The sequence below is a fragment of the Bufo gargarizans genome, chromosome 5 (genome assembly GCF_014858855.1).
Source record: "Bufo gargarizans isolate SCDJY-AF-19 chromosome 5, ASM1485885v1, whole genome shotgun sequence".
In the NCBI taxonomy this organism is placed as follows: domain Eukaryota; kingdom Metazoa; phylum Chordata; class Amphibia; order Anura; family Bufonidae; genus Bufo; species Bufo gargarizans.
This window is the reverse complement of record NC_058084.1, coordinates 330,835,827-331,412,542: the sequence shown is the minus strand read 5'-3', so window position 1 is coordinate 331,412,542 and position 576,716 is coordinate 330,835,827. Positions and strand designations below refer to the sequence as shown.

Genomic DNA, 576,716 nt, shown 5'->3' with positions numbered 1-576,716 from the left:
CTGACGTGTGAATGAGGCTTTAATGTTTCAATTTCATCTCCATTTGTGTCAATTCCTGTGAAACACCTAAAGGGTTAGCCAATTCCTACATGCCGTTTTGAATAGTTTGAGGCAGGCTCCAAATGGCCCATCGGGGAGGCGGGGGATTCCTCTGTGGGCCTCCAGTCTCCTGCGCCCGAAGATAAGACGGAGGAGTAAATATTTCTCTTGTTTCTCAGGAGAGATAATTATTGTAGCCACCAGGTGGCAGTATCGCACAGTGATGCAGCCTCTTACTGGGATACATTGTACAGGAGGCCCTGCAGTATCTTCTAAACTTCCAGGGCTGCTGGCAGTGAAGGAGGAGAGAACATGTCTGGCCATCCTCCTGCCCTCCCTGCTGTCAGAAAACTGTGGTTGCTGGAGAGAGGGACTCCTCTGCGGTGCTAGGATGATTTCTCAGGTGTGTGACAGTAGTGAGCTGTAGTAGACTGTAAGGGGGAAATAGGGGATTTGTTTATAGTAGACTCAGCTACAGTCATGTGAAAAAATTAGGACACCCTTTGAAAGCATGTGGTTTTTTGTAACATTTTTAATAAAAGGTTATTTCATCTCCGTTTCAACAATACAGAGAGATTAAAGTAATCCGACTAAACAAAGAAAACTGAAGAAAAGTCTTTTCAAGATCTTCTGTAAATGTCATTCTACAAAAATGCCTATTCTAACTGAGGAAAAAGATAGGACACCCTTGCCCCTAATAGCGAGTGTTACCTCCTTTGGCTGAAATAACTGCAGTGAGACGGTTCTTGTAGCCATCTACCAGTCTTCGACATCGGTCTGAGGAAATTTTACCCCACTCCTCAATGCAGAACTTTTTCAGCTGTGAGATGTTTGAGGGGTTTCTTGCACGTCCAGCCCTTTTCAAGTCACCCCACAGCATCTCAATGGGATTCAAATCTGGACTTTGACTTGGCCATTCCAGGACTCTCCATTTCTTCTTTTTCAGCCAATCTTTGGTTGATTTACTAGTATGTTTTGGGTCATTGTCATGTTGCATGGTCCAGTTCCGCTTCAGCTTTAATTTTCTAACTGATGGTCTCACATGTTCTTCAAGCACCTTCTGATACACAGTAGAATTCATCGTGGATTCTATGATGGTGAGCTGACCAGGTCCTGCTGCAGCAAAGCAGCCCCAAACCATGACACTTCCACCTCCATGCTTCACAGTTGGTATGAGGTTCTTTTCTTGGAATGCTGTGTTTGGTTTACGCCAAACATGTCCTCTGCTGTTGTGTCCAAATAATTCAATTTTGGACTCATCTGTCCAAAGAACATTATTCCAGAAGTCCTGGTCTTTGTCAACTTTATCTCTGGCAAATGTCAGTCTGGCCTCGATGTTTCTCTTTGAAAGCAAAGGTTTCCTCCTTGCACACCTCCCATGCAAGTTAAACTTGTACAGTCTCTTTCTGATTGTAGAGGCATGTACTTCTACATCAACAGTAGCCAGAGCCTGCTGTAGTTCTCGAGATGACACTTTAGGGTTTTTGGAGACCTCTTTTAGCATCTTGCGGTCTGCTCTTGGGGTGAACTTGCTGGGGCGACCAGTCCTGGGCATGTTGGCAGTTGTTTTGAAAGCCCTCCACTTGTAGACTATCTTCCGGACAGTGGAATGGCTGATTTCAAAATCTTTTGAGATCTTTTTAAATCCCTTCCCAGACTCATAGGCTGCTACAATCTTTTTTCTGAAGTCCTCTGACAGCTCTTTTGCTCTCACCATGGTGCTCACTCTCACTTCAACAGTCAGGAGCACACCAAACTAAATGTCTGAGGTTTAAATAGGGCAAGCCTCATTCAACATGCAGAGTAACGATCTACTAATTATGTGCACCTGGTGTGATATACCTGTGTGAGATCTGAGCCAATTTAAGAGGGAATACATGTGAGGGTGTCCTATCTTTTTCCTCAGTTAGAATAGGCATTTTTGTAGAATGACATTTACAGAAGATCTTGAAAAGACTTTTCTTCAGTTTTCTTTGTTTAGTTGGATTACTTTAATCTCTCTGTATTGTTGAAACGGAGATGAAATAACCTTTTATTAAAAATGTTACAAAAAACCACATGCTTTCAAAGGGTGTCCTAATTTTTTCACATGACTGTATGTGTATGTGTGCTGCTCTCTGCAGAGTTCAGAGTGGCATTGGGGGGACTCTGCCCTAGGTCCCCCCAATGCCTCTGCTTTAGGTGCACCCCCATTAGTGCCACAGCTCCAGATGCCCCCCTAATGCCCCCACTCTAAAAGCACCCCTAATATTGCCTCTTCTCCAGTTTCCCCCCTATTACCCTGCCTCAGGTGACCCTAATGCCTCTGCTTTAGGTGCGCCTCCACAAGTGGTCCAGATGCCCCCACTCTAAATGCACCGCAAATATTGCTTCTTCTCAAGTTACCCCAGCTCCAGGATCCACACTACTACCCTTCCTCAGGTGACCCCAATGCAGGGATGGCCAACCTGCGGCTCTCCAGCTGTTGCAAAACTACAACTCCCAGCATGCAAAGACTGCCTACAGCTTTCAGCCTACAGCAGGGCATGGTGGGAATTGTAGTTTTACAACAGCTGGAGAGCCGCAGGTTGGCCATCCCTGCCCTAATGCCTCTGTTTCAGTTATGACCCTCCGTTTGTGCCCTTTGCTCACTTTGCTCCTATAGCACCTTTGCTTGGGCTTTGTTAAAGGTTATAACCTGCAAAGGGGGTTGGACTTATGACTGAAAAATTCTGCACAGCGCGTCACATTCTCCAGTATTGACACAAACGGTTTACATGGTGGTAGTGGTGATATTCCGTGTTTACAAGCATCACTGCTGCCATGTAAAGAGATACTGGTGGTGGAGTGGTGGAAGATTTAAAGGGGTTGTCCAGGTTTTCAAGTTATCCTCTCCACACCATAGGGCATAACTATATGATTAGTGGAGTCTGATTCTGCGACCCCTCCACTGTTCCTTCTTTTTAATGGTGTGGCAGGCCACACATATGCCCTGCTGCTCCATTCATTCCCTTTGGGACCACTGGAAATAGCGATCGCTGTACACTGCCATCTCCAGTGACCCCATAGAGAATGGATGGAGAGGCAGGGCATATGCTCGACCTGCCACTCAATCAAGTAGGGAGATCAGTGGGGGCTCCAGCGTTCAGACCCCCAAGGATCACTTAGTTATCCCCGATCCTGTGGATAAAGGATAACTAGAAAAGTGGACACATAATTTGAATTTTTTTTTTACACCCAAAAAAAACCTTTAAAGATAGAGAATGTGAAAAGGTCCAACAGCTATGACACGACAGGTGATAAGTGTCTGATAGATGGGGGTCTGACTGCTGGGACCCTCATGATCAAGGGAACGTGGTCTTAAGACCCTTGTGTACATAGATTGGCGGTAATGTAATGTAACGTCTCAGGACCCCTTTTTTCATGATCAGTGGGTGTTCCAGCAGTCAGACCCCAGCAGTATGGTATTTATCACTTATCCTGTAGTCAGGCAATAGGTCATTATGGTTGGACAACTGTAGATTATGTGCAATCCGAGGAGGTTATGACTTGGTAAATTTTTATGCCAGACATTTAAAGGGTTAAAGGGTTTGTCTCACTTCAGTAAATGGCATTTATCATGCAGTTAATACAAGGCGCTTACTAATGTATTGTGATACTCCACATTGCCTCCTTTCCATCACATTATACACAGCACATATCCGTGGTTATTACCACCGCGTAATCCAGCAGTGGTGGCCGTGCTTACACACTATAGGGAAAGGCTGGAAGTGCGCATAGCCCAACACCTTTACCTATAGTGGGCAAGCAAGGCCACCGCTGTGGTAATAACCATGGATATGTGCTGTGTATAATGTGATAGAAAGGAGGCAATATGGCCAATCACAATACATTAGGAAGTGCCTTGTATTAACTTTCTCTACATGATAAATGCCAATTGCTGAAGTGAGACAACCCCTTTATGTGTGCTACACTTAATAGGATTAGGCATACATGTCTTGGTTTGTGCATTGCATGTTTCCTATGTGTGATTGGTGTGTGCTATATGTGATCTATGTATCAGTGGTGTATGTGCAGCATGTGACCCATGTATAAGTGTCTTGTGTCCCACATCTGTCCAATGAGTGATTGGTGTGCGCTGCATGTGTCTGGTTTCTGACTAACTTAGGCTACTTTCACACTTGCGGCAGAGGATTCCGGCAGGCAGTTCTGTCACCGGAACTGCCTGCCGGATCCGGCAATCCGGACGCAAACGGATGCACTTGTGAGACGGGTCCGGATGCGGATCCGTCTGACAAATGCATTGCAATGCCGGATCTGTCTTTCCGGTTGTGATCCAGAAAAACGGATCCAGTATTTATTTTTTTTCACATTTTTAAAGGTCTGTGCATGCGCGGACCGCAAGAACGGATCCGCCAATGCAGCAATTTTAATGCCGGATCTGGCACTAATACATTTCAATGGAAATTAATACCGGCATTCAGGCAAGTGTTCTGGATTTTTGGCTGGAGAGATAAATGCAGCATGCTGAGGTATTTTTTCCGGCCAAAAAACGTAAGAGGGACTAAACTGACGCATCCTGATACATACTGAACGGATTGCTCTCCATTCAGAATGCATTAGGCTAAAACTGATCAGTTCTTTTCCGGTATTGAGCCCCTAGGACGGAACTCAATGCTGGAAAAGAATAACGCTAGTGTGAAAGTACCCTTAAAGGGGTATTCCCATCTTAGACAATTGGGGCATATCGCTAGGATATGCCCCCATTGTCTCATAGGTGCGGGTCCCATCGCTGGGACCCGCACCTATATCGAGAATGAAGCGGGAAGCGCTGTGGCTGGAGGACCCGTCCATCACCAAGCGCTAATCCCTGCCTCTCCCATAGAAGTGAATGAGAGCGTGCCGCGGATCCGCAAAACATGGATACTGGGCGAGTGCATTCTACATTATACGGAACAGAAATCCCGCCTCTAATAGAACGGTCCTGTCCTTGTCTGTAAAGCCGACAATAATAGGACATGTTCTATCATTTTGCAGAACGGCCATGCGGACATACAGACATGGACGGAATGCACACTTTTTTTTTTGCGGCCCCATTGAAGTGGACAGGGAAAAAAATAAGTTTGTGTGCAGGAGCCCTAAGGTGGGCCCCCAGAATCAGTTACACTGGTGGGCACTAAGTACCCCAGTCCGACACTGGTTTGAGGAGTGCAGATTTTAAAACAGGGTGATTTATTGGGGTGTTTCTATTATATAAGCCTCTCAAAGCCATCCCCTAACTGAATTGGCTGGTTCATTATAGTTTATGGGGCCAGAGGCCATTCCTGCAGTGACAGTGTGAAACTTGCCTAATATGGGTCTTGTAGATTTTTTGGCAATTTCAAAAATTGATGCTAAATTTATAAGCCGCCTGACATTCCAACCCCCCCCCCCCCCCCCCAAAAAAAAAAAAAGAAAATAATGTTTTAAAAAATGAGGCCAAGGTAAAGTGGGTGAGATATTATGAGGTATGAAAGCTAACAGTAAAGAGCGACCTGTCATGAAAAAAACATCTCAGAATAGATATAAGCATTCCACAGAAATGGGGCTCCCAGTCTGGACCACCACGGCTGGAAAGGGTAAAATGGGTGAGATGCCAGGCTGGCACAGACACCACAGCATGGGCATGAAGGAGGCCCGGGGACGGTGACAGGTCGCCTCAGCGAGAGCCAATGGCGGGCGAGGCCGGGGAGAGGGCGTGGCAGGACTCCGCACACCAGGTGACAGCAGCTCTCTCCTCCCACTCCCTCTATCACAGCAGGAGACTAGCGGTACCGGATCGTCTGGACCACCAGCTGAGGGACTGGCACTGCCCTCTCCCCTGGGATCGATGAGAAGAGGCGAGAAAGGCAAGGTGCCTGCAGGCTCCTGGCATGAACTGGACATGGAGGGAAGAGCTTGGCCTCTCCAGCCTGAGAGGTGAGGGGGTCAGACAGAAGGCATCGCTGATCCCCCAGGGCTGGGCGCTCGTAGTCCTGCACCTCGCCATTGTGTTCTGGTGGAGGAGATCGGCTCTGCCCTATCAGCCATGCTGCCCGGGGTCGGGGTGTTTGGCACCAGCCTCACCTCCAGGGTCATCATCCCTTTGCTGAAAGACGAGGGTTTCTCCGTGAAGGCTTTATGGGGCAGGACGCAGGAGGAGGCTGAGGAGCTGGCCAAGGAGATGAGTGTCCCCTTCTATACCAACCGCATCGACGACGTCCTACTGCACCAGGAGGTGGACCTGGTCTTCATCAACCTGCCCCCTCCTCTCACCAAGCAGATCGCCGTCAAAACCCTGGGTGAGTAGCACACCATACCCATCAACAGGTCACCCAGAGAGCAGGGGAGCCTGGGGCTATACCCAGGAGTGGTACCAGCAGCTCAGGAACCTGATGGGTACATGGTGCTGGGCACCCAGCCAGCTCATTAGTGTTAGCTCTTATCCCTGCCTGTAGCTGTTATTGGTGCCAATGTACTGAAATTGCTTATTGTTGAGCTCACCTTATGAAAGTGTGGCCCAGTGATGTGCGGAAAAAGAGTTCATGTAAGACCATTAGAGTAGTTTTTTTTTAGTAAATGCAATTTAAAGATTCACAGTCATTTCTAGTTACTGGCACATGTTTAAATGGCAGGTTGGTATGTGACAGCCACTAGAATAGTCTGTGGTTGCCTCGAAGCTGTATACGAGGAGCTTCTATCCTCTGATGTATGAGGAGCTTGTATCCTCTGATGTATGAGGAGCTTGTATGATGTATTAGGAGGGTGTATCCTGAGATGTCTGAGAAGCGTGTATCCTCTGATGTATGTGGAGCTTGTATGATGTATGAGAAGCTTGTATCCTCTGATGAATGAGGAGCTTGTATGATGAGTTTGTATCCTCAAATGTCTGAGGAGCGTGTAATCCTCTGATGTATGAGGAGCTTGTATGATGCATGAGGAGCTTGTATCCTCTGATGTATGTGGAGCTTGTATGATGTATGAGAAGCTTGTATCCTCTGATGAATGAGGAGCTTGTATGATGAGTTTGTATCCTCAAATGTCTGAGAAGCGTGTATCCTCTGATGTATGTGGAGCTTGTATGATGCATGAGGAGCTTGTATCCTCTGATGTATGTGGAGCTTGTATGATGCATGAGGAGCTTGTATCCTCTGATGTATGTGGAGCTTGTATGATGTATGAGAAGCTTGTATCCTCTGATGTATGAGAAGCTTGTATCCTCTGATGAATGAGGAGCTTGTATGATGAGTTTGTATCCTCAAATGTCTGAGGAGCGTGTAATCCTCTGATGTATGAGAAGCTTGTATGATGCACGAGGAGCTTGTATCTTTTGATGTATGAGGAGCTTGTATCTTCTGATGTAAGAGGAATTTCTGTCCTCTGATTGGACACATGACAGTTTTGTATGAAGGAACCCTATAATAATTCTTGTATGTTCTCATTACAAGTGTGTCTAGATGACAAGGGTGGCTTTTTTGGTAGTGTTGTGGTGGTAGTGTTGTGGTCGACAGTGTGAGCTCATGAATAAGGGTATGTATTCATGGCGATTTTGGGCGCGACACGTATGGCGTGCCCAAGTATCACATTGTAGTGGTGCTGCCTTAAGAATGAATGGGGTTGCACATTCGCTGCGACCACAACACGTGAATCACAAAAAATCCATGACATCCTTGTAGAGTGAGGGCTGTGGTTTTCACAGGTTCATGATGGTTATCTGGAAGTTTGGACCTCAGGAGTTTAAATGTAAATAATAGGCATCTTTGAAGGTGCACAGTCAAGCAAGAGGCTGACATGTTATAAAAATTGTTATAATGCTGGTTGTGCAGTTTAGGGCTCATGCATACATACTTGTCCATTTACACGGCTTTAAACAACGGATCCAAGACCAAAGGATCTTATGGCTTCTGTTTTATGGACCTAATGACTAGAATGGTTGAGACTGATCTGCAAAAATTGACAGAGATAGGACCTGTCCTGAGTTTTGCACATTGGGCACGCAGATCTTCCACAAAATAGATTGCATATGGATGGCTTCTGTATGGGGCTCTAGAATGGGTGAGAATGATTTTCAAAAACTGGCAAGGATAGGCCCTGCTCTGAGTTTTGTCCAATATCTGTAGGCCCAAATTTGAAGGCAGGAGATCTTCAGTCACAGATACAATTCAAGTACGCTTCTCCTTTGATCTTGTGTATCTAAACCGGCTCAGACAAAAAGTGTCCAACCAGTCCGAGTTCACTTTTACCTTCCAGAAGCCAACGTTGGAGCTCAGAATGGTTCATCACCTTTTCTCTGAGAAAGTTTTACCACCAGCTGAGCAGAATATTTAGTAGCTTAGGTGGACATCTCTTGCGACACCATTGATATGAACCTTTGATAAAGCCAACATCTTAGTGAAAAGCTGACTGAAAATGATTATCCACAGATGACATCTTGGTTTCAACTAGACAGTGGTCATTAATGAGGAACACAGTCAAAAAGGGCTGAGGACGGGGATCAGGGGCAGAGTGGGAACTTAAAGTGGCCCTGGAAAAAGAACCCTAAAAGTAGCCACATGTTGTTAGGCGGGTCCAAACTGACAGAAGACGGGGCAACAGAAGGAGGCATGGCCAGCAGTACCATAGTGCAGCACAAAATACTGCCAAAGCAGAAACGAATATCACAGTGCAGGACAAATACTGCCTCAGCACAACCAGATACCATAGCACAAAATACTGCCACCATCGTCGTAGCGTTCAACTATATCACTGTCCTGAGGACAGGTGCATATGTACCTGATGATACCAACTTTATTTACAGTTGAGAGCACCAGATCATTATGTCCCCAGCCAGCGGCCGTGAGGAGGCTTGGACGGCACCATGGGCATCGCCCCACTGGGAAATTTCCCTGTAGGGTCTATGGCCAGTCTGCCCCTGGCTGGGATACATGTAATTCTGGACAGTTAGTTCAGTACTTTGACCAAATATGACTTACTGTACTGTCTGAGCAAATTGTACAAGAATCAGTGGGATCTAGTCAGTAGAAATATCTCTAAGAACATCACTGGCAGTAGTGTGATGACATTTACTTATAGGGGCTGCATGCAAGAGTGACAGAAGCCTCAGCAAGTACCTGCTTGGGTTATAGGTGTGCCAGTTGAGTTGTGATATTGATGATTGGTTTCCCCGTTATCGGCAGAAATCTTAGGTCTGATGGTTTAAAAATATATTGGGCTAATATTCCACGGTCCTTCAGCAGGCTTAACCCTATGGAACCAGGCATAGTGCCTGGTAGGCAGTGGCGGATCCAGAGCCTGGTCTCGGGAGGGGCACTTTCAGATTATTTTCTGTCCGCCGCCACAAAACAATGGTGCTTATAGAACAGACTACACAGTGTATGCTTTATGTGTATAAACAATCATATTTCACATGAACACTCACAGTTACTTGGCTTGGCCCTTGGGGATCTCGGACACTTCCACACTTTGGCCGGGGGCTCGGCGGAGCTGATGTGTTTTATCCTAATGAGAAAGATTTCATAATAAGGATTTGGAGAAAGGGCAGAGGGATAGCAGAGCAGGGAGAGGATGGTGCTGCTACTAGGGGGCTCATACCATAGGGGAGTAATAAAGCCCACCATAATGCCCCCCCCCCAGTAGAAATAATTCTCCTTATAATGTGACAGTGCAAAAAATACCCCCTTGTAATGCCCCCAGGTGAGCTAATGTCCCCATAGTGCCCCCATAATGTGCCAGTATAAAATACCCCTATATAGTGCCCCCAGTAAATGACCCCATAGTGCTCCACACCCTCCTTCCTCCTAGTGCCCCCATAATGTACCAGTAAAAAATGCTCCAGTAGATGCCCTCAGTGTCCCCCATAATTTGCAAGTATAAAATACCCCTTCTTAGTGCCCCCCGTAGATGACCCCATAGTACTCCTCTCCCCCCTTCCCCATAGTACCCACCATAATGTGTCCCAGTATAAAATTGTACTGTACAGAGAGCCCATATAAAATACCCCTTCTTTGTGGCCTCAGTAGATGCCCCTATAGTGCCCCCAATCATGTGCCAGTAATAATAGCCCCCCTGTGCCAGTAATAGCAGCCCCCAGTAATAACAGCCCCCCTGTGCCAGTAATAACAGCCCCCAGTAATAAGAGCCCCTCTGTGCCAGTAATAACAGCCCCCAGTAATAAGAGCCCCTCTGTGCCAGTAATAACAGCCTCCAGTAATAAGAGCCCCTCTGTGCCAGTAATAACAGCCCCCAGTAATAAGAGCCCCTCTGTGCCAGTAATAACAGCCCCCAGTAATAAGAGCCCCTCTGTGCCAGTAATAACAGCCCCCAGTAATAAGAGCCCCTCTGTGCCAGTAATAACAGCCCCCTTTTGCCAGTAATAACAGCCCCCCTTTGCCACTAATAACAGCCCCCATTAATAAGAGCCCCCCTTTGCCAGTAATAAGAGCCCCCAGTAATAAGAGCCCCCCTTTGCCAGTAATAACAGCCCCCCTTTTGCCAGTAATAACAGCCCCCCTTTGCCATTAATAACAGCCCCCCTTTGCCAGTAATAACAGCCCCCAGTAATAAGAGCCCCCCTTTGCCAGTAATAACAGCCCCCTTTGCCAGTAATAACAGCCCCCCTTTGCCAGTAATAACAGCCCCCCTTTGCCAGTAATAACAGCCCCCAGTAATAAGAGCCCCCCTTTGCCAGTAATAAGAGCCCCAGTAATAAGAGCCCCCCTTTGCCAGTAATAACAGCCCCCCTTTGCCAGTAATAACAGCCCCCAGTAATAACAGCCCCCCTTTGCCAGTAATAACAGCCCCCAGTAATAAGAGCCCCCCTTTGCCAGTAATAAGAGCTCCCAGTAATAGGAGCCCCCCCTTTGCCAGTAATAACAGCCCCCAGGTGCCAGTAAAAGTATTGTATATAATGAAAAAAAAAAACACACATACTTACCTCCATGTCAGCGATGCGATGCAGGCCTCTTCTGGCCTGTGTCCCACGCTGTATGGCTCAGGCGGCGCGATGACGTCATCGCGCCGCCTGCGCCGGCCTCTGATAGGCTGCAGGCACTAGGCCGGCAGCCTATCAGAGGAAGGGAAAGGGACACGCCTCTCCCTTCCCTGCCGCAGCACAGGCAGGCATCTGTATCGCTGTCCTGAGGACAGATGACTGGAGATGAGCGCTCATCTCCCTGGACTGGAAGCGCTCATCTCCCTGTGCCCCGCCGCCCGCCGCCAGCTCGGGGGGGGGGGGGGGTGCAATTGCCCCGTTGCCTTCCCCCCTGGTTCCACCACTGCTGGTAGGGTTGATCCTGGTGAGTAAAATGACACCTCATTTAGGTTTCTCTGCTGCGCTGTTCCTGAGGATTTTTTTCTTAAAATATATAAATTAGGTCTTTGGTGCTCTGAGGGTTGGGCCCAGGCTCCTTGGAGAACTAGAGCTCCTCCGCTTTGCACTTAGTAACATAGTACATAAGGCTGAAAAAAGACATTTGTCCATCCAGTTCAGCCTGTTATCCTGCAAGTTGATCCAGAGGAAGGAAAAAAAAAACTGTGAGGTAGAAGCCAATTTTCCCCACTTTAGTGGAATAAAAAATTCCTTCCCGACTCCAATCAGACAATCAGAATAACTCCCTGGATGAACGACCCCTCTCTAGTAGCTATAGCCTGTAATATTATTACACTCCAGAAATACATCCAGGCCCCTCTTGAATTCCTTTATTGTACTCACCATCACCACCTCCTCAGGCAGAGAGTTCCATAGTCTCACTGCTCTTACCGTAAAGAATCCTCTTCTATGTTTGTGTACAAACCTTCTTTCCTCCAGATGCAGAGGATGTCCCCTCGTCACAGTCACAGTCCTGGGGATAAATAGATGATGGGAGAGATCTCTGTACTGACCCCTGATATATTTATACATAGTTATTAGATCTCCCCTCAGTCGTCTTTTTTCTAAAGTGAATAACCCTAATTTTGATACTCTAACGGAACGGATACTGAAAGAAAATACGTTTGTGTGCATGAGCCCCGAGGAAGAGGACTATCCAGTATGGCTGAATCTTTAGTCCCTGCTCCTGTTTTACCACAGCCTGTGTCTTCAGGTCCATAGACAGACTATAGACTGTAAGTGCTGATGGATTTGCAGGATAGAGGTACTTGAATTTCCTGAATCTTTCTGAGTTTGTGATAGGAACGTACGGTATATATATAAATGTAATGACGTTTATATTATTCCCTATTATGTAAACCTTTACAGTTTTTTTTTAGTTTGTAGACATTTTGGAATGTTCCTCAGCCTGCAGAATATTTCCATAGAAGCGGAGAATACAGGAGCTAGCCTTGGCTCATGGCCGCTCAAGGCGGGTAGCCGGCCTGTGTCACTAGAAATTCTGGCTTTTCTGCATTGCATCAAGGTGGCTGTGACCTAGCTCGCTCTTCTGTAGCTGAAGGTCTGTTCTCTTCAGCATATGACCTTCGTGTGGACATTTGAGTCTTTTTTACTCTTGTAGATACATTTAGGTTTGGTATTTGGTGATTCCATAGCACTTATGGACTGGGCATAGACACTAGATCGGGGGTCAGCAATCGCTGGCACGCCAGCTGTTGTAAAACTACAATTCCCAGCGTGCACTGTTGGTGGTGGGAGTTTTAGTTCAACCACAGATGGAGTGCTGAAGGATGCTGGCCCCCGCATTAGATAAGTGTTGGTGGTGAACCCCACCATTTTTGTCAATCTTATGCGTATGGGCTTAAAGGGGTTATCAGGCAGGATTTTTTTTTTTTCATGTATGGAATGGATTCTAAATAAAAGAAGCATTACTCACCTGACTGATCCTCCACCTCTGCCATTCCGATGATTACTATGTCCCCAGTGCCCTCCACCTTCCAGTGCTGGCTAGTTGACACACAGGAAAATGCCTGAAAACAAGGCAGGTCACGGATGCAAGCATCCCCTGCTATTCCTTATGTGTTCAGCTGTGACCAGAGTGGAGAATAATGGGGACCCAGTAAGCATCAGGACAGCATTGAATGGGGAACGGTGAGAGAACTGATGCTTTTTTTTAACCCCTTCTGCCTCATATGTATACAGTGTGAATCCACGGGACGCCACCTTTAAAAAGTTGAATGGTAAAAGTTAGGTGGAGAGATTTATTAAGGCTGGTATAAAGTGAAACTGGCTTAGTTGCCCATAGCAACCAATCAGATCCCATTTTTCATTTTCCAAAGGAGCTGTGAAAAATAAAAGGTGGAATATGATTGGCTGCTAGGGGCAACTAAGCCAGTGTTCCTTTACACCAGTTTTGATAAATCTCCCCCAGTGATTATTCTAAGCAGGGAACCAGTTCTGTCAGTTTCCGTTCCGCTAATCCGGCAGTTGTGTTTACCGGGCAGAAGCAGAGAGACAGAGATGCTGGCGGGCGCTGGTCTTCACATTGTGGTAGAAATTCTATAGAATGGAAATGGTGTAGTCGTCATGAAGAGTCATCTGGTCGTCTGTCGCACATTATAAAGTGTAGCAGAATAGTAGAGACGTGCTGCACCGATACTACTCCTTCTGTTGATGGAGCTTCTCTCTACTAGACCAGTACAGAGCCCAGTCAGCAGTGACTAGGTAACAGCGCCGTCCACTATTAATTACTGGACTCGAACAGCTACACACCACATGCTGATCAATGGGTCTATTGTCCTAAAAGTGTCTCAGAGAAAATACAACCAATACACCAGAATTGTCAGCAGATTTGTCCCTATGAAACTGGCTGACCTGTTACATGTGCACTTGGCAGCTGAAGACCTTTGTGATGGTCCCATGTTCCTATGTGCCAGCATTGGTGAGAAAAGTGAATTTTTTATATATGCAAATGAGCCTCTAGGAGCAACAGGGGCGTTGCCATTACACCTAGAGGCTCTGCTTTCTCTGCAACTGCTGCATCCTCTGCACTTTGATATGGTGTTAGCCTGCAGCGGTTGCAGAGAGAGCTGAGCCCCTAGGTGTAATGGCAACGCCCCTGTTGCTCCTAGAGGCTCATTTGCATATATTAAAACATAGTTTTTCCCACCAATGCTGGCACATAGGAACATGGGACCAACACTGAGGCCTTCAGCTGCCAAGTGCACATGCAACAGGTCGGCCAGTTTCATAGGTACAAATCTGCTGACAGATGCCCTTTAAAGGGGTTGTCCGGGTTCAGAGCTGGACCCGGACATACCATTATTTTCTGATGTGCTCCCTTGCCCTGCGCTACATCGCACAGGGCACGGGCTCTTTTATTTATCATAACACACTGCGAGCGTTGTTTTTCAATGCATCATCTCTGCATTAAGTGAAAATCACTGCATGTTCTAATATTCTGTGTTTCTCACGCAGCCCTGGCCCTATAGAAGTGATTGGGGCTTCCGTGAAAAACGTATTGCATCCGGATACAAAGCGTTTTTCATTGATGGTTGTTTGCAATTTTTCAAAACACGGGTGGCATCCGTGTGCGTACCGCAATTTGCGGAACGGCACGGACAGCCTTTAATATAACTGCCTATTCTTGTCCGCAAAGCGCGGGCGGGCGTGTTTGGTCTGCATCAGTGTTTTTCCATTGACAGACAATGATGTGTGAATAAACACACTGAAGTCAATGTATCCTTGTACAGTCCAGGAGAACAGACAGTACACATCCGCAATTCACTGACATGTAAATAAGGCCTGATAATAGGTTATCAGTTTTGCAGTCCCAGGTAAGGCTAATTGCACACTTGCATTTTTTGCCTGATCCGGCAGGGCTCAGCACAAACGCTTCCGTTACTGATAATACGTCTGCATCCGTTATGATGCAGACGGTTGTATTATATGTAACATAGCCAAGACGGATCTGTCAAGAACTCTATTGAAAGACAATGGGGGACGGATCCGTTTTCTATTGTGTCAGATTGTGTCAGAGTTAAGCTGATCTTGCTCCGCATCTCAGGACGGAAAGAAAACCGCAGCATGCTGCGGTTTGCTCTTCATTATGGGAACGCAACCAAACGGAACAGAATGCATTTTGGAGCATTCTGTTATGTTCAGTTACGTTTTGTCCCCATTGACAATGAATGGGGACAAAAAAGAAGCTTTTTTTCCCCAGTATTGAGACCCTATGACGGATCTCAATACTGGAAAATAGAATCGCTTGTGTGAAAGTAGCCTAACCCCTTGGAGAAAGTGGAGGGCTGGTATAAAAAAAAGTCTCTCTGGAGAACATGTCCTGTCCTATATTACATAGATAACACATTGATATCCATTAGAGCTTGCACCAGACAGATAGAATATATAACTGAGACTACCTATCATGCTTTCATTAAAGAAGCACTCCCATCATTTGTTTTCTCTACAACTACGTCAAAACAGTTCTTTCTGTTGCCCCATCCCCACTGCAAGTCTCCTTTCTACTGGTCCGCCATCTTTATCTGCCATTTCTCTCTACTACAGTTGCAAGAAAAAGTATGTGAACCCTTTGGAATTATATGGATTTCTGCACAAATTGGTCATAAAATGTGATCTGATCTTCATCTAAGTCACAACAATAGACAATCACAGTCTGCTTACCCTAATAACACACAAAGAATTAAATGTTACCATGTTTTTATTAAACACACCATGTAAACATTCACAGTGCAGGTGGAAAAAGTATGTGAACCCCTAGACTAATGACATCTCCAAGAGCTAATTGGAGTGAGGTGTCAGCCAACTGGAGTCCAATCAATGAGATGAGATTGGACTGTTGGTTACAGGTGCCCTGCCCTATAAAAAACATGCACCAGTTCTGGGTTTGCTTTTCACAAGAAGCATTGCCTGATGTGAATGATGCCTCGCACAAAAGAGCTCTCAGAAGATGTCACCACCAGACATCTGAGAAGCTCTGACAGACGTTCTTCAGAACTTCCTCCTTGAGGTTCCTTTTGTTTTGCTTTCGTTTTCTCATCTCGTTAGCCTCTCTCAGCTGTCATGTAGTTGCACTGATTGCATCCCTTTAAATCCCTTCCCATACTGCATCACTTTGCGGTTTACACAACTTCCTGGAGTGTGTGCATGCTGGATGCTACTACTGAGTCTTCTACAGATAAGTTTTGTTCATTCATTTGTGTTTTCCTGTTTGCTGGATCCCAGGTGACCCTGACTCCCTCCGTATCAAGTGTAGGGAGCCGGTGGTCGTGTCCCCTCACTATTATAGGGTGTCTGGCTCCCTCTAGCCAATGGCGCCATTCCTCAAAAGCTAACTTGATGGCCAACAACTCCCTATCTCCCACATCGTAATTTCTCTCTGCGGAGGAGAGTTTCTTCGAGAAAAAGGCACACGGTCGCCATTTGGCAGGAGAGGGACCCTGAGACAAGACCGCACCCACACCCACCTCAGAAGCGTCCACCTAAACTATGAAGGACAGAGAAATATCAGGTTGTACCAAGATGGGAGCGGAAGCAAAACTCTCCTTGATATTAGAAAAGGCCTTACGCGCCTCTACCGACCAGGAGGAAAAATCTACCCCCTTTCTACAGGGAGTGCAGAATTATTAGGCAAGTTGTATTTTTGAGGATTCATTTTATTATTGAACAACAACCATGTTCTCAATGAACTCAAAAAACTCATTAATATCAAAGCTGAATATTTTTGGAAGTAGTTTTTAGTTTGTTTTTAGTTTTAGCTATTTTAGGGGGATATCTGTGTGTGCAGGTGACTATTACTGTACATAATTATTAGGCAACTTAACAAAAAACAAATATATACCCATTTCAATTATTTATTTTTACCAGTGAAACCAATATAACATCTCAACATTCACAAATATACATTTCTGACATTCAAAAACAAAACAAAAACAAATCAGTGACCAATATAGCCACCTTTCTTTGCAAGGACACTCAAAAGCCTGCCATCCATGGATTCTGTCAGTGTTTTGATCTGTTCACCATCAACATTGCGTGCAGCAGCAACCACAGCCTCCCAGACACTGTTCAGAGAGGTGTACTGTTTTCCCTCCTTGTAAATCTCACATTTGATGATGGACCACAGGTTCTCAATGGGGTTCAGATCAGGTGAACAAGGAGGCCATGTCATTAGATTTTCTTCTTTTATACCCTTTCTTGCCAGCCACGTTGTGGAGTACTTGGACGCGTGTGATGGAGCATTGTCCTGCATGAAAATCATGTTTTTCTTACCTTGCAGACTTCTTCCTGTACCACTGCTTGAAGAAGGTGTCTTCCAGAAACTGGCAGTAGGACTGGGAGTTGAGCTTGACTCCATCCTCAACCCAAAAAGGCCCCACAAGCTCATCTTTGATGATACCAGCCCAAACCAGTACTCCACCTCCACCTTGCTGGCGTCTGAGTCGGACTGGAGCTCTCTGCCCTTTACCAATCCAGCCATCTGGCCCATCAAGACTCACTCTCATTTCATCAGTCCATAAAACCTTAGAAAAATCAGTCTTGAGATATTTCTTGGCCCAGTATTGACTTTTTAGCTTGTGTGTCTTGTTCAGTGGTGGTCGTCTTTCAGCCTTTCTTACCTTGGCCATGTCTCTGAGTATTGCACACCTTGTGCTTTTGGGCACTCCAGTGATGTTGCAGCTCTGAAATATGGCCAAACTGGTGGCAAGTGGCATCTTGGCAGCTGCACGCTTGACTTTTCTCAGTTCATGGGCAGTTATTTTGCGCCTTGGTTTTTCCACACGCTTCTTGCGACCCTGTTGACTATTTTGAATGAAACGCTTGATTGTTCGATGATCACGCTTCAGAAGCTTTGCAATTTTAAGAGTGCTGCATCCCTCTGCAAGATATCTCACTATTTTTGACTTTTCTGAGCCTGTCAAGTCCTTCTTTTGACCCATTTTGCCAAAGGAAAGGAAGTTGCCTAATAATTATGCACACCTGATATAGGGTGTTGATGTCATTAGACCACACCCCTTCTCATTACAGAGATGCACATCACCTAATATGCTTAATTGGTAGTAGGCTTTCGAGCCTATACAGCTTGGAGTAAGGCAACATGCATAAAGAGGATGATGTGGTCAAAATACTCATTTGCCTAATAATTCTGCACGTAGTGTAGTCATATCAGTGAGTGGTTTAACAACAGAGGAATAATTCAAAATAAACTTCCTGTAATAATTGGCAAAACCCAAAAAAGACATCAGCGCCTTCTGATTCTCAGGAAGCTCCCACTCAAGCACAGTGCGGGCCTTCTCGGGGTCCATGCGAAAACCAGAAGCGGAGAGAAGAAACCCCAGAAATTGAATTTCTGGAACCGCAAACACACACTCCAGGAAGTTGTGTAAACCGCAAAGTGATGCAGTATGGGAAGGGATTTAAAGGGATGCAATCAGTGCAACTACATGACAGCTGAGAGAGGCTAACGAGATGAGAAAACGAAAGCAAAACAAAAGGAACCTCAAGGAGGAGGTTCTGAAGAACGTCTGTCAGAGCTTCTCAGATGTCTGGTGGTGACAGAAGACCTACGATTAAGAATTGTTGACTTGCATAAAGCTGGAAAGGGTTATAAAAGTATCTCCAAAAGCCTTGCTGTTCATCAGTCCACGGTAAGACAAATTGTCTATAAATGGAGAAAGTTCAGCACTGCTGCTACTCTCCCTAGGAGTGGCCGTCCTGTAAAGATGACTGCAAGAGCACAGCGCAAACTGCTCAATGAGGTGAGGAAGAATCCTAAAGTGTCAGCTAAAGACTTACAAAAGTCTCTGGCATATGCTAACATCCCTGTTAGCGAATCTATGATACATAAAACACTAAACAAGAATGGATTTCATGGGAGGATACCACAGAGGAAGCCACTGCTGTCCCAAAAAAACATTGCTGCACGTTTACAGTTTGCACAAGAGCACCTGGATGTTCCACAGCAGTACTGGCAAAATATTCTGTGGACAGATGAAACCAAGGTTGAGTTGTTTGGAAGAAACACACAACACTATGTGTGGAGAAAAAGAGGCACAGCACACCAACATCAAAACCTCATTCCAACTGTGAAGTATGGTGGTGGGGGCATCATGGTTTGGGGCTGCTTTGCTGCGTCAGGGCCTGGACGGATTGCTAGCATCAAAGGAATTATTAGCATCAAATTCCCAAGTTTATCAAGACATTTTGCAGGAGAGCTTAAGGCCATCTGTCCACCAGCTGAAGCTCAACAGAAGATGGGTGTTGCAACAGGATAACGACCCAAAGCATAGAAGTAAATCAACAACAGAATGGCTTAAACAGAAGAAAATGCGCTATCTGGAGTGATCCAGTCAGAGTCCTGACCTCAACCCGATTGAGATGCTGTGGCATGACCTCTAGAAAACGATTCACACCAGACATCCCAAGAATATTGCTGAACTGAAACAGTTCTGTAAAGAGGAATGGTCAAGAATTACTCCTGACCGTTGTGCACGTCTGATCTGCAAACTACGGGAAACATTTGGTTGAAGTTATTGCTGCCAAAGGAGGTTAAACCAGTTATTAAATCCAAGGGTTCACATACTTTTTCCACCTGCACTGTGAACGTTTACATGGTGTGTCCAAAAAAAACATGGTAACATTTAATTCTTTGTGTGTTATTAGTTTAAGCAGATTGTGATTGTCTATTGTTGTGACTTAGATGAAGATCAGATCACATTTTATGACCAATTTGTGCAGAAATCCATATCATTCCAAAGGGTTCACATACTTTTTATTGCAACTGTATGTATATTCATTAAAAATGGCTGCTTCTCTTTCAGAATTCCTTCCCATATTGCTGCAGTCTTGCCTACAAGAGGGCGGGCGTTATCTCCAGAATGTTGTTTCCACCCACTGATCCCCCTCCTAGCAGTCTATATTCTCATCAAAACACTTATTTGATTAATTTATTATGTTAATTTCCTAATATAAAGGGCTTATAGAATAGCTGACCTAGATCTATGTATTTGCTGGTGGTTCCTTTAAAGGGTTTTTCCGCGATTTTTATATTGATCCTCAGGATAGGTCATCATTATCAGGTCTGCGGGGGTCCGACACCCGGCACCCCCGCTGATCAGCTGTTTAAAGAGAAGGCTGTGTCCATGCGAGCTCTACCTGCCCCTGCCACTGGCGCGCTCCCTGCTCCGACTCTGTCTCTACAACCGGCTTATTATTCCTGTCAGAGTTCGGAGCGGCCTCAACTCTCCATTGAAGCGTAGCTTAATGTGAGGGAAATCAAATCTCAGGGAGCAGAGATTGCTTTCATACAAGAAGCTCATATCTCACATAATAACCCCCCTAAGATCCAAAATTCTAACTTCCCTACTATAATTCACTCCACCTACCCCTGTAAGAAGAGAGGAATATTGATTGCATTTAATAAATCTCTAGCGGTGTCTATACATGACAAATGGGTAGATTAAAGCAGCAAATTCATTATTGTAGTTTGCACTATAAAAAACACTCTCTACACCTTGGCAAACGTGTATTTTCCCCAATCCAGAAAGATCTCTTTCTTCCTGAAAATAATGAAGAAAATAAATAAAATGAAAAGAGGCTCTCTAATCCTAACAGGAGACTTTAGCGCCACTTTAGACACTACAGCTGCTTCTAGATCAACAGAGATGTAAATTTACACAACTTATACGATATCTGCGCCTTCAACATGCATCTGAGAGAGACTACACATACTTCTCTCCTCATCATAAAACCTACTCTAGAATAGATTATGTCCTCGTAGGAAAAGACATTATAGAGAAAGCCAAAGAATCCACCATTGGAAATATCCTCTGGTCTGATAATGGTCCCATAACACTGACAATTGACAAAAGATACCCGTCTCGTTCAGACTGTATTTGGAGAGCAAATGCACATCTCATATCTAACAGTAAACTACTAAAATTGAGACAGACCTGAAAGAATATTTTAAACTAAATGACACCCCAGATATTGGCCCATTTACACTATGGAACGCTCATAAAGCGTATATTAGAGGTACTTTTATACGATTAGGCTCCTCAATTAGAAAAGTTAGATCACTACTATACTAAAAATTAAAGGTTTGGAAGTCAAACATAAACAATCTATATCCTTTGAAATCTCCGAACAACTCAATAAAGAAAGACTACACCTAAATAATCTGCTCCTGCAAAAACATGAAAAAAATATACGACTGTCCAAAATAAGCTACTATCCACTTGACAATAAAGCATCTCGCCTTCTAGCTAATAGATTAAAATCTCCATAGCTTATATAGGAGACCCCATATCCAAACAAAAAAAGTTGCCCCTAGAGATATCGCAAATACATTCAAAGAATACTATAAGCGTCTCTGTAACCTAGAGGCAGACCCTGCAACTAACTATGTCTGTGAAGGTTCTCATTTATCCAGGTCATGGTATATCTGTAAAGAATAAATCAAGGCAACTGGACTTACTGTAGATTTCTTGAAAACGTTTCACTCGTTCTTCCAATGAGCTTTCTCAATTCTGAGACTCTCAGAATTGAGAAAGCTCGTTGGAAGAATGAGTGAAACGTTTTTAAGAAATCTACAGTAAGTCCAGTTGCCTTGATTTATTCTTTACAGATGCAACTAACTATGTCTCCCAGGATAACATTAATGCCTTCTTGAAGAAAGTAGAACTGCCCACTCTTTCCCCAGAACAGTTAGACAAATTAAATCTTCCTATATCAGATACAGAAATAACTAAAGCAATTATGACTGCCCCATTAAACAAATCACCCGGACCTGATGGTTTGATAAACGAATATTATAGGAAATTTGCATATATCCTACACCCACATCTCAAAAAAATCTTCCATAAGGCAATAGAGATGGGGAACTTCCCCAATGAAATGCTACAAGCAACCATTGTTACGATACCCAGATAAATCACCTAGTGAAACCAAAAACTACAGACCAATTTATCTCCTTAATGGAGATATAAAACTATACGCAAAAATACTCGCTACAAGACTAAACTCCATATTGCCCTCTCCGATCCACCCTGACCAAGTCGGTTTCATCAAAGGAAGACAGGGACCAGATAATACCCGTCAAATGATCTCTTTTATACAACACAGTGAGCTAAACCATAACCCGACATTGCTAGTCACAATCAACGAGAAAAAAGCCTTCGACAGGGTTAACTGAAAATATGCCTTCTCAACCCTGGAGAAGTTTGGATTTAGAGGTAGCATACTTCCCGCTATAAAAGCCATATACTCCCGCCCATCTGCAAAGGTCTTCGTTAAAGGGGTATTCCCACTTCGCCTTTTTATACTTACCTGCTGCCAGCGCGCCGCTCACTTCCTGGATTCTGGCTGGGGACGGGCTTCATCTTGATTGAATTCTTCTCCCGGCCGGGCTGCACGCTGGACTTAATGCGCACGCCGCCGCGCATGCGCCATGGTGACTTATTCCTGGCTAGTATAGTACAGAGCCGGCGTGCGCGTTCCCAGCTCTATACTATTCTGGCCGGGAAGAAGTCACCATTGCGCATGCGCGGCAGCGTGTGCGTTCAGGACAGCGTGCAGCCCGGCCAGGAGAAAAGAAGGAGTCTTCTGCGCAAGCGTGGCCACCGGGATTCTGGAGAAGAGCGGTGGCTGTAACCAGGGGAGACTGAATCACAACAATGAGGTAAGTGGAGATTAACTTTATCCTAAACGGTGGGAATTTGTTAATCAAGTATATTTACAAAAATTATCACTGTCAAATCATTAACCGATTGAACAGTGATCATTATGATGGGAATACCCCTTTAACAGTACCCTGTCTGATGACTTCCAGCTATCCAATGGAACTCAACAGGGGTGCCCCTTCTCCCCAGTCCTGTTTATCCTAGCCATAGAACCTTTTGCTGCAATGATTCACCAATCCCCTGACAGACAACGTGTTAAAATAAGCCAGATAGAATCAAAACTTGCTCTATTTGCAGATGACATTATACTGACATCCACTAACCCCCTGAGATCAATGGAATCCTTTCCCACTTGGCACAAGAGTTCAGCTCTGTTTCACACTGCAAAATAAATCATGACAAATCCTAGGCCCTCTCTATCTCAATACAACTACTGCAAACGCTGAAAGAGAAATATTCTCTGGATTGGCAACCAGAAGTAGTTACCTATCTGGGCATTAAACTGTCCTTTATACGACCATAACTTCCCTGACCTTCTTATGGGTACGACCAAATCAATGTCTGAACTCTCCAAGACAGCTACCTCATGGATTGGCAAAATTGCTGCATATAAAATGCTCATACTCCCCAGATTTTTATATTTGTTTAGATCTTTACCCATTTTTTACAGCGGCAACTAGGAAATTGAAAAATTTCATATGGGAAGGAGAGGTTCCCAGAGTAGCTGCTAATATATTGACTCTACACCCAAAGGCTGAAGGCCTTGGTCTCCCTAACCCTAATGACCACTATAAAGCGTCAGTTCTTGACCAACTCACGGCTTGGTGGAGAAATGATACTAACAGAATTTGGGTGTGTATGGAAAAACACCTTACACAGACCAAAACTCTTAAAGCGAACCTTTCACCAGGATTTCACTTAATAAACTATTACCAGTACCTTATAGATTATCCTCATTGTGTTTCAATGCATTCTTGTGCCGCTTTCCTGGGATGGATATTCATGAAAAAAACGACTTATAAAGTCCTCGTCTCCAGCTCCTGAAGTCACGCTAGCAGTCAAGGGGGTAGCCCTTCCCTCACTCCGGGCTGTTACGCCCCTGCCCTAACCCCGCCTCTAAGTAGTGTAACTGACACCCGGCTCAGTCGCCGGGACCGCGCTTGTACAGGCGGCGCATGCGCCGTCGGAGTCGAGCGCGATCCTGTAACTGAATCGCGCATGCGCCGTCCCCGATGCCTGCCTGTCTTCTCTTCCTCACTCGCGATTCAGTTACAGGATCGCTCTCGAGTCCGACGGCGCATGTGCCGCCTGTACAAGCGCGGTCCCGGCGACTGAGCCGGGTGTCAGTTACACTACTTAGAGGCGGGGTTAGGGCAGGGGAGTTACAGCCCAGAGTGAGGGAAGGGCTACCCCCTTGACTTTGTAGCGTGACTTCAGGAGCTGGATACGAGGACTTTATAAGTCGTCTTTTTCATAAATATACATCCCAGGAAAGCGGCACAAGAATGCATTGAAACACAATGAGGATAATCTATAAGGTACTGGTAATAGTTTATTAAAGGGGTTGTCCAGGTTCAGAGCTGAACCTGGACAGCCCTCCATTTTCACCCCGGCAGCCCCCCTGACATGAGCATCGGAGCAGTTTATGCTCCGATGCTCTCCTTTGCCCTGCGCTAAATTGCACAGGGCAAAGGCATTTTTCTGAGTTCCGGTGACGTACCGGGCTCTCTATGGGGCTGACAGGAACCCCGGTGACGTCACCGGCACTGATGGGCGGGATTTGGCTCTGCCCTAGCCAGTAAAACGGCTAGGGCAGAGCTAAAGCCCGCCCCTCAGAGCCGGTGACGTCACCGAACACACTGCTGGGCGGAAGTTACCGCCCGGCAGTGTGTTATTGAAAACACAAGAGCCCGTGCCCTGCGCGATCTAGCGCAGGGCACTGGAGCGCATCGGAGCATGAGATGCTCCGATGCTAGGCTCAGGGGGGCTGCCGGGGTGAAAATAAGGGTATGTCCGGGTTCCGTTCTGAACCTGGACAACCCCTTTAAGTGAAATCCTGGTGAAAGGTTTGCTTTAAAGGCTGATTGCTAAACCCTCTGTGGGGGAGTCCTACAAAACTTTTAGATATGCTTACTATCTAAACCTCCCCAAAAAATTGGAATGCCTTTGTCAAATCTAAGGCGATAAAGCTGTTTTGGTCAGGGAAAGACATTCCTGTAGAGTCCTTAGAAGACTTTTTACCAGGCCTAGATTTATCCTCATGGAAGGTATAACCAACTTTAAACATTTATGTGATTCTCATAACTCGATCCATTTCCCATATCTCCACAAGAAATGGAACATACCTCACAAAGACTTTTATAAATCCCTCATCATCAGAGAACATGTGCAACACTATGTCTTTTCTAGGGCTCCTGAAGAGGCTGGAGATACTGAAGAAACCCCAAACCATTTCTCTGTTTTACACCATGCTTCAGAACAAATTGAAATTGAAACCAACCAAACATACGGAGAACTGGGAAAGGGAATTGAGTATAACACATCGAGAAGCAATATTTAAAACCCAATATAACTGGTATTTTACTCCCGCTAAACTCAATCGCATCTATCCAACATGCTCAGATATGTCTTGGAGAAACTGCGGACAACGAGGTACACTAAAACACATACTATGGGAATGCCAAAAAGTAGCACCCTTGTGGAAAGCAGCCCAGAAGATAATAAATATTTCAACTTCCGGTGCGTTGGTTTTGTCTCCGGCTCTAGCCCTACTACTAATAGATCTGCATCTATTCCCGATACACTACAGAGTTATAGTAGCTCATATACTGATGGCCTTGCAATTGATCATTACACTCCACTGGAAGGAACCAGAGCTTCCACACATTAATGAAGCAGTACTCCTAATTAATAAGACCTGTGGCTTTGAAAAAATAATAGCCTATCAAAACTTTACCTTTCCTAAGTTTACCCCATTGTGGAAAGCATGGACTGATAGCCCATATTACTCTGAATAAAAAGAGAACCTTAAAAATGTATGACCGGACTAACAAATATACGTTTGCTGTTATTACTTTCTCCTTCCTCTTTTTGAAGCGGAACTCTGCTTATCCTTGTTCTCCCTCCCTTTTTCTTGCCATTATGTTGCGCGATTGTAGTATTTAACGGATTATACTGTTTTATATGGAACATGAGAATCTGTGAACTAGAGAACGGCACTTTTTGGGATTCAGTCCTTTCATATCTGTAATAAAGTATAGATTCACCTCTTTACTTATCTTCATTCCCAAACTAAACAACCTTGAGTACATGGATTGTACAATGCGTATTCTTATGGCCTAATATATATAGATAACTTCAGTTAAGGTGCAAGATGAACTGTTGATCTATATATGCACCTACGTAATTCTTATGTAATACCTATATTATGTAATACCTATGTACTACCATTGCTATTATGTACCTGATATTACTGGTGTAAAACTCAAAATAAAATAAAAATTATTGTCTCTCTCAAATCAGCTCCAAAACAGCCTCCCATTTATTTCAGTGGGAAACGGCACTCACTTCATGTGGAAAATAGAAGCCGCATGTTCTATCTTGGGTTAGAATTCGCGCTGAATCTCCCATTGAAATGAATGAGAATCATAAAAACAGCGCTGTACGTGTCCTTGTGTTTTTGCACGTTTTTTTTAATGCAGATTCTCGCCAAAAACCACAAGCTAAAAATACATTTTTGTACTGAAGTAGAGACCCATTGGTTAAAAAAATAAACTCACAAAAAACTCCATAAAAAAAAACAAAAAAAAACGCGTATTCTATGCTGAATTTTGTAGGCAAATTTTCAAAATCCATAATGTAAACATACCCTGTTACAGCTTCTAACATATGGTATGGCTGGTGGTAGTTGAAAGATGGACCTGAGCATGTGGGTCTATCCCAGTGAGGTGGACAGAAAAATAAGGAAAAGAACAAACAGCAGGTGGCGCTATACAGATATATTTTATTGAATAATCCCAGTGGCTACACTAAGGGTACTTTCACACTAGCGTTATTCTTTTCCGGTATTGAGTTCCGTCCTAGGGGCTCAATACCGGAAAAAGACTGATCAATTTTATCCCCATGCATTCTGAATGAAGAGCAATCCGTTCAGGATGCATCAGGATGTCATCAGTTCAGTCACTCTTACGGTATTTGGCCAGAGAAAATACCGCAGCATGCTGCTGTATTTTCTCTGTCCAAAATTCCAGAACACTTGCCGGAATGCCGGCCTTATATTTCATTGAAATGCATTAATGCTGGATCCGGCACCAAGTGTTCTGGCAAAAAAAACAGATCCGGTTTTCCGGTCTGCGCAGGCGCAGACCTTTAAAAATGCAAAAATAAATAAATACTGAATCCGTTTTTCCGGATGACACCGGAGAGACAGATCCGGTGTTTCAATACATTTTTTAGACAGATCCGGATCCATCTACAAATGCTATCCGTTTGCACACGGATCTTCACTACGCAAGTGTGAAAGTCCCCTAAGTACAAAAAATATTCAAGTCCAGGTGAAGTAGAATATTTTTCATGGTACATGAAAGTAATGAACTAATGACAGTGTGTTTTCATTTTTTCCATGGATCCAGTGTCTGATGCTTCCTTTCGACAAGAGAACGGAAATATCCATGTTGGGCGTAGTTCAATTTGTTGTATTGATTCTGGCAAATGAAATAAGGATGAAGTGATGAGCCCCCGAGCTCTTCCCCTGTTAGTAGAACTGATAGATGATTTCCAGACAATTCTGTCCAGAGGCTTCTAGCTATTTCTTCACACCTTGCACTCCGAATGCTTGCTCTGGCTCGGCTCTATTGCTTCAAGTGGGTTCTCGCTGAATACGTTTAATGGCTGATCCATTAGTGGTACCCAAAATGATTCACCCTCCCATTGACTTCTATGGACAGCAACCATGCATGTTTGGCCCGCTCTCCAATAATGGAAACGTTGAACCTCTGATTGATGAGATCTTTGGTGATCCTAATTGTCATATGCCCACTATGCCATAGATATGCCATAAAAACATATTCAGGGATTTGAAGGCAGGCTGCAGACTTTCAAATCCATGTCTGCAATGCCACCGATTTCCACAGAAAATTTGCAGCATAATCCATGCATTTTGTCTGAACTCACCTTGAGGATATCCATATGGTGTGTGGGTGCATCATTTTTTTTTTTCCTATGAATCGATGAGTATCAGACAGAAAACAGGCAAGAATGGCGCGTGCTACAAGTTTTTTGCCATAGATCTTCAGTGTGAGAATTTCACCATTTACGTTAACCAGTCTGTGTGCTGTACGGGTGTAGTCTGAATGGCACATGGATGGAAAATAGGCCTAAAATTCTATTGTCTAAATATTAATCACATATTCTAAAATAAGCAGTATATAATTGTCAATCCCAAGTTCCTCAGTGTTTGCCTTGGGCTCCTTGAAGGCATTTAGGCTGTTGGAAGCCATTTAATGTGAAGATATTTGGAGGAAAGCTTAGTAGTATAGAATAGCTGGAAATTCATTACTGTAGTACAGTATGTTTTTAATAGTTCACACTTTTTTCATGCAGTATGTAGTAGATGGCCTTAACCAAAAAGCTCTGAAGATATATTGTACTTGATGTATGGCTGCAGCTATCGACTATTTTTGTAATTGAGTATTCTATCGATTAATCCAATGCTTAAACAAAAAACTGATTAAAAGAAAAATTTTCTTTATAAAAACTCATCAGTCCTTCCGTGCCATCAGCTGCCCCCCCCCCCCGTGTCCTTAGCCACTCCCCAGTGCCCTCAGCCGCCCCCTCCCCCCCCGGTGCCATCGGCTGCTCCCTATTGACACCAGCTGCTTCCTTGTGCCACCAGCTGCCACCCTAGTGCCATCAGCTGCCCTCCAGTGCCATCAGCTGCTCCCCAGTGCCACCAGCTGCCCCACCAGTGCCACCAGCTGCCCCCAGCTGCCCCACCAGTGCCACCAGCTTTCCCCCATTGCCACCAGCTTGCCCGCCAGTGCAACCATCTCCCCTTCCTAGCCATGTCCCCAGTGCCAGTACTTACCTTTCCTGTAGGGGCGCCGCTCCACAGCTCCTTCACCTTCTTCTCCCGCGCGCTGCACTGTCGTCCTGACATCACACAGCGTCGGGTCATAGTGCACGCTTACTTGCACTATGACCTGACAATGTTTCAGGATACATAGCAGCGCGGTGCGGGCCGCCGGGTGACCACAGAGCGGTGAGTAATAGCAAGCGCGTCAGTCCCGCTCTATAGTCACATGACACAAACAAATCCTCGATGCAAAAAATTAGCATTGAGGATTTTTGGGTGTCGAATTACTCGATTCAATCGAGTAATTGTTTCAGGACTAACTTTATGTATTGATGTCTATAGGGCAGATATATGTCAGATGTATCTTCTTTTTGCCTACATCTGCGTTATGCTGGGTTTACATGCTCCAACCAGCATCCAATTATCGGAAAGGAAGCGTTCCTTCCAGACAATCACCTGCTCGTTCAGTGGAAGTGAAGGTTTGCATTTACATAGAGTGATCACCTCCTCACTATTGCGATCCCGCCACAAATCATCTGCTTCGGACAGCCACTGGTGTATCCAACTGAACAGCTCAGCTCCTACTTGGGTTTATTTTGCCATTTTTCTAAGGCTAAGTAAATTATTTGCTCAACCATTCCCATAAAAGAAGGAAATTAACCGTGGACAAATTTTAGAAAGAGTGTTTTTAGAAAGTACATTTTTCCTCTAGCTGTTCTTGCATTTTGATATTGGAAACCCAAAAAGTTGGGATGTTCCTACAAAAATATATATATAAATATATATATAAATATTTCCCCGTAAGGCAAAACTGTGCACATTTCAGAGTGACCTTTTATTGTGGGCAGTCTAAGGCACACCTGTGCAATATTCATGCTGTCTAATCAGCACCGTGATATGCCACACCTGTGAGGTGGGATGGAATATCTAGGCAAAGGAGAAGTGCTCACTAACATAGATTTAGACAGATTTGTGAATAATATTTGAGAGTAATGGGTCTTTTGTGTATGTAGAAAATGTTTCAGATCTTTGAGTTCAGCTCATGCAAAATGGGAGCAAAACCGAAAGTGTTGCGTTTATATTTTTGTTCAGTGTATATATATTTCTAGTTGTAATAAAAGGCTAGCATTTTTTCACCAACCTGTATATATTCTGCAGACTTGAATTTTAACTGCATCTGTTAGCTGAAAAGCCATGTGTGTTCCCATCAATATAAATGGCATTTGTGTAATTTTGTAGAAGAGGCAATTTTTCAGTAATTGCCCATTTACTGCTCCGTGTGGCTTTCAATATCAGTCAGTGAATCTGGATTTGTTTAGATATATAGTTGATAAAGTTGTTGTAGCAGCAGTCATTCTTTGCAAAAACAGCATTATAGCATATGTCTACAGGATCCCTAGAGGCTTTTATTTATTGGCAGGAACATTTACATGGCCAGGGCCTGGACTATAAAGATCATCTGTCATCGCATAGACTCTTTAAAAACAGCTTACAGATTTACAGTCAAGTCATGTTATTATGGCCACCAGCTAATATCTAGAGTAACCACTATGCGCAGCATGGACAGTAGCTAGACAGGCTGGTAGTGACTGATCAATGTCCTGGTAGGTTGGCACAGGTATCTGGATCCATGCTGACTGCACTGCATCCCACCACTGCTGGAGAGAGCATGGGGAAAGATCCATAGAATGAGCACAACGATCGAGGTGGTCCCACAGATGCTCAATTGGGTTCAAGTCTGGGGAATTAGGGGGCCAGGGTAGTACTTGGAAGTCTTGGTCATGCTCTTACAACCAGTGTCAGACATTTCTAGCCGTGTGATATGTCGCATTGTCTTGTTGGAAGATTCAGAGACACAGAGGTATTCGGTGTGCATGCTCCCCCTGTGATGAAGGTGGGGAAACCACAGATGCTAAACATCCATGGATTATATTAGGGCTGAAACAATTACTTAAATTAATCGAGTAACTCGACACCCAAAAATCACTGATGCAAATTTTTTGCATCAAGAATTAATTTGTGCCATGTAACCATGGAGTGCCAGTGAAGCACTTGCTATTACTCAGGCTCCGTGGTCTCCCACCGGCTGGCACCACGCTGCACTGTATCCTGACGTACACACATTGTCAGGATGTAGTGCTCGTAAGAGCACACTCTGACCTTAGGTCCCAGTGCAGCTTGTGAAGAAGTGGATGGAAGATCTCTGGAGTGTTGGCAGCGCCCCTACAGGAAAGGTAAGTATTTTAGTTCACTGCTGGAGGAACTAATGGCATTGGAGGGGGAACTGATGGCATGTGGGAGCTTATGGCACTGGAGGGAGCTGGTGGCACTGGAAGGGGAACTGATGGCACAAGGGAGGGGGGACTGATGGCACTGGGGGGGGCTGATGGCACTGGGGAAGTTCATGGCACTGGGGGGAGCTGGTGGCACTTGGGGAGCTGATGGCACTTATGGGGAGACTGATGGCAGGGGGGGCTGATGAGTTTTTATAGAAAAAGCTATTTTAATAATTTTTTTCTTGTTAGAGTACTCGATTAATCGTTAGAATACTTGATTACTAAAATAATTGATAGCTGCAGCCCTAGATTATTTCAAGCAGTATAGAACCTAACCAAAGTCACTGTAATACAACTATATACAGTTGAATCCAGAAGTTTACATACACTATATAAAAATACAAATATGCATTTATTTCTCAATATCTGACATGAAATCTGAATAAACCTTTGCTGTTTTTGGTCAATTAGGATTTCCATAATTATTATTATTTGCCAAATGCCAGAATAATGAGAGAGAGAGAATGTTTTAAGGCATTTTTGATACTTTCTGCAAAGTCAAAAGTTTACATTTCATTAATATTTGGTACCATTGCCCTCAAACTGTATGACTTGGGTCAAACGTTTTGGATATCCTTCCACAAGCTTATCACAATAGTTGGTCAGAATTTGGGCCCATTTCTCCTGACAAAACTGGTGTAACTGAGCCATGTTTGTTGGTTGCCTTGCTCGCACCTGCCTTTTCAGCTTTGCCCATAAATTTTCAAAAGGATTGAGTTCAGGGCTTTGTGATGACCACTCCAAAACATTGACTTTATTATCCTTAAGCCACTTTGTAATCAGTTTGGCAGTATGCTTTGGGTAATTGTCCATTTGGAAGACCCATTTCAGCCCAAGCTTTAATTTCCTGGCTGATGTCTTGGGATGTTGCTTCAGTATTTCCACATAATCTTCTTTCCTCATTATGCCATCTATTTTGTGAAGAGCACCAGTTCCTCCTGCAGCAAAACAACCCCACAACATGATGCTGCCACCCCCGTATTTCACAGTTGGGATGGTGTTCTTAGGCTTCCAAGCTTCTCCCTTTTTCCTCTAAACGTAACGATGGTCATTATGGCCAAAAAGTTCAATTTTAGTTTTGTCAGACCACAGGACATGTCTCCAAAAATGTAGGTATTTGTTCCTGTGTGCATTTGGCTTTTTTATGTTACTTTTGGAGTAATGGCTTCTTCCTGGCAGAGCGGCCTTTCAGCCCATGTTCATACAGTACTCGTTTCACTGTGGATATTTCCACAATCTTACCAGCTTCCGCCATAATCTTCACAAGGTCTTTTGCTTTTGTTCTTGGGTTGATATGCACATGTCGAAACCAAAGCACGTTGATGTCTGGGACACAGAACCCGTCTCCTTCCTGAGCAGTATGATGGCTGGACAGTCCCATCATGTTTGTACTTGCATATAATTGTTTGTACAGATGCACGAGGCACCTTCAGGTATCTTGAAATTGCACCCTATGTTGAGCCAGACTTGTGCAGGTCCACAATTCTCTTCCTGATATCTTGGCTGATTTCTTTAGACTTTCCCATGATGCTACACAAAGAAGCAGTGTGTTTCAGGTGTGCCTTTAAATACATCCACGGGTGTGTCTCTAATTAACTCAGATGTTGCCAACAAACCTAACAGAAGCTTCCAAACACATGACCTCATCATATGGGCAGAATTGTTTAAAGGCATAGTAATCTTAGTGTATGTATACTTTTGACATTGCAGAAAGTAATAAAAATGACTTAAAATATTCTCTCTCTCTCATTATTTTGGCATTTAGCAAATAATAATAAGTATGGTTAGCCTAATTGACCAAAAACAGCAAAGGTTTATTCTGATTTCATGTCAGATATTGAGAAAAACATGCATATGTGTCTTTTTATATAGTGTCTGTAAACTTCTGGTTTCAACTGTACATAGACAATACTCAGTGCCAGTGCTAACCAGTTACTTGATCCCCATATGGCCAGCTTTGTGAAAAGTAGTGTTTGACTAATAGTAGAAAATCCATACTGTCCTCCAAACCATGAATTATTACTAGATTCACCATTAATAATTGCTACATCCTACTACTCAGTGCTATTTTCCTAATGTAGATGAAATCAAGGACACAGGGAAAGCTGAACTTCAAAGTAGGTAATAGCTAAAGAAAAAGCTGCTATGCCATTAATACACTTAAACAGGTAAGCTCAAGGGATTTCTGGCTATCTATACGTTTGCTGTAACCACTTGTGAAGCAAACGGTCTAAAAGGCAATTGAAGTTAAAGGGGTTATCTGGGAAATTTATACTAATGGCCTATCACCAGGATAGGTGATAAATATCAGATCGGCAGGGGTATAATTACGAGCGTTTTGCTCTTTCATTGGGTAATCAGCGGTGCATTTACACCGCCAGATCATCGCTAACCAGCGTTACTAGTAATGCTGGTTAGTGATGATCTGTTCAATTGTCGGCCCATAGAATGGGCCCGTTAGACTTCTTTCTAGGCCAGTGATGTCATCATACATTGGTCACTTGACCTAGGTGCAGTTCAGTCCCGTTTAAGGTATTTCATTGTATATGAAACACATCTAGTAACAGATTATGAAGGGCCAAAGTGGGTAGTTAGTTTGGGCAAAGGTTGATAGCAGTGGTAGACCTGCTGCCATTCCTGCAGCAGTGCCAAATAAGGGCATTTTTTCATCAGCGGAGAAGGCCACTTCAGAATAGTCCAATACTTTGCTCTTAGCCATTCTCAGATATTTTTAGCTGCGTGTTTTGGGTCATTATTATGTTGGAGGACCCACGACATGCAACTGAGACCAAGCTTTCGGACACTGGGCAGCACATTTTGCTCCAGAATGCCTTGATAGTCTTGAGATTTCATTGTACCCTCCTCACATTCAAGACACCCTGTGCCAGATGCAGCAAAGCAGCCCCAAAACATACCTGAGCCCAGGTACAACGTTCTTTTTTTTGTTTGCTTTATTTTTGCGTCTCGTAGAGCTGATTTATGTGACTTGCCAGTTTTCGTCTCATCTGTCAAAAGGACCTTATCCCAGAAGTTTTTTGTTTGTCAATATGCATTTTGCAAATTGAAGTCTCACTTTTTTATTATTTGCTTTCAACAGTTGTTTCCTGCTTGGTCGTCTTCTATTATCTCCACTTTGGCTGAGACAGCGATGTATGGTGTCCACCTCTAATCTCTTTGAAAGTTGTTCTGGGCTCTTTGGTTACCATTCATATTATCATTCTCTTCAATTTATCAATTTTCCTCTTGCGGCCACATCCAGGGAGGTTGGCTAAAGTCCCGTAGACTTTAAAGTTCTGAATAATATGTAGAACTCTAGAAACAAGAACATCAAGCTGTTTGGAGGTGGTCTTATGGCTTTTACCTTTAACATGTGTGTCTATAATTGTCTTCCTAATACCGGTACGTCACGGTGGCTGAGGTAATGTATAGAGTGGGCTGCTGCATTGAACCTGCACCCTATGTGGTGGGTACCGGCTGTATTATACCCCGTCACTTAACCCCTCAGATGCTGCGATCAACAAGATTACAGCATCTGTGAGGTAAGATAGCGGGAATCTGCTCCCTCTGCAGAAACAAAGGCCCCCGCAGTGAAACAAAGATTTTTTTTTCCAGTTTTCCAATAACAGACATGGTAAATTAAATGGTGCCCTTTAAAAAATACAATTTATCCTGCAAAAATATGGCTATATGAATGGAAAATTAAAAAAGTTATAGCTGTTGGAACGTGGGGAGGAAAACATGACAATGCAAAACAAAAAATTGTCCCGGTACTGAAGGAGTTAAATAGGGAGACTGACTGATTACAAGTTTGAATACATCGGTGATACTTATTACAGGACACACCTTAGTTTAACATGTCTCTATGGTCAAATTATTTTTAATCTTCTCTAGGGGTATCATCATTTATGTCCAGGCCATATTCATTAGTTAGTTTTTTTAAAAGCAATGTCTGATTTTCATTAGTTGATTTTTAGTCTTTTTTGTTTCTTATTACCGTATTTTACGCCCCAAAAGACGCCGTTTTGGAAGCGCTTCATTAGTACCGGAGGACCGGGAAGCGGTGAAGGATCTGTACTCAACACTTCCTGGTCCTCCACTCGGCTGTCTGCTGTGCAGGGCTGGCCACCATGTGACCTCACTGTGCGCAGCCTTCACAGCTGACAGCCGAGAACCAGGAAGAAGAGAGAGAGCGCTTGGTGGTGAGGAGCGGCGACGTCCTGGAGCAGGAGAGGTAAGTTATTTTATTTTATTTGCGCTGATGGCTTACATGGGGGGGCATGATGGCTGACATGGGGGCATGATGGATGACATGGGTTCCTGATCTGAGGCATTGGTCTGAGGTCTGATTAATATTGGGGGTCTGAGTGGGGCTGTGTGCTGAGGTCTGATTAACATTGGGGGTCTAATTGCTGGTCTGACCTGAGGTGTAATTGAAAATATATATTTTTGTATTATCCTTCTCTAAAACCTAGGTGCGTCTTATATGCCGGAGCGAAAAATACGGTATTTTTGTCAGTTTCCAGTTATTTCAGTGACCAATTGTGTCCACGCGTGTCCATACAAAAGCTTGATGAATGACAACTAGCTTCCTCGCTTCCAAATACAGGATCATTTTCTGGTGACAGAGCTAGTCCTTTATATATTCCAGCAGTAGAAAGATTGACCAGGACCAGGTGGTGGTTTGCAAGCTTGAGCTGAAGTGATCGCATGAAGGCTGTACATAGTAGACCTGCCTGATGGAGAACATGTTGAGTACATACTATTAGGTCATGTTAGGAAATGCTTTATTACTTGCTAGAACTACAAAGGAAAGAACAATGTAAATGTTGTAGGCAGATGTTTGCTCCAGGCTTAGTTTACACCTAACGCAGCAGTGCACAATGAAATGAAAGGATAGAGAAGGTCTGTTTTATGCCTCATTCACACGTGTTTTGGTCAGTGATTGCCATTAGTGATTTTGAGCCATTACCAGGTGCGGCTCTAAACACAGAACAGGTGCAGATCTTTCCCTCACACCTTATGTTGGTGGAGGCTCCAACCCTGGTTTTGGCTCACAATCACTGACGTGTGAATGAAGCATTACATTGATGGGCTGCCAGGAATAGCTAGGGGAGGGATGTAAGGAATGACTCTGCTGTGTAGCTTCTAGGCAGGCTGTGAGAGGCCAAAATAAGAGTATGGAGTAAGGCTGGAGGTATTCTTGATGGATAGTGCTACAGTATGGGAATACAGCTTCTAAACCAAGTCACTGAAGGCTCTCTTCACATGCGCCCTCAATACAGCAGATCTCAGTGGACCTCACGGACTTGTGCTGTCCGCCCATTTGATGGCAACTTGCGGCTGGGGCATATAACTGGTTGTCTTGCTGAGGAGCGCTACACTTAAGTACATTTTATGCATTTTTTTCAGAAATAAAATATCACAGTCCATAACTAAGGATGAGCGAACTTCAAGTTTTGAAGTTCCAAGTTTGGGTATATGCTGAATTGCGTTATGTATTCCGTTGCCACAGACCATAACGCAATTCCATGACGGTATGCATAACGGAATGCCTTTAGAGCCATTCCATCATAATAGAAGTCTATGGCCAGTAGGGCTGCAACGATTAATCGATGTAATCGATTATATTCGATAACTGGATTCGTTGTCGACGAATCCAGTTATCGAATAATCGCCGATTCGTTGCTATGCGGGCGGGCGGGCGCTGCATCTTTATTTTACCTTTTTACAATGACGCTCCTGTAACAGCCAGGCAGAGCGGACGGCGGCGTAACGTCACTCACTCACGTGACACGCCCGCTCCGCCTCCTTCATTCATGAGGTGGGCGGACCAGGTGCGTCACGTGAGTGAGTGACGTTGCGCCGCCGTCCGCTCTGCCTGGCTGTTAAAGGAGCGTCATTGTAAAAAGGTAAAATAAAGATGCAGTGATTAGTCCGACTTATAAGCATCGGGGCCCGGGCTGTTATGGGGAGGGGGGAGGATCTGTCTATGGCACTGCTATGGGGAGGGGGGTCTGTGTATAGCACTGCTATGGGGAGGGGGGAGGATCTGTCTATGGCACTGCTATGGGGAGGGGGGTCTGTGTATAGCACTGCTATGGGGAGGAGGGGGGGTCTGTGTATAGCACTGCTATGGGGAGGAGGGGGGGTCTGTGTATGGCACTGCTATGGGGAGGGGGGTCTGTGTATGGCACTGCTATGGGGAGGGGGGTCTGTGTATGGCACTGCTATGGGGAGGAGGGGGGGTCTGTGTATGGCACTGCTATGGGAAGGGGGATCTGTGCACTGTTATGAGGAAAGGGATCTGTGCACTGTTATGCCCATAACAGTGCACATATCCCCCTCTCCATAACAGCGCCACCCACAGATCCCCCTCTCCATAACTACGCCACCCACAGATCCCCCTCTCCATAACTGCGCCACCCACAGATCCCCCTCTCCATAACTGCGCCACCCACAGATCCCCCTCTCCATAACTACGCCACCCACAGATCCCCCTCTCCATAACTACGCCACCCACAGATCCCCCTCTCCATAACGGCGCCACCCACAGATCCCCCTCTCCATAACGGCGCCACCCACAGATCCCCCTCTCCATAACTGCGCCACCCACAGATCCCCCTCTCCATAACTACGCCACCCACAGATCCCCCTCTCCATAACTGCGCCACAGATCCCCCTCTCCATAACTGCGCCACCCACAGATCCCCCTCTCCATAACTGCGCCACCCACAGATCCCCCTCTCCATAACTACGCCACCCACAGATCCCCCTCTCCATAACTACGCCACCCACAGATCCCCCTCTCCATAACTGCGCCACCCACAGATCCCCCTCTCCATAACTACGCCGTCCACAGATCCCCCTCTCCATAACTGCGCCGTCCACAGATCCCCCATAACTGCGCCGTCCACAGATCCCCCATAATAGTGTCGTCCACAGATCCCCCATAATAGTGTCGTCCACAGATCCCCCATAATAGTGTCGTCCACAGATCCCCCATAATAGTGTCGTCCACAGATCCCCCATAATAGTGTCGTCCACAGATCCCCCATAATAGTGTCGTCCACAGATCCCCCATAATAGTGTCGTCCACAGATCCCCCATAATAGTGTCGTCCACAGATCCCCCATAATAGTGTCGTCCACAGATCCCCCATAATAGTGTCGTCCACAGATCCCCCATAATAGTGTCGTCCACAGATCCCCCATAATAGTGTCGTCCACAATTTGTTTTAATATGGCCTTTGAACATAATTTTTCAAGTAAGATCATATAAACCTCTCTGTTTTGTAATTTTGTTGTTTTTCCCGATTAATCGATTAATCGTAGAAATTAATCGGCAACTAATCGATTATTCAAATAATCGTTAGTTGCAGCCCTAATGGCCAGCATAACGGAAACCGGACGGATCCATTATGCAGACCATAGACGTCTATTATGATGGAATGGCTCTAAAGGCATTCAGTTATGCATACCGTCATGGAATTGGAATTGTGTTATGGTCCGTGGTAACGGAATCCATAACGCAACTCAGTATATAGCTGAACCCGAACTTCAAAATTAGAATTTCGCTCATTCCTATCCAGCACCTGTCAAATCCTGTTATTATCCGATTAAAACATCTATGGGGTCATTTATCAAACTGGGGTAAAGTAGAACTGGCTTAGTTGCCCATAGTAACAAATCAGATTCCACCTTTCATTTTCCAAAGGAGCTGTCAAAAATGAAAGGTGGCATCTGATTGGTTGTTATGGGCTACTAAGCCTGTTGTACTTTATACCCACTAGATTGTATAATATGAACGTGTTTTATTGTTCCAGATATTTTTCTATATATACGCTTCTTTCATATTTTCTGTAGGCCTTCATATCTTATAAGGGTCCCACAGGATGGAAGAATGTGACATTCATTACCCATCTCCAAGATAGTGTATTTTATCCTAAAATAACAATATGCTACACTAGTATAAAGAATGCGTCCTAACCACAGACACCCAGGAGGGTGTGGTACGCATTGTCTACAGTTGTGGCAGTCATGTGCATGAGAAAAAACGAGATTACTAATACCGCTTTCAAGTTTATGTGGTTCCACCCAATTACAGCATGGTTTAATGTGAAAGTGCTGTTTATCCCCTTAAAGGGGTTGTCCTGTGAATAATTTTCTGCAGTTTTCAAACCAGCACCTGGATCTGAACACCTTTGTAATTGCATATAATTAATAACGTATTTTCTTTCCATTACGTTAATTTTGCGGACCATATGCGGAACCATTCATTTCAATGGGTCCGCAAAAAACGAAAGGTACTCCGTGTACATTCCGTTTCCGCATGTCCGTATTTCCGTTCCGCAAAAAAATAGAACATGGCCTTTTATTGTCCGCATTACGGACCTATTAGGGGACAGCTGTTCCGTTCCGCAAAATACGGAATGCACACAGACGTCATCCGTATTTTTTGCGGATCCATTTTTTGCGGACCGCAAAATACATATGGTCATGTGCATGAGGCCTTATTCAAGGAAATCCATCTGTTTAGCGCCAACTGCAGTTTTTTCTTAGGCTACTTTCACACCAGCGTTTTTTGTGGATCCGTCATGAACGGATCCGGTTGTATTATGTCTTATATAGCCAAGATGGACCCATCATGAACACCATTGAAAGTCAATGGGGGACGGATCCGTTTTCTATTGTGTCAGAGAAAACGGATCTGTCCCCATTGACTTACATTGTGTTTCAGGATGGATCCGTCTTGCTTCGCACCACATTGCGGACAGAAAAACGTTGCTTGCAGCGTTATTCTGTCCGTGATGGGAGCGCAACCAGACGGAACTGAATGCATTCTGGTGCACTCTGTTTCGTTCAGTTCAGTTTTGTCCCCATTGACAATGAATGGAGACAAAACTGAAGCGTTTTCTTCCCCTATTGAGATCCTATGACGGATCTCAATAGCGGAATTGAAAGCGCTAGTGTGAAAGTAGCTTTATTTCTTTGTCCACCTGACTGAGATGGCCACACATGCTCAGTTCTACCCTTCAACTGCCTCCTGAGATGTGATAGGGAGAGAGCTGCAACAGAAGGGACACGCCCCCTAAGCTGCCACCCTGAAATAAATGTAGCTGAGCAATTGGAACAATGAATGAGGAGATCTCTGGATCCATGTGAGGTACAGGACTGGTTCTAGCTGTGTTAGGAAGAGATTGTGATGTACTAAACAGGGCTGGCCAACCTGTGGCTCTCCAGCTGTTGCAAAACTACAACTCCCAGCATGCCCAGACAGCCTACAGCTATCAGCCTACAGCAGGGCATGGTGGGACTTGTAGTTTTAGAACAGCTGGAGAGCCGCAGGTTGGCCAGCCCTGTACTAGATGATGTCTGATTTTCATTTTTTACTTTAGTTGTGGGATAACCCCTTTAACTAAAAGCATTTTCAGTTTGTACCAGTCAGACAAACGGTTCCTCATTGTGCTAGTACTAATAACAAGATAAAACCAGAAGCAAAGAGGATGGTGTCGGCCTTACTCACAAAGTACACCGCAAACCTGCAGGAAATGTGAACCTTTTGTGTGTGGTTGATCATGTTCTGCACCTTCACAAACAGTGCTGCGCCCATAAGCTCATGCCCACAAACTGATTTTCTTTCTGTGTCCATTCCGTTTTTTTTGCAGACCGCATATGGAACCATTCTTTTCAATGGGTCATCAAAAAAAACTGAAGTTACTCCATATGCGTTCCGTTTCCGTATGTCCATTCCACAAAATAATAAAACATGTCTTATTATTGTCCGCATTGCAGACATGGATAGGACTGTTCTATTAGGGGCCAGCTGTTCCGTTCCGCAAAATACGTAATGCACACGAACGTCATCCGTGATTTTTGCAGATTCGTTTTTTGCGGACTGCAAAACACATACAGTCATGTGCATGAGCCCTTAGTTTCATATCACAGAATAAAAGGTATTCAGATACTGGTTTTAAAATTGTAGAATATTTTTTGTGGGACAACCACTTTAGGGCTCATGCACACGACCGTATGGCTTTTTCAGTGTTTTGCTGTCCGTTTTTTACGGATTCGTTGTTCCGTTTTTTGTTTCTGTTGTGTTTCCTTTCCGTTTTTCCGTTCTGTTTTTCCGTATGCCATATACATTATACAGTAATTACATAGAAAAAATTAGCGATGCAGTCACTAAATGGATTTGTAGAATCTTTCACCATATGACGATATTACATTGTTTATAATTGACAGGAAGAATACAATGTCATAAAAAGAGAATATTTGAAGTATGACATTTGTAACCGACTCGAAGTCCATGACAGCTAGTAGTAATGTGAAATGTGCCTAGTCATGCTTAGCATATCCCATCTTTTTTTTCTTTACAAGTTCTTCCTGTTGCCCCATCCCCTTTCTTCTGGTCCGCCTTCTTTATCTGCCTTTTCTCTCTACTATATTCATTAAAAATGGCTGCTGCTCTTTCAGAATTCCTTCCCATGTTGGTGCAGTCCCAGAATACTGCAGTCCTAAAGGGGGAGAGTAAATGAGGGCGGACGTTACCTCCAGAATGTTGTTTCCACCCACTGATCCCCCTCCTGGCAGTCTGTATTCTCTTAAAAACACTTATCTGATTACGGTAAGTTATTATGTTTAATTTCCTAATATAAAGGGGCTTATAGAATAGCTGACCTAGGCTACTTTTTACACTAGCATTTTTGCTGGATCCGGCAGGGTTCAGCAAAAACGCTTCCGTTACTGATAATACAACCATCTGCATCCGTTCTGAACGGATCCGGTTTTATTATCTTAACATAGCCACAACGGATCTGTCATGTACTCCATTGATAATCAATGGGAGACGGATCTGTTTTTTATTGTGTCAGAAAAAATGGATCCCATTGACTTGCATTGTGGTCATCATGGATCCGTCTTGCTCCGCATCCAATGACGGAAAGCAAACCGCAGGATGTGGTCTCCGTTTGTAGTTTCCATCTGCACAGAAAGGGGAGAAACTGGCTTCCTGGGGAAGACATAAGTACAGTCCTGATCAAAAGTTTAAGACCACTTGAAAAATGGCAAAAAATCATATTTAGCATGGCTGGATCTTAACAAGGTTCCAAGTAGAGCTTCAACATGCAACAAGAAGAAATGAGAGTGAGACAAAACATTTTTTGAGCAGTCAATTTAATGAAAACAACAAATAAACTGAAACAGGCTGTTTTTCAGCTGATCAAAATTTTAGGACCACATGCCTTTAAAAGGCCAAATCTGTGCAAAGATGTGGATTCATTGTCATTTTCTGTCAGGTAGTCACACATTGTGATGGCAAAGGCAAAAAAACTCTCCATCTTTGAACGTGGTCGGGTTTTTGAACTGTATAATCAGGGTCTCTCACAGCGCGCCATCGCTGCTGAGGTGGGACGCAATAAGACAGTCATTTGGAATTTCTTAAAGGGATTCTGTCACCTCCCCTAAGGCAAAAAACGATTTAAAAGCAGCCATGCAGCACAGCTTACCTGGATTAGGCTGTGCTGTTCTATCTTGAAATCCGTCCAGCAGTTACTTCAAAAAACGAGTTTGATCCATAAGGAAATGCGTCCTGAAGGTGCCCAGAGGGGCGTTTTTTTCTTCTGAGAGAGCCCAGTACCGCCCCTCTTTCAGTGCCCAGCCCGCCTTCCTAGTACTTTCTAACCGCCGCCCCCAGCCTGCCACAGCCTCCCCTCCCTCTCCTCCCCCTCCCTCACGGCGAACGAAGTCTCGCACAGGCGCAGTAACCACTGAGGGCTGCGCCTGTGCGATCATCAGGAGACTGAGGGCGGCAGCTTCAACTTCGTCACTGGGCATGCGCCGAGCCCAGTGACGTCCGATATTAGCTCTTTCCCTCAGTCAGTCTTGTAGGAAGCGCAGAGGATTGCCGATCGCTGCTGCACCCTGCGCTTTCTCCAGTCTGCCTGCCACAGTGATGACGGCCAGCGATTTCTTTCCCCACCCTCCCTTCAGGAAAGAAATAATTATTTGTTGGGGCGAATTAGGTATTATTATATTAAGTAAAGGCAGGCAGACTGGAGAAAGCGCAGGGTGCAGCAGCCGATCGGCAATCCTCTGCGCTTCCTACAAGACTGACTGAGGGAAAGAGCTAATATCGGACGTCACTGGGCTCGGCGCATGCCCAGTGACGAAGTTGAAGCTGCCGCCCTCAGTCTCCTGATGATCGCACAGGCGCAGCCCTCAGTGGTTACTGCGCCTGTGCGAGACTTCGTTCGCCGTGAGGGAGGGGGAGGAGAGGGAGGGGAGGCTGTGGCAGGCTGGGGGCGGCGGTTAGAAAGTACTAGGAAGGCGGGCTGGGCACTGAAAGAGGGGCGGTACTGGGCTCTCTCAGAAGAAAAAAACGCCCCTCTGGGCACCTTCAGGACGCATTTCCTTATGGATCAAACTCGTTTTTTGAAGTAACTGCTGGACGGATTTCAAGATAGAACAGCACAGCCTAATCCAGGTAAGCTGTGCTGCATGGCTGCTTTTAAATCGTTTTTTGCCTTAGGGGAGGTGACAGAATCCCTTTAAATTCTTAAATGATCCTGAGGTTTATGGAACAAAAAAGTCAAGTGGAAGACCCCAAAAAATGTCATCGGCACTGAGCCGGAGGATCCAATTGGCTGTCCGTCAAGACACTGGACGGGACCCAAATTAAGGTCCTTACTGGTACTGACTGCAGCCCCATAACCATCAGACGGCATCTGAGACTGAAGGGCTTCAAAAACAAAAAACGTCTTCAAAGAGCTCGTCTCCTTGAACGCCACAGAACTGCTCGTTTGGACTTTGCAAGAGAGCACCAAACATGGGACATTCAAAGGTGGAAGAAAGTTTTATTCTCTGATGAGAAAAAATTTAACCTTGATGGTCCTGATGATTTCCAACGTTACTGGCATGACAAGCAGATCCCACCTGAGATGTTTTCTACGCGCCACAGTGGAGGGGGCGCCATAATGGTCTGGGGTGCTTTTTTCTTCAGTGGAACAATGGACCTTCAGGAAGTGCAGGGGCGTCAAACGGCCGCTGGCTATGTCCAGATGTTGCAGAGAGCATTCCTCATGACTGAGGGCCCTCGTCTGTGTGGTAACGACTGGGTTTTTCAACAGGACAACGCTACAGTACACAATACCCGCAGGACAAGGGACTTCTTCCAGGAGAATAACATCACTCTTTTGGCCCATCCTGCGTGTTCCCCTGATCTAAATCCAATTGAGAACCTTTGGGGATGGATGGCAAGGGAAGTTTACAAAAATGGACAACAGTTCCAGACAGTAGATGGCCTTCGTGCGGCCGTCTTCACCACTTGGAGAAATGTTAGCACTCACCTCATGGAAACGCTTGCATCAAGCATGCCGAAACAAATTTTTGAAGTGATAAACAATAACGGCGGAGCTACTCATTACTGAGTTCATGTTTGGAGGTTGGATTTCTGTTTTGGGGGGGTTTTGATTTTTTTTGCAGGTGTGGTCCTAAACTTTTGATCAGCTGAAAAACAGCCTGTTTCAGTTTATTCGTTGTTTTCATAAAATTAAATTAAAAGCTCAAAAAATGTTTTGTCTCACTCCCATTTCTTCTTGTTGCATGTTAAAGCTCTACTTGGAACCTTGTTAAGATCCATCCATGCTAAATATGATTTTTTTTGCCATTTTTCAAGTGGTCTTAAACTTTTGATCAGGACTGTATAAGGATGGAATGGTTAGTCCTCAGTCACATGATGCAGTAACTGAAAATTAAGACGTGAATTTCTGTATAAACTAAGTGCATTATCACATCAGCGGAGGTCGAAGTCCGGGCACTCTTGCCAATAAGCTGTCTCAGGGATCCACTGGGCTCACCAAAGCTATGGTGAGCGACGCAGGCTCTCGGCAGCTTTCCGGGACTCGTATAGTGGCAGTGCTTGGTATTGAATCTCAGCCGCATTGACTTGAATGTGGCTGAGCTGCAACTAGGCCATGTGACCGATGTACAGTAACAAAGTGACTTCGCATGAGCTAGGAATAGGCTCTTCTAACAGCTGATCGGTGGGGGTCCTGGGTCTTGCCCTCCCCTGCAGATCTGATACTGATGACATATCCTGAGGATAAGTCATAAATATCTTTTCCTGGATAGCAGCATTAGAAGAACTTACTTCACCTGTTCACAGGTTGTATATAGTACTGCGGCCCAGCAGGTTGCAGTATCAGTACTACCCATGGACACATGTGGTGCTGTTTTTAGTAGACAGCAGCCATGTTTTTGTAATCCTGCACAAGCCGTGACCACACAGGAGAATGGGCAACATGCAATGAAAAGGAAGAGACCTAGACCACTTCAGTGGTACAGCCTTCTCTCGTTTTTCAAGTTCTCCAGTATCTCATTGTGTTTAAACTGCGTTCCATTCTACCCACATGCAGAGGTTTGGCTCTGATGGCATGTCATACTCCTGGCATAAAGGTTTCTGCAGGTCTACCATAACCAACTTAAAGGGGTTACCCCACAAAGAACATTTATCTTTTATCCAGGATGGGTAATAAATGTCTGATCACTGGGACCATCACTGATATAATTAAAGGGGTTGTCTCACCCCCTGATTTCAGTGTTGCATTGCCCCCGACACAGTCTCTAAGCTGAAGTGGGGACAGTGCCTCTTGCTGAGAGTGAAAGTACAGGGAAGTGGCTTTGCTTGTCCTCTCCCGAGGCTGCTAGTGTACCAGAATCACTAGCAGCTTCGGCTGAGTGAGCGCTGTGCAGATCATGACAACCAATGATAAATGGTTGCTGCGATCAGTTTGCTAGTTCTCCATCTTCCCATAGAGGCATAGAACAGCTCCAAGGCTGTGGAGCATGTCCTGGAGCTGTTCTATACAAGCAGCCATAGTTGAAACGAGGTGTCCGGGGACGGGAGTAACTGCCAGAGAAGATAGAGCGGTGGGGGGGGGACCGGAGCTAACGCACATAGGCCTCTTCACGCGCGCTCCCGTGATTCCCAACCACCAGAAAGGTCGCCCTATACTATGGTTGTGCAGCAGCTGCTGCATTGCAGCATTTGCTGTAATCCCTAGAGATGAGCAATGTATAAAAAGGAACTAATTTGAAGATACTGGGGACCAGAACCAGTATTGAACACTAACATATATTAGTAAGTTATCCATATCAACTCTATATACATAATAAATTCAACTTGATGAGGTGAGACAACCCCTTTAAAACTGGAGCATCTCCAAAACGGCAGGCATTGTGGGGTGTTTTGGCATGCACTGCTTGGTACCTAAGAAAACTGGTCTAAGGGTACCTTCACACTAGCGTTTTTCTTTTCCGGTATTGAGTTCTGTCCTAGGGGCTCAATACTGGAAAAGAACTGATCAGTTTTATCCTAATGCATTCTGAATAGAGAGCAATCCGTTCAGGATGCATCAGGATGTCTTCAGTTCAGTCACTGTACGGTTTTTGGACTGAGAAAATACTGCAGCATGCTGCGGTATTTTCTCCGTCCAAAATTCCGGAACACTTGCCAGAATGCCGGATCCGGCATTATTTTACATTGAAATGCATTAATGCCGGATCTGGCCCTAAGTGTTCCGGAAAAATGGATCCGGTTTTGCGGTCAGCGCATGCGCAGACCTTTAAAAATGTGAAAAAGATAAATACCGGATCCGTTTTTCCGTATGGCAACCGGAGAGACGGATCTGGTATTGCAATACATTTGTGAGACGGATCCATCTACAAATGGTATCCGTTTGCATACAGATTGCCGTATCCGGCAGGCAGTTCCGGTGACGGAACTGCCTGCCGGAATCCAGCGACGCTAGTGTGAAAGTACCCTAAGGAAGGCAAACTGGTAAAATAAAAACATGGGAGCTGAAGATGTACTGATGTGCATGAGGAGAGAAGGCTAGCCATCTGGTCTGATCCCACAGAAAAGCTATTTTATGACAAATTGCTGAAAAAGAGTTCCTCAGGATAGGTCATCAGTATCTGATTGGTGGGCATCCGACACCCGGGTCCCCCTCCTATCAGCTATTTGAGAAGGCACAGGCGCTTCTTTGATTCCCGCAGCCTTCTCCATGCTTACCAAGCACAGCGCCGTACATTGTATAGCGGTTGTACTTGGTTTCGCAGTGGAGCCCCATTTACTTCTATGGGTTGAGCTGCTCCTAGACCACGTGACTGATGTTAGCATAAGTTTAAAAAGTATTTTTTTTTTTTAGATCTCAGTATTTTTTTTTTTTAGATCTCAGCGAGGGACAGAACAAATAAAGGTACCATTGTAATGTGGGCAAAGGAGTCTAGAACCTGGTCTGAGTGGTCTAAAAGGCTCAGATTAGTTGACAGACTCCCTTTAAAGGGGTTATCTCATCATGGACAATGGGGGCATATCGCTAGGATATGTCCCCATTGTCTTATAGGTGCGGGTCCCACCGCTGGGACACGGACATATATCAAGAACGGAGCCCCGCAAGTGAATGAGGGGGAACTGCGCATGCGCAGCCGCCCTCTATTCATTTTCTACGGGTCGGCGCCCGATAGAAATGAATGGGAGCGGGGGCCGGTACGCTCCCATTTACTTCTATGAGGAGCCGGCTTGGAGTCCTTCAGCCACCGCCTTGCGGGGCTCCGTTCTCGATATAGGTGCGGGTCCCAGCACCTATAAGACAATGGGGGCATATCCTAGCGATATGCCCCCATTGTCCATGATGAGACAACCCCTTTAAAGTCTTGGAAAAACCCTTCAATGTTGGACACCTTCAGAGGTTGTGGAGTCCATGCCTCGATAGGTCAGAGCTGTGTTGGTGGCAGTTGGCACAGCTACACTGCAAAGGAAAAGTCGAGGCTTTGGCATTCGTTCACCCTTAGTAACTTTGCAACTGTGAAGAGTGGTGACTATGGTACCAGGTACTAATTATCTGTTTATAGCGCATGTAAAACTAATCAGCAGAACCTCGGGAACACAAAAGAATATTGTGCTGTGCCATCCAACAATCACGGAATTAGCTTTTAGCCTATCGTTAATCAAAGGAAGTAATTGGAATGACTTGTGTACTTGCCAGACCTACAGGGTTCTCCAAATAGTTTAATCAGTATGATGTCCTCAGCTCACAACCAAGGTCAAAGACAGGTCCTCGCTGTGACGTGAGATTCACCAGGTATGGCGATCAGTGGGAATTATTCCAGCAGGATTTACGCATTTACAAGACCCCAAAGGCATCATTAAACCTGGTTGCTATTGCAGACTCTCAGCAGCTTATATGACGGTACATCTCTGCCAGTTACTGAATTGAGCCAGCAAGAGAGCTATTGACCCATGCTAACAGAAATGGTCTCCAGGAGCCGTCGCTGACTGCTAGGATCCATTAAAGGGGTAATCCCATGACTAATGTAAATAATGAAAAATCAGACATCATATAGTAAATGACAATATCTTCCTAAGGCCTCATGCACACGACCGTTGTGTGCATCCGTGGCCGTTGTGCCGTTTTCCGTTTTTTTTCGCGGACCCATTGACTTTCAATGGGTCCGTGGAAAAATCGGAAAATGCACCGTTTTGCAGCCGAGACCGTGATCCGTGTATCCTGTCCGTCAAAAAAATATGACCTGTCCTATTTTTTTGACGGACAACGGTTCACGAACCCATTCAAGTCAATGGGTCCGTGAAAGAACACGGATGCACACAAGATTGGCATCCGTGTCCGTGATCCGTGGCCGTAGGTTACTTTCATACAGACGGATCCGAAGATCCGTCTGCATAAAAGCTTTTTCAGATCTAAGTTTTCACTTCGTGAAAACTCATATCCGACAGTATATTCTAACACAGAGGCGTTCCCATGGTGATGGGGACGCTTCTAGTTAGAATACACTACAAACTGTGTACAAGACTGCCCCCTGCTGCCTGGCAGCCCTGATCTCTTACAGGGGGCCGTGATCAGCACAATTAACCCCTTCAGGTGCAGCACCTGAAGGGGTTAATTGTACTATCATATCCCCCTGTAAGAGATCAGGGCTGCCAGGCAGCAGGGGGCAGACCCCCCCCCCTCCCCAGTTTGAATATCATTGGTGGCCAGTGCGCCCCCCCCCTCCCTCCCTCTAGTGTAATAATAGCTTGGTGGCCAGTGTGCGCCCCCCATCGCCCCCCCCTTCCTCCCTCTATTGTAATAAATCGTTGGTGGCACAGTGTGCGCCCCCCATCGCCCCCCCCTTCCTCCCTCTATTGTAATAAATCGTTGGTGGCACAGTGTGCGCCCCCCATTGCCCCCCCCCCCTTCCTCCCTCCCTCTATTGTAATAAATCGTTGGTGGCACAGTGTGCGCCCCCATCGGCCCCCCCTCCCTCTATAGCAGTAACAACATTGGTGGCCAGTGTGCGGCCTCCCATCTCCCCCCCCCCCGATCATTGGTGGCAGCGGAGTTCCGATCGGAGTCCCAGTTTAATCGCTGGGGCTCCGATCGGTAACCATGGCAACCAGGACGCTACTGCAGTCCTGGTTGCCATGGTTACTTAGCAATAGTACAATAGTAGAAGATTCATAGTTACCTGCTTGCTGCTGCGATGTCTGTGTCCGGCCGGGAGCTCCTCCTACTGGTAAGTGACAGGTCTGTGCGGCGCATTGCTAAATGAACTGTCACTTACCAGTAGGAGGAGCTCCCGGCCGGTCACAGACATCGCAGCAGCAAGCAGGTAAGTATGAATCTTCTACTATTCTACTATTGCTAAGTAACCATGGCAACCAGGGCTGCAGTAGCTTCCTGGTTGCCATGGTTACCGATCGGAGCCCCAGCGATTAAACTGGGACTCCGATCGGAACTACGCTGACACCAATGATCGGGGGGGGGGGGGGGGGAGATGGGAGGCCGCACACTGGCCACCAATGTTGTTACTGCTATAGAGGGAGGGGGGCCGATGGGGGGCGCACACTGTGCCACCAACGATTTATTACAATAGAGGGAGGGAGGGGGGGGCGATGGGGGGCGCACACTGTGCCACCAACGATTTATTACAATAGAGGGAGGGAGGGGGGGGGCGATGGGGGGCGCACACTGTGCCACCAACGAGTTAACTACTGGGGAGGGGGGGGGCCACTGGCCACCAATGAGTTAAAAACAGGGGGGGGGGGGTCTGCCCCCTGCTGCCTGGCAGCACCTGCCAGGCAGCAGGGGGCAGTCATGTACACAGTTTTTTTGTATATTCTAACCTGAAGCGTCCCCATCACCATGGGAACGCCTCTGTGTTAGAATATACTGTCGGATCTGAGTTTCACGATGTAGCTCATATCCGACAGTATATTCTAACATAGAGGCGTTCCCATGGTGATGGGGACGCTTCAAGTTAAAAGATACCATCGGATTAAAAAGAACTCCAGACTTTACATTGAAAGTCAATGGGGACGGATCCGTTTGAAATGGCACCATATTGTGTCAACGTCAAACGGATCCGTCCCCATTGACTTGCATTGTAATTCAGGACGGATCCGTTTGGCTCCGCACGGGCAGGCGGACACCAAAACGACTTTTTTTTCATGTCTGTGGATCCTCCAAAAATCAAGGAAGACCCACGGACGAAAAAATGGTCACGGATCACGGACCTACGGACCCCGTTTTTGCGGACCGTGAAAATAAACTGTCGTGTGCATGAGGCCTAACAAAGGTAAAACCAGCCCTGTACCTCACATGGATCCAGATCCTTCTTTCCCCAATTAATTGCTGCGATTGTTCTGCTACATTTTCTTCAGGGCAATAGCTCAGGGTTGAAAAAAATAAAACTCTTTTGAATTTTTTTTATTTCTTTTCATCATCATATTCTGACACCCTATAACTTTAATTTTTTGCAGGACGACCAGTAGTTTTTATTGATACCATTTTGGGGTGTGTATCACTTTTTAATAACTTTTTATAAAAAAAAATTCTGAAGATGAAGAGATGAAAAAACAGCAAATTGGCCATATTGATTTTTTTTTCTATTATTCAGTTCACTATATGGGATACATGTTTTAATACTTTACGGGCATTTATGGATGCGGAGATGCCTATGATGTTTATTTTTTGATTGTTTATTTGGGGGGAAGAGGGGGTAATTTAAATTTTTATATTTTTAAAAATATTTTTAAAAACCTTTTTTTAGGCCCGCAAGTGGACCCCAACATGCAGTCCTGACTGTGATAGTTGTTTAAAGATGCACCAAATTTCAAACATCGTGCATCATCTGATACATTTTCAGACTCCTGCAAAACTGATTTAAAATATTCCCCTCATGATAAATCTTCCCCGAAACAATAAGGGCGGGTTCGCATCAATGGCGTGCCTAGGGTGTTTGGCACCCGGGGCGGGTCCTTTCTCTGGCACCCCCACCAATACTTTAAAAAAATTGTACCCCCTTAGGCCTCATGCACACGACAGTATTTTTTTGCGGTCTGCAAAAAGAGGTTCCGTTGTTCCGTGTCCGTTTTTGTTTCCGTGTGTCCTCCTTTATTTTTGGAGGATCAGCAGACATGAAGGAAAGTGAAAAAAAATCTAAGTCAAGTTTGCCATGCAAATGATAGGAAAAAAACGGACGCGCGGATGACAATCTTGTGTGCCTCTGTGTTTTTTCACGGACCCATTAACTTGAATGGGTCCGCGAACCGTTGCCCGTGAAAAAAATTGAACAGGTCACATTTTTTTCACGTACTGGAAACACGGATCACGGACGCGGATGACAAACGGTGCATTAGCCGAGTTTTCCACGGACCCATTGAAAGTCAATGGGTCCGCAGAAAATCACAGAAAACGGAACAACGGACACAACAACGGTCGTGTGCATGAGGCCTTACAGTAGTATTGCCCTCATTTTTCAACCTTCACAGTAGTTTTGTCCAGATATGTGCCCTCTCATGGTAGTTATGCCTTCACTGTACAACTTTCACAGTAGTTATGCCCACATTGTGCCCCTTCAAAGTACTTATCCCTTCATTGTGCCCCTTCACAGTTGTAATACCCTCTCTGTGCCCATTTCAAAGTAGTAATGCCCTATCTGTGCCCCTTCACAGTTGTAATGCCCTCTCTGTGCCCCTTCAGAGTAGTTATGCCCTCACTGTGCCCCCATAACAGTAATAACGCCCTCTGTGCCCCTTCATAGTAATAATGCCCACTCAGTGCCCCATAACAGTTATGCCCACCCACTTTACAAGAGTAATGCTCTCTGTGTCTCCTTCACAGTAGTAATGCCATGTGTGCTCCCTTCATAGTAGTAATGCCCATTGTGCACCTTCATAGTAATGCCCATTGTGCCCCCTTCATAGTAATAATGCCCACTGTGCCCCCTCCATAGTAGTAATGCCCATTGTGCCTCCCTAATACTAGTAATGCCCTTTGTAGCAGTATTGCCCTCTGTGCCTCCTTTGTAGTAGTATTGCCCTCTGTGCCGCCTTTGTAGTAGTAATGCCCTCTGTGCCCCCTTTGTAGTCGTAATAATGCCCACTGTGCCCCCTCCATAGTAGTAATGCCCATTGTGCCTCCCTAATTCTAGTAATGCCCTTTGTAGCAGTATTGCCCTCTGTGCCCCCTTTGTAGTAGTATTGCCCTCTGTGCCGCCTTTGTAGTAGTAATGCCCTCTGTGCCCTCTTTGTAGTCGTAATAATGCCCACTGTGCCCCCTCCATAGTAGTAATGCCCATTGTGCCTCCCTAATACTAGTAATGCCCTTTGTAGCAGTATTGCCCTCTGTGCCCCCTTTGTAGTAGTATTGCCCTCTGTGCCGCCTTTGTAGTAGTAATGCCCTCTGTGCCCCCTTTGTAGTCATAATAATGCCCACTGTGCCCCCTCCATAGTAGTAATGCCCATTGTGCCTCCCTAATACTAGTAATGCCCTTTGTAGCAGTATTGCCCTCTGTGCCCCCTTTGTAGTAATAATGCCCTCTGTGCCCCCTTTGTAGTAGTAATAATGCCTTCTGTTCCCCCTTTGTAGTAGTAATAATGCCTTCTGTTCCCCCTTTGTAGTAGTAATGCCCTCTGTGCCCCCTTTGTAGTAATTTTGCCCTATGTGTCCCATCCATGGTAGAAATACCCTCTGTGCCCCCACCATAGTAGAAATGCCTTCTGTTAAATAAAAAAAATACACAGTACCTACTCACCTTGTCCCGTTCCTGAAGCTCACAGTCCTCTCTCTCCCTTACAGACACAGATCGCTCTGCAGCACGGTGTGGGCGGAGCTTATACAGATTTCCGGGCTACAGGCTCCACCCACACAGGCCAGCAGCGCGATCTGTGCCGGCAGGCTGAATGGTGGAGCGGGGAGAACTTGAAGTCTTCCTGCTTCACCATTCAGTGCGGGAGAGACAGAGCGCAGGGAGCTGAGTGACAGGACCGCAGCTCCCTGTGCTCCAGCAATGAACGCCTCCATCTATAGTGATAGAAGTGCTCATTGCTTCTAGGCTCTGGCAACCCCTGAGAGCCGGCACCCAGGGCGGACCGCCCCCGCCGGGCAAGCCACTAGTTCTCATTCGTGTTATAGAATTCTGTTATGGGGTTCCATTATAACAGAGTTATAACGGAATTCCATAACGCAAATGCAAACCCACTCTAATAGGTAGCATAGGTAATCAATATCTGATTGGTGGGGTCTGACACTGGAGGTCGTTTTGCTCCAGTGATCACTGTGGCCTCCTCGCAGCTTACCAAGCACAGCGCCGTACATTGTATAGCAGCTGTGATTGGTATTGCAGCCCAGACTCGTTCACTTGAATAGGACTGAGCTGCGCCTAGACCATGCGACCAGTGAATGTGATATTATAGGGTGCCACAGCCAACAGTTGATCATATGACAACACCGATCAGATATTGATGACCTATGCTGAGGATAAGGCTACATTCACACGACCGTATGTATTTTGCAGTCCGCAAAAAAAAAAATCCGGATGACATCCGTATTGCATCCGTTTTTTGTTTTTTTTTGTGGATCCATTGTAACAATGCCTATCCTTGCCCGCAAAGTTGACAAGAATATGAAATGCTCTATTTTTTTGCGGGGCTACGGAACAGACATACGGATGCAGATAGCACATGGTATGCTGTCCGCATTTTTTGCGGACCCATTGAAATGAATGGGTCCTCATCCAATCCACAAAAGAAAACGGAATAGACACGGAAACTAAATCCGTTTGTGTGAATGTAGCCTAAGTCATTCGTTTTCTAAGTAGTTATCTGATGTGATTGGCAGCGTCCTTTGGTATGCTTATTTTTTAGCGTCCCTTTCAACATTTATTTAGAGGTTTAGCCATTGATGTCTTTGAATAAAGTAATAGGTCAAGTATATTTCCACTTGGCCTTGTTCTTGTCTTCTGTTTGCCTTGTAAATAAGGCCTGCAGCTTGTTAACTAACCCTTGTATACAGTGCATTCATGTCTATGTCTTTTTAATGAGCTAATACAAGGTTTTATTGTTCCATTTATACTGCCTTTTCCTGCCATGGGAATTTACGGCATTCGCCTTTGACTCTAGCCTGTGACCTACATAACCGAACAAGCAGTGGTCGTAGTGCTCTAGTATTATGTTAATTGGTGGAGCCCTGGACAGATTTAGTTTTTTTACCCAGTAGTTTTATCATTTTGACAGGAGTATGGGCTTTTTAGCTGCGCGTGCAGAGAAAGAGTATTCTCCTTAGAAATAAGAAGGCCTAATGTAAAGTGGAAATGGTGTGCTAGACCCTAAACAAAGGAACATCCTGAAAGTGCGGAAGAGTGGGCATTTTCTGGTGCATATTTCCCAAATGACTAAGGCCAGACACGAAGCGAGTTCAGTGCGAGAAACTTGAAGCGTGTGTCAGTGTGAGTTCCCGTTCTGACCTCTGCTCCTCTGACAGGATCGCACAGCGTTAGGGTCCATTCACACGTCCGTTGTTTCTTTCCTGATCTGTTCCGTTTTTTGCGGAACAGATCTGGACCAGTTCTGTACCCATTCATTTTCAATGGGTCCTGAAAAAAAATCGGACATTGTGCTGTCCGATTTTTTTCAGGACCCATTGAAAATAAATGGGTACAGAACAGGTCCAGATCTGTTCTGCAAAAAACGGAACAGATCAGGAAAGAAACAACGGACATGTGAATGGACCCTTATTATAACGATTTATATGGCTGAGAGACCTGAAATCTATTGAATTACACTGAATTACAATCTATTGAACTAAGGCAGTGCGATCCTGTCAGAGAAGCAGTGTTCACAACGGGAGCTCTCACTGCCACACGCTGCAAGTTTCTCACCGTGAACTCACGCCTGTGTGTCTGCCTTATGGCCTCATGCACACAACTGTATTTTTGTCCTGCATCCAATCTGCATTTTTTTTTGCAATTTCGACACGGACCCATTAATTTCTACGGGGCCGCAAGAAGATGGACAGCACACGGATTTCCTCCATGTGCTGTCCACATCCATATGGCCGTTCTGTTTTGCCGAGAAGACTAAGCATTTCTATAATAGGGAATGAGGAAAGTGCCAGATAAACCCAGCTGGTATCCGTATTTAGCGGATCCGCGGTGTGTGGACCGCAAAATACATACGATCATGTGCCTGACGACATCACCAATTGCCACTCTAGTAATAGCTTATCCTTACTAAATAATACATTGAACAAGTAGGCCTCTTTCACACTTGTGTTGTCCGGATCCGGCGTGTACTCCTCTTGCCGGAATTACACGCCGGATCCGGAAAAAGGCAAGTGTACTGAAAGCATTTGAAGACGGATCCGTCTTCAAAATGCGTTCAGTGTTACTATGGCAGCCAGGACGCTATTAAAGTCCTGGTTGCCATAGTAGGAGCGGGGGAGCAGTATACTTACAGTCCGCGCGGCTCCCGGGGCGCTCCAGAATGACGTCAGAGCGCCCCATGCGCATGGATGACGTGCCATGCGATCACGTGATCCATGCGCTTGGGGCGCCCTGACGTCACTCTGGAGCGCCCCGGGAGCCGCACGGATGGTAAGTATGCTGCTCCCCGCTCCCCACTACACTTTACCATGGCTGCCAGGACTTTAGCGTCCCGGCAGCCATGGTAACCATTCAGAAAAAGCTAAACGTCGGATCCGGTAATGCGCCGAAACGACGTTTAGCTTAACGCCGGATCCGGATCAATGCCTTTCAATGGGCATTAATTCCGGATCCGGCCTTGCGGCAAGTCTTCAGGATTTTTGGCCGGAGCAAAAAGCGCAGCATGCTGCGGTATTTTCTCCGGCCAAAAAACGTTCCGTTCCGGAACTGAAGACATCCTGATGCATCCTGAACGGATTTCTCTCCATTCAGAATGCATTAGGATAATCCTGATCAGGATTCTTCCGGCATAGAGCCCCGACGACGGAACTCTATGCCGGAAGACAATAACGCAAGTGTGAAAGAGCCCTAAGGTTGCGTTTTTGTGCAAGTGTTCCAGTCCTCTGGGCCTGGCACCCTGGCACATAACTGAAATTGACGATATTTGGGTCCGTTCATTTCATTTGAGTGTCTTTTTTTTAGTTGAAAAAAAGTCCTGCATGCTCTTTTTGCAAAAAGCACATACATTTCTACAAAATAGAACGTCCTATTCTTGTCCGTTTTGCAGACACAAATAGGCATTTCTATCATGGGCCGCCCGTTTCTTTCTGCAAATTGCGGAACGCACACAGCCGGCAAAACACAGTGCAGTCGTGTGCATGAGCCCTAAGACTTTGAAAACAAATTGGAGGTGAATGTTGGACAGGTCTCTAAAATGATTGGATGATTGCAACTTCTATGCCCTATAAAACGTAAAAAAAACAATAACAATGTCTACAGGAAAATAAAATGTTGAAACAATAAGCAGTTGTTCATTATAAATAAGCATATTTCCGCTCTGGTAATTTTTGTTTATCCAGTAAGATACACATTATATGAAGGTCTATATACTGAGATTAGTATGTTACAAGGTCAGGGATCAAGTATGAACACTTCTGAGAGGGTTACTTTTAGACACAAGATGTAAAAGTTACATTACAGCAGTAAAAAATAACAATCACAATTTCAAGTAGAAGACTGTATTGTAAGGCTATTTTTGTACTGATTGGTTCTGTCCCCTTTAATTTTGTTTAATACTCTGTGTAATAGTTTACAAGTTTTCCTTGTAATGTAGTGGGTTAGAGATAGTAAGATAGTACCCATCCCCAATTGTGCTGATAAGAACACATTCCTGAGTGATCTCAGAGACATGCATGCTGCACACTGAAGAAGAAGCTAAACGTTTAAAATCTGTAAGGCCTCTTTCACATGACCGTTCCCCCTTTCACATATTCTGAATATAGAATGCATAGTACAATAGCGCTGGAGGGGTTAAAAAAATAATAATAATAATTTAACTCACCTTAGTACACTTGATCGCGCTGCCCAGCATCTCGTCTGTCTCCTTTGCTGAACAGGACCTGTGGTGACGTCACTCCAGTCATCACATGTTCCATCACATGATCTTTTACCATGGTGATGGATCATGTGATGGATCATGTGATGACCGGAGTGACGTCACCACAGGTCCTGTTCCTGCAATGAATGCTTACCACAGGTCCTGTTCAGCAAAGGAGACAGAAGAGATGCCGGGCTACGCGATCAAGTGGACTAAGGTGAGTTAAATTATTTTATATTATTTTTTTAACCCCTCCAGCGCTATTGTACTATGCATTGTATATTCAGAATTCTATTATTTTCCCTTATAACCATGTTATAAGGGAAAATAATACAATCTACAGAACACCGATCCCAGACCCGAACGCATTTCAAGGTGTTCCCGCAATGCACCCGCACATTTTCCAGCAACGCCCGTCTGAAAGAGGCCTAACACTCACAATCTAATTTCCCTATTTTGTTTTAAAGAGGCTGTCCTGGTTTTAGGATAACCCTTCAATTCAAGATTGGGGGGGTCTGAGACCCACACCCATTCACAAAACAAAGGGTCATTCATTGTGCAGGCACAGCTGCCTGGTACTATGGCTCAACTCATTCAAATAAACAGGAAACTGCAGTACCTATTAGGCCCCTTTCACACGAACGAGTCCCACGCATCCGACTTGCAGTGTGAGTATGCAGCAGCTCCTGTCCTGACCTCCCAGCACTGACCGGGTTGCATAGCATTATATTGATTTATAATGCTGCTTAACCCTTAGGCCTCTTTCACACGGGCGTCCCGGATTTGCTCCGGATGCGTCGCGTGTGCATTGCAGGAAACCCGCGCGAGTGCGCACGCAATTTCAGTCAGTTTTGACTGCGATTGCGTTGTGTTGTTCAGTTTTTATTGCGCAGGTGCAGTGCGTTTTGCACGCACGTGATTAAAAACTGAATGTGGTACTCAGACCCTAACCCGGACTTCTTCAGTGAAGTTCAGGTTTGGGCTAGGAGTTCTGTAGATTTTATTATTTTCTGTTATAACATGGGAAAATAGCGTTCTTAATCAGAATGCTTACTAAAATGTTGCTTGAGGGGTTATAAAAAAATAATAATAATTAACTCACATCATCCTCTTGTTCGCGCAGCCGGCATCGTCTTCTTTCTTTTTCTTCCAGGACCTGAAAAAGGACCTTTGATGACGTAATCACGCTCACCACGTGGTGAGAGTAGTGACGTCAGCGCAGGTCCTGCTGAATGAACCACGTGCTGAGCGTGATGACGTCATCAAAGGTCCTTTTTCAGGTACTGAAAGCAGAAGAAAGAAGACGATGCCAGCTGAGCGAACAAGTGGATGAGGTGAGTTAATTTAATTTATTTTTTTTAACCCCTCCAGCCCTATTGTACTATGCATTCTGTATTAAGAATGCTATTATTTTCCTTTATAACCATGTTATAAGGGAAAATAATAAAATGAATAGAACACCTAACCCAAAGCTGAACTTCAGTGAAGAAGTCTGGGTTCAGGTCTGGGTACCACATTCAGTTTTTTTCTCACGTGCATGCAAAATGCATTGCACTCACGCGAAAAAAAACTGAACATCAGAATGCAATCGCAGTCAAAACTGACTGCAATTGCGTGCCTACCCGCCTGCAATGCACATACGACTCATCTGGAGCAAATCCGGGACGCCCGTGTGAAAGAGGCCTTAGGCCTCTTTCACATGAGCATGACGGATTAGGTCCGGATGTGTTCAGGGTGCGTTTAGTGAAACTTGCACCATTTTGCAAGCGAGTTCAGTCAGTTTGGTCTGCGGTTGCGTTTAGTTGTTCAGTTTTTTCTGTGCGGGTGCAATGCGTTTTAATGAGTTATTCGCGCGCGTGATAAAAAACTGAAGGTTTACAAACAACATCTCTTAGCAACCATCAGTGAAAAACGCAGTGCATCCGCACCTGCTTGCGGATACAATCCGTTTTTCACTTCTATGGAGCCAGGGCTGTGTGAAAAACGTAGAATATAGAACATGCTGCGATTTTTACGCAACGCAGAAGTGATGCGTGAAAAAAAATGCTCATGTACACAGACCTATTGAAATAAATGGGTCAGGATTCAGTGCGGGTGCAATGCGTTCACGTCACGCATTGCACCCGCACGGAAAACTTGCTCGTGTGAAAGGGGCCTTAGGCAACTTTCACACGTGCGTGACTGATTAGGTCCGGATGCGTTCAGGGAGCATTTAGGAAAACTCGCACCGTTTTGCTAGCAATTGCAGTCAGTTTTGTCTGCGATTGCGTTCAGTGGTTCAGTTTTTATCGCACGTGTGAAATGTGCATTGATGCGTTTTTCACACGCGTGATAAAAAACTGAAGGTTAACAAACATCTCTTAGCAACCATCAGTGAAAAACGCATCACATCCGCACTTGCTTGCAGATGTGATGCGTTTTTCACGCAGTCCCATTCAATTCTATGGGGCCAGCGTTGCGTGAAAAACGCTGAATATACAACATGCTGCGATTTTCACGCAACGCACAAGTGATGCGTGAAAAAAAACGCTCAAGTACACAGACCCATTAAAAAGAATGGGTCCGGATTCCGGGCTGGCACGATGCGTTCGCATCACGCATTGCCCCTGCGTGGAAAACTCGCTCGTGTGAAAGGGGCCTTACAGTTCTAGAATGTCTTGTATAACATTGACAGCATTAAGTAATCAATATAATGCTATGCGACCCTGGCAGTACTGGAAGCTCAGGACGGGTGCTCTCACTGACACATGCTGCGAGTCCGATGCGTGGGACTTGCTTGTGTGAAAGGGGCCTTACAATCACCCCAGTATGTTCGGCAATGTGCTTAAATAATTAAAAAAAATGGTCCAGAATGCTCCAGCAATCACAAAAGCACCTTCGTTTTATTGATTGTTGGGGGGTCTGACCTCTACCAGTCACACATTGAATTGCAATATTTTTAAGTGTAGAAGGTAAACTATTTCATACTGTTTAGCTGCATTTACATGCAGCAATGATCACTACTCTATGGGGATCAATGATCGTCAATTTGATCACTCATCCCCATACAATTTAATTGTTTACACAGGAAGATGTGTTGACAACAAATGAGGATTTTTGGCGCCACACGGAAGTTGCAATCACACAACAAATGAGCCAGTTATCAAGAAAGACCTTGGGTTGTGTAAAGGGGCCCTTAGAATTGTCACAATAAATCACAATGTTGATCATGTTATCCTCAGGATATGTCATCAATAACTAATTGGCGGTGGTCCGACACTCTGGCTGATCAGCTATTTGAAGAGGAGGCGAGTACTTGTAATTACGCTATTTCGCTGCTCACATAAAGTGCCGCCTCCTCATCAAACAGCTGATTGGCAGGGGTGCCCGGTGTTGGACCCCAGCCGATCAGATATCGATGACCTATCCTTAGGCCTCTTTCACATGGGCGTCGCGTGTGAGGGCCGGATAGGAAGCGGGTGCGTCGCGGGAAAATGAGCAATTTTTACGCGCGAGTGCAAAGCTTTTTAATGCGTTTTGCACGCGCATGAGAAAAATCTGCATGTTTGGTACCCAGACCCAAACCCGGACTTCTTCACAGAAGTTCGGGTTTGGGTTAGGTGTTGTGTAGATTTTATTATTTTCCCTTATAACATGGTTATAAGGGAAAATAATAGCATTCTGAATACAGAATGCAAAGTACAATAGGGATGGAGGGGTTAAAAATTTAAATAATTTAACTCACCTCATCCACTTGTTTGCGCAGCCCAGCTTCTCTTCTGACTTCTTCTTTGATGACCTGCGCTCCTCACATGGTCCATCACTATGGTGATGGCTCATGTGATGGACCATGTGATGAGCGCAGTGACGTCACCAAAGGTCATTTTCCTCCAGGTCATCAAAGAAGAAGACAGAAGAGAAGCCTGGCTGTGCAAACATATGGATGAGGTGAGTTAAATTATTTCAAAAAATTTTTTAACCCCTCCAACCCTATTTTACTAAGCATTCTGTATTAAGAATGCTATTATTTTCCCTCATAACCATGATATAAGGGAAAATAATAATGATTGGGTCCCCATTCTGATCATCTCCTAGCAACCATGCGTGAAAATCGCGCCGCACTTGCTTGCGGATGCTTGCGATTTTCACGCAGCCCCATTCACTTCTATATTGTGTGAAAAACGCACAATATAGAGCATGCTGCGATTTTCACGCAACGCACAAGTGATGCGTGAAAATCACCGCTCATGTGCACAGCCCCATAGAAATGAATAGGTCCGGATTCAGTGCGGGTGCAATGCGTTTACCTCACGCATTGCACCCGCGCGGAAAACTCGCCTGTGTGAAAGAGGCCTTAGGATAGGTCATCAATATGTATAGCTGGACAACCCCTTTAAGTAATGACTTGCTCTTCACAAGTCACACATCACATCCAGTCTCAGCACTTGAGTGCTTTGTAATGTCTGCCCAGATGTGTCCTCTATAACAGTTCAGAGGTGTCTGAAATTTACAGCATTTTAAAATGTTACATAAATGAGTTCTATTTACACTTTAGGTGCAAAAAGTCTGAAAAGAAAATCATAGAAGTTGTTTAAAAAAGTTGAACACATAATAAATGTGGTCTGTTGCATAACTATTTTTAACCACATATGTGCCATTTTAAAATGTCAATTTTTCATACCTGACCATCCAATATAAATAGCATAAATATAAATATCCTCTGGATAGGTCATCAGTATCTCATCGGTGGGGGCCCGACATCCTGAACCACTGCCGATCAGCTGTTTTGAGAAGACATCAGGGTTCCTGAGAGCGCCGCTGCCTTCTTGCAGCTTACCAAGCACAACGCCGTACATTGTATAGCGGCTATGCTTGGTATCGCGCTCAGCCCCATTCACTTCAATGCTGCTGAGCTGCGCCTAAGCCATGTGACAGATGAAGGTGTCATTACATTGACAGACACTTGATACTGTCATAACGTGTAATAATTCTGGCTGACATTAAAGGGAGTCTTTTACGCCGATTCACCCTATTAACCTAACAACAGACTTATGTCCACGGCATCCCCCCTTTCAAAACTGTGCTTACCGTATGTTCCTTGCTTTCATCGTTCTGCCCCAAAAAAACACTTTTAATCCATATGCAAATTAGGCTGTGAAGGTGCCCAGGGGTGGCGTTACAACGCCCTGTGCCCAGGCCCCTGGGTCATTTTCATACGAATCCACTCCCCCTCCACCGCGTTTGCCCGCCCTTGGTCTCTGCTCTAACCTCCCTCCTCCCGTCCGTAATCCTGCGCCGATGACTGCGAAATCGGCGCGTGCGCATTGAATGACCACAGTCTGGCCGGGGCATCACAGTTTACCGTGCGCATGCGCCGGCCCCGGCCTAACTTACGTTCTTGCAGTGATGCGCTGTGTTAATACGGTGAATCGGCGTGAAAGACTCCCTTTAACTGTCATGTTTTTTTGGTCAGTGGCCTTTTTTTTTCTTACTTTGCAGCATGCTGAAGGTGTGCCACGTTTCTGGCAATTTTCTCCATGGATTTCAGTAGGTTTTTCAATATTCATTGCAAAAAGACACTCAAACACTGTACAAATAGACATTATTGAGAAAACGCCACTAAAACCACCAGTGTCATTAAAAAGGCTCTAAACATTAGAGAACTAGAGACATTTTTAGAGGCATTTCACTTGCAGAAATAACTCCAACAGACAAGATAAAAGTGTCCCCCTATTAATTCCTTTTAATAAACGTGTAGCGTTCCCACGGTTATAAAATGGTTTCATTCGAGCCCTTGCTGTATCACATTCCCAGGGCAGAATATAGCGATGAATAAACAATTCGCTATCTTTCAGAGGGCTATACATGGAATTCCAGCTGGTGGCAGTGGAGGAGAAGCACTTGGCGTCCGTTTGGAGAAAGATTAAACTATGTTCACATGAGCTGATTTCCTGCCAGCAGCTTCTCAATCTCAGTTTTGTACTGAAAGTTTATATGGACTTTTAATGAATCTCACATGTAACTCAAGATTCCCACGCTCCATTTTTCCCCCTATTTCAAATGCTCCTTAAAATGATTGTTCACCCCTGGGGACCTTTTCTGCAGACCCCCAGCATGGCTGGACCCGTGGTAAGAATCATATTTACCTGATGCCCATTGATCCCCCTTGGGCATCACAGGTGTTGGGTCTCCTCTTGTCAACATCTAGTTTCACACGGGTCACTTGGCTGCTGCAGCCAATGACTAGCCGCAGCGGTGATGTGTCACCCATGCATTACATGACCCAGTATATGTATTGATTGTAGTGGATGGCACTCCTGGATATGATGTTCGGTGCTCAGTGGAAGAAATCAATCATATGTATATATAAGAACCACGGCACTCGAGAAGTCGTTTTTCAAAATTCAATTCATTTATTAGTTGTCCATCCCAAAAGGATCTTTTTTATATATATTGCAAATATATTGATCACGGCCTGAAAATAGTTATAATATTTTAATATTACATAAATGCAGTTTTATAGAACAATATATAAATGGACTTTGTTAGAGAAATAAGCAAAAATTATTATAATATTATAATCTCAAAAGATGTCTACTACCAGTAGAGAATCAGGTATATAATCAGGTATATAATCTGACAAAGAGATGGAGGTGTGGCAGAATGGAGGTGTGGCAGAATATATATGGTGATAGATAAGGCGATATCGTGCAAATGGTCTTCGTATGGTCTAGCAGGGTCGGTGTGGGCGCCTATATATAGGGAAATTATCGAGAGGTGTGTTACAATATGGCATAATATGCATACAGGGTATCATCTTATGTATAGTAATTATAGACATAGAAAATAGCTGTTTAATGAGTCTAATAGATAGTGTATTGAAGATATGGTGGGGACAAAGGGTCAAATAGGTAGGAGTATTGACAACGGGTTTAGTCATAGTAATATTGATCCCATATCTCAGTACCATATATCCACACTATCTATATACTAGACAAAGAGCATTACTTATTGCATATTGAGGCTTATAGAAGAATAATGTATGAATATTATTAGAACCAAAGGTGAACCTTAATATTGATATTTATCATCAAAAGGAGGTAAATATACAGTTCATAAATAAACAAACAAAATCATAATTGGAGGTAGGAAAAATTGAGAACAGGAATTCTAATGATACAGAGTGAGATGAGAGCAGTAGGGGGAAGATATATGAGCAAAAAGAGGTTAGCTGATATTAGTCATATATGTTTAATGATAATGCCAGGGGTAGGTAGTGTCCAAGTATATAAAGCATATAAAGCAAAGTTATAGACAAGGTACATCAATATGCGCATTATAAGGGGGGCATAAGCGAACGGACAAATCATAAGTGGTGACCATAGGAGGCATGAAGCGAGGTAAGGGACTATATATTGCAATCATATAGTGCCAGACTAATTGTGAACGGCAGGAGCATCTTTAGAGGCGGCAAAATAGCGCAGAATCGCAGTGGAGACACAAAGTAGCTGTGTCGTTACCAACCTGTTGCTGGAGATCATCAGGAACCGGGAGGACTCGCCAGGGTTAGTGAAGAACCCGGCTTTAAATGGAGCTGGGGGAGGTCCGTGCGTAATCGGTCAAGCCGAGATATCGCGAGATATCGCGATATATATTCTGCCACACCTCCATCTCTTTGTCAGATTATATACCTGATTATATACCTGATTCTCTACTGGTAGTAGACATCTTTTGAGATTATAATATTATAATAATTTTTGCTTATTTCTCTAACAAAGTCCATTTATATATTGTTCTATAAAACTGCATTTATGTAATATTAAAATATTATAACTATTTTCAGGCCGTGATCAAGGTCCTATTAGGACTGAAACGTTGGCCAATTTGCAATATATATAAAAAAGATCCTTTTGGGATGGACAACTAATAAATGAATTGAATTTTGAAAAACGACTTCTCGAGTGCCGTGGTTCTTATATTTACATGACCCAGTGACATGACTCATGGCTGACTCATCAATGACTGGCTGCAGCGGCCACCTGACCTGCGTTGATGTAGGGCCTGCAGCGCCCGAGGGGGAACAGTGGAGCGGGAACCCATTGCCAGGGATCAGGTGAAATATGATTGGGTTTCGCCTCGAGAGGGATCTGCAAAACAGGTCCCCAGGGGTAAATAACCCCCTTAAAACATACCTAAATAAAATGGTGAGATTTTGTGATTACTGTGCGTTTGCTACATCCTTGCTAGTCTGCTTAGCTAGTGCACACCATTCATGGTCATTATTTTTTATCTAGCCTGTCTGTGTCCATTGTACTACAAATAATGGGCCGTCTTTATGAAAACTGTCATTATGAAGACTGTCCTTGTTGTCCATAGCTGCCAATCAGAGCTCAGTTTTCATCTCTGAAATTCCTCTGGAAGAATGAAAGCTGAGCTCTGGTTGCTTTAAAGGGCTTCTGTCAGCCCACTAAACCTGTTTGAATTCAAAATATCGCGCCTGCGCCGTACCTGTCTTTAATCGGCGCAGGCGCACTGAGAGGCGCCCGCTCTGTCGGCGCTCCATCCTCAATGCGCCTGCGCCGTTGACGTCACATCTACACCCGGCGCAGGCGCATTGAGGATGGAGCGGCCGAGAGAGCGGCCGCTTCTCAGTGCGCCTGCGCCGATTAAAGACAGGTACGGCGCAGGCGCGATATTTTGAATTCAAACAGGGCCAGCAGAGAACGATCCCGTTCCCTGGCCCTGTCACTCACACAGCGGAGGGGGCGTCATTATGAGAGGAGGATGCGGCTGCTACCAGCAAGTAGCCGCCCTACTTGCTGGTAGCAAGGTAATTTACATATTATAAAAATTGCTTTTTAACAAAATCTACTGAACAAAAATGAATATTTAGCTTATGTATAGGGAGCTCGCAGTGTAGGGATTATTATTAACCAAAAAAAAAAAAAAACGGTTTAGTGGGCTGACAGAAGCCCTTTAAGTCTTAAAGGTAATCTGTCACCAGTTTTATGCTGCTAGGTTTTAACCAGAAACTGAGAACTTCTGGCTTTCACCGCCACCTGCTGCTGATTGACCTTTTTTCCAGCTGAATTAGCAGGAGGTGGCAGATGAAATCAGGAGATCATGGATATTTAGGACTAAGGGGAAATTGGGCATAGATCCTACAGGGATATTTCCCGGTAGGCTGATGCCCCAGGGGACCACCCAGCTCTCCTCTCTGCTAATGACCAGGTATATAATGAGCTCTCAGCAGTAATTAACGCTGTGAAGCAAATGTGCCGAAAAGAATTACTCGGTTGACAAGGGGGCATGGCTTAAAGGGTGTTGTTTAGAATAAAGGGGCTGGCATAAGGTGCAACATTGTGCACAAAATTGGCACAAAGTGCGGCAACTGATGGTGTAAAATTAGCCCAAACTGTCTGGCTCAGCACCAAATTTATCAACCAGTCTGAGCCTCTGTGATACATTTAGCGCCACTTTATACTGCCTACTGTTAGTTTACGCAGTCTGTATTTTAGACAGGATTAGTAATTGTACCCCATTATACACTTTTTTGCCATAAAACATGATGTTGTAATATATAAGTCTAATCTTTTTCTTATTTTCCTGCAGGGATTGGTAAGAACGTCATCTGTGACAGGACAGCAACACCCCTTGATGCCTTCCGAATGATGTCGGCTGCCCACTATTATCCTAAACTTTTGAGCATCATGGGGAATGTCTTGCGGTTTCTGCCTGCTTTTGTACAGATGAAGCAGCTGATCCAAGAAGGATATGTGGGAGAACTTCAAGTGTGCGAGGTCCAGGTCCACAGTGGAAGTCTACTGGGAAAGAAGTACAACTGGAGCTGTGATGATCTCATGGGTGGTGGTGGACTGCATTCTGTTGGTAGCTACATTATAGACCTCTTGACTTTCCTAACCAACCAGAAAGCAGTGAAGGTCCACGGATTTTTGAAAACTTTTGTAAAGCACACAGACCATATAAATGGAATCCGACAGATAACCAGCGATGATTTCTGCACATTTCAGATGGTCCTTGAAGGTGGAGTGTGCTGTACCGTTACCCTCAACTTTAACATCCCCGGGGAGTTTAAACAAGACGTAACAGTTGTCGGATCATCTGGAAGACTAAATGTAACGGGGACGGATCTCTATGGACAGAGGAACAATTCCTCCGAGCAAGAATTACTTTTAAAAGACTCCACACCCATCAGCAATTCCCTCTTGCCTGAAAAGGCTTTTAGTGATATTCCTTCTCCATATCTTATAGGGACTATCAAAATGGTGCAGGCGGTACGGCAGGCGTTTCAGGACCAGGAGGACAGGAGAACCTGGGACGGCAGGCCGCTGACAATGGCAGCTACCTTTGATGACTGTCTTCATGCTCTTTGTGTAGTGGACATGATAAAAAAATCTAACCAGACCAGTGAATGGCAGAATATAGTAATTATGACTGAGGAGCCTGAATTAAGCCCGGCTTACTTAATAAGCGAAGCGCTGCGCAGGAGCCGCATGTCCTTGTATTGCTAGCATGGTAGATGTTAGCATTTGTAAATGTATGCTGCTCTGGTATTTATGTATATAGGCAGATGGTACAGGTTTATGCCATAAGTTAAGCATTTATCTATTACTGCTGTAGTCGGAAAGGAGCTGACTCTTTCCATAGCTGACGAGCTATGAACATTTATCAGAATGGGATAAATATCCAGGATTATAGCGCCTCATTAAGCTTCAAGCTGTAGAAATCGGTCATCATTGTACATTTTCAAAGAGGTTGTTTTACATATAAAAAAATGTGAATTTCAAATCAAATGCTCAAAGTGGTCGTCTGATTTTTATATTGATGGCCTATCCTCAGAATAGGTCATCAGTAGGTGATTGGTGGGGGTTCAACTCCCGGCACCCCCATGATCAGCTGTATGAAGACACCGCAGTGCTCTAATATTGCTTAGGCCTCTTAGGCCAGTCATGTCATGTTCATCGGTGACATGGCCAAGGTGCAGCTCAGTCCCATTCAAGTGATCCAATGGACAGCACTGTGTTTGGCAAGCTACGTGGGGGCTGTGGTAGTTCTGGTGAGTGCCACAGCTTCCTCAAAGAGTTGATTAACGGGGGTGTCAGGAGTCGGACTCCCACCAATCTCCCACTACAATAAATGGAGAGGTGGTTAAAGGTCCATTCACACGTCTGTATGTGTTTTGTGGATCCACAAAACACGGACACCGGCAATGTACGTTCCGCATTTTGCGGACCACACATCGCCGGCACTCTCATAGAAAATGCCTTTTCTTGTCCGCAATTGCGGACAAGAATAGGACATGTTCTATTTTTTGGCAGATCCGGTAGTGCGGATGCGGACAGAACATCCCGGCCCCATTGAAAATGAATGGGTCCGCACCTGTTCCGGACGTGTGAATGGACCCTAAGCATGTGCAATAACACACCACTTATCCTCTATGGGACTGCTGGAAATAGCCACGTACAGTGCTCAGCTATCTCCGCTAGTCCCATAGAGAATGATTGGAGTGGAAGCGTGCTCAACCATGTCACCATTCATTCGGGGGACTTGGGGCCCTTGTTTTCATGATTGGTCCCAGCAGTCAAACCTCCAACGATCAGATATTTATCCCCTATCCTGTCGATAGAGGATAAGTTTACATCTTAAGACAACCCTTTTAAGAACTTCAAGTAGCACATCCTATTATGACTTGGAAGCTTTTGCTCTCACTGCAAATACTAGAAATACCTTGTGGCAGTAAAGTGTTGATGATTCATTTCAGAGCAATTCCAGAGCTAATGCAATTACAGTGCAATGTGACTCCTAAAAGGAATGTGCCATGCAGCACTCTACCCAGAGCCCCTCTACACTGCTGGGAGAATTACATCCCTGGACATAACACCTTTGACATCAGAAGATAGTTATAAGTGGCGTTCCCCTTTAACCAGTGTTATTGCACCATGACACCATTTATTTTTTACCTTCTGTAGAAACGTCCTATCCTTGTCTGCAAAACAGACAAGAATAGGACATGGTCTATTATTTTTGCGGGGCCACAGAAGGGACGTGCAGGTGTGGATAGCACACGGACAGAAACTACAGCTGTGTGTAAAAGCCCTAATCCTCTTAAAAAAAGTGACCCACTATATTAAATTGCTCAGTCTAGAAGATGTATTTCCTATTTGGGTTGATATCTCCTGTAGTGAGTACCACTAGCTTGGCTTAAACAATGTTCTGCAATAGACATATAGAGATGTTTCTAAATTTGAGGTATACAAATGAGAAACGAGGGCGGTTTATCTGTATCTATACCTTGAAAGACTAACCAGTACCATAGCCCAAGAAAACTCCTGTAAATATAAACTAAAAGCCCAAACTCAAATAAACAGAAGATAATATAAAAAAAAATATCAAAATATTTTTATTGAAACATAATAACACAGAATATAATAAAGGTGAAAAACAGAAGGCGACAGAATGTAAAAGCCCCCCACTGAACCCCTTCAGAGCGGAAACAGCACAGGTATATAGGCCAGACACAGTCAACTCCTGACGATGCTAGTGGGTTGGCAAAACGCACGTTGAGATAGTAGCCTTGCCAGGTGGACCAGACCATGTATCAATATGGGTAATTAATTTTTCTATTATTTGATCTTGCCCTACATGTTACTATATGATGCAAAATTTACATCAGTTGAAATTTGCGCATACTGCCTGGATTATTAGACTTTTTTTATATTATTATTTATTTTTGGGTGTTTTGTGGTTTACTCCTGTTATTTTGCTGATGATACTCTGAAACATTATAATTATATATCAAGGGGGCTATATATTTGTGCTGTGCTCAGTATGCCAGGTGGCATTTAGACTTTATGTATAACCGAGCTAACTATTTGTAGGGTTGTGTGGCTGACTGGCCTTATATGTATTACTCTCTATGTCGACTGTGTCTGGCCTATATACCTGTGCTGTTTCCGCTCTGCAGGGGATCAGTGGGGGGCTTTTACATTCTGTCCCGTTCTGTTTTTCACCTTTATTATATTCTGTGTTATTATGTTTCAATAAAATATTTTGATATATTGTATATATTATCTTCTGTTTATTTGAGTTTGGGCTATTAGTTTATATTTATAGGAGTTTTCTATACCTTGAAAGAACCTGTGGCCAGTCCAAGTTATATCTGCATCTATACCTTGAAAGAACCTGTGGCCAGTCCAAGTTATATCTGCATCTATACCTTGAAAGAACCTGTGGCCAGTCCAAGTTATATCTGCATCTATACCTTGAAAGAACCTGTGGCCAGTCCAAGTTATATCTGCATCTATACCTTGAAAGAACCTGTGGCCAGTCCAAGTTATATCTGCATCTATACCTTGAAAGAACCTGTGGCCAGTCCAAGTTATATCTGCATCTATACCTTGAAAGAACCTGTGGCTAGTCCAAGTTATATCTGCATCTATACCTTGAAAGAACCTGTGGCCAGTCCAAGTTATATCTGCATCTATACCTTGAAAGAACCTGTGGCCAGTCCAAGTTATATCTGCATCTATACCTTGAAAGAACCTGTGGCCAGTCCAAGTTATATCTGCATCTATACCTTGAAAGAACCTGTGGCCAGTCCAAGTTACAGCTAAACCTTCATTTTGCGTTGTGGATGCTCTGTTGAAACACACATAGCTGCTCTCCGATACTACTACTAGTACACGTGATCAGCCTCCGGCATGTGTACATGTAAGTCATGTGTTCAGCTTTATTCATTAGTACATGTGATCAGCCTCAGGCATGTGTACACGTAAGTGACTCTTGTAGAGTGAACTCGTGGTAGAAGCAGTTACAATGGCTTGCTAATACTTTTATTGCCTAAAATTAGAGGTATGATTGGGACTTTATACAAATTTGCAACATAATGAAAAATCTGATGACTTGCCCTGTGTAAATGAGTTCTTGCCTCCCATTTGAAATGCCTGTACCTCTAATTATTATAAGCGAGTTGTGTGATGATGACTCTTGTGTGCTACGTTTCGGGGATAGATCTGCTCTTTTTTTATTCCAGACACAGACATGCATTTCCGACCAAGTGTTACAGGTCCAGTCATTCTGCTTCTCACTCTGTACAGCTGTTCATAGAAATTGTGATTGCAAAAAGCATTTACATGTGAACTTGTTTCACAAGGGAAACTACATGTTCTGAAAGAAAGCCCCAACCTGTCCTTCAAAAAGGTAAATCATTGGTGGATATGTCCACATTTGCATCAAAGTTTTTTTACTTTAATGCATCCAAAAAGTTACTTTACCAATATGTTTTGTTAAACAATCTTCTGTTTTGTATCTACATCCCATATAAAGACCTGTGAGTATCCATGGTAACAGACTACAAGCAAAGCCTTTGTTGTCATACTCGCATCTGTCCCATTCTACATGTTTAAAGGGGTTTTCCAGGACTCCTGAGGATACGTCATTAATATCCAATCAGAGAGGGTCCAACACCCCTTTATTCAGCTGTTCCCTGCAGCCTCCAGCACTGGAAGTAGCTGTTGAATTGAGCAGGAAGCAGACAGCTCCATTTAAAGTGTAGTGGCCATGATTTGTTGCTGCAGCTCAGCTCCCATTGAAGTCAATGGGAGCTGAGCTGCAGTAACCAGGCACGGCCGCTAATCTTTGAACGGAGTTCCAGCGCTAGTGGCTTCAGGGAACAGCTGATCGGTGGGGGGAGGTGTCCCGAGGATAGGTCATCGATATCAGGAGCCTAGAAAACCCCTTTAACTAACCAAATGCATGTTAAGAAGAAATAGATACAGATACCATGGAGACACATAGATCCTACATAGCAGATATAGACATAAATCAGTAGGTTATTTTTAATGAAGATGCCCTGCGTGAACCCTGCCGTCTTGTAACAAGACTAGAAAATTTTAAGCAGGCATACTAGTAATCAGGTAGTGATCTGAATATTGTAACTACAGCAGAAATATGGCATCCAATGGAACATGTTATGATTTGTATGGGAAAAAAAAAAAACACTTAGGGGGTCATTTCTGATTAGATATATGTATCTTTTTGGCTTATATCTGTCGCAGATTCGGTCGCAAAGGGGATTTGCGGCCGAATCTGTTACTTCTTCCCTGGGCAGGAAAGATCATTTATCATTTTTTATGCCAAATTTTGGCGTAGAAAATGATCTAAATCTACACCAGCAAGGCAGCTGCCGGCGGTGGATGCGCCTAAACATAACTTAGGTGCATCAAGCACCAGCACAGGTATTAAGGCCGGCGTCTTAAACGCTGGTGTTAATAAAGGACCCCATTTATGTCTGGGCGGTAAAGGCCCCATGAACTTCCTTTTTAGACCTTGTGCACTTAGGTGTATTATGCCTCCACCTTGTACAGAATACTGCATACATGAGGCCTAATAGGGACGTTAGAATGTACCCATATTATGCCAGTCTGAAAGTGGCCCTGTCAGCATAATCAACTCTGCTAAACCAGATCATGTGATCATGCTGATAAAAATGTTAATGTATTTTTTAAGTATTACTAATGCAGAGAAGTCATTACTTTTATATACTGTATACTGTATGCAAATTACTTAGTTGGAGCACCGAGGGACGTGTTGTAGTGCTATGAGCACCACTACCGCTACGACCCAGTGCTCAGTACACTCTCCTCTGACATGTGATTGACAAGGCAAGACATCGCTTGTGGTATAGCTCTGTTGCTGAGCAGTGCAGATCCATTGAGCGCAGACACCGATTACGTCATTGAACCCAGAAGTGGAAGCGCCCCTGGCTTTAGCTACAAAGGAGGAACGCTTCCAGGCTCAAGGACATCATCGGCGCAGAAGAAGGTGTTTTGCTGATAAGAGCAAGACTTCAGGTTTAGACACTATTTAAAGAGAGACCCTTAACTGCAACTTTAAATGAAGGTGACAACTACCGACTCGAACGTTGATAATATGATTTTATTAAATATAACAATACATATATAGATATGATGTTCTTTTGGCAAGTTAAGTATATACAAAGAATAGACTCTATCGGGAAAACATTTTTACTTAAGTGTCCTTTCGTCCTTCCGTAGATCAACTTCAATGGCTAGCTGAAAGGGTCCAGCTTTTCTGCTGTTTTAACCAAAGAGCTTCACCCCCTAATGGAAGGTAGCCAGCATATGCAATCCATAATGGTCACTGTGTATATTTGTTCATCGGTTATTATTTCCGACCTTGGAGTGGCCAATTCCCAGACCCGTCATAAATCAGAATCCCAAGACAACCTTGGCAGGCAGTGCTAACTCTCTTGCACAAACATTTCATTTTAAGGTCGAATAAGAGGGATAACACCTTGTACACATATTTCAGACATGTCTGTTTGTTCAGTCTATCAGATAATGGACGCGGTCTCACACAAACATTTAAAGGGGTTATCCGATCCTGTAAACGCCCCCAAAATGCCCAGATCCCTCATACTGAATATACTCCCCTGGTCCCTGATGCCTGCGTCCCTCCGGATGCCTGCACGGCCGCCACTGCATCTTCCCGTCGTGCAGATCACAACATCCGACGACAAGGGTGCAGCCAATAGCAGGCCGCGACGGTGACTTGATCCCCTGGTGACGTCACACGTGATACAAGGGGGCAGGTCACCGTTGCGGCCTGCTATTGGAAACTTTCAAAGTTCTGTGTTCAGTACCAGGGACCACATACTGAACATGACAAATATCTGTGCCTCACGGAATGTTCCCAGTTGTTACAACTTTCTGCGTTGATAACCTTTGAACCACAAGAGATATTGCAAATCTGATTGTGGCAATCGATTTCTGAGAAAATTATTCTGGTCTTCTCTGATATGCTACATGATGCCCTTCCCATTGGAAAAAATTGCCCTTGAACCAATATGACGGCTTTCAAGATGGTGGACATGTTGTAGACATAACCTAAAAAATAGGCCCCCTAACCCATTACTTGCTAGAGTATTCAGATATTTGATATTCCCTTTAGTTTCTGAAATAAAAGGGTGTCCTGTGACTTTTGACTCACCCCGTATATCGATAGATGATGATTTCTCTGTATTAGTAATACCTAGAAAATAAAAAAGATATCATTTTTTAAAATAACTAATAATAATAATAATTGCATTTTTCTGTACTTCTTATGGACCAGAATGGAAAGCTAAACGGTGATGTGAACATCTAAAGTGTATGGCCAATTAATGCCTGACTTCTGAGATAAATTACCCTATCGGCTAACCTACCAAACAAATAAAACCGTACATGTGTCTGTACTGTACATCCAGTCGGGCCACTGCAAAGTCACGTTGACTGCGGAAAGGAGATGTGCTTTTTATGGCTGCAGCAAATAAGGAAGTAACCACTGAAAATGGAATCATATTAAAAAGAGGACATTTAATTACTGACAAAATGATCTTCACTTAATAGAAAATGTTGCCGCATACAGACAAGCCAGGATGTCCGTTATAGAAAGCGTCATTTTCTCCTGCAATTAGAAACTGCTATCCGGTTTCTGTTTGATTTGGCTTAAAAGGTGTCCATCTTTGAAGAGTTAATGAACGTACTGTAATTTTGCGATGACAATCAAGCCTTTGCGGAACAGAAAAATGAATATTTACACCAGGTATCTACCAAATAAAATGTAGTTCCGCTTGCAAAATATTAGGGCACGACCACACGGTCAGGTTTCCTGACACAATTTTGGAGCCAAAACCAGGAGTGAATTCAAAAAAGAGACAAAGGGGGTCATTTGTCAAACTGGTGTAAAGAAGAACTGGCTTAGTTGCCCATAGCAACCAATCCGATTCCTCTTTTCCACCTGTCCCAAATGAAAGGTGGAATATGGGCAACCAAGCCAGTTCTACTTTACACCAGTTTGACAAATGACCCCCAAATCTCCATCCTTTATACATTCTCTCCTTTTATGATCAAGATTTTAGCTTCCAAAACTACATCAGGAACCATGACCGTGTGGCCAGTGTCAGACTGGGGTGCCTAGGGCCCTCCAGTAGAACTGACTCTTGGGGCCCACCCTATAGTTGTATACAAATATTGGAAATTTATTTTATCAGCATTTAGAATGCAGGTTTTTTTTGTGTTTTCATCATAGCATTGCAAGATCCATCTTTTTTTTTAATTTTCGCACTGACATAGCTGTGCTAGACTAGAGCTTACTTTTTTCAATGCCACCATGTGGGGGTACATATCTTTTATTGATTAACTTTTATTCTTTTTTTTTGGGGGGGGGGGGACAGTAAATCTGAAATCGCTTTTCATCTAGTTTTTCATGATAAGTAAATAACTACCGGTATATAACTGGTGGCAATACCAAATATGTCTAATTAATTTCATATTTTACAAATTTTGCACTGCAAAAGCCTGCTTTATGAAAAAAGGTCATTTTTGTGTCACCACATAGCTTTCTCATTTGTCCATCAATGTTACCAAATTACACCTTGTTGATTTGTGGGACAAGTTATAGTTCTTTTTTAGCATTATTTGGGGATATATATATATATATATATATATATATTTTTTTTTTTTTTTGTTTTATTACTTTTTTTTTGTCAGAATAGGAAAAGCAGTAAATCAACTATTATTTTGATTATTATTTGCCATGCAATATAAATGTTATATTATCAGTGTTACCTGATGGTGCCATGGTCACTATTGTCTGTGGCATAGATGGTCAACCTGTGGCCCTTCAGATGTAGGCTGTCCAGGCATGCTGGGAGTTGTAGTTTGGAGGGCTGCAGGTTGAGCATTCCTGGTCTGTGGCATCTAAGGGGTCAAACAGCCAGAATCAAATAACTCACAACTGTCCTGGATCTGACAGGACAGTCCTGGCTGTACCATGGTCACGGAATGGCTGAGGTATATCCAGCTCTCAACTGTCTCTGCGTCCTTATGTCTGCTCGATGCTTCACCATTCAACTCGACTGCACTTTCCAGCAGGCGCGATGTGGTCACACATACATAGCGCTGACGGGCTGTGTAGGAGGACTGGTGCAGGACAGGAATTATCCTGTGTTCATACAAAGGACAGCAGCGCAATGTATGTGTGACAACATCGTGCCTCCCTGGGGAGCACAGGAGCTGCTCCGATCATAAGGGAATGCTTAGGTGAGTTTGTAGTGTTTATTTAATTTTTTTCTAACAGTAAAGTGGGGGTACTGCTGAGAGGCATAACTATTGTGAAGGGGCACAGTATGGGCATAGCTACTTTGTGGGGGCAAAAGTGGGAATAATTACCATGTGGGGGCACTAAGGGGACTGGGCTGGATAGGGCATGCATTGGGCAGATTTAGAGGCATGGCTTAGTGTTAAAAAAGTGCGCCATGGCGCACTACTCTGATTTTCAAAAGTTAGGTATGGAATCAGTATTCTTTGACCAATGATCCCAGCCATATGGCTGGTATTCCATGTAGTAGCCGCTGCACAGCAAATTTAGAGACAAGATGTGACCATTGTGTGGCCAGAAACCTAAAGTTCCTACGGTCTGCAAATTAATTTGGGTTATCTACTTTCTTACTGATAGTTGGTGGGCTTCAGATTTTTGGTCACAGAGTGGCTGCATCTTGGCTGCGCACTGGCACTATGCGGGACACCACTTCTAGTGCAGAATGTCAAGTACGAAATAGCATCAGCAAGTGCTGATGCCTGTGTCATTGCAACGGTGGTTTGCATTAAAGGGGTTCTCCGGGCTTTTTCTATATCAGATCGGTGGCGGTGCTGGGTGTTGGACTGATCAACTGTACGGGGAGATGGCGCGCGCAGTGCCAAAGACATAGCAGCAGCAGGAAGAGAGAAGGGAGGCGGCACGTGCACACTGCAGACGCCGTCTCCTCATACAGCTGATCGGGGGGGGGGGGGGGCCCCATAAAATCCCGGACAACCCCTTTCCCCTTTAAGGTAAACTAAACTACCAGCGGGTCTTGAAGGTCTGCAGGTGCCAGAACATGCTGGGAGCTGTCGTTCCTTGTGAGAGTCACAACGTTTTAAAATTGAAAATTAAAGTGTTTTTTTTTTAACTCTTTGGGGACTGGTCTGGGGAAATGCTCACACTTTCTCCTCTTGTTTGCAGCCCGATAGGTTTCTTATTTGCTCAGTCTCCTCCTCACTGTGCACACTAAGTGCAAGTGTCTGCCTGCCTTTCAGACTGTAGCACACAGCCCGGCTCTGCAGAGCCAGAGAGCTCCAGCATGTGAGCGGGCAGGCAGCAGGGAACGTCAATGGAAGCCGTCCAGCAGAGAGAAGCTGCGAGCTAACAGGATGGGGGGCATGGTCAGTTCAGCCAGGTCCATGGAGCCCATGACTCGAGAGGATGTGCTTTACTGCTGCAACTACACAGGATGCAAGTGGCAAGTTGTAATGCCATCCTGCCACTGCTGATACTTATGGGAACTGGAGCAAGAAGGGGCAGGGGAATACAGTGGCAGCGCTTCCTTGCGCAGAGAGAAGCTCTCATAAAGACTGCCTTACTGAATAGATCAGGGGCCCACCGAGGGATTCACCGGCTCCCCGGTGGGCCAGTCCGAGCCTGCGCGTGGCCGTACCCGTACAGATATTTTTGGGTAAAGTTCAGCAATCTTCCGGAGGTGTATTTTGTATTATTTCTGGTTTTCTGCAAACGTCTGTTCTGTTGCCACATGTGGTTAATAATTCTTGGAATGGATGCAATAAATTCTGTCCTTATCTGGTGTTGAAGTCCAAGGCTTCTGGAAGATTCTTTATTGTCACCGCTGGGAGCTTCTTCAGTAGTAGGTTATATGATATACTGTTGATTACATTGCTGGTATATTAGCTAGGGAGTTACAAAAATGTCAATAAAAAGGAATGTGAAATGTGAAGCTACGGTTTTCAAGTGGTGGTTTACTACAGGATCCTCAACTCAACAGGAAGATAAATACTGGCCTTGAAGAATTGACGACAAAAGAGAAAATGGGCCAACCAGCCACCTGATCACTGAAATGTCTTCTTGTGCTGCTGTCTTCAGGTGGATAAATCAAAATGGAGGTTTACAAATGAAGGTGATCAGTGTCCCACTTCAGATACAGCACCCCCTTTGCAGTCCCATAAAAGTGTTAGGGCGTATTCACACTGGCACCGGTTTTACGTCCCACCCACATTACTACCAGTTCTATGACTCATTCACTCTAGCGCCACTTTTACAGCTCATTTATACTAGCACCAGTATTAGGGTTTATTCACACAGGCACCAATGTTTGGGCTCATTCATAGTAGTTCTCCCATACTAGTTGTGTTTTAAAGGGGTTGGCCAGGATTAGAAAAATATGGCAGCCATCTTCTGGAAACAGCATCACAACTGTCCACGTGTTTTGTGTGCTATTCACTTACATGAAGCTAAAGTGTGTTATACCCGCGGTTCATGCCCACTGCCACTCCACTCTCTGATGATGTTCCGGTGATCTGGAACCAACTGTCCCGCCAAGCTTCCTTGTGGTGGGCCCGGCCTCCAGAGTTTTCTGGTTCTTCTCCCCATACAAGCCACCGACTGCTCTTGCTAGCAATGCCTCCTCTGCCCTTAAGGTGCACGCGGGGGACCCCCTCTGGCTCTAAAATAGCCAGCAACACGTGCAACTTGATCTGCACCAGCCGATAGCTGCCAATCCTGGGGTATGGAACAACACACCTTCGCAGGAACTATTAAGCTAGAAAAACCTATTGCTTAGGCACTGTCCCACTGGGGAAGGTGTCTGAGCAATAGGTTTTTCTAGGCTGCTAGTTTCTGCAAAGGTGTGCTGCTCCATTTGTCTACCTGTGTACCGACTTCTGTCCAATTCTTGACTCTGATTCTCTGCCGGACTCAACCTGTGCCTGATTACCATATTGACCCTTTGCCTAGACCTTGGAGTGTTCTTCAGATTGCCTGTCCTCCGCCAGTTCTTATGATTTTAGCCCAATCCTTCAATGCTCCGCACTGGTGTCCCTGACTCCATGTGTCAGCTGCAAACCACACAGAGACTGCTCCAGGAGGTAGTGGCCTGGTGGCTCCACTGCAGGGAAGTCCAGATCACTGTACAGGGATTAAAAGGGTGAATACCAGGAGTCAGGCACGATAACACCTCTAGGTTTAAACCTAAGTGAAATCTGTTGGTTCGCACAGTGGGTCCACACAGACTACTGTAACAAACTGCAATACCACACACACAGGTGTGGAAATGTTTCTGCAAAAAGAGCAGCCATGTTTTTCTAATCCTTAACAACCTATTTAAAAGAAGTCTGTTAGCAGTTCTGCCCTTTCAAAGAGGGAAATCAGTTAAACCGTATGTAGGGTGCTGTTTATAGTTGCCTATGTTTGATAAGCAGGAACACCCTAATCGTGCATATCTAAGTGTAGGATTAGCGCATGAACACCATAAAACATGATTGTCCGATTGTCTGTATTTTTACACTTTACAGGTGTTGTCCAAAAAAAGTGTAACTTTCCTGCTAAAGATAATTCTGTTCCAGACTGCAGGTCCTGTCCCTGGGGCTTCAAGTGACCCGTCCATCATTGATGTGATGTGACCACTCAGCCAATTACTGGACATGCGTGCAAGTTTTCCATATCACCACTAATGATGATGGATGCAGTTTCACCACTTCTGTTCCATAAGGCCTCATGCACACGACAGTATTTTTTCACGGTCCGCAAAAACTAGGTCCGTGATCCGTGGCCGTTTTTTCGTCCGTGGGTCTTTCTTGATTTTTGGAGGATCCACGGACATTAAAAAAAAGTCGTTTTGGTGTCCGCCTGGCCGTGCGGAGCCAAACGGATCCGTCCTGAATTACAATGCAAGTCAATGGGGACGGATCCGTTTGACGTTGACACAATATGGTGCCATTTCAAACGGATCCGTCCCCATTGACTTTCAATGTAAAGTCTGGAGTCCCTTTTATACCATCTCCAATCCGATGGTATATTTTAACTTGAAGTGTCCCCATCACCATGGGAACGCCTCTATGTTAGAATATACTGTCGGATATGAGTTACATCGTGAAAACTCATTTCCGACAGTATATTCTAACACAGAGGCGTTCCCATGGTGATGGGGACGCTTCTAGTTAGAATATACTACAAACTGTGTACATGACTGCCCCCTGCTGCCTGGCAGCACCCGATTTCTTACAGGGGGCCGTGATCAGCACAATTAACCCCTCAGGTGCCGCACCTGAAGGGGTTAATTGTACTATCATATCCCCCTGTAAGAGATCAGGGCTGCCAGGCAGCAGGGGGCAGACCCCCCCTCCCTCCCTTGTAATAATTCGTTTGTGGCACAGTGTGCGCCCCCCCGGCCCCCCCTTCCTCCCTGTATTGTAATAATTATTCGTTGGTGGCACAGTGTGCGCCCCCCATCGGCCCCCCTTCCTCCCTGTATTGTAATAATTATTCGTTGGTGGCACAGTGTGGGCCCCCCCCCTTCCTCCCTGTATTGTAATAATTATTTGTTGGTGGCACAGTGTGCGCCCCCCATCGCCCCCCCCTTCCTCCCTGTATTGTAATAATTATTCGTTGGTGGCACAGTGTGTGCCCCCCCCGGCCCCCCCCTTCCTCCCTGTATTGTAATAATTATTCGTTGGTGGCACAGTGTGCGCCCCCCATCGGCCCCCCCTTCCTCCCTGTATTGTAATAATTATTCGTTGGTGGCACAGTGTGCGCCCCCCCGGCCCCCCCCCCTTCCTCCCTGTATTGTAATAATTATTCGTTGGTGGCACAGTGTGCGCCCCCCATCGGCCCCCCCCTTCCTCCCTGTATTGTAATAATTATTTGTTGGTGGCACAGTGTGTGCCCCCCCCGGCCCCCCCCCCCTTCCTCCCTGTATTGTAATAATTATTCGTTGGTGGCACAGTGTGCGCCCCCCATCGGCCCCCCTTCCTCCCTGTATTGTAATAATTATTCGTTGGTGGCACAGTGTGCGCCCCCCCCGGCCCCCCCCCTTCCTCCCTGTATTGTAATAATTATTCGTTGGTGGCACAGTGTGCGCCCCCCATCGGCCCCCCCTTCCTCCCTGTATTGTAATAATTATTCGTTGGTGGCACAGTGTGTGCCCCCCCCGCCCCCCCCCTTCCTCCCTGTATTGTAATAATTATTCGTTGGTGGCACAGTGTGCGCCCCCCATCGGCCCCCCCTTCCTCCCTGTATTGTAATAATTATTCGTTGGTGGCACAGTGTGCACCCCCCATCGGCCCCCCCTTCCTCTATAGCATTAACAACATTGGTGGTGGCCAGTGTGCGGCCTCCCATCTCCCCCCCCCCATCATTGGTGGCAGCGGAGTTCCGATCGGAGTCCCAGTTTAATCGCTGGGGCTCCGATCGGTAACCATGGCAACCAGGACGCTACTGCAGCCCTGGTTGCCATGGTTACTTAGCAATAGTACAATAGTAAAAGATTCATACTTACCTGGGAGCTGCGATGTCTGTGTCCGGCCGGGAGCTCCTCCTACTGGTAAGTGACAGGTCTGTGCGGCGCATTGCTGTCACTTACCAGTAGGTGGAGCTCCCGGCCGGACACAGACATCGCAGCTCCCAGGTAAGTATGAATCTTTTACTATTGTACTATTGCTAAGTAACCATGGCAACCAGGGCTGCAGTAGCGTCCTGGTTGCCATGGTTACCGATCGGAGCCCCAGCGATTAAACTGGGACTCCGATCGGAACTCCGCTGCCACCAATGATCGGGGGGGGGGGGGGGCGATGGGGGGCGCACACTGTGCCACCAACGAATTATTACAATACAGGGGGGGGGGGTGAACACTGTGCAACCAACGAATTATTAAAATAGAGGGAGGGAGGGGGGGGGCCGCACTGGCCACCAATGATATTCAAACTGGGGAGGGGTCTGCCCCCTGCTGCCTGGCAGCCCTGATCTCTTACAGGGGGATATGATAGTACAATTAACCCCTTCAGGTGCCGCACCTGAAGGGGTTAATTGTGCTGATCACGGCCCCCGTAAGAGATCGGGTGCAGGGGGCAGTCTTGTACACAGTTTGTAGTGTATTCTAACTAGAAGCGTCCCCATCACCATGGGAACGCCTCTGTGTTAGAATATACTGTCGGATATGAGTTTTCACGAAGTGAAAACTTAGATCTGAAAAAGCTTTTATGCAGACGGATCTTTGGATCCGTCTGTATGAAAGTAACCTACGGCCACGGATCACGGACACGGATGCCAATCTTGTGTGCATCCGTGTTCTTTCACGGACCCATTGACTTGAATGGGTCCGTGAACCGTTGTCTGTCAAAAAAATAGGACAGGTCTTATTTTTTTGACGGACAGGATACACGGATCACGGTCTCGGCTGCAAAACGGTGCATTTTCCGATTTTTTCACTGACCCATTGAAAGTCAATGGGTCCGCGAAAAAAAACGGAAAACGGCACAACGGCCACGGATGCACACAACGGTCGTGTGCATGAGGCCTAAGGGACCAGAAGCCTCAGGGACTTGACTCGCAGCGCTGGAATGGAGGAATCTTTTGCAGGTAAGTAAAGCTTTTTTTTATAAGCCATTAGCAATATAACATATATACTCTACGGACAAACGTTTTCAGACTTTTCTTTTTAGGTAGCCATACACATCACAATAAAGCTGAACGGAATGAAAGATTTCGTCCATTTCGTGCGACTGTTGTCTAAAAAGCTCGTACAAACAATTGCTTGCATTGGCCGACGGCTGAAAATGTACTCGCCCATGCTGGAAAACTTTGGTCATTCATTGGCTGAAACTAGATGTTAATGGTATAATCTGCTGAATGCAGCCGATCACGTGCTCAAGTACCAGGAAGTCAGTTTTTAATAAAAATGGACTCCCTGGTCGGATCATTCGTACAGCCGCTCATTATCTCAAATATATACATAGTAACATAGTATATAAGGCCGGAAAAAAGACACCTGTCCATCCAGTTCGGCCTGTTATCCTGCAAGTTGATCCAGAGGAAGGCAAAAAAACAACAACTGTGAAGTAGAAGCCAATTTTCCCCATTTAAGGGGTAAAAAATTCCTTCCCGAATCCAATCAATCAGAATAACTCCCTGAATCAACGACCCCTCTCTAGTAGCTATAGCCTGTAATATTATTACACTCCAGAAATACATCCAGGCCCCTCTAGTGAACTCACCATCACCACCTCCTCAGGCAGAGAGTTCCATAGTCTCACTGCTCTTACCGTAAAGAATCCTCTTCTATGTTTGTGTAGAAACCTTCTTTCCTCCAGACGCAGAGGATGTCCCCTCGTCACAGTCACAGTCCTGGGGATAAATAGATGATGGGAGAGATCTCTGTACTGACCCCTGATATACTGTATGTATACATAGTTATTAGCTCTCCCCTCAATCATCTTTTTTCTAAAGTCAATAACCCTAATTTTGATAATCTTTCTGGGTACTGTAGTCCACCCATTCCATTACTTTAGTTGCCCTCCTCTGAACCCTCTCCAGCTCTGCTATGTCTGCCTTGTTCACAGGAGCCCAGAACTCTACACAGTACTCCATGTGTGGTCTGACTAGTGATTTGTAGAGTGGTAGGACTATGTTCTCATCACGGGCATCTATGCCCCTTTTGATGCAACCCATTATCTTATTGGCCTTGGCAGCAGCTGCCTGACACTGGTTTTTGCAGCTTAGTTTGCTGTTCACAAAAATTCGCAGGTCCTTTTCCATGTCAGTGTTACCCAGTGTTTTACCATTTAGTATGTACGGGTGACTTGCATTATTCCTTCCCATGTGCATAACCTTACATTTGTCAGTGTTAAACCTCATCTGCCACTTATCTGCCCAAGCCTCCAATCTATCCAGATCCATCTGTAGCAGTATACTGTCCTCTTCGGTGTTAATTACTTTACACAATTTAGTGTCATCTGCAAAAATGTATACTTTACTGTGCAAGCCTTCTACAAGATCATTAATAAATATATTGAAGAGAAAAGGGCCCAATACTGACCCCTGAGGTACCCCACTAGTGACAGTGACCCAATCTGAGTGTGTACCGTTAATAACCACCCTCTGTTTTCTATCACTCAGCCAGTTACTTACCCACATACAGACGTTTTCTCCCATTCCGAGCATTCTCATTTTATATACTAACCTTTTATGTTGTACAGTATCAAATGCTTTGGAGAAGTCCAGATACACGACATCCATTGATTCGCCGCTGTCAAGTCTAGAACTTATCTCCTCATAGAAACTGATTAAATTAGTTTGACATGACCGATCCCTCATGAAGCCATGCTGATATGGCGTTATTTGCTTATTTTCATTGAGGTGCTCCAAGATAGCATCTCTTAGAAAACCTTCAAACAGTTTACCCACAACAGATGTTAAACTTACCGGCCTATAGTTTCCAGGCTCTGTTTTTGGAACCTTTTTGAATATTTGCACCACATTTGCTATGCGCCAATCCAGTGGAACTCTCCCTGTCAGTATAGAGTCTGCAAATATCAGAAATAAGGGTCTGGCCATGACATTACTTAATTCTCTTAGGATACGGGGAGGAAGGGGGGTGCCATCCGGTCCTGGCGATTTGTCTATTTTAAACTTTTTAAGACGCCGCTGTACTTCTTCCTGGGTCAGACAGGGCACTTTTAATGGGGAATTAACTTATACATTCTAGATTTCATCTGATAGTTTATTTTTTCAGTGAATACAGTGGAGAAAAAAATATTTAATAGCTTTGCTTTCTCCTCATCATTCTCTGCAATTCCCCCCTCATTGCACTGTAGAGAGTCGGCACCTTCAGATTTATACTTTTTACCATTTAGATAATTGAAAAACATTTTAGGGTTAGTTTTGCTCTTATTGGCAATTAATCTCTCGGTCTCTAGTTTGGCCGCTTTTATTTGTTTTTTTACATATTCTATTTTTTTCCTTATAGTTTTTCAGTGCTTCCTCGCGACCCTCCTGTTTTAGTGATTTAAATGCTTTCTTTTTTTCATTTATTGCCTTCTTTACAGTTCTGTTTATCCACATTGGTTTCTTTTTGTTCCTTAATCTTTTATTCCCACAAGGTATGTACCTCTCACAATTAGATTTTAGGATGCTTTTAAAATATCCCATTTTGTGGCTGTATTTTTATTTTTGAGGACTTTGTCCCAGTTAGTTAGCAAAATTTTGCCTTTTTGAAATTTGGTATTTTTGTTCCTCCCTGGAGAAACACTCTTTTGAATGATGGTTATTACTTTATGGTCACTATTTCCCAGGTGTCCACCAAGCTGCACATCTGTTCTGTCAGGTCTATTGGTTAATACTAAGTCTAGTATGGATGTCCCTCTAGTCGGGTTCTGAACCAGTTGGGAAAGGTAATTGTCTTTGGTTATTACCAAGAACCTGTTTCCCTTATGAGAATTACAGCTTTCAGTTTCCCAGTCTATATCTGGGTAGTTGAAGTCCCCCATAATAACCACCTCATTATGATTTGCCGCCTCGTCTATCTCGTTTAGTAGTAGATTTTCTGGTATATTAGGTGGTTTATAATAAACTCCTAATTTATTATTTTTGCCTCCATGTATTTCTACCCACAGTGACTCCACATGCTAATGTCCCTCCCTTATATCTTCTCGGACTGTGGGCTTTAGACAGGACTTTACATAAAGACAGACCCCTCCCCCTCTGGTTTTGGCGATCCTTACCAAACAGACTGTAACCTTGTACATTAAAGGGAATCTGTCACCTATTTTGACCATATAAAACCGTTAACATAGCAATGTGCAATAAAGTACCTTCATTCCTGCATGGGTCCTCTTTCTTTTATTCAACTTTTCATTCAGATGAAAAAGCGATTTTTCTGATATGCAAATGAAGTCTCAAGGTGCCCAGAGGGGCATTATTACTCTGCTCTAGTGCCCAGTAATGCCCCCCCTGCAGTGCCCAGCCCGCCTTTCTTCCAAGCCCAGCACGCCTTCTAAGAAATAAATGTACGCCCACATCGGAGCCGAACGGCGCTGCCCCCTCCACTACGTCATTTAATTTATTCACTGCACCGTCCTTGCTTCCTCCTCTCTTGGCCTACAGCGCCGCCCCCTCCACTACATCATTTAATTTATTCACTGCACCGTCCTTGCTTCCTCCTCTCTTGGCCTCCGAAATCCCGCGCAGGCGCAGTATCGCCGAGTGCCTGTGCGATATTCCTGCTCCAGAGGGCAACAGTGCTCTGATTACGTCACTGGGCTCGGCGCATGCCCAGTGACACTATTGAGGCTGTTGCCCTCTGGAGCAGGAGTATCGTACAGGCGCAGGTTCTCAGCAATACTGCGCCTGTGCAGGATTTCGGAGGCCAAGAGAGCAGGAAGCATAGACGGTGCAGTGAATAAATGAAATGACGTAGTGGAGGGGCGGCGCCGTAGGCCAAGAGAGGAGGAAGCAAGGACGGTGCAGTGAATAAATTAAATGACGTAGTGGAGGGGGCGGTGCCGTAGGCCAAGAGAGGAAGAAGCAAGGACGGTGCAGTGAATAAATTAAATGACGTAGTGGAGGGGGCGGCGCCGTAGGCCAAGAGAGGAAGAAGCAAGGACGGTGCAGTGAATAAATTAAATGACGTAGTGGAGGGGGCGGCGCCGTTCGGCAAGTATGTGGGAGTACATTTATTTCTTAGGAGGCGTGCTGGGCTTGGAAGAAAGGCGGGCTGGGCACTGCAGGGGGGCATTACTGGGCACTAGAGCAGAGTAATAATGCCCCTCTGGGCACCTTGAGACTTCATTTGCATATCAGAAAAATCGCTTTTTCATCTGAATGAAAAGTTGACTAAAAGAAAGAAGACACATGTAGGTAAGAAGGTACTTTATTGCACATTGCTATGTTAACGGTTTTATATGGTCAAAATAGGTGACAGATTCCCTTTAACTGCCCAGTCATAGTTATCATCCAGCCATGTCTCAGTTATTCCCACTATGTTATAGTTCTCCTCACACATCACCAACTCCAGCTCCCCAGTTTAATTAGTCAGGCATGGCTTTCCATGGCTGACCAGCTGCATGCTAGCCTTATATCATCAAACACAATGCCAAGTGTTGGATGGTGCCGTCAAGGTAAACACTGAAGAGGATGCAGCACTTGCAGGAGCGTCACCACTGAAGCTGGACCCCCACCGATCTGATATTGATGACCTACCTTCGGGGTAACGGGTAACTCATTTGATGATTTTGCATGCAGAAACCATTTTTGGACAACTGTATGCTTCTAACTTTCTGTGAAAGTTTGGGAAAGGCCTGTTCTGTTCCATCATGACTGTGCCCCAGTCCACAAAACAAGGGCCAAAAAGGCATGGTTGGTGGGTTTAGGGTACTTTCCCACTTGCGGCAGATGATTCTGGCAGGCAGTTCCCGTTGTCAATGGGAAAAAATGCCGGATCCAGCAAGTGTTCTGGATTTTAGGACGGAGATAAAACCGCAGCATGCTGCGGTATTATCTCCATCCTGAAAAGACTGAACTGAAGACATCCTGATGCATCCTGAACGGATTACTCTCTATTCAGAATGCATTAGGATAAAACTGATCAGTTCTTTTCCGGGATTGAGCCCCTAGGACGGAACTCAATGCCAGAAAAGAATAACGCTAGTTTGAAAGTACCATTAGGCTACATGCACACGACCGTATGTGTTTTGCGGTCTGCAAAAAAAAAACGGAAGACATTCCGTATGGCATCCGTTTTTTTTGCGGATCTATTAATATAGTGCCTATCCTTGTCCGCGAACTAGAAAAAAATAGGACATGCACTATTTTTTTTGCGGCGCAATGGAACGGACATACTGATGTGGACAGCACACGCGTTTTTTGCGGACCCATTGAAATGAATGGGTCCGCATCCTATCCGCAAAAAAAATGGATCGGACACGGAAACAAAATACGGTCGTGTGCATGAGGCCTTAGTGTGGAAGAACTTGACTGGCCTGCACAGAGCCCTGACCTTAACCCTACTTGCAAACCTTTGGGAACAACAAGAACAGACTGCGAGTCAGGCCATCTCGTCCCCCATCATCAGTGTCTGACCTCACAAACGATCTGGATAAGTAGCCAAAATATTCCCACAAACCCAGTCCAACGTGTTGTAGAAAGCCTTCCCGGAAGACTGGAAGCGGTTTTAGCTGCATTGGAGGGAACCAACTCCATATTAATGTAGATGGGTATAGAATGGGATGTCATCCAAAATTTGTGAAAGGGGCAATCAACGTGTAGTTGTCCCAATACTTTGTACATAGGGGGGGGGGTCATTGGTACGCCAGTTTTTGTCTTAAAAGAAGCCTCAAGACCCCTTTTTGTGACTTCTTAAATGCAAACTTTTGTTATAATGGCATTTTACGAAATCCTCCCCACTTGGGACTGGCAGGAGCCTGGATATCGGCCCCATAACATTTACTAGCATTTATGTCTGGAAAGAGGTGTGAAAACGACTCCGGTTAGGGACTGCCGTTGTCATAGATTAGGGGCTTCCTCTGGCAGCACAGGGGCTTTGATAAATGACCCCATTAGTGTCTGAAAAACCTGAGATTCCTCAGTGGTTGATACCTTTTAACGGCTTAGGCCAGTGGTTCTCAACCTTTCTAAAGCCGTGACCCCTTAATACAGTTCCTCATATTGTGGTGACCCCCAACCATTACATTTTTTTCCTTGCTACGTCATAACTAATTTTGCTACTGTTATGAATTGTAATGTAAATATCTGATATGCAGGATGTATTTTTATTGCTAGAAATTGAACATAATTAAAGCAGAGTAATTAATCACAAAGACAAAATGTTGGGTAACCCTCAAATAAATAAATCAGTGGTGCTCAGGGTCCCCCAAATAAATAAATCAGCGGGGCTTCAGGTCTCCCCCAAATAAATAAATCAGAAGTGCTCAGGGTCCCCCAAATAAATAAATCAGCGGGGCTTCAGGTCTCCCCCAAATAAATAAATCAGCGGTGCTCAGGGTACCCCCAAATAAATAAATCTGTGGTGCATCAGGTTTCCCCCAAATAAATAAATCAATGGTGCTCAGGGTCCCCCAAATGAATAAATCAGCGGTGCTTCAGGTCCCCCCCCAAATAAATAAATCTGTGGTGCATCAGGTTTCCCCCAAATAAATAAATCAATGGTGCTCAGGGTCCCCCAAATAAATAAATCAGAAGTGCTCAGGGTCCCCCAAATAAATAAATCAGCGGTGCTTCATGTCCCCCCAAATAAATTAAGCCTTGCTCAGCCAAATAATTAAAATAAAATTAGCCAGGCTCAGCCAGGCTCAATTAAATCATTGGTGGCAGTGGTGCTCAGCGGCGGGGTCATTAACGAAAAAACTCGGACCTCAGCAGACAGGCGGCCCGACTTACCCGCCCAGACGTCAGGCTCCTTCAAGCACAGGCAGTGATAGGACATCACTTCCTGTGCGCGAGGATAAGGGGCCGCTGCCGTTGTGCGGGCGACCCACAATAGGAAGCCTCAGGCGACCCCCCGGAAAGGGACGATCGACCCCCAGGTTGAGAACCACTGGCTTAGGCTACTTTCACACTTGCGTTCAGAGGGGATCCGTCTGAGACGGATCCGCTCATATAATGCAGACGGTGGCTCCGTTCAGAACGGATCCGTCTGCATTATATTGTAAAAATTTTTTGAAGTGTCAAAGTAGCCTCAGATGGATCTGTCCAGACTTTACATTGAAAGACAATGGGGGACGGATCCGTTTGAAAATTGAGCCATAGTGTGTCATATTCAAACGGATCCGTCCCCATTGACTTACATTGTAAGTCTGGACGGATCCGTTTGCCTCCGCACGGCCAGGCGGACACCCGAACGCTGCAAGCAGTGTTCAGGTGTCCGCCTGCTGAGCGGAGGCCAAACGCTGCCAGACTGATGCATTCTGAGCGGATCCGCGTCCACTCAGAATGCATTAGGGCTGGACGGAAGCGTTCGGGGCCGCTTGTGAGAGCCTTTGAACGGAACTCACAAGCGAAGCCCCGAACGCTAGTGTGAAAGTAGCCTTAGGCTACTTTCACACTTGCGGCAGTGTGATCCGGCGGCCAGTCTGCCCGCCGGATCCGCCGCTGACTGAAAGCATTTGTGAGACGGATCCGGATGTGGATCCGTCTCACAAATGCATTGCAAGGACGGATCCGTCTCTCTGCTTGTCATGCGGACAGACGGATCTGTCTTGTATCTTTTTTCACATTTTTACCGGTCTGCGCATGCACAGGCCGGAAGGACGGATCCGGCATTGCGGTATTTTGAATGCCAGATCCGGCACTAATACATTCCTATGGGAAAAAATGCCGGATCCAGCATTCAGGCAAGTCTTTCGGGTTTTTTTTCCCGGAGATATAACCGTAGCATGCTACGGTTTTCTCTTTTGCCTGATCAGTCAAAATGACTGAATTGAAGACATCCTGATGCAAACTGAACGGATTACTCTCTATTCAGAATGCATGGGGATAAAACTGATCAGTTCTTTTCCGGTATAGAGCCCCTGTGACGGAACTCTATGCCGGAAAAGAAAAACGCTAGTGTGAAAGTAACCTAACTGGGAAGAGGACACAATTGCAAGCTTACCAGGTTACTTATTGCGTTATCTTTTCCAGTGAGAAATCGCAATGTTTATTATCTTCTATTTACTGGTTAACACGATACAAATATATACTTTTTACTTTGACCCCATAGTGCAGGGCTGGCCAACCTGCGGCTCTCCAGCTGTTGCAAAACTACAACTCCCAGCATGCCAGACAGCCTAACACTATCAGCCTACAGCAGGGCATGGTGGGAATTGTGGTTTTACAACAGCAGGAGAGCCGCAGGTTGGCCAGCCCTGCCATAGTGTATGCCCCCCGTTTCCCTCTTTCTTATTAGCATTGAGCGCCATCTAGTGGCCGCAGGCAGCACTGCCGGGAATCTATCGAAGCTGTAGAAACGCTTGGAAACCTGGGTGACAACCCCTGGAAGCCATGCTGATTCTCGCACAGCTTTCCCGCAAATACAATCATGTATCCTATTATGGGGTTTAGATTATATAGTAGAGTAGACGGTACTACCGGTGATAACCGAATGACTACAGAAGCGGACACATAACCGCTCGGAAATGAAGTGCTATTCATGAACACCCCCAGCTTTCCCAGTGCACTGGCTGCTCTACTCCCCGGGTTTCCTGCCGCTCGTTTATTCCGGTGCGCAGCAATCTTCAGAGAGGAAGTTTGCCCCTCATCGGCTGCCGTCTGCCATTCCTGTGACACTGAAATAACCAGGAAGTAAACAGTTATGGGAAGCTGCAGGAGGAGGCGGGGCGAAGCCTGGAGTGTATGGGCTGTCGGGAGGTATTGACCACGTGAGGAGGAGGTCACGTGACAGAGACAACCGATCCACTGAACCTGAGAGTAGCTGACGTTCTGCCTGACATCTCCATGTCTTACTAATAGTGAGTGGTGTACCATGTTCTTCTCTTCAAGTTGACAGTGTGCCAGCCCCAGTCAGGTCTTCCATAACAGTGTGCCAGCCCCAGGCAGGTTCCTCCATTACAGTGTGCCAGCCCCAGTCAGGTCTTCCATAACAGTGTGCCAGCCCCAGGCAGGTTCCTCCATTACAGTGTGCCAGCCCCAGGCAGGTTCCTCCATTACAGTGTGCCAGCCCCAGGCAGGTTCCTCCATTACAGTGTGCCAGCCCCAGTCAGGCTGCTCCATAACAGTGTGCCAGCCCCAGTCAGGCTGCTCCATAACAGTGTGCCAGCCCCAGTCAGGCTCCTCCACAACGGTGTGCCAGCCCCAGTCAGGCTCCTCCACAACGGTGTGCCAGCCCCAGTCAGGCTCCTCCACAACGGTGTGCCAGCCCCAGTCAGGCTCCTCCACAACGGTGTGCCAGCCCCAGTCAGGCTCCTCCACAACTGTGTGCCAGCCCCAGTCAGGCTCCTCCACAACGGTGTGCCAGCCCCAGTCAGGCTCCTCCACAACGGTGTGCCAGCCCCAGTCAGGCTCCTCCACAACGGTGTGCCAGCCCCAGTCAGGCTCCTCCACAACGGTGTGCCAGCCCCAGTCAGGCTCCTCCACAACACTATGCCAGCTGTAGCCAGGCTCCTCCACAACAGTGTGCCAGCTGTTGCCATGCTCCCCCATAACAGTGTGCCAGCACCAGTTAGGCTCCTCTATAACAATGTGCCAGCCAAAAGAAAGGTAAAAGCAGCAGAATTGGGGTGGTGTCTGGGTCTCTGTGGGTCGTATATTGATATAATTTCCTTTTCCTTTTTTTTTTTTTTTGCTAGTATGAAACATGTCTGAAGATACTCAGAGAAATTTCCGTTCTGTGTACTATGAGAAAGTTGGATTTCGTGGTGTGGAAGAGAAGAAATCCCTTGAAATCTTGCTGAAGGATGACCGGTGGGGTAAGGCGCAGGCGGATGGAGGACACGGCTGGTTGTCGCATCATAGCAATGGCCTGCAGTTCTTCCAGTGTAACCATTGGCCCCCAGCCGTACCTGGCTCACAAGACCCTTTCAGATACGACAGATGGTTTTGAGCTTAACTGAATACTATTGAAAGTGAAGCCTAATGTGAAATACGTGGCCTAGTGATCTGGATTTTACCCAGTTACTGCCGTCAGGGGTGCAGTTTTTTCCTTATGTGACATCCCTGGTGCCACTAGTGTACAATGAGGCTGCCAACAGCTGGGGAGCCACTTGCAGAGGGCCCAAGAACCACTTCTGAGCCACTGGTTGGGGTACACTGATATAAGCATATGAGCACCTTTTACATTTAACCCCTTCTGTCAGTATTTTATTGACAGGCACCCTGTTAGACCCTGTCTCAGGCAGTTTCGATTAGGCAAGTACACATGACATACAGAAGTCACCCTGGATACCTGACCTAACACTATGGATGCAAACCTTTCTTCCCAAAATGTTGGCCCTTTAATTGCTGGAAAAACAAGATTACCAAGGAGGTACTCCTTACTGAATCCAAGTACACGTGGCCTAAGTAGCTTCCATGGCCTCTGATCCTACTGTGGTGGCCGTGTAGTAAATGCCCAGAGGCGTCAGATCAAATGCAGTATGAATTGTGTTTCTGTAAGCCATGTGGGTGACGGCCGTGCTTCACATCCTCTTCCTCTGTCCGCAGATATTGAGAAGCTTTGTACCTTCTGCCAGAGGTTCCCGCTCCCATCCATGTACCGAATACTTGTATGGAAAGTGCTTCTTGGTAAACATCATCTGCCATTAAATAATAATCTGGTCTTCTCCACGTCTGACCTGTGTGATTCTGAGAAGTTGTTCTGCCATCATGGTTTTTGTTCTATCTTAATAAAGGGGTTTTCCATGATTTTGATGTTGGTAGTGTATACTCAGGATAGGTCATCAATACCTGATCGGTGAGGGTCCTTGAGGGACTTCCAGCACCCCCATCGACAAGCTCTTTAAAGAGGCCTTGGGGTGCACTGCATCCTCTTCCTAGGTCGCCAGTGATCTCACAGTAATTGGTCACATGGTCTTGAACTGCAATATTGGGCACCACCACTATAAGATGTACGTCGCTGTGCTTGGTAATCTGATTGAGCAGGGTCGGACCCCCATCAATCGCATACTGATGACCTGTCCTGAGTACTTTCTACTGACATTTGAAACGGCAGTCTTAGTAAATCTGCCCCTTGATTTATTACCACATGGCCTAACAGAAGGCGCACCACATGTGAGCCTTAAAGGGGTTCTGCAGTTTGTTTTTACTGATGATCTATCCTCCGGATAGATCATCAGCTTCTGATCGGCGGGGGTCCGACACCCGGGAGCCCGCCGATCAGCTGTTTGAGAAGGCAGCGGCGCTCCAGTAGCGCTGCGGTCTTCTCACTGTTTACCACAGGCCCAGTGATATCACGACTAGTATCAACTAGCGTGGGCGGGGCTAAGCCTTCTCAAACAGCTGATCGGCAGGGGTCCCGGGTGTCGGACCCTCGCCGATCAGAAGCTGATGATATATCCAGAGGATAGATCATCAGTTAAAACAAACTGCAGAACCCCTTTAAGATTAAAACTGCCATATGAAAAGTTCTGTAAACTTACATTGTCATGATTTGAACGCGGTTATGTGTTTATTTTAATTTTTTTTTTTAAGGAATCCTACCTCCCCACCAGGAGACTCATCCTGAGGTGATGGTCCACAGGAGGCAGCAGTATGATGATGTGCACCATGCTCTGGAGGTGATACGGCTCATCCATGAATCCACCCCCAAGACTGAAGTGTTCCTCTACATGTATAAGTTGGAGACAGGGAATCTGTCTAGAAGTCAGAAGTACACTTTGGTACGTCCAAGCTCCCAAGTACTGCACCATGTGCACCAGTACTGCGTGTTTGCTGCTGTGGCTTTGATGCCGTACCTGTGGATGAGTGGAGCGTCATGCTGTGTTTTTTTTATGTCTAAATTGTACACAATCCAAAAAAAGAAATTTCAGCACATGCACAGCAGAGCGCCAAAAAAAATAAAAAAATTAAAAAAAATATATATATATGGCTTATCACAGCTCCATGCAACCACCGAGTTGTACAGAGTGGTATCACTGTTTACCGCAGGCCCAGTGACGTCACAACTGGGCGGGGCTAAGCTCTGTTCTCTTGAATAGAGCTTAGCCCCGCCCAGGCCAGTGATACTAGTCGTGACATCACTGGGCCTGCAGTAAACAGTGAGAAGGCCGCGGCGCTCCTGGAGCGCCGCTGCCTTCTCAAACAGCTGATCGGCGGGGGTCCCGGGTGTCGGACCACCACCGATCAGATGCTGATTATCTTTCCAGAGGATAAATCATCAGTTTAAACAAACTGCAGAACCCCTTTAAACGTATTCACCTTACAAAACTGTCAAAAGTTTAGATTAAAAAAACACAATTTTACAGCGTAGTACAATAACTGGAGTATTACAGAAGTGTGCGGCCGGCCTGCAGGCTATATGTACTTTATCACTTGGCTATAACTGCCTGCTCTACATTTACTCCTGATCCCTCCCAGGGGAGCAATGCTATTTATATGGGACTTTATGTTGGAGAAGCTGACAAGAGGTGGTGGTTATTTACATGGGACTGTATGTTGGAGAAACTGACGGGAATTGGTGGTTATTTACATGGGACTGTATGTTGAAGCTGACGGGAAGTGGTGGTTATTTGACATGGGACTGTATGTTGGAGAAGCTGACAAGAGGTGGTGGTTATTTACATGGGACTGTATGTTGGAGAAGCTGACAAGAGGTGGTGGTTATTTACATGGGACTGTATGTTGGAGAAACTGACAAGAGGTGGTGGTTATTTACATGGGACTGTATGTTGGAGAAGCTGACGGGAGGGCACATTCACACCACCACTATTTATTTCTATTGTTGTACTCTGTCTGATGAGCAGAACAAGTGGTGGATTGGGCACATAACTGACAGGGGCAGAGCTGAACAGACTCCACTGACTATGATGGAGTCCGTTCAGTTTCTGTTTAGAATCTGCAGTGATGGACATGCCTAGGGCTTGATGAAGATGGCGCACAATAGGGTAGTAGCTTCACACTGGGAAACCAATAAAATAATTGTAAAGGCTCACCTTGTCTGGTTACGCTAGTATAGGCGTAACACTATTGAGGGCTTATTAATTAAAAACTGGTGGCTGGGTGGGCTGCCGCAGGCTGCTGGGTCCCTCAAAAGAGATGTCCAGTCCCTCCGGAGGGTCGCTTTGGGGGAAAGAAAAAGAATCCTGCTTCGGCGCTTCAACCCCACTTCAGCCGGTCTTTTCAGTAAAAGTACTTCTTTATTTCATTAAAATACATGCATGAAACAACGCGTTTCGGGGAATCTTGGGTCCCCTTCATCAGGTTGTAAAAGTAAAAATTTTTCACAGTAAAGTAGAGACTCAAATGCAAGATAAAAAAACGCCAAACACCGCACTTCTGGGCGGGAACCAAAATGTGGGCCCACCTCCATGGGTGGGTAGATGCTACTTTAAATATGTACACATAAAATCATTTTTATAAAACTGAATAAACCTAAGGGCACAGTGGAGAAGGGGCTGGGTGATAGAGATCTTTATTATAAAAAGAGAATTATGTTGGTGCTATGTTGTAAGAATCGCGCAGAAAACCCGACTGGATCGGAGCTGGTATGCGGCAGAAGGGAGGGTCATGTTTAGAATCTGCGACAGAGGCCCTGAATGGAGCCTCCAACGCAGATGTAGGCCTGCATATTGTGTGTTTGAATTACTGCAAATTTCGTACTTCTCCTCGGCGAAAAATACTCTTCAAAAATGGTATGAGGAGTATTTTTACTGTTCCGGAAAAAATTTTTAGTGCGACCTCTGGGTGGCGGTGCTTGTCATGTGGTGCTGCGCCAAATTTGAGTAGATCCCACTCCAAAGAGGCAACCTCAAAATGTATACAAATGGTCTTTTGTACATTAAGTGGCTATGGCGCTATACTAGTAATTATGCCAAAGAGCAATGTCAATTGTGCCGAGAAGCAACAGATCAGTGCAGAGCTTGTGGATGCGCGATCTATGTTTTTTCTCTTTTTGGGAAAATTCTGACTTTGCATTCAAAGCAGGGATGCAGTTTTTGACAAATCCTGCTGTATTGCCCATGACAAGATGGCTGCCGCTAGATCCGTGCCGCAGCGTTTAGTATTAGGCTATGGAAGGTAAGCGTCAAAAGCGGGTGTGAGAAAGGAGGAACTGCACTCTGTGCCCTATATGCAGTGTAGGGTGTTACTGACACATGGTGATGTAACAATTTACCGTGCCTTGATCTCCACTGAAGAATCCTGGGCGATAAATAGGAGGATAATAGGGATTAATAGGGCAAGGTTCCAGCATAGGACCACCTTTTTCGGGGCGATGATCCTTTTTGCCAAGGAAAGTTGTTTGTAGATGGTAACCAATGGCAACCACAAGGTTGCCTGAAACACGGGAAGACTGTCCTACCCTTATGCTTTTTAATTACTGTAATGTGCTGGTAATAGTCATGTGGCGCGTTTACATTTTGGCTAATAATAAGTTTATATTTTACCCATACACTCCTAAATCCCCTGTTCATGTATTTGATCGGAGGAGTATTACAAACACCAGCGAGTGTATCCTTCACTTTGTTACATACAGTCTAATTTTCATCTTAATCTTCTCAGTTCATGAATAGAATACCAGGACAACAGTAAGAACTGAACCCGGGCATAGGCAGAGTGGCATTATATTAATCTAATGTTTTTTCCCCCCCCAGGAACCGCAGGATGAGTTATTCTTGGCCGTAGCCGACACAATGGAGGAGATGGTTGATGACGACGTGGATTGTTATTGGCTTGCCAAGAACTTTGTGCATCAATTAGACACCAAGTTTAAAGATTTACAGCAGCAGCTGGTATGGACGTGCGCGCATGTTTTTTGTTACATTTTGGGGAATAACCTTGGCGAATGTAGTTACTTTGTAATATGCTTCTAGTAACAAATATGCTCATTTTTTTAGTAACTAAGCATCTGTAGTCTGTCTATGTAACTAGCTGGGCGTTAGGGGCAGTGCTACAGTTGTGGCAGAAAAAGAAGTGCATCATGGGTTTGGGTGGATACAGCAATAGGGAGTGCTTCGTACAGGATGGAAAGAAACCAGGGTGATTGGTTTACATGGTGGAAACAGGTCAGGAGACTCCAAACGATGAACATGAGGTAAGAGAAAGAAAGAAGAAAAAAAACTTAGTAGTCCTGGAATGCCCCTTTAAGGCCTCATTCACACCAGTGTGTTTTTGGTCCGTGTCCATTCCACTTTTTTTTATGAATCCCGCATGGACCCTTTCATTACTATGGGGCCACAAAAAATATGCACAGCGCATGAATGTAATCTGTGTGCCACAAATTAGAGAACGTGTCCTATTCTTGTCCGTTTTGCAGACAAGAATAGGCATTTTGACAATGGAGCACGTGGAAAGTGCGTGATGCACACAGCCAGTATCCGCGAACAGCAAAAACTGATACGGTCTTGTGAACGTAGCCTAAGGGTAAGTCTACACACTGACTGGTCATGTGGCAACGAGATCACAAGCACTTATTGTTAAATGTGGTTACATTTCTACATGTGATGTGACACTCACAAACAACTAGGGATCGACCGATATTGATTTTTTAGAGCCGATACCAATAATCGGTGAACTTTCAGGCCGATAATTGATACCGATATTTTATATCTCATAATATATATTATATTAGTTGGTAGTCACTGAGGTGGTGGAAATTGGCATTTGGCACTAGTATATTATAAATGTACGGTAAATTATAAATTAATAAAGCCCTTAGTTGGTTGTCAGTTTATCATTTACATTTATAATATACTAGTGCCAAATGCAGAATTTCCACACCATCCCCCCTTCTCACTGACTTTATTAACCCCTATCAGACCTCAGATCAAACCTTTATAAACCCCTATCAGACTTTAGATCAGACTTTATTTAACCCCTATCAGACCTCAGGTGAAAAAAAAAAAAAATCCTTACCTCTCCTGCGCTGAGTCTCCTCTTCATCTCCGGGTCCGGCATCTCGCTCCCCTGTCTTCTCCATCCCGCGCTGCACTGACAGCGTGCAGTGTCAGGTCAGAGTGTGCAGGGTCAAGACAGTGCAGCGAGGGCCCCATCAAAGAAGACCAGGGAGGGTGAGTATAGGAAGCGCTTGCTGCCCTTCTTCCCTGCTCCCGGCACCCGATGCATACTAGTATTCGCTTTATACGCATTATCGGCATATCGGCAAGGTTTCATGCCGATACTGATAATGTGCAAAATCCTTAATATCAGCCGATAATATCGGTACTTCCGATAATCGGTCAATCTCTACAAACAACCCAAACCTGGTTGCAGATCACAAATCACAGGTGACGTATCCAGAGTTCAGTGTAAAGCCTCTTTCACATCAGCATTCATTATTTCCTTTCTTCTGCTCCATTATAGGAGCAGAACAACCAAAATAACGGAAGTGTTGAATTTGGCACATCACTGAAGCAAACTGAACCAAACAGACCCTATTGATTATAATGGGATCCGTTTGGTTCCTGGTTGCATGCAAGACTTTTTCCTCTGCTATTTTTAACTAATTCTTTGACAGAGCCTCTAACGCAGATGTGAACGTATCCTAAGTTATGAGTGATTGTGACTTTCAAAGATGGTGAGCACAGCAGCTTTGGGTAAAAAAAGGGGTGCTACATGTGTGTAAAAAAAAAAAAAAAAAACTAAACATATATACAAAAATCTGTATAAATGTCTATTTGGACCAGTTGTGAATCTGGAGGGTTACCAGAAAAATGCACTAGTGATGTAACGCTCCCACGGCGCTGATTAATAATAAGGTCAGTATCGTAATATACAGCAAAAAAGGGTCAAGTGCAATAAGTCATATAGAAACAGCATGGAGAGAATAAATGTTCAGTTGTATGTGTTCATTATATGACATCCAACCAAACTAAGGTTCTCGGAGAATAGGTAAAAAGGCAAATGTATGGGGAAAAAATCAGCTAGTGAAGGGAGAGTCAGGTTACCACACTATGATGAGGTCCATAACCATAACTGCCCATAATTGTAACTGAGTGTCCAATATTGAGCACATTAGAATGTGCCTAGAGATCCTGGATTTAAGGATAAAACTTGGGTCGTGTAACACCGAGATTGCGAGTCTGCATTGTAACATCACCAGTAATTATTGAATTTTGTCACAAAAAAACCCTCTTAGTCTACTTTCACACTTGCGTTCGGTGCGGATCCGTCTGGTATCTGCACAGACGGATCCGCACCTATAATGCAAACGCTTGCATCCGTTCAGAACGGATCCGTCTGCATTAGACAGCTTTCTCAGATCTGAGTTTTCACATTGTGAAAACTCAGATCCGACAGTATATTCTAACACAAAGGCGTTCCCATGGTGATGGGGATGCTTCAAGTTAGAATATACTAAGAACTGTGTACATAACTGCCCCCTGCTGCCTGGCAGCACCCGATCTCTTACAGGGGGCTGTGATCCGCACAATTAACCCCTCAGATGCCTCCCTCCTCAGTATTAAATTCATTGGTGGCCAGTGCGGCCCCCCCTCCCTCCCTCCCCAGTATTAAATTCATTGGTGACCAGTGTGGCCTCCCCCCCGCCTAATTAAAATCACCCCCCATCATTGGTGGCAGCGGAGAGTTCCGATCAGAGTCCCAGTTTAATCGCTGGGGCTCCGATCGGTTACCATGGCAGCCAGGACGCTACTGCAGTCCTGGCTGCCATGGTTACTTAGCAATTTTAGAAGCATTATACTTACCTGCGCTGTTTGTGGCCAGCCGGTCGCTCCTCTTACTGGTAAGTGACAGGTCTGTGTGGCGCATTGCTTATAGCACAGACCTTTCACTTACCAGTAGGAGGAACGCCCGGCCGGCCACAGACCGCGCAGGTAAGTATAATGCTTCTAAAATTGCTAAGTAACCATGGCAACCAGGACTGCAGTAGCGTCCTGGCTACCATGGTAACCGATCGGAGCCCCAGCGATTAAACTGGGACTCCAATCGGAACTCTCCGCTGCCACCAATGATGGGGGGGGGGGGGGGGGAAGAGGGGAGGCCGCACTGGCCACCAGTGAATTTAATACTGGGGAGAGGGGAGGCCGCACTGGCCACCAATGAATTTAATACTGGGGAGGGAGGGGGGCCGGACTGGCCACCAATGAATTTAATACTGGGGAGGGAGGGGGGCCGGACTGGCCACCAATGAATTTAATACTGGGGAGGGAGGGGGGCCGGACTGGCCACCAATGAATTTAATACTGGGGAGGGAGGGGGGCCGGACTGGCCACCAATGAATTTAATACTGGGGAGGGAGGGGGGCCGGACTGGCCACCAATGAATTTAATACTGGGGAGGGAGGGGGGCCGGACTGGCCACCAATGAATTTAATACTGGGGAGGGAGGGGGGCCGATCTAACTCAAATCCGATGGTATATTCTAACATAGAGGCGTTCCCATGGTGATGGGGACGCTTCAAGTTAAAATATACCATCGGATTGGAGAAAACTCTGATCCGATGGTATATTAATAGGGACTCCTGACTTTACATTGAAAGTCAATGGGGGACGGATCCGTTTGACGTTGACACAATATGGTGCAATTGCAAACAGATCCGTCCCCATTGACTTGCATTGTAAGTCAGGACGGATCCGTTTGGCTCCGCACGGTCAGGCGGACACCAAAACGCTGCAAGCTGCGTTTAGGTGTCCGTCTACTGAGCGGAATGGAGGCGGAACGGAGCCAAACTGATGCATTCTGAACGGATCCTTATCCATTCAGAATGCATTGGGGATGAATAGATCAGTTCGGGGCCGCTTGTTGGAGCCCTCAAACGGATCTCACAAGCGGAACCCCAAACGCAAGTGTGAAAGTAGCCTAAGCTGTGTAATTCATGTGTCACATGTCGGTGATATGTCTTTTTCTATTGGTGGTGCAGCTCTTAAAACGCATGCGACCCGAAGCCAATTTGCAAACTGAAATGGTCGCGTGACTCCAGTGTGACAACAAGGACGGCAGGCTGCACGTGGTTTTTTTCAATGCATTCTTTTTCTCTTTTCTCGTTTACAGCAGAAGGGATTTGAGCATTACCTGAATATAGAAGATAGCAGACTTTTGACACACCTGAAGACCTGCAGCGCTCTGGACAAACTCCCATATAACTTGTGGTTTAGGAGATGCTTTGCTGGTTGCTTGCCGCCATCCAGCTTACAAAGGTATCATTATAGGTGCATTGCTAGAAAAATATGGTCACTCGTGACAGGATCAGTTGTCAGCCACTGGAGTTGTGTGTATGAATATATACTTACTGACATGGCTCTGTACACCTCATGCTTGGTGGATACTTTTATTTTTTTGATCCCCTAGACTATACTGGAATTTTTTAAACTTTATAGAAGGTAACGCGTTTCAGGACCAAACAGTTCCCTTCATCAGGCTTTACACCATTGCTGATATTGTGGCAACCATGGCAGTATGTCTCATCTTTCTGGGAGGAAAGTGATTGGCACTGTTATTTAGCAGCCTGTAGGCATGCCGTTGCCGTTATCTCATTTCCTTTTCATATACCGTATCTGTCTCTACAGTCTTGTGTACATCCTTTTTTTGAACACTTGATTCTTACATGTACATTACAATGCATGAATCGTACAGCATACTGACATACATGAGAAGCATGACGTATGCAATTAAGGACTGATGAAGAGAGGGATATTCAAATAAAGTACAATAACGTAAACTATATGATTAAGTAAATAAATGGTAGTAAAAAGTAAAGATAATAAGAGTAGTAGCAGCGACGGTCACAAAGGCAAGTACACATCAAAGCTAAGTTGTCTATGGTACACTAAAGTCCTTCCAGCCAAGGAATGGCCATGTGTGAACCAAACACTTTAAGACTGCACAAGAACCCTTCACATAGACATCTCGGGACCGGCCACATCAGGACCTTGGTATCTTTTTATGTAGACCGGTTGCTAGACCTGAATATTTAGCCACAATTTAGAATACAATGCATGTGTCCTTTGTTCCCAGCTAGCCAACTCCTCAAGCCCGCATATCATATCTAGCTTCTCAATCCACATCGGTACTGTGGGGGGATCTGTCTCTACAGTCTTGCACAGCACAAGTCATTTTTGGATGTTGTGGTTTATCTGCAGGGTATGGGACAAACTGGTGAGTGGATCCTGCAAGATTCTTCTATTTCTTGCTATAGAGATCCTGCTGACATTCAAGATGAAAGTGATGGCCCTTAATAATACTGAGAGTATTAATGCGTTTCTGGAAAAGGTAATGTACCATTAGTGGGTTATCATTTGGTTGGATACTGGCTTGTTCTGTAGACTGAGACCTGAACCTCTTCCTGTCCTGTATGCAAATATGTGACGTCTTATCTGGTCATGTACACCATGTCGTAACAGCTGTCCTGACAGTCTTTCCAAACATGCCCCTGTCTGTTTTTACATACGTAGCAGATATGATGAGGGTATTTTCACACTTGCGGCAGAGGATTCCGGCAGGCAGTTCCATTTCCGGAACTGCCTGCCGGATCTGGCAATCCGAACGCAAACTGATGGCATTTGTCAGAGGTATACGGATGCATATCCCTCTGACAAATGCATTGCAATACCGGATCCGTGTCATCCGGAAAACAGGATCCGGTATTACCGTAATTCTTTTGCATTTTAAATGTCTGCGCATGCGCAGACAGAAAATCCGGATCCTTTTTTCCGGAACATTTAATGCCGGATCCGGCACTAATACACTTCAATGTAAATTAATGCTGGATCCGGCATTCCGGCAAGTGTTCACTATTTTTGGCCGGAGATAAAATTGCAGCATGCTGCGGTAATTTCTCCGTCCAAAAAATGTAAAAGGGACTGAACTGATGCATCCTGAACGGAATGCTCTCCATTCAGAATGCATTAGTGTTACACAAATAGGTAGGGGTCTGTTTCTAGTTATTAACTTTGCTTGGGCTGTTGCTGTGCAACTGCCTTGCATCTGAATCTGGGTTTGATTATCTTAGATTTGCTTGGTTGATTAGGGTGGAGTTGCTGACTGTGGAGCCATTCACATGCCTCCCAGTTGTCCTGGATCTCGTGGCTGTCTCTTGGTCCTGGAGGCCTGAGGCATGTCCTGATTTCCACTGTATCTGCGTCCTTAGGACACAGATACAGTTGAATGGAACGGTGAAGCAGGGAGCCATCAACCTCCTGATTCACCAGCTAGTGCTCTCCCCAGCAGCAGATGTGATGCAGTGACATCATTGCACCTACTGGGACGAGAGAGTGCACATGCTGGGGATCATCCTCCTGCCTGTGGGCTCTCTCGCTCAGCCCTGCAAGCACAATGACATTACTGCATCGTGTTTGCTGCTGAAGAGAACATAAAATGTTACTGTACGTTCATCAGGAGAACAGAGCTAGGGGAGGGAGGTATAGTTTATATATTCAGGCCATACTTCATTGTAAGGTATAGCGTTTGCTAGGTACATTCACTTCCAGATATTTTGTACTATAGTTCTACAATTGTATCTTTTTCTAGTCTGGTGTGTTTTCTGTATGTTCTGGAATCTGTAGTTTTACTGAGTTTGTTGCTGTGCTGTTGTCCAGGCTCATGAGTTCAGATTGGGTCAGTTCAGCATTGCTCAGTTTCTGTTCACTGCTATTCATCCTCTATTTGCCTGTATGTCTTACACCTGACATACATTCCATTTCTGGATCCTCTCCTTCCATAACACTCAGCATTCGGATCCTGTCATCCACTAGTAAGTTTGTTTATTGCCAGTGTTGATAAGTACAGTCCTGTTCAAAAGTTTAAAGGGACTTTGTCATCAAAGTTTCACCTTTTTAACCCTTCCCATAGCTTTCTAGCAGCCTTACAGTTAATAAAAACGTTACCTTTATGAACACTTAGTAGCGTATGCAAATGAGGGCTCGCAAGTGCCCAGGGGCGGCGTTGCCCTCATAGGTGCCCAGCTAGCTCAGCCTTATCGTCGCTTCCCCCGCCCATTCTTTCCCTCTGACCGCCTACTTACTTCTTGTTTCACCGAGATCCCGCGCCTGCGCACTCAGTCCGTCGGCCGGCGCATGTGCACTGCGATGCCCATTCCTTGTACGGCATCACAGTAATTAATGCGCATTCCTGAGGGTTATGGAACAAAAAAGTCAAGTGGAAGACCCCAAAAAATTTCATCAGCACTGAGCCGGAGGATCCAATTGGCTGTCCGTCAAGACACTGGACGATCCTCGACCCAAATTAAGGCCCTTACTGGTGCTGACTGCAGCCCCATAACCATCAGACGGCATCTGAGACTGAAGGGCTTCAAAAACAAAAAACGTCTTTAAAGACCTCGTCTCCTTGAACGCCACAGAACTGCTCGTTTGGACTTTGCAAGAGAGCACCAAACATGGGACATTCAAAGGTTGAAGAAAGTTTTATTCCCTGATGAGAAAAAATTTAACCTTGATGGTCCTGATGGTTTCCAACGTTACTGGCATGATAAGCAGATCCCACCTGAGATGTTTTCTACGCGCCACAGTGGAGGGGGTGCCATAATGGTCTGGGGTGCCTTTTCCTTCAGTGGAACAATGGAGCTTCAGGAAGTGCAGGGGCGTCAAACGGCTGCTGGCTATGTCCAGATGTTGCAGAGAGCATTCCTCATGACTGAGGGCCCTCGTCTGTGTGGTAACGACTTGGTTTTTCAACAGGACAACGCTACAGTACACAATGCCCGCAGGACAAGGGACTTCTTCCAGGAGAATAACATCACTCTTTTGGCCCATCCTGCGTGTTCCCCTGATCTAAATCCAATTGAGAACCTTTGGGGATGGATGGCAAGGGAAGTTTACAAAAATGGCCAACAGTTCCAGACAGTAGATGGCCTTCGTGCGGCCGTCTTCACCACTTGGAGAAATGTTACCACTCACCTCATGGAAACGCTTGCATCAAGCATGCCGAAGCGAATTTTGAGTGATAAACAATAACGGCGGAGCTACTCATTACTGAGTTCATGTTTGGAAGTTGGATTTCTGTTTTGGGGGGGTTTAGGATTTTTTTTGAGGTGTGGTCCTAAACTTTTGATCAGCTGAAAAACAGCCTGTTTCAGTTTATTCGTTGTTTTCATTGAATGGAATGCTCAAAAAATGTTTTGTCTCGCTCCCATTTCTTCTTGTTGCATGTTGAAGCTCTACTTGGAACCTTGTTAAGATCCAGCCATGCTAAATATGATTTTTTACAATTTTTTAAGTGGTCTTAAACTTTTTATCAGGACTGTATTTCACATATGTTGTTTTTGTGTCTGGTTGTTGTGTAGCTCAGCCCTCATGTAAATCCTGGGGGTATCTTGAGTACCAAGAATCAGTGTTAAGGCTGCACTGTGCATGCTCGGCGATTTACAAGGAAACAGTGTATGTGCGATTTTTGGAGGAATCTGGTGATTACTACAGTGTCTGGGGGAGGATGTCCATCAAGACTGGAAAGGTTTACAGCACGAACACCTTTTGACTCTTTGCAGTTCATTAGCTTTTAGCTAACAATTTTTGCTGCGCTTGAAAAAGACAGGCATATTTAGAAAGACGGTCGGGTCTATTGGCAGGGGAGCGGTTCAGGGTGATAAAATGAGCTGACAGGTCTCCTTTAATACAGCGCATAAAAGGATTAGGTATCCATGGGCTATTTAAATGCTATTTAATAGAGTTTTCTGAGATTTTGATACTAATGACCTATCCTCAGAATAGGTCATCAGTATCTGATTGGTGGGGGTCCGACACCCGGTACCCCTGCCGATAAGCTGTTTGAGAAGGCACCGACACTCCTGTGAATGCCACAGCCTTCTCGAGCTTACAAGCACAGCGCTGTACATTGTATGGCGGCTGTGCTTGGTATCGTGCTCAACCCCATTGAAGTCCGGAGGATAGGTCATCAGTATCAAAATCTTGGAAAACCCCTTTAAAAGGTGACAAAAAATTCACATGGAGAATAGCATGTGCGGCTGTTCCCGTAACCCTATCATGGGTGCACATGCTTTTCTTCCACCTTTCTGGCCACCAGGATCTAGTGCAGGTGTCAGCAACCTTCTGCACACCAGTTGTGAAACCAAAACTACCTGCGCATGGTAGTACAAGTGCACGCAGGTGTAATGTTCAATTAAAATGTGGAGGTCTCAGTGGTGGGACACCCACGGTGGTGAGAAAAGCCCTTTTAGTGTCTTTTTAAGATATACATGAAGTGTAACATAAAAGTTTCACACTCTACCATTGTGTTTTCTTTTAGATTCCTGAGGACAACACAGACCCTATAGTTAACAAAGCAATAGATTTGTGGCATAAGCACTGCGGAATACCCGCCCATTCATTGTGATGATGCACGCCTTCCGTAAATGGAACTGGTTTTGTCTGTCTTTCTATTTATTTACCTGTACATTTATGTTTGTAGATTTTTTTCAATACAAGAACTTTTGACTGTATCTTATGATTCATTGATTCATTTATTTTACAGGTAGTGTTAGATGTATTGGAATTGCCACGGAATTGTGGTGCGGATTCTGCGCCACAAATCTGATGCAATTTTCAGTACCTATGGATAGAGTTTTCAAAACCTCATCCACACCTTTCTAAAATATCCCTTTTCAAATCCGCAGCATGCACATGACATCTTTGTGAGAATTTTGCAGCTGGTTCACAGAGGAAATGATCTGCAATGTTTGTAGTTAAGCCTCATGCACACGTCCGTGAAACGCGGACCGTGTGATACCGGCCTGGATTTCTTCTAAATGCAGGAGCGCACAACGTCATTGGTTGCTATGACGCCGTGCGCTTCCTGCTGCTGCTGCAGTACAGTAATACACTGGTATGATCTATACCAGTGTATTACTGTACTGCGGCGGCAGCAGGAAGTGCACGGCGTCATAGCAACCAATGACGCCGTGCGCTCCTGCACTCAGAAGAAATTCAGGCATGGTCCGTGTTTCACGGACGTGTGCATTAGGCTTTAGGCTCTGTTCACATCAGAGTTGTGGCTTGTATTTAGAATTGAAACCGTGAAACTCTGCTGGATCTGTCATATGTAGTGCTAGTGCAAGATCCTGACACATAAGTGAAACGAGCCTTAAGGGTGTACAAGATCATCCTGGTAATAAAGAAGCCTCTCTATCGGGTCTCTCTGGACTACACAGAGAAGTTCATTCTGTGATTGCACTTAGTGTTCAGCCAGACTGAATTGTTCTTCTTTACAACCACTAGTCTTTAAAGGCTATCGATGCCTTTGGGACAATTTTTTATGACTTAATTTTAATCATTTTGGGCAAATTTTCATCCGTTTTTGAGATACAGGGGTTAAAAATCAGTCTGTTTGCAGAGTATCACTTCTCAGTGCCATCAGCTGATGGTTCATGTGAAGCCTTATCTCTGATCTCCTGACCTCATAAACACTCATTATAGCTAAACTCTTACCAAACTGATAAGACTATGGCTTAATTGAGTGTTTATGAGGTCAGGAGATCAGAGATAAGGCAGGCTTTCATGAGCTGTCAGTTGATGGGATTGAGAAGTGATACTCTGCAAACAGACTGATTTTTATCCCCTATATCTCAAAAACAGCTGGAAATGTTTAATAAAGATCAATTGAAAATGATTTTTTTGCCCAAATCGGTAAAAAAAAAATAATCCCTTGTCCATAGTCTTTTTAAATTGTTCTGTTACCTTTTTATTACACACCCTGGACAATACCCGCAGTAAGTATAGAGTGAAATGCTTTACACTGTGCTTTTAGTACATATCTAGTGAAGAGGCAAATCTTTTTTTGGATTTTTGCTGATTAGAATGTGGTGGTTTATGTCTAAAATTTGGGCCACGTTGAATTTACAGTGCAAGCTGGTGGTGATTTTATTTCTCTGACTTAAAAATAGTCAGGTCTAAAAAAAAAGATTTTTTTTTTTTAAGCCAGGCAGTGGTGGAACACAGTGACACGCACACAACATCCTCCTTGAAAACTCTCTGTAGAGTTGCTGGCTAATTTTCTCTGCAGCTAATGGAATGAAGTTAAACTATTTAAAAAAAAAAAAAAAAATCTAACTTCAGCATCCCCACGATCATGTAATCAAAGTGACAAATAGAGGCCGTGGCACTGGTCCACATGGTGAAGGACTACAGGGCGGACGAGTTTACCATATGCACAAGTATTGATTCTTGCAATCTATTGTATGCCTGTGTTGTGCATCATTCCGCCAGGCCCTGTACAAGACGTGACAGCAAGTATGTTTTCTCTGAGTGTTCTTTTGAAGAGGCTCTGTCACCCGGTTCAAGCCTACCCTACCAGGCATATAGCCTGGTAGGGCTGATGACACAGACAAAAACCATACCTTTATTTCTCATGTAGTAGGTCCGGTATGGCTGAAAAAGCAACTTTTAAAAATATGCAAATGAGTAATTCGAGCACTTGGAGGCGGGCTTATGCCTTCCGAGCACTGCTTCTGCGACGCCCCCGTTCTTTGCTAATGCCGGCCTTCTGCACTTAATCACACCCCCATGTCCTTTGATTGACATCGCTATACCCGCCTGTCTAGCAATGATATTCCGCGCCTGCGCACTCGCTTCCGTGATGGCGAGTGCGCACTGGACATACACACATACCGAAAAGGAAGGAACAGGTCCAGTGCGCACACGCCGGCACGGCGGGTCTAGCGCTGCCAATCAAAGGACACGAGGGCGTGATTAGGTGCAGAGAGGTAGGTAGTTTGTTTAGAATCCTCCTTAACTGCTTCATTACCAGAGTGTTTACCACCCTTACCAGGCCAATTTTTCAGTTTTAGCAATGGGCCTATCTAACTGCAAATAATTAAATTACATGTATTTGATATGATTTTTCATGAAACATATTAGACCTTTCTTAAGTAAGGAAAAACAGAAAATTATGAAAAAAAAACATTTTTTCTAACTATAAATAATTTTAAGACAAAACTTTTCCAAATTTTAGAATTTAAGAAAGCAAAAAGGAAAACAAAATGTGTGTACATTTGTATATTTTACACAAAGTCTGCTATAGTATTGGCAAAACTAATAAATTTTTTTTTTTTTTATAAACGAAATGGGGAGGGGGATTGTGTGCGTGTGTACAAAGTCTACTATACTACTGCTAAAACTAGCAAACCATGGCTATAACGGTTTAATTTTTTTATTTCAGGTTTTAATCATTTTTTAAATTTCTTTTATTTCACGTTTTTATTTAAAAAAAAAAAAAATTCTGCCCCTAGTGGTCTCAGGCAAACTTACTGTGACGACAGCACATTCACAGCCATCTGCAGTGCCACAGGGTGCTGGCAAATCGCAGTGTAACCCGACAATTTTATACGTTGGGTTACAATTAACAACCTACCTCCAGTCGTGCGGCGGTACATAAAAGGTTAAGATAAGTTGACAAGCAATTTTCAGCTTAGTGTAAAATGAGGAATAAAAAAACCTACAAAAATGTCCTTGTAGACCTAAAGTTTCCCATGTTTAGCACAAATGCAATGTAATAGACCTGCCTCATGGTAGATTTTCCACAATTTTACAGTTTTCCAGAAAGATTAATAGATAGAAAAAGTAGATTTTGAAAAATATTCTTGTTTTATTTTTTTTTCTTCCTTTACAAGAAAACTCCATGTTAATATGGACAGGCTCAATCACTGGAGGCTTTTGACCTGGCATATTGGCAGAGTCTGTCTTTACAGTTCCTACTCTATACAGAACAGGCACAATATAATGACAACACGTTCCCAAAGACAAACACAATCAATATCTGCCTTTAGGAAAATAAGTTCTGGGATGGAATATGAAAGTAGGACTGACCATGTCCTCATCTGATGATCAATATCTGCCTTTAGGAAAATACGTTTTGGGATGGAATATGAAAGCAGGACTGACCATGTCCTCTTCCCTGCTGATCCAGGACTGCAGAAAAAAAAAAAAATATGTAATGAGTTGCCCATTCAACTGAAGATCTGTACATTGACTGGACGGATGATGAAATGCATGATGCCACCTGCACATGACCATGGATATAGAGAGGGCCACATACTGTAACTTTAGAGGCTTTAGTAGCCAAACAAATGAAACATGTCTTCCTTGAAATGGGTTGATGTTTCGGTATTCTTTTATTTTACTGACCCTGATTACTCTCTTAATGCATTAATAAAATGATGATTTTGGCGCCAAGGACCAGTTTCAAAGCTACATGATGCTGGTCATTCCAGCCCTGTTGTGTCTATAGTTAGATATTTCTGAAGGAGCACATTGAGTCACAACAGACTAAAAAAAAAAAAAAGAAAAATCAACCAGTCTCCAGTATGGAAGATGTGAGTCAACTGGGAATGCTTCACAAAGGAAAAGTAGTGCAAGTCTCTCTTTGTTGCTCATAAAGCCCACATCAATTTGGCTGAAAGACTTGAAGCTGGACTGGCATAAGTTTTACAGGTCTCCTTAATCCACTCATGCCCCAGATCTCCATATGAGCCACAGCTTAAGACTGAGACGCAAGATGCTGACACCCGAAGACTTGAAGAACAGCTTCTGCTCATATGTACATACAGGACAGATCCAGACATGGCTGACGTTTTGCATTGCACAACGCTTCACATTTCTTAAGGTCTAGTGAAGATGGAAATCATCTATGAAGATTATGCAAATGCCGTTTTCTTCTTTTGGAAATACAAGGCAGTTCCAAAGATTTACATTGAAGTAGAAGACAAAATAAAATATCCCAGCACTTGTGGTTCCCTTTTTGAAAACAGTAAAGTATTCAAGTAGAACTTTAATGCTAGGGTCTGTGAAACCTGCAAGAGAGAGAGAAAAGGGGGGGATGTCACTGCTGAATCTCAGTTTTTTCTCAGTAATACAGAATAATGGAAATTTTCAATTTTTACATCTGTAAATAATATTAAACGTCACCTGCTGATGTCAGAAGCTGACAATTATACATAGATGCTACTTATCTCTTCCTGCAGGAAAAGTGGCAGAGATCACACTTCCAGCCGCTGATTGACAGGTAGTGCTCCCTCTACTTTTAAAAGTGATTCTTTAGCAGCTGCAGCTGTATTATACCTTTCTGTGACCCAGCTGCAGCCGCACCAAATACACTACTCAGGTGCTGCAGCCGCACCAATTATTATTTTTTTTCTATAAAAGTGTGGAGATGAACTTTCCCCTTGGCTCTTTACACTAAGTTCAGCGTATGTTCCAGGAAAATCTCCTATATGGGTCCACACCCGTTCCCGATATTGCTGAACGGATGCGGACCCATTTGCAGACGTGTGAATGGACCCTTAGGCCAGTTTCACATGAGCGCATTCGGCCTGAAAAACGCTCTGTGTGGGAGTAGTATTTCCCAGAGTGAACACTGCTCCTATGAAGTGAACTCGCAGCATCATAATGATTTATGATGCAGTGAATTCCCAGGGATTTACTACTGGACACATAATGCGAAGACTACAGTTCAGTAGAACTGAAGTGAGACAGGAATTTTTAGCATCATGAATCATTATGATATTGCAAGTTCACGTCAGAGGAGCAGTGCTCAGTACGGGAAATACGCTTGTATGAAGCTAAAAGCATTGCTTACTACACTGTTCAATACTGCAAAAAAGAGGTAAACTTAAACATACTGTATCACTTAGGCTACTGTCACACAGCGTTTTTGCTGGATCTGTCATGACTCAGCAAAAACGCTTCCGTCACGATAATACAACCGCATGCATTATGAACGGATCCGGTTGTCTTATCTTTAAAATAGCCATGACGGATCCGTCTCCAAAACCATTGAAAGTCAATGGGGGAACGGAACCGTTTTCTATTGTGTCCGAGAAAACTGATCTGTCCCTATAGACTTAAATTGTGAGTCATGACGGGTCCGTCTTGCTCCACATCCCAGGACGCACTCAACGCATGCGCTTTTGTGTGCTTCATGGGAACGCATCCAAATGGAATGCATTTCATTTAGTTAAATTTTGTCCCCATTGACAATGAATGGGGACAAAACTGGAGCCTTTTACTCCATTATTCAGATCCTATGACGGATCTCAATAGCAGAAATTGAAAACACTGGTGTGAAAGTAGACTTAAATGTACAACAAAAGGCCACTCCACGATAGGCTAGGCATATGTCTGGCTGGAAGGATTCCTTGTGCTGATGGGGGATCTAAATCATTGTGTAAGCATAGCCTTAAAAGGGTTTTCCAAGATATTTTTACTGATAACCTATACTCTGGATAGGTAATCTGTATCTGATCAGTGGGGTCCGACACCAGAGACCCCCATTGAGCAGATGTTTTGAGAAGGTTCCGGCGCTCCTGTGAGCACCGTTGCCTTTTCGCAGTTTACAAAGCACAGCGTTGTACATTGTATAGCGGTTGTGCTTGGTATTGCAGCTCAGCCCCATTCACTAGGTAAAGCAAAAAGAAGGCAGAGGGCGTGCTCACAGGAGCTGATCTGCAGAGGTTCCGGGTGTCGGACCGCCACCAATCAGATACAGATGACCAATCCAGAGGATAGCTCATCAGTAAAAAAGAAATTCAGAAAACCCCTTTAATCTTAAATAAGAAGTTCTGCAGCAGCTGAGCTGTGTACTATAAAAATAATGTACTAGTTGCAACTGCTGTTTTTACACTGCCCTCATCAGTTTCCGAAAAGGGAGTGTGGTGAGGGCAGAGAGTGGGTTGGTGCCATAGGACCCACTACATTTATCATTGTTTATGCCAGAAACTGGTTAAAATTATGACTGAAATCTAGGCTAGCCATGAACGGCAGTAGATTTCAGTCTGTTTAGTTGGTCTTCAGTGTTAAAGGGGTATTCTGCTTACAATAAGTTATCCCCTATTCACAGTATTGGGGATAACTATCCCAACGGAAGGACCCCCATCACATCACGAGAACACATGCCCTGTACCCTGTGCAGCCCGCCGGAAATGGATGGAGCAGCTGGTCGGAAATTCGGACTGCAGCTCCGTAAAATTCTATAGGAGCGCTGGAGATAGCTGAACACAGCACTCAGCTATCTGTGGGGTTCTTAGAGATGAATGGAGTGGCAGTGCGCTTTTCCGACCAGCCGGTCTGTCCATTTCAGTGGAGCTGCACAGAGTATGAGGCCCCGGTTGTCATGATCGGTCGGGGTTCCAGCGGTAGGTCCCCTACTAATCTGATTATCCCACATCTAAAGGTGGCTTTACATGATACAATCATGGGGCAGATTATCGTGACTAAACGTTTCTGCAAACGCTCATTCCCAACAATCTGCCCATGTAAAGGTGCAGAAGATCACCCCATGAACGAGCGAAACACGTGTTTATTGGTGAAACTACCACGGAAGATTGGAGACACTAAAATATATATACTTTATTAATTCTACTAAAAAACGGGGGGATGTATCACAACACAAATTAGAAAAAAAAATTGCACAATCAGACATTATTGCTTGGTACTCCGACTGGAATGAATGTTTGCCCAAGTCGGATGAACTAGGTAGGTGGTATGGATAGGTTAACCTGAGAGACCTAATGGTCAGTATCTCACAAGTGCTGGAGTTTTTCCAGCTAAACAAGGTCTGTATGTGTACCCAAAGGATTGGTTGTATAGTATTAACAACCAACCCTCAAAAAAAAGCTCCTAACCACCTGCCCACCACTAACTAAAGCTCCCCCATGCAGTGTCGAGGGCTCAACGCGTTTCCTCACAAAGAACTTGTCAGGAGCAATTAACAAAGCAAAGTTCAAGAGCAGTGGAAAAATAGCAAACGCTGCCACACTGGTATTGTGTGACAGAATCACCGGCGCTGTGGGTGGAACTGTCGTTAGTGCAGACACCTAAATTATTGTTTCTGGGCAGCAGATCGTGCTGTCTAAACATCGATCTGCTGTCCAGAAACAATGCAGCTGTATGAGAACGAGCAATCGCTATAGTGACCACTCATCCTCATACTGTGGAGGTGATCGCTGCATTACAGTCAGGTCCATAAATATTGGGACATTCGACACAATTCTGACATTTTTGGCTCTATACACCACCACAATGGATTTGAAATGAAACAAGATGTGCTTTAACTGCAGACTGTCAGCTTTAATGTGAGGGTATTTACATCCAAATCAGGTGAACAGTGTAGGAATTACAACAGTTTGCATATGTGCCTCCCACTTGTTAAGGGACCAAAAGTAATGGGACAATTGGCTTCTCAGCTGTTCCATGGCCCGATGTGTGTTATTCCCTCATTATCCCAATTACAATGAGCAGATAAAAGGTCCAGAGTTCATTTCAAGTGTGCTATTTGCATTTGGGATCTGTTGCTGTCAACTCTCAAGATGAGATCCAAAGAGCTGTCACTATCAGTGAAGCAAGCCATCATTAGGCTGAAAAAAAAAAAACCATCAGAGAGATAGAAAAAACATTAGGCGCGGCCAAAACAACGGTTTGGAACATTCTTAATCAGAATGAACGCACCGGTGAGCTCAGCAACACAAAAACACCCGGAAGACCACGGAAAATAACTGTGGTGGATGACTGAAGAATTATTTCCCTGGTGAAGAAAACACCCTTCGCAACAGTTGGCCAGATCAAGAACACTCTCCAGGAGGTAGGTGTATGTGTGTCAAAGTCAACAATCAAGAGAAGACTTCACCAGAGTGAATACAGAGGGTTCACCACAAGATGTAAACCATTGGTGAGCATCAAAAACAGGAAGGCCAGATTAGAGTTTGCCAAACGACAGCTAAAAAAGCCTTCACAATTCTGGAACAACATCCTATGGACAGATGAGACCAAGATCAACTTGTACCAGAGTGATGGGAAGAGAAGAGTATGGAGAAGGAAAGGAACTGCTCATGATCCTAAGCATACCACCTCATCAGTGAAGCATGGTGGTGGTAGTGTCATGGCGTGGGCATGTATGGCTGCCAATGGAACTGGTTCTCTTGTATTTATTGATGATGTGACTGCTGACAAAAGCAGCAGGATGAATTCTGAAGTGTTTCGGGCAATATTATCTGCTCATATTCAGCCAAATGCTTCAGAACTCATTGGACAGCGCTTCACAGTGCAGATGGACAGTGACCCAAAGCATACTGCAAAAACAACCAAAGAGTTTTTTAAGGGAAAAAAGTGGAATATTATGCAATGGCCAAGTCAATCACCTGACCTGAATCCGATTGAGCATGCATTTCACTTGCTGAAGACAAAACTGAAGGGAAAATGCCCCAAGAACAAGCAGGAACTGAAGACAGTTGCAGTAGAGGCCTGGCAGAGCATCACCAGGGATGAAACCCAGCGTCTGGTGATGTCTATGCGTTCCAGACTTCAGGCTGTAATTGACTGCAAAGGATTTGCAACCAAGTATTAAAAAGTAAAAGTTTGATTTATGATTATTATTCTGTCCCGTTTCTTTTGGTCCCTTAACAAGTGGAAGGCACATATGCAAACTGTTGTAATTCCTACACCATTCACCTGATTTGGATGTAAATAACCTCAAATTAAAGCTGACAGTTTGCAGTTAAAGCACATCTTGTTCGTTTCATTTCAAATTTATTGTGGTGGTGTATAGAGCCAAAAATGTTAGAATGGTGTCAATGTCCCAATATTTATGGACCTGACTGTAAATGCAACTCTTTACCTCCACTGAGCGAACAGCTGACTGTTGGGAAGGAACGTTTCCTTCCCGTAAATCTGTTGCTTACATGTGCCTGTAAATGTGCATTAACAGCCTTATAATTTACATGAGGTGGGACATACCATACATTTTTATATAAATAGTACAGAAATGCTGAGCGCTACTCCTTGAATGTCCAATATTATCCACATAGTTTTATAATAAAACATTACAAAAATTTTCATCGTACTTTTATGAAATTGCAGTGACACTTTGACCTAAGGAAGGGTCTTATTTGGAACACATACTTGTGAGCACTATTTTACAGTCTATATATTGATTACATCTAATGGAGTGAAGAAGCAGAAGATTTGTTGCAGAAATTACTGCGAATGAAAATCGGTCCCATTCATTGGAATGTGGTTGTCTTCAGGGAAAGCGCATGGATTTCTAGAAGCCCCATTCAGGTGATAATTTTCTGCAACAAATCTACTGCCTGTGAATAAACACTAATACTGGCCATACCATTAAATAGCCATCTAACAGCTATTCATCCTGAAACCCAACCTCCATACAAATGCACACTCAGCTTGGCTGAGCATGCATGTGTTCTAAATGAGAAGAGCAGAGAAACCCTCAGATATATGATAGATGGTAGGTCAGTCGTGCCAAAATCCTGGTTCAGCCAACAGTAATCTGATGTGTATGACATCTTTAGCTTTCAATTGCATCATGATGATAGAAGAGCCATGAAGACTAGAAGAACCCCAATATTTATACGCACCTTGTTAAATGCCTACTTAATTCATGAACCTCCATTTCTGTACTTTTAAATTCATTTAGCTCCTTTCGTATGGCTGCCTGTAATAGTAAGAGATGACAGGTGAAATTACATGCGATTCCTCTCTTGACAGTAAATTTATTGTTGAAGAAACTATTCAATCTTGTGGAAGTAAGGCTATTTTCTCACCTCCGTTCCGGCAGACAAGAGGAGGATCGGCGGGACACAAACTGCAACATGCAGCGTTTTGTGTCTGGTCAGTTTTCGCTTGTCTGCCGGAATACGTACAGATCTCTGTCCAGACCCCATCATACTTAATGGGGCCAGCAGACATTCCGTCTGCATTTGGCATTCAAACCAGCAATGTGAAAGTAGCCTATAGCATAAAGGTGTTGTCCTGTCCTTTCCTTAAAGGGGTATTCCCAACTTCACTTTTCATACTTACCTTCGTTGAGTGCGACGTTCACTTCCTGGATTCGGCTGGGCTTGATAGACGTCTTCTCCTGGCCGGGCCGCGCTTGCGCAAAAGACTGAAGATATTCTCCCGGCCGAGCCGCGCAACATCCTGAACGCGCGTTCGTGGCTCTGTACTATACTGGCCAGGAAGAAGTCATCATGGTGCATGCGCGGTGGCGTGCGCGTTCAGGACATTGCCCGGCCGGGAGAAAATCTTGCCCGGCGGGATTCGACAGGAGAGGTGGCTTTAACCAGGGGAGACGAAAGACAACGATCAGGTAAGAGGGGACTTATTTTCTCAAAAAGGGTGGGAATTGGGTAATTAAATGTGTTTACAAAAATGATCACTGTCAAATCATTAACAGTGATCATTGAGATGGGAATACCCCTTTAATATGGACCTGATGGAGAACAGCTGATAGCCATGGGTCCCCTAGCCAAAATCCTCAACAACCTGCTGCTACCTCCAGGAAAACCTGTAGACCACCACACATTTCACTAGGAGAGATGCAGAGTGAGTCGTTAAAGGGAACCTGTCATCAACTTTATGGTGACCTCCCTGAGGACAGCATAAGTTAGTGACAGAAATGCTGATCTCAGCGGTGTGTCACTAATGATCTAAAAGTAAGTGGTTGCTGAGAACCAGCATCTTAATCATTGTAGCACAGGCCTTGGAAAGAGTCACGGCAACCTGAGAAGAGTCATCGTTATTCATAATCTCCTGCTTCCTGCCCATCTGCTGACGATTGGCAGTTCTCTCCTAGAGATAAAGGGAGAAAACTAGGTAGAAGTTAGTCATAAGCAGGAGAGCAGGAATTCATGAATAACCAGGACTCTTCTCATGTGGTCGTGACTCTTTTCAAGGCCTGAGCTGCAATGATTGTGATTTTGGTTCTCGGCAACCACTTACTTTTAACTTATAAATGACAGATCGCAGAAATCAACTCGCCTGTCTCTACTTTATTCTGCCGTTAGTATGGGCAGCATAAAGTTGATGACAGGCTCCCTTTAAACCAGCTTTCAGACCTGGCTATCAGAGGCAGGAAGTGGTGATGACCTCGCTCTATGATGTACAAATGCCCTAAACTCACAGCATCATAGGGATCAAATCAGTTACACCCGTAATACATGTCACACAGGCAGATATGTCTGGCATATTCTTGTGTGAATCCGGCCTTTGGTACCTACACAAGGGTGATGGTAAGCGAACAGAATATCAGCACAAATTTCAGTGTGGATTTCTGTGAATTTTAGCACCCAAACTGCACCAAAAAAACGCGTATTCCGCATCGTGTGCTGATACCCTACAGTGGATCAGATCGTGGCCTCATCCAAGACACAATGACCAGCTGACTGACTCTGGGTGGGTGGGCTGCTCTCATGGTGGGTAAACTATGTGATGTGAGAGAGAACAGTGGACGGATCTAAGAGGGGTGGTAGACACACTCTGTCACCCCAGAAAACCTACATGAACCTGGAAGGACTCTGTACGTTGTGACATAGTTTCTGTGACCCCTAGTCATTCTGTACAATTAATACCGGAGAGGTACGCACTTTATCAGCGGCTGTTAATCGAGTCCAAGGTTTGTCTGCCCTCCTGTCATAATCCTGTGCGTCTGCCACCTCCACATAATCGCTGAAACGAATGAGGATTTTCTTCTCCCGCAGCTCCTCTACAGTAGGTCTCTGACTGAGCTGTGGACAGAAAATAAAATATAAACCTGTTATGGCACTCGATTTATATTAGAAGATTTTCCACATTATGATTTTTTTAATTTCAAATGATCATTGAAGCTCAGGATTACCATCACTGTAGTGTATATCGCCAGTGACGTGCTGTAACAGCGCCGCTAGAGGTACTTAGTTGAATAGATGGTTGAAAGAAATACAGGGGCAGACAGTAATAGTAGCCCCTATTTCAGGGCATGCAGGTGCACATATCCTGGACACTTCACGTTCACTTTCAAACACAAAGTTACTTTTTATAAATTCGCTTTATTGAACAATGGAATTAAAACAAGTTACAAAATAAAATGAAATTGGGTTACATTACTTCAAGTGTTTATACTATATTCGTACATTTTACATGACTATAGACACATAAGACATGGATGGAAGGGCACGTACACAAGGAAGGTAATGATGAAGTTACAGAGGTGGTTTTTATTGATACGTCTTATTTAAGCTGAAGATAATGCATTATTTATGTATCGTGCTGAATATTGTGTAAGGGGAGATGAACACCACAGTCCCCATACCTTGTCGAACTTAGACCCATATCGTCTATGCTTATATTTATATGAAATTATGACGTTTACCAATGTTTTCTACTGGTTAAGTGACGGATTTCTCTCTCCCATCCATCTTAAGGCAATGGCTTTCCTTGCCAAGAATAGTGATTCTCGGAGGATATTCTGATATAATGGGAGTATACTGCATCGTGTAATATACCGAATAGACATATCTTAGGGTGGGTGTCAATCGGTAGCTTGGTCAAATCTGCTAGGAAACGAGTGATTTCTGTCCAGAATGCTCTGATAATGGGGCAAGTCCACAGCAAATGCCAAAAGTCCGCACCATCCCTGGCACAGCGATGGCATCTGGTGTGGGGTAATCTATCCATCTTATGCAGCCTGACCTGTGAGAGGTAACTTTGATTGATAATACATAGCTGTATGAAACGATTATTAATTGCCGGGGACACATACATAGGCGATTCCAGCAATTCAGAGATGTCTTCATCCGACAAGTCAGGGACCACAGTCCTCCATCTATCCAGCACCTTTAACTGTGTAGATTGTATTCTAGTTGTGATCAAATGAGTGTATATAATAGATATAATACCTCTAGGACCCTGTGACCTCAAAACTCCAATTAAAGGATATTTGGATATAGATATCGCAGTGCCAGGGAATTGGGCATTTAGCGCATGTCTGACCTGTAAGTAGCGATAGAAATCTGTACGGTTCATATGACATTTCGTTTGAAAGTGACTAAATGGATAAACCACATTGTCTTGGTATACATCCTTAAGGCAGCATATGTTATGTGTTTTCCAATATTGGGAGTCGGCGAAGGCAGACAAAATGGGAAACATAGGGTTATCCCAAAGCGGCAGGTCATTCATCACATTTTTGAAATCATGTATACTGTTTGCAGCCGACCATACCTATATGGCAACTCTATGAATGGGGAGTAACTTTCGTGGGAATAACTGCGGCCTCTCCAACACTGACCATAAGGACCGTAGATTCAGGTAAATACTGGACTGGTTACCTAATTCAAAGTACGTTTGTTTAGTAAAGAACAATTTGCGTTGTGCTTTTTCCTTCAATAGAGTAAGGTATTGGCGACCTTTAAATAACCATTCCTGTCTATTAGGATCAGTGGGGTCAGCTACATATGCCGCCTCTAGTCTGGTACATTCCTCTGCCAATTCCCCCTCCTGACAGGCGGAAGCTCGTTTAACATATGCTATGGATGACTTCAGGCAACCCCTAAGGTAAGCTTTCAGGGTTTCCCATAGTACTGATGGATTTTCAAAGGACTCATGATCAGTTAACAATATGGATAGCTGATCAGGTATCCAGTCATTCGGTGTTAGGAGTGTCAGCCAAAATGGATGTATTTTCATGAAGACAGTTGGTCGATCCATTGTATAAGTAGATATGGTTAATTGTATTGGTGAGTGATCAGATATTCCTCGTACCCCATAATTTACATCTGAAACTTTGCCGTACAGCAGAGGGTTGCCCAAAGCATAGTCTATACGCGAAAGAGATTGATGACTAGAGGAATGATAAGAGTAGGTGTCTACCCATCCCACCTCCTGTATTAGGCTAGCTAGCGGGGTGGGGGTATGGGAGATGGGTTCTGCAGTGTTTGTCGGGTTAAGTTTATCTAGTGAAGGGTCTAGAAGCATATTGTAGTCACCAATGCATATAATCAAGGTTTGTGGAAAGGCAGCAGCGAAAGCCACAGCTTGAGTCACCACAGCCATGGTTGCAGGAGGGGAACCATAAGGCCTCATGCACACGACCGTTGTGTGCATCCGTGGCCGTTGTGCCGTTTTCCGTTTTTTTTCACTGACCCATTGACTTTCAATGGGTCCGTGGAAAAATCGGAAAATGCACCGTTTGGCAGCCTCATCCGTGATCCGTGTTTCCTGGCCGTGAAAAAAATATGACCTGTCCTATTTTTTTCACGGCCAACGGTTCACGGCCCCATTCAAGTCAATGGGTCCGTGAAAAATCACGGATGCACACAAGATTGTCATCCGTGTCCGTGATCCGTGTCCGTGATCCGTGTCCGTTTTTTCCTATCATTTCAATGGCAAACTTGACTTAGATTTTTTTTTTCATTTTTCATGTCCGTGGATCCTCCAAAAAACAAGGAAGACCCACGGACGAAAAAACGGTCACGGACCTACGGACCCCGTTTTTGCGGACCTTAAAAAACGGTCGTGTGCATGAGGCCTAAATAACCATTATGACATACAATGTACAGTTAATGAATGTCGCTACAAAAATGTATCTACCCTCCGGGTCAATAACCAGGCTGTCTACCTTCCACCTCACTGATTTATGTATCATGAGAGAGACTCCCCTAGAGTAGGACGTATGACATGCATGACGTGCCCACTGTACCCACGGTTTTTGCAACCTATTAGTATAATCAGGAATGAGATGAGTTTCCTGAAGGCACAGGATGTGAGGATTGAAGTTTCTGATCCTAGTAAAAACTATTGCTCTTTTTCTCGAACTTCCCAATCCTCTAACATTCCATGATAATATTCTTAATTCTGGCATTGTGGTAGCCTATAGATATGCCTGAAAGGATGGGACATAGTAATCTGAGGTAGGAATGGTGGCACATGCCAAAATAGATTATACCCTTTGGGAGTGCAACTAAATGTGTGTCTATAAGTGCCATGTCTCAGTGGGTAAACAGCAATGGGATTATTCAATTGAACACCTAGCGGTACCCATGTCACCCGTATCACACCTATCAGGTGGATGACTAGTATAGCAGCATTACAAACAAAAAAGAAAATAAGTGTGTGAACCATAAGTGAAAAATATACATAACTGGTGCAATAGTTATGGCTGTCATGACAGGGAGTGCTGGTGACTGTTGTCGTCACGTGCACTGATGTTGCCACGTGAAGAAAGGGAAAAGTGCAAACATGTATCTCAACATAACAATGAGAATAGTGCAATTTTAGCTAAATTGGGTATATCTCAGTGGACTCCAGAATGTTGGCTCAGATCACAGGCCGGGCAGGACTTCCCTTGCCGTCGATCCAGGCACTTGCTTCAGTGGGTGTGTTGCAGAATCTGATCGTTTCCCCATCAACTATTCGCAATCTGGCAGGATACACCATCGAGTATGGCATGTTTGGCTCTCTAAGTCGTCTCTTGACCACTCTGAAGGTTGCTCTCCGTTTCTGTAGCTCAGCTGAGAAGTCTAGGAACAGCATAATGGAAGTGTTCTCAAATCTGATCTCTTGTTTTCGTCTGGCTAGTTGTAGGATGTGGTCTCAATCAGTGGAGTTAAGTAAGCGGGCAAGCATAGGGCAAGGAGGAGCATCTGGAGGAGGAGGCTTAGCTGGGACACGATGCGCCATCTCAATGGCGAATGCAGTAGAAAACTTTGCTTCTAGCCCATAGCCACTGAATGATGAATTCACAGGGGTTAGAGCCTTCAGCCTGTTTGGGCAGGCCTATAATTCTCAAGTTATTTCTCCTTAAAGGGGTTGTCCAAGTTATATTAATTGGTGACCTATCCTCAGGATTGGTCATCAATATCAGATCGGCGGGGGTCCGACACCCGGCACCCCCTCTGATCAGCTGTTTGAAGAGAAGGCGTGCGTGTTGTCAGCGCTGCCTCCTCTTCACTGTTTACCTTCTAGCCGTTGCATCTGCAGTGGTGAGCAGGTGTAATTACACCGAAGCCTTCCTATTGAAATGAATGGGACGGTTTGGGTGTAATTACACCTGCTCACCACTGCAGATGCAACGGCTAGAAGGTAAACAGTGAAGAGGAGGCAGCGCTGACACCACGCACGCCTTCTCTTCAAACAGCTGATCAGAGGGGGTGCCGGGTGTCAGACCCCCGGTGACCGATCCTGAGGATAGGTCACCAATTAATATAACTTGGACAACCCCTTTAAGCGATTTTCATAATCGTCAAATTTTTGCTGCCAAAAGTCAACTTTTTTCTCAAGAGAGGAAAGTTGCCCAGGGATAGGTGCAGTACGGTCTTCTAGCTCAGAGACGCGGGTCTCAGCTTCTCGGACCCTATCACGCAGATTTTGCATATCGTGCCTTAATAGCCCTAAGTCCACTTTGACCTTCTCCATCTTACCCGATAATGATGATCTGTAGGCTGAGATGGCATGTAGTAGTTGGTCGGTGACCTGTTTCAAAGTAGGTTCAGCGTCTCTCCCGCCACTGCATCTGCAGCTTCCGGGGAGAAAGGTCTGGATGGTTAGTCAGCGCCATCTTGGGCTTCTGTGCGTGCAAAGAATTTTAGCTTCTCAGCTGCTGTGAGGGACTTGTTCCTTGCCATGCTGCGTCCCGGGGTGTGCCCAACCTCCTGCCTCTAGATTAAGGAATTGTGACGGCTGTTAAAGTTCAGGATATTAAGAGTTGAGATAGTGTGGAGTGGAGCTCACTCAAGCACGTCTGTATATTCCCGCTGCTGGCCACGCCACCCCAAACACCAAGTTACTTAATCCGGGTTCTAGTAAATTATGTTTAATAGAGAGCAAGAAAGTGCTCATGTCTACTGAGCGTCTCTTCACAATAGGATTACTTCAGGAGATGCTTCTCAATCTGTGTTGTTCGTGGGGTGTATTGTGCTGGTAATAGTACAGCAGTTACAATGGATGCATACAACACTCAGAGACATCTGCATATTACCAGTCTCATTCACTACATATGATATCTGCTCTGAAAATACTGCATTAAAATACTATGTCCATTCTGTTGTCACTTTATAGGATGCCCCTTTCTGACGTCACTTTATATGATGCCCCTTCCCGTTGTCACTTTATAGGATGCCCCTTTCTCTTATCACTTTACAGGATGCCCCTTTTTGTTGTCACATTATAGGATGTTCTTTCTGTTGTCACTTTATAGGATACCCATTTCTGTTCCGGCTTTGTAGGATGCCCCTTTCTGTTAATACTTTACAAGATGCCCCTTTTTGTTGTCACATTATAGGATGTCCTTTCTGTTGTCGCTTTATAGGATACCCATTTCTGTTCCAGCTTTGTAGGATGCCCCTTTCTGTTAATACTTTACAAGATGCCCCTTTTTGTTGTCACATTATAGGATGTCCTTTCTGTTGTCGCTTTATAGGATGCCCCTTTCTGTTGACACTTTATAAATATTCCTTTCTGTTGTCACTTTATAGATTTCCCTTTTTGTTGTCACTTTATAGGATTTCCCTTTCTGTTGTCCCTTTATAGGATTCTCCTTTCTGTTGTCACTTTATAGGATGCCCATTTCTGTTGTCACTTTATAGGACGCCCATTTCTGTTGTCACTTTATAGGATGCCCATTTCTGTTGTCACTTTATAGGACGCCCATTTCTGTTGTCACTTTATAGAATGCCAATCCAGTATAAAGACTTATAGCTGGTACTAATGCTCACTTCAATAGATATCTTGAGACTTGTGCACATTAGAAGATACTACCTTTTTCTAGGCCTTCTGAAAGCATTGAGTTACATGAAACAGCCATAGGCCGGTTTGTGTGTATCAAGTCATACCCATGATATGTAGCCGCTGTAGAGCCAATAAAAAGGTGAACTTGGCCCCGTGTTTGTTCCTAACTTGTACTTTATAGGATGCCCCTTTCTGTTGTCACTTTATAAGATTTCCCTTTCTCTTGTCACTTTATGGGATGCCCCATTCTATTGTGAATTTATATGATGCTGCTTTCTGTTGTTACTTTATAGGGTGTCCTTTCTGTTGTCACTTTATAGGGTGTCCTTTCTGTTGTCACTTTATAGGATGTCCTTTCTGTTGTCACTTTATAGGGTGTCCTTTCTGTTGTCACTTTATAGGATGTCCTTTCTGTTGTCACTTTATAGGGTGTCCTTTCTGTTGTCACTTTATAGTATGTCCTTTCTGTTGTCACTTTATAGGGTGTCCTTTCTGTCGTCACTTTATAGGATGTCCTTTCTGTTGTCACTTTATAGGGTGTCCTTTCTGTTGTCACTTTATAGTATGTCCTTTCTGTTGTCACTTTATAGGGTGTCCTTTCTGTTGTCACTTTATGGGGTGTCCTTTCTGTTGTCACTTTATATGGTGCTAATTTCTGTTGTCACTTTGTAAGATACCCATCTTCTGTAAGGGCTCATTCAGATGTCCGTATGCTGTCTGCAAAAATACTGAATGCTATCCGTTTTTTTTTGCGGATCCGCAAAAAAACGGATAGCATTCAGTATTTTTGCGGACTCATAGACTTCAATGGGGCCATGTCCTGATTTTCACGGACACGTATAGGACATGTTTCATTTGTTTTGCGGAACCGTGGAATAGAAAAGGGCCCCATAGAAGTGAATGGGTCAGCATCTAATCGGCAAAAAAACTGATCCGCATTTTTGTGGATAGCATACGGGCGTCTGAATGAGCCCTAACTCTCACAAAACTGGCTGTGAGCCTCAACAAAAAATGGCCAATATCTCTTTTAAATGGAGTCTGTCATTGACACTGCTATACAACCAAGCATAGTGCCAAATAGGCTCATCTTACCTGATTCGGACTGTGCCACTGTTATGGCAATTCGTGGCTCCCTTGCAGGTAAAATTGGCTTTTTTGAAATAGGCAAATGATGCCTTTAGTGCCATGAGGACGCTGTGCTTGGTGAGCAGAGAGAAGGCGCAGCCCTACTGTGAGCAGCGGAGCCTTCTCAAACAGCTGACTGACGGGAGTCCCGGGTGTTGGACCCCAACAATTACATACTGATGACCTATCCGGATAGGTAATCAGTTCAAAAACCTCAGAAAACCCTTTCAAGTATGCATAATTATGAAATTACTGATTTGCATAAAAGCCAATTTTACATTTCCGATGGAAATTCTCTTGAAATTGCAATGACGTAACCCAATCGGATAATGTGTAGATTGTTTTGCCGTTTCAGCTGCATTCATTTATCCATATCATACAATGGCTCATTTCGTAATCTCACCTTGCGTGTGAGTCTCCTTTTAATTTCTCGTTTCTCCTCCTGCTCTTCTAGTTCATTACGAGCTGGAGATTAGAAGCAATATTAAACTCAAGAATACTGTAATTTCATAAAACAAGATCTGCAGTTTATCTTCATTGCAAGAAATTCAGTCTATGGCCCCTGTTTATACAGTAAAAACCATGCGGCACAAACCGATAAACTACATCTAAGTAAATCTGTCACAAATCCTTCTGAAGAGCTTACACAGTCTATGGTGTGCTCCCTCAACTTTAATGACGTTATTTCATTATGCCCCAAACAATTTCTCAATTACACTTTGTGTCCTATCTCAACGGTTTCATAAGAAATTACCCTCGAGTCCTGAGGCACATAATATGGTTCTGTACAAGCACTAAGCTGTAATACAGTGCCTACAAACATCTGTCGCTCTGAATGCCTCCCATTTCATAGGCAGTGAGAATAAAAACCTTTGACATGTTCCGTACCAAACCATATTACAGAAGTACAGCATTATTCCTCCTAGAACCGTAGGGACTGTGTGCTGCCGTACAGGCTCCATGCACATTGCTATGCTAAATCTTTACTGATATAACAAATTGATTTATCAATGGACAATGAAAGCAAAAATGATCAACCAATTCAGGGCTGGATTCTAAATCGCCCCCAAAATCAGCCTCTACATAACTTCCACGTATCCAGCGCCAGTCTAAATGTAAGCCAGCTTCCCTGCTGGCTTTCATCTAGACCATTTTTTATGCCTAAAACAGGAGTAGAAAATGATGAATGAGACGGCCCTCCTTTCCCACCTCGCACACTTTTTTAGACCTGGCGTGAGCGAGAGAAAAGTTGCAGATTGCATCACCATCTGCACCAGAAATACGCCTAATATAGCCGTATTTCTGGATAACAAATAACCCCCTTACCGCTCTGGACAGCAGTAGCTGTATAGTTTAAATCAATTAAAAGTGCTACAGAAAGTCTATGTGTGGCCCCAGCCTTGGCAGAGGTCACAATGAATACAAAAATTACCCAGACTGCAGGAGGAGACCAAGATCTGCTGACTGCATCTAAACTATCAGATAAATGTAAAAGTATATAGCCCTCTGCCTGTTCGCAAATTTAAGCAGAGCCAGACGTCCCTGCCGTTATTCACATGTCAAATTTTTACCAATTTATTAAAAAGCCAATTATTTACTTACGTTTCAGAATATTTCTTTGTTCCAACTCTTCAGCTGTAGGCCTTTGGCTCAGTCGTCTGCGAAAAAAGAATGAGATCTTCTTAACCATGTTTTCTTCTTTGTGTATGCAGGTTTATAATTACTAGACTTGTTTTAGAATGGGTGCTCCTATAAAATCCATGCTATCTGCCTGGGGGTTAGATTGGCTTAACCTGCTGTAAAGCCACTGCTACTTGCAGCCACAATCATGAGTATGATAACAAGGGTTTACAACATTTCCTTTCCTGCAAAACGTCCGGACTTGCACAATTTTTTTTGCTAATGTGTTTAGTGGTGCCAGCCTTGTCAGAACCATAACTTTTTAAATACTTATTTACATAGTCATATGGGGGCTTTGTTTTTGCTTGTGCAGTAACCCAATACAACAGGGGGGTATCTGCAATTGATTGATTTGTACCGTTTGTAATGTTAATGTAATGCTCCTTGTACTCCGTATGTTCCAGCATGAACTAGGCATGGCCAGAGTTAACTATCCTGGGCCAGACCTCTCTGGAGTTTAGGATGTGGGCTGGTCCCGAGAATTGGGAAGGGTGGAGGTAAGGTCAGACATGATGTGCTCCTCTCTCCCAGACTCCAGCTTCAAGCCCTGGAGCTTTCTTCATCACCAAGTGCCCCAGAAGATGAGCAAGAGGAAGTTTTGAAGGAGAATTTGCATGGTCACAGTGTCTGAGTCAGCAAGGTAACCCAGCTTGATGTGTTCTAGACCCTGCTGCTGCAAAGGCATAACATGTTAAGACACCCTATGCACCCCTAGATTAGTGGACACTACAGCCATGGTTGCTGGAAAACAGTTGCTATTCAGAGATTCCAGACACAGAGACTTTAGCCAGAGAAGGAGTAATTACTAAAAAACAGTTGCTCAGCTGTGTACAAATAATTGCTGGATCTACTACAACTCCTACTGTGCACACAGTAAAGAGAGACTTTCATTTAGTTAATCTGGTTTGGTTAATGACTCTCCTAACGCCACACTCTGGCTATTGTTATTCCATCACATGCCCTGTTTAGCATCCACATGGCAATTAAAATCAAAAGCACCCCAAAGCTACCATCAGGCAGGAAGCCTTCAATAACAGGGATTGCCCGGAGGGAACACAGGGTGCCCCTCCTTGACTGTACTGACCCCAGATGGCCTGAGGGAGTACACATATCCATTAGGGCCACTACCACTCTAATTTTGTGCTCCGGATCCTCAGGGACTCACTGCACGGGACAAGTTGTATATTTTAATGGCACAATTTAAATTTACCATAGTGTGTAAGCGAGTAAAACCAGGGAAAAAAAAATCTGTCTTTTTTGGGGGTTTTGTTTTTCATTGTGTACTAAAAATAACACGATGACCTTATTCTGCAGCTCAGTGTGATTACTACTCTAAAAATAAACATTTACTTTGCATCACTATATTCTGACAGCCATAACTATTTTATCTTTATCAGTCCTTTTAGCTTTTTGCAGAGTGAACTGTAGTTTTTACTGATACCATTTTGGGGTGCATATGACTATAATTTAATAGTTTGGACATTTTCGGAAGTGGCGCTACCAATGATTTGTTATTTTTTATTGTTTATTTTTAAGTGTAAAATTGGGAAAGCAGAGTGTTTTGAATTTTCTATATTTTTGTATTTTTTTTTAAATATTTTTAAAAACATGTATTTTCACTTTTTATTTAATGTACTTTTTTGTCCCCCTAAGGGGGTACATGAAATCTTTGGATCGCTAGTCCCCTAGACTGCAATAGAACACTATTGCAGTCTAAGGGATATTCACACGCAGCCTATCAGGCCATGTCTTGGGCATGGCTTTTCAGGCAGCTCAGTATAACAGCGCTGGGAGCCTACAAAAGGTCCCAGGATGTCATAACAACCAATCAGAGCCCTATAATTTCACAGTTATGACTTTTATCAGAAGACAGAGGGAGCCTCGGGGTTGGAGTCGTCTCTGATCACAGTCATTGTGGCAGGGTGCTTGCTGTATTATACAGCTGGCACCTGTCTTGTATGAAACGGGATCACTTTGTGAACCCACAGCATACATATTCCACCCACCCATGACACATAGGGATAAAAGAGTAGCACTAGACTTAGGCTGGGTTAACATTAAGTTTTTTTACATTTGTTTATGTTTTTAACATTTATTATAAATAAAAAACATGTACGTTAAACAGATGCAGTTGCATTAGTCACCATAGAGTTCCATTGTAAAAAAAAAAAAGTATATGTTAACATAGTTTTTTTTTACATGGACTCTGCAGGATAGAAAAGAGTAGTGTACTATTTTTTTTTATACTTTTTTTTTCTCCCAATGTATATGTTAAACGTAAGGCAAAAACATGATGTGAATCCAGCCTAACAAAGGTAGCACTACAGAGACAGTTTTTTTCCTTCTGGTACACAACATGCAGCAGTATCAACACAGCTCCCTCTATGAAGATCTGTTGTAAACATTAAAGGGTTATTCCAGTAACTACAAGTTATTCCCTATCCACTGGACCTTTATACTCTGCAACAAAGGGGCAGAGCATGTTTTAAGTGGTCCCCTGGTTCTCACCTGTTCATCCTTGTACATGGATCTGGACTTTGCTGCAGGGAAATCTCCAGGCTGTTACCGCTTGGAGTAGTCTCCGTTTTGTGACAGCTGACCCAAGCAGGTCAAGAGACACAGAGCATAACACCAAGGGGACAGGCAAGAGCCTGGTCAGTGTACAAGCCAGAATCAGGACAGGCAGAGTTTGTGCAGCATGTTGGTCAGGAAAATGGTCAGGGCAGGCGACATAGGCTCAATACAGAGATCAAACACGAGTTAGAACAAGCATCACAGGGTCAATCTGCTAAAAAGGCAGAGGTCAGGCATGGGAGGTCAGATACTATAGCGCCAGGAACCTATAGCTCAGGCAACTTTCCATATATACCCCAGGGTGTGCAGGATATATAAGGTGTCTGGTCTTTGTGCCTGTTGGCCCTTTAAGAGCAGGGGTGAACATGTGCACCCTAAGGGAGTTTGCAGCAGAAAGTAAGTGGGGACAGCCTGCATTGAAAACAGCAAGAGCAGTGGGATGGGTGAGTTCCCCCAGCAGCAGTGCCCGCCAAGAAAGGGGGGATGCCATAGGGCATTGACTGCCGGCATCACATTCCTGTACTGATGGAGCAGCAGGTCTCATGCTCGACCTGCCCCTCATTCATTCTATACGGGACTGCTGGAGATAGCTGAGAACAGCTCTGGATGGGGTGTGGGGCCCTAATAAGGTTGTGTACACCTCACGTACAATCAGCTTTAAGTAAAAATATCAAGGGAGTTTTATTAAAGCAGTGATTTCCACACCTGACTATAGACAGGGCCCAAGTAAAGACACAGACAGTAATGGAGTTCATCTCAGTTAAATATTTTTTTCAAAAAAGAAAAACTCAGGAATGAATGACTATAAATAAGTTACGATGGAGACACCCTTTAAGTAGAAATCCACTCTGTGTTCGGAAGCATCATTTTATTTTAACACACGTTTAAAATGAATACGGTAATGGTGCAGGATATTATTCATAGGACGTTCACTTCAAAGCTTGCAAAATTTATGATGATGAAATACGGCTTTTGTGCAATCCATTGACTGGATTAAATATATGTCATATATCCGGTGTTTGAACTTAGTTTCACCTACTTTGTCCAAATTGTAGCACTAACTAACTCAGTAGTCATGTTAGTACTTCAGACTTAAAATGACAGGTGAGGGGGCAAGACTGTCACCATGTCAGCTAAAATTGCCTTTCATTTGTATCCGGAGATTTAAAATGATTGTCTTACAAAAAACATCCATCCACAGGGTCGGTGAGAAAAGTAGGATCAGTGGAGGCCCCACCGATACAGTAAGCAGGGCTTTGAACAGAATAGTGGTCACCACACGCCCTACGGCACCATTCAGTGTCCACAGGACTGAGCTGCAGGACAATTCCATTCAAACTAATGCTCTCTGTGATCATGCACTGAGGAGGGAAGGCGTACTCAGGACCATTGTTCTAGGGGATTGGTGGGGGTTCGAGCGATCAGACATATATCGCCTATCCTGCGGATAGGTGATAAATATTTTCCAAGGGATAACCCTTAAATCTGTAAAAATAAACCTACCTAATAAGTTTAGTGCCAATCTGCTGCCTCAGTTCCAGCCGCTCTTCATCTGTCTGCATGGGCAGAATGTTCTTTTCTTCTAACTCTCTCTTCGAGGGTCTGTTGCTTAACTTGATTGCCAAAGAATCCTTCCTGAGAACCTTTAATGCCAGCGAACCTTAGGAAATAGGAAAATGAAAAGCTTGCTGATTAGCCTCAGGCTAGCATCTTGTACGGTTCTAAATATTCAGAGCTGGATAGATTATCAGTCCCATCTAGCCCCACTTCAGTATATACCATTCAGTGACATCAGCCTTGTATTAGCCCTGTTCACAGACATTATTGTGTTTCTTACCTATTCTTTGACATCACTGTTCCAGTCTATGACATCACTGTACACAATAACCCTTTCCCATTGGTTTATGTATTCTGACATCAATGCATTTTTTATTTCTGTTTTGTGACATCACTTTATGCAATATGCCTGTATGGCACTACTACCATGATCACTGTGTGGAGTATTCCTCTCCTGTGACATCACTATGACTATTATTCCTGTGCTGTTACCTCACCCACGTGATATGACATCACTATCTTTGTATCCTTGTGCACAGATTCAATGTTGGACTGGGGTTTCCTGGACCCACAAGAGGAAATTTTTCGAGAGGCCTAAATAAAGTTTAATAGGTTTTGAATAAAATAAATAGACCATAGTGTAAAGTGGAGAAAAAGGCAGCCAAGTGTTGGTTTTTCTCCTGGATCTTTAGGGCCCATCATGGTATCAGAGCCTGGACCCACCAGAGCATCCTCTGGTACTCTGATCTCTGTATCACTGTATTTTTTGTAGGCCTTGTTAATGGTATTGTCTATGGACCTTAAGTTATGCCTCTTGGCATATCATTCTTTCCATTTCAAAGCTCAGTAAACCAGAGGGGCACCAAACAAGTGAAGAGGTTTTTCCAATCAGAAAATGGCCAATGATGTAAAAAGAAAGTGGAAGGTTCAGTTATCACGCTCCGGTATCTTCATGGAGTGGTGGCGCATCCTACACAGTATTTTGGTACTGGGTAACATATCCATTGCTATAGTGATTTCTTTGAGTCTTACCTTTCATCTATTGACTGTAATATCCACATCTATGGTAAGTCAGAAAGTACTGGTTTGAAAGCTTGAGCACTTACTTGTGTATAGTGAGCTATCATCATCTTCGTCCTCATCTGTATCCTCATCATCTTCGTCATCTCTTGAGTACAGGCATAATGAGTCTTCATAGTTTGATTCATGAGGCACATTTTCTTTGTCATCTTCACATTCAATAACAACAGTTGGCACTTGTCTCATGTCCGCATATCCACCCAGTCCTGACTTTGACATGCTGTCTCCTCCATGTAACCCCGAGCTAAAAAACAAACAAGAATTCAGAGTGAAACTAATATCTCCTTAATACGATCCTTCTATTACAACTACAGAGGTGCTTGAAAGTTTGTGAGGCCTTCACAATTTTCCATATTTCGGCATAAATCTGAACTAAAGCTACATCAGATTTTTAGATCTAAAAAAGTAGATAAAGATAACCAAATAAAGAAAAAGGAGTCAAATATATTAGACTTTGTAATTTATCTATTGAGGAAAATGATCCAATATCACATGTCTGTGAGTGTGCTGTGGAAGTGGGAATCAGCAAAGTAGTGCTAAACCATTGCATACCATGTGAACATCAAGGGCTTTATAAAGGAATGAGTGCTGGCAATCTGTGGACGATACATGAGTATACATGCAGTTTTATTGCTCCCACTCCCCCATTGCCATTTTATCTGCTTCCCATAAAGCACAATGTTACAAGTCTGATTGGCCCCCTATTTTAGCACAAATATGAACTTGGCATACACATGAAAAGAAGGCATAGTGAACTCCCTAATACCTACAGTATGTAAATATTTCTGTAAGGTTTTAGGGTATAAATAATGATAGGACTGGGTAGTGATGCTTACTCACATTATAGAAAATATAATAAATCAGATAGCAAACACTTGGCACAGTAACTGGTTAGTAACACATGGACCCAGCACCGCGGCCAAACATTCTTCCTGGACAAAACAGTATGAATGTAGGATGGATCCAAAAGGAGACACATGACTCATATATGTTTACATGTCTCGAAATCTCTCAGCAATCTACAGCCTGTTATTGCTGGAAAGTGCATACATTCTTGGCCGGAGTCCACTGCCATTAACAAAGCCAGACAGATCCCCGACTGTAGGTTTGTGCCATCTGGTATAGTGGTGTGTATATATAAGAGTGAGAAAAGTTTAATTACACCACAGAAAGCACATGACAACATGCACCTAATCCAAAAATCATCATCATTACAGCCAAGGTAAAGATCACATTGTCCTCTATACATAATTCCAAAATATTTGAATAAAAAGCTCCATTGCTGTGCACAAAAACATGAAAAACATTGTAACTATTTTTTTCTTAAGGGAAGACAACAGTGACTATACTTAAAAAAACATAGCATAAATCAATAGCACAAGTGACTATAAGAAACTTTGTAATATATCTTATTAGAAAAAAAATGGCACTTTCTCCACTCATCAGCCACTCGTTCTTCCCCACCCTCCTGCACTGAATATTCAGTCTCAATTCACTAAAAGCCATCTTTAGCTCACTTAGGGATCAGCTTACGTGCTGCTTGTAGAAGTCTAAGGAGATGGGAATTGAATGGGGACGGGGAGTGAGCTGCTAGAGGGAGACAATGGCTTGTTTCACACCATGTCTGCAGCGTCCATCTGTGGTTTCCGCCAGGAGAATTTCCTAATTGGGTTCATGCATTTAATAGATGCCACAGGCCCCTCTGTTTAAAAAACATATACCACTTAGTGTACATTTTTTTACGGCCTGCCTCTAAATGGAATAGCACAGTCTGCCAATCCATGTAGTAAGAAAACGAAAACGCTATAGGTGCTGCTGAATGGAGGCTGAAAAAACACTCTTTTGGCTTCCATCAGTATAATGGGAACCCAATGGTCTATTTAATGTATGTACAGAAAGCAACAGAGATGCCGCTGCTGACTATAGTAAGTTTTCTATCTAACCCTAGTGCTGCATTCACAGCTTCGGTGCTAAGTATATACTGGTATATAAAGTCCTTAAAAGGGTTGTCCAGCCGTTCATATTGATGACCTATCATCAGGATAGTTGAAGTAGAAGAGTCACAGCAGCATCTCCGTTTTTTCTTTTTATTGCAAAAACTTCACAGCATGTATAAAATGTAGTTTTCGCAATAAAAATAAAAAACTGGAGATGCTGCTGTGACTCTTCTACTTCAACTTTCTGGTATGACCGTTGTGGATCCGCGGTCTTCTTGGCGGGTGATGCATTCTGGTGACCCGATGAGACCGTGTGTGCTGCTTTCATTCCTTTTTCTACTATCATCAGGATAGGTCATCAATATCTGATCGGTGGGGCTCTGACAACCAGCACCCCTACCGATCAGCTGTTTGATGAGGAGGATGCGCTTAAAGCGAGCACCGCTTCCTCTTCATTACACTGCACTTTGTCTCGGAAGTGCAGTGTAATACAAGTACCCAATACAAGTACAAGTGAATGGAGCGAGCGCTTGTAATTACAGTACACCACCAGGAGCGCCCCCTCCTCGTCAAACAGCCGATCAGCGAGGTTGGCGGGTGTCAGACCCCCACCTGACAATAGGTTATCAATATTAACGGCTGGACAACCTCTTTAAAGCTTCTGCTTCTGAGTGAGTGAGAGTTAGGCCTCTTTCACACTGCCGTTACGAAAACATGTGCGGGTGCGTTGCGGGAACACCCGCGATTTTTCCGCGCAAGTGCAAAACATTGTCATGCGTTTTGCACTCGCGTGAGAAAAATCGTGCATGTTTGGTACCCAAACCTGAACTTCTTCACAGAAGTTCAGGCTTGGGATCGTTATTCTGTAGATTGTATTATTTTCCCTTATAACATGGTTATAAGGGAAAATAATAGCTTTCTGAATACAGAATGCATAGTAAAATAGTGCTGGAGGGGTTAAAATTAATAATAATTTAACTCACCTTAGTCCACTTGTTCGCGTAGCCCGGCATCTCTTCTGTCTTCATCTTAGATTTGTGTAGCAACAAGGACCTTTGGTGACGTCACAGTCATCACATGATCCATCACCATGGTAAAAGATCATGTGATGGATCATGTGATGACTGTGACGTTGCCAAAGGTCCTATGCATTCTATATTCAGAATGCTATTATTTTTACTAAGCATTCTATATTCAGAATGCTATTATTTTCCCTTATAACCATGTTATAAGGGAAAATAATAATGATTGGGTCTCCATCCCGATCCTCTCCTAGCAACCGTGCGTGAAAATCGCACCGCATCCGCACTTGCTTGCGGATGCTTGCGATTTTCACGCAACCCCATTCATTTCTATGGGGCCTGCGTTACGTGAAAAACGCAGAATATAGAGCATGCTGCGATTTTCACGCAACGCACAAGTGATGCGTGAAAATCACCGCTCATGTGAACAGCCCCATAGAAATGAATGGGTCGGTATTCAGTGCGGGTGCAATGCGTTCAACTCACGCATCGCATCCGCGCGGAATACTCGCCCGTGTGAAAGGGGCCATAGGGTTATATAGGTTTATGACAGTTTATCCTGAAATGACAGGTATGCTTTAAGTAACCCCATAAAGACTGATCTACCCCTGTGGTGCAGCAGTTCAGTCTTGGATGTGGATCCAATGCACCATACACATCAATGCCTACAACCTAATTACTATTTAAGTGCATTGATAATTATAGTAATTTGAATCCACGCAAATTCCCTATTAAAAACCTAATGATGACTGCCCTAATTCCCACATAAGACATTATGATGTCTCTGCAGCAAACCTCTTTCTCTTCATGAAGCCGTTCAGTCATATATATAGCTGCGCAGGCACGAGCTAAAGCGCTGAATATCCTCCACTGTAGACTCCTTATCACTTCTCACACACCATAGAAGCTTGGCAATGGTATGCAGCTGGCACATACTTAAGGATATTACATTTTGATTGACAGGTGGCGGCACTTTTATGTCTCTATTAACAAATAGGAATTTATAATACAAAAAAATCCTGGTGGACCGTTGACAACTCACTGTCCCCAATGCCATGTTTATACCTCTGCCGCTCACAATCCCCATTTATGATGCCTATGCACTGGGATCCCACATCTTCCATGTGTCATACAGGGAGGACTGGTACAATGGTACCACCTACAGCTACATCTATGCTTTCATATAATACTTCTCTCTTCAGCTGCACAGACCCATACATTTTAGATCAAATGCCGAACGCATCCACTTGATTTTCCAATCTGACAATTACAGCTAAATGAAAAAGTGGATTCAGCTAAATTCCCATTACAACAAATAGTCCAACAAGACACACTAAGGCAGGAGGAATGATAATTGGTCAGCAGCATTCGCCAGGGATTTACATAAAAGAAATGCTGACACGGTCCAATCACATCTGAATCGCCACCGTTTCCAACCCCCAATCTCCTATAGAGACTGTAGAGGAGCTCTGATGACTAGAACCCATTACACAAAATGCCTTGTTGAATAAATCTGCTTGTGACCTTTCCACAGAGAAAAGGTTCTGCGGGACTTCGTCAGTAGAAAAGGACTGTTAAATGGCTATACAATCTGAAATGTACATTTCAGGAAACAAGCAAGTTCAGAAATGTAAGTGTATATATCCACAGTCGAGTCATATCATTATGACCACTTCCTACTTTCAATGTCAGCAACACGTAGCTCATGAAGTGTCGTTAGCTGGATAGGTGGGTGTATAAGATGTGCAATAGGCTGTCTGCATATATAGCTGTTGTTCCTGTCATAGGTAAAAGGGGCGATATATCAGAGTTGCAAAAAGGGATGAATATTGGCTTTCGGGCCAAGAGTGGCAGTATTTCTGACACTGCCCTGTTCACGTACGGCTGTGGTCAAGGTGCATCGTGAGAGGACAAATGGCACCATTGTGGAATCTGCAGAACACCACTTGCAATTTATGTGAGATGTAAACTTTGGCTACGAAGGTGAATGAGGGCAGACAAACACACTACAGTGGAGAAGCTCCCCACCAGATGTGTGTCTAAAACAACAGTTCAGTGAACCCTACTGAGTATAGGGTCCTGAAGCAAGCAGGTGGTCACTGCACCTCTGCTAACAAAGTTGCATCAGCAGAAAAGGCTTTAATTTTCGCAGCAGTATTGGATTTGGACCTCCGCTGATTGACAAATTGTTGCCTTCTCCGATGAGTGACATTTTTGGCTTGCCCCGGGTGCTGGCAACACACCCTACGCTACGCCACTGGTAACTAGGCATATTGAGAGTTGTAGTTTCATAGCAGCTGAAGTACTGAAGGTTGCTGAGCCCTATTCTAAGGTCTGTCTATGACATGCTAGGAGAACATTTTGGGCTGGACCTCTTCTTTTAATTATGTATCCACTTAGTTATCCACAATTATAAAACATGATTGAATATGGCAAATATCACCATATTTCTACATGACAACCACAATGCATCACACAGCAGTCTAAACATTGACTGTAGTTACCTTTCCAACCTTTGCATGGTCATAGCAAGTGTCTTGTTGAGCTCCTCAATTACCCTGCATCCTGGAGGTAATGACGGATGGATGGGCACTGAACTTGATCCAGTTGAGAGATGTTGGCTTCCGTACTGAAGCTGATGCTGGTGGACGGCTAGTTGAGATGGGAGGATGGTGTGGTGATGCTGGGAGCTCTTCTGATTGGAATAGGAGTGGGGATAGTCTGATCCTCCTAATGGCATGCATATCATGACTTTCTTTGGAGGTAGTGGAGGCGACATCTTCCCCAGCATACAAGGCAGTTTCACAGGTGCTCCGGAGTCTAGAGAAAAATAACAACCTGCAACTCTTATTCTATAAATGAAAAAACACTTGAGATAAACATGGTAACCCAAACCTGAACCTGTTTTTCCTCAGGACACATTTTACCTCAATAAAAGATGGAAAAACATTACATTGAATGGTGCTTACCAGGTCTGGATTTACAAGTATGCACAAGATTTAAGCATCCAGGATTGGAGATATCCCTGACCCTGCAGTAGCCACAGGAGAGTAGCTGTCACTCACATCTGTTCCCGGGACTGGCAGGCACAGCTCCTGTGTTCAAGCCTCTATCAAATACATTGTACATCTTCCCCCATCTACATAAAGGGCAAAGTCTAAGGCCTCTTTCACACGGGCGTTACGGATTGGGGCCGGATAGGATGCAGGTGCATGGCGGGGAAATCGTGCGAGTGAGCACACAATTTCAGTCAGTTTTGATTGCGTTGCGTGGTTCATTTTTTTCCGCGCGAGTGCAATGTGTTTTGCACCCGCGTGAGAAAAAACTGAATGTGGTACCCCGACCCGAACTTCTTCAATGAAGGTTGGGTTAGTTGTAGTCTAGATTTTATTATTTTCCCTTATAACATGGTTATAAGGGAATATAATAGAATTCTTTAATACAGAATGCTTAGTAGAAGGTCAATTGAGGGTTAAAAAATAAAATAAAAAATAACTCACCTCCTCCATAGCTGCCGGTCTCTGCTCTTTCTTCAGGACCTGTGGTGACGTCACTGAGCTCATGACATGGTCCAATCACATGGTCTATCACCACGGTGATTGACCATGTGATGTGATGTCACCACAGGTCCTTTAGCCGGCAGCTCATGATTAAAGAAGTAAGAAGAGATCAGCAACTACGTGATCAAGAGGAGGAGGTGAGTTATTTTTTATTTTTTTTTAATCCCTCAATACACATTTAACTTAGCATTCTGTATTGAGAATGCTATTATTTTCCCTTATAACAATGTTGTAAGGGAAAATAATAAAGATCGGGTCCCCAGCCCGATCGTCACCTAGCAACCATGCGTGAAAATCGCACCGCATCTGCACTTGCTTGCATTCATTTCTATGGGGCCTGCGTTACGTGAAAAACGCACAAAATAGAGCATGCTGCGATTTTCACGCAACGCACAAGTGATGCGTGAAAATCACCGCTCATGTGCACAGCCCCATAGAAATGAATGGGTCCGGATTCAGTGCGGGTGCAATGTGTTCACCACACGCATTGCACCAGTGTGGAAATCTCGCCCGTGTGAAAGAGGCCTAAGGCACCAGGAATCAGATATAAATCCAATACAGGTGCTTACTATTTCTGTCATCTTTCTTCTCTCATGCAAAGTGCATAGAAATATTTGGCTACATTCTAAAGAAAGTTTTACGCCAGTCTAAGGGCTCTTTCACACCTGCGTTATTGTCTTCCGGCATAGAGTTCCGTCGTCGGGGCTCTATGCCGGAAGAATACTGATCAGGATTATCCTAATGCATTCTGAATGGACAGTCCGTCCTTCAGGATGCATCAGGATGTCTTCCGTTCCGGAACGGAACGTTTTTTGGCCGCAGCAAATAGCGCAGCATGCTGCGCTTTTTGCTCCGGCCAAAAATCCGGAACACTTGCCGCAAGGCCGGATCCGGAATGAATGCCCATTGAAAGGCATTGATCCGGATCCGGCCTTAAGCTAAACGTCGTTTCGGCGCATTGCCGGATGCGACGTTTAGCTTTTTCTCAATGGTTACCATGGCTGCCGGGACGCTAAAGTCCTGGCAGCCATGGTAAAGTGTAGTGGGGAGCGGGGAGCAGCATACTTACCGTCCGCGCGGCTCCCGGGCGCTCCAGAGTGACGTCAGGGCACCCCAAGCGCATGGATGACGTGATCGCATGGATCACATGATCCATGCGCATGGGGCGCTCTGACGTCACTCTGGAGCGCCCCGGGAGCCGCGCGGACTGTAAGTATGCCGCTCCCCCGCTCCTACTATGGCAACCAGGACTTTAATAGCGTCCTGGCTGCCATAGTAACACTGAAAGCATTTTGAAGACGGATCCGTCTTCAAATGCTTTCAGTACACTTGCGTTTTTCCGGATCCGGCGTGTAATTCCGGCAAGTGGAGTACACGCCGGATCCGGACAACGCAAGTGTGAAAGAGGCCTTAGTAAAAACCCCACTGGTGGAAGATCTGACCAATTTAATAATGGGTGCACACCTCTTAATAAATTAGTCGCATCTTCTGCTGTCCATGAACAAGCTGAGAAATCTACACCCAAATGTCTAAAATAACACACGACCGACTTATTCCTCATCCAAACCTATGTCTATGGACATCTTCAAGATGGAACCAGAAGAACTTGGGATAGGATTTTGTACAACCAGCTTTTGAGTTAAACTGCATAACAGAAGAAATTTCCTCTATAGTTCTCCCTTTTCAGTATAGAGTATATAGTACAGAAAGCTTCCACGTATTCATAGCTTAGAGAAATGGAGTTGGAAATAAAAAAAAATTGTAATGTGAGCTAGAACCTAATTTCTGAGCCCAGGACCTGGAGAATGCTTGCCTGAGAATAATGGACATCTGCAGAAAACAATATGAATGACACCTGACACTCTTTAGAATTCGACTAATTCATCTTATTAGGTAAGCACTCTAACCACCATAGAGCAGGCACACTATTTAATGTTGATAATACAGGGTATCTTACGAAAAAACAATAAAATGCAACACTAAAATGTATAAAACACTAAAACACTATATAAAACTTTCTAGGAAAAGGTGCAAAAAAGATTCCTGTCGCAATAAATAAACCAGTTTGTCCTTATTGATACATCTGGTGTTAACGCTGGATTGCTGGCAACCTGTACGCTTTAATATAGCGTTGCATCCAAAAAGTCACAAGTGGCAGTTTTTTGTAACCGCAATATATTGGTAGCATGCGGATAAATAGTTGCTCACTGAGCACTCACCCCTGATGGTATGTGGTCTGCAAGAAAGTCTTACCGAAACACAGGTACTAATCCGCCTGGAAAACACACACCTGAGCGCACACCAGCCAGTGTGAAGACCACATACCATCAGGTGGGGTGAGTGCTCAGTGAGCAACTATTTATCCGCATGCTACCAATCTATTGCGGTTACCAAAAACTGCCACTTGCGACTTTTTGGATGCAACGCTATATTAAAGCGTACAGGTTGCCAGCAATCCAGCGTTAACACCAGATGTATCAATAAGGACAAACTGGTTTATTTATTGCGACAGGAATCTTTTTTGCACCTTATTCCTAGCAGGTTTTATATTGTGTTTTAGTGTTTTATACATTTTAGTGTTGCATTTTATTGTTTTTTCGTAACATACCCTGTATTATCAACATTAAATAGTGTGCCTGCTCTATGGTGGTTAGAGTGCTTACCTAATAAGATGAATTCGTCTAGTCTGTATGTATTGAATAGGGTGATTCAATTTCAGGTTTAAGCACCTATTCATAGTCATAGGGGGTGAGCCACCCTATCATTTCCTTCCACTCTTTAGAATTAGATGACCTAACATTGAAGGGTTCTCCAGTCCCATACAGATTTTCTTTGTTTACATGCAGAACTTCCTGTTTTCATCAGATTTCTGCAGGGTTTGCTAACCAAATCCAGTATGCTTAGCTCTGCAATGTCTCTCAGGGTTTGCTACACCTACCAACCTGTCCCTCCTATAGCAATCACACCTTCTACACCTTCCCTGTTTATGCAGTCTAAGGGCTGTTTCACACGAGCGGATGCCATGCGTGACATCCGCTGCGTGAATGACAGCCAAGACCCGATGCAGACAGCAGAAGCACGGAGCAGTAACATGATTGATAATGCTCCGTGCCTCTCTGTGATCTCTTTACTACGAAATCACAGCGAGATAAAGTTGTCACTGTGATTTCGTAGTAAAGAGATCACAGAGAGGCACGGAGCATTATCAGTCATGTTAATGCTTCGTGGTTCTGCAGTCTGCATCGGGTCTTGGCTGTCATACACGGAGCGGATGTCACGCACGGCATCCGCTCGTGTGAAACAGCCCTAAGGCTACTTTCACACTGACGTTTCTGGGTCCGCTTGTGAGATCCGTTTCAGGGCTCTCACAAGCGGCCCAAAACGGATCAGTTCAGCCCCAATGCATTCTGCATGGATAAGGATCCGTTCCGAATGCATCACTTTGGCTGCGGCGTTTTGGTGACCGGCTGACTATGCGGAGCCTAACGGATCCGTCAAGACTTACAATGTAAGTCAATGGTGAGAGATCCTTTTTTCACTGACACAATATGGTGGAATTGAAAACAGATCCGTCCCCCATTGACTTTCAATGTAAGTCAAGACGGATCCGTTTTGACTTAGACTTTTTTTGAATGAATAATGCAAACAAATACGTTATTAACTAATACAAGCATTTGCATTATTCGTGCGGATCTGTCTGTGCAGATACAAGATGGATCCGCACACTACGCGAGTATGAAAGTAGCCTAAGGCCTCATGCACACGACCGTTGTGTGTTTTGAGCAAAACGGACAATAATAGGACAGGTTATATTTTTTTTGTGGACCACGGAACGGAGCAACAGATGTGGACAGCACACGGAGTGCTGTCCGCATCTTTTGCAGCCCCATTGAAGTGAATGGGTCCGCATCCAAGCCACAAAAACTGCGGCTCGGATGCGGACCAAAACAACGGTCGTGTGCATGAGGTCTATGGGAGATGCACTATGTTCCTATAGAGCCCTGCCACAGGCAGGGCTCTATAGCAATGTTGCCATGGCAGGCCTCAGATCCTTCAGAGGGACCAAGGTTGCCACAGCAACCGAACGGCTGCCTCGATTTTGGCACGGCGATGCAATCCCGCCATAATTTTATGGGTTTAATTTTACACTGTTCCCTATGCAGTAAAACTGACCTGTTAACTTCATCCTCCAGGTCCACATACCTTTGGCCATGCAGTGTAGTTTGAATAAAAGACATGAATGACTAATAAATGAGAAAACAAAAACTGACAAACATATGCAACTGTGCATAGGGACAACTCATGACGACCAGAAAGCTTTACACACTGGTGGCACTGTAATGCTAAAGTTGGTACAAAAGCTATGATTCAGCAATTTTCAAATGAAAAATGTACTTCAGGCCTGGAATATAAATTCTGATTCAGGCCAAATATATGAAATAATATACCACTAGATTGCTGGAAAATGAAAGAACAGCACCTGGAAAACTTAATGCACCTGAGCTGAGATTAAGAAAGTATAAACTGCTAGTGGTGCTGGTCTATGATCACACAACCAAGGTGGTGCACCCTTTATTTCGGGTTCTGCAGCAGGGTATGTGTTGAGGCAGGGTCACATTAATATTGGGTGGCATCCCCTTGTTGTGATACAGGTTGCCACTCTGGAATAGTAACATTCATACAGATACTGGATATCATTCTGTAATATTTAATTCCAAGGTCTTTGGACCCGTAGTTCAGTCAAGGTGATTGTTGGCTGCTGTGCATGAAAGATCCATCACTCTATCCTGTCCCAGGAATTCTTCATGGGGAACAGATCTGACAATCGGGCTGGCCAGGAAAGCTGATGGATACCCTGAACAGGACGCTGCGTAATGCAGGCACACAACGTCTCCTGAGTCAAAAGAGGCAGTAGGGTTGGTTCCACAATGTCCTGGACATACTGAAGGCTGGTCAATGTTTCCTCTGTGAATACCAGACTGGAAAGCCATGGTACATAGCTAATGGCACCTCATACCATGACTCTCAGTTTTCGTCCTACACAACATTCTCTTCAGGGTATCCAGCAGCTCTTCTGGCCAACAGCATCTCCAAATCTCTCCCCCATGGAGAATGTCTGAGACTTGATGGGGTAACCGATCTCCCTTGCACAGCAGCCAACCACCAGCGTGGCTGAACTATGGATCCAAGTTGAAAAAGCTTGCAAGGACATACCACGGGAGGATATCCAGCATCTGTATGACCATTAATATGCCAGAGAAGCAGTATTCATGTGACCCTGCCTCAACTTATACCCTTCCTTAAGAACCCTATGCATTCCCTATGCGCAAAGGGTTTACCGCCTTGGTGGTGTGATCATTGACCAAGCACCACTAGCTTTTTACACTTTCTCAATCTCAGCCCAATCACATTAAGATCTCCAGGTGTTCCATGTTCATTTCATTGCATTATTACACTATAAATGCAGTAACTTTGGTCCTGAATGGGCTGTCCAAGACCCTTTGCATTACATTAGGGGCTAATCCTATTATGGGAAACGATCAGTTGGGAAATATGGGTGATACACCCATAAAAATCAAGAATGAAGATGTATACAAGGCGTAGTAGCTTTCTCTTACCTGCTATATGATTGGCAAATCTGGAAAGAGGTTTAGGAGGCAGGGCAGGGGGCTGCTTGAGGAGAGTTAGTGGTTTCACAGGGGTGTCCTCATGGTCTACAGGGTAAGTTGATTTTTTGGGGGGCAGTAGCAGGGTTGGCTTGTATGATGGATCCTGGGATAGGGATCCTGGCTCAGATGGGTGATCTTCGGATACTGAGGAACACAAACCACATCACAAACATGACGCTGTTACATGTGAGATAGCAACAAACGTGTGACAACAGCATGGAGTCACGGGTTAGTTCACAAACTTGCTACGTATATGGTATGAATAGAACACAATAGCATCATTTCAACAACCAGAACATAGCATAGCATACCAGGCACTCAGTAATGATCATACTACAGATAATGGTAGCTGCAAAGTCACTTAGTTTGGAGAAGGCTGTATTAACATTTTAGACAAGGTAGACTTAGCCAACATTTAAAAAATGTAATTATTGTTATGTTTATTAGTTTTTTCTGCCACAAATAATCCTTTTAACAGCAACATAAACATTTTTTGCAAATAGAAAGTTGCATGTGATCTATATTAGGGCTGTCCACTAGATGTCGCCACTGATACAGTGATCACAGCAGCGATCAAATTATTTCCTTCAGCCTGAAACATGAAGCCGCCTCTTCCAAGCATCAAGAAAATCAGTGTTTAAAAGCAGAAAATCTGAAACAACTGTTACATGCAAATAATACACAAAAACACTTAACATCCCAAAGGAACTATAATATATTCCCCAGGATACTGCCTAATATAATAATACAAAAAATTCTAGATCAGGAGTAGATAAAAAGGACAGCAGTATAGAAAATCTGCTTCAGCAACCTAGATTACTGGCTTGCTCAATGTGCACCCAATTCAACCCCGAGCCGAATAAAAAATATTCAGGGTTCATATCTTCCAGAAGAGGTGTTCATAGTCCACTACCCTGACGCGCGGATTGGGGAATATTTACAGACTACATGGTAGTCTTAATCTATCCCCTGCTGGCATCATATATGGCAGAATTATTAAAGATGTAAACCTCTTACTAACTGTGGTGCTGCAAGGGAGCTGGTGTAGATTTCAGGTATCATCACACGAGACTGTACGCGGCCCGTGCCCATATTGTAGTCTGCAAACAGCGGGTTCACAATATACGGGCACCGGCCATCTGCACACTGTATCATGGATGTGGACCGTTTCACTTGAATGGGTCCACAATCTGGGAGATACGGTCCGGTGTGGAACGGATGCACGGATCGAAAGCCTGCGGAAGCACTGTGGAAATGCGTCTGTGGGTTTTCTGTCCGTGCCTCCGCACATAAAAAAAAGTAGTGCATGCACTAGTAGTGCGGACCGTCGGATGCGGATCGCGGACCCCATTCCGTGTCCACAGATGGTGGGCACACGGTTGGTGCCCGTGCATTGCTGACCGCAATTTGCAGATCGCCCACTTTTTGAAAAAGTGGTGAGCAGTGCACAGAACTCCAAAAAAGTCGCAAAATGTTGCACCAGGGCTGTGCGCCACTTTGCAACTTTTTGACACCAGTTTTCTGGCATACAGGGGTTGATAAATATCCTCTACAGCCGTGCTGGGTTTTACTCCTGCATCTATCATGTTCTTCTGGGTTTTATTCCTCTATCTCAGCCAGAAATAGCCTGCTCACAAGTGCTTTCCTGACTGCTTAATACAGACACTCGGCTGTGACTACTTGGGGGAAAGTTACGACATTGGTGTATCCATCAACTCCCCAGGCTGCCACCTACAGAAGTTCTCTGATGACTCGGCCATAGTCGGCCTTATCACAGGTGAGGACGACTCAGAATACAGACAGGGGACACAGGATTTTGTGGATTGGTGTCAGCGGAACCAGCTCCAGATCAACGCAGGCAAAACTAAGGAGCTGGTGGTGGATTTCCACAGACACAGGCCCTCTGCTTTGGGTACGGTGAACCTACAGGGAACGGACATTGAGGTGGTGGACTCTTATAAGTACCTGGGTGTTCACCTGATCAACAAACTGGACTGGAGCCATAACACTGATGCTCTTTTCAAAAAGGGTCAGAGCAGACACTATCTGTTGAGGAGACTGAGGTCCTTTGGAGTGCAGGGGACGCTCCTAAAGACCTTCTTTGACTCAGTGGTGGCATCAGCCATATTCTATGGTGTGGTTTGTTGGGGGCTTATCTGTGGCTGAGAGACAGAGATTAGATAAGCTCATTAAGAAGGCCAGCTCTGTCCTAGGTTGTCCCCTTGATCCAGTGCAGGAGGTGGGTGACAGAAGAACTCTAGCAAAATTAACATCACTGTTAGGCCGCATGCACATGACCGTGGTGTGTTTTGCAGTCTGCAAATCGCGGATCGGCAAAACACGGATGGCGTCCGTGCGCGTTCCGCAATTTGTGGAACGGCACGGACAGCCTTCAATAAAATGCCTATTCTTGTCCGCAAAGAACGGACAAGAATAGGACATGTTATATTTTTTTTGCGGGGCCATGGAACGGAGCAACGGATGCGGACAGCACACGCATGTTTTGTGGCCCCCTTGAAGTGAATGGGTCCGCATCCGAGCCGCCAAAATGGTGGCTCGAATGCGGACCCAAACAACGGCCGTGTGCATGAGGCCTTAGACAATGTCTCCCACCCCATGCACGAAGCTGTTGTGGAGCTGGAGAGCCCCTTCAGTGACAGACTGCTGCATCCTAGGTGCGCGAAGGAACGTTATTGGAGGTCCTTCCTCCCAGTAGCGGTTAGAATTTATAACCACCACTGTTCCCAGAAACCCAGTAGTGAATTTTTTAAGTAACTTCTGTGTTATGTTTTCTTGTATTTTACTCTTTAATTTCTAATTACTCTTATTTTTCTCCTGTTGTGAATGTGATTGCTGCTGTTATGCCAAAATTTCCCCACTGAGGGGCAATAAAGGGATTTTCTTCTTCTTCTTCTTCTTCTAACTACAAGGGAAGAATGAGGTGGTACTGGCTGTGACTATGAAGTAATGAGTGAGAAGGCACTGAAAATTTATGTTGCCAAACAGATTTTTTCTTTTTTATGAACAATATATCCAAAAATCATGGTAAATATTTTTTTACGGATTAGAAAACTACAATGATTGATAAAGATTATCAGTAATATATGTCTATTTCTCTGTTTACTAATATGAATGCATTAGCTTTATTGTGAGCCATAAAATGATGATAATTACAGTAAAAATGATCAGCTCAAGTGTGACCAGCCCCCAAAAAATCATGGACACGGCTATTTTATTTCACAGACGCTGGAAGAAAAGTGCAAGATTTTTACGGACGGTCCAGGAATTTCTGGACGGTTGCAACACTGCAGACAATGGCTTCTCTTTGACCTAGACACCTATATCATACAACTCACCAACGCTGACTATAAAAATGCATGGGTTACCTGTCCCATCCATGAGTTCAGAGGTTGGAAGAACTTCATATGCACAAGTGTCCCCTGACACCCCTGAACTTGAGTCTAGCTCACTTATGACTGGAAGTGAGGACGAAGGACTACCAATGGACTGACCATTTTCCATCATTCCATCTTCATTCTGCAGGTCACCATCTGAAAGTAAAGGAGGGCAGGTTTATTTTGGTTTAAAGTAAAAAGTATGCCCCCAGATGGCTTCTACTCACAGCAGCATTATGATCCTCACATCAGTCATTATGCACACAACCAATGTTGCAAAAAGCAGAAGCTTCATATGGGTCATCTGAGGCTAAATGAACATCACCAGACTAAAGGACTGCTCTGCATGATCACAAAGCTCACGTCATATTGTCTGACCTCTCGTAGATGTATAATCATTATGCATCTTATTAATTCTGCCAGCATATGAGGGCAAACACTATGAAAGCCATTACAACTGGCGATGTAATCAATGTCATGTAATATTGTGAGGGAAATGCCTGGAGAGATACTTAATGGATACAAATGTAAGCGGTGGCCCTGTGACAGCAGTGTCATCCTCGTACAGATGGCTCTGCATTCCAAACATTACTCTCATTCTCCGGTCAGCTTATTTCTGGCTGGTAATATGATACAGTTATTATACAAGATGCTATGAGGTAGCTAGAAGACACATACGACATTATATCACTATATACATCCGATAAGGGCTGGTAGAGATGGGGAACCTGCTGTCAATTCTTTTCTATTAGCTAAACCTTAGCAAGCTGCAAGCACCACAAGGTAACACATTATATGTGCTAAGCAAGCAGCAGCAAGCACACAAGACAACCTACTGTATGATTTCATGTAGATAAACTGTGTAGATATGAGCTTAGCGAACCAGAAATATTTGGTTGCCACAGATTTCTTTCTCCTGTTTTTATTATCTCATTAAAATATTAAAATACTACGTCAGCCTCTGCAAAAAATTCTCTAGTGATTCTAAAATTAAAAATGAAGCAACTTTTCAAATAGTCTGCATTAAAACCATTTTGTGTCTGCAGCAGCTGCTATTAAGACTTGTATATCTCCATGGTAACAGACAACAACAAAAAGCCTGTGTAGTCTGATCCTCCCTTCCATCTGACCGCTAACATACATTAGGTAAATTAGCAGGAAGCAGGGGACAAAAAGAATGAGTTTTGCAGAATCAGACTACAAGGAGTCTGCTTGTTGTCTGTTAGCAAGGACACACATCGCATTGCTTCTCCGGATATCTTTCTTTTTAAAATAATCTTAGTAAGGAATGGCATGTTTTTTTACAATGGCATGAATACTATTGTTTCTCCCCTTCATTACAGTCAGCACAGTACCAATCCAGCTATGAGCTGATCTTAATCATGTCTGACAGGTATGAAGGTAGTACGTACAGTATGTGAACGTTTGTGAGCCCTTCAGAACTTTTTAGATTTCTGCATAAATTTGACCTAAAAGTATATCAGATTTTGATACAAGTGAAAAAAGTAGATAAAGATAACCAAATGGCTCAAAAATATGAGACTTGATCACTTATTTATTGAGGGAAATGATCCAATATCACATGTCTGTAAGTGGCAAAAGTATGTGAACCTTTAGGATTAGCAGATAATTTGAAGGTAAAATTAGAGTCAGGTGTTTTTAATCAAGGGAATAACAATCAGGTGTGAGAGGGTGACCTGTATTATTTAAAGGACAGGGATCTATTAAAATCTGATCTTCCCAACACATTTGTGGAAGTATATCATGGCACGAATAAAGGAGATGTCTGAGGACCTCAGAAGAAGAGTTGTTGAGGCTCTTCAGGCTGCAAAAGGTTACAAAGCCATCTCTAAAGAGTCCACAATCAGGTACAAATGGAGAAAATTCAAGACAATTATTACCGTCCCCTGGAGGGGTCAACCAGCAAAGGTCACACCAAGAACAAGGCATGTTATCGTCCACAAAGGAACCCAATGTAACTTCTAAACAACTAAAGGCTTTTCTCAGATAAGCTAAATATAATGTTCATGAGTTTACAATCAGGAGGGCACTAAACAACAATGGTGTGCATGGCAGGATTGCAAGGAGAAAGCAGCTGCTCTCCAAACAGAACACTGCAATGAGAAGCTCTATGTTTGGAGAAAGAAAAACACTGCATTCCAGCATACAAATCTCATCCCATCTGCGAAACACGGTGGTGGTTGTATCATGGTTTGGGCCTGTTCTGCTGCATCTGGGCCAGGACATCTTGCCATCATTTATGGAACAATGAATTCTGAATTGTCAGGACATCTGTCCATGATTTGAATCGCAAGAGAAAGTGGGTCATTCAGCAAAACAACGACCCTAAGCACACAAGTCATTCTATAAAAGACTGTTTAAAAAAAAAAGAATAATGTTAACCTTTTGGAATAACCAAGTGAAAGATCTGCCCTTAATCCAATAGAAATGTTGTGGAAGGACCTGAAGCGGGCAGTTCATGGGATGAAACCCACCAACATAACTGAGTTTTGTAAGGAGGAATGGGCTAAAATTCCTCCAAGCCAGTGTGCTTATCGATGAATACCAGGAACGTCTAGTTGCAGTTATTGCTGCACAAGGGGGTCACACCAGACACTGAAATTAAAGGTTCACATACTTTTGCCACTCACAGCCATCATTTTCTTCAATAAATGACCAAGTCTATTTTTGACTACATTTTTTTTATTTGATTATACATGTATTTATTTATTATTAGGACTTGTGTAAAAAGCGGATGTAATTTTAGGTCAAAGTTATCCAGAAATATAGAATATTCTGAAGTGTTCACAAACTTTCAAAGTGCCACTGTACAATGTCTTCCATAAGGTAGCCAGGCAAATTATCCCTAACAAACACTATATGTCAGATTAAAGGGATTGTCCCATGAAGACAACACAGTTTAGAGATAAGTGTCTGATCTGGGGGGAAGGGGGGTACTGACTGATTGGGTGTCCGTTTGTCTTCACAATGGGGGAAAGACAGACATGCATGTCCAACCCTCTATACGTTATGTGACTACTGGAGATAGCCGAGTACAAGCGTTTGGCTATCTCCAGCACCCCATAGAGCTGAATGAAGTGACTGCTCTGTATTCTTTGGCAATGTTTATTAAGTTAGTGAAGGTAGTAACATAGAGAAAATAACTAGTCATTCGGTATAATGTCCAAGTCATTTCCACATTCCTTAGGGAGCAGTTTTCTTTATGAGAAGTGTCTTCAGCTGAGTATTTGAATTTGGATTCATACATGTGGCACGAGTTATAGCCAATTTCCCTTGTCCAACTGATGACAAAATTATTCAATTCAAGAAGAAACAATGTACGACTCAAGTTAATAAAACACTAGAAGCACCAAATTACCAAGTACAAATGGTGCCCTGTAAATCATTTGTACACGGGCCCATCCAATTATGAGGACATGAATAAAGAGCTCTAACTGATTCATATTTCCTGCTCAGAGCTACAAGCTTTCAGACATCGGTCTTAGGTTCATTGGGTCCTACAGTTTGTCATCCACATTATGAATACAATTTACATACCTAGTATGATTGAAAAAACAAAAGATGTAAATTCCATTGGGGAAAAGAAAACAGTTAATGCCTGGCCCATGTTCTGCCTTAACCCCTTAAAGACCTGTGAAAATGTTCTTTCATCCTTGCAGTCCAAGAGTCATAGCCTTTTTCCCACCAATCTAGCTGTATTTAGGGTTGTGTTTTTGTGGGCTCATTTGTACAGTATTTTACAATGGCACCATTTTAGGGTAAATATAATTTATTCATTAGCGCTTATTAATTATATATATATATATATATATATAAGAAAAAATGGCGGCACTGGCTAATATCAGGAGAAATGGGTGCACGTTCCTGGGGAATCGACTTCCTACCCCACCAATATATCCAGAAAATGGACGGCACTCCAGTAGGCTAAAATAGTGATTCCTTTATTCAACCATCCGGTGCAACGTTTCGGCTCTGGAATGAGCCTTTATAAAGCCTTTGATAAAGGCTCATTCCAGAGCCGAAACGTTGCACCGGATGGTTGAATAAAGGAATCACTATTTTAGCCTACTGGAGTGCCGTCCATTTTCTGGATATATATATATATATATATATATATATATGCTCAGCTCCTCCTGCTCTAGGTTGCTGGCAGATTACAGTGCATCTCTATGGTGACAGCTTCCCTTTAAATCTTCCTTTTCTGTCCATTCAGTAGCAACGTAATCACTACATCCCAAGCAATACAGGGTAAATGTATCATTCCCCTTAAAAGGGTTTTCTCATCTCAGACAATGGGGGCATATCGCTAGGATATGCCCCCATTGTCTTATAGGGACCTGCAGCTACAGTACAGACCAAAGGTTTGGACACACCTTCTCATTCAAAGAGTTTTCTTTTTTTTTTTCATGACTATGAAAATTGTAGATTCACACTGAAGGCATCAAAACTATGAATTAACACATGTGGAATTATATACATAACAAAAAGTGTGAAACAACTGAAAATATGTCATATTCTAGGTTCTTCAAAGTAGTCACCTTTTGCTTTGATTACTGCTTTGCACACTCTTGGCATTCTCTTGATGAGCTTCAAGAGGTAGTCACCTGAAATGGTCTTCCAACAGTCTTGAAGGAGTTCCCAGAGATGCTTAGCACTTGTTGGCCCTTTTGCCTTCACTCTGCGGTCCAGCTCACCCCAAACTATCTCGATTGGGTTCAGGTCCGGTGATTGTGGAGGCCAGGTCATCTGGCGCAGCACCCCATCACTCTCCTTCATGGTCAAATAGCCCTTACACAGCCTGGAGGTGTGTTTGGGGTCATTGTTCTGTTGAAAAATAAATGATGGTCCAACTAAACGCAAACCGGATGGAATAGCATGCCGCTGCAAGATGCTGTGGTAGCCATGCTGGTTCAGTATGCCTTCAATTTTGAATAAATCCCCAACAGTGTCACCAGCAAAGCACCCCCGCACCCCCACACCATCACACCTCCTCCTCCAAGTTTCACAGTGGGAACCAGGCATGTAAAGTCCATCCGTTCACCTTTCCTGCGTCGCACAAAGACACGGTGGTTGGAACCAAAGATCTCAAATTTGGACTCATCAGACCAAAGCACAGATTTCCACTGGTCTAATGTCCATTCCTTGTGTTCTTTAGCCCAAACAAGTCTCTTCTGCTTGTTGCCTGTCCTTAGCAGTGGTTTCCTAGCAGATATTCCACCATGAAGGCCTGATTCACACAGTCTCCTCTTAACAGTTGTTCTAGAGATGTGTCTGCTGCTAGAACTCTGTGTGGCATTGACCTGGTCTCTAATCTGAGCTGCTGTTAACCTGCGATTTCTGAGGCTGGTGTCTCGGATGAACTTATCCTCCGCAGCAGAGGTGACTCTTGGTCTTCCTTTCCTGGGGCAGTCCGCATGTGAGCCAGTTTCTTTGTAGCGCTTGATGGTTTTTGTGACTGCACTTGGGGACACTTTCAAAGTTTTCCCAATTTTTCGGACTGACTGACCTTCATTTCTTAAAGTAATGATGGCCACTAGTTTTTCTTTACTTAGCTGCTTTTTTCTTGCCATAATACAAATTCTAACAGTCTATTCAGTAGGACTATCGGCTGTGTATCCACCTGACTTCTCCACAACGCAACTGATGGTCCCAACCCCATTTATAAGGCAAGAAATCCCACTTGTTAAACCTGACAGGGCACACCTGTGAAGTGAAAACCATTTCAGGTGACTACCTCTTGAAGCTCATCAAGAGAATGCCAAGAGTGTGCAAAGCAGTAATCAAAGCAAAAGGTGGCTACTTTGAAGAACCTAGAATATGACATATTTTCAGTTGTTTCACACTTTTTTGTTATGTATATAATTCCACATGTGTTAATTCATAGCTTTGATGCCTTCAGTGTGAATCTACAATTTTCATAGTAATGAAAATAAAGAAAACTCTTTGAATGAGAAGGTGTGTCCAAACTTTTGGTTTGTACCGTATATCAAGAACGGAGCCCCGAAAGTGTAGGAGAGCGCACTGCGCATGCGCAGCCGCCCTCCATTCATTTCTATGAGGATGCCAAAAATAGCTGAGCGCTGGCTCGACTATTGCTGTCTGCCCCATAAAAATGAATGGGAGCATGGGCCGCGTATGCGCGACACGCTCCCATTCACTTCTATAGAAGAGGCGGGGATTAGCGATTGGTGGTGGACGGACTCCGGGAAATCTGGGGTCCTCCATCCACAACGCTCCCCGCTCCATTCTCAATATATATATCCTAGCGATATGCCCCCATTGTCTAAGATGCAAATACCCCTTTAAGCCTCTTTTTGGCGTAGAAAAGTCACAAATCCACCGGATTCAATGCATTTGCATCTTTTTTAGTCGCAATCTGCATTTTACGCCTCCTGTGCCTCGTCATAAGTTACCTTCCTCCTCTGGCACCGTAGGTCCTAACAAGGCTAGCATAGAACACGCTGGCTGTGATAAATCAGGGCCATCATTTTTGAACATTATAATTCTTCCTATCATTCCATGAGATAAATTTACGCTAAAAAGAAATGCTCTTGGATTAGACGATGCAACGTGTTTGAAATGAATGTATTTTTTTTGGGGGGGGGGGGATGGGTGAAATTATTATAGGCCTCTTTGGTCCTTTATTATTACATTACCATACTTCAGTGTTAAAACAATGGGGGAAATTATGAAGGGCACCAGAATTGTGGTGTACAAGCCTCGCTAATGTGTAAAGGGCACCAGTTACCAGGATCATAATATTAAACCAGGCACATTGCCAGCTGATAAAAAGCTTACTTTTCTCTCCAGATTCTTTATGGCATTCAGAAGAAATATTCTTTTTTTAACATTAGGCAAATTAGTCCTCAAAGGTTGGAAGCTGTCTTACATTTAGAAGCGGTGCTGGGTGCGCCGAAGTTATGGAGAGGTCTGCACCTCTTCATAACTCTGGTGGATCCACCATCAGCACAGGGCTTAACGCTAAAACGCCAGTCATAATAAATGTGCCCCATAGTCTTAGCATAGTAGATGAAACACTCACTAGGACCCAGCAGACTCCTCATTTCCAGATCGTTTATTGATTGCTGTCTGGAAGATTAACTTGCATACATTAAGTTTAATAAATAATGTGAAAAATCTCACATTTTAACTAATCTCACACATGAATAAACTAGAAGTGGCAGAAGTTAGAAAAGCTGGGAGGTTATGAATAACAATACGCCGAGACTCCTTCTCCCCACTGCATCTTTCTGATTTATCATTAGAGAAAACTAGTACGCTGCCTCTTGTGAAATCCTGGCAAAGCCAATCAATCCGTCTTGTGGAGCTGCTATTTATACTTCCAGAATATAAAGCACCCAGAAGAAAGTTTACTTGCAGACCATGCTTCATTGAATAGCCTCCTTTTCTGTCTGTATACAAAGAGGTTTCGAGCGGCGAGCTGTACATAAACAACAAAGACGAGGCTCGTCACTGGATACAAACACTATCTGACAGATTAACTTCTGCGCTGCAGAGGGTGGGCATTTTTCATTAAAGTGATAGACTCCTTATTTCTCATCATCAACAAGAAGGAGATGCAAAGGGCACTTTCACACTAGCGTTATTCTTTTCCGGCATTGAGTACCGTCCTAGGGGCTCAATACCGGAAAATAATTGATCAGTTTTATCCCCATGTATTCTGAATGGAGAGCAATTTGTTCCGGATGCATCAGGATGTCTTCAGTTCAGTCTTTTTGACTGTTTAGGATGGAGATAATACCGTTTTATCTCCGTCCAATATTCCAGAACACTTGTCGGAATGCCAGCAATTTTTCCCATTGAAATGCATTATTGCCGAGTGTTTTGGCAAGATCCGTTTTTTCGGATGACACCGGAGAGACGGATCCGGCATTTCAATGCAATTGTCATACGGATCAGGATCCTGATCCGTCTGACAAATGCCATCAGTTTGCGTCCGTATTACCTGGATCAGGCGGGCAGTTCCGGCGACGGAACTGCCTGCCGGAATCTACTGCTGCAAGTGTGAAAATACCCTTAAATAAAACATACCAGTATATCGTCAAAAACTCTACAGGATCATCTGAAATCAGCTCACAACTGGCTGTCCAGTAGGTGGTACAAGGAAGATGCGGGACATTCCAGCTAGTTCTATCAATCTTCTAGAGTAAACTAGATTTTGCTAGAAAACCATAGGGAGCAACCAATCAGATGTGTCCAGGCAATATTCTAGAAGAATCTAGAACTGGCTGTGAATTATATAAAAGGCCAGGATTTGAGACCCAAGAGAGAGGAGGGGGAACAGAAGAAGAAAGGAAAGAACAAAGGAAGGAGGAAGAGAGACAGGAGGGAGAGAGAAGAACAGAAGAGAACACAGACGAAAAGATAAGTGCAAGAGAAAACTGGAGGGGCCATAGAAAAGACAGGGGGTGGAAAGACCCAAAAATTAATCATGTATGGTAACAACTCTATGCTATAAGGATTAAGTAACTTAGGCCACTTTCACATTAGCGGCAGAGTGATCCGGCAAGCAGTTCCGTCGCCGAAACTGCCTGCCCGATCCGGCAAAACGTATGCCAACTGATGGCATTTGTAAGACTGATCAGGATCCTGATCAGTCTTAGGCTACTTTCACACTTGCGCTAGGTGCGGATCCGTCTGGTATCTGCACAGACGGATCCGCACCTATAAATGCAAACAATGGTATCCGTTCAGTGCGGACCCGTCTGCATAACAGCTTTTTCAGATCTGAGTTTTCACGATCGTGAAAACTCAGATCCGACAGTATATTCTAACACAGAAGTTAGAATATACTAGAACTGTGTACATAACTGCCCCCTGCTGCCTGGCACCACCCGATCTCTTACAGGGGGCTGTGATTCGCACAATTAACCCCTCAGGTGCCGCCCGAGGGGTTAATTGTGCGGATCTCAGCCCCCTGATCGGGTGCAGCCAGGCAGCAGGGGCCAGACCCCCCCTCCTTCCCCAGTATTAAAAGCATTGGTGGCCAGTGCGGCCCCCCCCCCCTCCCTCCCAAGTATTAAAAGCATTGGTGGCCAGTGCGGCCCCCCCCCTCCCTCCCCAGTATTAAAAGCATTGGTGGCAGTGGCCACAGGCTAACAACCCCCTCCCCCCCATCATTGGTGGCAGCGGAGCGGCATTTCCGATCGGAGTCCCAGTTTAATAGCTGGGGCTCCAATCGGTTACCATGGCAGCCAGGACGCTACTGCAGTCCTGGCTGCCATGGTTACTTAGCTTATACCTACCTGCGCTGTCTGTGGCTGGCCGGCGCTCCTCCTACTGGTAAGTGACAGGTCTGTGCGATGCGCACTAGCCACCAATGCTTTTAATACTGGGGAGGGAGGGGGGTCTGGCCCCTGCTGCCTGGCAGCACCCGATCAGGGGGCTGAGATCCGGACAATTAACCCCTCAGGTGCGGCACCTGGGGGGTTAATTGTGCGGATCACAGCCCCCTGTAAGAGATTGGGTGGTGCCAGGCAGCAGGGGGCAGTTATGTACACAGTTCTTAGTATATTCTAACTTGAAGCGTCCCCATCACTATGGGAACACCTCTGTGTTAGAATATACTGTTGGATCTGAGTTTTCACGATCTAACTCAAGTCCGATGGTATATTCTAACATAGAGGCATTCCCATGGTGATGGGGACGCTTCAAGTTAAAATATACCATCAGATTGGAGAAAACTCCGATCCGATGGTATATTAATAGGGACTCCTGACTTTACATTGAAAGTCAATGGGGGACGGATCCGTTTGCAATTGCACCATATTGTGTCAACGTCAAACGGATCCGTCCCCGTTGACTTGCATTGTAAGTCAGAACGGATCCGTTTGGCTCCGCACGGCAAGCAGCGTTTTGGTGTCCGCCTCCAGAGCGCAATGGAGGCGGAACGGAGCCAAACTGATGCATTCTGAAAGGATCCTTATCCATTCAGAATGCATTGGGGATGAACAGATCCGTTCGGGGTCGCTTGTGAAAGCCCTCAAATGGATCTCACAAGCGGAACCCCAAACGCAAGTGTGAAAGTAGCCTTAAAAATGCCCGATCAGTCAGAAAAATGCATTGAAATGCCGGATCTGTCTTTCCGGTGTCATCCGGCAAGACGGATCTGGCATTTATTTAATTCACCTTTTTTTCGGTCTGCGCATGTGCAGACTGGAAGGACGGGTCTGGCATTCCGGTATTTTGAATGCCGGATCCGGCACTAATACATTTCTATGGAAAAGAAATGCAGGCATTCAGGCAAGTCTTCCGTTTTTTTTTTGCCGGAGATAAAACCATAGCATGATGCGGTTTTATCTTTTGCCTGATCAGTCAAAATGACTGAACTGAAGACATCCTGATGCCTCCTGAACGGATTGCTCTCCATTCACAATGCATGGGGATAAAACTGATCAGTTATTTTCCGGCATTGAGCCCTTTTGACGGAACTCAGTGCCGGAAAAGAAAAACGCTAGTGTGAAAGTACCCTTGTTGTATAGTTACCAAATGGTCTTGGGAGTATCTTTATATTTGAATCTTGTGTACAAGTCTCTCCGTATGTGATGTTTATTTAATTACTTCCATATATATGCTCATCAATAATAATTCTTGTAATATCAATATTGGAACACTGTACAATATACTTATTTTATCCTTTCACTCTTGTGTCTCGCCGAATACAGCCTGCCTAAATCCACCTTTACATCGATGCTGTATTTACCCAGTGCCTTTTTTATTGTGAAATTGTGTACACTGACCTAAAATAAAACAAGTGAGGCCTGAAGTTCTTTAGATGTCCATCTAACTTCTTTTGTGACCTCTTGCATGAATTGTTGATGTGCTCTTAGTGAAATTTTAGTAGGTTGGACACTATTGGAAAACCTCACCACTATTCCACATTTTCTTCAATTGTGACCAATGGCTATAATGAAGGTTTGCTGGAGTCCCAGAGCCTTAGCTCTTTGTAATCCTTCCCAAACTCGTAGATTTCAATGCCTTTGTTTCACACCTGTATATGAGTCTCTTTAGAGTGTGAAATCATGTGCTGCTTTTTGAGATCTAGCTTGCCTCACATTGCCAGACAGGTTCTATTTAATGGGAATCTGTCATCAGAAAAGAACCTATTGTTTAAATCACATTTTTCAGTAGTTTTTTTTTTAAAGAGTTTTTTCACTGGCCATTAGGTCCAGTGAAAAAATGTTATGATTTCCTGTTCAGTAGCTATTATCATTACCTCCGCAGGCAAAATTACAATGACAAGTACCATCTACAGGCTCCACCATTCACAATAGGTGATATCACAACTTATCAACTCCCTCCTGACCTCTGCATCGGTCACAGAGCAGGCCTAGAAAACTCTTCCCAAGTCAATAGGGTCCTCTCCTGTCCATTGCGTCCATGGCCCATATACTCTCAAAAGACAGAAAGTCCTAACATATTGTAGGCCTTGTGGGCATTGTGAAAAAAGTAAAATTTTAGTTAGCTTTTTTTTTATATAGATAGTGACATGGAAAATAAAAAAAGTGTTACAAAAGCAGTGAACCTTCAGGGACAATACCTTTTAGATGAATTTCACAGACAAGACCACTTTTTCTTGACGAAACCCCCTAAGTTCTAACACATAACCCAGTAGAATAAGGCAGAAACTTTAATAGAAGTATGCTGCAATATGTATAACCAGAATTACATGTATTCATTATTTCAATGTATTTAATATACACTGACCTAAATAATTATTAGGAACACCATACTAATATGTTGTTGGACCCCCTTTTGCCTTCAGAACTGCCTTAATTCTACGTGGCATTGATTCAACAAGGTGCTGATAGCATTCTTTAGAAATGTTGGCCCATATTGATAGGATAGCATCTTGCAGTTGATGGAGATTTGAGGGATGCACACCCAGGGCACGAAGCTCCCGTTTACCACATCCCAAAAGATGCTCTATTGGGTTGACATCTGGTGACTGTGGGGGCCATTTTAGTACAGTGAACTCATTGTCATGTTCAAGAAACCAATTTGAAATGATTCGAGCTTTGTGACATGGTGCATTATCCTGCTGGAAGTAGCCATCAGAGGATGGGTACATGGTGGTCATGAAGGGATGGACATGGTCAGAAATAATGCTCAGGTAGCCCGTGGCATTTAAACGATGGCCAATTGGCACTAAGGGGCCTATTACACCACCACCAGCCTGCACAGTGGTAACAAGGCATGATGGATACATGTTCTCATTCTCTTTACGCCAAATTCAGACTCTACCATTTGAATGTCTCAACAGAAATCGAGACTCATCAGACCAGGCAACATTTTTCCAGTCTTCAACAGTCCAATTTTGGTGAGCTCGTGCAAATTGTAGCCTCTTTTTCCTATTTGTAGTGGAGATGAGTGGTACCCGGTGGGGTCTTCTGCTGTTGTAGCCCATCTTTCTTTCCTATTCTGATATTCAGTTTGGAGTTCAGGAGATTGTCTTGACCAGGACCACAACCCTACATGCATTGAAGCAACTGCCATGTGATTGGTTGACTAGATAATCGCATTCATGAGAAATAGAACAGGTGTTCCTAATAATTCTTTAGGTGAGTGTAAATAATATTTAATATATGGCGTTGATAAGGAGTAGTCAACATCTACATGAGAATCGTTTGAGACATTTTTCAACAGTAGAAGCACAGTCTACTAAAGGCACTAACTCGTCTTTGCTGAAACTTCTCTTAACATACTTAGATGAATATTAATATATGTAAAATATGAAGGATTACTTTGCAGTTAGGCAGTTCTTTTACGAAGGTAGCAGAGTGCTGCAGGAAATAAAGAGATGAACATTCCACTATGAACTCTACCATTTACCCATTTACCCCTCTCCATATCTTTGCATTTTTATCCCTTTGTGGTTATATAAATAATGTTCCTAAAGACCTTCGGCCTACAGAAGGGATTTGTATGTTCCAGTATATTTATTTATTTATATTTTTATATTGTGACCTCTATGTCATTTTTAACATTTTTTAATATTTACATGTAATAAAAAGTTTTTTAGGTTAAATATCTAGCAGGGCATAGTTTTATAGTATGCTAGTTATATTTTTAGAAAAAAAACGCATCTAAACTGAAAAAAACGCAACCATACCGCATCAAAACCGCAATGGAAGAAACTGTATTGAATTGATCCAGATTTCGGAAATTCCAGATTACTGAATGCAGTATAAGAGGAGGAGTGGGATGTAGAGCGCTTCAACCACTGAGGAAGGGGTGTAGACGCCCCGAAACGCGTCTGGTGTCAGGAAGAAGCGCCCACCCAACCTGCGGAACATTTACTATTAAATTGCATGGCCATGCGATAGGAGAATTTTCAGCTACGATCACCGCTTCAATATACCGCTCTAATATACAAGAACGGACTCTACTGCATAAGCACCGATCCTGCGTATCCAGCCCCGCGATATCGTGACGTCATCCGCCTGAGACGTGCAAGGCGGGACGCCGAAGCGACGAACACTGTACGCACCTCGTGGAAGGGCTGTGAGATCTGACAGCGGGACGCAGTGCCAGGACTCAGGTAGGAACCTGAACTGTTAAATTTGAACAGCAGTGAACTTACCGTTCAGGGCGGTCATATCGATGGTAAGAAGAGGATTACACTTGGAGTGATTTATTACGCTATGACGCTGGAACTGTTCATTATCTGAACCTGCACTTGGAGTAATTCTTGATATATACCACTAGGACATTTTCAAATAAGTTGCGGTTTGTGGCACAACGAATATCATTAGTGCCTACATTGTTTGCGATCTTCTATTTCCAGGAATTAGATAATAATATGGACTGCAGATTGTGGCACAATTAACATAACTGTTGCCATTGCATGTGATTCCTGTATAGGATGTACTAATAAGGTTTGCACCTCACCATCAGTTTACTGGTACCATTTTATATTTTAGTGTATGTGATTTGTGATTGTTTTATTATTATATTACTACAATATTTTATTGGACTTGGCAGGTCCTATCTGAATAAATATTAATATTGCACCCTATGGTCCAGGTGTTGTGAGTGCTCACTCCCCTTCTTTTCTTTACATGAGAATCGTTTGAGACATTTTTCAACAGTAGAAGCACAGTCTACTAAAGGCACTAACTCGTCTTTGCTGAAACTTCTCTTAACATACTTAGATGAATATTAATATATGTAAAATATGAAGGATTACTTTGCAGTTAGGCAGTTCTTTTACGAAGGTAGCAGAGTGCTGCAGGAAATAAAGAGATGAACAGAGAGAGAAAAAGGGCTAGAAGCAAGAGTACTGGCATGAGACTAAGACGTCGCACCGATTCCTAAGCTCAGATGAAAGAAATCCCAGTGCATTGCTGAAATGTATAATAGCCCATGTCCCACTGATATTATACTTTTTTTTCCAGAAGCACAACAAAACATAGATAAAATTGGTTAGCAATATTAATATCTCAAGAAAAAATTTGACAAACTTCAGAGAGGTGAGGTCTTATACAGGGTGGCCCACAAAAAAGTAGCCTGCCTCCAGCGATAGTATGACAAGATGAACGAGCAAGTGGACTTTGATTACCCACAAGTCACAAAAGATGCTGAAAGTGGTCCACGTTCACCTCTAGGCATCTTTGGGCACATCAGATTATGTTGTCTGATGCTACTTGTGATGTTGCGGATAGTGTTTGTGATGTTCTCCTTGAGTTCATCCAGGGGATGTGGATTGTTAGTGGACACTTTCTGTTTAAAATTTCCCCACAAATAAAAATCGCATGTTGACAAATCTGGGGAACGTGGTGGCCATAACCCCTTGGTCATAATTCATGAACCCGTGAGGTGCGGCATGTTCCCCATCTTGTTGAAAAAAAGCAGGACATTTTTTCTTCTGGTGTTAGTTGGTTGCAAAACTGTTTAAAGATGTCCAGGTAAATTGTGGTATTCATAGTTGATTTGAAGAAAATTGGGCCCACTATTCTGGTCGTGAAGTGGTGTTTGGTGAGTCAAATGGGGATTTTCAGCAGACCAGTATCTCGAATTCCGGGAATTTACGTGCTCTGATAAATGAAAGCAAGCTTTGTCCGCTGTGAAGTACAACAATGGGTCCAAATGTCTGTCAGCAATCATAGTCAGCAACCAAGTCCAGTCATTTCCACGTTTAGCTTTGTCAGACTCCTTCAGTTCCTGCACACGTTATTTGGTACGGTTTCAGGTTCAGGAGATTTCAGCACTCGCTGACACATCGTTCATGATACACCAACTTGCTGAGATGATCTTAGATTTGATATTTGGGTGCTACTTGCAATCCACTGCTGAATTTCATGCTCAACTTCAGCCGTCCTGATTGATGGAGGCCTTGGTTTCTTCATGTTTGATGCCATTTCTGAACCAGACTGGTGGTTTTGTTCCAGGGTACTTGTCGGCAAAGGTCTCTTGTGTTTCCTTAATCGATCTGCTTCACACATAGCCAACCACCATCACTATTCTCTGTTCCATGGGAGAACACCATCTTTCAGACACAAAAGGCCACTTTCTTCAAACGTAATAATAAATCAGTCTTAGTTGCCCACAGCAACCAATCAGAGCACAGCTTTCAGTTCCTACAGGGCTCTAAAAAATGAAAGCTGAGCTCTGATTGGTTGCTATGGACTACTAAAGCAAATTTACTATTAGGGAGTTTAGTTTGCAGATACTGGAGACGGGCTACTTTTTCATGGGCCAATGTGTACTACATAATATGTATTAATCTGCCTAGTTGTAGTCTGAATATCTAGCATCAAGAGAACAGTCATGAATCACTGCATAACTGGACACATTTGCCATTCGGAGGCCTGGGATATATGAGAACAACCACTATGACAACTACTATGCATTAGCCATTTGTTTGTTAGGCTTCTATTTTTTCCAGGTAAAAATATAATGGTTAGAATTTTTACAGAATCTTGTAGCCCCCATACAGTATAATATCTCCTTGTAGCCCCCATACAATATAATATCTCCTTGTAGTCCCCATACAGTATAATGTCTCCTTGTGGCCCCCATACAGTATAATGTCTCCTTGTAGCCTCCATACAGCATAATGTCTCCTTGTAGCCTCCATACAGTATAATGTCTCCTTGTAGCCCCCATACAGCATAATGTCTCCTTGTAGCCCCCATACAGTATAATGTCTCCTTGTAGCCCCCGTACAGTATAATGTCTCCTTGTAGCCCCCATACAGTATAATGTCTCCTTGTAGCCCCCATACAGTATAATGTCTCCTTGTAGCCCCCATACAGTATAATGTCTCCTTGTAGCCTCCATACAGTATAATGTCTCCTTGTAGCCCCCGTACAGTATAATGTCTCCTTGTAGCCCCCATACAGTATAATGTCTCCTTGTAGCCCCCATACAGCATAATGTCTCCTTGTAGCCCCCATACAGTATAATGTCTCCTTGTAGCCTCCATACAGCATAATGTCTCCTTGTAGCCCCCATACAGCATAATGTCTCCTTGTAGCCCCCATACAGTATAATGTCTCCTTGTGGCCCCCATACAGTATAATGTCTCCTTGTATCCCCCATACAGCATAATGTCTCCTTGTAGCCTCCATACAGTATAATATCTCCTTGTAGCCCCCATACGGTATAATGTCTCCTTGTAGCTCCCATACAGTATAATGTCTCCTTGTAGCCCCAATACAGTATAATGTCTCCTTGTATCCCCCATACAGTATAATGTCTCCTTGTGGCCCCCATACAGTATAATGTCTCCTTGTAGCCCCCATACAGTATAATGTCTCCTTGTAGCCCCCATACAGCATAATGTCTCCTTGTAGCCCCCATACAGTATAATGTCTCCTTGTGGCCCCCATACAGTATAATGTCTCCTTGTAGCCCCCATACAGTATAATGTCTCCTTGTAGCCCCCATACAGTATAATGTCTCCTTGTAGCCTCCATACAGTATAATGTCTCCTTGTAGCCTCCATACAGTATAATGTCTCCTTGTAGCCCCCATACAGTATAATGTCTCCTTGTGGCCCCAATACAGTATAATGTCTCCTTGTAGCCCCCATACAGTATAATGTCTCCTTGTAGCTCCCATACAGTATAATGTCTCCTTGTAGCCCCCATACAGTATAATGTCTCCTTGTAGCCCCCATACAGTATAATGTCTCCTTGTAGCCCCCATACAGTATAATGTCTCCTTGTAGCCCCCATACAGTATAATGTCTCCTTGTAGATCCCATACAGTATAATGTCTCCTTGTAGCCCCCATACAGTACAATGTCTCCTTGTAGCCCCCATACTGTATAATGTCTCCTTGTAGCTCCCATACAGTATAATGCCTCCTTGTAGCCTCCATACAGTATAATATCTCCTTGTAGCCCCCATACAGTATAATGTCTCCTTGTATCCCCCATACAGCATAATGTCTCCTTGTAGCCCCCATACAGTATAATGTCTCCTTGTAGCTCCCATACGGTATAATGTCTCCTTGTAGCCCCAATACAGTATAATGTCTCCTTGTAGCCCCCATACAGTATAATGTCTCCTTGTAGCCCCCATACAGTATAATGTCTCCTTGTAGCCCCCATACAGTATAATGTCTCCTTGTAGCCCCAATACAGTATAAAGTCTCCTTGTGGCCCCCATACGGTATAATGTCTCCTTGTGGCCCCCATACGGTATAATGTCTCCTTGTGGCCTCCATACAGTATAATGTCTCCTTGTAGCCCCAATACAGTATAATGTCTCCTTGTAGCCCCCTATACGGTATAATGTCTCCTTGTGGCCCCCATACGATATAATGTCTCCTTGTAGGCCTCATACGGTATAATGTCTCCTTGTAGCGCCCATACAGTATAATGTCTCCTTGTGGCCTCATACGGTATAATGTCTCCTTGTAGCCCCCATACGGTATAATGTCTCCTTGTAGCCCCCATACAGTTTAATATCTCCTTGTAGCCTTTATAGGACAGCAAGCCTGGGCTGCCGGAGGACCAGACAGACAGTGGAAGTGGACGGAGCCTGTCACCAAATTTGCTGCATGTTTTGAGTGTTTCTTTCTTCTAAATGGGTATGATTTACATTTGGAGACACACTCAGGTATTTGGGATTAGATTTATGATAACGGAATATTTAAATATTTTCAGTAATTTTATTTTCTAATTTCCTGGAGAACCTCTTTAATGAAAGGGTTTTTCCAGGTCTCCCATACTGATGATGTATCCTCAGGATCGGTCATCAATATCAGATCGATGGGGATCCAACTTCCACCTGCCCTCTGAAGTAGCACCTTTTCAGGCCCTGTTCTAGGCATTAGACAGTTTTGTGTGGATCATAAAGTCCATCAACATGAGGACAACAAGAAGTAGTAAATGCGAAATCAGCAACAAAATATCAAAAAATTATGAAATATATACACTTGCGGCAAATCTAGCCACCTATCCCACAAGGTGTTCAGACATACTGGTAGTAAAGTTTACCTTTATCATAGATCTCCTTTAATACGCCTCTCTTAATGAGTTCTTCTCTGCTCTGTCTCATTGAGATTTTCCGCTCTAGTGCTAAGAAAAAAGAGCACAATGAGAGAATTACAAATTACATGCATTCAGCGTTTTATTACATTTACCAGAAAAATCGGAATAAAATGTATACTTTCATCAAAGACCCCACTAAGTCTTGATTTTGAACAGTTCCTATAGAAACCCCATATAGTATTCATCATCTGTCTTCAGTTAGCTCCTGAACATTCCCTAGTGGTGGCTGCAGGAAGTCTAGTTATATTTTATATGCCCTGTTACAGTATATGGATGATCCAAAACGGGGACCATGTTTAGGATTCTCCCTCCTCCCAAGAGTTAAAGAACAGACCGGGTACATAGAGCAGCGTTTACTCTGGAGGACTCACCACAGCCATGTATCGCACAGTCTCCCATTAATATGAATGGGTTCCAAAGATGTGTGCAGCTTCCCACAGTGTCCATCAACTGGTCGCTGGAAGTTTCTGCATTCAGAGAGGGTGGTGATGTCCAGTCAAGACAAGTCTATTAAGGCCCCTTTCACACGGGCGAGATTTCCGCGCAGGTGCGATGCGTGAGGTGAACGCATTGCACCCTCACTGAATCAGGACCCATTCATTTCTATGCATCACTTGTGCGTTGCGTGAAAATCGCAGCATGCTCCTCTTTGTGCGTTTTCCACGCAACACAGGCCCCAAAGAAGTGAATGGGGCTGCATGAAAATCGCAAGCATCCGCAAGCAAGTGCGGATGCGGTGCGATTTTCACCCACGGTTGCTAGGAGACGATCGAGATGGAGCCCCGATCATTATTATTTTCCCTTATAACATGGTTATAAGGGAAAATAATAGCATTCTGAATACAGAATGCATAGTACAATAGCGCTGGAGGGGTTAAAAAAATAAATAAATAATTTAACTCACCTTAATCCACTTGCTCGAGCAGCCCGGCTTCTTCTTCTTTGCTGTGCACAGGAAAAGGACCTGTCACTACGCTCATCACATGGTCCGTCACATTACCCATCACCATGGTAAAAGATCATGTGATGGACCATGTGATGAGCGCAGTGGCGTCATCAAAGGTCCCATTCCTGTGCGAACAAGTGGATAAGGTGAGTTCAATATATATTTTTTTAACCCCTCCAGCCCTATTGTACTATGCATTCTGTATTAAGAATGCTATTATTTTCCCTTATAACCATGTTATAAGGGAAAATAATACAATCTACCCAGCACCTAACCTGTGAAGAAGTTCGGGTACCAAACATGCCGATTTTTCTCACGCACGTGCAAAATGTTTTGCACTCGCGTGGAAAAATTGCGCATTTTCCCGCGACACAACCGCATCTTTTCCGGGTCAAAAACATGACGCCCATGTGAAAGAGGCCTAACTTTGGCTGTGGAACTGTAGGGGATTTGGAGCTTTGTAACACAACAATGGAGTTACGGCCACTTGGTTTTGGACTTGTTTTCAAGCGGAGAGACAGTCAGATATATAGCAAATTAGTGACTGCCTGACAGAACTTGGTAGAACAGTACAAATATATTTTAGAGAGCTATTATTATCAGGAGTAATGTGAATATGGATATTTATTCTGCTGGGTTCTGCTCCTGCAAATGCCAAGAAGGTGGTGCTTCACTCTTCTCTCTCCCTGAGTGACAGCTGTAGCATCCAACCAGGAGACCACTAGAGCTGTTACTTAGAGCAGAGGGGCTGTCAAACAGCTCAATGAAGAGAGCACTTCACTCCTGGACACTTCTGGAGCAGAACATGGCAGAATAAAAGTTTATATTCGCACAATTTCAAATAATAAAAGCTCTACAAAATGTATGTTTGTCCTGCCCTCTCCAGGCAGTTAAACTCTCTTTAACACACTGCCAGTCCCTACAACAGTGCCACTACTAGTTCTTACAATCTGAGGCTACTTTGACATCTGCATTTTTGCTGGATCCGTCATGATTCAGCAAAAACGCTTCCATTATGATAATAGAACTGTCCGCATCCGTTACTAACGATCTGGTTGTATTATCTCTAAAATGGCCATGATAAATCCAGCACTAAAACCCTTGTAAGTCAATGGGCGCCGGGTCCGTTTCTTGTGTATCCAAGAAAACAGATCTGGCACCATCGACTTACATTGTGTGTCATGCCGGATCCGTCTTGCTTCGCATCCCATGTCGGACAGAAAAACGCTGTTTGAAGCGTTTCTCTGTCCAGCATGGGAATGCAACCAAACGGAATGGAATGCATTCTGTTCAGTTATGTCCCCTTTGACAATGAATGGGGACAAAACTGAAGCTTTTTCCTCTAGTATTCAGATCGGATCACGGATCTCGATACCGGAAAGGAAAAGCGCAGGTGTGAAAGTAGCCTTACAATAGGATTGATACATGTACACCATAGAGATTCTTGAATTCCCTGGTACTGGGTAATATGGGTAGTAATAAAACTACCCAATGGGGCGAATTTATCAAGAACTGACAGATATCCCCGGTGACGCCACAGAATGCATCATCATAAATTAGCTGTCCATGCGCCGAAACTGAAATTTACGATAGCTATGGAAAAACTGATGTAAGCGATGATAAATGTTCCGAAGCCTATGGCCCACCCACCCCCTTTAAAGAAACCTTTTCTAGATTTTATTTTCTAGATTTGGGCGCCATGGTGTTTAAAAAGGGGTGGGGGAGGGAGAATTTCTCCCGTTGTTTTTAGGACCTATCCAGCACCCTCTTTTTTTTAGCAGGAGTCCTTCGCATCAGTGTCAGTATTTTCAGAAACACTCTTTTATGTGAAAATCAGTGCCGTGGTAAACTAGCAGGCTCAATTTCAAGATTCTTCCAAGACATCTGACACCTGCATAAATAAGCAATGAGCTGCGCACACATCAGAGGTTTGAGACTGTCAGATGAAGCGCCAGAGATATGCTCTAGATAGCGGCTTACAACTCCACTATCTCTTAAAGCAAATTAAAGGTCAGTCTTTTGGCACACAGACATTTGTCACAGCAGTCACCAAGGAACCTTACAGAGTACCCTCCTAACCCACCTCCTCCATGCACAGAAGTCTCTGGTTCTAGCGTCCAATAGACGCTGTCACAAAGCAAGAATATATCACCATAGTCGTTGTATAGATTGTTCTGTAAACGGAGCAAAAGTGATCAATTACCGAGTGGTGTAAAAGCATGGAATGACGGATCGGCAAGCGATAATCGTTTAGTTTGTCGTTCTGGTGATCGCTGATACAGACACCTAAATTATAAATGGGTACGGTTTACAGCACGGATGTGGAATCGTTACGCCACTAATGTCATGTTAATTATTTCAGCAAGAAATACGTGCACAAACCACAAAAGGGTGTGGATTCGAAATGAGATCATGATCGACAAGTTGCCAGCCAGGGATTTAGAGAGGTGACAAAATTAAGGGGTTGTCTCACTTCAGCAAATGGCATTTATCATGTAGAGAAAGTTAAAGGGAACCTGTCACCGGGATTTTGGGTATAGAGCTGAGAACATGGGTTGCTAGATGGCCGCTAGCACATCCGCAATACCCAGTCCCCATAGCTCTGTGTGCTTTTATTGTGTAAAAAAACCGATTTGATACATATGCAAATTAACCCGAGATGAGTCCTGTACGTGAGATGAGTCAGGGACAGGACTCATCTCAGGTTAATTTGCATATGTATCAAATAGTTTTTTTTACACAATAAAAGCACACAGAGCTATGGGGACTGGGTATTGCGGATGTGCTAGCGGCCATCTAGCAGCCCATGTCCTCAGCTCTATACACAAAATCCCGGTGACAGGTTCCCTTTAATACAAGGCACTTACTAATGTGCTGTTATTATCCATATTGCTTCCTTTGGTGGTGTTATTCATTTTTTTTATCACATTATACACTGCTTGTTTCCATGGTTACGACCACCCTGCAATCCATAAGCAGTGGCCATGCTTGCACACTACAGGAAAAAGTACCAGCCTATGTGAGCTCCCACAGCCCCGGCCACCAGAGAGGCTGATGCTTTTTCCTATAGTGTGTAAGTACGGCCACTGCTTATGGATTGCAGGGTGGTTGTAGGCATGGAAACGAGCAGTGTATAATGTGATGGAAAAATAAATCCAGCCAGCAAAGGAGGCAATATGGACGATAACAATACATTAGTAATTGGCTTGTATTGACTTTCTCCACATAATAAATGCCACTTGCTGAAGTGACACAACCCCTTTAAGGACAAGAGAAATAAAGTAGCAGAATTTTTGATTAAATAAAATGTTTATCTCAGAGTAGAGCTATACTACACTGGACACATTACGAGAGGCCAGTTAATAAAAAAAATAAAAAAAAAACATGATAAAAATAATTCAAGGGAAAAGAAAAAAAGGTAACCAGCAACTGAGGTGGTTCAGACTTCCCCAGGTACATTTATATACTGTACTGTACATATTGTATAAAGACAGGACATTTCAGAGAAATCCTACAGTATTTGTATGGCCACCTACTATACTACCTACCTGATGGCTCTTAGAGGGAACCAGTTAGGAGCTTTATGTCGCTGAACCCATGGGCCATCATGATATATCGACACTCCGCTGGTTACAAACTGCAATGGTTTCCTGTAAAAATCTAATGAATTGCCGGGAAGAGGGAGAAGAGCCACAGGGCCGGCTTCTCCTCGCCTGGCTTGATTGACACCTCGGGATCTGTCAATGAAGCAGAGCCCGCAGAGAGAACCTGGAGGGGATCCGACCCCTGACTCTTCTTCCCATGGAGGAGTTTCAGAGTAAAACCCAGAACCTTTTGGCATTTCATGCTGCTTGTGATTCAGCCGGCAGAAATCTTTTGACAGGTTTCCTTAAATGTTCCAAATTTGTGCAGCTGTGATGCAGAAGTGACGTTGTGACCAGTGGTGTATCTTGGTTTTGTGCTGCCCTAGGCGAGACTAAACTCGGGCACCCCCTAATATAAATTTGACCCCCCCCCCCTTCCTGTCAAGGCCAAACCCCTTTCTCTCTAAATCCCACCCCTTCCTATGTGCCATCCACAGATCCCCCTCCCCTAAACAGTGACATCCACAGATCCTTCCTAAACAGTGCCATCCACAGATCCCCCTCCGCTAAACAGTGCCATCCACAGATCCTCCTCCCCTAAACAGTGCCATCCACAGATCCCCCTCCCCTAATCAGTGCCATCCACAGATCCCCCTCCCCAACGCTCACAGGAGTACATTTATAAACTAATCAGTAACTTTAACTTTATTCATTGGTGATCTCTTTACTGGATACCTTACTCTGTCTTAGCTCCGGTAACAGCAGGCAGTGCGGGTGGGCAGCGCTCACTCACTGACGTCACGCGCCTGCGCAGCCTAGTGAGTGATTAAAGTTAACGTTACTGATTAGTTTATAAATGTTCTCCTGTGAGCGGCGTGGCCCTGTATATTCTAACCACCAGGCAAGCGTCCCTGTCACCATGGGAACGCCTGGGGGTTAGAATATACCATCGGATTTGAGTTTTCACGATCTCACTGAGATTGTGAAAACTCAGATCCGATGGTATATTCTAACCCCCAGGCAAGCGTCCCCGTCACCATGGGAACGCATGGGGGTTAGAATATAACATCGGATCTTCTGAGTATACCGGCATATAAGACGGATGGGACAAGGGGCAAACAATGTATTTTGGCGCCCCTATTGGCAAGTGCCGCCCTAGGCAAATGCCTTGTTTGCCTTATGATAGATACGCCACTGGTTGTGACCTGTCTCTCGCTCCAATGCATGTGGCAGAGTTAATGTTTTCCAGGCTCCTGACACTGATGACCTGTCCTCAGGATAGGTCTTTAATATCCGATTAATGAGGGTTCAACACCCCACATCCCCACCGATCAGCTGTTCCCTTCAGCGTCCAGAGCTGGAGCTAGCACTATGAATGGAGCAGAAAGCAAAGGTCTGTTCAAAGTGTAGTGGCCATGCTGGGATACTGCAGCTCAGCTCCTATGGAAGTAAATAGGCCACTACACCATGAGCGGAGCTGTCCCTCCTGTTCCATTCAAGTTGCTAGTCGGAGGCTGCAAGGAAGACCTGATCATTGGGGGTGCGGGGTGTCAGACCCTAAATGATTGGATATTAATGACCTATCCTGAAAGGGGCTGTGCCGATATAGGCATTTGCCCCTCATGGTAGCAATTGAGACTTATATATAGTAGGTTGTCTTGTTGGATTTGTCTCTCTCTCCCTATTCCCCTGCTTTCCCTCCTTTCCCGCCATTATTCTCCACAGGTGAATCAAAGGTCAGCCGGCAACCAAAGGTGATTGGCCAGGAATGGTTGCTGATCGGTTGCTGGGCAAAGGGCTAATTTTAGCTGAAGTTATGGATTGGCCGAGTCAAGTTTCAGCGGTAAAAGAAGGTGTATTTATTGAGGACACTCACCTGTGGGAGCTCTGTCAGCGGCTGGGGAAAAGAAGAGGAAGGATCGTGTCCCGCCCTCCCAATGTTTTTTTGTCGCGGTCTTTGAAAAGGGGGGAGTGTAAAAGGGTGGGGGGGGGGGGGTTAGTCGCTCAGCCTTACTGGGTGGACTCTGGATGAGTAGTGCACTAATGGACTCGAGTTAATATTGGAAAAGTTTAATGGCTTAATAATTTATGGTATTTTATTATTTATGGTTACCCACCTTTCCCTCCCCAGTTAATAAAGACCGCGGCTATTTTTTATCCACAATGGTAGTCGTGTATTATTTATTATATTATAAGGTGAATTGTCGAATATGGCACCATGAGAAGTCATCAGTATCGGGAGCCTGAAAATCCCCTTTAACTGGAGCAATCTTTAAATGACATCTTGTATACTGTACATCCCACACAACACCTCTACCGGAGAATCGTGGCAGACTGTACATGTGCCTATTCTTCAGAGTTGTAAAACGTGGACAACGTGCCGATGTACTGCAAAAATAAAGGTTTATTTTAATCCTTTCTAAACTGCAAGTTTTAATATTGGCCACGTGGCTTCATTTTTTAAAGGCTCATGATTAATACTTATCTTATAGTATTTACTACAGTACTTTTATTCATATCATGGCAGCCCTCCATTCTCCACACATTCTGCTTTCTCCATTCATGGTATGACACATGGTTAGATTTAGAGATGAGTGAATTTCCACTTATGAAATTCGTTTGCGATTCGTTTACTGGTAAAAGCAGAATTGCGTTACGGATTGTGTTACCACGAACCATAACGCAATTCTATGACGGAATGACAGAGTCCTCCCCTGCATGATGGAAACAGGACGGATCCGTTTTGCAGCCCATGGACTTCTATTATGACGGAATAAATAACGGAATGCCTCTAAAGGCATTCCGTCATAGAATTGCGTTATGGTCCGTGGTAACGGAATCCATAATGCAATTCATCTTTTACCACCAAACAAAGCGTGAACGAATTTCAAAATATGAAATTCGCTCATCTCTAGTTAGATTTCTGCACCGCTGTATTAAATGGAAGCTATTTAAGACCTCCTCCTCCACTCACAGCTGGATCCAGGAACTTGCTGCTGCCTCATTAAGCAGACTCATTTCATTTACTGATCTTACTATCGAGCTTACTATAGCAGACGGTGAATAATCGTAATACATTCATTACAATCTGCTGCTCGGCTCTGCCTTTCATGAGTCACCTGCACAACCATACTACCCAGCCATAAGAAACTTATTTTATGATGAGACTAGAGGAGGTGATATTTAGGGTACATTCACACGACGGCGCCCCTTTAACAGCCATCAGGTTGCCGTTTTCATAACTACTGCAGTCTATGGTTCTATTCACATGGCTGTTTTGTTACTGGGTCGTGAAGAATGGGCGTAAAAAAATAGGGCATGTCCTATTTTGTCTGTTATCATGGACCAACAGCCCCTATACAGTTCAAGGGTTCTTTCTATGTTGTGAGAATGTAGCCTAAGGGTGTTGCCACATGTTCAGGTTTTTTGGTGCAGTTTTCAAAGCCAAAAGCTGATCGCAGCTCCCTGTCAGAGGTCGGGTGCCGGCTATTTGATTCCGGCACCCGCCTCCTGTATTTGTATTAACAGGTCAGTTATCTTCATTGGTGGCGCAGTGCGCCCCCCCCCCCCAGTATAATAAACATTGGTGGCGCAGTGCGCTCCCCCAGTATAAGAAACGTTGGTGGCACAGTGCGCCCCCCCCCCCCAGTATAAGAAACGTTGGTGGCACAGTGCGCCCCCCCAGTATAAGAAACGTTGGTGGCACAGTGCGCCCCCCCCCCCCCCCAGTATAAGAAACGTTGGTGGCACAGTGCGCCCCCCCCAGTATAATAAACGTTGGTGGCACAATGCGCCCCCCCCCCCCCCCCCCAGTATAAGAAACATTGGTGGCACAGTGGGAAGTGCCAATGAGGGTTAAAAAAAATAAAAATTAACTCACCTCCTCCAATTGATCGCGTAGCTGCCGGTCTCCTGTTCTTTCTTCAGGACCTGTGGTGACGTCACTGAGCTCATCACATGGGCCATTACCATAGTGATGGATCATGTGATGAGCACAGTGATGTTACCACAGGTCCTGAAGAAAGAACAGGAGACGATCAATTGGAGGAGGTGAGTTAATTATTTATTTTATTTCTAACCCTCATTGGCACTGCCCACTGCGCCACCAATGTTTATTATATTGAGGGGGGGGGGCGCACTGCGCCACTGTTTATTATACTGGGGTGTTGGGGAGGCGCACTGCGCCACCAATGTTTATTATACTGGGGTGTTGGGGGGGGCACTGCGCCACCAATGTCTATTATATTGGGGGGCGCACTGCGCCACCAATGTTTATTATACTGGGGTGTTGGGGGGGTGCACTGCGCCACCAATGTTTATTATACTGGGGTGTTGGGGGGGCGCACTGCACCACCAATGTTTATTATACTGGGGTGTATATAATGTTTATTATATTGACCTTCTACTAAGCATTCTGTATTAAATAATGCTATTATTTTCCCTTATAACCATGTTATAAGGGAAAATAATACAGTGAATAGACTTTCATCCTAGCAACCATGCGTGAAAATCGCACCGCATCCGCACATAGAGCATGCTGCGATTTTCACGTAACGCACAAGTGATGCGTGAAAATCACCGCTCATGTGCACAGCCCCATAGAAGTGAATGGGTCCGGATTTAGTGCAGGTGCATTCCGGTATTTTGAATGCCGGATCTGGCACTAATACATTCCTATGGGAAAAAATGCCGGATCCGGCATTCAAATCTTTTTCGCCGGAGATAAAACTGTAGCATGCTGCGATTTTATCTTTTGCCTGATCAGTCAAAATGACTGAACTGAAAACATCCTGATACATCCTGAACGGATTGCTCTCCATTCATAATGCATGGGGATAAAACTGATCAGTTCTTTTCCGGTATAGAGCCCCTAGGACGGAACTCTATCCTGGAAAAGAAAAAACCTAGTGTGAAAGTACCCTAAAATATTAAGTTTAAATCCCCCCTTTCCCAATTTTACATATAAAATATATAAACAATAAATAAATAAACATATTAAATAGTGCTGTCCAAACTATTAAATTATTACAAATTATCTCCTATGCGGTGAGCATTTGCCATTTTTTAGTCACCTTGTCACCCCAAAAATAGGATAGAACTGTTCTATTATGGGCTGAACGTTTCATAAAATGCGAAATGCACGCGGCTTTTTTTGGTGTTGAAAGCAAATCAAAATTTTGGTATCAAAACAACCCTACGCCGATCTGATCGGCGTAGCGTTGTCAAGATACAAAAATTTTAATTCGGTTTCGATTTGGCGACTAAAAATTTTATTTGGCTCCTACATTTTTCAGTTCAGGAGCCAATGGCTACTAGGTATTTTTTTTAGTCTGGAGCACTGGAAGTACGGTAATATCTAGGGGTCTCCGGGAATTATTTAAAATGGCTGCCAGCAGCCTGTCCTAGAATGTGAGCAGGACTGGTTGCCTCCACTTGCAGAGCTGCCTGGGGGGAGGGGGGGGGGGGTGAAAGGTCTGGACCTCACTGCACACTACCCTGCTCTTCAATAGATGGTAATGATGTGACCCTGCCTATGAAATGTCCTCATGGCTGAGCAGCCTGACAGGGAAACTGTGCAGTGAGGCCCTGCCCCCATCCCCAGTCAGCTCTGCAAGTGGTGGCAACCAGTCCTGACGGCATTCTGGGAGGTTGCTGGTGGCCATTTTATATAATTCCCACAGAACTCTTAATACTTTCTCTTCTTTTATGATATACACCTGATTTTGGCTTCAAAAACTGCATAAAAAACCTGAAAAACTGAACCTGTGGCAGCACCCTAATTTATGGGGACTAAGTCAACACATTTTTTTAACAGTAGATGTCCATATATTGGAGAGCTGTTTTAGCTTCTTCAGTGGGGTTGCATCTACCAGGAATGCTCATTGCATTATGATTGTATTGCACTGAAATGAGCTAATTTGGTGAATGTTTATGGAATCTCTAAAATGTATCCCACTTCTGACTCTTAATAGAGATACGACAGAGGGTATGTTAAGCATAGGTTCCTAATCATTTGGAGGTCGTGAGCCATTTGCATATATGACATGATATGTTGAGTAACACTGGCAATTAAAAAAGACACACTATTGGCCTCTGTTGGATGAAGGAGTGGCCCTGAAAGTGATGTGAACAGAGCCTTACTTAGGTGTTAGTGATTTGACATTAGAATTGCTATGATCTCCCTGGTCTCATCAATGCACAACGGTATCTGCAGAAGCTATATGCAGGGGCCCTGAGAGCCACTGGGTAAACCACCCTTTATGAAGAACAATCCACAATCACTATTGAAAGGACCAATTTGTTACTTTGTCTGTCTGGGAGGCTGGAGATGAACCAACAAGGGGGTTCTTCAAGTGAGTAGAACAAAAAGACCTAACACAGAACTTCCCTATACAGCAGTTGCCAATCGAACAACCACAAACCTTGAGTTCTTCATGAAGCCTACAGCCATATACGTCAGTGCACACCTCTGAAGATGTTCATTTAGAATTTAGCTGCCCAAGGTAAAAATTCCCTGATTTGACAGTGGCATTCTGTTGAGAAAAATCTGTAACATTTATGCCATGTGTGGCCATACCCTAACAGGTTATTTTTGTGTGGAGTTCTTAGCTACCATAATTTCCAACTAAGAAATGTACTGATTACCTAGAATAACACATCTCTAGTCAATGCCTCGAAGGGACGCGCATAACATCCCCAGCAATCTAGAACCCAGAACCCCTCTTCTTTCATGTAATAGGGTAATGCAACACTTTGCAAAAACAATGTACCAAGACTGATTCTTTTCTTCATGTGTACCAAAGAGTAACTCCAAGCAATATCTCACATGGGCAAGTACCTGAGAAAATATTTGATTTCCTAATTTAAAAAATATTCATTTCCGTAAAAATTCACAATAATGTTTGATATTAAGGAGACACTTCCAAAAGTCCTTCACACATTCTGCATGATCTGCCTATGGAGAATTTGAAGAATTCATTTACTATTTTAAGACTTTGATGTGGGTTGTGCAGCTGTAGATATTTTGTGCAGCCTAGCAACTCACACAGGCTTGTAACAGCTTTAAGCCTCCAGAATTAGATGGCAAGAAGATTACTCCCATGTCAACCACCCCGTAAGTCTTGCACAGTCCCGACTGTACAGCAAGTGGAAGTGCCCAACTCACATGCAGTCACATTTATAGGAATTTGGAGAAAAACCTGCCATAGTTTAATGGGTTTCGTTTTACCGGCGTTCACTATGTGGTAAACCTGACCAGTTACCGTCATCGTCAGTGTGATTATGGCGATACCCCATTTATATCGTTCTAGTATTTTAACCCCTTAAGGACCCAGGACGAGAATGCTTGTCCTAAATCGCCGGTACTTTATACCCCAGGACGAGCATTCTTGTCCTACGGTCCTCCCTTCCCCCTTGTGCGATGTCGCGATCAGCAGCACGGATTAGGCTGTTACTGACAGCCGGATCCCTGTTGCATCCACCAGCATCGGTGATAACGCCATTGCCGGTGGATTAACCCCTCATATGCCACGGTCAGCGCTGACCACGGCATATGGGAGTTTTGCGCTCCCTCTCCTCATACATCGGGTCCCCACGCTGCAGTTGCCACGTCAGCCCCAAGCCATTCAAAGGCACCAGCTACGGAGGCCTATGAGGCCCAGCCCCCAGGCTGGGCTTCATAGGCAAACTATCGGTGTATTACACTGTGTAATACACTGATAGTCAATGCAGTACAATACAGATGTATTGTGCTGCATTGAAACAGGGATCAGTCTCTGTAATGTTGAAGTCCCATAGTTGGACAAAAATAAAAAATAATAAAAGTGAAATACAAATGTTTTTAACAATAAAAAAATATAAAGTTTCAATAAAAAAAGCCCCTTTCCCATAAAAAGAGACATAAAATTGTAAAAAATAGAAACAAAATAAAAACCAGACATATTAAGTATCGCCGTCATCTCATCTCATAAAAAATGAGACCCTAACTAAGACAATTGACCAAAAAAAGGAAAGATATGGCTTTCAGAAAATGGAGACCTAAAAACATCATTTTTTTGTTTCACAAATGCTTTTATTGTTTAAAACTAAAATATACCGGTATTTAAAAAAAAACAGACATATTAGGTATTGCTGCGTCTGTAACAACCTGCTCTATAAAAAAAATCACATGACCTAAGCTGTCACACCATAAAAAAACTAATAAAAACTGTGCCAAACAAAGCCATTTTTTGCCAACTTTCATCACAAAAAGTGTAATACCAAATGATCAAAAAGTCATATGCACCTAAAAATAATACCAATCAAATCAGAAAAAAATTAGACCCTAACTAAGACAATCACCCCAAAAATTAAAAAGATATGGCTCTCAGAAAATGGAGACACTAAAACATAATTTTTTAATGCTTTTATTGTTTAAAACCAAAATATATATATAAAAAAAAAGACATATTAGGTATCGCTGCGTCCGGAACAACCTACTCTATAAAAATATCACATAAGCTAACCAGTCTGGTGAACACCGTAAAAAAAATTAAAACTGTGCTAAAAAATCAATTTTTTGTCACCTTACATCACAAAAAGTGTAATACCAAATGATGAAAAAGTAGTTTGCACCCCAAAATAGTACCAATCAAACCGACATCTCATCCTGCAAAAAATGAGATCCTACCTAAAACAATCGCCCAAAAAGTAAAAAAGATATGGCTTTCAGAAAATGGAGACATAAAAACATGATTGTTTTTCTTTAAAAAAAAAGCTTTAATTGTGTAAAACCAAAATAATTATAAAAAAATAGACAAATTAGGTATCGCCGCATCCATAACAACCTGCTCTATAAAAATATCCCATGATTTACCCTGTCAGGTGAAAATATTATATTTTTTTTATAAAAACCGTGGCCAAAAAAAATACTTTTTTGTCACCATACGTCACAAAAAGTGTAATACTAAACGATCAAAAATTAGTATGTACTCAAAATAGTACCAATTAAATCGTCACCTCTTGCCGCAAAAACAGAGCCCCTACATAAGATAATAAAAATAATATGGCTTTCAGAAAAAGGAGACACAAAAACATGATTTATTTCAAAAATGCTTTATTATGTAAAACTGAAACAAAATAAAAATAAAAGTAGACATATTTAGTATTGTCGTGTCCATAACAACCTTCTCTATAAAAATAGCACATGATCTAACCTGTCAGGTGAACACCGTAAAAACCAAAAATAAAAACTGCCAGAAAAGCAGTTACCTTCCCTCACAAAAAGCATAATATAGAGCAATCAAAGGTCATATATACCACACTCTAGGGGTGCATTAAGGGGTCTTCAAATGTCATATGGCAACTTAAAATTATCCCAGTGAAATTGCCTCCCAAAATCCACATGGTGCTCCTTTCCTTCTGCGCCCTGCCGTGTGCCCGTACAGCAGTTTACGACCACATGTGAGGTGTTTCTGTAAACTGCAGAATCGGGGTAATAATTATTGAGTTTTATTTGGCTGTTAACCCTTGATGTGTTACAGGATAAATTTATTTTAAAAAAGCCAAAAAAAGTGAAATTTTAAAATGTCATCTCCTTTTTCCTTTAATTCTTGTTGAACACCTAAAGGGTTAACAAAGTTTATAAAAATCAATTTTGAATAACTTGAGCGGTGTAGTTTCTACAATGGGGTCATTTATGGGTGTTTTCCACTATGTAAGCCCCACATGAAGTGGTCCTTAACCTGCTCACGACCGCCGTACGCAGGATTGCGTCTTCTCGGCGGTCGTGCTCTTCTGGGTGGACGCGCCGGTGCGTCCTCTCGCGAGACGCGAGATTTCGGGGGAAGCCGGCCCGCGCATGCGCATCGCGGGCCGGCAAAATTCAAAAGACAATTTCGTCAGCAACCTGCCAGCCAATGATCGCGGCTGGCAGGTTGCTGATTTTCAAAAAAACGAATCAGCAGCCAGATAACCCATCATATTAGTAAATATGATGTGGTTATATGGCTGCTGTGCTCCTCTGCTCCTTCTTTTGGTCGGTTGGTTCCAGCAGAGGAGCAGAGGAGCACACATCACTGTGAGTACCCACCAACACCACACTTAGCCCCCAGATCACCTCCCAGCACCCAATTAACCCTTTGATCACCCCTTCTTGCCCCTGTCAATCACTAGTGAAAAGGAACAAAGTGATCAGTGCAAACTGTCACTTTTTTTTTTTCACTGGTATTGACCGTTAGGTTTTAGGTATAGTTTAGGCCCCTTGGTTAGGTAGTTTAGCGATCAGTTAGCGCCCAGCCCACCGCACCGCAGTCCCTTATTCGCTGATTAGCGTATCGCTAATCAGCATTTGTACTTTTATAGTATCTGGAAGTGATCAAAACTGATCACGGTCAGATCTATAATAGTATTAGTGTCACTTTAGTTCGCCCTCCACCCAAAACGCAGTGTTTGCCCGATCAGGCCTGATCGGTCACCCACACGTGTGTTCACCCACGCCTGCCCCACCGCAGTGACAAAAAAATTATTATTTTTTGATCACTGCACATTCACTTTACACGCGCTGCGGCGATAAAAAAATCAGTTTTGATATTTTTTATCAACCGCAGCGGCCTCCGGTACTTCGCTAGCCTCCCCTTTGTAAGACAGGCTTGCTTTTTTTTCTTGGGTAGTCTCAGGGAATACCCCTAAATTTAGTTGCCCAAATGTCTAACAGGGGGTATTCTTCTGAAGAGGCCTACAGGCTTCTGACCCAGTCGGATGAGGAATGGGAACCAGCTTCAAGAGCAGCAGAGTGGGGCTGGTGCTGTCGGATTACGTGGTGAGGCATACACCAGCAGCCCAGCCCTTCCTGGACCTAGTACCAGCACTGCCGTACAACCTGGTGAAGTGGCGAGCACCAGAAGGGCAGTTGAAGCTGGTACGGTGGCACGAGCAGTAGTGACCCCGTCGCAGCCACCGCATTGACGTGCCCGTAGAGCCCCTAGAATCCCTGAGGTGCTGGCAAACCCTGATTGGCAGTCCCCAACTTCAGCCGCACCTGTAGTTTTCCCTTTCACTGCCCAGTCTGGAGTTCGGGTTGAGACAGCTCAGATCGGTTCGGCCCTGGGATTTTTTGAGCTGTTCTTGACTGCGGAGCTCTTGGACTTAGTCGTGGCCGAAACAAATCGGTATGCCACACAATTTATATCCGCCAACCGGGGAAGCTCTTATGCCCAGTCTTTCCGGTGGAAACCAGTCCAAGTTTCCGAAATTAAAACTTTTCTGGGCCTCCTCCTCAACATGGGTCTAACTAAAAAGCATGAATTGCGGTCATATTGGTCCACGAACCCAATTCATCACATGCCCATGTTCTCTGCTGCTATGTCCAGGACACGATTTGAGACCACCCTGCGTTTCCTGCACTTTAGCGACAACACCACCTCCCGTCCCAGAGGCCACCCTGCTTTTGACCGGCTCCACAAAATTCGGCCCCTCATAGACCATTTCAACCTGAAATTTGCAGATTTGTATACCCCTGAGCAAAACATCTGCGTAGACGAGTCCCTGATACATTTTACCGGGCGCCTTGGCTTCAAACAATACATCCCAAGCAAGCGCGCCCGGTATGGGGTCAAATTGTATAAGCTCTGTGAAAGGGCCACAGGCTATACCCACAAATTTCGGATCTATGAGGGAAAAGATCAGACCCTGGAGCCGGTCGGTTGCCCTGACTACCTGGGGAGCAGTGGGAAGATAGTCTGGGACTTGGTGTCACCCTTATTCGGCAAGGGATACCATCTTTATGTGGACAATTTTTACACAAGTGTGGCCCTCTTTAGGCATTTGTTTCTAGAACGGATTGGCGCCTGTGGTACCGCGCGAACTAGTCGCGCGGGCTTCCCCCAACGGCTCGTTACCACCCGTCTTGCAAGGGGGCAGAGGGCCGCACTGTGTAACGAAGAACTGCTCGCGGTGAAATGGAGAGACAAGCGTGACGTTTGCATGCTCTCCTCCATTCACGCAGACACGACAATCCAAATTGAGTGAGCAACCCGTGTCATTGAAAAGCCCCTCTCAGTCCACGACTATAATTTGCTCATGGGAGGGGTGGACTTCAATGACCAGATGTTGGCTCCGTATTTAGTGTCCCGCAGAACCAGACGCTGGTATAAGAAGGTGTCTGTATATTTAATTCAATTGGCTCTGTACAATAGTTTTGTTCTCTACAGTAAGGCTGGGAGAACTGGATCCTTCCTCAAATTTCAGGAAGAGATCATCGCGAACCTCCTGTACCCAGGAGGTTCCGTGGCCCCATCCACCAGTGTAGTTAGCCGTCTACACGAGCGACATTTCCCCAGTGTCGTTCCTGGTACCTCAAACCGACCGCCACCCCGAAAAAAATGTCGTGTCTGTAGCAGGAGTGGAATAAGGCGTGACACCCGCTATTTCTGTCCTGACTGTCCTGACCACCCTGCCCTATGCTTTGGAGAGTGTTTCTGGAAGTACCACACACAGGTACACCTAGCATAGGGATCATCTCACCAGGACAGGCACACAGGGCTATTTAGGGGCCCAAATGTGTGAGAAGTACTTTGCAATCAAAATGTGTAAAAAATGGCCTGCGAAATCCGAAAGGTGCACTTTGGAATATGTGCCCCTTTGCCCACCTTGGCTGCAAAAAAGTGTCACACATCTGGTATCGCCGTACTCAGGAGAAGTTGGGGAATGTGTTTTGGGGTGTCATTTTACATATACCCATGCTGGGTGAGAAAAATATCTTGGTCAAATGCCAACTTTGTATAAAAAAAATGGAAAAGTTGTCTTTTGCCAAGATATTTCTCTCACCCAGCATGGTTATATGTAAAATGACACCCCAAAACACATTGCCCAACTTCTCCTGAGTACGGCGATACCAGATGTGTGACACTTTTTTGCAGCCTAGGTGGGCAAAGGGACCCACATTCCAAAGTGCACCTTTCGGATTTCACCGGTCATTTTTTACAGATTTCGATTGCAAACTACTTCTCACGCATATGGGCCCCTAAATTGCCAGGGCAGTATAACTACGCCACAAGTGACCCCATTTTGGAAAGAAGACACCCCAAGGTATTCCGTGAGGGGCATGGCGAGTTCCTAGAATTTTTTATTTTTTGTCAAAAGTTAGTGGAATATGAGACATTGTAAGGAAAAAAAAAATCATCATTTTCCGCAAACTTGTGACAAAAAATTAAAAATTCTAGGAACTCGCCATGCCCCTCACGGAATACCTTGGGGTGTCTTCTTTCCAAAATGGGGTCACTTGTGAGGTAGTTATACTGCCCTGGCAATTTAGGGGCCCAAATGTGTGAGAAGTACTTTGCAATCAAAATGTGTAAAAAATGGCCTGCAAAATCCGAAAGGTGCACTTTGGAATATGTGCCCCTTTGCCCACCTTGGCTGCAAAAAAGTGTCACACATCTGGTATCGCCGTACTCAGGAGAAGTTGGGGAATGTGTTTTGGGGTGTCATTTTACATATACCCATGCTGGGTGAGAAAAATATCTTGGTCAAATGCCAACTTTGTATAAAAAAAATGAGAAAAGTTGTCTTTTGCCAAGATATTTCTCTCACCCAGCATGGTTATATGTAAAATGACACCCCAAAACACATTCCCCAACTTCTCCTGAGTACGGCGATACCAGATGTGTGACACTTTTTTGCAGCCTAGGTGGGCAAAGGGACCCACATTCCAAAGTGAACCTTTCGGATTTCACCGGTCATTTTTTACAGATTTTGATTGCAAAGTACTTCTCACACATATGGGCCCCTAAATTGCCAGGGCAGTATAACTACCCCACAAGTGACCCCATTTTGGAAAGAAGACACCCCAAGGTATTCCGTGAGGGGCATGGCGAGTTCCTAGAATTTTAAATTTTTTGTCGCAAGTTAGTGGAATATGAGACTTTGTAAGGAAAAAATAAAAAATAAAAAATCATCATTTTCCGCTAACTTGTGACAAAAAATCAAAAGTTCTATGAACTCACTATGCCCATCAGCGAATACCTTAGGGTGTCTACTTTCCGAAATGGGGTCATTTGTGGGGTTTTTCTACTGTTTGGGCATTGTAGAACCTCAAAGATCATGACAGGTGCTCAGAAAGTCAGAGCTGCTTCAAAAAGCGGAAATTCACATTTTTGTACCATAGTGTGTAAACGCTATAACTTTTACCCAAACCATTTTTTTTTTACCCAAACATTTTTTTTATATCAAAGACATGTAGAACAATAAATTTGGCGAAAAATTTATATATGGATGTCTTTTTTTTGCAAAATTTTACAGCTGAAAGTGAAAAATTTCATTTATTTGCAAAAAAATCGTTACATTTTGATTAATAACAAAAAAAGTTAAAATGTCAGCAGCAATAAAATGCCACCAAATGAAAGCTCTATTAGTGAGAAGAAATGGAGGTAAAATTATTTGGGTGGTAAGTTGCATGACCGAGCAATAAACGGTGAAAGTAGTGTAGTGCCGAAGTGTAAAAAGTGGCCTGGTCATTAAGGGGGTTTCAGCTAGCGGGGCTGAAGTGGTTAAAAAAGTGGATTTTCTTAAAAATGTAAACATTTTTCATGAAGTACAATGTGTCGTGAGAAAACAACTTCAGAATTGCTTGGATAAGAAAAATCATTCTGAAGTTATTACCACATAAAGTGACACATGTCAAGGTTCCAAAAAACAGCCCGGTCCTTAAGGTGAAATATGGCAGGGTCCTTAAGGTGTTAATATTTCAAAAGAAAATAAAAACTTGGAAACATTTTTTTCTTTGCATCTCCATATTCTGACCCCATAACTTTTATTATAGTTAAGTCTACAGAGCTGTGTGAAGGCTCATTTTTTGTGGCATAATCTGTAGTTTGTATTGATACCATTTTGGAGTACGGTATATATGACTATTTATCACTTTTATTAATTTCTTTGGGTAGTGAAGAAACTGTGAATTGGCCATTTTTTTTTCATTACGGCGTTCACCGTATGGGATATATACAGTTATATTTTAATAATATGGCTATTTTGAGATGCCTATGGCTGGAATACCTCATTATATGCGGGCTCCTTTGGCATCAAACACCTGTGTTGTGACGCCAGAACACCTCGCTTTGTAATGACAAATCCCAGACAGTACTACATGACTCTTAACTGGTAATTAACATACACTATGCTACCTTATAACTTTAATTTAAACTTTATTCTGCACGGCCCAGCTTAGAGAGGGGGAGAGATGAGCGAACTTCAGTTTTGAAGTTCGGGTATATGGTGAATTGCGTTATGGATTCCATTACCACAGACCAGAACGCAATTCAAGGACGGAATGCATAACGGAAACCGGAGGGATCCGTTATGCTGGCCAGTTCTATTATGATGGAATTCCGTTATGCATTCCGTCCTTGAATTGAGTTATGGTCCGTGGTAACAGAATCCATAACGCAATTCGCCATATACCCAAATCCGAACACGAACTTCAAAAACTGAAGTTCCCTCATTCCTAGACAGGGGCATTTTTAGAAACCAATCCTTTCCAAGTATAACGCTATGGTGGTGGCTTAGAGACAGAAGTAGCAGTTACAGCCAGAGGTCTCAATAACGCCTGTACAAGTGTCATAGATGCCCATACAGGCACTTTTACTCTCTGGAAAAAGTATCATGCGTATTTCTAAGCATGAGACTTTCTTTGATCCAGAGAGCCTGTCTAGTCTGTCCAGTCCCTGTGGCTCACACTTTTAATCTTGAAGTCGGCAGCAGAAACGGAACAGGTCTTATAGGCTGCGTGAACACAAGGCTCCAGATGACCGCGGCACCTCTGCCCATACTGGCACTGGGGATAACTCTAATACCAGCTACTTAACTCCCTATATGCAGCGGCATCTAGGCAGTAAGAGGGAGACGGCTCGGTATACCAGTGCATTATAAAAGCAATATCTCCAAGTGGGACAAAAAATTAATAAAGTTAATAAATAGTTACATTTATAAAAAATTATTTTTTTAAAATGTTCTCCACGAAAAGTGGTTAAAAACACACAAACACACATGTAATCACAGACTGCTTGCCGCACCCTGTATAACAAAGATAACATTATTTATACCACCTGTGAAAAAAAGGAAACCACAAAAAATACTGATTTTTTTTTTCCTATTCACCGTCACCCAAAAAAAAATAAAAAAAGTTAATTATTCCCAGGTAATCCTAAGGGTACTGAAGCAGTTTTGGAAGCCAAATTCAAGAGTGGATCATGAAAGGAGAGAAAGTATAAAGAACAGTTACAACTTCTCTTTTTTGTATTCACTCCTGGTTTTGGCTTCCGAAACGGCACCAGGAAACCTGACAGTGTGGTCCTAACCTAAAAATGGTACCAAGAAAAAAAAAAACATCTCGTCCTGCAAAAAATAAGCGTTCATACAGCTATGACATTGTGAAAAGGGTTCTTGGAATGCTGATATTGAGCAAAAGCAGTAAAAAAAAAACACATAAAACTAAATATATTTGGTATCGCAGTAAATGGTACTTACCCATAGAATAAAAGTAACGCTAGTTATGCTGTACAGTTAGCGTTGTATGGCAGATTGGCTTTTATCCCCATTATCATCAAAAAAGGTAATACAAGCTAATAAGCTACCGTATATGTACCCCAAAATGATGTCACTAAAAGTACAATACATCCCACAATGCCCTCATATGGCAACGTTAACAGAAAAATAAGTAATGGCCAGAAAAAAAACAGCCACTCCTTGCGTACTCCTCCATGGCTGAATATACTCTTTAAAATTCTATGGGGAGTATTTTTACTCTTCTGGAAAAAATGTAATACAACCTCTGGTGACAGGTTCCCTTTAAAAAAAAAACTAAATGTATGCAGCCCGATTGACCTGTTCATATGATTTTGTACACGCAATTGAAGATATAATCCATGTATTGATTTAGTTACTTTGACCTCAGTCTGTGTGCATATTGCATTATGCCCGACAATTCACACATACTCCCTAGCTTTTATGGTCTCCCTAGAAAAACTATTATATAAATGGATGAGGTGCAAACATTATTTTAAATACAGCTCTATAGAGCCTTTAAAAGCCTCATCTAGATAATATTTTATATTAACATTAACACATACAATAAAACACCTAATAATCAACCTGAAGAATTCTTGACTAACGTCAGATTTGAAGCAGGAGAATGGAGACCATGTTTAATGCTTCATTGACAATAGTCTGTAGCTCTAGTATCTACATAGATTAGTTCTCTGTAAAACCCCCCGAAACATCTATCTGTGGAGAGGTGGCCTTTTCTTATAGAAAGATTCTGGTTTTGGCTTAAATCCCAAGTCATGTTATAAACCCTAAAGGTTCACACAATAACTTAAAGGGTAGCCATCCAATAGGGGGCACTAGAGAGCCAGCTTTTGTCTACCTGGATAAGAGCTTATTTACTGCAGATTCTCTTTATCACAGGGAGCATTGCCTGGCCTATAAGACAGTGCAAAAAATAATGTTATCTTATGACCACCAGTTAATAATTAATGAATTGTCATGATCCTTACAGGGGCGATCACATGAATCATCTTCATATCGAAAGACCTGAAAGGCTGTTTATAGCTGCGGTAAGTAATAGGTAGAGTTTCTGTACAAAAAAATACCCTATCTGTGCTGCCAGAGTGGGCTCCTACCAGAATCAGTCTCCTTCCCCCCTGACAGCTGTCAATAGAGTCCTTTCAACATTTTTGTAGGTGTCAGAAAAAAAAATGGTATATCCAAGTCCATGGTTTTACAGGGCCTTTTTGTTCAATGAACTAAGTTTGGCACAACCTAGAAGGGTTCAACTGGTGTGTTGTATTCCTCAACAGACATTAGACACTATCCAGTAAGTATATACTTCTGTACCACTTGATGGTCTGCTAGTACTACAATCACTGTTTCTCTGGGGATGGCTCTACTAGAGCTTTATGATTTGAACTCTTTACTTTTAGTTTTTTTTGTAGTGCTCCACCTATGTCACAAAGCGGGTGTGGAAACACTGTGTCCCTGAACAGATTTGGCTTGGAGATACTTCTAAGCGTGTTACCTACGTTCCCCTCCTGGTCTCCACCTTTTAACCCCTGTACAGGGATCTGGACTCCAGTGCAGAGGAACCATGAGGCCTTGTGTGACACCAAGGGGACAGGCTAGAGCATAGTCAATGGACATGTTAAGACAGGAAGGGTTTGTTTAATCTGTTTTTCAGGTAATAAGTCAGGGCACACAGCAGAGGGTCAAGACGGGAGTAAGGCAGTAGTCAGGTCAGGCAGAACAGGGTCAAATCCGGTAAACAGGCAGAGGTCAAGCATGGGAAATCAGAATGGAATTATAGCACACATTTGCAGGACGAGACAAGTTAAGTCCTATTGCTCAGGCACCCTCCCCCAATTGTCGTGCACGCTGGGCCTTCAACAGCTGGAGTGAGCAAGCGCCCGCACTATAAAAAAGCAAGAACTAGCAGACAAGGGACAGAGTAGGACTAGAGAGAGCATACAGTAGCAAGCACTGATCGCCAATTAGACAGCGCTGCAATAGAGGTGAGTATTCTGGTCGCCATGTACCATGGACTGACAGAATTACAACCTAATCATAACCTAACACAAGGTTATATTTAATTCTTGTTTAAAGTAACAGGACTAAATGATATTTTTTTGTCTGGAAGCTTTGTTTTTGAGTGATGACAGGAGGATGCTGGATGAGCATATATATTACACTATATAAATCTAGTGTGTGACTAGTGCGCGCTATTTGGCAGTGACAAGCTATAGTTATTGCTGTTATTATTTTCTACGTACCTTTGGGTTGTGCATAAAAAGTACAAGCTCGCTATGTTAAATGATGTCCTATTACCAGAATATTGGTTATATTAATCTACACCCACAACTTCATGCCACCCCTCCACAGATTTGATGATGTTTGCCCTCTTTGTAGCTATCCAAGATAACAGCGATGTTCTATGTAAAATAGCATTTACACTTGCCGGCATTTTCGTGTATTCTGTGATAAATTGCCTACCATTTAGCAGTTCCAGTAAGGAACATTATCCTAACCCTCTTCTTGCCCACAGCAGAATGCCTTTATGCACACTGCAGATAAAGAACAATACATCAATATGTCAATATTTCCGGAAAAAAAGTGCATACTGTACTGCGTAAACAGAAAATACCGCCTAGGGAAATCATACTGGAGCGCACGGCTTTAATGCAGATAAGAAGAGAAACGGAGCAAGGCCTTTGGGCCCTGCAGCAATGTTAGACCTAAGAACAAAGGAACAGCTGGTGCGTCGCTGAAGCCCGGAATCTCCTGAATGATACACTTTTCTTATCAAACATTTGTATAGAGATATCAAATGAACACACTGTAGTCGTTCTCCTGCTTTCCTGCCATAGAAGCCACCAAGATTTACTGAAAAATGTTAGATAGTATGGAGACACAATAGTCAAAATTTACTAACGTGTCGGCTCCTAATATTTTGTGCAACTAGAGCTATTACTCTTTTTCCAACCTGCTCGACAAGTGGTGGGGCATAGTTGGAAGGTGTGGTCCTTCACGAGAACAGGGGTTCGGCCTAAGACGTGCCGTTTTTGCCACAATTTCGCCACAATACTGGCGTAAAATTTTGTCTCAAAATAAGCCAACCAATAGTTGGTATAGAGCTAGAAAACTGTCTATCCCTGCACATTTATCATCCAACCTGAGCCGCTGTGGTAAATCTGGTGCAGGTCTAGGCAGTCTGTCTAAGTGTACACCATCTACAGGCCTATGTTAGTTTCACACATGCGGCACAGCAATCCGGCCGTGTCCGGCGTGCAAGCATCACTATACGGCTATGCCAGATCCAGAGAACTCGGACAAAACCGCCTGCAGGATTACTGTGTCGCACCCGCATGTTTGAAAATAGCCTTAGAAAATCAGGGCCAGTGGCTCTCTGTAACCATTACAGGACAATTTATCAAACTGGTATAAAGTAGAACTGGCTTAGTTGCCCATAGCAACAAATCAGATTCCACCTTTCGTTCGACAGCTTCTTTTGGAAAATAAAAGGAGGAATCTGATTGGTTGCTATGAGCATCTAAGCCAGTTCTACTTTACACCAGTTTAATAAATGACCCATCTGTCACTACTTGATCGGTGGAGATCCAAACTTGATGCAACCACTGATCCTGAGAATGAAGGAACTGCAGCAAAGATTTAGCACTCCATCCCCTTCTAAGTTCTCTCTACATAGCAACGCTCCTAGCGACGTGGCATATGCAGGGAACAATGGCACGACCCCATCCAATGTGACCATGCTGCAGTTCCCCGCGGAGTGAACGGCCTCACGGTGCAGGAAAAACCCGTGAAGAAGAACCTCAAGATCAACTGAAGTCTCAGGTCAGACCACCACCAGTAATAAAGTGAAGGCATATCTTAGCGACATGCCATCACTTTATAATAAGGGAATACCCATTTAAAATTATTTAAACGTTGGATATTAGTAATGTCCACTTCCTTACCTTCTGGCGGCTACCTGCTCCTTCCCGGTGGGTATGGCCACCGAGACAGATAAACTGAGACCTGCTGCTCGCCTGCTCTGTGTCTCTCCACCAATAATGCACATGCACGCGCCTATTATGGCTCTTAAAGGGCCAGTGTCCATTCTCAGCCTTCCCCAGCCAATGGCAAACTTAGAAAATTTAAGGCATCTTCTCCTGTGGGAAGATGCAAGAGCAATAGATTCTAGTTGTCTACTTTCCTGCAAAAGTAGGTGCACTAATTGCTTTGCTTCACTCTCCCTTGTACTGACTTCTGCCTGTCTCTGGATTTGATCCTTCATTGCCTGACCTCTGTCTGTTCCACATACTGACCCTGAGCTGGTTGCCCTGACCCTCAGACTGACTTTAGATGGCATGAACTCTGCCTGCCCTGACCTCACCTCAGCTTGTCCCTGACTACAGTTATGCCTGACCCCTCGATGTTTCACAAAAAGTAGCCTTAAAGTGGTATTCCCATCACATACAATAGAGGCATATCACTAGGATATGCCCCCATTGTCTGATAGGTGCGTGTTCCACCTCTGGGACCCGCACCTACAAGTAGAACGGAGAGGGGAGAGCTGTGGCTGGAGGACCCTGTGTTTCCCGGGGTCTATCCACCACCAATCTTTGCTCCCATACAAGTGAATTAGAGCACACCGCACACACGCGGCCCCTGCTCCCATTTATTTCTATGGGGCAGACCGAGCCAATTTCGGTGGCCCCATTGAAATGAGCAGAAGGTGGCTGTGCATGCGCAGTGCGCCCTCCATTGATTTCCCTGCTCCATTCTTGTTGTAGGTGCAGGTCCCAGAGGTGGGACCCGCACCTGTCAGACAATGGGGGCATATCCTACCGATATGCACCTATTGTATGTGATGGTAAAACCCCTTTAAGACTTTTTTATGCCAAACTAGTTAGTCAGTGGCTCCCATTGTTCTTGGTTTAACAGTGAATTTCTTGGTGACAAACTCCCTTTAAATTAGGCATGATGCACACAACCATATGTATTATGAGGACTGTGAACCGTGGCTCTGCAAAGTACAGTTACCGATGTGCCATCCGCATTTTTTTGTGGACCCACCGATTTTAATGGGTCCGTATTTTGAGGACCAGAATAGGACATGTTCTCTAACTTGTGGAACGGACATAAGGAAGCGGACACATACATTGTGTGCAGGAGGCCTTAGGATATTTTCACACCGCTCAAAAGAAAAAAGATTATAAAAAGAAAAAAGATTAATAAAAAAAGTCAAAGTGATAATTCCGTTGGTACCAGTGGCTACAGCAGACCTCTGATGTAAAGGGTGACCTTTTCCATACATTTGGTCGAAGCCATCACCAATGTTTGTGGGCACAGTTGTTGACTATATGTAGGAATGATTAGCCTGGTGTAGAAATGCCCCTAGCACATCTACAAACACTGGCAGCAAATGGCTATCCCTACGTAACTGCACAGGAGATGTCCCGTGCTCAGTGGAACACACAACAGGTGCAGCACACGGCTGCTAAAGGGTTAAGAAAATCACTTGACTAATAAAATCTTAGGGTCGCAATGAGCCATTACTGACACGGTTACTGCCCTATCTACCTGTCTATGTGTAGGGAGGATATTTCCCGGTACATCCTCCCCTTGGACGGCACAAAATACTGCTGTAAATTATATGATGCAAAACAAGAAAAAATGAAAGGCTATAGATACTAAAACACGGTGGGGTGTTGCTGTTGTTTTTTTTAAGGGGTGGACAGTTTTTGATGGAGAGTTTTGAGACAAAGCCAGAAGTAGATTCAAAGTGAATGGGGAATACTGTATATATATAGCACTTGGCTTGAGAAGGATCCCGGAAGGGGATTGAAACGTTGCCTATTTTGTGTCACATGTGTGAATTAAGACACTGCGGTTTTTACACAAGAAGAGTGCTGCGTTGGATATACATGCCTGATGTCAAGGGTGAGACGCGTGCACCTGATTAACTACAAAAGCGAGTGCTGCCGGAATTTATATACTATATATATATATATATATATAGAATTTAAACCTATCTTTCCTAAAAAAAAATTATAATAATAAAAACTGCATCAAATACTGGAGCTTTTTTTTTTTATGTAAAACCACCCTTACACACCTGCACACGGCTGGGGGTGAACACACATAAGATCCGCATGAATTTCCGTGCATATGTGCACCAAAATATGCATTGTCTAACAGAGTTTTTTGGTGCTGATTTGATGCGGTTTTGCTGTAGACCTCATCCTTCCATTGAAAAGGGTGAAATCCGCAGCTAAAACCGCAAACATAACTGACATGCTGCAGATATTGAAATCCGCACAGTAGGTCAATTTCCGCACAGAAAAAATCTGCAAAGTGGACATATTAGTGTAATCTTATACACTTTGCTGGTACTGTAATACGCTGCATATTCCACAACGTGGCTCTAGGGAACATGCACATAACAGCGAAATCTATGCAGATTTTCCGGATCGACTTTCGTGCAGATTTTGCTGCGTTTCTGCACCAAATCTGCAACTAAATCCATGTGTTACTTGAAAATCACTGACAATTTGACACTGAAAACCCTGATCGAAATTCAAAGTCCGCACCGCAGGTCAATTTTGCGGTGGAAAATTGCAATGCCGTGTACATGAGATTTTGAAGATCTTGTTTTCTTAGCTGGTACTGCATTAGGCCTCATGCACACGACCAAATCTGTTTTGTGGTCTGCAAACTGTGGATCCGCAAAAAACGCCCGATGCCCCAAGAAGTACAGGAGCTTCTTTGGGGCGTCTTGTCGCGCGTTCCCGTACATAGACTTCCGGGAACGCGCGACAATGCCGGAGCCGCGTATGTGAGACGCCGGAGAATCGCGCATACACAGCGCTCAGGTCAGGAGTTGTCTCACTTCAGAAAATAGCACTTATCATTAATACAAGCCACTTACTAATGTATTGTGATTGTCCATATTTCCTCCTTTACTGGCTTGGTTCATTTATTCATCACATTATACACTGCTCGTTTCCTGGCGTTATGACCACCCTGCAATCCAGCAGCGGTGGCCGTGCTTGTACACTAAAGGGAAAAGTGCCGGCCTTTCTGGTAGCCAGGATAGCGGGAGTGCGCATAGGCTGACACTTTTTCGCATAGGGTGCAAGCACATCCACCACTGCTGGATTACTGTCACGGCCACGGTTATGGTCGTGACTCCTTGGGAGCCGCATACAGTTGCCCGCGGTTGTGGTTGTTGTGTCAACCGCAGCTGAGGCATATTGTAGTTGGCCTCAGTGCGGTTGCCGCGGACAACAGCTATGTGTGCAGTTCCCAGGGAGTTGTGTGCGTGTGTGGATGCACTTTGTTTGTATGTCTGGTGTGCACTTGTTGTTGTTTGGTGCGCACGGACATCGTCCTTTCACTGTGGCTGCCCGTGGCAACGTTTGGTATTATGTACATGTGGTGGCAGTGTCTCGGCCTTCGGGCTGTCTCCCAGGACGGCTGCCACCCATGTCGTTGCCAGCGGCAACAGCCACAGGGTGATCAGTTTGGTCACTTCCCCTGTATGTTTGGTGTTTTCCTTTCCTGTGGTGCTGGAAGGGTTAACCCTCTTCCCAGTGTGTGAGTGATGTCACTGGGTGTGTCCGACTGTGGGTGTGGCTTCTTGGCCTATATAGCCTGAGTGTCTTGCATGGTTCAGTAGGTTGCTTCAGCCCTGCTAGCTGGAGCAGCCTCCTGTGTATTTGACCTGCCTGTGAGAGCCACCCCTGTGGTCATAAAAAGTATAGTTGTTATGCCTATGTCTTTATGTGTGTGGTGTAGCATGTTGTTCTGTTGGGACCTTCTTATGTTTCTGTGCAGCATACGGTTCTGGATCCCTGTCTGTTTAGGGATCCAGTCAGCAAGGCTGTGGCAGGTTGGTGAACTTCTTGTTCGCCTGCCATTTCCGTATTGCTGTTTGTGTTCCCCTTTTCCCAACAGCTTGGCCATTGAGGCTCCTGCTCCTCCGTGCCAAGGAGGAGTAGGTTGTCTTACCCAGCTCCTAGCTCAGGGATCTGCGGAGGGTAAGATAGGGCTCCGAGGTTCCTGCGCATGGGTCCTCCTACCTTAAAGGTTGGCTTATGCTGGTTAGGAGTTAGGGTCAGGTTAGGGATGCGTAAGGAGGTGACCTGCTCCCTATCCTGTGCTCATGGCCGAGTAGCCACTTACACAGCTGGCATCGCACGGCTGAGGGTTTTCCCCATCCTCAGCCGTGACAATTACAGGGTGGTCGTAACCACTTGAATCTAGCCAGCAAAGGAGGCAATATGGACAATCACAATACATTAGTAACTTTATCTGCATGATAAATGCCATTTGCTGAAGTGGCAGCAGCCTAAAACAAGCATCCCGGTGACCAGACACATGCCGCTGCCTGTATCCTATACAAAGCGCTCATACAGAATAGAAAGAAGTGGTGAAAACTGCTCATGTCTTCTCTCTCGGGTCCCGCAGTCTTTTACAGTGACTGGGCAGCCAACTAAAGCCCTTGCCATAAATAAACTTTAGCGTGGGCATCAGAGATCTGGACTGCCTGCCGTGAATATACGGTGGGGTTGGACGTTAATAGTGTTAAATCTGGACAGACGGACGCATCCATACATGAGCACAATGACACATGGGGACATTTTCACAGGCTAAATTGGCATTTTATGACATGGCATCTGACACGCCATAAGTTCCCTTTTTTACAGATTGCTACTTCTGCTTATCTCAGCTCCACCAAAGGCTCACAGTAACACGGCATCCCAAAGACTTGTCACCAGAACGCTTTGATGATACGAACAAGACAGGCAGCATCTGCACACAGCTGTCATGCTGTAGAACACCACCTGTCAGGTTTGCTGAAGAACTGTAGGAAATCTACAATAAAATACTCCTTACAATACAATCAAAATTAGTCATTGAGTTTTATTGTCTGAAAAGGTACGGTGATCTGATTCATACATGGTGCATGGGTTTATCATGATGGATATGAATCTTACGTACAATGGCAGATTTGTTCCAATGGTGTTTTATGAAAATCAATGCTGAAAAAGTGTGCACGTTACCTATAACAACAAACATTTTATATTATTTAGCAGTTGTCCAGGATAAAAGCTCAGGCAGCAGCTGCAAATGCTCTAAAGTAACAAAGAAAGTGATACCCCTTTTCTCTTAACCACTTCCAGCATCACACTCCACTCCTCCTTGTTGTTCTCCTGGCTTCAGTTGTGACGTAGTGTGCACACATGTCACCGCTGCAGTAAATCACTGTTCTCAGCAGTGACTTCCCATTTACTGCTGAGGCCAGTGACTGGCTGCATGGTGACCTACATGCATGGAACTTCACCGCTGCAGTAAATCACTGTTCTCAGTAGTGGTGTCCTGTATACTGCTGAGGCCAGTGACTGGCTGCATGGTGACCTGCATGCATGGAACGTCACCGCTGAAGTAAATCACTGTTCTCAGTAGTGGTGTCCTGTATACTGCTGAGGCCAGTGACTGGCTGCATGGTGACCTGCATGCATGGAACGTCACTGCTGCAGTAAATCACTGTTCTCAGTAGTGGTGTCCTGTATACTGCTGAGGCCAGTGACTGGCTGCATGGTGACCTACATGCATGGAACTTCACCGCTGCAGTAAATCACTGTTCTCAGTAGTGGTGTCCTGTATACTGCTGAGGCCAGTGACTGGCTGCATGGTGACCTGCATGCATGGAACGTCACCGCTGCAGTAAATCACTGTTCTCAGTAGTGGTGTCCTGTATACTGCTGAGGCCAGTGACTGGCTGCATGGTGACCTGCGTGCATGGAACGTCACCACTGCAGTAAATCACTGTTCTTAGTAGTGGTGTCTTGTATACTGCTAAGGCCAGTGACTAGGCTGGAGAAGGTTCCAACCTATGCCACTGTATAGGCCTATAGGCTTCCATGTAAAAAAAAAAGAATACAATTTTATTATTATTATTTTATTTTAAAAAAAATTGCGAGATGCCTCTCTATGGAAAAGCACAGTAGGTTGGTCTTTTATTCACAGAGTCAGTGTTTGGTCAGTGAATGTTATATAAAGCCATGAGTGGCTCCTCCACGAAGATAAGGCATGGAAACATTTGCACAGGGCCTGTGTTTTGGTCCCACTCCTGTTTTTGAATAACAAACGCAGATGCAAAACACTAACTGACATGTGAATAAGGCCATAAAGGGGCCATCCGTCTGCTTGTAACTGAAGACCTATCCTCTGGATAGGTCATCAGCATCTAATCGATGGGCGTCCAGCCTAGGGTAAGCAGTGAGAAGCGATCACAGTAGCATCCAGGCCTTCTTAAACTGCTGATTGGCGGGTGTCCAGAGTGTCAGACCCCCCTCGATCAGATGCGGATGACCTCTCCGGAAGATAGGTCATCAGTTACAAACAGTCGGATAATCCTTTTAATAAGCGCTTATAGATGTTTGATGTACGCATCAGGAGCTTCTCAGAGGCATAGCCTAAAATATAAAAACTGCAGTCAAAGTTAGACATTCACTTCACAGTACCCTTCTGGGGAAAGCTCAAAATCGGACAGTGGACTTTCAGGAATAGTGGCGGATGACTTGCAAAAAAATGGCCAGCAAAGGCCATGGACCATTGGAAAAACTAAGATTTGTTTTCCCACAATTCTAATATATGATAGGATGGTGGACAATAAGTGCAATTACAACTGGATAAAATATGACTGCCAAGGGTTATAGACTGGATTCTGTGTGTCCACCACTGCTGAACCAATAAAGGGGACTGGCGGAGCCTGCAGGGTTTCTAATAAGACCTGGTGATAATGTCCCCTGCCTTAAATCCCCGTCAGAGACCCCTGCCTAAAACAACGTTAGGGGGGGGGGGCTGGGAGTAAGACACCAACCTCCGTGACTTGAACAGACTTATTTCCACACAGCGGGAAGAAGATTAAAAGTGCATTTTCAGCAGCAGTTCTCTCCATTCTCCCAACAGAATACATATAGAAGTTCAGATGAAGTGAATGTGTATGGAGGGGTTAGGAGGTGGTCGTCTTTGCAAATATCTCACTGGACACAACATCTAGAATCCATTATTTCATTACCAGTATAAGGTCCCTTTCACACGAGCGTGATTTCCGCGCGGGTGCAATGCATGACGTGAACGCATTGCACCCGCACTGAATCCTGACCCATTCATTTCAATGGGTCTGTGTACATGAGCGTTGCGTGAAAATCGCAGCATGTTCTATATTCTGCGTTTTTCACGCAGCCCTGGCCCCATAGAAGTGAATGGGGCTGCGTGAAAAACGCATTGCATCCGCAAGCAAGTGCGGGTGCGATGCGTTTTTCACTGATGGTTGCTAAGAGATGTTGTTTGTAAACATTCAGTTTTTTATCACGCACGTGAAAAATGCATTGCACCCGCGCGGAAAAAAACAGAACAACTGAACGCAATCGCAGACAAAACTGACTGAACTTGCTTGCAAAATAGTGCGAGTTTCACTGAACGCACCCTGAACGCATCCGGCCCCAATCCATCACGCTCATGTGAAAGGGGCCTAAGAATATTACAATCAAGATTCAAGGTACAGCTGTTATTCTGAATGGCTTAATGTGTTACCGCAACAAAAAGATAAGACTTTATTAACATCGCAATTCAGGTCGTAATTACAACGAAATTCATTTTGTAACTTTTCAACCAGCAATGTAGGGGGATCAAGGGCATAGCCGTGCATTTATAGCCACAATAAAGTGCATGCATACCAATAATATACTAAATATACTCCTGAGGATAGGTCAATAGTAAAAAGCGGACAACTCTTTTAAGGGTCCATTTACACGTCCGTAGAATGGGTCCGGATCCATTCCGCAACGTTGCGGAACGAATCCGGACCCATTCATTCTCTATAGGGCCAGAAGAGATGCGGACAGCACACAGTGTGCTGTCTGCATCCGCATTTCCGGAGCGTGGCCCCGATCTCCCGGTCCGCGGCTCCCGAAAAGAACAATAGAGCAATTGCGGACAAGAGTAGTTAGTTCTATGGGGGTGCCGGCCGGGTGTATTGTGGCTCCGCAATTTGTGGATCCACAATACACTACGGACATGTGAATGGACCCTAAGGGTCCTGTATCTTTTTCCAGATGGTAATAAAACAAAAACAGATCGTGCCCTGGGTGAGTTGGATCCCGAATTATATTGCGGACCTGCATTTCCGTTCCCGAAAAAAATAGAACATGTCCTATTTTTGTCTGCAATTGCGGACAAGAATAGGCATATTCTATGTGTGGTCCGCAAATGCATAATGCACATTGCCGTTGACCGTGTTTTGCGGATCCGCAAAACACACTACGGACGTGTAAATAGCGACTTATACAGATGGTCATCATACACAATATGCAGGCTCGAGAGGGAACACCCACAATTCTCTTTGCCGTCTTAACTATCCTAGCCATATCGCTCCTATTTTACCTAGTAGAATTACCATACTAAACTGTAATACAATAGGAGAGAATACTCTCTATCGCACTTCTATCAAAATTAATTTAAACCCGAGATGAAAACCTAGCTTTCTTCAATTTCCTCAGAAAAAACAACCTTTATGGGGCCTTCCCTACCAAATAGGACGTATTTACGCTCCATGTCAGGTTTTTTGTAATATGAAGCCCCATAAACCTCAAATCAGTCACTCTTTCTACTTCCTCTCCCTATATATAGAGAGGAGCCATCTGAGTTATCCCCCTAAAGTTTTTGTTATATTGAGGACCAAATTGCTCAATTCTGAACTTCCTCCACATAGTAAGGGTCCATTCACACGTCCGTTTTTTCTTTCCTGATCTGTTCCGTTTTTTGCGGAACAGATCAGGACCAGATCTGGACCCATTCATTTTCAATGGGTCCTGGAAAAAATCGGACAGCACAATGTGTGCTGTCCGTTTCCGTTGTTCCGTTCCGCATGTCCGTTTAAATATAAAACATGTCCTATTCTTTTCCGCAAAATTCGGATCCTGGTACAATACAAAGTCAATGGATCCGCGAAAAACGGAAGACATTCGGATGTAATTCCGTATGTCATCCGTTTTATGCGGAATCCGTTCCTGGAAACACATAACAAATTTTTTATTTTTTATTTATTTATTTTTTTTTCTATTTTTTTTCAAAGAAATCCAAACAACTTTATTTGATTATTGAAATTTATACATGTTTCCGTTTTTTGCGGATCCGCAATAAAAACGAATGACATACGGAAACATTTTCAGGAACAACGGATCTGCAAAAAACAGACCGAAAATCGGGATATAGGAAAATACTGACGTGTGAATGTAGCCTAACTCTTGTCATTCCCTGATATCACTGTGGTGCTATCACCAAATTTCACTATAGCGTTTCATGAATAAGTGGCTATACAGTCATAAATGAAAAGTGTAAAGAGAGCTGGACTAAGAGCACATTACAGGAATGCAACAATGACGTTAAAGTGACCATCCTGGTGCAGCTGGTGTCAAAATAATGCTGGATACATCTGTAAATGGTCTACAGGCTACAGTATAAAAGACAATAAAAGATAATACATATAAGAATATGATGAAACCTCTGATGATGAACTGATTTTTAGAAGTCTGGGAACTCAACTCAAATGTCAATGTCTTCAAACGCTAACCTCCACTTAAAGGGGTCTTCCCATACTTAGATATTGATGGCTTATCCCAGGGGTGTAGCTAAAGGCTCATGGGCCCTAGAGCAAGAGTTTGGCTTGGGGCCCTCTTCCCTCAGTGGTTTGTGTCCAGGGCAGGGAAGCACATAGCCTTCGTCCTGCCTGAGGCAAAAACTGAAACGGCACTGCCCCATGCCAACTTCTTGACCTAACCCCTTCCCTCCAGCACTTTCTATAATCCCGGTGTTTTCTTATGTGGAACAAGGGTCTTCGGGCCCCCTCAGGTTCCTGAGACCAGTAGCGACTGAAACATAGAAACATAGAATGTGTCGGCAGATAAGAACCATTTGGCCCATCTAGTCTGCCCAATATACTGAATACTATGGATAGCCCCTGGCCCTATCTTATATGAAGGATGGCCTTATGCCTATCCCATGCATGCTTAAACTCCTTCACTGTATTTGCACCTACCACTTCTGCAGGAAGGCTATTCCATGCATCCACTACTCTCTCATTAAAGTAATACTTCCTGATATTACTATTAAACCTTTGCCCCTCTAATTTAAAACTATGTCCTCTTGTAGCAGTTTTTCTTCTTTTAAATATTCTCTCCTCTTTTACCTTGTTGATTCCCTTTATGTATTTAAAAGTTTCTATCATATCCCCTCTGTCTCGTCTTTCTTCCAAGCTATACATGTTAAGGTCCTTTAATCTTTCCTGGTAAGTGTTATCCTGCAATCCATGTACCAGTTTAGTAGCTCTTCTCTGAACTCTCTCCAAACTATCAATATCCTTCTGGAGATATGGTCTCCAGTACTGAGCACAATACTCCAAATGAGGTCTCACTAGTGCTCAGCAGAGCGGCATGAACACCTCCCTCTTTCTACGGGTAATTCCTCTCCCTATACACCCAAGCATTCTGCTAGCATTTCCTGCTGCTCTATGACATTGTCTGCCTACCTTTAAGTCTTCTGAAATAATGACCTCTAAATCCCTTTCCTAAAATACTGAGGTTAGGACTGTATCACTGATTTTATATTCTGCTCTTGGGTTTTTACGCACCAGGTGCATTATCTTGCACTTATCAAGATTACATTTTAGTTGCCAGATTTTTGACCATTCCTCTAGTTTTCCTAAGTCCTTTTCCATTTGGTGTATCCCTCCAGGAACATCAACCCTGTTACAAATCTTTGTGTCATCAGCAAAAAGACACACCTTACAATTGAGGCCTTCTGCAATTTCGCTGATAAAGATATTAAACAATATGGGTCCCAGAACAGATCCCTGAGGTACCCCACTGGTAACAAACCCTTGGTCTGAATATACTCCATTGACTACAATCCTCTGTTGCCTGTCCCTCAGCCACTGCCTAATCCATTCAACAATATGGGAGTCCAAGCCCAAAGACTGAAATTTATTGATAAGCCTTCTATGTGGGACAGTATCAAAAGCCTTACTAAAGTCTAGATAAGCAATGTCTACTGCACCTTCGCCATCTATTATTTTAGTCACCCAATCAAAAAAATCAATAAGATTAGTTTGACATGATCTCCCTGAAGTAAACCCATGCTGTTTTTCATCTTTCAATCCATGGGATTTTAGATGTTCCACAATCCTTTCCTTAAGTATAGTTTCCATTAATTTCCCCACTATTGATGTCAGGCTTACTGGCCTATAGTTGCCCAATTCCTCCCTACTACCTTTCTTGTGAATGGGCACAACATTTGCTAATTTCCAATCTTCTGGGACGACTCCTGTTGCCAGTGATTGGTTAAATAATTCTGTTAATGGTTTTGCTAGTTCACCGCTGAGCTCTTTTAATAGCTTTGTGTATCCCATCAGGCCCCTGTGACTTATTTGTATTAATTTTAGACAGCTGACTTAGAACCTCTTCCTCTGTAAAGATACATGCATCAAAAGAGTCATTAGTCTTCCTTCCTAACTGAGGTCCTTTTCCTTCATTTTCCTTTGTAAAAACTGAACAGAAGTATTCATTGAGGCAGTCAGCTAGTTCTTAATCTTCTTCCATATACCTTCCTTCTTTTGTTTTTAATTCCTTCTTTTAGTTTCCTTTTTTCATTTATGTATCTGAAGAATGCCTTATCGCATTTTTTCCCTGACTGAGCTAATTTCTCTTCTGCCTGTGCTTTAGAAGCTCTTATAACTTGTTTGGCCTCTCTTTGCCTAATCTCTTGCCTCGTTTAAAAAAAAAAAATTATAATTCCTAAATGCTATCTTTTTGTTTTTAATGATTTTGGCCACGTCTGCTGAGTACTAAATCTAAAATGGCCTCCTTCTGGGTTGGCTCCTCAACTACTTGCTGTAAAGATAATCCCAGTAGGGAATTTAGAATATCTGTACTCCTGGCAGAACTAGCTATTTTGTTTCCCAGTTTACATCAGGGAGATTGAAATCTCCCATAATGATAACTTCCCCCTTCAATGTCATTTTAGCTATTTCCTCAACTAGTAGATCATCTAATTCTTTGACTTGGCTAGGTGGTCTATATATCACACCTACACGAGTTACCTTATGATTATAAAGCTGCAAGGTAACCCAAACTGACTCTAAATTGTTCTCGCTAACTTGTATCAAATTAGATTTTATGCTATCTTTCACATACAGGGCCACCCCTTCCCCTTCTTGCCTTCTCTGTCTTTCCTGTATAGAGAGAACCCTGGTATTGTTATATCCCAGTCATTACTCCCATTGAACCACGTCTCAGTAACAGCCACTAAATCTATATTCTCAGATGCCATTATAGCCCCAAGTTCATTGATCTTTTTCCCTAAACTGCAAACATTTGTAGACAAGAATCTGAGCTTGTTGTTTCTTAACCTTTGTGCTACTGGAATCTTCTGGCATTGTTCCTGGGGGCAGTTGGACTGCTGGATTATCACTCTTTTGCCCCCCTTTCCTAATTTAAATGCTCCTTAGCAAATACTTGGAACTGTTCACCGAGGACATTTGTTCCCTTGAGAGAAAGATGCAAACCATCTTTCTTGTACAGTTCTTTTCCATTCCAACAAGAGCTAACATGAGACACAAAGCCAAACCCTTGGTTCAAACACCATTCACCAAGCCATACATTGAATTCCTTAATGCGCATCTTTCTGTCATTATGAAGTTTATGCACAGGCAAAACTGCAGAGAATGAAACGGTTGATGCAACCTCCTGTATATCCTTTCCAAGTCTGTGAAAAGCTTATTTCACCTTTGAAACCTCATTGCAAGCCAGATCATTTGTCCCAAGATGGACAATAACATCCACCTCCCTTTCCTGCTTTGCTTGCCTAACAATATTAAGGATCCGTCGTCTATCCCTGCTAGTGGTAGCACCAGGGAGACATCTCACAACACCATTTTCCTCAAACTTCACACCTCTTATGATGGAATCGCCCACCAACAGCTGCTAACTATCAGTCCTCACCTTCTCCTTTTTGTCTTTGGCTGCAGTCTTGCATACTTTAGGCATCAGAGATGATTGTTCCTCACCCACTGTGCTTGAGCCATCCTCCATGTTGCTCTTGCACTCTGAAAGTGCTGCAAATGAATTATGGAGAGCCACAGACTGTGGGACATGTCTTCTATCCACAACTCTCAGTCTACCAGAACCTGCAGTAACCCATCTTCCATTTTTAGGGGGCCTCTGTGGCAGTGATACTGATACCACTGCACCCCCTATAGCTACGCCCCTGGCTTATCCTCAGTAAAGGTCACCAATATCCGACACCCGGCACCACCAGTGATCAGTTGTGTTGGGCATCAGAAACTATACAACGGACAGAGCTGGAAGAAGAAAACTCCTTACACTGCGTAGTGTCCATACTATGGTACTGCAGCTCAGCTCTCAATCAAATGGAATCCTCACCAATCTGATACTGATGACCTATCCTGAGGATAGGCCATCAAAATCTAAGTCTCAGAAATCCCTTTAATATACTGTAGTATTAAAGTTTAGCTGAGGCATTTTTGGTTTACAGTAGTATACAACCACCAATACCATCATGATTACAGGTTCACACCACACATATTGTGTAGCTGGGAGCACGTGCTGTATAATCAAGGACATAACTGTTTATTACAGTAATTACATGCTGCTATATAAGCCATTTTAATGCAAGAGATTCAAGGGGTGTTAGCACTAGCGTGATATCTTCAGTAACAAGTCCATGTACACAGGTCACAATTTAGAATAAGATATAATCTAATAAACATACTGTATGCAATCGGACGCAATAGATGTACCCATCCTGTTTCTTTAAAAAAAATTGGGGTGAATGATCGTATTTTAAGCAAGGAGGATTTTTTTTATATTTAAAGAGGCTCTCAGCCTCAAGCCTTCTCAGAATGGTTGTTAGGCGCACTGCACCAGACCTGACAATCCCAGGGTGGAAACACGTAGTTAAGCAATGAATCCCTAACAACTCAAATGACTGCCATTTTTTCATTACACAAAATTATAAAAACCCTTTAAAAGGAACCTGGCAGAAATCCCTCCTAGGTAACAAACAACCATGTTTTACTCAACATAGTTTTCTAAACATAGTAAAAATTAGCCAGAACTTGAAAAAAGAGTCATGGTGGTGGCTCCTGCTAGGTTCTCCCCCAAATGGGATAGATTGATAGATGTCTCCCAATATACAAATCAAGCTGAGCCGGGCGGGAGAAGTTGCCAGAGAGCTGCCCCCATGATTTTCTTTCCATTCCTGGCTCAATTTAAAAAGGTGTTCAATGTTGCAGAGACCAGGAAATTACCATAGACATCTTGAGATTTCAATGTTGTCTGTGCTTCAGGAAGCATGAAGCTCCTTACAGGTTCCCTTTTCAAAAATGTCATAGAAAGTCCTGAACTGGTTGTCCCAGTAAGTAGAAAGTCTGTTTAAATGTCCCCCCACCAAAAACACAAGTTACAGAACTTACTACCATGTGCAGTGCCATGTTCTTCAGATATTCCCTCCAGTCTCAAGTCCCATCCCCTCCTCTTCCTGCTTGTGTTCAACATAGGACGCTGCATGTAAAATGGAATGGCTGACTGGCTCATTTTAATAGCTAAGTCATACCCCTTCTCTGTCATGGTTGATGCACAGACAGAGGATGAGGCTGGCTTAGCTAGTAAAATGAGCCAGAAAGCCAGGCCCTTAACACACAGCATAGGTTCCAAGCCAACAAAGAAAATACTGTCCTATGTCAAGCACAAGTAGGAAGTGGACCTGGCGGAATCGGAGGGGATATCTGAAGATTGGGCTTTATTGAGAATTTAAATATATTTGTAATTTATTTTACTTCTTTTATAACATTTATGGAATTTTTTTTAACTAGACAACCCCTATAATACATTTTATCCATATCCATAAATCCTAATATTTGAATGCCAAATCCTAGGACATTTTGAGCCTTGCCCCTTCTCCTCCAGGGAATACACCCAAATATGCATATGAACGCCCACTGCTGGAAGGCCATAACTCCTTAGCCTAAAATAACACTACTCAATATGTCAGGGTATGGGGTCTATAGGCTTCTTTTACACTGCCAACAGGAGTTCCGGCAGGCTGGTCACATCCTATTGGAGCTCTCTGGATCTGGCATTGCTAGACTTTACCGGAATGCCCCATTGACTACAGATCTGGCCACTATTCGGCAAATATGCTGGGATTCGGCGACAAATACCACTGCTCCAGCAGGCTGTTCTCTGCTGGAACAGCCTGCTGGAACTATGCCAGCAGTGTGAAACAGGCCTTACACATGTATCTGCAGAAACATCTTTCACTGCTTTTATGCAAGGTTATGCACATATATGTGTATAATAGGCATTTTATTCACTTTAGGGTATGCATTAGGTTAAATAAAAACTACTTGGAAATTAACAAAAATTATGTTTATTTATATGTTCCAATTGATTCAGTATTTTTTTTATTAAGGCTATATCTGAGTTCATTCTCTGTAACATAAACCTTCAACATATGGATGGAAACCTGGCAGGGCTGCACATTTTGTACAGCTTTATAACTATGCCCCCTGCACATAGATGCCTAGAGGATAAATACACAGGATCTTGCTTTTGGTTGCTAAGTGTACTGTTTTCTTGGAATTATCCACTTAACGTTATACCTTTAGATAACTTTTGTACACGTCTTGACATTCTTGCTTAAAGGAAGACTGTCTGCAGTTATGACTGTGCTAAACTGTTGACATTACAAGGCTGTTGCTGGGGGGGACAGTAAATACCTTTTGTGGAGCTTTTCTCATCAGGAGTAAGGTGAAGATGAACTTTTATTCTGCCAGATTCTCCTATTGCAAGTGTGGGGGCTTCACTGTCAAGTGCTCTGGTCTCCTCACTGAGGTATTTCATAGCTCCTCTCCTTTGTTCCGCATGACAGAGGTAGAATCCAACCAGGACACCACTACTGCTGTCACTTACCATAGAATGGAAGAGCTGTGGACACTTCCAAAAAGAGAATCCAGCAGAATAAAACTACACATTACATCTGACAATAAAAGCTCTACAAAAGGTATGCTCTCCCCAACCCCACCTGCGGTTTAGCATGGTCAAAACCGTTGATATTGAATCCTCCATACAACATTACAGCATACCAGAAAGATAAAAATATATACCAATGGGAGCCCATATACCGCTCATCCTTATATTACGTAACTGACAATTGGAAATTATTTTATAGCCCTGTTCACAGGAAATGAAATACAGGAGACAACCCCTGTAACTAACATCACAAAATATTCTTTGGAACATTCTCAAATCACTATAGAATAACGTGGATCATCACGTGTGCACTGTTATTAAAAGAATTTTCTTACCTTGTGAAAAGTATAAAAATAATATACAATAAAGTACTTTCAGATACAGACAGGACATTATTAAATGACTAAGGGCCCTTTCACACTTGCGTTGTCCGGATCCGGCGTGTACTCCACTTGCCGGAATTACACGCCGGATCCGGAAAAACGCAAGTGTACTGAAAGCATTTGAAGACGGAGCCGTCTTCAAAATGCGTTCAGTGTTACTATGGCAGCCAGGACGCTATTAAAGTCCTGGTTGCCATAGTAGGAGCGGGGAGCGGGGGAGCAGTATACTTACAGTCCGTGTGGCTCCCGGGCGCTCCAGAATGACGTCAGAGTGCCCCGTGCGCATGGATGACGTGTTCCATGTGATCACGTGATCCATGCGCTTGGGGCGCCCTGACGTCACTCTGGAGCGCCCCGGGAGCCGCACGGATGGTAAGTATGCTGCTCCCCTGCTCCCCGCTACACTTTACCATGGCTGCCAGGACTTTAGCGTCCTTGCAGCCATGGTAACCATTCAGAAAAAGTTAAACGTCGGGTCCGGCAATGCGCCGAAACAACGTTTAGCTTAAGGACGGATCCGGATCAATGCCTTTCAATAGGCATTAATTCCGGATCCGGCCTTGCGGCAAGTGTTCAGGATTTTTGGCCGGAGCAAAAAGCGCAGCATGCTGCGGTATTTTCTCCGGCCAAAAAACTTTCCGTTCCGGAACTGAAGACATCCTGATGCATCCTGAACGGATTTCTCTCCATTCAGAATGCATTAGGATAATCCTGATCAGGATTCTTCCGGCATAGAGCCCCGACGACTGAACTCTATGCCGGATCCGGACAACGCAAGTGTGAAAGGGCCCTAAGGCTACTTTCACACTTGCGTTGTTGTTTTCCGGTATTGAGGTCTGGCAGAGGATCTCAATACCGGAAAAAGACAATTCTATTTAGTCCCTATGCATTCTAAATAGAAAGAGATCTGTTCAGGATGCATCAGAATGTCTTCTGTTCCAGCAGCATTCCGTTAACGCTGCAAGCTGCGGTTTTGTGTCCGGTCATAAAAACGGAACAAAACGGATCCAGCACTGAAAACAATGTAAGTCAATGGTTACATATACGTTTTTTTTAGGAGCCGTTTTGATTTCACACAACCACATTCTAACAGAACGGATGCATCCGTAGTATATTTGGCATTGTCACGTCCGTAACAACCTGCTCTATAAAAATAACACATGATCTAACCTGTCAGATGAACATTGTAAATAACAAAAAAAAAAAAAAACTGTGCCAAAACAGCTATTTTTTGTTACCTTGCCTCACGGAAAGTGTAATATAGACCAACCAAAAATAATATGTACCCTAAAATAGTACCAACAAAACTGCCACCTTATCCTGTAGTTTCCAAAATGGGGTCATTTATTTGGAGTTTCTACTCTAGGGGTGCATCACGGGATCTTCAAATGTGACATTACAACTTAAAATTATCCCAGTGAAATCTCCAAAAACCATATGGTGCTCCTTTCCTTCTGCACCCTGCCGTGTGCCCGTACAACAGTTTACAATCACAAATGGGGTGTTTCTGTAAACTACAGAATCAGGCTAATACCTATTACATTTTGTTTGGCTGTTAACCCTTGCTTTGTTACTGGAAAAAAATGGATTAAAATGGAAAATCTGCCCAAAAAGTGAAATTCTGAAATTTCATCTACATTTTCCTTTTATTCTTGTGGAACACCTAAAGGCTTACCAAAGTTTGTAAAATCAGTTTTGAATACCTTAAGAGGTGTAGTTTCTAAAATGGTGTCATTTTTCGGTGGTTTCTATTACGTAAGCCTCACAAAGTGACTTCAGACCTGAAATGTTTTGGACATTTTCTGAAAAATTTCAAGATTTGCTCCTAAACATCTAAGCCTTCAAACGTCCCCAAAAAATAAAATTGCATTCACAAAATGATCCAAACATAAAGTAGACATATGGGAAATGTAAAGTAATAACTATTATATGAGGTATCACTATCTGTTTTAAAAGCAGAGAAATAGAAATTTGGAAAGTTGCTAATTTTTCCAATTATTTTGTAAATTTGCTATTTAAAAAAAAATAAAAAATGAAAAAAATTGACTAAAACTTACCACTATCATGAAGTACAATGTGTCATGAGAAAACAATCTCAGAATGGCTTGAATAAGTAAAAGCGTTCCAAAGTTATTACCACATAAAGGGACACATGTCAGATTTGCAAAAAACGGCCTGGGATTTAAGGTGAAAAGTTGCTCGGTAGTGAAGGGGTTAAAGTTGTTTTCCAGGATTACTTTGGATTTTAACAGATCTGCTCATGTATGTCATGTACATGTTCCCCATGCTTTTTTTTTTTTTCAATTTGGACTCTCCTGAACCATTTTCACCCATTTGTTTCCATCCTGAATGTAGCACTTTCTGTGGCTGCATCCAACCAAACCCATGAAGCCCTTCTTTCTCTGCCACAGCTCCAGCACTGCCCATAACAACGCCCAACTAGTTTATAGCTCCTACCCCCAGCTAATTAGATATAAACTCCTCTATCGCTGCCCTGTTACTGCTTTGACACACCATGGACATTAGATCACAGAAAATAAGAAAGCAGTATGGACAAGGTCATGTGATCAAAGCCCTGAACGGACAACAGGAGCAATAAAGAAATACATTACAAAATTACAGCTACCTTCATAAAGGGTTATTTGAAAGGATGTTGATTCAAACCGGAAAACCCCTTTAAGGCAGAAGGAGGAGGACACACCAAATACATATAAAGAAATAAGGAAATTCATGTAAAAAATTCATCAACACATACAGTATGCAATAATTCATAATACTCATCTATAAAACATATAAACATGTTAAAGAGGTTATCCAATAGTAAAAATACCCGCCACAATGCCTGGGCCCCTCCTATAGACAATACTTACCCGGTCCTCAGCACCCACGTCCCTCCGGATCAATGCACTGCCACCACTCCACCCCCCGCTATTGGCTGCTTCCCACCCAGTGGCCGTGCAGGGATCTGGAGGGACGTGGGTGCTAAGGACCGGGTAAGTATTGTCTATAGGAGGGGCCTGGGCATTGTGGGGGGTATTTGTACAATAATGTTTGTTCATATCTTGCCATAATTACAGAAACATTACTATCTATCCTAAACCTGCTTCCATTTAGTAACTGTAATGATGACAAATCATAGCCCTCCCCATTAGTGGTTGCACTGAATTATTAAAGGACATTCACAATTAGAGCTTGAAAATACCCTGAAGCTACGTCCTCAATTCTATGAGACCTTCACAAAAGACTGTGGTTAGCACAGAAGCATCGGGCTGTCTCTTCGCTTCTTAAGTCACCTCTTTTTGCAAAGATAAAATGTCAAGTGTGTTCTACCATTCATGTGAAAAAAGCACCGCAAATTGAAAAAGATAGAAAAATTAAAGCATCACATGGACGCCTCGGTGACTCTGATCAGACATGCACATGGGCCTATTTGTTATGTAGTTGATACCTTACATAAAAGAGGCCCAGCACTGAGATCCCTGGAGGCACTGCACCCGCCAGATTACTGCTGGAGAAATATAGCACAAAGCAGCAGTGGCACGCCCGGGTATGGTGCAATCAGATGCAATGATTCCGTTCCCGCAGGAACCTTTCTGTGTTGCTATCGCTCCATATTGCGGTATTGCTCCTGGAAGGATCAGAGTGCCACATACAACTCCAGCTCTACGTCTTTGTTGGCGTCCATTTGGAAATAGACTGACTTTTATAAAGGCTCTTGCGCATGACAGTATTCCACATCTGTATTGTACGGTATTATATTGTAATACGGCACTCATGCACTGCACAGTGCACATACCGTACGTCTGGATGCCTACGGTTGTACAGGGAGGTGCACAGTCTTTAGTTCTCATTAATAATTTGAGAAAAAAGCATTGTGATGCGCTCCATCGCATGCATCAATGCATAGGTATTCTCCTCTGTACATGACTTCTGAATTCGGATTTTTCATCCGCAGTCGATTCGTTCATCCCTAATGACCACATCACGACTGTGCCGTGTGGTCGTACCCTTACCGAAAAACCATACTGTGGTGCAGTGGAATTACTTTCTTCATTCATATAACACACTTACCCTGGGTTCACACCTGAGCGTTTCTGAGACGCGCGTATTTGTTGCGCGTTTTTATGCAATAGTAAACGCGCGTTTGACGTGCGTTTGTGTGATTGACTGCAGTGTTGTCCAATGAGTCTATGGGCCAAAACGCGCGACAAACGCCCCAAAAAAAGCTCAAGAACTTGTTTATGCCTCGAGCGTTTTACAGCGCGTTCAAATGCGCTGTAAAACACTCAAGTGTGAACCAGGGCCATAGGGAAGCATTGGTTTTCACGTGTTGAGCGTTTTACAGCGCGTTTGAACGCGCTGTAAAACGCTCAGGTGTGAACTTAGGGTTAGGCCTCCTGCACACGACCGTAGGTGTCCCGTTGCCGTATTGCGGACCGCATTTGCGGATCCCCAATACACGGGCACCGTTCCGTGTGCATTCCGCATCACGGATGCGGACCCATTCACTTCAATGGGTCCGCAAATCCGGAGGTGCGGAACTGAAGCACAGAATGGAACCCTACGGAAGCACTACGGAGTGCTTCCGTGGGGTTTCGTCCCGTACTTTTCCGTTCCGCAAAAAAAGATAGAACGTGTCCTATCTTTTTGCGGAACGGCCGGATAGCGGACCCATTAAAGTGAACGGGTTCGCGATCCGCTGCGGCTGCCCCACGGTCGGTGATCATGCAATCAGATTCAACCTTTCATTTTCCAGAGGAGCTGTCAAAAAAGAAAGGTGGAATCCGATTGGTTGCTATGGGAAAGCCAGTTCTCCTTTACACCAGTTTTGTTAAATCTTCCTTAACCACTTCCCATTTGGGCCATTTACCCCCTTCCTGACCGAGCCATTTTTTGTAAATCTGACATGTGTCACTTTATGTGGTAATAACTGTGAAACGCTTTCACTTATCCAAGTCATAGTCATAAATTTAAGTCAATATAATTCACCTTTATTTATGAAAAAAATCACACAATTACCCAAAATTTTGAAAAATTAGCAATTTTCAAAATTTCTATTTCACTGCTTTTAAAACAGAAAGTGATACCTCATAAAATATTTGTTACTTAACATTCCCCATATGTCTACTTTATGTTGGCATCTTTTTGTAAACTTTTTTTTTTTTATTGTTGACGTTGCAAGGCTTAGAATTTTAGAAGCAATTCTTACATTTTTTAAGAAAATTTCCAAAACCCACTTTTTAAAGGACTAGTTCAAGTCTGAAGTCACTTTGTGGGGCCTACATAGTGGAAACCCACATAAATTACCCCATTGTAGAAAGTACACCCCTCAAGTTACTCAAAACTGATTTTATAAACTTTGTTAACCCTTTAGGTGTTCCACACGAATTAAAGGAAAATGGAGATAACATTTCAAAATTTCACTTTTTGGGCAGATTTGCCATTTTAATTAATTTTTTCTTTAACAAATCGAGGGTTCGCAGCCAAACAAAACGTAATATTTATTACCCTGGTCCTGCGGTTTACATAAACACCCCACATGTGATCGTAAACTGATGTAAGGGCACATGGCAGGGCGCAGAAGAAAAGGAGCTGGTTTTTAGATGCCAGTTTTATTGGTACTATTTTGGTACATATGATTTTTAATTGCTCTATATTATGTTTTTTGAGAGGCAAGGTAACTAAAAAATGGTCAAGATCAAGTGCTATTTTTATAGAGCAGGTTGTTACAGACGCAATGATATTAAATATGTCTACTTTGTTTGTTTTAGTTTTACATAAAGCATTTTTGAAAAAAAATAGTTTTTGTGACTCCATTTTCTGAACGCCATATTTATTTATTTTTTCTGCATATCGTCTTGTGCAGGGGCTTATGTTTTGCAGGAAGAGTTGACATTTTTATTGGTACCATTTTTGGGTTCATATGATTTTTTGATCATTCATTATAACACTTTATGGGGCAAGGTGACCAAAAAATTTGTAGTTTTAGCACAGTTTTTATTTATTTATTTTTACATTGTTCACCTGAGGGGTTAGGTCATGTGATATTTTTTTCATGTAGCTTTTTTATTTATAGAACTTATTCTCTTAGTTAGAGTCTCATTTTTTGTGTGGGATGAGGTGACAGTTTGATTGGTACTATTTTAGGTGGCATACGCCTTTTTGATCGCTTGGTGTTGCACTTTATGTGATGTTAAGTGACAAGAAATGGCACCGTTTTTTTTTTATTTTTTACGGTGTTCACCTGAGGGGTTAGGTCAAGTGATATTTTTATAGAGCAGGTTGTTATGGACGCTGCCATATCTAATATGTCAAATTTTTTATTTATTTCACTTTAACACAATAATAGCAGTTTTGAAGCAAAAAAAAAATCATATTTTAGTGTCTCCGAGTCATAGTTTTTTTATTTTTTGACCGATTGTCTTAGGTAGGGTCTCATTTTTTGCAGGATGAGGTGACGGTTTGATTGGTACAAATTTGGGGGGAATACGCCTTTTTTATCGCTTGGTGTTGCAATTTTTGTGGTGTAAGGTGACAAAAAATTGCTTTTTTTTGGCACTGTTTTTATTTTATGGTGTTCACCTGTTTTTATTTTATGGTGTTCATGTGATATTTTCATGGAGCTGGTTGTTACGGACACGGCGATACCTAATATGTGTACTTTTTTTTATTTATTTCACTTTAACACAATAATAGCATTTTTGAAAAAAAATAATTATGTTTTAATATATCCATGTTCAGAGCTATAGTTTTTTTTTTGTTTTTTTTGCGCTTTTCTTATGTAGGGGCAAATTTTTGGCGGGATGGGGTGATGGTTTTATTGGTACCATTTTGTGGGACATATGCCTTTTTGGTCACTTGGTGTTGCACAGTTTTTATTTAAAAAAAATTTATGGTGTTTATCAGACAGGGTGGATCATGTGATATATCTATAGAGCCGGCCGTCACGGACGTGGCAATACCAAATATGTTTATTTTTTAATTTTTTTCGACACACTTTATTTAAATTTAAAAAAAAAATTTTTTTAATTTTACACTTTGCGTTCCCCATAAGGTCATACAAGACCTCTGGGGGGACATTTAATGACACATTTTTTTTTCACTTTCACCATTGATTACTCCTGTAACTTGGGCTGACATAGAAGCCCCAGTTACAGGGGAAATACAGCCCCTAGAGAGGCTGTACAGCAGTATACTGCACTGTACAGCCTCAGTGCAGGGCTGATCGAGATCTGTGAAAGACCCGACAGCTCCTGCACTCTCCCGGCCCCTGCGGTCACATGATCACCGGGCCGGGACAAGAAGCGCATAGCAGCGATCTAGAAGGCAGAAACACCTGGGAACTGTCCCTGCCTTCTCGCTGTCACTAAAAGCGGGCCCCTGACACAACAGCTGCACGATTAGCGTGCACCTGCGATCTCGAAATGGACGTTTCAAAAAGTCCATTCAGAGATAAACAACCACTACCCCAACGTTTGAAGTCAACGGGCAAATCTGAAGTGGTTAAAGAGTCAAAGACAAAAGTAGCCTGGTTATAACATTATGTAGTAAAGAGAAATTGTGAGGAGAGACTAAAAACTAGGTTTTGTTTTTTTCCTCTGATTTTTCTGACTTGCCACATCTTATTTTTTTTTGGGTGGGGGATTGTTACTTCACCACTCCCTCTTTCCAGCCATTTTACCTGTGCAAATGTATCAGCAGTTTTGATAGTGCTTAAAGGGGTTGTCCTACAAAAGAATATTCTACATTTTTTCAAACCAACACCTCGATCTGCACACACGTGAAATTGTATGTAATCAAAAATGTAGTATAGCCTCTGAGTTATTAAACAAAATGCATCTGTATAGCGCCATCTGCTGTTTGTTCATTTCCTTCGTTCTCTGGCCACCACACTGAGGTGGTTTCACAAGCTCAGTTCCATCCTTTCAACTGCAGTGGTGATGTGCCGATACACGGCTCATGACTGCTGCAGCCAATCACTCTCTTCAGTGGTCTAACACTGAGAACCGTGATTGGTTGCAGCGTTGACGTTTCGTACACCTGCACATCACTGTGGTGTACAGCATGTGACTGATGCAGCCAACCAGGGGTGGACTGGGAACTTAAAGTGGCCCTGGAAAAGTGGACCCATTTTGTAGGCAGATACAAATGAATAGAAGGCGGGCAACACAAGTAGGCGGGGTCAACAATACTATAGCGCAAAATACCAACCCAGCAGAACCAAATAACACAGTCTAGCAAAATATACTGCCCCAAAAGCTGGCCCTCTGTGATGTCTATCAATAGCTACTATCTTCTGTCCTCCTCCTCCAGTTGTCTATTGAGCAGGGGGCTTAGGAGGTGAGGTGCGGGCCACAGCAGTTGAATTCAGGAGGGCATGTGTTGGGTACATGATTCTCAAAGCATTAATTACTGTTGAGAGCTCATTATGTACTCAGTCAGCGGTGTAGTACCCCAGAGCAGGCAGTACCATTCCTACCACCTGCTACTGTCTCTAATGCCTAACCAATGTGTGACACCGATACACTTTTTGTTTACAGTTCTTTTCAGAAAGTGATATGTGTTATTAATTGTATTTCATGCACTGTGCTTGGTTTACCAGCAGGTGGCAGTGTGTCTGGCTTTGAGCTATAGGTAGAATAGAACTAACCATTCCATTGTCTCCTCCTTCTTGGAGGAATGGGCTCTCCCAGATCTTCCAAAGGGAAGGGGAGCTACCCTCTCCTGTAGTAGGAGCCTTCCAGGGGAAGCAGCTCATAGAGCACCACGACTCCTTTCAGTTTATAGACTGGGTATTACGAGGGGGTCAACGGCCAAAGGCACCCCACTCAGCGGTACCAGAACTGCTAGAAAGTTTAGTACAGAACAGAAAGGCAAAGTAAAGTGTTTGAGCTGACCTACTAGTGCACCTCAAAACCTGCTGGAGCCAGAGAAAGATCAAATGTTGTCTGGATACAAGTTTATTCAAGTAAGGCCTCATGCACACGACAGTATTTTTTCACTGTCTGCAAAACGGGGTTCCGTTGGTCCGTGATCCGTGACCGTTTTTTCGTCCGTGGGTCTTCCTAATGCAAGTCAATGGGGACAGATCCGTTTGACGTTGACACAATATGGTGCAATTGCAAACGGATCCGTCCCCCATTGACTTTCAATGTAAAGTCTGGAGTCCCTTTATACCATCTGATCAGAGTTTTCTCCAATCCGATGGTATATTTTAACTTGAAGCGTCCCCATCACCATGGGAACGCCTCTATGTTAGAAAATACCATCGGATTTGAGTTACATCGTGAAAACTCATATTCGACAGTATATTCTAACACAGAGGCGTTCCCATGGTGATGGGGACGCTTCTAGTTAGAATATACTACAAACTGTGTACATGACTGCCCCCTGCTGCCTGGCAGCCCCTGATCTCTTACAGGGGGCCGTGATTAGCACAATTAACCCCTCAGGTGCCGCACCTGAAGGGGTTAATTGTGCGTATCATAGCCCCCTGTAAGAGATCAGGGCTGCCAGGCAGCAGGGGGCAGACCCCCCTCCCTCCCCAGTTTCAATATCATTGGTGGCCAGTGCGGCCCCCCCCTCCCTCCCTCTATTGTATTAATAACATTGGTGGCACAGTGTGCGGCCTCCCCCGGCCCCCCCTCTATTGTAATAATAACATTGGTGGCCAGTGTGCGGCCTCCCCCGGCCCCCCTCCCTCCCTCTATTGTATTAATAACATTGGTGGCCAGTGTGCGGCCCCCCCGGAACCCCCCCTCCCTCCCTCTATTGCATTAATAACATTGGTGGCCAGTGTGCGGCCTCCCCCGGCCCCCCCTCCCTCCCTCTATTGTAATAAGAACATTGGTGGCCAGTGTGCGGGTTAATTGTACGGATCACAGCCCCCTGTAAGAGATCGGGTGCTGCCAGGCAGCGGGCAGTCATGTACACAGTTCTTTGTATATTCTAACTAGAAGCGTCCCCATCACTATAGGAACGCCTCTGTGTTAGAATATACTGTCGGTTCTGAGTTTTCACGAAGTGAAAACTCAGCTCTGAAAAAGTTTTTATGCAGACGGATCTTCGGATCCGTCTCTATGAAAGTAACCTACGGCCAAGGATCACGGGCACGGATGCCAATCTTGTGTGAATCCGTGTTCTTTCACGGACCCATTGACTTGAATGGGTCCGTGAACCGTTGTCCGTCAAAAAAATAGGACAGGTCATATTTTTTTGACGGACAGGATACACGGATCACGGAGGCGGATGACAAACGGTGCATTTTCCGAGTTTTCAACGGACCCATTGAAAGTCAATAGGTCAGCAGAAAATCACGGAAAACGGAACAACGGCCACGGGTGCACACAACGGTCGTGTGCATGAGGCCTAAAACTGTTAAACTTTACCAAGTCTGGACTTATTCCTCCAACCATAGCTCCTTTGAATGCTGCGGAGGCTAACCCTGGGGAGCGAGAGTATCACAAAACTATTAAGACCACATCACCAATTGACTTGGGTGGCCCCCTGGGGCATTGGCCCACCAGGAAATTTCCGCTGAGGACACTGATTTGCTGCGGTGAAACCGGCAGGACTGCACAAAATTCATTTATTTGCACTGCACACTAATAAAACAGCATCCATTCCTGTAAAATGTCTTCATTTTACTATTTTATACTTTTTTTATGTATCTAATAGTCCATAAATCCAATATTCTGGTATCATTATGTCTCTGAGTGCAACGGTTTATTTGACATTTAACAGCGCTGAAATTTACAACCTGAATAACTACATTTTAGGTAGCCGACAAAGATGGGAGAAAATGCATTCATAAATCTAGTATGTATGGTAATAATAAATGCATCATGGCTCCCCTATGTCTGAGACCAGTATAGCCGTGTTGTAGGTTGGGTAATAAATAAGAACAGGACTTACAGAAATATAAACAAGTCAAGCTGAAAAATGAAATATGATATACAATAAGTGGCCCATATACATAGCTTCCTCTTTCCTGAAAATATCACTAACCCCACTTATTCAGACTTGCGAAGCCTCCCGTACCACAAATCATCTGTCCATTATGAAGGACAGGAGAAACCTGTCTGCTGTATTATAATTGTGCTGGTATATAGCTAACATGCCTCTGAATGTTTGGAGAAGATCCATGCAAATACGCAGAAAACACACAAGAAGTCTGCAGCTGTGATAGGTTAATAGGATTTTTGTCCTAGATGTCTTTTTTCTAAGTCGGCCAGGAGAATGTTATAATAATAAAATAAATATATACCTACCTCCTGGTGTCCTTCCGCTCCAGCACCACCACTCGTCTCCTGCCTGCCACTGCAGCTGTGGAGTAATGTTTTCAGTGGCAGACAAGAGACTGTGGTAGCCAATCACTGACCGCAGCGGTACATGGCATGAGACTGCTATACTAGTGATTGGCTGCAGCAGTCACCGATACCAGTACTTCACTGTTGCAGTCAGAACTAAAAAGCTGAGAAGCAACATCCCTCAGAGTGGCAAGTATAACTTTTTTTTATTATAACAATATCTCTGCCAATTAAAAACATATTCATATTCATAATATACTGCAAATAATTTTTTATGGGAATCAGTCACCAGTGACATCCCTATCAAACTGTTTGCATAGACACATCGCTCTGGATCACCTGTATAAAACGCTGTTTTTCTTTTGTTGATCTGAGCCTCCGTTCCCGAGTTACCACAATACTTTTTTCGTAATATGCAAATCAGGCTACTGTGCAATGAGGGCATCACTGTTGCACCCAAGCTAAACTCCTTTGTGTGGTCAGCCCTTCCCTGGCTGCTCTGCCACTGCCTGGCCCTGTCAATCAATGTGGTTAGGGAGTGACTGGCCACAGAAATGACTGGAGCTTTGGTGCAACAAAAACAACGGTGACGCCCTAATTGCACCAAATGCCTAATTTGCATATTAAGAAAAATATAAAACTTGGGTCAACCACAGCTATGTGACCCCTTGGCCACTTTCTTACTGCTGACCAATGTGTGTGAAAGTTGATTATACAGCACTTACTAACATAGCCTTTGTTGAAATTCTGTGGCATATTCTGTATTTCATGCCCCCTTGTTTGCCAAGTCATTTGTGCTGTCCACACAGAGGTCTTGTCCATAAAATGGCTCCCGATGAAGGGTCATGTGACCAATCAAATCACCTCCATGTGATGTCTTCTTCATTTAAATACACTACATCTGCCATCGGCACTTTACTGTTGGGAGTTTAGTGTAGTGTGTTAGAATGGAGGAGATGGAGTGATGTCTGGTCACGTGACCCTCCATCAGCGGCCATCTTATGGATGGGGGTATGGCTTATGAAGTATAGCAAACGGGACATAATATATACACAGGCTATATTAGTAAGCTATATTATATGCTCACTCATCTTTGGTCACAAGTAGCCAGAAAGTGGACATCCCCTTGAAGTATTGGAAATAGATTACAAATTCCTCATAAACCTGCAACAATACCATAAATACTCCTCAAACAGGAACGTTTCTGATAAAAAAAAGTTACCGGTTCAACAAGTCCAAACTATAATCCCACTATGTTGATCCAGAGCAAGGCAAAAAAATAAATAAATAAATAAATAAATGAGATGACCATCAATTATCCCATATTAGGGATATCAAAAGCTTCACTGTTAGTACAGTCCCCCATATTTTATTAATTTCTGCACTTATATAGCGCTACTATATTCTGCAGCGCTTTACAGACATTAGCAACCAACTGTCCCCAATGGGGCCCAAAATCTAAGGTCCCTATGAGTACGTCTTTGGAGTGTGGGAGGAACCCCACACAAACACGGGGAGAACATACAAACTCCATGCAGATGTTGCCCTTAGTCGGATTCGAACCTAGGACCCCAGCGCTGCTAGGCTAACCACTGAGCCACCGTGCTGCCCACATGTTCTATACTGCATTCATAACCTGCTAACAATACAAATATTATATTCTTTCCATGACTAGAATGAGGACTATTCCATTATTATACATAATAACAGCTTTTACTTGCAATCCTTGACATCTGCGGTTCAAATAGCGAGATTTTAAGACATTACTTTTTTTTTTAGCAGATGTTTTGATGTTGTTGCCAGTAGAACGAAGGAAAAGGCAAGATTTTTTCTTCTACAAGTATGCAAATGAACGCTTGCAAAAAGAAACATCTAAAAATAATAACAATGGGATAAACTCGAAACGGAGAAGCAACTCAACGCAGTCGATACTGACTCAAAAGAGACAAAAGTGCAATGAATTCAATGCTGACACAAAACAAGCTGAAATATAATGTTGCCAACGAGCATAAAATCAGTTACACCATACTGGGAGGCAGTAACACAAGACAAACAACAACCTAAGGGCTCATGCACAAGAACGTTGTTTGGGTTCGCATTGCGGACCCATTCACTTCAATGGGGCTGCAAAAGATGGGGACAGCACTCCGTGTGCTGTCCGCATCCGTTGCTACCTTCCGTGGCCCCGCAAAAAACTAGAACATGTCCTATTCTTGTCCGTTTTGCAGACAAGAATAGGCATTTTAATTATGGGCAAATTGCAGAATGCACGGGGGCAGCATCTGCGTTTTGCGGATCCACAATTGAGCGCTAAGAGCACTTTAAGAGCTCACGCACACAACCATATTTCTTTTCAGTGTGACATCTGCTGTTTTCACGGATAGCACACTGACTCATTCAAGTGGGGCCATGCACACATCAGTATTTTGAGGCTTCGTCAGCGAGATCTTGTCCGTATTTGTGGATGAGGATACCTCCCTTTATTGCTGGGAGTGAGAGAAATCCAGAATGTACATGGAACGAAATCATATTTTACATATCTGTTTTTCCTCAAAATGAAATATGAACCTCATAAATGAATGCAACCCTCTTATTATCGAGGAGGCAGATGTCACTGGCGGGACGTGCTAAGACAATGTTAGCAACTATGATGGTGAAATAAGAAGAAAAATCAAGTAATCAGTAGACAGGCAAAAATGCCCAATAAAAAGTGGAAACGCCAACAAATTCATGTAAAAACTGGAGAACTAACTAAAAAGGAGTAAAGAAAGAGCTACTTATTCTAGGTTCACATCTTCGTCCACAGATATGGCAGGCTGCTCCAGCAGAGGAACTGCCTGCCAGAGTTCACCAGATAATGCTGGGAACCACCGGATCCCCATGGACTACATTGGGATCTGGCTCCTTTTTGGTAGAAATGCCTGCTTCCATGCACGACTTTTTGTCTGACTGAAAGCTGGCATTTCTGCCAGAAAGCAGCCAGATCGGATCCTAATATACTCAATGGGGATCCGGTGGTTCACGCCATTAATTGGCTATGCTGGTGAACTCTGGCTGTTCCTCTAAACGCAAATGTGGTGTCTGTGGTTTTCAAGGATGCATAGACTATATGTGCATAAGGGGTTCATAATCACAGAGAAAAAAGGGCATGCTTTCGTGGTGTTACCACAGACCCACGGTCCACAGCAAACCACTGATGTGTGAATACATCAGAGCCAATGGATACGTGAGCGGTCCGTGGACAACATAACCAGCACACGTCCTTGATTCACTGAGGGCTCATGCACACGAACGTGCTGTTTTTTGCGGTCCGCAACGGATGCCGCCCATGTGCCTTCCGCAATTTGCGGAACGGAACAGAAGGCCCATTATAGAAATGCCTATTCTTGTCCGCAAAACGGACAAGAATAGGACATGCCTCATCATTTTTGCGGGGCCACGGAACGGAGCAACGGATGCGGACAGCACACAGAGTGCTGTCCGCATCTTTTGCGGACCCATTGAAATTAATGGTTCCGTATATGGAATCAAAATACGGCCCGTATATGGAACGCAAAAAAAGTTTGTGTGCGTGAGCCCTAAGGCCTTATCTCCTACTGCGCTTCATCGAAACCAATTAAATCCATTGAGCTGAGATGTGGCTTTAGGTTAATCTGACAGTAACATGATGAATACGATTTACAGGGTGTCTATAAAGGATCACCCTATGAAGCCCCTGGACGCATGGTTTGGGGTGGGCTGCTAATGCATTCCACAATACTGACTTGCTGACATTTAGGATCTCCTGTATACTGCACTGAGCAGCCGACCAATTCAACTGGTAAGTGGATTCACATCAGTTCAGGGGGCACTGTTCCATTGTTATTCCTCTTGCAAATATAAGATTCAACTAACAATTCAACGTAATAATTTCCCTTTTCAGTGGAAGCACTGACTGGACAGTGTCATAATGTGAGGGGAAACACACCAGTGACAAGGGTAATGGTAACACCATTGATTCATATATTTCCAGGGGGAATAACAGCGGCACAGCATAAAGAAGAATTCTAAGAAAGATCACAAGTCCGGAGAGCTGACACTTGAACACAATGATTAAATAAAAGCATTTACCTGCAGACGTCTGCTTGAACTTTTCACTTTTTTTCTTTCTCCATTTCCAAGGCTTGAAAAGTCTTCCTAAAGTGGCGAATTTACTTCTTCGCCTGATGGGTGGAGTGTGGGTGCCAGGCACTAGGGACTCGGAGCGCATTGCAGCCAGTCTTTCCACTTCTTCAGCTGAAATATGCAAGATATGAGAAGCAGGTCAATTCTCTGAAACATTCACTACCAGTAATACATAACAATAAGAAATGAATAACATATATATATATATTGTAATGCCGTGGGCTCCTACGACCAGGGACACAACAAAGTCACTTCAATACGGTTTATTGCTTGTTCCAGCAAACTATGGCTACTTTCACACTAGCGTTCGGGTTTCCGTTCGTGAGCTCCGTTTGAAGGAGCTCACGAGCGGACCCGAACGCAGCCGTCCAGCCCTGATGCAGTCTGAATGGAGGCGGATCCGCTCAGACTGCATCAGTCTGGCGGCGTTCAGCCTCCGCTCCGCTCGCCTCCGCACGGACAGGCGGACAGCTGAACGCTGCTTGCAGCGTTCGGGTGTCCGCCTGGCCGTTCGGAGGCGTGCGGATCCGTGCGGATCCGTCCAGACTTTCAATGTAAGTCAATGGGGACGGATCCGTTTGAAGATGCCACAATGTGGCTCAATCTTCAAGCGGATCCGTCCCCCATTGACTTTACATTGAAAGTCTGAACGGATCCGCGCAGGCTACTTTCGCACTTGCGCACTTGCGAATTTTTTTAAAGTTATTAATGCAGACGGATCCGTACTGAACGGAGCCTCCGTCTGCATTAATATGAGCGGATCCGTTCAGAACGGATCCGCCCGAACGCTAGTGTGAAAGTAGCCTAACAGTTCAGTAAGGCCGGATCGCAGCCGGGACAAGTAATCAGTCCATGACATCCAAAGTAATGCAGGCTCGGGTCTCCTCTAGGTCCGTCCACAGGCCGGTGTTGCTCCACACGTGCCCTGCACTCTGTGATCTGCAGCCTCTAACTCTAGCAGTCCCTGCTTCATACTGTTGACCAGAGGTCGCACTACGTTTTTTGCAGAAGAGCAAAAATACTCCTCTGACCATTTTTGAAGAGGAGTACGAAAGTTGGGGTAATTCAAATACATAATACGTAGGCCTGCACTCGCTCGCATCTGCGTTGGAGGCTGCGTCTGGAGCCTCTGTTGCAGATTCTGTCGAAAGACCAGACAAAAAAGCCTAATATGCAGCACTTTTGTGTTCGATACGTACTTTCACACTTGTGGCAGAGGATTCCGGATTCCGTCGCCGGAACTGCGTGCTGGATCCGTCAAAACGTATGCACATCAGGTTCCTGATCCGTATGACAAATGCATTTAAATGCCAGATCTGTCTTTCCGGTGTCATCTAGAAAAACGGATCCGGAATTTTTTTTTTCACATATTTTGCAGTCAGAACATGTGCAGACCGCAATGCCGGAACCGTTTTTGCATGTGTTCCGGAATTTTGGACGGAGATAAAACCGCAGCATGCTGCGGTATTGTCTCCGTCCTGAAAAGTCAACAAGACTGAACTGAAGACATTCTGATGCACCCTGAACGGATTACTCTCCATTCAGAATGCATGGGGATAAAACTGATCAGTTCTTTTACGGTAACGAGCCCCTAGGACGGAACTCAATGCCGGAAAAGAATAACGCTAGTGTGAAAGTAGCCTAAAGAGACAGGATCCCGAACGGATCCCATCATAGTCGGTGGAGTCTGTCCAACTTCTCCCCTGCTGTTATTTCAGGCACAGACAGCATCGCTCCGCTGCCCGCGCCATTCACAGCACTCACTGCACTGATAAATGTGGGGGAAAAGTCTAAGACGTATTAGTACGACTGAACAAGCATCTATGTCTGTTAAATGCCATAATCATAGAAAATAGAATAATAGAAGCTTATCCGGAATAATAGAAATACAATGGAGGCAGATATATGCCGACCAGATACTGTCAAATGTTAGTAGATGACCAAAAACAAATTTCCTCAAGGGATCTACATCTCCCATTAGCCTTCATCTACACCACCACAAGGAAGGAAAGATGACGTGTGGAGAGATGAAGTACATGAGACAAAGGAGAGCCTAGATACAACCATGGAAATGTATTCATGCAACTTCAAATTATGACGTGTTAGCAAAAAAGTAAGAAAGCAGCCAAATCCTTCTTCATCTCACCATGTGTTCAGAAAAATGTAAGATTTTATGGGCAGCATGCAGACAAAGAGGCATAATATCTTATCCATACTCAACCTCCCAGATGTCTCCTATAATGGCGTATTTATCCCACTCAGGGCTGATTCACACGACATGATCTGCGTGTCTGCCGCATCTCCCGAGCCGCACTGACTGTATCATGGTCATTTGTGATACGGTAAGTGCAGATCTGGTCGACGGTCACCAACCCCCGGCACTCCAGCTGTTCAGAAACTACAACTCCCAGAGTGCTTCATTCACTTCTATGGGAGTTAGACTAACAGCCGGACATGTTTGCATGATGGGAGTTGTAGTATCATATGTGTACATTACAATAGGTCCGCCATCAGATATGAACTGACTGTGTCATAAATCACTATGATACAGTCAGTTGGGGTACGGGGAGCAATGGGCACGTTCTGGTGTCTTGCTGCAGTTTTGGAAGCTGAAACCTAGAGGAATTCAAAAAGGACTCTCTCTCGTCAATACTTTCTCTGCTTTTATGATCTGCTTCTGATTTTGGCTTCGAAATACACCTTCAATAGCGACGCTTGTGTGGCCGACAGCTATTCCTCCCAACTCCTCCATACACATAGGTGCTTGGTTTAGCTGAGCACATGTATGTCTCCAATGGGGAGAAAACTGCTGCCGAACACCTAGGATGGCAGCTTATCTCCTGCATGAACAAAATCATCGGGCATTAAAGGATAACTGTTATATATTTTTTTTATTTGCAAGTTTATTACAGCTAGGCATGTATACCTGAGTTAGTCTGTCAGTGACTGTCAAAAGATCTGTAATTACCTTATAATAACTGCTTTCATTAATGTCCTCTGTCCCTTTCCACTGCTCCCTTAGGCCTCTTTCACACTTGCGTTGTCCGGATCCGGCGTGTACTCCACTTGCCGGAATTACACGCCGGATCTGGAAAAACGCAAGTGAACTGAAAGCATTTGAAGACAGATCCGTCTTCAAAATGCTTTCAATGTTACTATAGCAGCCAGGGCGCTATTAAAGTCCTGGTTGCCATAGTAGTAGTGGGGAGCGGGGGAGCAGTATACTTACAGTCCGTGCGGCTCCCGGGGCGCTCCAGAATGACGTCAGAGCGCCCCATGCGCATGGATGACGTGCCATGCGATCACGTCATCCATGCGCGTGGGGCGCCCTGACGTCACTCTGGAGCGCCCCGGGAGCCGCACGGACGGTAAGTATACTGCTCCCCTGCTCCACACTACACTTTACCATGGCTGCCAGGACTTTAGCATCCCGGCAGCCATGGTAACCATTCAGAAAAAGCTAAACGTCGGATCCGGCAATGCGCCGAAACGAAGTTTAGCTTAAAGGGGTTGTCCAGGTTCAGAGCTGAACCTGGACATCCCTCCATTTTCACCCCGGCAGCCCCCCTGACATGAGCATCGGAGCAGTTCATGCTCCGATGCTCTCCTTTGCCCTGCGCTAAATCGCGCAGGGCAAAGGCATTTGCCTGAGTTCCGGTGACGTACCGGGCTCTCTATGGGGCTAACAGGAACCCCGGTGACGTCACCGGCACTGATGGGCGGGATTTGGCTCTGCCCTAGCCAGTAAAACGGCTAGGGCAGAGCTAAAGCCCGCCCCTCAGAGCCGGTGACGTCACCGAACACACTGCTGGGCGGAAGTTACCGCCCGGCAGTGTGTTATTGAAAACAAAAGAGCCCGTGCCCTGCGCGATCTAGCGCAGGGCACGGGAGCGCATCGGAGCATGAGATGCTCCGATGCCAGGCTCAGGAGGGCTGCCGGGGTGAAAATAAGGGTATGTCCGGGTTCAGCTCTGAACCCGGACAACCCCTTTAAGGCCGGATCCGGATTAATGCCTTTCAATGGGCATTAATTCCGGATCCGGCCTTGCGGCAAGTGTTCAGGATTTTTGGCCGGAGCAAAAAGCGCAGCATGCTGCGGTATTTTCTCCGGCCAAAAAACGTTCCGGTCCTGAACTGAAGACATCCTGATGCATCCTGAACGGATTTCTCTCCATTCAGAATGCATTAGGATAAAACTGATCAGGATTCTTCCGGCATAGAGCCCCGATGACGGAACTCCATGCCGGAAGAAAAGAACGCAAGTGTGAAAGAGCCCTAAAAAGACCATTGCTAGGGCTTGTCTGTCTTCCCTTTAGTGTAAACAGAAGACAGAGGGGCGGTCCTTCACACTGCATGCCTGCATTAGGCTTCAGAGTGAGGAGGCGTGTCTCTCAGTAATCCAATCTGATTGGCTGGCAGAAAGCTGCTGGCTACAGCAAGTTTGTATGTGACCTGAGGGAATGCAGTTTTGGCCTCAGAGAACTGGCAGAGAAGCCATCTTGAGAAGATCCTCATAATATAGGATTAAAAACAGCAGTAACTAATGGGAAAACTCAAGGAAAACAGTGGTAAGTGAAGAGACTAAAGATTGCTTTATGCATAATGCTGCTGCAGTAGTAACATATGCTAAAATCTATTTTTTTTATGAAAATAAAGTTATCCTTTAACATTTAACTTGCCCAGTCCTTCTTCCAGGAGGCCCCCATATACACTGGACAGTCGGCCAATGATAATCTAATGCATAGGCAGGTATTCTGATCAGGGCACACTATGGCCCTGATTTACTAATCTGTCTGAGCCAAAACTCTGTTTAAAAACCTGAGATGTGCCAAAGCGTGCCAGTTTGCGCCACTTTTTAGACAGATTTTTGGTGCAGATACATTAGTAAATCTGCGTCTATGTGATCTATTTTTGCGACAATTTGTGACAGAATTGTAGCAAAAGGATTTTTTCTTCTCCAGAATTCATTTAAACCATGCAAAGAAGTATGTGTCCTCTTATTGTCTAGCGAGGAGAAATTCCCTTTGAAATGATGAACAGCTGATCACAGTTCTCTAGCTGCTAAAGCCTGCAAAACCGTATGGCGAAATGTGTAAATCTCCAAGACTGGGAACCGCCTTTTATCTGTGCAGGCTGAGTGCAAGGGTTAACAAAAAAAAGACTTACCTATCCCTAATCTCCGGTTCCAGCCCCCAAGCTACCTTCTCCTTCACTACCAGTCTCTGGTGGCCTGGAAGTCTGATATGCTGTGTTCATGCATGCCACCGCTGCCAGACAATCAGGTAGGACAATGCTGAGGCCATTGTTGGCCGGCAGAGGTGATGTCTATGTAGACGGCATGCCATTCTACCAGTCGAGCAGGAATAAGAAGTTGAGGAAAAGAGAGCTTGGTGCAGGAACCGTTACACGGTGACAGGTGAATCTTTAACACTTGCACCTAGACTGCACATATCAAAAAGGGCTCCTGGTCTCAGAGAACCCCTTCAAGTTGACAGTGTAGTACCTGTAACTGTACCTTTAAATATAAAACCCCTTTAAAGAAATATATGACGCACTGATTACACAAGTCACATCGTACTGATCAGCACAGTTCTGACCACTACATCCTGGATGAGCAGCACATACATGGTCACCTCTGCACTGGGAACAGGCCATCCTGCTAGAAGAATTATACATACAACTTCTAAAGGTGTCGGCTGAACCCTGCCTATATATTAGATTGTCGGCCGTTCCTGCCAAAAACAGCATCTTCGGCTGTCAGTACACTATTGTGTATGGGGCCTTTTATTTTGAAAACTACTTTAAAAGGCAACGAGTATTCCATCTGACTGAAGGAATATGGGCCCCTTCTAGTCACGGGCCATAGACATTGTCCAAATGGTCCGTTCACCCAGTGTGCAAAGGTTTAAAGGCTTTGTACATCTTTGGGGGAAAAAAATTTTATGATTGCATTTTACTCATTTGGGGCTAAAAAAATTTTTTTCAATTTTTTTTTTATTAAAAAATATTGAGCTGTTCTGTCACAAAGGGTTATCTAATAACCCTTATCTCTAAACTACAAGGTCGTAGACACTTATTTAAAGGATAACTGTCACATTTAGACCCTAATTTCAATTTTCATATATGTAGTTACTAATAACATGATATTCCAGAATCAGTTCCTATTAGACTGACTTACCCCATATTTAATAAGATTCAGCCCTTAGCAACCAGTCTGCATAAAACTGCAATTTCACTATTCAGTTAAGATGGCCGCCACTGCCCTCACCCTGAGGCTAATCCCGCCTGCCCTCACTAGCCAGTAACAATAGCCCCCCAAAAGTGTCAGCAACCAGAGCCCTCCCCCTAAAGGGTTAATCTCCTGCAGCACAAAGGGGTCCTCTTACCACATGTTGCTTTCATTTATACACTGAGCAGATGGCAGATCTCCCTTCACTGTTGTGCGCTGGTTCAACTCTGCATTGTCCCAGTGTGCTGAGTGAGGGAGCGTCTGCCAAGCGCAGGAACAGGGAGAAGTGCACACAGCCCAGGCACTGTTATCAGCTGCTGGGGAGGACCTGGCTTTAATCATTTACTTACAGTCCCTGGCTGTCAGGAATGTGACCTTGCACGCAGCCTGCTTCTGCGTCCTCCGTCCTTCAACACATAGACGGACCATGCCTAGCAACCCTATTTTAAGCACAGGTAAAAGTAGGCAGTACAGCAGGGATGTCAAACTCGTGGCCCTCCAGCTGTTGCAAAACTACAACTCCCATCATGCCTGGGCATACTACAGCTATCAGGGAATGATGGGAGTTGTAGTTTTGCAACATCTGGAGGGCCATGAGTTTGACATCCATGCAGTACAGGGAACAAAAATGTGGAATTAAGGGGTAATTGAATACACAGTGAAAAGTTGAAATAGGGCCACCAAGGAGATATTAATCACCACAATCCAATACCCCAAAAAAATATATATATATACGACAGTTATCCTTTAAGGTTACTTTCACACTAGCGTTTTTCTTTTCCGGCATAGAGTTCCGTCACAGGGGCTCTATACCGGAAAAGAACTGATCAGGCATATCCCCATGCATTCCGAATTAAAGGTAGCCTTTAAGTTATAATAGAAAATTATACTCAATATAAAATTATGGTCCGAATATAAAACTATAGAAACAGTAAACAACTAAGCAAAGTGAAATCAAGAAGATCACTAAATAGTCCTTCAAGGACACCTGGTATTTTTGGAGCTTCCTTTATTACATCTTCATTAAAAGTTATTTTCCTAAACCAAGTCATCCTCACTTATCTATCGCAAATCACTTGTAAAACGCTAATCAGCGCTTCTCATCCAGAAGAGTCTTTCAATTCTCCATCATCATTCTAATTTCTAGATCACTAGACAATCAACATAAATGTTTAGTCAAGTATCTAAATCTAAGCACAGAACACGTAATTTACCTGTCATATTAATAATCGCTGTAAATAAATCAGCAAATATGAAACAAACAAAATCTAATATTGGCAAAAGAACTATAAAGATAAAAAATACATGACATTGATGACCTCTCCTTACTTGAATGGGAGAAGCTTTAATTCCACTCCACCGCCACTAAAAACAGCCGATCAGCAGGGGTGCTAGGAGCCAGACCCCCACTAATCTGATATTGATGACTTGTCTTGAGGATAGCTCATCAATATTGCGAAACGGGACAACCCCGTCAAGTCGCTGGCCTCACTTGGTGATGCCAGTAGTATGGCACAAGCCCGCTGAGGCCACTGGCTGCAGTGGTTATGTGCTGGTATGCCATCATTGGCAATCTGAAAAGAAAGAATGGTGTGGAGGATCGGCAGGGGATTGAAAAGGTGACGAGTACTAAATCTGTTATTTGCTGTTCACCCTTTTTTTATTTTTTTTAAACACTTGGACTTAACGTCCTTCTACGCCCATTTCCAGACCCAATTTTAAAGAGATCGTATCAATTAAAGGGGTTGTCCGGTTACATGATATTTATGAACTCTCCTTACTTGAATGGGAGAAGAAGCGGTAATTACACTCCACTGCCCCTAAAACATATGCTGAACTGCTACTGCGGAACGTATTCATATATTTTTATTACAAGAAATTTATTACAGTTCTATGTAGTTTGAAATACATCATGGGACAGATATAGACAGCCATAGGGTCTAGCCATTGAGCACACACTGCACAACCCTCCCCTGTCCAATCCACAGAAATGGTTTGCAGGGCAGTTTATCTACAGTAGAGGTATGCCAGATAGCAGCCTCCCTAAAATGAGCATCCTTGAAAGCATCCCATTCATGACCACAGGGTCCACTTGTGTTAACCATGCTACATGAGCAGCCAATTTATTTATTGCTCCAATGCATCTCAAATGAAAAATATATCAACTTTGCAAGTAATCTGTATTAAAAATATCCTGCCGTTTTGTGTCAAGAGCTGCTATACAGAGCCATAGACATAGCCACTACATAGCAGTCAGAGCTCCGTTTTCCTGACGCAGAGCTCTGCGTATGCAGCAAGCCTCTGACCTACCACTAGTAGCAAGACAGGGATCTGCTTCAGCCACTATAAAGTTTTATCCAAAAATTTGCACTGAATTTTAAACCAATGTTAGGGTGGGTACACATCTGCGTTCTGGATTCCGTTATGGCTTTCCGTTATAACACGGAAAGTAACGGAATCCATAAGACGGAAGTCAAAACGGAAGCCTTTAGAGGCATTCTGTTTTGATCTGTCTTAATAGAAGTCTATAGGGAAGCATAACGGATTTCGACAGGACTTTTTTCTCCGTTCTGCATAACGGAAACCAGGCGGATCCGTTATGCTTCCCCATAGACTTCTATTAAGACGAAAAGCAAAATGGAATGCCTTCCGTTTTGCATTCCGTCATAATACAAGTCTAGGGGCAGCATAACGGATACGTCCTTCCGTCTTACTGATTACGTTTTCTTTTTTCGTTATAACCATTTTATAACGGAAAGCCATAACGGAATCCAGAACACAGATGTGAACCCACCCTCAATTAAATATGGTTTTCATGGGTACACATCTTAGTAAAGACCCGCTCAGTGACCGTCACGGCTGTGTCTTGGTCTCTGTATTGTTTGCCGTGACACGTTTGCCGTGCATGCTGGTTGCCTGGGGCAACATGTAGTTTATGCAGCATGTGTGTACACTTCTCCTTTTAGGTTTGTTTCCCTTCCCTGTCTGGCACTTGTGGGGTTAACTACCTGGCTGGGTTTGGTCACTAGGTGCTTATATTGCCTGTGGCTGGTAGCCTGGAGTTTTGTTGTCCTCCAGCCTATGTTGGTGCTGGAGCTATGCTCCTGTCCTGGGTATTCCATCTGCGCAGTTATTGAGGGCCACTTAGTGAGACATCAATGTCTCCTCTATGTCTTCTACCCTACATTCCCTATTCTATGTGTGGTGTGGGTTATGTTCAGAGTTTGTGTTGTTATGTCTAGTTGTTGTTCCATGTCTGGTCTGTTTCTGGTGTGTATAGCCCTGCATGGATGCTAGACATTTCCCCTGTCTGTGCCTTCGGTGAGAGGGCTCCTGGGTTCCCCAGAGGGGGAACAACAAGTCATTGTGCCGCTCTGCCTGTGGCTGCCACGCATCCTGTCCGCATGGGGGTCTGGGCAGTTACTGTTGTGCTGGATTTCCTTCCTGTAGTTGCGGCAGGTAAGAGCCTTGGATGCCGGAGCCCTTGACCCAGTGGGTATTATTTGCCACTGAGTTCTTACCTGCCGATCCAGTTTTGGTTCTGTCTTCTCTTTATATGTGCCTGTTGGGGATTCCTTTCGTTGTGGAATGTTCTAGGGGTTAGGTGAACCCGCTCTGGAATATGACAGTTTGTTTTGTCTTCCCCTTTCATTGCATCTAGGCTGGTGGGAGACACGTAATCATCCGTGTCTTGGAAGAAAAGGTTGTCTCAGTCCTGTCACTTTTCCAGGGATCTTTAGGGTTAGTAGGGCCCGAGGTTCCTCCTACCATCTGGGTCCGCTCATACGGATAGGAGTCAGGGCGAGGATTAGGAATGCTTTAGGAGGTTACTTGCTCCCTTTTCCGGGTGTCCTGGCCTAGTTACTATTCCTGTTAAACGTTGGTGTTCGGTGGGGCGTTTCCCCCCATTCACCACCGTAACAATGACTGCTTTGCAGAGGGATGATGTTCATGAGTGCTATTACATATAAAGAGGTCGGTCAGAGGTACACATGAAGCCACTTTATGGCCATGTGGAGAGTGAGGATTCCGTGCTATCCCTACAAACAAAGTGACTTAGGATCCTGGAAGAGTTATTACTATTAGCCATTTGGCTTTTCGTTTCATTTAGTGTCGCCAAGTGCAATAACGCTATATGCAACTACGTCAATTAAACAAGGTACATCTGCAAGCTTTTAGGAAATACTTCTTGTGTTCCAGCTTACAAAAGACGGTTTCAGCAATGACAAATCAACAGCATTGATTAATGTGATGGAGGGTCTGGATTCAGCTGAATGTTTAGGCCTGGAATCAGCTGAATGTTTAGGCCTGGAATCAGCTGAATGTTTAGGTCTGGATTCAGCTGAATGTTTAGGCCTGGATTCAGCTGAATGTTTAGGCCTGGATTTAGCTGACTGTTTAGGCCTGGATTAAGCTGAATGTTTAGGTCTGGATTCAGCTGAATGTTAAGGCCTAGGTTCAGCTGAATGTTAAGGCCTAGGTTCAGCTGAATGTTTAGGCCTAGGTTCAGCTGAATGATTAGGTCTGGATTCAGCTAGGGAGGCTCGTCCCCGTCACGGCCTGCTATTGGCCGTCACAGATCAGCTGATAGAAGAGACTGGTGCTCTGTGAGTGCCGCAGTCTTTTCCTAGCCATGTAACATCATGGTACATCGGTCACATGGCCTAGTTGCATCACAGCCGCTATGCAATGTACGGCGCTGTGCTTCGTAAGCTGCCGGGAACCCTTGGTGCTCACCAGAGCTCCGGTTTGGGCTGTGGCTCCCCGAAACAGCAGATTGGCAGGAGTGTCGGGACTCGGACCCTGGCCAATTTGATAATGATGACCTATCCTGTGGATAGCTCATCATTATCTTTACCTGGATAACCTCTTTAATATTCCCTGCACTACCGGAGGGTCACCACATTTAGGACCAGGCTGCTCTCATATCTCTCCAAAGGACAGAAAATTTACAGGCAGTAGAAAACACTGAGTAATATGAGACATGAATTTGTTAATAGAAAAAATGACAGTTTTTACTAGTGCACCTAAGGTTACAATCTCTGAGTGAATAAATGGAAAAATATTGGTAAACAGTGGTGGAAACAAATGGATTTGTCATGGATTTCCTTGCAATGGGTGGAATCTGCAACATTAACAGGCACAAAGGTCAATGTTCAAATGATTCTTCTGCAGAAGATTTCTTTTAAAATTTTACCGCCTGCAAATTCAGCACCAAAATCTGGCGTGTATCTGCCCCATGTGAACATGCCCTCACAATGAACGTTCACTTTTATAACTAATGTTTGGCTACAATGCAGAAGAACGGCTGATACTTAGGGGAATGAGCCATTTCTTCCTGATCATTGCCTGCTTGTTGAAGCTGCATTTACATGCAGTAATCATCCCTTCGTTACTGCGATCATTCATCCCCAGACAGATTCATTGTTTGTTCCTGTTTACGTGGTGATATCGACATACGGTGACTTTATGTGCCAGGAAAACAATCTGCGGCATATCTAGAGAGTACAACTATCAGGACCTAGTGTACGAGCATTCATTTCCGATAATTAAGGTACCCCCTGCTGTACAATGGAAACAGCCCAAAAGATACGATAACTGTTCCAATAATCTGCCCATGTAAAAGGGGCATTGTCTCACACTGCCAGCATAGCCTTCCGAAAATCGGCTGGACATGCACGCAGTGGTATTTGTCCGTCCATTTCTCAAGATATTTGCTGGATTGAGGCCAGATCACCGCCGTACTCCATTATAGTTAATGGGACCAGACTGGAACAGCCTGCTGGATCGGTAAACACAGATGGAAAAGAGCATGGCTGCAGCAGCAGATTACACGTGCCTTGTAGTCTGGAACCATAGAGATACATAGGTCAGAGAAAGTGCTGCATACACAGTATAATAGGAGATGTCAATCAAGGCGATATACTTTCATTGTTTTTATTTTAGACATATTAGAGCTATACAAAATGACTATAAAGCTGGACATCTGCGGATGAAGTTGTTCCTCTTCAGTACCGCCGCTTACTCATGTCTGCTAAGTGATTGAATTCCTACTTGAAATTAAATTAATGTGGTGAATCATCAGGCTTCTCTTATCAGGACCAGAAAAGAGACACAATTATCGCTCTAGTAAATCTGTTAACTCTTAAAGGACCCTGCCGAGTGTTATTGCTTTGTCATTTTTGTCAGTGGTCGTTGTCAGATACATTTGGGGCCCGAGGTTACGTAGTACGGGCAAATGTTAGTCATTATATCATAGACCGCTGTTATGGGGGCACTGTGGAGCTGTATGCGTTTTAAAGTGATTCTCCTGAGAGATACTGGGAGCCTGGATTACTCCTTTAGGTTGCTTTAAGGGAAACATAGTTGTGGTTCACCTGATTAAAATCCTGCTTTTCTTTTGTTGATCCGAGGCTCCGTTCCCGAGTTTTGATACTTTTCCTTAATATGCAAATTGGTCCTTTAGTGCAATGAGGGCATCTCCATTGCTCTTGTTACACCCAAGCTCCGCTCCTTTCTGTGGCCAGCCCCTCCCTGGCTGCTTTGCCACTGCCTGGCCCTGTCAAGTTTTCTTTCATAAAGGAAAGATGTCACTGGAGGAAGCTCATAATCTAGGGACAAGTGCATGTTACAGAAGCCCAACCATCTCTGAGCTCAAGGGCACAGATGTACCCAGTCACAGCCTCCCGAATAATCAAGTCCTCTGTGATTCTTCTCGGTCCTTCAGGAGAGGTGAGAGGGACAAACATGACTCATCACCCTCTAATGGTACTTTCACACTAGCGTTAATACTAGCCCCTATAACGGATCTCAATACCGGAAAAAAACGCTTCCGTTTTGTCCCCATTCATTGTCAATGGGGACAAAACGTAACTGAACAGAACGGAATGCTCCAAAATGCATTCCGCTCCATTCTCATACCAGAGCTGCGGTTTGCTTTCCGTCATGGGATGGGGAGCAAGACGGATCCGTTATGACCCACAATGCAAGTCAATGGGGACGGATCCGTTTTCTCTGACACAATCAGACACAATAGAAAACAGATCCGTCCTCCATTGACTTTCAATGGAGTTCATGACGGATCCGTCTTGGCAATGTTAAAGGTAATACAACTTGATCCGTTCAGAACGGATGCAGATGGTTGTATTATCAGTAACGGAAGGGTTTTTGCTGAACCCTGACGGATCCAGCAAAAACGCTAGCCTAACACAGTGGTCTGCAACCCCCAACTGGTGACTCTACAACTCCCTGCATGCCCCGATAACCAGTGAGACTTTAAAGGATTGTGCCACAAAAAATATTCTACATTTGTCAAACCAGCACCGGGATCTGAATACTTTTGTAATTGCTTGCAATTAAAAATTTATCATAGCCTCTCAGGTATTCAATAAAATGTATCTGTACAGCGGCGGCGCCACCTGCTGTTTGTTCTTATCCTCATTTCTTGTCCACCTCACAGTTTAAATCTTCAACAAGCTGTGACGGTTACATGAAAACAGCTACTGCAGAAAAGGTATGCCCCCTGAGATAGGACATGCCCCCTGAGAAAGGACACGCCCCCTGAGAAAGGGCACGCCCCCTGAGAAAGGGCACGCCCCCTGAGAAAGGACACACCCCATGAGAAAGGATATTCCCCCTGAGCTGCCAGTCTGAAATAAATCTAGCAGAACAATTGGAGCAATGAATGGGAAGATCTCTGGTTCCATTTGAAAGAGACTGTCGTGTACTATATGATGTCTGATTTTTATTTTTTTCACGTCATGGCATGAGCTGCAATACCAAGCACAGCCGATGTAAAATGTATGATGCTGTGCTTGGTACGGTGTTAGGAGGCCGCAGTGCTCTTTAAAAAGCTGATTGGCGCGGGTGATGGGAGTCACATCCCCACCGATCAGAAGATAAGCCATCAGTATCAACATCCTGGGCAACCTAAACACGTCTATGGTGCAGAACAACACAGACATTGCAATCTAGTGCGGCTTTGGGGGAACTCATACCATTCACACATCACCCAAAAACATGTAAACGGAGAACAAAAGTGCAATATTTCACATTCATTCCTACTGTAAAGTGAGACGCATGGAAAGTTACACAAGGCGAGCTGCCTCATGGGATCTGAGGGTCTGTAATTAAACGTACAGTATGCCATGGAAAACAATGGGGGCAGATTCTCACTTTATGGCACACAAAAAAACATTTTCTATTAATTTATGAGATTTGTGGAGGAGATAATGGATAATTATTAGGAGGCTGATGCTCCAAACTCTATCGGATGTCAGATATTTAATCACCTCCTGAAATGTCAGTTTCAGAACACACTTGCATTCATCACATTTTCTTAAAAATCTTCAATGTGCCGTCCCTCTGTAATTCCACTTAGAAATGTATGAAAACATTGACATCTGGGTATTACCATTTATGGCGCTTGTCCCTATATACTGACAATGTCTAATCAATATTGCGAGTGTCAGTTTATGTCGGAACACACCTGTAGACATGGAATATAAGAATGCCTAGTTGTGAAGTTATCCATGCAGAGCACTAGGAAAGGGTGCTCCAGCATTGGTATTTCCCCAATGGGAGAATGTGGAGAGATAGCTGCATATGTACAGGCGGAATGGGAGAGATAGCTGCATATGTACGGCAGGATTGGGAGAGATAGCTGCATATGTACAGGAGGATCTGGAGAGATAGCTGCATATGTACGGGAGGATTGGGAGAGATAGCTGCATATGTACAGGAGAATCAGGAGAGATAGCTGCATATGTACGGCAGGATTGGGAGAGATAGCTGCATATGTACAGGAGAATCAGGAGAGATAGCTGCATATGTACGGCAGGATTGGGAGAGATAGCTGCATATGTACAGGAGGATTGGGAGAGATAGCTGCATATGTACAGGAGGATCGGGAGAGATAGCTGCATATGTACAGGAGGATTGGGAGAGATAGCTGCATATGTACAGGAGGATTGGGAGAGATAGCTGCATATGTACAGGAGGATCGGGAGAGATAGCTGCATATGTACAGGCGGAATGGGAGAGATAGCTGCATATGTACAGGAGGATTGGGAGAGATAGCTGCATATGTACAGGAGGATCGGGAGAGATAGCTGCATATGTACAGGAGGATTGGGAGAGATAGCTGCATATGTACAGGAGGATTGGGAGAGATAGCTGCATATGTACAGGAGGATCGGGAGAGATAGCTGCATATGTACAGGAGGATCGGGAGAGATAGCTGCATATGTACGGGAGGATCGGGAGAGATAGCTGCATATGTACAGGAGGATTGGGAGAGATAGCTGCATATGTACAGGAGGATCGGGAGAGATAGCTGCATATGTACAGGAGGATCGGGAGAGATAGCTGCATATGTACGGGAGGATCGGGAGAGATAGCTGCATATGTACAGGAGGATCGGGAGAGATAGCTGCATATGTACAGGAGGATTGGGAGAGATAGCTGCATATGTACAGGAGGATCGGGAGAGATAGCTGCATATGTACGGCAGGATTGGGAGAGATAGCTGCATATGTACGGGAGGATCGGGAGAGATAGCTGCATATGTACAGGAGGATTGGGAGAGATAGCTGCATATGTACGGGAGGTTTGGGAGAGATAGCTGCATATGTACAGGAGGATCGGGAGAGATAGCTGCATATGTACGGGAGGATAGGGAGAGATAGCTGCATATCTACGGGAGGATCGGGAGAGATAGCTGCATATGTACGGGAGGATCGGGAGAGATAGCTGCATATGTACGGGAGGATTGGGAGAGATAGCTGCATATGTACGAGAGGATTGGGAGAGATAGCTGCATATGTACGGGAGGATCAGGAAAGATAGCTGCATATGTACAGGAGGATCGGGAGAGATAGCTGCATATGTACAGGAGGATCGGGAGAGATAGCTGCATATGTACGGGAGGATCGGGAGAGATAGCTGCATATGTACAGGAGGATTGGGAGAGATAGCTGCATATGTACAGGAGGATCGGGAGAGATAGCTGCATATGTACGGGAGGATCGGGAGAGATAGCTGCATATGTACAGGAGGATCGGGAGAGATAGCTGCATATGTACAGGAGGATCGGGAGAGATAGCTGCATATGTACAGGAGGATTGGGAGAGATAGCTGCATATGTACAGGCGGATTGGGAGAGATAGCTGCATATGTATAGGCGGATTGGGAGAGATAGCTGTATATGTACAGGTGGAACGGGAGAGATAGCTGCATATCTACGGGAGGATCGGGAGAGATAGCTGCATATGTACAGGCGGATTGGGAGAGATAGCTGCATATGTACGGGAGGATCAGGAGAGATAGCTGCATATGTACGGGAGGATTGGGAGAGATAGCTGCATATGTACAGGAGGATTGGGAGAGATAGCTGCATATGTACGGCAGGATTGGGAGAGATAGCTGCATATGTACGGGAGGATCGGGAGAGATAGATGCAAATGTACAGGAGGATTGGGAGAGATAGCTGCATATGTACGGGAGGATCGGGAGAGATAGCTGCATATGTACAGGAGGATTGGGAGAGATAGCTGCATATGTACAGGAGGATCGGGAGAGATAGCTGCATATGTACAGGAGGATTGGGAGAGATAGCTGCATATGTACAGGAGGATCGGGAGAGATAGCTGCATATGTACGGCAGGATTGGGAGAGATAGCTGCATATGTACGGGAGGATCGGGAGAGATAGCTGCATATGTACAGGAGGATTGGGAGAGATAGCTGCATATGTACGGGAGGATTGGGAGAGATAGCTGCATATGTACAGGAGGATCGGGAGAGATAGCTGCATATGTACGGGAGGATTGGGAGAGATAGCTGCATATCTACTGGAGGATCGGGAGAGATAGCTGCATATGTACGGGAGGATCGGGAGAGATAGCTGCATATGTACGGGAGGATTGGGAGAGATAGCTGCATATGTACGAGAGGATTGGGAGAGATAGCTGCATATGTACGGGAGGATCAGGAAAGATAGCTGCATATGTACAGGAGGATCGGGAGAGATAGCTGCATATGTACAGGAGGATCGGGAGAGATAGCTGCATATGTACGGGAGGATCGGGAGAGATAGCTGCATATGTACAGGAGGATTGGGAGAGATAGCTGCATATGTACAGGAGGATCGGGAGAGATAGCTGCATATGTACGGGAGGATCGGGAGAGATAGCTGCATATGTACAGGAGGATCGGGAGAGATAGCTGCATATGTACAGGAGGATCGGGAGAGATAGCTGCATATGTACAGGAGGATTGGGAGAGATAGCTGCATATGTACAGGCGGATTGGGAGAGATAGCTGCATATGTATAGGCGGATTGGGAGAGATAGCTGTATATGTACAGGTGGAACGGGAGAGATAGCTGCATATCTACGGGAGGATCGGGAGAGATAGCTGCATATGTACAGGCGGATTGGGAGAGATAGCTGCATATGTACGGGAGGATCAGGAGAGATAGCTGCATATGTACGGGAGGATTGGGAGAGATAGCTGCATATGTACAGGAGGATTGGGAGAGATAGCTGCATATGTACGGCAGGATTGGGAGAGATAGCTGCATATGTACAGGAGGATCGGGAGAGATAGTTGCAAATGTACAGGAGGATTGGGAGAGATAGCTGCATATGTACGGGAGGATCGGGAGAGATAGCTGCATATGTACAGGAGGATTGGGAGAGATAGCTGCATATGTACAGGAGGATTGGGAGAGATAGCTGCATATGTACAGGAGGATCGGGAGAGATAGCTGCATATGTACGGGAGGATCGGGAGAGATAGCTGCATATGTACAGGAGGATCGGGAGAGATAGCTGCATATGTACAGGAGGATCGGGAGAGATAGCTGCATATGTACGGGAGGATCGGGAGAGATAGCTGCATATGTACAGGAGGATTGGGAGAGATAGCTGCATATGTACAGGAGGATCGGGAGAGATAGCTGCATATGTACGGGAGGATCGGGAGAGATAGCTGCATATTTACAGGAGGATCGGGAGAGATAGCTGCATATGTACAGGAGGATTGGGAGAGATAGCTGCATATGTACAGGAGGATCGGGAGAGATAGCTGCATATGTACGGGAGGATCGGGAGAGATAGCTGCATATGTACGGGAGGATTGGGAGAGATTGCTGCATATGTACGAGAGGATCAGGAGAGATAGCTGCATATGTACGGGAGGATCGGGAATGATAGCTGCAAATGTACAGGAGAATCAGGAGAGATAGCTGCATATGTACAGGAGGATCGGGAGAGATAGCTGCATATAGGGCTGCAGTAAACGAATATTTTTGTAATCGAGTATTCTATCGATTATATTTCTCGATTCATCGAGTAATCTAATAAGAAAAAGCTACTTAAAATAACGTACGTAATTAGGTATGTATAAAGTTATTGGTTTGAAGGGGTTAATAACTTTATACATGCCTAATGCCAAGGTGCTTCCATTAACCCCTCCAAACCAATAACTTTATACATGCCCATTGGGTTTGGAGGGGTTAATGGAAGCACCTTGGCATTAGGCATGTATAAAGTTATTGGTCTGAAGAGGTTAATGAAAGCACCTTGGAGGTGCCTTCATTAACCCCTCTCTAAACCAATAACTTTATACATGCCAAGGTGGTGCTTGCAGCCTCCATTAACCACTCTCTCTCCATCTGCCTCCCCCCAGCCTCTGATCTGTTTGCCCCCCCCCAGCCTCTGATCTGCCTCCCCCCCAGCCTCTGATCTGCCTCCCCCCAGGCTCTGATCTGCCTCCCCCCCCAGCCTCTGATCTGCCTCCCCCCCCAGCCTCTGATCTGCCTCCCCCCCCAGCCTCTGATCTGCCTCCCCCCCCCAGCCTCTGATCTGCCTCCCCCCCCAGCCTCTGATCTGCCTCCCCCCCAGCCTCTGATCTGCCTCCCCCCAGCCTCTGATCTGCCTCCCCCCCAGCCTCTGATCTGCCTCCCCCCCCCCAGCCTCTGATCTGCCTCCCCCCCAGCCTCTGATCTGCCTCCCCCCCCAGCCTCTGATCTGCCTCCCCCCCAGCCTCTGATCTGCCTCCCCCCCCAGCCTCTGATCTGCCTCCCCCCCAAGCCTCTGATCTGCCTCCCCCCCAGCCTCTGATCTGCCTCCCCCCCAGCCTCTGATCTGCCTCCCCCCCAGCCTCTGATCTGCCTCCCCCCCCCCAGCCTCTGATCTGCCTCCCCCCCCCAGCCTCTGATCTGCCTCCCCCCCCCAGCCTCTGATCTGCCTCCCCCCCCAGCCTCTGATCTGCCTCCCCCCCCAGCCTCTGATCTGCCTCCCCCCCCAGCCTCTGATCTGCCTCCCCCCCCAGCCTCTGATCTGCCTCCCCCCCCCAGCCTCTGATCTGCCTCCCCCCCAGCCTCTGATCTGCCTGCCCCCCAGCCTCTGATCTGCCTCCCATCCTCCCCCCAGCCTCTGATCTGCCTCCCATCCTCCCCCCAGCCTCTGATCTGCCTCCCCCCCAGCCTCTGATCTGCCCCCTCTGGTAACGCAACCCCCCGCCCCCCCCCCTCCCTCCCCAGTATTAATCATTGGTGGCAGTGGCCACAGGGTCCCCCTCCTCCCCCCCATCATTGGTGGCAGTGTCAGTTCCGATCGGAGCCCCAGCAGTGTAATGCTGGGGCTCCGATCGGTTACCATGGCAGCCAGGAGTCACGCTACTGAAGCCCTGGCTGCCATGGTATGTTAGTGAGCAGAGAGCAGCGCATTATACTCACGTGCGCTGTGGCCGGCGGTCGCTCCTTCTCATAGGTCTGTGCGGCGCATTGCTAATGCTTACAGCATTAGCAATGCGCCGCACAGACCTATGAGAAGGAGCGACCGCCGGCCACAGCGCACGTGAGTATAATGCGCTGCTCTCTGCTCACTAACATACCATGGCAGCCAGGGCTTCAGTAGCGTCCTGGCTGCCATGGTAACCGATCGGAGCCCCAGCATTACACTGCTGGGGCTCCGATCGGAACTGACACTGCCACCAATGATGGGGGGGAGGAGGGGGACCCTGTGGGATATGGCCGGCACATTCATTGGTGGTGCAGTGGCCACAGTCCCTCCCCTCCCCTCCCCTCCTCCTCCTACTTGGTCTTCAGCGGCAGCCGCGCACAGTGGGGAGGGAGAGACTCCCTCCTCCCTCCTCCTCCCTCCTCCCCCTCCTCCCTCCTCTGTGCCGGCCGCTCAGTCCTGCCTCTCTGGCCTCCGGAGGACACGGAAGCGGTGAGTGAGACGCTTAATTTCACTCCCGCTCCGTGATCACGTGATCTAAACGATTCCTCGATGCAGGGAAACTGCATCGATGAATTTTTTGACTCGATTTAATCGAGTTATTCGAATAATCGTTTCAGCCCTAGCTGCATATGTACGGGAGGATCAGGAGCGATAGCTGCATATGTACGGGAGGATCGGGAATGATAGCTGCAAATGTACAGGAGAATCAGGAGAGATAGCTGCATATGTACAGGAGGATTAGTACAGATAGTTTCATATGTGTGGTGTTCGGTTGACAACTATCTTATAATATGGCTTGCTTAACGAGGTACGATATGCCCCCAATGATGGCTAGGATAAGCCCCCGAATGTCTGATATACTTAAAATAGAGCCCGCAAAGTGGCGGAGGGTGCACTGCACATGTGTAGCCACCCTCCATTTATTTCTATGGGACTGCTGAAAATAACCCAGCACTGGCTTCCCATTGATTTCAATGGGACTTCCGAAAATAACCAAGTGCGCTTCTCGGCTATTTTCAGCACTCCCATAGAAATCAATGGAGGGCGGCCCTGTAGCACTTTGCGGGCTCAGTTGTAAGTATAGGGATCCACCCTGAGGGACCCACACCTATCAGACATTGGGGGCATACAATGTTTAAGATGGGAATATCCATTTAAGTATAGGTCATCAATGTCATCCATTTCACAAAATCCTTGTGTACACCCCTATTCACAGAGTTGTATGGGTGTAAAGACCTGAACTTACAGGCTGAGCATCGGGTATCATCACTAACAAGCGTTCATAGGAATGCTGATTAGCAATAATCTGCTGGTGTAAAGGTGCCACCTAGGAAAATATATTTATGACTTATCCTTAGGATAGGTCATCAGTATCAGATTCGCGGGTGTGTGACACCCCAGACCCTCGCTGATGAACTGTTAGAAGAGACCGTGAGCGCCGCAGCCTCTTCCAGGCCAGTACATCGGTCTCAGTCCAATTCAAGTCAATGGAGCTGAGATGCAATACCAAGCACTGCCACTATTCGATGTACAGCGCTGTCCTTGGAAAGATGCTGGAAGCCTACATCGTTCACCAGAGTCCCGTTCAACGCCGTGGCTCTCTGAAACAGCTGATTGCAGGGGTGTCAGGACTCGGACCCCATGCACCATCCCCCTCCGATTTTCCCACAAGACTCATTTATTCCAGTGACAATAATCCACAACATACGGACGACATCTGGGTTGAGATCCTGACTGGAACTCACTTTTTTTTGGACCAGTCATTTCCTTGATGGTGAGAAGCTCCAGGGTGATCCTACTGCTGGAATCCGCTCAATGCAAGGCGCGTGCTCCGCAGTCCTCATATTCAACCCGCGGATGATTGACAGCTTTCTTCCCGTACTATTGGGACCCCCCAAGCCCCATGCCTTGAGCAGATTCTAGCACTCTACTTGTCCTGGAGCTGCTCCATCAAGATCTTAAAGGGTTTCTCGATAGAAAAGATCGGCACTCGATTAATATGCCGCACGGGACAAGAGCGAACTCCAGGACAATGTAAAGGAATCCCAGCGGACCAAAGTTTCTTCAATCAATATTCTTTGTATTTATTCCATAAGTGGGTACAATAAAGCACGCGTTTCGGCCCGTCCAGCCTTCATCAGCAAGCATTGTCCTTTATTGTACCCACTTATGGAATAAATACAAAGATTATTGATTGAAGAAACTTTGGTGCGCTGGGATTCCTTTACATTGTCCTTAAAGGGTTTCTGCCACCAGATTTAACCCTATTAAGCTAGCTGACATTAGCGATGTGCTAATGTCAGCTAAACCTAACTAGCCTATTCCTACTTTTATCCGTTCCCCACGTTACGCCAGATTATCCGTTCCCCACGTTACGCCAGAAATTTTACTTTTATAATATGCTAATTAGCCTCTAGGAGCGGGGGGAGGGGGGCGTTGTTCCTGCTCCTAGAGGCTCCGTTCTTCCACCTTTGTCGCCTCCCTCAGAGTCCTGATTGACAGGGCCCGGCAGCGCTCGCATCTGTCTGCCAGCCCTGTGCTCTGGTGAAATCTCGCGCCGTTCAGTATTCAGTGCAGGCGCATTGAGGAAGTTGGCAGCCTGCAAGCGTCTTTCCCTCACCGCGCCTGAACCGAATGCTGAACGGCGCGAGATTTCACCAGAGCACAGGGCTGGCAGACCGATGCGAGCGCTGCCGGGCCCTGTCAATCAGGACTTGGAGGGAGGCGATAACGGTTGGACAACGGAGCCTCTAGGAGCAGGAACAACGCGCCCCCCCCCCCCCCCCCCTCTCCTAGAGGCTAATTAGTATATTATAAAAGTTAGATTTCTGGCATAACGAGGGCATAGATAAAAGTAGGAATAGGCATCGCTGATATCAGCTAGCTTAATAGGGTTAAATCTGGTGACAGAAAAACAACAAAAATAGTAAGTGACCCGGCGTATTTATCAGGGTCTCTCTTTCATCGGAGCATATTACTGGTGACGGCAGGTATGTCGCCTGCAGGAATACGCGAAGCCTGTACTTCACGGTCACATCTGTGGCAATGTCTATTAGATTTCCTCCAAGCCGGCTGTCATACACATACCCAATAATAAGACCCCAATACCGATTATCTGCAGGACTGTCACCTATCTGATTAGTGGATCCACGGCATGGAGCTGGATGACAGTGTGGACCACTGGTGGTGACAATCTAGAAGCAGATCCTGCACGCCTCGTCTACTCTGCAGAGGGAATTCAGCCTTCAAGTTGCTGCTTTGTAAGAAATCAATGGTTATGGTGTAGTCTTCACTTCCCAGCATTGTGGGGCACACGAGAGGCCAGGAAGCCACCTCCAGACCCCAGAGCTGTGTGGTACGGTGATAGAGGTGGGCCCCTCACACCTAGCACACCACCGGTGACCTTCAAATCTCACCCCTCACCAAGCGACCAACCAAGAGGGAGGAAAACATAGGACTTAGTCATTGTGGACCTGAGAGACAGTACTGCAAGATATCTGTCTATATCATACCACTACCCATATATCACATTCTATATGTATTTATCCACCTCAGATCTCTATCTAATATCGATCCATCCAGCTATGTAATATATCTATCTATTTATCTGTTCTCCCTCATCCTGTAAACTTCCCCGGGCTCAGCAGCGCCACAGAGGACGGAGTTGTCCCCGCTCTGACCACTGGGGGCGCACGTGCGGCTCCGGGGCAGGGATGGAGAGGTGACTCGGGGCCCTGCATTGGGCTGTGATGGGGTAAATGTCACCTCAGAAGGATACGAGTGACCGGACTGGGGTCTGGTACACGGCAGCCGGGCGTTACGCCATGTAACAGTTTGCCCCCTCCGTGTAGCGGGTACCCCGCGGTCACCATCCCCCCTGTGTAATACGGGGGTCTCCGCAGCCACTCCGGGCACTCACCTTAATCCCCGCGGTCACCATTACCCCTGTGTAATACGGGGGTCTCCGCTGCCCCCCTGTGTAATACGGGGGTCTCCGCTAAACCCCCCCCCCCCCCCCCCCCTGTGTAATACGGGGTCCTCCGCTGCCCCTACCATCCCCCTGTGTAATACGGGGGTCTCCGCCGCCCCTCCGCGGTCACCATCCCCCCTGTGTAATACGGGGGTCTCCGCTGCCCCCACCATCCCCCCTGTGTAATACGGGGGTCTCCGCTGCCCCCCCCCCGCCTGTGTAATACGGGGGTCTCCGCTGCCCCCACCATCCCCCCTGTGTAATACGGGGGTCTCCGCAGCCCCTCCGGGCACTCACCTTCCTCCCCGCGGCTGCAGTTGCTGCATATGTGCTTGATCTCCTTCCCGATGTGACAGTGGATGACAAAGGACACGTTGTTGTTGTTGGTGGGCTCCTTCAGCGGCCTCATCCTCACCAAATAGAAGGCTTTCTTCCGGTGCTTGTCGCCTCCGCCGGTGCCAGGCGGCACGGAGCCCTCCCTGCAGCCGAACGAGGGCAAAGAGAACATCCTGGGCTGCGTGCTGGTGTAGTGTGTGAGAGCCGCCATCCGTCCCCTCAGCAGTCACCTCACACTAGTCTCAGGGAGGCAGGGGGAGGAGAGCAGCCCCAGTCTACGGTGACCTCTGGTAACTGCTTCCACCCACCGGGCACACGAGAAGCTCTACCGGTCATGCCAGCCCCCCATGCCCACAGAAATCTCAGCGGCAGAGCCGTCCTTGCATTACACAGGGGCACCGCAGCAAGGCTCACTGGGGCATCACTACTCTTACCCCTTCCAGACAGGGGGGATGGAGAGAGCATCATTACTCTTAACCCCTTCCAGACAGGGGGATGGAGAGAGCATCATTACTCTTAACCCCTTCCGGACAGGTGGGATGGAGAGAGCACCATTTCTCTTAACCCCTTCCAGACAGGGGGGGATGGAGAGAGAGCATCATTACTCTTAACCCCTTTCAGACAGAGGGGATGGAGAGAGCATCATTTCTCTTAACCCCTTCCAGACAGGGGGGATGAAGAGAGCATCATTTCTCTTAACCCCTTCCAGACAGGGGGGGTGGAGAGAGCATCATTTCTCTTAACCCCTTCCAGACAGGGGGGGGGGGGGATGGAGAGAGCATCATTTCTCTTAACCCCTTCCAGACAGGGGGGATGGAGAGAGCATCATTACTCTTAACCCCTTCCAGACAGGGGGGATAAAGAGAGCATCATTTCTCTTAACCCCTTCCAGACAGGGGGGATGGAGAGAGCATCATTTCTCTTAACCCCTTCCAGACAGGCACATAGGAGCATCATTACTCTTAACCCCTTCCAGACAGGCACTGGGGGGCATCATTTCTCTTAACCCCTTCCAGACAGGCATGGGGGGTGCATCATTCCTCTTAACCCCTTCCAGACAGGCACTGGGGGGCATCATTTCTCTTAACCCCTTCCAGACAGGCATCGGGGGGCATCATTTTTCTTAACCCCTTCCAGACAGGCACGGGGGGGGGGGGGGGCATAATTTCTTTTAACCCCTTCCAGACAGTCACTGGGGTGGGGGGCATCATTTCTCTTAACCCCTTCCAGACAGGGGGGGATGGAGAGAGCATCATTACTCTTAACCCCTTCCAGACAGGGGGGGTGGGGGTGGAGAGAGCATCATTACTCTTAACCCCTTCCAGACAGGGGGGATGGAGAGAGCATCATTTCTCTTAACCCCTTCCAGACAGGGGGGGATGGAGAGAGCATCATTACTCTTAACCCCTTCCAGACAGGGGGGGGGGGTGGAGAGAGCATCATTACTCTTAACCCCTTCCAGACAGGGGGGATGGAGAGAGCATCATTACTCTTAACTCCTTCCAGACAGGGGGGGATGGAGAGAGCATCATTACTCTTAACCCCTTCCAGACAGGGGGGATGGAGAGAGCATCATTTCTCTTAACCCCTTCCAGACAGGCACATAGGAGCATCATTTCTCTTAACCCCTTCCAGACAGGCACTGGGGGGCATCATTTCTCTTAACCCCTTCCAGACAGGCATGGGGGTGCATCATTTCTCTTAACCCCTTCCAGACAGGCACTGGGGGGCATCATTTCTCTTAACCCCTTCCAGACAGGCACTGGGGGGCATCATTTTTCTTAACCCCTTCCAGACAGGCACGGGGGGGGGGGAGGCATAATTTCTTTTAACCCCTTCCAGACAGTCACTGGGGTGGGGGGCATCATTTCTCTTAACCCCTTCCAGACAGGGGGTGGGGGGCATCATTTCTCTTAACCCCTTCCAGACAGGCACTAGGGGGGCATCATTTCTCTTAACCCCTTTCAGACAGGCACGGGTGGGGGGGGCATAATTTCTCTTAACCCCTTCCAGACAGGCACTGGGGGGCATCATTTCTCTTAACCCCTTCTAGACAGGCACGGGTGGGGGGGCATATTTTCTCTTAACCCCTTCCAGACAGGCACTGGGGACATATTTTCTCTTAACCCCTTCCAGACAGGCACGGGGGGGGGGCATAATTTCTCTTAACCCCTTCCAGACAGGCACTGGGGGGCATAATTTCTTTTAACCCCTTCCAGACAGTCACGGGGGGGGGGGGGGCATCATTTCTTCTAACCCCTTCCAGACAGGCACTGGGGACATATTTTCTCTTAACCCCTTCCAGACAGGCACTGGGGACATATTTTCTCTTAACCCCTTCCAGACAGGCACTGGGGACATATTTTCTCTTAACCCCTTCCAGACAGGCATCAGGGGGCATCATTTCTCTTAATCCCTTCCAGACAGGCACTGGGGGGGGGGGGGGGCATCATTTCTCCTAACCCCCTCAAGACAAGTTCTCTTTACCCCTTCCAGGCAGTCACGGGGGGGGGCATCATTTCTCCTAACCCCCTCAAGACAAGTTCTCTTAACCCCTTCCAGGCAGTCACGGGGGGGGGGGGGGCATCATTTCTCCTAACCCCCTCAAGACAAGTTCTCTTAACCCCTTCCAGGCAGTCACGGGGGGGGGGGGGGCATCATTTCTCTTAACCCCTTCCAGACAGGCACTGTGGGACATCATTTACCTTAACCCCTTTCAGACAGAGACAGTTTTCACCTTCCTGACTGTGCCTAATTGTGCAATCTGACATGTCACTTTCTGTGGTGATAACTTTGAAATGCTTTTACTTATTGTTTTTCTGACATTTCATGCTTGGTTCGCATCACCATTTAGAATTTACAATTTTTCTGATCCATCTGAAGAAAAACGAATCCTGTAATAAAACAGGTTATGTAGAAAAACAGATCCTGAGCATCTGTTATACACATTTTGCATCAATTTAGCCATTTCCATCTGAATCCATTTTTTTTAGATTTTTTGAGTTTAATATATTTTTCTTGTAACAGAGCAAGGTATAACAGCAAAAAACAAAACTTATAACTAAAAATATTTATTACCCTGATTCTGCAGTTTACAGAAACATCCCATATGTGGTTGTAAACGGCTGTATAGGTACAGTGCAGGGCTCAGAAGGGAAGGAGCGCCATATGGTTTTTGCAGGGCACATTTTGCTGGAATCGTTTTTGGGCACCATGTCACATTTGAAGACCCTGCGGTGCCCCTACAGTGGAAACCCCCAAAAAGTGACCCCATTTTGGAAACTACACCCCTCAAGGAATTTATCGAAGGATGTAAAGAGTACTTTGACCCCACAGACATCTCACAGAATGTAGATTTAATGTAGGTTTAGAAATGAAGAAAAATCATTTCAATTTTGGAGAGCAGATTTCGATGGAATGGTTCTAAGGCTACTTTCACACTAGCGTTGTTTAAATCCGGCGTTCAATTCCGACACCGGAACTGCCTGCCAGATTCGTAAAAACGTGTGAAAACGGATTACCTTTGAATCCTGATCAGGATTTTGATCGCAATGAAAAAATGCATTGGAAAAAACGGATCCGCCATTTATGGACTTTACCTATTTTTTCATATTTTTCGGGTTTAACATGCAAAAGCTGGATCCGGTTTAACTGAACACACGGGGCCGGCGTTAATGCAAGTCAATAGGAAAAAGTCCGGATCCGGCGTTCAGTCAAAGTGTTCAGGATTTTTGGCCGGAGGTAAAAATACAACATGCTACGGTTTTCTGAAAAGCCTGATCAGTCAAAAAGACTGTACTGAAGACATCCCGATGCATCCTGAATTACGGATTACTCTCTATTCAGAATGCATGGGGATAAAACTGATCAGTTATTTTCCGGATTTGAGCCCTTAGGACGGAACTCAGCGCCGGAAAAGAAAAACGCTAGTGTGAAAGTACCCTTAGGTGCCATGTCCCATCTACAGAGCCCCTGAGGTATCAGTACAGTGTAGAACCCCAAAGAGTTACCCCAGTTTGGAACTTAAAGGAGTTGTCTCACTTTAGCAAATGGCATTTATCATGTAGAGAAAGTTAATACAAGGCACTTACTACTGTATTGTGATTGTCCATATTTATTCCTTTGCTAGCTAGATTCATTTTTTCCATCACATTATACACTTCTCGTTTCCATAGTTACAACTAGTGTTGAGCGAATAGAAGTTAACGAAGTGGACTTTGATCAGAATTTTAGGAAAAATTTGATTCATCATGAAGCAGAGTTTCCTTGTGATTCATGGCAATGAATAAATTTTTCCTGATATGGCATTAAAAAATCCCCAAAATATATATACTCTCCTCATCCATTGGCTCGCGGAGAGGCCGCTGTGGCCATCTTGATTGAAGAATACACGCCTCATCTCGCACGACCCGCCTTGTGAACGCTGGCCAGGCGCGGTGACGTCATCAGTAATGACATCGCGGTGTCCACCTAGCGAGATGATGTGGTGACGTCAGCTTCCGCAAGATTTGGCACCTTTTCTTCAATTGAGCAAATGGATGAGGTGAGTACATATATTTTTCAATGGGGCCAGAATATGCTGTTCGCATCCGCATTTGCGGATCCGCACTTCCGTTCCGCCAAAAAATCGAACATGTCCTAATGTTGTCTGCAATTGCGGACAAGAAAAGGCATTTTCTATGAGAGTGCCGGCGATGTGTGGTCCGCAAAAGGCGGAACGCACATTGCTGGTGTCCGTGTTTTGCGGATCCGCAAAACACATACGGACGTGTGATTGGACCCTTACACTGAGGGCTGGGTCTCAGACTTCTGTAGCCGGCAGGCCCAGAGGCCGTTATGAATATGCCATCAGTGTCCCAAATAGACCAACCCCTTTAACCACATGATCCCTTATGGAAAGTCACCAAACCTTTTAATGGTGCACCCACATGCGCTGTCTAATATGCTATGCTATAGTTCTGAAAAGATCTGTGACACTTCAAATCTTTACCGAGTTCCTCCTCTATAAGGACTTGCATTGAAGCGCCAATCAGAAAAGGGTTAGCGGCTCATTCAGTCCAGTATAAAAATACCCCCAGTTGTCTTTCGTTAGATTCCCTTATCCAATGCACATCTGATGCAAAAACTACAACTACTTTGTAGATCTCCCTCATGTTGTAAATGGCTCTGGCATCTTCACCTACCCCAAACATTTGAGCCCATGATCCAGTCTGATCAGAACCTTAAAGGGTATTCCCATCTCAGACATTGGAGGCATATCGCTAGGATATGTCCCCATTGTTTTATAGGGGTAGGTCCCACCTCTGTTACCCGCGTCTATCTTGTAAACCGAGCCAGCAAAGTAAAGGAGCGCACATGCGCGGCCACCCTCCAGTCATTTCTATAGGCCTGCCGAAAATGGCCAAGCAGGCTATTTCTGTCAGCCCCATAGAAATGAATGGGAGTGCCCCAAGCTTGTGCGGCCACCGCTTCCATTCACTTCCGATGGAAATAGTGAGCCGGCGCTCCGCTATTTTTAGCAGCCCCATATAAATGAATGGAAGGAGGCGGTGCATGCGCAGTGTGCCTTCCTTCGCTTTGCTGGCTCAGTTTATGAGATTGGTGTGGGTCCCAGAGGTGAGACTCGCACCTATCAGACAATAGGGGGAATATACTAGTGATATGCCCCCATTGTCTGAGATAGGAATACCCCTTTAACCCCGCACGCGCCATAGACTGCTCAAAGTTTTTGCTGGGCGATTGGCGATAACCGTATTGTTTAGCGCTTGTTTGCAGCACTGTGTTACACTGGCTGATGTTAAGTATATGGAGGAAGAATGATTGCTACTGCGATCGTTCCTCCCCCATTCAGTTCTACTGATTATTTAGGTGAAAGATGCACTGTTCCGCTGACAATCAGGCAATTATTGGGAACATTTGGTTTCTTCCCGATAATTGCCACAAACATTGGTCTGTGTAAAAGGACTTTAAGTTTGAGTCTTCTTATTTTGGAAGGGGAATAACATCAGAAATGTAAGATAAGGCAGATTCCAATGTTCTCACTAAATTCTTAAAATAAATCACATCATTCTTGTGAATTCCATTGTGCATACATGACACATTTTAATATTTCAGGTCACATGGAAAACTGCAGCTTTCTGAAGGAACACATACTGTATGTAGATTATGGGAACACGTCCTATATTCCATTATGTTCCTGTGTTTTGTTTCAGGGTTGAGTTGAGAAGTTGTAGGGTCAAAGGTAAAGTGAAAAGTGGTTTATTAAGGTCATTTTATATGTTACCAGGATATTCTGCATCCCTGTCCATACACTGCAATCACAAGTACCAGTCCCAGTACTCAGCCGGACTCAGATATGGTCACAGGAGCATAGCCAGTCTGTTGGTATGTGGGAAACATCTAGAATACCTAGAGTAAACCCACTCAAATATGGTGAGAACATACTGTACTTACTCCATGACAAGGATGGTCGTACTTTATGGGCAACCTTTGGAGCTTCAGAGAGGCCCCGTAGGCTAAAGCTGCCACCTTAAAAAGGAGAATACTATTGCCTCCTACTTTGTTTCCAACCTGACTGGCTGAATGCATCTAAAGTAACATGATGGAGGTGTTCTATGAGAAGCTTGGTGGTCAGGTCATTGGGAAGTTAGGAGCCTGTTAGCAATGGCTACGCAAGGGTCCCCTGCAGCTTCTATCTGCCCTTGCTCCATGCAGATACTGCCCCAGCTTGGGCTCAAATCCAGAACCCCTAAAAGACAACAGTGCTTATTACTTAGCAGAGAGCCATATACAGTATCATGCAAGCATCAGGTATAGCAACTATGCTGACAATCGACTGGAGTGCAGAGAGACAGGGAGTCAGAACCGAGCTGTGGGGAGCAGGCAACTATCTCTTCACAGGTCCTGCTGGCTGGGGAGAGCGATTCAAAAAAATCACAGGCAACCCCTTTAAGGGCTCCTTAAAGGGGTTTTCTGAGAGTTTTTTTTTATGACTGGTGGGGTCCAAAACCTGGGACACCCAGCGGTCAGCTGTTTGAGAAGGCACCAGTGCTCACATTAGCGCCACGGCCTTCTACAGCTTTGCCTAGACAGTGATGGTGAACCTCTTAGAGACCGAGTGCCCAAACTGCAACCCAAAACCCACTTATTTATCACAAAGTGCCAACACGGCAATTTAACCTGAACACCAATATCCTATATCTTCCATGTACTTTATCATTTAGCTATAATAACCTGCCTACATTCAATGTGCTGCCTGTGCTGTTCATAGCATGTTCTGCACTATTGAATGGCAGGCAAATTCTAAGGCATATTGGTATACCATAGACTTTCTCCAGGGTGCGGGTGCGAACAGAGAGGGCTCTGAGTGCCACCTCTGGCACCCGTGCCATAGGTTCGCCATCACTGGCCTAGGCCATGTGATATCACGTTCATTGGTCACATGGCCTAAGCGCAGCCCGATTGAAGTGAATGAGCCTGAGCTGCGATACCAAGCACAGCCGCTATTCAAAGTACGGCGCTGCGCTTGGTGAGCAGAGAGAAGGCTGCGGCGCTACTGCAAGTGCTGGTGCCTTCTCAGAAAATAGACTACCCTTCCCTCCATGACATTGCTGTGTATGTGTAGACTCTTCAGTCTATAGACTTGGAATTTACATCAGTCTGCTGCTTTTTTGACCAAAAAAGAAAAAAACAGCAAAATCACCCGAGAAAATGTCGCAAAAAATGCGGCAAAACATTGTGTGGGAAAATCCATCCTAGAGGTTATGTCTCATCACAGATAACCCCATCCATTAGCTTTGGAGATCGGTTGATCATTACGAGTCTGACTTCTGTGAATGGCGGATTAGGACCACTAAAATGTGATCCACCACTTGTTCTCCACTCCGTATGGAGGGGGTGCCGAGCAGAGAGTCCCCAAGACATCTATATGCCGTAACATGGGACCTTCTTCTTATGATTCGTGTTGGTCCCACGGTCGGATCCTCAGCTACCATACATTTATTACCTATCCTTGGTTTGTGATAGATGTTGTTCGTGAACACATAAGGAAAAGCTATAAGAAAAAATAACGTGTAGCTTGAAGGACTCGTCTCAAGTTCCTGGCCTCACACTGAACCTGCTTTTATCCATACCAGGAACCTCCAAGAAAAGAAAAACCTATGCAGCCGTCCAGTTATTGTTCCTGGCATCTCGGCTATGTCACAGATTAGCTCCAGGAATGTCGAAGTAAACAGAATGTGATTGTAGCAAGCAAATGCTTGGCACATGACATCACAACACTTCCCTCACTGTGAAGGCGGGTACAAAATGTCTTGTTCAGACGGACGGTGGAGGATTACAGGGAGGTGGATGAAGCCTCTAGACATTGTTTTTTTTATATATTCAAAACACTTTTTTATTCCTACAGTAGAAATGGGATTTAAAGGGGTATTCCAAGATTTGTATACCGATGAGGCATCAGTGATGACCTATCCTCAGGATAGGTCATCAGTATCTGATCGGTTGGGGGTCCAACACCAATCAGCTGTTTGAGAAGGCATCAAGGCTTCAAGCGCCGTGGCCGTGATGACACGTTCATGTGTCACGTAGCCTAGGAGCAGCTCAGCCCCATTCAAGTGAATAGGTTTGAGCGTGATACCAAGAAAAGCCGCTATACAACGTACAGCGCTGTGCTTGGTGACCAGGGAAAAGACTGCGACGCTCCTCTTTCTCAAAACAGCTGATCGGCAGGAGTCCTGGGGATAGAGGATAGGTCATCAGTTACAAAATCCTGGAACACCCCTTTAATATCTCCAGATTATTACAATTCACAGTACATCCATTCTACACAGTTAAATATCGGGACATCTCAACTGCTTTATGTTTTCTTCATTGTCAGCAGCCAATAACTTCCCATCGAATGCCTCTGGCTCAAATATAATAACAGGTTTTCAAATGGATTTGTTTCAACGCCTGATAAAAAAAATGTTTTCAATGAAAATTAAGTAAAAAAAAAACCTAGCATGACGCATAGCCTTGTTATCATCTCCCCCTTATCTATGATGCGTAACCACTTGACATGACTCAAAGGGGAGCAGGTCACTGCTTCGGCCAGTGATTGGCTGCAGTGGTGTCAAAACAGAACTTTACATCCCAGTAGCGCAGGCCAGAAGTGGGGAGCCAGTACCGGGACGTAGGTAAGTGTGCCGACTTTCGCAGGTCTGCCCAGGAGTTGCACAAGTACTTTTAGACACTCGGATGTGTCACACTTGATGCCCATGTGCGCTGGAGTGAGATGCTCCTAATTTATTATAGGCAGATATATAATTCACACCAATTTCTGGCATAAATTGTAGTAAGGGCTCATTCACACAACCGTATCCTTTTTTGCGGACCGCATATTCTAGATCTGCAAAACACCCATACCGGCCATGTGTGATCTGCCCTATAATAGAAATGCCTTTTCTTGTCCACAAAACGGACAAGAATAGAACATGTTTTTTCTTAATCATGTTAATTCTCCGTGTCTCTGCTGTCCGGAACGGGGCTTGGCTCTCTTTCACGCAGAGGATTACCCGCACGGCATCTGCTCGTGTGAAAGAGCCTTAAATCTGGCAGGCATCAGAGCCCCCTCCCACTAAGCCCTGCCCACTTTTCTAAATTGGCGAGAAGAGCTAAAAGTTGCAAACTCTGGCGCAAATATGGGATGTGCCATAATCTGCAACTTTTTACCGAAACATTTGTGGCATGAAAGAGTTGTTAAATTCCCCCTCAGTCTATAGATGCTCCAGATTTATCATACGGTCTGAGCTACTGTGATAATTCTGGGGCATTTAAAGACTACCTGTCTAGATGGCTAATGCCTAATAAATCGGAGCCAATATTTGTCCTATTCTGTTCTAATCGTTGTAATACTTACCAACTCTCCTAGAATGATCGGGAGGCTCCTGGACTCCCTGAAGAGTTGGCTGGGATTGCCTCCTGCCACCTCCCGGAGGATAGCTACCCTAAATGTGTGTGGCGCCGAGACTTGAGTCATCAGATGCAGTCCCAGCGCCCATACACACACTGAGGGGCAGGGCAACGGCTTAAAAATAGCAGGGCCTACAGGAGAATGGGACATTACTGACAGATGGCATCAGTAATGAGAACAGGGTACACCATAAAAGAGGCAAGGCATGGTGAAAGAGACATGACTACGAGCTGCCCACACAACCTCTCAATGGCTTCACACACTGTAGGTCTGTTTGATGATCTAGGACAGGGATGCCCAACTTGTGGCCCTCCAGCTGTTGCAAAACTACAACTCCCAGCATGCCTGGACAGCCTACAGGTGGGAGTTGTAGTTTTACAGCAGCTGGAGGGCCGCAATGCATGAACACCCAGGGTGGGGCAACGGATCGCGGACCCATTCACTTTAATGGGTCCGCGATCAGGCCGATCCGCAAAAAGATAGGACATGTTCTATCTTTTTTGCGGAACGGAATAGTACGGGACGAAACCCCACGGAAGCACTCCGTAGTGCTTCCGTAGGGTTCCATTCTGTGCTTCAGTTCCGCACCTCCGGATTTGCGGACCCATTGAAGTGAACGGGTCCGCATCCGTGATGCGGAATTCACACGGAACGGTGCCCCTGTATGGCGGATCCACAAATGCGGTCCGTAATACGGCCACGGAGCGCACATGGTCGCGTGCAATAAGCCTGATTCTAAGGATAGGTCAACTCATCAATATCACTAATCTAGAAAACCCCTTTGACTATTATCTGCAGTAATTCATGAGTAGACCTGCAGACAATGAGTCCAGATTGCTCTTTTATTTTCCGACTGTCACCTGTCCCCCTGCTATCAGGGTCTAAAGTTGTGATAAAGCACATTGCTGGGACTGGTGTGCATGCGCAGAGAAGCCCATTATTTGGGCTCAGCAGTGTAGGACTGTGTATTTTGCCGTAGTTTTGAACTCTGACAGCAGAACTAGGGCAGTAGAAAAAAAAATGGCAATCTGGACTCCTTACCTGCAGTACTACTCATATAATACTGCAGATAATAGTCCAAGATTGTGGGAACAGATTCCCTGATGACTTATACTGTGTGAGAAGGCAGCGGCGCTCCTGTGACTGCCGCTGCCTTCTCGCAGCTCACCAACACAGCGCCGTACATTGTATAGCGGATGTGCTCGGTATCACGCTCAGCCATATTCATTTCTGGGGTTGAGCTGCTCCTAGGCCACGTGACCGATGAACGTGTCGTCACTGGCCTAGGAAAAGCAGAGAGAAGGCAGCGGCGCTCACAGGAGCACCGGTACCTTCTCAAAAAGCTGATTGGAGGTGGTTCCCGGATATCGGACCCTCACCAATCAATATTAAAATCTCAGAAAATCCCTTTAGGTACTGATTTTAATGGCAAGCGATTTTCACAATACCATATGGGGGAAAACGTAGCTTGGGAATCGCTCTGAAATCTCAGCGTGCAGGGATTAGAAACAAAATCACTAGCTATTGCTGGTCTGCAGTGATTTCACCGCGTTTCATAGCGATCTCCGGCAATACTCACTTGTCTGCAGCGAGATGGAAGCTACTCAACTCAATGCATTCCCTGGAAACAGCAATTTCCGTTTTTTTTTTTAGCACGGTAAAAATATCTGCTTGTAGCCGCAGCTTAAGGCTAGGTCTACACGACGACATTTGTCGCGCGGATAGGGCACAACTGCACTGCAACATTTGTAGCGCAACATTTTGTTGCACTAATGTCGCGCAACAATTTTTATAATGGCAGTCTATGGTGTCGCACTGCAACATGCTGCGACTGTGACGCAACAGTCGCAGAAAAATCCATCTCGAATGGATTTTCTGCGACTCTTGCGTCGCAGCATGTTGCAGTGCAACACCATAGACTGCCATTATAAAAATTGTCGCGCGACATTAGTGCAACAAAATGTCGTGTGACAAATGTCGTCGTGTAGACCTAGCCTAAACCCACTGCATTACATGCAAATATATAAGGACAATAGAACTACCCAATGGCCACTGTAGACGTCTATTGCCAAAATGACGAATTTAGAAAGTAGCACATTGTATATTTCCATCCAGCATGATCTGATCCCTTGCATTGAGATGCATGATAGTAAATCTACCAGTACAGTATGATCACCAGATATCCAGAATACTGCATGTCTCCAACCTAAATGACCACTGCATGAGAACACAGACACTACATGTCTCCAATATGATTTGACCTAACCACTGAAATGAATGTAATACACAGCGGCATAACAATAGGTGTTGCTTCGGTCAGATTTAGGAATGGGTCATAATGCACTAAGCTCCACAGCTAATTTAATTGGATTCTTGCTGTGTGAGACAGCTGCCTGCGACACCTGCTAGTTTACTTAGGAAGTTTTAATTAAAACATTAATAGGTACATTGCATACATCATCTGACCAAACGACGTCCCATTGTTATTTGTCCGCTATGTTATGCATTAGGCGGACATTGCACTGAATAATATACAAATGCACCTAAAGTCACATCAGGACAGGGGTGGATTGGCCATAGACCTTACAGGGAAATTTCCCGGTTGGGCCGATGCCCGATCCCCATCTCCGCTGCTGGCTGGGTACATAACAAGCTCTAAGTGGTAATTAGCGCTGTGAGAATCAGGTACTCATGTACCTGGCCAGCGACATGCTCTCCTGAATTTAACTATTTCCCGCATCTCACCTCCTCAACATCGTCACCCTAGAGGAGGAGGACAGAAAATGGCCAACACAGAGCGACAGCTTTGGGGCAATATTTTGTGCAGCACTGTGGTATATGGTATTTTGCGCTAGGATATTGCTGACCCTCCACTTTTGTTGCCTCGCCTCCTGTCAATTTAGACCCTTCTACAAAATGGGGGCACTTTTAAGTATTTTTTTCCAGGGCCACTTTAGGTTTCCAATCCACCCCTGCATCAGGATAAATACAGCGAAAGAACTGAAATTTCTCCGGGCTCAAGATAAGCCACCGATATCAAATCGGAGGTGATCCAACACTCAACAGCCCCACTGATCGGCAGTGCAGAGTAGAAGCAGAAGCCTCCATACACGGTGTAGTCTCCGACACTGGTATACTGAAGCTGTACCCTGACATGGCAAGTACACAGGGTGCGGAGCTCCGTACACTGTATTTTCCCCAGTGCCACAGATGCCCGAAAAAGGGTAATCAGTGGGGATGCTGAGTATCTGAGATTGATGACCTACGCAGAGGATAGGTCTATGTGATAAATGCCATTCACCGAAGTGAGACTACCCCTTTAATATACAGTATTCTTATTGCATGCTGAACTACATGCAGGGGACTAATATATCCCATGGTACACAATAGTGGATTGGCACAACAGTAAGGGATTTTATGGAGCGCAAAGAGGGAAGGTCTTACTCATTAAATGAGGTTATTCGAGAATTAAAGGATAACTGTCATATGTTTTTTTATTTGCTAGTTTATTACAGCTAGGCATGTATACCTGAGTTAGTCTGTCAGTGACTGTCAAAAGATCTGTAATTACCTTATAATAACAGCTTTCATTAATGTCCTCTGTCCCTTTCCACTGCTCCCTTTAAAGACCATTGCTATGGCTTATCTATCTCCGGCTAGGAAGACAGAGGGGCGGTCCTTCACACTGCATGCCTGCATTAGTCTTCAGAGTGAGGAGGCGTGTCTCTCAGTAATCCAATCTGATTGGCTGGCAGGGAGCTGCTGACCTGAGGGAGTGCAGTTTTGGCCTCAGAGAACTGGCAGAGGAGCCATCTTAAGAAGATCCTCATAATGTAGGATTCAAAACAGCCATAACTAAGGGGAAAACTCAAGGAAAACAGTGGTATGTGAAGAAACTAAAGATTGCTTTATGCATAATGCTGCTGCTGCAGTAACATATGCTAAAATTGATTTTTGTTGATGAAAATATGATAGTTATCCTTTAATATTGATGACCTATCCTCAGGATAGGTCATGAATATCCGATTGGCTAGAGTCCAAAACCTGGGACCACTGCCAATCAGCTGATAGAAGAGGTCAGGCACTCCGTGAGCGACACGGCCTCTTCCTAGGCCATTTGACGTCACCATACATAGGTCACATGGTCTAGCTGCAGCTCAGCCGCATTCAAGCCAAAAGAACTTAGCTGCAATACCAAGCACAGCCGCTATACGATGCTTTGCTTAGTAAGTACCCAGGAGGCCACCACGCCCACCAGAGCGCTACAGCTTCCCGAAACAGCTGATCGATGGGGGTGCCGGGACATATCAGTTAAAAGCAGAGCACGTACAGTCATGTGAAAAAATTAGGACACCCTTTGAAAGCATGTGGTTTTTTGTAACATTTTTAATAAAAGGTTATTTCATCTCCGTTTCAACAATACAGAGAGATTAAAGTAATCCGACTAAACAAAGAAAACTGAAGAAAAGTCTTTTCAAGATCTTCTGTAAATGTCATTCTACAAAAATGCCTATTCTAACTGAGGAAAAAGATAGGACACCCTCACATGTATTCCCTCTTAAATTGGCTCAGATCTCACACAGGTATATCACACCAGGTGCACATAATTAGTAGATCGTTACTCTGCATGTTGAATGAGGCTTGCCCTATTTAAACCTCAGACATTTAGTTTGGTGTGCTCCTGACTGTTGAAGTGAGAGTGAGCACCATGGTGAGAGCAAAAGAGCTGTCAGAGGACTTCAGAAAAAAGATTGTAGCAGCCTATGAGTCTGGGAAGGGATTTAAAAAGATCTCAAAAGATTTTGAAATCAGCCATTCCACTGTCCGGAAGATAGTCTACAAGTGGAGGGCTTTCAAAACAACTGCCAACATGCCCAGGACTGGTCGCCCCAGCAAGTTCACCCCAAGAGCAGACCGCAAGATGCTAAAAGAGGTCTCCAAAAACCCTAAAGTGTCATCTCGAGAACTACAGCAGGCTCTGGCTACTGTTGATGTAGAAGTACATGCCTCTACAATCAGAAAGAGACTGTACAAGTTTAACTTGCATGGGAGGTGTGCAAGGAGGAAACCTTTGCTTTCCAAGAGAAACATCGAGGCCAGACTGACATTTGCCAGAGATAAAGTTGACAAAGACCAGGACTTCTGGAATAATGTTCTTTGGACAGATGAGTCCAAAATTGAATTATTTGGACACAACAGCAGAGGACATGTTTGGCGTAAACCAAACACAGCATTCCAAGAAAAGAACCTCATACCAACTGTGAAGCATGGAGGTGGAAGTGTCATGGTTTGGGGCTGCTTTGCTGCAGCAGGACCTGGTCAGCTCACCATCATAGAATCCACGATGAATTCTACTGTGTATCAGAAGGTGCTTGAAGAACATGTGAGACCATCAGTTAGAAAATTAAAGCTGAAGCGGAACTGGACCATGCAACATGACAATGACCCAAAACATACTAGTAAATCAACCAAAGATTGGCTGAAAAAGAAGAAATGGAGAGTCCTGGAATGGCCAAGTCAAAGTCCAGATTTGAATCCCATTGAGATGCTGTGGGGTGACTTGAAAAGGGCTGTACGTGCAAGAAACCCCTCAAACATCTCACAGCTGAAAAAGTTCTGCATTGAGGAGTGGGGTAAAATTTCCTCAGACCGATGTCGAAGACTGGTAGATGGCTACAAGAACCGTCTCACTGCAGTTATTTCAGCCAAAGGAGGTAACACTCGCTATTAGGGGCAAGGGTGTCCTATCTTTTTCCTCAGTTAGAATAGGCATTTTTGTAGAATGACATTTACAGAAGATCTTGAAAAGACTTTTCTTCAGTTTTCTTTGTTTAGTCGGATTACTTTAATCTCTCTGTATTGTTGAAACGGAGATGAAATAACCTTTTATTAAAAATGTTACAAAAAACCACATGCTTTCAAAGGGTGTCCTAATTTTTTCACATGACTGTATATTGTTATGGCACAGGGTCCCTCTCCGGTCTATGCCCACCCTCGAGTAGCATAGTCTAGTAAAGTACATATCATCCTAATACAGTACATATCAGTAACAAGACATACACCCAAGGTCTAGTTCTTGTTATACTACAGGTCTCAGCCTACCCTACCTTGAAATCTAGAACCTGCCATAGAATACTGGTAGCACAGATTACAGGCAGACCACTTGTACTTCTATTATCCTCCAGTACTATGGTACTCCCATTACATGACACATATGGCACATCAGGCTAATGTGGGACCGTTATGCAATTGTATTGTGCTGAGGAAGGTGCAAGTGAAGATCAGTAAGACTACGCTGCTTCCTCCTCAGACACGAGAACATGGAAGGTATGGAGGGGCAGAGTATGACCGCTATAGGGAATCGAGACACAGTCTGCATGGCTGCATTCCCACGGAAGAAGAAACCTTACACAAATAGTGAAGATCGGCTGGCACTCCCTGAGCCGCAAAAAGGCTTCCAAATGAGAACAGCTATGAGTTTCTGGTACAGATTTTAGTACAATTATAGTAAATTTTCTGGGCAACAGAAGGCCATACTGGGGAATGGCTACACAGTTTTTGGGCGCAACACATGTCAAGCTCTTGTTTCCCGTTCAAGTATTGCAGTGTAGCGGGGCAGTCATAGGGGTTGCAGTTTTCCGCACGGGTGCAATGCATGACGTGAGCGCATAGCACCTGCACTGAATCCTGACCTATTCATTTCAATGGGTCTGTGTACATGAGCGTTTTTTTTCACGCATCAGTTCTGTGTTGTATGAAAATCGCAGCATGTTCTATATTCTGCGTTTTTCACGCAGCCCTGGCCCCATAGAAGTCAACGGGGCTTCAGTGAAAAACGCGTTTTTCACTGATGGTTGCTAGGAGATGTTGTTGAAAAACGTATTGCACTCGCGCGGAAAAAACAACGCAATCGCACACAAAACTGACTGAACTTGCTTGCAAAATGGTGCGAGTTTCACTGAACGCATCTGGAGCCAATCCGTCACGCTCGTGTGAAACAGGCCTTATAGTCAAGAGGGTCTGTTCAGCTTCGTTGGTTTCAGTTATGTGCCGAATCCGTTATTTTCCTTGTTCTGCTCCTCTGAGGCTACTTTCACATTAGCAATTTTTGCGGATCAGTCATGGATCTGCAAAAACGCTTCCATTACCATAATACAGCCATGAACCGATCCGGTTGTATTATGTCTTCTATAGCCAAGACGGATCCGTCATGAACACCATTGAAAGTCAATGGATCCGTTTTCTATTGTGTCAGAGAAAACTGATCTGTCCCAATTGACTTATATTGTGTGTGAGGATGGATCCGTCTTGCTCCGCACCACATCACGGACAGAAAAACTCTGCTTGCACCGTTATTCTGTCCGCGATAGGGGCACAACCAAACGGAACGGAATGCATTCTGGTGCACTCCGTTTCGTTCAGTTCAGTTTTGTCCCCATTGATAATAAATGGGGACAAAACTGAAGCGTTTCTTCCGCTATTGAGATCCTATGACGGATCTCAATAGCGGAATTGAAAACGCTAGTGTGAAAGTAGCCTAACAGAGCAGAAAACCAAAATAAATGGCACAGATGTGAACATGCCCTAAAAAGTACAGCAGGCAGGACTTTTTCTCCTGTCAAAAATACCGTAACTGATGTCCAAAGGAACGGACACAAAGTGATGCAAACAGATCATAACTAATTTTTGTTTTCTCCCTTTTTCTGACAGATCAAAAGAATTAAAACCTCAATGTAGAGGTGAAGTCAGCCTAGAGGATGAACATGTTTTAGGGCTCATGCGCACAACTGTGTTTTTTTCAGTGTGCTATCAGTTTTTTTTTCATGGATTAATTTTTATGGAGCTGTGCAGACATCAGGGTTTTTTGTGTATCAGCACAGGTCCTAATCTTGTCCGTATTCAAGGGCCGGAGTAGTCCTTTCTATTGATGGAATGAGAAAAATATGGAATACACATCCGTACGTTGCAGATCCGTTTTTTTTTTTGCGGACCTAAATATGGATGAGACTTTATAAACTGAGCTAATATAAGCAGCCCTCTGTGTTATAAAACAGGGACAAGGAAAGCTTCCATGTGAACCAACTGAGCTCAGTCGCGGCATTTCAGGGGTTAAATATACAGGCCGTGAAGAATGATTTTGCCGGCAGCCATTTTCGCTAAATAAGATGCGCTACCTGCTAGGATTTTCTAATGGACAGACATAGCTGATGCTGCCCTGGGGACCGGCAATGGTTTCCATCTTGTGATTTAATTACGAAATTCCAGTACGTAGGATTATTTTGTTGGTGATGTATTTTTGAGGGGTTCTAATGATTTATTGTAACTAGTTGACCTAACATAAAGAGGATATCAGAGGATATGCTTTTCTAAGGAAATCTGACTTGCAAATGATATGAGGAATGAGTGGACTTTATGGAGCACTTACAAACTGGAAGTCTACGTGTAGAAGGCAGCATACTAATGTGCCGACGCGCTTTAGTTCAGAGACAAACGATGATGATTGACAATGGGAAGCAGATTTCATCCCAAGCTTTTCATCGCCTGTCATAGCAGCACAGCTGCATAGTGCCCTAGGAATAGTCCTCATTTATGTACATGTCAAATTAGGCTCAGCTCCTTATGGGGGTCAAGCTGAGGGCCGAGATTATGGAACCTCCATAGCTATGTCCATATATGAACAATGGTGAGTCCTCAGTGAGGAACACATCCCCAAATAAAATGACCTATCAAAGACTTCAAAAGAATAGAGGCTGCTGAATTTCTTTGATGGATCAGAAAAATGGAAAAATAATGATGATAAGTTACTATTGTACTTTCATTTTCAATGGTGGCTCTGGTCTGCACTATCTTCTAATTTCTTTCTTTTTATACACTGCAATACAGCAGTAGTGGTCGTGCTTGCGCACAAGACAATGTGCATGCGCATTAGCTCCAGTCCCCGGCCATCACTCTTATCTCCTCTTGCATGAGCTCCCGCTCCCGGCCACCTTGTTTCTCCTATGGTTGATTGTATAGAACAGCTCCAGGACATGCTCCACAGCCTTGGAACTGTTCTATACATCTATGGCTTCTGGAAACATAGAAAACTATCAAACCAATCGCGGCAGCCACTTACTATTGGTTTTCACAATCTGTAGAGTGACCACTCAGCCATAGCTGCTAGTGATTCTGATCCACTAGCTGCCTTGGGAGCGTGCACACAGAGGCAAGAGGCAGAGTTACATTATCTCAGAGCTGCTTGCCTGTGCCATCGCTCACAGCAAGAAGCCCTACAGCTCAGAAAGTGCACCAGTCTCTGTGTAGGCATAGGGTACCCTACTAAAAGTCGTTCTCCGGGAATGATTTAAAATGGCCACCAGCAACCTGTCCTAGAATGTGAGCAGGACTGGTTGCCCCCACTTTCAGAGCTGCCTAAGGTTGATGGGATGGGACCTCACTACAAACTGCATTGCTGTACAATAGATGGTAATGTTGTGATTCTGCCTATGATGTGTCATCCTGGCTGAACAGCCTGACAGGAACACTAACCAATATGTAGTGAGGCCACGCTCCCTCATTACACCACAACCCATTTAAACAGGTATCCCTACAACAGAATGTTATGGCATATCCTTTGAACATGTCATGAATGTCATGTTGAGTTTATTTTTGTCCTTGAAGTGCCCATACACCTTCAATAGCTATTAGTGAAAGCTCATACCACAGACAGCTATCTCTCCAACTCCCAGGTGGCAGACAGGAAAAACAGGCGCCAGACAACTCTTATCAACCAGGAGAATAAACAGATTGGTTGTTAAAAGGACTGTGTGATCAGAAAATTACATATTGTTTACATCACATTTTTGCTAGGCTACATGCACACGATCGTGTGCCCCCTGTGGCTGTATTGCGGCCTGCATACAGCGGGTCCGCAATACACGAGCACGGGCCGTGTGCATTCCGCATCACGGATCGCAGACCCATTCATTTGAATGGGTCCGCAATCATGGAGATGCGGAACATAGGCACGGATCGGAACCCCACGGAAGCACTACGGAGTTTCTGGCCATGCCTCCGCACAGCAAAAAAGTAGCGAATGTCCAAATTTTTTGCAGACCGCGGACCCCATTCAAGTGAATGGGTCCGCTATCCGCATGCGGCTGGCCCACGGTCTGTGCCCGTGCACTGCGGACCGCAATTTGTGGTCCACAGCACGGGCACGGAGCCCTAATGTTCGTGTGCATGTAGCCTTAAACATATATTTTTAATTTTAAGTTAATTTTTTTTAAATTTGCCATGTATCTGTCTATAGATAAAAATTAATCTTAAAACCGTGCAGTTTTCTTATTCGTCACTAGGCCTCAAACGTATCAAAACCTCCCGTTCTTTGAGAGCAGCCACATAGGTTATAGACAAAATAGACAGGAGCTGACCCCATTGACTACTATGGAAGAGTTTGATAGGCATGCTCTGTGACCAAAGCAGTGGTCAGAAGGGAGAAGATGATATCACCTTATTGTGAATGGTGGGTCCTGTGTTATCTATACAGAGATGATATCTGGCATTGTAATTCTGCTGGTGGTGATAATGTGATGGTTACTGAAAAGTTACTGAACGAAACAGGAAATCTCAACATTATCATTAGGCCTAGTGGCCAGTGTAAAAAACCTTATGATTTTACATACCTTTTAAAAATATAGATTAATGTTATATACTGATTCCCTACAGATTCCCTATAGACTCGTTATCAAATTCTTCTGCTTTCCAGTTTGTTTGTTTTTTATTCACCTGTCTAGTCATGTACTGCAAGGGTCCATTCACGCGTCCGTGTGTGTTTTGCGGATCCACGAATCCGCAAAACACGGACATCGGCGATGTGCGTTCCACATTTTGCAGACCGCACATTGCTGGCACTTAATAGAAAATGCCTCATCTTGTCCGCAATTGCGGACAAGAATAGGACATGTTCTATTTTTTTCGGGAACGGAATTGCAGACGCGGAAGTGCGGGTCCGCAATTCTGGATCCGGGCAGCACATCGTGCTGCCCCATAGAAATGAAAGGGTCCGCAATTCCGTTCCGCATTTTGCGGACGTGTGAATAGACCCTTAGTCAGGAATGTTGCACTGTTTCTCTCCTTTATAGAATATGAAAAGCATGTAGCCATCCGAGATTATCTCAGAAATACGGTGAAGTATAGAGCGCTATGTGGTTGCGAAGGGAGTGCCGATGGCTCCGTGATACAGTACTGCAGTGACTTCATGTGCTACTCATATAATAGCCTCCTGAACGTGGCTCCGTGTCACAAGGAATTTGGTAGTAGATGATCAGATGTATTGCTATGTAACACAAATGGATCCTTCTTTCTTTTTATCACGTGTTTTTGAAAAACACGTATTTTATATGCAAATGATTCCCCTTGGATAATGCTGGATTGTTGTTATCTCTGTGCGACAATGTTTATGTTATCGCTGTGATATAATATGGTTGTTGATGTTACATGACGCTGATAATTAGCATTCGACTCTGCATATAGTCATGTCTGTCTCACTGTGTATCACCCACTGTCACCTACATATTTTAATGCTGCTCATTTGGAGGCGGCTTTATAGAGCGAGATATATCACCCAAACCACATTTTCAGCTCAGCAATCTTGGACAGATTTCTCTCCTAGAGTATTAGGAACAGCAGTGGGATTATACCAACCTTAATTATTTGTTCCCATCTGTTCATTAAAAGAGCCTACAACCAGTTTTGCTGCAAACTTTCTTTCTACTAATATAAATGTAAAACGTCTGACTCTAGAAAATTGCACTAAATTGTTGATAAAGACTGCAATTCATAAGATAACCATAGATAATTTAAAGGGAATCTGTCAGCTAGAAAACACCCCGAAAACTAGAGTAAGCAGTGTGTAGCGTAAGTGGTGCTGAGTCCGGTTATGCCTTCTAAAGCACAGGCAGAAGAGAAATTAGCTCAGTCAGGGAAAAAATGCGATAAGGCATTCTTCAGATACATAAATGAAAAAAGGAAACTAAAACAAGGAATTACCAAATTAAAAACAAAAGAAGGAAGGTATATGGAAGAAGATAAAGAACTAGCTGACTGCCTCAATGAATACTTCTGTTCAGTTTTTTACAAAGGAAAATGAAGGGAAAGGACCTCAGTTAGGAAAGAAGACTAATGAATCTTTTGATGCATGTGTCTTTACAGAGGAAGAGGTTCTAAATCACTGGCAACAGGAGTCGTCCCAGAAGATTGGAAATTAGCATATGTTGTGCCCATTCACAAAAAAGGTAGTAGGGAGGAATCGGGCAACTATAGGCCAGTAAGCCTGACATCAATAGTGGGGAAATTAATGGAAACCATACTTAAGGAGAGGATTGTGGAACATCTAAAATCCCATGGATTGAAAGATGAAAAACAGCATGGGTTTACTTCAGGGAGATCATGTCAAACTAATCTTATTGATTTTTTTGATTGGGTGACTAAAACAATAGATGGAGGAGGTGCAGTAGACATTGCTTATCTAGACTTTAGTAAGGCTTTTGATACTGTCCCACATAGAAGGCTTATCAATAAAGTGCAGTCTTTGGGCTTGGACTCCCATATTGTTGAATGGATTAGGCAGTGGCTGAGGGACAAGCAACAGAGGGTTGTAGTCAATGGAGTAAATTCAGACCAAGGTCTTGTTACCAGTGGGGTACCTCAGGGATCTGTTCTGGGACCTATATTGTTTAATATCTTTATCAGCGAAATTGCAGAAGGCCTCGATGGTAAGGTGTGTCTTTTTGCTGATGACACAAAGATTTGTAACAGGGTTGATGTTCCTGGAGGGATACACCAAATGGAAAAGGACTTAGGAAAACTAGAGGAATGGTCAAAAATCTGGCAACTAAAATTTAATGTTGATAAGTGCAAGATAATGCACCTGGGACGTAAAAACCCAAGAGCAGAATATAAAATCAGTGATACAGTCCTAACCTCAGTATCTGAGGAAAGGGATTTAGGGGTCATTATTTCAGAAGACTTAAAGGTAGGCAGACAATGTCATAGAGAGCAGGAAATGCTAGCAGAATGCTTTGGGTGTATAGGAAGAGGAATTACCCGTAGAAAGAGGGAGGTGCTCATGCCGCTCTACAGAGAACTAGTGAGACCTCATTTGGAGTATTGTGCTCAGTACTGGAGACCATATCTCCAGAAGGATATTGATACTTTGGAGAGAGTTCAGAGAAGAGCTACTAAACTAGTACATGGATTGCAGGATAAAACTTACCAGGAAAGGTCAAAGGACCTTAACATGTATAGCTTGGAAGAAAGACGAGACAGAGGGGATATGATAGAAACTTTTAAATACATAAAGGGAATCAACAAGGTAAAAGAGGAGAGAATATTTAAAAGAAGAAAAACTGCTACAAGAGGACATAGTTTTAAATTAGAGGGGCAAAGGTTTAATAGTAATATCAAGAAGTATTACTTTACTGAGAGAGTACTGGATGCATGGAATAGCCTTCCTGCAGAAGTGGTAGCTGCAAATACAGTGAAGGAGTGTAAGCATGCATGGGATAGGCATAAGGCCATCCTTCATATAAGATAGGGCCAGGGGCTATCCATAGTATTTAGTATATTGGGCAGACTAGATGGGCCAAATGGTTCTTATCTGCCGACACATTCTATGTTATGTTCATACTCACTTGTATTCTGATGCTGTGCTCTGACAACCCAGCAGTGAAAGGCATTAAGAGGACTCCTGAGCTCACGCACATAATGGAGAGGACTCAAAGACAAGTCCTGTTAATGCATTTCACTGCTGGTTTGTGGGAGCACAGTGTCGGAATACAAGCGAGTATGAAGATAAAATCTACATAATCGGACTCAGCACCACCTACACTATACATTGCTTACTCTAGTTTGTTGGGTCTTTTTGGGCTGATAGATTCCCTTTAACCCTGCGATTTTCTATTTTTGCATTTTCGTTTTTCACTCCCCGCCTTACCATAGACATAACTTTTTTATTTTTCAATTCACATAGCCTTATGAGGGCTTATTTTTTGCGAATAAGTTGTAGTTTATAATGGTGCCATTTACGGCTGCATACAATGTAGTGCGAAGCGGAAAAGAATTCCAAATGGGGTAGAATTGGAAAAAAAAAATATATATATATATATTTTTTTTTACATAGTTCACTATGCGGTAAAATTGACCTGTTATCTTCATTCTCCAGGTCAGTACGGTTACAACGATACCACACTTGTATAATTTTTCTTGCGTTTTTACTGGAAAATAAATTAAAACCCTTGAGAAAAAAATGTATCACCATATTCTGACTCCTATAACTTTTTTGTAGTTATGTATATGGGAAGGCGGGGACAATTTGAATTGTGTGCCACTTTTTGATCACTTTTTATTTAAAAAATGGTTAATTGGCAGTTGTTTTTTTTTCCCGTTACGCAATTTGCTGTATGTCATTAATATTGCTATATTTTAATTGTATGGGCATTTTCAGCAATGTCTATGATTTTTATTTATTATTGGTTAAGTTTTTTTATTTTAAGGAAAGGGGGGTGATTTGAACTTTTATACAGTATATATATATTTTTTATATTTGTAAACATTTTTACTTTTTTAAAACTTTTTTTAAGTCACCCTGTGTGACAATAACTGGCAATCATTAGATTGCCCATTGTGTTCATTGATGGCTATATAGCCATCATTGAACACTTCATTTTCAATATAACAATACACTGCTGCCACCTAGTGGCCCGTATTGGTATATTCCTAATAGACTCTGAAGCTTGCTTGAGGATTTGGTCTATTAGAGTACTGTAACAGGTTCCCCGATCCCTGCCGGGGAACGCTGTTACCGGAGCGGAAGCACGCGGCTTCAGCTTCCAGACTGCTCTGATGCCGTGGTCACATATGACAACGTCATCTGAAGGGGAAAATGTATGCGATCAGCCTTATGTTTTGGGGGTCTCTGTTATTTTAAATAGCAGAAACCCGGCGGCTATGGCGTACATGTACGGCGGAGGTCCTGATGAGGTTAAGGGTATGACTACATCACAGTGGGCTTGGCATTCAACAGTGCTATTCAGCAATGATAGAAAGTGAGCACTAAGTAACTGGCCAGTCTCAAACTGAAGATGACACTGGTGCAGCCATATGCCCTGACTGCCATTAAAAGGGTGGTAAAGATCTTTATATACTGGACTACCTTTTATACACAGAAAAGGTTGGCCCTATCCCCATTGCTAAGAGTTGTGGTAGAGGCCCTGCTTCTCCTTGCCCCAGGAGTCTTCCCTTTCATTCAATCCTGTGAGTGAGTACCCTACCAAATATAGGAGCCGTCCATATTCACTGTTGATTACATTTTATGAGGTCAGAAACTGCATAATGTGAACCTTCACATTAGAGTGTAACCATCGTTTCAATATTTTCTAATATCAAAAGTGCAAAAGGTGATAAGAAGCTTCTGTAGATACATGTTTCCTTCTCCACTTATCTGACTCTTCTTTCTCATGCCCCTGCTTCCTGCTGGATTAGTCATTATAAGTTCATTGGTAAAATCTCTATTCAGAGAGGCAGGGATGCGACGGATTTTCAGGTTAAGATCCTCTCCATAGAGATCGAGCTCCAGAGAGATACACAGAAATAAATAGATGCTTCTGCTACTTCTAGTAGTTTTCTGCCTAACCCTAGTGCTGGCTTCACAGCAACACTGCTTACTGCTATATGTATAATGTACTCTATTCTGCTGAGCATATATATACGGTAAGAGAGAGACAGGGGAGCAGGATCTGTGTATTGAATACATCATAGCCACTCTGGAACTGAGATTATGCAGCTACGATGCCTATGGAGATGTATAGAGAAGAACACTCACAGACAATGTTGGCCCTATACCCATTGCCTACAGGTGGCAAGAATTAAAAAAAAGTTTATTTTCAACATGGCCACTGCAGTGCTTGCAAATGAAGAGTCAGCTTCGAGGTCTTGTAGTTCTTCTCTTCTACTAGGGATGGCAAACGGGTTTGGAAATATACACAAGCTCAGGGCCCCATGAATAGTGTATGGATTTCAAACATCTTTATTTCTGCAGCACATTTTTCTCTACTTAAATTTTCTGTATATTAAATTGATTATATGATTATTATACTTATCAGCAGACATCCAAAACAGCAATGTTTGGGTAATTACGGACACAGGGGGATTGTAAACCTACATCTAACAGGCATGTAGAATGGCAAGTGCTTAAGAGGAATGCCACCCAATAAGTGTTTGTGTGAAATAGTAATTAAAACGCTTCAAGAGATTCAAAGTGATCATAAATGCCTTAAAGTGGTTTTCTGGTATTAATTATAGTTTATGTAATGCCCCAGCCTGCCTTCTGAAAAAGAAGATTCTAACTTATCTGCTCCACACCCAGGGGCGGACTGGGAACTTAAAGTGGCCCCGTTCTGTAGTCAGGTCCAAATTGATGGAAGGCAGGGCCATCAATACCACATTGTGGCACATTATACCACCCCAACAAAGCCAAATACCACAGTCCAACACAAAATACTGCCACCAGCAGCACAAAGTACATCCTCCAAAACTTCCACTGGCCGGCCGTGGAGAGGGCTCAGGCGGCCCCCTGGGCATCATCCCACCGGGAAATTTCCCTGTAAGGTCTGTAATGGCCAATCTGCCCCTGTCCACACCGCTCTGGTCCTCTACACTGCTTCCGCTGTCTCCATCTTCTGGTCTTCACAATGTTTTTGGCCGATGGAGCACGGCACATCACTGCTGAAGCTAGTCATTGACTGGAGAGGTGTATGTGACCATGGCCAACTGGATGTAAACAGTGCAGAGACCAGAACATGGTGACAGCAGAGGCCTTGAGCAGTGTTTAGCAGGTAAGTATGAATGTTCTTTTTCAGGAGACAAGCTGCGGACATAACATAAAATATACTTATTACCAGAAAACCCCTTTAAGTATCTGAAGCTACTAGAAAAAATGATGGATGCAAACTTCATTGTGTGATATATGAACATCTGGGACTACATTTGGAAAGTTATATAGTAATTTAGGCTTTGTCCAGCAGAGAAACATAATTAGGATGTTCATTTCTAGTGAGGTATCCAGCCTCACATAAAGCACTCTATTAGCTAATTTCTAGTATAATTAGCAATTACACTGAGTAAACTACGCCTTGTACAATGGAGTGTGATTGCTTTATGACTACTACATTGTTTCTAAGGAATGTTAGCCAACCATTTAGAATGTTTAAGTATAGTGAAGTAGATAACTGTGAAAAACTGTCTTGGTATATTGCATTATTTCCTTAAAGTGTAACTTATATTTTCTTTATTATTTGCTAGTTTATTAGAGCAGGCATGTATATCTGAGTTAGTCTGTAAATGATTGCATAAGATCTGTAAGTACCTTATAATAACAGCTTTCATTAATGTCCTCTGTCCTTTTCCACTGGGCCCTTAAAAGACCGTTGCTAGGGCTTGTCTGTCTTCCTTTAGTGTAAACAGAAGACAGAGGGGCGGTCCTCCACACTGCATGCCTGCATTAGGCTTCAGAGTGAGGAGGCGTGTCTCTCAGTAATCAAATCTGATTGGCTGGCAGGAAGCTGCTGGCTAAAGCAAGTGTGTATGTGAAGGGAGGGAAGGCAGTTTTGGCCTCAGAGAACTGGCAGAGGAGCCATCTTGAGAAGATCCTCATATTGTAGCGTTCTAAACAGCTGTAACTAAGGGAAAAGCTCAAGTAAAACAGTGGTATGTGAAGAAACTAAAGATTGCTTTATGCATAATGCTGCTGCAGCAATAACATATGATAATTTTTTTTAATGAAAACATGACAGTTGCACTTTAAAGTGACCCTCTAGTTGTAAAAATTGAAAGTTTGACTATAGCTAATGCATAGTCAACATACCTAGTGCCCTCCTCATGAAAAATCCTGACTGTTCATGCATTTGCGTCCCTCATTTGTATCTTCACAAAATGCCCACAACAGTCTCAGGCTTCCCCAGAGCGTTCTTAATAAGTTTAAGGCACTGCCCACCACCACTGTCCTCCATAAGACACAGTGCCAATGTCATCTGAGCTATATCCATTGGAGGGCACTGAAGTGGGGCATGTCTCAGACTTCCCAATGCTCAGCATAGAGACATTTGAGACCTGACTATGGCAAACTTTAAGAGCTGCTGGTCTAGGTCTTGCAAGTGAAATAATTGGTGACCAGTGTTATACTATACCATGTTAAACCATTTTATGTTGTGCATATGGATTTTTAGGATATTTACTATATGACATTCACTTTATTACTAGCAATGTACATTTAAGATATCTTGTACTGCTAGCTGTGAGCATGCCATTTAGCTAAGGTCAGGTGTCACTCATGGATGCAGTAGCATTGCGCAGCACGGGTTGCCTCATAGTAGTACCAGGTCATAGGAGGAGCTTAGAGCACCTCCTCGTCAGTTAACTAGAGAGTATATGGCAGAATGCTGCGGAGCCAAGGCACATCTGCTGTGAATTAGTTAGCAGTGAGGAGGATCAATGGTTGAACTTCAGCCTGCTGAGAAGACTAGTGACTGGAAATAGAATGGGCGGTTACAGACCACTGCCTACATTTTGGACCTGCTCAGGAATAATGCCGCTGTTGGAGTGAATGATGATCCCCCCAGGAGCAGAGACTGCCCAGAGTATTGCAAGAGTTTCTATGCCTCCCAAGTGTCCCTCTTTTGTTGGGAAAGTCCCTCTTTTTGACCAAGTCCCTTTGTCCCTCTTTGATCCTTAACTCCTTAAGGACACAGCCATATTTCACCTTAAGGACGAGGCCATTTTTTGCAAATCTGACCAGTGTCACTTTAAGTGGTGATAACTTTAAAATGCTTTGACTTATCCAGGCCATTTTTCGTCACATATTGTACTTCATGACACTGGTAAAATAGAGCAAAAAAAATAAAATAATCATTTTTTTAATAAAAATAAAAAAAAATTAGAAAATTTCCAAGTTTCAATTTCTCTACTTCTATGAAACATAGTAATACCTACAAAAATAGTTATTACTTTACATTCCCCATATGTCTACTTCATGTTAGGATCATTTTGGGAATGACATTTTATTTTTGGGGGACGTTACAAGGCTTAGAAGTTTAGAAGTAAATCTTGAAATTTCTCAGAAATTTTAAAAAACCAACTTTTTAAGAACCAGTTCAGGTCTGAAGTCACTTTGTGAGGCTTACATAATAGAAACCACCCAAAAATGACCCCCTCAAGGTATTCAAAACAGATTTTACAAACATCATTCACCCTTAAAGGGCTTCTGTCACCCCACTAAAGTTTTTTTTTGTTTTTTTTGGGCTACTGAAATTAGTTATATTGCGATGTATGACAATATAATTGTGTTACTTACTTTGATCCAGCAGTTTCTGCAAAAAACGAAGTTTTATAATATGTAAATTCGGTCTCTACCAGCAAGTAGGGCGGCTACTTGCTGGTAGCTGCTGCAGAAATCCGCCCCCTCGTCGTGTTGATTGACAGGGCCAGCCGGGATCTCCTCCTCCGGCCAGCCCTGTCGGCATTTCAAAAATCGCGCGCCTGTGTTGATTCGGCGCAGGCGCTCTGAGATGAGGAGGCTCGTCTCCTCAGCACTCCCTCAGTGCGCCTGCGCCGATGACGTCTTCTATTTCGGTGATGTCATCGGCGCAGGCGCACTGAGGGAGTTTTGAGGAGACGAGCCTCCTCATCTCAGAGCGCCTGCGCCGAATCAACACAGGCGCGCGATTTTTGAAATGCCGACAGGGCTGGCCGGAGGAGGAGATCCCGGCTGGCCCTGTCAATCAACACGACGAGGGGGCGGATTTCTGCAGCAGCTACCAGCAAGTAGCCGCCCTACTTGCTGGTAGAGACCGAATTTACATATATTAAAACTTCGTTTTTTGCAGAAACTGCTGGATCAAAGTAAGTAACACAATTATATTGTCATATATCGCAATATAACTAATTTCACTAGCCCAAAAAAAATAATCACTTTAGTGGGGTGACAGAAGCCCTTTAAGGTGTTCCACAAGAATTAATGGAAAATAGAGATACAATTTCAAAATTTCACTTTTTGGGCAGATTTTCAATTTTAACTCCTTAAGGACAAAGCCATATTTCACCTTAAGGACCAGGCCATTTTTTGCAAATCTGACCAGTGTCACTTTAAGTGGTGGTAACTTTAAAACGCTTTGACTTATCCAGGCCATTCTGAGACAGTTTTTTTTTCGTCACATATTGTACTTCATGACACCGGTAAGTCAAAAATAATTCATTTTTATTTATAAAAAAATACCAAATTTACCAAAAATTTGTAAAAAATTGCAAATTTTCTAGTTCTCTAATACATAGTAATATCCAGGGGCGGACTGACCAGTCGGGCACTTTGGACATGGTCCGAGGGCCCACCACAGAATAACATTATGTGCAGTGGCGTAACTACCGGGGAAGCGACTGCTTCGGGTCTATCCCTGCAGAGCTGACAGGCACACACTCTGAGCTACGAGACCCTGGTGTATTTAAATTTCATACATGTCTTTCAGAAAAGTTTCTCCTGTGAGTCGAACTCACGACTTTTCACATCAGAGGCAAGGCATTTACCCACACAGTTATGACAGCTGTATTACCAGTTACTTAAAAAAAAAAATATAATATAAGACTTCAACTGTAGGTAACTTTGATACCTAGTGTACATACACATGACAGCTGCCCCAGCACACTGTGTATGGATGTAGCAGAGCTGGGTGTGTTGGGGCAACTGTCATGTGTATGGTTGTACACTATCAAAGCTATCTACAGTAGAAGTCTTATATATATATTTTTTAAGTAACTAGCTGTACAGCTCTTATGACTGTGTGGTTAGGTGCTTTGCCTCTGATACAGAAGGTCATGGGTTTGAATCCCATCCTAAACTTTTCTGAAAGACAGGCTAAACAGGAACACAAGCACCAAATCTTCAACACTAGAGGCTGCATCGCATCGCTGACATGGAGGTAAGTAGAATTTTTTTTTTTAATACCGGACTGTTACTTTACAGCCACGGGGGAGGGGGAGGCTATTGGTGCCATGATACTGGCACATGGAGGGGGGAGGAGAGAGGCACTTGATACTGGCACATTAGGGAGCAGGGGGAGAGGATGGCACTATGATATTGGCACATGGGGGGGAGAGGAGAGAAGCACTTGATACTGGTACATTAGGGGGCAGGGGGAGAGGATGGCACTATGATACTGGCACATGGAGGGGGGAGGAGAGAGGCACTTGATACTGGCACATTAGGGGGCAGGGGGAGAGGATGGCACTATGATACTGGCACATGGAGGGGGGAGGAGAGAGGCACTTGATACTGGCACATTAGGGGGCAGGGGGAGAGGATGGCACAGTGGCACTATGATACTAGCACATGGAGGGGGGGAGGAGAGAGGCACTTGATTCTGGCATATTAGGGGGCAAGGGGAGAGGATGGCACTATGATACTGGCACATGGAGGGGGGAGGAGAGAGGCACTTGATACTGGCACATTAGGGGGCAGGGGGAGAGGATGGCACAGTGGCACTATGATACTGGCACATGGAGGGGGGGAGGAGAGAGGCACTTGATACTGGCATATTAGGGGGCAGGGGGAGAGGATGGCACTATGATACTGGCACATGGAGGGGGAGGAGAGAGGCACTTGATACTGGCACATTAGGGGGCAGGGGGAGAGGATGGCACTATGATATTGGCACATGGGGGGGCAAGAAATGGACATGAATCATGAGGGTCAGAAATGTGAAATTTGGGGGGGGGGGGGGTGCCAAAATGTAGATTCGCTACCGGCCCTGGATAGGTGTATAGTGTGAATCCAGCACAGTAGTGTGTGTGGTGTATGTAGCAGAGCTGTATGTGACAGAGGCATGTATAATGTGCACAGCACAGCTGTGTATGTAAAATGTGTAACACAGTAATATATAATGTGCCACTCGGAGCTGTGTGTGTAGCAGAGCTGTGTATGCAAAATGTGCAACAGTGATATATAATGTGCCACGCAGAGCTGTGTATGTAAAATGTGCAAAAACCGTGATGCTCTCAAAAAGAGCAAGCAATATAAAACATTGTAGTTTGATACCTTTTACCCCTTAAAGACAGGGCCCATTTTCATTTTTACATTAGCCATAATCTTTTTATTTTTCCATTCACATAGTCATATGAGGGCTTTTTTTGTGTGGGACAAGATGCATTTTTTAAATGTCGCCACTTAATTTACCATGTATTGTATCAGAAAGCAGGAACAAAAATAAATTCTTTGTGGGTAAAAAAAACATAAAATAAAAAACACACACAATGTGTTTTTGAGGTTTTGACATCACGGCGTTCACTAAAAATGACGTCTTTATTCTGCGGCTCAATATGATACAAAACTTGTATACCGTATTTTTCGCCCTATAAAACGCACTTTTTCCCCCCCAAAAGTGGGGGAAAATAGCAGTGCGTCCTATGGGGCGAATGCTGCTGATTTTGCCGTATTTTCAATGATACACCCGCCGCGATGCCGCGCGGCGGGTGTATCAGCTGTGAGGGAGGAGGGGCTGGGGGCCGGCATCTGCATTTATAATGACAGCGGGGCCCGTGCAGTGACTGTATTCTACTACACGGGCCCCGCTTACTGTATAATCGTATCTGTATTCTGTAATAGTTAATTGTGTATATATCGGTAATCGCATAATCAGCGCTACTTACAACTACAAACGCTCGGTAGGTAGCAGAGAGGAGGGAGGAGGCAGGCCGGGAGGACGGGCGGGCGGCTCGTCACTCACTACGTCACGTGCCTGCGCCGCCCACTTTATGAATGAAGCAGGCGGCGTGGGCGCATGACGAAGTGACTCACGCTGCCAGCGCCCGTCCTCCCGGCCTGCCTCCTCCCTCCTCTCTGCTACCTACCGAGCGTTTGTAGTTATAAGTAGCGCTGATTATGCGATTACTGGTATATACATGATTAACTATTACAGAATACAGATACGATTATACAGTGAGCGGGGCCCGTGTAGTAGAATACAGTCACTGCACGGGCCCCGCTGTCATAAATGCAGATGCCGGCCCCCAGCCCTTGTATTAAGGGTCATTCACTACAGGGACACTGTTATGGAGGGGATCTGTGGATGACACATAGCATAAGATGCTATATATGTGTCATCCACAGATCCCCCCATAACAGTGTCATACACAGATCCCCATAACAGTGCCATCCAGAGACCCCAATAAAAGCCACCCACAGATCCCCCATAAGTGTCACCCACAGATCCCTCATAAGTGTCACCCACAGATCCCCCATAAGTGTCACCCACAGATCCCCCATAACAGTGCGTCACCCACAGATCCCTCATAACAGTGCGTCACCCACAGATCCCCCATAACAGTTCGCCATCCACAGATCCCCCATAACAGTGCGCCACCCACAGATCCCCCATAACAGTGCCATCCACAGACCACAATTAGTTCAAAACCCACCAAAAGCACACCTATTGGTTCAAAATATTTTTTATTTTATTTTCCTCCTCAAAAACCTCGTCTTATAGGGCGAAAAATACGGTAGTTTTTATTTGGTTTAATTACTTAAAAAAATAACTTTTCTATATTTTGGTCTATGTGAGAGCTTGTTTTTGTGTAACGATCAGTAGTTTTCTTGGAGGGGAGGGGGCCCCATACAAAAATTTGCTTATTAAAGGGTTTCTACCACTTGCTTTGCACCCATTTCGTTTTCAGACACTAGCGATCCGCTAGTGTCTGATGTACAATACGAGCTAACTATTATCTTATTCTGTCCGGCCGTTTTGTTTAAAAAAGCACTTTTATATTTATGCAAATGAGCCTCTAGGTGCTATGTGGGCGTCTTTCCAGCACCTAGAGGCTCCGTCTACCTTCCTAAACTGCCGCCCAGCTCGTTGCTCCAGACCGCCCTTCTCCTAGCGAATTCGATCCTCCCCCTGCTCCTGGCGTCTGAAATCTCGCGCCTGCGCCGTCCGTCTCTGCATTCGGCGGCATTCGGCACAGGCACAGTGTAAATGTCTGAGCGCTCCCTGCTCAAACATTTCCACTGCGCCTGCACCGAATGCCGCCGAATGCAGAGACGGACGGCGCAGGCGTGAGATTTCAGACGCCAGGCGCCAGGAGCAGGGGGAGGATCGAATTTGCTAGGAGAAGGGCGGTCTGGAGCGACGAGCTGGGCGGCAGTTTAGGAAGGTAGACGGAGCCTCTAGGTGCTGGAAAGACGCCCACATAGCACCTAGAGGCTCATTTGCATAAATATAAAAGTGCTTTTTTAAACAAAACGGCCGGACAGAATAAGATAATACTTAGCTTGTATTGTACATCAGACACTAGCGGATCGCTAGTGTCTGAAAACGAAATGGGTGCAAAGCAAGTGGTAGAAACCCTCTCAAGATTGTGTAGGGTGTGGCTGGAGGCAGGGCATGGAGGCGGGACAAGGGTGGGGCTTGCAGCAGAACATGGGTGGGGCCCTTGATTTGTAAGGGGGCCCTTGATTTATTTTGCCCAGGGGCCCTGAGGGTTCTCAGTCCGCCCCTGGTAATACCTCCAAAAATAGTTATTACTTTACATTGCCCATATGTCTACTTCATGTTTGGATCATTTTGGGAATGATATTTTATTTTTTGGGGATGTTACAATGCTTAGAAGTTTAGAAGCAAATCTTGAAATTTTTCAGACATTTTCAAAAACCCAATTTTTAGGGACCAGTTCAGGTCTGAAGTCACTTTGTGAGACTTACATAATAGAAACCACCCCAAAATGACCCCATTCTATAAACTACACCCCTCAAGGTATTCAAAACTGATTTTACAAACTTTGTTAACTCTTTAGGTGTTCCACAAGAATTAATGGAAAATAGAGATACAATTTCAAAATTTAACTTTTTTGGCAGATTTTCCATTTTAATATTTTTTTCCAGTTACAAAGCAAGGGTAAACAGCCAAACAAATATCAATATTTATGGCCCTGATTTGGTAGTTTACAGAAACACCCCATATATTGTCGTAAACTGCTGTATGGGCACACGGCAGGGCGCAGAAGGAAAGGAATGCCATACAGTTTTTGGAAGGCAGATTTTGCTGGACTGTTTTTTTTTACACCATGTCCCATTTGAAGCCCCCCTGATGCACCCCTAGAGTAGAAACTCCATAAAAGTGACCCTATTTAAGAAACTACACTCCTCAACGTATTAAAAACAGATTTTACAAACGTTGTTAACCCTTTAGGTGTTCCACAATAACTAATGGAAAATAGAGATACAATTTCAAAATTTAGGATTTTCCATTTTAATTTTTTTTTTCCAGTTACAAAGCAAGGGTTAACAGCCAAACAAAACTCTATATTTATGGCCCTGATTCTATAGTTTACAGAAACACCCCACATGTGTTTGTAAACTGCTGTACAGGCACACGGCAGGGCGCAGAAGGAAAGGAATGCCATACGGTTTTTGGAAGGCAGATTTTGCTGGACTGGTTTTTTGACACCATGTCCCATTTGAAGCCCCCCTGATGCACCCCTAGAGTAGAAACTCTAAAAAAGTGACCCCATTTTAGAAACTACGGGATAGGGTGGAAGTTTTGTTGGTACTAGTTTAGGGTACATATGATTTTTGGTTGCTCTATATTACACTTTTTGTGAGGCAAGGTAACAAGAAATAGCTTTTTTGGCACAGTTTTTTTTTGTTATTTACAACATTCATCCGACAGGTTAGGCTACTTTCACACTAGCGTTCGGGTTTCCGTTCGTGAGCTCCGTTTGAAGGAGCTCACGAGCGGACCCGAACGCAGCCGTCCAGCCCTGATGCAGTCTGAATGGAGGCGGATCCGCTCAGACTGCATCAGTCTGGCGGCGTTCAGCCTCCGCTCCGCTCGCCTCCGCACGGACAGGCGGACAGCTGAACGCTGCTTGCAGCGTTCGGGTGTCCGCCTGGCCGTTCGGAGGCGTGCGGATCCGTGCGGATCCGTCCAGACTTTCAATGTAAGTCAATGGGGACGGATCCGTTTGAAGATGCCACAATGTGGCTCAATCTTCAAGCGGATCCGTCCCCCATTGACTTTACATTGAAAGTCTGAACGGATCCGCGCAGGCTACTTTCGCACTTGCGCACTTGCGAATTTTTTTAAAGTTATTAATGCAGACGGATCCGTACTGAACGGAGCCTCCGTCTGCATTAATATGAGCGGATCCGTTCAGAACGGATCCGCCCGAACGCTAGTGTGAAAGTAGCCTTAGATCATGTGGTATTTTTATAGAGCAGGTTGTCACGGACGATACCTAATATGTATACAATTTTTTTTATTTATGTAAGTTTTACACAATGATTTCATTTTTGAAACAAAAAAAATCATGTTTTAGTGTCTCCATAGTCTGAGAGCCATAGTTTTTTTAGTTTTGGGGCGATTATCTTAGATAGGGTCTCACATTTTGGGGTGCATATGACTTTTTAATCGCTTGCTATTACACTTTTTGTGATGTAAGATAATAAAAAATGGCTTTTTTTACACCATTATTATTTTTTTTTTTTACGCTGTTCATCTGAGGGGTTAGGTCATGTCATATTTTTATAGAGCCGGTCGATACGGACACAGCGATACTTAATATATATATATATATTTTTTTTTATTTATGTAAGTTTTACACAATAATTTCATTTTTGAAACAAAAAAAATCATGTTTTAGTGTCTGCATAGTCTGAGAGCCATAGTTTTTTCAGTTTTTGGGCGATTATCTTGGGTAGGGTAAGATTTTTGCAGGATGAGATGACGGTTTGATTGGCACTATTTTAGGGTGCATTTGACTTTTTGATCACTTGCTATTACACTTTTTGTGATATTTTTATAAAGCAGGTTGTTACGGACGCGGTGATACCAAATATGTATACTTTTTTATTTATTTATGTAAGTTTTACGCAATAATATAATTTTTTAAACAAAAAATATATAGTTTTAGTGCCTCCATAGTCTGAGAGCCATAGATTTTTCAGTGTTCGGGCGATTATCTTAGGTAGGGTCTAATTTTTTGCGGGATGAGATGACGGTTTGATTGGCACTATTTTGGGGTGCATATGACCTCCTGTTGATTGACAGGGCCAGCCGCGATCTTCTCCTCCGGCTGGCCCTGTCAGCATTTCAAAAATCGCGTGCCTGTGTTGATTCGGCGCAGGCGCTCTGAGATAAGGGGGCTCGCCTCCTCAGCACTCCCTCAGTGCGCCTGCGCCGATGACGTCATCGAAAGAGAAGACGTCATCGGCGCAGGGAGTGCTGAGGAGGCGAGCCTACTTATCTCAGAGCGCCTGCGCCGAATCAACAGAGGCGCGCGATTTTTGAAATGCTGACAGGGCCAGCCGGAGGAGGAGATCGCGCCTGGCCCTGTCATTCAACAGGAGGAGGGGGCAGTTTTTTGCGGTTTCTACCAGCAAGTAGACGCCCTACTTGCTGGTAGACAGGTAATTAGCATATAATAAAAGTATGTTTTTTGACATATCTACAGAACGAAAATGATTAATAACATAATGTATAGCTATATCGCAGGATAGGGATTAGAGGTACCCCAAAAAAATAAAATGAGTTTAGTGGGGTGACAGAAGCCCTTTAACTATCAAGTTTGTGCCATCTCTAACCATATAGGTATTTAATACGTATATACGTATTAAACCTTAAAGTTTGTTTGAGTCACTGTGCCATCCTCAAGTGTTTTTTCCTGTAATAGTCATAGGTCACACCCATACATTTCTGACCCCTAATCACTAGAGTGGGTTCCCAAGCTCCAATTCCATGGAGTTTGAATGGAGCAGTATTTATTGATGGGGAACTGTCTTTCAGGAAACAGATATCAGCCATTAGGAAATCTTAATATTTTCACCTAAGGAACATTGCAAGAATCAAACACCTCTTTCCACCAGAACATTTATTAACACTGGCACACGCGCTCATAACCTCATGGCCAGACTACTACTGTAATGTCCTTAAATTAGGTCTCCCACACAAATCAATACACCGCCTTTAGCTAGTTCAAAAGGCTGCATCTAGTTCAACCCCAGCATGTTCCCATAACACCTATCCTCTGCTCTCGGCATTGGCTGCCTATAAAATGGAGAATAACATTAAAAATTTGTTTCCAGACTTTTTAAGTCATAAACAACTTAGGCCCCAACTATCTGAAAAGAAAAGAACTACAGAAGCCCTACTTCTTGCTGTCCCCCCAGATCAGTTGGCATGAACAAAGTGTCCATACCCAGGGATCCACCATAAAACTTTTGTAGCCAGAGCCTTCTGTCATGCAGCCCCCACTCTCTGGAACAAACTACGTGGATCAATAAGAGAAATCATTATCCAGAGAAATATTGATAAAAAAATAAGACTTAAAAAGCACTTCTTCAGTTTGGCATTTGAGGGCAAATAATTAATTTGCTCTCTCCACAGGACATTATAACAAACTGAACTGATCATTTTCTCCTGGACTGCGCTTTGAGTCCCTACAAATGTTTGCTGTTTTTTACACGTGTCCATCCACTTCACTCATCGTGGATAGGTGATACATTTTTTTTGTGGGATAACCCTTTTAAACAGAATCTATCAATACATACCCTTCCCCCAAAACTGGATAGCTAAAAAGATGCTTATCCTGAATCTGTAATATTTATATTTGTATTCATTTGCATTCCTCTGCAGTAAGCTTGCAAACACTCTATGTGCTGTAAAACTAGTGGCTTTTTAGCTGCTTCAATAGCATACAGCACACAGACCAGTCACAGGCATAAATGGTCATTAACATTTCACACATCTCTGCATAAATTATTAGTACAGGTGAACATAAGAAACTTTGTAATATATGGTATCAGAGAAAAATGCTACTTTCTCATCGTCTCAGTTCCTTTCCTGCTCCATTCCATCCTGCTTCCTAAACTAGCACCCACTCTGAATGTTTGACTGATCCCATTTCGTGACACCAAGACACACTGTCATCTCACTCTCATAGAAGTCTATGCAGAGGAGTGAGCTACAGTAAGAGTGAAGCAGAGAGACAAACATATACAGACAGGCACTGATGGAGCTAATAGTAAGTTTTCTATATCACCCCAAATGCTTTATTTACATCAATACTGTTCAGAGCATCTCTGTAATGTCCTGTATGGTGCTTCTGAGTGAGAGAGGGAAAACCTGATTCTCCTGTTCTCCATGTGTAGTCTATGGAAAACAGCATAGCCACTAGTCTCTACCCAATAGCTCAGAGACAACTGAGAAAAGGAAATAGAACAGGATAAAGGAAAACTGCTAAAAAAAAATGCCAGATCAAGTCACATAGTGGTCATGTATGGTGTTATCACTTATGGCAGCTTATTAAACAAAGTTATCTGAAAGTGTAGGTATGCTTTACACCTTCAATAGCTGTCGGCCAAATGTTCGCTCAGCCAACAGCTACAGTATCTCTCCTGACTCCTCTATACACTTATATGCCTGATTCAGTTGATCATATATGTTTTTCAATAGGGAGAGAGGAGTAAGCTGCTGCCAGACACCTCTCCTGGGTGAACAAAAGGATCAGGTGTTAAAAGTCAAGATGATCTACCCCATCAGATGAACGTCATAAAGAAAAATACAAACAATGCGAGAACAGCCATTTTTTGGTCACTTCACTTCTCAGGAATAATATAAAGCAATCAAAAAATCATTGGCACCCTAAAATGATACCAATAAAAAGTTAGCTCATGCCGTAAAAATTAGCCCTCACAAGACTATCGCCAATAAAATGTATAAATATGGATCTCTGAAAATGACGACACAAAAACATGATTTTAGTTTTAAAAAATGCTTTTATTGGGTAAAACTGAAGAAAAAAAAAATAGACACATATGGTATGACTGCGTCTGTACCAACCTTTTCAAAACAACATATCACATAATCTAAAATATCACACCCTAAAAAAGTACCAATGAAAAAGTAATTTTATCCCACAAAAAAAGCCCTCACACAAGACCAGTAACAGAAAATAAAAAAATTATGGCTCTCAGAAAATGGGCCAAAAAAAAAAACATGATTTATTTTCAAAAATGCTTTGTGTAGCAAAACTTTAAACACTATATAAAATTGGTATCTCAGTAATCATACTTTCCTGCACACTGTACTCTGCAATAACAAAACCGAAAAAGCAATTGCAGAATTGATGCCTTCTCTTTATCCTGCTTCCCAAAAAGTGAAATAAAAGGCAATCAAAAACCAGTATGTATTCCAAAAAAGTACCAATAATAATGGCACCCAATCCCACAAAGAAATGAAGCTCTCACACAGCTCTGTTGAGAAAAATATAAGAAATGTATGGTTCCCAGAAAATAGCTGTACTACTACCCCAGAAGCTGAAAGCAACATTGCTCCCGTAAACCAATCCATCAAAATCTGTGCTGCAAAAGTCAAATGGTGGTCTTTCCCTTCTGAACCCTGCAGTGTACCCAAACAGCAGTTCATGCCCATATTTATGGCATTTCCGTACCCAGCAGAACCCACCTATCAATTTAAGAGGTGTGGTGTGAGTCTCATATGGTACACGTTGGGAACAGCATACTAGGCACTAAAATGCCATATCTGTGGAAAGCTTGCAATTTTCATTTTGCACTGTCCCCTGCTCATTAATTTCTGTAAAATACCTGTTCTATCAAAATCCACACTCCACCCCTTGATACATAAACTTGAGGGATGGTTTCAAAAATCTTGTGAATTATTGGGAATTTCCACTGTATGAGTACCTCAGGGGCTCTTCAAATGTAATAAGTACCCAAAAACCATCCCAGCGAAATCCGCACTTTAAAAGCCAAATGGTGCTCCTTCCCTTCTGAGCCCTGCTGTGTGGCACTACAGATGCTTACATCCACATTTATGACATTTCCGTACCCAGTAGAACCTGCCAATTCAAGAAGTGTGGTGTGAGTCTCAGATGGCACCAGCTGTGCACAGCATGTTGGGCACTAAAAAGCCATATCTGTGGAAAAATAGCAATTTTCGTTTTGCAGGGTCAGCTGCACATTACTTTCTGCAAAATACCTGTGCTGACAAAATGCTCACTCACCCCTAAATACCTTCAGTGGCAGAGCTTCTAAAATGGGGTCACTTTTTTGGAGTTCTGTTTATTATTTCACCCCAGAGCCTCTATAGTTGTCAGCACAAATGCTGTAAATCACCACATTGGGCCTCAAAATACACATGGTGCTCATATACTCCTGAGCCCACTCATAAGTTCAGGCAAAAGATTAGAGCCACAAATAGGGTGTTTCTAAGAAACATAGCATAATAAATAAGGGGGCTTAATTTTCACTCTGCACACTCTTGGCAGAACATATTGGACACCGAAATGCCATATTTGTGGAAAAATTGCAATTTTCACTTTGCATCATCTGCTGGGAATTAATTTTTGCAAAACACCTGTGGGGTCAAAATGCTCACAATACAACTTGGTAAATTCTGTGAGGGGTGTGGTTTCTAAAATGGAGTCACTTTTTGGAGGTTTCCTTTTTTATTTCACCTCTCAGAACCTCTGCAGTTGTCAGCCAGTGCTGCATAAATCGACAAACTAGGCCTCTAATCCACATGGTGCTCTTTCTCTTCTGACCCCTGCAGTGTCCAAACAGAAGTTTATAACCAAATAAGTGGTATTGTTAGTCTTGGCAAAAATGATGACGCAAAATTTGGGGGGCTTTATCTCATATTACCACTTGTGAAAATAAAACATTTGAGGCCAAAACTACAGGTAATTACTATCAAATTTTTTATTTCATGTCCCAATTTTAAACAATTATATGAAACACATCTTGGGTCAAGCCAATCACTACACCTTAGGTGAATTCCTTGAAGGCTTTAGTTTCCAAAATGAGCTAACAGTTTAAGGTTTTACCCTGTACTGGTACCTCAGGGTCTCTGCAAATGTGACAGCGCACTCGAGAACCATTCCAGCGAAATCTGTCTCCAAAATCCAATTGGTGCTCCTTCCCTTCTGAGCCCTGAGGTGTACCCATACAACAGTTTACAACCACATCTGAGGTGTTTCCATATTCAGGAGGAAATGGGTAAGAGATTGTGGGTTGCTTTTTCTCTTGTTATCTCTTGTTATCTCATTTTCACAGCCAAATATTTCTAAATTCTATGAAACGCCTGTGGTGTCAAATAATTTACTATACCCCCTCATAAATTCCATGAGGGGTATAGTTTCTAAAATAGGATCACTTCTTGGAGGTTTGCACTGTAGGGGTACCTCATGGTCTCTTCAGTGCTCCTTCCCTCCTGAGCCCTGTGGTGTGCCCATGCAGCAGTTTATGACCACATATGCAGTGTTTCTGTAAACTGAAGAATCAGGGTAATAAATATTGTAGTTTGCTTTGCTTTTAACCCTTGTTGTGTTATAGGAAAAATTCAAAGGATTAAAATTGAAAATCTGTTAAAAAAAAAGAGCTAAATGAAATTTTTAAATTTCACCTCCATTTTTCTTTAATTCCTGTGGAACACCTATCAAAGTTTCTAAAATTGGTTTTGTAAAATTTGAGGAATGTTGTTTCTAAAATGGGGGTCTTCTAATGTCTTAAAAATAAAATCAAATGATGCCAACATATAGTAGACATTTGGAAATATAATCTGTCACAAAATAAAAAACAACTTGGAAGCAATAAAAAAATAAAAAATAAAAACAACAAAATTACTTGGAAAAGTAAAAGCATCACAAAGTTATTACTAAATAAAATGACACGTCACATTTGGTAAATTAGGCTGTGTCAGAAAGATGGGTGTGACTGGATGGGGTTAAAGCCTCATGCAGACATCCGTGGAACACGGTCTGTGAGATACTGGACTGGCATTGCAGGCGCGCACCGCGTCATTGGTTGCTATGATGCCGTGCGCTCCTGCAATGCCAGTCTGGTATCTCACGGACCATGTTCCACGGACGTCTGCATGAGGCTTAACTCTAACTATGAAGTCATTATAGTAGTTTGTGGTGCGTTTTTGTGGTGACAGTTTCCATTTAGCGGTTAGGGCTGTTTTGTGGTATTGAGTACATAATAAAACACCAATGATAAGCGTACATATAGTATACTGTTGTATCTTCAATTAGATTACTCCATGTAAGCATTTGCCTATATGAATACAAATGCCAGTCATCTAATTTACTAAAGATTACCAGACGCTAACGGTTAAAGGCAAATAATCTAATTTGCAAAACATAAGGAGACCTTGTGTGCAAGTAGGAGAATTTGATTTATTGGTATGTGCTATTAAAATGATGTAAGGTCATCAATGATCGCGCTCTGTGGGACTCTGGCTCTGATGATGAGTTTTAGACTTGCTAAACATATGTGCATTATTGTCACAGTGTATAATTGCTGGAACGTCTAAGACCAGATGGCTTCAGGTTATTAAGGGCAAAATCATTAAGTCCAGCTTTAAATGAACTCATTCAGATGCAACTCAAAAGCAGCTAAGCCAGCGTCATTGTGCTGCTTCAGCGCATTTCTTTAGCAGCTATTGCAACATGAACCACTACCAAGATAATCTAACATTATACTAGAAGTGAAGCTCTCTGTATTCTTTGTATCCACGGCTTGCTATCTTCAGAATCCTAACAGCTTCCCATTGCATTCTAGTTAGTCCACGGTGTTTGTTAGATCCCATTCCAGCTATAATGTTAGATCGATGTTCATTTCCCAACATCAGGCCCCTTATGATATTTTTATTTAATCAATTTGTACCACAAAAAATATTCGACAGTTTTTAAACCAGCATATGGATCTGAATACTTTTGTAATTGCATGTAATTAAAAATGTGGTATAGCCACTGAGTTATTCAATAAAATGTATCTGTATGGCGCTACCTGCTAGTTTTTTTCTTACTTCTTTGACCGGCTCACTGAGATGGCCGCACATGCTCAGATTCATCTTTCAACTGCCTGCTGATCTGTGATAGGGAGAGCATGGACACGCCCCCTGAGCTGCAGCAGAAAAGACACTCCCCGTGAGCTGCCAGCTTGATATAAATCTAGTAGACCAAGGAATGTGGAGATCTCTGGATCTATGTGAGATACAGGGCTGGTTCTAGCTTTGTTAGAAAGAGATTGTCATCTTCTATATGATGTCTGATTTTCATTTTTCACATTATTCACTGGATAACCCCTTTTAAAGAGGCTTTTCTAAGAGTGTAAAATGAATGGCCTGCCGATTAGCTGTTGGCTGTGGTGCTCCGGTGAGTGTTGTGGTCTCTTTCTAGGTGAGTGATGTCACATTCATGAGACACATGACCTAGCAGCAGTTCAGTCTCAAACAGAATGGCCCTGGGCTGCTGTGCTTGGTATGCTGTGAAGAGGCTGCAGTGCTCACCAGTGCTCACACATCGGAGGCAGTGCTGGGAATCGGAGCCCCACTGATCAGATATTGATGACCTATCCTGAGGATAGGTCATCAATATTGTTCTCCTCGAAAACTAGGAACAGGATACTTTGAGAGATTTTCAAAAATCTTAATAATAATGGTTTAATGTGTCTTTACGCAAAGAAAATACACTTTTACGTAAATTACCCAGGATTGGGAAGCACTGATATAGATTATTGTAGCAGAAAATAATATACAGTCTGCCATTCTGTTGGATAAGCAGACTGCTATACTTTACCTTCAGAAGATCAGTCCTGGAGCTTGTCCCTGTCTATTCAGCATTTTCTTCTGTGGCTATGGCAACCATACTTGAAGATCTTAATCAATAGCTGTGATAGAGTATGCAGACTGGCAGCCACCATGTAAAGGCACACCATACACAGTGTATCAAGTAAAAGCACTACAGACATATGCATGCTAATGCACCTTAAGCCTCTGTGATGCTAAGTGGAGATTTTTTTATATGAACAATCCTTAAACTGGGAATGAGTTTGCTTCTTTTTAATATCTGCTGATAAGCCTGCCTATATTTTGTTTGTATACAGAATTGGTAAGGCTACTTTCACATCTATGGCGGTTCAGCCTAACCGAATAGGGCAATGCACCGCCAGACCCCATTGACTATAATGGTATCCAGAGGAGATTTGGCTGGTACTGTTGTGTTCTTCCATATGGATAAATAATGCAATCATCCCTGTAATGTGCAGGTCCCCAACCTTTTGTATGTTGCAAGCCACATTCAACTTTCAGTGATGGTCGGGAGCAACAGCCAATTCAAAAATAGAGGAGAGAAATTTTAAATATGAAGAAAAAAAAACTTAAAATTGCAAACATTTTATGATAAATATTTTAGTGTGAAATGTAACACTAGTGATTATACCATCCAAATTGGCACTGTTTGGTGGCAAATCTAGGATAGTTCTGCAACAATTTTAATTGCCAGTACCTATGGTCATAACTCTGGACTCCCATGGCGAGCCACACAGCAGGGGTTTGCAAGCCATATGTGGCTCCCGAGCCCCTGGTTGGACAGACACAACATGGGGGATAAATAACTGATACACTGTTATTGTCCAGAGAAATGTTACATTACATGTTGGTCATCCTAATGAAGGGCTGACTACAGGGTCAGGTTGGCCCACCAGAGTACCATAACATCCTTTGGTGACGAGAAAATCCACCAGAAAATGTGCCACATGAAGACTATCCTATGGGGTTGAAAAGTGTCAACATAATGATATGTTGCTGCTTTTCTAAAGCAGAATGACTCCCTTTTTTTTCAATGGGGGATGTAATCTGCATAGAAATCCACAATTTTCTGGTGGATTTTTCCACCATGTGTGAAAGCATCCTAATGGTTCCTAAAAGTCCAGCGTGAGACAACCAAACTTGGAACCAACTTTGAAGCTTGCCAATAAGGGTAAGGCCACACGTTCAGGTTTCCTGATGCAGTTGTGAATTTTGCCGTTAAGCTCCTTGTTAGAGAACTGCAAGTTGTGCAAAAACTACTGAAACACTGAACAGTTGGACATGTGCATTCAAAACGTTAGAGAAGGTCACATTGAGTTCACCTGTAAAGGTTAGAGTGCATTTTAGGTGCATCCTGAAATTTCACCCACAAGCCAAATATCCCTAACTAGTAGTTGTATGTACTATGGGCTCGAGGACAACATATGCAACACAAAGCGGATGTGCACATGTTCTGTATGCATGAAGGTAGGTGGGGCCTGCCACCCTAAGAATCATTTTCTCTGGTGGGCCCAATGAAACTGGATCTGACAATGGATGATTATGTAATGCACAGACATGCCGAGTCCACCAGAGTGGGAGATACGTAGGAGCAGCTTTTAAAATTAAAACAAGCTGAAAATTGTCTCAAAGCTGTTTCAGGAAGCTTCTGATTTATGCTCAGGTTAGCTGGACGTTGAATCAAGGAAATGAAATATCATTCCTGATCAGCTACGCTGCCCCATAGTGATAGTGACACTGATAACAAGTGTGATCACAGTATATTCTTTTGTGGCTTGGGATATCAATCATCAGGGTATTCTTCACAACAACCAGAACGATCCTGAAATAACTGTTGACCTTTTTGTGAACGCAAGTGGAAATTATGTGAGAAATCAATAAACCATAATGATGTCTCCTGGTCCTCAAACATATTAAAGAACGACACATATTGATCCATATATAATTGTAATGTTCTTTTGGTTTCGGCCTTGAGTTCTGTTAGCTTCACTCTGCAAATATCTTACATGAATATTTTTACATGAATTTGTAATTGTAATCGCTTACAGTTATGTAAAAACACATTTATTCTTCAAATGTAGGCTACTTGATGGCGTTATTTCAGCCTAGAATTGCAAGGGAGAATAACTTTATGCATGACTATGGAGGAAACTGGTAAATAGGATCCCATGGCAAAGCTTAGTGTGGCTCTCCCCAGTGAGTATTTTGCAAAAAGTTAAAAAGACGCTGTATAAATATGGTCCTCATTCTGAATTCTGGCTCCAAAAAGTCACAAAAAAATATAGGTATTTGACTTTTTGGGCTCATCTGCATAAAAAAATTTGCAACATTTACACCACTCACTGCAGTTACCAGACATACTGCCTGGAAAGTTGGGTCATGGTGACTAAAATGTGCCCTTTTTATCTGCAATAGCTATTAGTGATGGAAAGAATTTCTTATATTCTGTTACATGTAAATGAGGTGCTTGGAGCACCGAGGGGCTGGTGTAGCCCCTTCAAGCATTGTTTCACCTCTGCCCCCCCCTGTTGCCAGTCCCAGTGAGATTGATAGGGCCAGACATCCTTACTGCGTCGATGGCTGGCCCTCAAATTTTGTGCATGTGTCGGCGCAGGATAAATCTCATACATTCGTCTCTGTGCTGAGATCTTCACTGCACATGCGCCGATAGTACTGCCACCAGCAACCTTTGCCTTTTTCAAAAGGGTTGATCATGGTGACAGATGCTCTTTAAGCCATATTTATTCACTGTGACTTTTAAGATGCAATGTGCGACATTTGTTAAATCTGTTGCAAATTACAGCAATGTAAAACTCCTGCAAAACTGAATCTAAAAATCCCCTTATGATAAATTCACCCCTCATCTTTCTCAATGTATTTGCACCAGAAACCGACATAAGTACATTGATAAAATTCCCTATACAGCTAAAAATCCTCTGCTTCCCTTCACACATTATATTATAAGGCCATGTGCTCATCACATTTACGTGGTATGCCACCATGGTAAGTACGTCACTGGTTGGTATGAGCCATTTTGGGGTGGATAAAAAATGGTATAGACATGTATTAGAATGTACACATGGAAAGTTGCACACTGTTGTAGGCTGATTTCTAGATTCCTTCTTTTATTTTCAAGACCTGCTTTCTCTGCCATACCTGCCTCTGAAGCTGCAAGCAGGTAGCTTTGTGGGTGTTCCCTGTAACTTTTTCAGCCGGTTTTTCAGCCACAACCAGAAGTGGATTCAAAATGAATTGGAAAATATCAAAGAAAGACTTATGCAGCAGGCCCCTGAGAAGCCATTGCAGAGGATGGGAGTGGTAGTGGCCTTGATGACATGTTGTGTCACTTTGTACTCCCTCAGGCTGTCACTCACTGGGGTTTGGTGCAGTGAAAAGTTAGTTTGAAGACTCAGACCAGAAGTAAACGTATAACAGTTTCTCTTTACTTATATAACTTTTGGCACACCCAGCAGCATTAAGCACAGAGTGCAGTTTATGCACCAGATGAGGTATGGTGGCAGGTTGGATGGCAATAGGTTGGCACTAGCAAGAATTTGTGGATAAAGGTGTCCACTGTAATACAGGCTTGATGTTAGTCTGGCCTAGTGATGGCTTAGGCAGGTGGTGGTGTCTGAGCTGTTGCCCCTCACCCTGCAGCAGTGTCTGCAAAGCTGTATTTCGCTGAACACTCTGCTGTCTTGCCACACTGATGCTTTCTTGAAGCTGTGCTCTTGACTTTTGATGATCTCTCTGGAGTGTTGGTATCATAGGATAACTAGATCTGTTTCCTGGGTTTCCCTCTGAAGTGTTGGCCTCACAGGGGGATAAGATACAGTTCCTGGGAGTAGGAGCTCTGGCATGTGCTTCCTCACTCCCCCACTATCAGAACAGGGACTCCCTCTCCTCCCTCTGTCTCACTTGACTGCAACTCCCCCTCCTGGCAGGAAGCAGGACCAGCACACTCCTACTAAGAAGGGAGGAACAGGGTGGTTAGCTTTGTTCCTGCCACCCATTGCCAACCATTACCTTCCCTACTGGAATAAATGGTATAACCATGGAAATACATTATATAACGTTGCATATAAAACATTAAAGAATTTCATATACACCCAGGCCTGGGGTACTGCACTTCCACTTCTAGCTTTGGCTGAAAAACTTGCAGGAAAATCTGCTTCAAAAACTCTGTATGAACCTAACCTAAAGCATTCTAGCTTTCTGGTCCTTCTTTTCTCTAGGCTGTGTGCCTTTTTCTATCTACCTCTTTCTCCATCACACTGACACATACCATCTATGATTTTGTAAGGAAATGTAGCCCAGACACAGGGATACACAGTAGGTTAGCAAGAAGCAGGGGTCAGAAGAGGATACACATGACTGCAGGTCACACTATACAGAAGGTTTGTTAGTCCCTAAAGTTGCATCAACCTGCTACACATAAGAGCTGTACAAACAGTACGGCACAATATTTCTATTCAAGACTATTTGATGCCCCTTTATCTTTCGATAGGACACCTTACAAATTCATGGCAGAAATATTTTAAACCCTGTATTTCCTTTAAACTAGATACAGAACCATAGTGACCGCAGGAGGTGCTGAGAGGTCTTTTCTTCTGGCCATCTATTGATCTCATCTCATGTGCCCAATGTAACTTCAATCTGCTAAAAGATATCTGGCAGACGTTGCTGTGCTTCTTGCTCATTCTCTAATGTTTTCTTTTTTCCATTTAATCCCCATGTGTATAGCACAATGCCAAGACCAAATCTGTCACAGTTTACATAAGCACAGAAACTAAATCCATGTTACTCCACTGTTAATCACTGCACACAATAGTTTTTTTTTTCATCGCTGGATCAATTTCTACATTCCTTAAGATTTAAACAATCAACTTGCCGAAGGGCTTTTACTATTGTCTACCTAGTTCTGACACTACTCATCCTCAAACATGGTGCCAACCAAGGGATGACAAAAAGCCAAAATATTCCAGACATGGGGCACAGGAATATGAAATTGCTCTACAAACCCCAGGAGGCTTATTGGGCGTTATAACAATACTTTTCTGAGCTTTGTTATTGTACTCTGTCCCTTCAGTAGTGTTATCATACCTTAGACTTACCACACATAAAACATGGCATTATAGTATCTCAAAGAGACAGTGGCGTCGCTACAGGGGGGCAAGGCGGGGGGCAATTGCCCCCCCAGGTCATTCCTTGCCCCCCCCTGGGGGCCCACCCCGCTGATTCGCTGCTGCGCCTGCACTACTGATTCACAACAACAGACAACATACACATGACAGATGGGGGTGGCGTTCGGACCCAGCGAAGGCAGAGCGTGCAGGGCAGGCGCAAGCTGGGAGTGCGGCAGCCGCAGCGTTGACGTCACCACGTAAAGCTGCGTGCCTGCCCGCCCGCGCGAACGCTTGCTTCTGCAGCTCTGCTACTGCTAGTGAGCCTGTCTGTGCTCAGGCCCCAGCTTCGGACAGGAGAGGAGGACTGTGTGTGGCAGCACTGCACTGGCACTGCTGCGCCTGCACCAGAGGGCGAGGCACTCTCCCAAGAACTCTGTCTGGCCCTGCCCTGACCGGCCCCTAGGCAAGCTAAGAAAAGTAAGAATAAAAAGTTTTAAAAAAGTATGTACCCCCACTACCTCGCCTCATGGCCTGTCTGCTTGCGCCCAGCCCCTCCTCATTATACAGGGGTAATATAACTGAGAACCCCTGTATAATGTCCCCTGATAGCACTGAGTCCTCCTCAGTTATATTACCCTTGTATAATGTACCCTGATACCCCTTAGTTATAATATTACCCATAATGTCCCCTGATACCTGTCACAACCAGACAGCTGAGAAGCTCTGACAGAAGCCTTTCAGAACCTCCTCCTTGAGTTTCTTTGTTGTGATGTTCAGTTCCTCATCTCGTTAGCCTCTCTCAGCTGTCATGTGGTTGGACTGATTGCATCCCTTTAAATTCCGCCCCATAATGCATTACTGGGCGGCTTATACTACTTCCTGGAGTGTGTGTGCATGCTGATCTTGTTTTCCAGTCTGCTACAAAATTAAGTGCTGTACATTTATCTGTTATTTTCTGTTTGCTGGATCCCAGGTGACCCTGACTCCCTCCGTGTCTGGTGTAGGGAGCCGGTGGTCGTGTCCCCTCACTATTGTAGGGTGTTCAGGGGTTATATAGTCGAGGTACGTGGATATGCAACCATCCACCTCTGGGATCGTTGCATAGGCTGAGCAGCCAGGGAAAGTCTCAGGTCTTGTGCAGGGGTCTCCCTTATGGTTCCTTAGCTTTGGATCCAGTGAGTCATATATGCATGTTGCTTTGTCTTGTTTCCTGTACACCGTCCGTGACATCATAAGCCGCCAAAACCGACTCAAGCATAGATCCGGTTTCACTTTTGGCTGAACGCTTCCAGGGTCTTTCATTGGAGGTAGCTGATCTCTGTAAGACTTTTTCTCAGCTTCAAGTGACCGGTTCAGCTTGCGTTCATGGAGTTTGTTCTGAGCCTAAGATCTCGCTCCCGGATACGTTCTCCGGGGGTAGTGAGAATTTTGTGCGTTTTAGAGAGGCTTGCAAACTCCATTTTCGCCTTCTTCCCCATTCCTCTGGTGATGAGGAACGGAGGGTGGGGATCATTATATCGCTGCTCAGGGGTAACGCTTAGTCTTGGGCCTTTTCGCTGCCGGAGGGGGCACGGCCTCTCCGTTCAGTGGATGAATTCTTTTTAGCCCTGGGTCAGATATATGATGATCCGGATCGTATTGCTCTGGCTGAGTCTAGACTACGTCTATTATGCCAGGGTAAACAATGCACAGAAATATACTGCTCAGAATTTCGGAGATGGGCAGCTGATACTGGTTGGAATGATGCTGCACTCCGAAGTAAATTTTGCCATGGTCTTTCAGAGGGATTGAAAGATGCATTTGCCTTTCATGAGAGGCCTATTTCTTTGGACTCTGCTATGTCTCAGGCCGTTCGTATTGACAGGCGTCTTAGAGAGAGAGGAGAGATGTCCCCTTCCTGTCATACTCAGTCCCAGGACAGTGCAGCGGTCTCATTCTGTGCGCAGGGGTCTCGGTCGCTGTCAGCCCCTGCTGAGCAGGAGCCCATGCAGCTGGGGTTGATTGCTTCTGACAATAGAAGATTCAGCTCGCATGGGAGGGTTTGTTTTTGTTGTGGAGGTATAAATCATTTGGAAAATGTTTGTCCTTCTAGGAGATTCAGGCAGTTTTCTGGGAGTAATAAAGAAACAAACAGGAAAAAATCTTTTAAAAATGTTCCGTCTGTTACTATTGGCAGGGTTGAGGCGGAGATTGAAGGTTTTCCGTTTGCTTGTAGTTCCCGTTTTGTCCTGCCGGCTAGGGTGGCGCTAGAGAGCAAGAACATTTTTGTGAGATTTTTGTGGATAGTGGAGCAGCTGTCAATCTCATTGATAATCAATTTGCAATAACTCATGGTTTCCAGGTGCGCACGTTGGGAAAGGATATTCCTGTTTTTGCTATTGATTCCGCTCCACTTTCTCAGAAATCATTAAAGGGCATAGTTCACAATATCCGTTTAATTGTGAGTGATGCTCATGTTGAGGATGTGTCATGTTTCGTCTTTAGCGGTTTGCCTACTCCTCTAGTGTTGGGGCTACCCTGGCTCACTAAACATAACCCCACCATTGATTGGCAAGCGAGGCAAATAAATGGTTGGAGTGACTTTTGCAGAGAGACTGTACCATCTTTTCTCTCTGAATTTTCGGATGTCTTCTCTGAGAGTGGAGTTCAGGATTTGCCCCCACACAGGGAGTACGATTGCCCTATTAATCTCATCCCAGGCGCCAAACTGCCTAAATCTCGGTTATACAATCTTTCCCAACCTGAGAGGATCGCTATGCGTGCTTATATCTCTGAGAGTCTGAGAAAAGGACACATACGACCCTCGAAGTCACCTGTTGCCGCTGGTTTTTTCTTTGTTAAGAAAAAAGATGGTTCTTTAAGACCTTGTCTGGATTTCATGGAGCTGAACAGTATCACTATTCGTGACCCTTATCCGCTTCCTCTGATCCCGGACCTGTTTAACCAGGTTGTTGGGGCTAAAGTCTTTTCCAAATTAGATCTAAGAGGGGCATACAACCTGGTCAGGGTCAGAGAAGGAGACGAATGGAAGACGGCCTTCAATACCCCTGAGGGCCATTTTGAGAATTTGGTTATGCCTTTTGGTTTGATGAATGCCCCAGCCGTTTTTCAGCATTTCGTGAACAGCATTTCTTATCATTTGATGGGAAAATTTGTATTAGTGTATTTGGATGACATTTTGATTTTTTCTCCTGATTTCAAAACTCATAAGGAACATTTACGTCAGGTCTTGCTCATCCTGCGGGAGAATAAATTATATTCGAAACTGGAAAAATGTGTGTTTGCGGTTCCAGAAATTCAATTTCTGGGGTTTCTTCTCTCCGCTTCTGGTTTTCGCATGGACCCCGAGAAGGTCCGCGCTGTGCTTGAGTGGGAGCTTCCTGAGAATCAGAAGGCGCTGATGCGTTTTTTGGGCTTTGCCAATTATTACAGGAAGTTTATTTTGAATTATTCCTCTATTGTTAAACCACTCACTGATATGACCAGAAAGGGGGTAGATTTTTCTTCTTGGTCAGTAGAGGCGCGTAAGGCTTTTTCTAATATCAAGGAGAGTTTTGCTTCTGCTCCCATCTTGGTGCAACCTGATATTTCTTTACCCTTCATAGTTGAGGTTGATGCTTCTGAGGTGGGTGTGGGGGCGGTCTTGTCTCAGGGTTCCTCTCCTGCCAAATGGCGACCGTGTGCCTTTTTCTCGAAAAAACTCTCCTCCGCAGAGAGAAATTACGATGTGGGAGATAGGGAATTGTTGGCCATCAAGTTGGCTTTTGAGGAATGGCGCCATTGGCTAGAGGGAGCCAGACACCCTATGACCGTATTTACTGACCATAAAAATCTGGCCTACTTGGAGTCAGCCAAGCGTCTGAACCCGAGACAGGCCAGATGGTCTTTGTTCTTTTCTAGGTTTAATTTTGTTGTCACGTTCCGCCCTGGAGTTAAGAATGTGAAGGCAGATGGCCTGTCACGTTGTTTTCCGGGAGGCGGGAATTTTGAAGACCCGGGTCCCATTTTGGCTGAAGGTGTGGTGGTCTCTGCTCTTTTTTCTGAATTGGAGGCAGAGGTGCAGGCAGCCCAGTTAGAGGCTCCTGATCTTTGTCCTCCTGGGAGGTTGTTTGTGCCTATCGCTTTAAGACACAAGATTTTTAAGGAACACCACGATACGGTCCTTGCTGGGCACCCGGGGGCAAGAGCCACACTGGATCTCATCGCTCGGAGATTCTGGTGGCCTGCGCTTCGTAAGTCGGTTGAGGGTTTTGTGGCAGCCTGCGAGACTTGCGCTCGTGCCAAAGTCCCTCATTCACGGCCATCAGGTCCTCTCCTTCACTTACCCATTCCTTCCCATCCTTGGACACATCTGTCCATGGACTTCATAACGGACCTGCCTCGTTCCTCAGGGAAGACTGTGATTCTGGTGGTGGTGGACCGTTTTAGCAAAATGGTGCATTTCATGCCTTTTCCTGGTTTGCCCAATGCTAAGACGCTGGCGCAGGCATTTATTGATCACATTGTCAAATTGCACGGTATTCCTTCAGACATAGTCTCTGATAGGGGCACGCAGTTTGTTTCCAGATTCTGGAAGGCTTTCTGTTCTCGCTTGGGGGTTCGGTTGTCATTCTCTTCTGCTTTCCACCCGCAGTCGAATGGCCAGACAGAGCGCGTCAATCAGAATCTGGAGACATATCTGCGCTGTTTTGTGGCGGAGACTCAAGAGGATTGGTGTTCTTTTTTGTCCCTTGCTGAGTTTACTTTAAATAACCGTCGTCAGGAGTCCTCTGATAAGTCACCATTTTTTGGTGCATATGGGTTTAATCCGCAGTTTGGGACTTTCTCGGGAGAGGGGTCTTCTGGTTTACCTGATGAGGACAGATTCTCCTTGTCTTTGTCATCTATTTGGCAAAAGATTCAGGATAATCTAAAGAGCATGAGTGAGAGATATAAGCGTGTGGCAGATAAGAGACGTGTGCTTAGTCCGGACCTCAATGTTGGTGATCTGGTGTGGTTGTCTACCAAGAATATCAAATTGAAGGTTCCCTCCCGGAAGTTGGGTCCTAGGTTTATTGGCCCTTACAAAATCCTGTCTGTCATCAATCCTGTTGCCTACCGTCTTGATCTTCCTCAGACTTGGAAGATCCATAATGTTTTTCATAAGTCCTTATTGAAACCTTATGTTCAACCCATTGTACCCTCGCCTTTGCCTCCTCCTCCGATTATGGTTGATGGGAATCTTGAATTTCAGGTCTCTAAGATTGTGGATTCTCGGCTTGTCCGCGGTTCTCTCCAGTACCTTGTTCATTGGGAGGGTTATGGTCCTGAGGAGAGGATGTGGGTCCCAGTGACGGACATTAAGGCCTCTCGTCTCATCAGGGCTTTCCATAGGTCCCATCCTGAGAAGGTGGGCTCTGAGTGTCCGGAGTCCACTCGTAGAGGGAGTGGTACTGTCACAACCAGACAGCTGAGAAGCTCTGACAGAAGCCTTTCAGAACCTCCTCCTTGAGTTTCTTTGTTGTGATGTTCAGTTCCTCATCTCGTTAGCCTCTCTCAGCTGTCATGTGGTTGGACTGATTGCATCCCTTTAAATTCCGCCCCATAATGCATTACTGGGCGGCTTATACTACTTCCTGGAGTGTGTGTGCATGCTGATCTTGTTTTCCAGTCTGCTACAAAATTAAGTGCTGTACATTTATCTGTTATTTTCTGTTTGCTGGATCCCAGGTGACCCTGACTCCCTCCGTGTCTGGTGTAGGGAGCCGGTGGTCGTGTCCCCTCACTATTGTAGGGTGTTCAGGGGTTATATAGTCGAGGTACGTGGATATGCAACCATCCACCTCTGGGATCGTTGCATAGGCTGAGCAGCCAGGGAAAGTCTCAGGTCTTGTGCAGGGGTCTCCCTTATGGTTCCTTAGCTTTGGATCCAGTGAGTCATATATGCATGTTGCTTTGTCTTGTTTCCTGTACACCGTCCGTGACAATACCCCTCAGTTATATAACTGAAGGTAATCAGGGTACATTATACAGGGGGTAATATAACCAAGGGGTATCAGGGTACATTATACAGGGGGTAATATAACTTATATTGCCACCGTATAATGCCTGATAGGCCTCCTGAGTTATATTACCCTTGTATAATTATGTACCCGGATACCCCTTAGTTATATGATCCCGGCGGGGTCAGATAACAAAGGGGTATCAGGGTACATTATTATACAGGGGTAATATAACTCGGGAGGCCTATCAGGCATTATACGGTGGTAAAATAACTTACATTACCCCTGTATAATGTCCCATGATAGCCCTCCTCAGTTATATTACCCTTGTATAATGTACTCAATTTCCTCAAAAATCTGTTGTATACTGTAAATAAGATTTTGTCTTTGTGGCATACTGACATAGTAATTTGTCCAAAAATATAGAAGCATTACTCAAAAAGGAACTCCTGCTGGAGACAATTGGTCTGCCTGGTGGACACTGCATATTTGTATGTGCTTCTTGAGAATGGTCCCAGCAAGTGCACTGAAACATTGCACAGGTGAATACAGGATTTCAAATTTTTTTCACCATTTGGAAGTGCTGCATTTTTTCTTTTCTTTAAACCTATATTAAGTTATATGCTCTTCTCAATTCAGGGGGCTCCTGCTTGTATAACAGAGCAGAAGATAAGACATTATAGATTAAACAGACTGTAATAAAGAAACCCCAAAAATCTAGGTTCTATTTACCATAAAGTGTGTACAATGGGCATGGCTGTGCAAGTCACAGAAACGGAAACTTTGCCGACTTTAGTTTTATCAGTTTAAAATAGTGAAATGTTTTGTTGCTGCCGTTCTCATTCATAAAAGATGTCTCAAAAACATTCAGGTCTATTCAGTAAAAGGTCAATTGCTGAAGAATTTCAAAATCTAGACCAATACGATTTGGAAAGTGAGTTGAATGGAATTTTGACCTAGATTATTCAATTCTCCTACCAGTTCTCCTAGCTGAATTGCAGTTAAATTATTAGCAGAATTGAAAAATCTAGGTAAAAATAGCTGAAATAGAAAATTTCTCACATTCTGCTCACTTAACCAACTGTATATATTGATCTAGATTTTTAAATTCTCCTGCTATTCACCTTTTAGTGTGGATTCACACTAGCGTTAGGGCTTCCGTAATGCCTTTCCGTTATAACATGGTTATAACGGAATCCATTAAATGGAGGACGGATCCGTTCTGCTGCCCATAGACTTGTATTATGACAGAATGCAAAACGGAAGCCTTTAAAAGGCATTCAGTTTGGTTTCCGTCATAATAGAATTCTGTGGGAATCAAAACAGATCCATCTGGTTCCTGTTATGCAAGACGGAAAACAAAGTCCTGTCGACAGTACTTTATTTTCCGTCTTGCATAACGGCACCCAGACGGATCCGTTAGGCTTTCTCATAGACTTCTATTAGGACAGAGCAAAAAGGAATGCCTCTTAAAGGCTTCCGTTTTGCATTCCATCTGGCCATTCCGTTATATTCTGTTTGAAACAAAATGGCATAACGCAAATGTGAATCCGCTCTTAGGAATAGATTGTTTCTGAATACTCAAGCGTACTGAGGAAGAAAGGAAACTCTTGAAAGCTTGTCTTTTAAGTATTTGGTTTAACACAATAAAAAGCTATCCCTGCATAACGCAATACTCTCGTATTTTGTTATCTTATTTATATATACTTATTTAGTATTTTTCAGTAGTATGATTAGCTGGTGAAAATTATTAGTGCCCCCCCCATGTTTAACTGTGTATCTTCTGTGCCCCCCCTATATATTGATCCTAGAGTCGCCACTGCAAAGAGAGGCACTTCATATTTCATTGCCGGCATATCTTTTGGCTTGTCATATGTACTTGTGCCAAACCTATTTCATTGATGATATCGATGCCGTTTTTTTCCCTAGCTTCTAACTTTGACATTTTGTTTCATTATACTCTCTTAGGGTTCATGCACACAAACGTATTTTCTTTCCGTGTCCGTTCTGTGTTTTTTTGCGGACCGTATGCTAAACCATTCACTTCAATGGGTCTGCAAAAAAAAGTGCATTCCATTTCCGTATATGTCCGTATTTCCGTTCCATAATAAAGTAGAACATATCCTATTATCGTCCGCATTACGGACACAGATAGTACTGTTCTATTAAGGTCCAGCTGTTCCGTTCCGCAAAAAACGGAATGCACACGGATGTCATCCATATTTTTTTGCAGACAGCAAAATACATACGGTCGTGTGCATGAGCTCTTAAAGGAATATTCTGGTTATTTAAATGTATCCCCATGAGGGATAACTATTAGATTGGTTGGGGTCATACCTTGTAGTGCCACCCCATTCCTCTTTATGGGACTGCCGGAGATAGAAGTACATAGAGATGAATGGAGCAGCAGTGTGTATGCTCGACCCTCTGTTCCATCCATTTCAAAGGGATTTGCAAGATACTGGCCCTTGCTCTTATTATGTGCATAGGGGATAACTTAAATTCACTAAAATACTTCTTTAAAGGGGTCGGCCAGCTCAATAAATTGTTTTTTCAAAGAGCTTACAACAGGGTGTAATGCTCACCTTACCAATTCCCTGACACTCCTGAGCCAACTCTTCCTGGGTACCTTGCCAGGCTTTGTTCACAGGACTCCAGCGATAACATGTTAACAACCTGTGAACAATGTGGCCAGTGGTTGCCCTCCTTGGTCACATCATTTCGAAACATCATTGCTGGATCTAGGTGATCTGTGGGGGACCAGGGTTCAGTCCTCACTGGAGCAACAGGGGACTGGTAAGGTATTCCTTCTTCTGGTATTTTACAGCATTGGAACCTTTTATATGAGGATGGACAACCCCTTTAAATAACTATTCTTTAGGGTTTCATTTACTCTTATCATAACTCACATCAAACATTCAGATTGAAGTGGACAAATATATAATTATTGATTAGTTTTTATATATTTATTAACCCCCCACCTCCCCAAGGACAAAATGTGGCCATGATGGCATTCTTTGAAAGGTAGTGCCTAGCACATTTTGGTACTAGGAACACTCTTCTGCCACTCTTTTCTGAGGTTTAGGAGATAGAAGTAATGAATGTGAAAACAGTGTCAGACAGTGTCCTCATAAGTTGTATGTGACCTGATGCACTTGACTCTAATTTGAGGTTTTCCACCCATAGCAGTCAATAGGGAGACACACAAATCTCCATAGACTGAACTAACTTTTTCCATACGTAAGAGAACATTGCTTCCCCTAAAATGCACACCACTCCATATACCCAGAGACAAGTAATAACCTTGTGGAACTAATCTTGAGATTGAACCCTTTTGGTTGTGTCTGTGGTTTTACTGTAATATGGTAAATGCATTTGAGGTCTTCTAAATACTTTCACCTCTCGATGAACCAATATACTATTGTTTTGTTCTGGCGCTGATTTTATTTCTAAGCAATGAATGATATGATTTTGGTCCTCCAAAGGATTATGCAAGGTAACTAATTACACCATTGTGACGGGAACAAAATCAGTAAAGAAGGAAAACGAATTAAATTATATCATGTGGTTTCAGACAGGTTCCATTGGTTTTACTAAAGTTATTTGAGCATTATATATTATATTTTCCTCTTGTTATGTATACTTTTGCAAATCACACATGGGTAGATTATACATTATTTTCTCTATTTAGGCAGTAATCTTTTGCAAGCGTGAGAATATCTTATATTTAAAGAATTTGTTCACCTTTAAACTCACTTTTAACGGCTGGCCATACTCATCAGCTGATGGGTAGACACTTAGTCAGCCCAAAAATATCTCTCCTAAGCCCCTTCCCCTACAAACATACTCAATTGGCTCGGGCATGCATACATGTGTCCTAAACAGGAATAGGCATGATAGCCACTTCTAGACACATCCAGAAGTGGCATATCTCTCCGAGAACAAAAAGATCAGGTGGCTGAAATCCACCTGCCATCAGTGGAACATTTGGGGACAAAGTTGTCCAAAGCTGTCAATTTCGGTGGGCCCAACTGACCAACTAATGTGTATGGTTGTCTCCTGGTTCTGATGGGCGTTAAAAACAGGAAGGTTGCTAGGAGATCCTGACAAAAAGGCCAATGAAAGTCATACATTTTTGTAACGGCCATTGAAAAAGGATGGTGAACGGATTACAATGGCAGTGAAAAACAGTCATATAGACACATGGATGCAAAATGGCCATAAAAAATTGACCGTTTAACAGTTTTAACGGCCATTTATTCTTCATTGTCATGTGAATGTAGCCTAAATATGTTGCTCTTTTTGCGACTGGAAGGCCATGCGTATAATAGCAAAGTTCAATAGTTACTTGGTGGATGAGTTTGGATAAAATACAGGTCTTTGAAGAAAATAAAAACCTTGAGACAAATACCATATGCTCCATATTAATCAGAATGAATCTCTGGATCAATATCCCTTCTCTTGAAATCAAATACCTGTATCCTGTAATATTTTTACATTCAATAAAGGCATCCAGGACCTTCTTAAACTTGTTAATGAATGAACCATCAGAACATCTCACTGCTCATACAGTAAAGAATCCTCATCTATGACGATGGAGAAACATACCTTCTTTCCTCCAGATCTCCAATACCACTAATTTATAATCAATGAAGGGCCAATCGCTGCAACCTCAGTGATAATGAGAATGATAAGTAGTTTTACCACATACTACGCCAATCATGTCTGTGTTATATGTTGGATATTGCAGTTATTCCCTTCGACCACATGGATAACAGAGGTGATTGTCCGGTAAAAATGCAAAAGGGCCACACATCTAACATGGGATATCTTATAACCCACTAATTTCTCACATCACAGCTGAATTCAATAGTTCGATTATAATGAACAATTGCCTCGTATTACTGTAAAACGTGATACTGGAGTACTGTAAGCAGAGGAACATGAATGGTTCAAGCTGGTGCTTCTCTCTAGGGTTGAACGAACCCGAACTGCAAAGTTCGGGTTCGTACCGAACTTTGCGAGTTCGGGTGCCCGGACCCGAACCCGAACCCGGACTTTTTTTTACTGAAGTTCGGGTTCGGTGTTCAGGTGATTTTATTATTTTCTGTTATAACATGGCTATAACGGAAAATAATAGCATTCTTAAGATATGGATATTGAGGGGTTAAAAATAATAAAAAACCTCACCTCATCCACTTTATCGCACAGCCTTTATCGCGCACATCTTCTTTCTTCAGGACCTGCAAAAGGACCTGTGGTGACGTCACCGCGCTCACCATGTGGTGATCGCAGTGACATCACCGCAGGTCCTGCTGAATGAATATAGAATCTTTATTCTATCTTCATTCAGCAGGACCTGCGGTGACGTCACCACGTGGTGAGCGTGGTGAGCGTGGTGACGTCACCGCAGATCCTTTTGCAGGTCCTGAAGAAAGAAGGCTGCGCAATCAAGTGGAGGAGGTGAGTTTTTTAAAATATTTTAAATCCCTCAATGTCCATTTTATTTAGCATTCTGTCTTAAGAATGCTATTATTTTCCGTTATAACCATGTTATAACGGAAAATAATAAAGTGAAGTTCGGGTCCCCATTGACTTTAATAGGGTCCGGGTTCAGGTTTGAGTTTGGGTCAAGTTCGGGTCTTTTATACCATAATCGTAACAGAGAAGACAGATAATTACTTCTAATTATCCTCAAAATGAGATGTATACTATGAGCATTTACAGTAAGTACAATGTAAGTGTTCTGGACACCGCAAAAAAAAAACAAACAACTTAATACTAGCAAGCAACACTAGCATGCAAACAATTCAACTAGCGGAAGAAGCAAGACCCTTGAGACGCTAAGTACAGAACGTTGAACTACCGCTGTACAGTCCAGGGTCTCACTACGTCCGAAATCCCGCGAGACTTGGGAACAGCTGATCACGGATCACAGACACCACGAGGAAGACGCCGGAACAGCCGCCTGCAGCCTATCCACCGTATACGTCCGACGGGACGTCCTCGCAAACAGAGGAAGGTAGGAACACTATCAGCTTAAACCTCACATGGTGAGGCGTACCTCTGGAAGGTGCATGTTTTTAAGATCATTTGGCATCCAAGGAGATCTAGCCCTGATTATATGCGGTGGTGGACATACTGAATCCTTTTGTATTACTGTGGGGCTGCTATCGGAGCTGCATTTAAGAGCCAGCAAATTCCACTGACTATTGCAAAATACGCATGGGATACTAAAGCATAGCGGCAAAACCTATTTAATATATTAGCGGCACTGAACAGAAAAGACTGTTATTATTCAACTAATTTTCAAGTGGTATTTTTATTATTTTTTTATTATTGTTTTTATTGTATCCATCAGATTTTAGTTTAAAGGGTCCATTTGTATGTCATACTATTATATGGTGATTTAATAAATTATTTTATGCATCACTAACTGATCCCAGGTGTTGAGTGCTCGCCCTCACTTTTAAATTTTAACTTAATACTTGTCCTTCAACTTTCAAAGTTTTAAAGGCTGTGGTAAAAGGTTCTATATAAGGCAGGTGAGAGCAAATATTTTTCATATTCCAGTATTCAATTTTCATTAGACCTGCCCAACAGAGCTGAATTTTGTATGTTCCTAAACTAGACATAAAATATTTAGGAAAAAAAAATAGATGATCCAATCTGTCTGAATGCCTTGCAGTCAACTAAAACTAATTTTTGGCCAGACATGCCCCATGTTAATATGCAAGTTCAGGTCAGCTACTTATGCATTGTGAGACGGTGATAAGAAAAATGATCGAGAAAAAAATTCCCCAAGATTCCTCTCATATGTGTACTGGGCTCAAGGGATGATATATATTTTAGGGAAAGCTGAATGAGACATAAGGGATTCAGGAAAGCTTAGTATCCATAGCAAGAGTAGTTTGCTAAGGGCTTTGGGAAGTCCTGCTTGTGGGCCTGGGTTTTTACAAAATGATGGACAGGTTGGTAGTGGCGCCTATCATTTCTTTCATGGCCATTACAAGTCCAGCTCATTACTGGGCTAATAAAGGGGTTCTCTGGGAATTAGGAAAACAAAATTACTGAAAATACTTTAATATTATACTTTACTATAAATACTTTATTATAAATATATTCCCAAATCCCTTTCATTAGTTATAATGGCTCGTATTGTCTGGGGTGCAATCATCAGAGAAAATAAACTGGCCGGAGTTCATGAGGAGACATGAAGTACAGAGAGGAGGATGGGGATGTGGCTGATAAGCCGCAGCTCTTATATACAGTCTCCATTATCACAGTCCCATATTACCACGGTCTTTCCTGTCTTCTCTGTACTTCATGTCTCCACATAAGCTCCATTCCTACAGAGATTCAGCTAAAGATCTTATCAGCTGTATTCAGGATCATAATCCCTGACAAGCCGAGCAGAGAGGAGGATGAGGCAGCTCTTTAGCTCAGTGCTCGGAAGTAACTTCGTTCAAGTCTACCACTCAGTCAAGTTTTAAAATAAGAGTGGGAAAGTGGATGTAGTTAGCTATGTTAATGAGTTTCACTCCAGATTAAGTTGCAAAAAAAGTCACAATCTTGCTCCAGTAGGAGGGTGGAGTAGGAAAACTGGAGTAGCTTTCCTAGGCAAAGTGTTAGGTTTAAGCAAAAGACAAATTATTATTTTTTTTTTCAATTGTATATTTATTGAAAATATTTTCCAAGAATAAACATGTACTAGAAAACTATTTCTCTGGTGTACACTATTCATTTTACAGAGATATAACGAGGAGTGTTGAGCAAAAGATAATATGCAATACATCTTCATGCAAATAAAGTAATACTGTAGTAGGAATCAACAGATTACCATAATGACAAAGCGTCTATTATCATATAATCTGTATGGAGTCATACAAAAAATTACTGTAAGAAAGAGAGACTTGGACACACAAAGGAGAGTGACAAGACATGACACAGTAGGATTAGGATGGGGGGAGTAGGGTGGAGGCCCAGTCAATTTGGAGCATCAAACACCAGGTCCCATTGTTTCCAAACTCGGTCGAATTTATCCACCGAGGTAAGTAATGTGGCCGACAAATGCTCAAGGCGTCTGACTTCCAGTATACTTGCAATGAGTTCAGCCCGTGACAGGCAATCTGTCCGCTTCCAAAACCTAGCCAGTAAACGTCTGGCCGCAGTCAGAACATATAACATTCATTTCAATAAGTGTTTCTTCAAAGGTATGTGTGGGATATTCAGCAGATATGTGCAAGGGTCCAGGGGGAACCTAACTTCAAACAGACTATAGAGAACTTCCTGTACCATGGCCCAAAAAGGAGTTATAATCCGGCATTCCCAGAAAATATGGATATGTGAACCCTCCTCTGTGCCACATCTCCAACATCGATCCGAAATATTAGGATTAAACTTATGTAACAATCGTGGAGTATGGTACCAGAACATCATTATTTTGTAAGTGTTCTCCCTGTGAATAACACAGGTTGATGTCGTCGCAGCTCTCTGCCAGATCGTTTTCCACTCTTCCATTGGAATAGAGCGGTGCAGGAACGATTCCCATTTAGACATATATAAGTGTCGGATAGATGTAGGAGAAGTTGGAGACGAGAGGAGCATATATATTTCAGATATAAGACCTCTGGTCGATTCCGAGAGCTTGCACGTCTTCTCAAAGGACGTGGGGATAGATACTTGTTTCGAGTGAAACAGAGTGGTAAACAAATGCTGAATTTGCAGGTAATGGTACCTGGTTGTCTCCGGAAGCGACCTCGAGCTCCTAAGTTTGTCAAATGGAAGCAATTGTAGCGTTCTGTAATCAATCAGATCTGCAAATCTAAACATTTTCCTGGAAAACCACGGTTTAAAAAAAGAAACTTGCGACCCAGTACTAAAGAGCGGGGTAAACCAAAAGGACGTCATGGAGGACCTCTGTGAAGTTAGAGAGAAACAGTGTTTACAGTACTGCCATATTTTATATGTGTGTAGAATTGGCCCTAATAATTCTGGTAGTTGGGGTTTGGGCATTGGGGACCACAGCAGAGAGTTAGGATGTATTGGGCGATCCATAATTTTTCAATTTCCATCCACCTGGAGTAGGCATAGAGTCTAGACCACGCCGGTAGCCGTCTAAGGTGGTTGGCCCTGTAATATTTGGCAATATCTGGAACCGCCAACCCCCCCTGCGTCTTCAGGGCCACAAGGGTACTACTAGCTATCCTATGTCTCTTCCCATTTCATATAAATTTAAATATGCCAGCCTGCAGTGCCCATAACTCCGTTCTTGGCACATGTATTGGGAGAGTCTCAAATAAATAGAGCAATTTCGGCAAAATGGACATTTTAACTGCTGCTATTCGGCCAAACATAGATATGGGAAGAGACATCCATTTAGTCATCTGCCGTTTAAGATCCTGAAATAAGGCAGGAAAATTATGGGAATATATAGATGAATACGATGCCGTCAGGTTTACTCCCAAATAGTGCAAGGCAGTATCTTGCCATCTAAAACGGTAGTTGGCTCGAAGCGGGGTTAAGACTTCTGTAGGTAGATTCAAGGGGAGGGCTTCTGTTTTCGTGGAGTTAACCTTATATCCGGAGAGCTGACTATATACTGCTAACAAACCAAATAAATTAGGTAAAGTAATATGTAGGTCAGATAAAGTAAGAAGAACATCATCCGCGAATAATGATATTTTATATTCAACTTGATTAACCATGATGCCATGGATGTCTGGGTGAGACCTAATGGCTGCAGCTAAAGGTTCAATGCAAAGCACGAACAAAAGAAGGGAAAGTGGACATCCCTGTCTGGTGCCATTTTTTTCAAGAAAGGGGCTGAGTTAGCAAATGGTAATTTAATTGTCGCCGTAGGACGGCTATATAGTGATCGGAGTGCTAAGAGGAAAGGTCCGGAGAAACCAAAAGCCTGCAGGGTGGAGAACATGAAAGACAAATTTATCAAACATGTGACATTTGATAAATAAAGTATGCCAACCCAGACTCATGCAAAACTGACTTCAAATATTCCCCTCATGATAAAATCCACCTTTATGTTTGTTTTGTGCAACAGAAATGAAGAACAGGCAAAGGCCCTTTTTGAAATAGACTTCTGTGTCGGTCTCTGGCTACATTTGATCCCATTTTGCGAACTGCTGCAGATCTAATTCCCACAGCATATCCATTTTTAAAAGGGTTGTAAAAAAATAAAATAATCAAATACCCTATTGGGGAATTCTGGTTTAATAAATAGGAATCCCTCATTCAGGACAATCAGCTATCAGCCAGTACACCTTATTGCTGGATGACTAATCTGCAGAATATGTCAGTGCTATGTAAGTTAGCCTACTTTCACACTAGCATTTTTGCTTGATCCATCATGGATCAGCAAAAATCTTACGATCTGATAATACAACCGTCTGCATCCGTTATGAACAGATCCGGTTGTATTATCTTTAACATAGCCAAGACGGATCTGTCATGAACTCCATAGAAAGTCAATGGGGGACAGATCCGTTTTCTAATGTGTCAGAGAAAACGGATTCATCCCCATTGACTTACACTGCATTGCTTGCAGTGTTATTCTGTCCGCGATGGGAGCGCAACCAAATGGAACGGAATGCATTCTGGTAAACTCCATTTAGTTCAGTTCACTTCAGTTTTGTTCCCATTGACAATAAATGGGGACAAAACGGAAGCATTTTCCCCCGCTATTGAGCTCTTATGATGGATCTCAATAGCGGAACTGGAAAGCGCAAGTGTGAAAGTAGCCTTAGTAAAATTAAAATAAAAGAAAAAATTCTGTAGCAACTTGGGTTGGGCAAAAGAATTGACCAGGAAACCAAAATTATCTTTTAAATGAAAACAAAGTTTAAAGAGGACCTTTTACCGGTCCTGACATTATCATATAAATACCTGGCAGTGTAGGGCATACTCAAGAAATGTATTTTCGCTTATTTTTTCCTGTGGGCTGCTCCGTTCCCCCGCTGTACCCCCCATTCTGGTTTCCCGCCTAGTATGTAATTCCATACCATCAGTACAGGGAGGAGGAGACGGCCCTGTTTCTCAATGGGCGTCTCTTTCATCCTGTCTGTGATGCTCTCCGATGCGAATGGGCTGCTCACAGCCATCTCCACGTCCCTGTACCAATGGTATGAATTTACAAACCAGGTGGAAAACTAGAACAGAGGGCGAACACACAGGGCATAGGAAACATATTAAGCGCTGTAATATGCCATCAGTATGCCTTATACTGCCAGCGAGTTATATGATAATGTCAGGACTGGTGAAAGGTCCTCTTTAAAGGGTTCTGTCCAGCAGAGGCATAGTTGATGGGGGGGATGATTGGGGCTACCAGGGCATATGCCTAAAGTGTGGATTCGAGGGACGCACCAGCAAGCCACTGTGTCTTAACTCGGATATTTAGATTAGGGATCGACCGATTATCGGAAGTATCGACTGATATTCAGGATTTTGTACATTATCGGTATCGGCATCTAACCTTGACGATATATACCGATAATGCATATAAAGCGAATACTAGTGAGCGCTTTCATTATGAAAGCGCGCACTAGTATGCATCGGGTGCCGGGAGCAGGGAAGAAGCGCAGCAAGCGCTTCCAATACTCACCCTCCCTGGTCTTCTTTGATGGGGCCCGCGCTGCACTGTCCTGACCCCGTACGTGCAGTGCGGGCCGGAGAACACAGGGGAGCAAGATGCCGGACCCAGAGATGAAGAGGAGCCGCGGCACAGGAGAGGTAAGGAGTTTTTTATTTTATTCATCTGAGGTCTGATAGGGGTTAATAAAGGTGTGATCTGAGGTCTCATAGGGGTTAATAAAGGGCTGATCTGAGGTCTGATAGGGGTTAATAAAGTCAGTGAGGGCCCCGCTCACTGTATATAATCGTATCTGTAATTGTTAATTGTTATGTATATAATCGGGTAATCAGCGCCTGTATACTTACAAGCGCCGGGTAGCAGAGAGGAGGGAGGAGGCAGGCCGGGAGGACGGGCGCTGGCAGCGTGAGTCACTACGTCATGCGCCTGCGCCGCCCACTTTATGAATGAAGCAGCCGGCGTGGGCGCATGACGTATGACTCACGCTGCCAGCGCCCGTCCTCCCGGCCTGCCTAATCCCTCCTCTCTGCTACCGAACGCTTGTAAGTATACAGGCGCTGATTACCCGATTATATACATAACAATTAACAATTACAGATACGATTATATACAGTGAGCGGGGCCCGTGTAGTAGAATACAGTCACTGCACGGGCCCTGCTGTCATTATAAAAGCAGATGCGACCCCCACCCCCTGTATTGGGGGTCATTCACACTACAGGGACACTGTTATGGAGGGAATCTGTGGACGACACATAGCATAAGATGCTATATATGTGTCATCCACAGATCCCCCCATCATAAAAGTGTCATCCACAGATCCCCATAACAGTGCCATCCAGAGATCCCCCACAACAGTGTCACCCACAGATCCCCATAACAGTGTCACCCACAGATCCCCCATAACAGTGTCACCCACAGATCCCCCGTAACAATGTCACCCACAGATCCCCCATAAGTGTCACCCACAGATCCCCTATAACAGTGCTCCATCCACAGACCCCCATAACAGTGCGTCATCCACAGATCCCCCATAATAGTGTCATCCACAGACCACTATTAGTTCAAAACCCACCAAAAGCACACCTTTTGGTTCAAAATATTTTTTTTCTTATTTTCCTCCTCAAAAACCTAGGTGTGTCTCATAGGGCGAAAAATACGGTATTTTATAAATGTAAATTATAAATTGACTACCAACTAAGGGCTTTATTAATTTATAATTTACATTTATAATATACTAGTGCCAAATGCAAATTTCCATATATATTTGTATATCTGTATAAATTATCAGCTATCAGCCTGAAAGTTCACAGATTATCGGTATTGGCTCTAAAAAAATCAATAATGGTCGATCCCTAATTTAGATACATGAGTAAGGCAATAAACTGAACCGTTGAACGAGGGGCCTAAGGCTATATGCCCACTGCTGTTATTAATTCATGCTGTTATTCTCGCTTCCTCTTTTAAAATAAAGAAACATGAATGAAAGAGAGTTGAGAAGAGAATACAGTACATTATCCATTTTTAAACGAAAGGATAAAAAGACCGATTTTCGTTTAAAATTTTTTTTGGACAAATCCTTACTTGCGGTCAAGCCTGACTCACTCACTAAAGAAGACATTGGCAGGCAGCCACCTACATAAACTTACCATACTGTATAAACTGTATATTTTTAGAGAAAAAGGCTAGATTAACAAAAATCACAAATCTGCCTTTTTACTTGGGCTAATTTTGTAATTTAGACTGAAAACTATTGCAACAGTATACAATAAGTGCTTGTCAAATAAATGGGACTATGTACAGATATATGTCCTAATATGGTGCGCACTATATAATACATCCAGAACCATTGAGAAGCATTTTGTTGGTTCTAGTTTAAATTAAAGCCCACTCATATAGGCCTCATGCACACGACCGTTGTGTGCATCCGTGGCCGTTGTGCCGTTTTCCGTTTTTTCTCGCGGACCCATTGACTTTCAATGGGTCCGTGGAAAAATCGGAAAATGCACCGTTTTGCAGCCGAGACCGTGATCCGTGTATCCTGTCCGTCAAAAAAATAAGACCTGTCCTATTTTTTTGACGATCACAGTTCACGGACCCATTCAAGTCAATGGGTCCGTGAAAGAACACGGATGCACACAAGATTGGCATCCGTGTCCGTGATCCTTGGCCGTAGGTTACTTTCATACAGACGGATCCGAAGATCCCTCTGCATAAAAGCTTTTTCAGAGCTGAGTTTTCACTTCGTGAAAACTCAGATCCGACAGTATATTCTAACACAGAGGCGTTCCCATGGTGATGGGGACGCTTCTAGTTAGAATATACAACGAACTGTGTACATGACTGCCCCCTCTCTTACAGGGGGCAGTGAGCCGTACAATTAACCCCTCAGGTGCTGCACCTGAAGGGGTTAATTGTGCGTATCATAGCCCCCTGTAAGAGATCCAGGGCTGCCAGGCAGCAGGGGGCAGACCCCCCTCCCTCCCCAGTTTAAATTTCATTGGTGGCCAGTGTGCAGCCCCCCCCCCCTCTATTGTAATAATAGCATTGGTGGCACAGTGTGCGGCCCCCCCCCTCCCTCTATTGCATTAACATTGGTGGCAGTGTGCGCCCCCCCGCCTCCCCCTTCCTCCCTCTATTCTTTTAATACATTGGTGGCAGTGTGCTGCCTCCCCTCTCCCCCCCCCCCCCGATCATTGGTGGCAGCGGAGTTCCGATCTGAGTCCCAGTTTAATCGCTGGGGCTCCGATCGGTAACCATGGCAACGAGGACGCTACTGCAGTCCTGGTTGCCATGGTTACTTAGCAATAGTAGAAGCATCATACTTACCTGCTGGCTGCTGCGATGTCTGTGTCCGGCCGGGAGCTCCTCCTACTGGTAAGTGACAGCAATGCGCTGCACAGACCTGTCACTTACCAGTAGGAGGAGCTCCCGGCCGGACACAGACATCGCAGCAGCCAGCAGGTAAGTATGATGCTTCTACTCCGCTGCCACCAATGATCGGGGGGTGGGGTGGGGGGCCGCACACTGCCACCAATGTATTAAAACAATAGAGGGAGGAAGGGGGGTGGCCGGGGGGGGGGGGGCGCACACTGCCACCAATGTATTAAAACAATAGAGGGAGAAAGGGGGGGGCGCACACTGCCACCAATGTATTAAAACAATAGAGGGAGGAAGGGGGGGCGCACACTGCCACCAATGCTATTATTACAATAGAGGGAGGGGGGGCGGGGGGGCGCACACTGGCCACCAATGTTATTATTACAATAGAGGGAGGGAGGGGGGGCGGGGGGGGCCGCACTGGCCACCAATGATATTCAAACTGGGGAGGGGGGGGGTCTGCCCCCTGCTGCCTGGCAGCCCTAATCTCTTACAGGGGGCTATGATACGCACAATTAACCCCTTCAGGAGCGGCACCTGAGGGGTTAATTGTGCTGATCACGGCCCCCTGTAAGAGATCGGGTGCTGCCAGGCAGCAGGGGGCAGTCATGTACACAGTTTGTAGTATATTCTAACTAGAAGCGTCCCCATCACCATGGGAACGCCTCTGTGTTAGAATATACTGTCGGATATGAGTTTTCACGATGTAACTCATATCCGACAGTATATTCTAACATAGAGGCGTTCCCATGGTGATGGGGACGCTTCAAGTTAAAATATACCATCGGATTGGAGAAAACTCCGATCAGATGGTATAAAGGGACTCCAGACTTTACATTGAAAGTCAATGAGGGACGGATCCGTTTGCAATTGCACCATATTGTGTCAACGTCAAACGGATCCGTCCCCATTGACTTGCATTGTAATTCAGGACGGATCCGTTTGGGATCCTCCAAAAGTCAAGGAAGACCCACGGATGAAAAAACTGTCACGGATCACGGACCAACGGAACCCCATTTTGCGGACAGTGAAAAATGCATGAGGCCATAGTCAATGCTTGTCCTGACAGAGGTCATTTCCCCACTGCTGGAAACAGACTATATTACTTCTAAACTATTGAAAGATACAAATCAGAGACAAATCACACTGTAGATATTGCAGTGACATCACGGATTACAGTGACATCACCGAGGTATTAAACTGTATCACGCTAACTATAGTTATGCTGCACAATAGCTATTACCGCCACATAAAAAAACATAAGAAAACTGCACCAAGCTGGATAGCAGAAAGCATAGCAAAAGGGGTTAACGCATGTGCCTCAAAATTGAAGTTTGTCTTCCACAGTACAAGCGTAAAAAATGATCAAAATTGTTAGATTTTCAAAAAGGAACGGTGACAGGCTGAAGATTTAGCTGACATTTCTGAGAGCACATTATGGGCCCCAGAGAATAATAACATTAGAGGATCTAAGTGCTGGAGAGAACATTTGGACAAATGAGGTCTACTATGCACATATACGACACAGAAACAGAGAAGTAGAGATTTTCATGATATATATACAGCTTTCATAGATAGTGTTCCACATATGCTAAAAAAAATCACTTTAAAAATCATGCACAGGTCAATCGCGGTTCACTCGCTTAGGTTTCTTATTGCACAATTGAAATACATTTTGATGGAAAATGACCTTATAATAGCAGCAAAAATCGATGTTAATAAAATGAAAACTCTCTGGAACAGGCCGCCTTTTACCTGCTCCACATTATAATCTATCCATTTCATGGAGAGTATAATTGTGTGGGTATTTCATTTTATAGTAACATTATCAAATGCTATTTTCTGCCCTTGGTATAATACTGTAGATGGCGTAACTGTAAGCTCTTGGGCTCCAATGTCAATTTATACATAAAAGAATAATTTTTAATGGTGGCCCTATAATGCAGCAATAATAAACTGACATATCTGCACAGTGTTAATGACCAGAGTGTACAGGGATTATTGTCACAGTGATGTCACTTTGCCGGTGTGATGTACAAGGTGATGTCCCATTGCATGAATAATAAACACAGTGCCACATGACACAAACTGGGTGATCTCACTTAAAGGGGCTTTCCTACTTTTTTATACTGATGACCTATCTTCAGGATAGGTCATCAGTATGACATCTAATCGTGGGGCTCTAACACCTAGAAGCCCAAATGATCAGATGTTTCAGGAGAATGTGGGGCTTCAGCGAGCTCCACTGCCTCCTCACAGTTTGCCAGGCACAGTGCCATACATTGTATAGCACCTGTGCTTGGCATCGCGGCTAGGCCATGTGGTCAATGAACGTGAAGTCACTGGCCTAGGGTAAGCTGCGAGAAAGCCGCAGTGCTCATAGGACCCCTACCAATGAAATAGGTCATCAGTGTAAAAAAGTTGGAAAACCGATTTAACTGGTATAAATATGTAGTGATGCAGTGTCGGACTGGGATAACCAGGGCCCACCAGTAAAATTTATTTTGGGGGCCCACGGTATGGATACATTCAAATATAATAAATAATTTAACAATTTTTTTTTAATGAACATAGGCTGGTTGAGGTGCTGTACATTAAATATATGTATGCAGTGCAGTAAATCTAATGTGTTATGTGCCACTTGTGCAGGGGGTGGGAGACTAGGGGCCCACCTTGCTCAGGGGCCCACCGGGGGATTCCCCTGTGGGCCAGTCCGAGCCTGTAGTGATGTCACAGCTATAGGCTAAGTAACACAATGATGCTGTAAGGATAATGTATTGTAAGGTAATGACCACTGGTATTCCTTTATGTTGGGTCCCCTCAGGTCCTGGGGCCCAAGTGTAACGCTAAACATTGCAATCCTTATAGTTACACCCCTGTAGATCACTCTTGAAGAAATTATGATTGATGGTTCAAGGCACCTAAGCCAAAAGTACCTGTTCAAACTCGGGTCTCTATACTTGTACACATAAACACATAGGGGGTCATTTTTTTAACCTGAAATACGCCTATAGTTGGGGTATTTCAGGCACAGATTGCGGCGCAATCTGCAACTTCTTACTGCTCACGCCAGGTCTAAGAAAAGTGGCCATGGCATGGATGGGGAAGGGCGGCAGGCCTGTCTCATTCATCATTTTCTAGGCGTAGAAAATGGTACACATGTAAGACAGCTCGGAAGCCGTCTTACATTTAGAACTGGCACTGGATGTGGCGAAGTTATGTAGAGGCCAGTGCCTCTTCATAACCTCAGCGATCCAGTGCTGGGGCTTTATTAAGACCAGCATCTAAAACTCCAGTCTTAATAAATGACCCCCATAGTAGCTGCATGGTTGCAGGATATTTTGTTGACCACTTTGGAGCCTTTAACTAAACAGAGACTCTATCCCTATGGTCCCCGTTAGGTAAGGAACACTGTAAGGCTAATATTTAATGAGCATAATATGGGAGCATGCCGGAACAAACAGCATCATAGGTCCCTGGGATCATTTTCACTTGGGTCACTATATTCCCTAGTCAGGCCTGGATTTGCAGCTGTACTGTGGGTGCACAAATACTGTACACCTGCATTACCAGCTTGTGAAATTGGTCTAAAGAGTAAAGAAGAATGTTGACCAGCCATTTTGAACTACAAAACTTAATTCCAAAATTTATCAAATGTGAGATCATGTACGGTATATGGCAGATCCAAGTGCAGAATTTAGGGACTGCTACTTGCAGCTTACAGTAACATTTGTCCAGGAAGATGGACAGTCTGCGCAGAGTTTGTACACTAAAGCCCATGCCTGTAACTTGCCAGGCAGTATCTATGCCAGGACAAGTGTGTATGAATAAACATATGGTGTAAGTATCTGCCACCAAAGTATGCTTTTGGGACCACTATTTGTAAGATAATTTGTATAGAAGTTTACAAACGCATACTATGCCCAAGACCAGGGGTGTAACTAGAATTCCATAGTTGCCAAAAGTCTCAAATTTCCGAGAACATCCCCCTAACCTTGTGACAGTAAATGAGCTATAATAATGCAAACTGCATTAGTTATATTTGCACATGGATAGTAGATTCATATATTCGATCTTCTGCGAAAAGAAGAACACTCAAAGTACAGCTAGATGGCAGAAAGCCACCTGCACCATTTCTCATAAAATGGAATAATGCTCCTCCACGCCCCGTAGCATGGGCTGTTTCATGATTGGCTGTTATAGTCAAGTGACATCTTAATGAACATGACATCACTGCAAGTGAAGTCCACTAGCAGGGCCAGTACTATAATTGTGTATACTTAATGGGAGTCTGGCAGCAGTTCTGACCATGTTAAACTGCTAAAAGCACTGGGTAAGGGCATCTGCTTTGGGTAACATCTGTAGCATCCATCCTAGATACCACTATAGCACATGTTAAGACATGCACACACAAATACACTGAAAGGCTACTTTATTATGGAACCCCATCTAGTAGTGTGTTGGACCCTCTTTGGCCTTTAGGACCATAGCATAGACTGCACTAGATGTTGAAATCGTTCTGCAGGAGTATTGGCCTATGTGGGCAGGCTAGCTTTTTGCAATTACTACAAATTAGATAGTGGTACTAGCATGATTTAAAAAGCATGTTCTGCTTCGTCCTTGAGATGTTCTATAGGATTAAGATCTGGGGAATGTGAAGGCTTGGGGCACAAGGAAAACTCACTGTCAAGTTTCTAGAGGCAGTCCATGAATATATGACTCTTGTGGCATGTCACATTGTCCGGCTGAAAGTGTCCTTCTGCTATATGGAGGCACAGGATGACACCAGGACGCTAGTAATCATGTGGATACTATGTTGGCCCCCATCTCAATGGGCTCCAGGCTTATCTAACCGTCTAGGACACTAAGTGGGATATATCAAATGAGCCCCTCGGTCCTACACACATATTACTATCAGCGTCTCTGGTCCTGCGTCCTCCATCTGTATCTTAAGTATATCAACTATTATTCCCATCTTGATAACAGTTTACCCATGATTGTTTGTTGACCCCCTGATGAACCTAGAAATAGGGGAAACGCGTCAGGGTTTTGGTGTGAACTAGCCCAGGAACGTATTTATAATACGACGCTCCCATTGGGCCTGTTCACGTGGTGCTACAGGGGATACCTACCCCTCCACGCCACTCATTATATATTTTTTTGATCTAGCATCTACATGGGCTGTTGTCTATACAGGTATATTTTCCACCTGTGACACAGAAAATACTTGTCGTTTTCACGGGGTACTGTGTTACTGTTCACTGAGAGGAGGGTGTACATAGGGCAGTCAGTCCAGGTACGAGGACAGGGAGTCTCCACCCCTAGGGGACGTCCCTGGGCTAAGGGTGTATTTAGGGTGAGTGTAGGGATAGTATAGACACTGCAACGCTCCCCGTTACTGCCCTGTGTACACCAGCCTTCACAAATTGTATCAACGGTTGGTTACCCTGTTTAAACATCTCTCTGATTATCATTTAATATCATTTGTTTCACATTTTTTCACTGGGTGAATCACGAATGCAGTGTCATTCTATTAATATAATTAAGTAAAAGTTATGTTTTAAAGGGTCAAATTTTGCTGGAAAAGTATAGGGTAAGGAGGGGCTATGAATGGATGAACTTTTCTTGGCCATAAAGTGCCAAGAAAGCTTTCCTCACACCATTACTCCAGTACTACAAGTCAAAATGACAAAGGAACTATGAGTTGTGTGTTTGGACATGTTACTTGGAGCACCAGTGTTGACCACGGCTGTGATTTGCGTGACTGGCATCCATCTCTGACCCCTTTTGTTGACAAGTATACCATTCTTGGTATACTCTCAACACCATTGCAAAAGATGACCAGGTCTAGCACCAGTGACCATGACTCGTTTGAAGTCACTCAGATTGCTCAATGTTCCCATTTTAACGTGGTATCACACTTAAACCAAACCATGGATAACTTGTTCACTTGATTTTATACTTCACCCATGTGTCTACTCTCCATACAGAGAAGCTCCAATCGTGAAAGTGTAGATGAAATACTGTATATACACAGGGATACTGAAATATGTAATGTTTCAGACATTATCTGCACTTATATTTCATATAAATGTCTTTAGCTGTAGACTGTATTCTGTATTCTTTTTGTGTCCTGAGGCAGATGCAACTGAGAAAGCTGATGGTGCTGATCCCAGAGCCAGGGCACGGGACTGGCAGAAGAAAAACACTGTTGAATGGTAGCTCCCAGGCCATTTATTTCCCACGGAGCGCATTTGGCAGCAGAAAAACTAATGGTTGCTGAGGTTGTAGAAATGTTACCTCCTAAACCCTAGAAATCTCTGAGATACTTTTTTATATTTCTCATATAAATGCCTTACATTAGGCACTCTAATTAAAAATCAAATGCCCCGTTGGCAGCTTAGGTTACCTTCTTTAGTGTTGGCATATTGTGAGAGTATGTGTCTGCATCCATTCAGTGCATATGCAGAAGGAGAAGGTGCTGCGGGATACCAGCTTCCTGTAACAAATCCAAAAGACACAGTAGAAGCAGCCAGATTTATGTTACCTAGAATTACCTCTGTCAGCTGGATGAAAGGAATGTTCTAGGGCACATTCACAGGGGATGAGTCCGCTACAAATTTTCTGCAATTAAAAATCTGCATTGTATCTACTGGAGATCTGCAAATTGTGCAGATTTTGTTGCAGAATCCACAGAGTAAGTACTATGGGGGGCATTTACCAATCTATTTACACCACTTTTGTGCCATACAGAGGTTGCAAATTTTTTCACATGCAATTTATGCGGCAAAATTTCCAACATTTCCCCCTTTACATTACTTTTCAGAAGTGCCGTTTGCAGGGAGCAGGTGGCGCAGCAGGTCCGCCACATTTATTTTTATTGACTCCAGTTCTATGGAATAAAAAAGACTTCAATCTATGACAGCTAGGAGGCTTTAGATTTAAGTGTGTAACACAGCACAACACAGCGTGCGCCTCTGCATAAATTTGGCACATCGACCAGCAGCAAATGGGGGGAATCAAGACTGGCATATGTGAGGCAGTGACAGGAGTCATTTATGATGGGAGATATGTGTCACCCAGAATGCTGCTTTGCATTCTAAAAGAGGTTTTGTTTGTACCGGGAACGTGTCACCAAGGGGCCCGGCCTTGGTGGAGTAAAGGCCCCTAGATTAGATGTCCACTAAGGTAAGATGGTGGAAACCATTATAGATAGCATAGTTGGTTCCAGCTAGTCCGGGTCGGGCTTTTACTGGAAACAGGCAATGTGCTGGGTGGGTGCCTGTTCCCCATGCTCCAGTCTGGGACTTGGGGCATCCTGCTGCTGGACTTAGGTGTGTCTCAGTCTGGGGAAGAAGGTAGATAGTGTGAGGTAACACTGTCAGTGTGTGCTGTGTTTGTTGGACCCGGCTGTAATCCGGATTTATCGGCTGTACATATTTGGACAAGCCTAAATAAAGAAGACTTTGATTAACTTTGTGGTGTTCCTGCCTCTGTACACTGGTCAAGTGAGTAGGGTTCCTTACATTTGGTGGAGGATGCGTGCAAGCGACCAGTGAGGCAAACACAAGGACTATGAGAAACTTAAAGGTGGGGGTTAACATGTACAGTATGTGCGGGCGCAAAGGGTGTACCAGTGGGCCTTTTCAGAGTCCCGGCACACCATGTCTCAGGCATATGACTTGTTGAACCTGGTGAAGAAGTGGATCCAGCCTGAGACCTTGAGCCCCGCCCAAATGATTGAGAGGGTGGTAGTTAACCATTTTGTGCACACACTGCCGGTGGCCATACAGTGCTGGGTGGGTCAAGGAGACCCCGGCAACCTTGACCAATTGGTTAACCTCGTCAAGCGGTATATGGCGACCCAGGACTTGATGTGGGGCTCTACTTAGATGAGGGAGACACGCCAGCCCCCCTCCCAGCCTAGGGCGCCTGGAAAAGGGTACCAGCCTCCTATGGGGGGTAATGCAAACCATGCTCCTGTTAGGCTATTCCCAGGGACCTGCGAGGCCACTGTGATTCGGTGCTGGTGCTGCCAAGGCCCGGGACATGTGGCTGCTAACAGCCCCTTGACTTCTGGACTCCTGAACCCATGGACTGCGGATTCGCTTGCTGGTCCTCGTTCTATGCCCAACCGGTATGTATCGCTGACCCCCTGCTGGCCGCTGATACACCTCCCTAGGGTCAAGTCTCTGTTAACAGGTACCATGTCAAGGCACTGATGGATTCTGGGAGCCTGCTGACCCTCGTGCATGAGTCACTGAAATCCCAGGAAAACAATAATTAGCCATAGTCTGTATCCATGGGGACCTCTGGGAGTATCCAAAAACTAGGGTTACCCTGTCTGCGTCAGGCAGGGAAGTACAACATGTTGTGGTGGTAGTGTGACATCTCCCTTATGACGCCATTTTGGGAAGAAACTTACCTATTTTCTGGACCTTATAGAAGGGTACCAGCTGTAGGGCTCACTACCACAGGTCTAGCGTGTAACCCCGATAGGTTTCCCCTAGAGGTGTTGGCTGGCGAGCATGTATAGACCCCATCCATCCCAGACCTGGAGGTGTCCCGAGACACGTTCGGGACAGCCCAGCTCCAGGATCCTACATTGGTGCGGGTGAGAGAAAGGGTTACTGTAATCAATGGGGTAGCTCAGCACCCAGGTGCAGAATCTGTGTTTCCCCACCTGGCCGTTAACCAGACCTATTGTACAGGGTGGACAAGGTTCAACAGGAGGTAATAGAGCAGTTGGTGGTACCACATCCCTACCGCCGGATGGTATTAGACTTGGCCCACACGCATGTACTGGGGGGTCATCTTATAAGTCGGATCATCTTCAATAAGTCGCCCAGAGGTCACCAGCATATCTTGGTTGTCTTAGATTATGCTACTAGGTATCCTGAGGTGGTTCCATACATTGGCTAAGCTTATAGCCAAAGAATTAATGGGCATGTTATCTCGGGTAGGGATACCTAAGGAGATCTTGACAGACCAGGGGACTCCCTTCATGTCTAAGGTCATGAAGGAACACTGCCGGTCGTTAAATGTTAAAAACTTACGCATGTCTGTTTACCATCCCCAGACAGACGGACTGGTAGAAAGGTTTAACAAAACTTTAAAGAACATGCTCAAGAGAGCCGTGTCCAAAGATGGGAAGGACTGGGATCTTATGCTGCCGTATGTATTTTTCGCTGTACGAGAAGTGCCCCGGCGTCCACTGGGTTCTCGCCCTTTGAACTACTATGGCAGACATCCTCGGGGGTTGCTCGACGTTGCTAAAGAAGCATGGGAGCAACAGCCCACCCCACATAAGAGTTTCATTGAACTTATAGAAAAAATGCAAGAAAGGATGGGGATTGTCCGGGAACATATGGAGGCAGCACAACTGGCCCAGAGTCGGGTATACAAATGGGCAGCCCAGGTACGGACGTTTAACCCAGGCGACCAGGTACTGGTACTTGTGCCCACAGTCGACAGTAAGTTCCTTGGAAGATGGCAAGGATCCTTCGAGGTGATAGAGAAAGTGGGGACAGTAAACTACAAGGTATACCATCCAGGTCGGCGAAAGCCGGAGCAGGTATACTATGTTAATTTAATAAAGCCCTGGAAAGATAGCGGATAGCCTGTCTACTAAACAGGTTCAGGAGGCCAGGGAGTTTGTGAGTTGGAATAGGGATGTATTATCCGAACTTCCTGGATGTACCTCCATAGTCCGGCATGACATTGTCACTGAGCCCCAGGTCAAAGTTTGCTTAAAGCTATATCGGGTGCCTGAGGCTCTGCGACAAGCCATCTTTGAGGACGTGAAGTCGATGCTGTGACAAGGGGTCATTGAAGAGTCCCGGAGTGAGTGGGCTAGTCCAATAGTCCTTATACCAAAACCAGATGAAACGTTACGGTTCTGTAACGACTTTCGGAAGCTCAATGAGATATCAAAGTTTGACGCCTACTCCATGCCTCAGGTCGATGAGTTGATAGAGAGATTAGGGCAAGCTCGATACTTTTCGGTCTTGGACCTCACAAAAGGGTACTGGCAGGTGCCATTAACGGAGGCTGCAAAGGAGAAATCTGCCTTTGTCTACCCCAAAAGGGCGGTTTCAATATAAGGTGTTGCCCTTTGGCTTACATGGCGCTCCAACCACATTCCAGCGGTTAATGGATATCATCCTCCGGCCCCATCGTCAGTATGCTTTAGCCAACCTCGATGATATAGTGATATTTAGCACGGACTGGGAGAGTCACTTACCGAAGGTGCAGACGGTGGTAGATTCTCTCCGAAAAGCGGAATTGACCGCCAACCCAAAGAAATGTACTATAGGGTTGGAAGAAGCTTGGTACTTGGGGTATGTAATTGGATGGGGAGTCATCAAACCCCAGGTAAATGAAATAGAAGCCATACAGAACTGGCCCCGGCCCCTTACGACGAGGCAGGTGAAAGCCTTCCTAGGGTTAGTGGGATATTACTGGAGGTTTATTCGCAATTTTGCCACGTTCTCAGCTCCATTAACAGGCCTCCTGAAAGGGCGGAAGTCCGTAATGGTTCGCTGGGGTGTTCAGGCAGAGGAGGCCTTCAGGACATTGAAGTCGGTGTTGTGTGGGACATCTGTCCTGGTTACACCCGACTTCAATAAAGAGTTTATTGTACAGACAGATGCCTCTGAAGTAGGTCTAGGTGCAGTGCTGTCTCAGGTTAACGGGGAGGAGCATCCCATTAGTTTCCCGGGCTGCAAGCTAGCGCCAGCTGAAACTAGGTATAGTAAAGTGGAGAGGGAGTGCCTCGCCAACAAGTGGGCACTCGAGTCTCTCCGCTATTATCTGCTGGGGAGGACATGTCGCCTGGTGACCGATCATTCGCCTCTCACGTGGATGTGTCGGGCGAAGGAGAGGAATGCTCGGGTCACCAGATGGTTCCTCTCCATGCAAAATTTTAAGTTTACAGTGGAACACAGGGCAGGGACGCTGCAGGAAAATGCAGATGCCCTGTCCAGAGTTGATCCTCTACCCATCTTGGCTTCTGAGAGACACTGCCACTCTGAGAAGCTCTTTTTATACCCAATCATGTTGCCAATTGACCTAATTAGTGTTAATTGGTCTTCCAGCTCTTCGTTATACTCAAATTTACTTTTTCCAGCCTCTTATTGCTACTTGTCCCAACTTTTTTGGGATTTGTTGACACCGTGAAAATTTGAATCAACGTATTTTTCCTTTAAAATGATACATTTACTCGGATTAAACGTTTGATCTGTCATCTACGTTCTATTACAAATAAAATATTGACATTTGCCTTCTCCACATCATTGCATTCAGTTTTTATTCACAATTTGTTTAGTGTCCCAACTTTTTTGGAATCTGGTTTGTAGATTGTCGGGATAGGACCTTTGGATAGGTCATCAATATAAAAATCCCAGAAAACCCCTTTAAAGGGGTTGTCTCACTTCAGCAAATAGCTTTTATTATGTAGAGAAAGTTAACACAAGGCACTTACTATTGTATTGTGATTCTTCATATTGCTTTCTTTGCTGGCTTGATTCACTTTTCCATCTCATTATACATTTCTCATTACCATGGTTATGACCACCCTACAATCCAGCAGTGGTGGTCGTGCTTGCACACTATAGGAAAAAGTGCCAGCCTCTATGGTGGCCGGGGCTGTGGTAGTGCACATAGGCCAGAAGTTTTTCCCACAGTGTGCAAGCACGGCCAAATGAATCAAGCCAGCAAAGGAAGCAATATGGACAATCACAAGTAAGTGATTGTTACATTAGTAAGTGCCTTGTATTAACCTTATCGACATGATAAATGCTATTTGCTGAAGTGAGACAACCCCTTTAAAGCATACCTACACTTCCAGATAACTATGATTATATGTATCTAACTTGTATTTAGTAGTTTTCTTCTCCACATGCTATATCTCTAATTTGTATCTCTCACGAAGATGGAGGTTGGAGGCTAGCTGCTATTATATCTCCCCATAGAGTACACATGGAGACCAGAGGCAGAGATCTAGCCACAACCTGGCAAATTTGCAGAGAATTAGCTGGAAAAATACAGCCGTGGTATTTGCCGGGTTGCAGCCGTATCGCTGCCGGTCCCCATTATAGTTAAAGGGAACCTGTCACCAGGATTTGGGGTATAGAGCTGAGGACATGGGTTGCTAGATGGCCACTAGCACATCCGCAATACCCAGTCCCCATAGCTCTCTGTGCCTTTATTGTGTAAAAAACCCGATTTGATACATATGCAAATTAACTTAAAAGAGTCATATCTTACTTGTGTGACCAGAGAAGAGTCATATTTTCAAGCTCTGACTCATCTCAGGTTAATTTGCATATGTATCAAATGAGTTTTGTTACACAATAAAAGCACACAGAGCTATGGGGACTGGGTATTGCGGATGTGCTAGTGGCCATCTAGCAACCCATGTCCTCAGCTCTATACCCAAAATCCTGGTGACAGGTTCCCTTTAATATAACACTCATGTAGCTTCTGGCAATGCTAACGTGAAACTAGACTAATTTGATCCTTCAGTGAGCTGAGAGCCCGTCTTTATCGCACAAGATGGAATTAGCAGAACATTCAGAGAGAACGTTAGTTTAGGAAGTGGTTGAGGGGCAGCAAAAGAGGTGATATGAGGAGAAAGAGGCATTCTTCTATAATGATACATTACAAACTTTCTTATATTCACCTGTACTATTGATTTATGTTAAGTTGTGTGAAGTAGTGTTAAAAATAAAAAGTAATTCAACTACATTACACTTGGCTGAATAGCAGCTAAGGTAAAGACAGTAAAATGGGGATGAATAATGAACGTCCTATTATTATTATCCTATTTTTTTTTTAGCTCTCAGGTACAGAGCGAATAACGGGTGATGTACAGAAGACTAAATCATCTCTATAGAGCCTTTGAGTTGTACATGGTAAAAATATGATAGCTAAAGACTTCTATGGGTCCCTACTATTACAAAAGTATGAATCAACAAAACATTTTTTTTTACTAGACAGTCTATAATGCTCCAGATTTATTACAGTTGCCCATGCTGGATGATAAATCTGGTGCACCTTTATACTGTCTAGCTTAAAGGGAATCTGTCACCCCGATTTTAGGCCATTATCTACAGTAATACATGAGTAGTACTGCAGAAATGTAGTACAGATCAGTTTTTTATTACCCCGTTCACCTGCTGTCAGCACTTAGAGCTGCGTAAAATACATTGTCAGGACTGCTGAGCACACACACAAGTCCTCTCTATTATGTTAGAACAGCAATGTAGTCCTGACTGTGTATTTCAGTGCTGCTTTGAGTATTGACGGTGGAATTGGGGGCAGTAGAAAAATGAAAATAGTGATCTGGACTCCATATCTGCAGTACTAAGCATGTCATATTTTAGATAATAGTCCCAAATTAGGGTGACTGATTCCCTTTAACTTTATACCACCTATTTGTTGGATTATTTTGCAACAGAATTTTACAGTAATAATTCTGGAGCATACTGTCACATCATAAACCACTCCCTTTTCATGGTAAGCCATACCCACTTTCCATTAAGACACATCCCCTTCTCAAGAGTGAAAAATGTGTCTAAAAGCCTTTAAAAGGCATTGATCACACAGACAGTCACTTCAAGGCACTTACTAATGTATTGTGATTGTCCATATTGCCGCCTTTGCTGGCTTGATTCATTTTCCATCACATTATACACTGTTCATTTCCAGCTGAAGTGCAGATATCAGGTGGCCAGTCTATATTCTAGATCTCGTCTTCGGACTACAATAAGTGAACATCCTAGATCAGATTCTATGCACTATGTGCTCCCAGAAGTACCTTGACGCTGACTTCTGGCGGTGTGTTCATGTAGGCGTAAGCGCCTTACCGCCTGAGCTGCTGCACATGTGTCATGGAACCATGAACCAGACGTACAACAGAGATAGGTGGAATAAGAAGGCTTTATTGAAAATCAAGCCGTAGCTAAAGTCCAAACGGATGGCTACACTGAAGCAGGGTCTTGCGTAGACGGAGGTCAGGAACCAGGAGGGTAGTCAGACGTAGCCAGGATCAGGAACCAACGGGGTAGTCAGACGAAGCCAGGATCGGGAACCAACGGGGTAGTCAGACGAGGCCAGGATCAGGAACCAGAAGCAGCAGCAGTCTTTGAAGCATGTGCACACAGGAGGACCAAGCAAGGAACTGAAGCCACAGACCTTCTATATATATGAGCTAGGCATCCAGCTCCTCCCAGTGGGAAGGAGGAGCCGCAGGGTGGGAGGCTACAAGAAACCCAGAAACCAAGATGGCCGCCAGCACATGTCAAACGAAGGAGAACAGTGAGAAGGTAAGACCATGACAGTACCTCCCCCTCAAGGGCCCCTCCTCCGCGGAGTAAGGAACGGTTTCAGAGGGAAGCGTGCGTGGAAGGCTCGGAGCAACGCAGGAGCATGGACATCTGTGGAGGGAACCCAGGAACGCTCCTCTGGACCATAACCACGCCAATGGACCAAAAACTGCAACCGACCGCGGACCAGGCGTGAGTCCAGGATATTGCTCACCTCATATTCCTCACGATTGCCCACTTGGACCGGACGGGGCCGAGGAACCGAGGAAGTGAAACGATTACATACCAATGGCTTCAACAGGGAGACATGAAACACGTTGGAGATCCGCATGCCAGGAGGAAGCGCAAGGGCATAGGCTACCGGGTTTACCCTGTGAAGCACTCGGAAGGGACCAACAAAGCGAGGCGCCAGCTTGGGAGTGGGCACTCGAAGGTTGAGGTTGCGGGTGGACAACCATACACGGTCTCCGACCTGGTAGGAAGGAGCGGGCGCTCGTCTGCGATTAGCCTGGAGTCTCTGGCGTTGCGCAGAGACCTCAAGGGACCTCTGGATCTGTACCCAAGAAGTACGTAGGACGGAAAGGTGATCCTCCACAGCCGGAGTATCCTGGGGAGAGAATACCTCCGGTAACACGGCAGGTTGGAACCCATAATTGGCCATGAAGGGAGACGTCCCAGAGGAAGAGTTCACCGCCGTGTTCCTGGCAAACTCAGCCCAAGGCAGGAGGTCAACCCAATTGTCTTGGTGATCGGAGACATAGCAACGAAGGAATTGCTCCAAGGCCTGATTGGATCAGTTCTGCGGCCCCATTGGACTGAGGGTGGTAGGCCGAGGAGAAAGAGAGATGAATCCCCAACTGGGAGCAAAAGGCGCGCCAGAACCTGGACACAAACTGACTCCCCCGATCCGACACAATCTCCTTGGGCAAACCGTGCAACCGGAAGACCTCCCTGGCAAAAATCGAGGCCAACTCTTGTGCAGAGGGTAACTTCTTGAGAGGAACACAGTGGCACATTTTGGAAAACCGATCCACAATCATGAGAATGACCGTATGGCCTCGGGATGCAGGAAGGTCCACAATGAAATCCATCCCCAGGTGTGACCATGGACGCTCCCCGGTGGCTATGGGTTGCAAAAGGCCCAACGGAAGGTGCCGAGGGGACTTACTCTGGGCACAAACGGAGCATGCCGCTACATATGCGGCGATGTCGGAACGTAGAGAAGGCCACCAGAACAGACGTGAAACCGCCCAGGACAGCTGATTCTTTCCAGGGTGCCCCGCGGCCTTGGAGTTATGGTAGGTTCGCAACAACCGAGTGCGCAACTCCTCAGGCACAAAACATCTGCCGTTGGGTCTCCCAGAGGGAGCACCAGATTGAGCCGTCAAAATCTGCTCACCCAGAGGAGAGGTCAGGCTGGTGCGAATAGCAGCCAGGATCTGATTCGGGGGTATGACCGTAGTCGGAATCGACTCCTCCCCGGACAGCTCGGAGTACTGCCGTGATAGGGCATCCGCTCTGATGTTCTTGGAGCCGGGTAGGTAGGAGACCACGTAATTAAAACGTGACAAGAACAGAGCCCATCTGGCCTGACGTGGTGTCAATCTCTTGGCCTCAGAGAGGTAGGTCAGATTCTTGTGGTCCGTCAGGATGAGAACCGGAACCACCGAGCCCTCGAGCAAGTGCCTCCATTCTTTAAGGGCCTGCACGATGGCCAATAACTCCCTGTCACCAATCTGATAGTTGCACTCCGCGGAAGACAGTTTCCGGGAGTAAAACCCACAAGGAAGCAGAGGACCCTCTGGTGTTCTACGCTGAGACAGGAGGGCGCCTACTCCCGTCTCAGACGCGTCCACCTCGAGGACAAAAGGCAACCCAGGGTTGGGATGCGACAGAATCGGAGCCGACACAAAGGCGGACTTTAGAGCCTCAAAAGCTCGGATGGCCTCGAGCGGCCAGACCTGAGGATTACTGCCCTTCCTGGTCAGATCCGTGAGAGGCTTGGCTAGCATGGAAAAGTCCCTGATGAACTTCCGATAATAATTGGCGAAGCCCAAAAAGCGCTGCAGGGCACGAAGCCCACTGGGCTGGGGCCACTGTAAGACAGCCGAAACCTTCTCAGGATCCATGGAGAACCCCTCAGCGGAAATGATGTAACCTAAGAAGGTTACCTGGGATCGGTGAAATTCGCATTTCTCAAGCTTACCGAACAGCTTGTTCTCTCGTAAGCGTTGCAACACTCGTCTGACATCCAGAATGTGGGCCTCCATGGATGCAGAATATACCAAGATGTCATCCAAATAGACCACCACACACTGCTGCAACAGGTCACGGAAAACATCGTTGATGAATTCCTGGAAGACTGCGGGCGCATTGCACAACCCAAAGGGCATAACCAAGGATTCATAATGACCGGTCCTGGTGTTAAACGCGGTCTTCCACTCATCGCCCGCCTTGATCCTTACCAGGTTATATGCCGCCCTCAGGTCGAGTTTGGTAAAGACCGTGGCCCCTTTGAGGCGATCGAACAGCTCGGAAATCAAGGGTATCGGGTAAGCGTTCTTGATCGTGATGCGATTGAGACCCCTGTAGTCGATGCAAGGCCTCAACTCACCGCCCTTCTTTTTCACAAAGAAAAATCCAGCCCCTGCCGGGGACGAGGATTTGCGAATGTGTCCGCGTGAAAGCGCCTCCCTCACGTACTCCTCCATGGCCTCATTCTCCGCTACCGACAGTGGATAGACTTTGCCACGAGGAGGAACGGCACCAGATTGTAACTCTATGGCACAATCGTATGGGCGGTGCGGAGGTAGGGCAACCGCACGCACCTTATCGAATACATCCCGGTACTCCTCGTATTCAGGAGGCAACAGAGAGTCCGAGGAAGTACACAGCAACTTGACAGGCCCATGGATGCAACTAGCCCCACACTGCGGTGACCACGAGAGGATCTCGGCCGATCTCCAATCGAAAGTCGGATTATGCTTCTGGAGCCAGGGGTACCCCAAGACCACCGAGTAGTGTGGAGACGAAATAACCTGGAGACAGACCGACTCTCTGTGAACGGCACCAATGGCCATCCCCACTGGAAGGGTCTCCTGAGTCACGTGTGGCGGCAGAAGGGGTCTGCCGTCTATCGCCTCAAGAGCCAGTGGGGAACCTCGAGGCTGCAGAGGAATGGAATTGGCGGCGGCGAACACACTATCAATGAACAAGCCACCAGCACCAGAGTCCACCAACGCCTGGGTCGTCACCGAGCCCCCGACCCAGGAGAGGACAACAGTAATCAGTGGTTTGTCAACACGGGAAACCGGGGACGAGGAGACTCCACCCAAGATCTGCCCCCGACAGGATCTCAGGTGCGAGCGTTTCCCGGACGGTTCGGGCATGCCAACCGAAAATGCCCACCGAGACCACAGTACATGCATCGGCCCTCGCGTCTCCGGAGTACCCTCTCCCCCTCGGACAGGCGAGCAACCCCCAGCTGCATGGGTTGACCCCCAGACCAGTCATCCCCAGGAGGCGTGGGAGGAGAGGGAGGCACGGGTGGGACAGCAAACGTAGGCGCCAATCTGTTAGAAGGCCTCCGCAGGCTCTCCTTAAAGGAAGGTCTCTCCCTGAGTCTGGTGTCAATCAAAATCAGGAAAGAAATAAGGGACTCGAGCTCCACTGGTAGGTCCTTGGCTGCAATCTCATCCTTCAAGGCATCCGAGAGACCATGAGAGAAAGCAGCGACCAGAGCCTCATTATTCCAGCCCACCTCTGCTGCCAGGGTACGAAACTCAATGGCGTATTCAGCTACGGATCGTGAACCCTGTCTGATGGACATAAGGAGCTTCGCAGCAGAGGCAGCACGAGCCGGCACATCGAATACCTTCCGAAGAGAAGCAACAAAACCGGAAAACTCGGCAACCACCGGATTGTTGTTCTCCCATAAAGGGCTGGCCCAGGCCAAGGCCTTGTCCGAGAGCAGCGAGATCAAGAAGCCCACCTTTGATCTCTCAGTAGAAAAGGCATGTGGCAGCAACTCGAAATAAATGGCCACCTGGTTAAGGAAACCTCGGCACTGAGTTGGCTCTCCCCCAAAGCGCTGTGGAAGGGGGGCAGAACCGGTCATACCCCGAAACACCGCAGGTGCAGCAACAGGTGTCGGGGTAGACTCTGGCGCAACAACCGGAGCGGCAGTAGGAGCGGGCCCAGGAGCGACAACCGACCCATCGGCAACGGAAGCTAAATGAGCCGTGCGTTCAAGCAGGGTTTGTAACGCCACAGCGAACCGACCCAACAGGTGATCCTGCTGATCAAGTCTGGCAACCAGCGTAGGTAGCGAGGATGGCCCTGTACCGTCAGAATTCATGGCTTGGTCCTAATGTCATGGAACCATGAACCAGACGTACAACAGAGATAGGTGGAATAAGAAGGCTTTATTGAAAATCAAGCCGTAGCTAAAGTCCAAACGGATGGCTAAACTGAAGCAGGGTCTTGCGTAGACGGAGGTCAGGAACCAGGAGGGTAGTCAGACGTAGCCAGGATCAGGAACCAACGGGGTAGTCAGACGAAGCCAGGATCGGGAACCAACGGGGTAGTCAGACGAGGCCAGGATCAGGAACCAGAAGCAGCAGCAGTCTTTGAAGCATGTGCACACAGGAGGACCAAGCAAGGAACTGAAGCCACAGACCTTCTATATATATGAGCTAGGCATCCAGCTCCTCCCAGTGGGAAGGAGGAGCCGCAGGGTGGGAGGCTACAAGAAACCCAGAAACCAAGATGGCCGCCAGCACATGTCAAACGAAGGAGAACAGTGAGAAGGTAAGACCATGACAACATGCCTGCCTAAGCAAGCTCCCAGAGAGGCCAGAGCTTTTTCCTATAGTGTACACACATCTGCTGGATTACAAGGTGGTAATAACCCGGATACGAGCAGTGTATAATGTGATGGAAAAATGAATCCAGCCAGCAAAGGAGGCAATATGGACAGTACGTTAGTAGGTGCCTTGTATTAACTTTCTTTACATGATAAATGCCATTTGCTGAAGTGAGACAACCCCTTTAATAAATATTATGGCTCAATCTGAGCTAGAATTCTGGTGTTCTTGCAGTAGTAAATCTTCCCCAGTGTGTCCAATGATGGTACTGGTACTGACCCTGAAAAGGGATAAGAAATGTAGTGATGTAACAGCTAATGGGTTCCATATATGCGTTAAGAGATCCTGCAGGCTGTTCCAGCAGAGAACAGCCTGCTGGAGCTCTCTGCATCGGCCCGGAATGCCTGCCAGCCCCATTAAGTATAATGGGGTTCTGTGGAGATTCGGCCGCTTACCAGCAAATATGATGGGATTCGGCTGGAAATAAACTGCCGCATGCACCAGTTTTTGTCCTGCCGATTTCCAGCATTCTATGCTAGAACAGCCTGCTGGAGCTCTCTGGATCGGCCCAGAATGCCTGCCAGCAGCATTAAGTATAATGGGGTTCTGTGGAGATTCGGCCGCTTACCAGCAAATATGATGGGATTCGGCTGTAAAAAAAAGTGCTGCACGCACCAGTTTTTGTCCTGCCGATTTCCAGCATTCTATGCTAGAACAGCCTGCTGGAGCTCTCTGGATCGGCCCAGAATGCCTGCCAGCCCCATTAAGTATAATGGGGTTCTGTGGAGATTCGGCCGCTTACCAGCAAATATGATGGGATTCGGCTGGAAAAAAACTGCTGCACGCACCAGTTTTTGTCCTGCCGATTTCCAGCATTCTATGCCAGAACAGCCTGCTGGATCTCTTACCACATATCTGAAAGTAGCCTAAGGACCACAGTGATGTCACAAAACAAGAACAATAAGCACGGTATGCTGATATAAGGATGTCACAGTGGAGAGGTACCGTATAGCATAGGATTCTTATAGTGACATGAAAGAGGTCTGAGACATTTCCAAGTAAAGCTTTTTTATGGTCCAATGTGATGTCTTCCTCATACATCATGTGAAATTTGACCACCAAGTTGAACAGCTGAGACATTTTCTCAGATAAAGTAAGACTACATATTTTATACATAATCCACATTTTGTTAAATGACAGGAAATATTAGAGAAGCACAAACCCAGTAAGTCATTGTGTAACCGGTGTGTAAGGTGGAAGATGCAGAAATCTAGTGTACCTGGTGGGACAGATCCTTTGCACATCTGTTGGCGTGAGCTTCACTGCTGCTCTGTCCATAACCAAATAGCATGGACTATCACAAAGCCGCCAAGAAGATCGACACGTTAACTTTATGATTCCAAGATCCAGAAACAGTCTCCGTTCCGTTCTACTTGACAGCAAAGTATAATTTAAGTCATATGATTTGGTTTGTTTTGGAGTATTATGAGTTCCATTACTTCTAGTCTACTATGGAAGAAGACCTCTGGGAGTATTGCATTTCTACAGAATTTTTTTGATCTGTTAGTAATTTTACTGTACTAGTTTTGCAATCCAAATAATATGTTCCATATTTTCTCCTCCAAATGTTCAAAACAGCTCTGCAGAGACGTCTGCTTTGGTTAGCAGTCCAAATTCTGCTCTGAGAAGATGTTTTATGTAAGCATGAAGCTAGGATTACCTAGTGCTACATTGTATAGCATTTCTGACACCAAGTGGTGATCGCGTGTAACAGCAGGCAACCCTGAAAGATGATATTGTTCTGTTTTATCAATGCATAAATCTCAAACGTATTCAACATAACTGCAAAATGTATGAGTGGTTTACAAACTTAATCTGATATGCGTGACATATAGCACGACCATTTCGCTTACTGCAATCTAATTCTAGACCTCATTATAATTTTAATAGTCCATTTATGTATAGCAAAAACAGCATGATAATGTGGACGCCAGAACAATCTATATGATAATAAAAAAAAATTGCTGAAAATGACAACAGTATTGTTATATGCTATAATACTTTAGCTTTTTTTTTATTTTATGCAAAAGTATTTAACATCAAATAGTCCAAAAACAAGACTGAACCGTTTAACCACTTCCAAACCACAGGGCAAATTTTAATGTCCAGTGGGGGTGTTTCTGACAGAGTTTGTAGCTGCACGGAGATCATGCAGCTGCAGGAGTTGGGATCTGGTTGTCGTATATCCGGCGCCAAGCTCTCCATAGAGAAGGCAGAGATGATTTATTACATCCTTGCCTTCACCATCATTGAGTAAACAGCACTCCATGATCAGATCAGAAAGCGCTTCCTTCTCCTCCCATCGTTGTTATCATAGATCACCAGCAGGGGCAGATTGTCAATAAACATTACAGGGAAATTTCCCGGTGGGCAGATGCCTAGGAGGCTGCCTAAGCCCTGCTCCATGCTGCTGGCTGGGCACATAATGAGCTCTCAGTGGTAATTAACACTGTGAGAATCAGGAACTCATGTACCCAGCCAGTGACCACACATGCCCTCCTGAGTTTAACTTCTGTGGCCCGCACCTTACCTCTTAGGCCCCCTGCTTCATATCTTACAGACAACTGGAAGAGGAACACAGACAAGGGCACCTATTGATGGCCACCACAGAGGCAAAGCTTTTGGGGCAATATATTGTGATATATGGTTCTGATGGGACAGTATTTTGCACTATGGTATCACTGACCCCGACTACTTTTGTTGCCCCACCTTCTGTCAATTTGGGCCACTTTTAGTTTTTTCCCAGGCCCACTTTAATTTTCCAGTCCGCCCCTGATCACCAGGTGCCTGGTTACTCTATGCTCCTATGAAGGTGTTGGACTAGGGTGCCTACGGCCCACCAGTAAACTTCATCTTGGGGGCCTACTGTATAACAACATGCAAACGCTATCTGCACACACAGCGGTGACAGCAGCAAGATGCTACAACATGATTTATTATAGGGACCCCAACAGTGACTTCGAGAGGGAAGGTCCCTGCCTGGAAAAAGAGGATACTGGCTAGCATGCCTGTGTCCCTAGCAGTCATCTCAGCCACCTGATGCATCTGTAATAAAACACTAGGTACTTTATGATCACATAGGCTGGTTGACATGCTGTACGCTGCCATTCTATATGTAGTGCAGTCTGTCTACTGTCTTATGTGCCACTAGTGCAGAAGGTGGGGGATAAGGGGCCCACCTTGCTCAAGGCCCATTGTGGGATTCACCCTGTGGGCCTGTCCGAGCCTGTATGGAGGGCACAAACTATAAATAAAATAACTAAAGACAGAATAAAACAAAATAAAAAAGAATGCCACCACTAGCCCAGCTTCTAGCCCAGCTCCAGCGACTGTAAACTATATATCCCCTATGTCAAAATGACCGTACGTAGCAGAACGGTGAAATGTCAAACACAAGTACAGTAGTTTAGTTGGAACAAAACAAAAAATGTGAAAATAGACAAATTTTATTCCTTTTTTTTTTTTTTTTTTTTTTTACATTTTCCTGGGTATGAAGTGATCCAGTGGTTCAATGCTAAGAGGTTAATGCTGTGATTCACGGTTAAAAGGTTATAAAAGGTTAATACTCGGGTTCACAACTTTAGAATATTTAGTGTGATGATGATCTGTTCACTGAGCATCCCAAAAGGTTATATATGGTAAGGAAGTAGTTAATCTGGCAGTCTTTAGTTGGTTACCCTGAGACAGCCTGGTTCTGAACCCCCTCCCCCACTCCGACTTGTAAAGTAGGGTGTTACCAGCAAGCACAGCCAGAGATAAGACCTGTTTGAGATGTGCTGCTGCCAAGTAGGCCCTAAGGAGAAGACTTATTAAGGAAGACACCGTCCCTGAGAGGGAAAAACTGCTAGAAAGCAAACTTACTAAGGATTGTTCCTCTGAGAGTAAGCATATACTTACAGAAGGTTGACCACCATTTTAAAGGTCGTGCTGGACAGAGGCAGTAAGGTAAACTCACGTTTATTGCAATAGGCTTTACTGCATGTGGGAAGGGTTAATTGCTTCTGGCACCTGCCATTCTTTTCAGACTGACTGGCCATCTAATCTAGGACTGCACTCTGCAACTGGGAACTGCAGAAAGGATATTGAGAATGATCGCATACCTGTGGTTTATTTTGGAAGATTGCTAGTACCTACAGAGAGAGACTCAGGGAGTACTACTACCATCATTGTTATCTCCTATATACAGCCTTTGGGAAAGGTCTACTCTGTGCAGTACCTGTGAACTGAAATTATAAGCACAATAGGTTGTCATTCTGGGACAATTATTTAAACCTCTTTGCTGTTGAAATGTGTGTTACTACCGTGCCTAAATCTTAAAGGGGTATTCCAGTTACACAAAGTAGTATCTATGATACTGAGTTTTACCATGCAAATGGCTCACTAATATAATGTTATTACCAGTTTTGCTGCCTTTATCTGTAATAAAAGTTCCTTTTTTGGGCAGCCAGCCTTTTATTTATTCAAAGTTTTCCATGGATATGACCTGTAGTTTTCTGTGCAGCATGGTCGAGCATGCACAGTTATTCTCTGCCTCTGCCAAGCTTACTTCCTTATAAGCAGTGAGGGAGCTTACCTGGATGAGCGCTTGGCTTCAAGTAAAGCAGAGAGACATCAGGGCATATAAGCCCCGTCCCTGGGAGTGCCGAGACCCCAGGAACGCCCACTTATGGGCAGGGTTTGTGTTAGCCCCACCCATTTTGGTCCGGGACAGTGCAAGAGAATTATGGGCAATGTAGTCAGAATGTTTATTTCCAGCTCATGTGATGTAAGGGAAAGCGCCATTACAGTAAGAGCAGATTACAGATCAAAACAGGAGAACAGTAGTAGGATAGAAAGGCAAAACTGGACACCTGAAAACTGTTTCTGTATGGGTTAAGATTTTGACACATATTGCAGCGCAACAGTGCAGTAAAAAAAAAAAAGCTTACACAACAGCAATACCCCTTTAAGTGCTCTATAAGACCGCCTTTAATCAGCGCTTGATCAGTTTTATCAGTGATTTCCATCAGTGATTGTGAGCCAAAACCTAGCGAGAAAGCTTTGCACCTGTTCTATGATTTTGACCCGCTCCTGGTTTTGGCTCACAATAAGGGCTTGTTCACACGACCGTGTGAAACCCGTGCCCGCGCTGTGGACCGCAAATTGCGGTGCGCAATGCATGGGCCCCGTCGGGGCAGCTGCATGGGGATCGCAAAAAGATAGAGCAACCCCAGAAAGCACTCCGTAGTGCTTCCGCAGTGTTCCATTCCGTGCTTCCGTTCCGCATCTCCAGATTTGCGGACCCGTTGAAGCGAATAGGTCCGCATCCATGATGCGGAATGCACACGGAACGGTGCCCGTGTATTGCGGATACGCAAATGCGGTCCGCAATACGGCAACGGGCAACACACGTTCGTGTGAATGAGCCCTGATAGAAATCACTGATCAAACACTGACTGTGTGAAAGCCGCCTAAGGCCTTTAGAAAGAAGCTTATAGATTCCCTGAGTCTGGAAAGGGCATACAGTGGTTCCAGTGTCACCTTGGCGGACTAAGGATACAACTACAGGGCTCCAGACTAAAAGAAATATCAAGGAGCCATTGGCTTCTAACCTGAAAAATTTAGGAACCAAACTAAAAAAAATTGTCGCCTAAAATACATATAATTACGGTATAATAAACCCTAGGGTTGTCACCATACCAAAATTTTGACTCGATTTCGATACCATAAAAAAGTATTGCGATACTACGTGAAAAAAACACCAAAAAAGCCGCTTGCATTCCAGATTCTATGGAACGTCTGGACCATAATAGAACAGTCCTAACTTAATTTTTGTTTGGACAAGGTGACAAAAAAAAGGGCAAATTGTACGTTTTTTTTGTTTTGTTACGGCGTTCACCACATAGGAGGTATCTTTAAATATTTTTATAGTTCACATTTTTTCGGGCGTGGCGATATGTAATTTTTTTTATTGTTTATATATTTTATATGTAAAATTAGGCAAGGGGGTGATTTAAACTTAATATTTTGGTGTTTGTTTTTTTAACCTGTGCACACAGCATCAGGGATGCTACCATGGCAGCCAGGGCTTCAGTAGCGTCCTGGCTAATATGGTAACCGATCGGAGCCTGAGGTCCGATCGGAGCTTACACTGCTGGGGCTCCGATCGGAACTGATACTGCCACCAATGATAATACTTGGGGGCGCACTGCACCACCAATGATAATATTTATGGGGGGGGGGGGTTGGGGGCGCACTGCACCACCAATGATTATAATACTTTGGGGGGGTTGGGGGCGCACTGCACCACCAATGATTATAATACTTTGGGGGGGTTGGGGGCGCACTGCACCACCAATGATTTTACTTTATAATACTGGGGTTGGGGGGGGTGTTCAGTGTTCGGGGGGGGGGTGCTTAATACAAACGCAGGCTGCTGGTGCCGGACATATCCCAAACCCGGCACCCAGCCTCTATGACTGCTGACAGCAGCGCGTGCCATGTCAGTAATGTGAAAGCGGCAGAGGTCTAGGCGCAAATGGCGACAAGACTACAAAGTCTTGTCGCCATTTAGCAATTCTAGGTCGCGTTTGCGACCAGTTTGGACGCCATCTGGAGCCCTGAACTACATTGTGACATGTGTTATGCGACATTTATGTCATGCAACATTTTTTGCAATGATGGCCAATGGTGTCGCACTGCGACATGCTGTGATGCGATAGTCACACAAAAATCCAACTTGGATGGAGTGTCGCAGTTGCTGCTTGTCACATGTCGCAGTGCGACACCACAGACTCTCGATACAAATAATGTTGTGCGACATTGCTGCGACAAATAGTCGCCTGACACATGTCACCGTGTAGCCCTAGCCTAAAGCATAGTCATACATAGCGATATATATGGCTTTATTTATTAAGACCGACATTTTAGACGCCTAAGTTATGTAGAGACGTTGTCCTCTGCATAACCTCGGCGTATCCGAGGTCGGCCTAAATCTACACCATCTCCCTTGCTGGCGTAGATTTAGATAATTTTCTACGCTTATAACAGGTGTAGAAAATGATAAAGAAGACGGGCCACCCTGCCTAGAACTTATAGCGGGGATACCCTTTAGCTGTGGCAGTGATTACTTCTCTCGTAGATATTCAGGCTTTGGTTTTTGGTGCGTGAGACGTCACCTAGCCTTCACCCTTGGGGTCCATTCACACGTCCGCAAAATGGGTCCGCATCCGTTCCGCAATTTTGCGGGAACAGGTGCAGACCCATTCATTTTCAATGGGGCCAGAACGTGCTGTCCGCATCCGCATTTGCGGATCCGCACTTCCACATCCGTGTCCACAATTGCAGACAAGATTAGGAATTTTCTATTATAGTGCCGGCGATGTGCGGTCTGCAAATTGCGGAATGCTCATTGCCACTTACGGACATGTGAATGGACCCTTAGGCCTCATGCACACGGCCGTTGTTTGGGTTCGCATCCGAGCCGCCATTTTGGTGGCTCGGATGCGGACCCATTCACTTCAATGCTGTGCTGTCCGCATCCGTTGCTCCGTTCTGCGGCCCCGCTAAAAAAAATATAACATGTCCTATTCTTGTCCGCGCTTTGCGGACAAGAATAGGCATTTATATTGACAGGCGCCCGTTCCGTTATGCAAATTGCAGAAGGCACATGGGCGGCTTCCGTTTTTTGCGGACCGCAAAAAAACAGAACGGTCGTGTGCATCATGCCTTTCCTGTACCCCAGCCTCCTGCCCCAATCTCCTATCCACCTTGCCAAAGCCATATTTCTAGTATGGCACCTGAGGCTTGGTGTATACATCTGTTAGCAGTGGTTTGGGATGGAGGTCTGGAGGATGGATAGAGTGTTAGGATACGTCCACATGGTCAGGTTTCTGGATGCAGTTTTGTAAGCCAAAATCAGGAGTGGACCACAAAAAGGAGAGAAATATAAAGGACAGATGCATCTTCTTCTCTTTTTTTTTAATTCATTCCTGGTTTTGGTTTCCAAAACTGCATCAGGATCCTGCTTTTTTATGGTAGGTAACAGCTTTCACAACTACATCAGGGACAACCTGCAGGAACCTTCAACTTCAAGTGTATAGTCTTATATAAAAAAGGTATCTGGACACATATCACTAAAAGTTACATTTTTCATTTTGTACACATTAAGGCTATTTTCTCATTTGTGCAAGTTTTTTATTTTTTTCTGCCCTGTTCTAGAAACAGAAAAACTAAAAATTGGCAACGCCTGATCTGGTCTATGCTGGAGACGAATGGCTTCTCATGGACCTCATTGATTACAATGGGATCCAAAGGGTTTCTGTCAGGGAGCCCCACATTATACCAAGCACACAATAGTGCAGCATGCTCACATGCGCTATTTAGTCTGCATTTTTAAACAATTTCTGAGGTCCTTAAAGGAACCCCTGACGTAGAAGAGTAAATAGCCTCAATGATGTCGAGTGTACCATCTGCAGATAAGTATATCATGAATAATGCAGAATGGGAAAAATTAGAAATTCAGCTCCGAAGCCTGCAGAATTGTGAATTAATGTCCATGCTGTAGGCTACAATTTAGGATTGGAACAAGGAAAATAAAGCAGTGTTTATAAAGTTATTTAAGTAATTATGTAAACCTATTATGTGTATAATCTGTAATATAATGCCCCAGTCCCAGGGGTTAAAGGGAACCTGTCACCTGGATTTTGTGAATAGAGCTGAGGACATGGGTTGCTAGATGGCCGCTAGCACATCCGTAATATCCAGTCCCCATAGCTCTGTGTGCTTTTATTGTGTAAAAACAACGATTTTATAGATATGTAAATGAACCTTAGATGAGTCCTGTCTCCTCCATGCTTCAGAGATGACTCTGAGCCCAGCCATGCCCACTGAGAAGGAGCCCAGCACCGCCCCGCATCCTCCGAATCGCCTCCTTGCTCCCCGACGTCACAAAGCTAGAGCGCCGTAATCTCGCAAAGCGCAAGCTAGCGCATGCCCAGCTCGTTCCCTTAGACTGATGCAAGCACAGGGAAGGAACACTATGCCGACACTGCACATGCGCTAGCTTGCGCATCGCGAGATTATGGCGCTCTAGCTTTGATCTTGCAATACCGTTTGTTGCATAACACTAGCATATGGCATCTATGTAACATTTTTCTGTGATGCCTATTTATTAACTTCATTGAGGCACTTTATATAGTACCTATAAGGGTACTTTCACACTTGCGGCAGAGATCCGCCAAGCAGTTCCGTCGCCGGAACTGCCTGCCGGATCAGGCAAAACATATGCCAACTGATGGAATTAGTAAGACTGATCAGGATCCTTATCAGTCTTAAAAATGGCTGATCCGGTGTCATCCGGCAAAACGGATCCGGCATTTATTTTTTTCACCTTTTTTTCAGTCTTCGCATGCGCAGACCGGAAGGACGGATCTGGCATTCCGGTATTCTGAATGCCGGATCCGTTACTAATACATTCCTATGGGAAAAAATGCCGGATCCGGCATTCAGGCAAGTCTTCAGTTTGTTTCGCCGGAGATAAAATCGTAGCTAAGCCGAGTAGAAGCAACAGTGGATATCTGCTGATATTTACATACTGTGGTCAGCAATAATATTGTATGTATGCATTGTTCATACTACCGTATGGATATGTTTGCACTTGCACTTTACATTGATGAATTAATATCACCATATACCTCCAACCTATGAGATTTTAAATGTTCTTAATTATGTGAAGCCAGATTTTTGTATTTATGAAATGTTTAATAAAATTTGTGATTATTTGAGTATATACTGCGTGGTGAAATTATTGTTTGTTTAAACTTTGATCCCTATATTTTCCATTATTGGTTCCAATTATTGTGATATTGGGTCGCATATACATATATGGGAAAAATGTTCAGTTGTTGTTTTTTTCTAAGGCTAGGCACATGGCCGTTGGGCAGCCGTGGCCGTATTGTGGCCCGCAAACGACGGGTCGGCAATCCACGGCCGCTGGCCGCGTGCACCCCACATCACAGATGCGGACCCATTCACTTGAATGGGTCCGCAATTCCGGAGATACGGAACGGAACACCGGAAGCACTAGAGAGTTCTTCCGTGGTGTTTCTTTCTGTTGTTCCGCACCGCGAATAAATATGACATTTTTTTGCGGTGCGGACTGACCACGGATCCATTCAAGTTGAATGGGTCTGGCCCGCTGCACGGATGTTGCCTGTGCATGAGGCCTAATTTACATATCTGTAAAATTGTTTTTTTGACACAATAAAAGCACACAGAGCTATGGGGACTGGGTATTGCGGATGTGCTAGCGGCCATCTAGCAACCTATGTCCTCAGCCCTATACCCAAAAGCCAGGTGACAGGTTCCCTTTAAGGTATTATACTCAGGGGAAGCAGTGGTACACCACATATTTTCTCTGAAGGGAAAAAGTAGCAAGTACTTCTAATTAATGGGATCAGTGGAAAGGGGACATCTGCAGTACAAGCCCTAAAAGGTCATATGTACAGGGGCTGTCCTGTTAAAATAATAACCGTTAATAATAATATTAATACCTTTTTTCTGAACAGGTAAATACTTTTCTTCAGCAATAAATTGTTACAGATAACAGTAATAATAGTAAGACAATTAGTATAGACAAATAGTAAGACAATCATTCTGACTTTCATCTTGCAAATGTTCAAAACAGTTGGGACTATACAAAGATTTTTTGCAAAACAACTTTCATGGGAACTGCAGAATGTCAGATGAAAAATGTTGCATGCGATCAAAACTGTCGTTCCACAAAATTTGGTAATCCCTGCCTGTGGTCTCATGCACATGACCATAGTTTTTGGTCTGCGTCTGATCCACATTTTTTGCTGATTGCAGACCCATTCTTTTCTATGAGTCTGCAAAAAAAGAAGTTATCCGTGTGCTGTCCGGATCCGTGTGGCCGTTCCCCATATTATAGACCATTTCCTGTCCTTGTCCGTTTTGCAGACAATAATAACCAGTTTTAGTAGGAAAAAGCAGCATAAAGAATTTATGCTAATATATTATACTAGATATCACAAATGGCCACTAGAGGGCAGAACAGGTTAAACTTCATACGAGGAATAGCTAGAAACAATCGGTCAATTGTGATCAGTTCTTTAATTAGCGAGTCTATTTTTTATAAACCAAAACATATTAAAAAAATGTAAAAAAATTATTACAAAAATTAGAAGAATGATATGGTTTATGTGATTTTTACTAATATTTATACATTTTAGGCACCTGAGCAGGAATCTATAGGATAGGGTTGTAATTTTCAACAGCTGGCGAGCCGCAAGTTGAAGGTGATGGAATTAATGGCAGACAAGAATAACCAGTTTTAGAAGGAAATAGCAGCATGAAGAATTTATGCTAATATATTATGCTAGATATTACAAATGGCCACTAGATGGCAGAGCAAGTTAAACTTAATACAAGGAATAGCTAGAAATTATATCATTTGTGATCAGATCCTCTTAATTACAAAGCAAGTCTATTTTGTGAACCGAAATGTACAATAAAAATAATTATGGAAATTGTGTGCTTTATGTAAAGTATGATGGGTTTTAAGAACATCTAAACATTTTAGGCCCCTGAGCTGTCCGCATCTTTTCCGGACTCATTGAAAATGAATGGGTCTGCACCCGTTATGCATAATTGCGGAACGGATCCGGACCATTCATACGGACGTCTGAATGCAGCCTTATATGTTGGAAAAAGTGAAACATTTGCTTCATTAACATGGCGCTCATTATGAACACCATATTGTTCAATGTACAGGGTAAGTCCAAAGTCGCATGACACTCTTTTATTTCAGAAATGAAAGGGAATTGAAATATCTGAATACCCCAGCAAGTAATGGGTGAGGGTGCCTATCTTTTAGGCTATGTCAGGAACATGGCTGCCATCTTGAAAGCCACCATATTGGATCAAGTCCAAATGTTTCCAATGCCAAGGGGGTCAGAAATCGATTGTGCTAATCAGATTTGCAATATCTCTTGTGGTTCAAAAGGTATCAACACAGAAATTTGCAACAACAACAACCGGGAACGTTCCCTGTGATGCAGTTATTTGATATGTTCTGTGTGTCGTCCCTGGTGTTGAACACAGAACTTTGATGTTTTAAACTTTATATGAGGAGAGGAGATGTCCAGGAATAGAAAAACATGGTGACTTTGTTATAGAAACAGCATCACAGCTGTTCATGGGTTGTATCTGGTATGTGTCTGTAACGCTACATATGACTTGTGAACACTATTTCTGGAGAGAGAGCAGACATGATTTTTTTCCCCTGGACAACCTCTTTAAAAGGGTTATCTGGTCTTTTGATATTGATGATCTATCCTGACGATAGGTCATCGATATCAGATAGGCGCAGCCCTGCTGATCAGCTGTTTGGAGGGACTGCAGTTTTCTTGACAGCACTGCATGCTCTTCAGTGTTCACCTCCAGGCTGTCGGCATTGTAGTGGTGGGTAACTACAGCTATTTCATCCCATTTAAGTAAACAGGAGAGGAAGCTGTAATTACTCTGCAATGCTGCCACAATTTTGACGGCGTGCAGGTAAACATTAAAGAGACCGCAGTACTTGCACAAATGCTGCGGCACCTTCACACAACTGATCTGAATCTCCGTTCCCTGGCTGATCTGATATTGATGACCTATCCTGAGAATGGATCATCAGTTTCAGAAAACCGGACTGGTTGCATCCACTTGGGTTGAGGAAGGGTGGGGGCGGCGGCAGGCGCTTGCATATACTACATAGTGTGTGTATTCCTGTCAGGCTGCTCAGCCGTGATGGCATATAATATCAGGATCACACCATTACCATCTATTGTAGAGCAATGCAGTGTACAGAGGCCGCTCTCCCTCACACCCAAGTGGAGGCAACCAGTCCTGCTCACATTCTACGACAGGTTGCTGGTGGCCATTTTAATTAATTCCTGGAAAACTCCTTTAAAGTCCATAAATTGAGCTTGTGAAGTTGTTATATAATCCTTCATATAACTGTCCTCTCCACCTCAGTATTTTAGAAAAGCGATAACAAGAAGTAGTTAAATCTATACCTTCCTTGGCGGGTCTCATCCAGCTATTCTTCCTGCATGTGCAGCTTAACTTACTGTACCACTGAATAAAAAGCCATATTTGCCATTCAGGGGTATGGGAAATCTTGTTGACAGCTCATTTGTGAGCTTTAAATGCAGTGACTTTTCAAAAACAGCAAATATTGAGTTTTGTTTGGCTGTTAACTCTTGCTTTGTTAGCGGAAAAAATTCTTGTGAGAATTAAAGGGTTTCTACCACCAGATTTGGTCCTATTTAGCTGACTGACACTAGCGATGTGCTAGTGTCAGCAGTCCATAACAGTGTTCTTGTCTGCTGCCGTTCACCTTAAAAACGTGCTTTTATAGATATGCTAAGGAGCCCCTAGGTGCTATGTGGGCGTCATTAGCACCTAGAGGGCTCCGTCCACTAACTATTTCAGCCGCCCATCGCATCCCTCCAGCCCGCCCCGCTCCTGTTGATTGACGTGAAACTTCTCAGTATCTCGTACCAATTCCCGCGCCTGCGCTTCTGTATTCTCCCAGCGCCGGCATCCTCACTGTGCCAGCGCCAACTACGTTACAGTGAGGAAGCCGGCACCAGGAGCGCGGCATTCACTCACTGCGCCTGCGTGGAATACAGAAGCGCACGGCGCAGGCGCGGGAAATGGTACGAGATACTGAGAAGTTTCACGTCAATCAATAGGAGCAGGGCGGGCTGGAGGGACGCGATGGGCGGCTGAAATGGTTGGTGGACGGAGCCCTCTAGGTGCTAATGACGCCCACATAGCACCTAGGGGCTCCTTAGCATATCTATAAAAGCACGTTTTTAAGGTGAACGGCAGCGGACAGATGATAAGTAAGAACACTGTTATGGACTGCTGACACTAGCACATCGCTAGTGTCAGTCAGCTAAATAGGACCAAATCTGGTGGTAGAAACCCTTTAAAGGAAAATGTAGCAGAAATTTCAGAAGTTCACTTTTTTGGCAGATTTTCCATTTTAATCAATTTTTTTTCTGCTAACAAAGCAAGAGTTAACAGCCAAACAAAACTCAATATTTATTACCCTGATTCTGAAACTAAAGGGTTAATAAAGTTTTGAAAATCAGTTTTGAATACCTTGAGGGGTGTAATTTCTAAAATGCGGCCATTCTTGGGTGGTTTCTATTATGTAAGCCTCACAAAGTGACTTTAGACCTGAACTGGTCCTTAAAAATTGGGTTTTGGAATTTTTCTAAGCCTTCTAACGTCCTAAAAAAAGAAAATGTAATTTACAAAACGATGCAAATATGAAGTTGACATATGGGAAATATAAAGTAATAACTATCTTAGGAGGTATCACTATCGGTTTTAAAAGCAGAGAAATAGAAATTTTGAAAATTGCGAATTTTTCTAATGTTTTTGTAAATTTGTTTATAAATAAAAATTAAATATTTTGACTCAGATTTACCACTGTCATGAAGTACAATATGTGATGAGAAAACAGTCTCAGAATGGCTTGGAAAGCTATCACCACATAAAGTGACACACGGCAGCTTTGCAAAAATGGCCTGGTCCTTAAGGTGAAAAATGGTCCTGGAGGGGTTAAATACTGTATTTTTAAAACATTGACAGTAGACCGTTCAAGGACTCCTCAGTTTTTTTGGCTTTTTAATATTGAAACCACAGACGATAGGTTTGAATGATAAACGGTAGGACGTACTATAAGGGCAATGTTTCTATAGGTAAAATTTGGCACATCTAGTAAAACAAGCCTGGGTAGACAAAATCGACTGACTTTCTCCACCGTTCCTTTGTTCCATTGTTACCCACGCTGTATTCAGTAACACGACACATTGAAAGAGATGAAGATCTGCAGAGGTGATGAGGGCAAAACATTCAGTAACATTATTCTTTACCCGCAGCTTCACTGCTAGCTAATCTTCCTGGCAGGCAATGACCTTAGGGCACCGCAATGCAGCTATACGCTGCTTCTGGCATACATTTACGAATATTCAACATAATAACGTCACATACATCAACTAGACTGAAGTGACCGGCGAGATAATGAGCTATGGGACAAATGACACAACTCTGTATCATACAACCAAGCCAAAAATGGACTTATATATAGTATTAGATAATTGAGCAGACATCCATCAGCCACATTATAGCAGACGGTAGTGTAAGAGGGTCCTGGACACCTCCCCATGCTTCTCACTATTATGGAGAACAAAAGATTGTTGGGCTGAATACAGCAGCGTAACGAATTCTAGAACTCTACCTCATGACAATACGTTTAGAGGAGATTATACCACATGTGCCAGGGGTGCTTCGACTGGTGGGTCAGGGCCTGAAGAGCTCCCATTCTCCACATAAGTCCAAGAGGTAGGACTCACATCTAGCAGACATTTATGCAATGTCCTGACACTATACCATAAACCATAATACCAAATGACCAAATACCCATTTAAACTAGGACTCCATGGTCACTCAGTCATCCTTATTCAATATGCGATAAAATGGCAACCACCATAGCAATCTATAGGAAGACTTTAAAGAGGACCTTTAACCTGGCAAAAAATTCTGAACTAAGTGTCATGATCTGTACAGCGGATCTCACTGCACTTACTATTATCCCAGGGCACCGCTCTGTTCTCCTGCTATGCCCTCCGGTATGTTCGGTCACTTGGTTATAGTAGGCGGAGACTTAGAGGACTTGGTTATAGTAGGAGGAGACTGCCCTTGTTCTCCTGGGCGTCTTCTTCTCCTAGAATGTAGAGCTGGCCAATCGCAGCGCAGAGCTCACAGCCTGGGGGAAAAAAAAACTCCCAGGCTGTGAGCTCTGCACTGCGATTGGCCAGCGATACATCCTAGGAGAAGAAGACGCCCAGGAGAACAAGGGAAGTCTCCTCCTACTATAACCAAGTGACTGAACATACCGGAGGGCATAGCGGGAGAATGGAGCGGCGCCCAGGGATAATAGTAAGTGCAGTGAGATCCCTGGGCGCCGCTCTATATATCATGATACAGTACTTAGTTCACAATGTTTTATACAATGTTTTCATTATTTGCTGCTCATTTCAAGTTGCACTAGCATTATACACATGGTCAGCAATATATAGTACACTTTACATTGTGAACTATACCCATTTTGCACACGGCTCTAGCTTTAGAAAAGTGTTGAGATGCTTAAAAAGTTGGAAATTATGACACAAATATGGAGTGTAGATAGATAGATAAAAAAATGTACACATTAAATAAGTAAATAAGATACAATATAAAATGGGTAGTATGAAGCTCACAGAATACTAGGTGTTGTTCCCGATTTAAAGACATTATAACAAGACATAGTCCCCGGGGTCTGATAAATCACCCCAGTAGTGCTGTGTGACAGAAGTAAAATCGTACAACATCTGGTGACTTTAATTATTCACTATGTCGTCCGTGTTTTGTGTGTTATATGTGTTAATGACATGCCCGCAAGCACGGTTTAAAAAGTGATGTCATCCTAAAGGGACAATGGTCATTCTCAATATACTGTACCTACGAAATAGATTGATGAACATGGGGCTCGCTGTGTCTAAACGTTTCCCACTATACTTGTAGACGATATAATTCTGAATGGTTTAATAATTACATTAAACACATTGGGCCAAATGTACGTATAAGAGCAGTGCTGCCCTAAACGTACCAGCTGTTATCAGAAATATTATACTTTACATTATAAATGTTACATGCAGACCAGCTACGAGCTGGAGTAAACTTTAGTCTGGTGCACGGACCGCTTGAGGAGGCCTGCACCTCGTCATAAATGAAATGCCTGCTCTGGCATCACAGGGCCTATCAAGGCCGGTGTAGCACACTCTGGTCTTTATTAAATTTGGGCCTTAGAGTTCCCCCATAAAATAAGTAGTAAAATCCAGAGTCTTGTCTAAACCAGCTGAGATATCTAGAATTTCCCTTTAAATCAAACAGTAACACTCAGATTCCGCATAGATGCCCCTAAATTTCCATGCCACTATCTCTTCAGACGAAACCTAATATTAGATGCTGGTCACTGAAATGTATTTTCAGAGACCCCTTCATCAGCTTCAGACTGGCCCACCAGAGGATCCTCCGGTGGGGCCAAGCTCTGAAAATAATGGGCCCCTAATAAAACAGGGCACTTAAGGTCCTATATACAAAGAGGGTGGGCCCTCAGAATAATTTTCTCGGGAGGGCTCAAGGGACTTCAGTCCAACGCTGCCCTCCATAATATTCCACTACCCTAATGGTGCACATGGACAGGGTTTGTCTTGATAAGATAACTCCTTTAAGTGTCTTCTATTGTAAAATGCTCAGAAAATAGCAGGACACTGGGAGAAAGAAGGTAAGTGGCACATATTACGCAGCATTTTACATGTACTGTTGAAACTGGTATATTATACAGTAAACCAGGTTTAAGAAGGAGAAAATTGTTTGACTCCTGCTGACATCCATCCATTATAGTCAGTGAAAAGCAATATGTTTATCGCACAGGAATTCAGTGTTTTTCATATTGTTGCTACTTGACGATGCCATTTCATCATTGTGATTCCCATATATCTGCTGCTCCCTGATTTTAAGCGGCAGAAGAATTTCTGGTGAGTTCATCTTCTAAATCCAATCCCTGACAGATGTAATTCCCTGGCAGTCTTACTACCAATGTTATCCATTCAGATGCTGTACATTAGGTACATTTCCTTTGAAGGGTAGATGAACCTGTTTCTGGATGGTGTTCTAGGCCTTCAGGAAAACTGACGTTGGATTAGAAACCCTCCAGGAAGTCACACATCTTCTCTTGATCCTACTACCTATGTTATCCATTCAGATGCTGTACATTAGGTACATTTCATTTGAAGGGTAGATGAACCTGTTTCTGGATGGTGTTCTAGGCCTTCAGGAAAACTGATGTTGGATTAGAAACCCTCCAGGAAGTCACACATCTTCTCTTGATCCTACTACCTATGTTATCCATTCAGATGCTGTACAGTAGGTACATTTACTTTGAAGGGTAGATGAACCTGTTTCTGGATGGTGTTCTAGGCCTTCAGGAAAACTGATGTTGGATTAGAAACCCTTCAGGAAGTCACATGGTGAAGTAATGTTTCAATGCACTGAAAAATTAATTCCATACATATGAATGAGGTTGCGGCTGTGGCATATGCATAGATTTTTGCAAGCCCCATTCCGGTGAATGAAATCACTTGTGAATATGCCATTAGGCCACTTTCATACGGTCAGTATTATGCATTATTATGGCAAACCAAAACCAGGAGTGGGTCTAAAAAACAGAAGAGGTACAAAGCTTTTCATAATAATTTTGTTCGCTGTATGATTCAGTTCTGGTTTAGACCAAACATACGGTTGTGGCGTTAAAGGGGTTGTGGAGCAATATATATTGATGACCTATTGTCAGGATAGGTCATCAATATCAGATCGTTGGGTCTGACACCCAGCAGCCCCGCCGATCAGCTGTTTGACCAGGAGGCGGGGCTCCGGGCTATCACTGCTTCCTGGTCATGACACTACCCATCGTCTACTGTGAAGTGGCGGTGTAGTGTAATTCTAAGTACTCGCTCCATTCAAGTGAACTCTACAGGAGATTATGGGTAGTGTAATGAACAAGAAGCAACTCATGGAGCATCGCCTCCTCTTCAAAGAGCTGATCGACAGGGGTGCCGGATGTCGGACACCCGACAATCTCATATTGATGACCTATCCTGACGATATGTAATCAATATACAGGTATATTGCTGCACAACCCCTTTAAGCTTACAAATATTGATGAAAAATACTGACCAAAATACTCCCATGTGAATATGGCATTATAGTTGAGTGCTCGTAGGAGAAGAAACATTCCGCAAGCCTTATTAATATACATACTAATTAAACCATCTGCTGATGGCCCTAAACCAAAGCCATTCCATTTTCAGCCAAGCTGCAGCAGTATCTGTGTGTAGTAAAATAATTGGCCAGCAAAGACAATCTGAAAATGTAAAATAGACTCATTATGATAAATGAATGGATCTTAAATGCGCCATTAAAGGGGACACACAAATAACATCTATGAAAACATTCCTTTTTAATGAGATGGAAGCATGTGCAGTATGAATTTAGGGCCACCTTTTTTCTATGACTGTCAAGGTTTTTTTTAGACCCAGGAATGTAGCCAAACTAGTCATAAACAAATTAATTTAGAGTTCACAAAAGGTTTCCACAATGAAATCCTTGTCCCCCCCCAAAAATTATACTTGATTATAAGGGAAATCCAAATTTGGAATACACAGCTTTTTAAACAAAGTCACTGAAAAAAAAAAGAATGTTAATTCTTGCCGCGAGTGGCATTGGGTGGCCACTCATGGATTAGCCCCATTGAATAAGGCTACATCCGCTGGCGGATCCGGAGCATGTAAACTGACAATCTGCAGAACAAATTCAAGAATTAATTTCAGATTAGTAGGGAAGATTCTATGGAAAATACATGTTGGACTTTTCCAATGTATATTTTCCTATGTGGCCTTAGAGCTTTACTGAAAAAATGAAGAACCAGGGTTTCATAGGGCAACATCCTAATGAAACAGAATCCAAGGGAATGGATTCCATTGTGCTGCTCCTTATCCAATGAGTATACTGCTACAGCCTTTCTTTTATGTCCTCTCTAATCCATTTGTGTGCAATTTGGTAGTATGTGGGATTACAGCTGGTGCTCCCACTTGTGACCATCACTATTCTCATGATTGATCTAATACTGTACATTTATGGTCAATAATAGAAAGGAGAAATTATCCAGCACATACTATATGCTGAAAGTAAATCCAATCTTTAATTCATACTGAAGAGCAGAAAAGTTAAAATCCAGTAGCAAAATGCAATAACATTTCAGAGGCTGCTTAGCATTGCTATGACTAAGAGCATATACTTGTGGATTGCAACTGATTTTTGGATTGTAATGATTGGAAATGTTGTCCTATATTCTGTACAAGTCCTCTTTCCATAATTCATATTGCCCAAAGCTAGGATCAGTCACGAGTACAGGATTTTGTGTTTGTGATGACCTGGAAGCTTATCTTGGGATCTCAATAAAACCAACATGCCATGATGTAAACCAGAAACTATCAGGCTATTCCAAGATGGCAAACTCTTCTAAATCTAAAAGGCATTTAGTCAACTCCCCTAGTGATCAGATAATATTAACCAAGGGATCTAAAAGTGAGACCCGTCTCTATGATGTCAAAATAAAAGGACACCTGGATAGTGCTTGTCCACTTTGATCAACCATTCTAAAGAGAAAGACGGAGAGGGGGCGAAGCCATAGTCAAGGTCTGCACATGACTGGGGTTTGTGGACAGAATAGGACAAGAAAAGGGTTAAAATGAAAAGTGAGGTGGCAGTTAGGGGATAGAGAGCAGGACGAAGGGATAGGTGGTGTTAGAATGGGAGGGGGAACATCAGTACCTCTATTAAGGGGTCCTTAAGGGAGGGGTCTTCATTTCCCGCTGGTGTGTGGTGTGAGGGTTATACACTTTCCTTTCCTGTTGCGGCAGGCATCGATGAGGAGGTCTTGGATGGCACTTACTCAATGGGTTAGGTCCATCAATGGTATGGGACTGTGCCATGCAATAAGGTTCTGCTGGTGGTTCCTGCTGGAATGCGGTCCTTGGGAACGTATTTGTCATCCCTGAGTTGGTGTTCTGTGACTGCAATTGCTTTTTGGATATCACAGGGAAGTTCAAGACCTCCATGTATATGACAGCACTTCTCAAGGTTCTATATTTATAGCTGATAATATTAATGTTATGTCACGCAGCTTGTCAGTGTATTTATTTGGTTGGGTAAGAGTTGGTGGGAGCAGGTTTTGGGTACACTTTAAGGGAATCCTGGAACATATACATTTGTCAATACCCTGGTCAAGTCATCAAATCCCACCTCCGCAGTCTAGCTTCCTGCATCCTCAAAACACGGAGGCCCTGTAGACCAATTCTATTGTTCAGGAGTTCTCATCCAAAGAGTGTATGAAAGAAGCAATCTGCAATTCTCTCTCACTTAGCACCACTCTTGTTACAATATTCATATCTAGAGACTTCCTAAGCATCCATCCATATCATTTATTCCGCTCGAGGGGTGGTAGGAAGCGCTTTAATTGTATCTGTGTCCATATATGACCGAGTCAGTGACTTCACTTCCTCTAAGACGCTGAAAGGAACACTGGAAGGCTAGTCCTTACTGTGGTAGTTGTTTAAAGTCTTTATTGCGGTATTACTCAACCACTGTATGGCAGTAGTGCTCACAATATAGTTGTATTATTCAGTCACAGAATAGCAACATTAATCAGTCACTGTATGGGATTATTATTGGTCAAAGTAGGACGGTATTATTCAATATGTTATAAACTATGCAGTTTCAGTTTCTCACACATGTACACGGTATATATACCAAGCAAACAATATTATCCACATACTTTGTAAATTAGAGGGAAGAAAGGAAGTCCCATATGTTATCTTTTATAATAAAAGGTAATATATACATATATAAATATGTTAATTTGTGCTTCATCCTACAGCATTGAGCACCAGTAATTAGATAACCGACATCTCACATCATTATCGTTGCACGACGATCAGTGCACGCTCGGTAATGAATGTTTTGGTGCTTTTCGCTTTAAAGATGACAAGGTGAATTTCATTGTCTACATGCATTTTCCATACAAAACGCTAATCTAATTTCGCTTCATCTTAGTGTGTATTCAGTTACAAAAAGATAGCTACATCAAAATCACGGCAGACTGCATAATAAGGGCCGTTAATTAAATCAGTTGCCCCCCCCCACAATAAAAATTAAGTAAAAAAAAATTAAATATGTTTTCCCGTACACCTTAATTTTATAACTCAATATCAGCAGTGAACATATTTTAATTACAGCCAGATTCATTCATTTTTGCTAAACTACTTGTTTGACAAATGTGACCTGCCCTGATTTGAGTATATAGAGAAGACAGACACAAATTACAGCTCTACCATATAAAAAACGATTTCTGATTACACATGAATAATGCTATTCTATAATAGACAGATTAAATACGGCTATATTGTTGTTGGCTGTAAATGTTAGCTGCAGGCACGGTTTCCCCCATATGTCTGTATTCTTGCTGATATTTGTCTTTCACACCATGGCTCCACTTTCCTATTAGAAAAAGCTGAAATAATGCGAAGCCCAGAGCCCATTTATCAGGGTCGCTGCAGCGTACTAATGAGTTTATGTGACTTGGAACAGGTGCAGCTATATTACAGGAGGAAAGATCCATTATGTAACCTTTGTATCAGTCACTACAGCAGGCCCCTGGATGAGGGGAGGTGGAAGGGTTATACGGATTTTATTTCTTCAGGTTTCATTAGTTTTAAAGTGAAAAGTACCGTACTCATCTAGAGCCATACTAACAACTTACACTAGACTGTATACATGAAGGAGTCAACAATAAAGGCTTTGCATGGGAACCAACACTCGCCATCACGGGTCACCTGGTCACCGCACCATACGCGAGTGTGAAAGTAGCCTTATGTGTGCTGCTATATGGTGGCTACAAAGAACCTGGAGAAGAACCTCTCTGATGAAACATGTCACCATTTTTTTCCCATATAAACCCAACAGTAATAAACGACTTACATTTCCAATTTAAAACATGTAATACTATCCAATTCCAGGATTTTTGAATAAAAAAAGGAAATGTTACTCATGTCCGACAACTAATAAAATATGTCATCCTAGGTTGAATTTCTCATATTGTCATATTGAATTGTTCATCACATTTAATGTGTGTGTAGAGGAAACATAATACAAAATACAAGAAGACAAAAGCTGCTATGGGAACAATTAAAGGGTTTCTGGGATTTCGTTATTGATGACCTATCCTCGGGATTGGGTGTCTGACTCCTGGAAACCCCACCAGCTCTTTAAAAAGGCCACGGCACTCAGATGAGCTCCGTGGCCTCTTCCTAGGCTTGTGACATCATGTCTATCGATCACATCACCATTGTGCAGGTCAGCAGGGACGGTCGGGCCATAGACCATACAGGGAAATTTCCCGGTGGGCCGATGCCCAGGGGCCGAGCATGCCCTCCTCACGGCCACAGACCAAGAACATAACAGTCTGATGCTCTCAGCATTAATAAATTCTGGGAACATGAGGTACTTACGATATGCACCTGGTAGGCGGTGGAAAGTGCCATCCTGCATTCAACTGTATTGAAACCCACAATATTTTATGCTGGATTGTGGTATTTGGTTGTTTTGGAACAATATTTTGACAACATGGGGCCACTTAGTTTTTTTTCTTTTTCTAGGGCCACATTAAGTTCCCAGTCCACCCCTAGGTGAATGTGATTGAGCTGCAATACTAAGCACACACACCATAGAATATATAGTGCTTGGGATACTAAGAAGAAGGTACAATGCTTGTTCAAGCAGCAGATGGGTGAGGATGCTTGGAGTCAGACCCCCACCGATCAGATGTTGATGACCTATCCTTGAGGATAGGTCATAAATATCTAAAACCTGGCCAATCCTTTTAATGAAAAGCACATTTTGTCTATTACAAAAAAAAGCCCTTTAAATTGTTGAAAATGTTGCAATGCCACAGTAAAAATAAAAGATTTAAACCTCTTTTTAAACTTCTATCATGAAATACATGTAATAGAAAGGTTTCTTCATTAATACTGATCTTCGTGATATTCAGATATTGTGTATCTTTAAGATCCCTTTTCATACCTTGTAGATTGTAAGCCCCTGTGGGCAGGGCCCTCTCTCCTTCTGTACCAGTCTGTAACTCGTCTTGTTCATGCTTAGTGCAATTGTCTGTATTATGTGTGTATACCCCCTGAGGAAGCTGACGCGAAACACCTGTCGGGGTCTCTAGGAGGTGCCACTAGCCGGGTCTGTATTGTGTATTTGTTGTGAATCATGGTTTTTTATCTAGATGGGGGAACCACATGGTTTGAGTCTGTATTCATTTATACTTGTTTTTCCATCCCACCTCTACCACTACTCGCAATACTATAACTTGATGTCCCAACGTGTTTTGTGCACTCTCTATGTGGTTGTGTCTGTCTTTGCCAATTTATGTATCTATTTATTTGTTTTATCAATTTCAATAAGGATATATTTTCGGATATATATTTTTTGGTATTATATTTTTGTATATGCTGAGTGCCTGGGTTTGTCCCATCCTAGGAGCCCTTTTTATATGTACAGCGCCATAAAATAAATGGCGCTTTAATAATAAATAATTATAATATCGGTCCTGTGACAGGGCTGACATTCAAATTAGACACATAGTTGAGTGAGTGACATCACACTGCCATGTGGTTCCATAGTCTTGACCCCGCCCCTTCCTGTGCTTACATCACAGGTACAAGGCAGGTGTTAATATGTAGCAATATACCTAATCACTGGGCTTTTCCTCAGGCAGACCAGCTTCCTGTGAGGTCTTCGATGGGTGAAGTGGGACCACCATACAATCTAAGGCTAAGTATCTTTTGTCTATATATACTGATATGACCATGATATTGAAAGTATTTGTATATGTTATTCACGGCTATATCAATCAAAAGAAATTCACTGCTAGTGTGGGGAAACGCATAAAACTAAATAATAATTCTTTATTGAAATATAATTCAAAGTAGGTAGGAACAAAACACAAAAGAAAATGTACCGATGTAAACGGCAGGAGAGCTGCCACCTGCGATATCAACTACATCACTCAACCGGGGAAGTAGGCGTAAAGACCGCCCACACACGTCAGGGTGACCCTGGTGAGCAGGTACAGGAGGTATTTGTATATGTTGTAGTACATTGTAGTTAAGTAAAGGTGTCTTTTATGTTATATCTGCAAGAGTTGTGTGTTAACAAGGCAACATACTGTAGCTGTGGTATAAAACTGAGAACAATCCCACGAGCCAGGGGGAAATATTGACCATTGTCATCTGATAATTGGTAATAGTCCTACCTTTTTGCACCAGTAACCCCAGATATTGCCATTGATAACAACTATTGATACTCATAAGTAATATCTATCCTTTTTTCAGGTCCTGCAATACATGAGCAATAGCATTACTTGTTCAGAGAGGGATCTGGAGGCCATCTGCCTGGAGTCCTGTGACCTCCGTTCTCCTTCTATAATATTACACAATGTAATCATTTCAATATCATTTTATTGTGTTCTTTTTTACTGACTCTATGTTTTAGTGAACATAAAAAACACACAACACCTTACCTTGGGACCGATCTCGTAAGTGAAACACATTTCCATTTTCTCTATGACAACGTAAAAGCAAACGGACAGAATTCTTTCATTTATGATGTGGCTGCTTTTTATGCAGAACACAGCACAGAAGCCCCTAAATCAGCAGAAAAACGTCTATTCTGATAGCCCAGGAATAGCAACCGGGAACTAGCCTAAGGGGAAGAAAGCAATATTTTCTGCTGCCACACGTCTGCCCCTTGTACATGTTGGTTCTGGTGGATGAGTGACTGGTGGAGATTAATTGCTGTCGTATATTTTGCTCAGAGACCACGCCGATTTATATAAAAGGCACCTGACATACAGCGAATGCACGGAGCAGATGATACCAGGTCAGGCTACAATATACTATCACTTACTAATGAATGCATACAAAAATGTCACTACTCTGATGAAAATGGGTGTTTAGCATCTAGACACGGAGCTGAACATTTAGCAAACCACTGTAAATAATTGAATAGAAAATAATAGTACACAACCGGTTTTGTGTGTGTATTTGTAGTCTCTCCTCAATTATAAATGAGAAAACATGTTGTGCCAGATGCTGAGGATTGATGTTTTTCACATGAAAGATCTCTCTACAAATAGTAGACGCCTCAAGACTGTCCGCTCAAGTCAACGCGTTGCCGGGAATTGCTGACTGCTGAAATACATAATCACGTTCTTTGTCGCACTCTTATTTTAGATGAGCAGTGATGGAATCTACACTGGAGGTTGTGAGTTATTATGATGCTGTAGCAATTTCATTATATTACCTTACTGGGGCCAAATTGCTGCTTTCTGGGAGCCATGCAAATGACTAATTGCCATTCAGAAGAAGCATCAACCACAACAAAACTTCCAGAAATAACCCCTCTATAGCTGGAACCTCTAAAACCGACCCGTCTTGTACTCTCAGGACTATACTGTATTCTCTGACGTCAGTGACAACCCTGAATTGTACTAACTGTAGGGTTCGCAGCCTGCTGGCTCCACACTAGGGCCACAGCAAGTAACTACGCAGTGGTGCGACCCCGCAAATAGCTGAAGATCACACCAAATAGTAATACCACTACAATAAAAACTTTAAACATGGCGCCCGCTCATGCTAGCAGCAGGCGCTGTTTAATACAGAAAACACCCGCGGCTAAAGTCCGCGACCGGTGGTAATGCCAATCGTGAACTTTTAACCCTTCAAATGTGACCACAGGATCTGAATGTGCTAAAACAAAGAAGCACGGGAGCTGTATGCATTGTGTGGCAGCTTCAGTCCCCTGGAATGAACTAAAGCTGCCACACATTAGTTCCTATGGAGTCCTTGCCTGTGGCGAAACGGAAAAAAGTCTTACATACGCCAGAATGGTATCAACAAAAAGTTCAGATCATCTCGCAAAAAATTAGCCCCCACACAGCTCCGTACAAATAACTACAAAAAATGTATAGGGGTCAAAATATGGTGATAAAAAGAAAAACATTATTTTTTCAAAGTGTTTTTTTTTTTTTCAGTATTAAAATGCAAGAAAAGCTATACATATGTGGTATTGCCGTAATCGTACTGACCTGGAAAATGAAAGTATCAGATCAGTTTTACTGTATAGGGAAAATAAAACCCATAAAACTGTTTAGTGTTTTTTTATTTGGCGTTTTTTCCAGCTCCACAGTACATTGTATGCAATATTAAAGGGAACCTGTCACCGGGATTTTGGGTATAGAGCTGAGGACATGGGCTGCTAGGTGGCCGCTAGCACATCCGCAATACCCAGTCCCCATAGCTCTGTGTGCTTTTATTGTGTAAAAAAACAGATTTGATACATATGCAAATTAACCTGAAATGAGTCCTGTACGTGAGAAGAGTCAGGGACAGGACTCATCTCAGGTTAATTTGCATACGTATCAAATCAGTTTTTTTACACAATAAAAGCACACAGAGCTATGGGGACTGGGTATTGCGGATGTGCTAGCGGCCATCTAGCAACCCATGTCCTCGGCTCTATTCCCAAAATCCCGGTGACAGGTTCCCTTTAAATGGTGGAATTAGAAACTGCAACTTCTCCCACAAAAAACAAGCCCTCATATGGCTACGTAAACGGAAACATAAAGTTATAGCTCCAGAAAGGCAGGGAGTGAAAAAATGCCTGTTCATTGGGTAATTGGTGGCAGTATTAGGGCTCATTCACACGGCCGTATGCTATCCGCAAAAATGTGGATCCGTTTTTTTGCAGATTAGATGCTGACCCATTCACTTCTATGGGGCCCCTTTCTATTCCACGGTTCCGCAAAACAAGTAAAACATGTCCTATACTTGTCCGTGAAAATCAGGACATGGCCCCATTGAAGTCTATGCAAAAATACTGAATGCTATCTGTTTTTTTACAGACATGCTGAACTGTCTGCAAAAAAATGGATCCGCATTTTTGCGGATAGCATACGGCCGTCTGAATGAGCCCTTACACTGCCAGATCATTGCTTACGAGTGTTATCAGCCAGTCTAATACAGCCTTTAGACTGTAGGCTTTAAAGCTTATTAGTTGGCTTATTTTTACTCCAAACATTTGTCAACATTTCGGTACATGGCAGCATATGTAAGCCACAATCAATCAGACAACCAATCAGATTCCACCATTCATTTTCCAAAGGAGCTGTGAGAAATGAAAGGTGGAATCTGATTGGTTACTAGTGATGAGCGGCAGGGGCAATATTCGAATTCGCAATATTTGGCGAATATTTGGTAGATTATTCGTCATATATTCGCAAATTCGAGATTATTTTCTTGATCGCGAAAAATGGGCAATGTAATATTCACGTAATGCGTGCGAAATACAGGCGTGGGTCACTATAGCTACATTTTTCAAGCTGCTAGAAGTTTCCTGAGACTGGAGAAAATGGTTGGCACGGCAGAACATTCCAATGGCTTAATATGCACATAGAGTGCTCCAATATATTCACGATTGTGAAATCGGCACTAATGATGCAAATATTTTGGCACAATACATGCAACTTCACATTTTAACAGGTCTGACTACTTATTAGTGATTGCTGGACTAAGTTTTGCTGTGAACTTGTGACATCACAGCACTATGTATCTGTATGTATGGACAGCAGAACCTATATCACTATCTAACCTACACTGACTATCTCCCACTAACTATCTGTATTATATATATAAGCTAACTAACTAATGTAATGACACAGGAAAGCACAGAGCACAGCAATGACACTGCTGTCTCTCTCAGATCTGCAAAATACCGCATACAAGGGCTGCTGGGGAGGTTCTTATATAGTAAGGGGCAGGCAACTTTCCTATTGGTTGCTAAGGATGTTGCTAAGCTCAGACAAAGACATTGCAGCCTTCTCATTGGCCCACAAGCAAGAGGGGAGGTTACTGATGAAAAAAAAATCAAGAATATTCGAAATTACGAATATATATCACTATATTCTAAATATTCGCAAATTTTCGAAGTGCCGATATTCGCGATCAATATTCGCTATTCGAATATTCGCGCCCAACACTATTGGTTACTAGACAGACAAGGCCTGTAGCCTATCAGAGGAACGGGCAAGGGAGACGCCTCTCCCCTGCTCCTCCGCACCATTCATCTGTATCACTGTCCTGAGGACGGCGATACAGATGAATATGGAGATGAGCGCTTCCACAATGGAGGCGCTCATCTCCACTCCTGCTGCCTCCGGAAAGAACGGGCCCACCTCCGGTGCTCCTCACCCGTCGCCTGGGCACCTTTGAAAACGGGCTGACAAATACCCAAGCGGCAGGACCAAATTCCTGATCGCCATTGCGACCTGGGATTTGTCGAGCCCTGTAGTATATGCAAGTGCCAGTGTGTAATGTGTAGTGAAGCCCCATCCCCTGAAACCCCTAGGCAGCTCTGCGAGTGATGGCAACCAGTCCAGCTCACATTCCAGGACAGGTTGCTGGTGACCATTTTAAATCAGAGAGAAATCCCAGAGAACCCTTTTTAACAATGGCGTTGGATGGGTGGGAATCCAAGTCATACCATTATTGTGGATGGATTGCTTTATCTGATCCAGGGTGTGCTTGGCCTGTAAAGTTGATCCACTTGCCAATGATGGTCCATTGCCACAGCATGTACTACTTTTTGGAGACATGGGTCTTTGTAATATATTATATATAATTATATACATTATATAATATATAATATTGAAAAGGATTGATGTAGTCAGTGGCGTGCCTAGGGTGTTTGGCACCTGGGGCGGGTCCTTTCTTTGCCCCCCCCCCAATACTTTGAAAAAATTGTACCCCCTCACAGTAGTATTGCCCTCATTGTACAACCTTCACAGTAGTTTTCTACAGATGTGTGCCCCCTCACAGTAGTTATGCCCACATTGTGCCCTCTCACAGTAGTTATGCCCTCTCTGTGCCTCTTTCACAGTTGCAATGCCCTATTTGTGCCCCCTTCGCAGAAATAATCCTCATTGTGCCCCTTCATAGTAATAATCCCCATTGTGCCCCCTTCATAGTAATAATCCCCATTGTGCCCCCTTTATAGCAATAATGCCCACTGTGCCCCCTTAATAGTAGTTATGCCCTCTGTGCCCGCTCCATAGTAGAAATCTCCATTGTGCCCCCTTCACAGAAATAATGCTCTCTGTGCCCCCCTTCATTGTAGTAATACCCTCTGGCTCTGTGCCCCCTCCATGGTAGAAATGCCTATTGTGCCCCCTTCACATTAGTAATGCCCTCTATGCCCCCTCCATAGTAGTAATGCCCTCTGTGCCCCCTCCATAGTAATAAAGTCCTCTGTGCCCCCTCCATAGTAATAAAGCCCTCTGTGCCCCCTCCATAGTAATAAAGCCCTCTGTGCCCCCTCCATAGTAATAAAGCCCTCTGTGCCCCCTCCATAGTAATAAAGCCCTCTGTGCCCCCTCCATAGTAATAAAGCCCTCTGTGCCCCCTCCATAGTAATAAAGCCCTCTGTGCCCCCTCTGTATTAAAAAAAACTACAAAAAAACAAACACAGTAACTACTCACCTTGTCCCGTTCCTGAAGCTCACATACCTCTCTTCCCTGCAGGCACAGATCGCTCTGCAGCACTGTGTAGGCGGAGCTTATGCAGATTTTGGGGCAGCAGGCTCCGCCCACACAGCGCGATCTGTGTCTGCAGGCTGAATGGTGGAGCGGGGAGAAGTCTTCCTGCTTCACCATTCTGTGCGCCGCCGGCCTGAAGGAGGGGAGGAGCGCGGGGAGCTGAGCGGTGAGTGACAGGACCGCAGCTCCCAGTGCACCAGCAATGAGGGCTTCCATCTGTATTGACGAAAGCGCTCATTGCTTCTGGCACCCCCCTGAGGGCTGGTACCCGGGGCGGACCACCCCCACGCCCCCCCCCCCCCCCCCTTAGTACGCCCTTGCATGTAGTGAACAGTTTAGAAAAGCTTGGGGCACAAAGGATCCATCTGAACGATTACATTATAAAGATAGTGAAATGGACAGAATCACTGCTTCTGTTTCTTGTAAGGCAGTGACATTAAATAAAAATGTCCTCTGACCTGGAACATGTGAATGTTAAACCTCCATCTGCTTGTATGAGGACGCTTTGAAGGCATAAATCAATACTTCCAGTGTGTCCAGCCATGAAAAGAAAAGGTTCATGCAGTCAGTGGGTACATTTTTGAGAAGCAGCTATTTTAAGTGACGAGTAAAACACAACAAAAAGGAAAAGTGGATGTTGTCGTACTGAATGTCACTTGTGAGGGCACAGAGATTTAGCGAGACATACAAACTGCATAATCACTAGTTTCCTTCATGATTGTGAGAGCATATGGTGGTTATGATAAAACAATCATAGCGGTGCCCACGGGCTAGTTACTGGTACATGCACGCATCAGACATAGCGGGGCAGCGCGCTAACATTTAGAAGTGTAAACTAAGACTATACAGTCTTAAAGGAGCTGTCTCATCTCACCTCTTTATTGGTGCTGATTGTCCTCAGCGAGGCAGTTCCTGGTTCTTTATGGGGTGACATGGAAAAGGATCTAGGAATTTTAATAAACTAAGCTGCAAAAACCAGTGTCAGGCAGCTGCTGCCAAGGCCAATAAGATAATGGGTTGCATCAAAAGGGGCATAGATGCCCATGATGAGAACATAGTCCTGCCACTTTACATATCACCAGTCTGACCACACATGGAGTACTGTGTACAGTTCTGGGCTCCTGTAAACAAGGCAGACATAGCAGAGCTGGAGAAGGTCCAGAGGAGGGCAACTAAAGTAATAACTGGAATGGGGCAACTACAATACCCTGAAAGATTATCAAAATTAGGGTTATTTACTTTAGAAAAAAGACGACTGAGGGGAGATCTAATTAATATGTATAAATATATCAGGGGTCAGTACAGAGATCTCTCCCATCAGCTATTTATCCCCAGGACTGTGACGAGGGGACATCCTCTGCGTCTGGAGGAAAGAAGGTTTCTACACAAACATAGAAGAGGATTCTTTACGGTAAGAGCAGTGAGACTATGGAACTCTGTGCCTGAGGAGGTGGTTATGGTATGTTCACTAAAAGAGTTCAAGAGGGGCCTGGATGTATTTCTGGAGTGTAATAATATTACAGGCTATAGCTACTAGAGAGGGGTCGTTGATCCAGGGAGTTATTCTGATTGCCTGATTGGAGTCGGGAAGGAATTTTTATTCCACTAAAGTGGGGAAAATTGGCTTCTGCCTCACAGTTTTTTTTTGCCTTCCTCTGGATCAACTTGCAGGATGACAGGCCGAACTGGATGGACGGATGTCTTTTTTCAGCCTTATGTACTGTGTTACTATGACAGCACCGGCAAGCATCACTGTCATATTGTCATTGTGTTGCTTGCCTGTTTCTGCAGGTTCCCAAGTATTTCATTAGTAGCATTGGCTAGAACGAAAGAACTACTCACATACAGGTGAAACTCGAAAAAATTGTGCATATTGTGCAAAAGTTTATTTATTTCAGTAATGCAACTTAAAAGGTGAAACTAATATATGAGATAGACTCCTTACATGCAAAGCGAGATATTTCAAGCCTTTATTTATTATCATTTGGATGTATGGCTTACAGCTTATGAAAACCCCAAATTCACAATCTCAGAAAATTAGAATATTGTGAAAAGGTTCAATATTCTAGGCTCAAAGTGTCACACTCTAGTCAGCTAATTAATCCATACCCCCTGAGCAAAGGGTTCCCGAGCCTTTTAATTGTCTCTCAGTCTGGTTCAGTAGGAATCACAATCATGGGAAAGACTGCTGACCTGACAGTTGTGCAGAAAACCATCATTGACATCCTCCATAAGGAGGGAAAGCCTCAAAATGTAATTGCAAAAGAAGTTGGATGTTCCCAAAGTGCTGTATCAAAGCACATTAATAGAAAGTTATGTGGAAGGGACAAGTGTGGAAGAAAGAGGTGTACAAGCAGCAGGGATGACCGCAGCCTGGAGAGGATTGTCAGGAAAAGGCCATTCAAAAGTGTTGTGGACTTTCACCAAGAGTGGACTGAGGCTGGAGTTAGTGCCTCAAGAGCCACCACACACAGACGGATCCTGGACATGGGCTTCAAATGTCGTATTCCTCTTGGCTCAATGACCATGGGATTACTGTGCTTGATTGGCCAGCAAAGCCACCTGACCTTAGCCCCATAGAAAATCTATGGGGCATCACCCAAGAGAAAGATGAGAGACATGAGACCGAACAATGCAGAAGAGCTGAAGGCTGCGATTGAAGCATCCTGGTCTTCCATAACACCTCAGCAGTGCCATAGTCTGATAGCATCCATGCCACGCCGCATTGAGGCAGTAATTGATGCAAAAGGGGCCCAAACCAAGTACTGAGTACATATGCATGATTATACTTTTCAGAGGTCCTACATTTTTCTATTTAACATCCTTTTTTTTATTGATTTCCTGTAATATTCAAATTTTTTGAGATTGTGACTTTGGGGTTTCATAAGCTGTAAGCCATAATCATCCAAATTAGAACAAATAAAGGCTTGAAATATCTCGCTTTGCATGTAATGAGTCTCCCATATGTTAGTTTTACCTTTTAAGTTGCATTACTGAAATAAATGAACTTTGCACGATATTCTAATTTTTTGAGTTTCACCTGTATTGTGCTCTCTGAGTCAATCTTGCGTATGTCGCCTGCCCTAAGGAGAGAGAGTGCTATGTGAGCGCTTCTCTCTCCTTATTCTAGGAATCGATGGGGGAGTCAACACTTAGACCCCACCGATCAAAACTTTTAACATGCCACTATGACATAGCAAATGTTTTTCCAAAGTACAAGGACACTTTAACCCCTTGAATACCAGAGGTTTTTTTTTTTGTTTTTTTTTTCATTTTTACATCTTCATTTTTCTTCTGTCTTCATGGGGCCATAACTTTTTTATTTTTCCATTCACATTGCATATCAGGGCTTGTTTTTTGCAGGACTAGTTGTACTTTTTAATGCCACCATTTTTTAATATGGCCTACAATGTAGTGGGAAGTGGGGAAAAAACGCAATTCTGCCATAGTGTTATGGGCTTTGTCTCAACAGTGTTCCTTATGCGGCAAAACTAACCTGTGCCCTTCATTCTCTGGGTCAGTATGATTACACAGATACCACATTTGTATAGTTTTTCAATACTGAAAAAAAAATTATAACTTTGAAAATATTTTTATTTTTTTTACATCACCATATTCTATAACTATATTTATAGTTACATCCAAAGAAACAGAAATCCAGCTTTCAGTACAAAAAAGTGGCAGCTTTTATTGGAAATAGTGCATTAAAAACCAAACAGGGTATTCATGTCTACGCGTTTCGGATCATGTAGTACTGCTCCTTACTCAAGACAAAGAAGAAGTACACTGGCATGGATTTATATAGTGTGTCACCAACGAAATTAAAGTATATTTATAGTTATGTCTATGGAGCTGCGTAGTTGCTTATTTTTTGCAGGACAATCTGTAGTTTTTATTTATACGATTTTGGAGTGTGTGTGACTTTTTGATCACATTTTATTCAATTCTTTTGAATAAGTGAAGCGATGAAAGAATGGTGATTCGGCCACTTTGATTTCTTTTCCTGTTATGCCATTCGCATATGGGATAAATATTTTTATATTTTATTAGTATGGGCGTTTTTGGAGGCCGCGATGCCTATGATGTTTATTTTTTATTGTTTATGTATTTATTTTTATTCTAGAGAAAAGTGGGTGATTTCAATTTTTTTTTTTAATTAATGAATTTTTGTATTTTTTTTTAGCCTTTCCAGGAGGCTACAATGCACACTAGTCAGATTTATTTTTGCTTAAACTGTAGTTCCACAGAACTACAGTATTAGCTCTATTTGCGGGTATCCTATGGAGGCCCGCTACCTGCAGGCCTCCTAAGGAACTGCAGCTCTGATACCCTGGGTCGCTTCAGAGACTTAGTGCATTAAAACGATGAAACAGCTCCCCTACTGCACGCTTCCAGGTTATTCGCTATCTAGATGCTGCGGTCAAGCGTTAAATGCCTATGATTGGCATTATTGCCGGTCGCAGACATTAGCCGCAGGGCTCTTGCTGTTTAAAACCGCAGAGACCCGCTGACTATGGCGTCCGCTGCACTCGCAAGTTTTCTACATTGGCTTGATTTTTTTAGAAACCCAACAGAGTAAATGTCCCACAATGTTTTTCTAGATTTAATCAATTTCTTCAGAAACCCAACAAAGACAGAGACCTTATCCGGCATACTCCTCCAGATAATGAGCGAGTCCGTGTACTACTGTAGATAGAAAGGTCAGACCCTCAGTTACTCAGCTAATAGAAAAGTGCAAGGCTTCAATAACGTAATGGTTATTCATCAAACCACTAAAACCACACAGTTTAATTAAAGGGATTCTCTGCTTTGGACAATCTCTGCTTGTTACAAAGATCCTTTGCAGATTACAAAGTGTCCCCATTCAGGGCCAGTGCTCGGGGGAAACCTGCAACAAGTGATCAATTTCCGATAACTATAAAATATTCTGGATTATTGGACAGTTGTAGAAAAATGCATTAAAGGGAACCTTTTGGGAGAACGGAATGTTAAGGACTCATCCCCTTGAAGAGAATTTTAATTCCTTCATTTAGAAGGGGAAGCCCTGGTGGGCATCTATCTTTCTCCGTGCAGTGACCCACTTTGGTGCTTGTCTGCACATTGTATTTATGAATTTATCTTAATTAATGATGATTAATGAATGAATCCACAGAGCAGACTACATGGATTTGTTGTATTGCTGCCTACTGATTCTCCCATGGTTGCTGGCACACAGACTTAGGCCTCCTGCACACGAACGTTGTGTGCATCCGTGGCCGTTGTGCCGTTTTCCGTTTTTTTTCACGGACCCATTGACTTTCAATGGGTCCGTGGAAAAATCGGAAAATGCACCGTTTGGCAGCCGCATCCGTGAGCCGTGTTTCCTGGCCGTGAAAAAAATATGACCTGTCCTATTTTTTTCACGGCCAACGGTTCACGGGCCCATTCAAGTCAATGGGTCCGTGAAAGAACACGGATGCACACAAGATTGGCATCCGTGTCCGTGATCCGTGGCCGTAGGTTAGTTTCATACAGACGGATCCGAAGATCCGTCTGCATAAAAGCTTTTTCAGAGCTGAGTTTTCACTTCGTGAAAACTCAGATCCGACAGTATATTCTAACACAGAGGCGTTCCCATGGTGATGGGACGCTTCTAGTTAGAATACACTACAAACTGTGTACAAGACTGCCCCCTGCTGCCTGGCAGCACCCGATCTCTTACAGGGGGATATGATAGTGCGGCACCTGAAGGGGTTAATTGTACTATCATATCCCCCTGTAAGAGATCAGGGCTGCCAGGCAGCAGGGGGCAGACCCCCCCCCCCCCTCCCCAGTTTGAATATCATTGTGCGCCCCCCCCCTCCCCTGTTGTTAACTCGTTGGTGGCCAGTGTGCGCACCCCCCTCCCTCCCTCCCTCTATTGTTTTAATACATTGGGGCCAGTGTGCGCGCGCCCCCAACCCCCCCCCCTCCCTCCCTCTATTGTTTTAATACATTGGGGCCAGTGTGCGCACCCCCCAACCCCCCCCCCCTCCCTCCCTCTATTGTAATAATAGCATTGGGGCCAGTGTGCGCACAACCCCCCCCCCCCACAGCCCCCCCCCCCCCCCCCCCCGATCATCGGTGGCAGCGGAGTAGTAGATTTTCATACTTACCTGGCTGCTGGCTGCTGCGATGTCTGCGTCCGGCCGGGAGCTCCTCCTACTGGTAAGTGACAGCAATGCGCCGCACAGACCTGTCACTTACCAGTAGGAGGAGCTCCCGGCCGGACACAGAGATCGCAGCAGCCAGCAGCCAGGTAAGTATGAATCTTCTACTCCGCTGCCACCGATGATCGGGGGGGGGGGGGGGGGGCACACTGGCCCCAATGCTATTATTACAATAGAGGGAGGGAGGGGGGGGGGGTTGGGGGGGCGCGCACACTGGCCCCAATGCTATTATTACAATAGAGGGAGGAAGGGGGGGGGTGGGGGGGCGCGCACACTGGCCCCAATGCTATTATTACAATAGAGGGAGGGAGGGGGGTGCGCACACTGGCCACCAACGAGTTAACAATAGGGGAGGGGGGGCCCACTGGCCACCAATGAGTTAAAAACAGGGGGGGGGGGGTCTGCCCCCTGCTGCCTGGCAGCACCTGCCAGGCAGCAGGGGGCAGTCATGTACACAGTTTTTTTGTATATTCTAACCTGAAGCGTCTCCATCACCATGGGAACGCCTCTGTGTTAGAATATACTGTCGGAAATGAGTTTCACGATGTAGCTCATATCCGACAGTATATTCTAACATAGAGGCGTTCCCATGGTGATGGGGACGCTACAAGTTAAAATATACCATCGGATTGGAGAAAACTCCAATCCGATGGTATAACAGAACTCCAGACTTTACATTGAAAGTCAATGGGGACGGATCCGTTTGAAATGGCACCATATTGTGTCAACATCAAACGGATCCGTCCCCATTGACTTGCATTGTAATTCAGGACGGATCCGTTTGGCTCCGCACGGCCAGGCGGACACCAAAATGACTTTTTTTTCATGTCCGTGGATCCTCCAAAAATCAAGGAAGACCCACGGACGGAAAAACGGTCACGGATCACGGACCTACGGACCCCGTTTTTGCGGACCGTGTAAAAAAACGTTCGTGTGCAGGAGGCCTAATTGTGCAAGCGGTGGTCTACAGGTGGCCTTTATATATTCATGCTTTATTTAGCTTATTTTCTCATTAACAACTGTAGACAAGAACGCCACCAGTTTACAAAACCGCAACCAAGAACAATCTGATTTTCAGCCATTGATAATGCTACTGATCTGCCCCTGATTTTTCTGCGGTGGATTTGGCTGTGTGAACCTAACCTTAGAATGCTCTAGGGCAGTGGTGGGCAAACTTTTTTGTCAACTGAGGCCTCATGCACACGGACGTTTTTTTTCACGGTCCGCAAAACGGGGTTCCGTTGGTCCGTGATCCGTGACCGTTTTTCCGTCCGTGGGTCTTCCTTGATTTTTGGAGGATCCACGGACATGAAAAAAAAGTCATTTTGGTGTCCGCCTGGCCGTGCGGAGCCAAACGGATCCGTCCTGAATTACAATGCAAGTCAATGGGGACGGATCCGTTTGATGTTGACACAATATGGTGCCATTTCAAACGGATCCGTCCCCATTGACTTTCAATGTAAAGTCTGGAGTTCTGTTATACCATCGGATTGGAGTTTTCTCCAATCCGATGGTATATTTTAACTTGTAGCGTCCCCATCACCATGGGAACGCCTCTATGTTAGAATATACTGTCGGATATGAGCTACATCGTGAAACTCATTTCCGACAGTATATTCTAACACAGAGGCGTTCCCATGGTGATGGAGACGCTTCAGGTTAGAATATACAAAAAAACTGTGTACATGACTGTCCCCTGCTGCCTGGCAGGTGCTGCCAGGCAGCAGGGGGCAGACCCCCCCCCCCCCCCTGTTTTTAACTCATTGGTGGCCAGTGGGCCCCCCCTCCCCTGTTGTTAACTCGTTGGTGGCCAGTGTGCGCACCCCCCTCCCTCCCTCCCTCTATTGTTTTAATACATTGGGGCCAGTGTGCGCGCGCCCCCCCAACCCCCCCTCCCTCCCTCTATTGTTTTAATACATTGGGGCCAGTGTGCGCGGGCCCCCCCAACCCCCCCTCCCTCCCTCTATTGTTTTAATACATTGGGGCCTGTGTGCGCACCCCCCCAACCCCAACCCCCCCCCTCCCTCCCTCTATTGTAATCATCATCGGTGGCAGCGGAGTAGAAGATTTTCATACTTACCTGGCTGCTGGCTGCTGCGATCTCTGTGTCCGGCCGGGAGCTCCTCCTACTGGTAAGTGACAGGTCTGTGCGGCGCATTGCTGTCACTTACCAGTAGGAGGAGCTCCCGGCCGGACGCAGACATCGCAGCAGCCAGCAGCCAGGTAAGTATGAAAATCTTCTACTCCGCTGCCACCGATGATGATTACAATAGAGGGAGGGAGGGGGGGGGGGGGGGGGGGTGCGCACACTGGCCCCAATGTATTAAAACAATAGAGGGAGGGAGGGGGGGTTGGGTGGGCGCGCGCACACTGGCCCCAATGTATTAAAACAATAGAGGGAGGGAGGGAGGGGGGTGCGCACACTGGCCACCAACGAGTTAACAACAGGGGGGGGGGGGGCCGCACAATGATATTCAAACTGGGGAGGGGGGGGGGGGGTCTGCCCCCTGCTGCCTGGCAGCCCTGATCTCTTACAGGGGGATATGATGGGGTTAATTGTACTATCATATCCCCCTGTAAGAGATCGGGTGGTGCCAGGCAGCAGGGGGCAGTCTTGTACAAAGTTTGCAGTGTATTCTAACTAGAAGCGTCCCCATCACCATGGGAACGCTTCTGTGTTAGAATATACTGTCGGAAATGAGTTTTCACGAAGTGAAAACTTAGATCAGAAAAAGCTTTTATGCAGACGGATCTTCGGATCCGTCTGTATGAAAGCAACCTACGGCCACGGATCACGGACACGGATGCCAATCTTGTGTGCATCCGTGTTCTTTCACGGACCCATTGACTTGAATGGGCCCGTGAACCGTTGGCCGTGAAAAAAATAGGACAGGTCATATTTTTTTCACGGCCAGGAAACACGGCTCACGGATGCGGCTGCCAAACGGCTGCATTTTCCGATTTTTCCACGGACCCATTGAAAGTCAATGGGTCCGTGAAAAAAAACGGAAAACGGCACAACGGCCACGGATGCACACAACGGTCGTGTGCATGAGGCCTGAGCCAAATATCGCCAAAACCACGATTGAAAATTTCTTTTGAGAGCCACATTTTTAAAACCTAAAATATATAGGAAGGAAGCGTATGCTGAAGTAAATGGGTCCATGATGCGGGCTGCACACGGCCGTGTGCAGCCCGCATCATGGACCCATTCACTTCAATGGATCCGGGATATGAGTGCTACAGAGTGCTTCTGGCTGTGCCTCCGCACCGCAAAAAAGTAGTGTATGCGCTAATACTAGTTAGCGAACACGCCCTCTCTTGCTTTGTGGAACACAAATGCGTCCCACAGGCAAGATTCGATTCCTCTCAGAGGCGTAACTAGAACTGACTGGGCCCCACAGCAAATTTTTGTACGGGGCCCCCCACACACACTTCTTCACAAAAAAATTCCTCCTCCTGTGCAAACCCCTCTTATATGGCTATTTTGTGACTTTTTATTTACTGTCATTTTTAGCACGACTTTGTTTTTTAACATTTCCAGTTGCTGACGGAGTTTATATTCAACTCAACCCCTTTAAAACCTGCGCTGCAATTGTAATAGACCTGTCTGATTTACCTCTACATTTCCACAAGTATTTTAGCCTCTGTACATTTCATACTACAGCCATGGACGCACTCTCCACATACATGGACGCAGTCATACACGCACTCTCCACATACATGGACGCAGTCATACACGCACTCTACATACATGGACGCACTCTCCACATACATGGACGCAGTCATACACGCACTCACCATATACATGGACGCAGTCATACACGCACTCTCCACATACATGGACGCAGTCATACACGCACTCTCCACATACATGGACGCAGTCATACACGCACTCTCCACATACATGGACGCAGTCATACACGCACTCTCCACATACATGGACGCAGTCATACACGCACTCTCCACATACATGGACGCAGTCATACACACACTCTCCACATACATGGACGCAGTCATACACGCACTCACCATATACATGGACGCAGTCATACACGCACTCTCCACATACATGGACGCAGTCATACACGCACTCTCCACATACATGGACGCAGTCATACACACACTCTCCACATACATGGACACAGTCATACACGCACTCACCAGATACATGGACGCAGTCATACACGCAGTCTCCACATACATGGACGCAGTCATACACGCACTCTCCACATACATGGACGTAGTCATACACGCACTCTCCACATACATGGACGTAGTCATACACGCACTCTCCACGTACATGGACGCAGTCATACACACACTCTTCACATACATGGACGCAGTCATACACGCAGTCTCCACATACATGGACGCAGTCATACACACACTCTTCACATACATGGACGCAGTCATACACGCAGTCTCCACATACATGGACGCAGTCATACACACACTCTTCACATACATGGACGCAGTCATACACGCACTCTCCACATACATGGACGCAGTCATACACGCTCTCACCATATACATGGACGCAGTCATACACGCACTCTCCACATACATGGACGTAGTCATACACGCACTCTCCACATACATGGACGCAGTCATACACGCACTCTCCACATACATGGACGCAGTCATACACACACTCTCCACATACATGGACGCAGTCATACACGCACTCACCATATACATGGACGCAGTCATACACGCAGTCTCCACATACATGGACGCAGTCATACACACACTCTCCACATACATGGACGCAGTCATACACACACTCTCCACATACATGGACGCAGTCATACACGCACTCTCCACATACATGGACGCAGTCATACACGCACTCTCCACATACATGGACGCAGTCATACACGCACTCTCCACATACATGGACGCAGTCATACACGCACTCTCCACATACATGGACGCAGTCATACACGCACTCACCATATACATGGACGCACTCATACACGCACTCTCCACATACATGGACGCAGTCATACACGCACTCACCATATACATGGACGCACTCATACACACACTCTCCACATACATGGACGCAGTCATACACGCACTCTCCACATACATGGACGCAGTCATACACGCACTCTCCACATACGTGGACGCAGTCATACACGCACTCTCCACATACATGGACGCAGTCTCCACATACATGGACGCAGTCATACACGCACTCACCATATACATGGACGCAGTCATACACGCACTCACCATATACATGGACGCAGTCACAGTGGACAGCACCCCTGTACCTTTTATACTGCAGCCATGGATGCAGTCATACACGCACTATCCACATACATGGACGCAGTCATACACACACTCTCCACATACATGGACGCAGTCATACACGCACTCACCATATACATGGACGCAGTCATACACGCACTCTTCACATACATGGACCCACTCATACACGCACTCTCCACATACATGGACCCAGTCATACACGCACTCTCCACATACATGGACGCAGTCATACACGCACTCTCCACATACATGGATGCAGTCATACACGCACTCTCCACATACATGGACGCAGTCATACACGCACTCACCATATACATGGACGCAGTCATACACGCACTCTCCACATACATGGACGCAGTCATACACGCACTCTCCACATACATGGACGCAGTCATACACGCACTCTCCACATACATGGACGCAGTCATACACGCACTCTCCACATACATGGACGCAGTCATACACGCACTCTCCACATACATGGACGCAGTCATACACGCACTCTCCACATACATGGACGCAGTCATACACGCACTCACCATATACATGGACGCACTCATACACGCACTCTCCACATACATGGACGCAGTCATACACGCACTCACCATATACATGGACGCACTCATACACACACTCTCCACATACATGGACGCAGTCATACACGCACTCTCCACATACATGGACGCAGTCATACACGCACTCTCCACATACGTGGACGCAGTCATACACGCACTCTCCACATACATGGACGCAGTCTCCACATACATGGACGCAGTCATACACGCACTCACCATATACATGGACGCAGTCATACACGCACTCACCATATACATGGACGCAGTCACAGTGGACAGCACCCCTGTACCTTTTATACTGCAGCCATGGATGCAGTCATACACGCACTATCCACATACATGGACGCAGTCATACACACACTCTCCACATACATGGATGCAGTCATACACGCACTCACCATATACATGGACGCAGTCATACACGCACTCTCCACATACATGGACCCACTCATACACGCACTCTCCACATACATGGACCCAGTCATACACGCACTCTCCACATACATGGACGCAGTCATACACGCACTCTCCACATACATGGATGCAGTCATACACGCACTCTCCACATACATGGACGCAGTCATACACGCACTCACCATATACATGGACGCAGTCATACACGCACTCTCCACATACATGGACGCAGTCATACACGCACTCACCATATACATGGACGCACTCATACACACACTCTCCACATACATGGACGCAGTCATACACGCACTCTCCACATACATGGACGCAGTCATACACGCACTCTCCACATACATGGACGCAGTCATACACGCACTCTCCACATACATGGACGCAGTCATACACGCACTCTCCACATACGTGGACGCAGTCATACACGCACTCTCCACATACATGGACGCAGTCTCCACATACATGGACGCAGTCATACACGCACTCACCATATACATGGACGCAGTCATACACGCACTCACCATATACATGGACGCAGTCACAGTGGACAGCACCCCCGTACAGGGTCGAAATCCCTCAGGCCCCCAGTACGGGGTCGAAATCTGAATCAGGGAACACATACACAGATTCAAATACCAGAACCCATCAGGATTTCAGAAACAGAACAGGATTACAGAAACTGATCAGGATGCCCTTCAAGGGGTGGATACAGAAACAGATCCAGACAGGAGAGATACAAGTCACAGAGGTACAGTTCACACCCGTTAGAATCCGTGGCCAGTACTCACAGAACACAGGCGGATATGCACTGCCACATTGACACCCGGAGCTAGATACAAACTATTCACCAATAAATGGCAACCAGCCCACATGGAAACAATGGCACTCAGTGAACTGACATGTAACCGTACTAACCTCCTCACACCCTCCCTCCAGAGAACAGACACACGCAAGCCCCCAAATCACGCTAGGCCTGAAGCATGATACACTTCTTACCGAAGGCCATGATCAGAGAACTAGGACAAGGAATACTAGGAAACTCCTGAGACCACCCACTTTTAATGGTAGCACACAGGGCACAAGGATCGAAAACAAGCCACAGACTACGAATACCAGAAAACTCCTGAGACCACCCACCTTTAAGGGTAGCACACAGGGCACAAGGGTCGAAACAACCCACCAAAAAATAGGAAAACTCCTAAGACCACACACCTTCAAGGGTAACGCACAGGCACAATCCCCTGACCACCTGAGGTTCAAACATAACTGTGATCAGGTCCTTAATAAGCTTGGATTGACTTCCTATAGCCTCGATTGGCGTTCGTTACTGGACAGAAATCTGCCCGTGTAAAAGAAAAGTAATGGGCTTAGTACTAGAAAGTAACAGATCTTATTGGTCTGTAATTGCATCTATTAGGTTAACAATTGTATCTTTAGTGGATATATTAGAATAGCAGACTATGCTGCTTTATCAAGTTAGAACAATTGTACCAATGTGAGCATCATTTGATATGATATGTGATAAGATATACTGTACATACACTATGAAATTGATTTTCCATTAATTTCTATAGTAGATTTTAAAATTTTAACGTTTATCTCTGCTGCACGTCTTAAATATGCTGATAACGCAAATGAGCGTTTGGCCAACAGCTATCTTTCCAATTCTCCAAAAACATATGCCTGGTTAGTTTGACCAAGGACGAGTGTGTCCTGAATGGAGATAGCGGAGAAAGTAACCACAAGAACTTTCTGGCAGAGGCTTGTCTCCTAGAAAACAAAAAGGGCAAGAACTTGAAATCCAACTGCCCGATCCTCTCTTCCCTGACATCTGCTGTTGCGGAAAAGTTGGGAGCTCCATATACATTAGATGGTTGGCCGGTCTAGCCAAAATCACCGGGTTTGGCCTACATTTATTTAATGTGTATGGTCAGCTTAAGACCAATACGCTGCGAGTTAAGGCTGTTTACAGTAAAGTTTGAGGGCACTGGCTAATGATTCAACCAAATGTGTCAATAATAAAGTGAGATGGAATGTTTTCAATGCATAAAAAAGTCACTTTCATGGGAGCATGCATTGTGTCTAATACCTAGCATGAAAGGTTGGAGCATGACTCAACCCTCTAAAGGCCCAATCAGATGGCAGATTTTGCATCTGCACTCGGCAGAAACCACAGTTTCTCTCTTTAAATGGCGCAAACCCATGTACAGTTTAAACCCATCAAATAGAGCTAAACGGTGAGCAGACACCCACTGTGGGTTCCACTGGTGTCTGTCTGTCCAGATCTGCTGTCCAGAAACGAAAACTTACTGGCATGCAGGAACAGCTTCACATGATGAATGGGCGTTTTGCTAATTTATCGAGTCATTGGCTGCACCTTTGCATAGGCAAATTTTTGAGAACGAGCATTTGCGGAACGTTCATCCCTGATCTGCCCGACTACTGGGCTGTGTAAACCCGCCATTGAATACCTGTTTATAAGCTGTCAGAAGTTCAGAGATAAGGATTATATATCGCTATCAGATGATGGCTCAAAGTGAAAGTGAAAGTAAGATGCTCAAAGCTAGGTTAAAACTTAACCTTTCATAATCGAAAACTGCAGATAAAAAAAATAAAAATACAAACCAATTAAAAAAAATGATTTTATTCCAATAATGAGTACAATGCAATCATAAAAAATAATTGCTGCTGAAGGTGTTCATTCATAGGCTTTAACTTTTGCACTCCCTATAATAAAAAAGATGCCACAGCACAGCATGAGAGGGATTTTCCAGGAATACAATACTAGTGAAATATCCTCAGGTCATCAATATCTGATCGTCAGGGGTCCGACTCCCGCCACCCACACAGATCAGCTGTGTGAAGAGGCTGCAGCGCTCTGGTAAGTGTGGTGTCCTATTACTAGGTCAGTAACATCATGTTCATCAACCATATGTCTTACATGCAGCTCAGTCCCATTCAACTTAACGGGCCTGGGCTGCAATACCAAGCATAGCCCCTATACAATGTACGGCGCTGTGCTTGGTGAGCTGTGAAGGCCTCTTCAAACAGCTGATTGCCTTGGATGCCAGGAGTCAGACCCCCACCGATCAGATGTTGATGACCTATCCTGTACGCCTGGAAAACCCCCTTTAAGTAACACGCAAAGAAAAATCAATTAGCAATTGCTTAATGATCGCTCATAACTTTAAATTGCTCATGTGGATCCAGCCTAAGCCATAAGGACTTTTCCACATTTTAAGAAGATTTTCATGTTTTTAGTTGCAGCCTTAAAATGTATGTTTCAAGATGCATCTCAGTAATTCCAAACGTCTATTTACTCACCAGGTTTACCACTGTTAGTTTTCCCACGTCCGTAATGCATTTTATTAGTACTCAACACTAAAACTAATTAACTAAAATGAATTATTCATTAAAATCTGAACAATGGGCTGCAAAGCTAATTCATGGCGTATAATTTATGTCCCAGCTAAAGGAGCCTGAGCCTCTCTCCTCCGGTAGCTCTAGCTCTATGCGTTAGTGGGCTGCCTACTGCAATGCAGGCTAAGAAAATCCACATTTCCGACACCAACATGTTGCCGTTCTCCTCGCAGGGTCTTGTATATTTAGGACCGATGATCAAAGCTGCGGAATAAATCTGTTTGCCTGCCTTGCTGAACAATGGAGTAGATTGTTTTCCGTAATTATGCCTGGCAAAGCTTAGCTGATTTCTTCTCGTTGTGACAAAGCTGGCGCCAAAACGTACCTTCCAAAAATAAACTGGAAGCCTCTATGGAGGCACTCAGTGCAAACACCCATTCACATTGGGTGTTTCGGTCAGGTTACCAAATACTAACAGAAAATTAACTTTAAATGTTATAAAGTAAATAATCCAATCCATTGAATCATGCAGGAAATAATATGTCCCTGTCTAGTTCCCCATTGTACAGATTTTCTCCATTCCATATTCCTTGTCATTCTGGCAGCCTGTATTGTGATGACCTGCTAATATGATGTCACCGTCGAACGCCCTGACAAGTGTATTTCGGGCGCATTGCCTTGGAATGTGCAGTGCTGATTGGCAGTTCCTTCCTAAAGTGTAAAGAATTAAGGTATTCATTCTCGCAGAGCCATGACGCACAGCACTGATGCATTGCTTATTTGTAACCATTACTGTAAGAAGAAGTGATCAGCCCGTCACAGATTAGTCATTAGGCTGATTCATTTCCAAGTATAGCACATGTAATTATTCCTATATAGATCCAGGTATGTGGCACATGCTAGGGCATCAGTGTGCCATGCTATCAGCTAGTCCATCCGTCTATGGCATAATAATACTTCTTGCAAAACACAGGGCGTAACTGCCAATGTCAAAGCTTAATGGAATGAAACTAAGTATTTACCTGAGATGATTTCCCAACAGGTCTCTCCTCATAACTGGTAAATTGTCCCCTAGACCAGTATGAGGTGGAAGCTAGAGTGAAGAGCAGAAAGACGTGCTAAGCCGCCCCTGATCAGTGCTGTGATGTTTCTGCAATCCCTGCAGAGCTGCAGCGCACTCCTGGCGGGCTGTCACTGCCTTCATTCAGTCCGCACAGCCAGAAGTTGGGGGCATTTTAATTATCACCCAGTGCTGCACTCGGTGCATGATGTGCCAAAATGAATGAATGATTTCATAATAAAATAGCAGCAATATGTTATAAGAATTTAATAATAAATTAGCAGCAATATGTTATAAGAATTTAATAATAAAACGGCAGCAATCCTAAAAGGGATTATCCCAAGACTAATGTAAAATAATGAGAATCAGCCATCATATAGTACATGACGATCTCTTTCTAACAAAGCTAGAACCAGCCCTGTACCTCACATGGATCCGGAGATCTCCCCATTTATTGCTCTACTAGATTTATATAAAGCCGGGTGTGTCCTTTCTGCTGCAGCTCAGGAACTGTGTCCTTTCTGCTGCAGCTCTCTCCCTATCACAGCTGAAGGATGAAACTGAGGCAGGGGTGGCCTGGCCATAGACTATACCGTGAGGAGGCCGCTTGAGCCCTCCTTACTGCTGCCATATCTGTATATAACGATCTGATGCTCTCAGCATCCACAGGTGCCGTCCTGAATTCGACTGTATCGCCATTCTCAGGACAGTGATGCAGTTGAATACTGCTATGCAGGCGGCTGTATTTGCTGCACTGTGGCATTTGGTTCTGCTGGAGCGGTAACTTGTGCTGAACTAACGTACTGCTGGCCGCCACCTACTTCTGTAGTCCCTGCCTACTTGGGTTTCTCCGCTTTTTGTAAGTCTGTATCTACCTACAACATGGACCCACTTTTACATTTTTTTGAAGTTCCCAGTCCGCTCTTGAACTAAGCATGTGTGTCCACCTCAGTGAGATGGACAGAGAAGTCAGAGAAAGAACAAATGGCAGGTGGCACTATACAGATACATTTTATTGAATAACTCAGTGGCGATACAGAATTTTTTATTACATGCAATTACAAAAGTACTCAGATCCAAGTGCTGGTTTGAAAACTGTAGAATATTTTTTGTTGGACAACCCCTTTTAATAAGGATTTCAGAAATAAAGCAGCAATGGTTTCTCCATCAGTTTGTTGTGGTGATGGTCAATGCTTTTTAGCGGGTGGTAGACTTAAAGGGAATGTGTCACTGATTGGTTTAACATTTGCAAATGAGCCTCTAGGAGGCTCTGCTCTCTCTGCAACTGCCACGCTTCTCTGCATTTTGATTGACAGGGCCAGACGTGATTATGTTTTCACTGCCTGGCCATCAAGGTAGAGAGGGCGCGGCAGTTGCAGAGAGAGCAGAGCCTCAAAGTGTAAGAGCAACACTTCTGTTGCTCCTAGAGTTTCATTTGCATATATTAAAACTAAATTTTTCTCAGTTATGCGGGCACATATGAACATGGGACCAACACAGATGTCTTCAGCTGCCAAGCGCACATGTAACAGGTCAGCCAGTTTCATAGGTACAAATCTGCTGACAGATGCCTTTTAAGATGAGTGATGTTGGTCACTAGTCTCCGCTACTAGGCCATCAGTGGTGCATCCTTCAGTAGGCACAGCTGATGTCCCCTTTGCCACCCTTTAGTTTGCCCCGTCTGTGAGCTGTTTAAGTTGAAGCTTTTCTGGAGCTGTAATATAACCATATGCCTGAGGCCTAAGAGGTGAGTAGCAATGAGATTTACATTAAAAAAAATAAAAAAATAAGTTCTGTATTTTACGACAGCTGTCAACCACTAACCACACTCATCAATTTAATTGTACCACATCTGCTGCATAAGCATCACTTATCTTAAAATACCCACTTAATCATTCACAAGAATATGTTATAAAATATGTAACATAGAATAAATGAGCAAAGTAACCACAACAAGCTGAGCGAATCATTTCCATGCTAATCACATTGCCAGTCTGCACTTAGCAGAAGCAATGTACTGCTGATATTAAAGGGGTTCTACGGGACCCCCGCCGATCAGCTGTTTGAGAAGGCAGCGGCGCTGGCAGTAGTGCCGCGGCCTTCTCACTGTTTACCGCAGTCCCAGTGACGTCACGACTAGTATTAATGGCCTGGGCGGGGCTAAGCTCTGTTCTCTTGAATGGAGCTTAGCCGCGCCCAGGCCAGTGATACTAGTCGTGACGTCACTGGGCCAGCGGTAAACAGTGAGAAGGCCGCGGCGCTGCTGGAGTGCCGCTGCCTTCTCAAACAGCTGATCCGCGGGGGTCCCGGGTGTCAGACCCCTGCCGATCAGATGCTGATGATCTATCCAGAGTTTAAAATAACTGTAGTACCCCTTTAACTTTCCTTGGCTAAAAGCCCAAATAAAAGTATTATTATAAGGGGAAGAAAAATGAGCATCATACACATACGTTAAATGGAGATAGAACGTAAAAAATAATGCCAGTATCACTATTAGGCCTCTTGTACACGACCGTATGCCCTCCGAGACAGTGATCGTGCGCACAGGAGTACACAGCATCATAGATTACAATGATGCTGTGCACGTCGGGCCAAGATCATATGAGTGCAGGACAACAGCCCCGCGGGTAGCCCGCGTGCACAGCATCATTGTAATCAATGATGCTGTGTACTCCCATGTGCACGATCAATGCCGCTCCAGGATATATGGCCCGCGCACGGACCGTATGTCCCGGAGGGCATACAGTCATGTGCAAGGGCCCTTAGACTTGGTTTTTGTGGCAGAATTTGGTTTTGGACCTCTACATAGTAAATGGTAACCACCGAGCCCCAGTGAGGCCATCTAGCTATGATTTGGGAAGGAAGCACAGGGGTAGTTACACCTGCTCACCGCTGATGTTGCGATGGCGAGCAGGTAAACAATGAAGAGAAGGCCGCGCTGGCATGGCGCGCGCCTTCTCTTCAACCAGCTGATGTGATATTGATGACCTATCCTGAGGATAACTTTGAGAAGCCCTTTAAGTATGTATTAAGAGTTGCTTTGTTAAAATTGTTACACCCAAATGATACCATTCTGATAGCTTAGAATGCACAACATTTTAGTTTCCAGTGACTTCATATTAAATTATAGTCTGCTTTAAACCTGATGTGCTGAGAGGAATACTTCACAAGCACCATGACTTTGGAGGAGATGGGCAGGTGAGAAAGCTGAGGAAGTTATGGAGGCGGGCAGAGTGGCATTTGTCATGTGGAGATACAAAAGTCCCTATGTCAGGTTCTCTAGAAAGAATGCGCAGAGATAGGAAGAAGCTACTGCTGTGATGAAATTTCTGCCAAAAGTGGGTGTCTGCTGCAGACCTCTGTTTTGTGCCCAAATGATACTAAAGCATACTGCTAAAATGCCCATCGAGATATCAAGAGTTTCTAGTGGATGCTAAGAGGTGGATTTAAGGGTGATCATTTTTTTTCTTATCAGCCATTATGTTTGGAATTTGTCCAATATATAATGGTAGATTAATTTTACCCTTCTTACTCCTGGGCCCCAGTTCAGCTTCATGAGCCCCCAGTGAGCAGTGGCATGTAGCGCTGAAGAGAAGCCTAGGAGTTGGGGGAAGGCGTGGTTAGTATATAACTCAGGCCTGGGGTACTAATAATTTTCTTTACTGTCGCCTGGGTCCTGAATTTATATAAGGACCTGGCAGAGTCTGAATTTATATAGGGGTTTGGTTGTGTTGCTTTAAAAACTGGGGATGGCTGCTGAAGCGATGGGGCCATAGATGTGTCAGCAACAAACTCTATAGTTGTCAGGAGAAGTCATCATAGTGGCCTGGGCTGTATAGTGAAGAAAAGGAAAGACTACACTTGCAATTAGATAAGACATCCCCTGTTAGTAACTACATTTAAACAGGAGCTGTTGTCTCTTTTGACCTGTCTGTTGTAGCTAATCCTTGTGACCTTACTCATCAGATAAGGAGCATTTTTTACTTAGAACTGTCCGTTCTGAGGTTCTTCTGTTATTACTTGTGGAAATCCATGAATAAAGACCAGCCTAAATGGAAACTGTTTTTAACACAACTAACTGATTTTCACTATGGAATTACAGCCACAGTATCAACGATCATTGTATTCATATATTGCTATGAAAAATCCATAGGCATTTCATGTGCCAAATTTAACAAATGACATGTGACATTTTGAATATTTGTAGCAAAAAAATGGCTTCAAGTCATGAAAGCACTCCAAGATTTCATCTTGATACATTACCCTCTTAGGCTACTTTCACATCGCATTTAGTGATTCGAGCAGGCTGTTCTGGCAGAAAAGAGCTTGCCGGAATTCACCGGATCTAGCACTGTCCATGCAGACAGAATGCCCAACAGCCCCATTAACTATAATGGGGTGTGGCAGAGATCAGACCGCATTGCGGCAAAAATATAGAGAATAGGCCGAATCCTGGCATTTTCTGCCATCTCAGGTGGCCCAATCTCCGTGCCGCCGGCGTGAAAGCAGCCTTAGTCTAGGCAGTGCAAAATTGTGCCAGATTTATCACAGTGTCTGATGCTGGATTATAAATCTTTTGCACATTTATAATGTATAGCCTACGGGGGTAATGGGGGAGGAGGGGCGGGACGAAGCACTGGAGTACATTTGCCACCTTTTGGGGTGACTTGCGACTTTTTGGTCAAAAAGTCACAATGATAAATATGGTTAAAAGGGGTTATCCCATGACTAATGTAAATAATGAAAATCAGACATCATCTAGTACAGGGGTGTCAAACTCAAATTCATCGGGGGCCGCATCAGCAGTTTGGTCATCCTTAAAGGGCCGGTTGTATCGGACTTGTGGGGGATCTGTGGGTGACACTTATGGGGGATCTGCCCACCCCTAGGACCGCCCCCTAAAACCGCCCCTTTAGAGAACAGGGATGCAAGTAAAATTTGGGGGGGCTATAAAAGTCCAGCCCAGCAAAGAAACCCCCCAGATGGGGATGGCACTGTTAATGGGGGATCTGGGGATGGCATCCACAGATCCCCCATCCTATAACAGTGCCATCCACAGACCCCCCCCATCCTATAACAGTGCCATCCACAGACCCCCCCCACCCCATAACAGTGCCATCCACAGACCCCCCCCCCATCCTATAACAGTGCCATCCACAGACCCCCCACCCCATAACAGTGCCATCCACAGACCCCCCCACCCCATAACAGTGCCATCCACAGACCCCCCACCCCATAACAGTGCCATCCACAGACCCCCCCCACCCCATAACAGTGCCATCCACAGACCCCCCACCCCATAACAGTGCCATCCACAGACCCCCCACCCCATAACAGTGCCATCCACAGACCCCCCCACCTCATAACAGTGCCATCCACAGACCCCCACCCACCCCATAACAGTGCCATCCACAGACCCCCCCCCCCATTGCAGCTCCAGTACAGACTAGTTATAAAATGTGTACAATTAATAAGGATTCTATTCATGAGGCCCCCTCTGCAGTAGAACATTCAATATAGCCACATCCTACTCACAGGGCTGTTATCTTAATGCTGGCCGGCCGGGCAGACGAGCGGCAGCGGCACGACTGACGTCACATGCCTGCGCCGCCTCCTTCATTCAGAAAGTAGGCCGGGCACATGACGTCAGTCGTGACGCTGCCGCTCGTCTGCCCGGCCGGCCAGCATTAAGATAACAGCCCTGTGAGTATGATGTGGCTGTATTGAATGTAATACTGCAGAGGGGGCCTCATGAATAGAATCCTTATTAATTGTAAACATTTTATAACTACTGGAGCTGGGGGCCGGAGCACAGTGAACGCACCGGCCCCCAGCTCCTCCTCCCAGTCCCTCCCCGCTGATACATCGCAGCCTGCGATGCTGGAGCATGGCAGGCTACGATGTCAAAAGGTGGCGGAACGCAGTTCCGGTGCGTTCCGCCAGAAAAAAAGCCCTGCCGCTCATTATGCGATTTATTATAACTTCCTGCAGGGGCCGCCTGCAGGAAGTGATAATAAAAGGTGAAGGCTGGCAGCCGGCGGCGGCTACGCGGGCCACATGACGAGGTCTGGCGGGCCGGATTCGGCCCGCGGGCCTTGTGTTTGACACCCGTGATCTAGTACATCTCTTTCTAACAAAGCTAGAACCAGCCCTGTACCTTACATGGATCCAGAGATCTCCACATTCATTGCTCTGCTGGACTTATATGAAGCTGACAGCTTCTGCCTCAGCTCAGGGGCGTGTCCATTCTGCTGCAGCTCTCTCCCTATAACAGCTCAGGAGGCAGTTGAAGGATGAACTTGGACATGAGCGGCCTTCTCAGTGAGCCGGACAAAGAAATAAGAAGATGCGCCACAGCAGGTGGAGCTATACAGATGCATCTTATTTAATAACTCAGTGGCTATGCTAAATTTTTAATTACATGCAATTACATAATAATTCTGATCCAGGTGCTGATTTGAAAACTGTAGAATATTTTTTGTGGGGCAAAAAAAAAAAACTGTCTTGCATGGCTCAAACCCCCTAAATATAGTGCATCATTGACAAAACAGCCAAAATCCCTCCAATTTTCTGGATCATTGCACTTGATACAATACCCCCTACGTTTATACTGTACCACCTAGTAGTTGGCTTACTTTGCCCCTAAGTTTTGCACCACAGTTTGGCACACTTTGTTAGGCCAAGTCCCCTTTCTTGTAAAGCCATGCTTCCTTGTTGGTCGAGGCAAAATTTGTCTAATAAACCTTTTGAAATATGGTGAGAGTTTTCAAGTATTATTTTGAAATGTTGTGTTAAAATCAGTACTTCTGTGAGCAGTATATCGAAATATGATAATAAATTTGGTGCTTGTTTAAGTGGCAAAATTCACAACATCCACATTCCAAGATGAACCCCTGAGCTTATGCATCATTGCGTGCACTGCACTACTGTCCCGGCGAGCTCTATCGTGTTGCGGAGAGATTTTATGCCATGCTAGGGATTATACTCTGTAATCATATTGTCATACATAGTGAGGTTCTCGGGAAGGAAAAGCTGCATGGAAACAGCCTACTACTTACATTTAGTAGCATGAAATGTATACAATGCTTTATACAGGAATATCATGGTAGATTTCCATGGCATGCCATCAATTGTTCCATCATATCGTGAAAAAACAGTAATGCTCAAATATACCATGTCTGACAATGCTGATAATCTACATATGTATTATTTTATACTGTATATTGTACATCAGGATCTATTTTACATCTACTTCTTTCTTAGCATTGGGGAAGTAAAGGTCTGGAATAATACAAGTCTAGTTCAGTCAAGTGTAGTCTAAAGTACTATTATACCAAATGATTTTTAGGCCAATTATTGGGAACAAGCATTCATAAGAATAATTGTGCTGCTGATAAACGACCAAATGCTTGTTTGTGGGCTGATTTATATCTGTCATTAGGATAAAAGCTGGACGGTATAGGCAGCACATCTCCCTGTGTAATAACCGAAATGTTGCCAATAATCAAAAGAACTGAATGAGAGAGAAACGACTGCGGTAGTAAGGGTGGGTTCACATATGCGTTGTATATTCCGTTATGCCGTTCCGATAACAAGGTTATAACGGAATATAACGGAATTTAAGGACGAAATTCAAAACAGAACCCTTTAGAGGCATTCCGTTTTGATCTGTCCTAATAGAGTTCTATGGGCACAAGTAACTGTTCTGTCTTGTTCCGTTATGTAAGATGGGGAAAATTTAATTTATGCCCATAGAACTCTATTAGGATGGATCAAAATGGAATACCTCTAAATGGTTCTGTTATATTCCATTATTACCCTGTCCCTTAAGGGAACTTGAATGTGTGATCTTCAGATCACTTCTCCAATACACTGCAATGCATTAGCATTGCAGTTTATGGAAGATTTGCTATGTTCATATGGAGCACTGCCACACAGGCAACCATAGGAACTACAACTGCAATAGACCAAGGCTATTACAGAAAACCAAAGGTTTCCTCAATCTCCATGTGGGGAAGGCATTCGCGCACCGGGATCCCAGGGAAAGCCTCCTGAGATGCTGTGGTCACAATTGAACATGGCATCAGAGGGTTAAATTTCTGCCCTGGGTGTCTTAAAACAGTAACAACTCAGTGGCTATGCCACCTGTAAGTGGGCACCATCTTTAAAGACCCAACCAGTGCTGCTGCGCTGGTTGTGAAGGGGGTTAAAGAAAAGATTTGAATGCACATTGTTATTACACTGCCATATGAGTATTTTATATACCTAAAATACTGTTTTCTTTGTTTTCATACAGCACCCAATGGAGGTCATACAGAACAAAATGGAACGCATATGGAACAAATACAGTACTGAACACCTCACAAAATTTCTGTGGTGCAGTTTGTGTATCTGATACTACATTTTTCATACGTTCTCAAACCAGCCATAGACATTAACACATATATTATATCTAATAGTATAATATAAAGTATAATGGCCACTGTGAATCAGAATGCTCATCACAAAGGAAATCAAATATGTTTTGCGTGATCTACTTCACATTTGCATTGCCCTACATGTATTTTCTTACGACAGTACACAAAATGTAATAATTGAGAAAAATGTAAATGAAAATTTTTCTGAGTGTTGGAACAGAGTTCAAGATTAGTGACTTCAAGCCTGACTAGAGATAAAAGATACGTTTTCAGAGCTTTTGCCACATCTGCCTTCAGGAACAAAACAATCGTCAGAAACACACTGCTCGCTACTCTCAGGTACTGCGGGCGGCTTTAGATGGTTTTTGGAGGTGACAGGTTCCCTTTAAATGTTCATTCATTGTTCCAATTCCTCTGCTAGATTCTTTTCAAGCTTGCAGCTTAGGGTTGTGTCCTTTTTGAGGGGGCATGCCCTTTCTGATGCAGCTTTCTCCCTGTAACTCTCTCAGTTTTTAAAGAGATAGATATATCTGTTGGCTGTGGCAGTCGAAAGATGGAGCTGATCTTGCGTTACCACCTCAGTAGGTGGTCACACACATTACTGTGCAAACTAAACACCAGTGAAGAGAATATCTCACTGGAGCTATTTTGTAATAGTAAATTAAAATTGCTAAAATATCAAAATAACATTTAATGGTGGCACATCCCATCTAATGATCATAAAAGATTAACGATTGAAGAAATGTGTGAGTTTTCTCTTTAAATTGTATGTGTTTTCAATCTAAGGTAATTATGAATTTTTCTAAGCGTTTTTTTTTTTTATTTGACTGCAAGCTGTTATTTTTTTCCCTCAAATAACAATGACTGTTAAAAATAGTAAATGAGTAGGAGTAAAAATCCGTAGAATACTATACAGCAAGACATTGCTATGAAAATATAGTATAAGCCAAGGATTTTTTCCAGTCTCACATTCTTTAGTCATCACTTAAAGGGAGCCCGTCACCATGAAAATGCAGTGTAAACTGCGAGCAGCGTGTCATGGAGCAGGAGGAGCTGAGCAGATTAATATATAGTTTTGTGGGAAAAGATTTAGTAAAACTTGTATTTGATTCATTTAAATTCCTGCACATTCTGGCCTTTGAAGTAGTTGATCGCGTAGTTGCCGGTCTCTTCTTTACTTCTTTAATGATGAGCTGCCGGCTAAAGGACCTGTGGTGACGTCAGATCACATGCTCCATCACCACGGTGATGGACCATGTGATTGGAGCATGTGATCTGACGTCACCACAGGTCCTTAAGCCGGCAGCTCAGCATTAAAGAAGTAAAGAAGAGACCGGCAACCACGCGATCAAGAGGAGAAGGTGAGTTAATTATTTATTTATTTTTAACCCTCAATTGATCACCTACTAAGCATTCTGTATTCAGAATGCTATTATTTTCCCTTATAACCATGTTATAAGGGAAAATAATAACATCTACACAACACCGAACCCAAACCTGAACTTTTGTGAAGAAGTTCGGGTCTGGGTACCACAGTCGGTTTTTTATCACGCGCGTGCAAAACACATTGCACCCGCGCGATAAAAACTGAACATCGGAACGCAATCGCAGTCAAAACTGACTGCAATTGCGTACCTACTCGCGCGGGTTTATCGCAATACACCGGGAAGCATCCGGACCTAATCCGGACACGCTCGCGTGAACCCAGCCTAAATGTACAAATTACAGGTTTTACTGAATCTTTTCCCACAAAATGATATACCAATCTGCTCAGCTCCTCCTGCTCTGTAATATAATGCCTGCGGATTGCACTGAATTTCATGGCGACAGGTTCTTTTTAAGTTACATTTGCATGCATAAACTTATGCTTAAACAACAGATAAATGAACTATAAAGGCATCAAATAAAATATCATATTGTGATTTCCCTTCTGACAATCATTTTTACTTAAATGTGCAATTTTTATTTTTTTTTATTAAATATTTTTAAAGAAAAATAGCAAATAGTTTACCAAGCAGGATATGCCAAATTGAAGGTCTGCTTTTTACCAATCGCAATTACCTCTTGAGAAATCTGATCATAGCTTCCTGCTGATCGGTCTGCAAATGAAATTTACATTTCATCAGATATGAGAATGGAAGCCTTTCCTTATCTCCAGTAAATGAATAGTATGAGCAGTCAACCGTGTAAAGACAGAATGTTCTGCTGTGATTATATGTAACAGAGCATCTGAAAGACTTTCTTAATTAGCCTTGAAGCCAATATAAAAGTAAGACGAAATCTAAAAAGCACATTAAAATAAGCACAGAAATATGAAATATTTCTTTCTACCCTTCAACTGCTAGGAAATAATTGAAAACTTGTTTTCGTTTTAAGTCGCTTTTCTTTCCGTGAACCATTATTTATCGCATTTATTGTTCCTTTGTCTGTTAATTTGGACTGAATCCCCTACGAATTGTTTTTATTGCTGTAAACATATAAATGTCTAGACAATCCCTTCATAACCTGTTCCTTGTCTTATTTTCTCTTACAGCACTGTGGACTGGGCCATTATTTATTTGTGGTTCTTTTAACCCTATTTAATGACTGTCCAGTCATGACCCCAAAAATAATATGTCAGTACTCGGTACCTATAAGAATGCTCAGATCTTGCTCCGTGGCTCCTTTTAGATCATCCCTATTAGGGCAGAGCTGTGACTATAGCTTAGCTACTGTGCTTACAGGAAGTCTGAAACATACCGCCAGCCTCATCATTGGTCCAGGCTGCTGTTCTCTCCCTTTACACCTACAGCTGTATACAAGGATAGCCAATCTCAGAATGTGAGAATCCCACTGTCAGTGGCAAAGGTAGAGAGGAGGGTGGCCAGAATGTTATAAGGAAATGGGGGGCCAACAAGGCACTCTGGCTTTGCCAGGGTATTTAGATACAGGACTGTGGCAGGAAATTTACTTTATGACCTGGCTGAGCTAAAACTGACTTGGAACAAAGTACCATCTGGGACAGTTATGAATAAGGACTAGGCTTAGTCCAAAACACGCAGACGGGTTATCCGGGGTAATGTCTTTCTGTGTGCCATATAGATTTATTTGAAGACGATTAAAACAAGGATATTTTGACTACAAGCCCTCCAAGTGCTGGAATCGTCCTTTCTCTCTGATACTGAGTTGGATTCGCTTCGCCAAAGATCCGTGCACGGAGGTCCATCAAGCTAGTGAGCTGATTGCCATAAATGTCAAGTAAGTTTGGGTTCCACCTCTGAGACCCACTCCTATCTCCAGAATGGGGTCTCTGAAGTGAATGGAGAGCATACTGTGCATGTGTGGAGTCTTCTCCAGTCACTTCTCATAGCAGTGAATGGAAAGCAAGTCACACAAGCACAGTCATCCCAGCATGAACCTCTATAAGACTTCCCAAAATAGCTGAGGCAGAGCTTGGATATTTTTGCAATTCCCACAGCGTTAATTGGGTAGCCGGCCGTGTATGCATGGTTTGTTCTCTCTTCACTTTGGGGTCCTGTTTTGGAGATAAGAGTGGATCCCAGAGATTGGCCCTGCACCTATATGCCACTGGTGTCCTAGATGGGAATACCCCTTTAATGTGTCTACAGATGAAGTGCAGTAAGGTCTTCCCCGTGTGTATGCTGCCAGGCAAAAGTCAGGACGCACCCTTTTAACCGGTGTAATTTGTAGAAAATTGACTTCCAATGTGTAAAGGTATTAATTGAGAGGGAGGCTGCATTTTTTGGTAGAGAAAACTTTTTGGGTGAATCCTACAGTGCAGTGAAGAAGTATCATCAGAAGTTCTTCAGCATATTCACATAGACTGCAGAATGGTGGACACACTGAACTCGTTATGTAAAGCACTTTAGGAAACTTGGACTTTGCTTAACACCTAAACAGGTAAAGATAGGTAAAAAACATGTTTCCTGTATAAATTATAGCCAAGCTTAATATATCACATGACCCCCTTCCCATTGGAAAAACCTGAGCTGAATTCAAAATGGCGGGTTTCAAAATGGAGCCAAATACATTTCCTCCACATTTTGGAAGTGAAGTTTCTACAACTTACACAAGTTAAAATGGTGTTTCCAGACTTTTGCTTCACCCTATAATAGAATAAATAGAGCACAAGCACTGTATTTTGTAGACTATAAAACACTCTGGACTATAAGACATACAAAAAAAATCAAACCAAGCTTATAACAAAAGCAATGGAGTTGCAGATAGACAGCAACATTAGAGGCGTTTATACATTTCATTCCTGGTGGTCTTGGGTAGTAAAAGGTTTAATGCTAGCTTCTCTGGTGGTTTAGGTTAACATTTGTGTGTGTGTGTGTGTGGGGGGGGGTTACATTGTGGTTGGGGTTGTAGAGGGTTAACTCCAGCTTCCCGGTGAATCTAGGGTAGTGGAGAGGTTAGAAGTGCACAATTGTTAGTCACTTCTCCAGGCTTCTGGCTTCAGCCTCTGTGCTCATTAATTATAGTGTCCCTTTCCGTTCCTCTACTGACATCAGATGGCAGGGACACAGAGGATTGTGCAGCTGTGATACAACACATTTTTTGGCTTTTACTGCGGCAGCCAGACGTTGTATTTTCTATAATATGATTTTTTTTTGAAAATTTGATTCACAGAGTATGACCCAGAACCATGAAAGGGGCTTTCCAGCAACATTAAAATTCATGACAATATGATCAGGGGGCTTAAAAACCAATTGATATTCACCCTCACTGTTCCTCGACTGTCCTGACCCCACTGCGCTCCATTTCCTGCCTTGAATCGACACACCGGAAATGTCAGGAATGCACTGCTCAGCTAATCAATGCTGAAGCCGGTCACCCTAAGGCTGAGCGGACCTTCCCTAGGATTTCAAAGCTGTTGCTCAAGTAAAAAAAAAAAATAGTGAAAGGCAGGGAAGGAGCTAAAACAACAAAAGACTGCATAGTCACCCGTTCAAACCCCCTCTGCTCCAACACCACCACTCCGATTCTCCTTGAAGCTGCAACCATGATGTCCTCTTCTTGGTTGCAGCATTGGTGTACCTGTATACAGCATGTGACCTCTGCAGCCAAACACAGGCTCACCGTTGTAGGGAGCATTCACACGACCGTATCAATTTTGCGGTTCGCAAATCGTGGACCCACAAAATCTGGACATGGTGCTCGTGCATCTTACACTTTTTTGCGGGCCCAATTGAAAAAAATCCCTATTCTTGTCTGCAAAACCGACAAGAACAGGACATCTGTTTTTGTGGACCCATAGAAATGAATGGGTCCGTTTTGCGATCTGCAGAAAATGCGGATTGGACGCGGAACTGAAAATACGATCGTGTGAATACACCCTTACTGTATATGGCATGAGCCAGTGTTTGGCTGTAGCGATCACAACAGGAATACAGTCACGTCATCGCTGTAGCCATGTAAACGAAGCTCAGCCGAGGGACCTGGTATGGTGGTAAGTTTGCATTCTTTTTACATTTATCACTTTTAACATCATCTTTTTTAAACTCGGAAAACAGTAAAAAAAAAGGCCTAGAGAAAACTGTAAGTTGTTACATTGTAGACTCCTATAAAAACAGTTCTAGGAACATTAGAACGTTAAAGGGGTTTTCTGAGATATAGGTCTGATCGGTGGGGGTCCGGCAGGGGTTTAAGAAGACTTTGGCACTCGCAGTAGCGCCGCAGCCTTCTTTCTGCTCACCAAGCATGGCGCTGTACATTGTATAGCGGCTGTGCTTGGTATCATAGCTCAGCAACCTATGTCTCCTGACGAACCTTTGAAACATAAGGGGAAACGCGTCGGGACAAGGAATGTAATTTAATTTAATCAAATAAGTGTATTTAGCAAATTTGATTGACCCAGGCATCCATATGGGTCCATTTTCACCTGTTGTAAGGGCGCTATAAGGACAGGTAGGTTAGGCACGGGGGCAGAGTGCTCCTACCATCTAGGTGCATCTCCAGGCTGAGAAATATCCGAGGGATACCCTAGGGACATACTAGGGACCCATATGGTTTTGCCCCCTGTCCACCACCGGTAGCATCTATCCCCTACATGGTCCACAGTAGCTCTTTTTCTGTGTTTGTCTATGTCTGTATTAGTCCCCATGTTAGGAACCTCTATTTTATAATATGAAATTAAAAGTTATGTTTTAGGTAGTTGGCTTTAGTGATAGTATCATAGCTCAGCACTCTTCATTTCAATGGGGCTGAGCTGTGCCTAGGCAAAGTGCTGGTGCCTTCTCAAACAGCTAATCGGCAGGGGTCCCAGGTGTCGGACCCCCACCGATCAGATACTAATGTCCTATCCAAAGAGCAGGTCAACAATTAAAAAAAAAACTTTAGATAAATGACAGCAACATTTCATGAATTAACAATAAGTCTTTGGGGTGGTAGTGGTAAAACTTTGTACTGCACCATGATTGCCGAGTGAGAACTGAATGGGACGGTCTGATGAATCTGAGGGAAGTAAAAGCACTCCTCTCTCAACCGGCACAACCAAACTGTCTAAGACTGCTTTCAAACAGTCAGTGTTTGGTCAGTGATTTCCATCAGTGATTGTGAGCCGAAACCAGGAATGGAGCCTCCACAGAGATAAGGTATAAGGGAAAGATTTCCTCCTGTTTTGTGCACCTGGTTTTGGCTCACAATCACCAATGGAAATCACTGACCAAACACTGCCTGTGTGAAAGCGGCCATAGGAGGATGTTCCAAATCCATGATAACAGCAAGCTATTTGGGAATGAGGGTCACATACAGTACATGTACGCATATGGATGGGCTGCTAACGCACAAGCACTCATTTTAAGGTAGACAGGTATAAAATAATTGATAATATCTACATTGCAATCTAAATATCATTTTTTTGTGCCCACTCCAATTTAATTTACTATGTTAGCTACAAACATAGTAGGCCTATGCCTAGGGCGAGAGGTGGCAGACAGCTTTTAGTCGACAAAGTAATAAATATACAGTAAGTTTCTTTTCTTTCTTTTGTTTATGTGGAGAATTAATGGAAGGAATGAGAAAATGCAACTGCTGTGAGTCTATCTTCATGCTTGTGCTGGGACTGAAGAGACAATTTATGGTAGTCAGTATAAAATCCTAAGGCCTTATTCACACATTGCAGATTTGGTCAGTATTGTACATTTTGATGATTTTGAATTTGATGAATGTAAAGCACAGAAAAGTATAACACTTTCCATTACATTTCTCCTGTGTTTAGATCTATTCCTAGTTTTGGCTCACTAGTTGTTATGACACTGATGTGGATCTGCTGTATCTACTGAACAGATTTGACTACCTCTAAGGACGTTATCTAAGCGGCCCCCCAGGTCTTCACCCGTTAAATGCTATACAGGGATCTAGACTCCACTTGAGGGGAACCACTGGGACGCAAACCTCTTGAACTAGTCTTTGTTTAGTAGACTGCTGACCTATGGGGGTCAAGAGACGCTGGTGTGAAACATCGAGGGGTCAGGCAAAACTGTAGTCAGGGACAAGCCAAGGTCAGGGCAGGCAGCGGAGGGTCAATGCGGAAATCAGGTCAGTCTGCGAATGGTCAAGTCTAGGCAGAAGTCGGTACATGGGAGAGACAAATAGCACACCTTTGCAAGAAACGAAATAACTAGAACTTATTGTTCAGACACCTCCTCATAGGGGAAGGTGCCTCAAATACCCTGAGGTGGCCAGCCGTAGGCTGGGGAAGATTAAAGCCTCATTCACACATCAGTGATTTCCATCAGTGATTGTGAGCCAAAACCAGGATTGGAGCTACAAAGAAACAAGGTATAAGGGAAATATCTGCTCCTGTTCCTGTTTAGAGCCACACCTGGTTTTGGCTCAAAATCACTGATGGAAATCACTGACCGAACACTGACTGTGTGAATGAGGTATAAGGTGCATGCAGGCTGGCCCTTTAGGAGTTGCAAAAATACTGATTAAATCTGTAGGGTGTGAATACGGGCTTATAGTGCTGATGCATTGTGTGGCTATAATACACCAGAGGTGCTGTATGCTTCTCCCCTTGGGTGCAATGCCCTATTATATCATGTGTTATAAGTTACTTTAGCACTATGTCATTAACATTGGTAGCTTCAGCAGTGATAAACACAATGAACGTGATTTATGTAATCATAAAGAAAAGTGAATTATACTGATTTAACCATTAGAGTTTGACATTGGAACAGGACATGTATACAAGCAAAAAAAAAATAATATATATATTAATATATATTATATAAAATAACCTGAGAAAAAAATACAACTTGAGGTCCACTTAAGTCGTCTTTTACATATAATATTTACCAAGTCTCAGAGGACTCCAACTATAGCAGGAAAGTCATAAACCACAAGTAGTTACACCGTCTGTTGCTTGGAAGATAAGCACTCTCTCATCTCCATGAATAAAGGTCATACTATAATATATTCAGCTCTCAATTCAAGTCAGCCAAGCCACCGCACTCCCAAATGGGAGATTTTATGTTGGGACACATTCAAAATTAAAGATAGATTCATTGGGTAATATTTCATGAAGGAGACTTCGGAATGCCTTCAAAGAATGAAAGATTTGTCTTCTGAGTCATTAAAATGCATAAAGGCTATGTGTTCTTCTAGGCTAAATCAATGGAGACGGAGAACTTGATATTGTTCTATGATTATGTTGGATGAGTGAAACTGATGCTTTTTTCTTTCCTATTTTACCAACGTGTCATTATTAGTCTCTGAAGTTGGTAAAACGTCACGCAGAGCCTGAATTACATAATTAAACATCTAGTGCCTTTGGCTACATTCCCATCTCCACTTTAGGTAATTCGGTAGTCCGTTCTGGCAGAGGAACAGACAACTTGCATTACCGTATCTGACATAGCTGGATACCATAGCACACCGCAAGATCCCCATTGACTATAATAAGATCAGATGGGAATCTGGTGGCTTTTGGCCACACAAGTAGCGCTGTATCCACTCTACTTCCTGTTCCAGGCTTGACACACAAGAAATGGCTTGGAATGTCTGCTCAGCCAATCACTGGCCGCAGCAGTGACATTGATCACCACTGATTGGTTGAGCAGGCATTCCAAGCCGTTTTCTGTGTGTTGACCCGGAACCAGGGAGTGGAGATCAGCAGGGACTGGAGAAGTGTCTAATCTATGAAGTTGAGTATTGCTTATGTTTTATTTTTAATCCTTTATTTCCCTGGAAAATCCCTTTAAGCAACTTCTATTTTGGATATCAGGTCTTCACATCTCATTTTAGTAGAAAACCCTATTTGGCTTTATAATTGAGCACTAATCAGCAAATGTACAGGAGGAGACCAACAATAGATCCACCTATATCTGAATATAGTAAATGTTAATGGGAAATCCCTCAACCACAACCTTTTTGCATAAACACTACATGAAGGACATTTTATCCTTAAAAAAAAAAAAGAAACTTAAAGGGGTTGTCCAGGTTCAGAGCTCAACCCGGACATATCCCCTCCTTCACCCAGGCAGGTCCACTGAGATGAGCATAGGAGCATTTCATGCTTGAATGCTCTCCCTTGCCCTGCACTGAATCGCGCAGAGCAAGGGCTTTTTCTGCAAATCCAGTGATGTATTGGGTCTCTGCTAGACGAAGGCCTCCGCCTAGCAGTGTTCCCTGCCCAGTGGGCTATGGTTAAAACAGGCTAGGGCAGATCTAAAGCCTGCCTATTAGTACCCGTGATGTCACTGGCAACACCGCTAGGTGGAAGCCTCTGCCTAGCAGTGTAAAAATGTAAACAAAGAAGCCCTTGCCTTGCATGATGCAGCACAGGGCAAGGGAGAGCATCGGAGCATGAAACGCTCCGATGCTTATCTCAGGGGGGCTGCTTGAGTGAAAAAGGGGATATGTCCGGGTTCAGCTCTGAACCCGGACCACCCCTTTAAAGGGCTTCTGTCACCCCCAATTGTGCAATTTTCATTAGCCGACATTTGCTATTTGCTAATCATACATGTCCTACCTTTGTCTGTGGCTTATTTCTTGTAAAAATCATACTTTTATCATATGAAAATTTCTTCACTACCAGCAAGTTGGGTGTGTACTCCCGCTGGCCTCGTCTACTGCTGAATTCCCGCGCCTGCGCCGTAACGTTCCTCAAACAGCACAGGCGTACTGAGTGAAGGACGTGCGCTTGCCAGCTCCTTCCTCAGTGCGCCTGCGCTGATTACGTCACAGTACATCCGGAAGAGAAGACTGACGATTATTGCTAAAGCCGGCAGTCTTCTGTTCCGGGTGTAGTGTGATGTAATCGGCGCAGACACACTGGGGAAGGAGCTGGCAAGCGTGTGTCCTTCACTCAGTAGACCTGCACCGATCGAGGAACGTTACGGCGCAGGCGCGGGAATTCAGCAGCAGACGGGGCCAGCGGGAGGAGGAGAGAGCTCGCTGGCCCTGTCTATCAAGAGGAGATGGGGCGTGTCTAGAAGCGGCAGATGCAGCGGCTACCAGCAAGTACACGCCCAACTTGCTGGTAGTGAAAAAATTTGCATATGATAAAAGTATGATTTTTACAAGAAATAAGCCACAGACAAAGGTAGGACATGTATGATTGCACTCAGCTGACATTAGCAAATAGCTAATGTCGGCTAATGAAAATTGCACAATGGGGGGGTGACAGAAGCCCTTTAAGGGCTCATGCACACAGCCGAATTTTGTGGTCCGCAAATTACGGATTCACAAAACACAGATCCAGGCCAAGTGCATGCCACCATGTTTTTACTCCTACAGAAATGTCCTATCCTTATTCACAAAAAGGACAAGAATAGGACATATTTTTTTTTCTTTGTGGGGCTGCGGAATGTGTGCTGTCCGCATCTTTTGCTGCTCCTTTGAGATGGATGGATTCGCATCCATCCTGCAAAAAACGCGGATCAGATGCTGACCAGCCCTGTGCATGAGCCCTTAGTAGTAAGGATATAGAACTATTCCGCTACCTTCTCCCTCCATTCCTTTCTGCAGCTACAGATGTAGCAGTTCTATATACACTACGGTGTAATATCACGCCACAAAAGCCACTCAAAGCTGTTGAAAAAGTCTTATAAAAGTTTCTTGCCGTTGCTTACTGAAGAATAAAAAAGAGGATTGCTACATCTGTACTTTACATCACATAGTGCATTCTTATTTCAAAAAGAAAATAAAGTTACAAAAATGTCAGAAATTCTTAAATTGTATCTGTTTATTCCGTAAACTCTGTTATCTGCCCAGAGATCATTAGAGGCCAGGAATAGGGCAATGTTGTTCCATGGTCTCAGATTTGCCGAACAACTCGTAACAGATGGACACCTAATTTATATAGACTTTATGAAGCTTAGCAGTGAAAGCCACTCAGCTTTTCCGAATCCAATCATCAGAGCTAATAACGCTTACTAACTTTAAATAACCTTTCACCTTAGTAAATACAGGTTGTTTAACTGTTTTTTTGTGTCTTTGACCTTTATTAATTTACAAGATTCTATTTTTGCAACCTGAAAGTCATTAAATATTTTACTGCAACAAGCCATATTGAGTTTCTGTTAGTTACCATTGACTCATTGCCCTACACTTGATCCACTATTGATTATGATTGTCTATGAAATATAAATAGCGAGAGCTAATGAAACCTATGTGTAGTCACTGCAAGGGTCAACCACACAGGTTACTAAGGAGATTTATACCATAAAATGCACGTCTCTGAATGCAATACTGTAGATCTATGAATACTATCAATTCTTATACATTTTTTTGGAGTCATAAAAACTATGGAAAACCATCAGACCCTATGGTAGATTAGATTTCAGCATATTTTGATCACTGTCATGCGTTTAAAGGATCCATATATAAAGAGGTCCTATGTACAGGTGTAGTCACCATTATTTTGACTAGCTTAAAGGGGTTATCCCGTGACTAATGTAAACAATGAAAATCAGACATCATATAGTAAATGCCAATCTCTTCCTAACAAAGCTAGAACCAGCCCTGTACCTCACATGGATCCAGAGATCTCCTCATTCATTGATTTATATCAAGCTGGCAGCTCAGGGGAGTGTCTTTTCTGCCTAAGCTAAGGGGGCGTGTCCATGGTCTTCCTATCACAGCTCAGGAGGCGGCCTTAGTATTCAGCTGATATTATAGATCAAACTATGTTCAGGATTGACCTAATCCTGAACATTTTTTGAACTATAATATCAGCTGAATACTAATCCAGCATTCAATTGGACCAGAAGGGGTATATATAGGGGATAGATACTATTTATATAGTCTCAGATTAGATCTATGTGTAGGAGTAAAGGGAGACCTAACATATTTACCCCATATACGGCAAATAGAGGGGTATCAGGATTTTAAGTATTTTAAGTCACATTATTCTTATTCTTATTAAGAAAAAATATATATATATTTTTATAAACATAAAGGACTATGTGGATGATATCGACTAAAGATCTCTGGATTATTCCAAATTAAGTGTGCCTGTCTATATTTATAATACATTTTATTGAGATTGACGTGGTGAGTCATAGAGCCAGAGCACCTTTATCCAGAGCAAGAAAGAGGGTGAGCCGCTAAATTAAATAACATCTATGTATATATGTTGGCGGTAAAGTCTTTAAAGATGGCACCTGCTCCAGAGCAGAGTGGCTGCTGGGTTTAAAACAGCAGACACCTGGAGGAAATGTCTATGATAACGCAGATCGCAGGCATTTAGCCTCTCAGATGCCATGGTCAAACGGCTTCCCTGTGGGGATATCAAATACGTTGTTCCTTCTCTGTGATAGCCTTGGCCACTGAAGAATCTGAGACTCTTACAGCTGTAGTTCTTATGGAGGCCTGCAGGTAGTAGGGTTCCATACGGACACAGTGAATCTCCCATACACTGCAATAATAATTAATTGCAGTGTATAGGAGAAGCGATCTGAAGAATGCATATTCAAGACCCCTAAGGGGACTTAAAAGAGATTCAAAAAGTTTTTTTTTTAAAAGGTTTAAAAAAGATTTTAAAAAAATATATAAAAATGCAAATTTAGCACTGGTGTCAGCATTAAAACCACAGCAAGATAGGATAAGGCTCTTCTTTTTCAGCATATTGTCTCCAATTGAAAACAATAGGAGGCAGATTTAAGGCATTTTCCACGATGATTCCAAAGCAGCTTCTACCTTGGAATCAGAATTTAAAAACTCTGTGTGAAGTCAGATTCCATCACTGAAACCCAATAAACTTTCCGGGCATGTCAACTAAGGCTACTTTCACACTAGCGGAAGGACGGATCAGTCAGGCTGTTCACCCTGTTGGATCCGTCCTGCCGCTATTTCCCCGTGCCGCCGGACTGCCGCTCCGTCCCCATTGACTATAATGGGCGGCAGTCCGGCGGCACGACGAAATAGAGACAGGAAGGATCCGACAGGGTGAACAGCCTGTCGGATGCGTCCTGCCGCTAGTATGAAAGTACCCTAACCCACAACAGACCTTAAATTTCATATACTGGTGGAGGAAACCATCAAGTGCATTAAACAGGAGAGAAGACCAAGCACCTCAAGGGGATGGCGCAAAGGATGGAGCAAATGGAAAATGAGGACCAAAAAGAACAACTGTAGGTGACAAAATAAATAGAAGAAAAAGAAATAAGAGAAAGAAGAAAACCTAACTGAAGATGTTAGTAAGAGCTGAGGAGAGCCTCACATTTTCCATGTCAGGGGGGAAAGCAGATTTACATTTTTTTTTTTATGAAGTTTAAATGAATCATAGCAACAAAAATTGTTGCAGAATTGCACATGACCATCAGTGCAGACCTATGCAATAGACATTGGGGGTCATTTATCAAGTGGAAATACGCGTATTTCAGGAGCAGATTGGGGCGCAATTGTTAGTTGTGCAGCAATCTGTGACTTCCCCCCGCTCACTCCAGGTCTATAAAAGTGGGCGTGGTGTTGGTGGGGACCCCCGTCTTGTTTACCATTTTCTACGCTTGTTTCAGGTGTAGAAAAAGGTCTAAATGTAAGACAGCGAGGAAGCTGGCTCATATTTAGAAGCGGCGGAGGATCCGCTGAAGTTATGAAGAGGCATCTTAATAAAGCCCCGCCAGAGCAGGGCTTTATTAAGACCGGCATCTAAAACGCCAGCCTTAGGCTGTTCACCCTGTCGGATCCTTCCTGCCGCTATTTCGCCGTGCCGCCGCTCCGTCCCTATTGACTATAATGGGGACCTAGCGGAGCTCCGGCGCAGCACAGCAGTTCGCGGTGAGAGGCCGCCTGACTAAAAAGTCGGTCATGCAGTACTTTTAGTCCAGCGGCCTTTCGCTGTGCTGCGCCTGAGCTCCGCCCCGTCCCAATTATAGTCAATGGGGACAGAGCGGCGGTCCGGCGAAATAGCGGCAGGACGGATCTGACAGGGTGAACAGCCTGTTGGATCCATCCTGCCGCTAGTGTGAAAGTAGCCTTAATAAATGACCCCCATAGTATCTATAATATGTGTGATTACCTTTCTTCAGCTGAAACAGTCAACTGTTCATTTGTAATCTGTATAAACTTCTCCCAAACTTGCCTAAATCAGCACAAACAGCACAATAATATTTTAGGATTTTCTTCCCTTGTAATATTATCAGAGTGTAAACACATATAGTCTGATGACTGTCATTTTGCAGAGAGAAAATGAAAATGCTGACTCTTGCTCTTCACTGTCCGCAGTTGAGTCCTTCAAGACAAATAGTTCCATTACTGCTACGGCAAGAAAGCTGATCCTTAGCTAGCTCTATTACATTTCCACATCAGTCTTTACACGTAATATATTTCATTGAAATCACAGTATTCTTACCCAAAGATCATACATAAAAATCCAGAGCCCAATAATCTACAAATTCTCATAGTCTGGTATATGGGACATGACTGTGACCCAAAAGTCTCTTTACGATTTGACATGTTGAGAGACAAGATGGAGATAACTAGGCAGGGACAAGTAATTAGCGCAGTTCTCTATTACAAAACAAAGTGATGGGAACATATGTACGAATCGTGTTGTTGGCTGCACTCCATTTTCTATTAAGCATCAAGAAAATTGTGCAATAATGTAATTATTCTAAAAGCTGCAACCTTATAAAAAAGGACTAAATAGGGTTGTTCAATCTCATTTTGTTAAACGCAACCACAATGATAAGCTGACCACAATTGTAGAAATGAATGGTCTGTCCATGCATGAACAGGACAGGTCCTCCAGAGAGAGAGATGTTCCTTCTAGAAGTTCTGGCCAATAGAGGACCTGAACAGTGGACCCTCCTCTGTTAACTGTTAACTGTTTTTAAATAAAAAAATAAGTTTTCTAGACCAGAAAATTCCTGTAAGTCATATAGTATGTAATAGATCTTATACCGTGCAGTGTGATCTCATCACAGATGGTGGTGGTAGAGATGAGCAAATTCCACAAAATTCATTTTAGGTCATATTCGGTCTAAACAGCTATCAGATTCGATTTGGTCCAAATATATACGGTCCAAATCGTAAGTGTCCCAACTGTCCTGAAAAGTCGTGTATGACACTCTGAGGTCCCCTAGGACTGTGTGCAACCCCTTTCAACCGCTTTAACGCCAAGACAGTATTAGAAATGTCAAAGTTACAGCAATGTACAGCATATGGCTATGGGTAAATGTTTGGTGGCCGGCGGTCACAAACAGCCTATCGAAAAACACACTGCACTGTCGGACATTTTTTTGCTTTTTAAAAAAACGTTAGCTGATTATTAAAAAACAGTCACCTGCTGGTTTATTCATAAATTTCTAATATTAATGACAAATGAATTGCAGAACTCAGAGATACTGTATATGCAAAGTACATGGGGCAGGGGCAGACTGGAAACTTAAATTGGCCCTGGGACCAAAAAAATGGCCCCATGTTGTAGGTGGGTCCAAATTGACAGAAGGTGGGGCAGCAATACCATAGGGTAGCACAATATACAGCCCCAGAAGCTGTCATGTTCCTTGCTCCTTCCCCTACAGTTGTCTCTAAGTAAAGGGGTTGTCCCACTTCAGCAAATAGCATTTATTATGTAGAGGAAGTTAATACAAAGAATTGACTAATGTATTGTGATTGTCCATATTGCCTCCTTTGCTGGATGGATTCATTTTTCCATGACATTATACACTGCCATTTCCATGGTTATGACCACTCCGCAATCCAGCAGTGGTGGTCGTGCTTGCCCACTATAGGAAAATGCACTGGCCTACGCCCACTCCTACGGTCCTGACCACCAAAGAGGCTGGTGTTTTTTCCTATAATGTGCAAGCATGACCACCTCTGATGTATTGCAGGGTGGTCATAACTATGGAAATGAGCAGTGCATAATGTGATGGAAAAATTAATCCAGCCAGCAAAGGAAGCAATATGGATAATCACAATACATTAGTAAGTGGCTTGTATTAACTTCCTCTACATAATAAATTCTATTTGCCGAAGTGAGACAACCCCTTTAAGATATGAAGCAGGAGGTTTAGGATATGAGATGCGGGCCACAGCAACAAGACAGCCCTACCTTCAGTATGCTGTCTGGACTTTCCCTAGTAATGACCCCTACAGTGCCCCCAGTAGTATGCTCCCCAAATGGGCAAGGAAAGAAGAAAAAATAAATACCTGAATGCCATTCCAAGCCACCGACTCTGGTGCAGACCACAGGCCTTTTCCAGCCTACGGCCTGATGTCCCTGCACCATTTGTACACTGCCTCATATAGTGGCCTTTGGCTTATGAGGATGAACAGCAGGCAGGGAGCCATGGACTCTGTTCCCCACCACTGTATCACCCTCCTGAAGACAGCCGTACAATTGAATCTAGGAGGGCATCTGTGACCGCTGGCCAGGTGCATAAGTACCTGATGCTCCCAGTGTTAATAGCATCAGATCATTATGTAACCAGCCAGCAACAGCAAGGAGGACATGGGCATCAGCCCACCCGGAATCAGCCCTCCTGTAGGGACTATGCTCTGTCAATCTCTGACATGGGGAGTTCAGGTCGATACTAAAACAGACATGTCAGGAGAGGTGACAGGTTCTCTTTAAATTTGTCTAAGGGTCCATTCACACGTCCGTAGAATGTGTCCGCACCTGTTCCGCAATTATCCGGAACGGGTGCAGACCCATTCATTCTCAGTATGCTGTCCGCATCCGCATTTCCGGAGCGCAGCACCGAACTGCCGGTCCGTGGCTCCGGAAAAAAAATAGAACATGTCCTATTCTTGTCCGCAATTGTGGACAAGAATAGCCATTTCTATGGGGGTGCCGGCCGGGTGTATTGCGATCCGCAATACACTACGGACGTGTGAATGGACCCTTAATATGTTGATCTTTATGAATTAAAGGGAGTCTGTCACCACATTTTAGCATGTTAGACCGTTAAAATAGGGTTATGTGATCCAGCCAGAACATAAAAACGGTACCTTTGTTGTAGAAAACGGACTTTTCTTTTTGCCGAAAATGAACTTATAAGATTATGTTCTGAGCCCTCTCAAGTGCCCAGGGCGGTCTCTCAATCCTCGGAGCCCCAGGCAGGCACCTCCTAAACGGCTCATAACCCCGCCCTCCTGTGCGCCTCTGCCCGCCCGTTTACTCCCCTCCCCTGTCCTTTTCCACTGCGGCTGTGCGGTCCAAATCGTAGCGGGCGCATGCGCAATGCGATGCCCGCTCCTGGCAGGGCATCGCAATACCTACTGCGCATGCGCCCGCTACGATTTGGACCGCACAGCAGCAGTGGAAAAGGACAGGGGAGGGGAGTAAACGGGCGGGCAGAGGCGCACGGAGGGCGGGGTTATGAGCCGTTTAGGAGGTGCCTGCCTGGGGCTCCGAGGATTGAGAGACCGCCCTGGGCACTTGAGAGGGCTCAGAACATAATCTTATAAGTTCATTTTCGGCAAAAAGAAAAGTCCGTTTTCTACAACAAAGGTACCGTTTTTATGTTCTGGCTGGATCACATAACCCTATTTTAACGGTCTAACATGCTAAAATGTGGTGACAGACTCCCTTTAAGGACGTAAGGTGAGATTTATCAAGAACCGCACTTTCTGTGCGCTGCCGGAGGATACAACAGATTTATGACAAGTCACATGCCTCGCCATAAATTAGGTGCATCCTCCCGCAGTCCAAGCGCCTAAACAGGAATCTACGACACCTCAGAGCTGGTATAAATGAATATAAATTTGTCTTGTGTGTTGGCTACGCCCCTATCCTGCCCTTGTTCCATCCCCTTTTTGGAAAAGTGGTGAGGGTGGCATAAAAAGAGGCACTCGTGACTTCTTTTCCCTAAAAAAGTTGCATTTAAAAAGTCACAAACACACATCTTGCGACTACTTAAGGCCACGTTTAACCACATTGAGCTCTTATTTTCCCTGAATATCACAACTTTATGCTATAATCTGAATAAATTAGATTATTGAAGTTGGCATTGTGACAAAACCCAGCACAGAACTATAAATTCGTAAGCCTACTGTATGGTTATGTGTCGTACTTGCCCACCAGAGTGACAGAGGACCATTTGTGGGCCCAGTCTCTGAAGCCATAGTGGACCCCAAAGGTCCAGGAGACACTGTGAGGCTCTTATACTTATCTTTTCCCTTTTCCAAGTGCCAAAAATTATCCCTTTTTGGTAGCAGATGCCTTCTTCACTGTCTTCTGATCTGTAAAATGGTGGCCGCCATTGTGCCGGGCGAAACACAATAGTTTTGGATTATTTCTAATATGGAAATTCTACTATTTTATTATACATTTAGGATTTGTATAATCTGTGACTTGCACTTTGCACAAAAACCATTGTTACTATGACTTACTTTACTATCAGAGAAACTGTTCTCCGTACTTTACAATATGCTTGTTTTCATGGTACATTTTATTCTTTTTTTTCTTTAATTAATTCTTGCTCCTTTTGAAAAAAGGGGAGTAGGGTATCAATCACTTATTGGGCTGTATAAAATCTGACTTTGGCCTCATGCCCGTTGCCCGGCCGTAGCCATATTGCGGCCCGCAAACACTGGGTCCGCAATATGCGGGCACTGGCCGTATGCTCCCCGCATCACGGATGCGGACTCATTTGCTTGAATCGATACGTCCCGGTCGCCAATGCACGGAACGGCCGCAAAACGGCGGTGTTCATGAGGCTTTTATCATGGGTCTGAGCTGTTGAGAGGTTCACCCGTAGTGCATCTATGAATTGTAACTGTTTTTGAACTATTGGCTTTGTGTTCAGTGTGACTTATGGCTTAATAAAATCTTATTTAGTTATCCATTATTGTGCGTGTGCACAGTTAGTTGTATTTGCTCTTTGAACCGCAATGGATCCTATAATTGGTTAATGGGGTCTTTTAGATATCATGGGTGTCTGCTATTGGACGACCCCAGCACTGCACCCTGGCTTATACCCAGAAGAGGGGAACAAAATGTGGTTTATGCGACACTGATTATATAGGAGACTCCCCCAACAGATGGCACGTAAATGACAAATAGTACATACGACCCCCTTCAGCAGACTCAAAAATAAATATAATCTACGCACCAAATATCCTAAATAAAGATAATAGGGGACATTTATCAAGACTGACGTTTTACACACTTGTCTTTATCTCTCTTCACTCACATCTGTTGCAACACAATTATTAAAGGGAACCGTCACCGCGAAAAGGCATTGAAATGCGCAGGCAGGATGTTATAGAGCAGGGGGAGCTGAGCAGATTGATATATAGTTTTATAGGAAAAGAGTCAGTAAAACATGTAATTTATGCATTTATATCTCTGCTCTTTTTATTCATTTGAGTCATGTGGGAGGTCCTACTGACCTTGTATGCCTAGCCATGCAGAGTTACCTGTCAATCACTGAGTAGGACCGTCCACATGACTCTGATGCATACAAAGAGCAGAGGTTTAAATGTATAAATTACATGTTTACTGAATCTTTTCCCATAAAACCAAATATATCAATCTGCTCTGCTCCTCCTGCTCTATAACCTGCTGCCTGCATATTGCACTACATTCCGTGGTGACAGGTTCCCTTTCAGAGGAGCACACTTCTTAATATTTGTGTTGCTTCTTTGCAGGTCTGTGTGCGCCAGATTTACGCCATAATCTATGCCACATTCCTGGCGTAGACTTGCACTTTGCCAGATTTTGGTGCCAGTATTCTGGGACATAAGGGATGCCAAATTTTCTCCATATATTCCAGGCCACATGCTCTTTGTATAAACCTCAGGCCAGAACTCCCCCCCCTTCCCCATTATACAGTCCTCAGAACAGTCCTTCCTGTTTTCAGACCCCTTAAAAATTTCAAAACCCAGATCTGACCTCCTTAAAAATTAAAAACCCCTATTTACAGACTTCAGACCTCCATAATATTGTGTCAGCCAGATACAATCACAACAGCCTACCACAACCCCTACTGTTTCCCTGGGCAGTCCTGTGTAGGAGGGGGATTATGTTGTTGATGATGGTGACAGTGAGATACACACATTAGTGCTCTATCACTTAGCACTTAGATTTTTTGCTCCTGACATACCCTAGGTTATGCGCCCTGCAGGTTGAGGACCAGTGTTAGGCTTCTTTCACACTGGCGTGTGCGGCCCGTTGCTGTATTGCGGCCTGCAAAATGCGGGCCGCAATACACGAGCACAGTCCGTTGGGCAGCCGCAGCGGATCACGGACCCATTCACTTAAATGGGTCCGCGATCCGGCTGTTCCGGAAAAAGATAGGACATGTTCTATCTTTTTGCGGACCGGAAGTACGGGACAAAACCCTACGCAAGCACTCCATAGTGCTTCCGTAGGGTTCTGTTCCGTGGTTCCGTACCATTCCGCATCTCCGGATTTGCAGACCCATTCAAGTGAATGGGTCCGCATCCGTGATGCAGAATGCCCACGGAACGGCACCCGTGTATTGCGGATCCGCAAATGCGGTCCGCAATACGGCAACGGGGCGCTCACGCCAGTGTAAAAGAGGCCTTATACAGATCTTTATAGCCTGAAATATTGAGACCAAATTATATGTAATATTAAATCATCGTATAACAAAAAGTTATGTCATGTGTTGCCTATTGCAGTTAGTGTATTGAAATATTGCAACATATCTGCTTGCATTTAGTGAATAGAAACATTCTTGTTTACACCCAGAAACTGAAAAAAAAAAAAACCTGCCCTGGTCTCATAGCTTTCATCAATTGCAGCTAGTCTAGACAATCATCAATCCAAGGGCTCATTCACACGACTGTATGAATGAGTCAACATCCGTTCCGCAATTTACTGGAACGGGTGCGGACCTATTTATTTTAGTGGGGTCGCAAAAGATATGGACAGCACACGGTGTGCTGTTCGCATCCATAGTTCCATTACACGCCCCCCCAAAAAAAGGATAGAGCGTGTCCTATTCTTGTCTGTAGTTGCGGACAAGAATAGGCATTTTCTATCATAGTCACAGCCATGTACAGTCCGCAAATTGCGGAACACAACAGCCGATATCTGTGTTTTGCGGATCTGCAATTTGCGAACCGCAAAACACTATGGTCGTGTGAATGTAGCCTAAAGGTCAGCCATCATGACACAATTATGGATAATCTATTCTAAAAGCAATCCTCTATTGGTTGCCAGATGAGAATAGCTCTATTTAGAACCAAAATGTTCCCTTTTGTGAAATTTGCAGTAGTACCAAAACTAATAACCACAATTATAGCCATAGTCAAGGGGACAAATTTCATAATAATTTTATAATGCTCCACAACAAGACTCTGGGGAAAGTGGTCATCTGAAGCCACCCACAGACACTGTACCGACGCCTGAAGACGCGGATGAAGCCATTCATTAAACACTTGTACCAGGTCATGAAAAACCAATGATTTACTGGGTATTTGTTCTTCAGTTAATTTCTTTTCTTTTTTTAGAAAGAAAAATCATACAATGTCATAAAAAACACAGAACAAATAAATGATGGCCATCCAAGTGCCTACCACCTGAGGATTACAGTGTGGGTACACTTCACTGGAGTTTTTCCCATATATTTTCATTGTGGTATCACACACGGCTTCATCAGCAGTGAGTCTTATAGGTGCCCATCTACATGGGGTCTGCATACCCGTGTGGTAAGGAAAACATACTGATTGGGGACTGTTCAGATTCACCCATATAGGGATCCTACACGTGGAGCTGATTTACCATTTTACATTTGCAAAACTCCACCCTAACACCGGTTACAACTGCACATCACAGATATTGGAGACCATGACAGGTCCACTCATCAAGGTAGGAGACAAGAGATGGTAGAAAGAAGAGTGCTCACTGGGCAGGCCGCCTGAACGTCCACTATCTGCAAACAGAATGCTGAGAGGGATTCACTGCTGATTCCATTTCTCCTCCACTGACCTAGAAGTGGTTCTCTGGGCTAAAGTCCATTTAGTTAAGGTGCAAGGAGAATGATCAATTTCACCCTATGTATTGCAAAATTTTGCCCTGTAAAGTCCCAGACAATCCCTGAAAGGGCGTTTTCAACTTCAATGTATTTTGTAAATTACCCCCTCACCCAAAGGGACCTGTCAAGGGGAGATACTTACCTGCTCCCTGGCACTCGGATCCAGCTTCGTATCTCCCGGGCTGTCTTCTCCAGACTTCTGGTACCTGCACAGACCAGAAGTCTGGAGAAGACAGCCTGGGATTCACATCACAGACAAGAACTAAGTGCCAGGGAGCAGGTAAGTAAGCTCCCATTAACAGGTCCCACTGTGTGTGTGTACTTTAAAAATCACATTGGGGTTACTGGTGTAAAGAAAAACTGGCTTAGTTGCCCATAGCAACCAATCAGATTCCACCTTTCATTTTGCAGAGCTCCTTTGGAAAATGAAAGAATTAGTCTGATTGGTTGCTATGGGCAACTAGGCTAGTTTTCCTATGCACCAGTTCTGATAAATCTCCCCCCATTGAATTTCGAAACCCCTTTTTAAAGAGGTTGGCCCACCATAATAGCTTATCACCATCCACAGGATAGGGGATACATATCTCATCGGGGGGTTCCCTCCAATAGCACCCCTACCGACCACAATAAAGCGGTGTTAAACTCCCTGGAGAGAATGGAGTCATGGTCATGCATGTACGATGCTGGTCCAGTCTACGGGTCTGCTGAAGAGAAGATGAATACAGCGCTCCCTTAGAGTTGAATGGAGAGGCAGCACACATGCATTCACTCCGTAGACCCAACTGTCGAACCCCCACTCGTAGCTAGAAATGACTGGGCCCCACAACAAATTTTTGAATGGGGCCCGCATCCCCCAGTAATTTTTTGGCAACCCCTTCCTTTCATGCCGCCCCCATTCCTGTGGCTAGTAAAGATCGCCCTCTCAGACCAGGCCCGGCAGCTGTTCCATCCGTACTGTATATAATTTCATTGTGTAATACTGTTGAGGGGCCCTGACAAAATCTTTTAGTCCTCCTCCTGGATGGGCCCCCTTCTGGGTCAGGGCCCCAAAGCAGCCGCTTCCCCTATAGCTACGCCCCTGCCCCACTCATCAGATATGTATGCCCTGTTCTGCGGATAGGGTATAGGTCCTTATGGTCGGACAACTCCTTTAATTAAAAAACATATCATTCGAAGAAGAAGGCCTCATTTATTAAAACTGTCTTTGGTTGCCATTAGCAACCAGGCAGCTGTTTGTGATAAAATGAAAGGTGCGCTGAGCTGGTTGCTGAGGGGAACAAGGATGGTTTTAGATAAATGTGCCCCTAAAGTAGTGTTAAGGTTCAAATGTTACCAATGCCTCATCATACAATACGTAGGCGGTGTCCTGCTGGGAGTATTAGTACATGGAAATGCTAGGCCACTAGTAGTAGCACCAAACCCCATTCAGCAGCATCATAGGCATTTTACACAGATCTTAATGAGTACATTGCCTGTCAAGCATTGCTGCCTAATTAATGAAACGAGCGCCTCTGTCTACAATCTGACTGCATGAATGAACAACATAACATACACACGCGAGACTCCAGATCTGATTGACTGCTCTGTAAGCGATTGTCTCCGAGCTCTTCAATCACCATGGCAACATATCCTTTCATTCAACCCAGCAGATTTAAAAAAGTATTTTTAAGACAAAATTAACCTTCTGCGTTGCTTATTTTTGCACTTCTGATCTCACAGCAGCTGTGAAATATAATGACCAGTTCTGATCCCTAATCCTGATATATTCACAATGAGACATTAGGCCATTAGCTAGCCATTATAGCGGACCACCTTGTAGGCCATGGCTGCCTCCATTAGAATGGCCATTTGTATAAAATATCCAGGTTAACCCTCCACATCGGTCAGTGTCCCCTCTAAGCATTGTGCTCCGGAAATTAGAGCTTTAGGCCTCACGCAAAACGAACGTATTTTCTATCCGTGTCTGTTCCGTTTTTCTTTGCAGACCATATACGAAACCATTACGGAATTTACTCTGTGCGCATTCTGTTTCCGTATGTCCGCTCCCAAAAAAAAGTAGAACATGACCTATAATTATTGTCCACATTGCGGACAAGGATAGAACTGTTCTATTAGGGGCCAGCTGTTCCGTTCCGCAAAATACGGAATGCACATGGATGTCATCCATATTTTTTGCGGAACCGGTTTTTACACACCGCACAATTCATACGGTCGTGTGCATGAGGCCTTAAAGGGGTTTTCTGAGACTTTTATACTGATGACCCATACTCAGGATAGGTCATCAGTATCTGATCGTGTGGGTCCGACACCCGGGACCCCCGCCGATCAGCCGTTTGAGAAATCAGCAGTGCTTGCAGTAGTGCCAAGGCCTTCTCTCAGGTCACGTGGCCTAGCAGCAGCTCAGCCCTATTGAAGTGAATGGCGCTGAGCGTGATACCAAGCACAGCCGCTATACTATGTACAGCACTGTGCTTGGTGAGCATAGAGAAGGCCACGGCGTTCACAGGAGCACTGCTAATCGGAAGGGGTCCCCCTCCTGCCCAGATACTGATGACCTATCCTGAGGACAGTATAAAAATCTTGGAAAACCCCTTTAAGAGTTTGTTTACACATTGTTTTTTTGTCATGGGTTTCAGAGCGGAATCAGTGCCGAAAACCGCACTGAATCAGAGCGGAAACCGCCTCCCACGCTTTTCGATGGAAGGCCGTGCCGCAATTTATGCAGCTGAGGATTTTTCTCATGCGGCCTTCTAGAGTGCGCCAAGAATGTACACATCCTTTTTTGGTGGAAACCTCGGAAAGCCGAATCAGGAGCCTGCTTGCGGTTTATTGCCATTCAGTGACGCTAAACCGAGAGCAGGACTGCACCATGCATGCCAAACCACAGCGATTTCTGCCGTACGATAAGCAGCGGATTTGGAAGTGGTCAAAATCTGTCATGTGACCTGCCCTCAAACAACATACTAAGGCCTCATGCACACGACCGTAGTTTCGGTCCGCATCCGATCCGCATTATTTTGAGGATCCGATGCGGAGCCATTTATTTCAATGGGGCCTCAAAAGATTCTGATGGCCCCGAAAAAAGACAGAACGTGTCCTATTCTTGTCCGTTTTGCAGACAAGGATAGAACATTTCTAGAGGTGTTTGAAAATAACGGCGGCATACACACAGCCGGGATGCACGTTGCGCGGTTCCGCGATTTGTGGACTGTGTGCATAAGGCCTAACTAACAGCTTTACCTGGAGCAGAATTTAGAATTTTTTACTCTTTCCATTCCAGAGAACACGGCTTGGAGGGAACAGTGGCAGCGACTGTCCCGGCCACATTAGCAGAGCGTGACCAGGCGGAACGTCACATGGCAGTCAACAGGTTTTACATAAACCAAGAAAAAGTGCTCCCAGCTCTACCCGTATACCCGCCTGGAGCATGGGTCCTGTGATCAGCACTGCTATAACTATGCCATGCCGCCTAATAACACTCCAAGCGGTCACCTACTGCATTTCCAGCAGTCTCCTTCCATGGCACATATTCTGCTGCTGGCCTTATCATATTCATGCCAGCTAGTGCCTTATTGCATTTGCCATCTGAAATGCCAGCTGCAATTTCCCAGTTCTCGTGATTCATGGTCATACAGCAAGAAGAACTGGCAATCTCAAGTCAATCAAGGTGTCTGGAAGGAAGACTGGAGACAATTCACACCTGAGCTCTAGGACAGTTTACATTGTGGGTCCCAAAGGGTCACCTGTCATGGTGATGGAGCAAGGAGAACCCATTGCACCTTGTCAAGTTTCTTTTCAGCAGTGAGGACATGGGGGTCATCTGACACAAAGAGGCTGCAGGCAGATTTCAGCACTGGAGGCAAGGACAGCTCCTGGGAGGAAAGAGGAGGGCTGGGAGGTTCTTACCTGTCTCCAGGTTCAGGGAGATCCTCGCTTCTGCCAGATAAGGGGTGTCACTTTTTGACCGGACTCTCCTAATGGGTCGCCGATCAGTCTCCTCCTCTGAAGATGCCGCCATTAAGGGGTGAGCGGTGTACAGGGTTGCCCGGCGAGCTAATGCAGTGGGTAAATCAGAGCCAAAAAAAGGGGGGGAAGGAAGAAGGTGCCACAGAGGAGGGGGAGGGGAGGAGAAGAAAAGGCAGAAGGAGACAGGAGAAGAGGAGGAGGGAAACAGAGAAAATACGTTAAGGATTTGAATGTAGATGGGAGCAGGAGGAGAGAGCAGCCGTGATCAGGAGGTGAGGAGATCCCTCCCCCGTCAGCGGCTGCGGCTCCTCTGCTCACACAGCACACATGTACTGGCAGACCGGGGGCATCCTCTCCTGTCTGCGGCGTGCAAAGGGTTACTCTGCCTGGGAGGCTGGGCTAGGCTGCTGTGCCACTGCAGGGGCTGCTCTATTGTGTGCGGCATACAAAGGGTTACTGAGTGAAACTACAGGCTGGTTAGCCAAGGGTTAATGCAGGAAGCCGGCTGCATGGCCCAGCTGAGAGGCTGTGATGTGTGCAGCAGACAAAGGGTTACTGACTGCAACTGTACACTGGTAGCAAATGGTTAATACAGAAAGCCGGCTACAGGCAGCATGGCCGAGCTGAGAGGCTGTGATGTGTGGATGGGCAGATGGTAGATGGGGGGGCATCCTCTATTATGGGCAGCATACAAAGGGTTACTAAGTCAACCTGCACGCTGGTAGCAAATGGTTAATGCAGAAAGCCAGTGGCATGGCCGAGCTGAGAGGCTGTGATGTGTGTATGGGCAGATGGTAGATGGGGGGCATCCTGTATTGTGTGCAGCAGACAAAGGGTTACTGACTGCAACTGTACACTGGTAGCAAATGGTTAATACAGAAAGCCAGTGGCATGGCCGAGCTGAGAGGCAGTGATGTGTGGATGGGGGGGGGGGGGGGCATCCTCTATCATGGGCAGCATACAAAGGGTTACTGACTGCAGGCAGGTAGCAAAGGGTTAATGCAGAAAGCCAGTGGCATGGCCGAGCTGAGAGGCTGTGATGTGTGTATGGGCAGATGGTAGATGGGGGGCATCCTGTATTGTGTGCAGCAGACAAAGGGTTACTGACTGCAGGCAGGTAGCAAAGGGTTAATGCAGAAAGCCGGCTGCATGGCCCAGCTGAGAGGCTGTGATGTGTGTATGGGCAGATGGTAGATGGGGGGCATCCTGTATTGTGTGCAGCAGACAAAGGGTTACTAAGTCAACCTGCACGCTGGTAGCAAATGGTTAATGCAGAAAGCCAGTGGCATGGCCGAGCTGAGAGGCTGTGATGTGTGTATGGGCAGGGACTACTGGTAGATGGGGGCATCCTCTATTGTGTGTGGCATACAAAGGGTTACTGACTGCAGGCAGGTAGCAAAGGGTTAATGCAGAAAGCCGGCTGCACGGCCCAGCTGAGAGGCTGTGATGTGTGGATGGCCAGGGACTACTGGTAGATGGGTGGGACATTCTCATTTGTGTGCAGCATACAAAGGGTTACTGAGTGAACCAGCACACTGCTAGCAAAGGGTTAATGTAGCATGCCCAGCTGAGGGGCTGTGATGTGTGGACAGGCCGGGGCTGCTGCACTGACAGTGGGGTGGATGGGAGTCATCTCTGTGACCTACCAGTAAGCCAGGACAATCCCAGTGTCCAGCACACATAATATATCACAATTTCTGCCATGTACAGCACAATGGCCCACACTACGGACTACTGGGTCCTGCTGCCGCCAGGGAGAAGCCAAGACTGGACTACTCATTCCCTTTTACCTGCCCTCTGGGCCTGCTGGGACGTGTAGTTATGTGCCACCATCAAAACTGTATCAGTCCAAACTGAATGCCTCCTGGGGGTTACTTGAATGTCTTGGGTGGGAACTGGGTGCAGCCGTATCATCTTATCAGACTGTACATGGTTTTAGTGCTGTATACTGCATGACAATCATTTGCAAAAATTAGAGCATCAAATCGCTTAAAACCACATTTTTGCTCAACTTTGTAAGCATTGTTTAACCACTTCATAACTGTCTAAAGTATATTTTGTGGGCATCGTTCATAGACAACAAATACAACAGCAGCACTGTCTCAGAGATGAGAAAATAATGGGGCAATCCTTCCCAAGACGGTTGGTTGAAAGTCCACAAATTCCACTTGAAGACCTTCTTTATTACCTCAAAACGCAACGTTTCAGCCAAGCTCAAAAGGGCTTGAGAGAGGCGCCATTGAGCTGGGCTGAAATGTTGCGTTTGGGGTAATGAAGCGGGCCCATCACCTTTTACCTATGCTGCCTCATTCTTCTATCTATCTATCTATCTATCTATCTATCTATCTATCTATCTATCTATCTATCTATCTATCTATCTATCTATCTGTCATCTCGTCTAACCTCTGTATATACCTGCTGTTGCCTCTGGCCATATATTGTAGTTTGCCCTCCAGCAAAAGAATAAGCACTGCCAATAGTGTCCGGTGTTCTCATATAAGAGCCATCATTGTGATGTCATGGACCGCTGTGATGTCATGGACCGCTGTGATGTCATGTGCTTATTTGCATATATATCTATCTACTGTATCTCTACCTATCTCATATCTATCCAACTATCTATCATCTTTTTTTTTTCTTTCAGTTTTTGCTATTTTTATGGGAGTATTCATTATAATAGTAATACAGTACTTCACGCTATAATATTACATTAGTGTGCAATTATTATGATGTGACTTCTCGCTCCCTTACTATCCTCTTACGTGGCAGAGAGACCAGGCCAGCTCTGATTACAACCTGCATATTGGGTTTAATTTAGGTATCACAGATGGTACAGAATAAAGCTCACGAGATACGCTTATTGGTTTACTAGATGAAGTAATAGAAGGTATAGGTTTCACAATGCACACCCATGTCACTGCTTAGGTGTCCCCTTTCTCTGTGTAGCCCTAGTCCTGGCCCTTACTATTTGTGTGAACAATGTCATGGGTCTTAAGCATTACATAGGGAAATATACAGTATATTATCATTTTAATGAGTTGTCCCCTTTTTTATATTGATATTCATCAATATCAGATAGGTGGGGGGGCCGACTGCCGACACCCCCGCCGATCAGCTGTTTAAAGGGAAAACAGCGCTTGTACGAGCACTGCCTTCTCTTCATTGTTTACCTGCTCACCATCTCAACTGCAGCAGTGAGCATGTGTAATTACATCTCAGACGCCCCATTAACTTCAATGGGACGGCTCCTTCCTGTTCAACTGAATACTAAAGAGCTGTCCCATAGAAGTGAATGGGGCGGCTAAGATGTAATTACACCTGCTCACCTCTGTGATTGAGATGGCGAGCAGGTAAACAATGATGAGAGGGCAGCGCTTGTACGAGGGCTGCTTTCTCTTCAAACAGTTGATCGTGGGGTGCTGGGATTCGCCTTCCCCTCCCGATCTGATATTGATGACCTATGCTGAAGATATGTGAATTGTAAAACTGTTTTACTAATGTCTGGGATGCTCAATTCTGTTCTACAACAGGCAAATTTTCAAAGTGTCTTTTTAACTTTAAAGAACCTGTTTAAAGCAACCCTGTCTCATTGAAAATACTGAGCGGTTTTCATATTATGGAGCAAGAGGACCTGAGCAGATTGATATATATATATATATATATATATATATATATATATATATATATATATATATATACAGTCATGTGAAAAAATTAGGACACCCTTTGAAAGCATGTGGTTTTTTGTAACATTTTTAATAAAAGGTTATTTCATCTCCGTTTCAACAATACAGAGAGATTAAAGTAATCCGACTAAACAAAGAAAACTGAAGAAAAGTCTTTTCAAGATCTTCTGTAAATGTCATTCTACAAAAATGCCTATTCTAACTGAGGAAAAAGATAGGACACCCTTGCCCCTAATAGCGAGTGTTACCTCCTTTGGCTGAAATAACTGCAGTGAGACGGTTCTTGTAGCCATCTACCAGTGTTCGACATCGGTCTGAGGAAATTTTACCCCACTCCTCAATGCAGAACTTTTTCAGCTGTGAGATGTTTGAGGGGTTTCTTGCACGTACAGCCCTTTTCAAGTCACCCCACAGCATCTCAATGGGATTCAAATCTGGACTTTGACTTGGCCATTCCAGGACTCTCCATTTCTTCTTTTTCAGCCAATCTTTGGTTGATTTACTAGTATGTTTTGGGTCATTGTCATGTTGCATGGTCCAGTTCCGCTTCAGCTTTAATTTTCTAACTGATGGTCTCACATGTTCTTCAAGCACCTTCTGATACACAGTAGAATTCATCGTGGATTCTATGATGGTGAGCTGACCAGGTCCTGCTGCAGCAAAGCAGCCCCAAACCATGACACTTCCACCTCCATGCTTCACAGTTGGTATGAGGTTCTTTTCTTGGAATGCTGTGTTTGGTTTACGCCAAACATGTCCTCTGCTGTTGTGTCCAAATAATTCAATTTTGGACTCATCTGTCCAAAGAACATTATTCCAGAAGTCCTGGTCTTTGTCAACTTTATCTCTGGCAAATTTCAGTCTGGCCTCGATGTTTCTCTTGGAAAGCAAAGGTTTCCTCCTTGCACACCTCCCATGCAAGTTAAACTTGTACAGTCTCTTTCTGATTGTAGAGGCATGTACTTCTACATCAACAGTAGCCAGAGCCTGCTGTAGTTCTCGAGATGACACTTTAGGGTTTTTGGAGACCTCTTTTAGCATCTTGCGGTCTGCTCTTGGGGTGAACTTGCTGGGGCGACCAGTCCTGGGCATGTTGGCAGTTGTTTTGAAAGCCCTCCACTTGTAGACTATCTTCCGGACAGTGGAATGGCTGATTTCAAAATCTTTTGAGATCTTTTTAAATCCCTTCCCAGACTCATAGGCTGCTACAATCTTTTTTCTGAAGTCCTCTGACAGCTCTTTTGCTCTCACCATGGTGCTCACTCTCACTTCAACAGTCAGGAGCACACCAAACTAAATGTCTGAGGTTTAAATAGGGCAAGCCTCATTCAACATGCAGAGTAACGATCTACTAATTATGTGCACCTGGTGTGATATACCTGTGTGAGATCTGAGCCAATTTAAGAGGGAATACATGTGAGGGTGTCCTATCTTTTTCCTCAGTTAGAATAGGCATTTTTGTAGAATGACATTTACAGAAGATCTTGAAAAGACTTTTCTTCAGTTTTCTTTGTTTAGTTGGATTACTTTAATCTCTCTGTATTGTTGAAACGGAGATGAAATAACCTTTTATTAAAAATGTTACAAAAAAACACATGCTTTCAAAGGGTGTCCTAATTTTTTCACATGACTGTATATCTCAATCAAATTTTTTATTTTTTTGTAGGATTCCGTAGAAAGTCCTGCTCATTCTGGGCTTTGAATCAAGGAGGCGGTCCTATCAGTGATTGACAGCTAGCTCTGTGTACACAGTCATACAGGGAAAGTTGTCCGTCACTAATAGGACCTCCTTCTTGACTCCGACGCCCAAAAGCAATGAATGAAATATAAGTTATGTTGAACCTTTTCCCACAAAACTATATATCAATCTGCTCAGCTCCTCCTGCTCAATAACATGCTGCCTGCAGCTCAGATACCATGTTAAATTTTCCCCTTTTAAATAAATAATACATTTAGTAATATAATGAAGTCCTCCACTGGTCACCTGAGTGCAGGCTCTGTCCTCGTGTTTAGCTCCTAGATTGATAATGTGTCATCCGTATGTCACGACCCTTGGTCACGGCCGTGACTCCTTGGGAGCCGCATGCAGTTGCCCGCGGTTTGGTGTTGTGTCAACCGCAGCTGGGGGCACTTAGTTGTGTGCCTCAAGTGCGGTTGCCGCGGACAACAGGTATGCGTGCGGTTGCCCTTGGCAACGTGTGTTTGTGTGCACTTCCCTTGTCTGGTGTGCACGGGGGTTATTGTGTGCACTTCCCCTTTGAGTTGGTGTTTTCCCTTCCCTGGTGTTGGAAGGGTTAACTTCCTTCCTAGTGTGTGTGTGCACTGGGTGTGTCTGACTGTTGGGTGTGGCTTCTTGGCCCTATAAAGCCTCAGTGGAAGGCAGTAGTCAGAGAGGGTGCTTCAGCCATGCTTGCTGGAGACATCCTCCTGGTTATTTACCAACTGCCAGTGGGGGCCACCCTTTTGGTCATAAAATGTTACCTTGTCTGATGTGATGTTTATGTGTATGTGGTTGCTTGTTTATTGCACCTTATGGTTTCCTGGTTTCCCGTGTGATGTATGGTGTGTGCTGTTGTCATTTCTGTTGTTGTGGACAACAGCACTTTTACATGGGTTCCAGGCTGTGTGTCTGTGGCAGGTAGGTGAGGTTGTAGTTTCCACGTACCTGCCACTGCCATAAGTTGTATTGGTTTCCCCTTATTTACAGCTTGGCCATTCTAGGCTCCTGTTCCTCCATGTCCAGGAGGAACAGGTAGTCTACCCAGCTCCTAGCTTAGGGACCTGCGGAGGGTTAGTAGGGACTCGAGGTTCCAGAGCATGAGTCCTCCTACCTTTAAGGTCGGCTCATGCCGCTAGGAGTTAGGGTCAGATTAGGGAGGCTTTAGGAGGTGACCTGCTCCCTGATCCTGTGGTCCTGGCCAAGCAGCGACCAAACATCTACTGATACCGCTCGGCTGAGGGTTTCCCCCATCCCCAGCTGTGACACCGTAACAATGACATTTCACATGACTGTAAGGGACTTTCATAAGTTACTTGAGTTTCATAAGTGATGTTTCTTCTATTGGCAGCCTTGGTTGTCATTGCTCTATAAGCTAAACATTGAAGTAGGGAGAACTGACAGAAGCCACCTTTGGAGGACCAGAGCACAATCTGAACATTATTATTAAGTTATTTTTTAATACAGAGGAGCTTCAAGAAGTTTCTTATTCTCAGAAAACACCTAAAAGTGTTATTGTAATGGGCAGTGGCTTTGGACTCACTGTACCAAGTAACTGGTCTGACTTTGGGCTAGTCTTAAGAGCATTATCCTTGCGATTACCTGATGTTCACCCTTTAATCTCTATACAGGGATCTGGCCTTCACTGCAGGGGGCCCACCAGACCACTACCTGTCGGAATATTCCCAGTGTAGTTGGCAGCTGACCCATAGGGGTCTGAGACACCAGTGTTAAGCACCAAGGTGTGGTGACAAAAATGGCAGTAGTAGTAGTTCAATGAATAATAAATTATTAATATTAATTAGCAGAAGTAGTGGGGCAGTTACGGACACAAGCCATAGCTGAAACAGTTATTTATCTATCACTGAGAAATTGCTACACTGGTAAAATGTAACTTTTATTGGCGTAAAATATTTAAAACACTGCACAATGGCGACCTTGCTACTTGTATAACTACTTTCATTCATTGACTACATTCTTTCCCACTGACGATTTTGGCAGTAATTCATGTCGGGGCGTATTGATAGGCAGGCTGTGACTGGCCCACAGGGGTACAGGTGAATCCTTCAGTGGGCCCCTGAGCAAGACGGGCCTCTAGTCTCCCACTCCCTGCACAAGTGGCACATAACACAGTAGACTTATGGCACTTCATACACATATTCAATGTACAGCACCTCAACCAGCCTATGTTCATATAAAAAACTTGATAGATTATATTAGAAACTCCCCAGTTTATTATCATAGACACGATCAGAGCTGAGATGACTTCTAGGTATAGAGGAAAGCTGCCAGTGTCCTCTTCTCCCCAGGACCTACCTTCTCAAAGTTGCTGCAGGGACCCCCATATTCAATCATCTGGTAGCATCTTGCTGCTGTGTGAGTAGGTAATACTTGAATGTATCTGTATGGTGGGCTCCCAAAATACATTTTACTGGTGGGCCCTAGGCACCCCAGTCTGACACTGTTAATAGGGTATAATCTAGGGTTCTCTAGGGTACTGTGTCTGAGCCAAGAGCGAATGGGCTATCATTTATTAGTGGTTCTTTCTAGGTGTGCCCTCTCGGGTGCTGGGCCAAGATTCTGCTTTGCCTACAACTCCAATGCTTACAGTGGGGTCATCAGGTAGCAGTTCTATAGCAGTCAGTCTGCGTTAGATGACATAGTTCTTCAGCTCAAAGCCGAATTTCCATCAAACTAAAGGTTGATATTTTGCAAGGAGTTGTAGGACACCTTCCTTTATCTATTACTTCCATATTGTCCATAGTTATGTAAAAATAAATGTAGAACTCCTTTAGGGATGAGATATCACAAGCACATTAGGCATCTGGTACATTTGGTGTGCATGCTATTTGTCAGGTGTATGGGTAAATATAGGGACTGATGGGGACCTTTTCAGGTAAATTGAATTCGTTTGCTTTACTCTACTTCTACTCTTTTGTTTTTGAGTTCTTTCATTCAGGCTTCACCATTTGTATTCACCTGTTCACAATTTCACTGGTTTTGTCTGGGCCAGGCTGTAGTTTGCCTTTAGTCGGCTGTCTGGCATGTGACGTAACAGGATAGTTCCAACTTTGCAACTGTCCTCCCATAATGGAAACAGTTGAACAGAATTCCGAATTTTCCTTCCTATCTAAACAGCCAATAAAACATTGCATAGTTAAGTTTAGACATGACTTAATATTGCAAAATGTGATTTGTGAGTGGTGTTTTCCATACATTTTTGGGACTGGAGGTGAAGGAAAAAATTTGGAAACTTAGCCAAAACTTCAGGCTGTATAGAAGACTGAATACGCTTCGGATAGAAGAAGGTGCTCACTTTCAGCCTGATGGCCTAAAGCTGGCCATAAATATTACAATCTTAAATATTCAATCTGGGCCATACCCATTGATTTTGACAGGAACAATGGACAGCCTTGCGTGTATGGGGCACCCGTACTGTGCCCAGATGTTGGGGTGAAAGAAGAACTGGGCATGTAAGATTTCAATAGAATAAACACTTTGTCCACCAAGGAGATAAGAGGTTGTGGATGGCAGTGGCTTATCCTTTCTTTTTCTTAAATAAGCATGCATGCTAGGCTGGTCGATGTTGGCATACCTATAGGGAAGTCGAGGAAGATTACTGAAGCCGGAAATAGTGTTTGGCTATCTCATGTATATATCTTTCTGCTCTGCTCTGTTCTGGGAATTCTGGATTGCATCAAATGTTTAGACATTTGGACTGCTTATCTCCAAAATGAAATAGACTAGAGAATATGGGAATGAATATATAATAATTGTCCCCTAAAAGCAGTTTATAAAGTGTCCAGAAGGTGTCTCTACAGCATTGTGCATGGAAAGTGTATGCTAATCCCCTAGGTGCACATTTTCTAAACTATGGTAGTGCAGAAGTAGATCAGACATTACTGAATATTAAGCTGCTGAAAGAGAGTTAAGCACAATGCCCATACCATTATGGCTAATAATACATATATATATATATATATATATATATATATATATATATATATATATGTAATTAAATATATAAAAACTTGTAAATTAATAAGCAAACATATAATTGCTGAAAATCCTCAGCATTGCCATTGTTTTCAGAAACACTATAACCTGCTTATTTATCGAATTGGTGGATATGAGCAACATGTGCATTCTGAACTGTCCTCTCATCTCTTCTCCTGCTCCCTCTTTGACCGCCTACAGTCTGGCTTCCGACCCTACCACTCAACTGAGACTGCCCTCACCAAAGTCACTAATGACCTACTAACAGCCAAAACCAAAAAACATTACTCTGTGCTGCTTCTCCTTGACCTGTCCTCTGCCTTTGATACTGTCGACCACTCCCTTCTGTTACAAACTCTGTCATCTCTTGGCATCACTGACCTGGCCCTCTCCTGGATCACATCATGCCTCAAAGAGCGGATATTTAGCGCCTCCCACTCTCACACCACCTCCTCGTCTCATTCCCTTTCTGTTGGTGTCCCGCAAGGCTCTGTCCTAGGACCCCTACTCTTCTCTATCTACACTTTCGACCTGGGACAGCTCATAGAGTCCCATGGCTTTTAGTATCACTTTTATGCTGACGACACACAAATCTACCTCTCTGGTCCAGATATCAACACCTTACTATCCAGAATCCCACAATGCCTATCTTCCATATCCACCTTCTTCTCCTCTCGCTTTCTAAAACGTAACATGGATAAAACAGAATTCATCTTCTTTACCCCATCTTGCTCAACCCCCCCTAACAGACCTATCTATCACGATCAATGGCTGCATACTCTCCCCGGTCACCCAAGTCCGCTGCCTTGGACTGACCTTGGATTCTGCCCTCTCCATCCGACCGCACATCCGAACCCTTTCCACCACCTGCCGCCTTCAACTCAAAAACATCTCCCGCATCCGCAGTTTCCTCAACTTTGAGTCTGCGAAAAAATGCTTGTACATGCCCTCATCATCTCCCGTCTAGACTACTGCAACATCCTACTCTGTGGCCTTCCATCTAGCACTCTCGCACCCCTTTTATCTATCTTCAACTCTGCTGCCCGACTAATCCACCTTTCACCCTGTTATTTCTCTGCCTCTCCCCTCTGCCAATACCTTCACTGGCTCCCCATTGCCCAACGAATTCACTTCAAAGTACTAACAAATACATACAAGGCCGTCCATAACCTGTCCCCTCCCTACATCTCTGAGCTACTTTCCCGACACACCCCCACACAGTGACCCTGCTGCCAGTGACCCTGCTGCCTCTATACCGCCATGACCAACTTCACCCGCACCTACTGTGTCCTTCTCCCATACCATGTAGATTGTAAGCCTCCACGGGCAGGGCCCTCTCTCCTTCTGCACCAGTTTGTAACTCGTCTTGTTTATGATTAATGCAATTGTCTGTATTATGTATGTATACCCATTTTCACATGTAGAGCTCCATGGAATGAATGGCACTTTAATAAAAAAAAAAATAATATAATAATAATATTCAGGTGGAAGTAGTGCAATCCAGATTTAAGATGCCCCTGTAGGAGAATAGAAATGCCAATATACAGCCCCATGAATTGTGGCTTTGTGGCCATTGTATAGCACTTCTGTTCTCCATCTCATTTGAAAGGCCTGATGTCACATTCTTGTGTATTGTATGGTTCACTGAAGCATGCAACATCTGTACAATATTAGCCAATCAAACCTCAAACACTGGAAAACTCCTTTAAGGCTCTATCCCAGTTTTAAAACAATGCAAACTATTTTAAGCAAGTAAATTATATCGAGCGTCTGGTTGTGTAAGTTAAAAAGTAGCACAGCGTCCAGTCAATGGCGGATTATAATAGCGGCCTGTGGGTCGGCTTCCCCGCTCCCGGCATCGCTGGGGGGCCCAATGCCAACCCAAACGCCCACATACTGCCACTGGGAACGGGAGCGCATAGTTCCCTGCCCTGTCACAGATTACCGCCATAGGCTTCAGGCCTTGTAGGCCTGAGGCCTATGTGGTAGTGAAATCCCTGCGCAGGCGGGCATGATGACATCATCGCGCGCCTGTGCTGGAACGCAGCACAGTGACGTGTGCACGCCTGGACATAGGTATTTAGCTTTTATTATTTTTTCTATTTTATGTGCCAACTTTGGGGGACATTACGGGGGGGGGGGGTGCACAGGAGGACATATTAGTGAAGGTATAGTACATTGGGGCAAATTAATATATTGGGGCTAGCTGTGTGGGGGTAAATTACTATATTGGGGCTGGCTGTGTGGGGGCAAATTACTATATTGGGGCTTGCTGTGTGTGGGGAAATTACTATGTGGGGCAAATTATTATTAGGGGGATTACTATGTGGAGCCAAATTACTATATGAGGGCAGTGTGGGGGAAATTACTGTTTGGGGGCAAAATACTATATGGGGCAGTGTGGTGGAAATTACTATGTGGGGGCAGTGTGGTAGAAATTACTGTGTGGGGCAGTGTGGTGGAAGTTACTGTGTGGGGCAAATTACTATGTGGGGCAAATTACTACATGGGGCAGTGTGGGGGAGCAAATTACTATGGGGGATTACTATGTGGAGGCAAATTACTATATGGGGCAGCGTGGGGGCGTTGCTATTGGGGAGACACTGTAGGGGAAATTCTATTATTTTTGGGGACACTATACAGGGATTATGAACCGGAGCACAATATAGGGTGTTATTTTTACTGGGGGAACTCTAGGGGACATTATAATTGCTGTAGACACTATAGGGACATTTGGGGTAATTTAAAGTAGAACTGGCCTAGCAACTAATCCGATTCCACCTTTCGTGTTTGACAGCTCCTTTGGAAATCCAGTTATACTTTACTCAATTTTTTTTAATGACCCCAATTATGTCTATGAGGATCACTATATTTTCAGCAGTATAGTACCTGCGTCATTGGGAAGCACAACGGACACAGTATTGAGAGTGGCAGCAGGATGACACTGTTGGGACACCAGGACGAGGAGGTTGATGGAAAAATTGTGTAACAAACTCTGTAGAGACGAGATGCGGCTGAAAGAATTTGTCATGGCGGTCTGGGTCAAATGGAGAAGATGAAAGAGAAGGTCTACGTGATAGGATATGTCACTGAATGTAAGAGGTATGTGGTGCTGTATTCTCCTCCAAGTCTTTTTAATTATAATTATATGTATTTTGGTGACCACAATTTTTTTCAGTTTAGGAGCCAATTCGGGGTATTTTTTTTGTCTGGAGATGTCATATGGCCTAGGAAGAGACTGTGGCGCTCACAAAGCACTGCATCCTCTTCATACAAAAAATAAATAAATGAACCTAAAGTGTAGGGAGGGGCCCAATTTGGTTAGACAGCCCCGGGCCTGTCATGCAATAGAAATATTATGTTTTTTATTTATTTATATACAGTACATTTTCCTCTGTAGTAGCGCCCCCAGCTGTTTCTTCTGTGGCTGAAATCCTGTGACTGGTGGACCAGACATACCCAGTAGCTTCCCTGCTTCCTTCCTCTTCTGAATGATGGCAAAATGAACAGTGAAGTAGGTGAAGTGGCGCAGACACCATTCATTTATCTGTAGCTACTTCTAAATTCATAGAAATATACCGCTATATTTTTCTTTAGACAGTGGACAAGGGAATAGTGGGTGGGGGGTATACTGCATACTCTAGTGCTATCTATTAGTGGAATCGATTACTGGGGCTGTGTGTAAGGGACTATTTTCTGTGGGTGACCAAGGGGGTAGCAAAATCTGACTACAGTGTACTCCTGGGAGATGCAGGTGCTTGATCACCACATGGGGCAAGTTGCTGCCCACTCACTGAAACTAAAGAGACAAGAGAAGCAATGAGGTGAGTAAAAAAACATCTAAGAGTGAAAATGACACCAAAGAGCAGCATATTTTGTATTGACATAGTTAAGATAATGCATTAAAGTGCATTTTTTTTTTTAACATTAATTCATGGAATAACCTCTTTAATATGGACAAGACTAAACTTGATTAAACTTTTTCTAAAATTATGTCATTTGATGTAAAAAACAACATTTGGAGCTGCAACTGGAGCCACTAACCTGCCACTAGGGTCAATTGTTTTATTGATGATATGGGGGTTGGGCCCTGAAAATAATTTCTTCAGTTAGGTCCAAAGAACTCCAGTCCGACCCTTTGAAGCAAGAAATCTACACAACCTTATTGTAGACGTCAACACCTATACAACACCTAGTGAATCTAGATATCTAGAGTTGTTGCATCTGTGAAGGCTTACGTTTTTCGCCTTTTTTATTTTTGCTACTAAAATTAGATAACATGGTTTATTTGGAGCTCTCATCTATGTTCGATACCACTGTTGCTAGAATGAATGTAGCTGGCAAAGTGATTATAGCCTGTCTAGCACCAAAAGATCGGTTCTCATGGCAACTGTCTAGATGTTTGGTAACTAGCAGCTTGTGTATGAAGGACAATCATAATTCACATCTATTTAATTCAATATTAAATATAACAATACACAAAAAGTGTGATGTAACCTATCTTTGCAATGTCATTTCCCCTATCATAATCCCTAGGTTCTGAAGAACTGATATGTGCTTATGAATAATCTTTACTTGCTGTAAACTGAAAAGGCAGAATCAACCTGTTATTATTCTTGCTGGTCTTCCTGCTATTTGAGAACAAGTGTAATTCTTCCTCGTGGGATGACAACAAAGGATTACAGAATATGATTATTTACTTAAAGGGTTTCTGTCATCAGATTTACCCTATTAAGCTAGCTGACATTAGCGATGTGCTAATGTCAGCTAAACCTAACTAGCCTATTCCTACTTTTATCTATGCCCTTGTTACGCCAGAAATCTAACTTTTAGAATATGCTAATTAGCCTCTAGGAGCAGGGGGAGGGGGGCTTGTTCCTGCTCCTAGAGGCTCCGTTCCCCCACCTTTGTCGCCTCCCTCCAAGTCCTAATTGGCAGGGCCCGGCAGTGACATCTTTATATTTTCTCTTTATCAGATACATTTCCATCCAACCATCTCATTTTACTTCCCATATTTAAAACACTGAAGTGTGTGCCTTTGGTGAGGTGAGTATTTATTTATTTTATGGCACTATTGTGGGTAAGGGGCTGTTGGGCTATTATACACTGAACAAAAATATAAACACAACACTTTCGGCTTTGCTCCCATTTTGCATGAGCTGAACTCAAAGATCTGAAACATTTTCTACATACACAAAAGACCCATTACTCTCAAATATTGTTCACAAATCTGTCTAAATCTGTATTAGTGAGCACTTCTCTGAGATAATCCATCCCACCTCACAGGTGTGGCATATCAAGGTGCTGATTAGACAGCATGAATATTGCGCAGGTGTGCCTTAGGCTACTTTCACACTTGCATTCGGTGCGGATCCGTCTGGTATCTGCACAGACGGATCCGCACCTATAATGCAAATGATGGTATCCGTTCAGAACGGATCCTTCTGCATAACTAACAGCTTTTTCAGATCTGAGTTTTCAAGATCGTGAAAACTCAGATCCGACAGTATATTCTAACACAGAGGCGTTCCCATGGTGATGGGGACGCTTCAAGTTAGAATATACTAAAAACTGTGTACATAACTGCCCCCTGCTGCCTGGCACCACCCGATCTCTTACAGGGGGCTGTGATCCGCACAATTAACCCCTCAGTTGCTACACCTGAGGGGTTAATTGTGTGGCTCTCAGCCCCCTGATCGGGTGCTGCCAGGCAGCAGGGGCCAGACCACCCTCCCTCCCCAGTATTAAAAGCATTGGTGGCCAGTGCGGCCCCCCTCCCTCCCCAGTATTAGCATTGGTGGCCATTGCGGACCCCCCTCCCTCCCTCCCTCCCCAGTATTAGCATTGGTGGCCAGTGCGGCCCCCCCTCCCTCCCTCCCCAGTATTAGCATTGGTGGCCAGTGCAGCCCCCCCCTCACTCCCCAGTATTAGCATTGGTGGCCAGTGCGGCCCCCCCCTCCCTCCCCAGTATTACATTGGGGGCAGTGGCCACAGGCTAATAACCCCCCTCCCCCCCATCATTGGTGGCAGCGGAGCGGCATTTCCGATCGGAGTCCCAGTTATCGCTGGGGCTCCGATCGGTTACCATGGCAGCCAGGACGCTACTGCAGTCCTGGCTGCCATGGTTACTTAGCTTATACTTACCTGCGCTGTCTGTGGCCGGCCGACGCTCCTCCTACTGGTAAGTGACAGGTCTGTGCGGCGCACCAATGCAAGCAGCGTTTGGGTGTGCGTCTCCTGAGCGGAATGGAGGCGGAACGGAGCCAAACTTATGCATTCTGAATGGATCCGCATCCATTCAGAATGCATTGGGGATGTACGGATCCGTTCGGGGCCGCTTGCGAGATCCAAACGCAAGTGTGAAAGTAGCCTTAGACTTCTCACAATAAAGGGACACTTTGAAATGTGCACAGTTTTGCCACCATTTGCCTCACGCAGTGCAACACATCTCCGTCGCATAGAGTTGATCGGGTTGTTGATTGTGGCCTATTTTGGTCCACTTCTCTTCAATAGCTGTGTGAAGTTGCAGAATATTGGCAGGAACTGGAACACGCTGTCATATACGCTGATCCAGAGCATCCCAAACATGCTGAATGGGTGACATGTCCGGTGAGTATGCTGGCCATGCAAGAACTGGGATGTTTTCAGCTTCCAGGAATTGTGTACAGATCCTTGCAATATGGGGCCGTGCATTATCATGCTGCAACATGAGGTGATGGTCGTGGATGAATAGCACAACAATGGGCCTCAGGATCTCGTCACGGTATCTCTGTGCATTCAAAATGCCATCAATAAAATGCACCTGTGTTCGTTATCCATAACATAGCCTGCCTATACCATAACCCCACTGCCACCATGCGCCACTCGATCCACAACGTTGACATCAGAAAACCGCTCACCCATACGATGCCACACACGCTGTCTGCCACCTGCCCTGAACAGTGAAAACCGGGACTCATCCGTGAACAGAACGCCTCTCCAACGTGCCAGACGCCATCGAATGTGAGCATTTGCCCACTCAAGTCGGTTACGACGACGAACTGCAGTCAGGTCCAGACCCCGATGAGGACAACGAGCATGCAGATGAGCTTCCCTGAGACGGTTTCTGACAGTTTGTGCAGAAATTCTTTGGTTATGCAAACCGATTGTTGCTGCAGCTGTCCAGGTGGCTGGTCTCAGACGATCATGGAGGTGAACATGCTGGATGTGGAGGTCCTGGGCTGGTGTGGTTACACGTGGTCTGCAGTTGTGAGGCCGGTTGGATGTACTGCCAAATTCTCTGAAACACCTTTGGAGACGGCTTATGGTAGAAAAATGAACATTTATTGCACGGGCATTCCTGCAGTCAGCATGCCAATTGCACGCTCCCTCAAAGTTGCGACATCTGTAGCATGCTGTGTGATTAAACTGCACATTTCAGAGTGGCCTTTTATTGTGGGCAGTCTAAGGCACAGCTGCGCAATATTCATGCTGTCTAATCAGCACCTTGATATGCCATACCTGTGAGGTGGGATGGATTATCTCGGCAAAGGAGAAGTGCTCACTAACACAGATTTAGACAGATTTGTGAACAATATTTGAGAGTAATGGGTCTTTTCTGTATGTAGAAAATGTATTCTGGGGGCATAAAGCGAGCCATAATAAATACTGGAAGCACAAAGCGGGGCCATTATAAATACTGAGGATACAAAGAGAAAATGGATGCAAAATGGCCATGAAAATCCTAAGTTTATCATTTTTTAACTGATTTCTTTTTCAACTGTCTTTCGAATGTACACCAAGGCCTCTTTCAAACGAATGATACAGATTGGCTCAGGATGTGTTCAGGGTGCATTCAGTGAAATCCCCACCATTTTGCAAGCAAGTTCAGTCAGTTTTGTCTGCGATTGCGTTTAGTTCAGTTTTTTCTGCACCGGTGCAATGCGTTTTGATGCGTTTTTCACACACGTGAAAAAATCCTGAAGGTTTACAAACAGCATTTCTTAGCAACGATTAGTGAAAAACGCATCGCACTCGGACTGCATCTGCATTACATCTGAATGCAATGCGTTTTTCACTCAAGCCTCATTCACTTCTATGGGCCCAGGGTTGCATTAAAAATTCAGAACATAGAACATGCTGCGATTCTCACACAACGCTGACCTGATGCGTGAAAAAAACGTTCATGTACACCGACCCATTAAAATTAATGGGCCAGGATTCAGTGTAGGTGCTATGTGTTCACTTCACGCATCGCACCCGTGCGGAAAACTCAGTAGTTTAAAAGGAGACTAAGTACAAAAAAAGTGAGAAGCCATGCTCTACAAAGCTCTTTTTTCTTTTTTTTAGCAATCAATAATATATGTTTTGAGAATGATACAATAAATAATTTGAAAAAGTGTAAAATTATGTGATATGTGAAATATTGCACCAACTGACATATGGAATGAAATAAGGCAAGTGATTTGAAAAGTGACAAGTGGAAACGCAAAACACAAAATCAGTCCTTTTCAAGGGGCTTAGTTCCCAGTCCTCGATTAGAGGTGTAAGCTGAAGCTTTTAGGCCTCTGATTTACTATGTTATTAATAAGCTGGAATCTTCTTACAGTATGTGGTGGAATGGTACCCCAGTCTGTGGTGTACATTAACCGCTAACACTTTTTTGTAAACCTGATGATATTGCACAATGCATTTGGAAAGTATTCAAACCCTTTCACTTTTATTTTACTTTTTGGTATGGTGCGGTCTAAAATTTAAATAAAATCAAGTTTTGCCCTATCATTCTGCACTCAGTACCTCAAAATAAGAAATTGAAAACAGAATGTATAAAATCATTGCTAAAATCTTGCATTGACATGTATTCAGACCCTTTACTCACTACTTATTTGAAGCACTTTTGGCAGCCATTACAGCCTTCAGTCTTCTTGAGTCTGGATGTGGGGATTTCTTGCCATTCTTCTCTGCAGATCCTCTTAAGCTCTTTCAGGTTGGATGGGAGCTGTTGGTGGACAGCCATTTTCAGGTCTCTCCAGAGCTGTTTGATTGGGTTCAAGTCAGGGCTCTTGCTGGGCCACTCAAGGGCATTCACAGAGTTGTCCCTAAACCACTCCTGTGTTGTCTTGGCCGTGTGCTTAGGGTCATTGTCTTGTTGAAATTTGAACCTTTGGCCCAGTCTGCATTCCAGAGCACGTTATAATTAAGAATATCTCTGTACTTTGCTCCATTCAGCTTTCCCCCAACCCTGACCAGTCTCCCTACCCCAACTGCTGAACTCCCCTCCCCCGAGCATGATGCCGCCACCACCCTACATTGAAGCAGGTAGGGATGATATTAAGCAGGTGATGAGCAGTGCCTGGTTTACTTCAGACAAGATGCTTTGAAATTGAGGCCAAAAAGTTCAATCTTGGTTTTTATCAGACCATAGAATTTGTCTATTACCGAGGAGAAATTTCATTCTGGCCACTCTGCCATTAAGCCCAGAATGGTGGAGTGCTGCAGTTAGGGTTGGACATCTGGATGTTTCTGCCATCTACACACAGGATCTTTGTTGCTCAGCCAGACTGACCATTGGGTTCTTGGCCACCTCTCTTATCTTCTCCACCTCTTACTTAGTTTATTGGGTGGCTATCTCTAGGAAGAGTCCTGTTTGTTCCAAACTTCTTCTATTTAAGAATGATAGAGGCCATTGTCATCTTGGGAACTTTTAATGCAGTAGAATGTTTTGTATCCTTCTCGAGATCTGTGCCTCCACACAATTCTCTCTCTGATCTCCACAGGAAGTTTCCTCCTCATGGCTTGATTTTTGCTCTGATATGCGTTGTCAGCTGTGAGACCTTATATAGACGGGAGTTTTTTCCTTTTTAATACATTTGCAAACACTTCTAAAATTCTGATAGATGGAGTCACATACAGAATTAATACCAGATTTATCCAATTTAATAATACAAGTATAAAATCCTAGCATAGATTACCATAAAAAATATATAAAATACATATATAAAATACAAAACTTAAAATATTAGCACTGTATGGTACTGTAATATACTGAATAATATTGGCTGATGTTAATCCGACAATTAATATCCTCACAATTGTTCGATGGACTTATACAATGTTCATGTGGAAAAAAGGAAAAAAAAAGGAAGAAAGTCCGGAGTTCCTCAATATGGTTATGAATGAAGATTATTATACAGACTCATAGTGATCTTTGCACAAAAATGATGATGGTAGCAATTGATATTGTTATTTTCAATATACGATGGTATATGTTAGTGATACCGCACTCAGACGGTTTCTATATAGATCTTTCCCAAAGAAAAAGGATGGCAGCAAGCAATGTTTGCACAAATTTTGCTCAGCTCTCGGTATGAGCAGCTATTACTCACAGTTAGCAGCTTCGGTTCGTGGCGTCCCACGAGCTGTCCTTAAGTGGTGAGATTGCTTCTTTCTTGGGAATTTTTCATACGGTTGGTATACCGAATCTTTGTTCTTTCTATCGGAACACGGCTGTGTGGAACTGTAACACACGCGGTCTCAATATTTGAGCTGACTTCCTTTGGCGTTCCACGTGTCTCCGAATGTATGGAGCTTTAGTGTTTGCTGAAATACCTGCTATCTAGCGCTATATATATCTCTATATATCTCTATATAGCGCTAGATAATAGCTAGCAATTCCAGTTCGGAGAAATAAAGAAAGATTTTAGATAAAGGTCTATATATTCAAAACGCATATATACCGCAAGACAACCGCAGCGGTAGGAATCTAGGACGAAATAGGAGATCACCAGATAAATAGTTTGGAATATATGGGAAAATGACATGTTCACAATGTCTATGGAGTTTGCCCGCAATGAAAAAAGAACAAATAGAACAACAGAATATGGTAGACAATTAATATATAATTCAAAACCATATATGATGCATATATATATATTTTTTTAAAAATATTCTTTTAAATTATTGTCTAGAAACTTTGAGAATGACTGTGTATAAACATTTTATAAATATATATTGCAATGATTTTAAACATTGATCGCACTTTTTATATTGATCTTACATTGATACCTATTCCAGACTGTATTTTACATGAATTGGCAACTTTTTATAATGCCGAATAAATATTCGAACAATCTATTATTTTAGATACAATGAGCTATACAAATGTCACAAACTGATTGCATATAACGCACAGAAACTGGAGAAATAAGAGACACAGACCCCTCTGAAATCATAGAAAGACGCACATATACCGCACTGACAGGGTGAGCCAATTACAAAGACATTCTAACATTGACTCACCATGGATTTTCAGTCCACTTTTTCCAGACAATCCAGAGAGGAAACGTATAAAATCCGGCCACATACAGAGACCGAACATAGCCACTGAGGAAGGAGACGAGTATAGTCCCCGAAACGCGTCTGGCGGTAACCTTCGGTCATCAGACTCAAATAGCCGGACATATGTTGGATAACATCGACTAGATGGCCCACAAGTGAAGCGCTTCACTAAAGAAATCCACTGGCGGTATCCACAGCCTGCAAACTACCGGTCTATAGCAGGTATTTCAGCAAACACTAAAGCTCCATACATTCGGAGACACGTGGAACGCCAAAGGAAGTCAGCTCAAATATTGAGACCGCGTGTGTTACAGTTCCACACAGCCGTGTTCCGATAGAAAGAACAAAGATTCGGTATACCAACCGTATGAAAAATTCCCAAGAAAGAAGCAATCTCACCACTTAAGGACAGCTCGTGGGACGCCACGAACCGAAGCTGCTAACTGTGAGTAATAGCTGCTCATACCGAGAGCTGAGCAAAATTTGTGCAAACATTGCTTGCTGTCATCCTTTTTCTTTGGGAAAGATCTATATAGAAACCGTCTGAGTGCGGTATCACTAACATATACCATCGTATATTGAAAATAACAATATCAATTGCTACCATCATCATTTTTGTGCAAAGATCACTATGAGTCTGTATAATAATCTTCATTCATAACCATATTGAGGAACTCCGGACTTTCTTCCTTTTTTTTTCCTTTTTTCCACATGAACATTGTATAAGTCCATCGAACAATTGTGAGGATATTAATTGTCGGATTAACATCAGCCAATATTATTCAGTATATTACAGTACCATACAGTGCTAATATTTTAAGTTTTGTATTTTATATATGTATTTTATATATTTTTTATGGTAATCTATGCTAGGATTTTATACTTGTATTATTAAATTGGATAAATCTGGTATTAATTCTGTATGTGACTCCATCTATCAGAGTGCCCATTCACTTTATATACATTTGTCTAAACCTGGTGAGTAGGGTGTCACACTAGTTTGGAGCACCTATACATCACCAACACAGGGGTGAGCCGTCCTATACTTTTCTGTTCTGACTTCTAAAATTCTGTTTTAACTTTCTCATTATTGGGTATTGAGTGCAGTCTGATGGTTACAAACTTCATTTTTTAAATTTTAGTACAAAGCCAAATCATAACAAAATTGTGAAAAAAGTGAAAGGGTCTAAAGACCTCCCAAATGAACTGTATGTTTTATTAAAGTAACTGGTTGAATGAGTATTACTATGTTATATTTGCACTGAAATTGCATTTAAACTGCCTTTTTGTATTATCTGTGTGATTACCATGCTGTGCTATATATGTCAAGTCATGGTGTGGATCCTTTCCTACAGGACTAGGTGACATTGCTTAAGTCTACAGTCGTGGCCAAAAGTTTTAAGAATTACATAAATATTAGAAATTGGAAAAGTTGCTGCTTAAGTTTTTATAATAACAATTTGCATATACTCCAGAATGTTATGAAGAGTGATCAGATGAATTGCATAGTCCTTCTTTGCCATGAAAATTAACTTAATCCCAAAAAAACCTTTCCACTGCATTTTATTGCTGTCATTAAAGGACCTGTTGAGATCATTTCAGTAATCGTCTTGTTAACTCAGGTGAGAATGTTGACGAGCACAAGGCTGGAGATCATTATGTCAGGCTGATTGGGTTAAAATGGCAGACTTGACCTGTTAAAAGGAGAGTGATGCTTGAAATCATTGTTCTTCCATTGTTAACCATGGTGACCTGCAAAGAAACGCGTGCAGCCATCATTGCGTTGCATAAAAATGGCTTCACAGGCAAGGATATTGTGGCTACTAAGATTGCACCTCAATCAACAATTTATAGGATCATCAAGAACTTCAAGGAAAGAGGTTCAATTCTTGTTAAGAAGGCTTCAGGGCGTCCAAGAAAGTCCAGCAAGCGCCAGGATCGTCTCCTAAAGAGGATTCAGCTGCAGGATCGGAGTGCCACCAGTGCAGAGCTTGCTCAGAAATGGCAGCAGGCAGGTGTGAGCGCATCTGCACGCACAGTGAGGCCAAGACTTTTAGAAGATGGCCTGGTGTCAAGAAGGGCAGCAAAGAAGCCACTTCTCTCCAAAAAAAACACCAGGGACAGATTGATCTTCTGCAGAAAATTTGGTGAATGGACTGCTGAGGACTGGGGCAAAGTCATATTCTTAGATGAAGCCTCTTTCCGATTGTTTGGGGCATCAGGAAAAAGGCTTGTCCGGAGAAGAAAAGGTGACCGCTACCATCAGTCCTGTGTCATGCCAACAGTAAAGCATCCTGAGACCATTCATGTGTGGGGTTGCTTCTCATCCAAGGGAGTGGGCTCACTCACAATTTTGCCCCAAAACACAGCCATGAATAAAGAATGGTACCAAAAGCACCCTCCAACAGCAACTTTTTCCAACAATCCAGCAACAGTTTGGTGAAGAACAATGCATTTTCCAGCACGATGGAGCACCGTTCCATAAGGCAAAAGTGATAACTAAGTGGCTCGGGGACCAAAACGTTGACATTTTGGGTCCATGGCCTGGAAACTCCCCAGATCTTAATCCCATTGAGAACTTGTGGTCAATCCTCAAGAGGCGGGTGGACAAACAAAAACCCATTCTGACAAACTCCAAGAAGTGATTATTAAAGAATGGGTTGCTATCAGTCAGGAATTGGCCGAGAAGTTGATTGAGAGCATGCCCAGTCGAATTGCAGAGGTCCTGAAAAAGAAGGGCCAACACTGCAAATACTGACTCTTTGCATAAATGTCCTGTAATTGTCGATAAAAGCCTTTGACACGTATAAAGTGCGTGTAATTATATTTCACTACATCACAGAAACAACTGAAACAAAGATCTAAAAGCAGTTTAGCAGCAAACTTTGTGAAAACTAATATTTGTGTCATTCTCAAAACTTTTGGCCACGACTGTATACACATTCTCCTACAAAAGATTCAGTGTTGTAGCTGTATCGTAGCAATGCAGTGCTACGTTGACCAGTGTAGTCTGTGAAGCAGCAGGGAAAAGTGCAGACTTCCCTTGGACAGTCCCTATTTTTGACCCAAGTTCCTCTGTCCTTCTTTGATCCATAATTGTCCCTCTTTTTGATCTGAGGTATAGATTAGATTTTGATTATTGGTTGTACAATATTGATCCAGAAAGTGTTTGGCTGTTCCCAATGTGAATATTAAAACCCTCCTTGCATGTTATTTCATTATTTGATGCAATTAGATTTCTTTAGAAATTTCGTAAAAGAAAACTACTGACCTGTATAGATATGCAGGAAAAATGGATCTTTCACACAATGAACCATAAGTGTCCCTCTTTGAATGTCTAAAAAGTTGGGAGGTATGAAAGTGTGTGCAAGAAGCAGTACCAGAGCGTCTTCAGAATGTTTCACTACGTGAATCCTGCTCCTCCTGGGTTTATAAATAAGAAATTGGTGCAATGCTGCTGCTCATTAACTTAAAAAAAAACTTTTGATGTCATAGAAGCATATCAAAAGTTTTGCACAGTGGGGGTCTGAGTGCTGAGACACTAACAAATCTCTAGATTGAGGTGAAAGAAGCACGTGGACATCACATGCTTTCTGTGTGAGATGTGTGTTCTCCTCTCCCCTCATTCTAGAGATCTGTGTAGGTTTCAGCACTCAGATCCCCATCAAAATGTTTGATATGTCACTATGACATTTAAAAGTTTTTTTTAAAAGTTAGTGATGATTTAATGGCTGCCAAATCCTGAGTGCATACCGAAAGCAGAGAACTCAGTGAGCTGGACAAAACACACAGCCACACACATTTGGGTCTGAGAGCAAAACAAGGTCTAAGATATGTCCCCATTGTCTAATAGGTGCGAGTCCCACCTCTGTGACCTGCACCTATCTCGTAAACCCAGCCGGCAAAGTAAAGGAGGGCGCACCGCACGGATTCCCTCCATTCATTTCTATAGGGCTGATGTAAACCCCATAAAAGTGAACGTAAGCAGTGGTCGCACAAGCGCAGTGCGCTCCCATTCATTTCTATAGGGATTCCGAAAATAGCCGAGCGGGCCGGGGGCGGGGTAAAATCCGCAGGAGGGCATTAAAACTACAGAGGGCATTATAACGTCAAAGTGCACTGCAGGGGGAGTTATAAATTCTGCGGGGACTACAAGGGGATTTATAAATACTGGGACCACTATAGGGGTGCATTATAACTACTGATGACACTATAGGGGCCTTATTACTACATTGGGCTCTATAGGGGTGGCTTATAGATTGGCCTTATGACTAATGAAGGCTCTAAAGAGGTGCCTTATGGATGGGTTTGTTACTGCTGGGGGCACCATGGGAGGGACTTATTCCTATAGTGACATTATTAATACTGGAGGTACTGTGGGGCATTATTATTGGTCACAATATGGAGGGTATTGTTACAAATGAGAGCACTCTTGGGGAGCATTATCAATATTGGGGGTACTGTAGGGGGCACTACTACTATTGAGAGCAGTTTGGGAGCACTATTACTATGGGGGAACTATCTGTATGGCACTATCATTTTTGCAGTATAGTGTTTGTGGACATGGGGGAGCACAGCGGACACATTACTGATGGTAGAAGCAGAATGACAATATTGGGGCACCAGGAGGAAAAGTGAGGAATCTAAGATGTCTCTGTGCCAAACTCTGCAGAGACTGACTAGACGAGGCTGAAAGAAGTCATCAAGGTGGCCAGGTCCAAACAGAGATGATGAGGAAAGAGAATGTCTACATCAGAAGAGACTATTAATAGATATGTGGTGCTATTAACAATAATTTTGTATTGTATCATATTTGAAATGAATGTGGCCTATCAACTGGAATTTCATTCTGTGTGGCCCATAAATATGTCCGAGTTTGAAACCCCTGTTTTAAAGAGTTTTTTTTATTTATTGTTTTGTTGTTAGTACCTTGTATGTACAGTATAGTGTGAGTATACTGTATATATGCATGTTATGTTGAACTCTATTGTGCTTAGTTGTATGGTTTGGTGCCTGTGCATCTTTGTGTCTTGGTGTCACGATACTAGTGGAATACTGCTGGAATCCAATGGCAGGGACAAGACCTGTACACAGGAAACACTGGAGTCTTGAATAGGAGGTTGCAGGACTGAAGGATGCAGCAGAGCAAAGCAAGCGGAGCCGTAACCAGTAGCAACGGTGCAGGACTGAAGGATGCAGCAGAGCCAGACAGGCGGAGCTGTTACCAGTAGCAACAGTGCAGGACTGAAGGATGCAGCAGAACCAGGCAGGCGGAGCCGTTACTAGTAGCAACGGTGCAGGACTGAAGGATGCAGCAGAGCCAGGCAGGCGGAGCCATTACCGGTAGCAACGGTGCAGGACTGAAGAATGCAGCAGAGCCGAGGTCAGACAAGCAATGGGTCAGGGCAGGTGGCACAGCAACGTAATCAAGCAATCCGGGTCGGCAACAGGAGATAGCAGAATCTCACAAAGTAGCAGGATAAACCGCAAGTAGGAGGAACAAACCAGAGAGCTAGTTCTAAGCAAGATGACTGCATGAGCAGAAGCTAAACACAATACTCAAGCAATTAGTAACAGGCTTGAGAGGTTTAAATGTAAAACAGGAAGTAAGATGGCACCCAGCTGAGACACAATCCACCATCTTAACTGAGGGAGAACTTGAGGGCAAGACAATCTGAACTAAACAGACGTAGCAGGATGATTCCTGACATTACTCCCACGTCAACAGTGGCATCCGGACGAGACCTGACTTGGTCTCCCAGGATGTCTTTGATGAAACTGTTTGATCAGTCGGGGAGCATTAATATTTTCCACCGGTTCCCAAAAATTCTCTTTAGACCCATAACCCTGCCACTTAATGAGGTATTGTAGATGGTTCCGGAAAATTCTAGAGTCCAGGATTTTCTCTATAACAAATTGTTCTTGCCCATCTGTGGCGAAACCAACCTCGCCACTGGGTTTTGGGGAGGCCTCTTTAAAAGCCTCTTGCCTCGGGATTATGGCCCTGTGGAAAACCCAGCCACTATATACGGTAATTCCTGTACGTATGATGTTAGGGCATATGGGTATACCACTTTAAAGAACCAAGCGTATATATGTTTGTGTAACTTGTCAGCTTGGGAGACAGTTGGGTGGATAGACAGAGGGGAGGAAAATGCTGGGTGTGCCAGCACGTCAGACCACTGCTTGACCCTCAACACGGAGCCTTGTCTCGTTATTGGGGGGATTCCCTGTATGCTGTTAGAGACTGATTGCCAGGAGTGTAAGCTGATTGTATGCTTTTCCTATTCGTCTGCTAGCAGCTATTTGCGAGGTTCCAGTTTGGAGTGCTATTTTGTATCCAGTTCGGGAGTTTGGTGTCCTGCAGTAGCTGTGCCTGTCTCTCAGAAAGGGGCATATCGCCTAAACGGATTTTAACCCCTTGTCTGCTGAAACGGTCCGTTACAATTGGTGGCGGGATCGTTCCTACAGCCAGAAGGACAGCTACAGGAGACACCATTTCTGTGGATTCTACAATTTAAGGGCAACGCATGTCCCAGTACAGCGACCCTAAAAGCAACAGGATGGAACCAGCAGTGTTATACGAGGAGGAGGACCTGGATGGCCGGGATGCATTAAGGAAAGGCATCTGGTACTAGGACCTGGATAATGTACAATACGAGCGGGGTGAGAGTCTCCCCAGTGAAGAGCAGCGGTTGCAGAAGCAAGTGGCCCTGCGGATACCCTACCTGGGAGAGAAGCCCCTGGAGGAATGGGTGAAGGAACTAGAGCACCGGGTATGGCAGGAGCTATGGCTGGAGGATGCCTACCAGGCGCTCTGGTGGTATATGGCACAGTATATACCCTGGACAGCTGAGCATGACAAGCCAGAGGGAGAGGAGTTTGATGGTCGTGGGAGTCCTTTGCAGAGCCTGGCATTGGGAGCCCTGCACAGTCCAGACTTCAGGACATTTTCTATGAGAGGGAGGCTAGGCATGAGTGGGATGACCCCCATGAGGTAGAGCAAGACCTGGCTCACCTAGCAACCCTGGAGTGGGAACTGGAGCAGGACTACCGAGATCTCTTCCACTCCATTGGGAAGGCTCAGCAGGACAGTAAGGTGACAGACCCAAATCCAGACCCATTCAGCTGGGCAGATATTGTAGAGCGTTACTGGGAAGGACCCCAGGTGGCCGTTAGAGATGGGACCGAGGTCTCTCCACCGGTCCTGCAGGGAATTGGAAGCCCAGTCTCCATTCCCCAGCGGCAGTGTGAAATGCAGGGAGAGGAGAGCAGCGTCCTCCCTCCCCAGCGGCAGACTGAGTTACAGGGGGCAGAGGTAGTTCCTGCCCCCCAGCAGCAGTATGATGTTTTGGGAATTGGGAGCCCAGTCTCCATTCCCCAGCGGCCGAGTGATGTGTCGGGAATTGGGAGCCCAGTCTCCATTCCCCAGCGGCAGAGTGTCCAGCAGGGAATAGAGAGCCCAGTCTCCTTTCCCCAGCAGCAGGACACTGTATTGGGAGCAGAGACAGTCGGTCTCCCTCCACAGAGTATGGAAGTATGTATGGGAGAGGAGCTTGCTACCACCTCTCCCCAGCGGCGGATCCGTAATTTACAGGGAATTGGGAGCCCAGTCTCAATTCCCCAGCGGCTGTGCGATTTACAGGGAATTGGAAGCCCAGTCTCCATTCCCCAGCGGCAGGCTGAGTTACAGGGGGCAGAGACAGTCGGTCCTGTCCCCCAGCAGCAGATTGAGTTGTTGGGAACTGGGAGCCCAGTCTCCATACCACAGCAACAGAAGGATTTGTTGGGAACTGGGAGCCTAGTCTCCATTCCCCAGCAGCAGCTTAACTTACCAGGGGGAGACAGTAAGCCCCACAACTGTGCAGATGGGACCGTGGTCTCTGCACTTACAGCACAGGGGGTAGGAACAGTCGGTCCTGTCCCCCAGCAACAGGGCTGTTTAGCCAAAGAGGAGACAGTCGGTCTCCCCCTCAAACAACCAGATCTCCAGCCATCTCCGCAGGGATACCAGGAGGAGGAGGTAAGCGAGCCCTCCCCTTCCCAGCTACTTCCCAACCGAGTTCTGGGGGCAGGGGATGATCCTGCAATACCCACTGATCCCTTCCCAGCGGAAGAGCTGGCATCAGGGCAGAGAGCCGCTAGCCTCTGCTCCACCGACCCCTTGTTACAGGACTTGTAATGAAAGTTTTGGAACCGCGCTGCTTGAGACTATGGTCCCCGGTCAACAGTGGATAGCACAGGGCTCCAGCCCCTCTCCTTTTCACCCAAAAAGATCCGATCTTCCACAGACAGTCTCCTCTACAGGGTTTAAGAAGATTGGCAGAATAGTGAAGCACCCTTTAGCAAGATGGTTTAAAAAGTTTTATTCTACTCACAAGAGTTGATGGACAAAAGGCATATAATAATATTAAGACCGTCACGTTCCTGCCCGACCCGGGTTTCGCTGCCTCGCTTCTTCAGGGGCGACAACTGCGCATATCCGCAGTGGGGCCCTTTAAATAGCCCAGCTTATCACATTATATGAGCCGGTGTTTCTCCGGATCATATCCCAAAATTACAAAGCCATGATTTCAAATCATACATATTACAAATACAGCCATGATCTTATTATACCTTCAGATAAAAAAGTCTCTTGCTGTTATGAACAGCATAAACCACATACACACTTATTCACATATTCACCCTTTCGGTTTACCGCAGTCTTATTTAATAAGTGTAGTTCTCCGATCACCTACTACACATTATTCTCTCACATCATAGTATTAACAGTCAAATTCTCAGTTTCCTCTAACTATACCTGTAATATTCATAGAGCCGTCATTTAGGCTCCACCCACTCCTGGGACGTCATTCAGGTATTCCTAACCTCGCCTCCCCCTCCGACGCCCACATCACACCGTGTCACCGCCCTATTGAACAGTCCAACCCTCATGACGTCGCTCGAAGGTCCTCAAGAAGCAAGGTAAAGAAAACCCGAATAGCGCCACCAGTAGAGATGTTTTACAGTATGCATGGTTTCAAGTCAAATTCAATATTCAGCCCACCTGTTGTAGGGTCCCTAGCTGATAGATCCACTCTACCTCTTTTTTATTAATTTGTGCCAATGAGTCCCCCCCTCGCCAATGTGGCTTAATAATTTCTACTTCAGCAAATTTCAAGCCCCGCAGATTTTTTCCATGCGCGAGCTTAAAATGGGCTGATACGCTGTGGGTCATCAAACCTTTTCTAATGTTCCGTAGATGTTCTTGTATTCTAATCTTCAGCTTCCTTACTGTCCTGCCCACGTACTGGAGCCCACAAGGGCACTCCAGCACGTATATGATGCTCTCATTCTCACAAGAGCAGTTTCCTCTTATGCGGAACTCCACTCCATTCTTTTTGGATAATATACAGTTAGTGTTTCTCTGCCGTTCTTTTGTGTTCCGGTTTTTGCACTCTGCGCAAAACCCACACCAAGTGAATTTTCCTCCTTCCTTGCTTAGCTTGTTACAGGACTGGCTTGTACCCCCCTCACCCCAGCAGAAGAGCTGGCATCAGGGAAGAGCGCAGTCGGCCTCTGCCCTCCCCTATCCTCTTGTCCAGAGACTGACTTCCCACAGGCATCCCCAGCGGAAGAGCTGGCATCTGGGCAGAGCGCAGTCGGCCTCTGCCCACCAAGTACCTACAGCTCCAAGCTGGAGAACCACAAAGCAAGGAGTAGCAGATGCACACTCAACAGCTGGGGACATACAGAACAGAGCCAGGCCCCAAGATTCAACAGGTCCAGTATTGGGTTGTGGTTGGACTGCCAGACTAACTCAGGTACTGACCGTGAGGTCAGGTATCTGGTTAGTCTTCCCTGGGAGGGGGAGATGTGTGGCGAAACCAACCTCGCCACTGGGTTTTGGGGAGGCCTGTTTAAAAGCCTCTTGCCTCAGGATTATGGCCCTGTGGCAAACCCAGCCACTATATACGGTAATTCCTGTACGTATGATGTTAGGGCATATGGGTATACCACTTTAAAGAACCAAGCGTAACTTGTCAGCTTGGGAGACAGTTGGGTGGATAGACAGAGGGGAGGAAAATGCTGGGTGTGTTCCATTGTCCCATTGTGCCATTGTCCCATTGTGTGTTTAAATGGCGATGTCTGTCCTGTTGTCTCCACATGTGTATTGGCGATTTCCCTTTGTCCTGAGAGATAATTGGATTACTTCTCGGTTGTCTCCGAGACAGAGAGGAGGAAACCATGATGCATTGTGGGGATGTGTTGTATCTGTCCTGTATTTGCAACAACTGTAATAAAAACCAGGCTGGGTGTGCCAGCACGTCAGACCACTGCTTGACCCTCAACACGGAGCCTCGTCTCGTTATTGGGGGGATTCCCTGTATGCTGTTAGAGACTGATTGCCAGGAGTGTAAGCTGATTGTATGTTTTTCCTGTTTGTCTGCTAGCAGCTATTCGCGAGGTTCCAGTTTGGAGTGCTATTTTGTATCCAGTTCGGGAGTTTGGTGTTCTGCAGTAGCTGTGCCTGTCTCTCAGAAAGGGGCATATCGCCTAAACGGATTTTAACCCCTTGTCTGCTGAAACGGTCCGTTACACCATCTATCTCCACAGCATCGGGAGGAGAACGGATACGTTCCGGAAAAGGATTGGGTATGGCAGGCTTAAGTAGGGATACATGAAAAACTTGACTGGACTAATTATCCTGATCATCTTATAAGGCCCAATATATTTCTGTTCAAGTTTTGGTGAAGGAACCTTAAGTTTTAAATTCCTAGTGGAAAGTCATACTTTATTGCCTATTTTAAACATTGGTGCTGGTCTACGAAATTTATCTGCCGCCTTATTTTCTTGAGCCCTCTCTAATGCTCCTTTTAGTAGCTCTAAATTTTGCTGTAATGCAGAGATCCTTTCCACGACTGCTGGAATAGGTGAAACAGCTGGGAATTTGGGAAGAATATTTGGATGATACCCTAAATTTGCAAAGAAAGGAGTTTGCTTGGTGGAAGCATTTTGGGAGTTATTGTAAGAGAACTGGAAGCAGATTGACCCAATCATCTTGTAAATGGCAGATATAGCTCGAAGATACTGTTCCAGAGTCTGATTTGTGCGTTCAGTTTGTCCATTAGATTGTGGGTGAAAGGCGGTTGATAGATTAATATCAATCTCAAGTGCTGTGCAAAACCTACACCAAAATTTTATGTAAACTGCACCCTACGATCCGAGATTACTTCATCAGGGACTCCATGAAAACAAAACACATTCTGAACTACAAGGTCAGCCGTATCTTTAGCAGAGGGTAGGCCGGTACATGGAATGAAATGTGCAGCCTTGGTGAGCCGGTCAACTACTACCAAAATTGTGTTTTTTCCTTTAGAGGTAGGTAGATCTACGATAAAGTCCATGGAAATAGAACCCCAGGGACGAGAGGGGACCGACAAAGGCTGTAATAAACCCATGGGTGAAGAATGTGGAGTCTTACATCTAGCACAAACGTCACATGACATGACATATTTCTTTACATCCTGTTGATAACTAGGGCCACCAAAAGAAACGGGATCAAAATTCCTGTGTCTTCTGCACTCCGTTTGTGACCCGCAATCTTACAATCATGGACTAATTTTAGAATTTTCAGTCTTATTAGTTTCGGGTATATACAGCTGCTGTCCATAGGTCCACACCTTGTTCTTAAGCACCAAATGCACATCATCAGGTGGTTGAGACAGCAAGGAGTCGGTGTCATAGACCTCTGTTATCTCTTCAAGCAAGTCCTTATTATGGATTACTCCTACAAAATTTGACTTAGGAACAATAGTTTTGGGCAGGAATCGTAGAAGTGGAATCATTGGAAAAGAATTCTAGATAGGACATCTGCCTTGCGGTTACGGGAACCGGGCCTGTACGAGATTATGAAGTTGAATTGATTGAGGAAGAGACTCCAACGAGCTTGGCGAGGGGATAGACATTTGGCAGATCTAATGAATTCCAAATTACGGTGATCAGTCAGAACTATTATTTGCTGTGAGGTTCCTTGAAGATGATGTCTCCATTCCTTAAAAGCTGCAATGATAGCTAACAGTTCTTTATTTCCCACGTCATCATTCTTCTCAGCAGGAGATAAACGTTGGGAGAAAAAAGCACATGGATGCAATAAACCCTTCTCTCCGGTTCTTTGAGACAGAATAGCCCCTATAGCACAGTCTGAAGCATCTACTTCCACAATGAAGGCGAGTTCTGGGTCGGGATGAACTAATATAGGGGCTGTAGTGAACTTGGATTTTAGGAGACAAAAGGATTCCTGTGCTTGGGGAGACCAGACAAAAGCATTTTTTTTCTTAGTCAACTGTGTAATAGGAGTAATTATTCCTGAGAAATTTTTAATGAAGCCTCTATAAAAATTGGCAAATCCTATGAAACATTGAACATCTTTTATGCTCCTTGGGGTAGGCCAGTCTACTATTGCTTTAATTTTGCTAGAGTCCATGTGTAGACCATGAGGTGAAATTATATAGCCAAGGAATTGGATCTCAGTCGGGTGAAATTCAAATTTTTCAAGCTTAATGTAAAGTTGATTCTTCCTTAGACGTTCCAAAATGAGTCTCACATGTAGAGAAGATCAAGATATCGTCCAAATAGATGACTACGAACTGGTACAGAAGATCTCTGAACATATCATTGACGAGATGTTGAAAAGTGGCTGGGGCATTGTAAAGACCAAAAGGCATAACAAGATATTCAAAATGTCCATATCGTGACCTAAAAGCTGTCTTCCATTCCTCTCCAGATCTGATACGGGCAAGGTTATAGGTTCCTCGCAGGTCTAACTTGGTCAAAAAATTTAGCATGTCGCACTCTCCCCAAAAGCTCAGGGATCAATGGTAAAGGATAACGATTTTTGATTGTAAATTTGTTAATTTCTCGGTAGTCAATGCAAGGTCTTAGAGAACCGTCCTTCTTGTTAACAAAGAATATCGGAGGCCCGGCTGGTGAGGAAGATGGGCGGATAAACCCCTTAGCCTGATTTTCTTCTATGTAGTCCTCGAGGGCTTTTAGTTCAAAAGTATAGGTGCACCAGGAAGTAATTCTATAGGACAATCGTGGGTCAGTGTGGCGGGAAGCTTGTCCGCATTTTGTTTATCGCAAACGTACGCAAATTCCTTATATGCAGAGGGTAACTCTACTGCCTTGTTATCTTGAGCCGGATTTTCCGAACCTTGTTCAGACTGAGCAGTCGCAAGAACATCCTTGGCTGGGAAGCTTATTTCTTTGATCTCCCAATTGATAACAGGGTTCGGTGCTTGCAAGTTGGCAACCAGCGTAGGCCAAGAATAACAGGGAAATGTGGAGAAGAGATCAATAGAAACGATAGGACTTCATGGTGATGAGGTGTTATAATGATTTCAAGTGGTTCCGTCTCTTGATCCACTGGCCCTGAGCTCAGTGGGGATCCATCTACGGTCTCCATTACCACAGGTGAGAGTTTTTTCATGAAATTAACCCCATGCCTTTGCGCAAAAGAAAGGTTCATGAAATTGTCCACTAGCCCAGAGTCCACCATAGCAGAGGTGGATATCCACTGAGAGTTAATCAAGAATTTAATGGGAAGGAAGCAATGGGAGTCTTTATTCTCTTTCTTAATATGAGGGGCCACAGATGAAATGGAATGGATGATTGCTTTCTCAGATAATTCTGTTTCCGAAGCAATTGATTCTCCATCTGAAAAGTCAGGATCTGTAATGGCTGCCACCAACCTCCGCGGACGGCTAGGGCAGTTGATAAGGAAGTTGTCAGACTTTCCACAGTAAAAACATAGGCTTTCTCGAAACCTATGCTCCCTTCGATCAACGTTTTCACGTCTTAGTATGGAATCTACTTGCATAGGCTCACTTCCTGATTCTCTATAAATCTTTCCTTGGGGTTCCTTGGAAGTGGAGACAGGAAAATATGGAGACTGCTTAGTATCATAATTCAAGGTAACCCATTTCTCTTGTAATCGTTCAGTCGGTTATCGATTCGAATACAATGGTTAATAAAAGCATCCAAACCTAAAGGGGCCTCCGCACAAGCAAGTTCATCTTTTAATGCGCTGCATAGTCCCTTCCTAAAAAAATCAATTTTTGCTGCGTCGTTCCAATCGGTGTCAACAGCCCACCTCTTGAACTCCATTGCATACTCTGTGACAGGGCGTCTGCCCTGGCGCAATGCTAGTAATGCTGCTTCAGCTGTAGCACCTCGATTGGGATCATCAAACATTTGACTCATGGCATCTATAAAGTCCTCTAAGTGATTTAGCCTGGCGTCTTGATTCTCAATCAATGGACTAGCCCAGGCAATGGCTTTATGTGTCAGCAGCATAATAACACATAATACTTTAGATCTATCAGTAGGAAACTGAGTTGAATTTGCATCAAAATATAGCGTACATTGATTAAGGAACCCCCGGAATTTGTTGCGGTCTCCGCCAAATCTGAATGGTGGTAACTTAGGGGTCATTGCAGGCACTATAGCGGGTGATACAGAAACTTAATTCTCCAAGTAGACTATCCGGTCAGATCATGTCTGCACGGTACCACGTAGCTCATGAATCGTTTGTCCATAAATTTGGATGTTGTGGGAAGTCTGTCCTTCAAAGGCGTCATATTTATTTTTTTAAGTCTGCATCTCGGTGCGCATATTAGCCATAGCAGTCTGCAGTTGTTTAATGCGAACCTCTGAACTCCCAGTCCCGGTGGATTCCATTTTTGGCTTGAGTATTCTGTCACGATACTAGTGGAATACTGCTGGAATCCAATGGCAGGGACAAGGCCTGTACTCAGGAAACACTGGAGTCTTGAATAGGAGGTTGCAGGACTGAAGGATGCAGTAGAGCCAAGCAAGCGGAGCCGTAACCGGTAGCAACGGTGCAGGACTGAAGGATGCAGCAGAGCCAGGCAGACGGAGCCGTTACCGGTAGCAACGGTGCAGGACTGAAGAATGCAGCAGAGCTGAGGACAGACGAGCAATGGGTCAGAGCAGGTGGCACAGGAACGTAGTCAAGCAATCCGGGTCGGCAACAGGAGGTAGCAGAATCTCACAAAGTAGCAGGGTAAACCGCAAGTAGAAGGAACAAACCAGAGAGCTAGTTTCAAGCAAGAGGACTGCATGAGCAGAAGCTAAACACAATACTCAAGCAATGAGTAACAGGCTTTAGAGGTTTATATCTGAAACAGGCAGTAAGATGGAACCCAGCTGAGACACAATCCACCATCTTAACTGAGGGAGAATTTGAGGGCAAGACAATCTGAACTAAACAGACGTAGCAGGATGATTCCTGACACTTGGTTTGCTGAGACTGGTGACTTGCCGTCCTTGGTGGCTCTATTTTCTATCATGGTAACTGGCAGTAAGAATGGCTGGTTTCTCTGTTCTCAGCTAACAAAAGGAGGTTCCAATATTAATGTAAGGAAAAGCCTGATCTGATGCTGTTGTAAAGGTATACTTGGTGACGCTGGAATAGTTCTCCACAATGCTAATAGAGAAGCTGATTGGTTTGGCACCAAGGGGCTGAGTGCAGATGGCCCGCATGAAGTGCTTGGAAGACCTATGATCAGCCTGTGTAACTTGTTTCGCGGGAGGCTTGTCTATTGGTGGCAGTTTGGTGAGCTGGAGACCAGGTCTGCTTTATTATAGTGTAAGCATTGGTGGAGTGGCGGTCAAAACAGCTTGTTCATTGCAAGAGAGGACGTGGGCAGGAGAGTGGAATGAATGACATGTGGCCTGTGGAGATGCTGCATAGTGGGACACTTGGTGTGCTCTTGGGAGACCCATACGGTTAAATGTATCATCATGATATCACCGCTAGCAAAGCCTGGAGATCATCACTGGGAAGTTGTAACAAATGGTGAGTTGACCTAGGAATTGTTACCATTTTAAACTACAGGGCTGGAAAAGTAAAGACACAGCTTGCAGGACTTTGTGCAGGCTGTTTCTGAAGCAGCATAGATTGATCATGTTTTCTCTGTTGGGAGGTTTCAATGCTAGGTAGACTGCTGGAGCTGAGAGAGACATAAGCCTGGAATTGAACAAAGGTGGGTTGGGTGGTTCTAGACTCAACAGTGGAGAAGACTAGGAGAGGCTGTGTGAGAGGATAGATGGATTGGTGACAAGTCTGTTGTGAGGCCTGGTTGGTCCGGTCCTTTGGTGTTTTGGATCAAAGGTACGAGTAGGAAGGGTTGGGGGATGAAGGACTTTCAGAAATTGGTTAGGGTGTAGAAGTTACCTTTCTCTGGTATGTATGGAGCCACTTTAAAGAAACTGGCTGTCACTGTGACTGAAGGCAGGTGCAGTGTATTTGAATGGAGTGGAGTCAGGTTACATGACCCTCCATCAGCAGCCATTTTATGGACAGGATCACTATGTAGACAGCGCAAAATTTAGCTATCAAAGAACCATACCTTATGAAATATAGAAAAAGGCACAGAATATCAACAAAGTTATATCAGTAAGTGCAGTATAGTTACCTTACAAACACTTCGATCAACAGTAGGCAGAAAGTGGCCAACCCCTTTCAGATCTCATTATGTTTGGGGAAAAAGACTAATGCTTGGTCTTGCAGCTGGCTGGAGATACAAATAGTCCTATGGCAAAGATGCATGCTAAAGATACATTTAAATATAACTGTAATATTGTATAAAGTTGCTAATTATATCGCAGTACACCAGATAATTGCCACTTTTAGAATCAACCTGCACCCTGCTCTACTACTGCCTAAAGCTAGCCATGAAAGGATTGGTGATCTGACACTTGACTTCATGTACAGTAACTAGGAGAAACTGAGTGACGTATCATTTACCTAAAGATTTTATTAATATTTCCTGTAGATATCAAATTGACCTTTGAAAAAGTTGTAGTTGTCATGACAACTGTTAGCTTGATGACTCATTCCAGCAATGTTTAGCAGTTTTTGTAGATAGGTAGCGTTTCTTTTTCTCATCTTGAATTCTTCATAAATATAGGAATGGAGTGAAATAACTGTATGACTAAGACCCATTATAAATTAAAAAATAATAGGTTCTAATACCACCTACATGTCAATGGTACGTTGCAGCTGAATATAAAGATAAATAGCAAAGATGTAGGGTTGTCTTTTTGAGATCCTTTAAATGGGTTGTCCACCTTTGGGTCCTTATGGTATTTTACATGGTGAACGCTGTGAAATTCCAGAATTACATTTTTTTATGTTAATTCTGCTAATAAGAAAGCTCCTAAAAACAAGCCCGTACACAGCTTTGTAAGTGCTAAAATGAAAAATATATATATATATGCCTCTCAGTATATGACACAAAAACTAATAAAAAAAAAAAATATGTGTTTATTGTGCTAAAGTAGTATATTACGTTTATATAAAATTTATAACCATAATGCATGGTGAGCCCCAGAACATTTATAATGTAAAAAAACAGAGTTAACAAGTGTTAATCAAAAGGTTGCCATTGAAATATAACACAGCTCATCTATACCTCCCAACACTTGAAACGCCCAAGGAGGGCTACACTTACGCCTCTCTAGTGCCTCATCACAATAGAATGCTCCCTTAGTGCCCCCTCACATTAGTTATGCCCCTAAAGCGCCCCCTTCTCAGTAACAATGACCTCTAATACAGTAGTGCTGCTCCCTTAGTGCCCCTCACAATAGTGAAGCCCCTGTACTTTAAATAAAATAAAAAATATATACTAAATACAATTTTAAATAAAATAATAAAATAGTATAATATCTAAATATAATACCTGCCTAGCCCCATCCCCACAATGAGCAGAGCACATAATTACATGGCTTGTGCTCTGTCCTGCTCTGTGCAGCAGGTGTGATGATGTCACAGCATCTTTCCTGCCTGCTCGGGAGCGCGCAGGCCGGCAAATAGTGGATCAGGGAGCTGATGGCTCCCGGCTGCACCATTATATTTAACTATATATGCATCCTGATGAGGCAGATAGATATGCCGCAGTCCTCCCACGGCAGCGGGACAGCCCCAGAAATCCAGGACTGTCCTGCTAAATCTGGGAGGGTCTGGTGGAAAGATATGCTCATTATACAAAAAACAAGACCTCATACATTGACAGAGAAATAAAAATTTCATAACTCTTCAATGGTGCGACAATAGAAAAAGAAAAAAATTGCTTGGCATCAAGGGCCTAAAATTGGCCAGCCCAGAAGGGGTTAGCAAGCAATATGTTCTGGGTGACTTTTTTTCTGTGTTTAACTTTATGTTAGCTTTGCAAGGTTTTTCTCATGCTGCATCCATCCCTCTCTAAATACCATAGGGCTCTTTCTTACCTTTCCAAAATTAAATAAACCTGAAAACCTAATTGTGCGCCACATTTATTATCAAACTATATTCATTGAGCTGTGTACTCCTGCAAAATAACAAACCAGAATCACATTCTTGCACATATGAGTCACTGTTCTGAAAAAGTACTTGAAATCTTTCCTTTACGCCTATTCTTCCTATTACATGGTGTAGGAAGGCGCAAGGGTCCGTCGTTGATGGAAGGTAGGTGTCACCGAGGTTCCTGGCCTCGGTGAAGTAAGAGCCGGTATTTTCAGGTGTCAGCAGCAGCTAATGCTGATTGACACTTTTCTATTTTAGTATGGCTGTATAGCTGATCCGGGATGGAGTAACTATGTATGCAATCTGTTGTCGAACTTAATTAGAATTACTTTTTACTGCTTGAGTAAGAACGCTTAAAATATTACTTCATTTTGATAGGGTTAAAATGTTGTGGCTACCCGGCAACAATACAAATCAGGCTAGGTGCAATGAAGCGGTGGACTGTTTGTATAATATACAGCCACTGGTTTCACTGGTACCAATAATACTTCTGTGTGCAGTACCAGGAATCCACCAGGATAGCTGCTCTCAGAATGGATACACTTAATGTTTGTAATGTGTATCAAGGGTTAATAGGTCAGTCAGAGCTAATGACAGCACTCACAAAGGGAGGGGGTGATTGCTTAAATATGCGTTTGTAGCTAGCAAACATACCCCAAACAACTGTCACACTCTGGGACATAGTATAAGGCTCTTATGTGCATAGTCCCTGCCTAATGTAGCGTCCACTCGACGCGTTTCTTATCCGGGACGGATCTTACTGGGAGTAGCCAAAGTGATGGGTGGGTGACTACTCCCCACGTTCCAGGCCGGGTCTTGAGTGGCCTATAAAAAACCCAGCTGGCATTGTCAGCTCTGAGTGGATTACTCCTCTCTGACAGTGGAGCTCTGTCAGTCTCTGGGTTCGGACCTGGGAGTTTGGGCCTGGATTAAGGCGTGCTACCTTGGTGTGAAAGCAGGTGGATTCGGCTTTGTCCAAGGACTTCTTCTTTGCCCCATGGTCTGAGCGAACATCAGAATCACACGGTGACTGTTTTCTTTGAAGGGGACTTTTTGTTTTGTCATTTACTTAATGTGTGAATAAACACTGAACTGTTTAATTCAAAGACTTTGTTGTTGCCTCTATACTGCATCCGCTAACCTGCCTACCAGAGCGAATCCCCACAATGGTAAGATACAGCAAGCACAACCTACAATTCTTTTATTTTCCAGAATGTTCTGCATGGTATACCTGTGATCATTCCAATCATACCTATACTTGTACAATGCTGTGGAATAAAATAAAAAAAAGAAAGAAAGAAAAAAGTTACTGCCTTTTATTGCTTATTTTATTGATCAGTACTAGAGTACTATTACAGTACTTCTGTCATTGCTATCCTATGTGTGATTGATGATGGGCAAATATGAGCACTGTGGCCCCTTCACTGACAAAGAGTGTGGGGCTGTGCCAGCATTCACTGTGTGAGTTGTAATTGGATGCTGCTGGTACTGTAATGAAAGGCTGCCCCTGAATGACTCCAACCGATCCTTTTTAAATTCTAAAAATTCTCCATTAATTTCACAAAATGGCAATCACTATGACATCTATCTATATACTATCTATCTATCTATCTATCTATCTATCTATCTATCTATCCCACGTCTAATTAAACACTATTCCCTTTTCTCTTAAAATGTCTCCCAGTCTTGAAACCTGCACACCCTCACAGGAATCTTAAACATCTTAATATTCACTCACTTTTTCACCTCTTCTACCACTCTCTACCATGTCTTCACATCGCAAATCCAGCATATGTTTTCTATAACACCGCAATTTCTTCATCTCCCACCTCAGTATCACTTCTAAAACAACAGAACTCAACAAATCAATAGGCACTGGCGCTCCAGTCTGTTGAAAATACAGGCAATCTTCCAGGGTTGCCGAGAACATTGGAAGAAATGCTGCTCCAAGGGAGGCTTTATTACATATAAAGAGACAGGGAGAGATTTATCAAACTGGTGTTCCAAAGGAGATGTGAAAAATGAAAGGTGGAATCTGATTTGATAAATCTCCCCCACAGTTCTCAATTTCATGTCTGCAGTTCTGAAAATGTTTTCCATCTCACTACACCAAATAATTATTTATCTAACTTTGCTCCCTACTCCATCCTTAATGGTACTTCTGAGGAAAACATTAGAGAAACCTTAAACCTGAAGTTCTTGGAACCCCTATACACAATTGCCGAGTGCTCCAACTTATCACCGTCTTTTCTACCTTTACTGATGAAAATCTTTCCACCCAACTCTTGAAATCCAAGCTCCAACCCATATCTTCCACCTATGATTCCTCTCATTTTTTAAACAAGTAACCATCACAACCATCCTTATGAAGCCATCCCTCCATCCGTTCTCTTTGTTTATCTAAGACCCTATATCACTACTTCCGTTTGTATCAAAGCTCATTAATCTCAACCTTTAAATATTCTCCCACCTATCATCCAGTTTACTTTTCAACTAGCTACAATATTTGTTCCATCCCCACTACTCTTCTGAAACTGTTATAAGTCACTGATCTGTTATCTGTCAAAGCTAACTTCGCTGTGCTTCTCCTTCTAGATAGGCTTTGACACAGTTAACTACTCCCTCTTTTTTCAAACTCTCTCATCCCTTGGTATCACAGACTTGGACCTCATCTGCATCTCCTCATACTTCACAAACTAAATATTTAGTGTGTCCCATTTGAGCATCACCTTAACTTGTCCTCTCCATATTGGTCTCCCTAAAGGCTTTGTCCTGGTACCCCATACTCTTCTCCATCTATACCCTTATCCTGGGGTAGCTCAAACAGTCCAAGGGCTTAAAGTCCCACTTTTACACTAATGACACTCAAATTTACATCTCTAGCTCAGATATTACTTCTCTGCTCTCCAGAATGTCAGCTATATTCTCCTTCTTCCCCTATAAATAATATATATTAAAATATAAATTAAATAGGGCTCAACTTTGATATATATATAAAACGAAATAAGAAAGATGAGGCAGCACTCCAAGAATGCAGTGAGAAAAAGTGGTGGACTAGGTTTATTGCAGGGGAATAAACCTAGTCCACCACCCTTTTTTCACTGCATTTTTGGAGTGCTGCCTCATCTTTCTTATTTTTGTATATCTAGAGGACCCGTTGTCCAGGGTCCCTCAGGGATTGCACCTGCATCTCCATTGACTGTGCTGCTGTTATATATATATATATCTATATAAAAATTATATATCATATTGCAGTTTATTTTTACTGCACATGATGCGCAGTTGATTTTTCCCCTTGTTCTGCCTTCATCTGAGTGACACACACAATGCCTGAATAAAAATGATTCTCCAATTCTCCACCATTCTTCTAACGCCCACATATTTTCTCTGTGTACAAAACCAGCATTGCGTTTCCTGGCAAAGGCTGTGAATCTGTTGGTATAATTACTTTCTTGGACAATCAGATAATTACACAAAATAGCACTGAAGATTGCAGCACTGCTCTAGCAGGCAATGAGCATACATATTTTCCAATAAAAGAACTACAAGCAATTGTCTGTGCGCTACCAAAATGGGGACCATCAAGAAGCTGCATAAGTGATTATAGAAATTGAGTGAAGACAATAACATTTTTAAAAACAAAAGTAAACTACCTTGGGCTCCCTGGCTGAATAAAAGCCTTGGTATAGAATCCACATCCAAAAAGTTCGACATCATTAGATATTTAACACCAGTCAAATGATGATGAATACCTGAAAAAAGAAAGAAAGAAACAAAAACAAAAAAGAATGAAAGAAAGACATTTAATTAGATTGAATTGTAATTAAGGTGGTTCATAATGATTTATGTAACTATGGATCTTTGTAACTAAAAGTTCTGTGATTGTGAATCTGAATGGGGCTTTCAAACACCCTTTTTTTCCTAATCTCATGCAACCCCTTTAAACCACACTGCAGAGCCAAAACTGGATGCTCATAGAACCCAATGGGAAATCTTTAACTGAAGCCCTGTCTTTCAAGTGCCATTTATAATAATGGTATCTTTCAATGTGAAAAAGGGACCTTTGCATCCCCTTCAGGCAGAAAGGCTAGGGTGAGAATGCTACCTCTACATGCATTAAAGCTATGCCTTGCCAGATGGCAAATAATATACCCTTTACATCCCTATACCAGTGATGGCGAACCTATGGCATGGGTGCCAGAGGCGGCACTCAGAGCCCTCTCTGTGGGCACCCACAAGTCTATGGTGTACCAATATGCCTTAGACTTTTCCTGCCATTCAGCAGCACAGGGCGCACTTTGAACAGCACAGGCAGCGCACTGAATGTAGGCAGGATATTGAAATAAATGATAAAGTACATCTCACCATTACAACTTCTGCATCACCTATCACTGCTTGTTATGTGTTATGGGAGATTTTTGTTACTTGTAGTAATGAGTACTTTAGTTCTTTATATTGACTTTTTTTGTTTAATACTGTATACTTGCACTCTCCTTCATGGGAAAAAGGTAAGTACGTACTTACATAAGTAAGTAAATACTAATCTCAGTCTGAAAAAAATCATTTTACAAAACTTTTGACATGCTTTGGTTGATGGGGGTCCAGGTGTTGAGACCCCCACGATTGCAAACATGAAGGGGCAGAAACATTTTGCTTTGCTCAGGTGTCCTAGTAAAGCCAAGTGTTTGGATCCATAGAAGAGCCAAGCAAAGCCAATTAAAGATGAAAAGACACAGCGCTCTCTTCATTTTAGTGATTGGTGGAAGTCTCAGCACCCACACCCCCTGACATCTGACACATCACTATGACATGTAAAAAGTTTTAAAAAATCATGGGTGTCTTTTACAGTGGTTTTCACACCAAGACAACTCTTCAAATTGAAATAGACCAGGTAGAGAGCTGATGGTAACTGGTATGGCTGTTGTCCTGTAGGAAACTTCTGGCCATACTTTTTTCCTTTTGGAAGGTGCTACATTATTGTATTATTATATAAAAGCCATACAAATGAATGATGGACCATGTAATACACGGCTGGGTCTTGCAAAGAGTAAAAGCTGTTCTTTGTTAGTGGCTTTTCTCTTGGGCCTTCCTCTATGACAAACATATACCTTAAAAGGAATCAGTCACCCTGACTTTTCACTATTATCTAAACCAATACTAGTACTGCAGATAAGGAGTGCAGATTACTAGTTTCTATTTCTACTGCCCCCGATCGCCTGCTCTCAGCGTTTCAAGCTGCATTGAGATAGCATTGTCAGGACTGCAGTGCATGTTCCAGGAGTCCTGATTTTGTATTTTAGTGCAGCTTTGAGTGTTGGCAAAGGAGGAACTGTGGGCAGTGCGAAAATAAAAAATGGTGATCAGGACTCCTTACCTGCAGTAGTACTCATGTATTACTGTAGGTAATAGTCCAAGATCCCAGTGAGAGATGCCCTTTAACACAGAATATGTCTTTGTGAGGCAGCCCTTTTAAAAATGGGACTTATCTGCAATACCAGATTCAGCCCATGGACAAGAGTGGTGCTGCTTCTTGAAGAGAATCCGACTTTCCTTTCCACTTTTGTATGTTCCCCATTAGGCAGTGTATGAATGCTGGGGTTGGGAGAAGCAATGCAGCCTGAATAATGATTAAAGGGAACCTGTCATGTGGATATTTGATTATAATCTAACTAATTATATACAATCATTAACTACTAAAAAGTACCTTAGATGTATTCACTTACTGGTGTGACAGATGGTTACCTCATAATATACACACAAAGATGCCACATGCCATATGCTAATGAGCTGATTTGAGTCCAGCGTGATGTCAGTGAGTCCAGCGTTTATTTAATTAACAGCTATAGCCACTCCCCTGCCCACCTGCTACTGATTCATATGGAAAATAACTGTCAATCAGCAGCAGGTAGGCGGGGAGAGTCAGGAGCTCATGAATATTCAGGACTCATCATTATCAGCTGTAGCTTTTCAATACAAGATGTTGGCAGATTGACTGGGTCAATTAAAGAAAGTGACCAAGCATTTTGCTAAGAGAATCAGTCACTTATTTATTTTGCCCTTAGTTAGGACACCATAAAACTGGTGACAGGTTCCCTTTAAGTTTGTTGAAAGATAATTTGTGTGTTCACATTAGACAGTTACTGCAACTGAGGATCTTTCTAACTTAAATTCCTGTGACTGTCTCATTCATTAGAATGGGGATTGCAGAAACCCATGTTATAGGAACAACCCATTCAGAAATATGGATTATTTAGTAACAGATATTTCTGCCGTATGTGAATATAAGTCTACTTCAAAGCAGCTTCGTTAGTCCACCAGTTTTTATACATGTAAAATACATCCATTTCTGAAAAGATGTTTTATTCAAGGACACTGTCCATTTACTATACTATCTGTCTGCATACAACCTACCATCATTCTATTTTTCATCTTGCTCTAAGTTTATTGAGTACGTTCTACAGCAGGAAACATATTGTCGGAGAGTAATTAAACATAAAACCAATCAATAATTTATAATTGTCTTTTGGTCTAGGTTGAACATAAGAGGAATAATGCTTTAGTGAGCGGTTCACAGCAGTTCTGTGCCAGTGCAAGATGTCAGTGCAATCAAACACACCACTGGTAGCAGTATTGATCTCCCCATGCAGCGCTGTTCTCTGCATATTAGCCTATTAACACAAGTGTGCTGGCAAAGTCAATTTCATAGAAGGCTTTCCATGAGGCAAGTGATTTTTATGACATCTATATTGCAATAATGGGATAATTCATAGAGTTAACAAACAGTCAATCATGAGTCTATTATACTATTTCCAATCTACATGCTATACATTGCAGTCAGATGTTCAATAACCAACGAATGTGGCAGAGATTCCTGCACAAGAGATTCTTCTAAAATAACTTTTCAATCTCAGAACATTTTCTGATGCCCTTTGCAGAGTGCTGAGAACATGCAATACTTACTGGCAAATGCTAGAAGGTGGCGGTCTTCAGAAACTGCTCCCAAGCCAGGCTTCTTCAATCATTATAAAATCGCCCAGTGTAAAGAACAGTTTTTGGATTCTATGACTAGAACCAAGATGAATAATGCATAGCATCAGGCGGACTTCCTGTGATCAACTGATAAAAATGGCTAGTAGGCGTAACCATGGCAACAGAGTGCTTTACCGCCGTCACTTCAGTGTCTTCCACCTGACGTGGAGAAAATCACTGTCCCTCCTTTTAATTAAACTTATTTAGGATTCGGAACCGAAGAATCTATAGGCACATCTTCTTCAAGCTTTGTCTGTCGACTCTCAGAGGATTCCCTTTGAAATTTCTTCTCAGCATATAATGAACAAGAAACACCATCATTCCTAATCCTTATACAGATTAGTATCTCATAAGAAATGGAGGAATTTGGTTAATAATTCACTGCCTGCTCTGCTGTAACACTGATCCCTGCTGATGAGGGTCTTTCAGAAAAAGAAAAGATGCAATTTTCCCACTGTGCAAATCTACGTAACCAGCAGTTTAGGATTTCAGGTGACATTAGATGAGGGTTTTGTAGGATAATTGTTTAGTAATGCGCTAACCGTCCTAGGGTGAAGGTCGCCTATTCAATAAATTACCAAGAAAGCAAAAAAAAAAATATATATATATAGAAAAAAAATTAACAATAAACCACAGATTTGCTTGCTTAAGTGAAATTACCCTGAAATGGCAGAGTTTCAGAGATACTGTGAAATAATGAACAGCAGGGAGGATCCTGGAATGTAAGCAAGGTACTCGTACTCACCAATGTGATGGACCTCCTTGCAATCCTTAAGGTAGAGCAGTAGGGTCCAGACTAGGAGACTTTACAGTACATCATATATGGATAAGAGAGCAAAATGCTGACAGCTCTTCTGTTTCTTACAGTTTATGAAGATGTAAAACCTCCACTCTGAATTCTGAGCGATACTGTTTGTCATTAACATACATTACCTGCTAATTTAAGAGAGTTGAAAAGCCCCCCCCCATCTCTCGGTATTTTGTGTGGTATTTGTCTGCCCCCTCAGATTTCATTAGCATTGGAAATTACTTGTCTGCAGGTCTGTGGAAGGTGAGCAGCTGAACACATTTAATCTTCACCTTTCGTAGTCTTTTATTTTTCCAAAAGCCTGCCGTGCTGTAATTGTGATCAGACAGAAGTGGGAGAATAATTGCAACATCTGTCTGGAAGCCCAGGGAACAGCTATCCAATTGGTTGACCATAGGCTCTGTATAGCCGCAATGCTATGGAGTTATAATCTAGCCCAAACATTGTCGATGACTCAGAGTAGACATTAGAGCAAATCAATGAGAATAATATACACTGAAGAGGTGGCAAACAAAGAGGGACTGTGAACAATTTTGAAACAGAATGAAAATTGGTTCTGGAATGTTCCTAATGCACGTACTTCTTTATTTGCATGCCGAAACTGTGGTGGATATGTAGAAGAGACATGTCACAGACCTGCTGAATAGCTGGACAGCACAGTATAGAAAACTGTGTCATTACAGTAGGCTGGAGGCAGTATTTAACAGTTGAATCCTGGAACTGCTTGAATTGATTTTCTGAACCCATGATTATATATTTAAAATATGGTCTGGATGCGGATCCACTGAGCCATTGAACAGTTTTGACTTAGGACTACTCCTAAGGGTGCTATTGAAGTGGCCTCAGTGGACTGCACCCTTTAATCCCTATACAGTGATCTGGAGGACTCTGCTGCATGGAACAACCAGTCTGCTACCTCTTGGAGTGGCCTCTGCTAAGTAGACTGATGACCCATGGTGGTCAAGAGACAAAGGATCAGGCAAATCCACAGTTAAGATATGAGCCAAATTAGTAAATCCAGTTAACATTTCGAAGGTCAGGATGGGCAGCACAGGTTCAAAATGAGGAAAGGCAGACATCAGGTTGGGCAACAAAGGGTCCAATAACAGCCAGTCGAACAAGACAATGACACAATTTTGCAGGAAACTAGCTAACTAGAACCTAATGCTCTGGCACCTTTGCAGCACATATAATTGTAGGGAAAAGCGAGGTGTATGATATTATACCTTTTGACGGTTATAAGTGTGCAACTACGTGTCTGCGCACTTCGTGCTCTTTGGTAACATTTCTGCAAACTTAGTTCTTAGTTGTGGGCAGAGGTAAGATATTTGGGAGAGGTGCATGCAAAAACATGTCATACTATGGAGTAGTTTCTAACTTGATTCTGATAACTTGCTGCAGTGGGATATTATGTCACAAAGCCATTGAATGGAATTGAAAAAGTCAACAAAAAGTTTATTGTAAATGTTTAACTTGTTGAGTGTCAAGGTAAAGTTTGCTACTTTGGTAGATATTTAGCCTCTTTAAAAGGTTTTATTAAGAATAATAAAACTAACATCTTATCATGTCATGAGATGCTTCGACTTTGATCCTGGGGATGGAACCTTACTGGGACCATGAGACAATGGACGTTATGTTTACGAGCGTATACCTGTACACTCCGCTTAGAACAAGGAATGACTATAGTGTATCAATAATACTTTCTCTAAGGTGTGACCCACCTTGCTAAACGGGAAGTGCAAAAAGTAATGAATATGTAGTCAAAGCTTTTGGAAAGATGAGGGACCATCTTGAACCAGCTCCAAGTTTTAGCAAAAGCAGTGAGGCTAATTACCTGAAGATGTGCAGTAGCGTATGGTAAGCATGATTTCTGGTTTGCCTCACTATCTATGACAGCACAGAACAGGGTTGTCTAAACTGTTGTTTGACATCTACTTCTCAAGGACCTGTGGTTGGTATTGTGTTAAGTACACATTTACTGTGCTGGCAAGGATGCCAATATCTAAGTAAACGTGGGTGATAACGTGAGCATGCAGAGTCGCGCTCCCCTCCTCTCCCCTGCCCTGCCTCTCGCTGTTCCATCTGATTGCTGCCATGTAAGACGCCAAAACCATGTTCGGCGGTCTGGCTTCCTGACTGGTTAGTGAAGGAGACTCCGTACCTGTCCCCCGTTGCTCTCGCTGCCATCTGCCACCTGCTCCTGCTCCCACTTCAAGTTGATTCTCCCTCTCCGGGATTCAGCTCTTCTCCTTCAGGTTTTCAGGTGTCCCTTGGCTGGGTGCTCCCTGGCCGTTTGTGGACCCCTACTGCCTGTTTGTTTGCGCTGCTCTGCTGAGGACCCTGGACAGTCTTACGATTCGTACAGAGAAATGATTGGTGGTCTGCTGGCCTGGTGAAGAGAACCCGTTTCACGCGATTCCGGGCATGGTGAGATCTGTCCCTGCTGGGCTTACTTGTTTTGTCTGCTCTATTTGCCCCATTTCTGCTCCATCCCTCGGCTCCCCTTGCTTTTTTCCCATTGGGTTTGAGGGGATATTATTAAAAGAGCTATTGGAATAACAGTGGCAATACCAGTGACATACCAGTGACTTAGTTGGATTTGGCTCTGAAGGTAAAACACTGTGTTAAAGGAAAGGAGAGAAGAAATAAGAAAAAGTAAAGAAAGTTTTGAGCCTGTGTTGAAGGAAGAGGAGAGGGAGGAAGAAAGGAAAGGGGAGAGGAGATGAATTGAAAAAAAAAAAAGATAATGGGCCCTAAGCAAAACAGGAGCTCCGATGACTTTTCAGCGCAGAAATCTGTGGGATCTGCCAAAATCAATCCATCTCCAAATGTCAAGACTAGACTGGGACAAAAAGGGGTGCAGGATGCTAATTTCAGAAGTACTTCTGGACCTAGAATGGAAGAGGCCGTGGATGATTATCTGGTGGATGGGGGTGGAGAGAGTGTTGAGGAAAGTGTTATCCCTACTGCTGAACCCTCTGCACTAGAACAGATTTTGGTTATGGTTATAAAAACTGGAAAAGCAATACAGGACATTTCAATACAGCTTGGGGCAGTTCAGTCTGATGTGACTTTAATAAAAGATGATGTGACAAAGAAACGAGATAGAGTTACAGATATAGAAAAATATGTGGGTCTTTTGGAGAATGTATTAAAATTACTTAAATCTGAAATTTCAACCCAGAGGACGGACTATAATATGCTACAAAAGAAAGTGGTGGATTTGGAAGACAGGTCCAGGCGATGTAATGTGAGACTCCTGGGGTTGCCCGAGGGTGTTGAAGAAGACAATGCAGCTGGACTACTACAGTCCTTGATTTTCATTTTTCCCCCTTATTCTTGGTTTTGATAGCACATCGGGTTCCAGGGGGTAAAACACCTCCCGGAAGGCAGCCACGGGTACTCCTGGAGAAGATACTCTCTTCAAGAGATAGAGACATGGCTTTAAAAAGGGCCAGGGAATGTCCTGCTACCTTATATAATGAAAGCAAATTGTCCTTCCTCCCTTTTTTTTTTAAGGAGATACAGGAAAAGAGATGCAGTTTTATGGCAGTTAAAAAAAACGCTTACAGGGAAAGAATATCAAGTAATCCTTTTTGTATCCAGCCAAATTCCGAATAATCTTTAATGGTGTAACTCTTTTTTTCAATACTTCCTCTCTAGTTACTGGTTAGTTCAGAATAATGTTTAATACGGCATCCTATTTTGTCTTGGGGCAGTAGGAATGGTGGAGAAGAGGAGGGGTGGTCTGGTAGGAGAGGTTTGTCCCTGGATAGTTACGGAATGGAGGGGTTGGGGGCGTGGAGGCGTTTAAGTGGTGGGTGGGTTGCGATGCGTCTCTGGGGATGAGGTGTGAGACTGGGGTTTTGAGGGACTTTAAATTTTTGGATTCTGTTAGGTGATTTAATGGAGACTCACTTTACTGGAGAGGTTGCTTCGCAGTTCGGTAGAGGATGGGTTTTGCAGGCATTTCACTGTACGTTTACTAGCTACTCCAGAGGAGTTATGGTTCTTATTCAAGGGTTAATTTTGTCTGCGAGGCATCCTCTATTGATAAGCAGTGGAGATTTGTTTTTTGTATAAGAAACTTTTTTGAAGGCTGCGTATTCTGGCCTTTATCTATATCCCCCCTCCTTTTTCTTTTTATGTCCTGAATTGTCTATTATTATTGAGGAGCAATGGTCAGAATGCCTTACCTTGGTAAATGGGGACTTTACTTGTGTTATGAATCCCAAGACTGATAGGATCTCTATGAGGGGGGTTGCTCATATTTTTCCATCTATTCAAAGGTCCTCCTTGGCATGATTCTGTCAGGAATCGGGCTTTGTGCATGTCTGGGAGTTTCTGGGTTGGGGGAGGAAAGTCTATTCCTGTGTAAGTAAATCTGGAAACTGCATGTCCAGGATTGACCTGGCTTTAATAAATGAAAAATATCTAGATCATATTAAGCGGATGAGATATAAAGCCAGGTCACTCTCGGATTATGTACCGGTATCCCTTGAGCTTTGCATGGGTTATGATAGGGAAAGGGCAATTCCTCCCTTTAGATTAAGTCCTTATTGGTTGTCTGTGATGGATAATCATGATTTGAAACAGGAGATTGCTTATTTTTGCGCTGTTAACTACAATTCTGCAAAGATTCAATTGGTCTGGGATGCATTCAAGGCCTTTATGAGGGGGGTGTATGTTAGTAATATCTCTAATCTAAGAAGGGGAAATGGGATGAAAGAGAGGACCTTAAGAGAAGCCGCGACATGCTATGCAAATCAGTTTTCCAGGGATAAAACAGAAGAGAAAAGAAGGGCCATGCAGAATTCTGGTCAGGCTTATTCTGATTTTCTTTTGGAAAAGGCTCAGCAGAGGCTCTTTTTTAGAGGGCAGAAATACTTTTGTGAATCGGGTCGACCAGGAAAATTGTTAACAAGAGTGATATGTAATCAGGATTCAAAAAAAGAAATAGTTAAGATCCGCTCACCTGAGGGGATAATTTTTGAGAACCAAGAGCAAATTAGGGGACTATTCCTTAAGCACTTCTCGGAAATATACCAAACATGTAATGACTTCTCAGATGAAATGATGGATTCCTATTTGGATAACATCACCCTTCCGGTGCATTCAGATGCGCAGAGGGAATCCCTTGAGGCAGACTTCTCTCTTCAGGAGTTGGAGGCTGAAATTACAGCTTGTTCAGGGAAATCCTACCCTGGCTTAGATGGTTTTCCCTATGAGTTCTATCGTAAGTATGGGGAGGTTATTCTCCCATGTCTCGTTAGAGTCTTTATTGAATCCTTGGAGGGTGGGAGTTTGCCGGGGTCCATGACAGAGGCTGTAATGACATTAATATTGAAAAAGGGGAAAGATCCTTTAGATATGGGGGTCCTAAAGGCCAATATCGTTATTAAATACCGATGTGAAGCTTCTGGCAAGGATTCTGGCTATGAGGCTCTCTAGAGTTATTCCATTGATTATACATCCCGATCAGAATGGGTTTATTCCAAATAAGTGTACTCATCACATCGATTATAGGCAAACATACAGTCACCCGGGGGGGGGGGTTCCTGTTCCATCCTGTCCTTGGATGCGACTAAGGCCTTTGACAGGGTGGAGTGGGAATTCCTATGGAAGGTTTTGGGAAGGATGGGATTTGGTAATATATAAGTATGATTAAGCTTTTGTATAACTCCTCCATCGCGAGATTGAATCTTAATGGGAGCCTGACTTCCTGTTTTATCTTGACTAGAGGTACCCATTAAGGCTGCCCACTTTCCACATTATTGTTTGACATCTATATTGAGCCTTTAGCCATTAGTGTTAGGCAAGATAATATGATTCAGGGGTTTGGGATACTAGGAGTAGAGGACTGTATTTCTTTATACGCGGATGATGTTTTTTTGTTTTTTTTTAGATCACACTAATATAACCCTGCCAAGAATCATTCGAAGAGTTAACGCCTTTGGGGAGGTTTTGGGTTTGGATATTAATTGGTCAAAAACTATCCTCATGCTATTGGATGGTTTTGAACTTTCTAGTGATGGATATTTGGGGATGCTAAATATTGCCGATACATTTGAATATCTGAGAATGATGATATCCCCCAATATCGAGGATTTTATACAGCTTAATCTGATCCATTCATTGGGAAATTGAGATCTAAAATTATGACATGGCTTCGACTTCCCCTGTCTAGAGCTGATAGAATACCCTTAGTTAAGATGGTAGTTTTACCCCAACTTCTCTATGTTCTAAGGAACTCCCCAAAATGGATTGAGGATAAGTTCTTTAAATGAATTGAGAGAATTATTAGCAATTTACTCTGTGGAAGAAAACGAGTAATGCTAAAATTGGAGAATATCTACAAGCCAATGGAGCAGGGAGGGTTAAACCTTCCCTACTTCAAGGACTACTTTATAGATGTACAATTAGGGCTTTAGGCCTTAGTCCCTTGTGTAAGATCTTAGTTACACATTCCCCATATAACAATATATTTACTTTATTAGAATCTGGGCGATTAATTAACGATGAACAAGAATATAGAGTGGCTGGAAAGCTGTTCTCCAGATCTTGGGCCACTATTAGAGGATGGTTGGGGATAAATGGATCTCTCTCTCTTGTACTCCCCTTTGGTATAATTATTATTTACAGAATCTTCATAAACTACGGTATCTGGTGATCAGTTTTGGCAAAAAAAAATTATTTTGTATGTTTCACAGGTGGTTAGGAATGGAGAGGTACCTCCACTTTCCATGCTAGTTCAAAGGGGGAATTTAGGCAATCTAAGTTGGTTTAGTTATTTTCAGTTACGTTCAGCATTGTCTAATGTTAAAGATAAATCACTGTTGCAAATAGACACTTGTACACCTTTGAATGATGTGATAGGGAATCCGGGCCAGAAGGTCAAGATTATCCAACTATATAAACTATTAATGAAAACAATTTTTAAGAAAGCCTGCTCCCCTGGCCAAAGGGTTGGGGAGCTGATTGCTCCACAATTGGTTTAGATGAATTGGAAAATATAATTGGGAATTTAAGATTAGTATCTCATAACTTTAATCACATATTGGTACAGCTTAATATTTTGCATAGACTATATATCACTCCAGCATGGTTGAATAAATATGGGTTGAGGGAGACTTCTAATTGTCCACGGTGTGATTTTTCGGGGGCTGATTACCGGCATATGTTTTGGTCCTGTCCAGAATTAAAAGAATATTGGGGTTCCATCTATAACTTTATCACCCAAAAACTTATGGTGGTGATCCTGTTTAGGGCACAGTGCTGGATATTAAATGATTTCTCCAAAGTAGTGTCCCAAATACCAAAAATATACTACTCATTAGAATAATGTTCTTGGCTAGACTAATGATTACACAAGTTTGGTTTTCACAAAATACCCCAAAGTTCAATTCTTGGCTAAACATGGTCAACAAGGTAAAAAAAAATATGAAAATATCCTATATAGGGAAATAAATATCTAAGTAACTGGTAAATTCCTTAAACTCTGTACACTTCTTTAGCCAGTATATACAAAAAAAACTTCTAAGATGCAAATAGCCAATTCACTAGAAAACATGGAAGCTCATCCTGGCACCCTGTGAGTATCAAGGTAATACTTATTGTAGGGATCAAGTTCCAGAGTTAAACATAGTTATATAGTTGTTAAGGTAAAAAAGACACATGTCCATCAAGTCCAATCTATAATCCTACTGTGTTTCCCCATATTAAGGGAGAAAAATTCCTTCATGACTCAAAAACTAGCAATCAGAATATATCCCTGGCTCAATGCACCTTCTTCAGAAATTCAGTATCCATAACTTCCAATATTTTTACTTTTAAGAAAGGCTTCCAGGCCCTTCATGAACTTGTTCAATTAATCAACCATCAGAAGATCTTGTGGCATAGTTCCATCACTGCTCGTTCAGTAAAGAATCCTCTTCAATATAGAATATAGAATATAGTGAAATCTTTTTTCGTCTAGAAGTACAGGATCTTCCTTGACATGGTTGCAAGCCTAGGTATAATAAGACCAGTAGAAATATTGGCAACTCCTCCAATAATAAAATAATCCTAATAAAAGAAAATATGTGTCTTTACCTTCTGTCTTGCTTAGTGGCATAATTAGGCTTCCTTTCATTCATCCAGTAGTCCTATATAAATAAATGACAGTAGATGTTTGTCAGAGCTGACGGCTGGAATGGGATATTAAAGTGGTTGCTAGCCAACAGTTTGAGGAAACACACATCTCTATGTTGTGTGTGTGCCTGAATTGCTCGCCTGGAAGCCCAGATTATGGAGAAAGATGAAAAATGTTTAACCCGGTAGTCAATTGTCAACATGGAATAGAGTTTGCTGGTTAGTGTTGATCGCGAATATCGGCACTTCGAGAATTTGCGAAGATGTAGAATATAGTGCTATATATTCGTAATCGTGAATATTCTAGATTTTTTTTTCATCAGTAACCTCCCTTCTTGCTTGTGGGCCAGTGAGAAGGCTGCAATATCTTTGTCAGAGCTTAGCAACATCCCTAGCAACCAATAGGAAAATTGACTACCCCTTTACTATATAGGAAACTCCCAAGCAGCCATTTTCTGCTGTTATTTTGCAGTTCTGAGAGAGAGAGAGAGCACTGTCATGTGCTTTCATCTGGATCCTAATCCTTCTCCATTTACATTAGATAGTTAGTTAGCTCATATATATAATACAGATTGTTAGTGGGAGATAATCAGTGTAGGTTAGATAGTGATATAGTGTAGCTGATAGGTTCCAGTGCAGGGTGTTAGGTAGTAGGATAGGAATTACTGTTTCTCTGCTGTCCATACATACATGCTACAGACATAGTGCTGTGATGTCACAACCAGGGGTGTTGCTAGGGTCTCAAAAGATCCGGGGCACAAGCCCCAATAAATATGTTGCCCCCGCGCTTTGCTGTACTTGCTATACAGCAGCACTTACCTGTCACATCCAGGGCCTCCAGGTGACGTCTCCTCTCTGTCATCATCTTCTCTGTAGATCTTCTCTCTCATCATCTTCTCCACTCGGTCTGGACAACTTCTCTCAGCCGCGTCGTCTCTGCAGAGTGTGACACACAGACATCTTAGGCTACTTTCACACTAGCGTTCGATCGGATCCGTTCTGAACGGATCCGATCATAATAATGCAGACGGAGGCTCCGTTCAGTACGGATCCGTCTGCATTATTTTTAGCATATAACAGCTAAGTGTGAAAATAGCCTCGTACGGATTCGTCCAGACTTTCAATGTAAAGTCAATGGGGGACGGATCCGCATGAAGATTGAGCCATATTGTGGCATCTTCATACGGATCCGTCCCCATTGACTTACATTGTAAGTCTGGACGGATCCGCACGCCTCCGCACGGCCAGGCGGACACCCGAACGCTGCAAGCAGCGTTCAGCTGTCCGCCTGTTCGTGCGGAGGCGAGCGGAGCGGAGGCTGAACGCCGCCAGACTGATGCAGTCTGAGCGGATCCGCTCCATTCAGACTGCATTAGGGCTGGACGGCTGCGTTCGGGTCCGCTCGTGAGCCCCTTCAAACGGAACTCACGAGCGGACCGACGAACGCTAGTGTGAAAGTAGCCTTAGCTTCCTCACATTCTATCATTATCCCCCAACTGGAGTCCCCACAGTGTTATCCTGCTGCTTGCTGAAAGTCAATGGGGGACGGATCCGTTTACAATTGCACCATTTTGTGTGAATGCAAAGGGATCCGTCCCCATTGACTTACATTGTAAGTCAGGATGGATCCGTTTGGCTCCCCAAGGCCATGCGGACACAAAAACGCTGCTTGCAGCATTTTGGGGTCCACCTCCAAAATGGAACGGGGGGCCGTACGGAGCCGAACAAATGCATTCTGAATGGATCCGCATCCATTCAGAATGCATTGGGGTTAAACTGATGCATTTGGGGCTGCTTGTGAGAGCCTTGAAACAGAACGTAGCCTAAACATTAAGTCCCATGTACATAAACATCATCCCCCCCACCATCCACTTTCAACATACAGTCCCATGTAAATAACATCACTCCCTCCCCCAGCCACCTCAAGCACACAGTTCCATGTCAATAACATCCCTCCCTTCAGCCCTAACATACATCCCAGTTAAATAACTACAACTCCCAGCATTGCGCTGCCTCTCCCTTCACTTACCTCTCCTCATGTACAGACATCAGCATTAGGCTCCTTCTCCTCTTCACTCCGGTCCAATCCTGCACTGGTCACATGATGGTGACATCATCCAGGTCATTCTATCACAGCCTGTTTTGCTGATCACATGACCTGTGATGTCACCACAGGTCCTTCATCTCTTCCCAGTGTATTAGATTCAATTGTATTGCCGTTCTGTGTACTGTAATACAGTTGTATCTAGCAGGCAGGCAAGACATTTGGGGCATAGGACAAAACATCAGGGGCCCAGGTCCCGAATGTTTTAACCTAGCGACGCCCCAGGTCACAACAATACTTAGTGCACTAATCAGTAATATCTACTCAGACCTGATAAAATGTGAAGTTGCATATATTGCGCAAAAAATATGCGCATTACTAGTGCAAATTTGCGCAATCGCGAAAATAATGATGAGATCACGAATTCTAGAATTTGCTAATTTATTGCAAATATTGGGGGGGGGGGGGGGGGGGGGACGTGGCCTAACCTGCATGGCGTGAGGAAGCAAAGTCTAATGCTTCTCCAGAATCCTGATAAAACCCCTTAAAACACTCGGCAAAAAAGGGGCTATTCAAGATCCCACAGACAACATCAAGACCCTCAAGCTTTGGGGACATACCACACTGACCGGATCGCTGCAGCTTTAGTGCCATCCTGAGAGTGCTGACTGCGCAGGGGTAAGAGCGGGAAGGTGCCGGGTGAAGAGTCTGTGGAGCGGCGCTGTGTTAGGCCCTGACGAAGTGGATGAAACACTCTGCAAGGACAGCACCACATCAGGAGTTGTCAGCTTGAGGTGTGCTGCTGCTAGTGCCGGGAAGGCTCACGCGACCAGCGGTGGGAGCAGAGACGGAGCCGCGTGGTGAGCGCCATCTTGGTGTGCCGGAGCTCTCTTATCAGTTCGGACGGTCGCAGCGGAGAAGTGGGGCAGTGTGGGTGAGTGCCTCTCCCAGGATAGCACTCCCAGTGGAAGGCCTTATGTGACTCTCCTAATAGAGGATTGTTTGCAGAGACGCTTTAGTGGCTGCTGGAGGATCCCCTGGGCACATACAGTGCTTCCATAGGGTGGGACTGATATACTTACCCCCCTGCATAGTGGGGGAAAAACAATAGCAGTCTGACTGACTAATCCTAAAGTTGTGCTGGACTCAGTAAAGTAATTACCTGATAGTCTGCAGGCGTGCCTTACTTAAGTTGACCAGTCAAGTATCTGTGGACTGTTTCTACAGATACATGGATGCCATGAGTCAGACAGAGCAAGAAAGTGAGGGGTCTCATGTCCCTGTGGACTCTGCTGAAGCATCTCAATTTATGAAAGCTATAGCAGTTTGTCAAGCTGCTCTTACATCAAAAATAGATTTTGGATAAACCATTTTTGAGAAGTTTCAGGTCTGGATGTAAACTGGGAAAAAACTACCCTCATGCCATTGGATAATATGACCACGCCCTTAGATAAATCTGTACCTTCCAATGACGCCCCGTGGAATATTTTGAACACCTTGAAAACTTCTGAGTCCTTTGAGTACTTAGGCATTACAATCTTTCCTCGGGTGGAAGATTATATTTCACTCAATTTGATGCCATTGATAAATAAGCTTAGGTCAAAAATAACAACATGGCTTTGTTTATCTTTATCTAAGGCGGATAGAATATCTCTAGTCAAGATTGTGATTCTCCCCTGGTTACTCTATGTTCTTAGGAATTCTCCAGTCTGGATTGGGGATAGATTTTTTAAATTAATAGAAAGAATTATCAATGATCTACTTTGGGGGAGGAAACGTGTAAGACTAAAATTGGAGCATTGGTACAAGTCGTTGGAGAGGGGAGGAGTTAATCTCCCTTGCTTCAAGGGCTATTTTTTAGCCATATAGTTTTGCTTTTTTCGGGAGTGGAAAGATAGTCCACTCTGTAAGCATTTGGTGAATAGATCTCTATATGATAATTTTTTTACGTTATTGGAGTCTGATCAATTGAATGACTCTGATATGGAATTTAAATCTGCTAGGAATCTTTTTATGAAGGCATGGTATTCTATCAGACTTTGGTGTGGAGTGAAGGGTTCATTGGGATGTACTCCTCTGTGGCATAATAAGCACTTTTAAACTTTAGGTGAATTAAGTAGAGATTTATATTGGCAAAAAGGCAATATCTTGTACTTGGCACAGGTAGTAGCTAATTGGGATATAGTTCCATTTACGGTATTATCACAAAGATAAAATTCACAGAAAACTACTATGGTTTCGGTATTTACAGCTAAGATCGGCACTTTTAAGTATTAAAAAGAAAGATAGGCTTAAAATATATATTTCTACACAATTTAATGATTTGATAGGGAATTTGGGGAAAAGAATGAAGATTTCTCAACTTTCTAAAAATTTACTTATAGCACGTTTTGGAGATATTTCCTCTCCTGGACAGAGGGCTTGGCAAAATCAATATTCAATGATACGTTCGGATGACCAGGAGAAAGTAGTTCATGATTTGAAACTGGTTTCACATAATTTTAATCACTTTGTGGTGCAGTTTAATATTCTACATAGACTTTATGTTATACCTCTTTTGCTTAAGAGATGCGTCATTAGGATTGATTCGAATTGCCCTAGGTGTGATGTTTCTGATGCAGATTATATCCATATGTTTTGGTTTTGTGCAGAGTTGAAACAATATTGGGGGACTATTTACAAATACTTGGAGGGAAAATTGAATGTGTGGATTCCTTTTACTGCCGAATGTTGGGTATTGGGTGATCTTGCCAAGCTGTGCTGTCAACTGTATAAGAAAAATCTTTTGTGTAAGATAATGTTCTTGGCAAGACTTCTAATAGCACGCTCTTGGTTTGCACGAGATTCTCCCAGTATGAATACATGGCTAAATTTGGTCAACACTAATAAGAGATATGAATATATTCTGTATAAGCAAATAAATATTGAGATAAAATGGCTTAAAATTTGGGGAGATTGGGACCCCTAGAGCCTCCTCCACTCTCTCTTTTCCTCCATCCTTCTTCATCCCTCCTCGGGTTTTTTTTACGGAGGGGTGGTGGTGAAGGGAAGACGCATCATAGGTGGGTAGGGGGAGGGATTGGGGGGTTTTGTTGGTGGGAAAAAAAGATGTTAATAATATATGCTTTTTATAAAATTGATTGTTAATATTTGAACTTTAATAAAGAAAGTAAAAAAATAAAAAAATAAAAATACATCATCTCCAGTCGATTTTGACAAAATACGTGAGAGAACGTCTGCAGTGGAGCAAAGAGTAAGTGACATGGAAGATGCGTCCAGAATGGTTGGAAATGACACCAGGCAGTTATTGCAGCAGGTTCAGATGCTACAAGCCAGAGCGGAAGATGCTGAAAATCATAGCAGATGTAACAATATCCGTATTCTGGGCCTACCGGAGCGAGTGGAGGGGTCTACTCCAGAAACATTTGCGGAACAACTCATAAAAGAGGTATTGCATCCTACCACTTTCTCCAATTGCTTTGTTGTAGAGAGGGCACATTGGGTCCAGACTAGGCCTCTACCATCAGGATCTCCTGCAAGTCCCTTCATTATGAGAATCCTGAACTACAGAGATAGAGACGCTATTTTGTTGCCCGCCAGACAGAAGGGTAATATAACCTATGAAAATGTCCGCTTGTCATTCTACCCTGACTTTACTGCAGAGGTTCAAAAGAAAAGGAAGCAGTTTACTGAGGTCCGTGCACGGCTGAGAGATAAAAATGTGAAATACGCAATGATCTACCCTTCCCGGTTGCGGGTGCAAGATAGAGAAACTGTCCGTTTTTTTAATACTCCTGAAGAAGCGACAGATTGGATTGACAGGAATTTAAATCCTAGGCCTCATCGCTGACGGACTGAACCCTGGCGGTGACAATTAGAAAAGTTTATAATTGATTAAATGTCAGATTGCATTACTAGCTGAAATGTTAAGGGGGAGGTGGGAGTGTTAGATTCCACCGCACTACTGTTATTCCTGTTATAATTCCTAATCTTGGGTGTTGTCTATTGATAGAATTTTAACCCTATCTACGTATGCTGGGTGGCAATACCCTGAACAGGCACGCACTGTAATAAGAGGAAGTGTTTACTTGCTTTTCATCACTAAAATACCTATAGGGTATATACGTTCTAAAGAGTTAGGGTAGGGCGATCAAACCTGAAAGGTTGCCAGTCAAGGGATACAGGCTCAACCATGTTAGGGCGGTTTGGGCATAGTCGGTTGGGAAGGCTTGGGTGGGGTGGGTTGGTGAGGGTGTCTGTTTTGAAATTATCAATGAGAGGGTGTGTATGTGTGTGTGATTGTTCCTTCATCAGTCTGAGACATATATATTTTTTTTTCTGGTGGGTAAAATGGCGTTAATTAAACGACTTTCCTGGAACATTAGGGGTCTTAACAATAAGATCAAGAGGTCTTTAGTGTTTAATTATCTAAAGAAGTATAATCCAGATATTGTGCTACTACAGGAAACGCACCTTCAAGGGAGGAAAGTACTCGCTTTGCAACATCCTTGGGTAGGCCCCACGTATCATGCAGTGTACTCAAATCACGCTAGAGGGGTTTCAGTTTTAATTGCTAAGAGCCTCCCATTTCAAATCATTTCTGTACAATTAGATCCTCAGGGCAGATCTGTGATTTTACATGCAAGTATTAGAGGGTTGCAATATTTAATTGTGGGACTTTATATCCCACCGCCATTTCGCAGATAAGTCCTAGACCTGATTATAGCTAAGATAGGAATGTTTCCAGTGATGCCCTGCATTATTATGGGTGACTACAATGCCACTTTAGATCCAATACGAGACAGATTGAATCCCCAGTCCTCTCACAACAATGCACTTTCATGTTGGGCTGATACCTATAGTCTGATAGAGACAGTGGCGCTATTAACATCTCACAGATACACAATTCTCGTGCTACTCGGCTTCCACTGGCTCATTATCCCGTATAGACTTGGCCTTTGTCAGTAGAGATCTGTCTCCCTATATCAGGTCTAGTGATTATCTGCCGAGAGTCGTTTCGGATCATGCCCACCTCCTTCTGATTTTGTCCCAACCGTTGGCTTCAGCGGATAAACAATGGCTGTTGAATCCTATGTGGCTGGAAGTCTTACCGGTGGTGAGTGAGTGTCTAGATGTCATGGGAAACTATTGGATGAAAAATGAAGGATCTCTAAATCCCCTAGTGGAATGGGATGCTTTTAAGTCGGTGGTGAGGGAAACATTTATTTCTGCAATAGCAAGTCACAGAATGGAATTCAATATTAAGCGAACGAAATTGGAGAGAGAGAGCTGGTAGATAGCGAGAGGATGTACATACTAGATCCTTGTAGTGAGAACTAGAATGTGTGGCTAGATGCACAACGTAGATTTAATCAGCATTTAACTGAGTATACTCAAAACAAACTCTTGAATCAGAGACAGACCATTTTTTCAGATGGCGATAAATGTGGTAGAGCTTTGGCGTATCTGGCTAGATCTGAGACCCAGCAAATGATAGTGGCGGGAGTCCTGAATGACCAGGGAGTGTTGTTGAGGGAGCCTAAAAGATGTTTGCCGTCAGTTTGCCTCTTATTATACGAACCTGTATGCCCCCAAAACCACAAACCCCCTGGAGAGATTGCCAAATTTCTTGCAGGTATTAACATCCCCTCACTTGATAGGGAGGACAGGGAGGCCCTGGCGGCAGACATATCAGATTCAGAGATTGAAGCTGCCATTAACTCTTTAGCAACCAAAAAGACCCTGGGTCCTGATGGATTTCCAGCTGAATGGTATAAGCGATTTTCAAAAGACCTTGTTTCGAGAATGGGGAAGCTATTGAGATATGCGCTGGAACAAGGTTCACTGCCTCCTTCTTTTTCGGAGGCAACAATAGTAGTAATACATAAACAGGGGAAACCTTCTGATCAATGTAGCTCTTATTGGCCTATCTCACTTCTGAATCTCGACGTCAAAATCTTTGCGAATGTACTGGCATTGAGATTGAGGGAGGCAATTCTTTCCATGGTGGGGGTAGATCAGTCGGGTTTAATGCCTGGAAAGACTACCGATATTAATCTCAGACGTTTCTTCACTAATCTTCAGGTTAAACATGATAATTGTGGTATGAGGGTCCTTGCCTCCTTGGATAATGAAAAAGCTTTTGATTCAGTAGAGTGGAACTTTATGTGGACAGTGTTAGATCGTATGGGGTTCCCTGCAAAATTTCTGCGCTGACTAGAGATGCTTTATAGATCCCCTTTGGCAAGAGTCAGAGCGGTATACAGCGGATCCCTTCTCCTTACGTAGAGGCACAAGACAAGGCTGCCCTCTATCCCCCTTGTTATTCACATCAATAATGGAGCCTCTGTCAATTCTTACTTCCTCTGACTCTAATATAGAGGGCTGGTAAATAGCAGGAATAACAGAGAAACTTTCGTTATATGATGATGACATGTTGATATACCTAGCTGATCCAGGGAAGTCCTTAGATACCCTTTTACAGGTTGTGGACCGTTTTGGTCGTTTCTCGGGGCTTCGTGTGAACTGGGCCAACTCAAGTCTCTGCCCAATTGATGGATTTAATCCAACTCACATCTCATTGAATACTAGGCTTCAGATTGTTGAGCAATTTACATATTTGGGGATTATTATTCACAAAGAGGTGGCGAAGTTTTATGACCTAAATGTTGTTCCTACAGTGCAGTATTTTACAAAAAAATTAGAAGCTTGGGAAAACCTACCTCTGAACCTCATTGGGTGTATCAATATTATAAAAATTATTCTTCTCCCAAAGTTGCTATACCTATATAGGGCTGCCCCGATACTACTCCCCAAGAAACATTTCACTACAGTGGATAAAGCGATCACTCCCTTTCTATGGAACAAGTCCTTTCCCAGAATAGCGAGGCGCACCCTTCAGGCAACCTACCTACAGGGAGGCCTTGCTTTGCCAAATATGTACATGTACTATGTGGCTGTGCAGCTGAGTTACGTGGCCTGGTGGGTGCTGGCTGACTCGGGCAATCCGGCAGTAGTGCTAGAGGCAGCATTGATGGGGTCCTATGAAGCGCTTATGAATTTGGCATACAGGAGAGGGGCTGGCTCGGCAGAACACTATACCCAATCTATGGCTGCGGCAGTGAAGATCTGGGTCAAATGGAGTCAGATGAGTAACTCTGGGGAGAATATTCCTACTTGGTCACCATATTTGCCTTTGTGGAAAAATAGAGACTTACCAGAATTGTTCTCATTAGTAGAATTCAAATTTTGGCCCCAAAAAGGGGTGCGTTATCTCACCCAATTATATGATAGGGGTTTGTTCAGATCTTTTAGCAGTCTGAAGCAAGAGTTTAATCAACCCCAACACAGTCTGTTCAGATACTTTCAGCTTAGGCATGCCTGTCATGCGCAGTTTGGTAGAGAACCTCTAAATCTGGAGTGTGGCCCGGTAGAAGCAGTGGTTAGGAGGGTTCCTTTGGTCAAACCAGTGCCGGCTCTCTATGCATAGCTAATGATGCTGCAGGACTCTCCCCTCGATAACTCATTTGTCAGGTGGAGAAGAGATGTAGAAATTCTAGAACATACACATATTAAGGAAATTGGCCATGCATGAAGATCAACAGTGGTGAGCGCTAGAGATCAATTGATTCAAATTAAGTGGCTTCATAGGATATACTATACCCCTGAGAGACTATTCAAAATGGGTAAATTACCAGATCCGTAATGTACGCCATGTGGATATGAAAAGCGCTGCCTAATTCATATGGTTTCGCAGTGTCCAGTCATCTATAGCTTCTGGGAAGAGATCCATGCCTACATTAATAATAAACTGGGCTTTCCTAATGTCTGTACTCCACTGACGAGTCTGCTGGGGATAGCTAATGAGGTTGTTCCCACACAATTCGGCAGGAAATTATACAGAATGCTGTTGTTCTACGCTAGGAAAACCATACTCCTTAATTGGAAACCCCCTAAGAGTCCTACGGTGCAACAATGGATACAAATAATCAATACTGACCTTGAGTTATATAAGTTTATATGAGTGACGAGGGACCCCAGACCGTTTTTATGAAAATTTGGGATCCCTGGATTGGAGCCCAAACGCTGATGCCTTAGGAAGTAGTGATATTTTGTCTCTGGCTGATGAAGGAGTGTATGAATGTGTGTGTGTATGCAGTACTCTTTATTATTCCAAGACATATTCTATTGGGTGCTATTCACACTATCAATGTTACTGTCCGCTGCTGACCTGAGTAAGGGCTAAAAGGAAACTGTTGTGATTAATCCCATGTTGATCATTGTACTGGGCTTATGTGTGATTTGCCTTTCAATGGAGTGTTTGTAATGCTTTTTGTTAACCTTTAATAAAAAGATACTATAAAAAAAAAAAATTATTGCGAATATTATGCGAAAAATTAGCAAAATATTGCAAAAACGAATATTGCCTATGCCGCTCATCACTATTGCTGGTCACTAAAGATGAGCAAATTTACCAAAGTTCAGCTCTAATGCGGTCAAATAGGCAGTCAGATTTAATTTGGTCCAAATAAATTTGATCCAAATTGAAAGTAATCCAGTTTTGACCAAAACATGTGTATGACCCTCTAAATATCTGTAAAGAATAAATCAAGGCAACTGGACGTACTGTAGATTTCTTGAAAACGTTTCACTCGTTCTTCCAACGAGCTTTCTCAATTCTGAGTGATTGTACAAAAAATTATGGGAAGAAATATGTAACTGAATCCACATCTGGTAATTAGACCCAGCATTGGGTCAAAGGTGTTGATTCCATTATCCTAATTGGAGTCAGTAGGTGATAAAGACTTCCCAGAAAAAGGTGTCAAGACAGCATTATACGTGGCACAGACATATGACCCTTCACAGACATATGACCCTCTAAGGTCTCCTAAAGCTGTGTTTTGGATGCATACAAGCAGGGCTATCTTATTGACTGTCTGCTCCAAATTACAAGCTGTTAGTTTATTATGCACGGAAGAACCGCACTGACACCAAGTAAGTATCAAAGCAGAACTTATTTATTACAGGAAGTTAAGCAGTTTATATATCATCAGAGAGGGTGTCCCTCTACTAAGGCTCATGCCATTGTTTCATTAGCTAAAGTACAAAAAGAAGAAAAAGATAACACTTGGCATCTGCGCATTGGGCATTATTTTACAAACTTTGATATGTAAACTATGTAAACATCTAGGTGCCAGCGCCATATTGTAATGACTTCACATTAATATCATGACATCCTGAACAGTGCCCCCTTTTGAAGCCATTTCAATTGGACAGGACGCTGACCGTAATCTACAGTCATGTGAAAAAATTAGGACACCCTTTGAAAGCATGTGGTTTTTTGTAACATTTTTAATAAAAGGTTATTTCATCTCCGTTTCAACAATACAGAGAGATTAAAGTAATCCAACTAAACAAAGAAAACTGAAGAAAAGTCTTTTCAAGATCTTCTGTAAATGTCATTCTACAAAAATGCCTATTCTAACTGAGGAAAAAGATAGGACACCCTCACATGTATTCCCTCTTAAATTGGCTCAGATCTCACACAGGTATATCACACCAGGTGCACATAATTAGTAGATCGTTACTCTGCATGTTGAATGAGGCTTGCCCTATTTAAACCTCAGACATTTAGTTTGGTGTGCTCCTGACTGTTGAAGTGAGAGTGAGCACCATGGTGAGAGCAAAAGAGCTGTCAGAGGACTTCAGAAAAAAGATTGTAGCAGCCTATGAGTCTGGGAAGGGATTTAAAAAGATCTCAAAAGATTTTGAAATCAGCCATTCCACTGTCCGGAAGATAGTCTACAAGTGGAGGGCTTTCAAAACAACTGCCAACATGCCCAGGACTGGTCGCCCCAGCAAGTTCACCCCAAGAGCAGACCGCAAGATGCTAAAAGAGGTCTCCAAAAACCCTAAAGTGTCATCTCGAGAACTACAGCAGGCTCTGGCTACTGTTGATGTAGAAGTACATGCCTCTACAATCAGAAAGAGACTGTACAAGTTTAACTTGCATGGGAGGTGTGCAAGGAGGAAACCTTTGCTTTCCAAGAGAAACATCGAGGCCAGACTGACATTTGCCAGAGATAAAGTTGACAAAGACCAGGACTTCTGGAATAATGTTCTTTGGACAGATGAGTCCAAAATTGAATTATTTGGACACAACAGCAGAGGACATGTTTGGCGTAAACCAAACACAGCATTCCAAGAAAAGAACCTCATACCAACTGTGAAGCATGGAGGTGGAAGTGTCATGGTTTGGGGCTGCTTTGCTGCAGCAGGACCTGGTCAGCTCACCATCATAGAATCCACGATGAATTCTACTGTGTATCAGAAGGTGCTTGAAGAACATGTGAGACCATCAGTTAGAAAATTAAAGCTGAAGCGGAACTGGACCATGCAACATGACAATGACCCAAAACATACTAGTAAATCAACCAAAGATTGGCTGAAAAAGAAGAAATGGAGAGTCCTGGAATGGCCAAGTCAAAGTCCAGATTTGAATCCCATTGAGATGCTGTGGGGTGACTTGAAAAGGGCTGTACGTGCAAGAAACCCCTCAAACATCTCACAGCTGAAAAAGTTCTGCATTGAGGAGTGGGGTAAAATTTCCTCAGACCGATGTCGAAGACTGGTAGATGGCTACAAGAACCGTCTCACTGCAGTTATTTCAGCCAAAGGAGGTAACACTCGCTATTAGGGGCAAGGGTGTCCTATCTTTTTCCTCAGTTAGAATAGGCATTTTTGTAGAATGACATTTACAGAAGATCTTGAAAAGACTTTTCTTCAGTTTTCTTTGTTTAGTCGGATTACTTTAATCTCTCTGTATTGTTGAAACGGAGATGAAATAACCTTTTATTAAAAATGTTACAAAAAACCACATGCTTTCAAAGGGTGTCCTAATTTTTTCACATGACTGTAAGTAGGTTCTACAATCTGTCCCATTGTACCTGTTGGTTGCTTCACCACTTTGGAGACAACCTATCCCTATTGGATAGTCTCCCTCGTAATGGACTTATACAATGAGAAGTCAAATTCTCTCATATCCCTAATACGGAATATATGAGAGCGATGTTGAGTGATGGATGCTTACTTGGGTTTTTAGTCTTCAACTTCTCAGTTTCTTCTTCATCTTCAAATGGTGGGAAATCAGCATACATGGTTAGAGTGGCTTCTTCAATGTTTTTTTCAGGTTTTTTGAACACAAGGAATTACACAACATGCAATTAAAGGCAAGGATTATAAGGATACACATTATGGCCATACCTATTTGCTTAAGTATCGTTTGCCAGTCACCCAGCTACCAGAACAATGAGGCCTTTAAGGGCCTTGGTAATGCTCCATCTGGGGTGGTGTTTTTAGGTAACAATGTGTATTGTGAACATAAAAACTATTAATAGTGAGAATCTTTGGGCAATGGGTCTCTGGGCTGGAATTATCGGACTGTAACAGCTTTGTTCTTCCTTTTACATAACTTTTTCACGGCCCAGAAACCTATTTTTACTATCTCATTTGGAATCCATATTCTTTGAGTCAGGATCAGCAGTCACACAAGGGGGAACAAGAAACACCATCCTTTCCAGTCTCCGGACTCAACACTTTCTTGCAATGACTGGCGTAGATCCAATTAGGCTTTCTTTTGAGCTTCACTGATGTGCTTGTGGTCAACAACACTTGGAATGGACCATCGAACCGGGGTTTAAGGACTTTTCTAATGTGTATTTTTACCACCACCCATTCTCCAGGCACAAGTGGGTGGGTTCCTGGTACTTTATCAAGATCTAGAAGTGAAGCAAAAATTTGAGAATGTATTTTAGTCAAATGCTTGTGCAAACTGATCATATAATCTGTCAGACAACCATGTTGCATCTGGAGCTGCTGTGGGAAATACAATCTTGTCTGAGGGGCTGACCCAAATCAGGCATGTTTTATGGTTAGGGGTATACCTGGGGTATACCTTACTGAAAGGAGGGCTACCAGTCTCTGCAATGGCTTTTTGAATCTTTAACTTTAGTGTCCCGTTCAGTTTTTTTCTACCATACCGTTGCTTTGTGGATGGTACGAAGCATGTAAGGCATGTTCTACACCCAAAGTCTTCATCATCTTCTGCATCACTTCACCTGTGAAGAGAATACCTCTGTCACTTTCAATGGTCTCAGCTTATACCTGCATATAGGCTGTGGCCTTAGCTACCTAGTATGCTTCTGAGCACCCTGAAAACAAGTCATCACACATCTACACATACTCATACACACCCACCTTGGGTAGTTGAATATAGTCTACAAGGGTTGAAACGGATCCAAGGGGCGACGCGTGTGTTTCTAGGGTACCTTAACCACCTTGCCCATGTTGTTCTGTGCACAAATCATACATCCTTGAGTATATCTGGCTGCTACAGTGCTGAACCCTGGGGTGTACCATACACTACGTACAAAATCACACATAGCGGTTTCTGACAGATGCATAACTCCATGGGTTGCCTGTGCCATCGTGGGGTACAGGGACCTGGGAAGGCAAAGTTTCCTTTGGAACTGTATTAGACCTTTCTCATTTGCAGTGGCTTCTTTTGATATCCACTGGTCCCTTTCCTTCTTCCCCGCCTGGTTCTGTAAGGTCTTAAGAACTTATTTCAGGGACCTGAGCTGTGGCCACTAAGGCAGGGGACTGCCTAGGCATTTTTTCCACCTGATCTGCCCTGGTTTTTTCCTTTGCCTCCTCTGAGTCTGTTTTACAGTGGCCTTTTGTTTTTATCAACGCCACTTGAATAGGCAACATGAGGGCTTCCATCAGGGACCTAATCGCTTCCCCATTTTTGATGGGTTTACCTGAAGTGGTCAAGAAGTCTCTGGCTTTACAAATGGGCCCATAGCCATTGGCTATCTCAAAGGCATACCTGGAATCAGTGTAAATGTTGGCTGTTTTTCCCTCTGCATATCTACAAGCCACCTTCATGGGCAGACATGTGTGGTGGTAAGGACTCTGATTTTAGAGTCTCATATTTAGACACCACTGCCCAACCTGTGTAGTACCTGCCATCCTGGCCATACCTCGATGCATCCACAAAGAGCACATGATCTGGTTTATCTAATGGCTGATCTACCACAAGGTCAAATCCTGCTGTCTCTTGTGACATCATCTGCAAACAGTCATGAGCCTCTTCTTCTGGATCTGGAAGGAAAGTTTTAAGTGCCCTAACTCTTCCCTCCCTCCTTGCTCCAGAGGCAACAGGATGGCTGAGTTCAAAGTATTAAACCTTTGGACAGTAACATTGTCAAGCAGCAAAATAGAACACTGCATTCTCAAATAGCGGGCAACAAAAAGATTTTTAGGTTGTACTTGTGTGGGGATACATGCAATATCATGAGGAGCAAGCACTGTAACGTTGTGGTCCAGGACTATCTCAGAGCTTTTATCAAGCATGGCTTGTACAACTGCGACAGTTCTGACGCAGAAAGGGGCACCTCTGGCCACGGGGTCAATACATGGCAGGGCCATTCACTTCTGTACAATACAATCTAAATGTAATAATCTGATAAGCCCAGTGCAGGGAGCACAAATTTCCGGCTTTAGGGCATAAAAGGCATCTACCACCTCATCTGTAATGTTGAACGGACTAAAACACAAACAATCATAAGAAGTTCTGGGCCCCCTGTGGGCGGCAGTACCACGCAGGTATACTGTTTACCCTCATGTGTGAAGACAAACAAATAACAACTGTCTGGATGTAGAGGTACTGAAAAGAAAGCATTTGCCAAATAAATCACAGTGGTGGGTAGAGGTAGCAGGAACCTAAGCTAACAAGGTGTGTGTATTGGGCACAATGGGGGTGTTAAAAAACTGTGGCTTCATTGACAGCACATAGGTCATGTACCATCCGGTACTGAGTGGGTTTACCCTTCTCACTTTTCTTTTTCACTGGGTACAAAGGAGTGTTAAAAGGGGATACAATCTCCTTCATAACCCCCCTTTTTCAAAAGGTCTCGGAATGTTTGAGATTTGGCACCTGACTGTGCCATACTCAAGGGATACTGCATCTTCGTGGGAAGTGGGCACCAGGTTTCAGCTCCAGTTTCACAGGAGGGTCTGGGAGCTTGCCAACATATGTGGGTCCAGTAGCCCACATATGGTCCAACATTTCTGCAAGCAGGGCTTCCTTTCATGTTCTGGGAGTAATGACACATGCATGGACCAGGTAGTTTTATCACTAACGGCCAACAAACAAAGTTCCTTGTCATTGAGGACACCTGTTAGTTTCACAGTACCATCCTCCTGGTATGAGATGCTGGCACATACTTTTGCAAACAAGTCTGCACTCAGGAAGCATCAGGGGAAGGTTTAACTGACCAGCAACCGGGCAAGCACTTCTTGGTTAAGGGCAAATCTAACACAGATGGGTTCTGTTAAAAGGGGAGTGTACTACTTTCCCATCCACTCCTACACAAGGATGGGTGTCCATGGAGATTAAGTCAGGGTGTGACATGTTTGCTGTGCCAAACTGTCTTGTCTGCACCAGTATCATTAAAAAACTGGACTACTTTTTATCACCCAGAGTGAGGGCTATCATAGGAGCCGGACTTGAATCTGCTAAAATGTTTAAGGGCACAGCCGATACTGGATTGCCTAATCTTGGTCTAACTTTTCCTCCTCATCTGTCTTTATATCGTCCTCACTGCCTCCCCAGCCATCCCTAAAAACATGGGTGTCTGTGGGGACAGACAGTGATACGGGCACGGTCAACACAGAATACAATCATCTCGTGTGGCGTGGATGAGGAGTACCACACACAGCACAACTCTCTCTCCAATCTGGGTCCTGCAGGCCATCCCCCAGGAGCATTATTGGCTGGTAGACTTACTTTTTCCTTTCTCTGTTGGGGATGTGGTTTAACATTATCATGATAACATTCATAATAATACTTACCACTTTCTCTGCCTCTCTACATCTACTCTGTGCACTTCCGCCGCTACTCGCAGCCAGACTTCTGCCTGTTCTGTGAGCTTGTTATCTTTCAGCCACCCTTTGTTTTCCTTACATGCTTTTTCTCACTACTCTGGATTCAGTTTACCACAGTTCAGACCATTTCCATCACAAACCCCTCCTTTTGTGATTTTTGCAGATGGGCAGGACACCCAAGGCTGAGTACTTGACCTTGTATCAAATGCAAGACCATTTGGACCAACCACAACCTGTTATGAATCGAGATGAAGTGCAGACCTAATCCTAGAAAAGAGAAAAAATAGAAAGTTAAGGCATTTCATCTAATTAAACAATACTACAAGTAATAACTAATTATAGGTATATGTGTATCCTTCACTTACCGATTTGAGTACTTTATATGGTGCTACTTAGATCATTCATCAAAATTAGTATTGTTTCGCTTGTTGCCATATCAGGAAAAAATACCAGTAACTAAGATGGTCGCCGGGCAGGAAATTACCTCAGTTAAGATGGCTGCTAGTGGGGAAGTTACCTCAGTTAAGATGGCTGCTGGTGAGGAAGTTACCTCAGTTGAGATGGCTGCTAGGGGTGTGGTAGGGTCTCTCAGCGCCATCTTGCAAGGTTGTGCTAGTGGCATGTAAAAATAATTACTTGTCTGTTCATCACATATTTCTGACCAACACTGTTTCTTATACTTAATTATTTCCATGCTGATGCTTGCATTGTTTTTCATAATATTTAGCATAGAATGTTCTAGATTCAAGGCCGATTGTCCTGTGTTCAAGGCCGAAACTTTGTAATAATTTCACTCCTTTTTGGCTAAAGCCAGAGCACAGACCTCGCTGTATCTCTGTGATGATTTCTTTCCCGAGTCGCTCGACTTAACCCTTAAATTGGTCTCATCATCACATTGGTAGAGCTGAATTCGCTCACAGTAAACTTGGCTGTGTGACCTTCCTCTACTAGTCAGTTTTCTATTTGGCAACACACCCGGTCAGATCTCTGGTCCACACAGACATAACAAGTAACAGACATACACTTCAACGTAGAACAGACATAAAGAAACGTTTCCAATACATTAACACACACAAGTTTTTGAACTCAATAATAATTAACATTTTCTGGAGCTCCATACACAAACACACATTCAGTACCTCAATGTTATACATTGCCTTGATATCTCTTAGTATACATTGTACTCGCTATCACATATTCCAATGTCGTGACATCACTCCACTCACAGCTACGACCCCCGCTGTCTCCCTTTATACAAGTACCTATCTTTTCATATTATGTAGCTGTTTGTTCTCTATCTCAGAGCAGAGTTTCTACGGGTTCTGCGACAGTAATTTTTGCATGTACATTTAACCCAAACACCTTAAACTCCCTCAAAGCATGTTCTCCAGAGGGAAAGGGACTGACTGAAAACCTGTTCTCTTCTTCGGGAAAGGAACTGACTGATAACCTATTCTCTCCTTCGGGAAAGGGACTTAAGATACCTTAATGACACGCCAACCAGCCTCAGAAATGGCTAGCTCTAATCCTTGCTTACAGTGTTGGCACATCATCAGACTCTCTTTTTTTCCTGAGGCTTCATTACATCAATACACACACCATCTACTAATATGACTCTCTAGGTCAATATTAATCAGAAGACCATCTATTGACGCGACGGGGACACTACCTGTCGTCATGTGCCAATAGGAAGACCATCCACCACTGTGACAGCGACACTGCCGATTATCAATCACTGGTGGGAATACCATCTATCAACGTGACAGGGACTCTTCACTAGTGATGATTGAGCATGCTCGGCCGAACACTAGTTCTGCTCGAGCATCTCGATGCTCGGCACATGTCAGTATTCGGTCGAATACCACATGTGCTTGAGCGCAATGCTCGAGTCTACTCCTGCTACGCAGCCAATAAACGTGCAATTAAGTACTGCTCTCACTGTAATGCCGTAGCCATGTTGGCTGCTGGCATTACAATGATTGGCTGGCCGGAACGCATCATCGGGTGCTAAATAGCACCCGATGACGCATGTTCGGCTCATTCTTAGTCAGGGAGAGCTGTGCTAAGAAAGGGACAGACAGTGTAGGGAGTGATTTAAGAATATTTTTAACACCAAAACTTTTCAGAGACCCAAAAGTCCTTTTAAGGACTATTGTGTGTGGCAGCAGCAATATCTTTTTTTAGCGCAAACTGGGCTAAATAGCTAAAACTTTACAGACCCAAAAGTCCTTCTATGCACTAATGTGTGTGGCAGCAATATCTATTTTAGATAGTGTACAATAGTTAGGGTGCTGCAGACAGTGACATTAGCTGCGCCACATCTCCAGGGTAAAGTGTGCGCATCCCAAAAATATCTGTGACACCCAGTGTACTTTTTTAATGGACGGTGTCCGCTGCGGACAGTGGCATTAGCTGCGCCACATCTCCAGTGTAACGTGTGCGCTTAAAAAATATATCTGTGACATACAGTGTACTTTTTACGTAAACGCTTTGATCAGTGACATTACCGGTGGTACCTCTCCTGTATAACATTTCCTTATCCCAAATACCTGTGACATTCCCTGTAATGTTTTATTAGCCGCTAGTGACAGCATTGACATTATCTGCGGGATATCTCCTGTGTGACGTTTCCACATCCCAAATACCTTTTTACATTTTTTTGCTCATGCACTTCCAAATCCTACGCTACTATACGTGTGACATACTTTCAAGCATATATAACTATTAATATGAAGAACTTGAGCAGTAAGGAACGGGGAAGTGGCCGCCATGATGCTGATGGTGCACGCAGAGGCCGTGGCCCTGGGCGCTTTGAAATTGTGCCTGCTGCCAGAGCTCAAGAAAAACAATCATCCACAATACCTAGCTTCATGACCCAGTTTGCAGGGCGGCGCAGGACACCACTCTTGAAGTCAGACCAGTGCGACCAGGGGGTCGGTTGGATTGCAGCAGATAGTGCTTCCAGTCGCTTAAGCACCACCCTGTCTTCCACCAAGTCCAGTCTCGGTAGCCAAGAGTCTGCTCAACACAATCCTCACCCTGATCCTCCTTCCTCCCACCATGGAGAGTCTTGGCAAACAAGTGATCCCACACTCGGATATTCCAAGGAGCTATTTTCTGCGCCATTACTTGATTTTGCCCTCTCGCCAAGCACGCTTGAAGAGGGACAGATATTGTGCCCTGATTCCCAAACTCTTGAGCATCCCCAGTCACAAGAAGATGACGGTGGGGAACGGCAATTACTGTTTAATGAGGTGTATGATGATGAGAAACAGTTGCCAATAAGTCAATGGCAATTACTGTCTCAAGAGGTTGATGAAGAGGATGAGACACAGTCGTCAATCACTGAGGTTGTGGTTAGGTCAAAAAGTCAGGAGGATGAGCAGAGTGAGGAAGTGGAAGAGGAGGTGGTGGACGATGAAGTCACTGACCCAACCTGGGAAGGTGGAAAGCCGAGAGAGGACAACAGTACAGAAGGGGAGGGATCTGCTGCACCGCAATAGGCTGGAAGAGGCAGTGGGGTGGCAAAAGGGAGAAGGCAGGTCACACCAAACAGGCCCATAACTGTTCCGTGGAGCATACCATTGCGTAAATCTCCCTTGCCAAGGGGTAGGTGTTTCGCATTATGACGCTTTTTTGAGGAACCTGCGAACAACAAAAGAGTAGTAGTTTGCAACCTGTGCCCTACCAAAATGATTCGGGGCGTGAACACTAGCAAACTCACCACCACCAGCATGATCCGCCACATGGCATCCAAGCATCGTAATAAGTGGGCTGAACGGTAGGTCCACAGTCTGTGTCTGCGGGTCACACCACTGCCTCCTCATCCCCTGTGTTACGTGCTAGCCAATCCCCTGTTGAAGGTGCAGGCCTGGATGCCTTCCACCCTGCACCTGGACCTTCGCCTGCACCATCAGCGACCACATCCACTTCCATGTCCCAACGCAGCGTACAAATGTCCTTACCCCAGGCTTTCAACGCAAGCGCAAATGCCCAGCCACCCACCCACAGGCCATACCATCAAATGTGCAAATTTCCAAATTACTGGTCCTGGAAATGTTGCCATTTAGGCTTGTGGACACTGAGGCCTTCCACAGCCTGATGTCGGCGTCCGTCCCGCGTTAGGCTACTTTCACACTTGCGTTCGGAGCGGATCCGTCTGGTGTCTGCACAGACGGATCCGCACCTATAATGCAAACGCTTAGATCCGTTCAGAACGGATCCGTTTGCATTACCATTAACAAAAAAAAAAAAAAAAAAAAAAAAAAAAAAAAATTTTTTTTCTCTATCATGGTAATGCAAACGGATCCGTTTTGACTTTACATTGAAAGTCAATGGGGGACGGATCCGTTTGAAAATTGAGCCATATAGTGTCAAATTCAAACGGATCCGTCCCCATTGACTTCCATTGTAAGTCTGGACGGATCCGTTTGCCTCCGCACAGCCAGGCGGACACCCGAACGCTGCAAGCAGCGTTCAGGTGTCCGCCTACTGAGCGGAGCGGAGGACAGACGGAGCCATACTGAAGCATTCTGAGCGGATCCGCATCCATTCAGAATGCATTAGGGCTGGACGGATCCGTTCGGGGCCGCTTGTGAGAGCCTTTAAACGGAACTCACAAGCGGAGCCCCAAACGCTAGTGTGAAAGTAGCCTTACGCAGTCCCCAGCAACCACTATTTTTTAAGGTGTGCCATGCCCGCCTTACACCAACATGTGTCCCATAACATCACACGTGCCCTGACCTACGCAGTTATTGGGAAGGTACACTTAACCACGGACACATGGACAAGTGCATTCGGCCAGGGACGCTACATTTCCCTGACCGCACAGTGGGAGAATGTTCTGGAGGCCGGGAGCGAGTCGTACCCTGGGATGGCACAGGTGCTACCAACGCCAAGGATTGAGGGCCATAATTCCATCAGGGTTTCCACCACCACCTACGTTAGTGGCTCCAAACCCCACTTCTCCTCCTCCACCTCCTCCTCCACTTCCACCTCAGAATTATCCTCTTGCAGCACCAGTCATCCTTCAGTCGGTAGCTAGAAACAGTGTAGCACTGCAGTGGGGAAGCGTCACCAGGCTGTGCTGAAGCTGATCTGCTTAGGTGACAAACAGCACACAGCCGCAGAGCTGTGACAGGGGATAAAAGACCAGACTGAGCTGTGCCTCACGCCACTCAACCTAGAACCAGACATTGTTGTGTCTGATAATGGCCGTAACTTTGTGGCGGCTTTGGAGCTTGTCAAGCTCACACACATCCCATGCCTAGCCCACGTCTTAAACTTAGTGGTTTAGCGATTTCGCAAAACCTACCCCAATTTGCCTGAGCTACTGGTGAAGGTGTGCCGCGTGTGTGCACATTTCCGCAAGTCATTGACAGCTTCAGCCGGTCTGTCAACGCTGCAGCAGCGCTGGAAATTGCCAGCTCACCGGCTGTTGTGCGACTTGAGCACGCCCTGGAACTCCAGGTTCCACATGTTGGCCAGGCTTTGTGAGCAGCAGAGGGCAGTAGTGGAATACCAGCTGCAACATGGTCGTCGCCTTTCCAGTCAGCTTCTGCTATTCACAAGCGAGGAGTGGGAATGGATGTCTGACCTCTGTGAGGTTTTAAGAAACTTTGAGGAATCAACACAGATGGTGAGCGGCGATAACGGTATTATCAGCGTAACCATCCCGCTTCTGTGTCTACTCAAACACTCGCTGCTCACAGTTAAGGACAATGCTTTGAAAGTGGAATTGGTAGAAATGGGGGAAGACATTGCACAGGGTGATAGCCAGACCACCCTCAGTTCGTCTTCTCAGCGCGAATTGGGCGATGAAGAGGAGGAGGACGAGGAGCAGGAGACAGTTGCCTCCCCTACAGAGGGAAGTACCTATGGAAGTTTAATTCCATCTGTTCTGCGTGGGTGGGCAGAAGAGGAGGAAGAGGATGAGGAGATTGAGAGTGATCCTCCTGATGACGACAGCGAAGTCTTGCCTGTTGATACTCTGGCACATATGGCTGACTTCATGTTAGACTGCCTTTCCAACGACCCGCACGTTATACGCATTTTAGAAAACATGGATTATTGGTTCTTTACCCTTCTCGACCCCCGCTACAAAGAGAACTTCTTATTTCTCATTCCTCCGGTGGACAGGACGAGTCCATACTTCCTTGGGCAACTGAGGAGGGGAGACAAGGGGAACACACAGCAGTTCCAACAGAGGCAGGGAAACACTATCCAAAGCCTGGGACAGTTTCATGACACCCTGCCAGCACCCTCACTCTGATGCGCGGCCTACTGTGACAACATTTTGGAAGATGGTGAAGGAGTACATAGCAGACCGTGTCAGTGTCCTCAATGATCCCTCTGTGCCTTACAACTACTGGGTGTCTTACGCCTTGGAGGTGCTGGCCTGCCCTGCCGCCAGCATTTTGTCTGAGCGGGTATTTAGTGCTGCTGGTGGCATTATAACAGATAAGCATATCCGCCTGGCAACTGAAAATGCTGACAGGTTGACTGTTTGGCCTGGATTGACCATGACTTCTCGACTCCACCAGAGGAAAGCGGCTGAACATAAAGGTACTTTAAATGTGTTGTTTATAATGTACTGAATACACTGTATTCCCATGCACCCCTTCCACCACAAACAAGGGTATATGGTTGAGGCCTCATGCACACAACCGTTGTGTGCATCCGTGGCCGTTGTGCCATTTTCCGTTTTTTTTCGCGGCTCATTGACTTTCAATGGGTCCGTGGAAAAATCGGAAAATGCACCGTTTGGCAGCCGCATCCGTGATCCGTGTTTCCTGGCCGTAAAAAAAATAAGACCTATTTTTTTCACGGCCAACTGTTCACGAACCCATTCAAGTCAATGGGTTCGTGAAAAATCACGGATGCACACAAGATTGTCATCCGCGTCCGTGATCCGTGTCCGTGATCCGTGTCAATTTTTTCCTATCATTTCAATGGCAAACTTGACTTAAATTTTTTTTTTCATTTTTCATGTCCGTGGATCCTCAAAAAATCAAGGAAGACCCACGGACGAAAAAACGGTCACGGATCACAGACCTACGGACCCCGTTTTTGCGGACCTTAAAAAAAAACGGTCGTGTGCATGAGGCCTAAATCTTCCTTTTCTCATCCTCCTCCTCCATCATATCAACATGCTTATTTGTCGCATATATGCTCTTCGCATGTAATGTTTTACAGGGTCAGCTCACCAGCAGGTCCTTACCTTCAATCTTTTACAGTGTCAGCTCAACTGCAGGCCCTCACATATAATTTTTTAGAGGGTCAGCTCACCAGCAGGCCCTCACTTACAATCTTTTACAGGCTCAGCTCACCTGCAGTCCCTCGCATATAATGTTTTACAGGGTCAGCTCACCAGCAGGCCCACACCTAAAATCTTTTACAGGGTCAGCACACCAGCAGGCCCACACCTAAAATATTTTACAGGGTCAGCTCACCTGCAGGCCCTCGCATATAATTTTTTAGAGGGTCAGCTCACCAGTAGGCCTTCACCTACAATCTTTTACAGGGTCAGCTCAGCTGCAGGCCCTCACATATAATTTTTTAGAGGGTCAGCTCACCAGCAGCCTCTCACCTTCAATATTTTACAGGGTCAGCTCACCTGCAGGCCCTCGCATATAATGTTTTACAGGGTCAGCTCACCAGTAGGCCCACACCTAAAATCTTTTACAGGGTCAGCTCAGCTGCAGGCCCTCGCATATCATTTTTTAGAGGGTCAGCTCACCAGCAGGCCTTCACCAACAATTTTTTACAGGGTCGGCTCACCTGCAGCCCAGCACCTAAAATCTTTTGCAGGGTCAGCTCACCTGCAGGCCCTCGCATATAATTTTTTAGGGGGTCAGCTCACCAGCAGGCCATCAATCATAATTTTTAAAGGGTGTATGATGCCCTCCTTGATGTGTAATTGGAGAGCTAGTTCCTTGTAATTTTTGGCAGCCCTTTCACTTAGTGCATAGGTTTTATCAGTGTAGGAGTCCCACTACCTGAACAATTGTACCACAATGTGAATGAGGCCCTCCTTTATGTGATATACAGGTTGTATCGGAGTGCCTCTTCCTTGTAATTTTTGGCAGCACTTGCACTTTATATACAAGTAAATATACAGAAAAGAATATTTCCTAACAATTTTTCCTCCGTCTAAAATTGATTTTTTCTTCGGTTTGGTGCGTATTATTGTCAGTCTGTAAAAGTGGAACTACTACTACTACATTGTTCCCAGCAGCAACCTGGGAGTCCAAGATGCATCCAGACATCCACCCCATGCTGTTCCAGAACTATTTCAGTGGTGATTCCATCAATTTAGGAACTTTTTGTATGAACCAGACACCCTCCCCTCTTCAGAGCAGGGGGTGTCTGGTTTAATGCTCGGGTTTTCCCGTTGACTTCCATTGTTCTCGGGTACTCGGTAGAGCACCTGAGCATCACGAGATGTTTGGCCTGAGCCCCCGAGCGCCCGTGCACTATGTTGCTCGATCAACACTACTCTTTACCAGATAGGTATACTCTATTTTTATCTCACCGACTGTCTAAGGTCTGAGCCATTGTAACAGTATACAAATTTCCCTTTTATGAAGTCCCTTATTTGCACACACATAGTCAATAGCAAGGTTGACCAGGTACTTGGGACAATTGCTTATGTAGTCAGGTGTCCAAGTGGACAGCCGTCCCACCCACTACACAGAGAGGAGTCACAGGAGGGTATGAGGTAAGATTAATTTTCTTACCTGTTTCGGAGCTGAAGTCTCCTCCCCTGTGTACGTCCAACCCACGTGTGAATGATTTCTGCGGCTGCTCTACTTGAAAGTCTCTCGCCCTTGCCCCACGTTGGGCACAATTTGTTTTGAATGCACACAAGTAGTGCTATCTTATTGACTGTCTGCTCCAAATTACAAGCTGGTAGTTTATCGTGCACAGAAGAACCGCACTGACACCAAGTAAGTATCAAGGCAGAACTAATTTATTACAGGAAGTTAAGCAGTTTATATATCGAGGGTGTCCCTCTACTGAGGCTCATGCCATTGTTTCATTAACTAAAGTACAAAAAGAAGAAAAAGAACACTTGGCATTTGCGCATTGGGCATTATTTTACAAACTTTGGTATGTAAACTATGTAAACATCTAGGTGCCAGCACCATATTGTAATGGATTCACATTAGCATCATATGGATGTGGCAGGACCACAAAGTGACACAATAACACCGCCCAGGACACTTGTATAAAGGATGAGAAACTTCTTCTTTATTGAGTATTCTTTTGTCTGGTAAAACTGCGCGTTTCGGGGATACTTGAGTCCCCTTCATCATGTTAAAAAGACTCAATGTTCAGTGCAAAATACATAGCAGGTATTTATCCCCCCCAAAAAAACGCCAAAAGGAGCATCTGTGGACAGCCCTATGGGAGTGGTACTGTCCCCAGGTGATTCCTAATTTGCATATCTTTGTAGAACATTTTTATTTGTCTAAAAAATATGAATATAATTGGAGCACATTAAAACACCAGTGAATGTAATAATCTACTTGTTAACTAAATATAGAAACGATCCCCCGATGTACCATAAGAATACTGTTTGAATTGCAGGTATTTTTTAAGGTCACGTGATCGCAACTGAGGCAATCATGTGACTCGTTGCCATAGCGCTCTGATGCTTTTCAGCGGCAGGTGTGCGCTCACTGGCAAACTCGCGATCCCTTCAGGTCATGTGATCGCAAGTAACACAATCACATAACCTAGTTGCCAGGGAGCGGTAGGCATGCGTGAATTATTGAATCGGTTTAGTGACTGTTACTGAGAAGATACCAGCATTATTACATGTTATGTTTATCCATGTTATTATATATGTCTGCATTAAATAGCACCCATGTATATTTTTTTTAACTGATTTTATACGTCAGCAAGGTAATGTGCCCCACTTTGGGGTTCCTTGGGTCTTCCAGATTAAATTATTCATGATGCTAAATCTCTATATCGTCAATAAAGTTTAATAGATTTTTAAATAAATAACTAGAACCTAGTGGCGAATCAATGATTTTTTTGGGGCCCATTATGGTATCAGAGCCTGCACTCACCTGTCCAACCCTGTGTGGGTGAATCAAGATGTATTGGTCATACTACATGTAGCCTGTGATAGTGGTGATAAGGTTATATACTTAGGGCAGGATGTCAATAGGCATTGTAAGTGAAATGTCCTGTGTTGTCTGGCACTGTATATGGAGGCACATTTGTTGTGTATAAAGGTTTACCGGCCTGGTATGCGACAAATGGCTGAGCTGAAGTCATAGGTCAATGTAAGGATCATGCTGCCAGCATCTTGACGTAGCAGTGGAGGTGAGTGGCACTGGTGCACCACCTCAGGGCCTAGTTAGAGCAATCTGCAGCTGGATCCTGCAGAGGATTTGAGGCTCGAAGCACAGGATAGAACATTATTGCTCCCCCCCTTCACAAGCACATCCTGATACATCCTGAGAGAAAACAGTGGGGTTGCGCGGAGACGCTAAAAAGGACCACAGAGAGGCGCCAGAATCCCTAGTGTCTAGGATTGTGATGCTATAAAACCCAAAGGTTGAGGCTTATGTTTTTAAGTGTACATAAGGCTACTTTCACACTAGCGTTCGTCGGTCCGCTCGTGAGTTCCGTTTGAAGGGGCTCACGAGCGGACCCGAACGCAGTCGTCCAGCCCTGATGCAGTCTGAATGGAGCGGATCCGCTCAGACTGCATCAGTCTGGCGGCGTTCAGCCTCCGCTCCGCTCGCCTCCGCACGGACAGGCGGACAGCTGAACGCTGCTTGCAGCGTTCGGGTGTCCGCCTGGCCGTGCGGAGCCGTGCGGATCCGTCCAGACTTACAATGTAAGTCAATGGGGACGGATCCGTTTGAAGATGCCACAATATGGCTCAATCTTCAGGCGGATCCGTCCCCCATTGACTTTACATTGAAAGTCTGGACGGATCCGTACGAGGCTATTTTCACACTTAGGCTGTTTTATGCTAAAATAATGCAGACGGATCCGTACTGAACGGAGCCTCCGTCTGCATTATTATGATCGGATCCGTTCAGAACGGATCCGATCGAACGCTAGTGTGAAAGTAGCCTTAGTCGGGTGGCAATGTTCACACACTCACCAGATATTAGGGTTAGTTGATATATGATGGGTAAACGATGGTAAGAGCAAAATAAACATAAAAGTAGCGATAGTGGGCAAAATATAAAATGAAAGTATAAAATCTAAATTTTTAGTGACTCACTTCACCCAGGAGGGTAATGTGGGATAAAGCTCAAGACACCCACATCACACCTCCTGCGCCTGGATCGCCAGTAGAGTCTCAGAAAAGAACAGTGATCACTCAGGAGTTCTTGTTCTTTCTTTTAGTCCTTTATTCCAAAGCCTGGGTGGGGGAGTGAGGAGATCGACGCATTTCGGGGCCTCTTAGTGGGTCCCCTTCATCAGGAGCATATATAATCAAAACAAGGTACAATGGGGTTTAAATAACAAGTGAAGAAGCAAAAAGGCCGCCAAAAACGGCTTACAACACATGTGGAACGCACCAGAAGTAGAGATAGTAGAGAAAATTATAATTATATCAGAGAAAGGTTGGTTTCGGGACACATGCGGGGCCGGTGTTTCTGTAGGAAACTGTTTCTCCGTCTGCTGCGCTCGGGGAGGAACGCATATCAGACTTCCGGTGCGTTCCAGCTTGGAGCGCATCCGGACCGGAAGTTTGCCTCTAGCCGGGAGTGTCTGTTTTAGTGGTTTAGCAATGCAAAGAAAAACAGGGGGGAGGGGGGGGTCCCATGGTGATAGGCTTACATAGAGCCTAAGGATGCAGGTATTAAAGAGAAGTGCCGATTTTATAAAAAAATACATCTTTTGTACAAGAATATCTTTGGAGGTGGGACATTCACATTATTGGTTCCCTAGCACAGATTGTATTTGTGTTTGTATAAAACGTATCTGTGTTTGTATACATTATTCTACATCAATATTTAGCATCCATATTTCAGATGTGACTGATGAAAAAAAGGGGGGGGTGTTCTTAATGGTATATAAGTGAGAATAATATTAAAGATAATAATAATAGTATTGGTGATCGATAGAGGTTAAAGAAATATTGGTGATCGATAGAGGTTAAAAAAATATATAGGTTAAAAAATATATATAAATATATAATATATCTTGATTGCTAGATAGAAATGATTAATTAATGATGTCAACAATATTGAAAATGGTCATAATAGTAAAATTGGAAGGAGATGGGTGTATATGATAAAAATGTATAGAAATATATAGATATATATGAACCTATATATAAATACATAAAAATATAAATATATATATATATATACATATAAATATATATATAAAAAAATATATATATTATTAATGTAAAAAGTACAATTCGAGATTAACATGAAATGAATTAATAAAAATTAAATGAGTCAATAAAAATATTAGGGTATAGACGTAGTGGTAAAATTGTCCCTAGGGGGCAGGTACAGTTGATGGCGATTATATACATTTAGTAATTGGAATATTCTAAGCATTCATTCAGGCTAAAAGAAGATAGAGTATTTAGTGTGAATATCCAGTACATTTCCTTCCGGCATAACTGTTGATATGATGAGGTGATGGTTTCTAAAGGAGTGACTGTGAGACCGGTTATGGAACCCTCATGTTGTGTAGAGAAATGGGGTGATACGCTGTGTGTCAGGACTTTGCGTTTGATGTTGGACCTATGTTCGCACATTCTTTCCCTAAGGGTTTGGGTAGTCCTACCTACATATTTTAAACCGCAGGGGCATTTGAGAAGATAAATGACATTTCTTGTCCCGCAGTTTCGGTCTTGTTTTATTGTCCAGGGGCCCGAGGGGTCTCCTGTTTCAATAGCCTTAGTGCCATGTGTGATCATCGCACAGCATTTGCATTTTTTGATGCCACATTTGGAGCACCCTTTTCTTATTGGCAGCGGGAAGATGGTTTTCGTGGGGGCTTGGAGTTTGGGGCAGGATGGGGTGATAATATTTTTGATGGTTTGTGCCCTTCTAAATGTTATGGACGGTAGTTGGGGTAGTATATTTTTGAGAATAGGGTCCTTTAGCAAGATATTCCAATGCTTCATAACTACCTTTCTGATGTTGTGGTGGTCTCTATTGTATCTGGTGATAAGATTGCATTGGTATCCTTTTGGATCGACTGTTTTTGTAGGTGGTGGTTTCAACGCTTCTCTTTGGTCTATTTTTAAGACCCTCTGAGTGGATGCTTTGATTAGACTTTTCGGGTAGCCCTTTTCCAGGAAGCGTTCTTTCAGAATTCCAAGTTGCGTCTTCAGGATCTTTTCATTGGAGCAGTTTCTCCGGATTCTTTTCATTTGTCCGTACGGTATGTTCCTCTTCCATTTTGTGTAGTGGCAGCTAGAATATTCCAGGTAGCTGTTGGCGTCAACTTTTTTGAAATGGGTACTAGTGGTGATCTTGTTGGTGATGATTTCAATATGTAAATCTAAAAACGTTGATTTCTTGGAGTCAAATTCATATGTGAATTGGAGACCCCAGTCATTTTGGTTTAGCATTGATATGAAGGATGTTAGATCTTCCGTGCTCCCACCCCACATGAAGATAATGTCGTCGATATATCGACGGTAAAAGTGCACATCCTTATGGGATTGGAGACCTAAAGTCTCTTCAAAGAGGCCTATGAACAAATTTGCATATGAGGGTGAAAATTTTGTGCCCATAGCGGTACCCCTTGTTTGGATGTAAAAGGTATCATTAAAGGTGAAAAAATTATGTTCTAGGATGAATTGTATTGAATCTTAAATTAAATATTTCTGAAGGGGGGGCATTTCTTGGTCCAGCTCAAGAAAATGTTTGATTGCACGTAATCCTAAGTCATGACGGATGTTGCTGTAGAGGGATGCAACGTCAAGCATGACCCAGATAAAGTGGTCCTTCCAAACTATATTATTGAGGGTGTTTATGAGGTCTGCGGAATCTCTTAAATAGGAGGGGAGTTTTTGTGCATATTTTTGTAAGAAAGTGTCGACATATGCTGAAAGGTTAGATGTAAGGGAGTTTATGCCAGAAATAATTGGTCTACCGGGTGGGTTAATGAGGGTTTTATGGATTTTAGGCATAAAGTAAAAACGGGCAGTGGTGGGGTGATTAGGGGTGAGAAATGTTTTTTATTTTTTGTTTAAAATGTTTAGATTAAAACCAAAGTCTACAAGTTCAAGCAGTGTTTTCTTGAAAGTGGCCGTTGGGTCATCTAAAAACACTTTATAATAGGTTGGATCAGACAAAATTCTTTTCGATTCCTGTATATAATAGTCTAGGTCCATGGTTATGACCCCCCCTCCTTTATCAGCGTTTTTTATTACGATATCTCTGTTCTTTTTGAGTTCTCTCAACGCTCTTTTTTCTCGGGCATTGAGATTATTCCGACTATCGGAGGTTAGGGGTACTTTTGGGGTTTTTATGTCCTCTAGAACTATATTAAGATAGCTCTCTAAATGAGGGCCTCTGCTTTGCAGTGGATAGAATGAGGATTTATTCTTTAGGCCTGATGGGAAGAAGGTTTTTGTTAGATCTTCAATTTGAGCAGATAGTGATGAATCTTCTGTAGTGGGGGGTGGGGGGGGGGGGGGCTGCATGATAACATTGGTGTTAGTGGTATCTGATATTGGTGGTGAGTTTTCTTTTTCTCCTGAACTAATCTCTTTGATCGCAAAATGTCTTTTGAGTGTTAGTTTTCGGATCCATTGATTAATGTCGACGAATAATTCGAAAGGATCAGAGCTGTTTGTGGGGCAGAAGGAAAGTCCCTTACTAAGTAGACTAAGTTCAGTTGGTTTGAGTTCATATTTTGATGGGTTGAATATTCCTCTGGTATCTTTTAGTGTATCAATCTGTGGGTTAGTGAGGGAGTCTTTTAGTGTGGTGGGGGCTGGGGTGTTGGGACTGTTGTCGTACTCATTGGTGTGTTGAGCGGTTTGAGTTCTCTCTTTTTTGGGGTGTTTGGTTCTTCCTCCCCTGCATACCCATCATATATCAACTAACCCTAATATCTGGTGAGTGTGTGAACATTGCCACCCGACTTATGTATACTTAAAAACATCTTTGGGTTTTATAGCATCACAATCCTAGACACTAGGGATTCTGGCGCCTCTCTGTGGTCCTTTTTAGCGTCTCCGCGCAACCCCACTGTTTTCTTTCCTATCACCCACCTTGAGGGCATCAGGGTGGGTTGAGACCATCGGCAGCCGGCCCCTCTCTGTCCTACTATTGTCAACTGACTTATATATATATTTATATATTTTTTCTAATATTCAGGCACAATCGTATTACATTTATTCTGCCCTACCTTTGGCGCCCTGCGAAGTTATCCCTGGACCATCGTTCTGAAGGCCCAGTGACTAACCCTCTTTTTTCTTCCCCTGTCTCTGACTTACATCCTGAGAGGACATCTCCAATGCTTACAATAAAAGGAGACTCATAAAGAGAGTATGTATAGTTGGTTGTTAGCTGCACTTAAAGAGACAGTGTCCATGTTTGTCGGTTTGTTGCTCAACATAAGTCTGTAACCAATAAAGTCTATTGCCTCTAGTAAAAACTTTGTAACTGCCAAGCTTGTTACCTTTAGTCTGTAGGGGACCTGTAAATAGGTTTGGGACCAATAAACAACCAGCTGGGGATTTGCTTTTTAAATATGCCCCCATCACAACCTCCCATTTTAGAGTTTCCAGTAAAAGAACTTGGGTATTACCCGAGGTGAGTCCGGCAGCTTTGAGTGCATAAGCATTCCTCAGATAAAGCCAAGGACAGTACACCTCACTTCATTGAGCATGTGCAATGATGTCCAAAGGTGAAGTGAGGGGTGTACTGTCTCAAACCTATTAATAGTTTTCTTTAATTCTATGACTGTTTGTCTACTTCTCTCAAGTAGCACCCAATGGAGATTTCTGGGGACTAGGAATCCCCTCCTACCCAAGTGTGCCACTGTAGTCTGTAAATAATTGCTAAGCTGATGTGAGACGCATGGTTGTCTGCATTTGTATTCTTTGCTCCCCTTCTCCTGGTTTCTCCTCTATCTGTTGCTGGAAGTGTTAACTCCATGGCTGGGTGTGGTCACTTGGGTTTTATTACCTGTGGCTCCCTGGCTGGAGTCAGTGGTACTCCAGCCGTCATTGGTGCTGGAGATCTGCTCCAGTCCAGGGTGTTCTGTCTGCCCAGTCCTTGAGGGCCACCTAGTAGGACATCGATGTCTCCTGCAATGTCTCTCCATTGTCATCCCTCTGTCCTCCCTTTACTACCCTTGCATATGTTTAGTGATGTTTATGTATGGGTGTTTGTTGCCTTGTTTAGTTGTTGTCGTTAGTGTTTGTAGTCCAGCATGTTTGCTAGACTTGTTCCTGTGATGTGTACCTTCGGAAGGGGGCTGGTTTCCTGGAGGGGTGAACCATAAGCCTGTATGCAGCGCTGCCTGGGGCTGCTGTGCACCTTGCGGAATGGGGTCCAGACAGTAGCTGGTGTGCTGGATACCTATGTGTGGGTGTTGTTGGTACGGTGTCCTGTTTGGTGTATGGGCTCCTGTACTTATGCGCGGGTTCCAGTTATGGTGGCTGCGGCAGGTAAGTGTGTTTCTGTGTACTTAACTGCTGATTTAGTTACTGCATACAGTCTTCTACTTTTCCTTGCAACTAGGCCATTTGAGACTCCTGTTCTTCCGTGTCTTGGAAGAACAGGTTGTCTCTCCCTTGCTCCTATGAAAGGGATTATCAGGGCGACTCAGGGCCAAAGGTATCCTGGGTATGAGCCCTCCTACCATCCAGGTCCGCTCATACGGTGAGGAGTAAGGGCCAAGGATTAGGGACGCTTTAGGAGGTGACCTGCTCCCTGATCCTGGCGTCCTGGCCTAGCTGCTTCCCCTTTATACCTGACATTGTACGGTGTGTTTTTTTCCCCCACTCCTAGGGGGTAGCATAGACTTCAGTTATAATTTACGGTAGTTGCTAGTGAAAGTTATAGTAAAAATATGTCATATATTTCCAATAGGTGTGGGTCCTACCCTTGAGACCTGCTCCTACAGTATCTTACAGAAAATCTGTCACCATAATTAACCCTATTAAACCAGTCATACTGCAAGGTAGGGTTGATCATGGTGACTAAAACGAGCCCTTTCTCTCAACAATCGATATTACCATTGCAGAGAATTCGTATTTTTAATTATAATGCAAATTCGGTGCTCAGAGCACAGAGGGGCAGGTCTAGCCCTGCCTCTTCCCATTCGTACTTGCCCTTCTAGTGAGATTGACAGGGTCAGGCATATGAGTGAAATTTCAGGGCCAGGCATCAAAGCAGTAAGGATGGCGGACCCTATTTGTCTCACTAAGGAGTAGCAATGGGGAGAGGCGGAGGTAAAGCGTTGCTGTGAGGGGCTAGGGCAGAATCTTGGTGCTCCAAGCAACTGATTTGCGTAAATATAACTGTTTCTCTGCAATAATAATACTAACTGTAGAGCGAAAGGGCCCATTTTAGTCACCATGATCAATCCTACTTTATTAGGGCTGATCATAGTGACAGACACTTTTTAAGAACAGGACCCCATTGTGCTCCGTGGGAATAGAGAAGGGGCTGAGCATGGTTACTTGGATATTTTTGGATCCATCCTAGCAGTGAATGGACAGAGTTGCACATGCACGGCCACGTCTCCATTACTGGTTTATTTGACGGGGCCCTATTCTTGAGACAGGAGCAGGTCCCAGAGCTGTAATACAGATGTAGTTCTGCAGTAGTCAGTTACAACATTGATTTACTCCTTCCATACAAGTGTGCGGATAGTATGTGCTCAATATTCTAATCTACAGCTATTTCAGGTTTAGCTGAAAGCCTTTCAATCACTCATTGTTCTGTCAGCACTGTTCTTGATGTCTATGCAAATGCCATTATTATTCCTCTAACATTTATGTCTATTCAATTGTTTTCGACCTGGTGTAGGAGTGTATGATGATTGAATTTAACAAGTACGTGACTAACATGAATGCACTATAAAGTTTTATCTTTATTCTACAGATAAAAAAGTCCAAGCTCCAGTACGGGAACCATTATCCACAGGAATTCAAGTCTTTTGTGAAAGGAAAAATAAATAAAAAATGCTAGATCCATGTAGTGAAAATCTTGCAGAATATATTTCTAACAAAATTTGACCTCCGTGAAAGGACTCATGTAGTCAGATGCTCTCCTTCAAACTGCTTGATAATTGTATCCGCATCCTCATTGTCTGTGGGAGTTAATAATGTCTCTAAATGAAGCTTATTCATTTTTCTGCTGGATCTTCCAGACACTTTTTTTTGCCATTGTTCCTTAAATAATTGCAGAGGTGATTAATATGGTATAATGCCACGTTATGAACAATATTATACCGGCAGTATTTTACTTTATTGATTACTCTATCCATCCATTCATCCTAGGGATTTTTTATTTGATTTGATGACAGTTTATTAAAAGGCCTGTGCCAGAAGTTGCCCTAGTGCAGTGATGGCGAACCTATGGCACGGGTGCAAAAGGTGGCATTCAGAGCCCTCTCTGTAGGCACCCGCACCCTGGAAAAAGTCTATGGTGTACTAATATGCCTTCGACTTTTCCTGCCATTCATCAGCGCAGGCGCACTATGAACAGCACAGGCAGCGCCCTGAATGTAGGCAGAGATATACTATATTGGTATTCAGGTTAAATTGTCATGTAGGCACTCTGCGATAAATACGTGGGTTTTGGGTTGCAGTTTGGGCACTCAATCTCTAAAAGGTTCACCATCACTGCCCTAGTGGCAACTGCAGGCAGAAATAATTTTTTTAATGCACTGTATCAGGAGAATAGAACCTATTTCGATGAAATAACATTACATTATATGTACACTTTTCTGCCCTAGACCACCACTATTAACCCTTTCACCATCCCAAACCGTTAGGAATGTTGTAACTCTTAAAAAAACATTTGCATACTTACTAACACTGTACCTGGTAAATGGAATGCTCCCAAACCCACCAGAATACCCACTTATGGGCAGTGTGACATAACTACAACACAATATAGCTGGCTTTTCTCTATGCCCGTGGCTGCCGCAGTCTCTGTGTATAGGCTACATGCTCAGACCATGTAGCTTTCCTGGGCACCACTATTTACTACTTTCCTGGGCACCACATTTACTACATGCTAACCTGTATTCTACCCTCTGACTCTCTTATACATGGAAAACTCTCTTTTGTATTTGTTAGTAGGTGAATGGTCTATGGAAGCATTAATGAATAGTGTTCAGTGGTTTACTTTCCTCCACATGCTCCAGCATTGTCTTTTTCCCCAATCACTGGTCTGAAAATAGGCTAGCAAGAGCTACATGGTAGGAACATTTAGGAACAGGCTCACTCTTTTAACCACCTCCCGTCCGCCCATAGACTATAAATGTCCGGGAGGTGGTTCTATATTTCTGAATGGACGTTCTAGAACATCCGTTCAGAAACTGCAGCTGCACGCTAATCGCTGCAGATCGGGTTGCCCGCTGTCAGTGACAGCAGGGCAACCCAGAGAGAAGGCAGGGACAGTGCCCAGGTGCCCTGCCTTCTGGATCGCTGTATACACAACGCTTACTGAGTGCTGTGTATGCAGAGCAGGAAGCGCTATGCGCTTCCTGTTCCGGCCGGAGAGTGCAGGAGCTGTGGGAGGTCTTTCACAGACCTCGCCGGGACCGGAGAGTGCAGGAGCTGTGTGAGGTCTTTCACAGACCTCGATCAACCCTGCACTGAGGTTGTACAGCGTTGTATTGCGCTGTACAGCCTCTCTGGGGGGTGCATTTCTCCTGTAACTGGGGCTACTATGTCAGCCCCAGTTACAGGAGAAATCAACAGTGAAAAAAAAAAAAGAAAAATTGAAGTAAATGTCCCCCAGAGGTCTTGTATGACCTTATGGGGGACGAAAAGTGTAAAAAAAAATAAAAAAAAATAAAAAAAATAAGGTTTCACATGTAAAAAAAAAATTCCCCAAGTAAGGAATAAAAAAAAAAATAGAGACAATAGAAAAATTCAATAAAAAAGCAATATTTGGTATTGCCGTGTCCGTGACGGTCGGCTCTATAAATATATCACATAATCGACCCAGTCCAATAAACACCATAAAAAACTGTCAAAAAAAGCTATTTTTGTCACCTTACATCACAAAAAGTGCAACACCAAGTGATTAAAAAGGCGTATGTCCCACAAAATGGTACCAATAAAACCGTCACCTCATCCCGCAAAAAATTAGCCCCTACATAAGAAAATTTCTCAAAAAATTTAAAAAATATAGCTCTCAGAACATGGACACATTAAAACATATTTTTTTTGTTTAAAAAATGCTATTATTGTGTAAAACTTTAATAAATAAGAAAAAGTATACATATTAGGTATCGCCACGTCCATAACAATCTGCTCTATATAAATGTCACATGACTGAACCCCTCAGGTGAACGCTGTAAAAATAAATAAATAAAAACTGCTCTAAAACAACCAATTTTTTGGTCACCTTGCCCCATAAAGTGTTATAATGAATGCTCAAAAATCATATGTACCCAAAAATAGTACCAATAAAACTGGCACATTATCCCCTAGTTTCCAAAATGGGATCACTTCTTGGGAGTTTCTACTGTAAGGGTGCATCGGGGGGCTTCAAATGGACATGGCATCTAAAAACCATGTGGAGTTCCTTTTCTTCTGCGCCCTGCCGTGTGCCCATACAGCAGTTTATGACCACATGTAGGGCGCTTCTGTAAATCGCAGAATCTTGGTAATAAATATTGAGTTTTGTTTGGCTGTTAACCATCGATGTGTTAAAGAAAAAATTGGATTAAAATGGAAAATCTGCCAAAAAAGTGAAATTTAAAAATTTGATCTCCATTTCCTTTAATTCTTGTGGAACGCCTAAAGCGTTTACAAAGTTTGTAAAATCTGTTTTAAGTAACTTGAGGGGTGTAGTTTCTACAATGGGGTCATTTATGGGGGTATCCACTATGTAGGCCCCACAAAGTGACTTCAGACCTGAACTGGTCCTTAAAAAGTGGGTTTTGGACGACTTCCGGTTCCGGCGCCGACATGACAGGCGGCAAGTGAGCACAGCTCCGTCCCGAATCGCTCCAAATCCTGCATATCCCCTTACATTTGTGCGGCTAGACAGCCAGAAACTCCCATAGCGACGGGGACGTCGCATGGATCGTTATTTAAAAGTGATGGGGAGCAAAGCCAGAGGAAAAGCGCAAACTAAAGGCGCCAAGGCGGACGCTGACATGCCGAAGATGGCGGAGCCCGCCTCGCTTCTACCTGATGAGGAAGACGCTCCGCAGCTTGTCGACAGTCAAATAGCTGGAGCGGAGATCGCAGACGAGATGTCACCTCAGGTGGACTATAAGAGGCTAGCCTTGGAAGTGGCGAATCGCATACTGCCAGACTTGCAAGACTCCTTAACCACTACAGTAGCGGCAACCTTAGCGGCGCTGCGGACGGAAGTGGCGCGAAACACAGAGCGCCTGGATATAGTAGAGAACGGAGTGCAGGCCCTGCAGATGGAAGTACAATCTCTACAACAGCAGGTACAAGGAGTGTCTATAGATAATAAACGCTTATGGGAGAAAATAGATGACCTCGAAAATCGGGCCAGAAGAAATAATCTCCGCATAGTAGGCCTACCTGAATCAATTACTGGAAAGGAGCTGCATCTTATATGCGAAAGAGATATACCAGAGGCGTTGGGGCTCCAGTCTAACTGCAGAGCGGAGAGATCGCATAGAATTGGCCCGGTGAGAACCTTACCAGACAGCCGGAGAGGAGAAGAGAATAAGCCCCAGAGACCAAGACAGGTCATCTTCAGATATCTGGACTATTTTGAAAAGGCTGAAATACTGCGCTTGTACAAGGGAAGGTCGAGAGATCTGGAAATAAAAGGGCACCGCATCCTGCTCTTCAGCGACTTCTCAGCGGAGGTAACAAGAAGACGCAGGGCATTTTCACAGATATGCTCGCAGCTATATCAGCAAAAGAGAAAGTTTGCTCTAATGTACCCAGCGGTGCTAAAGATTTTTCGAGCTGACGGGCAAGTGGACATATTCTCAAGTCCGGAGGAGTTCAAGGACTCAACGGATGATCCTAGGAGAGGTTGTGAAGTGATCCAACCAGAGAACCACACGCGCAGGAGATTGCCGACTCCGTGGAACTCTCCTCCGACTGATAGATGGAGCTCTTCGCAGCCAATTGACCAGCGTCAGAGATTATAAAAGTGGACGTGAGCCATGTTAATATATTGCTTTGTGGTGGAGCAGACAATAGGCAGATGAGGAGTTGAGAAGTCTGCACCATCTAGTACACAATATATGATTAGTATGTTGACAATGTGTGTTCGCATAGACAGGTTAAATTTTGATCTTACATGTCGCTTACATAGGTTCATAGTGAGCGAGGGACATAAGATGAGAGTGATTAGGAGGTTATATAATTGTTGTATTGATATGCATAATTACCCTGTTGTGTCGGGAAGAAGTGAAGTCGGGAAGATGGGGGCCATAGGGACAGGAAAAGGTTCTGAGATGTTAGTGTGGGGGGTGGTTGGGGGGAGGGGGGGCAGTTTATGGTGGGCATTAACCTTCAAGAAGATCTGGTCAGGCATCAGTGCAACAGTGTTTATTTAGGGAGTCTATGAGATTATACCTTAGGAACATTTGATAATGGTTAGGGTGGTCTCATGGAACGTGAGGGGATTGAGATCTCCACAGAAGCGGATGATGATATTGAGGCACCTGAACAGTTTGGGAACGGACATCGCTCTCTTGCAGGAGACACATCTGGGAGAGGATGATTTTTATAGGATGAGGAAGTTATGGGTGGGGGAAGTCTATGGGTCTAAGGCTTGCAAACGGAAAGCTGGAGTCTTAATTCTGATTCGGAAAATTCTTAACTATCGAGTGACCTCCCATTCTTGTGACAAGGAGGGTAGACTAGTACAAGTCTCCGTGCAATCGGTGAACCAAACCATGAGTATATATAACATATATGGCCCCAATGAGTCTAGCGAGCCATTCTATAGGAAAGTCACAGAGAGGTTGTTGGGGGACCAGGTTGCAGACAAGGTGATTGGGGGCGACCTTAACCTAGTTGCGGACTGGGGAGAAGACAGAAGGACAGACAGAGGAGCTAACCCTCCCAAACAGCGTAACACTAAGGTCCTGCAAGATTTCATGGAGACTTTAGGACTAGTGGATGTCTGGAGAATCTTTAAATCCGGAGGGACGCGAGTATACGTATTACTCTACAGTACATAAGTCGTGGTCGCGCATTGATTACTTATTGATGTCCAAGTCTATATTTGGACGGTGTAAGGCCTCCAGCATAGAGGATATTGCGATATCGGATCACGCACCAATAACTATTGAAATGCAGGATCTTACTCCTAGAGGGTCCGACTATATATGGCGCTTCCCTTCGGATTTATATGATAATAAGGACTTCCATAGTTTATTGATGGGTTGGTGGGATGAGTACATTGGTATTAATGACATGCCCGAGAACGCTCAGTTGACATGGGACGCGGGGAAGGCAGTGTTGAGGGGGAGACTGATCTCGCATGTCGCGGGACTTAAAAAAAAGATATATGCAGAGATAGAATCTCGGAGTCTAAAACTCAGGAAAGCTTACAGTGACTTTATATTGAACCCTTCGGACACATTGGAAGGAGTGTGGAAGGTAGAGAAGCAGGAGTATGAGTATTGGTTACAGAAGAAGGAGCTTTTGTATAAATCAAAGGTTGACGCGCAGATATATAAATTCGGGAACAAAACGGGGAGACTGTTGGCGAATTTAGCAAAGGGTTTCCAGTACACACCTCCGATCTTGACCTTAAGGGACAAAGATGGATCACTGAAACATGACCCAAAAAGAATAAATGAGATTATCAGAGATTTTTATAGTAATCTTTATAAGTATAAGGAGGAAAATGTGGAAATTGGAAACAATTGGCTAGATTCTATTAACCTCCCGAATATATCCCAAGAAGACTTAGATTCCCTTAACACCCCTATTTCGGCCCAGGAAGTGCAGAGAATTATTTCAAACCTGAAATTAAGGAAAGCCCCTGGTCCAGACGGATATTCGGGGGAGTTTTACAAAATCCTGGGAGGAAGAACCTCGGAGCTCCTCTCGAAGGTTTTTAATTCGTATTTGTCAGGGACATCGCTCCCAGAACACGCTAATATGGCATATATAAAATTAATACCGAAGCCAGGTAAAGACCTCCTGTATGCGGCTTCATACAGGCCGATTTCGTTGATTAATACGGATTTAAAAATCTTTTCTAAAATACTGGCTGAGAGATTAGCACAAGTACTCCCCAAGATTATCTCGGACTCCCAGGTAGGCTTCATCAAGGGACGATCGGCGGTCACGAATGTCCGAAAAGTCCTGACAGTGTTGGATGAAATAAAGATGAGACCGGACTTACATCCATCCCCTGCTCTACTAACTATAGATGCTGAAAAAGCATTTGATAATGTAAGCTGGGGATGGATGAACAGGGTTTTGGACAAGATAGGGTTAGAGGGAAATTTCAGGAAATATATACAAGTGCTATACACGAATCCACTAGCCAAAATTCACACCCCAGGTTTTCTTTCGACGGCTTTTAGTATCGGCAAAGGGACCAGGCAGGGGTGCCCACTCTCGCCATTACTTTTCAATATTGCTCTGGAACCCCTATCCCGTTACCTTAGCCACACCGGAGAGATAGAAGGGATCAGGATAGGTTCCAAAGAAATAAAACACACCTTATATGCAGATGACTTATTAGTCTTTCTGGCAAATCCTAGGAGGGACCTAGGCACCCTATTTCAGAAACTTTCAGATTTTGGCAGGGCGTCAGGGTTTAAAGTTAATGTGGACAAGAGTGAACTCCTGCTTCTCTCCCAGACATGCCAGACCAGGGACTACAATTGTAGCAACTGTCCGGTTAAGATTGCCCAAAATACGGTCAGATATTTGGGTATAAATATAGGGAAGACACCAGAATCGATTTATTCTCTGAATTATCCCCCTTTGGTGCAGAAGATACAGGGAGACATTGATAGATGGTGGCACCTCCCACTTTCATTGATGGGCAGATGTTACCTACTGAAAATGGTCAGCTTTGCACGCCTATTATATCCGATGCAAACGATACCATTATTGATCAGACATTCTGACATACAGACTTTAGAATCGGCATTTAGGTGCTTTATATGGAAGGGAAAGCGCCCAAGGATATCTCTGAGGAAGCTCCAGCTCCCAAGGGAAAAGGGGGGTATAAACTTTCCTGACATAAGAAGGTATAACCTTGCAAGCAATATAAGACATGCCCTAGACTGGATATCAGGAAGGAATAGCTATTCCAACTTTAAGATAGAGTCGGAACTGGCTGCTCCCTGGTCTTTAGTAGCATTACTGCACACAAAGTTTGCTAACTTGCCTTCTAATCTGAAGAAGAGTCTTGTGATAAAAGACACGGTAGCAACTTGGAGAGCAGTGCTTGGGACCATCCTGAATTTGTGGAAGGCAGACAGAATAAACAATTCCGTGAATGGAAAGCACAAGGTATTCACACAGTAAAGGACATGTGGCATGATACTGGTCAAAGATTTCTTACCTTCGGGGAATTATGCAATAAGTTTTCGCTGAGTGTTGGCCACTTTTTATCATACTACCAGGTTTATAACTTTCTGAAAAATAGGATAGCTGACCTGAGGAAAGAGTTCCCAACAAGTAGATTCGACTCATTGAAAGGCACAGCTACTGCTTCATTGTCTTTATCAGACTTGCAAGGTAAATTACATGAAGCCAGGCAGGAAAATTTCCCTATACAGCTATTTAAGGAATGGGAGAAGGAACTCAGTGGGCAGGGTACGCAAGCAGATATTTTGAAAGGTTGGTTGGGACTCAGAAAGATGATCCCCTGTGAAATATGGAGGGAAACCCAGTTTAGAATACTGCACAGAGCCATATACGGGTTTTATAAAACACAGTCGGCTGTGCAGGCTAAAAAAATAACACAATGCCCGAAGTGTGGGTTGGAGAACTCCAATCTATTACACGGTCTGTGGGTCTGTCCTAAAATAGTGGAGTTCTGGACGACTCTTTCAGCTTGGCTCAAAAACGTCCTAAATATCGAGGTTGATACAATACCAGGGCTCATTCTATTTCATTATTACCCCGAAGGTACTAAAGTAGCGCAGATAACCCATATATGTATTCTGGCGGCAAAAAGGTGCTTACTAAAGAATTGGTTACACCAGGCCACTCCCTCAATTGATGAGATTATCATACAGGTGAAATGGTGCCTACATAGAGAGTTCTACTTAGCAGAACAAAATACGGATAAAGCACTGCAAAAGTTGATGACTAGGTGGAAAGGCTTTATTGTAAATGTTCTAGAAGCTGCCGACGTTGCATTATTAATGAACCCCCTGAGACAAACATCTTGGTACTTGCGGGAACAACTGAAAGGTACTTTAGGGAAGTTGGAACACTGAAGTAACTACTAGACTTCATGGATAGCACAAAAGCATGATTGTACGGTGAGGAGGGCGTGACCTGATCTTCTTGAAGCTGAGGGAGGGGGAGGGAGGGTTTTTGATTTATAATTTGTTTGGCTCATAATGTCAATCCTTAGTAAATGCATAATGAGATTTATGTACTGTAATGATGTAAACAATGGATGGCGTACATTGTAATGACTGAGTGAACCAAAAAGAATAAAAATTGGTTTAAAAAAAAAAAAAAAAGTGGGTTTTGGCAATTTTCTTAAAAATTTGAAGAATTGCTTCTAAACTTCTAAGCCTTCTAACGTCCTAAAAAAATAAAATTACATTTCCAAAATGATGCCAACATAAAGTAGACATATGGGGAATGTTAAGTAATAAATATTTTATGAGGTATTACTTTCTGTTTTAAAAGCAGAGAAATTGAAATTTAGAAAATTGCTTTACAAATTTTTGGTAAATTTGGGATTTTTTCATAAATAAAGGTGAAATATATTGACTCAAATTTATGACTATCGTGAAGTACAATGTGTCACAAGAAAACAATCTCTGAATGACTTTGATAAGTAAAGGCATTCCAAAGTTATTACCAAATAAAGTGACATATGTCAGTTTTGCAAAATTAGGCCTGGTCAGGAAGGGGGCAAATGGCCCAGATGGGAAATGGTTAACAAGCACACACAGTGAGCTGAGGTTGTCGCTCCATTCCTGGCATCCGATTCCAAGCGGGTGTATTTTGACTTGCCAGACGATCAAACGGCCGACTACCAAAAAGTAAAGAGTGAGATTTTGGAAGACTGGGGGAGAATGTGTTGGTCCGGGGCCAGCGGCTACATCAGTGAGGGTTTAAGCCGACTGAGCCTGCGAGGACCCAGTATTATGACTTATTCCACCTCTTGCAAAAGTGGCTACAGCCTGATGTGCTTAGTCCCATGGCTATGCTGGATAGATTATTGGCTGATATGTTCTGGTGGGCTCTGCCACCGCCTCTCCAGCACTGAATCGACCAGGCAACGCCCTAGAAATGGTGGACCTGGTGGAGCGCTACGAGGCTACTAAGACTGTTACAGGTTAGAGACACCAGGGGGTTCTTTTGGGTGGGGACAGTCCAAACCCTGTAAATCTACATCACAGACCCGGTGACTTGTACCAATCAAACCCACCCAGGGTGTACCCTCTAAGGACCTGGCTCCGATAGTCTGCTGGTGGTGTCAGGAGCCGGGCCATGTAAGAGTTGACTGTCCCCATCAGGTGGAACCCATGGATACTAACTATGGCTACTGTTAAGGGGGGTAATTAATTACCAATATTTATGTCAATACCAATAATTAACATTTCTAAATAGGCGTGAATCATCTACTGTGACCCCGCCCATTTATTCCCTTAATATAATATAACATATGCACCCTCGTCTTGCCTGCACGCTGCACTGAAAGACAACTGCCTGCGCCTTACTGTAATAATGGACCAGACACTGTTCCCTTAAATAATACAATATTTTTTACACAATAGTCTCACAGGTAGTCACCTAAAATGGTTTTCACTTCACAGGTGTGCCCTGTCAGGTTTAATAAGTGGGATTTCTTGACTTATAAATGGGTTTGGGACCATCAGTTGGGTTGTGGAGAAGTCAGGTGGATACACAGCTGATAGTCCTACTGAATAGACTGTTAGAATTTGTATTATGGCAAGAAAAAAGCAGCTAAGTAAAGAAAAACGAGTGGCCATCATTACTTTAAGAAATGAAGGTCAGTCAGTCTGAAAAATTGGGAAAACTTTGAAAGTGTCCCCAAGTGCAGTCACAAAAACCATCAAGCGCTACAAAGAAACTGGCTCACATGCGGACCGCCCCAGGAAAGGAAGACCAAGAGTCACCTCTGCTGCGGAGGATAAGTTCATCCGAGTCACCAGCCTCAGAAATCGCAGGTATCACGATCGGCGTGACTATCACTTACGTGACACAGAGGGAGGGAAAGAGGAAGGCCCTGCCCAAGTGAGAGGGAAGGTGGTGACCCCTGACTCACCTTGCGGCTGGCACCTGGCTGCCCTGACGTCCCTAGACGGGTTCCTCACCCGTACGCCGATCACGTGCCTAAAACCCTGGCTTTCCCTAAGATGAGCCCTAGATAGTGAACAGGGCGGTGGGAACACTGGTCCGCACCACTAGCTCTAAAGGAAAACACCAAGGGGAGGACAGACAATACAGACTAAACATATAATCCCAGGTGGGCGACAACAGGAGACAACAAAAAGCCCAACAGGGATCCGGAGGGAAGCACTCTGGAACAACAACCAGGATTCACAGCTCCAGTGGGTCAGTATAGATGTCCAGGCAGGAAGCTCTATAACTGGCAACTAGAGAAGTGTGAGAGGAGAATATAAGGAGGTTGGGAGTGGCAGACAAGAAACAGCTGAGGAGAAGAAGCTACGGATCCCTGAGTGAGACAAAAAGGATTGCAAGGCAAACACAGAAAACAATCACTAAGAAACAACGTGATCTTTAGACATAGAGCGAGCAGCCACCCGCTGCGACTTCCTGACCCCGGGTATAACGGAGTCAGACGTGGCTCTTGACACCCTCGTGACAGTACCCCCCCTTTCACGAGGGGCCTCCGGACACTCAGGACCAGGTCTCTCAGGATGAGAGGCATGGAAAGCCTGAATTAACCTGTTGGCGTTTACCTCTGACGCTGGAACCCACATTCTTTCCTCAGGACCGTAACCCCTCCAATGCACCAGATACTGAAGAGAGCGGCGGACCCGACGAGAATCAACAATTCTGGATATTTGAAACTCCAGATTACCATCCACAATAACAGGAGGAGGTGGCAGCGGTGATGGTTCTAGAGGTGGAACATACTTCTTGAGTAACGACTTATGGAAGACGTTATGGATCTTAAAAGTCTGAGGTAGCTCCAGGCGAAAAGCCACAGGGTTAATGACGGCTACTATTTTATAAGGACCAATGAACCTAGGACCCAGTTTCCAAGAGGGAACCTTCAACTTAATATTCCTAGTAGACAACCACACAGTCATTCACTCCTAGGTCCGGACCTGGCGACCGTTTCTTATCGGCCATGCATTTATATTTACCACTCATATTTTTCAAGTTAGCTTGCACCTTCTGCCATACCGATGAAAGAGATGAAGAAAACCGTTCCTCTTCGGGAACCCCAGAAGACCCCCCCTCTTTGAAAGTACAAAATTGGGGATGAAAACCGTATGCACCAAGAAATGGTGACTTGCCAGTGGATTCCTGACAGCGATTATTTATGGCAAACTCGGCTAACGGTAAATATGATGACCACACCTCTTGGTTTTCAGACACAAAACACCTTAAATATGTTTCTAGGTTTTGGTTTGTACGCTCAGTCTGTCCATTCGACTGAGGATGGAAAGCTGAGGAAAAGGACAAGTGTACCCCCAAACGGGAACAAAAAGCTTTCCAAAACTTAGAAATAAACTGGGTTCCCCGATCCGAAACCACATCGGAAGGGACCCCGTGAAGCTTCACGATTTCACTGATAAACACCTGAGCAAGAGTCTTAGCATTAGGAAGTGCGGGTAGCGCAATAAAGTGTACCATTTTGCTAAACCTGTCTACTACTACCAAGATAACTGTTTTACCCGCAGACAAAGGTAAGTCAGTGATGAAATCCATTGATAGATGTGTCCATGGCCTATTGGGGATGAAAAGTGGCAATAAAGACCCTGCTGGACGTGTATGAGAGACTTTCGCGCGTGCACAAGTAGAACAAGTAGACACGAAATCCATTACATCCTGACGCAACCTTGGCCACCAAAAACGACGAGACAATAGCTCCAAGGTTGCTTTACTACCCGGGTGCCCAGCAAGTGCCGAATTATGATGTTCCTTTAATAGTTCAAGACGCAGGTTTAACGGTACAAACAATTTCTCTGAGGGGCAAGAGGCCGGGGCGTCCCCCTGGGCCTCTAACACCTTTCCCTCTAGAACAGAGTGTACAGCAGAGACAACCACTCCTCTTTGTAAAATAGGTACCGGATCACTAACATTACCCCCTCCAGGGAAACTACGAGATAATGCGTCTGCCTTGGTATTTTTTGCCCCAGGACGATAGGTGATTACAAAGTTAAATCTGGTAAAGAATAGCGACCACCTAGCTTGTCTAGGGGTGAGACCCTTAGCCGATTCTAGGTACAGAAGGTTTTTGTGATCCGTAATCACCGTGACGGGGTGGATTGCTCCCTCTAAGAAGTGACGCCACTCTTCAAACGCCAGTTTAAACGCCAACAGTTCCCTATTTCCAATATCATAGTTCTTTTCTGCTGTAGATAACTTTTTGGAAAAGAAAGCGCAAGGACGCCATTTGCCAGGAGACGGACCCTGAGACAATACAGCCCCCACTCCCACCTCTGACGCATCTACTTCAACAATAAAAGGCTGGGAGACATCAGGTTGAATTAGAACAGGTGCCGAGGTAAATCTCTCTTTTAGAGAGGAAAATGCAATTTTAGCGGCGTCAGACCATTTAGAAAAATCAGTCCCCTTCCTAGTCATGTCAGTAAGGGGTTTAACGATCACTGAATAATTTTTTATGAACTTTCTATAGAAATTTGCGAAACCCAAAAACCGTTGTAGAGCTTTAAGGTTCTCAGGAAGATCCCAATCTAAAATTGCCTGGACCTTCCTAGGATCCATACGGAAACCTGAAGCGGATAATAGATATCCCAGGAACTGTATTTCCTGAACGGCGAAGACACATTTTTCAATTTTCGCATATAATTTATTCGTCCGTAGGACCTGCAGTACTTGCCTGACATGTACTTCATGTGTTTTCAGATCAGCCGAATAAATTAAGATATCATCTAGGTATATGACTACAAACCTGCCGATGAGATGACTAAAAATATCATTAACGAAATGTTGGAAGACAGCAGGGGCATTGGTCAGACCGAAAGGCATGACTACATTTTCATAATGCCCCTCAGGGGTGTTAAAAGCTGTCTTCCACTCATCCCCTTCCTTGATACGAATCAGATTGTAGGCCCCCCTAAGATCAAGTTTGGAGAACCACCTAGCACCCGCAATCTGATTAAAAAGGTCAGGAATGAGAGGAAGAGGGTATGGGTCTCGGATGGTTATCCGGTTTAGCTCACGGAAATCTAGGCAAGGACGCAGGCCCCTATCTTTCTTTTTAACAAAGAAAAACCCTGCAGCCACGAGTGAAGAAGAGGGTCTGATGTGTCCCTTAGCCAGACTCTCGGAGATATAATCTTTCATGGCTTGTCTCTCGGGACCCGAAAGATTATACAACCTGGACTTGGGTAATTTTGCACCGGGAATCAGGTTAACCGGGCAATCATAAGGACGATGAGGTGGTAGCTTCTGACAACCCTTTTCAGAAAAAACGTCCTCAAAGTCCGAAATAAATGTAGGTAGGGAAGCTATGGAGGCGATTAAGCAATTGTTATTTAAGCAATTCTCTCTGCAATGCTCACTCCACTCCAATATCTCCCTGGCCTGCCAATCCACCACTGGATTGTGCGCTACCAACCAGGGAAGACCCAATACCACAGGAGAGGGAAGGCCCTCCAGAACGTAACATGAAAGATACTCATTATGGTGGTCCCCTACCCGAAGGTGTAAGTTATGGACAATGTGAGTGAGGTTTCTCTGAGACAGAGGAGCAGAATCAATAGCGAATATGGGAATAGGTCTCTGCAGCGTACAGAGAGACAAACCCATAGTGCGGGCAAAATGGGCATCTATCAAATTTACCCCTGCTCCACTGTCTAGAAAAAAAGAAATAGACTCCGTCTTAACACCAAAAACAATAACCGCTGGCAACACAAATTGAGATGTTCGTATGGAGGAAACGTATACCCCCCGGCTGACATCCTCCGCACAGCCTGGGGTTAGTAGTTTTCCGACGGTCTTTTGTTTTTGAGAAAGGAGGGACAGACATTAATGAAATGACCCCTCCCCCTACAGAAAAAACAAGCCCCCCACCTACGGCGAACCTCAGGAGGACGGACCTGACGAGAAGTTCCTCCTAGCTGCATAGGCTTATCTAAGTCAGTACAGACTAACTGCTGCTTGGGAGAGGTTACCGATTGCTCAGGAATTTTCGATCTCTCCCTAAGACGTCTATCTATTCTGATAGAGAGGGACATAACAGCATCAAGGGAAAGGGGGGTCTCATACAGCGCCAGCGCATCCTTAACCCTTTCAGATAACCCAGAGCAGAACTGACACCTGAGAGCCGGGTCGTTCCACTGAGTATCCGTAGCCCACCTACGGAACTCTGAGCAATATTCCTCTGCTGGCCGATCTCCCTGTAGGAGTCTCCGTAACTTCGACTCAGCCAGGGCGACTCGGTCAGGGTCATCATATATGAGACCCAAAGCCCCAAAAAATCCCTCCACTGACCGGAGAGCCTGGGAACCAGGGGGTAACGAGAACGCCCAGGATTGCGGGTCCCCCTGAAGCAGGGAAATAACAATCCCCACCCGCTGTTCTTCATTACCTGAGGAGTAAGGGCGCAGCTTAAAATATAATTTGCAGGCCTCACGGAACGTCACAAATTTGTCCCTTCCCCCAGAAAATCTGTCAGGAAGAACAACCTTGGGTTCTGTAACAACCTGGTTACCCATAGCAACCGCTGGGCTTGCAGTCTGCTGCATTTGCTGCTGTTGTAGGAGGACAGACGCCTTCAATCCTGCCACCTCCAAAGACAGGCCTTGAAGCTGTTTTGCCAAAGCAGCAATAGGATCCATATTGGATTCTAAGTAGAGAGAAAAAAATATATATTTTTTTATTTATTTATTTTTCTCTCAAAAAATAAGGGCCAGTTATAATATCACGATCGGCGTGACTATCACATACGTGACACAGAGGGAGGGAAAGAGGAAGGCCCTGCCCAAGTGAGAGGGAAGGTGGTGACCCCTGACTCACCTTGCGGCTGGCACCTGGCTGCCCTGACGTCCCTAGACGGGTTCCTCACCCGTACGCCGATCACGTGCCTAAAACCCTGGCTTTCCCTAAGATGAGCCCTAGATAGTGAACAGGGCGGTGGGAACACTAGTCCGCACCACTAGCTCTAAAGGAAAACACCAAGGGGAGGACAGACAATACAGACTAAACATATAATCCCAGGTGGGCGACAACAGGAGACAACAAAAAGCCCAACAGGGATCCGGAGGGAAGCACTCTGGAACAACAACCAGGATTCACAGCTCCAGTGGGTCAGTATAGATGTCCAGGCAGGAAGCTCTATAACTGGCAACTAGAGAAGTGTGAGAGGGGAATATAAGGAGGTTGGGAGTGGCAGACAAAAAACAGCTGAGGAGGAGAAGCTACGGATCCCTGAGTGAGACAAAAAGGATTGCAAGGCAAACACAGAAAACAATCACTAAGAAACAACGTGATCTTTAGACATAGAGCGCGCAGCCACCCGCTGCGACTTCCTGACCCCGGGTATAACGGAGTCAGACGTGGCTCTTGACACCCTCGTGACAGCAGGTTAACAGCAGCTCAGATTAGAGACCAGGTCAATGCCACACAAAGTTCTAGCAGCAGACACATCTCTAGAACAACTGTTAAGAGGAGACTGTGTGAATCAGGCCTTCATGGTAGAATATCTGCTACGAAACCACTGCTAAGGACAGGCAACAAGCAGAAGAGCCTTGTTTGGGCTAAAGAACACAAGGAATGGACATTAGACCAGTGGAAATCTGTGCTTTGGTCTGATGAGTCCAAATTTAAGATCTTTGGTTCCAACCACCGTGTCTTTGTGCGACGCAGAAAAGGTGAACGGATGGACTCTACATGCCTGGTTCCCACCGTGAAGCATGGAGGAGGAGGTGTGATGGTGTGGGGGTGCTTTGCTGGTGACATTGTTAGGGATTTATTCAAAATTGAAGGCATACTGAACCAGCATGGCTACCACAGCATCTTGCAGCGGCATGCAATTCCATCCTGTTTGCGTTTAGTTGAACCATCATTTATTTTTCAACAGGACAATGACCCCAAACACACCTCCAGGCTGTGTAAGGGCTATTTGACCATGAAGGAGAGTGATGGGGTGCTGCGCCAGATGACCTGGCCTCCACAGTCACCGGACCTGAACCCAATCGAGATGGTTTGGGGTGAGCTGGACCGCAGAGTGAAGGCAAAAGGGCCAACAAGTGCTAAGCATCTCTGGGAACTCCTTCAAGACTGTTGGAAGACCATTTCAGGTGACTACCTCTTGAAGCTCATCAAGAGAATGGCAAGAGTGTGCAAAGCAGTAATCAAAGCAAAAGGTGGCTACTTTGAAGAACCTAGAATATGACATATTTTCAGTTGTTTCACACTTTTTTGTTATGTATATAATTCCACATGTGTTAATTCATAGTTTTGATGCCTTCAGTGTGAATGTACAATTTTCATAGTCATGAAAATAAAGAAAACTCTTTGAATGAGAAGGTGTGTCCAAACTTTTGGTCTGTACTGTACACAGTTCCCCTCCCCCAACCCACCTAAACCCAAGGAAATTTGTAAACAATACTATGAGGTCTCAGGATGGCATATTTACATCCCAAAACCTCATGGGAAAATTTTCCACTTCATGGGGTCTCAGGATAATTTTATATTTTTCATCCTGGACCCCACACGAACTGTCATGTCTTTTGGATTTTTGGCTCCAGGACTTTGGTGAGATTAAGTCCTGAACCTCCGGCGGTTGAGTTCGTGAAGTTCTGTCTGGTTCTGGTTTGATCAGTCGGCACGTCTCTTTACCTTCTGGTACATTAGACACAGTCCCAAGTGGATGATGTTGACCAGAACCAGAAGAAACCGTACTGTAATTGTTCTTCCACCTGAACACAATCAAATCTTTCTCCAGCGCAATGAGAATGCTCATGTGGCACAGTTCTCTGTCTCCTGTACAAGGGTCGCTAAACCGCCAAAATCCAGTGCGATCCTCTGGAGCCTCACAAGAATGTCAGGGCAGATAGCAGTCATCTGGGTATTTTTCCTCTGCTCCGTAACAAACACCTGGAATAGAAGAAAATACCAGGTGCTCCTGGGGGATTTCCCCTCACGGTGCAGTTAATTGTCCTACCAAGCACCAATACCTTTGATCCATGAGTAGAGAAATGTATTTGGCTGACCTCCATCTCACAGGACCCCTTGTTATGCCAACACTGGTGTGAGAACACCCTACCGCGTCTCCCCATCCCGCTGCACCAGCAGATCAGGATGGGTACCTTACTAAGTTAGGATATCCGAGGGGAGCTGTGGATGAAGCACCATATAGTAATTGATGGCACTGTATCCCTGTCCACTCATGTGTACTCAAGCTGATTTCCCCCTGTCATCCTGTTTTGTGGAGGCCGGCAGAATCCATGGCATAAGTCCTGCCTAGACTCTTCAGGACTCCACAACACAAGAACACAGTCGACACTCCGCTGCCAATCACCCTGCACCCAATCCCAATCAGAGCTGTGCCACCTGATCGGACCAGAATTAAGTGTGCAGCGCAACATTACACCAATGTTGCCTGTCCCCCCTAGTCCCCAGTATAACACAGCCCCACCGAAAACCTTGAGCACAACAGTGTTATCTGTATCGATCTGAGACCCTGGTTGCCCAGAATAATATCACACCATCCTTTGTGTGCTGCATGGAGAAGGTCCTTTAATCCGGAACGCCTTCTCCCGACCAGCAGGACTTACCGTGTGAAATTATCTGCTCGCGAACCTATACTTTCCCGATCCACAGTATAACACTGTCCTACTCCAAGGGGACACAAGAATGAATCAAAACAGCAGCGACTGGACTCACAGCGGGGAATGTAAACTACAACAATCAGCAGGGTGAGACACATTCATAGACAAGGACCTCTGCCGTACACATAAAAAACATACAAACAGGTAACAAACACACAACATGGACATACACGGGGAACAGACGGTGTGACAAATAGTACAAGGGTTTTAAATGTTGCCCAGCCTAGATTGGCCATTCTGACCCCTCAGCGCCTGGGGAGGCCGCTGAGAGGTAACCCCTTTATGGCCAATCTGACTAGACCCCACTGCACAATTTGTTACCTGGCAAACACTACCGGACACATTGCAATTACTTGCACAAGGGCAATTCTTTGCAATGTGTCCCTTGTTCCCACACATGAAGCACCTGACCTGGCTTCCTATCCTTCGTGTTTTTTCCTTACCTGTTTTGCAGTGCTTCGCTATATGACCTAAGCCACCACATGCAAAGCATCTGATGTTTGCTCGGCATGGCTCAGGTCCGTCCACACTGCAACCGCGCTCCCTGAATTGTTCCATCCTCAGGGAGGCACTTTTCACGATATTTCTTTTTCTTAAAGTCAGGGAAAAATCTCTGTTAGTCTGGACAGGCTTGGTCTGGTGATTTGGCCTGTCACAGACTACTCTCTCCCCTTTTTGCCCTGCACGGGGCAAAGTTTTGGGAGATTCCGACCCTGACTTTACGGAAAAAGAAAGGGCCGGCACCAAATTGGTGATGACCTGTTGCATGCCAGACATTAGCTGGGACCTTACAGCAACCTCAGCCTTCAATTTGGCTACCGTCACATCAGTAGAGGCAGTCCGCTCCTTGAAGGCCTTGACCTCAGTATAAGACTGAGTGAACTTAGCCTCAATTTCCTCCTTCTGCCTCTGCAGCTCTACTAACTGTGACTCTATCCTAGCCACCTGCGCATCTCGGTCAAGAGTAGACTGCACATTCTCTGCCAGCTGAGCCTGCAATGCTAAAAACTGGTCCGAATTACTGGCACAGCGTTGGCAGTGAATGGTCGGAGGAATTGTCTCCGTTGACCGAGATACCAGCGCAACTTCCTTTGGCTTGCAGATGCTAACCTCAAATGTATGCACAAGTTTGGCTAGCATCCGAAGTCGTTTGGTGCCCTTGTTCAACACCGTCTGTTTGTTAACACATAGCTTGTCATAACTACAAGCCTGTGCCTAACAAATCGGACCACAGCATTTCTGCTGATTTGTAAGTGGTGGGGATGATGGGGTTGAAGGTGCTATGTTTGCTCAAGTGTAGCAGTGTGGGGAAGTCCATACTCACGGTTTGTTGAGAGGCCATCTTCTCTGGAGCTGTCCTTCCTTGTCCTTTTGTGTGCTGCATGGAGAAGGTCCTCTAGTACCAGGAACGCCTTCTTCCGACCAGCCGGACGACTGTTCAGCTCCAACGGCGATGGATCTCCTCCAGTGACCGTGACTATGACTCCTTCTTCCTTTGCAACACTTGAGCGTTTTTTCAGCGTTCGTGCAAGGAAATTTACAAGATATTAGTACACCTCAAAACAATCAGAAAGATTTAGATTCTCTGTTATAGATTTTGGTCTGTGCCTAGCTCTGTAGGACGAATCGCGCTTATCTGTCCGAATTATCCGGTACTGGACGCTCAGAAACCACTGACCGTGTCTTTGTTGCCCGATAATTCACAGAATAAGCGATTTCCCACTCCAAGACCAAACACAGACACCGAATCTCAATAGTGGGCCTAGCTCGCCAATGTTAAGGGGAACATATTAATTACCAATATTTATGTCAATACCAATAATTAATATTCCTAAATAGGCGTGAGTCATCTACTCTGACCCCGCCTATTTATTCCCAAAATATAATATAACATATGCACCATCGCCTTGCCTGCACGCTAGGCTGAAAGCCAACTGCCTGCGCCTTACTGTACTATAATAATGCACCAGACACTGTGCCCTTAAATAATAAAATATTTATTGCACAATAGATAAATAGCAAAATAGGCCAGCACTACTCACTATTGTTGTAGCGATTCCAATACGTGGTGGTGCCCGCAGCGTTAAATCCTGGTCCCAGGATTCCCGTAGTAGACAATATAGAATAAGCCACGGCACTCCAGAGGGATTCCAATCAATTTCTTTATTACACCTTGTGCCCAAGGTGTAATAAAGAAATTGATTGGAATCCCTCTGGGGTGCCGTGGCTTATTCTATATTATTGCACAATAGTCTACTAATACACTATATCTATACATATCTATAGATTAATGGTTATAGATATATATACATATAGACGCACACATCACAGTACAGTAAGATTATTAGGATAAACACAATACAAACCTAACTACACTAGACAATACACAATTCCCAATTCCACCCCACACACTATCTATACAATACACTTACATACATTTATTAGCAGCAACCCACCTGCCTGGCTACTCACTGTTCCTAAGGGGTAGGAAGGGTATGTAGCCATGAGTACAGGTTCAGGGAATACAGGGTCAATACAGCCCAGCAATGCAAGGGTTAAAGCGGGGCTGTAAACCAAACAATCACTGCAATGTAGGGATAATTACAGTGCAGGGGATGATGGACATAAAGGGGTTAACCCAGGGTTGGACATCAGAGGTTACCTGGGTCAGGGGTATTGGGGCTATTACAGGGGACCAGGATATCAAGGGTAAATACAGCCCAGCAAGGGTATGCTGGGGCTGCACACAGGGAATGCAGGAGAACTGGGGTGCAGGGATTGCAGGGGTTGTCGGTGGTATAAGGAAAAAGGGGTTAAATGCAGGGGTTAGCGTTAACCCAATGCAGGCCAGGGGTGAATAGGGGTAAATCAGGGCAGAGGTATTAGGGGTCTGGAGGGAAAGGGATACTCAGCCATCTCCAGGGGCATGTCGGGCTCTACCTCTCTTCCTTCAGGGAGCTGTTCCCATGTGTCTCTGTTTGTAGTCCAGTTCCAAGAGCCCTTCCCTTTGCCTTGGACTGATATATAAGTCACTCTTACTCCGCCCCTTCCCCCCCCTCCATCCAAGGTGCAGGGATATGACATCATCGTGTGCGTGTGACGGAATGCATGCACTCAGACTGCAGCAGATAACTGACTGGCCCCCTGAGGCTCAGAATCTGTACAGACAAAGACACCATGGCACCACACACACACCCATGTCATGAACACAAGGTGGGGGAGAGCATAGTAACTAGGCTGATAAGCTGGGGAAACTCAACAAAAGGCCTCAGATCTATTGATCCCTTAACCTTTGAAGTCACTAGCCACCTGGAGACATATCCACCCCTGCAAGAACTGGCATGCAGGAGGGGGCTGGTTAATTGGCTGCATTTAAGAATATATATGTATATAGATACTTGTGGCGCATCTATATACACATATATACTCATTATAAACCTGGGGCATACATGGGCAGTTATAGGTCCATATATACATATATAATATATACCTGGTTGAGAACCATGGCAGATACATATATACAATTGTATGCACCGACTGGGGCATACACACATCTCCATATATACATCTACATAAGAGGGAATATATAGTACAGACCAAAAGTTTGGACACACCTTCTCATTCAAAGAGTTTTCTTTATTTTCATGACTATGAAAATTGTAGATTCACACTGAAGGCATCAAAACTATGAATTAACACATGTGGAATTATATACATAACAAAAAAGTGTGAAACAACTGAAAGTATGTCATATTCTAGGTTCTTCAAAGTAGCCACCTTTTGCTTTAAATACTGCTTTGCACACTCTTGGCATTCTCTTGATGAGCTTCAAGAGGTAGTCACCTGAAATGGTTTTCACGTCACAGGTGTGCCCTGTCAGGTTTAATAAGTGGGATTTCTTGCCTTATAAATGGGGTTGGGACCATCAGTTGCGTTGTGGAGAAGTCAGGTGGATACAAAAGGTGGCTACTTTGAAGAACCTAGAATATGACATATTTTCAGTTGTTTCACACTTTTCTGTTATGTATATAATTCCACATGTGTTAATTCATAGTTTTGATGCCTTCAGTGTGAATCTACAATTTTCATAGTCATAAAAATAAAGAAAACTCTTTGAATGAGAAGGTGTGTCCAAACTTTTGGTCTGTACTGTATATAAAATCATTTTTTACACTCAATAAAACCACACAGAGCTATGGGACAGGTATATTGCAGACATGTCCGCATCTCTATATATATATATATAAGCGGAAAAGGACAGCACATCCAGTAGTACGAAAAAATATATTTATTGGGCCACAGTGGCACGGTGAGCGACATTTCGGCTCAAAATACAGAGCCTTTCTCAAGCTCAAAGGCTCTGTATTTTGAGCCGAAACGTCGCTCACCATGCCACTGTGGCCCAATAAATATATTTTTTCGTACTACTGGATGTGCTGTCCTTTTCCGCTTGTATCTGAGGGTAAGCAGTGAATTCCCTGGACATAGCACCCATTGCTGATTTTGTGAATTGGGGCTGCCATACATTTCTTTTTTATATATATATATATATATATATATATATATATATGATAGTAGTACCCTCTGTGGTACTACACATACCTACTGTGTGGGGGCACAATGAGAGCATCACTACTGTAAAGAGGCCACCAAAGAAGCATTACTATTTTGTGGGGGCACTAAGGGAGCATTCTATTGTATAGGAGCACTACAGGGGAATAATTACTGTCTGGGGACAATTAGGAGACATTCTACTGTGTGATGCCACAAAAGGTACTGGACGGGATTTGGTCTGTATAGATTAGCATTAGATGGAGTTAGAGGCGTAGCATAGTGTAAAAAGACATTGTGCTCCCTGCTGATATAGTCCCCTTCATACTAATACCATGCAGATTTAATTCCGATGACATACAGATGCATCTATGTTTTAAACTCTATATAGATTTCAATTGGCATTCTGCAAATTGGGTTAAAGCAGCACGTGGTATGTTTTTGAAATATGCTCAGATTTTATGCGCCCATGTAGAGAGCATCATAAATAGGAAGTGTCTATGTCAGGAATTCATTCAGCTAAAACCAGAGTCCTGGAAGGGTTGCTATGCCTATGAACCAGGCCCCAGCTGCTGGACCTGTCAGTCAGGTTTGTGACTCTGTGTCCAATCCAGGAGCTGGGTGAGGGATTTAAGGCTGCTGTTTCCGATGTAACTCGCCCCCGATTGCATTTGTATTCAGGGCTCTACACTATGCGAATTTCTACAGAGTATTCTGATATTCTGACTTCTGCATTCATTATGTTTGTTCCTCCTGGTTATTATTTTGCCTGCTTACTCCTCTTTTTACTTCCCTGGGCATTTTAGAAGGTCTACTACTTGTGTTCCCGCACCACTATAGCTCTGCACATGAATTCTGGGTCCCTAGCAGCCAAATCCATCCTGCCTTGAAGGTTTTGGTGAAGAACCTTAGTCTCCTTAGCCTTAGTCTCATACTATCCGGAGTAGTTTTGGAAGGCTGGTAGCAGTTTTGGGGTTCGCTGGCTGTGGTCTGAACTGTGATTTTAGTACTTACTAACGATCCTTTTTTTTAAAAAGGTTTTTCAGGATTTTAATATTGTTGGTGTAACCTCTGGTGGGGGTCTGATAGGCTGCACCCTGACGACAAGTAGCTCTGGTGCTAGAATTGCATAACGCCATCAAGCTATGTAGTTCTGGCGCCTATTATTGGTACCAGAGCTACTAGGGAACAGCTGATCGGCAGGGGTGTGGATAGGCCATCAATGTAATAATCCTGGAAAAGCCCTTTAAGCTTAATTTACATCTTTTTTAAATCAGTATTACATACGTTTTTTTCTTATTGTAACGGCTGTACTTTACATTGTACTTTGTATTAGTAATAAACCAAAAAGAATGGTCAAAAATCAGTGGCTGTTAAAATCTTTTCATTGTCATTTTTTCCTCTGCGTAGGTTCCACTCCTGGCTTTGACTTACCAATACTAATGCAAAATACTGACCGAATACTGACAGTGTAAAAGTACAGATGGATCAGGGTTAGCACTCCAGCTTTTAACTCAAATTTCTTAACTCATCGCGTTATCTTGAGACAAACGCCATTAAAAAGAAATTGAAGGTGTTTGCTTAGATTAGATAACACAACTTAGAAATCTCAGAAAACAGGAGTGTTAACTCGACTCTATCCGTAGCTGTGATATTTTTTGACTGACCTAATCCTTCATTGCTAATTGATCCAAAAACTGTGCTACTTCTACAGTTTCACATTCAGCTCCAATAATCCAGTGATGAAGAATAAAATGTAATATCTACAGTAGGCCGTTCCCTGGAAATACACATTATTCAGAACATGTTACAGTCCATTTGTTAAGTTGTTTAGGTAAAAAGGTTGTAAAGCTGAATTACTGGGGGCTTTAAGAAATTGGCATCAGCTCATTAGTTAACTAAAACGTATTCTGTATACGTGATCTGTAGAGTTATATGTGCATCTGATGTTTTAATAACAATTTTTATGTGGTATATAAGGAATTTAATTTCTGCAGCTCTGGATTCTGTTTCCTCTCATCGCAATATTAGCAGCTAGAAGACCAGAAGGTTTTGCTCCAAGAATGTCATAAACACCAGCTGTTCACTGAACTGCCCTCTGTGATCTTCAGCTGATGAGATATTGGTATTGTTTTGTATAGTTTTATATTGGTGTTATTCAAGTGTAAGTCATAGGTTTAGCTTGGCTTATCTAAAAGGACCTGTTTGTCCTGTTTTAACTTCAGGCAACATGCCTCTTTGCTAGAGTTCAGCGGACACTTGGATGTTCGGGTTTGACGGGTTCGGACGAACTTCACAAAAAAGTCAATGGGGACCCAAACTTTTGAGCACTAAAATGGCTGTAAAATGTAATGGAAAGGGCTAGAGGGCTGCAAATGGCATCAAAATGTGGTTAAGAGCATGGCACGTGCTCTGCAAACTAATGTGGATAGGTAAATGACTTTAAATAACATAAAATACGTAAAAATAAAAAATAATAATCTTGATCTAGGAGGACGAGGTTGAGGAGGCGGTGGATGTGGCGGTGTAGGTGGAAGCGGCGGTGGAGGAGGAAGTAGTCTACACTACTTTTTGGTTTTAAATGTATTTTTATTTTTTTAAATTAGGGTACACCCCAAAACATTGGGAAATATAACCTGTGATAAACCCCTCCAGTCGTGCTAAACACACATTCAGACAATACACTGGCTGCAGGGCAGGCCAGCACCTCCAAGGTGTAAAGGGCAAGATAAGGCCATGTGCCCAATTTGGAGACCCATCAGTCAGTTTGTGTAGACGTGTGCACACATACTGCCCCACCATGTCGCATGTCAACGTGACGTCCACGATCCATTTGGATATGTTCTCTATCAACTTTCGATGTTCTTTTCTGAGCCTACCATGTTGATCACGGTTATCGGCGAATCAGGGTTCCACGCCAGAGAGGGAGTGTGAGAAAGAGAGACCACATCCAAGGGAGATCAATGGATAAAATTTATTTGTGATCGAGCGGAAATATGGGAAAAGTTATTAAAGCAGAAGAATCGAAGGAAAGGAGGGGGCGCGCGGCAATTACCCACTCCCGACTTGGGGAGGTAGTGATGATGAATAACAATACAGGACTCTTAAGATGCCCTGTTATTGGAATGATTAATAAAAATGTATAGGGAATGTCACTGGGGTATTTAGGATTTGGAAATGCCGCTTTGTTGACTCTAGATAACTTCTGCTTGATTGCTCATCACCGTGACGTCCACGATCCATTTGGATATCTTCACTATCAACTTTCGATGTTCTTTTCTGAGCCTACCATGTTGATCACGGTTATCGGCGAATCAGGGTTCCACGCCAGAGAGGGAGTGTGAGAAAGAGAGACCACATCCAAGGGATGTAATTTTTTTTTAATTAAATATGATCGAGCGGAATAGTGGGACAAATTATTGAAGCGCAAATGTGGGACAAGTTATAAAAGTTTAAGCATTGAATGAAAGGAAGGGGTGCGCATCAATTGAAGAAGAATTTTTGGAATTTAATTCCCTGTCACCTATGCAGAGCAGGGGTTTTGAATACGGCACAATTGGTAAAATGTCACCTTCTAACAGACAATTTTTTGAAAATTAGGTCCCTACCTATCACCTATGCAGAGCAGGGGCTTAAATGTCACCCAAGAATGCAACAGACAAATTAGTGATTTTTTTTTTACCTGTCTACTAGGTATAGCAGTGGTATATCACACCCAAAAATTGGTGAATTTCATCCGAAAGTGTAACAGACAAATTAGTGAAATGTTTTTACCTGTGTAATAGGTACAGCCGGGGTATATCACACCCAAAAATTGGTGAATTTCACCCGAATATGTAACAGACAAATTAATGAAATGTTACCTGTCTACTAGGTAGAACACGGGTATATCACACCCAAAAATTGGTGAATTTCACCTGAATATGTAACAGACAAATTTGTGAAATGTTACCTGTCTACTAGGTAGAACAGGGGTATATCACACCCAAAAATTGGTGAATTTCATCCGAAAATGTAACAGACAAATTATTGAATTTTTTTTTACCTGTCTGCTAGGTATAGCATTGGTATATCACACCCAAAAATTTGTGAATTTCAACCAAAAATGTAGCAGACAAATTAGTGAAATGTTTTTACCTGTGTAATAGGTACAGCCGGGGTATATCACACCCAAAAATTGGTGAATTTCACCCGAATATGTAACAGACAAATTAATGAAATGTTACCTGTCTACTAGGTAGAACACGGGTATATCACACCCAAAAATTGGTGAATTTCACCTGAATATGTAACAGACAAATTTGTGAAATGTTACCTGTCTACTAGGTAGAACACGGGTATATCACACCCAAAAATTGGTGAATTTCACCTGAATATGTAACAGACAAATTTGTGAAATGTTACCTGTCTACTAGGTAGAACAGGGGTATATCACACCCAAAAATTGGTGAATTTCATCCGAAAATCTAAGACAAATTTTTATTTTATTTTTTACCTGTCTACTAGGTATAGCATTGGTATATCACACCCAAAAATTGGTGAATTTCAACCAAAAATGTAGCAGACAAATTAGTGAAATTACATAAAATAAAATACGTACAAATTAAAAAAAATAAACTTGATTTATGAGGTGGAGGTCCATATGGAGTAGGAGTTTGAGGAGGCGGTGGACGTAGCGGTGTAGGTGGAGGCGGTCGAGGTAGCCAACACTGTTTTTTGGTTTTAATTTTTAATTAAATATTTTTTTTTAATTAGGGTACACTCCAAAAGAGTGTGAAATATCCAAAATACAACAATGAGCAATTGTGCTGTAGTATAACAATGGATGGCTGGTATACATGTCTATTCTGCACAAGGTACGGACAAGTCCTGTGGGATCCATGCCTGGTTCATTTTAATGAACGTGAGCTTGTCCACATTGGCTGTGGACAGGCGGCTGCGCTTGTCTGTGATAACGCCCCCTGCCGTGCTAAACACACGTTCAGACAATACACTGGCTGCAGGGCAGGCCAGCACCTCCAAGGCGTAAAGGGCAAGCTCAGGCCATGTGCCCAATTTGGAGACCCAGAAGTTGAAGGGGGCAGACCCGTCATTCAGTACGTGTAGGCGTGTGCACACATACTGCTCCACCATGTTGGTGAAATGCTGCCTCCTGCTAAGACGTTCCATATCAGCTGGTGGTGCTGGTTGTTGTGGTGTGCTGACAAAGCTTTTCCACATTTCGGCCATGCTAACCCTGCCTTCTGAGGTGCTGGTGGTGCCCCAGCTGCGTTGGCGACCTCTTCCTCCTCCTCTGCCTTCGCCTTGTGCTTCCACTGTGCCCCCGCTGTCAGGTGGGAATGCCACCAGCAGCGCGTCTACCAGAGTGCGCTTGTACTTGCGCATCTTACGATCACGCTCCAGTGACGGAATTAAGGACGGTACGTTGTCCTTGTAACGGGGATCCAGCAGCGTGGCCACCCAGTAATCAGCACAAGTTAGAATGTGGGCAACTCGGCGGTTGTTGCGGAGACACTGCAGCATGTAATCGCTCATGTATGCCAGGCTGCCCAGAGGCAACGAAAAGCTGTCCTCTGTGGGAGGTGTATCGTCTGTGTCCTCTGTATCCCCCCAGCCACGCACCGGTGATGGCCATGAGCTGTTTTGGGTGCCACCCTGCTGTGAACACGGTTCCTCCTCCTCCATCTCCTCCTCCTCATCCTCCACCTCGTCACCCTCCAGAACTGTGCCCTGGCTGGACAATTGTGTACCTGGAGTTTGTGGGTGCAGGAACCCACCCTCGGAGCCACTTGCGAATGACTGGCCGGAAATCCTATGAAATGATCCCTCTTCCTCCTCCTCCTCCTGTGCCACATCTTTTTCCATCATCGCCAGCAGCGTTTTTTCAAGGAGGTATAGATAGTAACGCTGAGAACGGCGTTATCGGCACTGGCCATGTTGGCCATGGAGTACTCGAAACAGCGCAACAAGGAACACAGGTCTCGCATGGAGGCCCAGTCATTGGTGGTGAAGTGGTGCTGTTCCGACAGAGCGACTCACCCGTGCGTGCTGCAGCTGAAACTCCACTATCGCCTGCTGCTGCTCGCACAGTCTGGCCAGCATGTGCAAGGTGGAGTTCCACCTTGTGGGCAAGTCGCATATGAGGCGGTGAGCGGGAAGGCCGAAGTTACGCTGCAGCGCTGACAGGCGAGCAGCAGCAGGGTGAGAACGCCGAAAGCGCGCACAGACGGCCCGCACTTTATGCAGCAGCTCTGACATATCGGGGTAATTTTTAAGGAACCTCTGCACCACCAAATTCAGCACATGCGCCAGGCAAGGGAATGTGCGTCAAACCGGCTAGTCCCAGAGCTGCTACGAGATTTCGCCCATTATCGCACACCACCAGGCCGGGCTTGAGGCTCACTGGCACCAACCACTCATTGGTCTGTTGTTCAAGGCCCGTCCACAGCTCCTGCGCGGTGTGGGGTTTGTCCCCCAAACAGATACGTTTTAAAACTGCCTGCTGTCGTTTACCCCTGGCTGTGCTGAAGTTGGTGGTGAAGGTGTTACGCTGACCGATGAGGAGCCGGTAGAGGATGAGGAAGCGGAGTAGGAGGAGGAAGCAACAGGAGGCAAACTGAAGCGCCCTGCAATCCTCAGTGGTGGAAGGACATGCGCCAAACTGCTATCCGCCTCAGGCCCAGCCGCCACTGCATTTACCCAGTGTGCTGTTATGGAGATATAACGTCCCTGACCGTGCTTACTGGTCCACGTATCCGTAGTTAGGTGGACCTTGCCACAGATGGCGTTGCGCAGTGCACACCTGATTTTGTCCCCCACTTGGTTGTGCAGGGAAGGGATGGCACACCTGGAAAAGTAGTGGCGGCTGGGCACGACATACTGTGGGACAGCCACCGCCATAAGGCTTTTAAAACTCTCCGTCTCCACCAGACGGAATGACAGCATTTCAAAGGACAGTAATTTTGAAATGCTGGCATTCAGGGCCAGGGATCGCGGGTGGGTAGGGGGGTACTTCCTCTTCCGCTCCAGTGTTTGGGAGATGGAGAGCTGAACGCTTCCGTGGGACATTGTGGAGATGCTTGGTGACCCAGGTGGTGGTGTTGCTGGCAGATCCTCTGTTTGCGGGTGGCAGGTGGCACTGTCACTCCAGAGGTGGATGAAGAGGCCGAGACTGCAGCAGAAGAGGAAGCAGGAGGAGCCAGAGACCTTTCTTGGTTTTTGAGGTGTCTACTCCACTGCAGCTCGTGCTTTGCACTTAGATGCCTGGTCATGCAGGTTGTGCTCAGGTTGAGAACGTTTATGCCTCGCTTCAGGCTCTGATTGCACAGCGTGCAAACCACTCGTGTCTTGTCGTCAGCACATTGTCTGAAGAACTGCCACGCCAGGGAACTCCTTGGAGCTGGCTTTGGTGTGCTCGGTCCCTTGCTGCGGTGGGCAGTAGCAGGCTGTACTGTCTAGGGGATGGCCGCTCCGCTTTTGCACCCTGCTCCCTCTTCTGCTGTGCTGGTGGCTCTGTGCGACCACCGCCTCTTCCTCCGAACTACACAGGTCACTCGCATGACCTTGATTCCATGTGGGGTCGAGGACCTCATCGTCCTCCACATCATCTTCCACCCAGTCTTCACCCCTGCCCTCCTTGTCGGTCTGCACACTTTCGAAAGCCACAGCAGTTGGCACCTGTGTTTCGTCATCATCCGAGACGTGCTGCGATGGTCCTCCCATGTACTCATCTTGAAACATAAGTGGTTGGGCATCGGTGCACTCAATCTCTTCCACTTCTGGGGCAGGGCTAGGTGGATGGCCCTGGGAAACCCTGCTAGCAGAGTCATCAAAAAGCAGAAGAGACTGCTGCATGACTTGGGGCTCAGACTGCTTGGCTGATTTGCAAGGGGGTGAGGTGAAAGACTGATGGACATCGGCTGCAGGTGCCAACTCTGATCTTTCAGCAGGAGACTGGGTGGGAGACAATGTGAAGGAACTGGAGGCACTGTCAGCAACCCAATCTACTATGGCCTTTACTTGTTCTGGCCTCATCATTCGTAGAGCCGCATTAGGCCCGACCAAATACCGCTGAAGGTTCTATCGCCTACTTGCACCTAATGAAGGTGTTTCACTTGTGCGTGTAGCTGGCACAGATCGACTACGTCCTCTCCCTGCAACAGGAGCTCCACCAGCAGCACCACGACCGGGGACACGTCCCTTATTTGATGCTCCCCTCATATTTCTCAAATTTAGGATCTTGCCCAAAATGGGTGTTTTTTTTTATAACAGAATAGCACAGCAGTATCTAAAGCCTGTATCTCACATGTATAGATGCAGACAAGGCCGCAAATTACGTTTTTTGCCCTAAATGGGTGTTTTTTTTATAGCAGAATAGAACAACAGTATCTAAAGGGTGTATCTCACAATGACATATGCAGCAAAGGCGGCAAAATTAAGATTTTTGCCCTAAATGGGTGTTTTTTTAATACCAGAATAGCACAACAGTATCTAAGGCGTGTATCTCACACGTACAGATGCAGACAAGGCTTCAAATTAAGATTTTTGCTCAAAATGTGGGTTTTTTTAATACCAGAATAGCACAGCAGTATCTAAAGCGTGTATTTCACATTGAGAGATGCAGACAAGGCCGCAAATTACGTTTTTTGCCCTAAATGGGTGTTTTTTTAATAGCAGAATAGAACAACAGTATCTAAAGGGTGTATCTCACAATGACATATGCAGCAAAGGCGGCAAAATTAAGATTTTTGCCCTAAATGGGTGTTTTTTTAATGCCAGAATAGCACAACAGTATCTACAGCGTGTATCTCACACGTACAGATGCAGACAAGGCTTCAAATTAAGATTTTTGCTCAAAATGTGTGTTTTTTTAATACCAGAATAGCACAACAGTATCTAAAGCGTGTATCTCACACGTACAGATGCAGACAAGGCTTCAAATTAAGATTTTTGCTCAAAATGTGTGTTTTTTTAATACCTGAATAGCACAGCAGTATCTAAAGCGTGTATTTCACATTGAGAGATGCAGACAAGGCTGCAAGTTTTGCCCTAAATGGGTGTTTTTTAAAACCCAGAAAATCATAAGCTGTATTTCTAGCTTAAAGGGAACCTGTCATCAACTTTTATGCTGACCTCACTGAGGGCAGCATAAAATAGTGACAGAAATGCTGATTTCAGCGGTGTGTCACTCATGAGCTGAAAGTAAGTGGTTGTTGAGAACCAGTATCATAAACATTGCAGCCCAGGCCTTGAAAAGAGTCAGATCTACATGAGAAGAGTCATGGTTATTCATATCCCCTGCTCTCTCACCCATCTGCTTATGTTTGCCAGTTCTCTCCTAGAGAGAAAAGGGAGAAAACTAGGTAGAAGCCTGTCAGTCATCAGCAGGTGGGCAGGGAGAGCAGGAGATTATGAATAACCATGACTCTTCTCAGGTGGCCGTGACTCTTTTCCAGGCCCAGTCTGCAATGATTGCGATGTTGGTTCTCGGCAACCACTTACTTTTAACTTATAAATGACAGATCGCATAAAATCAACTCGCCTGTCTCTACTTTATGCTGTTGTTAGTATGGGCAACATAAAGTTGATAACAGGTTCCCTTTAAATTGCACACTGACTAAAGCGGCAGAGGCCCCAGATGGAGGGTATTGCAAAAAATGCTTTTTAAAACCCAGAAAATTATTAATAAGTATTTCAAGCTTGTTTTTAACAATCACAGATGCAGCAAAGGCTGCAATATTAAGTACTTTGTCCAAAATGGGTCTTTTTTTAATAACAGAATACAACAGCAGTATATAAGGCTTGAATTTCACACTTACAGATGCCGCAAAGGCTGTAAATGGAGTATTTTTCAAAATAAGGGTGTTTTTTAAAACCCAGAAAATTATAGCTGTATTTCTAGCTTAAAGGATAACTGTCACACTTAGACCCTAATTTCAATTTTCATATACTGTATGTAGTTACTAATAACATGATATTCCAGAATCAGTTACTATTAGACTGACTTACCCCATATTTAATAAGATTCAGCCCTTAGCAACCAGTCTGCATAAAACTGCAATTTCTCTATTCAGTTAAGATGGCCGCCACTGCCCTCACCCTGAGGCTAATCCCGCCTGCCCTCACTAGCCAGTAACAATAGCCCCCCAAAAGTGTCAGTAACCAGAGCCCTCCCCCTAAAGGGTTAATCTCCTGCAGCACAAAGGGGTCCTCTTACCACATGTTGCTTTCATTTATACACTGAGCAGATGGCAGATCTCCCTTCCCTGGTCTGCGCTGCTTCAACTCTGCATTGTCCAGCTCTGCTGAGTGAGGGAGCGTCTGCCAAGCGCACGGACAGGGAGAAGTGCACACAGCCCAGGCACTGTTATCAGCTGCTGGGGAGGACCTGGCATTAATCATTTACTTACAGTCCCTGGCTGTCAGGAATGTGACCTTGCACGCAGCGTGCTTCTGTGTCCTCCGTCCTTCAACACATAGACAGACCCTGCCTAGCAACCTTATTTTAAGCACAGATAAAAGTAGGCAGTACAGGGAACAAAAATGTGGAATTAAGGGGTAATTGAATACACAGTGAAAAGTTGAAATAGGGCCACCAAGGAGATATTAATCACCACAATCCAATACTCAAAAAAAAAAAAAAAAAGATGACAGTTATACTTTAAATTGCACACTGACTAATGTGGCAGAGGCCCTAAATGGAGGGTATTGCCAAAAATGGGTGTTTTTTTAAAACCCTGAAAACTATTGAAGTATTTCAAGCTTGTTTTAACAATAACAGATGCAGCAAAGACTGCAATATTAAGTTATTTGCCCAAAAAGGGTGTTTTTTAATAACAGAATATGACAGCAGTATATAACGCTTGATTTTCACACGTACAGATGCAGAGAAGGCCGCAAATTAAGTATTTTGCCCAAAATGGGTGTTTTTTATGCCAGCATAGCACAGCAGTATGTAAAACGTGTATCTCACACTGACAGATCCAGACAAGGCCGCAAATTTAGTATTTTGCCCTAAATGGGTGTTTTATTTAAACCCTGAAAATTATAGCTGTATTTCTAGCTTTAATTGCACACTGACTAATGCGGCAGATGCCCCAGATGGAGGGTATTGCCAAAAATGTGTGTTTTTTAAAACCCAGAAAATTATAGAAGTATTTCAAGCTTGTTTTAACAATCACAGATGCAGCAAATAGTGCAATATTAAGTACTTTGGCCAAAAAGGGTGTTTTTTATAATAACAGAATATGACAGCAGTATATAACGCTTGAATTTCACACGTACAGATGCAGCAAGGGCTGTAAGATTGAGTATTTTGCCCAAAAAGGGTGTTTTTTAAAACCCAGAAAATTATAGCTATATTTCTAGCTTAAATTGCACACTTAGTCAGTGTGCAATTTAAGCTAGAAATATAGCTATAATTTTCACACCCTTTTTGGGCAAAATACTCAATTTTACAGCCCTTGCTGCATCTGTACATGTGAAATTCAAGCATTATATACTGCTGTCATATTCTGTTATTAAAAAAACACCCTTTTTGGCCAAAGTACTTAATATTGCACTATTTGGGCAAAGTACTTAATATAGCAGCCTTGGCTGCATCTGTGATTGTTAAAAACAAGCTTGAAATACTTCAATAATTTTCTGGGTTTTAAAAACACCCATTTTTGGCAATACCCTCCATCTGGGGCTTCTGCCGCATTAATCAGTGTCACTGACTAATACAATGCAATGGTCCTCTGGGAAAAAGGTATGTAAATTAGTTCTCTTTCCAAGAAACAAAAGAAAGCTGTGGTTCTGATGCCAAGGTAGTGATGAACACATCTCCTGAAATTCAATTCGACTTCATCCACCTGTCAATTTTATTTGGACCTGAATAAATTCAAGCCTAATTGGAAGTGATGTGAAGTGAGAAGATGTGAAAGGCATTCTGGAGTCTCTTAGAACTGTATGGAAATCGGCAGTAGTAAGTAGTCTTAAAGGGATTCTGTCACCTCTTTTTACCCTATAGAGATGCGGACATGTCTGCAATATACCTGTCCCATAGCTCTGTGTGGTTTTATTGAGTGTAAAAAATGATTTTATATACAGTACAGACCAAAAGTTTGGACACACCTTCTCATTCAAACAGTTTTCTTTATTTTCATGACTATGAAAATTGTAGATTCACACTGAAGGCATCAAAACTATGAATTAACACATGTGGAATTATATACATAACAAAAAAGTGTGAAACAACTGAAAATATGTCATATTCTAGGTTCTTCAAAGTAGCCTTTTGCTTTGATTACTGCTTTGCACACTCTTGGCATTTTCTTGATGAGCTTCAAAAGGTAGTCACCTGAAATGGTTTTCACTTCATAGGTGTGCCCTGTCAGGTTTAATAAGTGGGATTTCTTGCCTTATAAATAGGGTTGGGACCATCAGTTGTGTTGTGGAGAAGTCAGGTGGATACACAGCTAATAGTCCTACTGAATAGACTGTTAGAATTTGTATTATGGCAAGAAAAAAGCAGCTAAGTAAAGAAAAACGAGTGGCCATCATTACTTTAAGAAATGAAGGTCAGTCAGTCTGAAAAATTGGGAAAACTTTGAAAGTGTCCCCAAGTGCAGTCACAAAAACCATCAAGCGCTACAAAGAAACTGGCTCACATGCGGACCGCCCCAGGAAAGGAAGACCAAGAGTCACCTCTGCTGAGGAGGATAAGTTCATCCGAGTCACCAGCCTCAGAAATCGCAGGTTAACAGCAGCTCAGATTAGAGACCAGGTCAATGCCACGCAGAGTTCTAGCAGCAGACACATCTCTAGAACAACTGTTAAGAGGAGACTGCGTGAATCAGGCCTTCATGGTAGAATATCTGCTAGGAAACCACTGCTAAGGACAGGCAAAAAGCAGAAGAGACTGTTTAGGCAAAAGAACACAAGGAATGGACATTAGACCAGTGGAAATCTGTGCTTTGGTCTGATGAGTCCAAATTTGAGATCTTTGGTTCCAACCACCGTGTCTTTGTGCGACGCAGAAAAGGTGAACGGATGGACTCTACATGCCTCTGGTTCCCACCGTGAAGCATGGAGGAGGAGGTGTGATGGTGCTTAGCTGGTGACACTGTTGGGGATTTATTCAAAATTGAAGGCATACTGAACCAGCATGGCTACCACAGCATCTTGCAGCGGCATGCTATTCCATCTGGTTTGCGTTTAGTTGGACCATCATTTATTTTTCAACAGGACAATGACACCAAACACATTTCCAGGCTGTGTAAAGGCTATTTGACCATGAAGGAGAGTGATGGGGTGCTGCGCCAGATGACCTGGCCTCCAGTCACCGGACCTGAACCCAATCGAGATGGTTTGGAGTGAGCTGGACCGCAGAGTGAAGGCAAAAGGGCAAACAAGTGCTAAGCATCTCTGGGAACTCCTTCAAGACTGTTGGAAGACCATTTCAGGTGACTACCTCTTGAAGCTCATCAAGAGAATGCCAAGAGTGTGCAAAGCAGTAATCAAAGCAAAAGGTGGCTACATTGAAGAACCTAGAATATGACATATTTTAAGTTGTTTCACACTTTTTTGTTATGTATATAATTCCACATGTGTTAATTCATAGTTTTGATGCCTTCAGTGTGAATCTACATTTTTCATAGTCATGAAAATAAAGAAAACTCTTTGAATGAGAAGGTGTGTCCAAACTTTTGGTCTGTACTGTATATGTAAATCAGCCTGGTAAGGAGCCTAAGGGGCTGTACTAAGCGTTCTGTAGCCCAGCCACGTCCCCCTGTGAAGGAGCCCAGCACCGCCTGTAACCAGGAATCTCCTCCTTGCTCACAAAGTCAGATCGCCGTAATCTCGCGATGCGCAAGCTCGCACATGTGCAGTTTATTCCCTGAGGATGATGCCAGCACAGGGAAGGATCACTACGCCAGTACTGCGCATGCGCGAGCTCGCGCATCGCGAGATTATGGCGATCTGACTTTGTGAGCAAGGAGGAGATTCCTGGTTACAGGCGGTTCTGGGCTCCAGAACGGTTCACAGGGGGACGTGGCTCGGCTCCAGAACGGTTAGTACAGCCCCTTGGGCTCCTTACCAGGCTGATTTACATATAAAAATTGGCACTCAATAAAACCACACAGAGCTATGGGACAGGCATATTGCGGACATGCTAGCGGCGATCTAGCCGTGCATGTCTGCATCTCTATAGGTTAAAAAGAGGTGACAGAATCCCTTTAAGGTGACAGTATATGGCTATGGGTAAATGGTTGGTAGCAGGTGGTATCAAACAACTTGTTTAATAACATAATGCACCGTTGTATTTTTTTATGCTTTGAAAAACAATTTAAAAAAATTAACTTTTTGGAGGCAGATGCTTTCCTGTGTGTATATACACGTCACCGAGGGTCATGTGATCCTCCTTCATCCGTCATGTGATCTAAAAAATGGCTAATGCCATTTTGAGAAATTCAATTGAATGGAATGACCAAAAATTCAGACACAGGTTTGATTTGTTTAGAATTAATTTGCTAATTTCTAGTGGCTATCTAATAAGCCAATGTTCAACCTTTTAAACAGGAAGCCTTGAAGCATAATACTTGGCTATAATTGTAAATTATGTCTCAAGGCCTGTTTAAAAAGTCAAACAAGGATGGCAACTTTCCAGCTGGTGGCTCCAAAGGCACAGCTTTATAAAAATTTTTTGGAAGAGAGCTAATTTGCATACCTTTCCTTGCCTAAAATGCACAAGCATCATCATCTTGAAATGCCAAACACCATTGAGCTGAGGTGAAGCTATTTCTTTGATAAATATTAGCTAGATTGGCATCCATTGTCTACCTTAGCCAGATTTACAATGCAAGACTTTCATAGACTAGTGGTTGCGTGCAGGTTAATCAGACCAGGATTCTGTGATTAGACATAATAAAGGGTTTTGGCAGGGTGGAGTAGAGATTTATTTGGGTTGTGTGAGTAAGGTTTGAAATTGGAAATCCTGTGCCTTTATCATGTGGTTGCAATTGAACTATATTAAGGCGTCTTGCACATGGCCATAAGTGTTTTGCGGTCTGCAAACTCCAGATCTGCAAAACACGGATATCAGCCATGTTCCCGCACGTCCTACACGTGTAGAAATGCCTATTCTTGTCCTCAATACAGACAAGAATAGGACATGTTTTATCTTTATGCATAGTCACATAGAAAATAGGGACAGGGGAGAAAAGAGGGCAAAATGTATTTGTACAAGGATAAAAAGGGATAAGCCTTAATTAGCATTTACCTGAAACCTGAAGCAGGTGGATATTATTATTCTTATTAACATATGAATTCCTGTGATATTAGGCATGCATTAATTAATAAGACTACTGAGATATTAATGAGCCCAGCCACTACAGGGGTCTAGGTAATGATGAACCAATTAGACGTACAAACCACTTAGGACAATACTTCGTGTTCACTAAAAATATTAACCAGAGACACAGTTTTAGTTGTAATTGTCCAGGTAACAGCTCATTGTTTCATTCAGTAGATACTGCAAAAATTAAGTGAGAATAAGTGAAAGCAGTGATAAAGGAGATGAATTGTAAGGATGGTAGCTTTGCTCATTTTAGCTGCAATGTTAGTCAAATGTGGAGCCTGACTTTAGAAAATGCAGTATAATATCCTCTAGAATTATACTTATTACTGGATATTGCTATGAAATTATGGCATAAATAAAGTGCTAAGTGGAAAAACTAACATATTGTGCCATACACCATGTGATGCAGCCTGGGTCACAAAGGCCCCTTTCACACGGGCGAGTTTTCCGTGCGGGTGCGATCCGTGCGGCGAACGTATGGCACCCGCACTAAATCCTGACCCATTCATTTCTATGGGGCTGTGCACATGAGCGATGTTTTTAACGCATCACTTGTGCGTTCAGTTGAAATCGCAGCATGCTCTATATTGTCCGATTTTGACATGACGCAGGCCCCATAGAAGTGAATGGGGTGTGTGAAAATCGGATGGCATCCGCAAGCAAGTACGGATGCCGTGCGATTTGCACGCACGGTTGCTAGGAGACGATCGGATGGAGACCCGATCATTATTATTTTCCCTTATAACATGGTGAATCACCATGGTAAAAGATCATGTGACGTACCATGTGATGACCGGAGTGACGTCATCGAAGGCCCTTAACCGATATTTAATGGAGCAGCTCACCCCAGGTCCTGTTCAACTTCAGCGCAGAGGAGACACAAGGAGATGCCAGCTTCGCGAGCAAGTGGACTAAGGTGAGTTAAATTATTTTTTATTTTTTTTTAACCCCTCCAGCGCTATTGTACTATGCATTCTATATTCAGAATGCTATTATTTTCCCTTATAACCATGTTATAAGGGAAAATAATACAATCTGCAGAACATCAATCACAAGCCCGAACTTCTATGAAGAAGTTCGGGTTTGGGTACCAAACATGCGCGATTTTTCTCACGCGAGTGCAACGCATGACAATGTTTTGCACTTGCGCAGAAAAAATCGCGCATTTTCCCGCAACGCACCCGGCTCTTATCCGGGCAAAAAAACTGACGCCCGTGTGAAAGAGGCCAAAGAATGCCCTCTCGTGTCTAGGTGTGGCACAGGGGATTTGCAGATAAGGAAAAATGGCATTGACCGGTTTGGTGCAGTAACATGGTCAATTTTACTGATGAACTTGCAGTTTTTAAAGATTGTCGGTGGGGTAGCTACTGTGCAGTTAATTTACTGTACATTTCACAATTTCACAAGTCACAGAGTCCAACTTACAAGACAGCATTGGTGGCTTCCACAAGTCCCAGATGTAAAATGAATATTCCCTTCTACTTCAGGGATATTCTGGTTGAATTGGTTGCTCTGTGTTACAGAATCTTCCTAAGATTTTCTGAAGTTGTGACAATTATATGGAGAGTCTGCCGAAGACCTACTTATAGGCCAGGCTCTCACTGCTACCTTCTCCTTCTGTACCATTTACTGTGTGGCCAGTATTGCCACATGGAACACTAGGAAAACTGGCCAAACAGACTACACCATGGTAGTTGGTGTTGCTGTGGAGGCTTTTTGTGCTGCACTATGGTATTTGGCACTGCTGAGGAGGCAACTTGTGCCTCACTGTGATATAGTTTTTTCCACCTATACAGAGATATTTTGAGCTGCATTGGGATATCTGGTGCTATTGGGGAGACAATGCCTGTTTGTCACGTTTCGGTGTGGGAGGGAAACCCACACCAAATGTAGAAGGGACAGGGGTGAGGGGAAAAGGCCTGGAAACTAGGGAAAGGAACTGGTCACCTTCTAGAGAAATCTTAATTAAAGTCCTCACTGACTGCAAATATGAACTGACCCCAGAGGTAGGTAAGTTCATACACAGGAACCTAAAGTTCTAATTCACCCTGTAGTACCCTGGTACTAATGTCATGACAAGAGACAACCTGTTCATCCAACCGGTAGGACGAACAGGAGTCTCCCTCAGGCCTAAACCCAAATCACAGGGAAAAGAGCAAAACAAGATAACCCAAACAAAAAACAAAAGAGAAAGAAGACACTTAACTTCAAAAGGCAATGGAAGCACAGGAACTCTGCCGAGATGCAAACACCAGCAATCCAACACCAGACTGAAGCTATAAACCACACAGCATGGTGGGAGAAGTCACAATAAATAGGGAAGGATAAATTACCACATAAGCAACACCTGAGGCAAGGGGTGTGTCCATCACCAGAAATAACACAAACACAAATTGATCCCTAGGAACCTGTCAGATCAAACCATGTGTTGCCAGTCTCACTGATCTCCTGGCACCTGTAATAGGAACATCTGTGACAGTAACCCCCTTTTACGGGTGACCTCCGAGCACCCAGGACCGACCTTATCTGGGTGAGACCTGTGAAAAGCTTTCACCAAACGACAGGCATTCACGTCGGATGCTGGTACCCACATCCTCTCCTCTGGTCCATAACACTTCCAGTGAACAACATACTGAAGAGATCTACGGAGAGCTCGAGAGTCAATTATCTTGGCAATCTGAAATTCCAAACTACTGTCCACCATGACAGGAGCTGGTGGCAAAGAAGACGGTTCCAAAGGTTCAACATATCTCTTCAACAAAGACTTATGAAACACATTATGAATCTTAAGAGCCTGAGGAAGTTCAAGACGAAAGTCTATGGGATTAATAATGGCAGTGGTATTATATAGACCAATAAACCTTGGACCCAACTTCCAAGAAGGTACCTTCAACTTAATGTTTCTTGTGGACAACCACACAGAATCACCCACTCTTAGGTCCGGACCATTCATACTTTTCCTGTCAGCCATACGTTTATACTTGTTGCCCATATTCTTCAAGTTATTTGGAATTTTCCGCCATATACAGTTAGGTCCATAAATATTGGGACATCAACACAATTCTATCATTTTTGGCTCTATAAACCACCACAATGGATTTGAAAGGAAACAGACAAGATGTGCTTTAACTGTCAGATTTAATTTGAGGGTATTTACATCCAAATCAGGTGAACGGTGTAGGAATTGCAACAGTTTTCATATGGGACATAATAATAATCATAAATCAAACTTTTACTTTTTAATACTTGGTTGCAAATCCTTTGCAGTCAATTACAGCCTGAAGTCTGGAATGCATAGACATTGGGTCATTGTCCATCTGCACTGTGAAGCGCCGTCCAATGAGTTCTGAAGCATTTGGCTGAATATGAGTAGATAATATTGCCCGAAACACTTCAGAATTCATCCTGCTGCTTTTGTCAGCAGTCACATCATCAATAAATACAAGAGAACCAGTTCCATTGGCAGCCATACATGCCCACGCCATGACACTACCACCACCATGCTTCACTGATGAGGTGGTATGCTTAGGATCATGAGCAGTTCCTTTCCTTTTCTATACTCTTCTCTTACCATCACTCTGGTACAAGTTGATCTTGGTCTCATCTGTCCATAGGATGTTGTTCCAGAACTGTGAAGGCTTTTTTAGATGTCGTTTGGCAAACTCTAATCTGGCCTTGCTGTTCTTGAGGCTCACCAATGGTTTACATCTTGTGGTGAAACTCTATGTGCGTTCCTTCTTTTTAAGAATGTTCCAGTTGTTTTGGCCACGCCTAACATTTTTGCTATCTCTCTGATGGGTATGTTTTGTTTTTTCAGCCTAATGATGGCTTGCTTCACTGATAACTCTTTGGATCTCATCTTAAAAGTTAACAGCAACAGATTCCAAAGGAAAATAGCACACTTGAAATTAACTCTGGACCTTTTATCTGCTCATTGTAATTGGGATAATGAGGGAATAACACACACCTGGCCATGGAACAGCTGAGAAGCCAATTGTCCCATTACTTTTGGTCCCTTAACAAGTGGGAGGCACATAGGCAGATAGTATCAGAACCAGAAAATGAGCCAAACTGCGGGTGAAACCCATAGGCCCCAAAAAACGGCGACTAATTAGTGGACTCCTGTCTACGATTGTTTATGGCAAACTCTGCTAGAGACAAAAATGAAGACCATTCCTCCTGGTTCTCAGAGACAAAACATCTCAAGTAAGTCTCCAGACTGTGATTAGTGCATTCCGTATGTCTTTTTGACTGAGGATGAAAAGCCAAAGAAAAGGACAGTTGTACCCCCAGTCTAGTACAGAATCTGGAAACAAACCGAGTCCCACGATCCAAAACCACATCAGAGGGAATGTAGTTTCACAATGTTATCAACAAACACTTGTGCAAGAGTTTTATCATTAGGTAGGCCCGGCAATGCTATAAAGTGCACCATCTTACTAAAGCGATCAACTACCACTAGAAAAAAACTGTCTTTCCTGAAGAATTAGGTAGATCAGTGATAAAATCCATGGATAAATGAGTCCATGGTCTGGACAGAATGTGCAACTGAAGAAGAGATCCGGAAGGCCGAGAATGTGTCACCTTAGCTTGTACACAAGTGCTATAGGCTGACACACAGTCCTCAACACACTTACACAACCCCGGCCACCAAAATCTACAAGAAATGAGGTCAGCAGTGGATCTGCTCCCAGGGTGTCCCGTAAGAACCGTACAGTGATGTTCCTCTCTGCGTTTTTTAGAGAAAAATGCACATGGGCGCCATTTACCTGGTGACGAGCCCTGCGATAAGGCTGCTCCTACCCCCACCTCGGATGCATCAACTTCAACAGTGAAAAGCTGTGACACATCCGGCTGCACCAATATAGGGGCAGAAGCGAAACACTCCTTAACCGCAGAAAAGGCTCGCAATGCCGAATCGGACCACCACTGTCGAATAGTTCTTAATACATTTTTGGTAAAAGATTTTTGGTAAAAAAAACGCATAAGAGCCTTTAGATTTTCGAGTCGGTCCCGAACTTTCTCTGGATCCATTCGAAAACCCGAGGATGACAACAGGTGATGAAAAATGTCATTCACAAAATGCTGGAAAACCGCAGGAGCATTGGTCAACCCAAAAGGCCTGAACAGATACCTCTGGGGTATTAAAAGCCGTCTTTCATTCATCCACTTCCTTGATCCTGACCAGACTATATGCCCCCTTTAAGTCCAACTTGGAGAACACCTTGCCACCAACAATCTGGTTAAAAAAATCAGGAATAAAAGGAAGGGGGTAAGGATCACTAACAGTAATCTGATTGAGCTTACAGAAATTCTGACATGGCCTAAGAGTTCCGTCCTTCTTTTTAACAAAGAAAAACCCTGCTTCCACAGGAGATTTGGAAGGTCTTATGTGTCCTTTAGCCAAGCTCTTGGTAATATACTCTCTTATGGCCATTCTTTCGGGTCCAGAAAGGTTATACAACCTAGATTTGGGCAACTTAGCTCCGGGAATAAGGTTGATAGGACAATCATATTCCCGATGCTGGGGTAAGTCCTGGCATCCACTTTCAGAAAATACATAGGAAAAATCTGATATAAAACAGGGTAATGTTTTAGTGGTTAAAGAAGAAAAAGACGTTTTCAGACAATTATCAACGCCTGGTATGGTCATTTACATGAATGTGAATGGTAGCTGAACTTCAGTATGCTGGAAAAATGCTCCTTACACTGTTAGTTTCCAGCGTTGCTATGGCTGGAAACTGATTATTAGCTATGTTGCCAGGTGTTGGACCCCCACCGATGTGATATTGATGTCCTCTACTGTAGCTTGGAGATCCTCCTTAAAGTTAAAAGGGTGGTCTTCTGAACTGAACACTGCAGCCTGCATACACAAGCTAATATGCATATGTATACAGTGAATAGGTTCTAGGGGTTAAACCACTACGATCAAATATTGATGACCAGTCAAGCCAGTATAACTAACCATCTCCTGTCCCTTCATTGATAGTAAAAGAAACATAAACTAATTCAGAACATACTGTAGGGTAGCAGGAAGGACTAGACTTGTTCTGTGACCCAAAGATCCCCAACCCCAAAAATACAAACCCTATAACTACTGGGTATCTTGACCTTACTGTAGCCAGTAGCAAATGGATACCTTTTTGCGATGGACCAGTAGCAATGGGGTTGACCATCATTGTAATTAGTTTTTTTATTTTCACACCATGCATGACTGAGAGTTTAACACCTTAAGTACCCAGGACGAGATTGCTTGTCCTAAATGGCAGTAACTTTGCGCCCCAGGACCCGTCCTGCGGTCCTTCCTCCCCCTCATGAGCGGTCCGGCAATCAGCAGCACGTGTCCCGGCTGTTAGTGACAGCTGGATCCCTGCTGCATCCACCAGCATCAGTGATAACGCTGATGCCTGTGGATTAACCCCTTATATGCCGTGTCAGCGCTGACCGTGGCATATGGGAGGTTTGCGCTCCTTCTCCTCATCCATCGGGTCCCCACTCTGCGGTGGCGGGTACCCGATGGTTGCCATGGCAGCCCCAAGCCATTCCAAGGCCTTGGGGTCTGGCATGTACGGAGGCAAAGTATCAGTGTATTACACTGTGTAATACACTGATAGTCAATGCAGTACATCACAGATGTATTGTGCTGCATTGAAACAGGGATCAGACCCTGTAATGTTGAAGTCCCATAGTGGGACAAAAAAAAAAAATATTAAAAGTGAAATAAAAGTGTTTTTAACAATAAAAAATGTTTAAGTTTAAATTATAAAAAAGCCCCTTTCCCATAAAAAGAGATATATAAAATTGTAAAAAATAGAAAAACTAAATAAAAAACAGACATATTAAGTATCACCGCGTGCGTGACAACCTGCTCTTTAAAAATATCACATGATCCAGCTCGTCTGGTCAACACCGTAATTTTTTTAAAATAAAAACTATGCTAAAAAAAGCAATTTTTTGTCACCTTTCATCACAAAAAGTGTTATATGAAGTGATCAAAAAGTGGTATGTACCCTAAAATAGCACCAATCAAACCGTCATCTCACCCCACAAAAAATGAGCACCCAAAAAATAAAATTAAACTATGGCTCTCAGACTATGGAGACACTAGAACATGATTTTTTTTTTGTTTAAAAAATGATTATTTTGTGTTAAATGTAAAAAAAATTAAAAAGTTGACATATTATGTATCGCCGCATTCGTAACAACCTTATCTATAAAAATATCACATGATCCAGCCGATCTGGTCAACACCGTAAAAAATAATTAATTAAAACTATGCTAAATAAAGCAATTTTTTGTCACCTTTCATCACAAAAAGTGTAATACCTAGTGATCAAAAAGTATTTGTACCCTAAAATAGTACCAATCAAACCGTCATTTCACCTGGAGACAATAAATCATGATTTATTTTTGTTTAAAAAATGCTTCTATTGTGTTAAATGTAATATAAAAGCAATTTTTTGTCACCTTACATTACAAAAAGTGTAATACCAAGCAATCAAAAAGTCATATGCACCATATGCACCAATCGGACTGTCATCTCATACAAAAAAAATGGGCCCCTACATAAGACAGTCACCCAAAAAAAACAAAAAACTATGGCTTTCAGAACATGGAGACACAAAAAATATTTTTTTTCAAAAATGCTTTATTATGCAAAACTGAAACAAACAACCAGAATATTTGGTATTTTTGCGTCCGTAGCAACCTGCTTTATAAAAATACCACATAATATAACCTGTCAGATGGACAATGTAAATAACAAAAAATAAAAACGGTGCCAAAACAGCTATTTTTTTGTTACCTTGCCTCACAAAAAGTGTAATATAGAGCAACCAAAAATCAAATGTATCCTGAAATAGTACCAACAAAACTGCCACCTTATCCCGTAGTTTCCAAAATGGGGTAACTTTTTTGTAGTTTCTACTCTAGGGGGGCATCAGGGGGTCTTCAAATGTGACATGGCAACTTAAAGTTATTCCAGTGAAATCTGCCTTCCAAAAACCATATGGCATTCCTTTCTAAAATGGGGCCATTTATGGGTGGTTTCTATTATGTAAGCCTCACAAAGTGACTTTAGACCTAACCTAATCCTTAAAAAGTGGGTTTTGAAAATTTTCAGAAAAATTTCAAGGGTTTGCTTCTAACGTCCCAAAAAATGAAAATGTCATTTACAAAATGATCCAAACATGAAGTAGACATATGGAAAATGTAAAGTAATACCGTATTTTCCGGCGTATAAGACGACTGGGCGCATAAGACAATCCCCAACTTTTCCATTTAAAATATAGGCTTTGGGCTATACTTGCCGTATAAGACACGTACAACACACTGTCTTGCAGCAGTGCAGTGATTATGTTCCATGGCAAAGTTTATAACTTTACGTTTAAAACTGGCTTCATATTTCTTTCTTCTTGCTGGTGGAGCCATGATGGGTTCTTAACTGGTAGCCATTTGTATACTGTGCTGTATGTACTGGTGCTGTACTGTATGAACCGGTACAGATACTGGTGCTGTACTGTATGTACAGATACTGGTTCTGTACTGTATTTACCACCACATTAGAATTGGCTGAAGTGCAGATGCTCCTGCTTCCCCCTGCCTTCCCTCAGAATCGCCAATCCAAACCAATATACAACAACCAGCCAATCACAGCAAGCGATGTACCGTACCAGGATTTTCTGTGCACACTAAATACAAAGCCTGCTTGGAATGGCTGTGTCAGCTCTCCCTGCCTGCCCAGCCCTCCCTGTCTTCAAGACGATCTTCTCCAGTCCAGAAAACTGACCATGGCAGCCAGGGCTTCAGAAGCAGCCAGGGCTTCAGTAGCGTCCTGGCTACCATGGTAACCGATCGGAGCCTAGCAATTAAACTGGGTTAAATGAGTTACCCAGAATCTCATTGTTGTAATAGAAAATATACTGTACTATTGTTAACCCCACCTGTGGTTTACCGTAGATATGCAAATTACTAGTACCTTTGTGCCCAAGGGGCTGTCCCTCTGCCGTTTTGTGCCCAGCCGCGCTCCGAATCCTGGATCCCAGCGCCGTCCTTCTCTTAATTTATTCACTGCACTTTGTTTTTTTAATCTTCTGAAGCCGCTTGTAATCTAGCGCATGCGCAGTTAGTTGGCGCTGTCTCCTCTATTCCCTCCGCCCTTACAGCAAGAACGAGCGAGTGCTCCAACTAACTGCACATGCGCGAGATTACGAGCGGCATCAGAACAAAAAAAAAACGGAAGTGCAGTGAATAAATTAAGAGAGGGGTGGCGCTGGGATCCAGAATTTGGGGCGTGGCTGGGCACAAAACGGTGACAGCCCCTTGGGCACAAAGGTACCGGTACTGGTAATTTGCATATCTATAAAATCTTTTTTTTTGCAATAAATAAACCACAGGCCCCTCCTCCGCCCCTCTCTTATCATTGGTGGCAGCGGGCAGCACAGGGGGGAGGGAGGGACTTCTTGCTTCTCCCCTGTGCTGCCTTATACCCGGCGTATAAGACGACCCCCGACTTTTGAAAATAATTTCTAGTGTTAGAAAGTCGTCTTATACACTGGAAAATACGGCAACTATTTTAGGAGGTATCACTCCTAAAAGCAGAGGAATGTAAATTTAGAAAATCTAGAATTTCTCCAAATTTTTGCCAATTTTGGTATTTTTTTAATATATAAAAATGAAATATTTTGACTCAAATTTACCGCTGTCATGAAGTACAATATGTGACGAGAAAACAATCTCAGAATGGCTTGGATCAGTAAAAGTATTGTTACCACATAAAGTGACACATGTCAGATTTGCTAAAAATGGCCTGGTCCTTAAGGTGAAAAATCACAATGCAAGGAGGAAATGTAACAAAGCTGCGGCACTCACCGAAGTACTGATATCTTCTTTATTGAAACTTCCTTAGAAGGCAGCATGGAGGATCCAGGGGCGGACACAATGTTGCAAGCGGCGACGGCCGTTTCGCGCGTGGGATCGCGATTCCTCAGGCCGCTGGTGAAAAATGGCAAGGTCCTTAACGGGTTAAAGGAAATGTAAAATCAGAAAATAACCTATTGTTTAAATCACATTTTTCATGTTAAACATATTTTTTAAGAATTTTTGGTGATGTTACTTTTACACCAGTCACAATAGGTCACAGAGCAGGCCCATAAAAATCTCCCCTCGAAGTCAATGAAGTCCCCTTCTGACCATTATGTCTATGACCCATGGTGGTCTCTAAATACTGTTTAAGTTTTTTTTTTTGCTTTCTCTTTATTGATGATCTATGTTCCCTAAGCTCTTGAATGCAGCTTGACACCAATAGCAAATAATATCAGAGTGACATAGGGTATTTTCAAATTGTTTGGTTTCTAATGCTACTGCAATGTTTTTCTATGCCATATACTGTTACACCAGCAGATGGAGTATGAGTATGGCACTGGGAATGGAGCTAACCACTCCATTTCCCCCCTCTTGATAGAAGTGGGCTAGTCCGACTTCCCATCAGGAGGGAGAGAAATCCAACTGAACCATGAGGAACACTGCTCCAGGGAGAAGGATAGGGCTAAGGGCCATGAAATCTATGGCTTTACAGACAGCAGAGTGACCAGCTATCACAGCTTTAGAGACTCCGCTGCAAGGTGAGGGGATAACAAGTTAAGACACCCATCACCACAGTTTAAGACAGGCCACCCCTAAAGCCTGCACTTAAGAGGTAGACATCTACACCCACAGCTGCCAGCTTTATAGCCATAGTGAAGGGGAATCAGGAGAGAGAGAGGAGACTTTATCAGCTAGCCTACTTCTGAGTGCCATTAATTGCCATCTAATCAGCCACCATACCTCCTCTTCTGGTGACAGAGACTGCATCTTGTACTTTATATTGCTGGATGTACCGCAAGTTATTCTTTGCACTCAGTAAAGAAAGCCATTTGATGTTCTCGTATGTCTGCCGGATTCTTTTAAATCACCTTTTCACTACACCGAACCCCAGGGAGTGACTGTGAGTGAGTACATTGTGGCAGAGCATCTCATTGGTGCCACTACTACTCCCATCCTCTGCTCCAGCTACTCAGAGGCTCGCTGCACTCTGACATATATACGGTAGCTATAGGTAAACGCATGTTTGATTTTGTTAAGTGTGTTTAACCCCTTAAGGACATTGCCATGTTTTGCCTTAGAGGGGTTATCTCATCACTAATGTAAAAAATTTAAATCAGACATCATATAGTAAATGACCACCTCTTTCTAACAAAGCTAGAAGCAGCCCTGTGCCTCATATGGACCTAGAGATCTCCCCATTCATTGCTCTGCTAGATTTATATCAAGCTGGCAGCTCAAGGGGTGTGTCTCAGCTCTCCCTATCGCAGTTCAGGAGGTAATTGAAGGATGAAACTGAGCAAATGCGGTCTTCTCAGTGAGCAGGTCAAAGAAATAAGAAAAAATAAAGGGTAGGTGGCACTATACATTTAGCACTATTTAACTAAGCTAAATTTCTAATTACATGCAGTTACAAAAGTATTCAGATCCAGATGCTGGTTTGAAAACAGTAGAAAATTTTTCGTGGGACAACCCACTTTATGTGGTAATAACTTTGGAACACTCCTACTTATCCAAGCCATTCTGAGATTGTTTTCTCGTGACACATTGTGCTTCATGATAGTTGTAAATGTGAGTCAATATAAATCACCTTTTTTTATAAAAAATAATCAGAAATTTACCGAAAACTTGGAAAAATTAACAATTTTCAAAATTATTTCTCTGCTTTTAAAGCAGATAGTGATCTCACAAAATAGTTATTACTTAACATTCCCAATTTATCTACTTTATGTTTGCATCATTTTTGTAGATGTAATTTTTTGGGGGGATTTTAGAAGACTTAGAAGCAATTCTTAAAATTTTAAATTTCCAAAACCATTTTTATAAGGACCAGTTCAGCTCTGAAGTCACTTTGTGGGGCTTCTATAGTGGAAACCACCCATAAATGCCCCAATTTAGAAACGACACCCTTCAAGTTATTCAAAACTGATTTTGCAAACTTTATTTACCCTTTACATGTTCCACAAGAATTAAAGGAAAATGTAGATGAAATTTCTGAATTTTACTTTTTTGGCAGATTTTCTATTTTAATCCATTTTTTCCAGTAACAAAGCAAGGGTTAACAGCCAAACAAAGTTGCTATGTCACATTTGATGACCCACTGATGCACCCCAAGAGTAGAAACTCCCAAAAAGAGACCCCATTTTGGAAACTGCGGGATAAGGTAGTTTTGTTGGTACTATTTTAGGGCACATATGATTTTTGGTTGCTCTATATTACACTTTTTGTGAGGCAAGGTAACAAAAAATAGCTGTTTTTGCATCGTTTTTATTTTTTGTTTTTGCACATGATCAGTGTTCACCTGATCATGTGCTATTTTTATATAGAAGGTTGTTACGAAAGTGAAAAAAACAAATATGACAACTTTTTTTGTTTGTTTCAGTTTTACATAAAGCATTTTTGAAAAAAAAAGATTTTTTGGTGTCTCCATATTCTGAAAGCCATAGTATTTATTATTTATTTTTTGTCTTAGGTAGGGTCTCATTTGTTGCGGGATGAGATGATGGTTTGATTGGTACTATTTTGGGTGCGTATGATTTTTTGATTGCTTGGTAATAAACTTTTTGTGATGTAAGATGACAATAAATAGCTTTTTTGGCACAGTATTTATTTATGTTCACCTGAGGGGTTGGGTCATGTGATTTTTTTTTTATACAGCAGGTTGTTATGGACACGGCATTACCTAATATGCATACTTTTTTTTATTTATTTAAGTTTTACACAATAAAAGCATTTTTGAAACAAAAAAAATCATGTTTTAGTGTCTCCATATTCTGAGAGCCATAGTTTTTTTTTGGGGCGATTATCTTAGGTAGGTTCAAATTTGTTGCGGGATGAGATGATGGTTTGATTGGTACTATTTTTGGGTGCATTTGATTTTTTGATTGTTTGGTATTACACTTTTTGTGATGTAAGATGACCAAAAAGTTTTTTTTTTACACAGTTTTTATTTTATATTTTTTACAGTGTTCATCTGAGGGGTTAGGTCATGTGATATTTTTATACAGCAGGTTGTAACCAACGTGGCAATGCCTAATATGCATACTTTTTTAATTTATTTAAGTTTTACACAATAAAAGTATTTTTGAAACAAAAAATTCATGTTTTAGTGTCTCCGTATTCTGAGAGCCATAGTTTTTTTTTTTTTTTTTTTTTGGGCGACTGTCTTATGTAGGGTCTCATTTTTGCAGGATGAGGTGTCGGTTTGATTAGTACTACTTTGGGGTGCATATGACTTTTTGATAGCTTAGTATTACACTTTTTGTGATGTAAAGTGACAAAAAAATAACTTTCTTTTACACTTTTTTTTTACGGTGTTCATCTGAGGGTCATGTGATATTTTAATACAGTAGAACTGGTTGTTACGAACCTGGCGATACCTAATATGTCTACTTTAAAAAAAGAAATCATGTTTTAGTGTCCATATTCTGAGAGCCATGTTTTTTTAAACTTTTTGCTTAATTATTTTATGCAGGGGCTAATTTTTTGCCGGATGAGATGACGTTTTGATTGGTACAATTTTGGGGGGCATACGCCTTTTTGATCGCTTGGTGTTGCACTTTTTGTGATGTAAGGTGACAAAAAATGGTTGTGTTAGCACAGTTTTTATTTTATTTTTTCTACGACGTTCAGGCGAGGGGGTGGATAATGTGATATTTTTATAGAGATGGTCGTTACGGACACGGAAATACCCAATATGTCTGTTTTTCTTTTTTATTTTCTATTGTTTTTTTTACAATTATATGTGTTTTATTTTGGGAAAGGACCTTTTTTTTACTTGAAACTTATTTATTTTTATTATCCCCCCAAATTTTTTTTACTTTTTATTTTTGTCCCATTCTGGGACTTCAACTTCTAGGGTCTGATCCCCTCTGCAATGCATTACAATACATCCTGTATTGTAATGCATTGACTGTCAGCCTAAGGGGCTGGATCTCACAGGCTTCTGTAGAAGGCAAGCCCCGATGTAAAAATACACTGCACCTTCGCATGTTTTATGCTTTTTCATATTAAAAAGCTTCCAAAAATTGTCCTTTTGATGGGGCAGATGGTGTTGAAACATCCATGATGTTCTGGCAAAAAGACAGTGGGTACAGAACATGATGGTTGCCAGGCAGACTTTGACAGTGGTATGATGGCTGCAGCAACCATATGGTACAGGACATGATGCTAGACAGACAGTGGCATAATGAGGCAGCATCAGCGAGGGAAGATCTATTCATCGGCATCAGTTGGAGGAGTGTGATGTTTTGTACACTGGTGGAGGACAACTTGGTCCGTTTTGGTATCACAATGATCCCTGCTGTGCTGAAAACCCACTCTGAGATAACACTGGAGGCTGGGCAATTAAGAACAGAGAGAACATACTGGGCCAGTTCAGGTCTGCCTGCCTAGAAGTCCATAGTGTCAGGGAACATGGTCTGTACTGGGAAAAAGCCACTGAGATTTAGAGAACAAGACAATTTAAAAAACATGTAATAAAAAATGGATAGCTGGCCACAAGTACGAATATCATACAGCAGAATTAAACTTTAGTGAAAGCGCGGAAGGAAGCCACATTTTCATATTGACGTTTTGTCAGGTGGCTGGTAGTGGAAAAAACTATTGTGTAACAATCAGCAAACTGAACTGGTGACTGCGGCTCCTGCTACTTGTTGTAGAAAAGACATCTGGCAAGGGGTGACTAAAATGTTGGTGGCTTGCCTGGTCAGAAGTCCAAAAAGCTGCATGTAGCAAAATACAGCCCAGAAAATTTTAATTTGGGTGAAGACACAGCACATTTGCGAAACAAGACAATTTTTACTTATGCCTGTCTAGCCAAAAGTCAAAGTAATATGCAGAAATATGGCCCATAAGATGAAAATTTGGGTGAAGGTGTGGAAGTGTGCCATATTTGTGGTGCAACAAGACAATTTTTACTCATGCCTGCCTGGCCAGAAGTCCAACAAATGGTATGTGAAAAAATACGGCCCAGAAAAGTTAAATTTGGGTGAAGAAGGTGGAAACATGCCACAATTCAGAAGCGTAGCTAGATTTTCCAAAAAGTGTAATACCTAGTGATCAAAAAGTATTTGTACCCTAAAATAGTACCAATCAAACCGTCATTTCACCTGGAGACAATAAATCATGATTTATTTTTGTTTAAAAAATGCTTCTATTGTGTTAAATGTAATATAAAAGCAATTTTTTGTCACCTTACATTACAAAAAGTGTAATACCAAGCAATCAAAAAGTCATATGCACCATATGCACCAATCGGACTGTCATCTCATACAAAAAAAATGGGCCCCTACATAAGACAGTCACCCAAAAAAAACAAAAAACTATGGCTTTCAGAACATGGAGACACAAAAAATATTTTTTTTCAAAAATGCTTTATTATGCAAAACTGAAACAAACAACCAGAATATTTGGTATTTTTGCGTCCGTAGCAACCTGCTTTATAAAAATACCACATAATATAACCTGTCAGATGGACAATGTAAATAACAAAAAATAAAAACGGTGCCAAAACAGCTATTTTTTGTTACCTTGCCTCACAAAAAGTGTAATATAGAGCAACCAAAAATCAAATGTATCCTGAAATAGTACCAACAAAACTGCCACCTTATCCCGTAGTTTCCAAAATGGGGTAACTTTTTTGTAGTTTCTACTCTAGGGGGGCATCAGGGGGTCTTCAAATGTGACATGGCAACTTAAAGTTATTCCAGTGAAATCTGCCTTCCAAAAACCATATGGCATTCCTTTCTAAAATGGGGCCATTTATGGGTGGTTTCTATTATGTAAGCCTCACAAAGTGACTTTAGACCTAACCTAATCCTTAAAAAGTGGGTTTTGAAAATTTTCAGAAAAATTTCAAGGGTTTGCTTCTAACGTCCCAAAAAATGAAAATGTCATTTACAAAATGATCCAAACATGAAGTAGACATATGGAAAATGTAAAGTAATACCGTATTTTCCGGCGTATAAGACGACTGGGCGCATAAGACAATCCCCAACTTTTCCATTTAAAATATAGGCTTTGGGCTATACTTGCCGTATAAGACACGTACAACACACTGTCTTGCAGCAGTGCAGTGATTATGTTCCATGGCAAAGTTTATAACTTTACGTTTAAAACTGGCTTCATATTTCTTTCTTCTTGCTGGTGGAGCCATGATGGGTTCTTAACTGGTAGCCATTTGTATACTGTGCTGTATGTACTGGTGCTGTACTGTATGAACCGGTACAGATACTGGTGCTGTACTGTATGTACAGATACTGGTTCTGTACTGTATTTACCACCACATTAGAATTGGCTGAAGTGCAGATGCTCCTGCTTCCCCCTGCCTTCCCTCAGAATCGCCAATCCAAACCAATATACAACAACCAGCCAATCACAGCAAGCGATGTACCGTACCAGGATTTTCTGTGCACACTAAATACAAAGCCTGCTTGGAATGGCTGTGTCAGCTCTCCCTGCCTGCCCAGCCCTCCCTGTCTTCAAGACGATCTTCTCCAGTCCAGAAAACTGACCATGGCAGCCAGGGCTTCAGAAGCAGCCAGGGCTTCAGTAGCGTCCTGGCTACCATGGTAACCGATCGGAGCCTAGCAATTAAACTGGGTTAAATGAGTTACCCAGAATCTCATTGTTGTAATAGAAAATATACTGTACTATTGTTAACCCCACCTGTGGTTTACCGTAGATATGCAAATTACTAGTACCTTTGTGCCCAAGGGGCTGTCCCTCTGCCGTTTTGTGCCCAGCCGCGCTCCGAATCCTGGATCCCAGCGCCGTCCTTCTCTTAATTTATTCACTGCACTTTGTTTTTTTAATCTTCTGAAGCCGCTTGTAATCTAGCGCATGCGCAGTTAGTTGGCGCTGTCTCCTCTATTCCCTCCGCCCTTACAGCAAGAACGAGCGAGTGCTCCAACTAACTGCACATGCGCGAGATTACGAGCGGCATCAGAACATAAAAAAACGGAAGTGCAGTGAATAAATTAAGAGAGGGGTGGCGCTGGGATCCAGAATTTGGGGCGTGGCTGGGCACAAAACGGTGACAGCCCCTTGGGCACAAAGGTACCGGTACTGGTAATTTGCATATCTATAAAATCTTTTTTTTTGCAATAAATAAACCACAGGCCCCTCCTCCGCCCCTCTCTTATCATTGGTGGCAGCGGGCAGCACAGGGGGGAGGGAGGGACTTCTTGCTTCTCCCCTGTGCTGCCTTATACCCGGCGTATAAGACGACCCCCGACTTTTGAAAATAATTTCTAGTGTTAGAAAGTCGTCTTATACACTGGAAAATACGGCAACTATTTTAGGAGGTATCACTCCTAAAAGCAGAGGAATGTAAATTTAGAAAATCTAGAATTTCTCCAAATTTTTGCCAATTTTGGTATTTTTTTAATATATAAAAATGAAATATTTTGACTCAAATTTACCGCTGTCATGAAGTACAATATGTGACGAGAAAACAATCTCAGAATGGCTTGGATCAGTAAAAGTATTGTTACCACATAAAGTGACACATGTCAGATTTGCTAAAAATGGCCTGGTCCTTAAGGTGAAAAATCACAATGCAAGGAGGAAATGTAACAAAGCTGCGGCACTCACCGAAGTACTGATATCTTCTTTATTGAAACTTCCTTAGAAGGCAGCATGGAGGATCCAGGGGCGGACACAATGTTGCAAGCGGCGACGGCCGTTTCGCGCGTGGGATCGCGATTCCTCAGGCCGCTGGTGAAAAATGGCAAGGTCCTTAACGGGTTAAAGGAAATGTAAAATCAGAAAATAACCTATTGTTTAAATCACATTTTTCATGTTAAACATATTTTTTAAGAATTTTTGGTGATGTTACTTTTACACCAGTCACAATAGGTCACAGAGCAGGCCCATAAAAATCTCCCCTCGAAGTCAATGAAGTCCCCTTCTGACCATTATGTCTATGACCCATGGTGGTCTCTAAATACTGTTTAAGTTTTTTTTTTTGCTTTCTCTTTATTGATGATCTATGTTCCCTAAGCTCTTGAATGCAGCTTGACACCAATAGCAAATAATATCAGAGTGACATAGGGTATTTTCAAATTGTTTGGTTTCTAATGCTACTGCAATGTTTTTCTATGCCATATACTGTTACACCAGCAGATGGAGTATGAGTATGGCACTGGGAATGGAGCTAACCACTCCATTTCCCCCCTCTTGATAGAAGTGGGCTAGTCCGACTTCCCATCAGGAGGGAGAGAAATCCAACTGAACCATGAGGAACACTGCTCCAGGGAGAAGGATAGGGCTAAGGGCCATGAAATCTATGGCTTTACAGACAGCAGAGTGACCAGCTATCACAGCTTTAGAGACTCCGCTGCAAGGTGAGGGGATAACAAGTTAAGACACCCATCACCACAGTTTAAGACAGGCCACCCCTAAAGCCTGCACTTAAGAGGTAGACATCTACACCCACAGCTGCCAGCTTTATAGCCATAGTGAAGGGGAATCAGGAGAGAGAGAGGAGACTTTATCAGCTAGCCTACTTCTGAGTGCCATTAATTGCCATCTAATCAGCCACCATACCTCCTCTTCTGGTGACAGAGACTGCATCTTGTACTTTATATTGCTGGATGTACCGCAAGTTATTCTTTGCACTCAGTAAAGAAAGCCATTTGATGTTCTCGTATGTCTGCCGGATTCTTTTAAATCACCTTTTCACTACACCGAACCCCAGGGAGTGACTGTGAGTGAGTACATTGTGGCAGAGCATCTCATTGGTGCCACTACTACTCCCATCCTCTGCTCCAGCTACTCAGAGGCTCGCTGCACTCTGACATATATACGGTAGCTATAGGTAAACGCATGTTTGATTTTGTTAAGTGTGTTTAACCCCTTAAGGACATTGCCATGTTTTGCCTTAGAGGGGTTATCTCATCACTAATGTAAAAAATTTAAATCAGACATCATATAGTAAATGACCACCTCTTTCTAACAAAGCTAGAAGCAGCCCTGTGCCTCATATGGACCTAGAGATCTCCCCATTCATTGCTCTGCTAGATTTATATCAAGCTGGCAGCTCAAGGGGTGTGTCTCAGCTCTCCCTATCGCAGTTCAGGAGGTAATTGAAGGATGAAACTGAGCAAATGCGGTCTTCTCAGTGAGCAGGTCAAAGAAATAAGAAAAAATAAAGGGTAGGTGGCACTATACATTTAGCACTATTTAACTAAGCTAAATTTCTAATTACATGCAGTTACAAAAGTATTCAGATCCAGATGCTGGTTTGAAAACAGTAGAAAATTTTTCGTGGGACAACCCACTTTATGTGGTAATAACTTTGGAACACTCCTACTTATCCAAGCCATTCTGAGATTGTTTTCTCGTGACACATTGTGCTTCATGATAGTTGTAAATGTGAGTCAATATAAATCACCTTTTTTTATAAAAAATAATCAGAAATTTACCAAAAACTTGGAAAAATTAACAATTTTCAAAATTATTTCTCTGCTTTTAAAGCAGATAGTGATCTCACAAAATAGTTATTACTTAACATTCCCAATTTATCTACTTTATGTTTGCATCATTTTTGTAGATGTAATTTTTTGGGGGGATTTTAGAAGACTTAGAAGCAATTCTTAAAATTTTAAATTTCCAAAACCATTTTTATAAGGACCAGTTCAGCTCTGAAGTCACTTTGTGGGGCTTCTATAGTGGAAACCACCCATAAATGCCCCAATTTAGAAACGACACCCTTCAAGTTATTCAAAACTGATTTTGCAAACTTTATTTACCCTTTACATGTTCCACAAGAATTAAAGGAAAATGTAGATGAAATTTCTGAATTTTACTTTTTTGGCAGATTTTCTATTTTAATCCATTTTTTCCAGTAACAAAGCAAGGGTTAACAGCCAAACAAAGTTGCTATGTCACATTTGATGACCCACTGATGCACCCCAAGAGTAGAAACTCCCAAAAGAGACCCCATTTTGGAAACTGCGGGATAAGGTAGTTTTGTTGGTACTATTTTAGGGCACATATGATTTTTGGTTGCTCTATATTACACTTTTTGTGAGGCAAGGTAACAAAAAATAGCTGTTTTTGCATCGTTTTTATTTTTTGTTTTTGCACATGATCAGTGTTCACCTGATCATGTGCTATTTTTATATAGAAGGTTGTTACGAAAGTGAAAAAAACAAATATGACAACTTTTTTTGTTTGTTTCAGTTTTACATAAAGCATTTTTGAAAAAAAAAGATTTTTTGGTGTCTCCATATTCTGAAAGCCATAGTATTTATTATTTATTTTTTGTCTTAGGTAGGGTCTCATTTGTTGCGGGATGAGATGATGGTTTGATTGGTACTATTTTTGGGTGCGTATGATTTTTTGATTGCTTGGTAATAAACTTTTTGTGATGTAAGATGACAATAAATAGCTTTTTTGGCACAGTATTTATTTATGTTCACCTGAGGGGTTGGGTCATGTGATTTTTTTTTTATACAGCAGGTTGTTATGGACACGGCATTACCTAATATGCATACTTTTTTTTATTTATTTAAGTTTTACACAATAAAAGCATTTTTGAAACAAAAAAAATCATGTTTTAGTGTCTCCATATTCTGAGAGCCATAGTTTTTTTTTGGGGCGATTATCTTAGGTAGGTTCAAATTTGTTGCGGGATGAGATGATGGTTTGATTGGTACTATTTTTGGGTGCGTTTGATTTTTTGATTGTTTGGTATTACACTTTTTTGTGATGTAAGATGACCAAAAAGTTTTTTTTTTACACAGTTTTTATTTTATATTTTTTACAGTGTTCATCTGAGGGGTTAGGTCATGTGATATTTTTATACAGCAGGTTGTAACCAACGTGGCAATGCCTAATATGCATACTTTTTTAATTTATTTAAGTTTTACACAATAAAAGTATTTTTGAAACAAAAAATTCATGTTTTAGTGTCTCCGTATTCTGAGAGCCATAGTTTTTTTTTTTTTTTTTTTGGGCGACTGTCTTATGTAGGGTCTCATTTTTGCAGGATGAGGTGTCGGTTTGATTAGTACTACTTTGGGGTGCATATGACTTTTTGATAGCTTAGTATTACACTTTTTGTGATGTAAAGTGACAAAAAAATAACTTTCTTTTACACTTTTTTTTTACGGTGTTCATCTGAGGGTCATGTGATATTTTAATACAGTAGAACTGGTTGTTACGAACCTGGCGATACCTAATATGTCTACTTTAAAAAAAGAAATCATGTTTTAGTGTCCATATTCTGAGAGCCATGTTTTTTTAAACTTTTTGCTTAATTATTTTATGCAGGGGCTAATTTTTTGCCGGATGAGATGACGTTTTGATTGGTACAATTTTGGGGGGCATACGCCTTTTTGATCGCTTGGTGTTGCACTTTTTGTGATGTAAGGTGACAAAAAATGGTTGTGTTAGCACAGTTTTTATTTTATTTTTTCTACGACGTTCAGGCGAGGGGGTGGATAATGTGATATTTTTATAGAGATGGTCGTTACGGACACGGAAATACCCAATATGTCTGTTTTTCTTTTTATTTTCTATTGTTTTTTTTACAATTATATGTGTTTTATTTTGGGAAAGGACCTTTTTTTTACTTGAAACTTATTTATTTTTATTATCCCCCCAAATTTTTTTTACTTTTTATTTTTGTCCCATTCTGGGACTTCAACTTCTAGGGTCTGATCCCCTCTGCAATGCATTACAATACATCCTGTATTGTAATGCATTGACTGTCAGCCTAAGGGGCTGGATCTCACAGGCTTCTGTAGAAGGCAAGCCCCGATGTAAAAATACACTGCACCTTCGCATGTTTTATGCTTTTTCATATTAAAAAGCTTCCAAAAATTGTCCTTTTGATGGGGCAGATGGTGTTGAAACATCCATGATGTTCTGGCAAAAAGACAGTGGGTACAGAACATGATGGTTGCCAGGCAGACTTTGACAGTGGTATGATGGCTGCAGCAACCATATGGTACAGGACATGATGCTAGACAGACAGTGGCATAATGAGGCAGCATCAGCGAGGGAAGATCTATTCATCGGCATCAGTTGGAGGAGTGTGATGTTTTGTACACTGGTGGAGGACAACTTGGTCCGTTTTGGTATCACAATGATCCCTGCTGTGCTGAAAACCCACTCTGAGATAACACTGGAGGCTGGGCAATTAAGAACAGAGAGAACATACTGGGCCAGTTCAGGTCTGCCTGCCTAGAAGTCCATAGTGTCAGGGAACATGGTCTGTACTGGGAAAAAGCCACTGAGATTTAGAGAACAAGACAATTTAAAAAACATGTAATAAAAAATGGATAGCTGGCCACAAGTACGAATATCATACAGCAGAATTAAACTTTAGTGAAAGCGCGGAAGGAAGCCACATTTTCATATTGACGTTTTGTCAGGTGGCTGGTAGTGGAAAAAACTATTGTGTAACAATCAGCAAACTGAACTGGTGACTGCGGCTCCTGCTACTTGTTGTAGAAAAGACATCTGGCAAGGGGTGACTAAAATGTTGGTGGCTTGCCTGGTCAGAAGTCCAAAAAGCTGCATGTAGCAAAATACAGCCCAGAAAATTTTAATTTGGGTGAAGACACAGCACATTTGCGAAACAAGACAATTTTTACTTATGCCTGTCTAGCCAAAAGTCAAAGTAATATGCAGAAATATGGCCCATAAGATGAAAATTTGGGTGAAGGTGTGGAAGTGTGCCATATTTGTGGTGCAACAAGACAATTTTTACTCATGCCTGCCTGGCCAGAAGTCCAACAAATGGTATGTGAAAAAATACGGCCCAGAAAAGTTAAATTTGGGTGAAGAAGGTGGAAACATGCCACAATTCAGAAGCGTAGCTAGATTTTCCAGCACCCGGGCAAATATTCAGCATGGTCCCCCCACCCCCACCCCAACTTGCCACTCAAATTTACATAAAGATGGAACAGTTCAGCGGCGTGATAAACCATTTTTACACACTCCTGTAACTCTGCCCAATACACGACTATACCCACCCAGTCCCACTTACCTAATAAAATCTATCATAGGGTACACAGAGGTACCAATACACCTTGCAATAAATGGAAAAAAAAATGTGGTCCTACCGCATCTAGTGTAAACGAACTGCCCAGCGGGTTCCCCCCCACTAGCTACGCCCCGGCCAAAATTCCCACAACAAGTGGTACAGCAGATTCTGCACTGCCAGCAACATGACCAAGTGAGAGTTCAGCTTGCACACAACTGGATTGCTGTGCTTGTAGAGTTGTTTTCTGGCCACTCATTCCATTATCAATATCTGACCACAGAGCAGAGGAGGAGGAGGAGTCTGATAATGGCTACTACAGAACAGAATTACATTTGAGTGAAGGCACGGAAGTGTGCCACATTTAACACAATTCAGTGGTACAGCAGCAACTGTGGTTACAAGTGCTAATACCACTGCTACAGATTCTACTACTACTACCTGGATTGCTCTTGCTGCTACTACCCACATTCTGACTGTGAGAGGACAAGGCATTTGTGTTTCGTTTTGTAATCTTCCATTTCCCAGACATTTGATTATGAGGCCTATGGAAAGTCATGGGTTTTGTACACACAGATCATTAAACAGAACTAGCAAAATTGCAAGTGTTTATTTCTGTAATTTAAAGACAGAGGTACAATTAAATGTCCTGAATCCTTCCCCTTCCACAAACACACTGTACACTAGTATTGACAATTTACAACTCGTGTGACAAGGCAATTTTTTACAGTGATGTCAGACATCTATTGAACAAGATGGCGTGATGCAGTTGTCTTCAGTAACACCGTTATAATTTGCATCACTGATGTGAAATGTGAATGCTGCTGCTGTACCCCATAAACCTCTTAACTTGCAGCAATGTATGAGTTTAGTAAGAGGGCTATAATGCACTGAGATGCCTAGAGATGAGTGAATCGAAGCTGACGAGGTCGAATTCGTTCCGACTTTCAGGAAAAATTTGATTCTGAACGAATGCGAATTTCCTCGCGCTTTGTGGTAACGAATCACAATTTTTCCTTACATGGTGGCTACAATGGCGGCTAAAATGGCGGCTACATGTGTGAGGACATGGGGCAAGGAACTCTGGAAAGGTGGGATGACCCATAATGCCATGCATGCCGCTAATCAGCAGCCAGCCTAGGTGATGTCACAGCCCTATAAATACAGCGGCCATCTTAGATTCTGCCATTCACCATTTGTTCAGGGACAGACGTTTATGCAGGCGCTAGGGAGAGTGAAAGAAAACCTAATTCTGAAAAAAAATAAGTGCACGATAGGGATAGGGAGGAATTATTTCACAGCATCTTAGTGCAGGGACAGACGTTGCAGGGACTAGGGAGAGTCATACAGAAAAAAATATGATTTACAGGGAAAGATTATTTGGGGATCCAAATAGCCATTATACAGCTGTCACGACCATGGTCATGGTTGTGACTCCTGGACCCGCATGCAGTTGCCTGCGGTCTGGTCTTGTTGTCAATCACAGGTGAGGGCTGAAGTATCTTGCCTCACGTGTGGTTGCCGCTGGCAACATGATCTTATTGGCAGTATAGCAGCCTGAGCTGTTGCTAGGCAGCTTGCTGTCAAGTGCATGCGGTTGCACCTGGCAACCTGTCTTTGTATGTGTGCACTTTCTCTGTTTGGTGTGCACGGGGTTTTGTGTGTGTGCATTTCCCTTTTTAGTGGCTTCACTACCCTGTCTGGTCTTGGAAGGGTTAATTCCCTTTCCAGTGTGTGTCTGTATGGGTGTGGCTACTTGGCCTATTTAGCCTCTGATGAGACCTGAAGCTGAGGGGTACTCCAGCCTTGTTGTATGCTGGAGTCATCCTCCTGGTCTCTTATACCATCTTCTAGTGAGGGCCACCCTTGTGGTCATAAAAACATGTACTGATGTTATATTTTATGTTTGTGTGGTGTTTATCCTCACTGCAGCTATGGATCTGGTTTCCTGTGTGTTTATGTGTGTTTACTGTGTCCTTTTTAGGTTTGGTGTGGACATCAGCATTTGAGCATGGGTTCCAGTCAGTGTGTCTGTGGCAGGTAGGTCTGGAAGTGCTTTCACTCACCTGCCATATCCATGGGCTGTTTATGTTTCCCTTTCCTTGCAGCTCGTCCAGTGAGACTCCTGTTCGTCTGTGTGTAGGAGGAACAGGTTGTCTTACCTAGCTCCTAGCTCAAGTATCTCTTGAGGGCTAGTAGGGACCCGAGGTTCCTGAGTATGAGCCCTCCTATCATCTGGGTTGGCTCATACAGTTAGGAGTCAGGGTCAGAGTTAGGGACGCTTTAGGAGGTGACCTGCTCTCTAATTCTGTTGTCCTGGCCGAGCAGCTTCTCTATTCCTTAACATCGCACGGATGAGGGTTTTCCCCACTCTCATCCGTGACAACAGCTCTGCCATTCCAGCAATTTGTTGTAGGGGTGCAAGTGTTATGTTGAAAAGCCTTTAGTGGCTTATATCTGTGGAAAAAGAGAAATATATTCTCTGTTCACTTCTGCAGCTATATATGGTGAAAGCGTTTAGTGCCCTATTATAGTACAATACGAGAAAAATAGACGCTGTTCACATTTGGTGTTATTTGCACTAAAAACATTTATTGTCATATTTCAGTACAATACGGAAAAAATAGACGCCATTCACATTTGGTGTTATTTGCGGTAAAAACATTTATTGTCAGTTCAGTACAATACAAGAAAAATACATGCTGTTCACATTTGGTGTTATTTGCGCTAAAAGCATTTCTTGTCATATTTCTAGAGAAAAAGAGAAAAATACACGCCGTTCACATTTGGTGTTATTTGCGCTGAAAACATTTAATATATACCAAAATTCCCTAATGGGCCCTATCAGGGTATGGACAAATGTATACTATTAACACTGAAAGCCAAACAAGACTAATTACCCAAACTTGACCCTGATATAAAGTGTATATAAAATGTAACTTTTATTTGTGCTGGTTTAAAAGAACTTTTGTGAGCCAAAAAAAGTTAAAATTAGCTGCATCCAGTGCGTATGCTATTAAAAATCATACACTATACAGATGGTAGCCTGCAGGGGACATGCACTATCCCCCCAATGCTACACAAACGATCATGTCTGTGAAATGCTAAAGTGAAACTGTGCAAGGATCACCAGTTACTTCACTGGCAATTAAATTCCCTTAAGGATAATGCAACACCATATACTGGTTTCATATTCACTGAGGCTGTAAGCTACGCTATACTGGATGCAGACACCTAAAAACTTCTAACTGGATGCAGACACCTAAAAACTTCTAATTGTCCTGGGGGCAATTAGAAGTTTTTAGGTGTCTGCATCCAGTATAGCGTAGCTTAAAGCCTCAGTGGATATGTAACCAGTGTATGGTGTATAGTGTGCACTTTATATCAGGGTCAGGTTTGGGTAATTAGCCTTGTTTGGCTTTCAGTGTTAATAGTAAAAACATTTATTGTCAGTTCAGTACAATACGAGAAAAATACACTATGTCACCTTACCACTTTGTGGTCTCCGGATGCTGCCGCCATATCCACACTATGTCACCTTGCCACTCTTTAGCTCCTGATGCCGCCGCCACCTCCAAACTATGGCGCCTTGCCACTCTGTGGTCTCCTCATGCTGCTGCCATCTCCACACTATGTCACTTTGCCACTCGGTGGCCTTCTCCATACTGCTGCCAACTCCAGACTCTGTCGTTGTGCCACTCGGTGGCTTTCTCCTGATGCCGCCTCCTCCAGACTCGGTCATTGTGCCACTCGGTGGCCTCCTCATACTGCTGCCAACTCCAGACTCTGTCATTGTGCCACTCGGTAGCCTTCTCATTCTGCTGCCAACTCCAGACCCTGTCATTGGGCCACTCTGTGGTCTCTTCATGCTGCTTCCACCTCATCACTATGTCATAGGTCCACTCTGTGGACTTCTCATGCTTCCCCCCCCCTCCCCACTTCATGACTGGGCCACTATTTTGCCTTTCAGTCTGGCTGACATAATGATATAAATGATTTATTTGACCTTTGATGTGTCAGAAGGAAGGAAAAATGAGACACACGATTGATCCTGTCTGTGTAGCAGCTGTAAGGCCTGTATGGTCCCATCAGAATTGGCTTATGATTTGTTAGCCAAAAGCAGGAGTGGGTACAAAACACAGAAGACATGCAAATATTCCATTCACGTGTCATCTCTGTTTTACATACACTCCTGTTTTTTTTTTGGGCATTAGCAATACTGATGGATTATTGGGCAAATGCTGACCGAGTGAAGGCGTATGCTCCATAGACAGGATCTGTTTTTTGGGGGTTATTATTCTGATGAATCAGAGGAAGGGCAAATTAATTAGTGACGTCAACACATACTTACTGCTGACACCCTCTCCACTCTGTCAACGGGCTCTACTTGTATAAGCATTTAATAGAACAGGTTCTGTAGACATCTATGTGGAATCAGCTGACGAGGGTGTAAAGGGATATGAAGAAAAGGTCGGCACTCCTTCTAGTGTGATTTTCAATATTTTATTCGCCACTCTTGGATAGAAGTGACGCGCGTTTCGGCACGTACAAGTGCCTTTCTCAAACTCATGCAAATGGCAAATGGCTTTAAGGCACTTGTACGTGCCGAAACGCGCGTCACTTCTATCCAAGAGTGGCGAATAAAATATTGAAAATCACACTAGAAGGAGTGCCGACCTTTTCTTCATATCAAGTATCTGGGCGACACCCACGGATCGTGCACCCACAACAGCAGTGCCGCCCGACTTCTATCTTTAAGAGGGTGTAAAGGGAGTGCGCTTCTTCTTGAGACTAACATAGACCTGTAAGGCTGAGTTCATACTTGTAATTTTAATCAAGTTTTGGTTAAATTTAATATGAAATATTTAATGAATTTACTAATAAAAATTACATGTTGCCTAAGACAGGAGAGAATTGGGCAGTCTTCTGTTTATTCAACGACGTTGTGTTGCGATGGAGAAAGCATGCCAATAAAACAATTCCTCTCCATCTTGAAACAAATCCTGTCAAGATTGCTGCAAGTGCAGTATTGGCTGCTCATTGACCAAGATACTTCTGGGGGAAAGCTGCCTGACATGAACAGGCCTCCA

At 43.9% G+C, this 576,716-nt stretch overlaps 3 protein-coding genes across 5 annotated transcripts; 2 read left to right on the top strand and 1 right to left on the bottom strand.

Moving 5' to 3' along the window:
- Positions 1–5,823: 5,823 nt before the first annotated feature.
- Positions 5,824–68,607, top strand: GFOD1 (glucose-fructose oxidoreductase domain containing 1). The gene is made up of 2 exons (XM_044294411.1): positions 5,824–6,338; positions 66,961–68,607. Exons 1-2 carry the CDS (start codon positions 6,086–6,088, stop codon positions 67,878–67,880), a joined length of 1,173 nt encoding a protein of 390 aa, XP_044150346.1. The 5' UTR covers positions 5,824–6,085; the 3' UTR covers positions 67,881–68,607.
- A 22,970-nt stretch (positions 68,608–91,577) lies between these two features.
- On the top strand, positions 91,578–107,266 carry TBC1D7 (TBC1 domain family member 7). 2 transcript variants are annotated; one of them, XM_044295287.1, is made up of 8 exons: positions 91,578–91,715; positions 92,553–92,672; positions 93,406–93,486; positions 94,393–94,580; positions 97,512–97,649; positions 101,869–102,014; positions 102,957–103,086; positions 107,074–107,266. In XM_044295287.1, the coding sequence occupies exons 2-8, from the start codon at positions 92,561–92,563 to the stop codon at positions 107,158–107,160; spliced, it is 882 nt and encodes a 293-aa protein (XP_044151222.1). In that variant the 5' UTR covers positions 91,578–91,715; positions 92,553–92,560; the 3' UTR covers positions 107,161–107,266. The 2 variants fall into 2 exon arrangements, with proteins under 2 accessions (XP_044151222.1, XP_044151223.1); XM_044295288.1 differs by having other exon boundaries at positions 91,681–91,715; positions 92,553–92,667.
- A 2,778-nt stretch (positions 107,267–110,044) lies between these two features.
- Positions 110,045–420,365, bottom strand: PHACTR1 (phosphatase and actin regulator 1). Of its 2 annotated transcripts, none has more exons than XM_044295041.1 (13): positions 420,242–420,365; positions 224,432–224,596; positions 167,402–167,482; positions 148,903–149,067; positions 145,466–145,660; positions 138,792–139,107; positions 133,355–133,572; positions 132,195–132,351; positions 128,040–128,095; positions 126,841–126,902; positions 119,195–119,335; positions 117,188–117,264; positions 110,045–111,610 (listed from the first exon to the last, which is right to left on the bottom strand). In XM_044295041.1, exons 1-13 carry the CDS (start codon positions 420,351–420,353, stop codon positions 111,595–111,597), a joined length of 1,761 nt encoding a protein of 586 aa, XP_044150976.1. In that variant the 5' UTR covers positions 420,354–420,365; the 3' UTR covers positions 110,045–111,594. The 2 variants fall into 2 exon arrangements, with proteins under 2 accessions (XP_044150976.1, XP_044150975.1); XM_044295040.1 differs by lacking the exon at positions 420,242–420,365 and adding an exon at positions 248,729–249,142.
- Between the last annotated feature and the right edge of the window lie 156,351 nt (positions 420,366–576,716).

Coding starts and splice junctions, on each gene's coding strand:
- GFOD1 (XM_044294411.1), top strand. CDS start 6,086: ATGCTGCCCGGGGTCGGGGTGTTTGGCACCAGCCTCACCTCCAGGGTC. Junction 6,339..66,960: donor GATCGCCGTCAAAACCCTGG/GTGAGTAGCACA, acceptor ATTTTCCTGCAG/GGATTGGTAAGAACGTCATC.
- TBC1D7 (XM_044295287.1), top strand. CDS start 92,561: ATGTCTGAAGATACTCAGAGAAATTTCCGTTCTGTGTACTATGAGAAA. Junction 93,487..94,392: donor TGTATGGAAAGTGCTTCTTG/GTAAACATCATC, acceptor TTTTTTTTTAAG/GAATCCTACCTCCCCACCAG. Junction 94,581..97,511: donor GAAGTCAGAAGTACACTTTG/GTACGTCCAAGC, acceptor TTCCCCCCCCAG/GAACCGCAGGATGAGTTATT.
- PHACTR1 (XM_044295040.1), bottom strand. CDS start 248,978: ATGGCGGCTCTCACACACTACACCAGCACGCAGCCCAGGATGTTCTCT. Junction 139,108..145,465: donor ATTTGCCAATCATATAGCAG/GTAAGAGAAAGC, acceptor ATTTTTCTCTAG/ACTCCGGAGCACCTGTGAAA. Junction 128,096..132,194: donor ATTGGCACTAAACTTATTAG/GTAGGTTTATTT, acceptor CTTTTTTCGCAG/ACGACTGAGCCAAAGGCCTA.